General features: G+C 38.7%; 81 protein-coding genes, 5 long non-coding RNA genes and 2 pseudogenes across 115 annotated transcripts; 49 read left to right on the top strand and 39 right to left on the bottom strand.

The window, feature by feature from the left end:
* Positions 1–4,120: 4,120 nt before the first annotated feature.
* Positions 4,121–36,903, bottom strand: LOC133850071 (lachesin). 4 transcript variants are annotated; one of them, XM_062286035.1, is made up of 10 exons: positions 36,674–36,899; positions 27,874–28,406; positions 22,887–22,993; positions 18,078–18,294; positions 15,631–15,789; positions 15,391–15,519; positions 8,592–8,742; positions 8,379–8,521; positions 6,048–6,176; positions 4,121–5,855 (listed from the first exon to the last, which is right to left on the bottom strand). In XM_062286035.1, exons 2-10 carry the CDS (start codon positions 28,148–28,150, stop codon positions 5,629–5,631), a joined length of 1,539 nt encoding a protein of 512 aa, XP_062142019.1. In that variant the 5' UTR covers positions 28,151–28,406; positions 36,674–36,899; the 3' UTR covers positions 4,121–5,628. The 4 variants fall into 4 exon arrangements, with proteins under 4 accessions (XP_062142019.1, XP_062142020.1, XP_062142021.1 ...); XM_062286036.1 differs by having other exon boundaries at positions 36,700–36,899; XM_062286037.1 differs by having other exon boundaries at positions 4,121–5,795; positions 36,674–36,898.
* LOC133845270 (serine protease inhibitor 3/4-like) lies at positions 33,444–34,289 on the top strand. The gene has a single exon (XM_062279680.1). It carries the CDS (start codon positions 33,449–33,451, stop codon positions 34,277–34,279), a length of 831 nt encoding a protein of 276 aa, XP_062135664.1. The 5' UTR covers positions 33,444–33,448; the 3' UTR covers positions 34,280–34,289.
* Positions 34,284–34,819, top strand: LOC133845277 (uncharacterized). The gene is made up of 2 exons (XM_062279692.1): positions 34,284–34,491; positions 34,624–34,819. Exons 1-2 carry the CDS (start codon positions 34,395–34,397, stop codon positions 34,743–34,745), a joined length of 219 nt encoding a protein of 72 aa, XP_062135676.1. The 5' UTR covers positions 34,284–34,394; the 3' UTR covers positions 34,746–34,819.
* An 8,313-nt stretch (positions 36,904–45,216) lies between the features above and the next one.
* On the top strand, positions 45,217–45,849 carry LOC133847632 (uncharacterized). Its single transcript, XM_062282802.1, has one exon. The coding sequence runs from the start codon at positions 45,217–45,219 to the stop codon at positions 45,847–45,849; it is 633 nt and encodes a 210-aa protein (XP_062138786.1).
* Positions 45,850–55,325: 9,476 nt separating this feature from the next.
* LOC133847627 (histone H2A, sperm-like) lies at positions 55,326–55,847 on the top strand. The gene is made up of 2 exons (XM_062282794.1): positions 55,326–55,435; positions 55,486–55,847. Exons 1-2 carry the CDS (start codon positions 55,326–55,328, stop codon positions 55,787–55,789), a joined length of 414 nt encoding a protein of 137 aa, XP_062138778.1. The 3' UTR covers positions 55,790–55,847.
* A 538-nt stretch (positions 55,848–56,385) lies between these two features.
* LOC133845920 (histone H4) lies at positions 56,386–56,816 on the bottom strand. The gene has a single exon (XM_062280620.1). It carries the CDS (start codon positions 56,752–56,754, stop codon positions 56,443–56,445), a length of 312 nt encoding a protein of 103 aa, XP_062136604.1. The 5' UTR covers positions 56,755–56,816; the 3' UTR covers positions 56,386–56,442.
* Positions 56,817–57,034: 218 nt separating this feature from the next.
* Positions 57,035–62,721, top strand: LOC133847619 (uncharacterized). The gene is made up of 5 exons (XM_062282785.1): positions 57,035–57,458; positions 58,686–58,909; positions 59,039–59,252; positions 60,650–60,946; positions 62,214–62,721. Exons 1-5 carry the CDS (start codon positions 57,050–57,052, stop codon positions 62,645–62,647), a joined length of 1,578 nt encoding a protein of 525 aa, XP_062138769.1. The 5' UTR covers positions 57,035–57,049; the 3' UTR covers positions 62,648–62,721.
* On the top strand, positions 58,620–59,527 carry LOC133845606 (histone H1-like; annotated as a pseudogene).
* LOC133845772 (histone H2B) lies at positions 59,947–60,427 on the bottom strand. Its single transcript, XM_062280369.1, has one exon. It carries the CDS (start codon positions 60,366–60,368, stop codon positions 59,997–59,999), a length of 372 nt encoding a protein of 123 aa, XP_062136353.1. The 5' UTR covers positions 60,369–60,427; the 3' UTR covers positions 59,947–59,996.
* Positions 60,574–61,064, top strand: LOC133845679 (histone H2A). Its single transcript, XM_062280256.1, has one exon. The coding sequence runs from the start codon at positions 60,631–60,633 to the stop codon at positions 61,003–61,005; it is 375 nt and encodes a 124-aa protein (XP_062136240.1). The 5' UTR covers positions 60,574–60,630; the 3' UTR covers positions 61,006–61,064.
* On the bottom strand, positions 61,567–62,008 carry LOC133845849 (histone H4). The gene has a single exon (XM_062280494.1). The coding sequence runs from the start codon at positions 61,947–61,949 to the stop codon at positions 61,638–61,640; it is 312 nt and encodes a 103-aa protein (XP_062136478.1). The 5' UTR covers positions 61,950–62,008; the 3' UTR covers positions 61,567–61,637.
* A 1,077-nt stretch (positions 62,722–63,798) lies between the features above and the next one.
* LOC133850767 (histone H1-like) lies at positions 63,799–64,721 on the top strand (annotated as a pseudogene).
* A 408-nt stretch (positions 64,722–65,129) lies between these two features.
* On the bottom strand, positions 65,130–65,608 carry LOC133847612 (histone H2B). The gene has a single exon (XM_062282775.1). The coding sequence runs from the start codon at positions 65,549–65,551 to the stop codon at positions 65,180–65,182; it is 372 nt and encodes a 123-aa protein (XP_062138759.1). The 5' UTR covers positions 65,552–65,608; the 3' UTR covers positions 65,130–65,179.
* Positions 65,609–65,755: 147 nt separating this feature from the next.
* LOC133847604 (histone H2A) lies at positions 65,756–66,246 on the top strand. Its single transcript, XM_062282766.1, has one exon. The coding sequence runs from the start codon at positions 65,814–65,816 to the stop codon at positions 66,186–66,188; it is 375 nt and encodes a 124-aa protein (XP_062138750.1). The 5' UTR covers positions 65,756–65,813; the 3' UTR covers positions 66,189–66,246.
* Positions 66,247–66,752: 506 nt separating this feature from the next.
* LOC133835777 (histone H4) lies at positions 66,753–67,196 on the bottom strand. Its single transcript, XM_062265845.1, has one exon. It carries the CDS (start codon positions 67,133–67,135, stop codon positions 66,824–66,826), a length of 312 nt encoding a protein of 103 aa, XP_062121829.1. The 5' UTR covers positions 67,136–67,196; the 3' UTR covers positions 66,753–66,823.
* Positions 67,197–67,409: 213 nt separating this feature from the next.
* On the top strand, positions 67,410–73,099 carry LOC133837778 (uncharacterized). Its single transcript, XM_062268643.1, has 5 exons — positions 67,410–67,830; positions 69,037–69,320; positions 69,398–69,617; positions 71,016–71,335; positions 72,594–73,099. The coding sequence occupies exons 1-5, from the start codon at positions 67,422–67,424 to the stop codon at positions 73,023–73,025; spliced, it is 1,665 nt and encodes a 554-aa protein (XP_062124627.1). The 5' UTR covers positions 67,410–67,421; the 3' UTR covers positions 73,026–73,099.
* Positions 70,313–70,791, bottom strand: LOC133835761 (histone H2B). Its single transcript, XM_062265821.1, has one exon. The coding sequence runs from the start codon at positions 70,732–70,734 to the stop codon at positions 70,363–70,365; it is 372 nt and encodes a 123-aa protein (XP_062121805.1). The 5' UTR covers positions 70,735–70,791; the 3' UTR covers positions 70,313–70,362.
* On the top strand, positions 70,942–71,432 carry LOC133835754 (histone H2A). Its single transcript, XM_062265810.1, has one exon. It carries the CDS (start codon positions 70,997–70,999, stop codon positions 71,369–71,371), a length of 375 nt encoding a protein of 124 aa, XP_062121794.1. The 5' UTR covers positions 70,942–70,996; the 3' UTR covers positions 71,372–71,432.
* Positions 71,944–72,385, bottom strand: LOC133835769 (histone H4). Its single transcript, XM_062265833.1, has one exon. It carries the CDS (start codon positions 72,324–72,326, stop codon positions 72,015–72,017), a length of 312 nt encoding a protein of 103 aa, XP_062121817.1. The 5' UTR covers positions 72,327–72,385; the 3' UTR covers positions 71,944–72,014.
* A 1,096-nt stretch (positions 73,100–74,195) lies between the features above and the next one.
* Positions 74,196–75,027, top strand: LOC133850576 (histone H1-like). Its single transcript, XM_062286701.1, has one exon. The coding sequence runs from the start codon at positions 74,231–74,233 to the stop codon at positions 75,008–75,010; it is 780 nt and encodes a 259-aa protein (XP_062142685.1). The 5' UTR covers positions 74,196–74,230; the 3' UTR covers positions 75,011–75,027.
* Positions 75,028–75,518: 491 nt separating this feature from the next.
* On the bottom strand, positions 75,519–75,989 carry LOC133850146 (histone H2B). The gene has a single exon (XM_062286141.1). The coding sequence runs from the start codon at positions 75,928–75,930 to the stop codon at positions 75,559–75,561; it is 372 nt and encodes a 123-aa protein (XP_062142125.1). The 5' UTR covers positions 75,931–75,989; the 3' UTR covers positions 75,519–75,558.
* A 143-nt stretch (positions 75,990–76,132) lies between these two features.
* On the top strand, positions 76,133–76,626 carry LOC133850144 (histone H2A). Its single transcript, XM_062286140.1, has one exon. The coding sequence runs from the start codon at positions 76,193–76,195 to the stop codon at positions 76,565–76,567; it is 375 nt and encodes a 124-aa protein (XP_062142124.1). The 5' UTR covers positions 76,133–76,192; the 3' UTR covers positions 76,568–76,626.
* Positions 76,627–77,142: 516 nt separating this feature from the next.
* On the bottom strand, positions 77,143–77,584 carry LOC133835190 (histone H4). Its single transcript, XM_062265102.1, has one exon. The coding sequence runs from the start codon at positions 77,523–77,525 to the stop codon at positions 77,214–77,216; it is 312 nt and encodes a 103-aa protein (XP_062121086.1). The 5' UTR covers positions 77,526–77,584; the 3' UTR covers positions 77,143–77,213.
* A 1,792-nt stretch (positions 77,585–79,376) lies between these two features.
* LOC133835182 (histone H1-like) lies at positions 79,377–80,297 on the top strand. Its single transcript, XM_062265095.1, has one exon. It carries the CDS (start codon positions 79,427–79,429, stop codon positions 80,204–80,206), a length of 780 nt encoding a protein of 259 aa, XP_062121079.1. The 5' UTR covers positions 79,377–79,426; the 3' UTR covers positions 80,207–80,297.
* Positions 80,298–80,706: 409 nt separating this feature from the next.
* LOC133835186 (histone H2B) lies at positions 80,707–81,186 on the bottom strand. Its single transcript, XM_062265099.1, has one exon. The coding sequence runs from the start codon at positions 81,126–81,128 to the stop codon at positions 80,757–80,759; it is 372 nt and encodes a 123-aa protein (XP_062121083.1). The 5' UTR covers positions 81,129–81,186; the 3' UTR covers positions 80,707–80,756.
* Positions 81,187–81,330: 144 nt separating this feature from the next.
* On the top strand, positions 81,331–81,886 carry LOC133835184 (histone H2A). The gene has a single exon (XM_062265097.1). The coding sequence runs from the start codon at positions 81,391–81,393 to the stop codon at positions 81,763–81,765; it is 375 nt and encodes a 124-aa protein (XP_062121081.1). The 5' UTR covers positions 81,331–81,390; the 3' UTR covers positions 81,766–81,886.
* A 436-nt stretch (positions 81,887–82,322) lies between these two features.
* Positions 82,323–82,764, bottom strand: LOC133835189 (histone H4). The gene has a single exon (XM_062265101.1). The coding sequence runs from the start codon at positions 82,703–82,705 to the stop codon at positions 82,394–82,396; it is 312 nt and encodes a 103-aa protein (XP_062121085.1). The 5' UTR covers positions 82,706–82,764; the 3' UTR covers positions 82,323–82,393.
* A 173-nt stretch (positions 82,765–82,937) lies between these two features.
* LOC133835183 (histone H3) lies at positions 82,938–83,460 on the top strand. The gene has a single exon (XM_062265096.1). It carries the CDS (start codon positions 82,994–82,996, stop codon positions 83,402–83,404), a length of 411 nt encoding a protein of 136 aa, XP_062121080.1. The 5' UTR covers positions 82,938–82,993; the 3' UTR covers positions 83,405–83,460.
* Positions 83,461–84,557: 1,097 nt separating this feature from the next.
* LOC133835181 (histone H1-like) lies at positions 84,558–85,470 on the top strand. The gene has a single exon (XM_062265094.1). It carries the CDS (start codon positions 84,608–84,610, stop codon positions 85,385–85,387), a length of 780 nt encoding a protein of 259 aa, XP_062121078.1. The 5' UTR covers positions 84,558–84,607; the 3' UTR covers positions 85,388–85,470.
* Positions 85,471–85,885: 415 nt separating this feature from the next.
* On the bottom strand, positions 85,886–86,322 carry LOC133835187 (histone H2B). Its single transcript, XM_062265100.1, has one exon. The coding sequence runs from the start codon at positions 86,305–86,307 to the stop codon at positions 85,936–85,938; it is 372 nt and encodes a 123-aa protein (XP_062121084.1). The 5' UTR covers positions 86,308–86,322; the 3' UTR covers positions 85,886–85,935.
* A 185-nt stretch (positions 86,323–86,507) lies between these two features.
* LOC133835185 (histone H2A) lies at positions 86,508–86,959 on the top strand. The gene has a single exon (XM_062265098.1). It carries the CDS (start codon positions 86,570–86,572, stop codon positions 86,942–86,944), a length of 375 nt encoding a protein of 124 aa, XP_062121082.1. The 5' UTR covers positions 86,508–86,569; the 3' UTR covers positions 86,945–86,959.
* A 549-nt stretch (positions 86,960–87,508) lies between these two features.
* On the bottom strand, positions 87,509–87,929 carry LOC133835191 (histone H4). Its single transcript, XM_062265103.1, has one exon. It carries the CDS (start codon positions 87,889–87,891, stop codon positions 87,580–87,582), a length of 312 nt encoding a protein of 103 aa, XP_062121087.1. The 5' UTR covers positions 87,892–87,929; the 3' UTR covers positions 87,509–87,579.
* A 33,905-nt stretch (positions 87,930–121,834) lies between these two features.
* Positions 121,835–123,571, top strand: LOC133850369 (uncharacterized). The gene is made up of 2 exons (XM_062286440.1): positions 121,835–123,285; positions 123,354–123,571. Exon 1 carries the CDS (start codon positions 121,917–121,919, stop codon positions 122,592–122,594), a length of 678 nt encoding a protein of 225 aa, XP_062142424.1. The 5' UTR covers positions 121,835–121,916; the 3' UTR covers positions 122,595–123,285; positions 123,354–123,571.
* A 12,217-nt stretch (positions 123,572–135,788) lies between these two features.
* On the top strand, positions 135,789–136,312 carry LOC133844722 (U-actitoxin-Avd3r). Its single transcript, XM_062278846.1, has 2 exons — positions 135,789–135,945; positions 136,012–136,312. Exons 1-2 carry the CDS (start codon positions 135,825–135,827, stop codon positions 136,242–136,244), a joined length of 354 nt encoding a protein of 117 aa, XP_062134830.1. The 5' UTR covers positions 135,789–135,824; the 3' UTR covers positions 136,245–136,312.
* Positions 136,313–160,862: 24,550 nt separating this feature from the next.
* On the top strand, positions 160,863–163,579 carry LOC133850111 (odorant receptor 30a). Its single transcript, XM_062286095.1, has 7 exons — positions 160,863–161,184; positions 161,871–162,009; positions 162,079–162,343; positions 162,418–162,517; positions 162,929–163,030; positions 163,087–163,194; positions 163,273–163,579. The coding sequence occupies exons 1-7, from the start codon at positions 160,873–160,875 to the stop codon at positions 163,372–163,374; spliced, it is 1,128 nt and encodes a 375-aa protein (XP_062142079.1). The 5' UTR covers positions 160,863–160,872; the 3' UTR covers positions 163,375–163,579.
* Positions 163,580–165,038: 1,459 nt separating this feature from the next.
* LOC133835048 (uncharacterized) lies at positions 165,039–165,935 on the bottom strand. Its single transcript, XR_009893506.1, has 2 exons — positions 165,691–165,935; positions 165,039–165,478 (listed from the first exon to the last, which is right to left on the bottom strand). It is a non-coding gene; the product is annotated as an uncharacterized LOC133835048 (long non-coding RNA).
* A 15,716-nt stretch (positions 165,936–181,651) lies between these two features.
* LOC133847753 (hexokinase type 2-like) lies at positions 181,652–183,631 on the top strand. The gene has a single exon (XM_062282997.1). The coding sequence runs from the start codon at positions 181,748–181,750 to the stop codon at positions 183,158–183,160; it is 1,413 nt and encodes a 470-aa protein (XP_062138981.1). The 5' UTR covers positions 181,652–181,747; the 3' UTR covers positions 183,161–183,631.
* Positions 183,164–233,317, top strand: LOC133847428 (uncharacterized). 6 transcript variants are annotated; one of them, XM_062282673.1, is made up of 10 exons: positions 183,164–183,628; positions 184,266–184,866; positions 195,268–195,588; positions 222,458–222,564; positions 224,380–224,476; positions 229,887–230,024; positions 230,075–230,717; positions 230,778–231,443; positions 231,786–231,804; positions 231,953–232,023. In XM_062282673.1, coding segments are annotated over exons 2-10 (2,445 nt in total). In that variant the 5' UTR covers positions 183,164–183,628; positions 184,266–184,413; the 3' UTR covers positions 231,954–232,023. The 6 variants fall into 6 exon arrangements, with proteins under 6 accessions (XP_062138657.1, XP_062138486.1, XP_062138576.1 ...); XM_062282502.1 differs by lacking the exon at positions 231,786–231,804 and having other exon boundaries at positions 231,953–233,317; XM_062282592.1 differs by having other exon boundaries at positions 231,786–233,317.
* On the bottom strand, positions 218,196–219,803 carry LOC133847947 (uncharacterized). Its single transcript, XR_009895202.1, has 3 exons — positions 219,057–219,803; positions 218,908–219,009; positions 218,196–218,836 (listed from the first exon to the last, which is right to left on the bottom strand). It is a non-coding gene; the product is annotated as an uncharacterized LOC133847947 (long non-coding RNA).
* On the top strand, positions 233,183–234,811 carry LOC133847827 (prohibitin 1). Of its 2 annotated transcripts, XM_062283196.1 has the most exons (4): positions 233,183–233,317; positions 233,529–233,963; positions 234,031–234,478; positions 234,545–234,811. In XM_062283196.1, exons 2-3 carry the CDS (start codon positions 233,532–233,534, stop codon positions 234,427–234,429), a joined length of 831 nt encoding a protein of 276 aa, XP_062139180.1. In that variant the 5' UTR covers positions 233,183–233,317; positions 233,529–233,531; the 3' UTR covers positions 234,430–234,478; positions 234,545–234,811. The 2 variants fall into 2 exon arrangements, with proteins under 2 accessions (XP_062139180.1, XP_062139098.1); XM_062283114.1 differs by having other exon boundaries at positions 234,031–234,811.
* A 3,005-nt stretch (positions 234,812–237,816) lies between these two features.
* Positions 237,817–241,364, top strand: LOC133835015 (aromatic-L-amino-acid decarboxylase). Its single transcript, XM_062264859.1, is given in 4 exon segments — positions 237,817–237,834; positions 237,948–238,033; positions 239,842–239,875; positions 239,877–241,364. Coding segments are annotated over 3 exon segments (1,431 nt in total). The 5' UTR covers positions 237,817–237,834; positions 237,948–237,953; the 3' UTR covers positions 241,194–241,364.
* LOC133835022 (protein anon-37Cs) lies at positions 241,295–243,382 on the bottom strand. The gene is made up of 3 exons (XM_062264872.1): positions 243,369–243,382; positions 243,039–243,162; positions 241,295–242,981 (listed from the first exon to the last, which is right to left on the bottom strand). Exon 3 carries the CDS (start codon positions 242,977–242,979, stop codon positions 241,420–241,422), a length of 1,560 nt encoding a protein of 519 aa, XP_062120856.1. The 5' UTR covers positions 242,980–242,981; positions 243,039–243,162; positions 243,369–243,382; the 3' UTR covers positions 241,295–241,419.
* A 762-nt stretch (positions 243,383–244,144) lies between these two features.
* On the bottom strand, positions 244,145–250,514 carry LOC133835013 (3,4-dihydroxyphenylacetaldehyde synthase 2). Of its 2 annotated transcripts, XM_062264856.1 has the most exons (3): positions 250,258–250,514; positions 249,961–250,195; positions 244,145–245,506 (listed from the first exon to the last, which is right to left on the bottom strand). In XM_062264856.1, the coding sequence occupies exons 1-3, from the start codon at positions 250,335–250,337 to the stop codon at positions 244,286–244,288; spliced, it is 1,536 nt and encodes a 511-aa protein (XP_062120840.1). In that variant the 5' UTR covers positions 250,338–250,514; the 3' UTR covers positions 244,145–244,285. The 2 variants fall into 2 exon arrangements, with proteins under 2 accessions (XP_062120840.1, XP_062120839.1); XM_062264855.1 differs by lacking the exons at positions 249,961–250,195; positions 250,258–250,514 and adding an exon at positions 246,056–246,578.
* A 3,804-nt stretch (positions 250,515–254,318) lies between these two features.
* Positions 254,319–288,003, top strand: LOC133835010 (LIM/homeobox protein Lhx3). 3 transcript variants are annotated; one of them, XM_062264851.1, is made up of 7 exons: positions 254,319–255,995; positions 285,301–285,475; positions 285,601–285,803; positions 285,871–286,063; positions 286,126–286,277; positions 286,346–286,540; positions 286,981–288,003. In XM_062264851.1, the coding sequence occupies exons 1-7, from the start codon at positions 255,584–255,586 to the stop codon at positions 287,319–287,321; spliced, it is 1,671 nt and encodes a 556-aa protein (XP_062120835.1). In that variant the 5' UTR covers positions 254,319–255,583; the 3' UTR covers positions 287,322–288,003. The 3 variants fall into 3 exon arrangements, with proteins under 3 accessions (XP_062120835.1, XP_062120836.1, XP_062120837.1); XM_062264852.1 differs by lacking the exon at positions 254,319–255,995 and adding an exon at positions 283,684–283,792; XM_062264853.1 differs by lacking the exon at positions 254,319–255,995 and adding an exon at positions 285,018–285,171.
* LOC133850140 (uncharacterized) lies at positions 258,676–259,660 on the bottom strand. 2 transcript variants are annotated; one of them, XM_062286136.1, is made up of 2 exons: positions 259,502–259,660; positions 258,676–259,442 (listed from the first exon to the last, which is right to left on the bottom strand). In XM_062286136.1, the coding sequence occupies exons 1-2, from the start codon at positions 259,568–259,570 to the stop codon at positions 259,227–259,229; spliced, it is 285 nt and encodes a 94-aa protein (XP_062142120.1). In that variant the 5' UTR covers positions 259,571–259,660; the 3' UTR covers positions 258,676–259,226. The 2 variants fall into 2 exon arrangements, with proteins under 2 accessions (XP_062142120.1, XP_062142121.1); XM_062286137.1 differs by having other exon boundaries at positions 259,498–259,625.
* Positions 288,004–288,693: 690 nt separating the features above from the next.
* Positions 288,694–291,916, top strand: LOC133835027 (protein gurken). The gene is made up of 4 exons (XM_062264875.1): positions 288,694–288,891; positions 289,068–289,442; positions 289,559–290,293; positions 290,358–291,916. Exons 2-4 carry the CDS (start codon positions 289,373–289,375, stop codon positions 290,558–290,560), a joined length of 1,008 nt encoding a protein of 335 aa, XP_062120859.1. The 5' UTR covers positions 288,694–288,891; positions 289,068–289,372; the 3' UTR covers positions 290,561–291,916.
* A 73-nt stretch (positions 291,917–291,989) lies between these two features.
* LOC133835005 (A-kinase anchor protein 200) lies at positions 291,990–308,269 on the bottom strand. Its single transcript, XM_062264839.1, is given in 8 exon segments — positions 291,990–292,172; positions 293,331–294,428; positions 294,720–295,247; positions 295,311–295,475; positions 295,477–295,512; positions 295,514–295,744; positions 295,810–296,051; positions 308,112–308,269. Coding segments are annotated over 7 exon segments (2,328 nt in total). The 5' UTR covers positions 296,002–296,051; positions 308,112–308,269; the 3' UTR covers positions 291,990–292,094.
* A 156-nt stretch (positions 308,270–308,425) lies between these two features.
* Positions 308,426–309,474, top strand: LOC133835037 (uncharacterized). Its single transcript, XM_062264895.1, has one exon. The coding sequence runs from the start codon at positions 308,740–308,742 to the stop codon at positions 309,286–309,288; it is 549 nt and encodes a 182-aa protein (XP_062120879.1). The 5' UTR covers positions 308,426–308,739; the 3' UTR covers positions 309,289–309,474.
* An 81-nt stretch (positions 309,475–309,555) lies between these two features.
* LOC133835016 (uncharacterized) lies at positions 309,556–311,562 on the top strand. Of its 2 annotated transcripts, none has more exons than XM_062264860.1 (2): positions 309,556–309,796; positions 309,884–311,562. In XM_062264860.1, exon 2 carries the CDS (start codon positions 309,893–309,895, stop codon positions 311,375–311,377), a length of 1,485 nt encoding a protein of 494 aa, XP_062120844.1. In that variant the 5' UTR covers positions 309,556–309,796; positions 309,884–309,892; the 3' UTR covers positions 311,378–311,562. The 2 variants fall into 2 exon arrangements, with proteins under 2 accessions (XP_062120844.1, XP_062120845.1); XM_062264861.1 differs by having other exon boundaries at positions 309,556–309,800.
* Positions 311,563–312,950: 1,388 nt separating this feature from the next.
* LOC133835093 (alpha-N-acetylglucosaminidase) lies at positions 312,951–316,037 on the top strand. The gene is made up of 3 exons (XM_062264966.1): positions 312,951–313,095; positions 313,186–313,473; positions 313,530–316,037. Exons 2-3 carry the CDS (start codon positions 313,243–313,245, stop codon positions 315,636–315,638), a joined length of 2,340 nt encoding a protein of 779 aa, XP_062120950.1. The 5' UTR covers positions 312,951–313,095; positions 313,186–313,242; the 3' UTR covers positions 315,639–316,037.
* A 24-nt stretch (positions 316,038–316,061) lies between these two features.
* LOC133835092 (exportin-1) lies at positions 316,062–321,945 on the bottom strand. The gene is made up of 7 exons (XM_062264965.1): positions 321,484–321,945; positions 319,121–320,824; positions 318,671–319,041; positions 318,127–318,606; positions 317,737–318,069; positions 317,294–317,659; positions 316,062–317,206 (listed from the first exon to the last, which is right to left on the bottom strand). The coding sequence occupies exons 2-7, from the start codon at positions 320,607–320,609 to the stop codon at positions 317,057–317,059; spliced, it is 3,189 nt and encodes a 1,062-aa protein (XP_062120949.1). The 5' UTR covers positions 320,610–320,824; positions 321,484–321,945; the 3' UTR covers positions 316,062–317,056.
* Positions 321,946–322,341: 396 nt separating this feature from the next.
* Positions 322,342–324,230, top strand: LOC133835094 (protein fuzzy homolog). The gene is made up of 3 exons (XM_062264967.1): positions 322,342–322,502; positions 322,582–323,669; positions 323,729–324,230. The coding sequence occupies exons 1-3, from the start codon at positions 322,425–322,427 to the stop codon at positions 323,784–323,786; spliced, it is 1,224 nt and encodes a 407-aa protein (XP_062120951.1). The 5' UTR covers positions 322,342–322,424; the 3' UTR covers positions 323,787–324,230.
* A 363-nt stretch (positions 324,231–324,593) lies between these two features.
* On the top strand, positions 324,594–325,792 carry LOC133835095 (retinaldehyde-binding protein 1). Its single transcript, XM_062264968.1, has 4 exons — positions 324,594–324,749; positions 324,813–325,188; positions 325,327–325,501; positions 325,563–325,792. Exons 1-4 carry the CDS (start codon positions 324,671–324,673, stop codon positions 325,743–325,745), a joined length of 813 nt encoding a protein of 270 aa, XP_062120952.1. The 5' UTR covers positions 324,594–324,670; the 3' UTR covers positions 325,746–325,792.
* A 118-nt stretch (positions 325,793–325,910) lies between these two features.
* Positions 325,911–328,883, top strand: LOC133835006 (uncharacterized). Its single transcript, XM_062264840.1, has 5 exons — positions 325,911–326,071; positions 326,125–326,220; positions 326,280–326,524; positions 326,588–326,710; positions 326,768–328,883. The coding sequence occupies exons 1-5, from the start codon at positions 326,057–326,059 to the stop codon at positions 328,407–328,409; spliced, it is 2,121 nt and encodes a 706-aa protein (XP_062120824.1). The 5' UTR covers positions 325,911–326,056; the 3' UTR covers positions 328,410–328,883.
* LOC133835026 (leucine carboxyl methyltransferase 1) lies at positions 328,323–331,422 on the bottom strand. The gene is made up of 4 exons (XM_062264874.1): positions 330,910–331,422; positions 329,508–329,933; positions 329,145–329,449; positions 328,323–329,053 (listed from the first exon to the last, which is right to left on the bottom strand). The coding sequence occupies exons 1-4, from the start codon at positions 331,162–331,164 to the stop codon at positions 329,017–329,019; spliced, it is 1,023 nt and encodes a 340-aa protein (XP_062120858.1). The 5' UTR covers positions 331,165–331,422; the 3' UTR covers positions 328,323–329,016.
* A 1,473-nt stretch (positions 331,423–332,895) lies between these two features.
* LOC133850458 (acetylcholinesterase) lies at positions 332,896–340,110 on the top strand. 2 transcript variants are annotated; one of them, XM_062286566.1, is made up of 8 exons: positions 332,896–333,038; positions 335,661–335,842; positions 335,904–336,036; positions 336,344–336,772; positions 336,829–338,048; positions 338,114–338,425; positions 338,483–339,205; positions 339,268–340,110. In XM_062286566.1, exons 2-7 carry the CDS (start codon positions 335,667–335,669, stop codon positions 339,108–339,110), a joined length of 2,898 nt encoding a protein of 965 aa, XP_062142550.1. In that variant the 5' UTR covers positions 332,896–333,038; positions 335,661–335,666; the 3' UTR covers positions 339,111–339,205; positions 339,268–340,110. The 2 variants fall into 2 exon arrangements, with proteins under 2 accessions (XP_062142550.1, XP_062142555.1); XM_062286571.1 differs by having other exon boundaries at positions 332,900–332,974.
* LOC133850447 (exosome RNA helicase MTR4) lies at positions 340,081–343,463 on the bottom strand. The gene is made up of 2 exons (XM_062286555.1): positions 342,279–343,463; positions 340,081–342,215 (listed from the first exon to the last, which is right to left on the bottom strand). The coding sequence occupies exons 1-2, from the start codon at positions 343,369–343,371 to the stop codon at positions 340,141–340,143; spliced, it is 3,168 nt and encodes a 1,055-aa protein (XP_062142539.1). The 5' UTR covers positions 343,372–343,463; the 3' UTR covers positions 340,081–340,140.
* A 611-nt stretch (positions 343,464–344,074) lies between these two features.
* LOC133846698 (E3 ubiquitin-protein ligase Hakai) lies at positions 344,075–345,868 on the top strand. The gene is made up of 3 exons (XM_062281575.1): positions 344,075–344,575; positions 344,636–345,135; positions 345,201–345,868. The coding sequence occupies exons 1-3, from the start codon at positions 344,188–344,190 to the stop codon at positions 345,705–345,707; spliced, it is 1,395 nt and encodes a 464-aa protein (XP_062137559.1). The 5' UTR covers positions 344,075–344,187; the 3' UTR covers positions 345,708–345,868.
* Positions 345,869–346,023: 155 nt separating this feature from the next.
* On the top strand, positions 346,024–346,997 carry LOC133847072 (phosphomevalonate kinase). Its single transcript, XM_062281878.1, has 2 exons — positions 346,024–346,307; positions 346,373–346,997. Exons 1-2 carry the CDS (start codon positions 346,234–346,236, stop codon positions 346,857–346,859), a joined length of 561 nt encoding a protein of 186 aa, XP_062137862.1. The 5' UTR covers positions 346,024–346,233; the 3' UTR covers positions 346,860–346,997.
* Positions 346,871–348,297, bottom strand: LOC133846851 (uncharacterized). Of its 2 annotated transcripts, none has more exons than XM_062281655.1 (2): positions 348,009–348,297; positions 346,871–347,936 (listed from the first exon to the last, which is right to left on the bottom strand). In XM_062281655.1, exons 1-2 carry the CDS (start codon positions 348,195–348,197, stop codon positions 347,031–347,033), a joined length of 1,095 nt encoding a protein of 364 aa, XP_062137639.1. In that variant the 5' UTR covers positions 348,198–348,297; the 3' UTR covers positions 346,871–347,030. The 2 variants fall into 2 exon arrangements, with proteins under 2 accessions (XP_062137639.1, XP_062137588.1); XM_062281604.1 differs by having other exon boundaries at positions 346,871–347,945; positions 348,009–348,294.
* Positions 348,298–348,626: 329 nt separating this feature from the next.
* Positions 348,627–357,510, top strand: LOC133847005 (protein spitz). The gene is made up of 2 exons (XM_062281752.1): positions 348,627–348,869; positions 355,934–357,510. Exon 2 carries the CDS (start codon positions 356,209–356,211, stop codon positions 357,001–357,003), a length of 795 nt encoding a protein of 264 aa, XP_062137736.1. The 5' UTR covers positions 348,627–348,869; positions 355,934–356,208; the 3' UTR covers positions 357,004–357,510.
* Positions 357,511–359,512: 2,002 nt separating this feature from the next.
* LOC133835030 (transmembrane reductase CYB561D2) lies at positions 359,513–361,245 on the bottom strand. The gene is made up of 3 exons (XM_062264886.1): positions 360,607–361,245; positions 360,351–360,543; positions 359,513–360,289 (listed from the first exon to the last, which is right to left on the bottom strand). Exons 1-3 carry the CDS (start codon positions 360,943–360,945, stop codon positions 359,985–359,987), a joined length of 837 nt encoding a protein of 278 aa, XP_062120870.1. The 5' UTR covers positions 360,946–361,245; the 3' UTR covers positions 359,513–359,984.
* Positions 361,246–361,956: 711 nt separating this feature from the next.
* On the bottom strand, positions 361,957–363,140 carry LOC133850794 (uncharacterized). The gene has a single exon (XM_062286990.1). The coding sequence runs from the start codon at positions 362,740–362,742 to the stop codon at positions 362,074–362,076; it is 669 nt and encodes a 222-aa protein (XP_062142974.1). The 5' UTR covers positions 362,743–363,140; the 3' UTR covers positions 361,957–362,073.
* Positions 363,141–366,238: 3,098 nt separating this feature from the next.
* LOC133834998 (alpha-1-inhibitor 3) lies at positions 366,239–375,759 on the bottom strand. Of its 5 annotated transcripts, none has more exons than XM_062264831.1 (8): positions 375,658–375,759; positions 372,597–372,669; positions 370,290–370,958; positions 369,798–370,224; positions 369,416–369,732; positions 368,778–369,346; positions 366,617–368,724; positions 366,239–366,555 (listed from the first exon to the last, which is right to left on the bottom strand). In XM_062264831.1, the coding sequence occupies exons 2-8, from the start codon at positions 372,620–372,622 to the stop codon at positions 366,316–366,318; spliced, it is 4,356 nt and encodes a 1,451-aa protein (XP_062120815.1). In that variant the 5' UTR covers positions 372,623–372,669; positions 375,658–375,759; the 3' UTR covers positions 366,239–366,315. The 5 variants fall into 5 exon arrangements, with proteins under 5 accessions (XP_062120815.1, XP_062120814.1, XP_062120812.1 ...); XM_062264830.1 differs by lacking the exon at positions 375,658–375,759 and adding an exon at positions 374,637–374,654; XM_062264828.1 differs by lacking the exon at positions 375,658–375,759 and having other exon boundaries at positions 372,597–372,819.
* Positions 375,760–375,991: 232 nt separating this feature from the next.
* LOC133835033 (uncharacterized) lies at positions 375,992–377,070 on the top strand. The gene is made up of 3 exons (XM_062264890.1): positions 375,992–376,293; positions 376,359–376,581; positions 376,652–377,070. The coding sequence occupies exons 1-3, from the start codon at positions 376,015–376,017 to the stop codon at positions 376,948–376,950; spliced, it is 801 nt and encodes a 266-aa protein (XP_062120874.1). The 5' UTR covers positions 375,992–376,014; the 3' UTR covers positions 376,951–377,070.
* On the bottom strand, positions 377,006–380,190 carry LOC133835009 (protein ref(2)P). Its single transcript, XM_062264850.1, has 3 exons — positions 379,769–380,190; positions 377,489–379,090; positions 377,006–377,423 (listed from the first exon to the last, which is right to left on the bottom strand). Exons 1-3 carry the CDS (start codon positions 379,944–379,946, stop codon positions 377,275–377,277), a joined length of 1,929 nt encoding a protein of 642 aa, XP_062120834.1. The 5' UTR covers positions 379,947–380,190; the 3' UTR covers positions 377,006–377,274.
* A 610-nt stretch (positions 380,191–380,800) lies between these two features.
* On the top strand, positions 380,801–381,816 carry LOC133835051 (uncharacterized). Its single transcript, XR_009893509.1, has 2 exons — positions 380,801–380,889; positions 380,942–381,816. It is a non-coding gene; the product is annotated as an uncharacterized LOC133835051 (long non-coding RNA).
* LOC133835036 (uncharacterized) lies at positions 380,868–381,565 on the bottom strand. The gene is made up of 2 exons (XM_062264894.1): positions 381,199–381,565; positions 380,868–381,140 (listed from the first exon to the last, which is right to left on the bottom strand). Exons 1-2 carry the CDS (start codon positions 381,563–381,565, stop codon positions 380,938–380,940), a joined length of 570 nt encoding a protein of 189 aa, XP_062120878.1. The 3' UTR covers positions 380,868–380,937.
* Positions 381,817–383,115: 1,299 nt separating the features above from the next.
* On the bottom strand, positions 383,116–384,642 carry LOC133835021 (uncharacterized). The gene has a single exon (XM_062264871.1). It carries the CDS (start codon positions 384,502–384,504, stop codon positions 383,284–383,286), a length of 1,221 nt encoding a protein of 406 aa, XP_062120855.1. The 5' UTR covers positions 384,505–384,642; the 3' UTR covers positions 383,116–383,283.
* Positions 384,643–386,477: 1,835 nt separating this feature from the next.
* Positions 386,478–391,075, bottom strand: LOC133835020 (ethanolaminephosphotransferase 1). Its single transcript, XM_062264870.1, has 5 exons — positions 390,411–391,075; positions 390,271–390,339; positions 389,577–390,199; positions 389,329–389,509; positions 386,478–387,690 (listed from the first exon to the last, which is right to left on the bottom strand). The coding sequence occupies exons 1-5, from the start codon at positions 390,492–390,494 to the stop codon at positions 387,373–387,375; spliced, it is 1,275 nt and encodes a 424-aa protein (XP_062120854.1). The 5' UTR covers positions 390,495–391,075; the 3' UTR covers positions 386,478–387,372.
* LOC133835038 (uncharacterized) lies at positions 388,087–388,840 on the bottom strand. The gene has a single exon (XM_062264896.1). It carries the CDS (start codon positions 388,713–388,715, stop codon positions 388,263–388,265), a length of 453 nt encoding a protein of 150 aa, XP_062120880.1. The 5' UTR covers positions 388,716–388,840; the 3' UTR covers positions 388,087–388,262.
* A 405-nt stretch (positions 391,076–391,480) lies between the features above and the next one.
* LOC133835003 (centrosomal protein of 104 kDa) lies at positions 391,481–397,133 on the bottom strand. 2 transcript variants are annotated; one of them, XM_062264836.1, is made up of 8 exons: positions 396,920–397,133; positions 394,743–394,910; positions 393,612–394,680; positions 393,185–393,323; positions 392,054–393,057; positions 391,846–391,991; positions 391,684–391,785; positions 391,481–391,623 (listed from the first exon to the last, which is right to left on the bottom strand). In XM_062264836.1, exons 1-8 carry the CDS (start codon positions 396,957–396,959, stop codon positions 391,481–391,483), a joined length of 2,811 nt encoding a protein of 936 aa, XP_062120820.1. In that variant the 5' UTR covers positions 396,960–397,133. The 2 variants fall into 2 exon arrangements, with proteins under 2 accessions (XP_062120820.1, XP_062120821.1); XM_062264837.1 differs by having other exon boundaries at positions 393,185–393,299.
* Positions 391,985–392,201, top strand: LOC133835052 (uncharacterized). Its single transcript, XR_009893510.1, has 2 exons — positions 391,985–392,105; positions 392,171–392,201. It is a non-coding gene; the product is annotated as an uncharacterized LOC133835052 (long non-coding RNA).
* Positions 395,216–396,636, top strand: LOC133835035 (transmembrane reductase CYB561D2). The gene is made up of 3 exons (XM_062264893.1): positions 395,216–395,500; positions 395,680–395,872; positions 395,936–396,636. Exons 1-3 carry the CDS (start codon positions 395,333–395,335, stop codon positions 396,256–396,258), a joined length of 684 nt encoding a protein of 227 aa, XP_062120877.1. The 5' UTR covers positions 395,216–395,332; the 3' UTR covers positions 396,259–396,636.
* A 463-nt stretch (positions 397,134–397,596) lies between the features above and the next one.
* LOC133835001 (beta-alanine-activating enzyme) lies at positions 397,597–403,133 on the top strand. Of its 2 annotated transcripts, XM_062264833.1 has the most exons (6): positions 397,597–398,297; positions 398,355–398,693; positions 399,984–400,265; positions 400,334–400,758; positions 400,819–402,146; positions 402,207–403,133. In XM_062264833.1, exons 1-6 carry the CDS (start codon positions 397,732–397,734, stop codon positions 402,615–402,617), a joined length of 3,351 nt encoding a protein of 1,116 aa, XP_062120817.1. In that variant the 5' UTR covers positions 397,597–397,731; the 3' UTR covers positions 402,618–403,133. The 2 variants fall into 2 exon arrangements, with proteins under 2 accessions (XP_062120817.1, XP_062120818.1); XM_062264834.1 differs by lacking the exon at positions 397,597–398,297 and having other exon boundaries at positions 398,510–398,693; positions 399,968–400,265.
* LOC133834999 (DNA excision repair protein ERCC-5) lies at positions 402,626–409,049 on the bottom strand. Of its 2 annotated transcripts, XR_009893504.1 has the most exons (6): positions 408,870–409,049; positions 408,614–408,789; positions 406,389–408,542; positions 405,891–406,332; positions 404,205–405,834; positions 402,626–404,153 (listed from the first exon to the last, which is right to left on the bottom strand). XR_009893504.1 is itself a non-coding variant. In XM_062264832.1 (5 exons), exons 1-5 carry the CDS (start codon positions 408,955–408,957, stop codon positions 404,963–404,965), a joined length of 3,732 nt encoding a protein of 1,243 aa, XP_062120816.1. In that variant the 5' UTR covers positions 408,958–409,049; the 3' UTR covers positions 402,626–404,962. The 2 variants fall into 2 exon arrangements, 1 of the variants encoding a protein (XP_062120816.1); XM_062264832.1 differs by having other exon boundaries at positions 402,626–405,834.
* Positions 409,050–409,147: 98 nt separating this feature from the next.
* On the bottom strand, positions 409,148–409,706 carry LOC133835045 (DNA polymerase epsilon subunit 3). Its single transcript, XM_062264903.1, has one exon. The coding sequence runs from the start codon at positions 409,615–409,617 to the stop codon at positions 409,222–409,224; it is 396 nt and encodes a 131-aa protein (XP_062120887.1). The 5' UTR covers positions 409,618–409,706; the 3' UTR covers positions 409,148–409,221.
* Positions 409,707–409,925: 219 nt separating this feature from the next.
* LOC133835002 (uncharacterized) lies at positions 409,926–414,336 on the top strand. The gene is made up of 2 exons (XM_062264835.1): positions 409,926–411,189; positions 411,243–414,336. The coding sequence occupies exons 1-2, from the start codon at positions 410,221–410,223 to the stop codon at positions 413,142–413,144; spliced, it is 2,871 nt and encodes a 956-aa protein (XP_062120819.1). The 5' UTR covers positions 409,926–410,220; the 3' UTR covers positions 413,145–414,336.
* LOC133834997 (phospholipid-transporting ATPase VA) lies at positions 413,928–445,222 on the bottom strand. Its single transcript, XM_062264826.1, is given in 17 exon segments — positions 413,928–414,616; positions 414,862–414,947; positions 415,012–415,199; positions 415,262–415,462; positions 415,520–415,705; positions 415,775–416,114; positions 416,173–416,340; positions 416,399–416,771; positions 416,830–417,161; positions 417,233–418,306; positions 419,016–419,140; positions 419,204–419,383; positions 419,525–419,705; positions 433,955–434,979; positions 434,981–435,189; positions 444,257–444,403; positions 445,078–445,222. Coding segments are annotated over 15 exon segments (4,560 nt in total). The 5' UTR covers positions 435,047–435,189; positions 444,257–444,403; positions 445,078–445,222; the 3' UTR covers positions 413,928–414,581.
* On the bottom strand, positions 424,319–504,903 carry LOC133835046 (male-specific sperm protein Mst84Dd). Of its 5 annotated transcripts, none has more exons than XM_062264905.1 (3): positions 504,722–504,903; positions 504,500–504,668; positions 424,319–424,333 (listed from the first exon to the last, which is right to left on the bottom strand). In XM_062264905.1, the coding sequence occupies exon 2, from the start codon at positions 504,663–504,665 to the stop codon at positions 504,525–504,527; it is 141 nt and encodes a 46-aa protein (XP_062120889.1). In that variant the 5' UTR covers positions 504,666–504,668; positions 504,722–504,903; the 3' UTR covers positions 424,319–424,333; positions 504,500–504,524. The 5 variants fall into 5 exon arrangements, with proteins under 5 accessions (XP_062120889.1, XP_062120891.1, XP_062120888.1 ...); XM_062264907.1 differs by lacking the exon at positions 424,319–424,333 and adding an exon at positions 453,709–453,721; XM_062264904.1 differs by lacking the exon at positions 424,319–424,333 and having other exon boundaries at positions 504,379–504,668.
* LOC133837743 (rab GDP dissociation inhibitor alpha) lies at positions 445,679–449,498 on the top strand. Its single transcript, XM_062268606.1, has 3 exons — positions 445,679–446,431; positions 447,521–447,996; positions 448,058–449,498. Exons 1-3 carry the CDS (start codon positions 446,038–446,040, stop codon positions 448,517–448,519), a joined length of 1,332 nt encoding a protein of 443 aa, XP_062124590.1. The 5' UTR covers positions 445,679–446,037; the 3' UTR covers positions 448,520–449,498.
* LOC133837754 (uncharacterized) lies at positions 446,309–446,941 on the bottom strand. Its single transcript, XR_009893861.1, has 2 exons — positions 446,523–446,941; positions 446,309–446,459 (listed from the first exon to the last, which is right to left on the bottom strand). It is a non-coding gene; the product is annotated as an uncharacterized LOC133837754 (long non-coding RNA).
* On the top strand, positions 472,612–474,967 carry LOC133835207 (cytoplasmic dynein 2 light intermediate chain 1). The gene is given in 3 exon segments (XM_062265131.1): positions 472,612–472,943; positions 473,912–474,052; positions 474,054–474,967. Coding segments are annotated over 3 exon segments (1,113 nt in total). The 5' UTR covers positions 472,612–472,739; the 3' UTR covers positions 474,822–474,967.
* On the top strand, positions 475,085–475,642 carry LOC133835217 (small ribosomal subunit protein eS28). Its single transcript, XM_062265143.1, has 2 exons — positions 475,085–475,448; positions 475,515–475,642. Exons 1-2 carry the CDS (start codon positions 475,319–475,321, stop codon positions 475,577–475,579), a joined length of 195 nt encoding a protein of 64 aa, XP_062121127.1. The 5' UTR covers positions 475,085–475,318; the 3' UTR covers positions 475,580–475,642.
* LOC133835188 (protein numb) lies at positions 475,610–503,660 on the top strand. 3 transcript variants are annotated; one of them, XM_062265121.1, is made up of 4 exons: positions 475,610–475,695; positions 485,502–485,529; positions 500,103–500,351; positions 500,421–503,660. In XM_062265121.1, exons 3-4 carry the CDS (start codon positions 500,145–500,147, stop codon positions 501,762–501,764), a joined length of 1,551 nt encoding a protein of 516 aa, XP_062121105.1. In that variant the 5' UTR covers positions 475,610–475,695; positions 485,502–485,529; positions 500,103–500,144; the 3' UTR covers positions 501,765–503,660. The 3 variants fall into 3 exon arrangements, with proteins under 3 accessions (XP_062121105.1, XP_062121097.1, XP_062121088.1); XM_062265113.1 differs by lacking the exon at positions 475,610–475,695 and adding an exon at positions 475,989–476,434; XM_062265104.1 differs by lacking the exons at positions 475,610–475,695; positions 485,502–485,529 and adding exons at positions 488,079–488,551; positions 499,463–499,979.
* An 84-nt stretch (positions 504,904–504,987) lies between the features above and the next one.
* On the bottom strand, positions 504,988–507,099 carry LOC133835018 (tubulin gamma-2 chain). Its single transcript, XM_062264868.1, has 6 exons — positions 506,959–507,099; positions 506,696–506,898; positions 506,037–506,627; positions 505,440–505,974; positions 505,360–505,375; positions 504,988–505,296 (listed from the first exon to the last, which is right to left on the bottom strand). Exons 1-4 carry the CDS (start codon positions 507,005–507,007, stop codon positions 505,453–505,455), a joined length of 1,365 nt encoding a protein of 454 aa, XP_062120852.1. The 5' UTR covers positions 507,008–507,099; the 3' UTR covers positions 504,988–505,296; positions 505,360–505,375; positions 505,440–505,452.
* A 439-nt stretch (positions 507,100–507,538) lies between these two features.
* LOC133835047 (protein pigeon) lies at positions 507,539–511,859 on the top strand. Its single transcript, XM_062264909.1, has 8 exons — positions 507,539–507,693; positions 507,752–508,156; positions 508,212–508,513; positions 508,996–510,174; positions 510,236–510,468; positions 510,528–510,742; positions 510,802–511,026; positions 511,431–511,859. The coding sequence occupies exons 1-8, from the start codon at positions 507,630–507,632 to the stop codon at positions 511,568–511,570; spliced, it is 2,763 nt and encodes a 920-aa protein (XP_062120893.1). The 5' UTR covers positions 507,539–507,629; the 3' UTR covers positions 511,571–511,859.
* Positions 511,860–512,429: 570 nt separating this feature from the next.
* On the top strand, positions 512,430–534,028 carry LOC133845434 (tyrosine-protein kinase Drl). Its single transcript, XM_062279896.1, has 4 exons — positions 512,430–512,982; positions 530,443–531,799; positions 531,911–532,207; positions 532,775–534,028. Exons 1-4 carry the CDS (start codon positions 512,868–512,870, stop codon positions 532,884–532,886), a joined length of 1,881 nt encoding a protein of 626 aa, XP_062135880.1. The 5' UTR covers positions 512,430–512,867; the 3' UTR covers positions 532,887–534,028.
* The last annotated feature ends 29,997 nt before the right edge of the window (positions 534,029–564,025 follow it).

The following is a 564,025-nucleotide window of genomic DNA, read 5'->3' as shown; positions in this document are numbered from 1 at the left end:
AAATGCCATATTTCATTACTATTAAATGAAAACATGCTTAGAGTAATGGAATTCTTGTGAAGGGGAGCAGTAATTGTTTATTTTATTGCTAAAAGTTAAATAACATTTAATTATTCCGAATAGAGTATTAGCTTTTATAAAGTTGGCCCTTAACCAGTTTATTACCCATTCAAAAAACCACTTAAAATACCAGGAATGAAGGGTGTGAACTCATTAGGAGAGTGGCCCTTGGGTATCAAATGGTAATTTGATATTTTATTTACTCTACTTGTACATCAACACGAGGAAGGCATCCAATTGCTTACCTATTAATAGCCGAAACACTTTAAAATTAAATGCAAATTTGCCAAGGAAGCGGCAATAAAATACGGAAAAAGCCATTTATCATTTCAAACCACAGTCGCGACGCTTTTCTGACGCTGGCGTCGGCAGCCTGACAGCTTGAAAAATCCCACCCAGATAATGTCCAGCCAAACACAAGGTGTAGACACAAGTTTAATTTATATTTAAAACGGCAGCCAGAAATTGTTACTGCAACATCAGCTAGTTGCGAAATTAGATCAAAGAAAACGAAAAGATGAAATCTCAACTGATTTTTGTTGAGTTGGAAACGAAACGATGACGGCAAATTGATTGCCGCTGGGAAATCGACGCTTCTTGATTAAAATATGTAAATTTCATTGAAGTGATAAGGATAAGCGTTGTTCAGATAAGGATTCTTTTGCTTCAACAGCAGGTTTAAAATTATGAAAAATCGAAACCGCAACAAAACATGCTCTAAATGGCTCACTTGGTCAACGGTTGAAGTAACTGCCCAATATCATTACGATTACCAATTCCAATTCCAATCCCAGCCCCGAATTCAGTCTTTCGACTATCTTCCTGTTTTTCCTGATTGCCAGTCGCGATTTCCAAAGCAAACTTAGTTCTCCTTCCACGCAGACCTTTAAAGAGCCTAAGACTCGAAGTCGTTGCTAACAAGTCTAAGCTGCTTGCCACGAGGCAACCACAAATAATCTTGAGAGAAACCAGAAGGGGAAGCCGCAATAAAAAGCCAGTTATGGAGATGGGTTAACCAATGGGGAATGAGGATGAGGATGAAGCTCAAGCTGAAAGGGAAAAGAGGAACGATTGCAATTGCGATTGAATTCAAATTCCGATATTGCACTTCAAAGTCGAGTTGAAACCGAGACGAGTGAAAACCTGAAGCTGGCTTGAAGTGAGTTTCTTGTCTTGACTCAATCCCAATTCATCGCCATCCTCATCGTCGAAGTCGAAGACGTCGCCTCTTCAATTCTCATCGGTTTATGCTGTTAAGCTCGTTTGCCACGGCGCCAGTCGAGTGTGTTTCTCCTCCATTCAGCGCCCTCTTCAGTTTGTTTTGCCAACTGAGAGGGCGTGGCAAAGGAAGAGGGGCAGAAGGAAAGACAGACACAGAGAAAGAGATGAGGCATGAAGGACATTCGTGAATGCGAATGTGGCTGCTCCGCTTTGTTGTCGCCTTAAATATTTTATTGATGTCATTTCGACAATGGTCCAATGTTCACTTGGCTGCCCTCCTCTGGCTTGCAGTGCTTCGATGTTGAGTTGAATGTTTTATTGCTGCCTTGTTGATATTTTTATCATTCTTCTCTTCATCCTTATCCTGCTTATGGCTGTTTATAGCGCTTTAAATGTTGTTCTTTGCATCAGACTGCTGTTTTTGTTGTTTTGGTTTAAAAGCTCAAATCAAATCAAATTTGATTCGCCCCATTTGTGGCAATTACTTAGGAAGAAGGAGGAGTATGCATGAATTAGAGACTTGAGACCGGTTATCCAGTTGACCAACATAAATATTTATCTATTCAATTGCATAAAGTTATATAAGTTATTCCATGACCACGTTCCTGACTCTTGGATCGTGTGTTCCTTTGTGTGCCGATAAATTGAACAATTTTCCATTTATGCGAAATGCACTTACAACTTTTTCCTCCTACACACACAGACACACACGCACACTCCTGCACCATAAGTGGAATGCAGGACTTCTTTTGTGCAGGACACTTCATCCTTTTTCACATTCACCCTGTTGTTCGCATCCTTTAATAAACTGCTCGCATAAAGAATTGGGCGCAGATAAAAAGTATGGCAAACATGTTCCGCACGAAACTTTGCCACACATTCCTTTTTCCCTTCACCCACTTAGGAACTGTTGTTAGGCTGCCAAGGCAGGCAAAAAGTATTTTCCTTTGTTGTTGCCTCAAAAAGTATGCAATTCAGGTCATACTTGGGAGAATTTTTCCAATGGTAGTGTGGTAGATTAATAAAGAGGCATCTTTGCACTTTTCTATTTTCAATAGAAATTATTCATTTTTCAGGTGGCCAATAGCGAATGCTGCGCTTGTTTTCTTTGTACATCTCTTTTGGGGGTAATTTGTTTTTCCACTATTTGGCTTCATTTGTATTTATTTGTTGACTTTGTTAACTTGCTTCTCATAAATTTTGCTCGAATTTTATTCTTTTTTCTGCTCTAAGGAAATTGTCGTGAATAGTTCATTTCAGCATATTACGTTTACATTTGACTTATTTTTGTACGTTTTTTTTGTGTATTTTTCATTTTTTTTGTTGTTTGTTGGTTTTGCAAAACTTTGTCCAAGCTGCTGCGATTGCAGTTGCCAGTAAGATGACCTTTTGTTGTTCTTGTTGTTGCTGTTGTCAGTTGGTAGCAAAAAAAAATAATTTCCCCTTTATGCAGATGAGTCTAGTCCACGCTGTCCTTGTCGTTAGTGTTGGTGTTGGTGTTGCCAGTGTCGTCCTTTCACGTAATGAAATTGACATCTTGTGTCGCGATTTCAAGCTGATTTCGCGCTTTTTCCATTTTCTTTATTTCTTCCACCGTGCTTTTGTGGTGCTTGTTTTCCCATCAGCATGAAAAAAAATGCAAACAAGTTAACAGAAAATGCTACCGTTCTTCTGCCTCCTGCATTGCAATTCAATTTCCGCATTTGTTTGGCTTTTTAGTCTGACCTTTTAATAAATGAAAAAGGAATGCTTTAAATGCAGTTTATAAGCTCTATTAATGGCAAATCGAAATAAATTCTTCTCTCTTTTATTGCTATTTTTGCAGTTATTATCAAGCACAAATTCTTCGAAACTCTTATTTAACAGTCAGTTATAAAATACAATTTTTTTTATTATAATTCAAAGTCTATTCTTAAGACTCTTTATAGTTAGTTTTGCTGCAAATTGGTCTGGCATATCATATTTATAAACTGCATTAATTCATAATACCAGACAATAAAAATAGGGTTAGCGACTTTAAGAATTAAATGATTTGCACACCCTTAAATTATTTAATAACAAAAAAGAAGTGAGCAGCGATTCGCATCGATATGTTACTCTTCCCAATCAATTCGGTCAGTTGAGAATCCTTTTCATTGCCATGGCCACTAATAGGACAATGTTTGTTATGTCCTCTTGTCATTTTTGTTGTTGTTGTTGTTGATTTTGTTGTTGTTATTATTATTATTCTCTGGCAGCAGCAAACCCACAATGCGTCATTAACCATGGCAACAAGGCTGCGCTGCGACTGCACTTACATTTTTTTATTAAAAATTAAAGAAGAGTAATGAAATATGAATGTAAGGCTTGTGACACGCCCCTACGCACGTACACGACAATAATTAAATTGAATATGGCAATATTTTATGATTTTTATTATATATTTTATTTGTTGTTGCAATCACTTGAAAAATGTTGCGTGTAATAAAAAATAAATAAATTAAATGGCACAACAAATAAAATGCGGTCGTATTGCCTCAGTCCATGCTGTTGCAGAAGCTACCTCACACTCGCCAGAATAACTAATTGTTTATTAATGTAATGCACTTTTAATACCTTGTAACCAAGGCAGAAAGGGTATGCTTGAGATGGGCATTAAAACGAACCTGTTGAGTTTTGATTGACAATAATGCAACATTAGTTTGCATTGCGATATTTTGAAATTAATTATTTAAATAATATTTTTAAATCTCTGGATATTTAAATAACATAAAATAATGTTTCCAGCTCAAGAAATAAATTGCAAATTGATTTTAAATAATCGTAAATATAAATAATGGATATCCCTAGAACAAAAACTCGATCATATTTATTTTTTTTTGTTTTATTATTGTTTTAATGCATGTTTTTGGTTGTTCGTTGCAGCGTTGTTTAATTTGGTTGCTAATTAAGCATTTAACACATTCACTTGTGTATAATATTTGTTGTCCTCGATTTTTTTCGCTGTTTTTTAATTTGCTCACTTTCGAATTTGGCGTTGGAATATCAATTGATATGCGCCATTTAGTTTTTTTTTCGTTTGCAGTTACAACTCATTTCATATGCTTAAATACATGTTACATAGTTATAGTAGTGTATATATGTAAGTCTGTATATATCTGCATCTATATATATATATTTATATATCGATTTGTATATAGATTTGTGTCGTTAGCTATGCATTTTTACTCGTAAGTCATCAATATAATATAATATATTTAACACGTTTTTCTTCTTTCTGTATTTAAAGCAAAACACAGCTTGATAGCTTAAATGTTTAACATTTCCATTTGTTTTTGTTTTTACATTTAATATTAAGCTTTAGTTACATATGACTTATCTTAAGGCTTAGATATTTGCTTGTGATTCAACAAATCGAATTAAATTAGATGAAAAACTGTAATCTGTTTGGGAATGCACAACTCTTCAAAGAGAGTTTGAAGCGTAATTCTCTTTGGAAGTGATGTGGATTCTGGAAGTCTTAAAGCATATTTTAATATGTATAGCAAAGATTTGTTACGTCCAATTGAAGCCATTCACTTAGCAATCCCTATACATTTCGTTAGCTGTATTAGTCGTAAAGCATTTGACCACAGACAGCTTTTGTCAGCCTAAAATAACAGAGACGTCATCAACCATTAAATTAAAAATCTACGTAAACTGCAAATGCCTTGATATACTTACAACTTTCATTATTTTAATTCGTTTTCTATTCATATTTCTCATACATGCACTATAATTTAAATGATTTTAATTCTCGATATGTGTTTGGTTTTTCTTTTTCTTATATATTTTAGTTCCATTTAACGTTGCATACCTTAAGGCGTAACTAACTGTTTATATATGTGTGTGTGTGTGATGGTTCGAGGGGAAATTGGGTGCACAAAAATGCCTTTAGCGTTAAACGCTCAAATATATCATGGTATAATAATTAAAACATTACTCATCTTTCGATTTATGCGATGTCATTTCAATGTTTCAGCACAGCAATTAAGCAGAATGCAATAATCTTCGAAAGAGATGGTGAATTTTCCTACTCAGGTCTAAGCTAAGTTCATATTGGTTGTGGCTACACATTGGATTTCCATGCAGCAAGCTCTCTTTGGCTTTCTTGCATTTTGTTTCTTCGGGGGCGGATCATAACTAGGGTCTTCATTACTATTGGCTATACGAGTAAGTATCTGCTGTATATGTATAATATTCGTATATGTATTTGTAAGTATTTCATTCTAATTGTATCTGCTAGTTCGTCTCTCCTTAAGCCTTAACGCTAGTGAAGTACATCGTATGTTGTATGGATATGTAGCTATAAGATACATTTCGTTTTGGCTAACATACACTTAAGCTAAGCCTAGACCGCAACGTTATTAACAATGTTGGTAACAATACCAGCCACGCTATGGCCACCGAGCAGTTGGCATCGTCGCTGTCCCCATCACCGTCGAGGGCGGGGCCTGAGGGGCTGCCGTTTCCTGTTGCCGCATTTTGGGTTTTATCTAGGAAGGATTTTTGTTCTGATAAACCGATTTCATTCAAATTCGATTGATAGCGCGTATCTTGGGGTGTTTTATTGATGGAGTCGAGAACGAACATGAGAGGCAAGAGAAAGCGTTAGAGTTGTAGAAATGGGGCAGAGAGAGAGAGAGAGAAAGCGAGAAAGAGAAAGACAAAGGTGTTGAGGTAAAGTGAACAAGGTGCCAGGAAGGTTATGAACAACTGAACAACAGTTTCATTCACATAATACTTACTTTTATCCTGTCCATATATGGAACGCGTCGAATCGGAGTTTCCATAACCGATATTATTAATGCCACCCTCACCCCAATGCGATTCGGTTGTATAAAGTCCCGAAGAGGCTGTGGTTGGTGGATACGAGACTGCAAAGATATATTTAATATATATTAATATTTTAAAGTTTTACTAAGAATTTAAATTTGTTTTCCCCAGATGTGAGTTAAGGGTACAAAAATACAAAGACGTGTTGTTCCTTTTTTTCATTTGTTTTTTCATCGCCGCTTATTGTTTATGATTACTTTACATATTTTTATTTTTGTTCGTCAAATTTATTCCAATACTCAGTTGTTGCTGTTGCTGTTGCTGTTGCTATTCGCTATTTGCCTGCGCAATTTGCATACAAATTTATCAATTTTGACATTTTCAGCACGTTTCATTCTATTTGATTTCATCGTTTTGTGTTTTTTTTTTTTTCATTCATTATTTTATTTATTTAAATTTGGTGCCGTCTGTTGTTTTGGCCTCACTCCGCTCACTATGCGTATTTTATACGCCCGAGTTGATTACGCAAAATGCTAATTATTTGATATTTTCATTATGTGACAACACTCCCACGTTCCGTGTTGTATTTGTCTCCCATCTCCCACACAATCATCAACATGCAATTGCCCATATAATTAAAGCGCACTTCTCTCACAGTTCTCTGGCAACATCATCGATATTTTTCAATTAAAGTATGTTTCAATTATGCTGCCCCCGAAAATTTTCTGCTCGCTTGCCCATATTGCAACTGCGATATTCGCAGCGACTATTTCAAATATGTAAAATCATTTTGATTGTCAAACGCTTTTCAGTCATGATAGTACTTATTATATTAAATGTTCAATTTTCCACCGCAATCTCATTAGAATCTAATTAAAGCTTTGATTTGCATTCCCTTTTAAAATGGTTTCAGTTACCAGAGCACTTTGAATTATTCAAATGTGCATTAAAAATAACAGATTCTCTTCTCAAAACTTAGCATTATTTTATTAAATTGTGTGAAATAAAATTGAGATTCCACACTACCTTATTTCAATTCAATTATTTATAATTACACTCTGAGTTGTATTTAAGTTAATTGCACCATCGACAGGAAGCATTACCTTCAATATTTTGGCAACTTTAAGCTGCCCTCAGCAAATCCATCACGTAATTAAACTAAAAACGTGATATTAACTCTCAACTTGAGCTACAAAATTGAAGCGTTGCAAAAGCAAAAGCAAAAAAGAAACTAAAAACGAGGGAGAATACGTTACATGCTCTCTACGCCATTGAAGGGATAGAAATTTAAGTTTCTGTGAGGTTTGCAGCTCATGTGATTCTTACCCCAGTTCTAGTCTCAGCCGCAGTCGGAGTCTTTTCTCCTCTTCTCCTGCTATTGGGAAAAACTTCTGTCACGACAATCCTAGAGCCAGGACCAGCCCAGCCAATTCCACACCTCAACCAGAGCACGTGACTTGATTTTCAGTGGCTTGATTATGGCTCTGAGCAGCTGCCATAGCACACTTTGTCTGGTTCTCTCTATTTCAGATCGCCAACCCTGAACCAAGTACCCAGTAGGGTATTCAAAGGTGTTAAGAATTCGTCTTAGCACATCTTCATTTCCTTCCTCTCTACTGTTTTTTGCCCGAAATAAAACTGAGCTGTGCTTGGCCGCTGGTCAGCAGCGTGTCAGGCAATTAAGTCAACCCATTTGTGGGCCATTGTGGTTGAGATTTTCTTTGTTCTGGCTTTTTGTGTGTGTTGCCTGGAGTTGCTTTGTTCGCCTCAATGGATAAATGGCTGAAATTTGTCAATTTGTGTTAGGGCCAATGCGGCAGTTTCTCAACTCCCCAACCCAGCCATTGGACATGAATCTCTTAATTAGCCGCATTGGCTTAAAGCCCTAACAAGACTCATTAGAGGTGAACAGTATTTCATGTTAAAATTATTACTTTCATCTGTTTGACTTTGAAGTAGAAATGAACTGAGCATCAGCCTCAATTAAAACATTTTATTATAATTCGCTGTTTTTTTAAGTGAGTAGCAAACTTCTCGCTCTGCAAGTTGCTTGCAAGCAAACATTGCAAAAGATGCTAGCGATGCATTCCAAACCAAAACTACTGCACCATGTGGCGTATGCGCAACATATTTTGCTCAACTGTCTCGTGATGTTTTTGCAACTTTTGTTTGGCAAACAATTAAAAATACATTTGATGGCAACTTTTCAACAAACTGTCTATGTGTGTGTGTGTGTGTATATGTGTGTGCTGAGTGCTTAATGGTGTCGCAGCCAGTGAATTTTTGAGCAGTTATTTACTTACCATACAGTCGTATAATGCCATCAGTTTCGCCTCTGGGATTCTTGGCTACACATTTATAGATGCCATCATCGCCGCTTCCCACATTGATAATTGTGAGTTTCATATGCGTTTTATAAGCAGGCACGCCGACACTTGATTCGACTCTAAAAACATGAGAAAAAAAACCGATATTTTCATTTCAGTACTACTTTCCTACTTTTATCATTCACTCACTTGTATTTGTATGAATCGTGTATGATTGGTCCCTCGCCGCGTGTCCAGTAATTCAGAGAGGTTGGATGCGCCTCCGTAAAACATTCGATGGTGACATTGAAACCTTCGGGCGCACCAACCAATTGATGTGGTATCAGCAGCATGGGTGGAACTGTAAGCGAATGATTATATCGAAATATAATATTGTCCAAATAAAAATAATAACAAGTGAGAAAGTTACAATCGAGTGTGCTCGACTGTACCTATTTAAAAAAAGTAAAACAATATAAAATATACCGCCAAAATCTGGTATGTTGATATAGTACATTCAAAATATATTATAGATTTCAAAATATACCACATTTATGTTAATTATTTCAAGATTTAAAGTTACTCTCCTTATTAAAACTATAGAATATTCTGAATTGTGACTTATGTCGACTTCATTTTCAACTGCTAATTATAGTGGTTTATTTTTTGTTTGCTACAAGTATAAGCTTTGATAATGTAAACTATTGTCACTCATTGGCAGCACTTTAGGGATTTTCAAAGCACTTGTTTACCACGCTGTTAAACACTTCAGCTCAGATAATGACCACTCACCTCACTTAACCCGTTGACAAGTTAATTAAGTTGCGCATTTTGTCATACTTAAGCCGCGTGATACTTAATACACTTTTGATTAAGGTAACTGGGAAAAAAAATGTTCTGCCGTGGAAGCAGAACAAACCCATCAAAAGGCAGCCTTAAGCTCAGGTGCTTGACGATACTTTTCATAAACATAAAAACGACGCTAATTTGTGTCCAAGCTGATTAAAATTTCAATTGGTTGGGGGCAAAGGGAATTATCAGCTTACAGCGTAGAGTGCTTGGCGAAGAGAAGCTGTGAAAAACCCTTCAGGTTTGAGCCGCAGCTTAATTGTCAGCTCGTGGCGGGCATAAATCAACAAAAGGTAAAACAGACAGCGAAATGACAAGCCAAATGAAAGAAGCAAGGCTGAATGGAGGATACATTGTGTGAAGCCCAGGCATTTTTTGTCCTCGTTCTAATGATGATGACAGGCCGAGGCTGAGGCTTAGTTTGAGTCTGAGGCTGACAATAACTATGGAAAATGCACAGAAGAAAAAAGATATTCATTAGTGCTCATTGAGAGAATGTGAAAAAATGGAAAACTGCGACTCGCATTTAATATCTTAATTAAAACTGTGCGCAGTGCTGCACATGAATTGTGGGCAGAACTTGTCACAGATCTCAACGTTCTCTTTTTTTTTTTGTAATTTTGGGAGGACATTGACAAAATATTCTATAGGTGTCTTTTATATAATTACAAGGCGCAAGAACTCAACAGATGTACGCAAATAACAAACAGTCTGAAAGACTGAGGATGAAACTGAAAAACAAGCCAAGCAAAATACTGAATAATGCTATTCATAAGATTTTTCATGAGATGCATTCGCTGAGAGAAAAAATAGTTTTCTGTTTTCTATTTTCTTTTTTTGTTAAGTTTTCTTTTTACCTACTTTCAATGTGTGAGTTGTGTGCGAACTGTAGCGAACTTTCTCATGGGCAAAGAAAAGGCGCAGCCTCCTGACTTGCCGACTTGCCTCTCAATTTAAATGAAAATCAGTTGCATAAAAAATTATACTTAAGATCTGGCCCGACTTGCATTTGCATAAACCAGAGCGCCATAGAGCCAGCACCAGAACCAGAACCAAAACGAGAACACAACCAGAAACCAGAGAAAAACGACAGAACTGTTGGACGAGCCAAACAACTAGTAGAATGTATGCATAAATTGGACTTGAAACTTTGTTTGTCAATATGCAGACAGGAGGGAAAACTTATAAACTTACCAAAATGAATTAAAGAGATTGGCTTGCTTGTGCTTTACTCTGGTCAGAAGAGGTCACCACTTACGACTATGAAAAATGCTCTAATAATATTATTCAGTCTGGGAACCACAACGAGCTGCAAGTTTACCAAAGGTCTTGCATATTATTTCAATCAAGGAGACTGCAATTTACTTTCCGAATGAGATTCTCAAAAGTTCTTTTTGAAAATCAAAATTATTTGACAAATATTTGTAATTGTAATCACAAATAAACATTATTTATTCTAAATAATTAAACATTCTATTTGATAAAAAGGGCTGTAGGTGTTGGGTATTAATTGCTTTGCCAAACAATCTATTATACTCTATAAAATATTCTTAATATATTTATTAAAAATAAAATTATAAAATTAAAAAAAAAAAAAATTTTAATTAAATTAATTATTAAATTAAATTAATTAAAATTATTTATTAAATATATATTTTTAAATATATATTTATAATATATTTTAATATTTTTACTAGATCTGCGAAATATATTATTGTTTCGTCAGTCAACTAATTTAATATATTTTAAAGATAATATAATATAATTTTTGGGTATGAAATATCTCACACTAGATTGTAGCTTTCTTACTTTAATTAATCTGATCATCTAATCAATAGTTTTGTATATCTCTATATGTTATTTAAATTCTCTAATTTCCAGATATTTAACCAAATCAAAATACAATCAACTAAATGCCATCATCATCATCTTGGCCATTTGCTATTACACTAATTCCGCAAACATTGTTCCAACATCCTTTGTTGCAATCAATTCGTCCTCTTTCTACTCTTCCAACAAAGGTATACAGAGTTTAAGTGAGGTCCTCGAGTGCCATGGTCCACAATTTTGCCGCACTCCAAGCTCGTAACGAGGCTTCATTAACTGCTAATTTTCAAGTTGTTTACACTCGGCAATGGCACCTTGCAATTTTCTCTAGAAACTGCCAGACAAAACTGTCACTCAATGTCCAACTGACTACTGAGGTGAAAACAGCAAGCCACTCAGCGACCCCTTCTCCTCACCACTCCATTTACTTCTTCGTGCTGGCCAGCAACTGCCAGGCTAAATTATTGTTGACTCAAGTCCTTTTTTATAGTAGCTAGTAGCTACCTGACTCGCCACTGGCCACTTAGCAGCCTCGCTAGCTGCTGCTGCCCTCGACTTCTTTTCAGCTTTCACAATATTGTCGCCACTCAATTGTAATTTAAATCAGTGCCAAGGAGTGGGCAGGAAATGCTTGTCGTGTTGACTGTCTAAAGTCACTCCCAAAGTCGAGTACTTTTCTGATAGACTTTACTCTTACAACGGGCATAGAAATTTTGTGTCTTGTTTGAAAACATTTTAACTTATTCAGCGTTTTCCAAGTCAAAGAACAACATCTAAAAATGCTGTAGAGTTTTGTTTATATTTTATGGAGTTAATATTAGCTTATTTCTTTTAATCTAAAATTAGTGAATTCAATATATATATATCATAATTAGCATAACAAACGTGAACGTATATAGTTTTAAATATCCTTCACGTTGTTGTATGCTCACTCTTTATCTGTTCATTCGGTGTGGTTAGCGCGTAAGGAAAATATAAGCTAATTCTACATATGTACATATACGTATATTTAAATCAAAGTCAATGTTGTTCTATTTGGAAACGGTTATTGACAATCAAATACTTTTCATCTAAAACTAATACGCAGTTAGTGCGTTAGTTCCAGTTGAGTTTTGATCTCTGTCTGATCTGGTCATTGGCATTTTAAAGCTCTGTTAAGCAGCGACAAATTGTATAAAAAGCACAACGAAATTATATCAATGCTGAAGTATCTGGCTTGCATACCAAATTAGCTGCTTAAGTTGACGATTTGAAAGGCAAACGGAGACTTGCAGAAACTGGGAATCGCTTTTTACAAGTGGCGCCAGGTTAAGGGTCGTTCCCAGCATATGTTGCCCCATACAAGTAGTATGTCCTGCTGCTGCACAAGCCAAACAAATCAGTATGCAGTCAGAAATGTAAGAAACAAACTCGTCTACACACACACTCACACTCAAGCACACACACACACTCGGAACGGAAACAGTAGCTGAATTTGTTGCTTCCTGTTTGTTAAGCAACGCACGCCACAATAAATGTACAAATACTGAGCAAACGAGAAGAGAAAGTGGGGAGTGAAGAAACACGAAGCGAGAGAGGAGGAGCTATATATGTGTCCTGGCTAAAGGACATATGCAAGCTGTCACAGTTGTTTTAACAAATTGTTTGGGGAGGTTCAACACACACTTTTTCTATGAGCAAAAATGAATTGGAAATTTGTTTCTCCTTTTTCAGCTTTTCCTACAAATTGTTGAACAGCAACATTTTTCAAAATCAGCGTACGATTTCATATTTATTTTTTATATTAGAGCAAAAGTCGTTTCCAAGCACTACTTTTCGTAGATTGCTCTGTGAATCATCTATTGGCACATCAAGTCGAAATACTCAAATTGCATTTTGTGGCTTCTCCAACTGCTCGTGCTCTTGTACAAAGTGCATACAAATTGTGGCATTAAAACAGGCACCAGATTATTTCTGTTAATTGTGTGCTCATCTATACAAGAAGATTGCCCCAGTTGCTGTACTTAAAGCAGAGCTCGTGAATTTTTAGATAAAACTCTATCGAATAGATTTAAAGGACTATCTCAGTTAGATATATTAAATAGATTATTTGAATCTTCAATATATCTTGTCTTCTAATACTTAAATGGCTTAGCTGGCATAAAAGTTATAAAAGTTCTGTTAAATCATACATAATTATTTAAAACAAGTAAGAAATCAACAATCCCCAATTTTTCATAAAAGCAAATCAGTGTAAAACGGTATTATCGATAAAACATATTATATCAAATTAATGTACTGACACAACACTAAAATATACCAATAAATATATTTTGCAGATCTAGTATATACCACTACATTCACAATATTCTACAGAGTTCGAAATATACCGGATTATTAGGCAAGCAACAATTGTAACCGATCTTCTCCAAATAGAACTATCGTTTGCATAACGTAAAACTTAAAAATTTTAAATAAAGACTGCAGTTATCATTATTTCATAAAAATAAAAGTATCATTTTAATTTAATTTCTTATTTTACAATAAGTTTATGAATAATATTATGCAAAAAACGAAATATATAATTGAACTAATACCCTAACACTTTTTAAAATATTGTATGATATTTTGTATTGATTACCCATCTCAAGCCAATTACATTTTAAAATGGAATACTTCTGTAAAATAATTTCCACGTTCGATTTCAATGCTTCTACACAACAGAATACAACAAATCTGTGTTAGCTTTTCTTTCTGGCCTTTTTAGAGTAGTGCTTCTCGCCCTTTCTCTCCATCTTCTACGTGTCCCATTTTTTGTGCAGCAATCAGGCATTTGCTGGTGGCTTTTTTATGGCTCAGCTCTGCACACGTGTAATTTGTATTGCGCTTTTTTATTTGCCGAATGGGAAGCTAGTGCATATGCAGTGGTTACTGGACGGGTTGTTGGTCTGCGCTGGTTTGATGGGTATTGGATACTAGCGAGTGGTTACTTGTTACTACATAGTGTTGCCCTTTGGCCTTTGGTTTTGTTTGACTGTCGCTGGTTTGTTTTGTTAGCGACCCAGCGAATGTCGTGCTCAAAACAAAAATAGATTTATGCTTGCGGCATTTTTAAGTGACAGCAAACGAGCAAATTTTGTGTGACGACTGAGCTGCCTGCCTGCCTGCCTACCTTGCCCCTCCACCCTCCATCCTCTACCACACACACTCCCTCAATTGTTGGCCGCCTTTCTGCTGACATGACAGCACACGGACAACATGTGATATGACTGTCGCTTGTAATAAATCTTAAAAAAGAAAACTGCACAGTGATTTCGAGTATGCGCTTTTGCGTACATTTTTTTCTGGGATTTTACAAACTACTGCGGCAGCCACAAGTGGTGCCACAAATTGCAATCAGCTCAGCACAGTGGGCTTTGCATGTTAGCAGTTGAAGTGCATCAATTAAAAATTAAAACATTCTATCTCTGGATAATGGTGAACCGAATTCGATTTGCAAATATAATTGTTAAATTATTAAATATTGTTATCAATAGCACTTGCTAAAAATGCATTTTTTCAAGCTGTTTGAAGTCCAATCGAAAAGATTGTGAAAATATTTCAAAAAATATATTAGTTCATTATAACTAAATTTGCTAAAACATATTATATTTATAATTCATTAAGTATCTTAGTCAAAAGTCATGTTTTTTCTAATAGAAAACTTTTTCAAAGCTAACATTAAAGTTCGACTTAAACATTTTTACGTAATTATTATCACTATTAAAATTGTAAACTGTAAGGTAAACTCATTTATTAAAGTTAAAGTACCAATAACATGATTTCTGTCATCGTTGCAGTCATTTTAACCACTGTCAGATCAACTTTAATCCACATCCGCGAAATGGAAATTTGAGTTGCCCGGACAACGGTACAAATAACACTCGAACGTGAGGACTACATATATTCGTACTATTCCTATGCGAGAGCACTTCTACTTTCTGGTCCACAAAAATCCGAGAGTACAAATTCATAAACGCAGTTTTTGTTGGCCAACAAACGATGTTGGTCAACACACGTAACACGTAACGTAAAATAAATTGAAAATCGTTGTCGAACTGCGGAGACCAATGCATAAACTATAAAACAGTGTTTAGTTTTTCGGTAAATTTTTCAGAAAAATCTCGAGCTGTAACAAAATTGTTAACGCAGCGTGCAGCGAGCTGTGAGTGCTTAGTAAATGTTGCTACAAAAAATATGGTCAGCAACATGCAGAGAGAAAGTGAAAAGAGTCACTTTATCATTTTGCCATGACAAACAGTCATATATAGTACGTGTATTCCCCTCCCTCGATTGTCCCCACGTTTATACTCACAGTCCACGCTGACTTTGATGCGCTTGGAAACCGTGGGTGGAACCCCATTGGATGCAATGCAGAGATAGGCGCCCATGTCCAGGCGAGAGATGCGAGTTATCTCCAGCGTATCACCCTCCCATTCGTTCACTGCAATGCGAGACGGGGGAGACGGGGGGAGGAGGAGAAGTCAGTCAGGAATTGGTGTTAAATGATTGATGCTCAATGGAGCCTGTCCGATGCGCTTGCGTTTGCACTTACCTATGTGATTCTTATTGATGGCTATGCGCGAATTATCATCACGTTTCCATTTGATTATGGGGCGGGGACTACCGCTGGCCCGACATCTCAGCGATATGTTGGCACCCTCGCGAACTATGACATCGCTGGAGCTGAGCGAGTCATCGATATTCGGTGGCACTGTAAATAGTTTTGAATGCGAAAGCCAAATGAATAATGTGCTAACTCTTGGATCAGAATCAAAATTTATTCTAGCTAGCTAAATGGTTGTACCCGTAATCCGCTTAAATACCACCAAAACAAACCACACGCCCTTTGGCATTCAACTGGTCATCATGAAGCCCATTTAAGATTAAAGACCCCGCCAAACCCACGCATACATACATACATACATATATAATAACATAATATCGTAAATATTTGCCACCATTATTCGCTCAACTCTCGCAATGGGCAGACCAACAAAACATAGTACCATAGTAGTAGCATTTTAAGCGGCCAGTTAAAATAGGTGATAAATTGCATTGTTTGTTGGCGTCAATTTGGTTGCAACAGGAAATTGCAATTGCAACTGAAATGTTTTCAATTTCGATTCGCAGCATTCAATATGCATTTCATAATTATTCCTGTAATTGTGCAATTGCTGCACAATATCAATGCAATATTGTTTCCACTCGAATCAAATGGTAAAAGTCACTTTAACATTGCTTAATGTCTGCAAACGATTACGCTTAGCTCCACTCAGGTGAAGTTAGCATATTATTTATTTATTTATATTTATTTTTTGTAGTTAATCTCATTTTATGACTTTAACTCAAAATATCTCACTGTAATTTTTTCTATCTAAAAAATACAGATCAAGTTTCAAAATTGAAACTTTTAGCTCTCTATAATTCTTTTATTTTTCATCTTACGCTTCTAAAAATTATATTTATATATGGGGCGCACGGGACATTCGTACGCGTTCAAAGTTACGCTTAATGTACAGCATTTTAAATTATTATTTATATTTATTTTTGTAGTTAATCTCATTTTATGACTTTGACTCAAAATATCTTAATTTCAATTTTGCTATCTAAAAATACAGATCAAGTTTCAAAATTCAAACTTTCAGCTCTCTACAATTCTTTTATTTTTCATCTTACGCTTATATGAATTATATTTCTCTATATAGTTACGATGCTTAACTATTTTAGTTTAATAAAATGTTAAACCTTATCTTTCTTTCATGGCCAAAAATAATTTAGTTAGGACTTTATTTCTGTAGCAAATATTTGTTAATTATATTTACCATATTCATATCAATCCAAATCGATTTATTTTATTTTATTTAATTCATTTATTTCTATTTGAACGCATAATTAAATACAATTAAATGCAGTTTGAATGCTCAGTTGCGCAGTTATCAGTTTATTAAGAAATCCAGTTTAGGGTGTAAACAAAATTCAATCATATTTAAATTTAAAATTAAAATACTAAAACAAAGTTTAAAATATTAAATGCTTGAATATTAAGCGTCACTGTAGAGAAAACGAAAAGTAAGGACACGAAGTTTTTAAACAGCCTAGCTTTCGTTCATCCTTGTATAATTTAAACAAAGACAATTCATGAAATTATTATAAATTATTATACTATAAAAATAAAAAATTAGTTTGTTTTTTAGTGCTCTTAAATTTATTGCCTTCTTCGCATAGAACTTTTAGTATAACAAGACTCTCGATGTAGCTAAACCATATTTATTTTTGTTTCTATTCCAAAATTTTAAGCTCTCATATATTAAACCAATTTCTGATATTACTGGGTATTTTTAAGTCCACATTTCCGCACTACGAGTGCATGTGTTTTCACAGTTTGATTAGATAACTGTTTGACCATAGTAAATGCAAATATTTAGCAGCGAATAATTTCTTTCACACGTCGCATTTAAATATTATTTTTGGCGTTGGCTATTCTCCTGCTATTGTTATTGTTATTGTTGGGCATGAATACTCGTGTACTAGTGTGAGTATAATTTTTTTTAATTAAAAAATATGCGCTGCCGTTTGGTTGAATATCCCATGAATTTTTAATAATTTGTTTGTTTGCCAGCCAGGAAAATAATTCCGCCTGGGCAAAAGAATCACTGAACTGTGCACTGGACACACGCACACCAAAATTTTGCTTTCGGCTTCTTCGGTTGCCTGCTTTTTGTTTTCTCACTTTCTCTCTCTCTCTCTCTCTCTCGCACACACATTCTTTCTCCCTTTCTCTGGCTCACACAGTGTATGCGATTTTACCACGCTTTAAGGCAAATAAATTATTTTTTAATTCACCGCGTATTTGTTCAGGATTTTCGTGTGGCGCTTGCCTCGATTTCTGTTTCTGTCTACCTTTAGGGCATTCTGATTCTGCAAACGCTGCCTTTCGGTTGCCCAGACGATGATTAGATTTCCCAGCATTTAGTGCTTAATTTCGTCAGCTCAACTCACCTACAACGTTCAGATAGCCGAACTGCGTTTTCGCCGTCACGGTGTTGATCTGACACATGTAGCGTCCTTTATCCTCCTCGTGCACATTGTTGATGTGCAAATACCAAGTGCGATGTCGATCGTGCTTGTCGTGCGTGACACTGATGCGTGGATTGCGCGTGATCACGTGATTGTGGACCGTGAGTATCGCCGATTGCTCAAAGTGCATCCATGCAACCTGGAATATAATATTACATAAATGTAAACTTAATGTTATTAAAGAGTTGCTTTTAATGGTATTTAAATATTGTATAAGTCTATCCGATAGATTTCCAGCATCGTGCTGGGTTTCGATATTCAGTGTATTTCCATACATTATAATTTATTCCGCATTACAAAACTCTAGGAAGTCTGTTAACAGAAATCTGGGACTTTCGACATAGAAATTTCGGACTAAAGATAAGGGGATAGAAAATTTTGTCGGTTTATTCTTTATACCTACAGGGAAAAAAACAACAGACCAGATTATATAGCCGAAATCTAAAAAGCGTAAAGCTACAATCACGATACTTGGTAGCTGCAATCATAACTGCAATCTTTATGATTTGTGATCAGATACAATTTGTAGATGTTATTTAAGAAAAATTGTATAAAGCAAAAAAACGGCTGCCGTTGTCTGATCTTAGTTACTTTGATAATCTCGTGTATTTTGTAATTTATGGTGTATTTTGAATGCAATAGTTTATCGATACACCAAATATAGAATTCGATATATAAATTGGGTTTATTTTAAGAATAATACTGCAATACCACAAACAACTGTAGCTTTCACCCAACAGAAATAATAATTCAATATACGGATGGTAATAAATTATACGCAAACTATAACTGGAATTATTAACACACTTAGTAAAATGAACATTAAAAATAAATGTGTTTAAATGTAGTATTTTAGATAAATAACAATTGAATTACCGTTGAACCCTACTTTGTGTCTGCTAATGATAATTATAAATGAAATTTAGCACACCAAAAGAAAATGTGGATTATCACAGTGCTAAGCACGATTGGCATTTTTTCAACGAAAAAATATAAAGAAGAGAAAGTATGAAATGTTTTATTAATTAAGCATCTGCAAAAAAAATCAGGATGTAATGAGCGATAATGATTTGATTACTTGTCAAAAGAAAGACATCGACTGATGGGATTCAAGCAGGAAAAAACAGAGACGGATAAAGAGCAAAAAGTAAAAGCATGAAAAGAGTTTTGAATAAGGCAAAAGCCATAGGAAGAGTCAACTAATTAGCGGCTGACATTGCGCATACGCCATGTGCTGCTAGTTAAGGATATTTACTTGAAACTGGCCATAACGAGCAGCTTTTTAGTCTCCGTTGCAATTGCGCTTTATCCCGAGAGGGAGAGGGAGAAGAAGATCAAGCACTAGTTGGATTTTCAAATTTAAAGACATCATTACCATGAAAATGGAAAACACGGCTATGAATATCAAAAGCACTTCAATTGATGCAACGATGGGGCAAGCGAACGTCTTAGAGCATCATTACCGAGTACTCGAAATGCTGCTTCAAGTAGCTCAACTAAACTGGCTGCCTGCTGACTGACTAAGCCACTGTGCAAACGAAAGAGAGAGAGAGAGAGAGAGAGCATGTAAAAGAATGCGTCTCTTTCTAACAAGATGGCTGGCGCCACCTGATATCTTGACTGTATTTTGGCTTGGCAGCCAGGAAATAGAATCAAATTGAGGTGTAAATGAGAGCAACAAGAAAACGAGCGACCGATGACGACAAAGCGTCGCACACGTGAAACGTGCATCGCATCCAGTAAATAAAATGCCAGCCAGAAAGAGGCTAGTGGCGAAAAGAGCGAACGCAGAAGAAGGTAGCAAAAAGCGTAGCTCGAGTCGGTTTAGCTGATGGCATGTTTAAGTAGCTCTGTCTGTGTAAGTAAGATTACCCCCGACCTTCTCCTCATCGAATCTCCCCAACAATCTCATTCCCGTTCACCCTCGCATCCTCTCGCATCCTGCATTCCAGGCTGACTGGCAGCTTCGTTACATGTATTGCATGCGTGTAATTCATAGCTATCACCGCACACTTTCACGCCCCGGACATGAAACCCGTTCAGTTTATTTTTATATGCGACACTATGATGCAATTTTCTCGCTTCCGCTTTTTGCCAAACGCTTCTGGGTTTCCCACTACTTTTTTCTCTTCTTTCAACTTTCATTTTTATGTTGTATTTTTTTGCTGTTGATGCTGAGCTGTGAAATTGCAACCGAGTACGTGCGCACATTGATGTCTAACCCGAGTATGTTGCATGCCTTTAGATGTTATTAAACAGGTTTTAAAGGTAACTAGGAAGGTGGTCGGGTCGGGTTAGCACTAAACGCATTTATAACCATTCCTCTAGCATGCTAAATTCACCAAGTTGCTCAATTGACCAGCTACTTAAAACGATATTCAAATATATAAAGTTTTTTGTTCTGACTCGACTGAACGCATAGTCTGAAAAGAAAACGCTTTGAGAATGGCATTTTCAACCAACTCATGCAATTTAAGGAGGGTATTGTTTTGCTTTAAGTAAAGTACGCTTGTTATGTTATGACTATTGATTGCAAATCGATAAAGTTTCGAACTGTATATACTATACTGTAAATAAATTTCTATATATATTCTTAATTTTGCTACTTTTTACACCTATATATTATAGAAAAACTTGTGCTTCCGCATTAAAATATCGATAACAAAATTACTCTTTATACCCGCTACCCATAGGGTAGAAGGGTATTATAACTTTGTGCCGGCAGGAAATGTATGTAACAAGTAGAAGGAGGCATCTCCGACCCTATAAAGTATATATATTCTTGATCAGCGTCAACAGCCGAGACGATATAGCCATGTCCGTCTGTCCGTCTGTCCGTCCGTCCGTCTGTCCGTCTGTCCGTCTGTCCGTCTGTCCGTATGAACACCTAGATCTCAGAGACTATAAGAGATAGAGCTATAATTTTTTTTCGACAGCTTTTGTTATGTTTGCACGCAGATCAAGTTTGTTTCAAATTTTTGCCACGCCCACTTCCGCCCCTGCAAATCAAAAAAATCGAATAACAAGCGTAATTTTAAAGCTAGGGTTACGAATTTTGGTATATACGGTAATAACTATAGTAGTTATGATCCCTAAAAATTTGGTTGCGATCAGAAAAAAATTGTGGAAGTTATTAAAGAAATACTTTTGTATGGGCAAAAACGCCTACTTACTAGGGCTCTTAGTTGCTTTGGCCGACAATCTGGTACATTGTGCCGTCTATGGTATATTTTGAATGATGTGCTGTATCGGTATACCAAACATACCATTTGGTATATTTTTAGTATTTTTTAGTATTTTCGGTATATTTTGAAAATAATACCACAATATTTTGCCCTTATTAAAAATGGGTAGCGGGTATCTCACAGTCGAGCACACTCGACTGTAACTTTCTTACTTGTTTTACTCTCATTTTGATTTATATACATTTTTTTTTTTTTTTAAGTCAACAATAGATAATTAAGAATATAACAGATCATAAAACAATAAATTAAGAATATAAAAGACCATAAATTTAAAAGTTATTAATTAAAATTCAAATTTAAGAATTTAACAATAATTAATTTAACAGTAAAAATAAAACAGTAAACAGACTAAAAGATACCACATACTCGATCACCCCGATAGATAAATCTTAACAATTGAAAAGATGTTACATATAATAGCGTGGCTTATTGGACAACTGCTAGTTTCTGTTAATTTAATATTCATTATACAATTTAACTTACTCATTGTTAAAATAACAGATTGTAAATAAAAGAAGAGCTAAAATTTACGAATTCAGAAATGAAAAAATGTTACGTAACTGAAGATATTTGTATGATTTATTTTATACTCTATATTATATGTATTATATCGTAATTTAACGATATACAAAATATAGCCTTCGGTTTATTTTGGTCCTTTTGCGGTATATTTTCAATTATTGAATTTTAAATTCCTGTTGTATTCGTAAAATATTATGCAAAACACACATTTTTGCTATTTTCGTTAGTGACTTAAATGATTGTTAATTAAAATTTCTTAGATATTACACTAAAAATTAAATTACAACCATGCTTACCTTATATGAGCCAACATTTTGATTTATATTGTTTTGCTTTTAAAGTACGCTTTTTTTTAAGTCAACAATAGATAATTAAGAATATCAAAGACCATAAAAACAATAAATTAAGAATATAAAAGACCATAAATTTGAAAATTATTAATTAAAAGTCCAATTTAAGAATTTAAGAATAATTAATTTAACAGTAAGAAGACTAAAAAGATAAAACATACTCGATCTCCCCGATAGATAAATCTTAACAATTGAAAAGATGTTACATATAATAGCGTGGCTTATTGGACAACTGCTAGTTTCTGTTAATTTAATATTCATTATACAATTTAACTTACTCATTGTTAAAATAACAGATTGTAAATAAAAGAAGAGCTAAAATTTACGAATTCAGAAATGAAAAAATGTTACGTAACTGAAGATATTTGTATGATTTATTTTATACTCTATATTATATGTATTATATCGTAATTTAACGATATACAAAATATAGCCTTCGGTTTATTTTGGTCCTTTTGCGGTATATTTTCAATTATTGAATTTTAAATTCCTGTTGTATTCGTAAAATATTATGCAAAACACACATTTTTGCTATTTTCGTTAGTGACTTAAATGATTGTTAATTAAAATTTCTTAGATATTACACTAAAAAATTAAATTACAATCATGCTTACCTTATATGAGCCAAGATTCTTCACCGAGCAACCCAATTTGACATTACGTCCAGCAGGTACAGTTACATTTTCGATGTATTCAGTAAATTCGGGTTCTTCAACAACAGCTGATAAATAGAAGAAAATGTGGAAATACTATTTAGATATTTTTGTATATTTTGTAACATTATTCTAATTTACACATATTGAGAAATATTAAAATTTCTATTAAGCTAATTAATGAAGTGTATGAAACTGAACATTAAAATTCGAAAGTGCTGCTTACAATCATCAACTAGTACTAATTGGACAGAAACAGAGTGGGACTAATAGAAAACAAGTAAATACGGTTGTATGTATACGAAAATTAATTTAATCATATGTTTGTTAACAATCAACACACACCTTTTTACTGACAGAATGAGTATGGGCCATATTTGCCTTAAATATCAACAAGTTAAACATTTTCACGCATCGTTTTTCCTCTTTTTCATTTCCCTATGTCCAGTGGAAAATTTCCCATTTCATTTGGAGTTTCCGTCGCAGATTTCATTTAATTTTTAATGACCATAAAAATGGTTAAATGCATTAAATTGCTGTGAAAGCCACTGCAAAAATCTTGCCAGAAATCCTTTTCAATTTTGCAGCCATTAAAAGTGGGAAAGAAAACGTTGTCTCTGCCTCACGAAGTATAAATACACTTAAAATATGCTTTCAGCACTTGGCAATGTCCAAGATATGATTTATATTCAATTCCATTAAATTTTTAAGTGAGAAGACTTTGGAATCTTGAAATGCCTTTTTTATAGCCTTGTGCTTGTTAATTAACTTGAACTTGTTTTTATTTTAGGCGTGAATAACTTATTTCATAAAGCCTTGAAATCATAAAGGAAAAGCAAATACTAATCAGACGAACGTTTGCCTAATTGAATTCAATTGCTTTGAGCGAAGCACAAATAAAATAGTATTGCAATTCAATTAACTTGTTAGTTTTGTAATTATTAAATCACGTGGCCGAAATCCAATTAATGTTAGTTAAAGCACGTGAAAATATAATGAGTCGCACACTGCTTGAAAAAGGAGAATTCCCCAAATAATTTGTAAATTTGACTTCTTCACTCGATGTTCAACAAACACTTTTTCGACGAAATCCATATCAACATATTTACACAATTTATTCATTCGGTCTACGCTGCTCGTTAGTGTGAATTTCCCTCAATGGATTGCTCTTACTTAACATGTATCTTATATTCATAGACTCTTTAGGTTTCTGTCATTATTGAATGGAAACTTAATTTTTTTATTTATACGAGTATCAAAATTTCAATTGAAATTCACATAAACTGTATTTGTTTAACTTAATTTTCGATGGTTTGTGACACACGCCCGCAAGCTTGATTCAGTTTGTCGGCCATTGCTCCAGCCTAATTAGATATTTATTATGCCCGGCAGACACGCACACACACACACACACACACACACAAACATTGGCATTTGTATAACATTGCATAGTGCAGAAGGCAGAAGGCTGAAGTCAATAGAATTTGCACTGGCAATGCAACTGCCCCTTGGGTATAAGCACACTCACAAATACACCCACAAACGCACACACACACACTCGCTTGTACACTCATGCATGAGCAGTGGGTAAACATTTAACATATTGCATCGGCCACTCCCACAAACAAGTGTACATATGTAGCCTTCTAATTATCAAGCAGCAGAAGCAGCAGCAAAAGTTGCATAAATTAGCCAGAACTCAAGGCAAATGTAACCATGACATTCACATTCACTTACGCATTCACATTCACATTCGCACACACTCCCTCACATTCACATTCACTTTTTGTGCTCTTGAATTGGAAAACAAGGAAGCGAACGAGCAATAAAAAAAGGAGACTCTGCAATTGCCGCTGCAACTCGAGCGTGCAACCTTTTTGCAGCCGCAGTCGCAGTCGCAGCGGCAGCATCAAATTCTCTGCATAATCATGGGATTCCATCCAGCTGCAATTTTCGCGCCAGAGCGCGTGTTTGCATATAAATGCTGTGAGGCCCACAAAATAACACCCGCAAGGGACGTTTATAGTATAGTATTCTAGAGCAGATCTAGACGACGCATGGATGACCTGCTTCTAGCAAACACGATGATGAAACTATGAATTATTGTTCCAATTATCACAATCTGCATTTAGCTGCAATGTGGGTGTGCTATTAACATTTAATTACGAAATTCTATTCGCTTATTCAAGAATAGTAAATTATGTGTTTAGCCTATGAATCAAATGATAATTAAATAAATAAATACAATTTAAGTGCATATGTGTATATCGTAAATATATTCAAGTTTAAAGTAATTCAAATAAATCTCACATGAAGTCAAGAATTATTGTTTAAACTGCCAACCTAACTAAATATATATTATATATTATAGAAACAACAATACTATATGTTTAAAATTTAACAAATTAACTTACAAGACGACAAGATTAAATAAAATGAACAAAGAAAGAATCTGTGATAATCAAAGATGAAGACGAATGATTTTGTTAAGCTTAGTCGAAAAAAATAATATTTAAATTAGATAATATTTAGAATGTGTATACATTAAATTTATTGAAGCTTAAATTAAATTAAATTAAAAAATGCAAAGGCCATCTGTTTTATATATTCATTAATGTTTCAACTAACAGCTTAAGAAATTATACATTATATTGAAAAAAACATAAAATAACACAGTATACATTAAATTACAAGATAAGAAGATTACATAAATAAGAATAACTTGGATTTTTTTTAATCTAGGAATTCGTTTGCTGTATCTTCCAAAGCTCTTGCAATATATTCTACAATAAATTTTCTATTATTTTATCTCTTTTTACTTAAATGAAGTTGGTTTCTTCATGCCTTATATGTTTTTTTAAAATAGCAGTCTGATATACCCTGTTTTGACAGCTTTATGTTTGACATTGCATAAAAAGTTGGCAATGATATTGGCCAGCAGCAGTTGATGGGCTTGACACAGCGACAGAGACAGTGCGAAAGGCAGATGGAGAAACAGACACCAAGAGAGTGAGAAGGAGATAGAGAGAGAGAGAGAGAGTGAGAGAGAAGAGAGGTTGAATGACGATGCGGTTGATGTTCGCCTGTTGCGACATAAATTGCGTTGCCTGAATAAAATTTTGCGCACAGTTAAGCGACATTTGTGATGGTTTTTGTTGCTCTTCCCTTGCTCTTCGCTCTATAGTGGATCGAGCTGCACCTGAGAACAATGACAGCCGGGCGGGCTGCTGCCAGGGCAGCAATATTCATATGTATCCTATCTATGGGAGCGAAGGGCAGCGGAGGCGGAAGCGAGGGCAAGGTTCTGTTTCTCGCTCGGAGCGCTGTCACCGATTTCATTTTTTCACGCCACAACATACTCTCGTTCTCATATCTGTGCAGCTGCTGGCTTTCAATTTTTGGCATATAGCCGTGTATCACTTATGACCCCCGGCGACATTGTGCCAAACTCCCCCCTCTCTCCTCCTTCCACCACCAACCGCTTCTCCACGTTGCCATTCCCTTTCACATCTCTATCTCTATCTGTATCTCGTATCTACGCTTCTCTGGCTGTGTGTAAATATGATTGCCCGGGGTCAGACGCCTGCGAGACGAGTCTTATTGATGGCATCGGACTTTCGTGCCAGCCTAGGGCAATTGGCATTAAGATAACCAAGATAAGTACGCCAAATTACACAGTGCAGCAAATTACGAAATCACAAGAAATTATGTTTTGCTCCAAAGATGAAATTGAACCATGCATTACCCTGTAAATATGCTCTAAGAACTTTCGAAAGTAGTAAATACCTTAAAACACAATCCTGATTTCTATTTTATGCAAATCGAAAAGCTTGAAAGTGAGTTTATCTTGCTGTTTGTATAGTGTAATTGCCTAAACTTTTCTGATGTTGACTACATAGGAAACAGAAAACAAAATTTAATTTAAATTTAAATAAAATACCAATAAGTCAGGCCGAAATATAATCGTAACTTTATTTAATTTCTTTTTAGCAAATACAATACTAGAGGAAAAATTTAATCATGAATCTGACAAAATATAATTAAATTCATATACCTGAAATTTAAAGATTAATTCCTTTTCCGATCTAGCTTAATATTTTAAATATTTAATAATCATATTACTTTTGTTTTGCGACCCCATACGACTAATCAAAAACTATAGGTAATACTTTACCGATCAATTAAATTTTGTATATTACACCAAATATTATATTTTTATTTTTATTTTTCACAACTATTTCTACGATTTTACGTTATACTTGAGAGCGTTACAGTTCAACTAAGAGAAAGTTATTCAGATAGATAAAACAAGTAAGAAAGCTACAGTCAAGTGTGCTCAACTGTGAGATATCTGCTACCCATTTTGAACAAGAGCAAAATAGTGCGATATTATTATAAAAATATAGCAAATTACTGTACAACAAAAACTGAAATATACCGAAAATTATATTTGATATTTTTATATACAAAAAAACAGAGAACTAAATTTTTTTATCTGATTGCAATCAAATTTCCAGGAATCATAAATACTGTAGGTACTATTGTACTCTTTAAACTCAATAACTAAACTTGTTATTTAATATTATTTGAATTGCCGAAATGGAATGGGCGTGATACAAATTTTAAGATCTGCGTGCAAGCATAAAAAGTGCTATCGATAAAAGGTCATGTCTCTATCTTCTATAGTCTCTAAGATCAAGGTATTCATACGGACGGACGGACAGACGACGGACATGACTACATCGTCTTGGTTATTGACGCTGATCAAGAATATACATACATACATTACATACATACATTACATGCATACAATACATACATAAATTTCCTGAAGGATCAACATTATAATACCCTTCTACTCAATGAATAGCTGGTATAAAAATAAGTGTGTTAAATTCTAGTTTAGTTACTTAGTTATCATAATAGAAAACAAGTCTTGAGTACTTACTATTTAAATTCGATGTTGGCACATTGGGCACGCCACCTGCAACAATTACGCCATTGCTGCCAAGAATTGTGTTGCCATTGGCGGCGATGCCACCGCCAGTTGCTGGTATCGTTGATTTGCCGGGGCCACTTGTGTGCTTGGCATTGTTGCCGGAGGCAGCTCCGCCGTTGACGCTGCCGTTGAGTATCTGCGGCAAGATGATCTTATTGGTGGAGTCCCCCGCTGTTGCCGTGAGCACAAGGAGGGCCCCAATTAAATGCCAAGACGGCAGCAACATCAACTTGCCGTTGCCTTGCCACTTTCCCCAGCCAGGAGCACCAATGATGGCCTCGTGGCCTGGCTAAAGTGCATCTCTCTAGGAGTGCGGCTCCACGTTCTCCTCCCTCGGAATGCCCTCGGCGATTTGAATATTTATACTCTTGTCTTGTTGCGATGCGATGCGTTTCTAACTCGGATTTCTTTTCACAACAACTTCATTTTACGAGCATCAAAATTTTAGAAAAATCATTCGTTAGTCAACCAGATTTGTTTATCTGAAAAGTTATAATTGATTAGTTTTTCATTTTTAGTATTTCAAATGCAATTACTAAACTCCTGATTGCGAAATTCTGCAGCCACTTGTCTCTAATCTACTTATCACTTAAAAACACAGCAAATTTAGTTAAACAATTAAATTTTAATTTGAGTGAACATAAAAATTGTTTGCTAACCAGATTTTTTTTAATTTAATTACAGACACTTTGTTGAACTCATAAAAAAGTGCATAAAATTTGTTCCGCCTTCAGTTTGCTTTTTCTTCGTTCTTTTTTTTTTGGTTTTGGTGTTTTGGTAAATCTGTTTTTGTCTATGCCAAAATGTTATCATGTGAGCGCCAGCTGAAGAAGTATGTGAAGAGAGATTGAGGGTGGTAAATTGCTTAATTTCATAAGCGAGTCATAAGGGAGAAAGTTTTGTGCGTTTTGTGTGTTCCACAAGCTGTGGACCAAAACCCAAAGGCGACACGCTTAAAAGCCATAAAAAAGTATGGATGCGGATGGCACAGACAGAAAGTTTTTCTATTTTTCTTGTCATTTGTTTTTTCTGGTTTTTGCATTTTTGAGAAGATCACCAACAACACGCACAACACATAAAATATTTCATATTTTTGTTAAACGCAGAGAAAGTTGTTTCCAGGCACAAAGTTAACCGGCAATATAAAAAACCCATGAAAACTTAAGATAAACATAAATTACAGCAGCTTCTAAATTAATTGCCTGCTCGACATCAACTTAAATATTTCAATTCACATTTGAGTGAATACACTCAGCACAGTTTAACAATCACTTTTAGCTCAATTTGTGACAACTTTATCTTTTTTAAGGCACATATTTTCTGATATATTAACACAACGAACAGTGTCCAATCAGATTTAGAATATAAAAATATTCCTAACAATTATTCCTAACATTAGTAATTACAGTTATTGACATTGAAAGCTAACATTGTGCCTAGTGAAATATTCAAATTGCAAGTTTGTTGAATCACATTCACTCAATAAATGTAACGGGTAACAAAATATGTGACAGCCATTTAATAATAACATAACAATCCCTGATGAAAGACAAAAATCTGTGGATTTTGTTACATAGAATATTTACAACAATAAGTCTTGCTCAAGCTAAGTTTCACTTCACACTTTCTAAATTGTATTTGACAAAAATCTTCTGGTTGGCTTTTAATATTATCAATCCTCAAAGTAGGAGAAATTATTGTTTCACATCAATTATTATTATTTATTATTATTATTATTTAAGAATATAAATGTTTTATCTATGATGATAGATAGCACAATTCAAAAAAGGAAATCGGATAAAGAACAAATTTTACTATGCACAATAATTAAACTAGTATGATACAGATAAAAGTATGATAAATACTTATTAAGTATACGCAACGTGGTCGAAGGGATTAGACAATTTTACCAGCCTTCAATTTTATATAAGCATATTCACACAGAGAGTTCAATGGATAATAAAACAGAATAAAATGCAACAGACATTAGAATTGAAAAATAATAAGATATGACAACCTAAACAGATTCTAAAATTGGTTGGAAATAATTGCAACAAATCTTGCTCAACCTATGTTTTAAATCAAAGGCAATATTATTTTTTTATGTTTAAAATGAATTCGAATTGGAATTATGCAACAACTTTTTGTCTCTGCCTTTTACTATCGACACCGCATATTAAGTATACGCAAGGTGGTCGAATTGATATGAATATTTCGATTTAATTATTTTGAATCCCATTCAAATAATTCAAAGACGAACAAAATGCAACATATGTACATTAAATTTAAAAAATAATAATTTAAGGCTCCCTTAAGACATCTTAACTTTATTTTATTTGAAATAAAATATTTACAACAATAAAATCCTTGCTCTACCTTCGATAGATAGATACTGATAGATACTGATATCTTTTGTGTTTGAAATGAATTCGAATTGGAATTGGAATTGGAATCGAGCGACATGCAACAACTTTTTGCCGCTGACTTTTAATATTATCTGGAATTGGAGCAGCAACATTTACTCGTGTCGCCTAGAGGCAGAGAAAAGTGTCGTATAGCTTTATGTGTTTAAGCAGATAACCCAGACCATATATCAATTGGTCGCCGGGGGCGCAGCAGACGCTGCTGGAATGCAAACGAAGAGGCAAATCTTTATGACTTTTTGAGTTTTGGTCTGGCCCAAAAGGGTTCCCGCTTCAGTTTTCTTTTTGCACTGGCTAAAACTTTGTGCGGCACGTGCAGTCGGTGACTGTAAAAGGAGGCGTGGCATTCAGTATATGGCGGCTTACTCTGGCATAATATTTTGCCAAACTTTATTGAATTCCCTGGCAAATCAGCGTAGCATCTGTAGCATCTGAGGTAGCCCAGAAAGTGAAAGAGGAACCGAGCCGAAGCCGAAGCCGGAAGGGAGCTGCAAGCAAAAGTTGGGAGACAGCAAACAATCGACACAGAGCTGCAGAGAAGAATGAATGAAGGGATGAAGAGGAAGAGGAGGAGGAAGAGGAACAGTGCATTGAAAGCAAATTTATGGACGCCAAAGTCATATGGAAAAGTCGAGAATTAAGCAATTTCTGCGTTGAGAATTTTTTGTAGGTTGCACTTTCTGCAAGGCAAACAAATGGGAAACTTGTTAGAAGGATGTTGAAAGAAGTCAGCAAAAGCTGCAAAGCCGAGCAGAAAAAATAAATATTTGAACTAAACTCGATGCTGAGACAGACGATAATGAAAGTCGGCTCAAAAACAAATATTGTTAGCATGCTAAAGGTACCAAAAACTGAAAGGGAAACATTTTGAATAAGTATAAAAAAGCAGAGAAAGAAAACCTAAATAAAAATACAACTTAATTATACAACTAATACAGTTTTGTTGCTTCCAGCTCAAAATTTAAAATCTCATTCTCTCTCAGCTCAATACACAAAAGTCGAATGGAAACCAATTAAGTTAATAATTATAATTAGTTGTTTTCATTTGAAGTCAGCGTTTGCGTAATTGAAACTTGTGTGGGTTTTCATTACATCATCTCTCCATCCATCATAAATCCAAAGGACAATTAAATCAATGCAACGTCTGTTGTCCCCCCTCAAAAACTCGAATGGAAATAAAATGAGCTCACGTAATCAAAATTGCACTCGCTCTCCGTCTCCGTCTCGAGCTCGGAATGAGACTCCATCGAGTACTCTACGGGAATCGCCGGACAATGCCAAACATGTGACCAATTAGCGCAAAATGCTAAAAGACAACCATGGGCAGAAGGTAGAAAGCAGAAGGCAGACAGAGGGACGGACGGACAGAAGGGCGGACATGCGGAATGCAAGTCGGCAAGTTGTCACGACACAAAAAGTAGGTCCGCAGTGCAAACAGAAATCGAATGCCGCATTGGCATCCATTAGTTAGTCAGGCCGGGGACATGGTTTAATTTCAGCATTTCGTCTTTTTCAACCATTTCGCATTTCTCTCTCTCTCTCTCTCTCTCTCTCTCTCTCCTTCTCTCTTGTTCTCTGGTCTCTTAGCCTAATTAAAAGGATTCCGCACATGTGTGACGCACATGAGCGAGAGAGATGCCAAAATAGCATTGTGCAAACGGAATGAGAATATTTATAGCATTGAATTGAATTAATTTCGCTTCAGCAGATTGTCATGGTTATGCTCAAGCTACAAACATATTTGCACAGCTTCTCCTCACCCCCAAGTGCAAGAAAATAAAATACAAACAACAACAAATTGCTTAAATTGTAAACAGCAAAAAATAATAATAGGCTGCGACAACTGTGGCAACTGTCGACCCTCTGGGCGTGCCAAATGACCAGGCTAAGTGAGTCCGCCCTGTGGCCTTTTTTTTGTTTTTGTGGCCTAAGCTACGCTAAACGCTGACAGCTTTTGGCTTTCAACACTGTGGCATTAGCTGTGGCTAATGGAATCTGTGGGGCGCTGATAAGTGGAGAGAGAAGAGCCAAGCAAAATGCCACGAACAAGGAAATTACCATTTGTTGAAGTGGGTTCTACTTTAATATGGCTCAAGTTCAGACATTTTATCAGGTGTCTTGTTTCTTATACCCTAACATAGCGAATTCATATTGTTCTCAGCTGTTCTATAAAATATACGAGCATATCTGACTTTTATTGTCCGTGGACATAAATAAGATTTTGTGTGCCAACCATTCTCTTAATCTTAAAGTAATTTCAATCAAACTTAGTAAAAATCAAGCACTAACTGATTAATAATTTAGCTTATTTTATCTGCTTTGAACCGCTTTCCTGTGGTTGTACTAAAACCATCTTAAGTAAAGCAAGAAAATCGTAGAATCGGGAATTGTTTTGTCGGAAATATTGATTCTGGGATAAAACAATATATATAAATCATTTTGGGATCAAATAGAACTAATCAACTTATAACTTATTAACAACTTATTCGTTAATTTTTATTTAGTGGTTTTTACTTCCATTTTCTAATTCATTCATGTTCACAAACTACATTAATAGATCATGTGGGATGTGTTTTTGGCTTTCTTTTACTATTTTCAATCTTCTGATGCAGGAAAATTAGTTTGCAAAACTATAATATTTCTAAACATTACCTTCTACAATAAAAGTGCGTTATTTAAAAATCGTAAAATTGTTTTAAATGGGATAAAAAAGCGAAATTTAAAGGTAAGTAACATTCGACCTCGTAATAATCAAAATCGAACAGTCCAAGACTTTATTTCAATTATCAGAAAACATCGAAAGAATTTATTTAGTGAATGGAAAAGATGTTTACACAACATTTGAATAATATCATTATTAAAATCTTAAGATAAGATTATTATAATAATGAAGGAAATCAGAGAGGAATCACTTTATTCTGAATAGAAAATACTTAATATAATGACTAAAGTTAGAATTGCTGTTCTCCTTATCAAAATGGCATATCAAATCCAGCACAAAATCAAATGAAGCAAAGCAAATTTTCGTAACGAATTGATTATAACTATTTGAACTTTTTTCAACCTAATTTTGAACCCACTTTCAATGCAGTTCACTTGAGATGGCCAAGGTTAGTTATAAGCTTGCAGTAAGTTTGCTTTTGTCGGTTTGTGGAATTCAATCGACGATTGCTGAGAAGCTAACCTCATCGATCGTTGCCACCGTCTTAAGGCAGAGTGATAAAAATGTGATCTTTTCTCCTTGGCTGTTAACGGAATCTTTAATGCACTTGCATTTGGCTGCAGGAGGCAAAAGCGCCCACGAAATCAACAAAGTTTTGCAATTAAATGGCGAATCGAAAAGTGAGATTCTTACGAATTTTTCCAATTACCAAGAAAGTATCAACATATCTGAAAGTCAAACACTTCACATGGCAAATCGATTATTTTTGGCATCGGATATAAACCTATCCTCAGAGTATCTGCAGCATGAAAATGAAATATTTCCCAACTCAAGCCAAAGTGTAGATTTTACAAAGTCCTCAGAGACTATTCGCATAATTAATAACTGGATATCCGAAGAGAGCAATGGAACAATAACAAAATTAGTGGAGCAACTCGATGCTAAGACAAAAGCTTTGTCCCTGAGTGCTATTTACTTTAAGGGATTGTGGAAATACGCATTCAATAGAAATAATACCAAGAAATCTACTTTCTATATACCTCAAAAAACTGGTGAATCGCGTCAAATCAAAGTCGACATGATGTTCCGAAGGGGACTTTGTAGACTAGACATGATTGATAAACTCGATGCCATGTCTTTGGAAATTCCTTACGACAGTTCACAACTTTCAATGGTGATTCTACTGCCCAAAACAGTTAATGGAATCAATAAAATTATTAACAATTTGGATCAAATGGACATTGATGAGATTGTGCCAAAAAACAAATGAAATGTATGTTCAAGTCTATTTGCCGAAATTCCATCTTGATGTTGAACTATCTCTGAATGAGGCATTAAAGAGTTTGGGCGTTGTTGAAATATTCCAGAAAGCCAATTTCTCAGCAATGACCGATTCTAAAGTGGACTTGAAAGTTGACAACATCTTTCAGAAATCTATGATTGAGGTGGATGAAGAAGGATCAGCTGATGTTGCTCCCCAAGGTAGGTTTAGGTTTATTTGTATATAATAGAATTGTTTTGAGTAATTGTCCAACTAATTGACTGTGCAATAATTTTGGGTTCTTCTAAATTTCTCCTCTAATCTTTAATAATCAAATTGTTTATTTATTTCAGATTTGGGATTTTCGTTTTTGAGATTTCCTATTGAGATTGTTATACGAATAGATCATCCGTTTGTGTTTTTAATCAAAGATCGCGATAAGATTTATTTGGCTGGTCGTGTTACTATGGAATAACATAATTTATTTATTTACGTGTTTAATTATTATACAATTTTTATATAATAATATAATAACTAAAAGAAAAGAGTGATAGCTACTAAACTAGCAATGGAATAACAATAATTTAATATAGTTCACAAAAAAATTATAAATTCCTGAAATATCTTCTTCAAACTAGAACTGAAGTTTATGGGTAAATTTTTGATGTTTTTTAAGAATAAAAAATGCTGTTAATAATAAATATTTTCATTTAGAATATAAAGAAAACACACAAAATAATTTCCTTAGTCATATTCTCTTCACTTTTCGAATAAAAGCATTGTTTAGTAATTTGGTACTTTAAAGATGAGAGCTACCTCATAAACAAAGTGGTTCTACCTTAACGAGCGTAAACTATATTTACGCATATTCGATTAATTTAATGCGACTTATATGATGAATTCGATGAATTTCATATGATTTATGCGAAATTTTAAAGCGTACACTAGCTCACACCTTAAGCCGAATCACTGACGAACCATTTGCAATGCGCCAATTGCGAATTGCGGGACACAAACGCAAATGGAGACATTATGCCCCATCGAGTTGCATCAATAACTTTTCTCTAGTGCTCTCCCTCCCCTTTCCCCCACCGCTGTTCTCGCATTCCCCAAAAACAAACTCGCACAATTTGTCGCAATGTTTGTTGTTGGCAGTTCAAAAGGCAATCCCCACCAAAAATTCCAGTCTGCAACAACTGTGCTCCAGTCATCAGCATCATCAGCATCATCATCATCATCATCATCATCATGGTCGTCGATAGGGATTGTGATTGGGAGGTGAATGTGGGACTGGAGGGGATTGGAATTGGGAATGGCATCATATTTTTGCAATTTGTTTGCTTTGCTCTGAACAATTTGTAAATTTGTTACGCCGAAACGATAAACAAAAGAGACAAAAACTAGAGCGCAATACGCAAAAATCCAACACCAAAGAGAAAACAATAAGCTGCAATGACGACGTCGCTGCCTCTGTCTCTGCCTCTGCCACCGTCTCTGCCTCTGACTGGCAAAAAAGTTTTTGCTTTTGCCCAGCCAACTGCCATTGATCTGCATTGATGCCAGCAGGCACACTCTCACACTCACACTCACACGCACCCCGAAAGTGTGTGAGAGAAAGAGAGAGAGACACTCACACGCACTCACACAAATATGCATACAATGACACATACACACACGCATTTCGTATGCAGTTTTCAAGCTGCTTTCCGGGACTTTGGTATATCTATGCCTGTCCCTCTCACTCCCTCTCTCGCTTACTCCTTTTCTTTCTGTGTTTGCACTGGGTTAATGTATTTTTAAGCTAAATTCTTTGTTTATATTTGCTTTGCTGTTGTTGGTCGTGTTGTGCCCGTTGCAGTCGCATCAAGCGCATCTCTGATTCGAGTCTGCAAGCATGTCTCCTCCGCCTTACCCTTCCTCCTAACTCCATCCCGGCTAAGGCCAATTTATCTATGGGTTTTCCTACTGTCATCCAAGTCAAGACCCCATTTAACTTTGGTTTATTCATTTAGTCGCTTATAAGTTTGCCTAAAGTTTTTGGCAACCAGCCTTTGAAGTGTGTTGTCTTTTGGTTTTTCTTCTTCTCCCTCAGTTGTCTGCTCTTCTTGTTTACCTTTATTGCATGAAATGTGCATTAACTGTTAAATGTTTGCACATGTAAAGTGCTTAAGAGTAACATTTCAATTGAAGTCTTACAAAAAACCGAACTTAGATCAGAAATAACAAACAAAAATCTGAAAATTTCTAAAATTTTGAATTTCAAATATTGAATATTTTCTATCTTCATGATTTTACTCATCATTAATATAATCGCTTAGATCGAACTTTAATTTTGTCAATTTTCAAATCTACCTAAGCCATCGTAAAATATCAAATATATTAAAATATATTTCTTCTAAGCACCTTCTCTTAGTGTTGTTGCTTTTCACCTTGTTCTAAAATATTTGTCAACTATTTGACACACTTTCACATCAACACTTTACAGAAAAATCCTTTCGAAAATGCACTCGAAAAAGTCACAGTTAATTTTTAGAATACGACATTTCGATTTGAAGATCTTTCGACCATGCAAAGCAACTCAAACAACTCGACGCGTCCGCTTCGTGCAGAATCCGTAGCGAAACTGATTCGTCGACACATCAGAGCACAACACGGAGCCGGCTGGCAGCAACAATGCCAACAACAACAACAGCAGCAGCAAGCAAACTGCACTTAAAAAAACCGACGAATGAAAAGAAAAAAATAATAACGCAAGACCATGGCAAACGAATGATAACAGGCCAAATGCCGAATGAGAGACACACGAACCCGAAGTTGTGTCGGCTCGAGCCAACCATCGTGTCGGATGCTGTTCGTTGTGGTTGTTGTCTTTGTTGTCGCTCGTGTGCGATTGCCGGCAAGGCTGTCGGATGGTTTGTAGTCTGCGTGCAACCGCAACCGCAACAACAGACCGCAAAACACGCGACAAAAATGTTAACAGAGCTCCAAACCGTAACATTCATCCCACCTCCAACTCCAACTCCACCGTCAACGCTACACTCCATGTTGTTGGCATTTACACAGCACGTAAATGACTTCCGGACTGTTGAGTTTGGTCCTGTAGTCATTGGGTTTGAGTTGCGTTGCGCTTCGTTTCGTTACGTTTCGTTTTGGTTTGTTTCGAACCTTAATCCGAACTCAAACCCGAGTCGACGTCACCGACTTGCAACAAGTTGACAAGCACAGTTCAAAATGCTCTGGCGAGGCTGAGCCGCCATTTCCCATTGCACATTTTCGGTTTAATTGAATAAATTCAAATTAAAACAAAAATCAAAACAAGTTTGTGTGATATTCTGCAACTCTGCATATTGTACTTGTATTTAATTAAGCAAGTTAATTAATTTCATTCATTTGTATGCCATTTCATCTCGTGTTGCGACAAAAAAGTGAAATAATATTTAGCAAACGAAATTCATGTGGAAACGAATTCAAAAAACTTGGCTGGAGTACTTGACAATTTAAATTCAATGGACAATTCAAATACATATTGGTTTTTTATTGTTTTATTTATTAACAATTGTGTTGAGTTCAGTTTTCTTAATTAATTAAATTGTTTACAAATTATGCAGAGAATACGTTTTGTAAAATGTGTATTTTTTATTTTTGTGATAATTCATTTAAGAATTGATAAATTATACTGAATTGAACTGATTAAAAATATATTCTTAAATTTCTCCAATTAATAATGTTGCATATTAGTGAAAATATATTTTGCTTATTAAGAATTCTTTGTCTAAGTTATTGATATTAATATGCTTAAATTCATAATACTTTTTGTTTATTTATTTATACTGTAAACCTATATTAAGTTGCCTTTTTTAATTTAACAAAGTTTTCCATGAAAAAATATGATTATTTTTCAATATTTTCGACAACAACCTAATTAATTCTTGCTCCGAGTTGTTCGTATATCTTTTGACTTTGATTTCACAGACAACAAACAGATGGAGAAAAATAACAGAGGAGCGACTGAGAGAAACAACGACAACAACAACAGAATCATTGGGAATGTTTCCCAGTTGGGCAAACTAACTAACAAGCTTAATGAACTCTTTCAAATCACAGGCATCGCTCAATGCCAACAACATTAAAACTGACAAGGCTAGACGTGGTCCAGGGGGAGTCGGGGGGTGGCAGAGACGGAGAAAGAGAGAGAGGGGATAGCGGGGGACTAACCGACCACGGTTGGACATGCCAACAACAATAACAGTATCAACAACAACAACAAGCTCAGACGCCACATGGCATGTTCATTATGTAAGGCATTTCCCCAGGGGCAGGGGGAGAGATGGAAGGAGGTACTCGAACGTAAGTGGGCGTGGCGCGGTGCCGACTGTTGCGCCTCGGACTTTGTTGTAGACCGCATGTGTGTGCGTGTGCGTGTGTGTGTGTGTGCAGCATGTGGCGCGACGCAGAGGCCACAAAGGTCGTTGCAACACATTTGGAACGCTGTTGTGACGCCAAAAGTCAAGTGTGTGGGCCGAGAGAGGAAGAGAGGGAGAGAGGAGAATGCTGCGGGGCAAGCAAGTCCTTTGCCGGTCATTACAACACTTTGTTGGCTGCTTTGTGAACTTCTTCACCATGGCAAAGTTTCATTCTTTTTTTTTTTGCCGCCTCTTTGTATTTTTCACGCCGTGTCGAAAGTTTTACTTTTTCTTGTTGTTGCTGTTGTTGTTGTTGCTGTTGCCAGCTCGACAATGAAATTTTTGACTGCTGATTGTTTGGCGTTCAATGTTATTCTTCCGCTTGTTGTTATTGTTGTCGATTTTGGCTTTAAGCAGACGGCGCCAAGCAAAAATACTTGAAAAGCAATACAAAAAAAAAGCAAAAAATAGAAGTGAGAAACAGAGATGCCTTTGGTATACTTAGAGGAACTTGCAGCAAATTGAAAATGGAAAGTTTTGTTTTGCAGTTGTGCTTCGACTTTTGCAACTTCATATAACTCAACTGCCCTCTCTCATTCTATTCGTTCTCTCCCTCTCTCTTTCTGTTTCGTATCTTACGCTACCTTTCACTATCTTGTAGCATTCTTAAGTATGCGACGTCGTCTAGTCTGGCACAGCAAATGAGGTAAAATAGTTTGGGGAATCGCATTGTACGAGCTCTGGAAAAGTTTTTCAGCGATATAAAGATTTATGCGGCAGATATTCAAGTTTGCTTTCAAAAAGAAAAATAACACCTCATTCTCAGGTGAATAAGTTGTCTTTAAGTCGTGAGTGGAACATCTTTAATACGTTAAGAATGCACTGAATAAATTCCATTAACTTATTCAAAATATTACAAGAGAGAGAGAGTAAAAGACATTTCACTAAGAGCTACTCGGCTGAAGGCAAATAAATATGCAGCACATTCCACAACGCTGTCAAAAGAAAAACAAACTCACTGCGAATATTTTTCATCTATGCATTGAGTGAAAAAATCAAATTTTCGATGCATTTTCCAGTAATTTTCACACGCAAGCTGCCATGCAATGCAAGTGCTGACTGTCGTCTTAGCCCCCCACTCCTCTTACTCCTCCTCCCATCATCAACACCTCTTTGCTTGCGCATCTTCTGCTGACAGCTGCACTTACGCAATGTTACGCATAAGTGCCTGCCACCCAAAAGTATGCAATGCTTTTTCATCGAGTTTAATAAAATGACAAGCCGAAATTGCCAGCTTTCGCATTCTCACTCTCCCACTCTCCCACTATCCGCACTTCACACTCTCCACTCTTCGCACTCACCAAACACACTTCGCTTGAAGGCAAATCAAGCAAAAAAAACGTTGCATACCATCAGGCGCATTTTATTTCGCACTCGCTTCACGCATGTGGAAAATGGCGCTTTTAAAATTGCAAAATAACGCGTGAATGCGGTGATTAGAATGTGTTTTGTCATCCATGGCAAGAATTTGCCTTGCCATCAACAGTCAATAAGGCCCAAATATAAAAAAAAGTAGGCTTCACTTTATTAGCCAACGTGACGCAGCACTTGACAAAACTTTGCAAATTGAGTCGCGTGGCATCGTGAAAGTATGCAGTCAGCAAGCGATTCTGCTGCTTCTAATAACTCAATAAAGCCAAAGCGTCAAAAGGCAAGCGGCAACACCTCCTCCTTGGCAGCAGAAGCGGAAGCAACGTCAACTCTCCCTTTGCTAAGCCGATTTCCGCTTGTTTGCCACGCAATTACGATTTGTCAGCCGGCTCAGGTTGTCTGCCAACCAACTCCGGCGTATATATCAAACGCCTAATTAGGGATTATGCCGGATAGCACAACACAAAGGAGCTGGTGGCAGCAAGAACAAGAACAAGACCAGAAGGGGCGGGGCGACAGTGTCACGTTGACACTTTGTCTGTCAGGATTTCAGACATCACTTTGCCGTCTGCCAAAGACAGAGTCAAAGGCTATCAACGTTTTTATTGACAACTCATAAATCGCCTCCATCAAATGTGAATATTCAAGTTGACGCGATTTCGTGTGTGAGTTTAATTCCATCGAAATGAGAGATTAGACAATGACTGTGTCAAATAACTTTTAATTATTAATTTCACAAATTCCCAAGTCATCTCTCATCAATAATTTAAAGGCATATTTAACGACCGACCGAGTGAACAAAATTATTTGCTTTTTATTCAATTTTTCTTAGATACAAAGTTTTTATATAAATACAAGTTATTTAAAAAATATAAATAAATTTGATTTATTTATTTTTCTTATATATTTATATTAATTAATAATTTATTCCGAATGCTTTCTAACACAATAATACAATAAACAATGGAAGATTTTGTTTTATTAGATATACTTTTTTATTATTAATTCTAGCTTTATAAAGTTTATACATAATTTGAAATTATTTAAATAATATTACAATATACAATATTACAATATTTTATTTATTTAAATTTTTATATATATTACTCATTTCATAATAAATTCTGCTTGTTTGTTAATACAATATAAAAGAATAAAAAATTTCCATTTTTTTACATATTTTTAGTATTATTAAATCTAGTTTTATAGCAAGAATTATAAGAAGAGCAGGAATTATAAAACATGAATTTATTTATATACATTGTTACATAAACATTCAGTTGACAAAACACCCAACTATGCGTTTCTGGGAACAGCGTGCTAGTAAATTACATTTTAGATTTTGTACTGCGCTTAAAAGTATGCAATAAAACGGCGTTCACAGCAAAGGCGAACGCCTCGAGGCCTAATGACCACACGTAGAACATCTTGTCCTGCGGTCACCATAAATAACGCAAAGCGCATTTGTCATGCGACCCTCAACCTGGCCTAGTTGACTCCAGTTCGGCATCGGCTCGGCATCGCCCTGACTCTCACCTGAGTGGACAGCCAAGGCCAATGAACGAACTGCAGTCGATGGCTTGGCCCCGACGTGTTTTTGGCAGTAAATCAGCTCATTAGTTAAGTTGGCAGCTCAGAGGCTCAAGTCCTGCCCCCGTTTGCCACGTCGGTTGAGTGGCAGCCACGTGCTGCGGCATTTGCTGGGCTGCTGGCTGGCTGGCTGACTGGCTGGCTGCTCGTTAAGCTTCATTTAATCAAAACAAAAAAGTTGGGTGAAAAATAGCCAATAGGCCGGCAATAAGCGCCTCAAAATGCCGCTTTGAATGCTAATAAATCTCATTTGGAGGCTTAAACTTAACCTTTGCCACTGCCGCATATAATTTTAGGCAAAGCCAGGCCAGAAAACTTGTCGACAACTTTCATGTGTGTGTGTGTGTGGAGTAGGGGCGCGTATCAAGGATTTCTTTCTCGTCGGATAGTCGGAGCATAAGCCAAGGATTGTTAAGGGAGTGTGATGCGAATGTATGGGTTAATGAAGCGTTACGCCTGATGCCTGACGCCTGTATGCGATAGATTGACCAGAACGAGCAGTCTATGACCTCTGTTGATTGGCTGCGAAATAAGGAATTTGTTTTGTGCTTTTCTCTCTTTTGACAAATACGGGGAGAGCGAAGGAAGAGAGAGGGAGCCCAAAGGCATTGCATTGCTCTAAAGTTTCAGCGAGTACGTAACGGAAAAACTTCATTCACTGGCAATAATAATTCAGAAAATAGCCAAAGGCCACAACACACACACATACCCGCACACACCCGCACAACAATTTGAACAACAAAACTTAAGTAGCGACCATAACGAGGGGCTAAGTGTATTTTACTTGCAGGTATGCCAGCTATAATGACGTCAAACTTGGCAGGACTTTTCTCATATTGTTGCCGTTACCTTTCGGTCGCTTTTCCTTTTTCCTTGCTCCTTTCACTATGATAATGATAATGATGATAATGGACGAGAAGGACCAGCCACGACCATCGAGAGAGAGGAGCAGAAGAACAGCAGCCTCGCTGATGACTTGCAGCTACTCCAAGCGCGCTAATCTTAATTACTTTTGTTTAATTACTTTGACGTTTCGCCTTCCCTTCTACTGCCAGAAAGTCACGCCCCCTTTTCCGCATTGTTTCAGCACGCCCGTGTGGCGCCTGAAGCCATGCAACGGCTTTTCTTCCTTTAAAATAAATAATGTTTACTTATTATTTTGGAGGGCGCAAAGTTTGCGCAGTTAACAAAAGCTTTGTGTACCTTTTTTTTGCGACTTGTGCGTAAAAACCAAAACCGTTAGACAAATAAAGGCAACATGCTCTTAGGCGCTTCTCCTCCGCCTACCATATACATACATATCTACCTGTATATTTGAATACTTTCTTGAATTTTTTGTAAACTAATTTAGTGATTAAAATCTCTGTGGCAGCTGCCACTGTGCCACCGGGACTCACGTCGCGAACGCCAGAGGGCGCCACCTTGCCGCCATCCAATTAACATAATATGTTTTGTTTATTTTTATTGCTTGCTCAAAAGTTTTGTCATTCACTTGGTCAATGCCAATTTGCCATCTCTTCCTAATTGAGGTCTGACCTATTTGTCCGACAATTTATTATTATTTATAATTCTCTCTCTCTCTCTCTCTGTCCACTTCTTCAGCTTAGTCTCGTACTCGTATTGCCCATAAAATTGTTTGATTGCTCACTAAGATTGCACTTAAATTTTTCCACTTGCACAAATTCTACAAATTATTTATGGAGCCAATGAAAATCTAAAACACAAGCTGCCCACAAAAGCCCCCAGAAACGACCAAACGAGCAACATTAACAACTTGCCAAGAGACTTGACTGAATTCTGAAAATGAAATACTCTGCTTGAAGTGCATTTCCAAATGTGAAGCACTTCATAAAAATGCTCTTGCTTTGCTTTGGTATTTAGTTCAGTGCAGATTATTAAGACTCTCTAATAGATATAATTTTGCTATTGATATAAAATATAATTTTCATCATTTAGATAAAATATAAAATTTGTGAAACATTAATTTGAAATACTTAAGAAAACAATGAAATAATTATTTAAATGAAAAGGTTTTCTTACATATTCAACTTCTTTATAATTTGAAAGAGTCCAATGTGTTTTGGTACTATTAAAAAAACACAAATAAATGTAGAAAAAAAGTAATTTTACTTAATTTTTATTGCGATCTTCCTAAAATTATTTTAAGAGATTTGGACTTAAACTTGTAATTATGTTAATCTAGTTATTCGCTTATTTGTGTACACAATATAGGGTATTATTACTTTGTGCCTGCAGATCATATATAGTATATAACAGGCAGAGGAAATCATTGCCGACCCCTGATCAAGAAGCCGGGACTATATAGCCATGTCCGTCTGTCTGATATAATAAGCTGTAAAAGCTAGAGAAATAATTTTTTGTTTGGTTGCATTTCTTATGCTTGCGAACAGATACATTTTTCCAAATTTTTGTCACGCCTACTTCCGACCCTGCAAATCGAATAAGCTCAAAAATAAAACGTAATTTTAAAGCTAAAGTCGATTTTGGATACATAGAATAATAACCTAATTATTTATAATTCCTTAAATTCCTTAAATATTGCCAACGGGTTTTAACTGCTTTGACTGACAATCTGGTATATTTTGAATGTAGTACAATATCGATGTACCAAATATAGCCTTCGATATATTTTAGTATTTTTGTGGAATAGTCAAGACCACTCGACTATAGCTTTCTTACATGTTATAATTGAAAGTGTATATTCATAAATCATATAGTATTTCATGTGCTGTCTAAAAATGCATATGCTCGAAAAGAAATACAGTGTGTTCAACGCATTTCACCCTCAACTACTCGCATATGCAAGGCCCTCGAAAGTATGCTATAAATGTTAAGGCCACGCAAAGGAAGGCATCGCACGGATCCGGACAAAGACACAGGCTTATGACGTGTTTAAAAGCCAAGTGAGCTTCAAGTTGAGCGCAGTAAAAGTCTAGATGCTAAAAAAAGGTAGCCAAAGGCGGCAGCTGACTGACTGACTGACTGACTGAGTGTGTGTGTGGGTGTGTGTTTTAGGTGTGTTATATTGTTGTTCAAAGTCAGTGGAGCGTTAAACCAAGCCTAAAGTGTGCTACACTTTTGCTTCACTTCCACAGAGACTCAGTCTCCGACTCGGATTGCGACTGTGCACAGGCAGCTTCAAAGGCGTTGAAGCATTGTCTGTGTGTGAGACATGGAAGTGAGGAGGATGGGTCTGTGATGGGTGTCTGTGTCTAACACTTGATTAGATTTGCCACAATGATAACGCACAGCACGAACAAAAGAGGAAAGCGTAGACGAAGCTAATGCGATTTTCGCCACATTTTTGCATTTTGCTCGTATTTATTTCGCATTTAAATGCACAACTCACAACTGAGGCGGCGCTGCGAGGTCTCTCAACACTGTTTGAATTTTGCACTTAGTCTCAGCAGAAATTTCGAAATGAAACTTAACACCTAGCTAAATTCTAAAAAAGCCAAAAATAATAATAACATTCAATTGGACGAATCGTTAACCAGTAAGATGGTCTCCCCGCCCTCGATTGTGGTCGCAACGCTGCTCCAGCTATGCGGTGTCTCAATTTTCATAAGCCAACCGCAGGATCAGTGCTCGCTGGCATCCACAATTCCCAGCTGGCTCTTTGTTCTAGTCCTGCCGCTGTTGCTGTGGAACTGTGAGCTGCTGCCCAAGCGCTACACGAACTCCTTTCCGCGCCTCTGCATCTGCGTGGAGCTGCTGGGCACCATCTTAATCTCGGAGCTGGCAGTGCTCATTGGCTGGCATCGCTACGAGCAACTCGTCCATCAGTTGAGCCAACGCCTCTGTCCCAATTGTCGCTGGTGCGGTCATCTCTCGTTCTGTATGCTCACGCTGCTGCCCTCGTCTCTGCTGGTGGTCACCTTGGCGCCAGCACAATGGCGGGAATTTGTGCTGCAGCTGGTGATGAAACTGCCGCGACCCGAGGCAGACGAGTGCCTGCTGGAGTGCGTCCGAGAGTTGTCCAACTATGTCAAGGGATTGGTCTGTTTTTGTCAGCTAAAGCGCGAGGATCGATTGCGTGCGCTACGCTTATTTCAGTTGCAGGCAGAGCGGAGTCGAAGTCGGAGTCGGAGTCAGAGTCAGAGTCAGCGAGAGGAGTCTCTGGACCAACGATAAGTGGAACTGGAATCGTAAATTGTTTATTATGGACACAAATTTATGCCAACATCTGTTGTTGTTATCCTGGCTCACATTCACATTGTTTGCTTCTTGCTTTTCCGGGGGCTTTTGGGATTCCCTTCGTGTGCGCTTCGTTCGTCCTCAGCATTTTTGTTTCTTTCTCTTCTTTCTCTTCTTTAACAACTTTTCGCTGTTTGTTTTTAATTTTTTGCTCGAGCTGCTACCTATCTTTGCCCTTCTCATCTCTCCATCTCCATCTCCCTTTCCATCTTCATCTCTATTTCCATCTCATCTCTGTCTCGCTCTTCTGTTGGCCATTTTAATTTTCGTTTTCGTTTGCTGTCGTTGCCATGTTCGCCGCAATTGATTTGCCGTAAATTGTATTTTTAATCTGCCGACAGGCGTTCGACATTGTTACGTTTAGTTCTTGTTATTTTAGCTATGGCTCTTGTTTTCAAGTTTCTATTTTGCAATTTTCTCCTTTTTTTTGGTCTATTTTTATTAGTACGTTATTTATTTATTAACGCTTAATGCAAGCTCTGGGTAATTCTTTTCGAAATGTGAATCATATTCACCTCGATTTCGCCAATTAAATTTAAAATTTCACACTTGATATGGCATTCATCAAGTGAAGAGCAACTAAATCATTGCAAAACTCTGTCGATTAAACTTCCTTCATTCTTGATACTAATCTATATGATAATTTTTATGCTCGCAAATGCGAAAAGGCGATTTCGCTTTTCGAAACTTATCACGGTCGGCGAGAACGTAAACATTTCTTCATTTATTTGTAGATTTAAGCGCAATCGATTAAATTGCAAATTGAGCAACAGCAGAGATCAAAAAGCGAGGCAAAAACAATACCGACTCACTTTATATTTTTAGGCGGTTTCCAGCAGCAGAAGCAGCAGCATCAGCAATGGGAAACACACAAATGATTGGCAGTTGAGTAAATCGTATTAATGTCACTCATACGCGCCGTGTGCCAGTTTCGATGTTGCTTTGTCGTGTTGCTTGTGTTGAGTAATTGAATTTGTGTTTGTGTTGATTTGATGTAACCTGCAGAAGTGGGAACAGTACATTTAATATATCAACAGCACAGCACACAACTCGGCACATAAATATTTTCCCCAGACAGTCGACGTCGCTGGCGACGTGTCAAATTCTTCGTCACAAGCAATCCGAGAGGGAAAGCATAAGCGGGAAGCGGGGAGCGGGGCGAGGCGGTTGGTTGGCATTCCATCAGGAAGTGTGTGTTTTTTTGTCTTAAGACATTTATTTTATTGTTTGCCTTTTCTTGGGAATTTGATTAGCTGCGAACTGCATCTCCAGCTCCAAGTCTCTTGTGTGCAACATGGCGTATACTTTATGCAAAATAATATTAGCTTCACGACGAATAAGAATTCTAGTGTATCACACTAGCTTTTATTGTCTTCTTGCTCCAGTCTTGCTTTTGCACTACTGCTTGATGAGAAAAATACAAATACGGAGAAGCAAATATTTGTTATTAAAAGGTTTAATTTAAGAAATGTTACTTTACATAGAGAAAAAGTTTCATTTGTTAATATATATTTATGTATGTTTCTTTCCAGCTTTATTTGTGATGATCATATAACTGCTTCAGCTAGTCAACTGTGAGGCAACTTGAGCTATGCCACTTATGGAATGATTCTATCTCCAGTCCTCAGTCTTCTCAACTCTTCACTGAACTTATCTTCGGTCGCATGAAACACATTTTCCCAGCAACAAAGATCTGTCCACTTGTTTTCCACTTATTTTGCTTATTTTTGTCATTTCTCTACAGTTGCAGCTGTTATTGTTGCTGTGGCCACTTGAGTTGCTTTTATTTTATTGAAGATTTGTATCAAAATGTCAACAGCAACGTATGTCAACAACAAAAATAACAGAAGCGAAGAAGAAGTTGGTCTTTTGATGTGGATTGTGCAGTTGTCTCAAGTTTCCCACTTTTTTCTCCACTTCTCTGTGCTCTTTCATTTCATTCCATTCCTTTCGTTTGGGTTCTCTTTCTTTTTTTTCGTTCTCACATTTTTTTTTTGTTGCTTGCTTCAGAGCAAATAAAATGTTTGCTTAAAAAATTGCAGACATGCATTGCTGCTTGAAAATTTCAAATGTGCATTTCGCTGTGCTCGACTTCTCTCTTGCATTTTGGTGTTTTGTTACCAGGAATTTACTGCAGTCACGACTACGCCCTGACACAAATACATTTAAGAATGTGCCAGCATATGTTTCAAGGGCTCCAGGCTCAACTGCAAAGGGCACCAGAACAGGAGGACGAAGGCGGGAAGAGTACTCGTATATTTTGCGAGTAACTGCGTTGACAGAAGCCTCACACGTTGCCACTTTTACTCAGATCTCGGGTGGCAAATCTGCAGCGATAATCTGTGCTGCAATATATAACTGTAACTGTATATTAAAAGTCATGTGAAGCATACTTATACCCATATTCAAACTACTTTATTTGATTTCGGTATCGAAGTATTTATTAAAAAGGATTTAAAATACAAAAATAATAAAAAATAATACAAAATTAAATTGAATTGGTCTACTAACATACTTTCATACAAATTTACTTTTCATAATTAAAAGGTTTCAAGATAGGAGGATGGATGATTAAACAATATCAATACAAATTATTGTGAAACTTTAAAGTTTACAGAAATATGACTAAATTTCATGTATTAGTTACCGTAAACTGTTATGTTAAGAAGGCTACATTTTAATGTACACGACTAAGAAATACTTTCAATAAAAGCAAATCAAATACAAAATATATCAGATTTTAAACCGTTTTATGCCAAATAAAACTGATTTTTCTGATCGCAACAAAAGGAATCATAACGACATAGGGACAGTGTGTAAAAAGGAAATGGGTGTGGCAAAAATCTAGAGCAAACTTGATCTTATCGTCTTAGCTGTTGGCGCTGATCTAGAATATAACGAATGAATCAAGTAATGTCATTGAAAGCAGTTAAATTAGGAAAATATTGAGAACTTTAAGCAACTGTGAAATAGACTTCGTGGTCAAGGTATATGCAATGACATACAATGCGGAGCAATAAAAGTAAGAATTTGAAAAAAACATACAACAAAATAAATGCAGAAATGTAAATTTGCATGAGGAGAAGTAGTGAAGATAATAACAATATTATTTTCATTCAATTGTTAACTGGAAAACATCAACATCGTTTTCACAAAAGGGACTTTAAGTGTAGTTTAATCCTTTTTCCTTTTGTTTCCGGTTTTTACTTGCGGTCAAGCATCTGCTGCACAATACAACAAAACAAAACACAACACGGCACAACACAACAAAACACAACACGACTCGACAGGCGGTACAACAGGAGACAGAACAAACAACAATAACAACTAGAACATTAGCAACAACAATAACAACTATAACAAGCAACAATCAGCTACTATGATGAAATCAAGCAGAACACAAATGGGATAAACGTTAAATGGCCAGTTAACATCGAATAACTGGACAGTCCGTCACTACACAAACTTGTAGATCAAAAAGTTTACCGAGCTGAGGAATAACTAAATAGGTCTCACATGAATGGCATTGATAGCATTGTCAGGGAGTGGAGTGATGCACTGCGTCTTTAATTTCCATTCTATTCACAGTTTAAGCAATTCCACAACTTGACTTGATGAGAGTTTTTTGTGCTACGATTTTGCCCGTTTTAGCTGCCCATCGCCTGTCACGCTTGCGGGGATTAGCAAAAGGCTCTAGCTCTTTTTCTCTCCGAACTCTCTGTGCTCTGCTACGTGAGTAATTTTTCAAAGCATCCATCCAAACACACACATTCAAAGCAAGCATCGATATAGATGACTGCCAATCGTTATGAAGTTCAAAAAACGAATGAAAAATAAAATGTACACGTTGTTGCGGAGTTAATTCGACAAGTAGATACCCTAGAAATATAGATAAAATATAAAAATAAATAATAATAATAAAATTAATATATAATTTAATGAAAGATAAATAATGTGTAAATAACTCTAATAATGAATTTGAATGAACTTCGCAATTTAAGTATCTTTATTATAATCTAAAAATAGTTAAGTTTACTTATATGTCTGTTTATTTATTACTGATTTATTGCGATCATTATAGACTTTTATGTGTCAGTTAAAAATCAAATCACCTCGAGAGATCACTCAATAATATACCTGATGTAAACTCCTTACATAGGGTAAAAACATCGCTCAACATTTTTGAGTTGAGTAGGAAACACGAAGCAAAAAAAGGGAAGGGGAACCCTAATACAATTTGTAGGCTTCTGTTCATTAGGATTTTTATTTCTTTCTTTTTTGTCGACGATAAAAAAGAATTTATTGCCGCAAGTTCAAACCATTTCGCTGGGTAGCATTCTTCTCTTTTTTTTTTGCTTTGAATTGCCACGCTTGCTGCATTTTCAATTGCATTTAATACACATTTTGGGTTTGAGACATTTTTCCTCACTGTGCGCTTTTCCCAATTTTCGAGAATGTGCACCACAAAAAGGGAAAAAGCATTTAATTTTCTCATGACTTCGTTGAACTTCAACAGCATATTTTAGATTCAGACGACACGGTTGAATTGCCAGTGGGTTGGGAGTAATTAGACCTTGTTACTTAGGTCTAATTAGGGTAGTTCAAAAGGTGAGTTGGAGAACCACATTGATGATGGTTGTAAATCATCTAGAACTGAGCTTCCTAATGGAAGTGTTACAAAACTAATGCAAGCACATTAAATACGAAGGAGCATATACTTTTATTAAATTCTAAAGTGGGACTTTAATCAACACTATTTGTCGAATAGTTTGGAAAAGGGTTTGAATATCATTAACGTTAATATTTAAATACTTAATAACATTGTTATTTTGCTGGTATCTTATTTATATTATTGATAAACTCATTATTGAAAAAAATGAATTATGTAAAAATACATCAGGTCAATATAAATTCAATATTCAAGGTTTCAAACAGTATTTTCAATATTTATTTAAATATATTTGCCATTAATAACATTCTCTGTTTGAGTTACTCAACTAAGAGGCCTAAAAGTTTCTAGTGTGATCTAAAAAATACGCAATAAAACAGGTTTGTAATATTTATTTTATTTCTCTTTTAATTACAATAAATATAATCGACAACATGTTTCAAATCACATTGAAAGCGTGAGTCCCATAAGTACCACAAGAATTTTCCTACGCAATTCGCAGCATATTCCGTCCAAGTCCAGATCCCAACTGAACTTTTATTGGGTGCTGCCGTAACTTTTATAAGCCTTGCATAGCCAATAAGAAAAGCGCGTTAAATTTCTAAATTACACAGGATTGGCGTGGGTGCTATTTGGGGGTTGTTGAGAGCGAAAGCTGGAGGGCTGTAAAAGAAAGCTTAACTGTTGAGCTTGTAAGCTTAACATGAAAAGAGCTTTGCGAAGGGGTGAATTTACCATTATTAGTTAGTTAGTTGGGACATTTTTGATGAAGCTTTAAGGATAACTGTCTGTTAAGTAACATTAAAAGCGGGGTAATCGATTAAGAGCAGCACTTAAAAGAGCGTATGCAGCAAATTAACAGCGCTGTTATTTTTAACAGAACAAACATTTTCAATGTTTGGCCTAACAGTATGCAGGGAAATCGTTAACAGTGCTGTTAAACAATTTCACGTTAAAGGGAAGTAACTTTAACATAACAGCTTAAGAGAGTTTTACAGTGATATGCTCATATATTAACAGCCTGTAAGTTTCAGACGTATTTTATGAATTTCCGCATTTATTAAGCCCAATAGCAAAAATATAATTTATAAATCTAAGTAAACAAGAAGATCGTCAATGATGAAATTATCGTGATGTAAATTTAATGCACTTTGGGAACAACTTGAAGCTTGTTGCTTTAATCGCAAGTAAATTAAGAACATTATCGAACACTTGTCCATTAAACAATTACTCAATATTTACAGCTTTTGGAATCGTTTAATGTGTGCGCGCTCACGAAATGCCATATAAATATCTTTGGCTTGTTGTTGGTTCGCTTGGCTTTTGTGGTTAAAACAAATTAAGTGGAATTAATGCGCCTACCTCTGACTTTTCACCTGTGCAACCGCACAGATATATACATATACGCACACACACAGAGACGTACATATATGTATAGGCACCCATACATGGGCATTTATGATTTTCGAAAGGACCAAAAGGACTGGCAAGCCTTTGTGTAATGCGTTTTTGGTTTTCCTGTTTTTGACATTTGAGTTCTTCTCGTGTGCATTAAATATTCAACACGGACTGTTTGGTGCCAATGAAAAAGGCCGAGGATATTCATTGAATAAACACACGCACACACACTTACTCTCACATCTATTTGTATAGATTTATAGGGGAAATTGCGATCCATTTGACATACGTGTGTGCCAACAGCAGCTCCAAATAATTATTGTAAAATAAAAATGCAACTCTTGCACAAAAAATAAAAGATTGCAGTAAAAATTGGCAGAGATAGATATGAACTCTCATCCAGTGTCTGCTGTCTCCGGCATACCTCAGAATTAAAACCCAGTCCCTGCATTTATAGAGCTACTTGTTATTTGTTGTATATGGCCAAAGAGCACAAATACATGCATATTAAAAATAGAAAAAATAGAAAAAATGGCAAAAAACTTTGTGCCAGACGCTCCACTTGAAGTGCCCGCCTCGGTGTGGCCCTTTGGACCAAGTGGGAAGCGTTCTTTCAAGTGGATTCAGTTGGGGATTCAGCCAGGAGTTCGAGCCACGTGCAAATGCCGCTAGCACAGTTAGAGAAAGCATTTCTTTCACCTTCCTTTGCTTGATTTTCTTTCCCCCGGTTTTTCTCTATTTTTTTTTTGTACTTGGTGTGCCAAACAACCAGGCAAATATTTTTATAATTTCCTTTTTATAGAAATTTGCATTTTGGTGCCTGCCATTTCCGCTTTGCCACTTTACCATTTCCGGTTCTGACGTGCCATAATTGCGTGTCCTTTGCTTGAATTCAATTGTGATCCAGCGTGTGTGTGTGTGTGTGTATGTATGTGTGTGTGTGTGCGGTCTAATACGATTTCGCTTGATTTTCAATTGATGTCAAATTAATTAAACATTTTCAATTTGCTTAATATTCGGTTGAGCAAATCATTTACATCACATTATTTAATTATTTCAATTGGAATTTTTGTAGCTGCTATCGAAATTCACTTATTAAAATTTCAGAATTTACGCATCATAATCGATAGTCAAAGGCTGCCACATTTAATAAAATACATAAAAAATTAAATTCCCTTTTTTTTAACTTGTTGAAAGTGAATACAATTATTTTGAAATAGTTTGAGTTTACAATAAAATTGCTATGATTTAATTAATGGTAATATAAATTAATACTTGTTCAAAAAAATCTCTTTTAAATAAAATTTTCATCTTAATTATGCTCATTAAAATTAACTTTCATCTTTAAGACAAAATAAACAATAATAAAACTGTATTAATTCATAATTAATTCCCACTATAGTTGAGGTTGCGAATTCAATTTGATGCCACACTCAACACACAGACGAGCTTTATTCCATTTATTCGAGTCTTTAATATTTTAATTGGCAACAATAAGTGTAATTAACATTTAAAATTATCAAGGCAACATAAATTGTTTGATATTCATAAATATGAATACCAAAACGAGACATAACGAGTGAGAGAGTGAACGAGAGATAGGAAAAGAAAACGAGCAGCAATGACATTCATAAATTGGAATGAACAATAAGGACAAAGTGCTCATTTCCCAGACTCGTGTCGATTGTAGGATTGTGTGTGGCAGGACAACTGACAATGGCGCGAGAAAAACAAATATATCACACCGAGCAAAAGGCATAAATGTTGTATAATTTAAATAAAATTGCATTAATATGTTCTTGAAAAGGACACAAAGGACATACACACACACACACACACATAACTGCATGCTGCGGCAACAGTCTGGGACCGGGCACAGTTCCAGACTCCGCAGAATGCAAGGACTCCACGCCTGCCTGTGGCCATAACTCTTCTCAGCCGCACAAACATAACCAAACACACACAGACATTTGCACAAACACTCGCTCTGCAAATTCACACCAAAATCAAAAGCAATAATGATGCTCGAAAAGTGAACAAGTAGAGTCTGTGTGTGTGTATGTGTGTGTGTTGCAAGCAACACAGTCAGTGGCAAGCACACGAGGAGCACGAACAATTTTACATGTGTGTCGGTGCCCCATTTTAGTGGGTCGAACAACGCTGACTTCGGCCGCTGCCGTGCACAAGTTTTGTAGTATTTGTCGTTATAAATTTGACATCAATTGGCACAGCATGTGACCAGCAAAGGACCAAGTTGAAGGTGGAAGAGTAACGAGCTCAATTCATATTCATATTCACATTGAGTTGCATCGGATTAATAAGTATAATTGTAGTGTATTTTATACTATTATTAATATTATAATAGTTAATGATGAAATCAAAATACAGCAATAATATAAAGTACTAGGCAAGTTGAAAATAGCGTTTTTTTCTTAAAATCATATTAATTGTTCAATATTCATTTAATTTTTTAACAAATATTTTTATTAACAAAAATACATTCTCAAAATCAATCATTTCTATATGTGACGAAAACTAAAGTCGACTGTGCTTGACAGTGAAATACGCGCTAACCATTTTGAATAAAAGCAAAACAGCGCGGATTTAATCTTAAAATAATATACCGCAAAAATGCTTCTTCCAAAAATATAATATGAGACTACATTCAAAATATACCATAGAGTGCAATATATACCAGATAGTCAGGCAAAGCATCAAATCATCTAAATAGCTCATACAATTTTTTTCGCATCCAAATTGTCAGGTAGTAAAATTGCAAAACTTGATCTGCATGCAAACGTAACAAGTCGAGCACACTCGACTGTAGCTTTCTTACTTATTTTTATCTACAAATGACTACCAACCAAAAAAATACATACAGATGTAGATGCATGGCTGCCACTTTCGGTACAAATGTACCGAAACTGGTAAATTTTTTATGCGTTGGTACATTGGATCAATTTTTTTTATATTAATACATTTTCAATATGCCTGGTCTAGTATATAAAATTTTCATTTTTAAAATGAACTAAGATAGTTTAAAATTTGATTTATTATTGTTTCAGTAAGTAAGTCTTTATGTTTTAATAGTACAAATGATTTAATGAAAGTTATGTTTTTTGTTTTATTTTATATACTATATACTATACAATAATTTGAAGAAAAATGAAATATGAATTAATAAAAGATAATTTAAAAAAGGCTTTTCTTTCTATCAATCGACATTTCTCAGCTAGGCTTAGAACCTCAAAGTGTTCTGTTTACTTCGAATTACGAACATCAGAAGCTTTCTTTTTAACCAATCAGACAAACAGCGAAAAAGTGCTTTCATTATTGACACCTAACCATGACAACAACCGCTGAGCGCCAGGCTAATTTCGAATTTCAAGAATCGGACGCAGCGCGCAGCGGAATTCGCTCGATGAATTCAGTGCAATTGCGAAAAGATGAGCATGGGTGCGATTCATCGCGCTGTGCTTTCGTTTGTATGCATGTGTTTATGTAAGTATTCCCGTTGGCCGTATTCACCGTCTGCTTCGCAAGGGCAACTATGCCGAGCGTGTTGGTGCTGGTGCTCCTGTGTACTTGGCTGCTGTGATGGAGTATTTGGCCGCTGAAGTTTTGGAGTTGGCTGGTAACGCAGCCCGTGACAACAAGAAGACTAGGATTATCCCTCGTCATCTGCAATTGGCCATCCGCAACGATGAGGAGTTGAACAAACTGCTTTCGGGTGTCACCATTGCCCAGGGCGGTGTTTTGCCTAATATTCAGGCTGTTCTCTTGCCCAAGAAGACCGAAAAGAAGGCTTAAATTCAAATTCAAACTCGCATATAACACAAATCAACAAAACCCAAAACGTCCTTTTCAGGACGACCAAAAATTACTAAAGAGAATAATTTTTCTAATATACAAAAATAATTATATTTATATTCATTCATTCAGAAATTAAATATTGAGTACTTCACTTAAGCAAAGTATCTGCATGGCGCACGAGGTACAGTTGCGTCAAAAATGATTTTCAAATTTCGTTCTTTACATGAGCAAAATATCTGCTCTGACGAGGTACAGTTGTGTCAAAAAGTATTTTAATATTTTGATCTTCACATGGAAAAATATCTGCAGTGTACACGAGGTACAGTTGTGTCAAAAGAATTTTAAAATGTACAACACGCTGCATCAGTAAACTATATTCTTATTTCAGCATTTTTTTATTAACATCTCTCAAATGAACAAATTTATTTATTTGTATCTTAGAATTAAATTCTACAGAATAACAGGGGCAATCTGGATGAATTTAAGGGAGTTATTCTCTAATGTTAATCAAAATATAGTTTTTAATTTTTTTATTTTTAACAATAAATACATATTGATTTTCTTCTCTTTTCAGTGAATTTTTGGTGGTCCTGAAAAGGACCGATTGATGTGGGTTTCAAGTTTGTATTTTGTAGTAGATACAAATTTTCTTAGCCGCCGAAACCGTACAGAGTGCGGCCTTGCCTCTTCAGAGCGTACACAACATCCATGGCTGTGACTGTCTTCCTCTTGGCGTGTTCGGTGTATGTGACTGCATCACGAATAACGTTTTCCAAGAAAACCTTCAGCACACCACGAGTTTCCTCATAAATAAGACCAGAGATGCGCTTCACACCGCCACGACGAGCTAGACGACGGATAGCTGGCTTCGTGATACCCTGGATGTTATCACGCAACACTTTGCGATGACGCTTTGCGCCACCTTTTCCCAAGCCCTTGCCACCTTTACCACGACCAGTCATTTTTCACTTTTAATATTTTACTTTACACTCACCGAAGTCAGAAAGATACTGTTGTTCGGTCCGACTCAAACGCCTCTATTTATACTCAAAGATACAAAAACCAGAAAGAGTCAGCAATATGTATCTACGTGCTGCTCGCACGCTGGCACGCTGGCATGGCAACAACCCGATCGCTCGTTCTCGTTCTCGCTCGGCAACCCACCACCAGTTTTACTATAAATACGAGAGCCGAATCGCTTCGTCCGATTATTGTGTTTTAACATTTGCTGTGTGAAGTAAAAATTGTGAAATAAAAATGGCTCGTACTAAGCAGACTGCTCGTAAATCGACCGGAGGCAAGGCGCCTCGTAAGCAGCTGGCAACTAAGGCGGCTCGTAAGAGTGCGCCAGCCACCGGCGGTGTGAAGAAGCCTCATCGTTATCGCCCCGGAACTGTTGCCCTGCGTGAGATCCGTCGTTACCAGAAGAGCACAGAGTTGCTGATCCGCAAGCTGCCTTTCCAGCGCTTGGTGCGTGAAATTGCTCAGGATTTCAAGACCGATCTGCGTTTCCAGAGCTCTGCTGTGATGGCACTGCAGGAAGCTAGTGAAGCCTACTTGGTTGGCCTGTTCGAAGATACTAACTTGTGCGCTATCCATGCCAAGCGTGTCACCATCATGCCGAAAGATATCCAGCTGGCCAGACGTATTCGTGGCGAACGTGCTTAAATTGTGACAACGTTGTGCGTTGTGCTTGACAAGCATCAAATTATCAAACAAATCGGTCCTTTTCAGGACCACAATTTTATTGAAAGAAGATTTACATTTTTCTTTAATTACTTTAGTATTATATTAAAATAATGTACAAATTAAAAATAAAGAAGAGGGCGTGTTTGGTTAATTTCAGATACTATTGTATCTACATTTATATTAAATAAATCTTAGATAATAAAAAAAAGCGCATGTTATGCTGTCAAAGTGTGGTTTTATTTCCCAAGCAATATGCAGTATTGAAAGAAAGATACATTTCAAACCAGAGACAAGATAGAAGAAGAAGATACATTACATTAAATAATTTAATAATTTATTATAGATCAGTGTATATGAATAAAATAATACATTTAAATTAACAATATTAAGATTAATAATACAAGGACGTAAATATTTATTATATTTCTTTTGCATTACACTCTTCATATGTTGAATGTTATGTATCTGTTAGTACTTACTTTGTACTCTCAATTGTAAAGACGGTTTTATACGAATAAAATGCATATTTAAATGATAGATTTTTGTAGATATTATACAAATCGTTAAGAAAATGATATTAAATAAGTAATATATTTAAAAATTCTATTTTTTACATTTATTTCTATTTTTCCATATCAATTTTCAATAGCTTCTAACACTATGAGGTCGCTTGGTTTTCACTGTACATGGTCAAGTTTGAACCAAAATTAAAAATATGTGCAATAAATTATATTTATATTAAATAATACATTTAAAAACATAATTGTTCAAAGAACTTTTTTTCAGACTCAAATATTGTATTTTTATTGTTTTTATATTTATAAATTGAGTTTTTATATGATAATTGTTTTTGTGTAGACACAAAGTTGAATTTAAGTTGAAATTTTAAACACAGTGAGTAATTGTAGATAAATGCAATTAATTTTATATGGTTGGTCGAATATTTAAGCAAATATTTCGATACATCATTATTAAAATATCAAACTATTAACTATAGTAAATATTAAATAAAGAATAGGTTAGTGGCAAACTTGTTTGGCGGAAACGTTCACCGCTGTAAACATTCGCGTTGCGCCTTTCTACTCGATTCTCACAAAATCGGGTGACCAACTAATTTCAACCACCAACTGTAAATTCAGTTAAATTCATTTTAGTGTGAAAGTAAAGCAAAACAAAGTGAAGTGAAACATGTCAGACTCCGCAGTTGCAACATCCGCATCTCCCGTGGCTGCCCCACCAGCTACTCCCGCATCTGAGAAGAAGGTGGCTGCTAAGAAAGCAGCATCTGCATCGAAGGTGAAGAAGCCGGCAGTTCCACCATCACATCCTCCAACTCAGCAAATGGTGGACGCATCAATCCTGAACCTTAAAGGAACGTGGTGGCTCGTCGCTTATGGCAATCAAGAAGTACATCAGTGCCACATACAAGTGCGATGCCCAGAAATTGGCACCATTCATTAAGAAGTACCTGAAGAGCGCTGTTGCCAGTGGAAAACTTATCCAAGCTAAAGGCAAGGGCGCATCTGGTTCGTTCAAATTGTCTGCATCTGCCAAAAGGAGCCGAAGCCAAAAGCCAAGGCTGCCTCAGTGGAGAAGAAACCGAAGAAGGTCGCTGCATCAGCAGCAGCAGCTAAGAAGAAGGCTGCCGGCACCAAGGCCAAGAAAGCAGCAGGGTCCGCTGAGAAGAAACCAAGCAAAGCTGTAGCAACCAAGAAGACCGCTGAGAAGAAGAAGACTGAGAAAGCCAAGGCTAAGGAGGCCAAGAAGAGTGGTACAGTAAAGGCTAAGCCCACAACAGCAAAGGCGGCGCCCAAATCGAGTGCTGCGAAAGCAAAAGCACCAAAGCCCAAGACCGCAACTGCCCAGCCGAAGCCAAAGAAGGCAGCAGCAGCGGCAGCGTCGCCAAAGAAAGCCGCAGTGGCTGCTAAGAAACCCAAGGCAAAACTGCAGCTGCAGCCAAGAAATAAGAAGAGAGCACAAGGACATTGAAGATTGTCGTGCACAAGTTTCAAGACTATGAAATTTGTTATTTAACAAAGCCCTTTTCAGGGCTACAAATCTTATATCAAAAGAGAAATGAGTTTTCACATTATATATGTTACATTACGAGATGACTTTTACGATGATAACAGATACTTTAAAGCGTGAGTCAGGTAGCTAAATAAAAATTCTTTGAACCCAAAAGTAAAATACCCAAAAAGGGTATAGCAACAAAAGTAACCTTTCTATGGCGCGCAATACATTTAAGTGCTTCCACTTTTATGAAGTTCTCTGTTCTCATTAAACTAAAAAGTACAGTCCCATCTCGGTTGAAAATTTATAAATGCTGGTGAAATGCCGTATTTATTTATTAAAAACTAGGCGAACTTCTAGGTATACCGTCATTAAGCACTATTATTACTATTCATATTTATATTATTTACATATATTTGAATTTTAACTCTTTGGATAGGTAATTTGTGGCCCTGAAAAGGGCCTTTTACTTTTTGTATGTAGGTTGTGCAAAGAAATCGAATTACTTCGAGCTCGTGTACTTGGTGACAGCCTTGGTTCCCTCACTGACAGCGTGCTTGGCCAATTCTCCAGGCAGCAAGAGACGGACAGCGGTTTGGATTTCCCGACTGGTGATAGTCGACCGCTTGTTGTAGTGAGCCAAACGGGAGGCCTCGGCAGCAATGCGCTCGAAAATGTCGTTCACAAAGCTGTTCATGATGCTCATTGCCTTCGATGAGATACCGGTGTCAGGATGGACCTGCTTCAGCACTTTGTAGATGTAGATGGCATAGCTTTCCTTCCTCTTGCGCTTCTTCTTCTTGTCGTTCTTGGTGATGTTTTTCTGCGCTTTGCCAGCCTTCTTGGCTGCCTTTCCACTAGTCTTGGGCGGCATGATTCAAATTCAAATTCACTTTCAAAATTCACTTCACAGTTATTTTGCTAGAGATCCGAAACACACCCAATTTATACTTTTATTGTAGCAACGCTTTCCGTTAGACGAGCTCTCAACGCGACCGGTTATCAGCAGCAGCTGTCATCCCTTAACGGAACGAGTAGGTAGCTCGGAAAAGTATAAATAGTTGGCAATGGATTCATGTGGCAACAATATTCGAGTTTTGTGTGTGAAACAGTGAAGTAAGAAATAATAAATAAAAATGTCTGGTCGTGGTAAAGGTGGCAAAGTTAAGGGAAAGGCAAAGTCTCGTTCCAACCGCGCTGGTCTTCAGTTCCCCGTTGGCCGTATTCACCGTCTGCTTCGCAAGGGCAACTATGCCGAGCGTGTTGGTGCTGGTGCTCCTGTGTACCTGGCTGCTGTGATGGAATACTTGGCTGCTGAAGTTTTGGAGTTGGCTGGTAACGCAGCCCGTGACAACAAGAAGACTAGGATTATCCCTCGTCATCTGCAATTGGCCATCCGCAACGATGAGGAGTTGAACAAACTGCTTTCGGGTGTCACCATTGCCCAGGGCGGTGTTTTGCCTAATATTCAGGCTGTTCTCTTGCCCAAGAAGACCGAAAAGAAGGCTTAAATTCAAATTTAAACTCGCATATAACACAAATCAACTAAAACCCAAAACGTCCTTTTCAGGACGACCAAATATTTATTAAAGAGAATCATTTTTTTAATATACTTAAATAATTACATCGATATTCGTTCAGAAATTATGTATTGAGTATCTTTACATGAGCAAAGATTTATCTACACTGCACACGTGGTACAGTTGTGCCAAAAAGTGTCTTAAAATGACGATTTTGACATGGGCACTGTACACGAGGTACAGTTGTGTCGAAAAGTATCGTAAAATGTTTAACACGCTGCACCGGTAAAATAAAATTTGTTTTGGAGGATTTCTTACTAATGAACACAATATAATACATTTTTAGGAAAAAAAGTTAAAAGCCATTAAATTATTTACAAGTCGCCGTGTAAAAAAACTTATTTATTTGTATCGTAGAATTTAACTGGGGCAATCTGGATGAAATTGAGGGAATTATTCTCTCTATCTACAATTTTTAGTGCCGTTTTAGTTTCTTTGTTTACTTTTATTTAATAATTAAAATATATTGATTATCTTCTCTTTTAGTGAATGTTTTGGTGGTCCTGAAAAGGACCGATTGATGTGGGTTTTGAGTTTGTACTTTGTAGTAGATACAAATTTTCTTAGCCGCCGAAACCGTACAGAGTGCGGCCTTGCCTCTTCAGAGCGTACACAACATCCATGGCTGTGACTGTCTTCCTCTTGGCGTGTTCGGTGTATGTGACTGCATCACGGATAACGTTTTCCAAGAAAACCTTCAGCACACCACGAGTTTCCTCATAAATAAGACCAGAGATGCGCTTCACACCGCCACGACGAGCTAGACGACGGATAGCTGGCTTCGTGATACCCTGGATGTTATCACGCAACACTTTGCGATGACGCTTGGCGCCACCTTTTCCCAAGCCCTTGCCACCTTTACCACGACCAGTCATTTTTCACTTTTAATATTTTACTTTACACTCAACGAAGTCAGAAAGATACTGTTGTTCGGTCCGACTCAAACGCCTCTATTTATACTCAAAGATACATAAACCAGAAAGAGTCAGCAATATGTATCTACGTGCTGCTCGCACGCTGGAATGGCAACAACCCGATCGCTCGTTCTCGTTCTCGCTCGGCAACCCACCACCAGTTTTACTATAAATACGAGAGCCGAGTCGCTTCGTCCGATTATTGTGTTTTAACATTTGCTGTGTGAAGTGAAAATTGTGAAATAAAAATGGCTCGTACTAAGCAGACTGCTCGTAAATCGACCGGAGGCAAGGCGCCTCGTAAGCAGCTGGCAACTAAGGCGGCTCGTAAGAGTGCTCCAGCCACCGGCGGTGTGAAGAAGCCTCATCGTTATCGCCCCGGAACTGTTGCCCTGCGTGAGATCCGTCGTTACCAGAAGAGCACAGAGTTGCTGATCCGCAAGCTGCCTTTCCAGCGCTTGGTGCGTGAAATTGCTCAGGATTTCAAGACCGATCTGCGTTTCCAGAGCTCTGCTGTGATGGCACTGCAGGAAGCTAGTGAAGCCTACTTGGTTGGCCTGTTCGAAGATACTAACTTGTGCGCTATCCATGCCAAGCGTGTCACCATCATGCCGAAAGATATCCAGCTGGCCAGACGTATTCGTGGCGAACGTGCTTAAATTGTGACAACGTTGTGCGTTGTGCTTGACAAGCATCAAATTATCAAACAAATCGGTCCTTTTCAGGACCACAATTTTATTGAAAGAAGATTTACATTTTTCTTTAATTACTTTAGTATTATATTAAAATAATGTACAAATTAAAAATAAAGAAGAGGGCGTGTTTGGTTAATTTCAGATACTATTGTATCTACATTTATATTAAATAAATCTTAGATAATGAAAAAAGCGCATGTTATGCTGTCAAAGTGTGGTTTTATTTCCCAAGCAATATGCAGTACAAAGAAAAATACATTTCAAACCAGAGACAAGATAGAAGAAGAAGATACATTACATTAAATAATTTAATCATTTATTATAGATCAGTGTATATGAATAAAACATTTAAATTAACAATATTAAGATTAATAATACAAGGACGTAAATATTTATTATATTTCTTTTGCATTACACTCTTCATATGTTGAATGTTATGTATCTGTTAGTACTTACTTTGTACTCTCAATTGTAAAGACGGTTTTATACGAATAAAATGCATATTTAAATGATAGATTTTTGTAGATATTATACAAATCGATAAGAAAATGATATTAAATAAGTAATATATTTAAAAATTCTATTTTTTACATTTATTTCTATTTTTCCATATCAATTTTCAATAGCTTCTAACACTATGAGGTCGCTTGGTTTTCACTGTACATGGTCAAGTTTGAACCAAAATTAAAAATATGTGCAATAAATTATATTTATATTAAATAATACATTTAAAAACATAATTGTTCAAAGAACTTGTTTTCAGACTCAAATATTGTATTTTTATTGTTTTTATATTTATAAATTGAGTTTTTATATGATAATTGTTTTTGTGTAGACACAAAGTTGAATTTAAGTTGAAATTTTAAACACAGTGAGTAATTGTAGATAAATGCAATTAATTTTATATGGTTGGTCGAATATTTAAGCAAATATTTCGATACATCATTATTAAAATATCAAACTATTAACTATAGTAAATATTAAATAAAGAATAGGTTAGTGGCAAACTTGTTTGGCGGAAACGTTCACTGCTCTAAACATTCGCGTTGCGCCTTTCTACTCGATTCTCACAAAATCGGGTGACCAACTAATTTCAACCACCAACTGTAAATTCAGTTAAATTCATTTTAGTGTGAAAGTAAAGCAAAACAAAGTGAAGTGAAACATGTCAGACTCCGCAGTTGCAACATCCGCATCTCCCGTGGCTGCCCCACCAGCTACTCCCGCATCTGAGAAGAAGGTGGCTGCTAAGAAAGCAGCATCTGCATCGAAGGTGAAGAAGCCGGCAGTTCCACCATCACATCCTCCAACTCAGCAAATGGTGGACGCATCAATCCTGAACCTTAAGGAACGTGGTGGCTCGTCGCTTATGGCAATCAAGAAGTACATCAGTGCCACATACAAGTGCGATGCCCAGAAATTGGCACCATTCATTAAGAAGTACCTGAAGAGCGCTGTTGCCAGTGGAAAACTTATCCAAGCTAAAGGCAAGGGCGCATCTGGTTCGTTCAAATTGTCTGCATCTGCCAAAAGGAGCCGAAGCCAAAAGCCAAGGCTGCCTCAGTGGAGAAGAAACCGAAGAAGGTCGCTGCTGCAGCAGCAGCAGCAGCTAAGAAGAAGGCTGCCGGCACCAAGGCCAAGAAAGCAGCAGGGTCCGCTGAGAAGAAACCAAGCAAAGCTGTAGCAACCAAGAAGACCGCTGAGAAGAAGAAGACTGAGAAAGCCAAGGCTAAGGAGGCCAAGAAGAGTGGTACAGTAAAGGCTAAGCCCACAACAGCAAAGGCGGCGCCCAAATCGAGTGCTGCGAAAGCAAAAGCACCAAAGCCCAAGACCGCAACTGCCAAGCCGAAGCCAAAGAAGGCAGCAGCAGCGGCAGCGTCGCCAAAGAAAGCCGCAGTGGCTGCTAAGAAACCCAAGGCAAAAACTGCAGCTGCAGCCAAGAAATAAGAAGAGAGCACAAGGACATTGAAGATTGTCGTGCACAAGTTTCAAGACTATGAAATTTGTTATTTAACAAAGCCCTTTTCAGGGCTACAAATCTTATATCAAAAGAGAAATGAGTTTTCAAATTATATATGTTACATTACGAGATGACTTTTACGATGATAACAGATACTTTAAAGCGTGAGTCAGGTAGCTAAATAAAAATTCTTTGAACCCAAAAGTAAAATACCCAAAAAGGGTATAGCAACAAAAGTAACCTTTCTATGGCGCGCAATACATTTAACGTGCTTCCACTTTTATGAAGTTCTCTGTTCTCATTAAACTAAAAAGTACAGTCCCATCTCGGTTGAAAATTTATAAATGCTGGTGAAATGCCGTATTTATTTATTAAAAACTAGGCGAACTTCTAGGTATACCGTCATTAAGCACTATTATTACTATTCATATTTATATTATTTACATATATTTGAATTTTAACTCTTTGGATAGGTAATTTGTGGCCCTGAAAAGGGCCTTTTACTTTTTGTATGTAGGTTGTGCAAAGAAATCGAATTACTTCGAGCTCGTGTACTTGGTGACAGCCTTGGTTCCCTCACTGACAGCGTGCTTGGCCAATTCTCCAGGCAGCAAGAGACGGACAGCGGTTTGGATTTCCCGACTGGTGATAGTCGACCGCTTGTTGTAGTGAGCCAAACGGGAGGCCTCGGCAGCAATGCGCTCGAAAATGTCGTTCACAAAGCTGTTCATGATGCTCATTGCCTTCGATGAGATACCGGTGTCAGGATGGACCTGCTTCAGCACTTTGTAGATGTAGATGGCATAGCTTTCCTTCCTCTTGCGCTTCTTCTTCTTGTCGTTCTTGGTGATGTTTTTCTGCGCTTTGCCAGCCTTCTTGGCTGCCTTTCCACTAGTCTTGGGCGGCATGATTCAAATTCAAATTCACTTTCAAAATTCACTTCACAGTTATTTTGCTAGAGATCCGAAACACACCCAATTTATACTTTTATTGTAGCAACGCTTTCCGTTAGACGAGCTCTCATCGAAACCGGTTATCAGCAGCAGCTGTCATCCCTTAACGGAACGAGTAGGTAGCTCGGAAAAGTATAAATAGTTGGCAATGGATTCATGTGGCAACAATATTCGAGTTTTGTGTGTGAAACAGTGAAGTAAGAAATAATAAATAAAAATGTCTGGTCGTGGTAAAGGTGGCAAAGTTAAGGGAAAGGCAAAGTCTCGTTCCAACCGCGCTGGTCTTCAGTTCCCCGTTGGCCGTATTCACCGTCTGCTTCGCAAGGGCAACTATGCCGAGCGTGTTGGTGCTGGTGCTCCTGTGTACCTGGCTGCTGTGATGGAATACTTGGCTGCTGAAGTTTTGGAGTTGGCTGGTAACGCAGCCCGTGACAACAAGAAGACTAGGATTATCCCTCGTCATCTGCAATTGGCCATCCGCAACGATGAGGAGTTGAACAAACTGCTTTCGGGTGTCACCATTGCCCAGGGCGGTGTTTTGCCTAATATTCAAGCTGTTCTCTTGCCCAAGAAGACCGAAAAGAAGGCTTAAATTCAAATTTAAACTCGCATATAACACAAATCAACTAAAACCCAAAACGTCCTTTTCAGGACGACCAAATATTTATTAAAGAGAATCATTTTTTAATATACTTAAATAATTACATTGATATTCGTTTAGAAATTATGTATTGAGTATCTTTACATGAGCAAAGAATCTACACTGCACACGTGGTACAGTTGTGCCAAAATTGTCTTAAAATGGCGATTTTGACATGGGCAAAGTATTTGCACTGTACACGAGGTACAGTTGTGTCGAAAAGTATCGTAAAATGTAAAACACGCTGCACCGGTAAACTATAAAATTTTTTTTGGAGGATTTCATACTAATGAACACAATATAATAAATTTTTAGGAAAAAAAGTTAAAAGCCATTAAATTATTTACAAGTCGGCGTGTTAAAACAATTTATTTGTATCGTAGAATTTAACTGGGGCAATCTGGATGAAATTGAGGAAATTATTCTTTCTATCTACAATTTTTAGTGCCGTTTTAGTCTTTGTTTACTTTTATTTAATAATTAAAATATATTGATTATCTTCTCTTTTAGTGAATGTTTTGGTGGTCCTGAAAAGGACCGATTGATGTGGGTTTTGAGTTTGTACTTTGTAGTAGATACAAATTTTCTTAGCCGCCGAAACCGTACAGAGTGCGGCCTTGCCTCTTCAGAGCGTACACAACATCCATGGCTGTGACTGTCTTCCTCTTGGCGTGTTCGGTGTATGTGACTGCATCACGGATAACGTTTTCCAAGAAAACCTTCAGCACACCACGAGTTTCCTCATAAATAAGACCAGAGATGCGCTTCACGCCGCCACGACGAGCTAGACGACGGATAGCTGGCTTCGTGATACCCTGGATGTTATCACGCAACACTTTGCGATGACGCTTGGCGCCACCTTTTCCCAAGCCCTTGCCACCTTTACCACGACCAGTCATTTTTCACTTTTAATATTTTACTTTACACTCAACGAAGTCAGAAAGATACTGTTGTTCGGTCCGACTCAAACGCCTCTATTTATACTCAAAGATACATAAACCAGAAAGAGTCAGCAATATGTATCTACGTGCTGCTCGCACGCTGGAATGGCAACAACCCGATCGCTCGTTCTCGTTCTCGCTCGGCAACCCACCACCAGTTTTACTATAAATACGAGAGCCGAGTCGCTTCGTCCGATTATTGTGTTTTAACATTTGCTGTGTGAAGTGAAAATTGTGAAATAAAATGGCTCGTACTAAGCAGACTGCTCGTAAATCGACCGGAGGCAAGGCGCCTCGTAAGCAGCTGGCAACTAAGGCGGCTCGTAAGAGTGCTCCAGCCACCGGCGGTGTGAAGAAGCCTCATCGTTATCGCCCCGGAACTGTTGCCCTGCGTGAGATCCGTCGTTACCAGAAGAGCACAGAGTTGCTGATCCGCAAGCTGCCTTTCCAGCGCTTGGTGCGTGAAATTGCTCAGGATTTCAAGACCGATCTGCGTTTCCAGAGCTCTGCTGTGATGGCACTGCAGGAAGCTAGTGAAGCCTACTTGGTTGGCCTGTTCGAAGATACTAACTTGTGCGCTATCCATGCCAAGCGTGTCACCATCATGCCGAAAGATATCCAGCTGGCCAGACGTATTCGTGGCGAACGTGCTTAAATTGTGACAACGTTGTGCGTTGTGCTTGACAAGCATCAAATTATCAAACAAATCGGTCCTTTTCAGGACCACAATTTTATTGAAAGAAGATTTACATTTTTCTTTAATTACTTTAGTATTATATTAAAATAATGTACAAATTAAAAATAAAAAGAGGGCGTGTTTGGTTAATTTCAGATACTATTGTATCTACATTTATATTAAATAAATCTTAGATAATGAAAAAAGCGCATGTTATGCTGTCAAAGTGTGGTTTTATTTCCCAAGCAATATGCAGTACAAAGAAAGATACATTTCAAACCAGAGACAAGATAGAAGAAGATACATTACATTAAATAATTTAATCATTTATTATAGATCAGTGTATATGAATAAAACATTTAAATTAACAATATTAAGATTAATAATACAAGGACGTAAATATTTATTATATTTCTTTTGCATTACACTCTTCATATGTTGAATGTTATGTATCTGTTAGTACTTACTTTGTACTCTCAATTGTAAAGACGGTTTTATACGAATAAAATGCATATTTAAATGATAGATTTTTGTAGATATTATACAAATCGATACGAAAATGATATTAAATAAGTAATATATTTAAAAATTCTATTTTTTACATTTATTTCTATTTTTCCATATCAATTTTCAATAGCTTCTAACACTATGAGGTCGCTTGGTTTTCACTGTACATGGTCAAGTTTGAACCAAAATTAAAAATATGTGCAATAAATTATATTTATATTAAATAATACATTTAAAAACATAATTGTTCAAAGAACTTTTTTTCAGACTCAAATATTGTATTTTTATTGTTTTTATATTTAAAAATTGAGTTTTTATATGATAATTGTTTTTGTGTAGACACAAAGTTGAATTTAAGTTGAAATTTTAAACACAGTGAGTAATTGTAGATAAATGCAATTAATTTTATATGGTTGGTCGAATATTTAAGCAAATATTTCGATACATCATTATTAAAATATCAAACTATTAACTATAGTAAATATTAAATAAAGAATAGGTTAGTGGCAAACTTGTTTGGCGGAAACGTTCACTACTCTAAACATTCGCGTTGCGCCTTTCTACTCGATTCTCACAAAATCGGGTGACCAACTAATTTCAACCACCAACTGTAAATTCAGTTAAATTCATTTTAGTGTGAAAGTAAAGCAAAACAAAGTGAAGTGAAACATGTCAGACTCCGCAGTTGCAACATCCGCATCTCCCGTGGCTGCCCCACCAGCTACTCCCGCATCTGAGAAGAAGGTGGCTGCTAAGAAAGCAGCATCTGCATCGAAGGTGAAGAAGCCGGCAGTTCCACCATCACATCCTCCAACTCAGCAAATGGTGGACGCATCAATCCTGAACCTTAAGGAACGTGGTGGCTCGTCGCTTATGGCAATCAAGAAGTACATCAGTGCCACATACAAGTGCGATGCCCAGAAATTGGCACCATTCATTAAGAAGTACCTGAAGAGCGCTGTTGCCAGTGGAAAACTTATCCAAGCTAAAGGCAAGGGCGCATCTGGTTCGTTCAAATTGTCTGCATCTGCCAAAAGGAGCCGAAGCCAAAAGCCAAGGCTGCCTCAGTGGAGAAGAAACCGAAGAAGGTCGCTGCATCAGCAGCAGCAGCAGCAGCTAAGAAGAAGGCTGCCGGCACCAAGGCCAAGAAAGCAGCAGGGTCCGCTGAGAAGAAACCAAGCAAAGCTGTAGCAACCAAGAAGACCGCTGAGAAGAAGAAGACTGAGAAAGCCAAGGCTAAGGAGGCCAAGAAGAGTGGTACAGTAAAGGCTAAGCCCACAACAGCAAAGGCGGCGCCCAAATCGAGTGCTGCGAAAGCAAAAGCACCAAAGCCCAAGACCGCAACTGCCCAGCCGAAGCCAAAGAAGGCAGCAGCAGCGGCAGCGTCGCCAAAGAAAGCCGCAGTGGCTGCTAAGAAACCCAAGGCAAAACTGCAGCTGCAGCTAAGAAATAAGAAGAGAGCACAAGGACATTGAAGATTGTCGTGCACAAGTTTCAAGACTATGAAATTTGTTATTTAACAAAGCCCTTTTCAGGGCTACAAATCTTATATCAAAAGAGAAATGAGTTTTCAAATTATATATGTTACATTACGAGATGACTTTTACGATGATAACAGATACTTTAAAGCGTGAGTCAGGTAGCTAAATAAAAATTCTTTGAACCCAAAAGTAAAATACCCAAAAGGGTATAGCAACAAAAGTAACCTTTCTATGGCGCGCAATACATTTAACATGCTTCCACTTTTATGAAGTTCTCTGTTCTCATTAAACTAAAAAAGTACAGTCCCATCTCGGTTGAAAATTTATAAATGCTGGTGAAATGCCGTATTTATTTATTAAAAACTAGGCGAACTTCTAGGTATACCGTCATTAAGCACTATTATTACTATTCATATTTATATTATTTACATATATTTGAATTTTAACTCTTTGGATAGGTAATTTGTGGCCCTGAAAAGGGCCTTTTACTTTTTGTATGTAGGTTGTGCAAAGAAATCGAATTACTTCGAGCTCGTGTACTTGGTGACAGCCTTGGTTCCCTCACTGACAGCGTGCTTGGCCAATTCTCCAGGCAGCAAGAGACGGACAGCGGTTTGGATTTCCCGACTGGTGATAGTCGACCGCTTGTTGTAGTGAGCCAAACGGGAGGCCTCGGCAGCAATGCGCTCGAAAATGTCGTTCACAAAGCTGTTCATGATGCTCATTGCCTTCGATGAGATACCGGTGTCAGGATGGACCTGCTTCAGCACTTTGTAGATGTAGATGGCATAGCTTTCCTTCCTCTTGCGCTTCTTCTTCTTGTCGTTCTTGGTGATGTTTTTCTGCGCTTTGCCAGCCTTCTTGGCTGCCTTTCCACTAGTCTTGGGCGGCATGATTCAAATTCAAATTCACTTTCAAAATTCACTTCACAGTTATTTTGCTAGAGATCCGAAACACACCCAATTTATACTTTTATTGTAGCAACGCTTTCCGTTAGACGAGCTCTCATCGAAACCGGTTATCAGCAGCAGCTGTCATCCCTTAACGGAACGAGTAGGTAGCTCGGAAAAGTATAAATAGTTGGCAATGGATTCATGTGGCAACAATATTCGAGTTTTGTGTGTGAAACAGTGAAGTAAGAAATAATAAATAAAAATGTCTGGTCGTGGTAAAGGTGGCAAAGTTAAGGGAAAGGCAAAGTCTCGTTCCAACCGCGCTGGTCTTCAGTTCCCCGTTGGCCGTATTCACCGTCTGCTTCGCAAGGGCAACTATGCCGAGCGTGTTGGTGCTGGTGCTCCTGTGTACCTGGCTGCTGTGATGGAATACTTGGCTGCTGAAGTTTTGGAGTTGGCTGGTAACGCAGCCCGTGACAACAAGAAGACTAGGATTATCCCTCGTCATCTGCAATTGGCCATCCGCAACGATGAGGAGTTGAACAAACTGCTTTCGGGTGTCACCATTGCCCAGGGCGGTGTTTTGCCTAATATTCAGGCTGTTCTCTTGCCCAAGAAGACCGAAAAGAAGGCTTAAATTCAAATTTAAACTCGCATATAACACAAATCAACTAAAACCCAAAACGTCCTTTTCAGGACGACCAAATATTTATTAAAGAGAATCATTTTTTTAATATACTTAAATAATTACATCGATATTCGTTCAGAAATTATGTATTGAGTATCTTTACATGAGCAAAGAATCTACACTGCACACGTGGTACAGTTGTGTTAAAAAGTGTCTTAAAATGACGATTTTCACATGAGCAAAGTATTTGCACTGTACACGAGGTACAGTTGTGTCGAAAAGTATCGTAAAATGTTTAACACGCTGCACCGGTAAACTATAAAATTTTTTTTTGAGGATTTCTTACTAATGAACACAATATAATACATTTTTAGGAAAAAAAGTTAAAAGCCATTAAATTATTTACAAGTCGCCGTGTAAAAACAACTTATTTATTTGTATCGTAGAATTTAACTGGGGTAATCTGGATGAAATTGAGGAAATTATTCTTTCTATCTACAATTTTTAGTGCCGTTTTAGTTTCTTTGTTTACTTTTATTTAATAGTTAAAATATATTGATTATCTTCTCTTTTAGTGAATGTTTTGGTGGTCCTGAAAAGGACCGATTGATGTGGGTTTTGAGTTTGTACTTTGTAGTAGATACAAATTTTCTTAGCCGCCGAAACCGTACAGAGTGCGGCCTTGCCTCTTCAGAGCGTACACAACATCCATGGCTGTGACTGTCTTCCTCTTGGCGTGTTCGGTGTATGTGACTGCATCACGGATAACGTTTTCCAAGAAAACCTTCAGCACACCACGAGTTTCCTCATAAATAAGACCAGAGATGCGCTTCACACCGCCACGACGAGCTAGACGACGGATAGCTGGCTTCGTGATACCCTGGATGTTATCACGCAACACTTTGCGATGACGCTTGGCGCCACCTTTTCCCAAGCCCTTGCCACCTTTACCACGACCAGTCATTTTTCACTTTTAATATTTTACTTTACACTCAACGAAGTCAGAAAGATACTGTTGTTCGGTCCGACTCAAACGCCTCTATTTATACTCAAAGATACATAAACCAGAAAGAGTCAGCAATATGTATCTACGTGCTGCTCGCACGCTGGAATGGCAACAACCCGATCGCTCGTTCTCGTTCTCGCTCGGCAACCCACCACCAGTTTTACTATAAATACGAGAGCCGAGTCGCTTCGTCCGATTATTGTGTTTTTAACATTTGCTGTGTGAAGTGAAAATTGTGAAATAAAAATGGCTCGTACTAAGCAGACTGCTCGTAAATCGACCGGAGGCAAGGCGCCTCGTAAGCAGCTGGCAACTAAGGCGGCTCGTAAGAGTGCTCCAGCCACCGGCGGTGTGAAGAAGCCTCATCGTTATCGCCCCGGAACTGTTGCCCTGCGTGAGATCCGTCGTTACCAGAAGAGCACAGAGTTGCTGATCCGCAAGCTGCCTTTCCAGCGCTTGGTGCGTGAAATTGCTCAGGATTTCAAGACCGATCTGCGTTTCCAGAGCTCTGCTGTGATGGCACTGCAGGAAGCTAGTGAAGCCTACTTGGTTGGCCTGTTCGAAGATACTAACTTGTGCGCTATCCATGCCAAGCGTGTCACCATCATGCCGAAAGATATCCAGCTGGCCAGACGTATTCGTGGCGAACGTGCTTAAATTGTGACAACGTTGTGCGTTGTGCTTGACAAGCATCAAATTATCAAACAAATCGGTCCTTTTCAGGACCACAATTTTATTGAAAGAAGATTTACATTTTTCTTTAATTACTTTAGTATTATATTAAAATAATGTACAAATTAAAAATAAAGAAGGGCGTGTTTGGTTAATTTCAGATACTATTGTATCTACATTTATATTAAATAAATCTTAGATAATGAAAAAAGCGCATGTTATGCTGTCAAAGTGTGGTTTTATTTCCCAAGCAATATGCAGTACAAAGAAAAATACATTTCAATCCAGAGACAAGATAGAAGAAGAAGATACATTACATTAAATAATTTAATCATTTATTATAGATCAGTGTATATGAATAAAATAAAACATTTAAATTAACAATATTAAGATTAATAATACAAGGACGTAAATATTTATTATATTTCTTTTGCATTACACTCTTCATATGTTGAATGTTATGTATCTGTTAGTACTTACTTTGTACTCTCCAATTGTAAAGACGGTTTTATACGAATAAAATGCATATTTAAATGATAGATTTTTGTAGATATTATACAAATCGATAAGAAAATGATATTAAATAAGTAATATATTTAAAAATTCTATTTTTTACATTTATTTCTATTTTTCCATATCAATTTTCAATAGCTTCTAACACTATGAGGTCGCTTGGTTTTCACTGTACATGGTCAAGTTTGAACCAAAATTAAAAATATGTGCAATAAATTATATTTATATTAAATAATACATTTAACAACATAATTGTTCAAAGAACTTGTTTTCAGATTCAAATATTGTATTTTTATTGTTTTTATATTTATAAATTGAGTTTTTAGATGATAATTGTTTTTGTGTAGACACAAAGTTGAATTTAAGGTGAAATTTTAAACACAGTGAGTAATTGTAGATGAATGCAATTAATTTTATATGGTTGGTCGAATATTTAAGCAAATATTTCGATACATCATTATTAAAATATCAAACTATTAACTATAGTAAATATTAAATGAAGAATAGGTTAATGGCAAACTTGTTTGGCGGAAACGTTCACCGCTGTAAACATTCGCGTTGCGCCTTTCTACTCGATTCTCACAAAATCGGGTGACCAACCAAATTCAACCACCAACTGTAAATTCCGTTAAATTCATTTTAGTGTGAAAGTAAAGCAAAACAAAGTGAAGTGAAATATGTCAGACTCCGCAGTTGCAACATCCGCATCTCCTGTGGCTGCCCCGCCAGCGACACCCGCAGCCGAGAAGAAGGTGGCTGCCAAGAAAGCAGCATCTGCATCGAAAGTGAAGAAGCCGGCAGTTCCTCCATCACATCCTCCAACTCAGCAAATGGTGGACGCATCAATCCTGAACCTAAAGGAGCGTGGTGGCTCGTCGCTTATGGCAATCAAGAAGTACATCAGTGCCACATACAAGTGCGACGCCCAGAAATTGGCACCATTCATTAAGAAGTACCTGAAGAGCGCTGTTGCCAGTGGAAAACTTATCCAAGCTAAAGGCAAGGGCGCATCTGGTTCGTTCAAATTGTCTGCATCTGCCAAAAAGGAGCCGAAGCCAAAAGCCAAGGCTGCCTCAGTGGAGAAGAAACCGAAGAAGGTCGCTGCATCAGCAGCAGCAGCTAAGAAGAAGGCTGCCGGCACCAAGGCCAAGAAAGCAGCAGGGTCCGCTGAGAAGAAACCAAGCAAAGCTGTAGCAACCAAGAAGACCGCTGAGAAGAAGAAGACTGAGAAAGCCAAGGCTAAGGAGGCCAAGAAGAGTGGTACAGTAAAGGCTAAGCCCACAACAGCAAAGGCGGCGCCCAAATCGAGTGCTGCGAAGGCAAAAGCACCAAAGCCCAAGACCGCAACTGCCAAGCCGAAGCCAAAGAAGGCAGCAGCAGCGGCAGCGTCGCCAAAGAAAGCCGCAGTGGCTGCTAAGAAACCCAAGGCAAAAACTGCAGCTGCAGCCAAGAAATAAGAGAGCACTAGGACATTGAAGATTGTCGTGCACAAGTTTCAAGACTATGAAATTTGTTATTTAACAAAGCCCTTTTCAGGGCTACTAATCTTATATCAAAAGAGAAATGAGTTTTCAAGTTATATATGTTACATTACGAGATGACTTTTACGATGATAACAGATACTTTAAAGCGTGAGTCAGGTAGCTAAATAAAAAATTCTTTGAACCCAAAAGTAAAATACCCAAAAAGGGTATAGCAACAAAAGTAACCTTTCTATGGCGCGCAATACCTCTGTAGTGCTTCCACATTTATGAAGTTCTCTGTTCGCATTAAACCAAAAAAGTACAGTCCCGTCTCGGTTGAAAATTTATAAATGCTGGTGAAATGCCGTATTTATTTATTAAAAACTAGGCGAACTTCTAGGTATACCGTCATTAAGCACTATTATTACTATTCATATTTATATTATTTACATATATTTGAATTTTAACTCTTTGGATAGGTAATTTGTGGCCCTGAAAAGGGCCTTTTACTTTATGTATGTAGGTTGTGCAAAGAAATCGAATTACTTCGAGCTCGTGTACTTGGTGACAGCCTTGGTTCCCTCACTGACAGCGTGCTTGGCCAATTCTCCGGGCAGCAAGAGACGGACAGCGGTTTGGATTTCCCGACTGGTGATAGTCGACCGCTTGTTGTAGTGAGCCAAACGGGAGGCCTCGGCAGCAATGCGCTCGAAAATGTCGTTCACAAAGCTGTTCATGATGCTCATTGCCTTCGATGAGATACCGGTGTCAGGATGGACCTGCTTCAGCACTTTGTAGATGTAGATGGCATAGCTTTCCTTCCTCTTGCGCTTCTTCTTCTTGTCGTTCTTGGTGATGTTTTTCTGCGCTTTGCCAGCCTTCTTGGCTGCCTTTCCACTAGTCTTGGGCGGCATGATTCAAATTCAAATTCACTTTCAAAATTCACTTCACAGTTATTTTGCTAGAGATCCGAAACACACCCAATTTATACTTTTATTGTAGCAACGCTTTCCGTTAGACGAGCTCTCATCGTAACCGGTTATCAGCAGCAGCTGTCATCCCTTAACGGAACGAGTAGGTAGCTCGGAAAAGTATAAATAGTTGGCAATGGATTCATGTGGCAACAATATTCGAGTTTTGTGTGTGAAACAGTGAAGTAAGAAATAATAAATAAAAATGTCTGGTCGTGGTAAAGGTGGCAAAGTTAAGGGAAAGGCAAAGTCTCGTTCCAACCGCGCTGGTCTTCAGTTCCCCGTTGGCCGTATTCACCGTCTGCTTCGCAAGGGCAACTATGCCGAGCGTGTTGGTGCTGGTGCTCCTGTGTACCTGGCTGCTGTGATGGAATACTTGGCTGCTGAAGTTTTGGAGTTGGCTGGTAACGCAGCCCGTGACAACAAGAAGACTAGGATTATCCCACGTCATCTGCAATTGGCCATCCGCAACGATGAGGAGTTGAACAAACTGCTTTCGGGTGTCACCATTGCCCAGGGCGGTGTTTTGCCTAATATTCAGGCTGTTCTCTTGCCCAAGAAGACCGAAAAGAAGGCTTAAATTCAAATTTAAACTCGCATATAACACAAATCAACTAAAACCCAAAACGTCCTTTTCAGGACGACCAAATATTTATTAAAGAGAATCATTTTTTTAATATACTTAAATAATTACATCGATATTCGTTCAGAAATTATGTATTGAGTATCTTTACATGGGCAAAGATTTTTCTACACTGCACACGTGGTACAGTTGTGCCAAAAAGTGTCTTAAAATGACGATTTTGACATGGGCAATGTATTTGCACTGTACACGAGGTACAGTTGTGTCGAAAAGTATCGTAAAATGTTTAACACGCTGCACCGGTAAACTATAAAATTTTTTTTTGAGGATTTCTTACTAATGAACACAATATAATACATTTTTAGGAAAAAAAGTTAAAAGCCATTAAATTATTTACAAGTCGGCGTGTTAAAACAACTTATTTATTTGTATCGTAGAATTTAACTGGGGCAATCTGGATGAAATTGAGGAAATTATTCTTTCTATCTACAATTTTTAGTGCCGTTTTAGTTTCTTTGTTTACTTTTATTTAATAGTTAAAATATATTGATTATCTTCTCTTTTAGTGAATGTTTTGGTGGTCCTGAAAAGGACCGATTGATGTGGGTTTTGAGTTTGTACTTTGTAGTAGATACAAATTTTCTTAGCCGCCGAAACCGTACAGAGTGCGGCCTTGCCTCTTCAGAGCGTACACAACATCCATGGCTGTGACTGTCTTCCTCTTGGCGTGTTCGGTGTATGTGACTGCATCACGGATAACGTTTTCCAAGAAAACCTTCAGCACACCACGAGTTTCCTCATAAATAAGACCAGAGATGCGCTTCACACCGCCACGACGAGCTAGACGACGGATAGCTGGCTTCGTGATACCCTGGATGTTATCACGCAACACTTTGCGATGACGCTTGGCGCCACCTTTTCCCAAGCCCTTGCCACCTTTACCACGACCAGTCATTTTTCACTTTTAATATTTTACTTTACACTCAACGAAGTCAGAAAGATACTGTTGTTCGGTCCGACTCAAACGCCTCTATTTATACTCAAAGATACATAAACCAGAAAGAGTCAGCAATATGTATCTACGTGCTGCTCGCACGCTGGAATGGCAACAACCCGATCGCTCGTTCTCGTTCTCGCTCGGCAACCCACCACCAGTTTTACTATAAATACGAGAGCCGAGTCGCTTCGTCCGATTATTGTGTTTTTAACATTTGCTGTGTGAAGTGAAAATTGTGAAATAAAAATGGCTCGTACTAAGCAGACTGCTCGTAAATCGACCGGAGGCAAGGCGCCTCGTAAGCAGCTGGCAACTAAGGCGGCTCGTAAGAGTGCTCCAGCCACCGGCGGTGTGAAGAAGCCTCATCGTTATCGCCCCGGAACTGTTGCCCTGCGTGAGATCCGTCGTTACCAGAAGAGCACAGAGTTGCTGATCCGCAAGCTGCCTTTCCAGCGCTTGGTGCGTGAAATTGCTCAGGATTTCAAGACCGATCTGCGTTTCCAGAGCTCTGCTGTGATGGCACTGCAGGAAGCTAGTGAAGCCTACTTGGTTGGCCTGTTCGAAGATACTAACTTGTGCGCTATCCATGCCAAGCGTGTCACCATCATGCCGAAAGATATTCAGCTGGCCAGACGTATTCGTGGCGAACGTGCTTAAATTGTGACAACGTTGTGCGTTGTGCTTGTCAAGCATCAAATTATCAAACAAATCGGTCCTTTTCAGGACCACAATTTTATTGAAAGAAGATTTACATTTTTCTTTAATTAGTTTAGTATTATATTAAAATAATGTACAAATTAAAAATAAATAAGGGCGTGTTTAGTGAATCTCAGATACTATTGTATCTACATTTATATTAAATAAATCTTAGATAATGAAAAAAGCGCATGTTATGCTGTCAAAGTGTGGTTTTATTTCCCAAGCAATATGCAGTACAAAGAAAGATACATTTCAAACCAGAGACAAGATAGAAGAAGATACATTACATTAAATAATTTAATTATTTATTATAGATCAGTGTATATGAATAAAATAATACATTTAAATTAACAATATTAAGATTAATAATACAAGGACGTAAATATTTATTATATTTCTTTTGCATTACACTCTTCATATGTTGAATGTTATGTATCTGTTAGTACTTACTTTGTACTCTCCAATTGTAAAGACGGTTTTATACGAATAAAATGCATATTTAAATGATAGATTTTTGTAGATATTATACAAATCGATAAGAAAATGATATTAAATAAGTAATATATTTAAAAATTCTATTTTTTACATTTATTTCTATTTTTCCATATCAATTTTCAATAGCTTCTAACACTATGAGGTCGCTTGGTTTTCACTGTACATGGTCAAGTTTGAACCAAAATTAAAAATATGTGCAATAAATTATATTTATATTAAATAATACATTTAAAAACATAATTGTTCAAAGAACTTGTTTTCAGACTCAAATATTGTATTTTTATTGTTTTTATATTTATAAATTGAGTTTTTATATGATAATTGTTTTTGTGTAGACACAAAGTTGAATTTAAGTTGAAATTTTAAACACAGTGAGTAATTGTAGATAAATGCAATTAATTTTATATGGTTGGTCGAATATTTAAGCAAATATTTCGATACATCATTATTAAAATATCAAACTATTAACTATAGTAAATATTAAATAAAGAATAGGTTAGTGGCAAACTTGTTTGGCGGAAACGTTCACTGCTCTAAACATTCGCGTTGCGCCTTTCTACTCGATTCTCACAAAATCGGGTGACCAACTAATTTCAACCACCAACTGTAAATTCAGTTAAATTCATTTTAGTGTGAAAGTAAAGCAAAACAAAGTGAAGTGAAACATGTCAGACTCCGCAGTTGCAACATCCGCATCTCCCGTGGCTGCCCCACCAGCTACTCCCGCATCTGAGAAGAAGGTGGCTGCTAAGAAAGCAGCATCTGCATCGAAGGTGAAGAAGCCGGCAGTTCCACCATCACATCCTCCAACTCAGCAAATGGTGGACGCATCAATCCTGAACCTTAAGGAACGTGGTGGCTCGTCGCTTATGGCAATCAAGAAGTACATCAGTGCCACATACAAGTGCGATGCCCAGAAATTGGCACCATTCATTAAGAAGTACCTGAAGAGCGCTGTTGCCAGTGGAAAACTTATCCAAGCTAAAGGCAAGGGCGCATCTGGTTCGTTCAAATTGTCTGCATCTGCCAAAAAGGAGCCGAAGCCAAAAGCCAAGGCTGCCTCAGTGGAGAAGAAACCGAAGAAGGTCGCTGCATCAGCAGCAGCAGCTAAGAAGAAGGCTGCCGGCACCAAGGCCAAGAAAGCAGCAGGGTCCGCTGAGAAGAAACCAAGCAAAGCTGTAGCAACCAAGAAGACCGCTGAGAAGAAGAAGACTGAGAAAGCCAAGGCTAAGGAGGCCAAGAAGAGTGGTACAGTAAAGGCTAAGCCCACAACAGCAAAGGCGGCGCCCAAATCGAGTGCTGCGAAAGCAAAAGCACCAAAGCCCAAGACCGCAACTGCCAAGCCGAAGCCAAAGAAGGCAGCAGCAGCGGCAGCGTCGCCAAAGAAAGCCGCAGTGGCTGCTAAGAAACCCAAGGCAAAAACTGCAGCTGCAGCCAAGAAATAAGAAGAGAGCACAAGGACATTGAAGATTGTCGTGCACAAGTTTCAAGACTATGAAATTTGTTATTTAACAAAGCCCTTTTCAGGGCTACAAATCTTATATCAAAAGAGAAATGAGTTTTCAAATTATATATGTTACATTACGAGATGACTTTTACGATGATAACAGATACTTTAAAGCGTGAGTCAGGTAGCTAAATAAAAAATTCTTTGAACCCAAAAGTAAAATACCCAAAAAGGGTATAGCAACAAAAGTAACCTTTCTATGGCGCGCAATACATTTAACGTGCTTCCACTTTTATGAAGTTCTCTGTTCTCATTAAACTAAAAAGTACAGTCCCATCTCGGTTGAAAATTTATAAATGCTGGTGAAATGCCGTATTTATTTATTAAAAACTAGGCGAACTTCTAGGTATACCGTCATTAAGCACTATTATTACTATTCATATTTATATTATTTACATATATTTGAATTTTAACTCTTTGGATAGGTAATTTGTGGCCCTGAAAAGGGCCTTTTACTTTTTGTATGTAGGTTGTGCAAAGAAATCGAATTACTTCGAGCTCGTGTACTTGGTGACAGCCTTGGTTCCCTCACTGACAGCGTGCTTGGCCAATTCTCCAGGCAGCAAGAGACGGACAGCGGTTTGGATTTCCCGACTGGTGATAGTCGACCGCTTGTTGTAGTGAGCCAAACGGGAGGCCTCGGCAGCAATGCGCTCGAAAATGTCGTTCACAAAGCTGTTCATGATGCTCATTGCCTTCGATGAGATACCGGTGTCAGGATGGACCTGCTTCAGCACTTTGTAGATGTAGATGGCATAGCTTTCCTTCCTCTTGCGCTTCTTCTTCTTGTCGTTCTTGGTGATGTTTTTCTGCGCTTTGCCAGCCTTCTTGGCTGCCTTTCCACTAGTCTTGGGCGGCATGATTCAAATTCAAATTCACTTTCAAAATTCACTTCACAGTTATTTTGCTAGAGATCCGAAACACACCCAATTTATACTTTTATTGTAGCAACGCTTTCCGTTAGACGAGCTCTCATCGTAACCGGTTATCAGCAGCAGCTGTCATCCCTTAACGGAACGAGTAGGTAGCTCGGAAAAGTATAAATAGTTGGCAATGGATTCATGTGGCAACAATATTCGAGTTTTGTGTGTGAAACAGTGAAGTAAGAAATAATAAATAAAAATGTCTGGTCGTGGTAAAGGTGGCAAAGTTAAGGGAAAGGCAAAGTCTCGTTCCAACCGCGCTGGTCTTCAGTTCCCCGTTGGCCGTATTCACCGTCTGCTTCGCAAGGGCAACTATGCCGAGCGTGTTGGTGCTGGTGCTCCTGTGTACCTGGCTGCTGTGATGGAATACTTGGCTGCTGAAGTTTTGGAGTTGGCTGGTAACGCAGCCCGTGACAACAAGAAGACTAGGATTATCCCTCGTCATCTGCAATTGGCCATCCGCAACGATGAGGAGTTGAACAAACTACTTTCGGGTGTCACCATTGCCCAGGGCGGTGTTTTGCCTAATATTCAAGCTGTTCTCTTGCCCAAGAAGACCGAAAAGAAGGCTTAAATTCAAATTTAAACTCGCATATAACACAAATCAACTAAAACCCAAAACGTCCTTTTCAGGACGACCAAATATTTATTAAAGAGAATCATTTTTTTAATATACTTAAATAATTACATCGATATTCGTTCAGAAATTGTGTATTGAGTATCTTTACATGAGCAACGAATCTACACTGCACACGTGGTACAGTTGTGCCAAAAATTGTCTTAAAATGGCGATTTTGACATGGGTAAAGTATTTGCACTGTACACGAGGTACAGTTGTGTCGAAAAGTATCGTAAAATGTTTAACACGCTGCACCGGTAAACTATAAAATTTGTTTTGAGGATTTCTTACTAATGAACACAATATAATACATTTTTAGGAAAAAAAGTTAAAAGCCATTAAATTATTTACAAGTCGCCGTGTAAAAACAATTTATTTGTATCGTAGAATTTAACTGGGGGCAATCTGGATGAAATTGAGGGAATTATTCTCTCTATCCACAATTTTTAGTGCCGTTGTTTACTTTTATTTAATAATTAAAATATATTGATTATCTTCTCTTTTAGTGAATGTTTTGGTGGTCCTGAAAAGGACCGATTGATGTGGGTTTTGAGTTTGTACTTTGTAGTAGATACAAATTTTCTTAGCCGCCGAAACCGTACAGAGTGCGGCCTTGCCTCTTCAGAGCGTACACAACATCCATGGCTGTGACTGTCTTCCTCTTGGCGTGTTCGGTGTATGTGACTGCATCACGGATAACGTTTTCCAAGAAAACCTTCAGCACACCACGAGTTTCCTCATAAATAAGACCAGAGATGCGCTTCACACCGCCACGACGAGCTAGACGACGGATAGCTGGCTTCGTGATACCCTGGATGTTATCACGCAACACTTTGCGATGACGCTTGGCGCCACCTTTTCCCAAGCCCTTGCCACCTTTACCACGACCAGTCATTTTTCACTTTTAATATTTTACTTTACACTCAACGAAGTCAGAAAGATACTGTTGTTCGGTCCGACTCAAACGCCTCTATTTATACTCAAAGATACATAAACCAGAAAGAGTCAGCAATATGTATCTACGTGCTGCTCGCACGCTGGAATGGCAACAACCCGATCGCTCGTTCTCGTTCTCGCTCGGCAACCCACCACCAGTTTTACTATAAATACGAGAGCCGAGTCGCTTCGTCCGATTATTGTGTTTTTAACATTTGCTGTGTGAAGTGAAAATTGTGAAATAAAAATGGCTCGTACTAAGCAGACTGCTCGTAAATCGACCGGAGGCAAGGCGCCTCGTAAGCAGCTGGCAACTAAGGCGGCTCGTAAGAGTGCTCCAGCCACCGGCGGTGTGAAGAAGCCTCATCGTTATCGCCCCGGAACTGTTGCCCTGCGTGAGATCCGTCGTTACCAGAAGAGCACAGAGTTGCTGATCCGCAAGCTGCCTTTCCAGCGCTTGGTGCGTGAAATTGCTCAGGATTTCAAGACCGATCTGCGTTTCCAGAGCTCTGCTGTGATGGCACTGCAGGAAGCTAGTGAAGCCTACTTGGTTGGCCTGTTCGAAGATACTAACTTGTGCGCTATCCATGCCAAGCGTGTCACCATCATGCCGAAAGATATCCAGCTGGCCAGACGTATTCGTGGCGAACGTGCTTAAATTGTGACAACGTTGTGCGTTGTGCTTGACAAGCATCAAATTATCAAACAATCGGTCCTTTTCAGGACCACAATTTTATTGAAAGAAGATTTACATTTTTCTTTAATTACTTTAGTATTATATTAAAATAATGTACAAATTAAAAATAAAGAAGAGGGCGTGTTTGGTTAATTTCAGATACTATTGTATCTACATTTATATTAAATAAATCTTAGATAATGAAAAAAGCGCATGTTATGCTGTCAAAGTGTGGTTTTATTTCCCAAGCAATATGCAGTACAAAGAAAGATACATTTCAAACCAGAGACAAGATAGAAGAAGATACATTACATTAAATAATTTAATCATTTATTATAGATCAGTGTATATGAATAAAATAATACATTTAAATTAACAATATTAAGATTAATAATACAAGGACGTAAATATTTATTATATTTCTTTTGCATTACACTCTTCATATGTTGAATGTTATGTATCTGTTAGTACTTACTTTGTACTCTCCAATTGTAAAGACGGTTTTATACGAATAAAATGCATATTTAAATGATAGATTTTTGTAGATATTATACAAATCGATAAGAAAATGATATTAAATAAGTAATATATTTAAAAATTCTATTTTTTACATTTATTTCTATTTTTCCATATCAATTTTCAATAGCTTCTAACACTATGAGGTCGCTTGGTTTTCACTGTACATGGTCAAGTTTGAACCAAAATTAAAAATATGTGCAATAAATTATATTTATATTAAATAATACATTTAAAAACATAATTGTTCAAAGAACTTGTTTTCAGACTCAAATATTGTATTTTTATTGTTTTTATATTTATAAATTGAGTTTTTATATGATAATTGTTTTTGTGTAGACACAAAGTTGAATTTAAGTTGAAATTTTAAACACAGTGAGTAATTGTAGATAAATGCAATTAATTTTATATGGTTGGTCGAATATTTAAGCAAATATTTCGATACATCATTATTAAAATATCAAACTATTAACTATAGTAAATATTAAATAAAGAATAGGTTAGTGGCAAACTTGTTTGGCGGAAACGTTCACTGCTCTAAACATTCGCGTTGCGCCTTTCTACTCGATTCTCACAAAATCGGGTGACCAACTAATTTCAACCACCAACTGTAAATTCAGTTAAATTCATTTTAGTGTGAAAGTAAAGCAAAACAAAGTGAAGTGAAACATGTCAGACTCCGCAGTTGCAACATCCGCATCTCCCGTGGCTGCCCCACCAGCTACTCCCGCATCTGAGAAGAAGGTGGCTGCTAAGAAAGCAGCATCTGCATCGAAGGTGAAGAAGCCGGCAGTTCCACCATCACATCCTCCAACTCAGCAAATGGTGGACGCATCAATCCTGAACCTTAAAGAACGTGGTGGTTCGTCGCTTATGGCAATCAAGAAGTACATCAGTGCCACATACAAGTGCGATGCCCAGAAATTGGCACCATTCATTAAGAAGTACCTGAAGAGCGCTGTTGCCAGTGGAAAACTTATCCAAGCTAAAGGCAAGGGCGCATCTGGTTCGTTCAAATTGTCTGCATCTGCCAAAAAGGAGCCGAAGCCAAAAGCCAAGGCTGCCTCAGTGGAAAAGAAACCGAAGAAGGTTGCTGCATCAGCAGCAGCAGCTAAGAAGAAGGCTGCCGGCACCAAGGCCAAGAAAGCAGCAGGGTCCGCTGAGAAGAAACCAAGCAAAGCTGTAGCAACCAAGAAGACCGCTGAGAAGAAGAAGACTGAGAAAGCCAAGGCTAAGGAGGCCAAGAAGAGTGGTACAGTAAAGGCTAAGCCCACAACAGCAAAGGCGGCGCCCAAATCGAGTGCTGCGAAGGCAAAAGCACCAAAGCCCAAGACCGCAACTGCCAAGCCGAAGCCAAAGAAGGCAGCAGCAGCGGCAGCGTCGCCAAAGAAAGCCGCAGTGGCTGCTAAGAAACCCAAGGCAAAAACTGCAGCTGCAGCCAAGAAATAAGAAGAGAGCACAAGGACATTGAAGATTGTCGTGCACAAGTTTCAAGACTATGAAATTTGTTATTTAACAAAGCCCTTTTCAGGGCTACAAATCTTATATCAAAAGAGAAATGAGTTTTCAAATTACATATGTTACATTACGAGATGACTTTTACGATGATAACAGATACTTTAAAGCGTGAACAGGTAGCTAAATAAAAAATTCTTCGAACCCAAAAGTAAAATACCCAAAAAGGGTATAGCAACAAAAGTAACCTTTCTATGGCGCGCAATACATTTAAGTGCTTCCACTTTTATGAAGTTCTCTGTTCTCATTAAACTAAAAAGTACAGTCCCATCTCGGTTGAAAATTTATAAATGCTGGTGAAATGCCGTATTTATTTATTAAAAACTAGGCGAACTTCTAGGTATACCGTCATTAAGCACTATTATTACTATTCATATTTATACTATTTACATATATTTGAATTTTAACTCTTTGGATAGGTAATTTGTGGCCCTGAAAAGGGCCTTTTACTTTTTGTATGTAGGTTGTGCAAAGAAATCGAATTACTTCGAGCTCGTGTACTTGGTGACAGCCTTGGTTCCCTCACTGACAGCGTGCTTGGCCAATTCTCCAGGCAGCAAGAGACGGACAGCGGTTTGGATTTCCCGACTGGTGATAGTCGACCGCTTGTTGTAGTGAGCCAAACGGGAGGCCTCGGCAGCAATGCGCTCGAAAATGTCGTTCACAAAGCTGTTCATGATGCTCATTGCCTTCGACGAGATACCGGTGTCAGGATGGACCTGCTTCAGCACTTTGTAGATGTAGATGGCATAGCTTTCCTTCCTCTTGCGCTTCTTCTTCTTGTCGTTCTTGGTGATGTTTTTCTGCGCTTTGCCAGCCTTCTTGGCTGCCTTTCCACTAGTCTTGGGCGGCATGATTAAAATTCAAATTCACTTTCAAAATTCACTTCACAGTTATTTTGCTAGAGATCCGAAACACACCCAATTTATACTTTTATTGTAGCAACGCTTTCCGTTAGACGAGCTCAAATCGTAACCGGTTATCAGCAGCAGCTGTCATCCCTTAACGGAACGAGTAGGTAGCTCGGAAAAGTATAAATAGTTGGCAATGGATTCATGTGGCAACAATATTCGAGTTTTGTGTGTGAAACAGTGAAGTAAGAAATAATAAATAAAAATGTCTGGTCGTGGTAAAGGTGGCAAAGTTAAGGGAAAGGCAAAGTCTCGTTCCAACCGCGCTGGTCTTCAGTTCCCCGTTGGCCGTATTCACCGTCTGCTTCGCAAGGGCAACTATGCCGAGCGTGTTGGTGCTGGTGCTCCTGTGTACCTGGCTGCTGTGATGGAATACTTGGCTGCTGAAGTTTTGGAGTTGGCTGGTAACGCAGCCCGTGACAACAAGAAGACTAGGATTATCCCACGTCATCTGCAATTGGCCATCCGCAACGATGAGGAGTTGAACAAACTACTTTCGGGTGTCACCATTGCCCAGGGCGGTGTTTTGCCTAATATTCAAGCTGTTCTCTTGCCCAAGAAGACCGAAAAGAAGGCTTAAATTAAAATTTAAACTCGCATACACACAAACACAAATCAACTAAAACCCAAAACGTCCTTTTCAGGACGACCAAATATTTATTAAAGAGAATCATTTTTTTAATATACTTAAATAATTACATTGATATTCGTTTAGAAATTGTGTATTGAGTATCTTTACATGAGCAACGAATCTACACTGCACACGTGGTACAGTTGTGCCAAAAATTGTCTTAAAATGGCGATTTTGACATGGGTAAAGTATTTGCACTGTACACGAGGTACAGTTGTGTCGAAAAGTATCGCAAAATGTAAAAACACGCTGCACCGGTAAACTATAAAATTTGTTTTTGGAGGATTTCATACTAATGAACACAATATAATAAATTTTTAGGAAAAAAAGTTAAAAGCCATTAAATTATTTACAAGTCGGCGTGTTAAAACAATTTATTTGTATCGTAGAATTTAACTGGGGCAATCTGGATGAAATTGAGGGAATTATTCTCTCTATCCACAATTTTTAGTGCCGTTGTTTACTTTTATTTAATAATTCAAATATATTGATTATCTTCTCTTTTAGTAAATGTTTTGGTGGTCCTGAAAAGGACCGATTGATGTGGGTTTTGAGTTTGTACTTTGTAGTAGATACAAATTTTCTTAGCCGCCGAAACCGTACAGAGTGCGGCCTTGCCTCTTCAGAGCGTACACAACATCCATGGCTGTGACTGTCTTCCTCTTGGCGTGTTCGGTGTATGTGACTGCATCACGGATAACGTTTTCCAAGAAAACCTTCAGCACACCACGAGTTTCCTCATAAATAAGACCAGAGATGCGCTTCACACCGCCACGACGAGCTAGACGACGGATAGCTGGCTTCGTGATACCCTGGATGTTATCACGCAACACTTTGCGATGACGCTTGGCGCCACCTTTTCCCAAGCCCTTGCCACCTTTACCACGACCAGTCATTTTTCACTTTTAATATTTTACTTTACACTCAACGAAGTCAGAAAGATACTGTTGTTCGGTTCGACTCAAACACCTCTATTTATACTCAAAGATACATAAACCAGAAAGAGTCAGCAATATGTATCTACGTGCTGCTCGCACGCTGGAATGGCAACAACCCGATCGCTTGTATTCGTTCTCGTTCTCGCTCGGCAACCCACCACCAGTTTTACTATAAATACGAGAGCCGAGTCGCTTCGTCCGATTATTGTGTTTTTAACATTTGCTGTGTGAAGTGAAAATTGTGAAATAAAAATGGCTCGTACTAAGCAGACTGCTCGTAAATCGACCGGAGGCAAGGCGCCTCGTAAGCAGCTGGCAACTAAGGCGGCTCGTAAGAGTGCTCCAGCCACCGGCGGTGTGAAGAAGCCTCATCGTTATCGCCCCGGAACTGTTGCCCTGCGTGAGATCCGTCGTTACCAGAAAAGCACAGAGTTGCTGATCCGCAAGCTGCCTTTCCAGCGCTTGGTGCGTGAAATTGCTCAGGATTTCAAGACCGATCTGCGTTTCCAGAGTTCTGCTGTGATGGCACTGCAGGAAGCTAGTGAAGCCTACTTGGTTGGCCTGTTCGAAGATACTAACTTGTGCGCTATCCATGCCAAACGTGTCACCATCATGCCGAAAGATATCCAGCTGGCCAGACGTATTCGTGGCGAACGTGCTTAAATTGTGACAACGTTGTGCGTTGTGCTTGACAAGCATCAAATTATCAAACAAATCGGTCCTTTTCAGGACCACAATTTTATTGAAAGAAGATTTACATTTTTCTTTATAATTACTTAAGTATTACATTAAAATAATGTACAAATTAAAAATAAAGAAGAGGGCGTGTTTGGTTAATTTCAGATACTATTGTATCTACATTTATATTAAATAAATCTTAGATAATGAAAAAAGCGCATGTTATGCTGTCAAAGTGTGGTTTTATTTCCCAATGCGCCAAAGAACATTTTCGGTCAAATCGCGTTACGATAGAGCAAAACCGTATCTAAGTGCGTGAAAACGAATAGTGCATCGACAGAACAAAACAGTTTCTAAGTGCGCAATTCAAGTTATTATCCCAATAGAGGCTCGTGATAATTAATCACTGGGAAATAACAATCAGCCAATCGGACATTAATTTGACGAAGTGCAACTAAGCCAAAAGGACGTTAATTCGACCAAGTGCGACCAAAGCAATTACATTTGCAAAACCTTCTCGACTATTAAATTAGTCCGTTGAAGGAACAGTTCAAGCAATCTCGGCAATTAAGTTAGTTAACACAAACCTGTACCAAGCCATTAAATTAGCTAGTGTAACAGGTGAGATTGTGAGAACTGCATCGGTGGACCACATATTCTGCAAGATCCGTTCTCAGAATACTCTCCAGGAGGTATGGATCACGGAGCCCCAGTAGCAGCTGCAAAAGGAACAACCCCGTCCCATCAGGAAAGGTGGCCACATCATTGCTAATGTAAGTTAGATATAAGAAATTTTACAAAGAAAAGAAAACAAAAACGGAAATAAAAAACATAAAGCAAAGTGTAAAATACACAAGACTCCAAGGAGTCCATATAGAATATAGCAAATCGCAAGCAAATAAATAAAACTAAAAGCGAAAAGCAAAATTTTAAAAAAATATATAAGAAAAGAAACAAATTATTGCAAAGTAAACAAGACTCAAAAGAGTCCATAGTAAAAGAGTAAATAACATAAATAAGCGTAAAGCGATAAATCAAACAAAAAGATCACAACGGTGATATAACTTATTCCAACTTTGCGATTCCCAAGGGACCCTCCAAGGTAGAAGGAAAAAACCATCCACTGGTTATAAACTTTAATATAAAACAAAAAAAAAACAAAAAAATAGCTTTTAAATTTAATCTTATCGCTTATGGCCAATCGTCATAACTTAATTCGACCCCCCATACTAAATCCAGAAGAAATAGAACAAGTGAACGAAGCACAAAGACAACGTTCAATTGAGAGACAAAACAATAGGCATTTAGAACATCAACAAAACAGACCCACCATGAACGAAGATAACAGAGCCGCTCTAACAGCCGCTATAAGCGAAATATTAGCCGAACAATTGCCAATATTAATAAGACAACATACCAATCCTGTAGAAGATTTTCTAAGTCTCCCAGATCATGTTATTGCGCCAGAACATCAAAGAAATTTGACAGATCTTGACAGAGTACCCGACATAGCAAAAGGTTTGCGTGAGTTTAGTGGAAACCCAGAAGAATTTAGCTCATGGAAAAAAGTGTAGAGCGTGTTTTACAAGCATATAACTCATACCAAGGTACGCCCAAATATCATAATATCTTGCACACCATCCGAGACAAGATAACGAAAAGTGCAGACCAAGCTTAACTGGGATGCCATGTGCAGATGTCTTTCACTACATTATGCAGATAAACGAGACATAGCAACCCTAGAATATGAAATGACTACATTAGTTCAAGGTCCGAATCAATCAGTGGAAGATTTCCACAAAGACGTATACAGACACTTGTCTCTAATTTTAAATAAAACGAGTAGCATGGATATTGACAGAAACGGGAAGCAATGTTGACAAAATTATACAGAAACAAAGCGCTAGACACTTTCATTCGAGGGCTACAAGGTGACTTGCCTCGGCTATTAGGCATGAAAGAACCAGCAGACTTACCTACCGCACTACATCTCTGCCTAAAATGGAAAATCAAACCTTTAGGTCGAAACATGCCACTTTTAAAGGACATCCGACACATTTTAGAAACAGTAATGGTAAACCCATACCAGCCCCACGGAATGTCATCTTCTCAAACAGACAACCACCACCAATCCCTTTCAGACAACAACAGCCACGACAATACTTACACTACGGACAACTACCACCAACTCCACTACCAAGACAATATTTCCCAAATTCTGGGTATCAACCAATTGCCAACCCACGGCAATACACTGTTGCCACAACCTCTCAACAGGTTGCACCACCTAAGCCAATGGCCCCGAAACCGCTACCGCGTCCAGAACCAATGGATGTGGATTCCAGCGTTCAAACGAAATTTGTCAACTACATGAACAGACCACGATTCGAAGCTGGGAAAAGACCCCCCGGTCCTATACCAGACGGACAGAAACGACAGAGAAACTTTAACATACAGACAAACAACGACGAAATAACAGAACCTTCGACAGAAACTTACGATACCACAACTAACTATGAACAAGCAGTCGCCGAATACGAGACTCACGCAGACGTAGAACAAACAATAGAAGAATACGTAGAACAAGTAGACCAATATGACAACAACTATGAAGATGACACTTGCGAATTTTATGACTACTTTGCACTAAATTTTTAGAGTAAAGAGTTCCTCTCTCCCATACTTTACTTGTAGATTGAGGAACGGCCAAATAATTAAAATTCTCATTGACACTGGATCCAATAGAAATTACATCAAGCCGAAATTTGTAGAAAACCCCACTCCAAATAAAACCCTTTTCACGCCGTCTCGATAGGAGGTAATACACTGGTAACACACCACAAAAATGCCAACTTGTTCAATATAACAGATGTTGAGGTGAAATTTTTCTTATTAAAAGACCTAGAAACTTTTGATGCTATTTTAGGAAACGACACCTTAAAGGAATTAAGAGCAGAAATAAATCCAAGTAAAACCTAATGGTAATCAGAAACAAGATAAAAATCCCTTTAAAAGAACAAATCTTCGAAGCAGTAAATACAATAGTACCAAGAACAAGCCACCTGTCAGAAACACAGAAAACAAATCTAAACCAACTCTTAAAAAAATTTCCAAACCTCTTCGCCAATCCAAATCAAAAACTGACCTACACAACCAAGGTACAAGCAACAATAAGAACATCAACCGACACCCTGTATATTCCAAGTTCTATCAGTATCCAATGTCACTGAAAGATGAAGTGAATAAACAGATAAAAGAACTTTTAGAAGATGGAATAATTCGACCGTCTCGGTCCCCATACAATTCTCCCGTATGGATCGTACCCAAAAAAGCTGACGCTTCAGGAAAAAGAAATATCGCGTCGTAATAGACTATCGCAAAATAAACAGAGTAACCATTGCAGACAAATACCCTATTCCTGAGATAGGTGAAGTACTTGCACAGCTAGGCAATAATAGAGTATTTTCGGTTTTAGACCTTAAAAGTGGTTTTCATCAAATCCCTTTGAAACCTTCCGATATAGAAAAGACCGCATTCTCCGTCAATAACGGAAAGTATGAGTTTACACGACTCCCATTTGGTCTCAAAAACGCGCCCGCTATATTTCAGCGAGCTTTGGATGACATACTTCATGAACATATCGGTAAGATATGTTTCATTTACATAGACGATATCATCATATTTAGTAAAGATGATGAATCCCATTACAAGAACTTGGAGTTAATTTTTCGAACTTTACAAGATGCCAACATGAAATGTCAGTTAGATAAATGCGAGTTCATGAAGAATAAAGTCGAATTTCTAGGTTTTGTAATTTCCGATAAAGGCATCGAAACAAATCCAAATAAAGTCGCAGCGATAGCCAACTATCCCTGCCCTAAAACACTAAAAGAGCTGAGATCTTTTCTTGGACTCTCCGGCTACTACCGAAGATTCATACAAAGTTATGCTAAGTTAGCAAAACCCCTTACGTCTCTTTTAAGAGGGGAAGATGGACACGTGTCCAAAAACAGGTCATCAAAAAAACCAATTACTCTTGACTCCGAAGCATTGAAGGCTTTTCAAAAACTACGAAGTTCTCTTATTTCAAAGGAAATAATTCTTCGCTATCCAGATTTTACTAAAGAATTTCACTTGACAACGGACGCGTCTAATTACGCAATAGGAGCAGTCCTATCGCAAGACAACCAACCAATTTCATTCCTATCGAGAACACTAGCAAAAGCAGAAGAAAACTATGCAGCTAACGAAAAGAAATGCTGGCCATCATCTGGTCACTTAAAGCTCTCAAAAATTATTTATATGGGAAAGCAAAAGTCAAAATATTCACCGACCATCAACCCCTTACACATTCCTTGAGCAGTTGGAACGGAAATGCTAGAATTAAAAGATGGAAATCCTACCTAGAAGAATATGACTACGAAATATTCTACAAACCAGGAAAGGAGAACGTCGTAGCTGACGCACTCTCGAGAATATCAACTGATCAAATCAATTCCATAGCCTCAACTCAGCATAGTGCAGAAAGCTCAAGTCACGAACTAATACCCAGTATGGAAGTCCCCATTAATGTTTTCAAGAACCAAATATTTCTTAACAAATCAGATAAATCCGACTACATATTCTCTATACCATTCCCCACGTTCCATCGACACGAAATATACAAAAAGGAATTTAACGATAAAGAATTAGTAGAAACTCTTAAAAAATACCTCAACCCTTCGGTTATAAATTGCATCCAAACAACTGAGGATATAATGGGGAAAATACAACTATTATATCCTAAACATTTCAAAAACATCAAAACCCGATTCTCTCAATCTATGACTGTAGACCTCACCAATGAATCTAGACAAGAGGAGGAAATTCTCAAAATACACAATAGAGCACACCGCAGTGCCGAAGAAAATAAAATTCAATTAGCAGAAAAATTCTACTTTCCCAAAATGAAACAAAAAATAAGCAACAGGCAATGCAAAATTTGTAAGGAATCTAAATATGACCGACATCCCCCTAATCCAGAAATAAAAAAAACTCCAATACCAGAATATCCCGGTCACATCATTCACATCGACATTTACTCAACCAAAGGCCATTTAGTTCTTACAGCAATAGATAAATTCTCAAAACTAGCACAGGCACGCATAATCAATTCAAAAGCAATAGAAGACATTCGAACACCACTTAGGGACATTATTTTCTATTATGGAGTTCCTAAGTTCGTTGTAATAGATAATGAGAAATCTCTCAACTCAAGGTCCATAAAATTCATGCTTGAGGATCAGTTAAATATTATAATTTACACTGCGCCACCATATAAGAGTACAGTTAATGGACAAGTAGAAAGGTTCCATTCGACACTTTCCGAAGTAATGAGATGCTTACAGAAAGAAAACCACCATAGAACTTTCGAAGAGCTCCTGGATAGAGCTATATACGAATATAACTATTCTTTCCACTCCACAACCAAAAAGCGACCATTAGAGGTATTCTTTGGAAGGAGAGTCACGACAAACCCAGACCAGTACGAACAGGCCAGACAAGACAATATTGACAAACTTAAGATCGCACAAAATAAAAATTTACAATTCCACAACAAAAGCAGAAACGAAATAATAACTTATGAGCCAGGACAAGAAATATATGTAAAAGTAAACACTCGTTTAGGTTCAAAACTTTCCCCAAGATTTAAGAAAGAATTAGTTAAAGAAGATAAAAATACAAACATTTTAACAGAATCTGGAAGAATCGTACATAAAAGTAACATCAAATCATAATCGCAGGGTATTACTATGGACAATAACGGAAGCTACGATGGACATTACAAACTCCACGAACGCTCAGACAGTGACCATTCATAGGGGACTGGGAAAGTTACAGACATCCTCAACAAAATTAGTACATGTAATAGACCTTAATCAAATCCAGGAAGCACTAGACCTACTTAACAGTCACACTGAAGAGGGCCTAAAGCGTAGTCCGCTATATTCAACAATACATCATGAGTTAATCGCTACCACTAACGCACTCAAAACAATAACAGATTCCCCAAATAAACGAAAATCTAGGTCACTAAATTGGTTAGGTACAGGTTGGAAGTACATAGCAGGCAACCCAGATCATGACGATCTCGTCATGTTAAAGGAAAATATCAATAATCTCATCAGTAATAATAATCAACAGGTTATAGTTAATACACAACTGGAGCAAAGAATTAACAAACTTACGTCCTTATCGAACTCCTAACTAATTCAATACAAAAAAGTAGTTTTCTTAGTAACGAGGTAGCCATTAGCCTTCATAATGAAATCCGATTATTAAAAGATGAAATAGTAAATATCAAGTATGCCACTCAGTGGGCCAAATTAAATATAGCAAATACTCTTTTACTAAATGAAAATGAACTAACGGAAATTGGAGAAATATTTAGAAAAGGCAATATGCCACCATTGTCAATCGAAGAGATAATGGAATTTTACGATATATCAATGCTTCATAATAAAACTACACTTTTGTATATTGTCAAAATTCCTAACCTAGAAGAAATTGAATATCAAAATATTTTATTAAAACCAATAGTAAAAAATAACGCAATTGTACACTTAGAAATAAGTCAACTATTGTATTTTTGTATAATGATATAGTATATGGCATACCAAAAAATTGTAAAACCTACTTAAACATAAAAGTTTGCGACAAAAAGAATGTTATTGATGTAAGCCAAACACATTGTATTCCGAAACTAGTTAAGGGAGAGAGAGCACTGTGCAGTTTCAGCAACGCGGATCACATCCCGGAGATAGAGGAAATCGACAATGGTCTAATTCTCCTCAACAACTTCAACGGCAATTTGGTCTGGAATGGAACCGGAAATCATCTGGAAGGGTCATTTCTAATTCACCTAATCAACGATTCCATGCAACAATATGGAGCCAGTCATTATGCAACCAAAAGTGCCAATCTCACAAATAACAGCCGAAGAAACTGAACGTTTAAGGATTTTATCCCTAGAGGCACTGGAGGCGCTTCATCTCAATAACACCAACAAGCTGCAATACATACAGACGCATTCCATGGTCAACAGCATTACAATGTTAACGCTCTTCGGTGTCATCCTGATAACAGCGTTAGGACTTCACGCTTGCAGTCGGAAGAAGAACACCATTACCCTTCAACTTGGACCAACACCAGCTCCATCAGAAACATTGAAGCCACCACTCCGCAAGCAAGAAGATTTACAGAAAAATCCACTGCCTCAATTCAACAACATCCCATACTTTTGAGAAATAAAAATTGCTTGAGGACAAGCACGAATTAGAGGGGGAAGAGTTAACAGACAAAACATTTCGAAACCCAAACAACAAATCCCACAAGTCCAAAATGCAGACTCAGCGTCTGACCAACTTCCTGCACGCGCCGAGTGCACCTGCAAACATTCCAAGAAGACCCAAGCCAAGTTGCCCAATACATCCGCCACATGCCGGTGCAAGCAATTCCAAGAATAAGAAGCATTGCACCCAATTCACCAACCAAAGCAGCGCTGTCAACGCCGCTGCTGAAACTCGCAGCTTTATATAGGGCTAGCTTTAGAATTAGTCTTTAGTCTCTAATTTGATTTCAATAAAGAACGGTTCCAATCGGAATCTTAATCAAATATATTTTTGTTATTATTTTTAAATAAATAATTAACTTGTACGAGTCACCCAGCTCACATAACAAATCTTATTGGAATTGCAAACACTTCCCATTTCTCACGTCAGCATATTTCCAATTAGTCAAATTCCAATTGAGCAGTCATTTTTTTATGTTAACAATTATGCTTTAGCATAAACACAATTAACGTAAAGCCTAGATCATAATGCGCAAACCCAAATGTAAACTCAACAGCGAATGCTGACATGACAAAAAGCAATTGTAAACACAATTGCATTTCACACTTCGATCTTTGATTTCATCATCCGTTTTGTATAAACATAAAGAAGCTTTGTCCCATCTTAGCTGACTTGCAGCATAAGTCCACTTTTGTACTTTAGTTCTAATTTGATATCCGAATAAAGCGGAAGCTTGCAGCTCCCAGCAAACAAATCTATTTTTTTTTTCTATTCAGTACAACTGAATTGATTAATTTGCGTAGGCAACCTAATTGCCGTCAAAAATTGTTATACAAATGTTAATGCAACCTCTACTCTTTCTTGATGCAATAATACAAAAGCTGGCCGTTAACAATACCATACATAAGTGCGAGTGAGACGACTCCGCCTAGTGAGTGCGAAAGGGTTTAATTGTTCCATTATATTAAAAAGAGTTGAAGTGTTTTTTTTTTAAATTAATTTTTAATAGTTTAGAATTTGACAGTAATCGTTGTTTTTGTTTTTGAATACTTATTTTTTTGTTGAAGTTCTTAATTTTAAAATATATACGAATCATAAAGTACAATATTTTATGTCTATATTAATTTATACATCCCTAGCAGCTAATAATAATTGTTCCTATAAATTTTTTTTTTTGGTATAATGTAGCTTGAAATAATATTGGGAAAAACAATTTTCATCTGTTTGCAATGTGACATTTTTGCTTGGCACAAGGGTTAATATTTAGAGAAAAAATCGTCCGCATAAAACCTTTCCCTTCAAAAAGCTCGAGCGCACTGAATGTTAAAGGACTGAAACCGAACGAAAAGGCACGCGACGAGACTACCTTGTGTTATTGTATCATGTGCAGACCCACGCTGTTGATATCTTCCGAGAGAGAAATAAAAAAAAAAATTCTCTGTTGAGAAACGGGAGTTCGTGGTGAAATGCGACTAGCGCGTTGCTTTCGAACTCTGGGCTTAATACTGAGTGCCGAAACGCGAATGGAGAAAGACGTCTAAGTGCGGTACAAAGACGGTAAAGCAAACTTGTCGCGACAGAAGAGAACAAGAGAAGCCGCGAGCGATCGTCATCGGCTCCGCAGTCCATCCGATCAAAAATTACATCGAGGCATTTGCGCGTTAAAACTTAACTTATGAAATATGAACAAAATTTAATTTAAAAAATAATGTTATTTGTGGCAGCTAGAATGCATAGTATTGTGTTAACAGCCAATTAGTCGACAACAACTTATCCTAGAATACATATTAAATCAAGGTTAGTAATTTTAATTATTAATATTCTTGTAACTTTATTTTTATTTTTTTTGACTCTGGTAACAGCTCTTTGCAATGAGGTTTTTGAAAATGTTGCTAATAATAATAAATTATACTTCTCTTAAAATGATGCCACAACAAACGCAGAATATTTTCTATTGTGGGTTTTCATTTTTAAAAAATATATGTAAACTAATCAATTCAGTTGTATTGATTAGAAAAAAATGTATTTATTTGTTGGGACCTACAAGCTTCGGCTTTATTCGGATATCAAATTAGAACCAAAGTACAAAAGTAGGCTTATGCTGCAAGTCAGCTAAGATGGGACAAAGTTTCTTAATGTTTATACAAAACGAATGATGAAATTAAAGATAGAAGTGTGAAATGCCAATTGCGAAATAAATCAGAGAAATTCGTATTTTTCATTGTTGATGGAAAATGCTGTTTTTTCAGTGTCTTCGTTTTTTATCAGAATTTTCTAAATTCTAATATATTGTTGAAAATAATCGTGCTTTTCCAAGGTTAGATAATATTACTAGATCAGGCATTGGATACCTGTCCGGTGTGGTATTATCGTCCAGTTTTTTGAATCGATTAATAACCGATTTTGTGGAGTACCGTCTTCGTTAAAGCCTTTCTTTCCTACTACCCATACTGGAGAATTGTAGGGACTTTTACTGGGTCTTATTATATTTTCTGCTAACATCCTATTGATTTCCTGATTAACGAAATTATTACCTGAATGCGGATAAGGATATTGCTTTGAGTATATTACATTATCATTGAACGTTTTTATTTCTCCTTTGATATCTGTTCTAAAGGGAAAACACGTTTGAATTTTAGAATGCTTTGTTATTATGTCTTGAGCAACCTATCTAGATTGTCTAACTTTTTCATTTCATTAAATGAATGACTTGATTTGTTTAATGTGTTTGTCTTTTTGAACGTCTGTTCTTTTTGACTTGATTTTTGCGCGTTTTGGTTTGTTTTGATCATCAGCATCACTTGATGACGATGATTCATGATCAGATACTTGAAATAAGGAAAATGTTTTCCTTGTATCATTTTGAACAATGCCAGAGGACTTATCTAAACTTTGCAGATTGCCTAATGTCTCTTGAACATTTGTTTCATAGTTTATTTTTTCGATTTTGTTATTATAATGTAGATTTTCTTTAGAAAGATCTATTATTGCATTGATATTTTTTAACAGTTTATAGCCGACTAGTAAGTCAGCATCCAGATTTTCTATTTCATAAAATCTGTGGCGTTATATTTTATATTTATATTATGGAAAGTGTTGAAGCCATTTAAAGTTTTAATTTTTTTCTTAATTGCTAATTCTTCACCGTTATTATATATACCTTAATTGATATAGTAAGCCGTAGCTCCAGTATCAATTGGTATTTTTAAGTTCTTATTATCTTTCATATCTATTCTGAAGATGAATGGCAGTTGTTTCCCTGTTCTTCAAAAAAATGGTCCTCGTTAATGTTATTGTTGTACAGAAACAGAAGGAGGTTCTCGTTTCATGGGATGGGAATGATTTTGATAAAAAAGTTTGTTTGGAATTTGATTGGATCAATCTATTTCCATCGGTTCTGGTAACTGGTTATTACCTTGTACAAGATTCTGATTTTGGTTATTAACCGCTTGATTAAACCGAAGATTATTATTGTTTTTACGGTTTTGATTATTATACTTTCTGTTGTTTTGATTCGAAGTTTCAGATCTCTTTTCCTGAACCTTTGGATTGGTTTGCACTGTGTTTGCATCATAATTGTAAGCAAAATTTGCTCTTTGGTGGTTTGCCTATATCGCTTGGGCTTTTGCCAAGACATTGGGCAATTTTTCGGGTTTGAGAGAAAACAGTATTTCTCACAAAGACCCGTTTAAGCCAGTAATAAAGATTCGCAAGGCGTTATCTCTATTCTTTTTGTTCATATCTGTTACAACATTGGCATTGTTGCCATATGTCATGATTGTTTTATTTACCTGTAAGGTGAGTTTTTTATTAACCAAATTGTAGTATTCTAACACGGTCATTCTGCTTTGCCTTAGAACACTCAATTCTTGTTCAATTATATAAATTGGACTGTATCATGATTCGTTAATGTGTCGTTCGCTTTCCCGGTCACTTTGTTTCTTAGGATAGTAAGCGCGCCTTCGTATCTTCTACTATTTTCCTTATACATTTTCATGGCACCAGTGGCGGATTCACGCCAACTGACATATTGGTTAAAATTTCCCGAAAAGTCGGGGAGAGATTTGACAACATCGAAGGATTCGATGACTGTGGTTTTATATTCTTCTACTGTATTTGTATTAGATCACAGTTGCAATTTTAACTCCGCAATTTGTTCTTGAGCCGTAGGTTGATTGGCCATTAATTGAGTAACAAGATCTGCTGTCAAATTATTATTTAAAGTCATGTTTCCTTTTTTAAAATCGCTTATTAATTCGTCCAGGGATTTTTATATTTATTTTACTTCTAGACTTATTTAAACAATTAAAAATAACTGAAGCTCATGTGGCTGCTGTCAGGGTTGGACTTCCTTCTTGTTGGTCTTAGTCTTCCCTCTTGATGATTTTGAACCTCCTTCTTTTTGGATGATCGTTGATATAGTTAGGTTTTTTTTTTTTTATTTATTTTCAGTTCAAAAATTGGTTGAAAAACTTTTTTATTTTTGAATTTTTGAAAACTTTTTATTTTGTGTATTTTTTTTAAACACACTGCATTATGTTCACATAACTTTACTTGTTTGAGCTTCAGAATACACGTCATTTCCAATTATAGGAAATTTTTAATGCTCTGCATAATTTGTGTTATTCATCGCTTGTTTGGTTTTTGGAACACACGTTTTTTTTCCGGCTATAGGAAATGTTTTTGATGCTCACGACAGTTTTGAGTTCGAGTATATTATTGGATACTTTTGATACCGACAGAGGATTCCTGTTTCTCGCAATACAAAGGATTTTATTTACGAATCCTTTTTTGTACGTTGTACTGAATAGAACAAAATATATTGTGATCTGGGCTTTAAGTTAATTGTGTTTATGCTAAAACATAATTGTTTACATCAAAAATGACTGCGCAACGGGTAATCGAAAATGTTTATATGTATTTCCAATAAAATTTTTTCTGTGAGCTAGGTGATAACTTGTATATAAAAGTAATAAATTCTTTGTAATCCATTCACATCAAATATGGATTTCTCTTTGACGCTTTTCCAATCTAAGCAATATTCTTGAAGAGAGCTTTTTATTTCAAGCCTGATTAAAGAGTCAGGATGAGTAAACATAGTAAGTGTATTACAAGCTCGTAAGCGATCACGAACGAAGAGAGAGAAATACGAAAGCTCTGTGTTGAAAAACGATAATTTGTGGTGAAATACGGCTAGCACCGCATTACTAGGGGGCGTTGTAGCGCGTTGCTTTGGGCTCGGTACTGAGCTTCGAAACGCGAATGGTGACAGACGTCGTGAGTGCGGTGCAAAGACAATAAAGCAAGGACAATAAAGTCAGAACAGAACAACTGAAAGTTGTGGGCGATCGCCATGGAGGCCTATGCGTTTAGTTAAAAAATAATTATTATTTGTGGCAGTCATAGTGTGTAGTGGGAAATACTATTAGGTGTTAACAGGCCTTTTGTTGACAACAAATCAAGGTTAGTAATTTTAATTACGAAAATTCCTGTAACTTTATTTGCTTATAATAATGAATATATATATGTATATAATGAATATAAATTCGAGAATTTGAAGTTATTAATCAGAAAATTCTTTTAAAATCCTTTATGTTAATGTAATTATGACGAATATGAAAAATATATTTCCATTTGACACTTGAGAAATCTTTGTAGAGAGCTGTTTAGTTCAAGCCCGATTAATGCGTCAATTATATAGTGATAAAAAAAGGTATATAATATTTGTCTTGGCTATTTCTTATCTTAACTTATATAGTGGTTCTCATATTTATGTTTGTTTTTGTGGTTTTTAGTAATTTGTGAATTTATTGTGCTTTACATAGTTTTAAGTCTTTTTTTTGGTTTTAAAATGTTTCATTATTTATTGTAATTTTTTCATTAAACAAGTTTTTAATTTTCTGTTTGCTGCTTTGTTGAATTATAATTAATTTTGTGAAGTAGCTCTGGCATTATACAATTCACAATATTGACGTACTATTCGGTATTTTAAATAATTGACAATTAATCATTTTGTGATTGAAAATGAAAAATAAAATGAAACATCTAATAAACATCTTTATAAATTTGTTTGCATAAAATTTATGAAGCCGGCTTTTGCTTATGAAATATTATCTTGTAAATTTGTTATATCGCCTATATAAATGTGAGATGTTTTACCGTCATATCTTGTAAAATGTTATTCTTTGCTCGTTGAAAGATTCTTGGTGTATTGGTCAATCCAAATGGCAATCGAAGAAATTCGTATTTTCCATTATTGATGGAAAACGCTGTTTTTTCAATATCAATTTACAGTATTGGCTTAAGTGGTTAAATGTTTAAATGTATGTCAATTAGCGGCCTTTGCATATCCGTTATTGACTTTAGATCTGTTTATGTTTATTTCTCTGTTACATTAAAAGATGATTACAAGCCCAGTCCAAGTGACCGCACTGAGTTTGTCTTGTGAGTGGTGGGAAAGCGGAAAGTGCTGACAAATATGTAACTCGCATCTTGCTTGAGTTTACAATCTGTTGTGTTTGAACAAGAAACTTCTTATAACGACTTACAGCTAGCATGTGTGTATGACTCAAAGCGTGTGTTATTGCTTTTTGATGCTGAGTCCTCAAATTGCAATGGAAAGTTTTAAGTGATCTTTGGACTTTATAGAGTAGCGTGAATATCAATGCTATAGGATATTTTTGTTTGTGCTGATTGTCGCCGTCGCGACGATTGTTTCTGTTAGAATATGATCTTTATAAGAAAGTATTTGGAAGTTAGGGGAATAATTACGTGAATGTGTCACATTCGAGTAGTGAGTGCGGTAGTGGATATATCACTTCCCCAACCTATAGAAATTAGCTTGTCTTCAAGCGTTTATTATGGTACATAAGTGGGATTGGATTTTCTGTATTATTGATTTCAGCATTAGCACTTGTATCTCTTTCGGTTTTCTTGTAGATATTTCTGTATGATATTTTTAAGAAGTGTTTTAATTTTCTTACTTGCCAAATTGTATATAACAATAAGAGTTAACATTAATACAATTTTGTTTAATGATTAGTTGTAAATAATATTTTCTTTGATTTAATGTATTTATAAAATCGATGAGGTTGTTTGCTGGAATTGAATTATAAGCGATAATATTAATTACAGTAGGTCGGATATGAGAATCAGTTTTCTGCTCAACCGCAAAACTGTAAACCGGAAGAAGAAAAATCGCAATCGCAAAAAGCGGAAAGTGTGGGCCGCAAGACTGGGTCGCAAGTCTGCGGCGCAAATCTAGGCGGAGGTCGAAGCTTATCTGGAAGTGTAAGCTTAAAGCTTAAAAAATACTAAGATTTTAAAATGTAAAATGCTGTAATACTATAAAATATCTATATATCTATATATATCTATATATATAATTAATTATTCGCGGAATACGAATGGTAAAAAAAAAACAAACGATTTTATTTAATTTACTTGTAGACAAACTTTATTGGGATTTTTAAGTAAGCGGGTTACGCGTCTTATCTGAGAAAAGTGTCTTTAAAAACTTAAAATAAAAAAGTGTCCGAACAAGTAAGAACGGAAATATTTTGTTGCCCATACATTAGTTAATAGGTTTTTTCTATTGCTGAATAATCTAGATTATGTTCATTTAAGTTCCAGCTTGCATAGCAGATTGGTCTATGTTCTTTTGTCAGAGCGGCGCCTATAGTGAAATTGCTAGCATCGGTTGTTAGTGTGAATGGTTTCTCAAAAGTTGGGTAGACTAATATTGGGTCAGATGTAATAAAGATTCAAATGCTGATACATATGTTGGGTTTTTTATGTTTATAGTTGCATTTTGCTTTAATTTGAGCGTCATTGGTTTGGCAATGTCGGCAAAGTTGGCAATGAATTTGCGATATATTCCGCATACATCTAAAAATGATTTAATTTCCTTTATGGTTAGGGAAATTATATGCCCGAGGTATTCAGTTTCCTTTTTAATAAAATCAAGTCAAGTTGTAATTTTAAATTAGCTTCTCGAAGTTTTGAGAATACTTTAGATCAAGACGATATATGTTCCGCCAATGAAGTGGAGTAAATAATGATATCATTCAAATACACAATACAATCTTTGAAGATGAAGTCTTCTAGTAAGTTGTTCATGCAGTGGGATTCTGGTGCAGTTTTTTTGCTCAAGATCATGACTCAGCATTTTGTGGTAAAAAAAAACAGGAAGTAGATAAGCCGCGTTCTGTAACTCCAGGTCATGACTAATCAGTAATAATCAGTTCAAAGGCATCGCAACTCAAGGTCATGACTAATAATTTTAATCAGCTCAAGGCCATGACTAAGAATTAGTTTTGTTCAAGGTCAAAACAAAAAACCGCAAAACCGCGAGTGGGTTGTGTGCAAATCTGCGCTTGCTCCAACTCTGGGCGGAGGCCTGGACGGAGGCCTGGATAGTAGGTCGAAGCTTATCTGTAAGTGTGTAAGCGTGTAACAACTTTGTTATTCTTTTTCCTGACTGCTGTTGATTATTCTTAGCTTATCATAAATTAAACAAAAAATGGAAAAAAAAACTTTAGTTGAAACATACAAATTTGTTTATTTATTTAATCGTATGATATATCAATTATATTCAATTTATAAATCGTAAGACCGTCTTTGGATGCAATAAAATTAAATTTAGCTTCTGATACATCTATTTCAGTACCTAAATAGAAAATTTGAATCGTTTGTTTAGGTGTAAATACATTGCAGGATATTGTGAAAGTTTCAATATTGTATGCCCAATCAATTAGAGTATTATTTAATAGTCAATATATTTTAATCAACATATACTCGACTTCATCGCTGAGTATAAGCTTTAGTGAATTAAGCTTCTCAGGTTGAAACATCCCTTCCCAGCAGAAAACAAAATTTGTTTGGATATTAGGGATTATTCCATTCATACGTTCTATGAACCAAACCAAGGATGTCATCTTTCTAATATTAACGTCCAACTAAGAGTATTTAAATAACATGAAAAATAATGTTTTGTTTGTATGTTATATATGTTGTTTTATTATAGAAAAATACATCAACATTGTTAGTGTTTTTCTGTGTTATTGTTCATTCATTTCACTTAAATTGCCATAATGTTGCATTGTATTTAATGTTTCTCTTATGACACTCTCAATGCGATGACAAATGTTGTGAGGGTTGAATCGATTGTTTTGAATACATTGCTCCAACTTATTCCATTGTTATTGCTGTTGTTGTTAGAGCTATTGAAGCGTGTTTTAACATATATAGTAATTTTAGCGTAGCATTTAAGCTCTTTAAATCCTTTTCAGAAATTACATCCTGAAACTCCTGACAAAATTCATGTATTTGTATAATTAACATGTTTAGCTGATCAGCGGTTGTACATACGTGTTGTCATGTTTGCTTTCAATTTTACTACTGAACTGTATTGCATATATAAATAAACCAAATAAGAAATATAAATGTTTTTTTCATTTTTATTACATATATAGATTATATATAGATTATATACTATTACAGATTTAAATTGAGTTGTGGTATTCTTCCTCTTTTAGCTGTACTCGCGAGGGCTTTGTCCCATAATAAATTTTAAATATATATAGATGTGTGTATTTTTTTTTATAACATTATTTTAAATATATATATATATGTGTGCATAAAACAATTATACAAAGTAGACTCATTGAGAAATGCTTTCGTCAGTGTGATTTCGATTCCAAACACAAGAGCTATATCTAAATATTAATATCTCATGTGTAGTATTACAATATTATATATGTATGTATGTATGTGTATGTGTAGTATAACAATATTTTTTATGTATTTGTGTAGTATGACAATATTATATATGTCTGTATGTGTATGTGTATGTGTGTGTGTGCTACAAGGGACCCCGATGATTTCACAGCTCCGGGAGATCTGGAAGACGCACTAACCAAGAGAAGAAAAAAAAAATTGTTAAGTTTCTTCATATATTTTTTATTTTTTTGGTGTTCCTATTGTTGTTCTTGCATATTTAGGGGAATTATTATCAAAATAGTGTGTATTATAATAGTAATTATTATCATTAAATTTTTCTTTTACAGCTCTCCTCTTTACATTTTTTATTAAGTTTTCATAATCATTTGCACACTCTTTACATACTCGATATATCGACTATCATATTTATCTTCATACATATCCCATGCATACGATGGATAATACATTTTAGTCCTATCTTCAGCTATAGGCAACCCCTTTCATTTAATTCTTTTTTTACAATGATCACAAAAAACATGATAGTAATTATCATTCATTTTATATTTACAATAAGTACAACCACCTATTTTTCTAAGACTTCGGGGATCATTATATACACTACTATCAACACCATCATCATCATCATCATCATCATCATTATCACTGTAAGGAGCATATCTATTTGCTTCTGATATTGCTTCCCATCCATAATATGATACAAAATTCATAAGTCTATCCCTTTCAGCTTTAGAATCAACAAGTTGTTGAAAGTATTTACCATTCTGTTGTTGGTGAGAAGTCAATGAGGTATCCATAGCGCCCTCACTTTGATGTTGCGATGGTGGTGGTGGTGATGATGGTTGTTCGCCCTCACTTTGATGTTGTGATGGATGCCGATGGTTCACAAAATGCCATTAATTGTTTGAACATTAATCGGGTTTTTATAAGTCGGAAAACTGAAAATGTTTTGTTTTATAAGATTTATTGAAGAACCTGTATCAATGATACATTTTAGGTTTACTTCATTCATCTTCATTTTTATGTATGGTGTATTTACTCTGCATTTTGTTCCGAGGCACTTTGATGAAAATTTTCACCTTGTTCCATCTTGAACTGGCCACTTTGGCTTTCCCTTTGTCTTTTCACTGGTGGGTTAGGCCCACGATTTGTTGAGGTGTCCCTCGAATAATTATAAGGGTTTTGGCTTTGAGCTTCTTTTAATTTTTTATTAAACTCTTGGTGTAGGTTTTGAGTATTTTAGTTTGAATTTGAATGGTTGTTTTGTGGTTTAGAATTGGACATACATACCATCTGAATGAAAATTATTTGAATAGTTTGCATAAGATCTGTTTTGATTTCTGCGACTATTATTTTAGCTTTTTAGGGTGATTCTGAATCTCATAAGATTCATAAATCCCTTCTGCCTGAGCAATAGCTTTTAGCTTGCTTATTGTTGTGATATCATGCCTTGCTAAGGTCATGTATATCCTATCAGGTAGTTTCCTAGTTATTACATTTTTGGTAGTTATTTTTAATGCGTTTTTATATATTATTGCAGTACTAGCATAATTATCTAATGGTAACTTATTGCTAATTATGTAAGATTTTCTTTCAAGTTCTTCTACAAACTTACGAAGACTTCCGTTCCAGTTGGTGTTATACAGTCTTCGTAATAGTTCTTCGTAGGATGTCTGCGTTTTGAATTCTTCGATGAGTGATGATCTCAATGATGTCCAATTGTTGGATTGCGTTATTTGGGCTGTTCGCAATGCTTCTCCATCTAATTGTCGTTCGATGGCTCTAAAGATTACGCTACTTTGACGTACATCGTTTGTTGTGTATAAAGATAGAATAAAGTCTATTCTCTTTATGAAGGCTGACAGATTTTCTGCGCCATTGTCGAATGCTGGCACATGTTTAATTTGATTCAAGCACTGGTTTAGGTGTGCTTCTGATAGTTCATTTGCCATTTTTGGTGTTGTTATTAATTCACACACACGTGGTTCGTGGTTATTTGACTTTTATTATAACGGGTTTTTACAATGTTCTTTTGTACTACCGTTTCGATAATGCCACACACACGTAGATGTTTTTTTGCGGATACGTTTTGTATAGTTCACAAATTATGCGCGTTTACCCAGGACAATGTTAGAGTCCGTTTAGCGGTTTACGACTGCTCGTTGATTCAATTACTTTTACGACGTATCCTACCGGCTGCGCCAATTAAATGTTCACGGTTCACGAACAGTAAAAAAATAAAACAACAAGGATTTATTTTTATTTACTTAGTAGACTACTTTATTGTTACTTATAAGCTCACGGGCTACGCGTCTTAGGCGAGGAAAGTGTCTTTAAAACAATATGCTGAGCTTTAACATGAAACTTTTTATATATATTTAAAATATGTAAATATTAATATCTCATGTGTGTAGTATAACAATATTTTATATATTTTTGTGTAGTATTACAATATTATATATTTATGTATATATGTGTATGTGTGTGCTACAAGGGACCCCCGATGATTTCACAGCTCCGGGAGATCTGGAAGACGCACTAACCAAGAGAAGAAATAAAAAAAATTGTTAAGTTTCTTCATATTTTTTTTTGTTGTGACAACCATTTTGTGAACCATCGGCGTTCATCTCCACATCAAAGTGAGGGCGAACAACCATCACCACCACAACAACATATTGCGAATTTTGATAAAAGTAATAATCGTCCATTTTTTTTGTTTGTTCACTGACTGACTGATTGATTGAACTTATTTTTTTTTTTAAATAGTCGACTGATTGACTAAACTTTTCGCACTGACTTCTAAAACTGAATGTGGTGCAGTATTTATAAACTGCAAGCAAGCAGTATTTTGGAGCTTTATCACTCTAACAGAACGCTAACCTCTGTTCGTCGCGTCGTCGTCGTCGTATGCAAAAGTGTGATAACAGCAACCCACGAGAAAAACCGAAATAGATGCACGTTGTTATTGTGAAGTAGATACACCATTCACATCCTCACGTTGTTGTTGTTGTTGTTGTGCGTTGTGTTCATTATTCGCAAGAAGAATTTTCTGAAAGTCATCTACGTTCATTTCACTCATATCCTCAATGCATATCCTCATATCCGCGATGTCATAATAATGATAACAACTACTACTATAATATATACGACAATGATGAAGATTTCTGGAGGTCGACTTCTTCAGCAGAAAGAATGCATGAAAGATCCACCATGAACATCCTCAAGTTGTTGTTGTTGTGAGCTAGATCTACCATTTGCATTCTCAAGTGTTGTTGTGAGTTATACCCACCAGTTGTTGTTGTTGTGACTTATATCCACCATTATCCTTCTCATCATCATCATCATCACCAGCAGCTTGAGGCCATTCCATCTCATCATCATCATCATCAAGAATAATTTGATGCGAATTTTGCAAATAATAATTTATATCCATTTTAGTTGACTGACTGACTGACTGAACTTTTTATGCTGACTTTTAAAACTAAATGTAAAGCAGTAATTATAAATTGCAAGCAGTATTATAGAGCTTTGTTCGCTAACAGAATACTCTGTTCATCGTATACGACTTTTCTTTAACTTCTTACGACATATGCTCTATTTTCAACAACTGATGATTTGGGTCACGTTTCAAATAAATAAATTTAATTTGAAGACATTCGAATTAGTAGTAAGTCAGGTAGAATTCGAAACGCTCATTTATGCTTCGACGATTTGCTAGCCCTAATAGGAATTCATTACAAAGAAGGGGTAAGAAACGGTACTAAACGCTCGTTCACATATTTGTTTCCTTCGGAATAATAGCTGCTCACTTAATGTAATGCTTTTATTGAACATTTTAAATTATTTAAATAACACAAAAATGAAGTAAAGATTTTTGATTGAAACAACAGGTTGAGTGGTAGGATCGCCTTAAATTGGATGACTATAGAAGGCCAGTGTGAAATCAGCCAATCAAAACGCACTTTACGTAGCTACAAACGGTATGAGGACATTTGAGCAACACAGATTGAAGCTGTGTTCAATTGAATTACTAGTACAAATTAAGCGACTCAAAAGATTATATGAGTTAAAAAAGGGCTAAGAGACCGCAGAATATTAATATTAATATGTGCTCGAGAAAAAAAGGTTGGACTATCCAAAAATAAATATGTAAATAAATATGGTGCTCTCATTCAATTAAAAGAAAAAAATTCAGAAAGCAGGGAGGCAGGGTGACAAAGCCCATTATAGGTATGGACGGGTTTTAAGAATGGTAGAGGTAAGGACCAGCACTGGAGTGGTAACGAAAACCACACACAATGCTTGTCCTTTTCCTGCCGGCAATGAAAATATAGTACACCTCCACAAAGAGTTAATAATCCCCTAAGTAAGCCCAATAAAGCAAATACAATTAACGCTATTAAATTATTATAATAAGTAATATTTTGATAAATCCTTTCATAAATACATAATAAGGGAGGAATCTTGTATGAAGTGTAAGGCAAAGCAAGGCAATCTGGAGGGTTACGGATGATGTAACTTCTAGCCAATAAATGTAAAAGGCTTTAGCAGCAAACGCGGCAAAAACAGCAAAACGTAGGCAAGGATGGCGGATCGCACAGCAATGGCTCAACCCGACGCATTTGGAGTAATCTACCATGTTGTGTTGAGGCTAATGAACGTAGACCATAGATGAACCTCTACAAAAGATTCAGCATAGTAGACAACAATGAGGAGTACCAGTCTTCAATCCAGGATGCAACTATAGAAGTCTAGAAAAGTTTGACCAGGTTATATGGATTAACTTTAATTTGATTATCAGAACCACACATTTGACACACTATCATTGGTTTTAAATTCATTTGATCGCTTACAAAGAGACATCTTAACACATAGTCTGGAGCACAAACCACAACTGGATACCTTGTAGTTGGAGACGTTGGCACTTGGGACGGGGTACAAAGCTACGACAAGAACAAGAAGCTCAGCGATCCATTTTGAAATATGTATATGGATTCCACTAATAAACCACAAAAATCTTCGAGCATCTGAAATGAACGAAACCACACTTTGTGTGCAACGATATCCCCTCTTCAGATCGGCGAATAAGTTGAAACGTTAATATTATGCAACCCACGAATGTTTGGTATCACTTCCATAACGTAAACTCATGGTTGTGTTTAATTCCTGCGGAAACACCCGTTGATGATTTCTATGAGAGCAAGCCAAAATCAAACAGTCTGAGTAGGCAAGGAATCCTTCAATTTTAACCAGGAATGTTTATTTGAAAACGTCAAAACAGAGGCCGGCTTTTGGATACCATTATTCCACTCAACACAGCAACTAAAATCGGTGGAACGCTTGGTATCAGCTCCACAAGGCAACTCCTACGGAAAGACCCGTTGAGGTTTTCTAAAATCAATCAGTCTGAGTGAAGAATGAAATCTTCAACTTCAACCAGTATGCAATCTTCATTTGGAAGACGTCAGTCTATTTTATATCAATTTCCACTCAACAAAGCAACGAATATCGGTAGAACGTTTGGTATCATCTCCATAAGGAAAACTCAATTGCCGCGAACTCACCCGCTGATGATGCTTGTGAGAGGAAGCTGAAATCAGTCAGTCTGAGTGAACAACGAAATCTTCAACTTCAACCAGTATGCAATCTTCATTTGGAGGACGTCAGTCTATGGGATACCAATTTCCACTTAACACAGTAACGAATATCGGTAGACCGTTTGGTATCATCTCCACAAGACAACTCCTACGGAAACACCCGTTGAGGTTTTCTAAAATCAATCAGTTTGCGTGAAGAGTGGCCGACTTCCTGATACCAGTACATAATTCAACACATCATCATCAATAGAATGTTTGGTACCACTTCCAAACCGCAAACTCTTGGTTATTTTTAATTCCTATAGAAACACCCGCTGATGTTTTCTATGAGAGCAACCCAAAATCAAGGAATCTTTCCATTTTTAACAGGAATGCTATCTTTTATGGAGGCTGACTTCCAGATGGCACTATTCAACTCAACGCCGCATCTAACACCGGTTGAACGTTTGGTATCATCTCCACAAGGCAACTCCCACGGAAACACCCGTTGATGTTTTCTAAAATCAATCAGTCTGAGTGAACAACGAAATCTTTAACTTCAACCAGTATGCAACCTTCATTTGGAAGACGTCAGTCTATGCGATACCAATTTCCACTCAACACAGCAACTAACATCGGTGGAATATTTGGTATCATCTCCATAAGCAAAACTCAAGCTTCTCTTCGCACGCGCTGAGGGAACCACGAAATCTTCAACTTCAACCAGGATGCTATCTTGACTTGGGTTTTTGGAAACGTCAAAACAGAGGCTTCCCCGCTCATTACACAGTTAGTGCTACATCGTCCAGATCATCGCGAAAGTTGTCATCCTTTTAAAGTGAGTTCTATCGATGCCAGTTCACTTTCTGCCTGCCGCTTTTGCTTTGCCCAGAATTGTTTAGTTACTTAATTAGGTATTCATAAAATAAAGATTAGTAAAATATTTAAAACATACGTACATATATATTAATAATAACTTGTCATAAAAAAATAATAAAAGGGGGCTTACTTGGGAGGGCAAATTGAATACAAAAAACCAATTAAATAAAAATATTATGCTTTAATTAGGTGAAGCCACAAATACATTACACATTAAAATATATTTATTATATATAAATTCAAATTTATAAATTCAAAATTGTAAATGAGAAATATATAAGAATATCTAAATATATTTTTATTTAAAATTGAAAATTAAAACTGGCGTCTGAAGATGCGAAAGTAAAAAAATTAAAAGAATCGAAAAATAAAAATCAAGATGTAAACAAAATGAAATAAAATTATTGTAATCTAGAATAGTATGTGAATCTTTTAAAAAGTTCTATTTGAAAACATATTGAGATTTGAAAATTACTGCTTTTAAGAAGAGAGGATGTTTTGTTTTGCAATATATAATAGAAATTTTCAACTAATAATAAATCCTAAACAACGTGTATTCGTAGAATATCTCTAATTGGCGAATCGTCATAAACTGACATAAGGAGACTTCGTACCATCTGCGTATGGTATTCAAAGAATGACATTGGTCAATATCGTTAGCTTTAGCTTTAAGATATTTTTATTCTTTAATAAACCTGCCGATGCGCTCAGTATTAAATTAACCAAAAAGTCTAGATCATTTCGCCGCTATAAAAACGTTTAGTCCTTAAAGAAAATAATAAAAAAGAGAAGGAATAGTGGAGGTGCTTATGTTGTGATAGTGGTTGCTGCAAGTTCGCAAGCACCTTAAATTCTGAGCCATCTGCGTGGCAAAAATACCATTGGCAACGTAAGTATAGTATAATTAATTAATAATGAAGTGTTTAGGATGTTGAGAGAAACCAGATGCTCCAAGCACATGGAGCGACCTATTAGTTGAGAGCAGCTAATCGGTAGCGTGTAGAATCAAGGAATGCGATTACGGTGATAACGGCAGAGAATATGACAACAATAGCCTCACAGGATCACCATAACATCAGTGCAGTAGTCCAAGGATGATGCCTCAGCATCATTGACAGTGGGAATGGAACCATCTGAATAATATATATAATATTAATATATAATTCGAATCCAAAACAATTCGCAGGTATGTTTTAGCAAACGGCAGTAAGGTAAGGAAAATAAATTTTAAGCAGCATGCATTAATTGGAAACCGTGAACGAAGAAAAAAGGAAAAAATATATTAATATATATATTCTTAGATAAAAATAACTAAATACTAGACAAATATTGTAGTATATTGTAGTAGTTTTAAGTTGACGAATTGATTTACTAGAGCAAATTACGTTATGGAAATTACTATAATTCCCACGCGGAATACTTAAGGGATTATGGCAAGCGCATTAAGTACTTCTCCATGGAATGAAAAGAGGAAGAAAATGCCAAGTGAAAACTAATTTGGCTTAAGAATAATCTTCCGAATAAAAACAACACAACACAACATGGTCATGGACCGTTTACGGTAAATACTCGTAAGATAAGGAAAGTTAAGTAATAAAATTGTTTCTGCATTGATTCAATCCTATCTTGATAGACTCTATTCTGGGGTTTTCAGACAAAAGATCCATACTCAAGTATAAGACGAACCAGTGAGATATACAAAGTTTTCGTGATGTAGGAATCGTTGAATTCTTCGACCAGCGTTTTATGAATCCAAGCGCACCCTCGTCTTTATTTACATCAGATATAATATGTTTATCGAGTTTAGATTTACATCAAGCAGAACACCAAAGTCTGTCACGGTTCTATTCATTCCAGAGATATATCATGTAAAATATAATTATTAACCTGGAGAGAATCTCTAAAACCTTACATTTATTGCAATTCATTATTAGCTGATTTACTATGCATCAAGATTCATGATTCTTAAGGTCACTTTGCAATTGTGAGCCCGCAAGACTATCATTGAATGTCAGGATACATAAGTTCACGTAACAAAAGGAAGATCTTTTATAAACAAAGTGAGCAATAGAGAACCCAAGTGACTAACCCAGGAACGCGGAAAGTAACTTGGTAAGTTTTAAATACAAAGCCATTGTAATAAACATGTTGAATTCTATTCGAAACATATGAGGAGATCCACTAAATTAGGTTATGAGGAAAACCTAAAAGATTAAGTTTATCCAGCGAAAGAGAATGATAAATAACATCAATTTGCTTTTTATTTTCATTGATGTTCGATTGTGGGAACCCGCCACACATTTTGAATGAAATGAAAATAGTGTGGTATTTATTTATTATTTTTAAATATGTAAAATGAATAGACCACAAAAATACTAAAAATATACCATAGGCGATTATAGATATATTAAAACAGTACTACATTTACACTCCTAGTAAGTAGGCGTTTATGCTCATACACTTCGACAACTATCGTAATCAAATTTTCAGTCATCATAAAGAATATACTTATTATTGTATGTTATCTCTGAGATATAGGTGTTCATATGGTTATACGGACATGGTTATATCGTCTCGGGTATATATACTCTATAGAGTCAGAAACTCTTCTTCTGCCTGTTAAATACATTTCATGCCGGCACAAAGTTCTAATACCTATGAGTAGCGGGTATAAGAATTTATGGTTAGTGCACTTTACTAAAAATAACAAATGTAAAACACTTACTTACTTACAAGGTTTCAATGAAACCCATGAACAAAAAAACCAAAACATGAATATAAAAGTGTTTGCTGCAAACCTAAAAATATTTAAAACTCCCAATAATGCAGTTACACAAAAGTACAACAAACTCTAGCAGCCTATACTGATTTATGACCACATCAGTTGACTTACTATCAAATCTAGTTAAATTGAAAGCAAATAAGCGTACTATTTCACCATCATATCTTCAATTCTAAATTTTATAAACTAACAAGAGCCATACGAATAAAATCACTAATGTGTTCGATTACCGACAATTATATGGGTTTAAATAAATATAGCGTTAACTACCTGATCTTAGAGAGTACTTACCTATTCGCGTATACCAATAACGCCTTCTAATAAATGCATATCCATAAACCAATTTACAATAGTAGCTATAATCCACTGATCAATGAAATACTCATTTAATATTACGGTGGAACATACATTTGTTTTTCCTTATATTTCATTTTCATTGAATTATCAAGCATCGTTTGTATTTTTATTATTTTGATGCAAGGGAATGACAAAATTGAATAACGAAACATTCATCGCACTTTAATCGCTATTTTAATTTAAGAAATATATATATTTTTGTTTCAGCAGTCGAGTGCGTTCGACTCTCTACCTATTTTCAATGCAAATCAAATGCCATAGAGTACTAAATAAACCAAATTGTCAACAAATGCAACCTGACTGCAATAGCCATATTTTTTCATGTAAACCTGTGTTATGCTTGTTATGATTTTTTTTGTTGAATTGCGGAGAAGAATTAGGCGTAGCAAAAATCTTAAAAACAAAAACAGATCCAGGTATTTATGCGGACAGACGAACAGACAAACGGACGAACATGGCGATATTGTCTCGGCCGTTAACGCCTTTCGATAACTTTAAAAGGTCAGAGATACCTCCTTTAACATAGCTTCTTACATACATTTTACGTAGTCCCAAATTTATAAAACCCCATGTGTAGCGGGTTTTTTTTGTATTTGTCTGACTGTATTTGATTTGAAGAGCATATGAACATAAATTAACATACATATGTACAAATAAACCTAAAAACCTATTAGTACAAATATGCTGAGGATTCAGATTTCAAACGCAATGTTTATGGGATCTTTCTACATATTTGTTTATAAATTGGCGAGAGTGACGGACGTGACTGCGCAACATGATATTTGTAGGAATGCTTATTAAGCTCAATTGGGAGTTAGAGGAATAATGGAAATGTTTATGTGGAGCTAGTGTTATGAATATAACACTATTTATATTTCTCTTTATATGTATAAATACAGAAAAACAATAATATAATCTTAAATTCGTATTTATTTTGTTCACAGATCGATGCAATAAAAGCACTACAAAATGGTTTCTAATATAATATATGCTAGGTTTTGCTGTAGCTTGATAGCTTATCATCAGTTGTCGTCCCTAGTCAAATTTTATGTAGTTATTTCAACATCAACATTTTTAAACATATTTTATAATAACAAATACAATTTTTATAAAGTTTAGGCCTTTATGAGCATCGTACATAAACTAGTCACTTAGGCCGACAATATTCATGGCCTTCAGATATTGTTATTCAAATTTTAAAGCAACCCCTACTCTTTCTTGAACACGCACACACGGTATAGCAAACGACAGACCCACGGTGTTGATATCTTCCGAGAGAGAAATACGAAATCTCTGTGTTGAAATTCAAGAGATCGAGGTGAAATTGAGAAAAACGGCTAGCGCGTGATTTGGGAACGAAGGGCTCGACACTAAGTGCTGAAACGTGAATGGAGAAGGAAGTCGTAAATGCATAAAGCAACTTTAAAGCAATCACGAGCGAGACCAAGCCAACGAGAGTGCCCAAAAGTGTCGCGACAGAACAGAGCATCGGAAATTTGAGGCTGACCGTCAAGAGCCATCGTCGTCATCGGTTCCTCAGTCGACGACGTCAGAAAGCATGTGCGTTAACGTTTGTGTGTGTGTAACTTATCAAAAACAAAAAAAAATTAATTTAAACAAATTATTTTATTTGTGGGAGCTTTAAATATGCTTTCCAAATAAGAACTATGCTGCAATAAAGCTTATTTCTCAAAACTCAGGGCTTAGGAAGTAAGGAAAAACTAAGGTGTGAAATGCAATTATGATGACATTGCGTTTGATGTTTGCGTTATGTTACCGCAGTTTTGTTTACTTTAGGTGCTGCTTTTATGTTTATGTTAAGAATGGCGCAGAAGAATTTTGACTCTGCGGTCGCACTGCTGTGTACATACATATACATATATTATTAAATTTGACGTTAAAGAAATTAGAAAAGTGTTCACGCCTCCAAAGTGGAAACTGTTTCTTAAAACTTTTATGAATAAGCAGTTTTGGAATAAACCAATGTTTTGTTCTTTTGTTAGTTCTTGACTAGAATTATTTACAAAAATGTGTTTCTTAAATTTATATCTAAGTACAATTTTAGTTATGACCGTGAAATCGCTGACGTCCCGACTGTGATGTGTGGTTGGTATTCGCTGACGAAGAATCTTGTACTAGTCGGTAGATATTACATATTACTGTAAGTAAATCATATACATACATCTATATATAAATATATTATTATTTTGTTTACTTGTACACTAATAAACTGTGTGCATTTCTTAACAATCAGAAATCATATATCTACGGCATCCCCAGATAAATTAACATTTAAAAATATATGTTATGTAAGTATTTGTCAGAAGATTTGTCTATTTTTTGATTTTCCTTAATTCTTTGTATTATTACAATTTTTTCCTTTGACAAAATAAAAGTCCGTATTATTTTTAACTTGTATGACAATATAGTTTCTTGCTACTATATTCAGTAATATTTTTGAATTTAAAATATATTGCGCTTAATCAGATAGTGCACGTCTTACTAACGGGTAGCATTTAATTTGGTTGAAACCGAGTAGGCGTATTATTAGGTTAGCGCCCCCTAATGTTTAATGTTTAATTTGGATGAAACCGAATGGGACAGTTAGCTGTAGAATAGCAGAAGATCTGCAAAGCTGACGGTAGAACAGCGCTTTCCGTTGTCATCAGTAGAATTTCTCTTATGCGCGTTACAGTATTTTAAAGTAAAGTCGATTCAGTTCTAATTAAGGCAAAGTCTCATAGCTGCGCTGCCCAGAGTCGGCAGCAGAGAGACGGCTAAGTATGTACATGTATGTTATGTACATAGTTATGAGCCCGAGGGTATATGCACATATTTATGTTCGGTTGTGAGGTCCGCTCGTGTGACAAAATGCTGAGCGGACTTTCTGCGAGCGGATCAAGGCATACCGATCGGTTCATATTTCGAACACTTGGGTTTATGACCGGGACTTTGACAGTGTGTAGCATTTAAGTACTCTTGGTACAGTAGGTATTCAATATATATATATGCATATTACATCTCCCTCCTTCTGAAAAATAACGAAAGTTATTATATTAGTGTACCTAAAATTATATTTTTCTTTTATATATACATATACATATACATATATGTATATATATATATAATTATGTTTTCGCGTTGCACGAAGGGTAAAAAAATAAAACAAGCGATTTTATTTTCAATTATTTATAGACGAACTTTATTTTTGAGAAAAATGTCTTTATAAAACTAAGTTTACAATACGTTGAGCTTGAGCAAGAAACTTCTTATTGCGAGTTAATAAGATTATAAATGCAATAGGATAGTTTTTGTTTGTGACGATTGGTCGCCGTCGCGACGAGTTAATGTTAGAATATGATCTTTTTGAGAAACTTTTAAGAGTTGGAGATATAATTACAAGAAGTTGTCACGTTCGAGAAATGAGTATGGTAGTCGATATGTCACTCCCCCAATCAATAGAAATTAGCTTGTCCTCAAGTGCTTAATTCTGGGTACATAAGAGGGACTGGATTTTCTGTATTTGCAATGTCAGCATTAGTACTTGTGTCCGTTTCGTTTTTTCTTAGATATTTTTGTATGGTTGTTTTGAAAAGTATTTTGATTTTCTTACTTGCTAAATAGTATATAACAATTAGAATTGAGATTAACTCAATTGTAATTATTGAATATTTGTAAATAATATTTTCCTTATTGTTATAGAAAATTATGTCATTCATGTGTGATATTGGCTCTATTTTTGGTAAAGTTATATTTGGTGAACATAGATGTTGTGAATTGTACATTAGAATTCAAATTAATTAATTCAACTTCACTTGGGACAATTCTACATTAAATATTTTAATTATTTAGTCTTTTTTAATGTATTTTTGGTGCCCATACAATAGCTAATAGTTCTTTTTCTATTGCTAAATAATTTAACTCATGTTCATTTAGGGTCCGGCTTGCATAGCAGATTGGTTTATATTCTTGTGACAACACGGCGCCTATAGCCAAATTGCTAGCATCAGTTGTTAGTTGAAGCGTCTAATTTTTTTTTAACGATCCAGATTGGAGAACAATAGGGGGTGGTTTTAGACTTTGTAATTTTACCCTGGTCTATCATATGTTTGTGGATATTTGTAAGGTCTCTTATAAATTGGATCCTCATGTTTTGTCTGAATGATAGTCGATTTAGGAGTTACTTTCAAATATTCTCGTCCTTATAATAAATCATATTTTTCAGAGAATTTTTGAATACTAGGACCGAACAAAATATTATATATTAGTTCAGTGATACCGTTTATGGTTTGGACTTTAATTGGATGTTTATTAACTTTAAACCCGAAAATATTTTCTTTAATGAGGCTTATAGAAGAGCCTGCATCAATGATACACTTTAAGTTTTCCGAATTCATTGTAATTTTTATTTAATTTTGATTTGAATAATAACTTTGAGGCTTACAATTGGATTGATAATTGGAATGAAAATTGTTGGGTGTATAGTTTGCGTATGATCTGTTATGGTTTCTTCGATTATTATTTTCACTTTTAGAGGTATTTAAAATTTTCATAAGATTCATAAATTCCCTCTTGTTGCGCAATTGCTTTTAGTTATGTCTTGCCTTGCCAGACAATTTTTTCAATATAACATTTTTAATTGTTGTTTTAAAAGCAACTGAATACAATATTGTGTTATTAGGGTCATTTTCTAATGCTAATTTGTTAGTAATAATATAGGACTTGCGTAGATTTCTATTCCAGTTGGTATTATATAATCGTCTCAGCAGTTCTTCATATGCGGTTTGGGTTTTTAATTCCTCAATTAGTGATATTCTTATTGCTAACCAGTTGTTTTATTGTGTAACTTGGGCTGTCCTTAGAACCTCTCCATTAAGCTGTCTCTCAATAGCTCCGAATATTACGCTATTCTGTCCAATGCATCTTGTTGGGTAAAATGATAGAATGAAATGTATCCTTTTGATAAATGCTGATAGGTTCTCAGCTCCTTTATCGATTGCTGACACATGTTTTAGTTGATTCAGGAACTGGCTCAAGAGCACTTCTGAAAGTTAAACAGCAATGATTTATTGTTATTTGTTTATACACGTGGGTTTTAGTACGGGTTTTTGAGGTTTTCTTTCGAATACAAAATGTTCCTATTTTCCGTTTTTTGTTGCACATACGCACGTAGATTTTTTTAGGCGGATATGTATTTTAAAGTCATAACGCTGTACGCATTAATCTTTGGGCAATTTTAGAATCCTTAAACGGTCACGACTGTTTGTTGATTTAGTATTTTTTGAACATTATCCTACCGGCTGCGCCAGTTATGTTTTCGCGTTACACGAAGGGTAAACAAAATAAAACAAGCGATTTTATTTTTAATTACTTTTAGACGAACATTATTTTGTGCTCCAAGAATGCGGGCTACGCGTCTTGAGATAAGTGTTTTTAAAAAACTAAGTTTACAATACGTTGAGCTTGAGCAAAAAACTTCTTATTGCGACTTAAAGCTAACATATGTCTAATGCTTTGTGTAGTATATGTGTCACGTTCGAGAAATGAGTGTGGTAGTGGATATTTCACTACATATATGTATAACATATATATATCATACTTAATAGCAAAAGAAAATGAAATTACAAATAAATATTTGTACCTATGCATGGCTATACTAAATACAATTATGAAATACAAATTTTTAATCTATCCTTATGAACTGGTTGCTTCTTGTTATTATTATCTATTTTTATAATGTTATTTCTTTCTCCTATTTCCGATCCTTTATACATACCAGCATATTTATAATCTAACTAATCACCTACTGATCTATATTACTTACTTTCCGATTATATACTTTTATATTTGTGTTTTCTTCTATCAAATTTCTAGCTCTTTTGTATGCTACCTTTAGTCTATATTTACTTCGCTTAGTACAATCATATATATTTCGTATAGACACTATGTTATCTATCCTATTAAAATATTTTGGTAAATCTCTTGTTTTACCAAATTTTAATCTTTCGGACCACTTGATCTTGCTGGTAGAATTATGGAGCTATTACCAGAATTGTATGTTATTGGAACATAAATTGGGAAATTAATTATCATTTGGTCTTATGATAAGCCAATCTTCATTAGGGTTGAAGTCTAATTGACAATAGAATTTCTTTATGAAATCAATGCCTATTATTCCATAACATATTATTGCAAAATGCAAATCTATAAATGAAAATAGTGTGGAATTATATAATGATTATCAGCCAAATAGTTATTAATTCCATATATTATATATATTTTTTGATTCTGCTTTATTAATAACGTTACCAGTGGAATTCGTTAACTTAACTTCTACTAGACCCATCTTGGATTATAAGAGCTACATATATGTGATTGGCAAATCTTCTGAATATTTACTAATTGAAATATTGTTCATTTATTTCTTTATTTTACAAATTCCTGCCTATCGTTTTTATAGCCATACGGGCTATACTTTTAGTCGAGCAGAAAAGATTCCGCACAACTTTGCAATTTAACTAATGTATTAATTAATTTAATATAATTAATTAATCTGCGTGTCGTCAGCGGTCACACCTCTGAGGTGGTGGGTGTAGGCTTCCTCAGTTGCAACAATACTCCCACATACAACATCTGAGATTCATGCGCGCGGGTACCGATGTCCTTGTTGATTCGGACCAAGAGAGCGTGGCGTCGATTTCATCTGCTGTAGAGGAGCGTCTTCTTCGGAGTCCACAACCTATCGTCAGCACCTCTAAGGTTGCGAAGCGGGGCACGTTGGGCCTAAAGGAAAAAGCCAAATACAAGGCGGCAGTCCGCATTCAGGCGCGGTTCGGCGGCAGAGCAAATCTGTCTGTTCAAGACAAGGAGAAGCTTGCCTGGGCCGACGCTTATTTGCGTGATAATCGCACCAACTTCTTAAAAATCATGCAAGTGCAGAGCGGTTTCACCGTGCCTGCCAATCCAAAGGTGGAGTCCATGACAAGCAAGCGTCAGCGGTCTGCTGAGGGTCCCAAACAAGGGGCTCCAGTAAGAAAAAAGCAGCGAACGCCTGGGCCACCCAAGCCAGAAGAAAATACGTACAATACTCCGAGACAAAACCTGAGAGCAACAGTTTCAGAAACTGCCAGGCGGCATCTGGAGGTTGCTCTCATCGACAGAGGAAACTCTAACGGAAAAATGTCCTCAGATCGGTGGCAGTTGACCCATGCCAAGCTGGTCGACGCACTTTTCGTCAGGATGGAGAACGCCCCAGACAGCCCAACAGCCCAATGCCGACATTCAAAGGCGCGGGTTGGCTCAACGGTGTCAAAATCCTAACATGCCAGGATGTCCCAACGTTGCTCTGGCTTAAGAAAACCGTCCCCAAACTGGACGGCTTATGGGAAGGAGCTAACCTGGACGTTGTAGATAGGAATAGCATTCCATCCATGCCGAAAGCTAAAGTCCTCTTTCCTGTCGTAGTTCAAGGAGAGCGAGCACTTCAGTTGCTTAAGAAGCAGAACCCGGCCATTCCGACGACTGATTGGTCCGTGCTGAAGATCGATGAACCTTTACCAAATAATGGCGGACAGCACATGATCCTTCAGATCAACAAGGAGGCCGATGACATTCTTTATAAACGCAACGGAAAAATGGCGTGGGGCGTAGGGAGCGTGTACCTACGTCTCAAAAAACGTCATCCTACTGACAAGGACACACACACGTTGAGGTCAGGGGAAGTTGAGGCAGATCTCGGTATAGAGAGCATGACCGACGCCACACTGCATCTCAACTTAACTGACAAGTTGGTGGAGGAGAGGGAGGACCTGTTTGTGCAGACGGACCACACTGCGAGTGTGCAAACCTCTAATGAGTGTGCTGCAACTCAACCACTACAAGTCTGAAACGGCTTTGGCGGAGTACTTCCTCGCCCTTGAGCCGCTTACGCAGCTTTGATCCAGGAACCGTAAATTGCGTCGGATTACTAGGTTCCCAGCCTAGAATCGCCTAACTCTTCATCCCGACAACGGTAAGTATAACGAGAACTGCCATACTTATAAGAAATGAGTTACAAGCTCATCTACTATCTAATTTTAGCACTGACGATTTAACTGTTGTTTCCTGGAGAGCTGAGAGGGATGTATTCCGCTAAGATTCTTTTACAACAAACCTGGTCCTTCGGTATTAATGGGAGAGGTCTGATTCTCCAAGAAACAGCTGGTCATCGGCCTGGACGACCCCGCCCACTATATCGTTGTGGGTAGGCCAGACATCAATAAAAGGGGTCTCCGTAATTGATTGTATCCTAGACAATAAGTTAAGTTCCACTTACATTGGAATGTGTAAGATTTAAAGATTACAAATGAAGGTTCTTATGATGAAGATGTCTTGTGTCCCTTATCTCTGAAGGAAATATTATTATTATGACATATGAAACCCTCAGCACGTGGGTCGCTTCGCAAGTTGCTCGCCTGAGCGTGCGAGGGCAATTCGACAAATGACTGGGAGTGACGGCTTTAAACTATTTCCCTCTTAAGATCGTGGCCGGCCCCGGTGACGTCAAGTTGGGTGATGGCTAGTTTTATGATGCATGGCGATTGTTCCGAAAAAACAATCACCTATCATCCTAAATTGACTTCTACTGTTAGTTGATGGATAAAATTTATGTTTTGCTGAATCATCCGATGCATTGAGGAAAGGCACAGAATCTGGTCATGTTCAGTGATGTTAAGGAGAGGCGAAGCAGTGATGACTGAATTTCGTTTTATGAATTCTTTTTTGCAACATTTGGACATATTCGACCAGAAAATATTACATCTGGTTTATATAGAACTTTTTAATTTTATATTAGATGCTATTAAAAATAAACGTAAACTAATGTTAAACATTTTTCATATACCCTTACCTACTTAAAAGTTTACTTTTATATAAACATACTATTTTAATGGATTCCACAACAGTAAATGATATTGTTAGAAAAATCGACAATAAAAAATAAGTGCAACCATTTTTAAGACAATTTGGCATCCCTTTTAAATTTAGTTTTATAACATTTATAATACGTATATTTGTAATATATTTGTAAATGGTTTTATTCTTTTAATCGTAAGCATAATCAAGATTTTGCCTTCTCGGGTCAATTTTAAGATTTTTCCATTCCATTTATTTTTTTCATTGGAGTCATAATAAATCCTTTGTAAAGTATATCCAATCTACACTTATTATTTTGATTTAAGATTTCATTCAATTTTAAGATCTTTTCATTATTGAAACAATATTATAATATTAAATATTAAGATTGAGCAATCTAGAATTTTTGTACAATTATGATATTAGTTAATGAATAAGTTTTTAGCACTGACGATCTAACTTTAGTAGTGATGGAGAGTTGCTAGCATCCTTTCAGTAGAAATGTTGCAATCCAGCAAATATGCAATAACACCATGACTCTCAGAGATATATTCAGCGTGTCTCGCTTAGTGCTATATTCCTAATCTCTGAAATACCTCCTAGACCATTTTCCTGCCGAATATGTAGCACTAGAATTAACAAATAAATATAGACCTAACTTGTAAATAAAGTCTTAGCACTGTCTTTTCTTTGTCATTAGCAAGTAAGTAAGAATTTATTTTATTTATTTGTATCTTAGAATTAAACAGAGAAACTGGCATCTTAATAGACTTATTTTATATTGTTTATTAAAATAAGATATAATGATAATGATGAGTAGGCACTACTTTTGTTTTACATTTTTATTTGCAATGAAAAAATATTGATTTTCTTCATTGTAAGTGAATTTTTCGGTGCTACTGAAAAGGACAGATTGACTAATACCTACATCAGCTCGGATTTTGTACAAGATACAAATTTTCTTAGTCACCGAAACCAGACAGTTTACGACGTTGCCTATACATCAGGACATAGATAACACCAGAGATACGCTTCACACTTCCACGACGAGCTAAACTACCACGATGCTCTCTACGAGTCAGCAATATGTGTCTACGTTCTAATATTTCAATGAACTAACAACCACTCGATTGCTCGCTCTCGAACTAGCCCGGCAAGCCACCACCATATACAGTGGGGTTCGAAATTCGAAATTAGTCTAAAGCTCGAGGGTTCGAAGCTCTAATATTTTTCGTCGATTAACGCAGCTTTTACAGCAAGCAGGTTGTGTGAACTGTGTATGCTGCTAGGAAGCAGTGCAAAGCGATTGTGTCAATAAGTGCCGAAAAAATAATATTTTTAAATGGTATTGGAATATTGTTGTCATTGCTAAAATCTTGAACGTTTAATTTTAAACCTTTGTAATTCAAAAACTTTTGTTTCCTTTGTTACTGATGAATTGGTCTTAACGTTGCATTTATTTATATTTATGTACATATACATAGGTATCTGGTGAGTTGTTTTCTAACTTATTTCCAGATTAAGGTCTGTTCAACTTTCAGATTGCTTTGAACATGTAGCCATCAAGTTTTCAAATAGTTAATGACGTGTGAAATGCATTTTGTAAGCTGATGCTAATGTTGTCTATGGCAACAGGCAGAAGGCAACGAATACCGATTCCAAGTACAGAACAGTCTTAGCCACTTAACGCGTGGCTGCCACACAAACATTCTCGCTGTCCGCATCCTTTTCGTGGCCCAAGCAGTTTTTCAATTTCACGCGACCCGCCGGAGGACATAAAGAAAAGTGCAAGCGTTTCATGTCGGCGCGTTGGCAAACGACTCCTCGAGTGGTCCAGTGGGAGCTCAGGTGCACGCTGGCGACAGGGACTGATCACTGAGGGGGTTCAGCTTCCAAATAGACATGGGAACGTCAGCAACAACGACGTTGACGTCGACGACGATAGCGGCGGCGTCAACCCCAATTTGCAATGCGCGTCACGTTTTTAGCTACTTTTGGGGCGACAGGCGGCAGATGATGGTGAGAATCGCGTGCAGACAAAACCCCTAAAACGGGGCACGTGTGTGCATGTGCATGCCGCACCACCGTCAACCCCTAGCAGTCCCACCCCTGGACGAAAGTCGACATTTTCAAGTGCATTTTTAAATTGCGAATAATTTTTTGTAATATTATGCGCCATTTATAGCCGTTATACCCGCTTGATAGGTTATTATTCAATCAGCCAATTTTATGTGCCTAGACTACAGTGAACTATTGCTAACAGCAACTCAAAGAGAAAGGGAAGGATGCTCTTACCTTTTAGGCAAATTGAAATCATTTTTTGGCTCTTGTAATTAAATGAGCAACTAATTGTCTTGGCAAAAGCCTCACATAATTCGTACGTTTTTATTGGTACCAGAGGCATGTTCTTTCAATGCAGGCAGAACTGTAGCTAATTACGTTTATTGTACTGACACATAATTACAATTGGCGCATTTTATTGTTTACTTTATTTCGAAAGTTCTTTCCCTATATCGCCCCTTTGTAGAAGTCTTTTATTTTTCCAGGGTTCCTTTTTATTTGGCACAACACTGGGGAAAACTTTTTGCATTTGTCTGGCAGTTTCATGTGGAGTTTATTTTTTTTGTTCTACAAATTTATGCTGACAGCTGTAAAAATTATGCAAATTTTGTTTGCCTTCAAAATTAGTGCAGACTTTAAGGCGTTTTATGGCCTGAAAACTGGGTCCCTCATTTTGTCATAATACATAAATAAGATTTCATAAAATCAAATGATAAATGGGGATTACTAAAATATTAAATGTTGTGTTAGGGAAGCAAATTTGGATACCAAATCTAGTACTTGCGATAAATTAAATATTTATATTTTGTATGAGAATTTTGGAGGTAAAGTAAAGTATATTAAACGTATTTATATTATATTTGTGAGGAGAGAAATTATTTTAATTGTAGATTATTGAAAGTATTTAAAAATAGTTATAGAGAAAATTAGAAAATGTCCGCTATAAAAAGGAAAACAATAAATAGTAAGCCGGCTAAAGTATTTAACATTTTAAAGTTTTTTATTATTTAAATCAAAAATTAAGATAAATTAAAACATTTTGAAAAGAACCTTCATCGATGGAACTTTTTTCTAATTTGAGATAACACTATTTGTTTAAAAGTATTATGTATTCCTAAGCTATTCCCCGTATTGTGCGCGTAGCTTCTATCTGTGAGTGTAATACACTTTATTTAAACAAGTCCATTACATTACATTGCATACTCATGCCCGAACTCCTGCTCAGCCATCCCCCTGGGTGCGACTGGAACAATACATCATCATTTACGAAGCTTATAAATTTTATAGGGATGTCGAAACCGCTACGTATAACGGAAGTCTTCGAAAACGAAAAAAACTGCAAATACTTTAAAATAGAGAAGCAAAACGAAAGAAATGTAAAGAAAGGATGAAGAGAGGAAAAAGAACAGGCTCGATTGAAATATAAAAACCACAAAACAGGCAAAGGCAACAAGGCAGACAAAAATGAGACTCTGAGAGAGATAGCGAGTGAGAGATGGAGTGGTGTGTGGTGGATGAGAGGTCCTGGGTCATAGGACAACACTAAAAACAGGCAAATTTTATTTGCATGCGGCTTTTCAATTCGTCTAAGAACATAAAACGAGCCAAAGGACTGTTGAGGAATGTTGGGGGAACCCTTTCGATGAAGCAAAATAAAGTAAAGCTGTAAAAAAACGATGGCAAGAAATAGAACATGTGGAACAAAGCAGAAGAACGAGAAAGAGACTGAGAGATGGGAGGGAGGAGTGGAGGGAGAAATTCGTAGAATGAACGGAGGCGCGGCGTCTTAACAATTTCCTGCCAACTTCTGCTTCATTGCATATTTCCGTTTCCGACCGTGTTTGTCTGTCTGTCTAGCAGTCTGCGCGTCCGTCCCTCGTCTCTCCGGTTGTCCGTTCGTCCTTCTGCCTGAATATCGTCTGGCGGGGCACACATGAGCGCTGAGCATTGAGAACTGTGAACTGAGAGCTGCGAGCTGCGAACTACGAGTATGCATGTAGAGAGTTGTGTGACGACAGCCTCAAATTTTTTTTCTTTTACGATTTGCAATTATTTTTGCTCATTTCAGCAGAAGCAAACATGCCCGCAATTCCTTGAGGACAACTAAAGGACCAGGCGCTCTTCCCCCAATGTAGTGGCAACAGTGCAGTCAACAACAAAATCAGAAAGGGGAGAGAGTGAGAACTAACAAGACCTCCCAGCTGTCCTTCACATTACAATTTACATAAGTTGATACCCGGCAGTTGATATTTTTCGACTTGTTTTCTCTCTCTCTCTCTCTTACTCATTTGTTAGCCTCTTCCTTGCACGCTCTGTGCGTATTTTCAGTTATTTGTCCGCTTGAGCAAAGTTCTTGAGCAGTTTACATGAAAAGCATTTTAACTGCAACGAAGCGAGCGACATAAATCGGCATTGGCAACATTCTCGCTCTCATTCTCCTCGATAAGCCCAGTCCACACCTACTCCGGATGAGGTTGTGGTAGGGAAATCATTGCTCTAAGGACTGGCTGCCAATTGTCTTTGCACAGCATGCTCGTACACAAGAAGTTCAATTCGAGTTGCAATTGCAGATGTTTCTCTTCAGTCTGAGCAGCTGTTATTTTGTCGAAAGAAATATCTCTGAGTTTATTTGTATAGATGGAGCATTGAAAGTTGTTGTATGTCGACTGGTTTGGGTTAGAATTTTTTTTGTTGATATTTATTACTCAAGACGTTTTCTCTGAGAGAATCTCTGTCAAATAGCAGCGGAATGAAACCAGCTTCTTAGGAATTATATTGTTGCACAACCATTACCATTACTATTTCAGATTTCTTTGATAATTTAACTTACTGTATTGACATTCAATTGTTTCTTATATAATCTTGATTTCTTTAATAATTTTTTAATTAAAATTTTCAAATTAAATCATTTTCGGCAAGTGGTAAGCTTCAACTCTTTTAATTAAATTTTAAAGCTTATCGGATTGAATTGAATATATCCACCATTTCGACAATTGTTTCTCTCATTTTATTTTGTTTCTTCTTTTTTGCATAATGACAAGAGCTTGCCATGTGGCTGGCCTTCAGGCTGTCAACATGTGACGCCCCCAGCTCCTCCTTCATTCGTGTATGTCTCTTTCAACCTTCTATCTCTCTTCCTCTCTTTTATTTTTCTCTGGTTTGTCGCGTTTCGGCTGAGTTCTCCGCAAATTGGCCACGTAAAAAAGAAAACAACAAAATCCCTTTTTGCATTGCCAAATGAAAAAATACGAAGTGAAAGTAATAATTTAAATAAAAAAATTACCAACTCTGAGTTACCATGTAATTTTTATTTTATGTTTAAATTATATACTTATTGTCATATTTAAACTAATCTTAAATAACAATAAAAAAATAGTAATGTGCAATACATAAGTTTAGTTATTTTGTCTGTCATAATAGAGATAGGAAGAAGTAAATATGTAAATATTTTCTGGGAATTTTATTATTTTTAAATGTAATTCATTAACTATTACTTAAATTGAAAAACATTTCAAAATCATTTCAGCCCAACAGTTGCCCCATTTTGACGTATATATTTGCGCATGGTATACCCCATTGCTTAAAGTACGGGGTATACACCGAAAAGTGGCAAAACATTTGCCTTTGAAGTGCCTTCCCTTCTCGTCGAAATGTACCGAAAGCGTGCAGAAAATCAAAATAAAACGTTTTTCGTTTCATTTGCAATGAAATTCGCAAGTGCTGCCTTTGTTTTGTTTTGCTAGTATTTCTATATCTCTGTCTCAATGTCTGTTGTTTGTCCTTTGTCTATTTGTTTGTTTGCAGCTCAGACTCAAATCGTTTTCCAATACAGAGGAGGGATGACGCCTCTCTTCATGGCTATTTTCTATGCACACGGCATGTGGGCAATCGGCAATCGGCAATCAGCGGCCCGCTTCCGTGTCCGGGTGTCATTTCCATGTGTTCTCTCTTTCGCTGTATGCGTGTGCGTATGTGAATATGTGTTGGGTTTCCGTTTTCAGTTTTATTTCTCGCCCTGAAAATGGCCCTGAATATTTAACTAGCTACAATTTACTATGATTGTTATGTTTGTTGCCTAGTTGCCTCGACAGCTTCGAATCCACATTTTACAATTAGACTGAGAGGGTGCAGGGTATGAAAGGCGAAGGAGGTGCACGGGGCTATTGAGGGAACGAGGTGATTACATGGGTTTTGCTTGCTTTTTCATTTATCAATTTGCTTAACATTTTCCTCCTCTCGAAGGCATCTCACAGCATTTGCTTTGAGCTTCGGCAGAGCAAAAAGAAAAAATTGCAATTTTAACGCATGACGGCGCATTTTCAATACACTCCTGCTCCTGAGGCAAAATTGTGCTTGAGATTTCAACTTCTACTTAGACATCGTCGCGTAATCGAATATAAATTGAATTTTTTACAACAAATGGATTTTACCAAAGGTTTTTTCTACCATCTTCCAACGTTCTTTTCTAGTATTCTTCTGCTGCTGTTGGGCTGCCTCTTAACTTCATTCAAACGAAATAAGCATCAGGATTAATATATGGATTAAAAAATATAAGCAAAACTGAGGCAAACAAAGCACTTTCCTTCTTTCATATTCTTACAGCCAAAGGCCAATGCAGTCCTCGCACTATTGATGGAGCTGCCAACAGTTTGGATAGAATATGTTTTGGCAACGTCAACAATCAACCCACTCAAAGGGAAAAACAATTCAGAGCTTACATGATTAGTGCAGCTACGCCCTTTTATTTATACTGTGTTCGCTGCAGAGGATTTGGCATAATTAAATTCTTTTGGCTCAGTTACATTTGCGTGACTGTCATTGTCTGTTTGCAGCTCCGAATGTGATAATTTATGTGCTATATCTACTTGGCGAGGAATTTATTGAGACCGGTCAGGCACACATTAATCAGCCTCGATATTGTTGTCTTCACTAAAAGCTATTTTGCCACTTAACCAAATTTCTTGAAATTTATATTTTCTATTGCCTTTATTTGCGTGATCGCTTAATGTGTATATGTATTCTACAAGTCTAACGATTTTTTAATTATTTAAATTATTTTTTGAAGTATTTAATATGGAAACCAGTTTTTGAATGCGTCTTGCATCTGCGATTCTCTTCTACATCTGAAACAAAATGCTTTTCAAGTTTTGTTCGACACATTTTCACATTTTTTGCACGCATGTTTCTCATTGCCCTCCGCCTTGACGTGGTACCCTTGAGTTTCCTTCTCACGTTGTCTGACTGTCTGATTGAATATTTTTTCGTTTTCATTTTTGGCGTTTTTGCTGGCGTTCGCACTTTTCCCAACCGACACTTGAACGCCTTTTTCTATGGCATGTTTTGCACTTTATGCATATTTTTTGCATTTATTGTGGCCAAACATATAGACGAGCCTGGTTTTCCCCAGCTAGTGTTGGGTCTATCCTGGCTAATGTTTGCTCGTCACGTTTAGCCACTTGAGTCCTGCAGGCCCCCTCTTACTCTTGTCTTCGTGCTGTTGCTATTGCTCCGTGTCTTCACATTCACTTAGTGCAAGTCTTGACTAAACCTTTTTTGCATATTGATACGGTTACATGTGAAATCCACTTGGCACCCTCTCTCTCTCTACGCATCGCCTCCTTCTGGCTTTCTAATGGAAATTAACAGCAGTTTATGTCGGCCATTGCAAGCACTTCAATTTTCCAGACCAGTAATGAGAAAAGAGCCAATAAAGCAGACAACCATGAATTTAAGAAAGGTTGAGGTTGAAAAAATGTAGACATACAGAAAGGCCAAAGTTTTGTTTAACAATTAAATTCAATTTGAAAGTCAAACATAAATTGCACTTTGGCTCACTTCTCCTCGAGCACTTGGTTTAATTGCGTGCATTTGGCATTGCATACTTTTGGGCGCCGCTTCAAATGAACTCGACGCGTGCTCAAGTGCATTTTGTCTGCTTGCTACGAAACTAAACAAATTAAAACGCAGCGCTCGAAAGTAGGCAACAAAAAAGTAATTGTAGCTGAGCTTGCCTTCACGTTCAATGCTCCGTCCACTGAACTGACCAACCCTAACAATAGGCGACAGCCAAACATTTTTTATTGAAATTTGTTGCAAATTGTTTGCCCATGGGCCATAAAAATGCACATTAAACTAGAGTAGAACTGCCAAAAACGACCAGCCCTCACTAGGGCTTTGCATACAGCACGCAAAGCAATTAAAGCAACGAGCCCGCGCTGCATGTGGAAAAGTTTTGGCGCCCAAATGGCGCACGAAGGCGCCTCAATGTCAGCTCATTAAAGTTTAGTGGGCGGTTTTTGCATAGTACTTGGAGAGTGACGCCAAAACACGCAAGAGAACTGCAGCCACGAACAGAATAGAATGGAATAGCAGAGGAAAATGGAGAAACTAGAATAAGGCAACTGACAGACGTTTTGTCGCTGCCACGCCCACGTACACAGAGAAAACTTTCGCAAGCTCATCAAGTGGAGGCGAGAGACGCAAACTTTTTCTGCCTATAAATCAAATTTTAGCTTGTTAACTCGCTCGTTTAAATTAAGTTGAACATTAGCCCAGACCAAAGGCGAAACCTAGAAAAGTCCTTCCACCAATTCGGGCTACAATTTTATGTAATTTAAAGAATTTCCCGGTAATTGGTGAGGAAAAAACACCAAGGAAAAACTCATAAGAAATGCCCAAATACGACCAGCCCTGGCGTAGCTGACAGCTAATAAAAATATTTGGCAACTTGGCTTGGCTTGAGGTCCTTGGGGTAGAACGAGGTGGGTGGGTAATTAGCGTAGTGCATATTTAAGGGGCTTAGTTGTCGACAAAGAATGTGGCAAAAATGGGATAAGAGCCGGAAAGAAACTTGAAATGAGTTAGCAGAATGTTTGCCAAGCAAAATGCATAAAAACTTAAGGAAATGCGATTAGTTTCGTTTGCATTGGGAGTGAAGGGAAGTACAATAAAGTTATTAAGTTTATGAAAGGAATGGTTACACGTAGAATCTAAATACACAGATACCTCGCTTAACTGCCTTTCCATTACCCAAAGAATTGACCATTAAGTGAAATGATGATAACAAAGATAACAAAAAAAATAAAATTCATTGGTTCCTGTGTTGTTGTTGTTTTAGTTTTTTATTGTGTCACCTTTAATACGATACTGGATTTTCTTTGAATACGAAAATACGATCTGAAAACATTAGGATGCACTCACCATTATTATATATAGAATGTTTTTGTCTGATACCGCTTAAAATACTGCAGTTATATCACGAAACTATTATGCAGCACGAAAGGCGTCATACATGGTGATGTTATCTAGCGCTCTGACATCCATCAAAAAGTGTTTGCCCCATGCGACCAGTCGCAGGTCAACAGCTCGTTTGATGTGATTACCGACAGCACGCTACTCCGAGGGGGCGGTGGGTGATAGGCGAAGAGGGGTTTCTAATCACAACACACAACGCCCATGACTAAGGTCCCCAATCAGCTTGCCCAGGCCGCTTGTTATTGTCATTGTTATCAACAATGTCACTGCAAACAGAAACAAATTTTGTTCAACAGCAACTACAACAGAAAGTTGAGCTTGGAGGTCGGACTGTTAGAAGGCTGATGGGCGAAGGAATCAGCAGACTGGCTGGGTTTGGTTTTGGGTTTGGGGTATGTCTCATGTGGGCATATGTTAAACATTTTGACACTTTTGCGCACGGTTGAGCCGCCGACGCCTGTGTTGAACTCTGACAATCTAATGGAACTTGATGAGGGTTCACTTCCGCCTATGCACAACTTCAACAGAAACAACTAAAACAGCTTTAGCAAGAGCCATATCCTTTTGCTGGCGATTGCGAATTTATTTAAATTTAAAAATGCCAACTGCCCAAATTTGTAACAATTTGCAGTTGTTGTTGTTAGCGGACATGTGCAGGTGCAATGGTTAGCGATAATCAGCGAACTAAAATCAGCGACTGTCGGAATTTCGTTACATTTTGTTGGCCAAAGCGGGGGAGAACAGGATGAGGAGGGTCGAGGGCACATAAACCAAACCACATTAGCGGTCGCCACTGAGCTTTGCTGTGGCCTCGCGCACAGTTAGCGGCAGATTGCAGCTGGGATCTGTGCGAACTGTTCTAACTGGTCTCTAACTGGACAACTGAAACTTAATTAAGTGTTGGTTGAGGTCCTTTGGGCCGCTGTTGCGACGGCCATCGAATGCGAGCACTTTACCAAAATGTTGTTCAGTGGCCGCCGATAAATGTTAACAGTTTTGGTTTTTGCGGATTTGCAGTTGATTTCAATGGAATGGAACGTTGAAAATGAATGTGTGCTACTCAATCTAGCCTGATTGCATAGTTTGCTTTTCGAGTGAGCAACTCTTTTCACACTTCAAATTCAAATCGAGCTTCGTGCATTTCCGAAAAATAGGCGCTCAGCATTAATGCTTTGGCCATGATAGATATACATTAAAAATAAGGCGATTGATCAAAATGTGAATTTTAAATATATAATTTTTATTTTAAGAGAAAAATCTAAGTTTTCTGTTAATTAAAAAATGTTTAATAGTAATTTTAATCTCCTTAACTTATATGTGAATTTAACATACAATTTTTAACTTAAAATAACTACATTTATGATTTATTTTATGTTAATATAATTATATTATTTAAAGAAACATTTGTTAATGCACATAGTATTTTAAGAAAAATTTGAATTTTTTATCTAAAATGTTTCATTCATTGTCGTCCTTCACTTCTATAATTTTGAATCCTCACCTCTTAAAAATTGTTTTCTTTAAAAAGTTCATAAATCATCACGCTCTTTCTTCACATGTAAAACACCATGATTACTTACACATACTTTCATGTTCTCCGGGTATAATTATGCATGTAAGGGCATAGCTTCCGTATGCCCGCGGGACAAAGTGACGTCTTATCGCATGAAGTAGAACAATTGTGAATGGATTCCTTGGGGACTACGCATGCTATTCGCAGGCTTAGCGCGGGGTCTTTCCCAGTTCGCTGTGCTGCCAATTTTCGTTATCGTTTTCAAATTGAAAATTTGCGTAATCACATTTTAAGTGAAAATCGCTTTACAAATGAAATTAAATCGATTTTTCAGCCAGACACTTAAAGCGACAGCGCGATAGGAATCGTTGGCAAAAGTTACGCATACGCCGCGTTTGGCGTTTACATTATGGCTTTTCATATCCGTTTCCGTTTGTGTTTCCGTTTTAGAAACTTTAAGTCCACTGCACTTTTGTTTGAAATATGCGGCGTCTTTTCCCCAATTTCTTTTTCTCTGTTCGTCTTTTTGTCGACTCGATGCATTTCAAAGCCCCATCAACGTCATCAAATCGTTAGTCAAATACGCAAAAAAGAACTTTTGCCGTCTTCCTTCTCATGGCAATAAAAATGATGAAGTGCTTCGCAAGTTCTCTAAAGTGCATTCATTTCACATACACAAGTATAGAGAGAGAAGGTCTCTCACTGACGTAGATTTTTCTCGAGCTTGTCTTTGGGCACTAACTGAGAGGGCATATTTGATATTCAACTCAATTTGTCTCTCGCACGTTTACCTAGTAGCCTTAGACGTGCTACTCAAATGTGATACTCAAATGTGCTTTTATGAATTCCATTTCAATTGGAAATATCTTGCCATGAAACTATTTCTGTATATTTGCTGTCTGGTTTTTGTTTTTAGAGCTGTTAGCTCATACAACAAAGTCATACGACAACGTGAGTATTCTTAGGCCATTAAAACTGTGATCGGCTTAATAATATTTCTACTTTTTTATGTCCTAGCCAAGTGCTTGTATATGGCCGATGTGGGACCTTGTGAGGATAGCATTAAAGTCTATGGCTATGACTATACAACCAATCGATGTGTACATTTCTTTTATGGCGGCTGCGGTGGCAATCCAAATCGATTTGCCACAAAGGAGGAATGCATGCAAGAGTGCCATGTGGAGTCTGAAGAAAGCGCAGAGGACGAGGAATATATTCTAGACGATATACACATGAGAAGCGATTTATAATTATGAAAAGCAGATATTGCCAAAGATGTGTATTTTAAAATCCAAATGAAGGGCATTACAATTTCGTATTTATTTTCCTTAACAGCGCATTCTCGCAGTTGGAACTTCTTTTCCTCTCGAGCTTGAAGTAATGCATTTCCTTTTGACGCTAACTGTCTACAGTTCAGTCTGCCACCATTGGCTCCCATCTCCGTATATCTCTGTAGATGTCTGTTTGCTGCCAATCTGTGCGGCCATTAAGACGAAACATCTGAAGTTATTTAACAGCTGAGCTTTGACTGCGCTCAGTTTGTCAGTTATGTTGCTTCGGCCAAGACTCTTGGCACTCTCTATATTTTTGACATGCAATTTGTGCTGCAGGCTGTAAATAAGTTTGCTCCCAGCTCCGTTTATATGATACTTTCCACTCATCTTTCTGCTGCACAGAATTTGCATGTAATCCCAGTCCGTCTGACTTCTGGCTGTATAAATATCTCTGCGTGCATATCTTGCAAATGGACGTTGCGCTTTGTTCAGTTTATGGGCGATGCGACAGTTGCTAAACTTTACTGCTAATTACAATCAATTTTTGCAAATGCGGCAATCAACTTTATTAAAGCTGAGCCGCGTTTAGTGCGCACAAAAAGTGTTGCTTACTTTTGTGTGCCTTTTCAGAGTGTTCGCTCATTAACCGCTCAAAGACATTTTGCGGCTTAATTAGCGACATAAAAGCATCTCACACCCAACGAACAAGAAGAGACCTAGTTAACTAAGCAACATTTCCCCACCAACAGATGGTCATGTGACACTTCTGGCCAATGCCAAGCTATTTAACGTGCTGCTCACGTTGCTGTGCCGGGACGGAGAACAGAGGACAGTGGATGGGGGACGAGGTTGTGGTTGTGGGTGACTTTTATGACTGATTATGTTGTTTTTCGGCGTTTAATTGCCACTTGGCCTGTGTCTATGTGTGGATGTGACTATTTTTATGGCTAATGAGCAACTTGAGGTAACCTCCTGGTCTATTTCTGCTGGCATCAGGTGTATTTATGTTGACTGCTCGCTGGTTATTATTATTGGAGTGGGTAAACGGCAGAAGGAGGAATGCCTGCCCATGACCAATAATATGCATGAAATTATGTGAGGGTTGCCAAAATTGAGTTAAATTAAAATGAATGGATCGTTGAAGCAGACTGGAAAGGAGTGAGAAAGGGTAGGAAAAGTTAACGGGGCTTAGATGGGCCAAACCTCGAAAGCTTAAAGAGCGTCTAAGTAACCCAAAAGGGAACTCGTATATAAATTTAAAAAGTCCCTAACTATAGACTCTTAATATAATTCATAAAAACTTATATTTGAGACATATAAATGTTATGGAAATATACATTTAAATATAATTCATTAGAATTTCAAATTATTATTATTAATATTCGTTATACAAGTTATATTAATTCGTAAGTACTTGCAAACTATCTTTAACAGAAATTTTGTATCTTACTTTTTTTGTTCAATAGTACTGCTTAGTATTTTGTTGATTTTTGTGTTTAAAAATTAGGATAATTGTTTGCTATTGTCTACAAAAAACATTGTATACTGAAAACAAGTAAGTGAGATATCCGTTATCCCTTTTTAATAATAGCAAGACATATTATTTATAAAATATATCAAATTAATATACCGAAAAGGTCTATAGTCTCCGAAATCTAGGTGTTAATACAGACAGACAGACAAACAGAAAGAAGGACAGACTGACAGACGCACAGAGTTATATTATCAAGTATAGTTACATTCATTATAGGGTCGGATAAGCCTCTTTCTGTGTGTTACATAAATTTCCTGTAGGCACAAATTAAACCTAAGAGTAGCGGGTATAAACATTGAACGAATACATCGAAGATTTGGCTGGATAAGTTACATTTTAAGCTTCCGCAAGTAGAAACTATTGACATTATAAACTCCGCATCAACTACATTTAAATGTCAATCCTCTTATTGCTGTTCCACCTCCAAGCACTCACTCGCCTACAGTCCATTAATTTTCGGCACAAATTGATGTCTCAATTTAAAGTGCAATCAAACGTCTGACGCCATCGCACATCGCACTTCGCACAACGAATATCGCACCACACCACCACAGTCTGACACCCAGAAAAGCAACAGCTTGAATCATTGAAATGTATTTCACAATAAATTAAATTTCATACACTCTTGAGTCGACGCTCAAAATTTAAATAGGTCAAACATGCATTTAATTTCCGCACGAATGAAATGAATTTGTCTGCTCTCAACTCTGAGCTCTCAGCCTACAGCTCAGAACTGTCTGTCAGATACACAAAGCACACGAAGTGAGGCAAACGGAAACAGCCGCTCGACAGTCACCTCCTGGCACGCCTACGCAAATAGCAGCCCCAGAAAGGACACGTGAGGCTGAGACTGAATTATTCTCGAGTTGTGTTTCACTTTCTGTTCGCCTTGGTCGGCAGCTGCACACTTAACTTATTTGGCTCCATTAAAATCTTGCTAAATAAATATTTAATGCGTGAACAACTGGGAAATTGAACTGGGAGGATGTTAGATGGGAGCAAGGAGCGTGTGGAATTGTAGGAGGTCGGAGGTTGCACGTTGAATACGGCGGAGCAACAGCCTGCCAGATGATTTATGGGCTTCACTTGTGCTGGCAACCCGCATGCCACTTGCCACAGCCACAGTCACAGCCACAGCCACATCCACAGCGACTGTGCCACAGTTTGGACTGCCTTTTGTGCTGGCTAATGGCTCATAATTGATTTTTATGCCTATTGTTGCTCTGGCCCTTTAAATGGCGCGTTGTTAATGCGACGCACTGCAGCAGTCTCTATGCTCTCCTCGTTCATTCCTCCTCGCTTCTGATCATAAAAGCCAAACGAGAACGAGTACGGGGTATATTAAAATCTTATAATTTCAGCCACATTTGAAGTGTGCATAAATTAGTTTTAATGCCGCAAAACTTGCGTTTAATGATGCAGCTGCTGAATGGTCATTTGTGTGACTCCGTTGCTCCTTTTGGTCACTGTATAACAATTGACCGTACAATTTAATTTTTTTTTTTTTTTTTTGAGGACTTTGCTTTTATTTATTGAATCTTCTCTAGATTTTGAGACTAACAATAAGTTTACGAATCTTAACATTAAAATTTAGCTAACAGTGTGTTAAAACTGCATTCTGGTTGCGCGTCCCTCAGGTCGGTCGCTGGGTAGGTAAGTCATTACGACGAAGACGTGATTGGTTGCTCAACCTTGTTAGACCTCTCGCCAGGTGGTTAGGGTGCAACAGTAGCTTGGTAAAGTACTTTTCCTTCTGTTCTGCGATCACTTCTTTGACTGGTAGGATGTTTAAGTCGCGTTGTATGTTTTCGTTGCGAACGTACCACGGTGCCCCGGTGATGGTTCTCAAGATCTTCGACTGAGCTCGCTGGACTATGTCAATATTACTATTGCTGGCACTCCCCCATAATTGGGAGCCGTACATCCATATAGGTTTTAGTACCGAGTTATACAGCAGGACTTTATATTCAAGGCTAAGGGGAGACCGTGCGTTGATAAGCCAATGAAGGCTGCTGGCTTTTAGCTTTAGGTGTGTTCTTTTGGCTTCAATGTGCCGGCGCCATGTGAGTCTTCTGTCGAGGTGTACTCCTAGATATGTCACTTCGTTTGCTTGCGGGAGTAGAGTGTTGTTTAACGTTAGCGGCGGGCAGTTTTGTCTGTTCAGGGTGAATGTAACGTGCTTGCATTTTTGTTCGTTCACTCTAATTCGCCAATCTGATAGCCATTTTTCAACATCGACCATATGAAGAGCTAGCTGCGCAGTTGCTTGCCTCAGGCATTTTGAGCGGCTAAGAATAGCTGTATCATCAGCAAACGTAGATGTTGTTATTCGTGTGCTTGTCGGGATGTCTGCTGTGTAGAGGACGTATAGTGTTGGCCCTAGCACACTACCTTGAGGAACTCCAGCTCCAACAGTGAAAACATCAGATATAGCAGAGTTGCATCTCACAACAAATTTTCTGTCGTAAAGGTAAGACTCTAAAAGCTTATGGGTGTTGCTGGGGAGCATTGTCTTGATCTTGTACATTAGACCTTCTAGCCAGACTCTGTCAAATGCTTGAGAGACATCTAGAAATATGGCAGTACAGTACTCTCGTTTTTCGAACGCGTTCCGAATTTCTGATGTTATCCGGTTGACCTGCTCAATTGTTCCGTGCTTTTCACGAAACCCAAATTGATGTGACAGGATTCCTTCCTGGAGTCTTAGGTACGTGTTTATCCGAATCAAAACGCATTTTTCAAAGAGTTTAGATAAGCATGAAAGTAGGCTTATAGGTCTATACGACGTGGGGACTGTGTGGTCTTTTCCCGGCTTTGCTATCATTATTATAATTGACTTCTTCCATCTCACTGGATAGTAGCCAAGTTTTGCGATGGTGTTGAAAAGCTGGGTGATAGTGCAAACGGCGCAATATGGGAGCTCGATGATCATTTTGGGAGTTATGAGGTCGCATCCGGGGATTTTTCGGATTCAGTTGATTTTTCATGATGCTAACGATTTCATTTGGGCGAAATTCGATTGGCTCACGTTGAAGCTGAGGCTCATTTGATAAAGTCGGCAGAGTAAACGCACTCGTGGCAGGATTTGGTTGGAATACATTTTTAAGGTGGTTGGCAAACGTGCTGGCTCTGTCTGCATCGCTACGCGCCCAGCCTCCTGTGGGATTTCTTATAGGCATCACGGCTTCTTTCGGTGAGCTCAGAGTAGGGTGAGCTCTCCATAGTGAGTTTTTCGTACTAGAAGTACACAATTGCTCTATGTAGTGGCGTTGGACGTATGCTTCTTCTTGCTGTAGAGCTTTAGTAAGTTCACGTGAGGCATGTCTTAAACGTTGCTTAGAAGATGGCGATCTGTGGAATTGCCACTCTCGACGTAAGCGTCGCTTTTCGAGGACGAGCTGCTCGATTTGTAGATTTGTCTTCTTTCGATTGCTTTGTGTATTTATGGTTTGAGGTGTTGAAGCTTGGGCTGCAGAGACAAGTACAGACTCCAGTGAATTAACAAAGCTGTCTACGTCGGCTTCATTATTGAGATGGGGACTTAGCTCAATGTGTGAGCTTATATACTTTCTGTACTTAATCAATTAGTTTTCTGTGAGGTCAATTTTAGTGATTGTTCCAATGTTCCTGGATGCCGGAGTAGAATAAACAGTATAGGCGAGTGGTCAGATGAAAGATCCGAAAGGCATTCGGCGCTTATCAGATTTTTGGAATGTTTTTGGTAATCGCAAAGTCTATTAAATCGGGCAGTTTCTTTGGGTCTGCCGGCCAGTATGTTGGTGTGCCAGGAGAAACATAGTCGAGCTTGTTCTTGGCGTTGATAATGGCATTGTAGAGCTGCTTTCCTTTTGGAGTCACGAGACGAGATCCCCAGTGTGTGTGCTTGGCATTGTAGTCTCCTGCTGCTATGAAGTGGTCTCCTAGTGAGTTGAAAAACTGCATAAACTCATCTTCAGCTATAGTGAAGCGAGGGGGCAGTATACGGCGGCTAGTGTAAGTTCGTTGCCGGTATTTAGTTTTATATTTATAGATGTGGCCTGTAGGTAGTTTTTAGCAAATTTGTTATGATAGTAGTGCTTAATACGGCTTCTGATTAGAATTCCAGTCCCACCATGTGCTTTACCGTCTGGATGATTTGTTCCGTAGAAAGTATATCCTCGAAGATGAAAATTGTATTTGTTTGTAAGGTGTGTTTCTGAAAGCAGCATTACGTCGATTTGATTGTCGAGTAGGAATTGAGCTAACTCAAGTTTATGCTGTGAAACGCCGTTAGCGTTCCACGTAGAGATCCGTAGGGGAGTCATTATTTGGATTGTTGTGAAACCAGCATTTCAATCAATAGATTTTGGTTTCGCATTAAATCTTGCATAGTTGTGCGCATAAATGACATAAATTCTGTAAGGCTTTGTTGTAAGCTGCATATCATAGCTTCGAAGTTGCTTTTGACTGCTCCGGCGATTGATGTTGCTGAGCCATGTTCGGTTCTTGGTATGCTGATTGCAGAAATGAACTTTTGAGGCAGGGATAGCCGGTCCTGATTTTAAAGCGCTTGCGTATGTCACACTTTTCTCAGAGTTAATAGGTCCTAGTGAGGATCTGGCTGCAGTCGAGAAGAAGACTTCAGGGTTTGATCTGGAGACTTTCAACGTTTTATTTTGGGTGCGGGCGGTAATTCCTTTTTGATGAATGCGGCTTTTCAGATCCTTATAAACTGGGCAACCTCTATAGTTAGCAGTGTGATTGCCACCGCAGTTGCCGCACTTTTCGAGTTGCAGTCATCTTTGCTCGCTGGGCAGTGTGCGGAGTCATGAAGCTCTCCACAAACTACACACACCGGGCGCAGTTTACAGTATGACCTTGTATGACCATATTCTTGGCAGTTCGCACATTGTACCGGACCATTGCGTTTGTGCGGTTCCTCAACTGTAATTCGGCGATGCAGCAGGAACTGAAGATTGTATATAGGGTGCACTTCGTATTTCTTCAGGGGCTTATTGTCTGGCTCGAGCTCAACCTTAAAGAGTGGCTGCGGCTTTCTATCTCTGTTAAGGATATTGAAGACTGTCTTTGCGCTAAATCCCTTCTCTTGTAGTGCCTTTGTTATCTCTGCAGGCGTTACTTCAGATTCTATACCCTTGAGTACGACTTGCAAACCCTTGCTGCTTTTAAGCTGATACGTGTAAAAGTTCTTTTTATTATCGGTAAGATATTTCGATAATACTCTGTAATTATCTTCAGACTTCATTTGAACTTTTGTTTCGTGAATGTTGCCCTTTACAAGGGGTATTATGTGAAAGTTATCCTTGCCAATAAGCTCAATAATTTTGTTGACGAGAACATTGGAACTTTTTTCTCGTATATAAATAGGCGGAGGCTTTGGCTTCCTTTTCTCGACTTCAGTAGATTCGGCCGCCTCAACCTCATAGGCGTCTGCCAAGATTTTGAATCGGTTCGAGTTCATGTCCGTTTCTATTGCAGCTAGGCTAGCATTGCCACGGGTTATTTTGCGTTGAGAATTTAGAGGGCTCATCTTTCTTCTTTTAATTTGAATGTAGCGATCCATACCAGTCTGCACAGCCGGCTTAATAGGTTCATTGTTTTGTTCTTTTTTCGGGCAGCGCAGCGACAGACGTAGTAATGTTTGCGCCGCTAGCTGATGATGTCGTTAAACGCGCTGTCGATACAGTTGCGGTTGTTGTTGTTGTTACGGTTGACGTTGTCAGCGAAATTGCGGTGCTGGTTACTGCGCTCTTAGGCTGCAGAGACATCGATGGTAGCGAGGGAGAGCATGAGCGCGCTCTATTACTCTCTACGTTTAAGAATTCGGTCGAGTTGGGGTAATTGACCGCACTTGATCAGAGCTTGCATTATATTCGGTCGCTTTAAAAGAGAAGTACGCGTTGTTTCGTTGTTGTGAGAGCCGTCTCTCGTCTTGCTCACGGTGACGTTGTGCACGAATGTCGTTTTGACTCATTGTAATCGAGATTGATTAATTAGAGTTTTAATTGTTATGATTTATATTAATTAATTAATCAATCAATATAAACATTAGCGATTTCATCGCAAAGAGCGTCTTTTCGCGATATTGTAGATTTTTTAAACCAGTCACTGCACTTATGTGATCTTATTGAATATTTTTTCCCGGAGCACAATAAATACACGTCTGCATGCGACGACGGTTACGATATTCGTACAATTTAATGAAGAGAAAAATATTGAGAATTGCAACCGACATTGTATTTCGAGTAATTTTAATATGTTCATAAGACCTACATAAATATAATATACGTATACATACATATCAATATGCAATGTTGGTTATATGCATATATTACTTTTGATATTTTAATATGTTGGACGTTTGATATGTATTTGATTAATCTTAAATAATACTGCTTCCTACTGACGACTGACTTCGCTATACCCACAGGGTCTATTGACTAGCTTCCACCACTGCACTATGAAAAATTTGACCAGTTTCTTTAGGATTTAAACGTTTCTTTTATGCACATGTGTATCATATGTTATATATATTATTATAAATTGCTTGAATAATTTTTCCCATCCTATTCATTTTTATATTTATATGTTTCATATTAAAATAAATACATTAATATATGTGGTAAAGAAAGCTAATCTAAATTTGAATAAAAATATCAGCATATTTGCACTTTGTAGACTTGTTCACTTAGACTTACATATGTTATATATGTAGGTAGATGGATAAGGTTTTTCGTGAGTTTTTCTCAAGGTACAAAAGAATAAGGATTGCAATAATGAGTCAATCATCACGTTTTTGGAGAGGATTCTACTCCAGTGTCAATTTCAGGGACTTTCTTGGTTGGAGCCGGGATTCTTTTAACCCATTCTTGAAGAGTTATATGTAATTAGAACTAATTGTATTCATTTTGCAAATTGCCTTTAATTTTTATCAGCGGACTATTTAATATTTAATATTAGGAATTAGTTTGATTAACCACATTTTGAATCAAAGTTGTGCTATATGTATTAAATAATTTACTTATTTTTTCAAATAACAGTAAAAAAGGTCTTTGGCAGTCAATACTTTATTATGGTTATTCGAAATAGATTTCTTTCTCTATACTCTGTTAACTTGCTATATAACCGAAATTATCCCTGCTTATTCTGTCTGCAATGGAACGCAAGCAACTTGATTTAATAATTCTAATAAGAAACAAACCAAGGACATCGCCCACCGCCCATCGCCTCCGCCTAACAAGAAGATGTTGCCTTCAACAAAAATCTAAATAAATAAATGTCCGTCTACGACACCTACATACGTACGTACGTGGCCATCACATGCCAAGTCGTGGCTAGACTGAAGCGATGGCAGTGTCAACCCTCTCCCTGTGCAGACTTGGCAGGCTCTTGTCTATCCGGCCAAAGCGTGGCACCTTTGGCATGCCAGGCATTTCATGCGTTCGCTTTAATAATGCGCATAAATTGGTAGCCTCGTTGGACCTTTTGACTGCTTCATTCCCTTGCTCTTGACTCTTATATCTGGACCTGGCCCTTCAATGGAGGGCTACTCCTCTAGCCAGAGACGCGTGCGTTCATTTCATTTAGCTTTTGTTTGACTTGGCCCCGTCCACATACATCTCTGGCTTGAGCTCCAACTCCAATTCGAACTCCACCTCCAACTTGTACTCTCCTTCGTGCTTCAAGTTTTTTCTTCATCCGTCTGTCTGTCTAGCAAAGCATTGTTTTTGGATCGTTGCTTCCCTCTCTTGCTTGTCTGACCCCTAGCATATTTTTGCAAGCGTTTAATCTTTAATTTGCCACTACTGTGTGGGCTAGCCACAGTGCTTCCTCCCCATTGTTTCTGCCTGCTCAGTGTCTGCCTGTCTATCCAACTGTCGACTGGCAGTTTCTCCCCCTTCCCTGGCTGGTGTTCGCCTTTTGCCCTCGGCTCAATTTATTTGTTTTGAGCTTAGCTTTTTGGGGGCTGCATTAAATTAAATACTTAGCCGCTGGAATAGTAAAAATTATGCCAGCATTTAAGTGTTTAATATCCGCCAGAGACAAGCGCTCAGAGCTTCCCTATTTTGGGGCACAACGACTTGGATATTTATTAGTCGACTTTAATGGAAAAATGGCGGACTGTGCTGGCAAAACAAAATTGTTTTCGGTTGCTGAGTTATGAGGAACCATAAAGTGCTTTGGGTTATCCTTTTCGCAGATGTCACCAAGAGGCAGAAACATTTCCGAATTCATGGTAAATTGACTACAAGATCTAATTAGAAATAATATATTAAAGTTAAGCAATTTAAACAGTTGGTTAAGTAAGATTACTTTGAGACCAGTGTTCGATAATATAATTATTTAGCTCTATCACATAACCAATAATATTAAAAGTGTACAAGCAACAGTTTTACATCTCTCCGTCTGAAAGTCTATTTAATTTAAAAGCTACTTCAACTAGTGTGTGGTCTGCACAAATACTTGAATCTTTTGTACACCTTAAGCGAATGGAATAGCTAACCAGCCAAGGAGTCCAACTGTATTCAGACTACGTTGAATGGTGCTTTAGTTGTGCAACTGAATGGCTGGGAATAGTTGTGTTGTAGCACGAAGCAAACCACAGACAGAACCCAGAGGGCTTCCATCGACACTCAGCAGAGAGAAGAGAACTGCACTCGACCTCTGGATGGCTGCTGTTGGCAGCAATTGTTAATAAGATTTGCACATCATTTCACGTGTCTCGGCCAAATGTCTATCTATGTATTGTATACTATATTTGCATGCAAAAAAGCCACAACTGGAGCCAGTGCAGCAGGCAGCAGGCTCTTGGACATGGAAATGAACCAGCTTCCCACTGACAATTTGCATTGTCTGGTGCCATTTTATGGCACGACGCATTTGGTGCTACATTTGTGGATAGTTGCTGGCAAAATGGTTCGTTTGTTCATGCTTCTTAGCCAGAGAATACAAAGGGGAATACTTTCTGGAAAGAACGATTCCCCCTCGCACGGTGCAAACTGCAGTTCGTGTCTAAACCAAGACGATTTCCTGTCTATTATTGCATATTTGAGGGCAGTTTTTGACACAAATTAAATGAGATTTGTTAGATACGAATTCACACAAACCTTCTGAAAGTGGTTTAAAAATTGAAATTCGCCGGGGTGAAATGAAAAGTATACAAAGTAATCGGGCAATTTGTTATAAATAATTGATGCAAACCTCAGTTGATTTACTTTTTTGCTCGGCAATATTTATTGCATAATTTATTGGGTGTCTTAACCCGACACAAATGAATTCACAGACTGTGACTAACGAAAAGATATCCTCTACTTGCACAACTTAAATTCTCTTATCAAGCATTATTTTTGCCTACTCTACTTACAGATTTTTACTGCGTTGGGTTATACCTTTTATGGTCATTTTATGCGAGCAGGGTATCGAGAAAGGGCAAATTAAATTGCCATAAAGGAATGATTTGCTTATTTTTATTCTGTTTTCTTGCGAGCACGAATGGGAGATAATAAAAACCAAAACAGTGGCCAGAAATGAAAAAAGGTCTCACAGATAAAATGCGACAAATTAATTGAAATTTATTGCGCAGAGGCGTGTACATCTAAAATGCGGAATGGGCAGCATTCGAGGGGGGTAGTTAGATGAGTTTTTGGCTGGAATTAAGGAACAATTAGAGTGGATTACTGAGTTGACACATGTTGAATTGGATCTTGAAGCAGTCCTATCAATTTATTCTTAAATCTTATTTTTATTCTGTAAACATTTACTTCGCATTTTAAGCTGATCTCCTCAGGCAGTTTGTGTCTAGGAATTCTGTTTAATGTCCTCTCTTTTCACATGCAGATATTCAGATATTCACAGAGGATTACGTCGCCACAAAGCCAACTTTTGTGAACCTCACCTGCGGTAGGCATTAACGAGCTTCGGCAAGAGTTTTTGCAACTCAGTTTTCAACTCATTCAGAAAGGCAAATTCAATGTGACAACAGACTGGCGCCTAAAGGAATTCTCGAGCTAAAAGCCAGACCCAAAAATTGACTCAATACAAAATCCATTAAAATATCAACAAAACTCAACGATGGCGCCGAAGACGACATCAAAATGTAATTTTCAGCCGGCGCACAGCTTACGCATAATAATGAGATGAGGTTGAAGTTGTGGATATGGATGCGGATAAGGATGTGAATGAGGATGTCAACCAATAGAAGGTGCAGCATGTGTGTGTTGAGGTCTTCCTAACACCTAAGCCTTTTTTCCATGGCACGAAAAGAGGGGATAAAACATACAAGTATGTGGGTAACTCCATAACAATTATCCATGCATCAAAATAAGCTGACGAATTATGCCGGGACTGAAGTGGGCTGAGGCATGTTAATGATTATATTAATATACTCACATTCTCGAATGATTTATGAGATTAAAGCTGCCTGAAATATTATTTTATACACATTTCGAATCTTTCTCTAATCCAATAATTCTTTAAACATTTTTCTTTCGAGGCACGTTTCCCATATATTTGATGACTCAATTCCAAGCCAGACACATTTCTTATATGCGTGTACACAATTTCATTGATTTTCATTACCCCAAAAGCAATCGGTTTCTGTTGCCAACCGACAATTGAGCAACATTTCCGTTTCCTTTTTCCTTTTTCCTGAATTTCTTCTTGCTCTTCCTGGTGCACATTTGACAATGTCAGGGCCACCAAAAAGGTTCTAAAATTGAAGTTCAAGTGCAACAAACTCCTGTCGCACGTACTCGCTTCTAAGGTTATTTATATTTATAAGTTTCTATAGTAATTTTTGCGCTTGTGTTTGCTTTAAATTTAAGCAAATTATTTTTGCAATCTGGCACACGGCAACTGACAGCAACTAATTGCAAGTTATTCTCGCAACCCAGGAGATCCTATGCACTTGCCGTTCTTAGTTTTCTCTTGTCTAGCTTGCGGCTTGCCCTTTGGTTTTTCACTTTTCTGCTTGTGTGCTAAATTTTACATTATTCCTTGACATGTTCGCGCTGCTCCTTTCCGTTGTGAAGAGCCTTTTACCTGCCCTCCATCCTTCTGCTCGCTTGCATGTAGTGCGAATAATTTGCTGTCATCGCCATTGTCGACGCTGGCTGGCAAGGCACGGAAATTAAAAATCGGTCGAGTGTTATTTATAATTTGTTGACTGCAACTGCAGCCACATCTACAACTACAGCTACAGCTGGTAAGTGAGGCACTTAAAGCTATACACTGGATGGCAGTCGGTGTCTGCCTGATAAATGTATCTGTCGCCAGGCCAGACAAGGAACCAAAGATTGCTTTTTAAATAATAAATTAGCCAAAAGAGCTTTCTGCATGCAATTGTGGGATAAATGTCAAGTCAGAAAATCGAATTGTAATTTCAGTTTTCCATTTTCATTCTCTCAATAGACTTTCAACTCTACAGTGGCACTTTAAACACAAGCTTAACAGATTGCGTATACGCAGAGTGTTGCGGGATTGAACAGTACGTGTTGCTTCATCCTCCGTCGTTCGACTCGTTAGGAGAAGAACATCCCCACAATGTGTTTGCCTCGATGCCTGTCATTATTAATGCGTGTAATTAGCGCACTTTATAAAGATTGATTGGTGAGGCTTTGTTGCCGCAAAGCCAAAAGGCATCTTCAGACGTGGCACTCACGAACACATAGAAACCACAGGGTAAGCAAATACACACTCCCACTCACACATTGACAGCTCGAGCTGAGCACGCACAAACACAAACACAAACACATACACACTCACTCACACATGGCGTAGGACGCACTTGTTTATGTTCTACACGCATGACTTGAGCGTAATTTCTTTCCATCTTCCCTACACTCAAACATCAAATGGGGTATGATGAGTGGGCTACTTTATTCAATGATTGTTTCATTATTTATCAATCGAATCTTTTCATTTCTCGATTGTATTTGGACTTTTATTTTAAATTTATATTACTAAACTATTTATTAGATTAATTTTATAATAGGCAAAACTAAAGATTAATTTTATATTTCTATTCTTTTTCATTTCGTTTCTCTTTATAGGATATCTTAAGTCCATAGCATTGAGCAATAATCTTTTGCAGTTTTGCTCGCTTTAATATAAACAACGCGACTTGTTTCCATCTCCTTCCGCTTCTGCCAGCTGCTGTATAGGAAGTGGGATTTATTGTTTTATTAGAAATGCAGGAAGTTCTCCGAGTCTGAAACAACTTCAGAGCGAGTAGTGTTGCTAGACATTCTATGGTGTTGGATTAAAGAGTTTTTCTTCAGGTTTTTTTTTGGGAAGTGCATAAATTTATTGTGATAAAAATATCATTTGAGTCGCTCTTTTTGTGTTTTTATTTAACATTCTTCTGATAATAACTTTGATCTGTCAGAGACAACAACTTTTTGCGAGTATTTCAAATACGTATAAGTATTTTTATTCCTAGCAAGTTCATTCTTTTGCTACAGATTTGTGGGTAAGCATATTTAAATGTGCTACACTAGAATTTATGGGGCATATTAGCCTCAGCAATTGCGTTGTAATCGTTAGATTGCCACAATATATTTTTAATTGCAACTTAGTAATTTGGTATTATTCAATATATAACTTAATGGGATTTTTATTTACTAAGCCACTTTAAGTGTAGCTCATCGCTTGTTCGTTGTAGCGGATTTGCCTGCTAGTTTATTGTGTATTTGTGCTGTCTTAAGCGATTTTTTGTATTTTTGTTCAGCCAGCTTATTAGAGGCTTTCGGAATGGCGTAGCCAGGCAGCTGTAAGTATTTAGTTGGCATTCGATTCAAGAGCAAACGCTTTTGTCTGGCCTCGCTTATCTTACAACTAAGCTTGGCCAGGCCATAACTAAAGCACACTTCAACACACACACACACACGCATATATATGTACTTGTGTGCGCCATTCTATTGCTTAGTTTATGTGCTTGGCATTACACTAATCATGCAATTTTTGTTAGATTTTATTGGCCCCGAAACTCGGCCATTAGCACGTTGAGTGCATGGCTAATGAGAACAGCTGGCTGAAATGTGTTGTTGCTGCCGTTTATTGGGACCGCGCTGTTAGTTAACATTGGGGGCCAACTGTACTCCGCATTCGTACTTAACTCATCAAACAATTTTGGCATTTGCATTAAATTTGCATTCCAAGGCGAGATGCAGACACAACCAAATTACAACAACGCCAACGACAACATCAGTGACAACAAAAGCTGACAACGACAATTGCGACAACAAGAAATTGAGACAATTGGAGAAATAACTGTCTTCCAGTCCGTCCTTCGTCTTTTGTCTGACAATTGTCTTTGCCTTGGGGCCTTGTAATTTGAAGCTCTTGTCAACAAAATAGACGACAACAAAAGTTTTCAGGAAGCGAAAAGTTGTTGGCAAAATGTTTCAAGGATTTTTAAGCTTTTGTGCGAATGCAGTGAATACTTTTCGAGAAGTTGGGGTAATGATTAGCACTCGACTTTGTGAATAGAGTTGGCGATAAAATTATGAAGGCTTTAAGATTATTTAGCGGAAGTAATTTGCCTTTTTATATTTTAATATAAATTCAAAATTGTTGTATATATTTCCAATTGATCGCTATCGCTTGCTAGCTAGACGAATTCGAGTGGCTTCATTAGCCTATGCAAATTATTTAGGATTTTTGCTTAGACCATCAAATCAAACAAACGCTACGGCCCAGCCATTCACAATTGAGTATCCCTCGTCTTGATCCCAGACATGCCATATAAATTAAATCACGGTAAATAAAAGCAACCGCCAACACGGCCTCACATTCAGATGCTAAACCAGTGAGGCGGCTATCCAGCTATCCAGCTTTTCCCTTCCTGCTTGCCCCTTTGCCTTAGTCCCACAAACTTTCTATGGCATTTCATCTAAATGTTAATAAGTCTCCCAGTCGCTTGCCTTCCAATTCTATGTCGCTCTCTTTTTCTATCCTTACTCATTTTCCCCCATCTCATGGCTTTGCTTTAACAAGGTGTCAGACGCTACGCGGAGGCATTTTCCACTTGGTCGCGCTGATTGAGCGACTCTGGCTACATCCTTGGGCAGAGTTGAAAGCTGGGAGCTGGGGTGCAAATCCCGTCAGCTGGCGGCATATCCTTGAAGCATACATCCTGTTTATTCGACTGGCTTATTGATGAGACACATCTTGGTCTGCCTTCCTCTTTGTTTGTTTGTTTTTTCGCATTTTGTGGGTGTTTGTGTGGATTTGCAGCCTAAATAGTTGCATCACAAAACTGGGCCAGAAGTTACAGGGAAGATTCAAGCTCTTGACTTTTAGCCTTAAGTATATATTGTTGCTGCTTCTATTGATTGATTGACTTCTTTAGACTTCTAAGGTTTGTTTAGGATGCTCTCTTCGGTTACTAGAAAATGTGACTTAATCCACAAATCAAACTCAAAAGTTTAGAAACCTGCAAAGCAGTTGAAATGATTTACTTCAAACGATTAGCCCATATTACTGTATTTCGTATACAGTTGTATTTCGCATTGAATTTTTAAGAGCGATTAAGAAACTCTATTAATATTAATGGTTACAATAGAAATAAAATTATTATTATTATGCGTTACAATGCGGTTCCGGGCTGGGAAATCCGCCCTATAGAAATAAAATTATTATATTATTATTATTATTATGGGGAGTATATTATTATTAGCGGGTATATTATATATGTATATAGCCATAGTATTATTATTATTATATTATTATTATTATCGTATATTATTATTCCCTATTATTATTATTATTATTATATTATTATTATTATTATTATTATTATTATTATTATTATTATTATTATTATTATTATTATTATTATTATTATTATTATTATTATTATTATTATTATTATTATTATTATTATTATTATTATTATTATTATTATTATTATTATTATTATTATTATTAATCATAATTATTACTATCATTATCATTATTCATTATCATTCATTAAACAATAACAAACATGCTCACATCCTTATGAACATTAATAACTTTGAGTAAAATAGGTTAAAAATACTTTACTGAGTAACTGTAGTTCCCTCCATTAATTCAACGTGTTTGTTTATACATTAAATTGTTCTGACGCATGCTAATAAAAAATTCATGTGACTAATTTAAATGCATGAGAATTCTCTCCCACACTCTGGCTGACATGTGGATGCATATTGAATAGCAGTGCAATTTATATTTCACTTATGTTTTTAATTAAATTATGTACATAAAATATTCAACATGAACGCATTTTGCATAAAATTTCCAATAGTTGATATTAAATAATGTTGCAGCCAAACAATTAACGATATTTTCATAATACAAAGGAAGCAATTACAATGCGTTTAGCAGCAAACATCTATTCAATCATAATAATAATTTCCACTTTAAAATTCGATAAGCAAACTTGTTAAATTTATGACAACTACCAAAAACTAAAGTTTACTTCCCAACATGCTAATCGCAGGACCTTAAATTTCACGCCTCGTACAACTTAACGCACCTTTCCTTGCCTTCTGAAAAGGGGCGGGAATGGAAACCCATCAATCTCCGACCTTTTTGACGCGAAACTTGGCGCATTCAGAAAGTTTTGCCTTTTGGGCATTTTCCCTTAGCAGAAAAGTGTGTCAAGGCAAAGTCGAGAACTGTGCTTAAAATAAACATGATTTAAGCCTACTCTCTTAGAAAGCTAAAAACCAAAGTATCGATTGGCTTTCATGAATGTGAGATAGTATACAGTCACGAGGGCAATCTTAACCCAGTTTGTCTTGGACTTGTGATAAAAATAGCGCGAAACTTTCATTAGTTAAATCATTTAGAAGTTTGTGAATTTAAACATGTTTTTTGTTGGCAATTATTCAATGTTATCTAATAATATTGGATTATCGATCACATGTGATGGATTTTAATAGGTCAATTAAAAAGAACCCATCCTATCATAGTAAAAGACATTTCTTCTTTTTAGCAAAACTCATTTTCTTTATTCAACATTATTGTCTGATTCAATGATTATAGCGACCCTAAAAACGGTTTGATACCATTTTTGCAGTACGATTTTCCCTTTTCTTCGAAATACGCTTCAGTTTAGGAAATCACTTCTTCATTTGACGAAAACTTGCGAGTTTTCATTTGAAATCTGAGAACAAGAAATAATCGCGGTAAAATCGGCTGGATGCGAAAGCAATTCGAAGCAATATTTTTGGATTTTTGCCATTGTTTTCACCGGTTTGTGACATTGTGCATTGTCTTAACTCAGTTTGTTTTTCACTTAAGATAAAAATAGCGACAAACTTTCTTTAGTTAAAACATTTAGCACTTTGTGCATTTAAGCATATGTTTAAGATACAACTTTTTTTTGACAATTATTCATTGTTATCGTTTTCAATGTTAATATTAAATTATCGTTCAAATATGATGGCTTTTTAATCACTCGTTGACAACACTCTTTTTGCTGAGTATATATTATATTATGAATAATATCAATTATGAAAAATTTGAATATTTTTAAATAATTTGCCAGTGCACTTTAGATAGCCGCACTTTTAGTTAAATAAAAATGAACCTCTAATAGCATCATACGGTTTGATATTCATATTAAATAAAACTTAAATTTGTATTTGGCTCTTGAAGGCTCACGTTTATTCGTAGAGCTTGCCAACTGTCAGATAAAAAATCTTAATCGCCTACAATTTGTCAGACAGGCCGCATAGAAGGACCCTGAGAAGCAAATCAAAGCCAAACAAAGACATTATGAAGCAACCTTTTTCATTAATACCAACACACAACGGCCACAATGCCACGAACAACACACACACACACGTTGTGTGTCCATGTTGTGTGCCAATTACAGCTGCTAGACCCTTCAAGGCTTTGAACTTTGAACCCAGGGACCGGCCTTTGTTATTGCCACAAATATTTATGGGCTGAAATGGAGAAAAAGAAACTATGTACAATATGAACTCTCACACTTACTTCGAGATGCCCAAGTGGTTGCCGCATTGAAGATATTTCTTTTATTGCGAGATTGCCATCTTAATTGAGTTGCAATTGGAAATGTGCGAGCTTCTAATGAAAATGTTTGGCAGGGCAGCATCATCAATCACACAATTAAATTGTGGTAGGAGGACATCTATTTTATTAAAAGAAAGTTGAGCTTAATTAGAACAGGAGTAAACACATTGCGTATACGCCAAGTTGTTCCACAACTCCTCAGCTAGCTGTCAGCTAATCTTGGTGCCAAAGGTGATAGCCACACCTGCATTTCATTCGCCTCATCTGGCTTATGTTGCCTGTGACTGCTGGAATATGAAACTTTGTTGTTGCTGTCAGTTGCAGTCTGCACTTTTTTCAAGAGTTGCAGAGGTTACGCCAGTTGAGCTTTAAGTCTGTATTATTTGGCGGTTGTTTTTAATGCTGGGTAATTATAGTTTTAATTGGTGGAACGTGGCCATTAAAAGGGCTCTTGAAAAAGGCATAAAGACAATTGCTATTTCTGCGATCTTAATATTCCCACTATGATTTCGAGTAGCATCGATGTGCAGCTTTAAGGCTTGGTTGGTGCAGGAAATTGCCAACTAAAAAGCAAAGCGTTGCCTGTAAACTTGTATCTTATATCTGCGCATTATGGTGCAAGGTGGCAGGCAAATGCAAGAAACTTGCAACTTCTTGCTCGGCGTTAAGTAGGAAAATTGCTTCGAGACACGACAGCGGCAGCGGCAGCCAGACAACCGCAAGATCGAGTGAGACAGATACAAATGTAAACTGGGTGTGGTAGATGGGAAAGGTAAAGGGAAAGGGTAAGAAGTGTAAGAAGTGGAAAGTGCAAAGTAAGTACGTGTCATATGACAAGTGAAATGTGCGCAAAATTACTTGTTTAGCTGTGGCTAAGACGCCTGTCGTTTTCTTATGTCTTATACCTTCGTACTATGTAAGTATTTCCTCCTTTCCTTACTCGTGGTTACTTTGCTCGCTTGAGGTTTGCTTTATGAATTGCATTGGGAGTCGTGAGAGGCAAGTGCAGTGCTTAGCTGTAATTTTCATGATAAACATTTCACAACTTGTGGCATTCTGACAAATAAGCAAAATTGTTGTGCATCTCCTGGCCAAATATTTGTCAGTTTGTAAAAGCATGTCGTATACTTAATATTGGGTTGAGAATTCAAATGCGTGTGTGCTGGATGTTTTCTAGAGTTTGTTACCGGAATTTTCATTTTGTTATATTCACTAAGCTTAATATTATTTTAATAATTTTAAATCTTATCTGTGCATTATAACATTTATGTTTATTATTCTTATTATTATTATATGTAAATTAGAATACGTAATAAGAAAAATTTGAACAATAAATTTTAAAAACACAACAAGAAAAACAGTGCAAGTCATTTTAACATTTTCTCCTGAGACAGTTAAAGTTAATGGTAAAATAATATAAGAAACATAACACTACAAAATCTTATTACCAAGGTTTATTATTTAATGAACTGACTATAAATTTACAGTAGTATTACTCAGACATTGTTTTATGATAAAGAGAAGTAAGTAAAATGCAATTTTAAAACAACTTTCAACAAAATATATTCTTTTATACTAACAACAATTTAATAAAACTAAACTTAACTCAGAATTTTAAATTTTATATTTACTAAATCAGATTTTATTTTTGTAAATTCAGTAATTAATGGAGGAATTTGGCTGACACAAGTTGGAAGCTTGCACTGTGTTTTTTTCGACAAAGCGAGCAACTTTTTGTTTTACTTACTTTCTCAGACTCCCGCAGGCAAATTATTTACTAAAGCAGCACAAAACAGAAACAGCAACAGCACCAGCTAAAGCAGGAGGAAAAGAGAGCGAGAACAACAACAATGTGGAAAGCGGAAAACTTTGTGCCCGTTGCCTTTGTGTTGCATACCTCAAGGGATGTCGTTTAGAAGGCGACGAGCGTGCGTCAAGTATAAAAATTAAGCAGCTGTGAGCTGAGCGGGGCAATAAGTGAGATAAAATTAGATGCCAAAGGGACAGGGCTGGCAGAAAGTAATTGTAAAGTACGCGATTGGGCGTGGCTCAACAGCCAGCCAGCCGCCTACTGAGACTTGAGGACGTAACAAAAGGCGAGCAAAGATGTCTCAGCTTGGCACCGCTTCCAAAAAGAAAATCTGGTACAAGGTCGCTGCTCAATTCTGTGTCAGTTTGCTATTGAGGGCTATAAATGAAACTTGTGTCTTCAAACATAAAAAAAGAAAGAAGATGTAGAATTTGAGCTTAAAGAGTGTAGCACTAAGGAACCGAGATGGCTTCGTTCCGCACTTTCTTCAAGTATAATTTCACTTTTCATCAAATCTGCGACGTGACCCAATGCTTGCAACGAAAACTTTTTCAATCTAAAATTATCAAAGTAAACATCAAAGTTAGCTCCCTCACAAATGAGAGAAAAGAAGTAGAAACCAGCAAATTAGCTAAACAGGAAAAAACATTGAAACATACAGAGAGACATGAAGTGGCCCAGACTGAGAGAAAGAGATGAAATATCTACCATGTAGGTGAAAGAGTGACAAAAGTTTGCCAAGCAAATCACCAAAAATGTTCACACCTCACATGTGTGGAATTTAAATTGTATACTCCCACACACACACATACTTATACACATTTACGGCGTAAACTTTCGAGTCTATGTATGCAGGTACATTGCTCATTCGCCCTGTGTTCTCTGTGCTCGCTGCTGAAAGATGAAAACAGTCAGTGTAAAATTTCATATCAATTTCATTGGGATTAAGTTATATTTTAGTGCTTTACCAAGGTGTTTATATGTTGTTGTTCTCCACAACCACAGTGTGAATGTGTGTTCTTATGTGAAGTGCAGAGTAGAGTGTGTGGCTGAGATTTCGAGCACGTGCAGCTCCTTAGATTTTATGCGTTGCGTTGTATGCCGTAAGGGGATTTGCACAGGGCCAAAATATTGATACAACCTGAAAGTTTGTCATTGAAGTTTGTCGTAGACACACACACAAACTGTGGCAGGTTGTTCAGCAAATTAAAATGAGCGAGACAAAGGTGTCGAGGACCAGAAATCTGTATACAAATATTTATGCGAACATAATTTGTAACTATATATGTATAAATAAAATGTATTTAAATTATTCAAACGAAATGTAAATATCTCAAATTTAAACTGTACTTAACAATTAAATATCAAATTTAAATATTCTTATTAATAAAATAAATAAGATATATTTTTATATCACTTTTATTGAGTATAAATTTATTGATAATGTTAACATGTGCTTTGAATTTACTGTATGCTAACATTTCCAATATGAAAATTCATGATGCGTATTTCAATACGTTTTTATTGTCCAATAATCCATCCAGAATGTCATTTATAGAGCACAGACACAACTAAATATAGTACTTGAAGGTATACTTTCAGCAATCGTACATGGAATTTACTTATTCATTCCCTTTGCCTACGCCTTCCCGTTGGCGCATTGCCTGACCATTTGCTTAATTCAATGACTTCTGTGACTCGAAACTACACACTTGTGAGTTGGCTGGTACTTGGCATACACACGGACTCGCACTCGCACTCACACACTCACAACTCAATGGCACTACAATTTCCTGTAGCAAGCCCAAAAATACAAATCATAAAAGTCATGGCCCGACAGTTCATAAAAAATGCGGCCCAGCGCAGCGATTGCCATACAAACAGGCGCATTACATGGGTAAAAATCTCCCATCTCAACTGCCATGGCATGACCGGCATATAATTCAAACACGTCCCAATACCATGAGAGAGCATTTGAGAACGACAGAGAGAGAGAGAGACTGAGAGAGGGAGACTGAGGTCGCGACGGGTGGGCGGTAATCAGGCAATTTCATATGAATAAGTTAGCAGGCAATGCCGCCTGAGTGTATGCAATAAATTTCGTTTGTATTACGATTGCGACGCTGCTTATGAAAATTTTAAAAGCGCCAAACTATGTGCGCCGACTGAGATTGTTCAACCCCCTCCTCCACTTACCAGGTGAGGCTCTCTGCCTGTCTCCCTAACAAAAAACAACAATAACAGCAGCAGCATGTAAATTTATTACGCCGAAAGGTGCGCAGACCACGTCCCAGATCCAGAAAAGGTGTTTATTACTTATTTAAAGCGGCGCACGCCAAGTTGGCAGATAAGAAATCGGAGAAGATATCTGCGGCATGTCGAGTGCCAGATACCACTTAGTAAACGATTTAGTGTCAACTTTTTGTACCCGCTACCCATAGGATAAATGGGTATTTTAACCTTGTGCCTGCCTGAAATGTATGTAACAGGCAAAAGGTGTTATCTCCGTCCCCATAAAGTATATATATTCCTGATCAGCATTAAGAAGCAAGACGATACACCACGTCCCATGTCTGTCCGTCTGATTAAGATTAAATTTGTTTAAAATTTTTGCCTCTCTAACTTCCGTCTTCTTAGTTGCTTTGGCTGACAACCAGGAATATTTTGCACTGTATGGTAACCAATATATTCCTTGGTATATTTTTAGTATTTGTTGTGGTATGTTAATTTAGGATATTTTAAAACTAATATCGCGCACATTTTTTTTTTTAATTGGAAGCAGGTATCTCACAGTCGAGCAGGCACGACTGTAGCTTTCTAGCTTCTGCTTTTAATAAAGATCTCTGACATTGGGAAAATACATTTTGCTGCTTGTCGATTAACTTTAGTTCGACTTTAATAATCCCGATCGCAGGCAACTGCAGTGCTGCGACTTCGAGGGTATCAGAACAATATGGGAGACTATTCCTTCACTCGACACGGCGCTCAGCGGGTGGCAGACACTTGATGGCAGCCACTTGGCAGCCACCGTGGAGAGTACGTGCCTGAGGCTTAGCGCCATCAAGTGGCAATTGGGGAGTGGCGCTTTAGGTCTCGCCAGCCACTAAACATTTTAATTAGAAAATTTTGCACACCCAGTTGAGCCGACCACAAATCCAATTATCAAGTAATTATGCATTTAATTTGACGCAGGACGCAAGGGCTCCACACTATAGAGCTCCTCGTGTGTATTATCGACAAACGGAGAGCAGTCATTAATTCGACTGGCTGCAACAATAACAGCAACACCAACAACAAAAACATCGTCAACAAATCAACGTCTCGCATATGCAAAAACATAACTTTTTGTGGCAAGGCTGGGAAATTTCAATTTGTAGTTGTTGTCTGGCTGGCCAAAAAGTGTTGGCAAAGCAAACAGGAAGACAAACTGAACCCTGTCTGATACCAGGATACCAGGATGCAACATCCAGCCTCCACGCCCACTTTAGTTTATGTTGTGCCAGACCCTGTGTGCAATTAAAAGTTTTTCGTCTGCCTTTCAACGCTTATTACAAATGTCGAGACCGCAATCAGTATCAAAGAGGTCAAGTGCGGAGTCCGCAGACAATTTGGATCGCATATTCGTGTGTTGCAAAAAAGCACTATGTTGCATACATGCAATTTACGACTACACCCGGTAATTGGCCTAGGTCGTGTATTCGAACACTTTAAAGATCTTTCAAGTGCTTTTCCTTTTTTGAACACCAACTGGCTCACCGGCCATAAAACTGTCAACACGCCGGATACTGTTGACACCAGGCAAATATTTACCACTCGACTGCCAAGCCAGGTCATTGAGTTCGCTTTTCTTTTTGCTGCAAACATTGAAATACATTGCCAAAAAACGCGCTAAAATTTATGTGGTGACCTGGTTTATTTGCAACGACAAAGGTTGACATGAAAAAACTTTAAACCGAATTGAAATTAAATAAAACTGAAGCCAGGAATTCTCACAACGCCCACAAAGCAGTATAATAGCCAGCACTGTAATTTCAACGTGATACACCTTTAATTAGGCAATAACACGGTAATTAACACCCGCCCAGGAGCAATCAATAACCCTTTATCGAAAGCCGTTAATTATATAGGGGTAATAACACCTTAAACACCACTTGAGCCACTGCGAAGTCTATAAATGTAATTCGAGTGCCATTCGCGCAGTTCAAACTTCCTGCGACAATAGACTCTGCCTCATCATGGAGCTGCAAGCGATGGCCACAACAGAGATGCCGATCTTTGGTAACACTCTGAAACTGATGAAGTTCTGGTCGTATCTGTACGTTCACAATTGGCGACGTTATGTGGCAATGACGCCCTATGTGCTCACCAATGTAACTCAATACTTTGACATCTACTTGAGCACCGAGCCCCTGGACTTCATTATACGCAATGTCTACCTAGCGGTGCTTTTTACCAACACTATTGTCCGCGGTGTATTGCTGATTCTGCATCGTAAGCAATACGAGGGATTTCTGGAACTGTTAAAGAGCTACTATCTTCAGCTTCTGGTGAGTAGGCGAAACAATTCGTTTTTTAATATATAAGTTATTTTTCTGATTGCATAAATTATCACAAAGTGTTGAAAAATTACTTATTATAAAATGGTAAAACAAAAATTAAAAAAAAAAATAAGTACACGTTTATTTGTATATAATATATTATATATAACAACAGAAATATAAACATATTTCTATTGAATAATTTGAATTTTAAACTCTGACATTAATACTTACTTTTCTAAATTGAAAATTTGTCTGTTATTATTTTTTAATAATAATTCTACTGAGGCCCATATAAATTTGTTATTATGCTAAAAGTAAAATAGTAGTATTTTTCTGTTTTTATTTATTATGTAATTAGATTTTATAGTTTATATTGTCGTCTTTTCCTTAAGAAGTAAAATCTATTTCAATATCTGTACACATACATACATATATCGATGTCTTCAAACAAAATTTTATTTTCACAACATTGACTGTGTTTTTTCTACTAGATACATTCTTAAAACTTCCAACCTTCACACTTTTTAAATATTTTACACTTGTGTCTTACAACAGTAATCGACAAAGATGTTCTTAAGCTGAAACTTCATTTCTTTAGCAACAATATTGTATTCTGCTTTCTTTTTATATTTGTGTACGTAATATAATGTGTTTTAGTTTATTTTAATCGAATTTGTGTTTCTTACTTGTAGAAGTCCACGGACAAACACATTGCCCAACTGGTGTTGGAAACCACACGACTTTCCAACTCGATTGGACGCATTAATTTGCTAATGGGCACTTGCAGCTGCATTGGCTTTGTGACCTATCCCATTTTCGGCACGGAACGTGGTAAGCAAACCTTGGGCTCTTGTTGTTTATTTTACTGGCAATTTGTGGGCTTGCTTTTGCTATTTGCAGTATTGCCCTATGGTATGTATGTGCCAGGTATTGATAAATACGCCAGTCCCTACTACGAGTTCTTCTTTGTGGTGCAGGCCATAATGGCGCCTATGGGCTGTTGCATGTACATTCCGTATACCAATTTGGTGGTTACCTTCACATTGTTTGCCATCCTCATGTGTCGCGTATTGCAACACAAGCTACGCAGCTTGCAACGTCTGCCGGTGTCGCGGGTGCGTCAAGAAATTATATGGTGCATACAATATCAGGTCAAGCTGGAAGGGTAAGCGCAGCACAGCATATTTGCCTTTCATTTTCCACCTGCAAACAACTCAAAGCGAAAAGTCCTTTTCATAGGTTTGTGAATGCAATGAATCAATTGAATACCAATCTGCATTTGGTCGAGTTCTTGTGCTTTGGAGCGATGCTGTGTGTTCTGCTTTTTTCTATGATTATCGTAAGTCCAAAATGAAATCATTTATTTAGATGCCTAAGGTACTAATTGCAACTATGATGTTAATACCCGCTACCCGTAGGTTAGAGGGGTATTATAGCTTTGTAAAGCAAGTGTATGTATGTAACATTGTATACCAATATACCAAAAATGGTCTTCGGTTTATATAATTATTTTATCGGTACATTAATTTTTTTTATTAAAAATGGGTAGCGGGTATCTCACTTCTTACTTGTGCTATTTGGTTACCGATTCATTTTTAATAATGAACAGACAATATGACGATCAAAAAAATTAAAAACTCAGCCAAAAAGTGTAGTTACACTTTTTAATTAATTTCTTTAAGAATTAATCATTTTTTTATATATTGAATTAATAAATTGTCTATTTACTTATTCATTTTGCTTCCCCAAGGCCCAAACAATCGCCCAGACTGTAATTGTTATTGCCTATATGATCATGATATTTGCCAACAGTTCTGTTCTCTATTATGTGGCCAATGAGCTCTACTTTCAGGTATCTAAATGACTAATTTAATTGAAGAATATCATTCACATTTTGCTGAATTACAGAGCTTCTATGTAAGCATTGCCGCCTACGAAAGCAACTGGATGGACTTCGATGTGGAAACACAAAAGACGTTAAAGTTTCTCATAATGCGCTCACAAAAACCGCTGGCGGTAAATGCAATATTTCTCATATACGATTAAATATTAACGATATGTCTGATGGATACTTATTTGCACTTATTTCCTTAGATACTTGTGGGTGGCGTTTATCCGATGAATTTGAAGATGCTGCAGTCCCTGCTGAACGTCATCTACTCCTTCTTCACTCTGCTGCGACGAGTCTACGGCTGAGTTAGAGTGCTTATCTATTCTAAGGATTCTATGATGTTATCCTTTTGTTGGTCTTTTTGAAGGGGGCTGCATCTGTAAAATTGATTGCATTTAGCTTTTGGCCAATAAACGTTTAAAACGTTCTCCGCAATTCGATTGGCCAATGCATTCCGAATTGCATTTTCACGTTCAAAGACAAGAAATAAAGTATAATAAAAATGCGTCTGGGGGTTTATTGTTGGCTCTCAGTCTCTGTTTCTTTTACTGGCTGCGTCTCTATCTCTCTGTGGACCTCGTCTCTGAAAAAAACGACAGCTGACCAACGTTTGTGGCTGTCTTTTGTTGGCTTGGACTTCGACCATTGCGTATGCCCGGCACGTGCCACTTAGATAACTTCTATTTAAGCAAATATAAATCTAAAGTGTGTTAAATTAGATTAAAATGTTCTCGTAAAGTAAATGTTGCCCGCAGGCAGGTGGAGTGAGCAAAGAGTCCACTCGAATGTTGTTTTCTGGATTGCTTACAAGCTTCGCACATTGAAATTGTCTGAGAGCATTTGGCTAAGTAAATTGTTTGGTTTTCATTTCAGTTAATTAATGCAGAAATTGGAAACTGAGTTGTCTATATACGAGCACGAGTTTACAAGTATTTAAAATAAGAACGAATAAAATGACTGAGCATCCTTAGGATAAGACCACAGCATATGAGTATTCTCTAAAGTTGTTCTTTTCATGGCAACCGAAAAGCCACAAGTTATTAATTCATCACTTTATTTAGATGGGTAAGTAAATCTTATGTGGTTCATTGAACAAACATTCTTTCTTGGGGTTAATTAAATTATGCAAAGTTTAAGGACAAAGGTCTGTTTACTTATAAATTTTAATAGTTTATTTATGTAGATACGAAGTTTGATTCTTGATATATTTAGTATTTTCTTTAATACTTCAAATATTACATTTATTTGCCTGCACATTCAACTTAAACTGCGCAATACAATTTTGATGTAGTATAGATATATATTTAGTTACTTAGACGGATTATCTATCATCTCAGCTATTAACGCTGATCAAGAATATATGTATATTATGCCTCCTTCTGCATGTCACATACATTTTCTGCCGGCACATATATACATACATATAATACTCTTTTACTCCAAGAATAGCGAGTATAAAAATGGGTAGAACACTAATATGAAGCTTTCTTTCTTTCTGTATTCGATTGTTGGTGAAGGGCACAGCTTCGATTTAACCTCTATAAAATATCGTGTAACTGTATAAATACACAGAAAAACTTTTAATTGATCTACGATTTAAATTTTTGCCACCCCCAAGTGAGCACAAAATACAATCCAATTCCGTGAACAAATTTATTTTGATACAAATTACATTAAATTTTGACGACTTCATAAAAAAAAATTATTAACGTCACTCTTCGATTTCGATACTGCATGGATTGCTTTTTACTTTGCAAGCCTTGGGGGAAAAGTGATTATTTATTATTATTATTAATATATTGAATTTTAATTTACTTGGCGGCGATAACGATCCTTTTTAACCTCTGGGAGTCTGACCCAAGCTCTAGCTCCTTTTCTTACCAAATCATTTGGACTCAGATCGCAGTGCTTGCGTTTAAAGGAACGAAGAAAATTTAGATAGCCGTTGTTGGTAACAGGACCTGGTCTAGAGCATTTTGGAGCGCATCGTGGCTTTGGAGCGCATCTCGGCTTTGGAGCGCATCTCGGCTTTGGAGCGCATCGTGGCTTTGGAGAGCATCTCGGTTTTGGAGCACATCTCCGTTTTGGAGCACATCTCCGTTTTGGAGCACATCTCCGTTTTGGAGCGCATCTCCGTTTTGGAGCGCATCTCGGTTTTGGAGCGCATCTCGGTTTTCGTCTACGCTTTTGAGGGCAGCACATACCGTCGCCCCCTTCCCTGTCAACAAGTTGCATCCTGCTCATACGTCGATATCTGTTTTTTTGCGCTTCGGACATTCGATTCCACAATTTTCCACCTTGAATCAGAGAAAGCGTATCGTTTCCATATTGTGATGAATATGCGTTAATAAAAGTTTCGAAGGCTTTGTTTGTGCTGGGTGAAACATTTTGCTGATCAGCCATTGTTTTCTGAGGGAAGAGAAGTGTGGATAGAGGATATATTCATGTAGTACAAGAACTCAGTCGTGGAATCAGCGCGCGCTGTTAATAAAATAAGTAATAAAGTATTGAATTTTTTTAAGAAAAATATAAAAGCTTAGAATTAATTTGATCCTAACTCTATCAAAAGAGATAAACAAAAAATAAAATTGGTTACCAGCAACCAACTGGTTTTTACTTACAGTTTTATCTTCTCGTCGTATAAAAATATTTTACAAGTAAAATTTTTCTAAAAATGTTGTGATTAAGGTAAAAAAAAAGTTGTAAAATTAGCTACTTTCAGCACAAATTTCAATTTACTATGTCTAGATGTTACCCAAAACATTAACAATACTCGCCTGCTTGATAACTTGAATCGAAAATAATGGATTCACTGACGAAAAACTAAGTATTAAAGAAAATCATAAGTAGTGAGAGCTAAGATGATGACGCAATAAACTAAAATATGCAATAATATTGCAAACTCAAACCGTCTTAAATCTTAAAGGCAGAAGGAGGCATCTCCGACCCTATAAAGTATATATATTCTTGATCAGCAGTCAAGACGAGACGATATAGCCGTCCGTCTGTATGTTCGCGAAGATAAAAGATAGAGCTATAACTTTTTTGGACAGCACTTATTTTGATTGCATGCAAATCAAGTTTATTTCAAATGTTAGATACGAATTTATTCCACCGCAAATCAAAATAAGTAAAACAAGTTAGAAAGCTACAGTCGAGCGTGCTCGACTGTGAGATACCCGCTACCCATTTCGAATAAAAGCAAAATATAGCGGTATTATTATAAAAATATACCGAAAATACTACTAAATAATAAAATATACCAAATGTATTTTTAAAAAATAGACGGCACAATATACCAGATTGTCAGCCAAAGCAACTAAGACCCCTAGTAAGTAGGCGTAATTTTCAATACAAAAGTTTTTCTACTTGTGTTTTATTTAAATAATCTTTAACTGTTGCCTGCAATGCAATATTTCGCTCCAAATACGATCGGTGTCTTTTAATTTTAATTGCAATAGGTGAAACACAAATAATCTATTTTTAAATATAGCTGTCTAAATGCTGTTTTGCTATTCACTTAATTTTTTCCCATTTTTGAATAAAAAGAATCCTTAATGGTTTTCGACAATGCGATTGTCCTTCCAATATTTTGCAATTGTTTATCGCAGCTTCAACTCCACACATTATCACTTCAATTTTTTTAATCAGCATTAAGTTTCACTTCAGCTTAAGCCCATTCCACTCGCATTCTCAGACATTTCTCCCGCAACCAACGAGTCGTCAAATTGACTTTAATTTAAGAATTTTTTATGCGCCCTACACAGAAAGGCAGACAGACACACACACACACACACACACACACACACACACACACACACACACACACACACACACACACACACACACACACACACACACACACACACACACACACACACACACACACACACACACACACACACACACACACACACACACACACACACACACACACACACACACACACACACACACACACACACACAAAGGAACTGCTGCCTATGCGTGGCACTCGCTGCTCCACTCGGCATTTCCCTGTCTGTTGCTTAATGGCATTCCACTGTCCTCCTCCCCTACTCGCTCTTCCTCTGCTAGCAACCAGCAGTGACTTGCCGTTTACTGCATACTTTTTGGAGTCAGGCAAGAGCAAAAACGCTGATGCGACAATTATAGTTATTGTCTGCCTAACCGAGCGGGGGAATCTCCGACTCCTTCTTCCCAAGCTCTGCCAGTGACTGGTTTCGCGTACGTGAGACAGCGAAACACCTCATAGCTAGCTGCTAGACGGGCGGACGGAGTGGGAGGAGTGGGATTGAGGGCGTGGCAGCAGCTGCTTTTGCTGATGTTATTGCAGCCAGCTTCCATTTTAGACGCTGCCTGTTTTATTGCTAATGTAAACATGTGTTGTTGTTGTCTTGTAGCCGCTATTCCCGTTGTTGTTATTGTACCCTGTTCATAAACAGAAACAAAGGGTTTACACTTGTTAATCAGATGAACATCACTTTAAAAGTATTCTACCTCATAAATTTTTTGCATTTGAAATTACCAATTAGAAAATATTCATTTTTTATTTTGATTGTTAAAAATTTATTATCGCAATAGTATTACAAATTTCAGATAAAATTAATTCAGATAAAATTTACATGTTTAGTCATTCAACAGCATAACAAATTTAAAATTTGTTAACTTAAATATTACATTTCTAAAAATTATCTTTACAAAACAATTAAAATGCTAAAACGTTCTCTCAATCCCTATAGGGTATATCTATAGTCTAGCTTATGTTGCAGTACATTGTATCTTCTTGCTGCCCATCAATGTGTTTGACGCCAAATTGACACATTTTGCAGTCACTGCGTGGATCTGCGCAACACTGGTTAAATAGTGTGCTAAAATGTTGTACGTGCGCCTTGGGCGAATGGGATCAAATGGGGTGCGGGGGAGCGAAGGGATGCTATCGAGTGGCAGGCAATCTTTAATTTCAATGGCAATGCCAGGTGGCAGATGAATGAAACGAGCAGAACCTTCAAAGCAGACAGAAGTTACAACGAAGTAGAAATTTATCAGAGCACAAATCAATTTTCAACACCTTGCCTGAGGCAAGTTGGAAGCGTGTGAGAAGCTTCTCCAAGTAGCTGGCGAAAATCAGGGCCAAGTTCGATGCTGCGCCCTAAGGCGATTGCCTAATGAGGTGGATTCTTCGCCTGCCTGAAGGGCATTAACTGATAACCCTTGCTGCAGTTGAAGCTGTGCTCGATAGTTGTGCGACCACGCCCCGCATTTTATGCCTATTTTATGCGCATCAGCCTGAAATTGCGTACGTGTTGTAATTTTTAAAAAATTTTTCTTGTACTACTTCTCTTTCCCACTACCTCGCTCAGTTTCACTCTGTTGACATTTTATGTCCACGTTCCTTAATCCGGCGCCAACAAAAAAAATAAACCGAAAAACTTGTCAAATTTAGGTCAAGCGGTCAAGTGTTTTATGTTGTTGTTGTTGTTGCCATCGCTGCTGTTGCTGCTGCGAGGGTTATTTCAAGGGTTTTATACTGTTTGCCTGCAGTGGCCCGCAGTTTTGTTTTATGACTTCAACTGAGATGGAATTGGGGGGATTTACTATTTGTAGTTCGTGCCGAGGGTAGAAGAGCAGCTGTATTTGTTTAAAGGCTAAAGGATTTGTCTGTCAATATTTAAAACTTTTGGTCAAGACAAACTACAAATTTAGCAAACTTTAAAGCAAAAAGGAAAAAATATCAGATATAAGTCGAATAATTACACTTGCTATTCATAGAACACTTATCTTTCACTTTGGTTTAGTATTTATAGTTTAAGGTAGAGATTCATTGATGTTCAGCCTCTGAACGCTTTTTGTGTGGTCCGAAACTCAATGACAATTACAGCTATTTGAGTAAAAAATGCCCAAAACTGGAAAAGCAAAGTTCAAAAAAGCACATCCCCATGAAAAATGGGATCACGACGAAAAAAGAATGAGGATTTGCGGCAGCCCCAAACATAAATTATTTTCACGCCATCGGACGACATTGACCCAATGAAGAATTTTCTCTTTATCCTCCCTGTTTCGACTAGAAAAAATCGTTTGTGTTGGCCAAAGACATTTTGAAGAGGAAATGTGAAAAATAACTTATATATGTAGCTGAAGGATTTGCACGTCAATTTCGACTTTGGCAAATGAAATTTGTGCCATGGTCAGAGCAAAAGTCCATTAGAGAGCCATACATAATTAAAGTCATTGCGAATGCAAATGCAATCGAAACTAAAACTAAAAGCAAAAGCAAAAGCAATAACCAAGCGATTGAGGGCCAAGATTTAATTAACTGGCAAAACATGGCGTATGCGTAATGTGTTTGCTAAACTGAAAAGGCGGGCAAATTAAATTAGTCAGCCTTTAGCAGGGACTGTTACCCAAGTAGAGAATCGATACATCTTCTACCTAATTGCCAATGCCAATCAAAGTTGTCGCAAATTTTACGATAAAATGCACTTAATTTGCAAAATGCCAAAAGCCTGGCACCAAAGTGCAAAATAAGGGAGGACAAGAGGAAGGGAGAGAGAGAGAGAGTGGAGCCACGTTGCACTTTTGAGTTTCTGCTCTGCTGGCAAATTGCTATTTATGCTGTTGCCAGGATGCCCTGAATGCCAGCCAGACAACGAACGGCACCGAAATTGTTGCACAAATCTGATTAAGGTTGCAGGTTTGGCAAGCGATTTATGAATGCCAATGGCTGCAGTCCGACGTCAGGATGCCAGGATACCCACATACCAATGCTACTAGAACTGCATGTGGGCGTCCGTCGTCCTTGCGACGATTGTGTCATAATAGCCGCAGGCGAGAACTGCACTCCCAAAATGCGGGTAAATGCCAGAGATACAATTGCAGCGAGGACAATGCAGGATGCGAGAGAGCAACTTGAATCTGCTGTCTCGTGTGGCAAACTTTATGCAGCTTTGTATCCGATTTACACATTGTACAATCACAATTGCTGTCGCTTGACAACAGTTAATGATACTTAGTAACGTAAGACAGCAGATTAAGGAAGATGCGAGGGTGCTTAATATTTAAGATGTTTAGTTTAAAGCGCTTTCTCCAGCACAATTCAAGCACATCTCAATCAACATGGCACTGAATATCCTTGTAGCTACTTGCCGTTATATTCGAATTTGATTATCGCGAGTTTGTCTTTGTTCTTTCGCTATTTATTATGCATTTCTTTGCTTCAGCTGCCTGACCAAATGTTTCCTTGTTGTCTATTGCCAGTCTGGCGACTTTGACACTTTTTCCAAGATATTTGTATCGAGACTGTCGCTTTGCATTGGCTTGTAAAAATGGCGAAATGTCCGCTGACTGAGTGTTGTCCTGTTGTTCCTTGGCTGTTCACTGTGTTTAGTCTCTGGGGTAGATTATCACCGTTAAGGATGCCAAACAGCCGCTGTCAGTCTCTCTGACATTTCACTGTTTCAATTCTAATTTAAATTTTATATTGTTTGCGGCTGGCAAGGGCTTTTCGCTTCTCAAATTCTTGAAAGTATTTTCAGTTGAAGCCATGACACAACTTTAACGAGTCGAGTCTTTGTTTCCATAAAAAACATCATAACTTTTTTGCGGAACTTTTGCGTGTTGGTATTTTTAACCTGCTCTATTGTCACGCCATATTCCACACGCATGCAATTAACTAATGTTTCCTAACCTTGAATTTTAGTATGCAGAAAGTTTAGCAAATAAGAAAAATTTACCGTAACTTTAAATATAACTAATTTCGATTTATAAGCCAATTAATTGCTATACTTTTCTGTTATAATTTATGAAACGGATTGTGTTAATCACATTTAAGCATAATATAATATTGTATATTGGTAATATATAAAATATTGTATATGCATGCGACGCTTTTTAAAGTAAAAATATTGAAAACCAAAAATTTGAATAAAGATCAATGCTCATGACAATTTGTTTTAAAATAAAATTATGAAATGTGAACAAAGTTATAATTCTTATTCCATTTCTGGCTGCAATTATATATTTTTAATTATGAAAGTTACTACGTTAAGCCCAACGATAAAAACACGCATTAACGTGAAATAATTTATTACATTAAAATTAACACTAATGTATTTCTTGAAAACTGGCTGCAAAGGCCTTCGTCGAGTTTAAAATATAATTGTAAGGCTATAGTTTTTTTTAACGTTAATTAAGCAACTTATCATCTTAGCCTTCATTAAGTTATATTTACAGAAAAATAAGCTAATATAAATTGTATCTGTAATATTGTAAAATCAATCAAACTGCCAAATTGTCTCTTAATTTCAAACTGATTATGTTAGTCGAATGTTAAGAAATAATAATATTAAGTTTTCACAAGAAAAAGTTAGACGAACTATGAGGAATAATATTGTAAAAAACAGCATACGTATAATAACATAGTTTAATAATCAAGTTTTCAGTTTGTAATAAATGTTATGTTAATTAACAGTTGTCTGTTTGTGACGCTGTCAACTTGCTTGGCTTTGTTTTGCTCTGCGCTTCTCGACTTGTGCATAAACTTCTCAGATTAAGTGTTGGTAACTGGTGGTAGACGTCAATGATTTTGTGGCTGTATTTTGTTGTTGTCTTAGCTTTAGTTATTATTATTGTCTGGCTGCCACTGTCACATGTCAAGTGTCAGTTCAGTTTTTCGGGGGTCTTTCAGGTTCGAGCCACAGCTGCGCGAAACTATTTTGCATTATTTGCATTTACGCTGCAGCCAAAAAGCAAAGAACAGCCCTTCACCACTGACTGCTGACGACCCTTAAGGACTTTGCTTATGATAATTTCGTGTATATACATTTACGTCTATATTTACTGGTATATACTTGAACTTAAATACAGCATGATTTGCATGGCAAAGATGAAAAGTGTGGAGATCCGCGTTATGAACTTTTGGCAGCTGGCAAAAGATTGAAAAGTTTTCCCCGTCAGCGAATAATGCATAGACAATAGACTGTAATGGGTTAAGCACAGTGCACAATGCACAGCGACGATAGAGAGATAAGTGAAATAGAAGGACAACTGTTAAATATTCAGTAGATATTAATGCGAAGGGAGTTTGTCTTCCATAAATGTATATGGACAACAAATTATATGAAATACTTTAAGCATTTCCAGACACGCTTCTACTTATAGTGTTTTCCCACCATTGTTTCAGCAGATTAATAATTAAGCTTGACTATTCCTTGTAACAACGTTACTAAGTGAGTAAAAAGTATTACTGGTATAACTCAGTCGATCACACTCAACTTTCTTACATGTTTCTAGTCAGTTTGTCATCAATTAAGTGCATATTTGATAGAAGAACTATATTTATCCCAAGCTTACATTGCTTATGTACGACGATGTCACATTAAAGGCATCCCTCGCTTCACAGGGGACAGGAATAGAATTTCAATTTATGTTGCCAACTTTCTAATAAGCAAGTAAAACATTATCCTACACTTTGCTCTAAATTCAATAAGTGCAAACTTTTTGCTTGTTCTCCTTTTGTGAGGCAACAAAGCCGCTGATTAGCCAAGTGGCTGTCCGGGACTCTCTCTGTCTCTTGGCTTCTGTTCAAGCTGTCGAGGCGTGTCGAGGCAAGTGACATGAATAATTCCCAACTGAAAGCAGAGTGTATTTGTGTTTGTATCGTACTTTTAGCCCTATTGTAATCACATTTGGCCAAATGGCAGCTCAATAAACGCCAACAAAGGCGCAAGTTTTAAATTCAATTTGATTTAATTTTCCCCAAGCAACTTCCGGTGTTGAAACTTCTTCATTGGTTAGTTCGAGCTGCCAGAGGTTACATAATTAACTGAGCTGCTCTCTTGCTTAAAGTTTTCTTCGAGCTCAACTTTCTTAAAGTTCTCGTGCTCCAAACTCAGTCAAATGTCAAGTGAGCTCCCTGACATTAAATGTGCAAAAATTGCAAAACTTTTCTCATATAAAACGCATATTAAATCATTTTTATGGCAGCCATCGCCCAAGTCCAACGTCAAACGCAAATTTGCCGCTTCGTTTTTTATTTTTTTCTTTTTAGTTTCTTGCGGCAAGCATAAAAAAATATGATTCCACCTGTTTACATTCATTTTGTTATTCTCTTTTCATATTTTTCATTATTACACGACTTGTTTTATGCGCCATTCGGGGTAAACTCCAGTTAGTGGGCACGCCTAGGCGTTAAAGAAGTTTATTGCACTGCTGCACGCTGCGTATGAGTGATATTTTACAACTCGCAACGTTGTCACTTTTATAGTTAATAGTGAGCACTTAGAACAATTTTCAGTGCTTCACAATGTTTATGTGCACTTCTCGCCTACATTTACACTCAAATCATTTTTAGGCTACAAAAAAGCTGGCATCCTCCCATATTTCGCTATGAATATGAAACGACTTGTTTGTTTCTTTCGTTAAATTTTGTACATAAATATACATGAGTTGTTTAATATATGTGTATGATATTCTGTGCAAGTGTATATTTCAGAGCTTTAAAGTAATCAATTATTCAGTGTTGCCTTAAACAAATTAAGTATTTTGAAACAGTAAACAAAAATAAATATTAAACTTATACACCGAACCTACGAAATTTTGAAATGTACTTAATTTCATATTATATATATCGGAAAATTAGAAAACAAATATATATAAGACGTTTTGTTTGAATTATTAATGTATTTCATGTATTTAAGAACTGTGCTAAAAACAAACAAAAATATTTATTAAAAATAGAGTCTTCAAGTTATGTCATAATAGAATATTTCAGATCGAGCAGCACTAATTTTAACAGTTACATCATTATGTTGTAGGATTTCTTAGTGACATTAAGTTGAAGTCTTCAACATAAACATCTCGACGTTGAATGAGAACCTTATCTATCCAAAGGGCAGAAGATATAACAAGGGCAGTTGCAACAGATGTATACAATTTTAAACTTTTTTATACCCGCTACCCATAGTAGTAGAAGAGTATTATAACTTTGTCTCCGACCCCATAAACTATATATATTCTAGATGAGCGCCAACAACCGAGATGATATACCCATTTTCAAGCTAGAGACAATTTTGGAACAGACAATAGTGACTGTAGTATTTATAATTAATTAGAATCGGATAATAATTGTAAAAGTTAATAAAGAAATATCGAAATTTACGCCTACTACGGCTACGGGTTTTCTTTTCTGACAATCTGGTATATTTTTCTGACACCTCTATGGTATATTTCCAATGTACTACTTCATCGGTATACCTAATAACGCATTCGGTATATTTTAGTTTATTCGCGGTATATTGTTTGATACATTTTAAAACTAATACCGCACTGTTTTGCTTTTACTCAAAATGGTTAGCGGGTATCTTACAGTCGAGGACACTCAGCAGTAGCTTTCTTACTTGTTTGCATTCAAGCTCTTCTTCTCCAGTGTATTAAGTAGTCGCATATACCCTCTACATTACAAGTCGCTCCTCATTACCACTCTCTACCGCTCTTGCCTTATAGTTATTGCACACGACTTTGGTTAATTTAACAGTATTTCTTTCGCGTCTAGTCATTTATGCAATTCATTTCCCAAATGTCTTCAATACCCAACGCAACTACTCCAGTTCTCTGTAGCTCCCCTCACTGCCCCAATTCCCAATTTAATGCTCATTAAATGCGTCTTTGAAGCGATGTCGACGGCAACAACACGAGAAACTCATCAAATAAATCAAATTTTGCTTGTTAACCCCTTCATTGAGATTCTTTTCATTTTTTCGCCTCTTCTGGGTTGGTCCAAAAGTTTTTCTGGTCTGGCCTAAAGGGTTTTCCGACAGCAATACAGCAGCATAGCAAACACAGCAACTCGGCAAAAGTTGCGCCAAAAATGGCGTTAAAACGTGTAATCAGAGAAACGACAAGAAACGTTGGAGGAGCTCAAAATGTGCGGAAGGAGAGCTGTGGGACTTGAACTTGTCAGCGTCTGCCGTCGGACTGTTAATAAAAGTTGTTTTTGGCCTCTGCAAAAAATATGCAGGCAACGTTGAATATTTCTTTTCTCCGCTAGCAGTAAATGGGCTAAACTTGGCAGCTGGAGGGAGGAAGTTGATGGTCTGTTGTAAATGATTGGTGAAAGTCACACGCCCGCAGCGTTGCCAAACTAATTAACGCCAAATGCGACGTTGCCCCCTTGAATCATGCTTCATGGGGCACCGCGCGACTCTACGATTCTGTAAGGATTTCTCAAGTTTCCACCGAAGCTGATTTTTCCTTTATGTGCCGGGTGAAGAGGGTCGCTTTGAATGCCATTGCACATAAGAAATGAGACTGGCAGCAGTCTTAAGACTTTTGAGGCGTTTTGTTTAAATATGCATCTAGGCGGTCTAAAAGATCTATGAGTATTCTGTGAAGGAATACACTATATAACAATTTTAGTTAAGGTTAGAGTTAAAGTTGAGGGTGAAAAAGTTAGCACTGTTTTTTTCTCAGTGCAGAAGTACAAATTTTATAATATTTACGATACAAATTTCATAATTTGCAATAGTAAAGCTTGGAGGTACACCAAACATTTTTGACTTAAATTTTAAGTCAAAATGTTTCGCGGTTGTCTTTTTAAAGCTATTCACCGCATTCGAGTTATGAATAACACATCAAACAATGGAAATAAATTTCAACTTTCAAAGAATACTTTTAAGTGCACATAAATATTATAGAACTGGTTTTCTTTGCGCTCTTTTAGGCGCACATTGAACTGCAATGAACACCATTAGAGTACTGTGGCATCCAAGAAGAGGCGTGGCCGGATGGCGTGTGCCTAAGTGCCGTGTGTCTAGACGCTAAAAACTCATAAAACGTCAAGTCGAATAAATTTCAATTCGTTTTGGCTAAACGTCCAAAACAAGATGAGTAATTGAAGTGTCTCAGTGTCTGCATAAGTGACAGCAGATATCATGCTTGAGATGCTCAAAGGTGCCCAAAGACACTAGCAAGTATTCTACATTAAATTTTCGGACTTCGGCTTATGTAAGATACTTATGTACAATTTCGGCATTTCTCTTAAGTTAGTATAAACCTATGTTTATCATATTTAAAACCTTTAATAAGAATTCTTGTATTACATATGTTACATATGTTATTGAAATAAATTCACAAACAAACTTTAAAATTAAATTTTAGTCGAACGAAATCTTTAATTTCATTATTACCGCAGTTTAATATATTACCTGGTGCAACATTGGGCTACTTACTTTTGTCTCGAGCTAAGTAAAAGTAGCGTCATCGAAATCGACGCACTTTGAAAATTAATGAACGGATTATGTTAAAACTTTTTCAATAAATATTAAAAAAATTTAGATTTAACAATAGAAAGTGAATCAAGCCATAAACTTTTCAGACGAGATGTTAGGATTCCCAACTTATTCTTTACCTCACATTACGCTTATTGTATTAAGCACAATATTAAACTTTTGTCTTCTGTCTTTTGATGTATTGCATATTTTTGTACATTTTCATAATCAGTCCTGACAAGAGTTTAATATAAAGACATTATTCATTCAGCCGATTCCCTATGTTAAGCTTCTCTGTCTCTTTCTTTAGTCTTCGTTTCCTTTTCCTTTTCTCTTTCTTTTTTCTTTTATATAATGCTCAATCTTTTTTGACATTCGTGCTGTGGTTTTACTATATGCCAATCTTTGTTCCAAGAAGTTTCATGAGTCAGCCTCACTGGGGCATTTGGCATTTCGATTGAATAAACAAGATAGAAATTCCAATTCTTCTGGGGATATTCTCAAGTAGACGATAGCATTAAACGCATATAGACAGTTGGGCGTCAATTTGATGAACCAGACAAGACAAGAGAACAAGAGAATGGCAACAAACAATATCAGATTGGTTTTAATGAAGTGAGACGAAGGAGAATCCAAAAGAGATAAGCAAAAACCCCTTTTTAAATTCAAATGTAGTTGCTCCGACTGCTAACGAATTCTAATAAGATTATCGTTCGCGCTACCTGTGTGTGATGTCAATCGAAGCAGGTACCAGGTGAAAGCTAAAGGCGGCCAGAATCGCTGAATGGGCCAGAAAGGAGACGAATCAAGGTTAGCCCTTGAGGCAATGGAATGCGGTTTATCTTGCCGGTTCAGCGATGTATGATAAAAAGACGAAGAATATTGCTTTTGACACAATATGATATAATATTGTGCGTCTTTATATATGTATGATACTTTGCGTGATCAATGCCAGAAAACGAACAAAGCCTTTAATTAAAGGAAATGCAATGAATGTGCCCTTAGTCGGTTTCCCTTCATGTTGATTTTCCTACAAAGTGCGTGACGTATGCAATCAAAGTCCCTCAACATTATGTTGTCAAAGTTAATAATGTTATTAACACCATTTAATGAATTAATTTAATTTCTTTACATGGCTACTTAAAATGTTTGCTTCTCTTAGGAAAAACCAACCAAATAGACGGCCTCTTTCAAGTCATTTGGGAATTATTCTTGATATTCTTCTTGGAATTCTCTGAGCTGCAACTGTGAAAGTGTGTCGCTTAGGTTTGTATACACGACTTGCGAGGGGGCTGTCATTAGTTTCTATTAGAGTTGTCGCGGGTTGTTGTTGACTAATTGCAAGTGACCAGTCCCTGACCATCCACAAGCCACGGAAGTTGACGAGCGTCGTATAAACGCCATAGAAATGATTATAAATTGCGAATTTATGAAAAATATTTCATGACGACGACTTTTTATCAATGATTTATGATGGCAGCTCAAAACAAAAGCATTCTGTGCGCGACTAAGGCGCAAGTGAAATGCAATTAATAATAAAAATAAATAAGTTGGGCTTCAGTCTAGTGCTGGCTACAAGAGACCTGTTTGCAATTGACTTAAGGTTACAATTATTATTATTTTTACATGTGCTGTCTATTAATTTTAGGGAAAATTAATTAATGATAAATCAAAATCACAAATAAATGCACATTATTAAAATGTTATTATTATTACATGTGATGTCTCTCAGACTGTTCATCATAAGAAATAAAATGAGGTATAAAAAGAAAAGCATTGCAATAATATTCAATCAGATGTCTAGGTAACTTCAGCTCAATATTTCTGCCTCAATATTTCTGCCAAACAATTTTAATAAATCGTAAAGAATCAATTTATAATGATGCATTATAAACATCTATTAATATATATTTCACTAACTTTGAGTTAGTATTGAAGTAAAATATAAATCTTGACTCGACCTTTGCTGATGCTGATTATTGCAATAACCCGCTCCTTGCAAATGCACACTTCAGTTTTGATAAATCTAGTAGACTCTTTTATCTCATTTTATTTAGAGTGAACAGATCTAAACACTTTGCAAAACTCTCGTGATGTCCACATTCTCTTCCTTTCATAGATCGACATTATTATTTAAAAAAGTTCAATTATTAAATGAAATGTATCACTAATTTTAATAATCATATAGAAGCACATCTGACTGCTCTCTGTTGTCCTAGGTCGGAGTAACAGAACTCAGCATGGGGTAAACAACAATTGTGAATTGCGAATTGAGGATAGTAAGCCTTTGAAGCAGCATCAGCTGTCTGTGATTTACTATCGTCAATCGGCAATCAGAGCGCAATTTGCTCTTTGGCTTCTGCATTATGACAGCTTTATCAGGAGGCTATAGAAGAGGCTTATCTGCAGCTGAGTGAGACTGAAGAAAAAGACAGCCTGGCAACCAGCAACGTCTCGCGGTGCTGATAACAGAACCCGCCGCCCCTTTGAGGAAGTGTCATTCTGTGCATTCTTTGATGGAATATGCATACAAAACAGCCGAGAATTTCCAACAACACATTTACACAAATTGTACATGGATTTTAAATCATACATATAGTAGGTATATATGAGTACATAATTAAGAGAAAAACCACTACGCAAAGTCCAAGCAAAACGCGCCTCTTCCTGCCTTGCCAAAGTTTGCGATAAAAAAAGTATAAAAGAACTTCTCGAATGCGCTGAGTGCATACAAAAGATACGACAAGACATACACATGCGATACGCACTCAAAGACCAGACAAAAAATGGGCAAGAATGAGAAAGAGAGAGAGAGAGAGAGAGAGAGAAAAAGAGAGATGGATTGAGATGGAAAACAATGGGAAACGCTGTAGAAACTTTTATTTCAAATGGCGACCAGACGACTTGGCGACTGCGCGACTCGACGACTTTGATAAAACGTTTGAATAAAAAGCATTCAAAGACTTTCCAATACGGGAACGGAAATGCGACACAGACCCAGAAATGGGTCTCATAGAACGTTGCATGTGCTTCCCCCCGCACACTTGTACTAAACATATAAGGCAAGCCATGGGAATGGATGTGGCACAGACAAAAACACATCAATACAATGCAACAGGCATGCTTAATGGTATTTAATAAAAGATATCCCATAAGTGATCATAGAAATAATATATGAAAACTTCTTTATATCGAATGCTTGATTACTATCGATATGACAGTAATGTTGTTGTCAACACAGTCAGTTGAAGAATTTAACATCATTAAGATATTTAATTTGATATTCATATGGATTTCATCACTATATTCCACTCAAGTGTATAGTTTTTGGCACTTTTTAATTCCAATTGAAATGCCAATATAGGAAATATTTAAATATTTAAACTTGCTTTAGTCGGCAATCTGGTATATTTTCAATGTGTGGTATATCTTAATTGTGAAGGTATATTCCCATATCAAATACAGTTTTAAGTACATTTTAATATTTATCGGTTTATTAATTAGGTTCATTTTCAAGATAATACCGTTTTTGTATTACTTTGTTTGTATTGATAATTGTTAGCGCATATCTAACAGTCGATCACACTCGACTGCAGCTTTCTGAGTTGCAAACCATTAGTTGATAAGATGTATTTCTTATCAATTTTCGAATGATAATATTATTCAGATAAATCGTAAAATTTTTCAATAGTGTATGTAATTTCCAAAAATTACTTATCGGAAATAATTATATAATTATAAATTAAATGAAGTTATTTTATATGTTTAGAGAAGATTTATATTAACATTATAATATGGTAATCCATAACGAAAACTCACTTTTCTAAATTCACTTTTCTTAAATTTCATGTTGGAACTATTTATTGATTAGTCGCAACTCACCTCCAAAAAAGTAATAAATAACTCAACGATTATCTCACTTTTGCCGCATAACAAAGCCTTCAACTGAATCTGATATGGCTATTTACTCACTGTAAAAGGCTTAGCATTGTGTGTGCCATAGTTTCCAAAAAATATCTTTGTTAAAACTGTAACCTATCATATTTCTATACCAACAACAACGACAACTGTGAGATTTTATTCAATCAAGCTCCGATAATCACAACAAATTACACAGACAAACATTGGGGTAAAACACGCAGCTAATAAAGTTATCAAACCACTTGAAATTTACCAAAAAAAAAAAGATACAAAAATATTTTAAATGCTTTCAAACAACCCATAAAATTCGGAGAAAAGAACAAGGCACACAAAGTCGTCAAACCGCCAAGAGACGAGAGACGCGACAGATTTTCAATAGGTTATATGAATGTATCTGAAATTAAAAAAAAAAAAACTGAAGAAAAAATGATGTTGGCGCCAGCCGGGGAAGCCATGAATGACAACAAATTCATACTCACGCTCGCACTCATACTCAAACTCATTCTCGCATTCGTAATTGGAAACTAAAACTGAACAGTTGTCGTCAGTTGTGGTCTTTCTTTTTGTATATACATATAAATATTTCTTGCTTTTTGGAGGGCGTCCAAACATACTTAAATGTTTTAATAAAATTAGGTGGCATGTGCCATGTCTAAAATTGGCACGTCCCAAATGAAAAGTTAAAGCTGAAGCTAAAGCTAAAGATACAGATAAAGATAAAGATGAGCCAATGATTTGCATAATTGCGTGATTCGCATAGCGACAAATGCGTGAATCATTTGAATATATTGAATAAAAATATACATTTCGTATGTAGTCATATAGTTATACATATGTGTGTGTAAGTAATTAGGAGTCCGTAGATGAGTCAAATGATTGCCAAGTGCTTTTGATTAGCTCATCGTAGAATGGTTCCAATGACTCCCAAACTGTAGGCCATTGAACTGCAGCAGCGACTGCAACCAAAATGCAACAATTGTTGTTGCTATCACGCGACATAAATCACCTGAAACTCTGCTGCTTGCTGCCGCTGCCGCTGCCGCTGCCTCTGCCTCTGCCGCCGCTTCTGAGCCATATCAAAGAGGAAGCAGATTTACTATACCATGAGTGCATACACTCTTAAGACGCTATAGCTTAGCTTGCCTGCCTTTACCTGTTTCTGTTTCCCTTCTTCAGAGTTTCTGCTTCTGAGTAGCGCAATCGAGAAACCCAACCAAATACCGGCAAACCTCAATCGAACGCAACGTGTTCGATGGTGTTGTTTGTTCGCTTGTGTGACGGAATTTAGTTGAATTAAGTTCGAGTTGCATTTGGTTGTCTTGTTTTGGGAAATCAAATTACCCAAATAGGGAAATATTCAATTTGAGAATATTTGATTGATTCTTTTATCTTTATTTTAATTTTGCTTATATACAAACAGACATATTTAAATTTTTGTATTAGTTTTTATATAAAATATATCTTACTGGTAATAACTGTCATGTGAACAAAAATGATTCGAAAATCAACTCGCATGTTGCGCAGCTATTTTCATCTCTTCTTTGGTCCAGCATTTCGACTGACAAGTAGATTTCCCGAAGCCTTTGAAATATGCAAAGAATTCAGGATAGGCAGAGAAAAAATGCTGCAAATTGCGAATGCCCTCACCAAGGAGATACAACTCGGCCTGGCCAGGGAAACTCACCCACAGGCCATAGTGAAATGCTTCCTCACCTACATTCAGGATCTGCCCACGGGCAAAGAACGTGGCAAGTTTATGGCCCTGGATTTGGGTGGCACTAACTTTCGATGTTTGCTCGTCAATCTCGCAGATGGCGCAGTGATGCAGACCACGCTCAAATCGTTTGCCATTTCCGAGGAACTGATGCAGGGTCCTGGAACGGATCTGTTTGACTTTATAGCTGAGTGCCTGGCGGGATTTTGCAAGGAGCAGAACATTGGTAACGATCGCATTCCATTGGGCTTCACTTTCTCGTTTCCACTGCAGCAGATTGGTATCAACAAGGGCATTTTGCGGCGCTGGACTAAGGGATTCAGATGCGAAGGAGTCGAGGGCAAGGATGTCGTGGAGTTGCTGCAAAGTGCCATCGATCGCCGTGGTGATGCAAATGTCAAAATCGTGGCCATTTTGAATGATTCCACCAGTACACTTGTCTCCTGTGCTTATTCCCATCCCGACTGTCGCATTGGCCTTATTGTGGGCACCGGCGTCAATGCTTGCTACGTGGAGCAAACATCCAAGGCGGAGATGCTCGACGGTTATGAAAGCAGCCAGAAGCCCATCATGATCATCAACACGGAACTGGGAGCATTTGGAGACAATGGATCATTGGACTCGGTACGCACTGTTTATGACAAGACCCTCGACATAGAGTCAGTGAATCCAGGCAGTCAGACCTTAGAGAAGTGCGTCTCCGGCATGTATCTGGGCGAGGTGGTGCGTCACATTCTGCTCGATCTTATGCGCATGGGAGTGCTGTTCCGTGGCATGAGACCGGATGAAATGCAAACCAAATGGATATTTCGAACTCGCTTTATATCGGAAATCGAGTCCGATCCGCCTGAGGTGTTTCACAATGCCCGAGTGGTGTTGTATCATCTGGGCATCAAAACGGACGACCTTAATGATATGGCTTGTCTGCGCTATATCTGTGATTCGATATCGCTTCGATCTGCGCAACTCACCTCATGTGCCATTGTTGCCATGATCAATCAGATGAATGTCGAGTCGTGTACTGTGGCCATAGATGGGGGACTGTGTCGCTATCACCCGCATTATCGAAATTTGATCGAGCAGCAGCTGTCGATACTCTTGAAGAATGCTTCTGCATACAAGATTGTGCTGTCCGAGGATGGTTCTGGTCTTGGAGCAGCTCTCGTCGCCGCAGCCTTCGCCAATAAATAAAGTCGAATGGCGATGCCATCGTTTCCCCGTATTGTCTGCACATGTTTGAGCAAACCTGCAGCGAATACTGGGAATTGGACGCAACCTCAAACATGTTCGATGACAGCCGCATGCCGATGCATGGCGGAGGGAACGTCGCACACGCGACGCCAAACCAGTTTTCTGGCTCACAGTCAACGACGGGCAACTGGCGTGAACGGTTCGCAGTTCGCAGTTTGCAGCTTATTCGAAAATCGGTTATCGGCTCGTCGATGGTCGCTCGTTTGCTTTGGCGTGCCATGCATTGAATTTGAATTGAAAATAAAATTTTGCCAAAAATTCAAAATTTGTTTTTTCAAGCCAACAAAAAAGAACGCGAAGAAATGCGACGCGACACGCGGCAAAAACTAACAGTCGAATCAATTTTAAAATAAACAACCACAAACCATAACAACAACAGCAACAACAACAAGAGCAAGAAAATAAAAAGTATGTGCAGAGCGTTTAATACAGAGAGAGAATTAAATGGTCAGCGGAAATATCAAAACAAACGTGTTTGGCATGCAATATGCAAAAGCAACGCGCCAACTAAATAAATAATAAGCAAAAAGACGTCAGCAAACAATAAAAGTACAAAATAGCCCCAGAATTGGCCCAAACGTACTTCAAGATACATTTGTATCTTGCGCTTGCATTTGTGCAGTTCCCAGTTCCCAGTTCCCAGTTGCCAGAGTCGTCAATGGGGTCTTATTTTGTTCAGTTTTCTTGTTTTGTGCGAAAGTAAAAACTACCTGCAACACTTGCCAGAGAGAGAGAGAGAAAAAGAGAAACCAGTTTTGTGAAAATCATTGGCCATTTGCTTTTATTTTTGTTTTTATTTGTATTTTGATTTCAAACTGTATTGTATTTATTTTGCTTTTGCTTTTGCTTGCCTTTCGCCATCTCTTTGGCTTGGTGCTTCGATGGGCAAATAATAATAATAATCATAACCAGAAATTGGGCACTCGATTGGCAGTTGCAAGTGTTGCACGTTGCACTTCGGACTTTAATCAGATAATAAGGAAAAAATTACGCAATAAATAACTAAACTAAATAATTGTTTCACACATGTATTTCTAACCCACAGTTGAATAATAACAACAAATCACAAAAAGTGCTCAAAAAACATATTTTACGATCCGCAAAGTGAAGAGAGAACTCGACTCTCGACTCAAATCTCGGCTCGCAACACGCCCCCAAAACACAAACACAACACACACACTCATACAGATATTATGCTGATGCACACCACATCGACAACATCGACCGCCACGATGACCAACTCATCCTCATCGGCCACGCCCACACCGGGCTCAACATCATCGAACAACAGCGCCACACTTGAGACGCTGCAGCAGCAGCAGCAACAACAGCAACAGCAGCTGCAACAACAACTCCAGCAACTGCAGACAACAACATCAGCAACAACCGCAAATAACTCACGTCCACCTTCGCGAGCTCCCTCCATCCTGGACAGTCCGACGCTGGCGCGCGTGGAACGCGCTCGTCTTCGTCTCGAGCAGCAGGAACGGGAGCGGGAACGCAGCAGCCAACGCTGCAGCCAAATAGGCGGAGGCAGCGTCGGAGGCGGTGGCTGTGGCGGTGGTGGCAGCAGCAGCGGCACGGGCAGCACTGCAACAACCATGAATCGCGAGGATAGCCTAGAGCGGAGCATATTGGATCCCAAGGTGAGTCCAGTCGATCTATAAATTGCAATTAAGTGAACGCTTCTCGGGATGCGGGCTTCTAAATTGCGATGTGAAAATGAGAAGATTACGAAGTCAATGAAGGAGCAACTGCAGAGTTGTGGGATATTCATTAAATCAAAAGAAAAAGATTCAATGAGTCACTTCTATTCAATCAGCCGCAATTGCAATAAACATTTGCTCGATTAATCGAATATAATTATCAATATATCACTCCAAATAATAGTTCTTATATTGATTGATTTCATTCGTAATAAATATTCTTCCTCTTTGGGGGCAATCAAAATGTGGTGTTTATAAAATTGATAAAAGTTGAATTTGCATTCTTAATTGACTTATTGTGACTAATATGTTAACACAATAATCCATAAATCGATTCTATTCAATAAAAAAGTATGCCATAAATATTCGCAATGCTCGAATAATCGAGTGAAGCGTCTATAATTGGCAATAAATTTTATACTCTTCGTAAAACTTCTTCTTTAAATGAGACAGTTTAAATGGGTTATATGCTGATTATGGAATGGACAATAATGTTTATAGAAAATACTTGAAATTTCAATTCTTAATGAACTTTGTTGTGTTCAATATATAATTATTCTATAAATCGAAAGTGAATAATTCAAATTATAAAGCAAAGACACTAAATATTCCTTGATTTTTGCAATATTAAATAAATAGAGTTAAGTATCTATAATGATGAATGAATCATGAACAATACTTACTCTATATAACGCAATATTATCTAAAATAAAATAGATATGTACTCTTGCTCTTTCAAGAGAAAAAAGTAAGTCATTGCAAATCTTCCTCTAAAAATCTTTAATGGGACTTTGTTTTAATCATTTCAAGAAGCTTTTTGCTTGTCTCTCACTCTTCTCTTGACTGATTCTCACAGTCAAAACTTTCATTTTCACGATGATCTCTGGCTGGCTATCGAAACTCATCTGTCAGCTCTAAGCCCCATTCTTGACTCATTTTTGGCTATTTGGCCATAAATGTCTTTCGGGCTACGCCAAATTGGTTGTGGACTGAGCCAAAACGAAACGAAACAAAACGAAACGAAGCGAAATGTGGCAACAGAACAGAGCAGAGCAGCAAAGAGCATTTGCACTCATTGTTATTCAGCTAAACCGAATAAGCCATATTCACATTTGCTGTTTGCTGGCCTGCTGGCCACTCGCTCTTGACAGCATTTCACTAATGGCTGGTCCCTGGTCCACTCCCCGGGCTATTTGGGCCATGTATTCGTATATTCGTATTCGTATTCGTACTCGCATATTCATACACGTACTCGAGGGCTGCACTCACTCACTCACACTTGGCCTTCTGGCCGTGTATGTAAATGCTTTTTATTTTGTTATTATTTTGTTAACACTGTTATCTCTCGGGTTTTATCTGAATACTGCGACACTGAGTTGTTGTCATTGCGGACTCATTCTCATCATCTGCAGAGCATAAGCTCTTTAGGCTCTGCTCGTTTTTAAAGCTTAGACTGTGAGACTATGAGACTAAGCAAAAAGTTCTCTTTATTTTTTTGGTTAGAGTCTCTCACAATCTTTGCATATATTTTCTACCTATTTTTTTAAGGTAGCTTAAAACTTAAGCAGGTAGCGAGGAATTTGTTATTTTTTGTTTATTTGTCTTTCGGGCAACCGAGATAATGAATTGCAAAAGACAGTCCAGACTTAAGATAGCCGCAATCACATTGAACATATCGCATTTCAGTTTACAAGTCTTCATATCTAACTCAGTCGGACACTGTGTATAGTTGCTTTGCTAACACATTACATGATCGATGGCCTTTGTTTCGAATTAAGACACAGCGTGAGTTGTGCATTACAGAAGATACATACACATCAAAAATATTTAACTTAGATCAAAGATTATCACAGCCTTTATTTATTTACAATCTTGTTGTATTAAATATATTTTGTTGATGAATTTAAGAATAGACTTTCCTTGACTAATATCATTATTGATTTTCAAATAAAAATAACATTAATTATTATCTCAGATGACTCCAAGACTTTCTTAACATATTTGAATTTCAATCTTATTCCGCAATTTCGCAAAGTTGCAATCAAAATTTTAAGCTCGGAACTACTAAAACGAATTTTATGATATGAAAATAAATCCATTTACTACAGATTTCAAACTGCTTTGTAAGAGTCAAAGTATGTCTCTTTCGCATCTTCATAGACAAAGTTGTTACCTAACTCGCACTCATTTCACACTTAATTTTGATCCTGCTGCATCTGTCAATACGATTTGCTTTTCAATTCGCTTTGGCTGCTTGCCAGGTTTTCAACTTTGCAGTTTGTCTAACTGATTACCTGAAAAGTCACACATGTATCTCTTTAGTAACGCTGCAGATTGCTTCTCTGCCTCGTCCTCTCAACTCTAAACTCTGTCCTTTTGACCTTAGCAAATTGTATATGTTTGTCTGGCAGCAAATTGCCTGCATAATTTGCACAGCTTCCTCAACATCAACGTCTACGTCTACGTCGACTTCGACGTTGTCGTCCTGAAACAAAATGCTGCCAAAATATTTGCGCAGTTGTTATGCAGTTTGTTTGGGCTGATTTTGCTTTGCAGCTGTCAATAGATTGCAAACTGGCAAACTAGAACTAAAAGTAGAAGAAAGAGAACGAGAGAAGCAAAAGGCGTTGTCGATAAATTTTCGGCGACTTTTTGCGAATTTTTTTTGACTCGTAACGGTGCTTTAAGCCAAGTTTTTTTTTTATTTTTGGGAGTCAGACACAAAATCGATTGCAGATTTTTTTGCTGCTTTTGGGGTCACTGCGAAGACATTTGTGTATGTTGGGTTCGGTGCATTGAACCCCAATGAAAAAGCCAAACAAACCAACGGCCTAACGCTTCAAGTGCTTAAGACATTAAGACGAGTTCATAATTAGTCACACTTAAAAAGCCATTGGCCCTCGAGTTGTGCCCCGTTAGTGGCCAGGCGAAATATGAGGAGAGCCAAAGCAGAGTGGTAACTGGAGAACGAAACAGAGATAGAGGCAGAGACAAAGACAGCGAAAGAGACAGGGCCAAAGTTATGAGTAGGAAGCGCCAGGGCAATTGTACTCGTAGATGGGCCAAACGAAGGCAACTCAGTCAAGCAGCGCGCAAATGGAAAGCAAACAGCAGAAATCACGGCTAAAAAGAAAGAAGCAAAAAACATGGAACGTGCCCAGCGACCATATGGCCGGACTTGGCCAACAATACATATCAGAGTAGTGTAGTTGGGTGCTCGGCATTCGGTACTGAGGTAGGCTAAAACACAACAAACGCAAACGCAGTGTCTTCTGGCCAAGTCTCCACTATGGCTATGGCCAAGCTTCGCTGCACTCGAGTGCAGTTGCCAAAGGGCCGACAGTCCTAAAGTCCCAAACTCGCAACTCGCAACTCGCGTATCTGGAGCAGAAAACCTGCAACGGAATGTGGGAGAGATGTCTCCGTAAATGTGTGCGTTTCTCTGTGTATGTTGGGTGAAATGTAGCTAAAAGAAATGAAATCTATTCGATTGCTTGTAAAATATTTTCAAAACGACCCTCGGTAAAAACATCAGCAAGAACAACAACAACTACGACAACAAAACAATTGCAGCCCCCACGTAAACAATTTCAATAAATTTTACGTTCAATGTCAATTTATTTTGTGCTGTTGGCGCGCGTTTCAATTTGACGGCAGAGCGAGAGCCAAAACAACAAGAGAACAGCAAAACAAATATGTATTTCGCATGTTACATTTTTAGTGTTTTTGCAACAAATTAAAAAAATGAAAAATGTTTTTCCACTTGACTGCCTGAGCACTGAGCACCAACGAGGAGGCCTTAGAAGTGGTCAGTCCCCAGTCAGGTAGGGATCGAGGGAGCTCAGAAATGAAACTGGGTGACGAATGCTCATCATCGAGAACTGCAGAGTACCCAAGAGAGAGAGAGAGAGAGACAGCCGAGCAAACAGTACTAGATAATGAGAGTTACAAACACAAGCGAACGATAAGCAAATAATAATAAAATAGGAAATACATAAAGTTATAAATATACTAATTACTCAACAAATATAATAAAGCAATCGAGGAAGTATTTGAAAAATAAATATACCAAAATAAAAACCAGATAAGCATTGCAAAACCTAGAGTAATTCATCTTGCATTGTGAAATTTTTAAAAATACATTTTAATGTAGTCATTATTAACAAGTTGGGTATTTAATAATTAATTATTAATATTACATTATGAAATCCAAATTATGTAAAAATATATTTAAATGCATAAGAATTCTAATCTTGTATTCCTCGATAGTAAATATTATTAGCGCATAGAATATTGAGAAGCGTGTGTAACGAAAACATGTCACATAGTTTTATCACTTGCGGCTAAAGAAAACTATTCACGTTAAAGTTGAATCCCATAATACATACTAGCTTAATCGATTAACAATAAAAAATTAGTTCAATCATTTAAGTTGTACAAGAAAAACTATGCCAAAAACGCACAATCAAAGAATGCTCGTTTCTTCGAAAGGGCCAATTAGAAGGTCATAAATTAGCTCGTAAATAGCAACACCAAAAATAGCCGAAACAGCCGAAAGTACGTCAAGGTAAATAAATAGAATAGAAGGAAATAAATTTCGAAGGGTTAAGGTAAAACTGCAAGCGGGTAATTTGAGTCGAGTTTCATTGTCGACAAGCACGCATCGAGAATCGTTGAATAAACACGGGGCTAGTGGCAAGTGGCAAGTGGCAAACTCGCTCGCTCTGCTTATCGGCAAAGTCAAAAAATAGACCCAGTTTCCCATTAGCCTCACTAAAAGTAAACTAAACTGGCAAACAAACAAATGCACAGACAGCAAGGCGAACGACGACGACACGCAAGAAATGCGTAAAAATAAAAACAAGTAAGAAAGTTACAGTCGAGTGTGCTCGACTGTGAGATACCCGCTACCCATTTTTAATAAAGGCAAAATATTGCGGTATCATTTTCAAAATATACCGAAAATACTAAAAATATACTAAAAATATACCAAATGGTATGTTTGGTATATCGATACAGCACACCATTCAAAATATACCATAGACGACACAATGTACCAGATTGTCACCCAAAGCAACTCAGACCCCTAGTAAGTAGGCGTTTTTGCCCATACAAAAGTATTTCTTTAATAACTTCCACAATTTTTATCTGATCGCAACCAAATTTTCAGGAATCATAACTACTACAGTAATTATTGTATATACCAAAATTCGTAGCTCTAGCTTTAAAATTACACTTGTTATTCGATTTTTTTGATTTGCGGGGGCGGAAGTGGGCGTGGCTAAAATTTGAAACAAACTTGATCTGCGTGCAAACATAACAAATGCTGTCGAAAAAAAAAATTATAGCTCTATCTCTTATAGTCTCTGAGATCTAGGTGTTCATACGGACGGACGGACAGACACACAGACACACAGACACACAGACACACAGACGGACAGACGGACAGACGGACATGGCTATATCGTCTCGGCTGTTGACGCTGATCAAGAATATATATACTTTATAGGGTCGGAGATGCCTCCTTCTACCTGTTACATACATTTCCTGCCGGCACAAAGTTATAATACCCTTCTACCCTATGGGTAGCGGGTATAATGAGCCAACACAGATACTACAAAGGGAAAGCATAGAACCCCCTTGTTACAAAGACAACAACATCTCCCGGCCTAGCACAAAAATGTTTTCATTCATAAAGCGAGAGCGGAAAAGCAGGGAAAAACTTTAGCGGAAAATATGCGCCACAATAAAATATACAAATAAATGGCCGGGCTTAATGCAAATAACGGGGAACGGGGAGCGGGGTGTAGGCTCACCACACGACGAGTGAAAGACTCAGTTCCAAGGACCAAGGACCCAATCCCATACTCATGTCCATGCCCATTTCCCATTCGCTTTCCCATTCCCATTCCCATTCCTTGCCTTATTCCCATTCATAGTCTTTCGCTCAGGTCCAAGCAGCGACACAAGGGAATTTCCAGTCGGCACACCAAATGGCACACAGTAGTGCAATATTTGGCAATGTTTGCGAGCCAAAAATGCGGAGGGAGACGGCAACCAGTATCCAGCAACCAGATGGCTTTTTGCCTAACCAAATCAAAAGCAAAACCAAATGAAAATGTGGCCAAATTGGATGCCACCAAAAATGTTAAAGTGCAAAATGCCAAAGAGCTGTCTTAAAGCTGTCTGTTGAAAGGGCTAAACACGAGTTGGAATTACGATAAAATAACAGTTCTTCTGTAAAAAAAAGTATTATATAGAAAAAAAACTGTTAAAATACGAAAAACAAATAAATTAATCTCGAAAAATGCTACACAAATATGCAAATTGTCAGATTTACTTTTTAGTAGATTTGTTATTTTATCCCCTTTTACTTTTATTTTTCACTTTTTACTTTTCATCCTTAAATGACTTAAATTTTTAGTTTCACTTTATATATATGGTAATTCTTTCTCTCTCTATCTCTCTAATTGGCTTTGCTTTTGAAATTGCTGTTGCTTTTCTTTATATCTTAATGCGACTGCTCCCAGTGTAAAGTGATATATCACAATTAAGCGGTCGGCCCACTTTGACCCATAAAAACAAAACCGAAACGCATGAAACGTGCACTCAGCACAGCAGAGGGGCAAATTTTTATTTTAATGCACTTTGATAGATTGCATTTGCTGGACGGAAAGAGAAAAAGAGAGACGGAGAGATGGCGTAAGAGGTGCAGTGGGTGGAAGAAGAAGGGGGACCCTTAAGTAGAGCAGTGTGTTAATTTTTATATGGCAACATGTAAATTGGGTAAAATTGATAAAGAGTGGGATGCAAAAGCACCGCAAAGGGGCAAGTGGCAAGTGGCAAGTTTATACAGAGAAGTGTGAAAGGGCTGACCTCAAAAAATATCATAAAAAACTTAAATGTCAATAATAATCGTACTTTTGTAAGTTTTAATAATTTGTAAGTTACAAGAACTTAAGTTACTATTAAATATGCATTTAAAACAGTAGTAAACATTTATTTTAAAACTACTTTCAATTTCACAGATTTAGGTTCAAAAGTTAACAAGCTTATCAATGAAGTTCTCGAAATAAAATCTTCTTCTGAAGATTTCAGACTTGAGAATACAATTTATTAAATTTGCTTCTGTATAACTTGCTAGGAAATAGTTTAGTTACTGTCACTAGTTGAGCTTTATTTCCATGACAACAACTAAGATTTCGCTTCATTCTACAAGATGTGCAATTGCCAACAAGTAAATACACAATAGAGAGTTTGCACTTCTCTTCCACATCTCTACCCATGATTCTTTCCCTCTCTTTCTTAATCTTACTAACGGCTTAAGGCAGCTTCCTCTTTCTTTGCTGGTCTTCGACATTAGCAAATTTCTGCGGAAAAAAAGAGCTGAAAACAATGGCAAAGCATAAAATTTACATATTACATCAACATGTTGCATGTCAGCTGATGTTGCTGCTGCTGCTGATGTTGTTGTGGTTGCTTGTATGTAGTTTGTTGCATATATGCAATTGAGTTAAGCGCCCTTGCCTCTCGCCCCTTTCGAGAAACGCCTCCCTTGAGTTCTCTCCCTTGGTGACTTCAAGCTAAACGAGGCATTGCAAAGCAAAAACAGAAGTTAAACCAAGGCAACTGAAGCAGAAGCAGAAGCTGCAGATAAAGATGAAGATGAGGAGACTGCAATCGCATTGCAATCAGCATTTATTGTGTGAATCGTAGTCACAGTCTATGAGCGAGTGAATGAGCTGGTGAGTGCGTGTCTGAATGCGTGAGTAACTCGGCGAGCAACCTGCAATTGCATTATGGGGGGAAGCGGGTGACTTGTTTAATAAATAAATATTAAACAACGACAACGAAAATCTTTAATATGCGAACTGGGAGTTGACCTCCTTCAAAGCAAAGCGAACCGAAGCGATTGCATGGCAACTTCCCTTTTTCACATGTCGACCATGCCCTTTATTAGTGCAGACGTACAAGTGTGTGTATTCATTCAGATGTTCGTACATATGCATATAATTTTATGATGCATACTTTAATTGCCATTTCCCGTTTTAATGAATTGTTTATGAAATAAAAAAAAACATTGCTTGCATACAGTGCAAGGGAGCGTGGGTCATGGCAACAGCAACAGCAACAGCAGCAGTAGCACCAACAACAACAACAACAACACCAAACAACACACATACACAATGACACACGTGAACTAAAGCTAGGCAATTGTTGTGCCCATTTTCATTGCTTCCGTTGCTGTTGCTGTTGCCGCTGCTTTTGTTGTTGCTTCTGCTGCTGTTGCACTTGCCAAATGGCAGCGTGTTGCCGCCTTTTCTGTATTTCTGTACTTTGGGGAAGGGGAGGGAAGGGAGCTCAACTGTTTGCATGACTAACGGAAATCGTTTTCATTTGTTTAGCGCTTTACATTGAAGGTGCACCCTCTACTTCCCCCTTGTGCCCCTCCATTACCTTCTCACTCTTTCACTCTCGAGTTAGCGCCAGGCGGTTGCAGACCCCACAAAGTCAAGCTATAGACGTATTTAGCGACAAGGGCATGACTTTTGAATGCATTTGCTGACCGCATTGGGTTTCGGGGTTTACTCTTTTCAATGAATATGAACTATGAATATTTCGGCGGAGCAAACGAAGAGAAGGAACGGCTTTTGTGCGGCATTTGTTTAGGCTTACCCTTGGTCGATTTGTCGATTTGTGTGCGCAACATATACAAAAATATACCATACATAGTAAATGTGTACATTTAAGTAGCATGATCATGCAACTGACTTTCGACAAGGGGACAAAAACAATAAATTCAAGTTAGTTATAATTAGAAAGAAAATAAAAAATAGAATTCACATTAATAAACGGCAGAAAAACAAAAAAAAATAAAATTTTTTTTTAATTCTCGGAGTAGAATACAATAACAACCTGTGAAATAAAACTAAAAAAAAACAGTATGAAAGCTACAGTCGAGTGTGCTCGACTGTGATATACCTGCTACCCACTTTAAATTCGAAAAAACAGAGCAATTTGTAAAATACACCAAATTAATATATTACACAAATACTGAAATATAACGAAGGCTATATTTGGTATATTTATCTAGTACTACATTTAAAGTATACCATATATACCAATGTACTAAACACACCAATAGGCGTTTTCTGCATTGCGAAGTCCTTCAGCCATATATTACCTACAGGCAACAAATTATAATACTCTTCTTACTTATGCGTATCGGATATACTATTAATCTTTTCAAATAGCACAAAAGACTTTCCAGAAATTGAAAAGCATTAAATTCCGTAAAATGATATATTATTTAAGATTAGTCTACATTCGCCGAGGCCTAAGCCATATAAATAATTACTTCCGTTTATGTAGACTCCTCATACTACAATATCAAAGAAAGCACATGGACAGCTCTTTCCTTATGACTCACGACTTTGACAGATTTGATAGACATTGCAAAATAAGTTGACTACCTCAACAAATTGTCGCAAATATTCCAGCAAATCAACTTAGTCAGCGCCACATCAAGCGAATTGTTCTAACAATCTAGCAATTATAAAAATGTTCTTATCAAATATCTGAGCGCAGCGGCGTGTCGTTAAACCGTTATCTCAACACACATGCTATAAGGTTGACATCATACTAGTCATATAAGTACATACATAGTACTAACTAAAAAAAGACCGAAGAGGAAGAAGCAGAAATGAAGTAAGCTAAAAAAAAAAATTTAAATTGTTAGCAGGGCGTTGAAATTGTCGATGTCGTTGTTGTTGTTGTTGCTGGCGTTCTTGGTTGGGTGGCTTGTGGTCGGGTATGACATCATATGAGAAACCATTTATGGGGGGAGTGCGTGTGTGTGAGGGGTACGTGTGTGGCATTGTGGCTTGTGCGAGGGTGTTAAGTGTATACTGTATGTGTGCCATGTGCTAAGTGCATGTGTACAATATATTATATAGTCTTTGTGGCTGCCCAGCTGGACTGGACAATGTGTCGATATCATAAAAATAAATTTGTGTAAACAAAAAACAAATGAAACTATATTCTCCACTATTATTCTTATATTGATTTAGTTACAACGAGAAAATTTAAAAATTACATTTTAGTTTGCTCAATTGAAAAACCGACAAATTGGCAAATTTCGATTAAAACAAATTTTGTATTTATTTCTATTTTTTCGTACACCCCCCAAAAACAACAAACGAAACAATGCAATACAACAATCCGTTAACACTTTTACACTCTCTTACACAATATACAAAACCAAAAAACAACTCGATGCCTCTGTCCTGCGTCTGTCTCCTCCTCCACTCCTGAAAAACGAAATGAAAAACGAATATATAGAAAGACTCGGCGCCGTGGCATCAAATGTGGACGCATATGAAACGCCTCTCGCACGCCTCAAAAGTCAACTCGACGACCAGTCTGACAGCCCAGAAAACAGACGTGGGCGTTGGCCATCATCACCTGACAGCAGGCACAACAACAACAACACCAACACCAACAGCAACACAAACAGCTACACCAACAGCAGCGACAGCGACAACTATTAATGGTGGAACACCGAGAGGAACAATGCCAGGCAAATGCATATTATTTCCGGATAAGACGTCCTCCCTCAAAAGTTCCATGTACACGCAACAGGTCTACTTCAGGCCCGATATGGTAGGCTATACACATATGCAAAAGATCTGCATTACTATCTAGATGCATAGTTTTCTTTCGCATGGTTATGGCATTACTTACAAATATACACGATGGATCCACACAATGGTTTTGGTTCTCTACTTTCTACATAAATACATATGTATAAGCTCGTCTAGTCGATTAGTTGTAGTGTCTTGTTGATAAAAATTGAAAATTATTAGCACTATTGAGTACAGAATGATTTTGTTTATAATTCGTAGTTTATTTGTTTATTCTTTGGCATCAACTGAACATTTAATGAATTTTTAGCGAAAATCTAAATATGTTTTCGGTATTTTGGTTAATGGTTCTTGGCTTTGGTTTCCACAATTTTATTATTTCCATTCAGCATACACTTTCTGCCTGGCTTTATTAAAATGCATAAGTATCTTTGCCCTAGCCTTACTTTAAGCAATACCCTTCAACCCATCCACATCCATCCCCCCCCACAGCACATTCAAACTCCCCATTACCCAACTTTATTTATATTACAAATATTTCCATAGCAACTTTGAGCACAAGCTCTTCAAAGCTCAACGTTGCATTAAATGCAATGCATATAAAAGAAAAATGTTATAATCATAATCATAATAATAATAATAGTAATAGTCATAAACCTCCATCCAACAAAATGCCAGCAATTGACTTTGCCAAGGCAAGCCAGGCGTTTGCGTTCAAAAGTGCACCACTAAACCACCGCGCATAACTTTTCTGAGCATGCAGAGTTGAGTTTTATGATTTCCAATGCATATACACTCGAATGTATGTACATATATATAAGCAATTTAAATTGCGGATTTTAGCTTGAACAGTACAGTGATAACTAGCTTTAACAGCACATTAAATATTAAAAGTTAATAGTTAAAATGCATACAACATTAAAAGTAAAAGTCAAATTGTGTGTGTTAATTTTACTCATATAGCGGCATATAGTAAGAATGAACTAAAAATATTATTCAGACTTAGTACTTTATTCAGATGTTAGTTAACACTCAGTCAGTTTAAATTAAAATGTTGAATTGTAAATGTAACAAAATGTATGTTAAGCTTTATTTTATAAGATACAAGCTTAAAAAGTAATTTCTTTTCAACTTCTGAATTAAGTTTTTCAAGGTCAATAACACTCATATCTGTTAGTTAACAGTGATGCTATTTGTTAACATTCAACTGTTAACCGCAGAACTTTGTATGCTTTTAGATAGTCATAGACTACGTAACTTATTCTGTCAGATATTTTAAATGCTTTAAATTCTGAATATTAAATATGTTATATGCAAGTTAATTAGTTAATATAAGTAAAGGAGAATATTTATTAAAATGCATCATAATAAAGTAATTCTTATTTAAGCTGTGCATTCAGTTTCCGCAAGGCCAATAACATTACATAGCTGTTAGTTAACAGAGCTGTTATTTAAGCACACTCCAATGTTAACCGCAGAATTGTTTAAGATTTTAATAGATTACGTGACTCACTCTTGCAGGTATTTAAGATGCTGAATATCAAATATATAGTATTAATTCCAGTCACTGTCACAAATAATTCCCCTCTAATAGTAATGCCAACTGATTCAATGAACTAAGCTGCGACATTTGGCGCATTGGCATTGAGATAGCTTGTTTCACTGCAGCAATTTGATTAGGGATAAATCTTTGCAAAGCTGCTTGCACTTGCTCGCATTTACAACAAAAACTTCAAATGCCAGAATGAAAAATGGCAAAACATGGATTACCAGTCTATAGTAAAGTATAGTAAGTATGTCGGTTACGTGTCAGCCATAAACTATGGACAAATCAGCTCAGGGTCACAGATTGCCGTCCCGTTCCGTTCCGTTCCGTCCGATGTCGTTGCCCATTGCCATCGCAGTTTGCTGGCAAGCGTGAAATATAAACAAAAGCTCGTTAGCCAAGAAAAACAGAATGTGTAATGGCTGTGAAAATGACACAGCGTGAAGGTGTGGGCCCAGTTTGTAAGTTCGCAGCCAGATCGATGATTTTTCAGTGTGTGCCAAAGGTCGCCACATGCAAATTGCTCTTTACAGCTTTTGATATTTTGTGGTAAATTGTACCGATGTACTTAAGCGGCAGTTAAGCTGACATTTTGTCGCAGAGCCCGTCATAAACAATACGAGAGTAAGAAAAACCGGCTAAGCTCCAAGTTGCTAAGCTGCAGGCTGCCGGCCGCCTTTTTCTTTTGCCTCTCCTATTCAGTATACTGTTTTTCTTTAGCTTCAAGAGCCGTACAAGTTTTTCAATATCAAGACACATTTAAAGCTTCATTAACATAATTGATGCGCCATTGAGGCTGTTGTGCCGATGATGCGGCTCTCTGTCTCCATCTCCATCTGCGACTCCCAAGCCATTATATTGTCTTTGGGAGCAGAGCAAATCGTTGGACAGGTTTTCCGGTGCATGCGCAGCGTTCGGTTCGTGTGAACCGGTTTACAGAGTTGTAAACTACGTGTATGAGCAGCTCTCTGAATGCCGCTTCACTGCCTACCTGTCTGTTATTCAGTCAGTCCAATTGCCTGACTACCCTGCCACATAATGAGCTGTATCTGTATCTGTATTTGTATCTGTAGCCGAAGCCATGTGCGACTCCGATTCAGTATTTTATGTATTTTTCGGCTCAGAAATGCCATCTTGTCATACTCCATAATTTTCAATTTCATTTTGCATTGTTGGCGGTTTGTCTGCCACAAGTGAAGCCAGTCTCTAGTCCCCACTCTCAGGCTATGTCAATGCGAAGTAGAACATGAACAGATTGACTTTCCAGACGTAATGGGCAATCAAAAACTAAAAAAGAGCAAATAGATTCGGAGCGTGCTTAGCAATGCCAAATTGAGGAAATTGTTATAAAGCGGTTAGAGAGTTGTTTGTGCACTCAGCTTCTGTATTTCAGCAAATTGTCAACCATTCAAATCTTGATGAATTTACAAATAGGTTGCACTCCGCGACTTTAAGGTGTGAACTGTGTTTATTATATCAGATCCTAAACTGGTTCTTTCATTGATATTCAAGCACTCAGGGAAATACTGGTATTCTAAAAAAAAGCACAAAAAATCAACTCTAATACAAATAATTCCCAAATCATTTTACGGGTTGTGACTCATACAGTTTTTATTTGATTCCCTAATATAACGGATATTTAAAAACAAATCATTGAGCTTTTATTTGTACAATCCCATTCATTAGTTCAGATGTGACACAAAAAGAAAAGTAGGCCTATGGAATTCTTAGCTATTTTCAAATTCAAGAGTTAAGCTGTTCTTAAATGATTAATATTATCCATAGAAATGAAAAACGAATTGATTCTCTAAAAAAAAAAGAATTTTAATGAAGGCACATCAAAAGAATATATAATTAAATGCTAAGAGCCAAAGCTAAGAGAGTTATAATTAAAAGCTAGAATCTAGACACGCAAAGAATCGCTCAGATCCGTAGATAAGCATCGAAAAGTCTGCAGAAAAAGTGGAAAAAACGTGCAAGAAAAAAGATTAGATAATTTTAAAATGCTCCGATATAAGCTTCTGTGATGGCACGGAACCTGCTAGCTCGATTTTAATGACCATCAATAATGGAGATGTCAATCGTCGGATTTCCAAAACAGACGCAACTCTGACCACATAATCGAAATCAAAGAAATATTCAAAATATTTTGGGCATATTTTAATAAAAGATCTGAAGTTTAATAAAAGATCTGAAGTAAGTGCTTCTTAAGTTGAAATAAAAGGAACAGCATACACAAATCGACTTAAAGAAGATTCTTCCCACTTTGAAATCTACAAAGATCTCTTCGGACGATTCTTCGCATGTGCTGTAAAATATTCGCTTGTAATTATATGGCCCCAGGCGCGAGTTCTATGTGTACGAGTGTAAAAGCTTCTCCACATGGCCATTAATTATGGCGGCTGTGAAATATGTAGCCAACTTGGCCAAAACAAAAAAAAACTAATGAAATTTGCGGCGCACGCGTTTCACTTACATCAAATTCCTAAGCGATATCAATCAACAATATTTTTTTCCCTATAAAATTCGATTTTCAAGCGAATAAAAAATATGATATTTGATGAGCCGAAGATGTAATACCCTAACAGAGAGTTGTGAAGAAAAGATTTAGAAAAAGGCGATGATTTAAAAAGAATCACAATAATCAATATATGTGTATTTCTATTGATTTTGCTTGCTATTGAAAAAACGAACGAATCAGTGTGATTGTGATTCAAGTTTCTTATGTCACACTTTTCGCTGCAACACAATAGTGCCGCACTCCCTTTGAAAGTGTATTGAAAATAGGCATCCGAAGCCTCCTGGGCAAACAGGTTCCATGGGCAGCAGACAAAAGCAGCCGCAAGGCATGCGCCGCATTAATAACATAAATGGCAAAGCCACAAAGTGAATATATATAAGAATTTATATAAATATATCTTTATATATACATCATGGTAGTCATACATTATGCAGCCGCATCAGCGTCTGATTCTATGTGTATATAAAAGGCAATTTATTGTTTCGCCCAAGCAAAGTGCAGTAAAAAAGTGAAAAAAAGGAAAACGAACCCAAGAGGCAGACTCGAGTTGGTAAAGAGAAGGAGCTGAGGCGAAGTCAGAGTCGCATCCTAAGCTGCTGCGACATAAAATTCAATTGAATGTCATTTTTCTTTTTTCGCTCCTTTTTGCACTTTTGCGTTTTGCTTCAGCAATGTCTTAAAATCATATTTGATATTCAATATATGCCTCGAGGCCGAGTTACTATGCAATATAAATCAGCACTAAAATCAAGTCAGGCTAAAGCGGAAGTTAAATTTAAAGAGCACACAATGTTATTTAGGAACAATGGAGACGAGGCAGACTCTTTGACGAGAGGGATTCAGTTCTAAGCCAGCTGTTTTTCCTAGCCGAACAATGGGCTGGGCATTTCCACTTGTTTTGCTTTCATTGCCATGTGCAATTGTCCCTTGGAAAAATGTCAACCCAGCAGTAGTTTTTATTTTGGCATTTACCACGGTTCGTTAGGGTTTCAGTCGTTCCCCTCGCTCTCTTCCTCTTCCTCTCCCTATCTCCCTGTCGATCTCTCTTGCTGGGAGTTCGATTGTACCCGCTCGTATTATAACTTTGTGCCGGCAGGAAATGTATGTAACAGGTAGAAGGAGGCATTCGTATATATATTCTTGATCAGCGTCAACAGCCGAGACGATATAGCCATGTCCGTCTGTCCGTCTGTCCGTCTGTGTGTCTGTGTGTCTGTGTGTCTGTGTGTCTGTCCGTCCGTCCGTATGAACACCTAGATCTCAGAGACTATAAGAGATAGAGCTATAATTTTTTTTCGACAGCATTTGTTATGTTTGCACGCAGATCAAGTTTGTTTCAAATTTTAGCCACGCCCGATCAAAAAATCGAATAACAAGTGTAATTTTAAAGCTAGAGCTACGAATTTTGGTATATACAATAATTACTTGGTTATATATTTTTTGTATTTTTTCGATTTTGCTTTGGGTGACAATCTGGTACATTGTGTCGTCTATGGAAACTTTGATGGCTGTCAATACTCGTTAGGTAAACTTGCATTGAAATGCGGCTGGCCACATGTTGCAATGTTGTCAGTATTTAATTTTTCGATTTTAAATCTTTGATGCTGTCAATACTCGTTAGGTAAACTTGCATTGAAATGCGGCTGGCCACATGTTGCAATGTTGTCAGTATTTAATTAAATCGTGAAAAAACTGTATGCCATGCCTTTTGGAGGATGCAGGTGCCAGCCGGTAAAACACAGAGAGAGAAAGAGGGAGAGGGAGAGAGAGAACAGAATTACAATTTGCAAATATTGAAGGATTAGTTGTCTTTTGAATCTAGATAAAATGTTTGTTTATGTATGCATTGAATCATGATATATGATATGAATATTCAGTGTCCAATCAACGGATTTATGGCATGATCCATTTCATTTTGCTCATCCAAACTAATTCTATAGTGATGATTTTGCAATCAAGTCCATCTTTTGCTTCTTTAGCTGTTATTTGCATATCTTATTTTGTGTATATTTCCTCTAAGTAAAACTCCCTCTTCCTCTCTGTCTCTTTATCTTCTACTCTGTATGCTTCGCTATGGCTTCCCGCCCCAGAAATAACACCCCCAAGAGCTGTCTCTGAATGCACTTCAAAGCTGCCGCTGGCTATATCACACCTCAGACCCGTTCCCGAAGCTCACCCACTTTCGTTTATTGGTCTTCTAATTAGAGGCCTGACCTTAATCACTTAAGAGTTTACATAACATGCCCATCCCCCTCCACTCTCTGCTCTAACTCCCACACACACGCTGCGAACGCTAATTGTTTGCCTGTTGACCCATCCGCCTGGCTTAACCCGGCTTGAGACGCCAAATGAAAACTGTTTGCAGTGACGTAATTGACAGCAACAGTTGTAGCCGAAATTTGTGTTGCAGCCACATCGAACGAGATAAGATAAGACAGCTCGGCTGATAAGATCTTTGGCAGGTTGCGTAGTCTCTAAATTGAATTTCAAAGTCAACAAGTGGACTTACAAGTGACTCGACAACATCGAGTCCAAAACTTTAAGCAAATTTCGTAGATCTCAACATTTTGGGCCACGCGCTGCGCCACTAAAAATATTTAACCATATTTGGACAGTCAAAACCATATTGGCCAAGGCACACGAAATGGATTTGAAAAGAATTCAAGTTTCTTGATTTGATTTTTGGCTGAGGTGACAATCGAAATGTTTTGCTGTCAATCGATATTACTTGTGTGTTTTATGGCTTGTTTTCGAATTGGAAGCGTGGGTTGCAACAAATGCTTCGCATAGAATCGATGAGTTTTTGAGAATTGATTGTTGCCTATAGATCGTAGATCGTTGCAGCTTCCGCCTCTCGAAAATCAGACAGCGCATCAATAATGCCTCTAAGGCGGCACCATCGCCCAATTAGCTGACAAATTACAGATGCTTGCAGACGAACAATGCCGCATCTTTGTGCTCGCATCAATCCCACAGCAGCCCAAAGAAGAAATGACCCAAGCCGAGGCGTCTCGTCAGGGTCAATGTGTTGCATGTTATTTACACCATGCAACATCCGACTGACAACTCTGCAAATGATGAGAGTCGCCTGGGATAAACAACAAAAACAACAATCAACAATCAACAAAATGCCACTCTTTGCCTGTGTTTTCTATACTCGTATAATCAAACAAATAATTTTTATGATAATACTAATAACAGCATGCCCAGATCTGAAGAGTACGAAAGGGAAGCAAGAGTGAGCCCCCGCATAACGGAAATGCTGGGGGATAATTAAGGTCTTGCAGCCTTCACAGTTCGCCGGCCTCTTCTTGAAATATATATACCACATATATATTGTACAATCCGCTTTGTTCGCACTCAATTAAATGTCCAACTGCATACTCGTATATGTATCTCACTCTTTAGCTATATCTCTGTATGACGTGGGTTACGCTTGGTGTTGGAATTGGCAATAAATTCCCAAAAGATCTAGTTATATTTTGTATATGCACTCAACTTGACTCAACTCTATAATTAATTATGTTCTCATTTTTTTCTTTACTCTCTTTCTAGGTAAGTTCAGCGCTGAGTACCACTCTCTATCTGACGTCAGTGAGTTTAGCACTGCATTCTTAAGTATTTTGACTGGTAATTAGTTTACTTTTAGATTTCCGTATAAATACAAATTCATACTTCTTATCGACATTAAGTATCGCCGTGAGTAATCTGTTGTGAGGAAATATTTCGAGTTGCTACTTACTTATCAATGAGCTCACATGTGAGTCTCTGGCGTCTGGCTACTACGATATCGCGAGAATACTTTTTACCGGTATGATTTTTGATTAATTAGGGTGGGGCGTCTTAAGTATGCAGGAAGTCATTTACAGTCACGAGAAGGAGAGGAGAGGAATATGCAATGCACTGCCAGAATGAGGAAGGCAAAGAGTTGGCAATGTTTAGAGTGTGGGAGATAATCAATTAAGCAGCATGGTGCACAAAAGAGAAAAGGAAAGAAACGCTGAGAAAAAGGTAATATAGGAAATGGGAGCGGGAGCAAGAGAAGACAAACCAAAGCTTCAAGGGTCTAAAGAGGTTATTGAGCTACATAATCAAGAGTAAAATTGATTTAAATATGGGAATCTAAAGTTCACCTTATGTAACTCAGTTGTCATAGAATCAATATTCAAATTGAATATTTCTAGAGAAATTAAAAATTTGTATCTCTAAATTATGTATCAAAATATTTCTTTAGACGATTGTATCCAGTTTATTATGATATATAATTGAAATGAATTATGTCATTACACTCATTGATTCCTGGGTACTTAAAGAACAACATTAAACTTAGTTTGTCAAAAGGTAATGCAGTCAATTAACTGACTTTACGGCGTAATCGCACTTTAGTTATTTCTATTTTTACGTTTAGAGCTCATAAACTATTTGAGTCGTAACTAAGTTACATTCATTAGACAACTCCACACTTTCGTTTGCCCCCATCGACTTTGACTCGGTTGGAGCATCAACTTTCACATGTTTCTCACTGTTTGTTTGTGTCTCTCTCTCTCTCTCTCTCTCTTTATTTCTGGCCAGGCTTGCATTCAGTTTTGTTTGGTTTATTGCCTCACGATCTGTGTGTTTTGGCCAGAGAAGACATTGGCTGGCTGCGTGGCTGTTGCAAATTACTTTCATTTTCAGCGTAAGCGATGAGTTTCTGTTTTTGTGGTTTTTAGAAATTGACAGTGAAAATTGCATTAACGAGTCGTTGACAAAACTGCCAGCTACCCAACTAGCCAACTGTCAAATGTCTCTCGGACTTGGAGTGGAGTCGAGAGAGAGTGGAGAGGGTGCTCTTAAAATGTAAGTCCAACTTGTGGACAGCTGAGGATTTCGGTCGAAGTGCCAAGCCACTCCCCACAAGACACAACTGTCACAACTGTTTTGGCCCGGCTAAGTGTGTCATGCAAATTGTCGTGCTCATTGTCAGTCTCGGTCCCTCCGACAAAATGCCTGCCTGCCTGCCTGTTCTCTCTTACAGTCTGTAATTTGATATTGTCATTAGGTTCGTGTGCGCACTCGACTGTGGCCCAAGAGCTCTCGGACAAGGAAGTATTTTTGTATCTTTTCCACATGCGACGACGTCGACGATGACGATGACGACGCGCTGCACTTGACAGACACTATTATGTTACTGTTGCTTTTGCTGTTGCTGTTCGAGTGGGTGGTGCTGGTGTTGCCTCCCATGCATTATGCATGCCACGACGCTCATTAGTGCGGCTTGTTCCACAGACTGGGGGCTGCTTTTAATGGGCCAAAAGAACAATAGACTTGCAATTGGCCTGTGGCACATTCAGTCATTGACGCTTTTCGCTCTGTTCGCACTGCGTAGCCAATGCCAAGCTTGATGTGTTTTTTTTTTTTTTGTTGCTCTAACTTTCCATTGCCACGCACAGCTGCTAAATTAGCTGGAAAATCTCAAAGTCTTCGCTTTTATAATTTCATCAAATTCACGCTGTTCTCTTCTGTGTTTGTTCATCTTTTTTGTTCGTTCCTCTCAATGACAAAACTTTTAAATGGTTTTCGCCTTTGAGCGATTGCAACCAAAGCACTTAACTTAAATGTCAAATGTCACATTTTAGTCTCGTTTCGTTTCTTTTTCAACATATTTTTTTGGAACTCTTCCTCCCCAAAGAAAATGTGTTACTCAATGATTTCGCAAAGCGTCAGAAATGCCTTCAAAAAGTGCTTTTGCAGCCAGCATAGAAATCTCTTTAAATGAAGAATGACATCTTTAGTGGCCCATTGAAATGGCAATTGAGTTGGGGCGACGAACAAGAAAACGAAGACGCAGACGAAGCAAAGAAGATGGGGGGAAAAGTGTTGACAGTTTGCTGTAAACTGCTGAAATGTGAAAGCAACTAATTGGATAGAGTACTTGCTTGGACTTTTGGAAGCAACCCAAATCCAAAAACGACAAACGATGAGACAGCCAACGACGATACACTTTTCGCCCGAATATTGTGTGGAACTAGTTTGCTCACTAGTAACCAGTTCCATGAGTGAGCATTTTAGCAATTGCAGACAGTTCGTTAAGATAAAAGCAATTTGCGTGACTAGTTCCGCTTTAGCAAACTGGTTCACAGTCAACGAGCGGCTTCCGTTTTGACAAACTCTCAATAATAGTTGGTTAGAATGGGAGACGTACCTTAAAAAATATATACGAGTTCCGATTACTCAACTCACTGAAACCCGTTCACTTTCATATTTGAATTCCAAATTAACTGACAGCTCATGTGAACTAGTTCAACAGTCACACAATGTTGTCAATGAAATTCATTTAAAATATCTTGAATATGCTAATTTGAATGAACCAGCTCTGCAAGGCAATTCAAACAGAGAACTTAACTCATAAACGGAAACAGTATAGTAAAATTGTTAAAAAACAGAATGATTTCATAATTGCGTGAGCAAACACGTCTTGCAGTCAAAACATTTTGCATAGCTTCAAATTTAATCTAATCTTGCAGCTTGAACATTAATCAAAATTAATGTTAATAAAACGCTGTCATAAACATTGCATAATGCGATGGCTCGATTGTTGTTGTGGTCGGCAGGTGTCAGACAACCGTTAAAAAACGCTCAAACAATGGCAACTGATTCAACCAAAAGGCATAAATATGCGTTATACATACATATATGTATGTGTATTTTGTTCGATTCCCCCTCGATCTGCTCTGTCTACTTATCAACTTTACGATTGGCCATATTAACAAAAATTTATACACTCGTCTGCGAAGCGAGACCACAATCGGGAAAGATGAGCAACAAACCGCAGGCATTTTAATTTTTCATGTTTAAACGCAAAACATATAAAAAAAAAATGTATAAAAAAACGAAGCAGTCTGCATGTTATGTTGCCAATGTCATGACAGCACCATTTGCATCTATCAGATACACTTTTCGCGCTTATTTTAATTGTAGAAAATTTGCATGCAAATCACGTACATTCCGCCACCACGTGTGGTATTTATAAATGCAATCATTTGCCAAAAAAATGAAATACTCAAAAAACAAAATTGAATAAATGTTTTGTTAATAACAAAACGATTTTGCTGAATGAATTTGAATTTGCGTCATTGGCGCTTCGGGGCGTTGCCATTACAGTGCACATCTCATTCGCCCAGATGGATGATTCACTTGACACTCGATCTCCAGCAGCAGCAGCAGCAGCAGCAAAACCCCAGCGAATGAGTAATCAACACATTTGAGTTGAGAGCGCGTTATGGAAATTTATGGCAAATAAAATACTTTCGCTTAAGTGAGCAACGCTTTCAGCTCTCTTGCATCTAATTCTGATTCTGCTTCTCTGCATCTGAACACCATCAATTAGTCATAATCAGTCGTAGGCGTTTGTCTAGTATGTCTGGTATTTCATCTCATGAATTCCCTGACTACTTGTTTAATGTTCTTAAGTGATTCGTTTAGCAGTTGAATTTGCGTTGAACAATACTAAATAACCACAGCCATACGTAGAAAATAAATGATTAACTTTAAATGGAAAGAAATAAGGCATAATATTAGACAAACTCTCGATATTTCTAATGATGATAACCCTAAATGAAAACTAAATTGTTGAAATTGTAAATCAAATATTTATGAAGCTCATATTTTATATCTTTCTTTCAACAAAGTAAAGTTTGTTCATCTTTGACATTGCAAAAACCAAGCATTCGCAAGCACACACAAAAAGTTGAACAACTCTATCTTTTAATTAACATTTTTAACAACAACAACTTAATTGCAACTGTGAAATGGTTTAAAATATAACTCAAGCTGCCATACAAACTTAGCCTTCAAATGTGGCCAAGTTGAAGTTTTTCTTTGGCATTTCTTTTTTGCTCAACAATTAAATTAATTAAGTTTACGCTTTTGGCACATTTAATTAGACGAAAACTAAAAAAAAGCAAATAAATAAACACAGCACTGACACAACTTCATTTCATGGGAAGCAGTGAAATTGTTGTTGCATCAGCAACAAACCGACAAACACTTGACTTGAAAAAGTATCTCAAAGATACGCGCTGCTTGCGCATTCAATGGACGCCAACAACAACAACAACAACAACGCAAAAGTTTAATATTCATAAAGCAACAAAAACAATGACAGACAATAATGACAATTGCATAAGACCAAAACTCAAACTCACAGATGAGCAGAGAAACCGAAAAGAGGGGGGGAAAAAGAGAGAGAGAGCCAGCTCACCCTTTTTAGCCATCTTGAGCAATCGCTTCGAGTACTCGTAGTTGCAGATACAAAAAGTGTGATATTATTACAACAACTTTGGCTGCTTCTGCTTCGTTATGATTGTGCTGATAATTACTACTATTATTATTATTATTATTTGGTTCATTATTTGTATTGTTGACACTCTGACATATTTCCAGATAGCCAGCCAGCCAACTTTCCCAAGTATTTGTTTTTGTTTCATGCATATTTCTTGCCATCATTTGGCAACACATTTAAGTCATTTGAAACGTGTTAATGTGCCTCTGAGCTTCTAAGTTTTTCAGCCATTACGACATGGCTCTGCCCCACGAGACCCCAGAAAACAAAACAACTTGGCCTGGTCTCTGCTCTTAACTCACTTTAATTGTGTCCATCAACTTTCGCGAGTGAAATTTTGTTGGCAACTGGAAAACTTTTTTTGTGGCTTTAATTGAGAGTTGAGCTCAAGTTACGCTTGGACTCGACGGCAAGGTTTTCTGTGTTAATTAAACTATAAAGTTCTGCTGAAAAATGGTTAAAAAACTAACACAGAATTATAATTAAGATGAAGTAACGTGAATTTAGTAAGAAACGATTTTAGAGAACTTGTCGCAAAAGTTCAAGATGCGTTTTCGCTTCAACAATTAAGAAGTACTACAGAAAAATAAAAATAGAAAACATTTCGCAATTGAATTCTTTTGAACTCGAATGACAAATTGCCAGCGTGTCAAGCATTTCACGATTTGCTACGTCACTCAAAATGTTCATATGAAAATTGTAGAAAATTTTCCGCTTCTTCGGCTTTGGTTTTTCACAAGTGACAACTCAAATCCATAGTCCAATTTTTTGTTGTTCCTCACCCCGGCTTTGACATTGACACAACAACTTTTACCAACCTCAATTACAATCAATCACATATGTTGTATTTGGGTGTTATTGTTGTTCTTGTTGTTGTTTGTTTGTGGCCAAGCATTTTGGCTCTGCGCCAAATGTCCCCAGTCAGCAGTCAGCGAGAAGGGAGAGAGAAGAGAGGAGGAAAGATTCGTGCGTGCGACGTTGGAGCCAAATGCCTATGGCTAGAAATTACAATAATGATAAACGCCACACACTCACGGGCAGACAACAAAAGTTTGGCCTTAAGTAAAAGCAGCGCTTAGTGCGAAATTTCATTTATCATGAAGCAGAAGCTACAACACGATGCCCACAAGTTCCATCCACCTCCTCCATTCACCTCTTCGTTCTCCTTGTGGCCTTCTGCTGCGAATGACAAAAGACTGCCGAAGCTATTGTTAATCATGATGATGATCAAGATAATGACTGTGATGTTGATGTGCTGTTGATGCTGCTCGAAGATGCTGATGCTGCCTTGATAAATCTTTCGACACAAGTTGCAGCACATGTTTTGAGCACTTTTCCAATTCCAGATTTCACTCTCGTGGCGCGTTGTCCAGTAAAGTGGTTAAACCCAACTTGTTTTCTCGCCACCATTACAAATGTCACTTTTTCTAGCCATCGAACTTGACCAGTTTTTCATTTTCATTTTGCGGAAAAGTGTCGACTAAGAAAAAATATATACTCGCATATGAGTATATAGAAAAATGTTAATTATTAATTTGTTTTGCCTTTAAAAAGACAATTCACTTCAATTAAGTATGAGTTTGCAGCGCAAATTGATAGCTGTGTTTATGGAGCAGGAAGTTAAGGAAATAATATTTTATGTGAAAGTTGAATTCAATATTTTCTTATGATGTTATAGGATAGATATCATCGCAAACTTGTTGCAGCTTTACGCATTGCATTGCGTTCAAGTTGCAGCCATGAAAATATAATATGTGATTATAGAAACGATTAAAAACTCAATAAGGAGACAACAATTGTTAAGTAGTAGATAAACAAGTGCTAATAAATTACCATAACACTTAAACACATGTATTACAAACATTACACGAGATGATCACAGAGCTATTCCCTGGAACTCTCAAGTGCCCCACTTGAAATGTGCCGCCCCTAAACAATGCATCAAAATCAATGAAGCTTACGAAATGTTTACCGCCCATTAGCACATCATCAAAGAGCATAGAGCGAGGGAAAAAAGATGACAGTCTCATGCACTTTTCTCACGGGCACCTCAAGTATCTCAACCTTGGACTGCGCCCCGCACTTCTCTCTCGATTACAGTAGCCACACACACACTAACACAGAGAGACAGCGGGTCCTTGTACACATGCTAATCAGCTGCGGAAATATGAGACGTTTATGCAGTGTGTTTGTGTTTATGACATATGTGTGACAGCAAGTAGAAATATGTACTCGAACAACACACACCTCTAAGACTTCAGTGCTGGCTTGGGGGAGACTCAGAGTAGGCGCTACAATGTCATCATTTCAGTTAGTTGGCGGCTAGTTATATGGCTTACAAACTGAGCAAAGACACCCAGCCAGCTTGTCACTGGGTCAGTACAATGACCTCGCATTCCAGAGGAGTTTCCCAGTTGCCACTCGAGGGAGAAGTGCTTTGAAAATCAATAAAGTGCAGCTAAGACAGGTCCGGCAATTTAATTATTTATAAACATTTAGCATTGCTCGAAGGAGTGCAGGACATGTACTGAAGAAAAAGTACTAAAATGTTATTGTGCTTGGCGTTCAACAAATGGAAGCACATTTCTGAGGAAAGCAGCAGCAGGTGCCCCGAGAACTGAGACGCCGTTTTGTCATTAAGGCGCCGTCTCCCTAAGAATTGATGTGTGTGTATGTGTGTGTGTTTGCAGTGTGCACAGAATGTTGGCAGACAGTTTGTCTTTCTTTCAATCTTTTTTGGCATGCATTACCCTTAATGAACTGCGCTCAGGTCCGACAAACTGCAACTACGCTACCTGCATAATTCCGCGCCTCATCTCCTTCTCTGTCTCTGTCACTGTCTCATTTATTCTCCATGGCATTAAAGCAGAAACCGGGTGCTATTATAAATAATTGCACAAGAAAATAGGTAAAAGAGGCGAAAAGTTTCATACAATGTCGCTGAACAAGAGAGCCCAGAACAATAGAGAGCCATTCACCTGGCACAGTTCTCACGCAGCGAACACAACTCTTCTCTCTCGTCTCTCTCACTCTGTGGGCAGGCAAAAAGTGAGCAGACCTACGCTTGGGTTGTGCCATACACATATAGCTGAGACCCTCGAGGAAGTGGGCGGCGTATAAAGAAAGATACCGAAGAGTGATAAATGAAGGAAAACGAGGTGTAAATACTCGAACTACTTTTATCAGATCTTGGCACAGATTGCAAGGGTTGCGCTTAAGATAGCGATAAGAACTGTTAACAGTTGTCAAATAAAGTTTATACATCTTAGAGAACTCAGCTGAAAATGGAAAGTGATGATTAAGAAAACTCTTAACTCAAGGTGATTTTAGAAGGGAATAGAATAATCTATTTGAAATACTTAATGTGATTAAATTGAAAGAGAAAGTAAAAATGTGGACTAGACTGAAATCTTTTAATGAGGGAATGTGAAATACACAGTTAAGCATAGTCATACTAACTTTAATCGGCGTTTAAACACCTGCCCAAAATTAGACGCCACCTCCTAAAGTTTTGTTTCGTCACGAGTGAAGTAGAATGGGAAAACGTAAAACGAAAAAGAGCGAAATAAAGTATGAAGAATAATATCATAAAGAGCAATGCACAAAATGTGATATTTTGAACTCTGTTTACATCTCCCAGTAACGGTAAAAGAGCACACACATTTCAATTATAACTAGGCTGCAATATTTTTGTGCTCAGTCAATATTTTACTTTATTTATGGTTAATTAAAAGAGATTAATAGTCGGAGTAGGAATATTGCGAATTAAATTCTTGTGTTACAATTGAAGATTCCTGGCACTTACTGTTTGAACAGTATAAGAATGGGAACAAAGAACTGCAGATTATGAAATTGGTTTAATTACATTGTCTAACCTTAAGCTTAGAAAACGGTAAATTAGAATGCCATACTAAATAAATTTGCAAGCATGTATAATTAAAATATTGTGAACTATGTTTTCTAGAACAAATGTAATAAAATATGCGTCGTAGATAAAAATACAACATAGGGAATTGCAGCCCACTAAGTAAACAATTTCTGTGAACTCTTACAACTGCCAGCCACGTCTATGAACTTCAATGCAAATCAGTCAAAGTCAAAATCCAAAGCCTAAGTCAAAAAACCCATTTGGTGGCCGACACCTGGTAAGCACATCGCAACCAGCTATGAAATTTTCATTTTGAATGAAATGAAAGAAGGAAAACAAAAACAACGAACAGCGTAGCTAAAAATGATTGACAGTGAATTTAATTGAAGCATTGAACCTGGACAAACGCTCTTGACTGCCAAATGTCGATTGTCGACTGTTGACTGCTCGCAGCAGGGTAAAGGCCAAAGGATTTACCTTTTGGCAAGAAGTCATCTATGGATTTGGCATCTTTTGTCAACGCTGCGTTCAATCAAATGGTCTAGACACACATGATGCGCTGATGACAAAAGAGCTGGTTAACTGACGTTTACACTACCTGCCAGCCAAGCTAATTTGCTCCTTTATCCCCACAAAGTGGGTGGGGGAGCAGGTGGTGCACACATCAAGATGAATGACACGAGCGCTGACCACACACATGTCGAGAGAGCTGCACAAATTTTGACCGAACAATGATGATGCATGAGAAGATGTGGGATTGACGGACAAGTTACTCCACTACAGACAACACTTGGTAAACTTCAGACTGAACCAATTACCACGAGAAGTGTCAATTTGTTGACTGGCTATCCTCTTATAGTTGCTCGTGGAAATTGTGGTTGCCATTTGTGGCGCAGTTCGGCACGTTTAACTGTTTAACATTTACTCGCAAAATGCGCTCACACACCTTTATTTGCAGGCGGTGATGGCTAAAAGTAGATGCTTGAGAGCAGATGCAGATACATGCTTTCGTTAAATCTTCTGCTGCGCCATTCGCCATACGCCATTCGCCATACGCCATTCGTATTACACTTCCTCAAAGCACAAAAGTGCTGAATGTGTATTTAAATTGCTCATCAAAAGTATTTAAATTGCTCATCAAAAGTGCGAGTTAATTCTAATTTACATAAACAATTAAACGCAGGCAGCCAGGCAAAAATTCAACAAAAAAGCGAAATACGAAATGTACAATAAAGTCTAAATGAACCGCAAGTGAAAAGCTGAAAGTGCTGAGGCAGCAATCGTGACGCCCGTTAACTGCTTAATGCGACAATTAAAAAAATTATTGCTCATACGCACTGGTGAACGCCTGACCTTAACGCCGCCGTCGCCGCTGCCTCTTGAGCTGACTGACAGTCGTTCAACTTGACGCCCACACGCTGCCACACAATCAATACAGTGAACTGCCCATAAAAGCAACAATAACAAGCAGCTAGCTAGTGACAAATATGTAAGTCGCACTCGACTGGCTTTTGTTGTCGCTGTTGTCGTTGTTCTCGTTCCACTTGATTTGTTTATAGAACTCGTTTTCTGCTCATAAATATATTTTTAGTGTCATTTCGGAATTTTTTCGCTCATTGCAAAAATTTGAAAAGGTTACTCGTATTCTCAGCATAATTGAGCTGTGAATAAGTCGAACTTGTCTGACAGACTTTCAAATGTTATTAGACAGTTATTTTTAGATTTAAGATACTTTTGGTACTTTAATTAATTCACAACTTGTTCTTTTCTCTTTGCAGGTGAGTGGCAAGCAACATTTTCCATTACAATGCGCTGACTCTCGGTGCCAATAGGCCGTCAGTTCTTATCAAGATAAATTTGAACAAGCCAATTTAGCCCTAGACAGCCAGACACCAATCCGATCTCCCTGGCCACATTGCTGGCTTACAATTTGTGTTTGTGTGCAGTATATTTTTTTATTCTGTGCATTTTGGGCGCTTCAAATGGTTGCCAATTTCGTTTTGGGGTTTGCGATAAGACCGCAAAATATGACAGGCAACAGCACGAAATGAATGAATGAATTCGCAATGAAGCACAGCGCAGAGCTAAAAAAGGGAACTGGTCGCAAAGTCCCGCCTCTTTTCCTCTCGCTCACTTTAGACTGCCATGCGTTCGTGTCTCGTAGAAATACCAAAAGGAAAAAAGAAGAAAAATTAAAAGAAAAGACAGGAAAAACAGAAGAGGAAAAAGAAATACCAATGCTGTCGCTCGCATGTGTTGCGCTCGCTACGTGTTCATGTTAAATGTCATAATCAGACGCAGTCCGAAACACATACTCGTACAAGTCGTACACGAAGTACACAACCAAAAGTATCTAGATACAAAGTTGCCACTCGACATGTTGCATAAATGTAAACAGCATGCGAAATAGCTTCGCCTTCGCCTTTACACAAGGGGGGCGTGACCTCAGCTTAGCTATGTTTGAAACACACAAACTAAGCGATATGTTGATGTTGTTGTTGTTGTTTTAGTTAATAGATTCACAGATACTTAGCGAGCGAGCTTAGAGATATGTATGTGCGACTGCTAGCTGTTCTTCTTGGCCTGTCATCAAATGCAGCTAAAGCAAAATATGTATATAGAGATTCATATCAAGCCATAATTTCTGCAGATTTATGCAGCGGTTCTCACAACACATCCCCAAAAAAGGCAAACAGCAAAGTACGAGTATCTCATCAGTTTTATCGAGCCCGTATGACGCCATCGCAACTGAGTTGAGTGCTTGCACAAATATGCAAGGTATTTTACTTTTTCAGAAATAAAAACTGACTTCTGTAATGCGAAGTTTTGTTGCACTACGAAAAGGAAGAAAGACATTTTTATATCGTGAATTGAATCTTCATTATTTTTTTTTTGAAATAAGTGTAGAGAAAAGCGCAACACGTATTTTATTTGAATTGCACATTACAAATAAATGCATTATTGTACATTAATAATGGATCTCTTCCCACGTTTTACATAATTTCTGTGGAAGTCAAAGGAAACTTAATTCAGCCCAAGCTATATTTTGAACATATTTATTTTCGAGAATTAACAATAATTCATCAAATTCAAAATTTGCATTAATTCCACGGAATAAAAGCCTTTAGATGATATCATTCTCAAGATTTATTTGGCACACACAGAAAGGGTATTTGCAATATCTTGTTGTCGACACTCAAAGAGGATGGTGAGAATGCCGCACAGTTTTTTTCTTTTTTTGGGCCTGCCAATCGTCCGACACTTCCTGGCGCAAGTTCAAGGGCTTCGCATCTCCTACTCAGAGTTTCGCTTGCTCGCTTCTCTACTCATCTGCCACAGATGGTGGCACATGCATATATTCTTGGCACTTTTTTGGCAGACCTGGCGACGCCTGTCCCAGGGCCATAGAAGACAAGAAGCAGCCAAGACGATGTATTTTTTCTGTTTCTGTTTTCCTCTCATTTCTGACAAGCCTCGAGAACAGCAAAAAAAACAAAATTTGTTGTACCTCTTTTCGTTTATGCGAAATGTATTTTTCTTCATCTGCTTATTTTTTTTGCTCTCGTGTACTCTTTGAACGCGGCAGGATCTATTGAGGCCTCTCTGTAGATGGTTTTTGGTTGGTTGGTTGGGCCGCCCCACTGTGAAACTGAATTTCTGTGACGGGCACTATTCTATTGCATTTTAAATGACTTTTCAATGTTCTTATGTGCAAGTGAATGTGTGTGTGTGTGTAACAGTGTGTGCACTTATGAGCTGCATGTGGCATGTGGCAGCAACATTTCAACGTTATTCTTTTTGCACTCTCGACATGCCCAAATTCATGTGTGCTTGATAACGGTTTTTGAGCAAGTTGAGTGGTTTGATGCATTGCGAGTGGTTCTCGAGCGTCGTGTGAAGGTCAATGGGGTGCTTCATTGCAGGCCATTGAATTATGGCTCAATAGAACGGCAGGAAATACCAGAAGAGCTCTTCCAACGAATGCAAACGGATGAAAATAGGGCAGCCTTCGGAAGAGCTGCTTTTAAGAGGTTGCTTTTTCAAAATTTCATCTTTTTAGTATGATCTTTGTTAGTTCTAATAGAACAAGTCTTCATTCCCTAAAACTATCAAGCATAACTAGTTAAAAATCTGACTTTAGCTTAAGTGTTTGGCTTGCGTATGAAAAGATTCAGTTAAGTGCGATTAATAAGAATCATATTCAGCAAAAGCCTGACAGACATCACGTCTGTCGACTGCCACGCCCACTGTTGAGAGTGTTACGAAACAATACATAACATTAGCAACAGCTTAAACATATAGTCAAAGTCTGTGTAAAACAACTAAAGTTTTAGGTTTTTAGGTTTCTCTTTTCGTTGTTGTGCTGCTTGCCAAAAAAAGCTAAGAAAAATCTCAGAGCGCTTTGAAGGTCGCCTTATTAACACATAAACCATAAAAGCCAGTCGACAAAAAAAACAAAAAAACAAAAAAAATATAAATAAAAACCGTAGGCACATGTTTGGCTAAACACAGTAAAAACAAGAACAACAAGAGAAGTAACAGCAACAGCAACAAGAGCATTAAGAGGAATAACAACAACTGGCATTGCCTGCATAGAATTGCCCACATGTGTGTCACGTCACGGCAGACGACAACGGCAACAGCTACACTGTACAGCAACAGCAACAGCTCTGGCTACAGATACATATACAGACACAGATACAGATACAGATACTTTGCCGCGCAGATACTTTGCGTGCTCTTGTGTAGAACGATACACAATGGACTGGGCTTGTTTTTGCCATATGTGAAAAATGTTTAGGCGGTCTGCCACTGCCACCGACATCAGCAACAGCAACAACATCAGCAACGGCAGCAGCAGCATGAAAAATATATTTTTCGCTCAGAATTTTTGAATAGTCGTCAATGGAAGTTGCTCGTTGTCGGTGCTAAACTTCATCGCTGTCGCCGTCGTCGTTGTTGTCGTTGTTGTCTCTCGTCGCGTAAAGCACGTATCTTTTTTTTTGCCTTTTGGTTTCTTCGTATAGCTAAATGTTTGTTTAGCAGCGCAAAAGAATCGTTAGTGATGTGTGTGTGCTAAGAAATTTCTAAAAAACAAAGAACGAACAAAAGAAAAGCCCTGAGATTGTTGCCAGCAAGACGAACGCATTTAATGCCTATATGCATCGCCTATAAATCGGTATTTATAGCATAGTAAACAGACCATCTTTTATAGGCGGGCGTGTCATGATCTTATCAACGGACTTTTACTGGGTGAGTTTACCATACGTGTATCTTCAATCAGGCAGTAAGTCAGTCAGTCATTCAGTCATTCATTTTAGTTGATTTTCAATTACCGTTGAGCAAATATTGAACAATTTGTCATCAGTTTGCCAACTTCACACATTGTTTCAACATTGGCTTTGTTGGGAAATTCAATTTCATTCCAACAGATTTTACTTGTGACTTGACTTTTCCATAGCGAAATCATAAAATGTTTTTTAATTTTTATTTATACTATACACACGAGTACTTGCCGTTGTGTTTGCCTTTTGATGTCGACAACTACCACGACAACCCATCCAGTCAGTCAGTCAGCCAGTCAGTCAGTCAGTCTCTCCACCATCCAACGATTCAACCATCCAGCCATCCGACGATTTAAACACCCAACCAGGCAGTCAGCCATCCAACAAGCAGTCATAAATACTTTGTGTGCTTTCAAGTGGCAACATGAAAAAAAAAGTAGAGAAAAACAACATAAGAAAATATAATAAAAAATTATAAAATGCGACTCCTACACTACCTTTGAGTTTGCCATTTCCCCCACTTTGTTGGCCTCCCTCGGTGGTCGCGCAATTTTCACACAGCTCAGTTGATTTCTCCCCTTTCGCTGTGTTCTTTTCGCTGATTTCCAACATTTGCCAAAGTAGTTTGTGTGTGTAGATGTGTGACTAATTAAATTGTAAAATTAAAAGTTTTTTAATCGTTTGATATTCTGCAAAAGTCATTGACTTTAAGGTCTTTAGAGAAATTGTAACTGCTGCTCAAATGCAGCAAAAGAGTTGTCAACTTTTTACCTGTTAATGAAAATAAAAGATTTGCGGTGCTAGTAAATGCTGAAAGTTCTGTGCAAAACTTTCGCCATAACTTCAAAGGAAGCTTCGTAAAAAATAACTCACTTATTATACGCAAATTGATGGTAGATTAACCTTGTGCATTAACTCTTTATAAGTCGACCAACTCATATCTGAAATTGTAAATTTTCTTATCTTCTTGCACAACACAAGGCAGATAACAAAGATAACTTTAAGTGAATATTATCATTTAGCTACTATTTAACTGCTATTTAAAAATACATTGCTCTTATCATATCAGCATGAGCAAAGAACATTTAAATGAGTTTATTTTTAATTAACAGCGGGGCGTGTCATAGACAAACATGTATGTTAGATACATAATTGTTATTTTATTAAAGAGCAAATAATGCGCCACGATAAGCTGATAAGCAAATGTCTTGCCTGAAACTTTTAGTACGATGTTGTTCACAGTTTTTAGCCCGATTCACAATTCACAGAGTAGCTTATTATATTCCCGCGCCTAAAAAAAGAGTTGAATTCAAAATTATATAACTTCTGCAGTGGCTCAATGCCCCCATTTTCAGTGCATTTGATGTCAGTTTCCTTACTGTTGGGAAACCCCAACGAGTGCAGGAAGCTCAAGCTCTTCGTTTGCAGTACAGACAAGTTGATGTTTTACGAGCGCGCTTTTTGCTCAATGATGAATTCAAGATGTCGCCAAAACTGGCACGTAAATATGTCTGGCATTTTTTTGCTGGTATTATTTTTTGTTTTTATCATTATTATTGCATTCGCAGTCTGCGCTGCTTACATAATTACCGGGTCTGGTCTGACCAGGCCGGCCTCTGCCTTTTATGGCGCATTTTTAGTGGTTTTTAATTGGATTGGCATAAAAAAAAACTGACTGCGTGCTGAATGAGACTCGAATTGGCAATGGAAGCTGGTAGTTGAAGCTGCAAAAAGGTTTAAGCTCTTGACTAAAGTCGTGATTTCAATATCTAACATCTGGTTCTAAGCTACCCACAGGCAAAATGTAAACTCAAGAGAGTAGTTTCTTTTCAAGAGAAGCGATACACAGGGAGACCATATTTTTAAGAGGGTATATTCGGTTAACGAATTGAATTGCCTTAATATGTGCAAGTAATTTTATCAAGTAAAAGCTTTCTTACTCACCTTTATAACATAAACCAATTAATAGCCAAGGTTGATTATTTTGCGTTCGACCCTCGCATTTCATCTTCAGTCACTTTCAAACACAAATTCACTCGCACACCTACAGCAATCAGACGCCAACACAGAACGATGCCAGATGCTGACGCTCCTCTTTTTCTCGGACCCCATAAATTGTGAATGTTATGTTGGTTTTGATTTTCCAGTCGCAGATCCAACGAGTATTATTGAGCAATTGTGTCATCATCGGTGATTATCTTCAATCGGTTAAGCTTTCGATTTACATTCAGCGGACTGAGAGTTGACTGTGCAGCTTGATTGATTCATGACATTATCGTATTAGATATCTAAAGACAAGAGTTTGCAGTTTATCGACTACAGCTTTATTTTGGCACACTTCTGGCTATAAAAATAACTCAAAGCAAAGTCATGAAAACAAAGTTCGTGGAAGGTTTCCAATGTTTGTAGGCCCACAGATGCGTGTTGAACAATTATACGCTTTATTTCCGTTCCCAGTCGCTCCACATGGGGCACAAAAACAACCAAAATAACAGACTACAACAACAAGCAGAACAGCAACAACATTTGATATGTTTTGGCTTTAGCTTGGCCATAATTTACATGCGCAGAACGTGACGAAAATTTAATTTGTTTTCTTTTTTTTTAATTTATTTTTTCACATTTTTTTAAAGAAAATTTATTTGTATGAGGCGTTTTTTTTTGTGCTTGTCGTATTAGTAAATGTTGTCATAATTTTGTTAGGATTTTTCTATTATTGTTTTGGTATTTAGCTGATGAAGGTGATAATGAGAGGAAAGAGGTCAATCCTAAAGAATTTACGAATAAAATACACTGAGAAAAAAATATATCAAAAAAGTTTACTTGCCTAAAGAGTTGTTTTAAAATAGATTTTTATTATTTCCAAAATTAATCATTTTGCAGAACATCAATTGAAAACAAGCAAGAAAGCTACAGTCGAGTGTGCTCGACTGTGAGATACCCGCTACATATGTATGTATTTTAAATGAAATCAAAACAGTGCGGTATTATTTGTAAAATAAATAAATAAAAAAATAGTGAGGAAATACTAAACTATTGCAACAGCTATATTTGGTATATTGATAAAGTACAATATTTAATACCAAATAGTGCAAAATATACCAGATTTTCAGCCAAAGCAACTAAGACCCGTAGTAAGATGGCGTTTTTTCTATACAAAAGTAAATAAATATCTTTTGTTATCTACTAGTATAGACTCTGAGATCTAAGTATTAATACGGACGGACAGACAGACGGACATGTCTATATCGCTGAGATTTCCTGCGGGCACATAGTTCTAATACGCTTATACCCTATGAACAGCAGGAATAAATATTGAATTACCCGTTTCATTATTGAAATGTTTTCTAATAATATCGATAATATTAATCATTAAACAAAATAATCATTCCCATGCAAAACAGATTGGCGATTAAATTAACTTCAGTAAGCTTGTATACGAGCGTCTATAAACTGACATACATTTTAATCAAGTTAAGAACTTAATATTCCGCCCACAAAACGGTTCCAATTTAAGGAACCCGGCAGAAAGTCATTTGCTCATTAAATTCAATGGGTGCTGCACGTTCCTAGCCCAAAAGCAAAGTCCACTCATCCTCAGTCTCAGTCAGCTCGTAACTGAACAATAGTTTTTAATGTGCTAAATTAAGTTTGGACTTGTCCCTCTCTATCTCCTCTCTTCGAAGCAAAATTACCCGCACAATTTCGTACGCTATTTCCCCCCTTTAGTTGCCATATTGAATTTGAAGTTATCCAAGGCATACCTTTTGTTCTTCTTCTTATTCTTCTTCCTCATTCTGTTCTGCTTCTCCTTCTTCTTCATTGTGTTGTTATTGTTGTTGTTGTCTGTGTCTGGGCTCTTAAACGTGACTACCGTTAATTTGGCCAGAACCTTATTTAATACTCTGGCCAAAAGCAAACTGGCAAGAACTTCTACTTAGATTGTGTGGCTGCGATAAAGGCCAAAGACGTAAGAAGACGAAGCTCGAGCAAAAAAAGTATCTTCATTTTCGTTTGGTCAAAATATAATACAACGCGTCAAAGATTTATCGCTTGAAAAAGTATTTCGAATTAAGCAAACGCTTTACTTTCCTGCTGATGATATCATTTCTTAGATTTGCGATTTTAGATTCCACACAGATGCAATAGCCAAAAATGTATCTAGTATCTAGTAAAAATCAAAACGGATTGATGCAAAGTCTGTAATGTGCCAACGTGGACATTTAGAACCCAGTGGATACTGCTCCAACAATAATTCATTATTATGGTATTCCCATTCACGCTTTTGTCAAGTCGAAAGGCCCGTTAGCGCCCCGCATTGCCGCATTGCCGTATTGCCAGCTTTGATTGATTTGGTTAGTTTGCTTTAGCCATAAGCATATCATTAAGTCTGTCCGCTTCGGGCCATAGAGGTAGCCGCCAGAGAGCTATTTTTATAGCTTTATAATGAACTGCCTAATGTTCGACATTTGTTTTGCTACGAGACACAAAGCTGGTGATTTGTTTGCCGTGGTCTCTTCCCATTTTCGAGAACCCAAACCATTTGCACTAAAGTTGGGTTTGTTTCAAATGTTGATAACAGCAGGTAGCTAAGATTGGGAAACTTCATTTTTACTAATGAATATGGAAGAAAGGTCAAAACTATGAATTAAACCTTAAATTTCGCAGTCAGCTAATAATTATTTAAAACAAGTTCATTGGATTTGTATAAATCATTAAAACTGTTTTTATTGTTAAATCAAGCGTAAGCCGCAAAAGATTAACCAGTTGTAATTGCACAGTTATATCAAGTATACGCCCTCGTAAGTATTATTTAACTCGCTGCCAAGCATTTGTTAATATAAATTATTATACACAACCCTGTTGGTAATAAATATGCCAGCCAACAACGAAACCGCACAAAAAACATACCAAACATACCAAAAATGGAATTTATGTTGCAGCAGGCGGAACTTAAATGGGGTTGGAGGATGAACGATGGGGATGCCTGCAGATGGGGTTGAGTGTGAGTGTGGTGCGTGTGACCAAGGGGAAAGGAAGGGGGAAAAGCGGCGCAAGTGGTGGCTTGTTAAGGCAACATTAATCATAGCTCATGGGAGCCAGACACTGGAACTGTTGTTGGTTAAATTATTTAAAGTACCATAAAGTGCAAAAGGCACAAGAGTTATGACAGCCACTGTGAGTGGCGGCCAAAAACAGCTGAGACATCGCAAAGCAATTTTTAGCACACTTTGTAATTTACTCTCCAAATGTGCAAATTCAGCTAAAAAATAAAAACTCACACTCCGGTGTAACTTACACGGATTCTAATCACCTTTTATGCACTCTGCTCTTATCATTCACAGCAATCTCTGCTGGCGGGTCGCATTCCTGTGGCCTCCATGACGGGTCCCATTAAGCGTGGACTTCTCTGGCAGCAGCGGGATCGTCTCTTCTCACGTTGGAAGGAGAGGTAAGCACACAAGCAATTATTCATTTACAATCTTAAGAATGATTCACAAGAATGAAGTAGGGAAATTTCCAAATTAACAATGCTTCCAAAATTTTAAAAATTTCCCATTTATGTTTTACATTTTATCGTTGCATCATTTCTTTCAGTGTATGCGTGCATAAAATTGATTCAATTTTGAGTAAACTTCACCTGGCGAAAACCTGTGAAATGTAACAACCCTCTTTCAAGTTGACCGGCAAATTTATGCAAATTTATTTACCGAGAGGGGTTGTTAATTGCAAAAAAGCGCATAATTGACAGTGGCTGACGTTCGTACTCGAACTGCAGATAATGCACAATGTGAATACGAAATGTGAATGCTTTTTGCCAGCACTGTAAATGAGTGGGTGGGTGATTGGCTTGCTGGCTGGTTGGCTGTCTTGCTGGGTGGCTGAGACTAAAGTCCGTTGATTGCACAGATGGCTGTGCTTTTGTTATTGTTTTTGTTTTCTGTACATTTAATTGAAATTTAATTACGCTGCAACAGAGCGTCCCACTCTCATTTCTCTATCCATCGCCGAGCTGGTAATTACGTTTATCGGCACATTTTTAATTGACAGTTAATGGCCACTAAGCGCAGCTATCAATTGGGAATATTTGATTGTTCGATTGGATAAAATGTGCATTTAACTGAGTGACTAAAATATGTTTGGGCAAATATTTATAAAAGTAATAGAACAAATTAGCTTAAAGCAAATTTATATGTTTAAAAAAGTGATACATATTTTTTTGGAAATTTAATTTCTGTTTGTAAATAATTTTATAATTATTTGCGCTACACTCAGCCACAATAACTAGCTGCCTTTCTATTTGCATTTCCTTGGTAGTATTTTCATTCTCAGGTTCTTCTACCCCATGAGATCCAGTCATTAATTTCTTGCGATCGCAGTTCTTGCTTTACCCTCCGGAGAGAATGCTCAACATGCTTAGCGGGCTTAACTAATCACAGTAACACTATTATTAGCCATGGTCCAGGCAATGGTTAAGCAATTACCCAAACTCAGCTTTAAACATTTGCCAGTTTGCTTAACAGCCAACAAAAAATATACGTTTTTCATCTCTCCTTTTGGCCACGTTAATAGGCAGCTGTGAGCCAAGAACCTAAGCTCAGCCAACTGTTGGATTAGGAAGTGAGCAATTTGGGCCTTCTTTGTTACCTAAGCGAAACAGGCTTATTTCAAAGATTTGTAAATTGTTTGAAAAGTGGGAAAACATTTCTAAGTGCTTTCGCCTTCAACTTTTGCCCATAACATAAATAAATCGATGGATAAAGTTTTCGTTAGGCAAAACTCAAATATCTTGCGCCATGCATTATTAAGTTTCGGCAAAACAAAATTTATGTTTTATTCACAAATCAAAGGCGAATTTCGCATATTAATAAAATGCTTTTCATTGCTGCAACCGAGTCGAGCCGATAAAATATTATTATCATCGCCTTTTGAAAGCCATAAAATGTAAAGCAGCTTTGAGTCCAAGTTTGAAGTATCTCAAGTGCTTGGTATTGACTTTTTTCATTTTGCCGCATGATTTATTATTTATTAATAATATTTTCAAATGCTGCGGGTGGTCTATTGTGTTGTGGCGTGTATTTTGGCCGATTGTTGCAGCGCATTTTCAAGTTTCTTTTTTTTTTTGGCTTCAAATAATAATTGTATAATAATAATCATGAGTGAATCTCTGGCCAATTGACCTTTAAACCGCTGGCTTGGCCTTAACGCATTGCCAATTATTTTCGTATTTTAATATTGGCATTTTCATGCTACTCTTTCATTGCAGATACTTTGTGCTCACCCGCGACTACTTGCATTGCTTTAAACGTGCCTCGGGATCCGCCAATGAACGTGCCTCGGATATGGGTCAATTCATATTTAAGGTAAGTTGAGGAGTGCCAAGTTAACAGCAAAATAAGATGAAATCGCTGATTGTCTCGATTCAGAAAATGAAAAATTAGTAACTAATACAAAAGAAGAATTTATGCCTAAATTTTAGATTTTTATTGAAATGAGTTTAAATATATGCCTAAATTTTTTTCCGTTCGCATTAGTTTCGTTTAACACGAGAATGCTTCTAATATTTGCTCGCGTCGCAGTTGGAGCTCGTATTTCTTCTTCGCGATCGATATTCGTGCCTTCTTTAATCGATCAGGAGCCGTGTTCTGTAATCGATAGGACGTTATTCGCTCGGCGTTGCCAGACCCGTTCCAAAATTGATTTTCTAAATACTATGTCTCAATAAAGAGCAAAAGAAAATGTCTAAAACAAAACATAAGTATTAAGAGATATTTCAATCCCATATTTAAATATGTCATCACTTTTATCTGCATCTGTGAATCAACAGCACGTCTCCCAATTACCTAGAGTTGTCTCAACAGTCAAGCCAAACAAATTGACCAGGTTTAAACCTCGCCCAACACACCACAGATACAAATTGAGATACAGACACACATCTCACGCTTATTTACTACACATTGTAAAATTCTATTACCAGAACGAGATTTATGCCAAGTATTATGACAACTACGGGTATGACTTTGTCATACTCATGAGCATTATGACTGCATCGTAAAGGGGAAGTGCAGGGGCGGGGCGTTTTTATGAGATAGCCGTAGGACACACCTTGAAAACGCTTATAAATTGAGTCCCCACAGTGTCGAACACATAAAGTCGCGTTTTGCGGTGTTGAGGTCTCCTGATAGCGATCGTTTTATTATAGGGGATAAACAAAAAGCAGAAAAATACTTATTGATGCGATTACAAAGTGCGCGATACATATCGAGAAATTTAAGCATTAGTTTGTGGCAAATTTCCTAGACACTCTGTTACACTTGTTGGGCATAAAATCTCTCATTAAAATTCCCCGACTTCCTGCTAGCTTTGTGGCAAACTTCATTACCACGCCACGCCAACTTTTTGGGGGTAAACTCAACTAATTGGCCAAAACTTGCAGCTACTGCATGTTAATTTGCCTAACTATCGGTTCGTCCCATATGAGCCTGGCCCACTAGCTCATCAGCCACTTCCCCCATTTCTTTCGTTCTCCGCAATGTCGCACAACTTTGCCATTAAAACAAAGTAAATACGAGGCTAAAAGGCAACAGAGGAAAAAAAGCACTCGCAAAACAGGAAAGCAACAATAGCAAAAAAAAAGTACGATTGCAATGAAATTGTTCGTTTGTTGCCATTGCTGATGTCGTTGCTGTTGCTATTGCTTTTGTTGTTTAAACAAATAAGGAAAATACACATAAAACTGCAACAACATCACAAATGCCACTTAACATGCACACAGCTAAAGCAACAACAAAAACATCCTCAGTAAAGAGATCATGGGAAAATTGCTTTTATTTTAGTTACTTATACAAAGCGTTTAATTTTCATTTAATTTTCTTTCTCGCCTTTTTTCACATTTTTTTCAAAATACAAAAAAAAGTAAGCTCAATAAATAGTCAGCAATCTTCGTTGTTTACAGTTCAATTTAAAATTTAAATAAATTTTAAGAGCAGCAGCGAGCATTTGGTTTATTCCGGAAATTTTCCAACATAAACACCTCATAAAGTGATACCCAAAAATACCAATACTAAATGGAAACTTTAATTGTATGCGCAATTAAATAACTTTTCTTAATGTGCAATCACCTGAAGCGTCATGCTGAGCACATATATTATATAATTTATATAATCTATAGTGGTATAATACAAATCAATTTTCATTGCCTTGCATTGATTTTATTAATGTATCTGTTTGACAAAGCTCATTAATTAAATGTTTGCTTAAACTCTAAATGTGTAGCTTTGTCTGTTATACCGCAAAGACCTTCAAAAGTTGTCCAAAAAGACATCGAAAAATGTTCCCATAAATGGACATCATCTGAGCTTAGACACCTACACTTATTAGCGGAGACATGAACCAGCCAAATGAGCCATGACCAGCGTCGAGTCATTGAGCCTCATTAGAGGCCTCTGTGTGGCTGTGAAGCTACTTAGATGCAGATACATATTCAATACTCTTGCTTTGATTCTGTAATGAGATTTAAGAAGCATGAGAAGCCATTAGAAGGTTTTTTGTTTTATTTACACAATCATATGTTTCTTTTATTACAAGAGTTCTAATAATAAACATCGAATTGTGAGAAATTGTGTTAACCTACTACTTAAAGCAGGCTAATTTCAAGTCTATAGTATGTAGGTTCGCATAGTATATTGTTTAATTGACAGTCAACGATACTAGAACGAATCAATATCACCTAGTCAATGTAATCAAGTTAATCAATTAGGTATGCCATGGAGAGGCAGCTTCATTTACAGTCTAATTATTTAATTTGATTTTTGCATAAATTTCAAAGTGATCGAAATTTCAATTTTGTGTGTCTACCTTTTGCCAAATGATTCCGACTCGATTCAACGCGATGAAACATTTTTTTTGCCACTGTCTGCACTTGAATCCACGAGGGAAATCAATCGCGCGTGAAACGTAGCGATGCTTAATAATTACAGGTGATGTGACAGCAATAATGATGAGGGAAGTTAAACATGAGGGGGGAGAGGGGATAGCCATAGAGTGGAGCAATCGACAGCCTGCGGGGCGCAAAAGTTGCCTCAAAGTTGCAGTTTTTGCACTTTGACAGTGATTGAATCCAATATTGATTTTTTATCCGAGACATTTGCCTATGGCCCGGAGAGACATAAAGTTGCAATTTCAGTTTATCTCCATAATGAGAGGACATTAATTGAGCTGCAGGCATTAATTGTATTAAAAATGCATTTGCATAATTAAAAGATGACAAAATGCGCGGTCCAATGTAATAATAATAATAATAATGAGGCAACTGGAACAGCCTTACAAATCAATCAAAAGGTGTCAGAAATCAATGTATCGCTATGATAAAGTCACAATCACTTGGGCTTTATACCATATCATAGAGCAAAGCCCACATATGAAATGTATAGATACATTCATATGTACAACATGGGCCAAAACAAATCAACAAATGAATTGCTCGCTTACTGGGCTAGTTTTGACGGGCAATGCTATTAAATATGACAAAATATGAGACTACAACAATATAAACAATACCAATCACTGCTAATCAATGCCAGCCTTGAAATTCATATTTTTGAAAGCTTTCGGGTTAGGCTAAATTATAAAGTTCGAAGGCGGAAATTGGGAAAATGTATTAGCCATTATTTGGATTACGAGTTATTTGTGACTTTCATGAGGTCAGCAGAGCGGGCTTGGCATACATTGTAATCCCATTTATCCCATTGATTTTATAATCACAATTAGATAGTTTTTCCGATAAATGTAGATAGAAAACATGATGTGATGTGATCTTAAAGAATATATAAAAGAAGAATATCGAAATATATAATAAAAACTAATTCTTCTGATGAATTCAGCTATAAAAACATCTTGGGCTGATCCTACAAAATATTTCTATATATAAAAGTGGAATATTAGTTTACAATACTTTTATATAAAGACTGACGCCACAAATTACCAAATGATGCTTCTGCGTGTTCTTTAGCCCACACATTCCAGCCAATATTATAGTGCCTTAGATCATTTTATGGAGGTCCATTCGAATGCCTTTACGACAGGGTCTTTCGGGTCTTGATGATGAGCAATCACATGTCCAATGATTCTCAGATCTCTTGCTAATGCCTTTTGCTTTTTGTAAACATAAATCGCGCAATTTATCATAAAAACGATCTATGTGTGCCATGCCACCCACTTCTCCTCCCCTCTCGGCGCTTAAAACAACTTAATTATGGTGGGCCATAAAAATAGAAGCAGTGGAGAGACAGCCAGTCAGATAGAGAGAGAGAGAGAGAGAGAGAGAATTCTTGAGCAAAACTCGAGCGGTGGCCAGCGTTTTATATCGCATAACTTGGCTAATTGCCACACGCTGCTGACATATTTGCCTAATGGCCTCGTATAGTTTTTAGTTGGAGCGCAGAATCTGTATCAACTTTAAGTTCAAGTCATAAAGTAGCCAGAGAACAAGCAAACAGAGCCCATAAACTTGCCAACAACAACAACAACGACAAGAGTATACCAGAGAAATGAGTTCAATAAAAGTTCTACATGGTAAAAAGTTTCGCACTTGGCCAAGGGAAAAACTATCAGCCTGGCCTAATGACTTTTAACCGAGTTGGAAAATGCAGCAAGAAAACGAAAAGAGAGAAGCAAAAATAAATAGTAGTTAAAGGTAACTTGTAAGACAGAGCAGACGAGGCTTAATTGTTGTATTGTTGGCCAAAAGTTTAGCATAAAGACGTGCTAAAAATAATTGAGTAGCAATTTATTTTATGCCCTCCGCTATTAAAATTAAGTGCAATAGTTTTGGTTACGGCGAATGCGATGCAATCTTAATGGAACAACTAATAGTATTCTCCAGTAGCAAATTGATGTCATTCGCCATTCTATTTTTAGCGAATATTTAAATCGAAACCATTTTTGTAAAGTATTTTTTAAATCAATGAAAAGTTTTTAACTTCACTAGTTCGATATAGAGAAAAAGATAATTATTTATTATTAGTTAAGTTTATTTTGCAATTTTCACTTTCATTATTGTGTTCTGCATTTGGATTTTGATCAGTACCATACATTTAGTTTATGCCAATAAAAATAGCATTGTTGATGAATTTAATATTACATGTAACACAAGTTACATACATATGAACATATATCTTATTTTATTTGTTTAAAATTTCGATAAAAGTGGATACCTTTATGGAAGGTTGTTTAATAATCAATATATTCGAAAGTTGATATATCATTGACAATATATATTGCATTTATTAAAAGAATTTAATTAGGAACAAACAATTTAAATTTATTGCATTCTTTTAAAGTATAAATTTTTGGAAATCAATGCATTGCGATGTCAAAATCTGCAGAGAATCTTAGACTTTCGACCAGATTCTTATACTATATATTTATCTACCATACATAATAAATACCATATAGACTATACACATAGATTCTATAGTAACGTCTCTATACATAAAATGTAAGCAGTTTCAAGGAACTTGTAAATTCAAACCAAAACTTTAGCCCATCTCAAGTTCAGAGTAAACTTTGTTTGCTGAATAAAGATTAAGATGAACTGCAATCGATGTCAGTTCCCAGACCCCTGCTGACTGACCCAGAGTGTGAGAGTGAGAGACAGAGAGAGAGCGAGAGACCAGCGATCATTGCCTAACCTTTGACTTGTATTGTTCGCAACAATGCTGTTGGACAATGTTGCAGACTGTTGGCTCATTGTGTTTTGTTCACCCATTTCAGGTCAAACTGGTGGACGTGGAGAAGGTGGAATGGCTTAATCGACGCTCGTACAGCGCCATTGGGCTGCTGCTGGGACGCGAGGGTCGAGTGCTCTTGCGCTGTGACGATGGCCTCGAGGATTGGTTCGAGTTGCTGGAGGCAAGTATTCGAACTCTTAATATCAAACAATATCTAATGTTTATTAACAGGAATGCGCGCTGACCTCCAAGGAGCGACGACGCGCTCTGAAGATTGCTCAGGGTCCCAGATCCAGGGCTTCTCTTGCGGCGCCCGTTTCGCATGCTTCGCTACAGTTCCAACACTTTGGTCTAGGCAGCACCTACTCCAGCGCCCTCGATGATTGGCTGATGACGAGTGGAGCCGGCGGTGGCGGTGGCTTAGCTCGTCACAAAATTGGAGCTGGCAGCTTGAATGGTTATGCGGGTGCCAATCCATTCCTGTTCAGCGATTCGGTGCCCGATTTGAGTGCACTGAATAATGAGAATCACAATCATCATCTAAGCGGCATCTCAACGAATCACTCGACACCGCAAAAGATACCGCACCACAGCAATGCGAATCTCAGCCGCTATTCGAATGGTTATGCCTCCGCCCAGAATAGTTTCACCCAGGCTGGCGGCGGTCTCTACGGCTCCCCTCGTCGTATCTTCATCAACAGCAGCTTTGGCTCGAATCAGGTGGTGGATGAGGAGACTGCCGAAGAGGCAGAGGTTCAACTACGCAGGCCACGACTCTTCCGTGGCATCAGTGCCACGCCAGACAATGGCAACGAGCTAGACAGAGATTGGCTGTATCGCAAACCGCGTGCGCCAACCGATATGCGCCATTCAGGTGAGTGCCTCATACTATTTTCCAACATTCGAGATACTTAACTTCGTGATCTACTTGCAGTGCAACCCATGCTGCCCACTCACAACTCGAACGGTGGCAGCAACGCTGGCCTGGCCAACAAAACGGAGTTGGACTGCTCGGCCCACGACAGCGGACTAGACACGCCCCCTTCAACACACCGCCCATCGAGCTATCGTGAGGCCGCCAGCAGGGATAGCACCGAGACCAATGGCAGCTCATCGCGTGGCACGTTGCTGAACAACTCACCAGGCGGCAGCTTCCGTGCCAAGAAGCTGAGCCCTCAGGTGACCAATTTGAATCAGTTGAACTCATTGCACGGATCACGCTACTCTGTGCAGGATCAGCGCATACTAAAGATGCGCAACAACGAGGAGGATCGTTGTACCTCCATCAAGCTGGCCAATCGCCTCAATCACAACAACGAGCAGCAGCAGCAGCCACAGCCACAGCAACAACAGAACTCCTCCGTCTATGATCCCAACCAGAATCGCTACTATAAGAATGGCAATGGCTCGTCGCCAATTTCACTGACACCACAGCATACGCCACAGCATAAAATGATGCATCTCGGCAATGGCAATGGCAACGGCACTTTAAATGGTAACGGTGGATCCGCCATGAATGGATCGGCCATATTCCGAGAGCGTTATCAGCATCCAGCATTGGCGGCCATTATCAACGAGGCACAGGGATTGAAGTTTCGAGGTAATAAAAGGTTTTCTAATACGCATGATAGAATCATTTAAATAAATTTCAATTGGTTTTGGATTTGTTATTATTACGATCAACATATTTATTTATTTTGAAAAAACGTCATTGCATACAAACATAAAATTAGAAATCTATTCTACCCACTTCAAAAACAAACCACATTAAAGATATTTTTGTATGTCATTATAATAAATTGATTACAATTTAAACAATCATCTAAATTACTTTGCACGTTTTACCTAACTTTCATAATAGTAATAATAATAGTAATTTTGTATGTATATAATTTTAAACGATTACTTTTTATTATTTCAATTGCATGTGTACAATTTGAAGAAGAAACGGAGAATATGTGGTAAATGAAATAAATCAAATATTGCATGCAGCATTCCTCCAAAACTTACCCAAGATACCAAGATCAAACACACTCCGAGCATGGCAAATCAGTAGTACCAATGATATATGTATACACATATCTGATAGATATGAATTCCTCCTTATAGAACGTGCCTATTCGGATAGCCAGCAACGTCGGCTGAACAACAACAACAACGGGCCAACTCCGGTGCCCGCCTCACCCTTGGCCCAAAGACGCAACAATGTCCCCATTTTTGGAACGCCAACGCGCGTATAGCGTTTAAAAGTCTAAGCAAATGATATGTGAGGTCATAGAACACTTAAATATGCATTACCATTAGCAAATAAGTAGCTAAATGTTTAAGTGAAATCATTAAAATAGTCAACGGATAATACTTGAATAAAGAACAGAACATAAGGGTATCATATTTAGAAATTATTAGATCATTAATTAATGCAGCGACTTTATTAAGCTTGGTTTCATCACAAGATGCCAGCTAAATATTATAATAAATTTACATATATGTATTTAGACTAAATATGTAGCGTTAATGTAAAACCAATTCTCAAGTAGTTTTAGTGTGCTACTATGTCCAGCTTTATGTAAAAGGTTAAAATAAAATATACAACGACCTCGTTCCGCAAAATCGATTGTAAATCAATTACAAAGATTTTATTAAGCTTCGTAATATGGTGATGTTGATTTATAATGGAATTGAGAACGAGGATGTATTCAAAAGTCAAATTTTGTTTTCATAATATACACATATGTATTTATTTCATCAATAAATGCGATAAGAAAATGGCATCAACGTTGTTTCAAATTTCTCAAGTAGCGCGCAATGAATAGTTACTCTTCTTCTTCGATGTTGTTCATTCACTGGTGCCATGAACATTGTGGTAGTTCATTTTAATTATCGAAGAAGTTCGATATTTCAGAGCGCCATGGTCATGCTATCGATATTTTCCAGTTAAGCGATATTGAATTTCATTTTTGAAATCTATTATTTTGAATATTCCAAATAAAAATACGAAGTTAAATTTATGGAGTTTGTGTCCAGTGGTACTAATGATTTTATAACATAATTAAATTTGGTACTATTCGCGGCTGTTTGAAAAATTCGAATATACCATATAAAGTGTAACCAGACGTCAATTAACGGCTTTTCTGTGATTTGGTATATCTTCTCAGCGTTGAAACCCATATATCACAAGATTTTTCATGGAGTAACAGTCTGACGCATATTTTGAATAAAAATGGTCAGAACTCGTATCACAAGTGGAATTCACCGGATAATAATTAATTAATAATAAATTTTTAATTGACCACTATATAAACAAAGATTGCTATAAAAAATCGATTGCAAAAACTTCGGTGTATCGATAGTGCCACCACTAAAAAACGAGGAATATCAGCTGGCGATATATTGCGTGCGGTTTTCTAAAACGAACAATAATTAAGTAACTTTAACGAAGTAATAATTTTAAAATAGTCTTGAAGTACAAATAAAGTTAGTAAAAAATGGTTAAATAAATTATCTTCCTAATCTTACACGTAGTTTATTCCGAAACCATTCAGACTTTGTCCCCACAAGTTAGCATGACGTTCTAACCTATAAATCTGGCGAAATACAAAACACAGTCGGCTTATTGTTCATTTGAAAAAATACGCAAACAGTTGAGAAACAACATTAAGACTAAATACTTTTCTCGTTTCAATAGAAAATGGCTGCTCAGTTTTTCAATCGTATTGGCCAAATGGGTCTCGGCGTTGCCCTGCTGGGCGGTGTTGTCAACTCCGCATTATATAATGTTGATGGTGGCCACCGGGCGGTAATTTTCGATCGATTCACTGGCATCAAGGAGAACGTGGTCGGCGAGGGAACACATTTCTTCATTCCCTGGGTGCAACGGCCCATCATCTTCGACATTCGCTCGCAGCCCCGCAATGTGCCTGTGATAACCGGCAGCAAGGATTTGCAGAACGTGAACATCACGCTGCGTATCTTGTATCGCCCGATTCCCGATGAGCTGCCCAAGATTTACACCATTCTGGGTCAGGATTATGATGAGCGTGTGCTCCCCTCCATTGCCCCTGAGGTGCTCAAAGCTGTCGTCGCTCAGTTCGATGCCGGCGAGCTGATTACTCAACGTGAGGTGAGCATAAAATTAATATGTTTATATTAACAAAATCTTTAAATACATGCATGTATATCTCGTGCAGATGGTCTCGCAACGTGTATCTCAGGAACTGACTGTGCGTGCCAAGCAGTTCGGCTTCATTTTGGACGACATTTCTCTGACGCACTTGACCTTTGGCCGCGAATTCACACAGGCTGTTGAAATGAAACAGGTTGCACAGCAGGAGGCCGAAAAGGCTCGTTTCGTGGTCGAAAAGGCTGAGCAACAGAAATTGGCTTCCATTATTTCCGCTGAGGGTGATGCCGCTGCTGCCGATTTGCTGGCTAAATCTTTCGGAGAGGCCGGCGATGGTTTGGTTGAACTGCGTCGTATCGAGGCTGCCGAGGATATCGCTTACCAGCTATCCAGGTCACGTGGTGTTGCCTACTTGCCCAGTGGACAAAGCACGCTGCTCAATCTGCCCTCCACTCTGGCGCAGTAACGTGTGTGCTTTAGTCGAATAAGTTGTAACTACCTGTAGCATTTATTAAGTACTTTCGATTTTGTTTTATAATATCCATGCAACATGCAATTTGTAACTCGTTTGCCTTCTGCAGCAGCATTGGTCCAATATTTGCATCCCTTTTTGGCCTGATTCTGATTCTGTGCGCATTCGCTGTTCGACTTTTTTGTTCGTCGACTGGACTGCTAATCGCGTATCTGAAATCAATCGTATAAATTCCCTACTGAATCCAGACAGAAGAAGACCGCTAAGTGTTACATCTTGCAAGACTTATGAAAAATTTGTTATGTGAACAAACTGATCCCACACAATAAATACATATTAAATATAAAATTGTGGAAAACCAACCTAACTACCAAAATCTTTACGAGTGTTTTACTGAATAGCTAAATGTGAATTACAATTTTCATATTTTTACTATTAACATACAGAGAAGCTTTAATGGTATTTAAGTCAATGAGCTAAGAAATCGACATACATAAAGTAGCAGGCACATGAGGATACATGTTTGTGCCTTCTGAAAAATTTATAAAAATGTGTCAATCGCCTTAATTTTAACATTATTTACCAATAATCATAATTTTCTACTCGATATAAAAGGAACAAATATTCGAATAGCTAGTTGCGTATATTTTTAACTTTCACTTTCGTAAATTTGTCATCAATTCAAAGTATATTTTATTTTACTATGTATTTTAACATTTTTTTTAATAAAATGAAAGTCAGTTTACTTAGCTTTGAAAAGTTTTAATATTCATAGTATTATTAACAAATAGAATAAATAGTTCTAAAACTAGAATAAAAGAGTTTCAAATCCTATGCCATCATTCCTAGTATCAGTATCTCACAACTTTTATTTTATCTACTCTCGATAGATTATGCAATCCTCCACTTCAAGACGCCAAAAGACGAGCAAAAGCATGTGAAGCCGCCATGAAAGTCCAAGCTATTCAACTCAAGTCAGCCATAAATCAAATTGAAGCACTTCCAACATTAAGCAGAAGCAATCCAAGAGGAATGAGAATAAATACGACCTTTTCACTTTCCCCACTTCCTCATTATACAGCAGTAGAAGTAGAGAACTCAGATACACAGGAGTTGCTTGGGGTTGGCTGGAGTTGAACCTTTTTGTTTTTGGGGGGATGCTGCGGGTGTGGCAAACACAATGAGAGCGACATTGCCGTAAGCACGGCAAAAATCTGTTGATTCAGTCAAGTGATTTGCCAAAGTGGCTTCGTTTCAAATGCCAGACGCAGACGTTGGCATGGCACGCATTCGCTTTCAGCAACAGTTGGGTGACTTACCCCATTCCCATTACAATCTCCCTTTAAGCATAATCGAGAGCAGAGCTTTTGACGTCATCGACCATTGATGAGAGTCTCGTGCTTTGGGCTTCGGCCCGTGCAACTACTAGATACATGTCGCACCACAGTTTGAGATACATTAGCGCACACTTCTCCAGGTCCCCATTCAACTTGCTCAGAAAACCAGTTGCAAAAATGCCTTCACGTCAGAAATGTAAATTGAAATGTTGTTTTTATTTTGAATTTTGTTTCGCACATTTCTTGTTGCTGTTCTTCTGGTTAGTTTTTGGGAAAGTCCCACGCAACATCAGCAACAACAACAACAGGTGACTCACGTATTAATCTGAGGGGATTCTCCTCTTTGAATGATCATTTAACACCAACTAACTCATTTACATGCAGCTCCACAATCTTACATTAAAACAATTTAATGTTATGTTTGTTAGCAGAAATTTCAATAATAATTATTCATTCACTCGAATATGTATGTATATGTATTTATCCATAACAAATTCATTGGCACAGAATGAAGCCGAGTCGTATATCTGTGGCGTTTTGAACCGGTCCTGTGGCCGCTCTCGGAACTCGGAGCTCGATGCTCGGAGTTGCGTCGAAGCGATGCTTTATAAGCCCTGACCGCACACTGAACAGCACTCAGTTGGCCAACGATAGCCAGAGCGGGAACAGCTATTGTGCATTACATTTATTATTTAAAAGACAATACAAAACTAACCACAGCTCTAGTAGTGCAATCGCGACTCGGAACGGAACGGAAAAACAGTGCAAATAATTAAAGGCAAGTCAACTTAAGTGCACAAAACGGTGAGTGTGCTGTGCTGTGCTGTTTGGATCTGTGTGTGTGTGTGTGTGTGTGTGATGTGCGTGTGCCTCTTAGGCATATTTAAACAATTAATGTGCTTAAAAAAACATTTAACACACAACACAGCTAACATACTGGGCGTATACGTAATGTTAAAGAATGACCTTTAAAGCTCTGCTTTAAATACATTTTCAGCCTTGCTTAACTAACTAACTTTTTTTCTGTGCTTTAACACTCCTCTAATCTTATCAACTTGCCGATTTATTTTTTTTGGTTTGTTCTCGTTTCTTTTTGTATTTCTGTTATTTTTCTGTCAATGTCAAACAACTTTTGTCGACTGGTTTGGCATCGTGTAGGGTTTTAAACTTATTTAAAACACGATTAATTAATGCACAAAAAGTAACTGCATGCGAAGCAAATTTACAACAACTGCTTGTAGCTGTAAGCAAAGTCAACAAACTCATAGCAACAAGTTTGGTCAATTCGCCAAACGAGTATTTTAACAAATACATCAACAAATGTGCTAAAAATGTTTTTAACGAAACAAAATAATTGCATGCTAAATTTGGCAAAAATCCAATTCTAAATTAAATGCTTTCAGAAATTACACTCTATATTTGAAAGCAAATTTTTCTCAAAGTAAATATAAATCAAGTGCCTTTAAAACTTTAAAAGTTTAGAAAGTATAACTTTATAATAATATATGTATTTATCATTTAAATTCACCAAGTTCATTTTATGCAATACTGGTTGCCAAATAGAAAACTAAAATTAATTTACAAAATACAATAATGAGAATTTTTCAAAGCTTAATTGAATAATCACACAAGTTTATACAAAAAGATTGTTTATTTTTATTCTAAAAGAAGCATTTAAACTAAGAATAATACAAATGCTAGCTAATTTGTTAATTTCTGTTTACTAATTTTACAACACTAATATTATTAACGAGGTGAAGCTATTAAATTCTTGCCTCCTAAGGTAGAGAATTTATGACTTGCACATGTTTAAAAAAATAACTGAGTGGCAACAAGTTTACAAATTTGCAAATAACATGCCTTATCTATTGAATGTAATCTCTAATACACACACAATATCATTTTTATACTCTCTGCATATTTACCTCGCTCACTAATTCAGCACAACTAATAATAATCATATTCATTGAACAAGACCAAAGCATCCACTAATCCAACCATGCCCTTGCCAAGTAAGGGTAATAATACTGTGGTGACAGATAAACTGGATCCCAAGGTTTCGGTGAGTGGCTGTCTCCTCTCAATACATTTTAGAATAATGTGTAAATTAAATTAAAAACAAACAGTTTATAGCCCCTAATTTATTGTTGAACACACCGCCTTTTACATTCACAGATCGACATGGAGGCGCCCGAATTTAGAGATTTTGCCAAATCGATGGTCGATTATATAGCCGATTACCTGGAAAATATACGCGACAGGTAAGAACGTGTGGCACGACACAACACAGCACGTTAATTGAATTCAATTTACGACCTATACTCAGATATGGGTATCAATAACACTTGATTTAACCTTATCAAATAGTATTTGAAAGTTCGTTCTGATTGACCCACAGTTTTTACACATTCCGTCTTTCCGCATCGAAAGGAATGACTGATTTTCTATTATATATTATATATATTAACTAGCACAATGCACGCTTCACAACACAATACGTTTTTGAGATCAACGCGTGCTGAGTCATGGGAAAAGTCTATAGAGTAATATTGTATGATTGAGGTATTGCCCGATTCGGCCTTCTATGTTATTTGCCCAACTGAGCTTTCACAAAAATTTTGCCATTCTGCTTTGAACTTTTGCAGCTTATTAATCACTTACAACAATTACAAATTATAAGGTTTTTAATAACGTTTTTCTGGCATTTCAAGGTCTTCATTATTATGTAGTATCTTTTAGTTGTGCATTGTTCTTGAACCTTTTTTTTCGTTTTAATGTTTTAGCCTTGGGTTTATCAAAACGCTCGACTCGTAAAAAAAAGCATTTATTCATTTGTTTATTTCGTCACGTTGTTAATTTAGCTGTTTATCTGGCTTCCAAATAATGAAAGTATTTTTACTGCAATAGTGACCAACTTAATGATTAGAAAAATAATCTACTTAAGATGTATTTATGCTCAGCAATAGTTTCAACAATTAAGGTAGTATTTCTGAAAATGAGAGTGATAAGACTTGTTTGTTTTCTATGTACTTTTTCATGGTTTGCTGTTGTTAATCGCAATTCCATTAGCTGCTGATATGTAAAGAGATTGAGGTACTACACATCTCTATTTCTTTACATATCAGCAGCTAATTGAATTGCGATTGTCAACAGCAAAGGCTCGACTTCGAGATATCAGTCCTTTTCTACACATTCTACACATTTTAATAAAAAATACATATTTTAAATACACAATCAATTAGCGATTATATGGCCCTATTCAAATTAATTGCATAAATTTACCACGTAAAAGGTTCTAAATTTCGTGTTCTTAATAATTCACTACTTTGGAACCAGTGACAAATTAAGTGGGTACAGCACATTCACTTAAGAGATTGTAATTATACTAAATTTATCAGAAGAAGAGTTTGTGGATATATGTATGTATATTAATATCAGATAAAATGAGATGAGTATTAAAGACAGAACAATATCTTTAGTAGACTACCGAAATTGATACAATATTTTATCTATTATTCTTGCAATCAATAAGTGTTAAAATTTAAATTTCCTCTATGCCCATAGACACTTATTAAAAATGTATTTTCTTTTTAAAGAATATTTGTTAATAAATTAAATTATTACAATTAAAAGTTGAGCTGGAGTAAATTTAAATTTTCACAGTTATTGATTGCAAGAATGATAGATAAATAATTGTTCAAATTTCGATAGTCTACTAAAGATATTGTTTTGTCTTTAATACTCATATAATTTTATCTCATATTAATATACATATATCCACAAACTCTTCTTCCCATAAATTTAGTATAATTACAATCTCTTAAGTGAAAGTGCTGTACCCACTTTTTCATATATATATACATATGTGTTTAGTGTTCTCCTGGCAATATACATATATTGATTTTGAAGTGACTAGCAACAAGTTGCAACTGTGAGGAAACGTTGATAGCTACATTGTTCATGCTGAGTTGGGGGCGGAATTCAATTTGCCGAGAGCTTTGTGCAGCTTTTTCAATGCTTGCTAATGAGATTATAAATGTGATTATTGTCTTTCTTGTGTCCCTTTCAGACGCGTGCTGCCCGAGGTGAAGCCCGGCTACTTGGCCCCCCTTGATACCCGAAGCTGCCCCAGAAAAGCCCGAGGATTGGCAGGATGTGATGAAGGACATTGAGCGCGTTATCATGCCTGGCGTGACACACTGGCACAGTCCCAAGTTCCATGCCTACTTCCCCACGGCCAACTCCTATCCAGCCATTGTGGCTGACATGCTGAGTGGAGCGATTGCCTGCATTGGATTCACCTGGATCGCCAGTCCGGCCTGCACTGAACTGGAGGTCGTCATGCTGGACTGGTTGGGCAAGATGCTGGAACTGCCCGCCGAGTTCCTGGCCTGCTCCGGCGGCAAGGGTGGTGGCGTCATCCAAGGCACAGCCAGTGAGTCCACTTTGGTGGCTCTACTTGGTGCCAAGGCGAAGAAGCTGAAGGAGGTAAAGGAGGAGCACCCAGAATGGGATGACCACACCATCCTTGGCAAGTTGGTCGGTTATGCCTCCGCCCAGGCACATTCCTCGGTGGAACGCGCCGGTTTGCTGGGCGGTGTCAAGCTGCGCTCTGTGCCTGCTGATGAGCACAATCGCCTGCGTGGCGATGCTCTCGACCAGGCCATTAAACAGGACTTGGCCGATGGCTTGATACCCTTCTATGCGGTGGTCACGCTGGGCACAACCAACTCGTGTGCATTCGATCGCCTAGACGAGTGTGGCCCCGTGGCCAACAAGCTCAATGTCTGGGTGCATGTGGATGCTGCTTACGCTGGCTCCGCTTTCATCTGCCCGGAGTATCGTCATCACATGAAGGGCATCGAGACAGCCGACTCGTTCAACTTCAACCCACACAAGTGGATGCTGGTCAACTTTGACTGCTCGGCCATGTGGCTGAAGGATCCCAGTTGGGTGGTCAACGCCTTCAATGTGGATCCCCTGTATCTGAAGCACGACATGCAGGGCTCCGCGCCCGATTATCGTCACTGGCAGATTCCGCTGGGTCGACGTTTCCGTGCCCTCAAGCTCTGGTTTGTTCTGCGTTTGTATGGCGTCGAGAATCTGCAGGCGCACATCCGTCGCCACTGTGGCTTTGCCAAGCAGTTTGCTGATCTCTGTGTGGCGGACAAACGTTTCGAGCTGGCCGCTGAGGTGAACATGGGACTCGTCTGTTTCCGGCTGAAGGGCAGCAATGAGCGCAACGAGGCGCTGCTCAAGCGCATCAACGGTCGTGGCAAGATTCACATGGTGCCGGCCAAGATACGAGATGTCTACTTCTTGCGCATGGCCGTCTGCTCGCGCTTCACACAGCCCGAGGACATGGAATACTCGTGGAAGGAGGTTGCTGCCGCTGCCGACGAAATGGAGGCCGCCGAATAGACGACTCGAAGGTGTGGCTCCTCTCAAGGATGCCGAAGATTTAAAGCTGACATGCTTAGGGAATTTCATACTCCATACTCCATAATAGGACCAACTATTCGTTATTGTTGTTACACGCTAATCGTATATATTGTATTTAATCGTATTAAATGTGCTTAATTACTATTTAAACTGATAATTTTGAACTATATTCGTTTTTTGGGACTAGTTAACAGCGTGCTAAAACTTAAACGCTAAGCTTTTTGTTGTAGTAATCAATAATGCGCTGTGCCTCGCGTATACCGCTAGACCTAGCGCCATCAATGGTGCCAAAGCCCTGCAACGCGGTGGCATCGCCAGCAAACAGCAGCGTGGGCGCCACATGACCCAGTGGTGCCGCCAACTTGTGCACATCCCGCGCACTGCTGTGCACTGAGAAGTAGGGACGACCGCCGAGATAGCAGGCCGAGCTGTTCCAGGTAGAGCGCAGCATAGCCTGGGGATAGGGCACACGGGGATTGGCAAGACACTGTCGCAGCAGCGAAGTGATTTGCTCGAGCAACTTGACATCCGGCAGCTTCTCAATTTCATCGTAGTAGCCTCCACCCACGCGTATCTCTAGCACGTGCTGGCTGCTAGGCAACTGCGACACCTCGACAACCTGTTGCGTCCAACTGCGGATGACATTTTGATTACCATTGGGATTGATAGTGAGATCTTTGGTAAGGGGCCGCAGATTGGATTTGAGCCATCGGCTGATGGGACGCTTGTAGGACAGATAGATCTTGACGGGATTGCCAAAGCCCAGATTCTGTATGGCCTGCAGCTTGTCCAGCGGTAGTGTGGGCTTAAACAACACGGGCGCAAAAGTCTTGAGCACGCCCAGAGGCAGCGTGCAAATGATGTGATCCGCCTGATAGAGACTGCCATCCATGCAGCCCACACTCTGTGGTTCCGACATGGTGCGCCATTGTATCTGGCCAACTGGTTTGCCCATCTGCAGCTGACCCACATCCAGATCGTTAGTCAGTTGCTCCACGATGTTGTCCAATCCACTAGGCACATAGATCGGATGCGATTCCTGCTGCAGCGGACACGTGGTGACATGCTGAATGTTTACATACTCTAGGCAACAGCCCAGTATGCTACTAAAGTCCTTGAACAGCGACTGAAAGATGTCACGAGCCATCAACTGCTCGCTGGGCTCCTTAAACATTGTGCCAATCAACCGCTCGCTCTCCGACTGAAAGTAGCTCATCACATTGTCTAGCGACTGTAGATCTCCGCCAGTCTTGACCCGATCGCGCACCTTCAGACCACGGCACAGTTCCCGAAAGAGCATATCGATCAGCTCCACCATCCTTGGCGGCACCTTAAGCTGCTCGCCACTAACCTGGCTTTCGGCAAGCACATAGCGAGCATGTGTTGGTGGCTTCAGTTTCTTTGTCAAACCTTCGGCATTACGTAACAGCTCGTACATGGAGTCGTGAGAGCCATCGATGTTTACCCACTTAGCGCCCAGTTCACAGAACGTGTCGCCAAATCGCTGCGAATTGACACGCCCTCCATAACGTTCCGTCGCCTCCAGCACTAGCGTCCTATTGAAGCCATGTTGCAGTAGATGTTGTGCTGCTGAGAGACCCGCCAGTCCAGCGCCTATGACCACAATCTTGGCATTCTGCTTCACAGTCTCGAGATTGTGGTTGTAGTCATGGTGCCTGCCGCCGCCATGATTCTGCAGCCCGCTGAGCTCAGCCTTGAGTGCTGTTGCATAGTATAAGCTACGCCTATTGGCTAGTTTATACATAACTAAGGACGAGTGGGTGAAAGTTAGGGGCTTGATTAAAGAGGAATTTATTCACTTACCATGGCATTTCAAATTCTTTACAGGTTTTTGATTACTTATTGTTGTTTGCTTTGAGAGAGAACTGTGAATTTTACTTTTTCCTGTCGCAGTTGTGTGTTTAACAGATGACAATAAAAGCGTCACCTTCAAATGAAACGCTTTGTTTTAAAAATATACATTTTGCTAATACTCTTACAATGGCTTTATATATATTCAAATTTGGTTACAACGAACCCAACTGCAATCGCACACACAACCGGTAATTACAATATTTGCATTTATACTTAATAACAGCAAAATTAGTTCTTATAATATATATAAATATATGGTCATTTTCAATCTGGCATTACATTACGTTCGTATGTTAAAAAATTACAAATAAAAAACAAAATTACTATGGGCTAAAAATTATGTTGTTTTTCTTTATTAATTAATTTAACTCAATATCCATATCTGCCCTATGTCAGCGTATTGTTATTTCGACTTGCAAAAATTTCACGTAAACAATAACCAGCTGATAGATGTTAACAGCCCACTTTGAGCATAACATTTTTGCAATACTCCTAACAGATGAGTTTGAGATGCCCACACCTTTGTAACGGCTGTTGCATTCGTTATTGCATATATTTTTAGCACAAATTAAAAACGAATGACTATACTCATGGCTTTTTTGTAGAAATTTTATCTACATTTGCCTTCTGAATTACAAAATAATTATTACAAATTTAATAATTTTGAATAAAAGTCAGATACTTCCAGATTCTATATAACAAAATACAGATAAATACTGTTTAACATATTGGTATATTTCCAAATTCGTTTAAATCGTTTATTATTTCCTTATTTTTCTAAAAATGTAGATGCCATCTAAAACATTCAATTGGCAATATAAAAGATTTGATCTCTTTAAAATTTTTCGAAATAAAATTTGTTTTTACATCGCTTTTGTTGCTCGCTCAGTAGTGCTGTAATACGATTCAACATTAACAGCACACTGTTAACATAGTTTCAATTTCCCAGATCTGGCAACACTTGTGGTCCACTTAAATATCGATAACAACAACCACTGTTTGAGTTGAATTTGAATTGATTAATGGAAAATAGGATATGTAAAAATAATCGCGAATTTGTACTCAAGTATGAGAGTGTTCATTTATTAAACCTTAATTAACTGCAAGTGTGTCAACAGTTGAAAGAAAATTAAATATAAATATCTATATAAGCATATGTAAAATGTAATTGTAATTAAATTGCAGATTCCGCGTAGTTAGCGCTGCAACGTCTCATCCATCTGTAGCTGTAACCCTGTCAAGTGTTGCGTCAATTCGGCAATTTCACCGGCCTTCCGATTCTCCAACGGCTGTTGGTCTGTCTCCAAATTCAGCTTCGTCAACTGTGTCTCAATCTCTGTCCAGGCGAATTCAATGTCCGCCGGCTTGGGATCCATGCCACAGACGGCAAAGCGAAGAAATTGGCGCCCACCATGCTCTGCCTTGACCATGTAGATTTTCTTGCGCTCCATCAGACGATGCAGCAGCTGTGACGTAATTTCATTGTCACCCTTGGCCCTGAAGCACACCAATCCCAAAGCACGCGGAGCCACCAACTCGAAGCGAGAATCCGCCTTCACAAGATTCTCGAACTGTGCCGCCAAGTCGATGTGCTTGCGCACATGGGCACGTAATCCCTCAGCGCCCAGGGTGCGGAATGTGATCCACACCTTGAGGGCACGGAAGCGACGTCCCAAAGGGATTTGCCAGTGACGAAAGTCCGGAATCTGTGTGCATCCCTCGTACTTGTGCTTCAAATAGATGCGATCCACATTGAAACTGTCTACCACTTTGTTGGCATCTCGCAGCCACATAGCCGCACAGTCAAAATTCACCAGCATAAACTTGTGCAGATTGAAGTTCAATGAATCCACGCGATCCAAACCACGTCGCAAATCAGCACACTCATCCAAAGCAAAGGCGCCGCCGGCATAAGCTGCATCTACGTGCAGCCACACATTATGTTCCTCGCAAACGCTCGCCAGAGACTCGATGTCATCGTAGGCACACGTGCCTGTTGTGCCCAGAGTGGCGACGCATATCACTGGTATCAATCCAGCGGCTACATCTCGTTCAATGGCTGCTTTGAGAGCCGCACCACGCAGCACCAGATCCTCGCTGGCAGGCAGCAGTTTAATGGGCATGGCAGCCAGCACGCCTGCCTTCTCAATGCAACTGTTGCTCTGGTCGGAGGAGTAGGCAATCAATTTGCCACGTATATCGCTTTCGCTGAGTTCTGGCTGCCTCTCGCGCTCCCTGCGCACCGCCTGCTCTCGGGCAGCCAAGACAGCAACGAGAACCGCCTCACTGGCGGATCCCTGAATAACGCCACCTCCTGGACCCTCGGTTTCATGCAGAAAGTGCGCGGGCAGCTTCAGGAACTTAGCCAGCCAATCCATGACGACTACTTCCAGCTCAGTACAAGCTGGACTGCAAATCTGTAGAGATCAGATAAATCGTTGTTTAATGTTGATGAATAGTATGTGGATTTATGTTAATCAAGATATCCCGAATATAGTATAACAACGTTAATCTGTATCTTTATCATATTTGGGGTATTCTTAACATAAAGTTAATACTTAGAAATTCCTAGTAAATCAGTTACTAGTGCAGCATTTTTTCTATTTTCAATAAAATAACTTTTCAAATCCCTTATGAAAATGCACAGTAACATGTTACTGCAATACATTTGTAAACCAAAAATTTTAAATTTCCGTGTAAAAATTAAAATTATTGGGATTCACAAGAACTTCTTGGATTCAAACAAGACAAACTCTTGAGCTGAACTTGACCCCCTTCCGATTGTGTATGCAATCAGTGTGAATTGTTCTTCTTAGCTTGTTGACAACCTGTTTGGCGAGCTCTCGATTTATCATAGCTTTCACTTGTTTCGTCTCGTCTCGGAGAGCGGAACAAAGGGCTCCCATTTAGCTTGATTAAACAATCGACCCTCTCGCTGAGATTTCACCTGCAGCTGTTGCACGTACCCAACTAAAACCGATGACGCTGAATCCGCTGGCCAGCATTTCTCCGACAATCGATGGATAGGAGACACTGGTGGGATAATAGGCATGCATATTCGGCGACTGCCAATGCGTGATGCCCGGCTTGATCACACGATCAATATCGGAAAGTATATGCTTCCAATCCTCTGGTGATTCAGGCATCTGTTTGGGCATCTGCTGGAGCATGTAGCCCGGTTCCACGGAGGGCAGCACATCATGATCGCGTATGTTCTCCAAATAGTCGGCGACAAAGTCAACGGCCGCTTTGCCGAACTCACGAAACATTTTGGCATCCATTTTAGAATTAGTTTCACGTTTTGGTTGTCAATCTCCAGTGGTCTCTATTGTTGTTTAGCGCTTTTCTATTTGCACTTTTCGCGATTTGTTTGCTCTTTTGTTTTGTTTACAATATTCGAAACACCTGTCCAACAGTCCACCTGGCCCACTTAATAGTCGCTCCTCTTTCTGTGCTGCCACTGCAAAGTTAACGCTCACTCTGTGGCCGCAGCCCGTGAGTACACCGGCTTTTATACCCCAGACCCAGGCCCAAAACCGAAGCCGGAGAAAGAGCCAGTCTGAGAATCAGAGCCAGAGTTGTTGGGTATAGCGTCTCTCTGGCGACACACAGTGATTGCCACGACTGGATGATAAGTTTGTTAGGGCCCCTAATTGCTATAAACTAAACCAACTAGACAACAATGGAAATCATTGTCTCCTTTCTAATTTAATTGCCGCAGAAAGTGCAAGGAATCCATAGTACAAGTAGTTCCATAATGGTCAACACACATAATGTTAATAAAGTATCTTTGTGAAATACAGACATCATAAATACGTATTATCCATTGGAGCGGAACATTTTCATTAAATGTGTTTAAAGCGACGTTATTTAAATCATTTTTATTAACGCATCAAAATGTGCACATTCATTGCTGTTTGTATGAGCGCTGTTAACAACAACTGTTCCCAGTTGCTCAAAAACTGTACGCAGCTGCTCTCGAACCAACAGGTTTTGCATTCACTTCTTCAGAGTTTGCTTTGTTCAGAAATTTACCTTTATAGTGGAATGATACATTCAATTTCATTACGAAAATTCAACATAAATGGAAAGTATAAGATTAATTTTTTCTTTTCTCAGAAACTATTCTCAATTATTTCAAAAGATTTTGTTGCGTAAATAAGTAAGTGGAACAACACATCTATTAATGAGAGTCTTGTGCAAATTCATAATCATTAAATATATTCTTTACTCGCTTCAACAATTATTAGACAGATGATAATTAATATTAGTCCAGTAATAAGATGATATTTATTTTGTAGTAATTTAATTAATTGTGCGATTTTAAAGAAATGACAGAAGTACAATCGAGTCTGCTCATTTACAACTATTGATTTCGGAATTCAAAATAGAACGCCAAAATTAATTCAATAAATTGCAATATCCTATTATAATGCAAATCTTATGTGTCGATATTCTTATTGTTATTATTATAAAAAAAAGTATTGTATGGTAAAATATGAAATTATAAAATTTGTAGCCAATATCCCAATTTACTATGAAAATAAGAATAATAATAGTTGAATTTAATGATCAATTTGGCGAATATGTCGATGTTGACTAATAAAATGAATATACCCCTGCAATGAGAAAACTATCTGATTTGGTGTATTTCATATACATTCATATACATATACAATTGTTCCTACGAATATAAATATTTATAATCAATTGATTATCTATTCAATTCTAACGTGATTGCAGTGGTTGCCTAAATTGGTTATTGTAGCCTTAATCTGTTATTGTATTAATCTGTATTATTATTCTTTCTTTTAGAATGGAATTAAAGTGAATCGGTATAACACCTGATTAGAAATCTCCAAAATTCTTTGTGCAATAACTTTGAAATTAACAATTGTATATGTAATATAAATTACTGTATATTATTATCAGATGCATATTATTATACAAAAATCGAATGAAGAATAAATGAAGCATTTTAGAATATTACTTTTACTTATTGTAACCGATAATTACTTGGTATAAAAAATAAGAGAGCAGATATGTTAAAAAAAATATAGCTACATTTTGTTAATTGGTATCCAATATAGCCTTCATCTGCTATATTTTCATGATACTTTTTCTTTTTCGCAATTAAAAAGCATTATAAATATTACGATAAAAGATTTTACCGTGCTTCAGCCACAATAAAATTATGCGCACTCTTTAAGTACAACACTAATTTCATTGTTGTCAGCATTTTCATTGTTGTCAGCAAAAATGTCTATATAAGTTCATTGAAAGGTAATCTTAAAGTGGTTTTATTATTCACTACTACGACATGCGAAAAAAAAAAGAAAACTACCAGCAAAATCAGATATATATGTATGTATGTACATATATGGTACTTTAAACTACTCTGTTTTTTTTTGCATAATAATAAACATATTGTTAAAGTATCATCATAATAGAGATCGTCGTTAAACTGAATAAATTTTGAACTTTGGCAAGATTTTTGCAATGAGCAAGTAAAAACAATTAAGCCAAGAGTGATCGACAATAAAAAACATATGCCTAACACGATTTCACACAAGCATTAAAGTAAATACATGAACAATAATACATACGAACAAATTGCGATGACAAAATATACAACAAACATATTCCACATTGCTTTTCATACTACACAAACATATAGATTATCACAAGAAATGTAGAATCTAAGACTGAAACTAATCTGTGCATATATTGTATATCTTCTGCTACTCCTTAGAGTTTAGCGAGATATAGAGTACATGATATATTATATAAATTAAACAATATATATTTTAGTTTGAAATGTAATCTTTTTCTCTTTTTTTACCCTGTGCACACAAACAATAGACTACAAGGGGTATAACAGTATTGTGTAAAGGTTTTAATATGAAGTATCTACATTAGTAGATACAAAGAAGTTGTAAGTGCGTGGATATCAGTGAATATAGGATCACACAAATTTTGAAATAAAGGTATCTTATTTTTAATACCTCCATCGTCATTTTGTATATGTACACATATGGTTAGAGTCAGCGTTCTACTGTAATGAATGCCAACTTAATATGTTTACAAACTATGTAAAAGACCTTTTATATTTATATAGTATTTAATTTTAATAGGTTCTGGCAAGCATAGAGGATTTGGCGTTTTCGAGCTGAAGCACAATGCATCGTAAAAGAGAAAACGGAAACGTATCATATGTGATTGCATCGTGAATAATGTATCTATAAGTCAACAAAATGTTGCCAGTAATTTGTGAGACAATTCATTAAATAATATTAAAATAATGTAATTTTTTATTGGTATGCATTCCTATTATAAAGTATTGTTATTATTTTATTTATTTCACAATTATTTATTAATATTTGTAACTTGAGATTGCAATCATGAGAAAACTTCCGCTAAGTTTGCGACAAAATTTTGTGTTTAGTTGTTGTTGGTGCAAAAATCTTGAAAGAAGCTTTCAAAGATATTGTTGAAGATTATGAATAATATCATTATTATATTATTCAGCATAATATTCATTAAATTCCAATATTTGTTTAGAAAAACAACAGACTAATAATAATACTTTCTTCATTGTCTAGGAATATCAATGTATGGCTTTAATATTAGTTATGTTATTGTCATCGATATAAAATCAGTTTGTTTTTTATTTAATACTCGTTCGAGTAACTGAAGTAAATGTGCAAGATTGGGGATGAAAAAGGCACAAAAATTGCTAAGAAATCTATTGGTCTGCGTTTCATTCTTTGGTTACATTTCATATACATGTTTCTACGCTGCTTTAGCTTATCTTAGTATCTCTCCTTTTTTGTTACACTAAACACGAACAAGCGATAATTAATGGACTTACCCAACTAAAACCCAAAACTCCGATTCCGGCAATGAGCAGCTCTCCGATGATGGAGCCAGCTGATGTCGATGACGGAAAGAAGGCGTTGAAGTAGGGCGACTGCCAATGTGTCAATCCTGGCAGGATAATGTGCTCCAAGTCGTTCAATATATGCCGCCAGTGCTCGGGTTGCTCGGGTATCTGTCTCGGCAGTTGGTTGATGACCTCGTGGGGCACCACGCTTGGCAGAACATCTCTGTGGGAGTAGCGAACAGCTTAAAAGGATAAAGAACACTTTTCAAATGCACACACACACACCTGTCACGTATGTTGCTAAGATAATTGATAATAAACTCAATTGAAGCATGGCCAAACTCGCGAAATTCATCAAAGTCCATTGTGATTGAGCAGCGAGAGACAGAACAAGTAAGTAAGATAGTATCCTTTTGTTTTAGGGATCCGCTCGATTCACTTATTAGTTAGTTAGTTAGTTTGTAGCTCCGCTGTCAGACTTTTGCACTTGCTCACCGTTGACATTCGGATACACAAATGAACTCGCTGCGACATGTCAAAGCCTCGATAAGCGTTAAGCTTAAGCTCGAGCTCTAGCCGCTAAGCGTTAAGCGATGAGCGCGCTAAGACCAAATGCTTCGACGTAGGCCGTTGAGCCAGTAGACAGACGAAACTTTCAACAATACTTGACAGAGACATGTGTAAAAATGTGCACAGCCAGCAAGTTTTTGATACCATTGGCGAGATTTATGTAACTCTGACGATGTTCCGAAAACGGCATTAAGATAGTTCACGAGCAGCGCAAAGCACACACACAATATAATAACAATAATAATAAAGAAACTACAAACAAAAAATCATAAACAAACGTGAAAATCGTCCAAGAAATTTTAATGAAATGCGTTTAATTGTCTAATATAACGACTACACTGGGAAAAACAGGCCAGGCCAATTAGTAAACAATTCAAAATAAATGTTTTTGGATGTTAAACAGATCAGTGTAGCCATTAAATTTAAAAGAATATAAATTTTGAATAAATATTATGTTATTGATGTTTAGCATATACATAAGAAAAAAATTATAAGCTTCCACAGCTAGAAGGTCACAATTGTAATTTGGATTTATTTATTTTTATTGTAACATTAAAATCTGAGAGAATAAATAATAAAATAAACATAATTAATTCCAATAAAACATCATCTAATCTTAATTTATCTGATCTTATTCTTTTGATAAATAATAGTAAATGTAAACTTTAGAATATTTCATTTTAAATTTCCATTGCATTTCCTAAACCCGTTAATCCGTTAATCTGTTCGCATTTCTCTCTCTGCACCTAATGGATGATCCGTTGTTGTCACAATCCGGTTTATAATAACTATTACTATTATAGCATTGTCTTGTCTGTTGTCACTTGGCAAAAATTGTATCTAAATGACTGAAATGCATAACATTTCCCAGTCTTTACCCATTTCGCCCTGTCATGTGACCGTGCACAAAATTTTGAAAGTCACAGTCACCGTGCTCTATCGAATAGATAGTTAGGTAGACTCATCTGGTATTTTGTAAGCGCAGCTCAATGGATGGGAATGGGAATGCATCCGGTCAGGGGGCCGGGCCAATGCAGTCTGCATTTCACAAGTTTGTTTTGTAAAAAATTTCAGGGTCATGCTTTAAATTTGATGTCGCTGTTAGTCAAGTTATCCAAGTTTTTATATGTAGAAAGCTTATTATTATAACGTCACAACGTTGAAAGTTCAATGCAAAAAAGTGAATTAAATTCCGCTTTTAGCGATCTAATTCATCACCATATGCGAGTAGAGTTTTAAGAGTACTTGGAGAAAATGGTTGGACCCCAAACAAAATCAATAAAAATCGATAATGTTTAAATGATTCCGTTTTCTGTATATTCTATGTGGTATTTTCTTAAAAAAGATCTATCTTGTGGAAACGTATTCGCTTGCTGCGATACTCGGTCAAGGTATGACCACCAGCTGTTGTTCTTCACTAATGTACATCATTGTGGTTGGGGTGGTGTCAGCCTGTGGGGTTCAAAGTGTTTGGCGCGCTTTAAGCGGTTCATAAATAAATGCGAAAACAGAAATGCCATGCTGGCGGTTTGGGCGTACTTGTATCCACCAGGACGCAGCAGTAACAGTTTTCCAGACAGATAGACAGACGAATATGTTCTCTCTGTGAATGATCAATCTGCAGATACCCTGCATACTATGAATATATACAAGTGTGCAGGCTCTTTTGTAATATTTTTGTTTGCAATTATTATTTTATTTTATTTGTGTTATTCAGTTTGATAAAGACAATAACAATTTTGCAATTGCAAAATGTTAATTTGCACGTTAATAGCTCTTAAAGCATACAGATACATATATTTAATAAAGTATTAAGTAATTTGTTAGCTGTTTTATTTATCATATTTGATATTATTTTTCAGTTATTCTATCTTATTTTACTTTACTCATCAGCATAGTTTTCGCATATTAATGAAAAATTAAGCATTCTGCATTATTTGTTATGCCGCCTTATGCTCGGTAACTACAGGGTATTTCTACTAGCGGTGCACAGGGTGACTCAAGATGATTGACTGTTTCGCCCCGCTGCAGTCCAAAGCACTGCGCAGTCGCTGGAATGCCTTTAACCCTTGGACAATCCACCCCAGCCACCCACCAAAGCAATTTCCAGTTTAATGGCGTCGACAGCGATAAGATAACGACGAATTCTCGCGCATGACCAAAATGCTAACAGCGGCGGGGCATTCGTTGTTAGCTACTCCCGATATGAGGTTGTTGTTGTTGTTGTTGTTGTTGTTGTTGCTGTTGCTTTTGCTATTATCAACGATTTCCAATGTTTTCAATATAAAGGGGCGGCGCTTGCCTTTGGGCCTGGAAGGGAAGACTAGCAAAAGTTTTGTCGAAGTTATTGTTGTTGTTGTTGCTGCTGCTGTTGCTTTTCTGTTGACCGAGCGTATTGACTTGGACTTTTGAGTTAAGTTTCTCATATTTGTGCTATGCCACTACCGTCGCTGACTTTTAAGTGCTGTTGACTGTTGTTTTGGGGCCACGTCGAAGGTGTCGCCAGGCGTTGCTTCATTTTTGCTTTTGTTGTTCTTGTTGTTCTTGCTGCCGACGTCGTCGTCACCGTCACCGTCACCGTCGCCGTCGCTCTCGCCGCCGTTACAGTTGTTGCCACCATCTTTGCAATACATTTTTGCAGTTATAACTCGAAATTCTCGAGAGCAAAACTTTTGCTAAACTTTTAGCTTTGGCAAAATATTGTAATGCTGCCCGCATAGCGAATAAGAACGAGAATAAGAACGGATACGGAAACGGGAAAAGGTATGGGGTTACGAATGAGAGTGGCAAGGAGCGATGGGGCAAGGGCTGGGGGCGCCATAGTTGAGCATAACACTGCGCATACTAAAAACAGCATAAAAATGTCGACGACGTCGTCGCTGTCGTTGTTCGTTGCTATTTGTTGTTTTTGTTGCTGCCGTCGCCTCCTCAATTGTTGTGTTTGCTTGCTATCCAGGCTGCCTGGATTTTACCATATCATTTGTGTCACATTAAGATCAATTGGTAAACACACTAACAAACACACACACACACATGCACACGCACAGACAAAAAGGCAAACGACATAAAAAGTATCGTAAAAGTCAAATAAAAAAAGCTCACACAGGCAACAGCAACAGCAACAATAGTAACGACAGCGAAAACAACTGCAACAATAACAGGAGTCGAGTCACAGTTGCAGGAACAGCAGCAGCAGCAGCAGCAGCAGCGGCAGTGGCAGCAGCAGCGACAACGCCAACAAAAGCGTCAAAAAGAGCGCAAAAAAATGCAGCGCGAGTGCCACAAATAGCAGGCAACAAAAAAAGCCTCACAAACAAGCCAACAGACGGCCGTCAGCTTTTGCCAGCGTTGCCTTGCCATGCCCCGTCATACACTTGTACCATGCCATGCCTTCTTGCCACGTTGTGCCGTTACCGTGCTGTGCTGTGCTGTGCTGTTGACGTGCAGTGCCGTGTCTACTACTAACGAGCATTCGTCGTTTAGCCGCCGCCATTTTGTCGCAACTTTCTTTTGCCGTCGCGTTTCCAATTGCCGTCGCAAAATGGCGAATCAGTGAATGTTGAAACGTTTAAGTAACAGCAATTTAACTGAAACACATCAAATAAATAAATAAAAAGAATTTATAAATTTGTAGTAAATTAACAAAATCAATTGTGAGTTGTGCGAATTAAAATAAAGTTTATTCAAAGATTCCCCCGACTTTAACAACTTTGTATAGTGCATTGGCAGAGAAAACAACGATTTGATACTAGTTCAATTTAATTTAAATATAATAAATAAATTAAGGAAGTGCAATTTAATGAGCTTACAAAATGGCCAACACATTTTGTGAATGTTGCAAAACAATTAATTTTTAATTGAAGAACTGTCAGTGCGAGAAATGAATTCCCCAAACACAAACAAACAGCCTGTCATTTCTTTACATCATTTGCGAGTAATTTGTTTTTCTTGTTCCAGTTCTAGGAGTCATAATGTACTTGAGAGTGTAACATTTCGGTAGCTAGATATGCAGCTCGTCAATTGACGCACACTGCACTACATAACAGTACACTACACTTCACTAAATATTGATGCTTGTCTTAGAATCATTGCTGTTTAGTGCGAAGCAGATACTTGAAGTTAAAACTATTACTTAAGAGACTCGATTGGATATGGAAGGGCAGCGAGTAAATGCAAGTCAAGCACATTACTGTTAAGAACACACTTACACACATAAGCACACACACATACTCTTACCCACACTCGCGTAGTCGCACAATCGAACCGAAGTGAACGAAACCAAAGAAACCGCCGCGCGTTTCGCTCGTCTGATAAGAAAAAATCGACGCGTCGGGAAACGAGACGAGCGACGGCAGCGGCCACAGTGCCGCAGTTCCAGTCCCATTGCCAGTGCCAGTGCCAGAGTCAGCAGTGCCCGTGTGTGCAAGTGGCAGTTCTTAAACAGTCAACAACTAACCAACAGACCAGGCAACCAGCCAAACAGTCGACCAACCAAACAACCGTACGATCCAATCTAGCGCTATCTGTAGACAGTGCCGCCTGCATCAAACGTTGTGAATAGAATATAAACTAAAAACAGAACTCGTGCCTCGTGATTAAACATTTCCGCCTCTTTGCCGCGGCAGGCCGTAGAAGGTTGGATCATTCGGTGAGCGGTATTCGTACTCGTTACTCGCGACTCGTTACTCGCGTTACTCGTTATCCTCGCGAGTGTAAATCTTGTGCTAATAATATTTATATTATTATTATATAGTTGAAAATTTAATGTAATTTATTACTAAATGCAGGCACATTAATGCAACTAGTTAATATTTAACCACGGTAAAGTGCCTGAAACCCCCTCCAACAAAAAAGCGCATACGACACGTGTGACAATCCGCCCGCCCTCTTCCCTTTCGACAAAGAGAGAGATAGAGTAAAAACCAAAAAGGGAAAATTGAAAAATCAGAAATTACGGCAATCATCTGTGCTGAGCTTGCTGCTTTTGTTGTTGCGGTTGCTGTAGTTGTTGTGGTTGCTGGAGTTGAGAGCGTAAGCGTGCATGCAACTGGCTTTAGAGATGATGCAAACCCTGAAACCGCCACCGCCGCTGCATCAACATCAACATCATCACCAGCATCAGCATCAGCACCAGCTCCAACACCAGCCGCAGCCACAGCCGCAGCAACAGCATCTGTCAGTCATGGATAATCACCAGCATCAGCATCCACATCCACATCCGCATCAGCAGCATATTCATCAACAGCAGCAGCAGCAGCAACAACAATTGCCGCCCACGCCGCAGGCATCGCACCTGCTTGCCGGACAGCACAATCATCAACAGCATGCTGGAGTCGGCGTCGGTGTTGGAGTCGGCGTCGGTGTCGGAGTTGGCGGTGTGGTGCCTGTCGACCAGGATGACCCAAATCCAGAGTTGGTGCTCGCTTTGATTTCAAGGAATCGAGCGCTTGAGGGTGAGTACAAAGATCTTAGCCAGGTGCCAAGACGAGGCCAACTCGTCATCACAATTGCCTTTTGGCCATTCCCTCGGTCTGTCTGTCTGTCCGTCTGTCTCTTCGAATGGATTTCACTTCCATTCGCTGCTTGTCCATTTTATTTCCTCTCTCTCGTCTAGCTGACAGTTGTTTATTTATGCCTTTAATTATGCAAACTTTTTCGCTGTTCTTTTCTGATTTAACTATGTAAGCATGTGTGTGTGTGTGCGTTCATAGGTGTACATGTGGGTGTAGTTGGGTGTGGCTCAGCTTGTTTTTGAAAGTGTTGAAAAGAGATCATTTGTGTGGCGTGCGTTGCATTTGTGGGGCCGGGGGGGGGCAGAAAAATGCGGTTGTGAGGACTTAGAGCTAAAGCTTTTTCTGCTTAGAGCTTAAGTGTTTTTCAATTAAGGACACTAAAACTTCGCGTAGTACTGAGTGCATTATCTCATTCATTTGGTTTTGCTCATTTTCTATGCTCTTTTTGGATCCTAAGACCAAAACACACAAATATGCTGTAAATAATTAAAATATTTACTTGCAGCTTATTACAGTTACTTTATTTTTATACTCAAAAGTGAATATAATTTATTTTAAACACACACGATCCTAAGTAATTTAGTTCTTTGTTCGATGTGACAGCTTTTTTTATGCTCTCTTTTTCAGTCATCCACTAAATTTCCCTTAGATAATCAACATTCGAAATAATAAATGGAGTTAATTTTCTTTTATACTAAATTTTTTTTTAATTTTCGTTTTTGCTAGTTTATTTGCAATATTTTTATTAATTTCTATATACATTTTCATATGTTCTACTATATAATTTATTTTATAATAAAAAAGTTTATTTCGATCAAATTATATAAAAGACCAAGTTCTTATTTGTATTTGAATACAAGCAGCAAGTTAATTAAAATGAGACATATACTACTGAATTACCGCTAAAGGACCAAATGATTTACTTCACAGTTCGCATCGTGGAGGATAATATATTTCTAAAATCATTTGATGTCAACTAAATTTAACTTATTTTTTCTATCACATCTTCTTAAGCTTTGCCTTAACTTATCCGCGAAATCCTCTTCCCTAGCTCAAATCCAAGTGGTGGGCAAAGGCTGTCACAATTATGAGTTCGATTCATGTTTCACATGTTTTTCGATCCCACACAGACATCAATTGACAAGCTAAGGCCGCAGCTAAAAGCCAGCCCAAAAATTGTTGACAACTGGCACAATGGAGACACACACTCACGCACTGGGGACACATTGAGACAGGACACGCGTCATCCTTGCGCAGTCAAGTCGGAGACAAAGCCCAAAGTACATAGTATCCCAAAATTGTTGACAATGTCCAAATGGCTTAGGCGATGGCTCTACAGCTATTGTCGCTAATGCGCAGGGAATAGCCGAAAGCCGAGAGCGGAGAGCCAAAAGCCAGAGTCAGAGCCATAGTCAGAGCCACACCCAATCCTATACAATCCCAACCTGACTCGCTGGCACGACAAGCACGTGGCCCAGCATTGAAAAGAGCATGCCGTGCTCTGGTGAATGGGAAGGAAATTGAAATGGAATGAAAATGCGAAGTGGGGGACGCGTTACATTTTCAAGTGCGCCGGGATTTTATTTAGAACACACGTAATTACAAACAAATAAATAACGGGGCAAGGACTAAAACCGCATATGCCCAGGCTGAAAGGAGAGCGAAAGAGAGACGCAGAGAGAGGCCACGTGTCGCTAATATGCACACAACGGGAGGAAAAACTTCCTGACAGCGCAGATCAGACCCAATCCCGCGTTGCATACAACGCATGGACACATCCCAGCGGAATTGAGCGACGTTCATTGAGCGCCGTGCAAAACGAGCAGAAAAATTGAATTATGCGCTTGCGGTGCTTCCCCCCTACCCTGAACTCCCCGAAGCGACCTTCCCCTACCCCTGTTGCCTGAGCACACAGTTGAAGAACCGGCAATCGACAAATATTTTGTTATTTGCACATAAACATATTTATCGAGTTTTGGGTGCGTGCCTTTGCTGTTGCTGCTGCTGCTGCGTGAGAGCGTAGCAAGGGGAGTGAGGAACGTTCGCTGCACCCACGGGTGTTCGGTTTCACCCGTTCGCAGCTCCTTCGGCGCGAACTTGAGTTCCAGCTCGGTATCGCATTTGTTTTTTCGGGCCTGTCAAAAATTGTGTAAATATGCTTGTCATTTCCACTTGCCTATGGTCTTTGGTCGTGCACTTAGCACTGGACAAACAGCAACCCCTGCTCCCGTCCCATCCCGTCCCTTCCCTGGCCCGCTCCTACTCGGTACAACCACAGTCAACCCTCGACCAAAGCGCTCGCGCACTTGTCGCTCGACCGGGCGACCGCCCGCTTGCCGCGTGCCGTTCGTTAGCCGTTCCTTGTGTGGCTTTCCTATTAACGTAGATGGAACACCCCGTCTCTACCCTTCTCTGCCAGCCTGCTGGGTTATGACGGCCCTTAAGCGTATCACTTTGCCTTGTTGTTTCCTTCCGACATCCTTCCTGAATGGGAAAGGAACCCACGGCTTTTGTTGCCTTTTGCGCACGCAATTTGTCATAATGTCAACAAGCGAATGATGCCTCCCATTCGTCCAGAAAGACGTACAAAGACAGTATCATTAGTTAGTATAGCAAGTGGTTAAAGCGAGACTAGAAATTTGGAGCATGTATTTATCTACATAAAGCTATACGCAATTAAATAGATGGCGTGTTGTCTACCTCCCGATGCCTCATTGATAAGTGCAACCTCATTGCAAAGCAGACTCCTCAGATCGCTGCGAATCTCCTGGATCTGACGACCCGTCGCACTGCGCTCCACGCCCACATGAATCTCACGCAGATAATTGCTGGATCGTCGAGGATTAGCGTAGCTGCCGATGTCCGCTGTTGCCGTCTGGTAGCTGCTCTCGGTAGTATATCCTGATGTTTGAGACTCTGTGAGTCGAGCACTGCCAATGGTGCTGATGCTGCTGCACCCACTAATGGAGGATTCACTAGCACATCCCAGACCAGAGGTGGATGGTTGTTCGCAGTTTGTGGGTTTCAAATAGGATTCGCAGCTGCTTTCAGAGTTGGTTTTGTGCGGCAAGTCGCGTTTCTCTCTTGCCTCCAGCAGAGTTTTGAGCGGCTTCTCGCCGCCATTTGAGACGCTGCTTTGTGGTGTTTGCTTCTCAGCTTCGCCTGGCAGTTTCATTGATTCCATATTGCTTCCCTGCATTTTGGAGGTAAGCTTTTGCTTCTCCATCGTGCCGCCGGCTGACCTACGTACTTCCAACCCTGCGAGGGGTCTGTCAACGTGCCGACTTCCTCGGTAAAGTCCGTTTGGGTGCAGCAGCAGAAGGTCTTGTGCACTTTGGCCAGATCACAGCGAAACGCGTTGTAGGCTGCCCAATTGACATCGGTCATCTAGTGATTGGTAGTAATATAGTTTAATGTCATTGGATCTAACAATATTATTTACAGACATCATGGCATGCGTTTCCTTTAAGTTGCGTCTGACTTTTTTCCAAATTCATCTGCGGTTCCGAATTCATAACTTAACATTTATTTTAATCTTATACAATTTGGACCTTAAAATGTGTTACTTAAATAAAACCAAAGATAACTGGGTTTTTTTTATTTGTCACCGGATAGCAAAAATTATTTTATCCTCAGACAGCTAATCCGAAGTATTTAACAAAAAATTAATTTATCAGATAGCTGTTATTTCAGACTTTAAATTTATTTGGAAATTCATTTATTTTTAGGTTTAAAAATTTGTAACCAACAAAATTAAGGTGTTATATATGAAGAATATTACTGAATCCACTACCCGTTGCACTGGTTACAAATAAACCTGTATGAATGCTAAAGTCGACTAACATTCTACAATCGGTTTCAAAGTCAAGATAATTTTAGGAACACGTGAATATGGTTGGCTATCCACAATGTAATCCATTTTTAACTAAAGTAGATTATTTCTTCTTTTAGTTATAATCTTAAGTAAATCAAAAAATTATCTTATATTTCTTTAAATCTTAGAAAGAAACTGACTTAGATCCTTAGTTTTCAGACGGCAACATTTGGATTCTCACATTTTTCATAGCCATGAAAAAGACAAAAACAAAAGAAACTGTGATGGCAAATGGACGATGGTAGGCAGGTCAAGAGAAACGGGGAGACGGGAGAGACAGAACTCTGCAGCGAGTGGGCTCAGAGCCAAGTTGAGAAATCAGTTGATTTTGTTTTTGTTACAAATATTTTTGTTGCTTTTGGGCATTCGTTATTTGTTGTTGTTGTTTTTTTCTGTTGTTGTTCATCGTTCATCGCTCGTTGTTCGTTGTTCGTTGTTTTCCATGGCATCCACATAAATCATTTTTTGTGCGCCTTCCCGGAAAGCCTGCTGCATATTTCATGGCGGTTTGTTTACGCCACTCACAAACCCGGACGTCCAAAAAGATAGAGAGAGAGAGACTGAGTGAGTGGGAGAGTGAGAAGAGAGGTTTGGAGACGGCACACAGCAGGGACGTAGACGGAACTTGCGCTTAGCATCGACGACAGCTCTTTGACTAGGCAGCCTTTGCTGGCAGGTAAGCCAAGTGGGCTTCCATTACCCCAGCCCCCACTCCCCACACAGCTACTGCCACTCCTGTCCTCTCCAACCTCTCACGTTCCACTTTACGAGAATTTCTGTTTGTTTCTTTTTTGGTTTTGCAACGAAAACCCCAAGCAACCCCAACCCACAAACACATCTACACCCCAGCCCCGATGCCCCAAAAGAAGCAATTCCGGCAATACTGGGAGGGGGCAGCAAGTGGTGGAGGAGAAGAGGGTAGAGCGGCAGGAGATGGAGGTGAATGTTTAACTTACGTTAAGTAAATAATGGGGCGTTCATATGACATTGCGATGAGGAGAGTGGAGGGGGCGTGTTCTCCTAGTCTGGGGTAGCTCACACACATTGCAAAACAAGTAGGTGGGAGTGAGTGTGTGTGTGCGAGCGTGTTTGCAGTCACTGTTTACTTGTACATTTACTTTTTGCTTAATAAAATAAAATATGAAAGCGGCTTGCTAAAAAATCACACACACACACCCTGAGAGATAGACTGGGGAACTGAGAAGCGGAGAGGTACAAGGGGCTTCTCTATTTATTGGTAGAAGTGCTGCTTTAACTATCTTTGCACGAGTTTAAAATCTAAAAATAAATGCGAACACTTAAGTACTTCCTCAGGCAACAATATTCATAGCAACATATCAAAAAAGATCTTCCATTGAAGACTTCGATTTGACTTTGGATTCTACTCATCACACTATGAATAATATCTATTCATATGAGCACTATAGCTAATCTTAAGTACAATGTGACTCAGTATCGGATGCCATCGTAGACTTTGAAGCGAATCGAACGACTGCTCAAATTGTATTTCGAGTCATCATGTTACCCAATGGCTATGTGATGGCTTCTGAAGAGTATTTCCACCACAGTGTCCATTGCTGACGCATTCGTTCAATCCAATGGAATTTGGAGTCATGCCATGTCACGAGTCAGCGAGAATACTTAGATAAACATGTCACCTAAGGGCCATGACATGACTTTAAGTGACTTTTTCCGCCAATACCGAAACTCAATCTTTATATTCCCTAACGTTCATATCTCTCAATTAAAACTGCCCATTTATTGTCCCGTGGTATTTTCCTGGTAAAGTTCAGTTCTGGTCTTGACCTTAAATTCCATTATCTGCTACCGCAAGCAAAATCGATGTTCGTCAACCATTTTTTTAACTATAACTCTTTTTCTTAAATATGCATTTTAAGTTATTAGCTGTCTAAGTGCTATACGATATGATTGTTTTTCCTTTTTTACGTGCCGTAGAATATCATTATATTTTTGCCAATTAGATTATACCATTATACAATTTATATAAATACATATGTATACTAAAATGGAAAATGTAGCAGTTTACTGTCGGGTTAAATGTGTGGATGGACCTAAAACAGAGAATATATGTATAACCTGAAGCTTGAATAAAGCTTAAATATCTGATAAATATAGCCTGATGTATTAGAGAGAAAACGAAGGGAAGATCTCATGAGAATTCTGTACATGACCGACCAAATACAATTGGGATTTTATAGCATTAGTATTCGATAATAGCAAAGATTACAAAGCTTTTTTTCAAAATAAATATTATGACTATTTATAATTTTATAAATGGACGCCTGTGCCTTTTGAATGAATTCGTGGAGTATATTCTATCTAATGTTTTGGATATTTAGTGGTGATAATGCTCTTGTTTCTTATTCAAATATCTAAAATTTGAAGTCCATAAGATTAGTATATCTTAACAATTTTTAAATTTGTGGAAATTTCAGTATGTCATTATTATGATCTTTTTGCAAATTGAGTATGATTCTTTTTTCATTGACTTACTTTATTTAACATGATTTTAAGTGTATATAAATTACAAGGTTTCTTTAATTTTTTAAATTCTTTATTTTCAAATTGGGGTATTTAATGTCTTCAATCTGCTCTCGATCATTTTTCATTACCTAGATTCCAAACCGCTTTCTAAGTAGTTGAACACATTTTAAGCTGATTTGCAGCCACTGTGCCGTTAAGAATGTAGAAACGCATAAAAAAATGCAAAATGTGAAATGCAAAATACAAAATATAAATAAAAATAAAAAGTACTATGATGTTGGTTGGCAAGCAGTTGGCTGCAGCATTCTTTGAGGCTCCCGCTTCGAAGGAAGATGGACAGGGGAGGACATAGCAGCTGCCAAAGTTGCGCTGTAAAATGGGCAAAGCCAGCAAGAAGAGAGGGGAAAAGTGGATACGTCGAGCATGCGGTACTTAGATGCTGCTATACAAACAATATCCCGCAGCGAACTTTATTAAATTACATAATTTTGACAGTTAAGCAGCGGGTATGGCATCCCCTCAGCATCCCCTCGACATCCCCTCAGCATCCCCTCGACATCCTTGCTGCTTCTACTCTCGTTGCCAAGCTCATCGTTGTCGTTGTTGCTGTTGTTTCGATGTTGTTTCGTTTTTTTCGCGCAAGTGGAAATCATAATTTTTTCTTATATTTTATGTAATACTCTTGAAGCTGCCAACACAGCAACCCCCCTCAGGTTGCCCCCTCCAAACCTACACCATACCACAAAGCGAACACCCTTAAGCAACATTTATGTTGTCTGGCAACGCTACGAGTATTTTTTGAGTATTCCTTGGGGGCCGGTTTAGGCAAATAGAAACGATTCGTTCGTTTGTTCCTCGGTTCCGTCCTGACTGCTTGGCGTAACAAAATTGAGTTTTATTTATTTTATTTGTATTTCATTTTTCTTTTTGAATATGCTAAAGTCGAAATCTTGGCACAATTACGTGTTTTCAGTTGCGACCGACAGCGGTTACCATCTTTTATCATTCCGCAATTAGTGTGGCCATGTCTGGAGTTCGCTTATCGCCACTTTGTTCTGTTCTCTACTCTGTTGTTGGTAGTTGGTAGTCGGGTTGCGGGTCAAAAACTTGCAAGATACTCCTCTAACAAGCCGCTGTCGCTGTTTTTGTTGCTGTTGCTGCCGATGTCGCTGCCAACAGCAAATATTTGTCCACCGTTTCACTCGATACCTTGAAAAACAGCACAACAACAACAACAACAGGTCACGATAAGGTAGACATAATGTGGCATATAAGAAAAGTACGTTGTAGCTTCTTGTACCAGTCTTGTATCTATAAATACGCAACGTGTGCATTCTTTTCTATTTCTATATCATAGAAAACTGTCAAGAAAACCTCCAGTTTCGTAGTAACCAGTGCCAAGTCTTGGCTCGGGGGTCTTGAAGTCGTGTTCGACGCTTATCTATGGGGGAATGATACTTTAACGGGGCTGGGTACAAGATTCGCCCATTGAGACGAGACATACGCGTTTATGTTTACATTTTCACCGGCTACATGGCCCCGTACATAAATGTCTCGATAAGAAAACATATCAAGCTGCACTCCGAAATGCTGAACATCGATGTCTGCTTCTCCAAAAAAGTTTCTTTCCTAGAATATATTGAAAAACGATGTATATCGGAAAATAGTATTTTAACTCAAAACCACAATTGTCTGCAAGAGAAACCTACGATGAGTTTCAGGTAATGACTATAGCGAGTATATATTAAGCGGATATAATTGATATACTTCGACTCCTTCATACTATGTATGTAAATATATTATACTTGAAATATTGAGCCTATTGTACCTGCCCACATATCACACAATGCACTTCCAGTTGAAGAAATAGTTAATCTTGTATAATACCAAATAGACCTTCTCTGCAGACACAAAGCTCTTACCCATCTACCATGCATAACAGACCAGTCGGCATTAAATGAGGCCTATTAACGTGCCTGTTGTCGCTGGGAAGTACAAAGTCTTTTCATCTGCAACCCTCTGGCTACTACTGACTCTGACTTTGACTCTCTTTCCACCGGTGTCCTGTTGTTCCAAGCATCAACATCACTTGGCAAGCCAACCCTTTGCGAGAGCAAGAAAGACAGAACGAGCGTGGAAGTGAGAGGGCAAGCAGGAGACAGAGGGAATGCGCCTTTTATTCTTTTATGTTATCTGTGATTATTTTCCACATCGCTATGCCCATTGTATGTCAACGGGCTTTTGTCTAAGCGTATCTAAACAGGTGGTCCCAGCATGTGGCCAAGCTACTGAATTTGCAGCAGTTCCACCTTTTTTTTTTAGACTTCACTTTTGGGCTTTGAATTTATTTGTGTTGTGTCCGCACCCTCAATACTCTCACCCTCAAGCAACGTCATTTGTAGTGTTTACCTTTCAATCAACAATGATATTATATTTAAATAAATATGCGCATGCATAAAAGAGACCGGACATCAGACCTGAATGAGTTTTGATTTCTGGGCGTTAAGTCAACCGCAAATTATGCTTGATCGAATTGAATGGAGACGAGAATCGAGAGTCGAGACTCAAGACAGGCAATATTATTTTAACAGGTGCACTAATTATGTTAGCTGAGGCAATTTTGATGTTAATGTTGGTTGTGCGTTTAAATTTAGAGCTGTGTCATTATAAAACAATCGAATTTTCGTTATGTCAATAGTCAACAATAATCGTCGTGATTACTTAACTTATCTTACACCCGAAGGTACACTAGTACACCTACAATACGTATGTATGTGTATATACAAATATATACTATGTATGGCTACGAGTACTCGTAGAGTACTTGGGATTTGCACCACACGCTTTTGAGAGGCCCATGAAGTGGTCTTTCAAGCAGCAAAATACTCACTAGAGCTAGAGATAGCTCGAGTACCCCCAAGAATAAATTGTATAGGTTACTGAAATTAGAGAATTTACAGCGATCGCAGCCTTAACTTGCTGCTCTATATATGAACAAGTATACATATTTAATCGATATTAATATTGTATTAAAATTGTTATTAATCGTATAAAATTCAATACTTTATACATATTGTATAGTTATCTTTTAATTTCCTAGCCTCAATTAAATTATACGCTGATCAATAATAATTAAAGAATCGTTTAAACATTCTCTTTTTAGAAATAATGCTTTAATTGTGGACTCACTATCGATAACAATCATAAACAATTTGTAATCTGATTTATTCAACATCGATATACCGAAAATAAACAAAAATGAAGTAGCTATCATAGAAATGCGATCGATACATGCAATCGATTGCTCACATCTCTAACATGCACTTAACAAAAAAGAATGGATCACCATTCATAACTAGAGTTGGCTCGCATTTGGTTTTCCAGAAAACTTGCTCATGACGCGGCCAGAGCGCAGAGTGCTCTTTCAGATCGACCCATTGTAGTGTATCGATTGGCCACTCGGGTCGGCTTATCAGCTTATGGGCGATAAGTTAAGGTTTATGTCTCCCCGCTTAACGTCTCCAATGCGACAACCTTAGGCAAATAGATAAGTGTCACTCTTGCCACTCTTGACGAAATCAAAAACAACTCCCCTACGCACAGCTACACACGCACACACACACACACACACACACACACACACACACACACACACACACACACACACACGGACACACACACCTCGAAGCAGTCAGGGAGAGATTCTTAACTCTATCGAGTAGACAGTTTCGATTGTTGTGCAAAGAGCGCGTCTAACATCTAAGAGATCCCGACAGTTATGTTTGCCAGTTGGTTTATGCTTTGGTTTCGTTTATGTGTTGTATTCCTAGCGTTATTTACACATTATATTGAACTACTTTCCAACTATCAACCCCACTTGAAGATGTCAAACAAGAGTTGTATAACTGGTAGCCATAACCCTCCTAATGCCAGCTACTCCAGCTGAGTTGAGCCTACTGAAGTGCCATAAATGTGGCTGTGATTGCGCCTAGAGTATCTGAGATTATGGGGGCTGTTGTAAGGCCTCCTACTTGCTACTTGGATTTTAGTCAAATAGTCTAATCGTTTATTAAATCTAAAGTAACGCTATTTGTGCTGCTTTGAAGTCGCCGACGGCGGCAGCGAGAAACCCTCTTCTGATAGCGCAATCTCTTTCACGGTTAACAAAAGTTCACCTAGTAAGGAATGTAGGAGAAGGGAATGACTAGATAACAGCCAACTGCCCGATAAAGCATAGATAGCAATTCGGAGATCACAAAGATTATGCAAACTGATATTAGTTTGTGAACAGCTTTGAAATACTTATAGAGTGCAAAATTGTATTTAAATTATTTGAATTATTGGAAAGAATAATACTGTCAATGCAATAACTTGACTACTTTTTCTCACACAAGTTCACCGCTCTTTAAACATTATACCACAAATACTTTTCTTACAAACCCTACAACAATTTTACTAACAGTCTTGTGCAATCTTTTTAAGTAAGATAAATCAACTATTTTCTAACACTTAAAATAAACGCAACATTTACTAAAAAAATGTTTAAATATTAAAATATATAACTGAACCAAAAACAAAAAATAAGAATTGTACGAATTGAATCCTGTAAATGTATTATAAATAGTTAATTTAATCTGGACTAAACCTTGGTTTGTATGCAAACATTTGAACTTACAATCCATTATAATACTCAAACTGACCAGAGACCATTTTAGTTAACTTTACTTCACTTTATGAGCATATAAAAAAATAAGTAAAATAATATAATGCACAACAATCAATCAGCTGTCTGCACTTATTTAAAAATTAAAGTGATTTAATTCTAAAATTGACTTTGGCCTTAAAGAATACGTATAAAATTCGCGAATTACTTTGGAACTGAAGTTTCTCAAGCTCGTAACAAAAAGTTATTTCTAAAAAATATTTTAAATAAGTAAAGCTGTAGGTGCATCTGCAGACTATCAAAATAGAATAGAGTCAATAGAACATAAATTTAAATGCACAGTGGACTGCAAAATAACAAAGCTTGTAAGTAGCTTAAGTATTTAATTTATTGAGCCACTTTAAAATTTTACCGATAGCTAATAGAATCTCTCAGTTAATTTGATGTTAATCGAATGTTCATGAATACTAAAATGTTCTACTGAAAATAATACACAGGGGAATTTTAATATTCTAGCCAAAATCAAGAGCTGTGAAACAGATAAATGGTTTTATTTACAAAATGCATGACACAACAACAGGAACTTGGGTTTGAAGTAGTCAGTAGACGCATTGACGATGTCAGAGTCGATATCAGAAGCCGAATCAGAATCCCACTCGGAGTCCAGTCTGTTGACCTGGCCATTGACTTGAACGTATGTCGCAAATTATGGGATACTCTCGCAACTCGCTGAAAGCGTTCAGTGAACAAAATGATTTTATTGCTATGCCTGCTAAACCCGAAAAGCACTTCAACCATTTGGCCATATGTTGCCATTTGTGACAAAACTGCACCGAGCACGCAACACGCCGGATGAACAGGTCCTGGCAGGGTGGACACTCAGAGTGAGAGAGAAAGCGTAGCGAAAGAGAGAACGAGCGAACGAGCGAACGAGAGAGCGAGCATAGAGATAGAAAGATGCTGTTGTCGTTTGTTGTCGTTAATGCCCAATGGGTGGCAAATTGTTTTTTATTATCGGTCGGGCAGAAACACAGCCATCAGCAGGGGGACAAAGGAGTAAGGAGTAAGCACACACAACCCTCGGGCAATTGTCGATTGTGTGAATAAAACTTTAATGGAACGACACAAATGCCTTCAACGTCTCCAAATCTAACTAATTGAGTGCGAAAATGCCGTCAGATTCGCTTCCGTTTCCTCCTCAACTTCTTTACCACATTGAACTCTGCTTTTGAGTTGTGACAATAAATTTACTAGTGACCATATTTCAAATTGTAGACAAATGCGCAAAAATTGACACACAAAGTGCACTTGAAGTGCAGTCCAGAGGGAGGAGACTTCACATTGGGGAATAGCGCCTAAAAAATGCCAGCAAATGCCTTTTGACAGAACGTGCATAACAAGCACATACAAAAGTACTATAAATATATATGTATGTATGTATTGTGTATGTATGTATTTGTGCATGTGGTATATGTGGAGAGAGACATCAGTAAATATGGTCACGTTTGGTGGCAGTCTCCACTCCATTGGCGCCTGTCATGTGGCACTCACGTAAATAGTTGATGGCGACCATTGCACGTCGAGAGAATTTCAGCTCGGAATCTCGACTGCAAACTTGCAGCTAAGTAAAATTTATAGCCTGCTTCAAGGCGCCTTGCACGTGACCATGCAGTTGTGATGATTGCGGACCCGGATTGAATGGCATGCCACTGAGATTGAGGAGAAGCTGAGGGAATGTGTTGCAAGATTCATAGATGGAATATTATTATTATCGATCGATGGGGGTGACAGAGAGAATGAGACCTATAGTCCCATAAAATACTTCTTATATTTGGGATAAACTGAAAAGTGGACTTACAATCAATAGAATATAAATCTGAAATCAATAAAGCTGTGATTAAGAGGACTTATTGTATGTTGTTGGTATGTTGTAGATAATATATTCTTTTCTAGCTGCATGATAAAGTAGAATAATAGTAACAATCAAAATATGGAAGATGTGATAAAAGTATTTTTGAGAGAACTTCCCCAAGAACCTTAAGAATTTATGCTTAAGATCACGCCTTATATCAATTTACCTCTTTTAGGATTTCTTACTATATTGTAATCGACTCCATATTTGTATTAGTTTTTATTTATGACAACTTTTAGTCCTGGAATGAATTGAAAATCTATTCCAAACACCATTATAATTTCGTTTCTGAACGAAGCATATGTTACTGAAATCTAGTTTATAAAGGTTTTCTTTAAAATCTCTTGCCGAATTGAAAACCTATTTTAATCACCATTATAATCCATGGCTTTCGTTTTAGAATATGTTACTGAAACCTAGTTTATAAAGGTTTTCTTTAAAATCTCTGTTGTTGTCTTGCCCATTAATACAAAGAGAACCCCCAAATGTAGAGACCCTTTCAACTTTAAAGTATCTTCTAAGTTAAATACTTGACAAGCATCAACTATTCGCTTCAATTTGGGTTGAGTCGATGCTTTCTTTCTGTCCGTTTGCTCGCTTTCTGCACTTCTACTTACAATGTTGCTGTATTTCCTTCACAAAACTTTCATTACAACCGAAATTCAGTATCATAATTTACTGGTATAATTGTGCAGGGTTTTGGTTGACAAAACGCATAAAGTATTTGCGTAAATGCGATGCTGCCAAATTGCCAACAAGGAGCAGTCCTCTATCGTTTCCCCAACCTTCTCCGTACCGCAATCGAAGTCAACGGCAACTCCAAAGGCAAAGCCAAAGCCAAATGCAACCCTTAGGCAAATCTCTTCTGTCCCTTTCGTGCTCACACTGCGAATCTCTTTCTCCCTCTCTATAAATATGGCGACGTCCATTTTTGTGGCTGATATTCTAGCAACGACAACGGCAACAACAAACAAGGGTCTGGGCTCCCCATTTACCTCACCATTTGGGCGCCATCTTGGCTTCATCAAACGCACACAAAAGCCCATAAGGGCAAAGCCAAGATAATGGCAGCCTGGCAGCCATGAGCTGAGCAGCAGCTCAGCTTAGTTCAGTGCATCAGGAAAGCAGGCAGTCAGGCAAGCAGGCAGGCAGGCAAATAAAATGGGCACGAAACGAAGTCGTTAGAGAACACAACCGCCCTCATCCTTGCCCCATCTCCCTGCCCCATCCGCCTACTACAGCTAGGAGGTTTTTTGTGCTAGCTTCAAAAGGAAATCACCCCAAGTGTGTATTTTTATAGAGACCGCAATAAACCTTTTTCTTTTCTGCGTCATTCCCGCGTCGTGAAGCGCTTCGATGAATGTGAAATGGTTGCCTCTGAATCCGTACTCAGTATTCCGTATTCCGTCTCCCGTATTCCGTATTTCGTATTCGGTATCTGGGCTTCGGCTTGTGCTCTGCCTATTTGATGAAGTTGCAGCTCAGACACAATACACTCGGCAAAAAGAAGAGAAAAGAATGGGAAAAAGAAAAACTTACCGCAGCCATTTGGCCATTTCTCTTGGCCAGGCATAACCATAAAGGCGGCTCAACGAAGTGGGCCGATTGATGGCCACAGCACTCAAAATTGAAAACAAGTATACGACTATGTAACCATGTGGGAGGCAGGACTTGGTCCTTTTCCATGTCATCAACGTCGTCGTCGTCGTCTTTGACTTTCCCATTTTCCCTGGCTCTTATAGTTGTTGTTGCTGCTATTGTCGCTGTGTGTTTTATAGCCCGGTCAAGGGTGCTTGCTGGTCAGCTCGCCAGTTCGCGCTGCTTGTCGGCTTGACGCTTGAATGGCTGCCAACGAGGAGAACGCGCCTTTTGTTTGCCCAGCAAAACGAAGAAAAAAAAACAACAAAAACTAAACAAAACAAATGCAGAGCCAAATACAAAAAAGGCGAACAAAATGCTTTTTTGCAAAGTAACCAAAAGCGAGCGTAAAAATAGAAAATTGCAAATAGAGAAGAGAATATATGTGGCGGTTCCCATTGTTTAATGGACGTCAGCTGGAATGTGCGCCAGAAATTGAAAAGTTATTGTGCTGCATATCCACTTGCCACTCGTTTCGTTGTGGCAGCCACAGCGGCAGCCACAGCTACTGCCACAGCCTCAGGGCAGAGGAGAAAGCAAAATGGGGGCATGGCAAAATAGACGGACGGACAGCCGTTGTATTGTCATGACAAGCTGCTACTTATGCACCAGCAGCAGCAGCAGCAGCAGCAGCTACTCGTTGCTTTTTGTGCCACTGCGCAAATTGTTCAACTAAAATATTTGACAGTTCATTTTTGGTTTGGCCGCGGCCTTTTTATGCACTTGCTGGGCCAACAACTTTTGCACAATGCCTAAGCAAATTTTTGCATTTTCTATGGCACGAACTGCTGGCATGAGAAGTGACGTAGCATTCAGCTTATGTGCGAGCACACTCCCACAAACAAAAGGCAACGAAGTCAAGGCAAATACCTATACACTTATAGTATGTATTATGCATAGCTATGTGGGCAAAACTATTCAAATGTATATTTTAGATAATTTTTGACGTATTTAATTGATGTGTTATATACATACAATTAATATGTATTTTCATACCTGCACTTGTTATGTTTGCAGACAGATCAAGTTTGTTTCAAATTTTGCCACGCCCACTGCCATACCTTCAAATCGAGAAATATTGAATATCAAACTTAATTTTAGTACAGATATTAACAACTATAGTTTTTATGATTCCAGAAAATTTAGTAGCAATCGGATAAAAATTTAAAAGTTATATAAGAAAAACGTTTGTATGGGCAAAAACGCCAGCTTAGTAAGGATCTTAGTTGTTTTGGTTGACAATGTGGTACATTTTGTACTCCCTATGGCATATTTTAAATGTAGTACTATATTTAGTACCCATTTGTATGCTTTAGTATTTTTGTGGTATATTTATTTGATGTATTTGATTTATATATTTGATAAATATCAAGTAATTCCATTTGACAGCTAGTATTATGCGTTTATCTGAAAGTTTTCATTCGAAATAAAAATCTATTGGCTCAGAAATTGTGCAATTATCCAAAATGTACATGTGATGCATTTAATTTAAAGATTTAGAACAAATAAACTATATACATATTTATATACAATTTTGTTAAATTATATGATGTAATTTCTGACAATTATTAAGTGTACAGTATATTGTCGATGAATATTTACAGTGAAATACCGATTTAACAGATATACAATTTTTGATTTAAGTAGTCTTCAACACATTTTCGTGCGCCTAAATTCTAGATATTTATAAAAACAAAAAAAACGAATGCAAAAAGAATGCTGCAATAATTACAAATCTGTAATTGTGTTGAAAGCATTTATTTTCAAAGAAATCTATTAAGCACACTTTATTTTACGATTAACATGAAATTTTACGCAATTTCCTTGTGAGTACTGTAATTGTATGAAATTGATAATTGCCAATCGATTCTCAACGCACAAAGATTAAATTATCTGCCATGTGCTATTAAACTAAAAATAAAATCTATTTTGTTTTTCTTTTTTAATTTAGGCAGTAATCTTATTACGTGCATATAAATCTAAATCTGCAATTATCGGCATTAAACTGTAGCAAATAACCAATTGAGTCAGAAGCTTTAAATAATGCGCAAAATAAAAGTCAACGGAGAGCTCAAAGAGCGCTTTCAAAAGCTGATCGCTCTCTTTTTTAGTTCGCTTGCTCGCACTCCGTCCCTCGCTTTCTCTCGCTCTTTCGCTTTATTCCTGTGCATACGAAATTTCTTTGCACCTCGTTCGACCGCAAGCAATTAACATATTGCTGCAATGGCCTAAGAAAAGCTTAGCAAAGCATCCGCAAAAGCTCAACCAGACAAAAAGCGCAAGAGGCAGAGACACATGCATAAAGTAAATTATAATAGGCATAATAAAAACGAGCCAAAGACCAAGCGGCAAACGGCAAGTCACGGCATTTGCTTTTCTCTTCTTTTTTTATATTTCTTGTTGTTGTTTTTTTCTGTTTTGTGCCATTTACTTAGTCAGCCTCTGTGTGGTTGTTGTTGTTGTTGTTGCTGTTGTGACTGCTGTGGTAAGGCCTTAAGTGCTTCGTGCGGAATTAAAAGCAAACGCATTAGAAGGTGCCCAAAAAGAAATTCACCTTGGCAAAGGTAAAGGTAGAAACAGCAACAACAGCAACAACAACAACAAAATGGCGCAGCTGCAGATGGCGACAGATTCTCTTTGGCTAAATATTACATGAGAAGGCGGGCGACACAAACACTCACACACACACACACATACAAGGACACAGACACCCGCACACCGGCACGTATACGTAACGAGCAACGTTTTTAATTATGAAACACTAAAAGTGGCAAAGCTAAAGTGCAACGAGGAGAACGACAAGAATGGGGCCATCGTTGGGGTCGCTTCAGCCATGCTATTAACTTAAACGCCTTTTGCCGGTTAATGGAAATGAACCTCGTCGTGGCAATGGGCAGTTATCTGGTTAAGACAACGATGGTTGTTCCTCTTGTGGGGCAGACGACACGCGCAGGTATTTAGGCCCGACCCTCTTAGCCGTTAACGGTTAACGGTTATGAGCAGCAGCAACAGCAAAAGCGTCAGCAATGTTACAGAGTTCGTGTTAACACGGCCTAATTGTGGCATGACAGAGACCACTTGCTACTCACTCCACTTGACTCGACTCGACAAAAGGCTGTAGAATGGGGCACTTCGGGTGCGTCCGCCTTTTGCATATTGAGTTACTGTTGCAAGTTTGCTTTAATTGCAGGCACGTGCACGTACTGATCGCTTTCACTTGCCAAGTCAAGTGCGATGCTCACACGCCTTTTGTAGGGCCTCCTCCTGTAGGGCTCACTCACCTTGCCAATTGCACGGAAACTTAAGATGCGACTAATCGGATAGTCAGCTGACGGGTGACTTTGCTGCCTGCTGCTTTTTACCACTGCCATTTCCATTTCCATTTGCAGGCAGCAGGCAACAATTTTCCACGCAGCTACAATTTCGCTGCGTGCAAAGAGAACCAATAATTGATATCCATCATTGCGTGCATGCGTCCAGTCGCGTGCTGGGATGTTGAGGACCACTCAACAGTCGGACATACAGATACAGATACAGATACAGACACAAGCGGACATTCAGACAGACAGAGAATTATACTTAGGAAATGCTGGCGGTTGGCCCAACCCAAGTGCTTTGGCTCGTCTCTAGTTTCATTGGGGGTTGGATGAGCGACGCAGGCGAGTTAGTTTTTATTGCAGCGTTTACTTTACTTGTAGCCATAAGCCGCAGCAACAATTTCACTACCAATCCACAATCCACGTCTATCGATATCCATATCCAAACACCCGACTCCGTCCCGTTCCCGTTCCCGTTTTCGTCCACGCACCCGTCTGTTCTATCAATATAAACAAAGTTAAGTGCTGTCCATGAACTGTGCAACAGTTTGGCCAGGCTCTAAGGCAGCGTCGGACAGACTATTTTCAAAGTCGCGCAGTAGTTTTCTCATTTTCGCCAGAGGGTTGCTTTGCTGCTTCAAATTGATTAAGGTCATTATGCAGCCGGGTTGCGTCAAGCTGCGAACTACCAGGCTAGAGAGCTGGCGAACTGAGCAACCGAGCACCGAGACTCACTGACACTTAATCCCAGCGGCATAATCAGCAACATATTGTAGCAAAACTTCTTCACACTGCCATAAAAAAGTAGCAGTTTTGTATTTTACGAAATTTTACACCCCGTCGTAATGGTCGGGGTTAGGGGTAAGTGTAGAGAGTAGAGAGCTAGGGGGCAGAGGTTAAATGCCATGGCTCGACTTCCATACATGGCGAGGCCTTAGCCTCGAGTTCCAAGTGCCGAGTTTTATGGCTTACCCATTTTTGTTTAACAATAAACTTGCCTGGCTGTCTGCACTCGTATCCCCTTATATCCTCGTATCCTTGTTGAGGAGTGCCATCTCCTCCTATATGGCTTGGCTTCGGTTGGCTTTTTGGGTGCGGCTAACATTATTCATGAGCAGCTTGTTGGAAACCCCTTCATGGAGTGGGTTGGAAATATGCACAGCTGCTGCTGTCGGCATTGGCACCGCCAGGCAATCAACGCTGTCTTCTTGGGCTAAGACCTGACTTCAAAGGCAGCCACAGCTCCAAGTGACATAAACGACCACAGGCCAGAACCAGAGTACTCAGCAACAAGTGAGAGCCCAGCCCACATTTCCTCTTTGAGTTGTTATGATGAAGGTGTCCCCGGTTCAATAAACGCCCCTAAACGTTCCAAATGTTTTTATTACATTAAAAGCATTAACGCTCAACATTAACAATGGTATGTAGAGCAAAGTACCAGGCATTCAACCTTAACTGAATTGCTTCCTTCCCCTTGCTCTTGCTCTCTTGCTCTCTTGCTGAAGGGATGCAGCAACATGGCCACAGAACAGAACACACCAATATGTCATCAATGCCAGCAAAGCCAATGCGACAGCTACCCCGACCCATCTGACTCGGGGGTTGTCCTCAAAAGATCCCTCGATACAAACGAGGGGATTTCATCATAACTGTTACACTGCCCACTGTCGATATTAACAGCCCACAACTGGTTGCATTTCGACAGACAGACAGAGCAGGCATACCATATATGGTTAATAGAGCGACTCTTTTCGCCTGAAGAGTGCAGGGACTTCAAAACTATACCACTAAAGTGAAATTCTTATATAAGTGGAAAATTCTGAATTTCTGCTTATAGGATTGTAAATTAAATCGGAACGTTAACTAATTTGTAGTTGATTCCACATAACGGAATGACTAATGATATATTGCTCTCTAAGGTTAATCAAATAGGGAACTTAAATCAATCTTCCGTTTCAGCTTGAACATTTTTTTATAGGAATTTTTTTGTGGAATTAACATTATTTGCTCAAAGTTATTAATTTAATTTATTTGTTCAAAGTTATTAATTTTTTCTAAATGAAAATCTGTTTAAATCATTTTCATGTTTTTCGTGTTTTTTAATTGCAAATTTAAAAAAAAAAACATTTTATTTTCAAGCGAAATAGATTTATTTGTTCAAAGTTATTAATTTGATTTTAAATTTTTTTCTAAATGAAAATGTGTTGAAATCGTTTTAATGTTTCTTAATTGCAAATTTAAAGAAGCATTTTAATTAAAAACAATTTATTTCTCTGAAATATGTGTTTGTTGCCCACTGTACTATAGATTCCAGACTAGCATTTGACTTTATCAGAACACAGGATAATATCATGTGTGTTTTTTTTTTTCTAAGTAAATGTGTGTGTGTGTGTGTATGTGTGAGACAGTACGTCACCCCTCAGCGCCTTTTGTTTGACTTTGTTGAATTGATTTCGTTAGGGAAATAACAACAAAACAGCGGCAAGATATCACTCAGCACTCAGAGAACCCCTTGAACACGCCACGCACACTGAGAGTCGCCTTTATACAATTCGCTCTGCTTGTCGCCGTCGTCCTTTAGTCCTTGCAGCGTTTGGCAGTCGTGGCTTTCTTTGCTTCTTTCTGGCATTTGGTGAGGTTATCGCTGTGATGTTTCCATTTGTACAAAATAGAGCACTTAACGGGAAAACTGCAAACAAATTATTGCACTTGCTGTCACCAGAACGAGACTCTCGTTGTGTCCCGCCTTCCCCTGCCTGCCTGCCGCAGGCTAAAGGGGGGAGGAATGGAAAGGATAAGAGACGAGAGGAGAGGAGAGGAGAGGACCATTCCCAATGCCACTGCCACTGCATACACTTAAAGGATTACAAGCGGATCTGTCGCTTGTTTGCCGCTAAATGGACGCATTTACTCGCCGAACTCACACAGAAAGAGAAAGCTGGAGGAGAGAGACAGAGACAGAGAGAGAGGTAGAATGAAAGGAAGAGGGAATGGTTGAGCTCGGTTCACAATGAACGAAGCGGGCGGTTGCCTTGCGCGCTTTTTATGGCCAATGAATAGATGAATGAACGCATGACAAACTGAAAAGCTGACTGAATGACTGACTGACTGAATAACTCCCTCACTTACTGACTGACTGACTGACTGACTGACTGAGTGGGCGGTCGGGCAACCAGCGAGTTGGTTGCTTGTTCCGTTGGCTGGTTGGTTCGTTGGTTGGTTGGTTGGGTGCGAGTGCCCATGGAGTTACTTAATGGATTTGGTTAAGTGCTGCATTGACATTTTGATAAATGCTTTGGAACAGATGCGTTGCCTGGGCGCTGCGTTAAATGGGCGTTACCAACCCGCCCCCCTGCCACTCCCTCTCTGCTTCCGTTTCCCTCATCCACACATTCTGCGGCTCGCACTTTTATGATAAATAGTTTATACTATGCGCGCTATCAAGAGCCCAAAAAGCGCTTCAAGCATTTGTCACAATTCGCGAAAGTGTTCTCAATTTGATTACCCAAATCCAAAACAGGGACTTTGGTCAAGGGTCGTCAAACAGGCAGCATGACAGCATTAGCAAATTCCATAAATCGTTTCCCTTTAAATGACAAATTTATATAAAAGTAACAAAAAATAACATTGAATACCCTGATGTATGCAACAAATGTTTAACAAGATAAATAACTTTAATTACTTCAGATTATTATAGCTGTCATTAAAGATTTTGGTTTTTTTTTACTTACTTATTTAAAAGTGAATAAACCAATTTGAATCTGACAAATGACTATTTTAGTTTTTGATTCAATTTTAATGATATATTTTATCACAAGCCAAATGGCAAATAAATCATAAATCAGTTGCAACACCTTCCTTCAGATATTTAAAGAACCACGATTTTTTCGAAATGTTTTACTGTTACTGGTATTAAGTCGGACATTCTAAAATAGTAACCATGAAACAAATAATAATAATAATATATAATATATATTATAAATATTTTCACTGTCTCTTGCAATAGTTATACATATTGAATGTTCTGTCGTTCTGTTCCAGTTACCTCGATTCAAATATTTGAGAAATGTTTATTCCCTTCTCTTAATGTAATCAACATTTTAAATTCCTGCTTATTTTCTCTTTAAAATAGTTAAGATAATTTAAGAATAATAATCGATACAAAAAGATTGTAATACAATATGAAGAAAAAAATCAAATCATTTGAATAGAATTGATAAGCATCGTATTATTGCAATAAAGATTGTGTTTAACCTTTAACCTTAACAAGTAAGAAAGCCGAGTGTGCTCGACTGTGTGATACCCGCTATCCATTATGAATAAAAGAAAAACAGTGCGGTATTCATATTAAAAAACACCAAATTAATATACCGCAAAATGTTATAAAAGATACACCACAGGCTATATTTGGTATATTTAAACTACTATAATTAAAATAGACCATAGAGTGCAAAATATACCAGAAAGCAACTAAGACCCGCAGTATTTCTTTAAAATCTTTTCAAATTTTTTTTTAATCTTAACTAAATTTTCAGAAATTACCACAAATAGACTCTAGCTGCAATATTATGCTTGTGCTTTGAGTTATCGATTTGTACTTGATCTGGGTGCAAACATAACAAGTGCTGTCTAAAAAAAAATTATAATTTCTTATTGCCTCTGAGAATTAGGTCTTCATACAGACGTCTCGGCTGTTGACGCTGATCAAGAATATATATTCTGTATAGGGTCTGAGATGCCTCCTTCTGTCTGTTACATACATTTCCTGGAGGCACAAAGTTGTTATACCCTTCTACCCTATGAGTAGAGGGAATAACAATATAATTATTTGATTAGCCTAATTATTGCAATAAAGTTTGTGTTGAACCTTAAAACTTGTAAATAACTTTTCTTATACAAATTAGGCGTATACTTATTAAATACAAGATGAACTTGAATTCCAGTTAAAATACTATCCAACAGCAATTAGAACACATTTTGGAAAACTTTTCGGTGTAAGCTTTTTAGCGCAACCGCTGAATAGCCAAAACAAAACAAAACAGATTCAAGCCAAATAGTCCTGACCATTGCCAAGTGTCAATGGTTTGTTGTTATGGTTGTTGCTTTTTTTGTAGCTGTTTGTTTTTTATTGGAGTACAAGTCACTTATTTCGCTGCCCTCAAATGGCAAAAGTTTTTGTAATGTTTTGAAGTGCCTCTAATTAGATAATATGCGGACGGGGTCACGATTGCCGTCCGTAGTCCTCGCTTAGTTAGTCGAGGCGTGCAGATGACGCCGCCGTTTTTCTTATGCAAAGTGGCAACGCGTGCAATGGTTGCCCTCCTGCTTCGTGCCTCATGCCTCATGCCGCATGCCCCCCTGCCGCCACCCCGCGGCAGGCTGAAGGCCAGAAATAAAAACTGAAAGGCAAAAAGCCAAAAGCGCATAAAAACGCGGCCGATGCCACCGCGTGCGCAATTTGAATCCTAATGGATGCGTGTGGCATGTGGCGCAGCAAACGCAAACGACTGGCGGACACGCGATGAGGCAACAACCAGCCATCATTCTACAAAGGAGTGCGCGTCCACGCTGCCAGACGAAGGTGTAAAGTTCACGTGTGTCCATTTACCATCCCCCTGCCCAACCACACACACACACACACACACACCCACGTAAAGTGTCTGCCCCTATTCATCCCCCCCCCGCCATTCTCCACCCGCCACCCGCAACAAACGACCCAACCTGGTGTCGTATTATTAATGCCTTTGGAGTGCTTTCAATGTTTTATCGGGCATTTTGCTCTATGCCTGCCTCGAACCCCGGAACGATGTCTATCGGCTTGGGGTCGACATCGGGGTCGGAGCTTACCCCTTTTTCTATTTCTGTTTTTGTTTTTTTCTTCTTCTTTTTTTGAGTGCATCGGTCATTGCGTAATAACTTTTCGCTGGACATCCTGGACACACTTATGTACGACTCGATAAATATATATATATATATATATAGAGTATATGGGAGACTCTATAAATATCCTCCACTTCTATTATGATTATGAATTTGAGCTGCGACCGACAAAGCGACAGACTGACTGTTATCTAAATGGGTCTTTTGTTTGCTTTACGACTAATGGAATAGGCGGAGTTACATATCCCAGTCCCCACTATACTAGTATAGTATACCATTTAATATCTATCCTCTCTTGATTACAAACATTTCTACTATTCGTATGTGAGTATGTGTGTGTGTGTATGTGTGTGTGTGAGCACTTCTAAATAGCAACTTGTCAAGGACTCGAAAGGGTTGCCCACGGATAATTAACCTGTCAGCTTAATAACTAAATATAATGCCCGACTAATAACAGATACTAACTGCATTACGATAGTTACTCCAAAAAAGTTGTTTCTAAAATATAATCTACTTGCATGGAATAATCGATTGATACTTCTTTATTGAGATGTATAGAAACATGTTTCTTATTATTATCGCAGAATTCAAACATCAATTACAGATGAACACAAATGGTATTAATTTTTAGCATAATTGCAGATATTCCGCAAAGACTTGAATTTTTCTATAACTTCTTCTATCTTAGACACTAAAACACTTCAAGTGCAAGTTCACAAATTTATTTCTTAACCATGATTACGAATTCAACCGCATTTAAATTATAAATAGAGCTTAAAAGCTTTGAATAAAACTGTTTGTAAATGCTTTAATTTGTGCTGCTCTCTAATATTAAAAAAGATGTGCTTAGCAGCATTAACTAAGATTGTCAAATATTAAAATTAGTTAAGAATTGTAAAGATCATGAATATTAAAATTCATGCAGATAAATGAATGAATTTATGATTATGGCGAGTGTTCAAAATATTTTCGACCGCACTGTCGATATGCAGACAGGCTGCACATAAATAGAAGTTTTGTTAATTGCATAAGCTAACAACTGCTGTGATTTGCATGTCTTAAGAGTGTGTGTCTGTGCTTATGCTCAATTACTTATACACATGCACGCATTGTAGACACACACACACACACACATATGTACGTGCGACTTACTTTTAAGTGTGGCGAAAGACGCAAAGTCCAGCAAAATAAGCGAAAGCTTCCAAGTCGCTTTCAAGTTTGAACGTTAGCAACAAGACAGAGTAAAGCGCAAGTAACTTTGGCGATGACCAGCCATTTTGATGGGCGTTACTCGCTCCGCCCCGTCGCCCGCCACACATTGCCGCCCTGTCTGTTTTTCGACTGCGCAACGCCTAGATCCTGTAATATCATTGTTGTTGCTGTTGTTTGCTCTTCTTGCTGTTCTTGCTGTCCTTGCTAGTGTTGTACAACGCATGTGGGTGTTTCTCTCAACCCAATAATACGAACGTTTTGCTAGCTGCGACTCTGTGTGCATTTTGTCTTTTGGCATGTTGTGATTATGCAACAAGCTGGCAGCGTGTCCACTACCAAATGCCATTTTTGGGCCATATGAATGTTTGATACGCTGCATCCTCAGCAACTCCTCTTCTGTTATGCATAAACAAAGCAGTGAGAAAGAGAGTTGGGGAAAGCGAAAGAGCAGCTGAAAAAGCTGCTAAGCCACGCATACATACATACATACATCTGTACATGCAAACATGCATTTTTACATGTGTATATCTTTTCCTATGTTTGTATGTAAACACATAAAGCAAAAGACGTAGATGTTTAGCCAGCTTTTGGTGCACATTTCACGGCTGCCTTTGAGGCTTCTGGCATATTTAAACCTCATTCAACAGCTCGACTCAAACCAACATCTGCGTGGCCCTGAACCTAAGCTTACACCTATATATATACACACACACACATATACCGCATACCACACGTACTCAGCAAGTGTTGCTGTTTATGTTTGTGTGAGCTTTTGCCTCCTCTGTTCACGCATTTCACACAATTACAACATCAATTCAGACGCCTTCGATTGCGACCGCATTCACCAACCATCTCTAGCTACAAATATACATATGTACATATGTATATGTATATATCAGATTACCATATAATGTTATTTATTTTTATAAAATGAAGCATCTTCTACCTATTTGACAACTTATCCATTTATTTCTTTTATCGGAATAGTTACCTGAAAGTATACCATAATTTCTACACAGCAAAAATGGCAACTGCATTACGTGCCCATAATTTATTGATCGTTTATTATTTGTGTTTATACATAATTACGTATATTACTTTAAAGCCCCAAAAGCGAGTCAAAAAGCTCAACCTGCAAAGTGAGGTTAGGTCACACACATACAGATTTTCGGCATTTCCTCTCATTGCATTGCAAAAGTGCCATCAAAACTCAAAAATGTCAATCAACGTCGACTGCAAGCGAATGAAGCGAGAAACAGTTGAAATAAATTTGTGTGTGTTTTTGCCGTAGACCAGTCGATAGACCGATAGACGACTGGACTGACTGCACAGACACCAGAAGACCAGACAAAAATTTAACAAATTTAAGGTCATTTTTACTGCTAAACAATGTCACAACAACAGCACATATCCTAACAACAATAAAGCAATGGCAGCCACATCTAGTTCTCTCTCGCTCTTCTGTTCGCTCTCTTGCTCACTCTTTGGCCAAACATGTTTATGTATATTTTTAGTACACGACGTACAAGTTCGCAAGACAGAGACAGCGAGATAAGATAGCAAAGCGAGTGAGCGAAAAATGCTGAAAAAGCTTTGAGACCACTCCCCGAAAAGTTCAGGCGACGGCGCAACGTCGACGCACACAAAACAACCAATCCCAGGCACAAATACAAAAAGCAAATACACACATACACATACGCGCAGATAAAATGAAAAACTGAAACGCACACACATACACAGCGAGAGATAAAAGCAAAAGCAAATGTGTTACAATGCAATTTCCCCGCCAAATGGCTGGTGATATTGTTTTTGTTGTTGTTGAGAGACCAACCCAAACTCAATTGTTCGGGGCCAAAAGACAAAAAGGGAAGCTTGGAAAACTGGCAAAGCCAAAATATGAGCAGCAACAAAAGCAACAGCAACAACAACAGCAATAACAACAAAAGCAAAAACAAAAACAGAAACAGAAACGACAAAAAATAGCACAGGGTGCAGCAGCAGTTTCCAATTGGAAGTGCAGTCTGATTTTCTAAGGGTTGGGCTGTTGGCGTGATTATGTCAGACGCTCTATATGTGCGTGTATGGGTGCCACCTTCACCCACCAAACCATCAACCCACCACCACCACACAAGCATAGCCAACAACAACATATGACTGCAAAGCAAAGCTGAGCAGCGGTTCGTCAGTTGCTTTCCAAGCGCCGACGCCGCCGCACTTGCTCCACGAGCGCTCGGTCGTCATTCGTACAACGCATTGCAAAGTGCAAACTTTGGTAACGGTAAAACGCTTGTCGTTACCTCGCGCTGCGTCGCCCCCGCTACCATCGTCGCCGTCGTTTCCTTTGTCGTTGTCGCCCCGTCGGCCAATGGCCATGCGCCAGCCTAGCACGAAAAGTGTGAAAAAGCCAAAAACCCAAAACCCAAAAATGTGACCATCGAATATTTTAAATATTAAATGTTGAATGTGAATGTGAATGTGAATGTGTGTGAAAAATCCTTAAGAAAACCAGCGTCAAATACAATAATTGTCTATGTAGAGAAAATAAGCGCTATTTCATCAGCCTCCAACCTCAACCTCAGTCTTACACTCAGCCAGCATCTTAGCCAAGCACCTAGAATCATTCAGGCATGGAACTTTTGAAGCTAATGATGTTCAAAAGTGACTTTCTGTCCAATGGCAAATGTGACGATCGCGTACCGCCCATTAACCTCAGTCAATTGCCAGAGTTTCTCTTGTGTAAGTTCCGGAAGTTACTTTACCCACTATTAATATACAAAATTCGAAGATGGATAAAATCTATAGAAATTAAATCAATATTATTAAACAAAATTCTAAAATGAATTGAAAATGTATAATATCTATAGAAATCGAATCAATATTATTATACAATATTCTAAAATGAATTAAAAATTGATAAAGTCTATAGAAATTAAATCAATATTATTAAACAAAATTCTAAAATGAATTGAAAATTTATAATATCTATAGAAATCGAATCAATATTATTATACAATATTCTAAAATGAATTAAAAATTGATAAAATCTATCGAAATCGAGTCAATATTATAAAATGAATTAAAAAGGGATCAAGTCTATAGAAATCAAATCAATATTTTTATACAATATTCTAAAATGAATAAAAATTGATAAAGTCTATAGAAATCAAATCAATATTATTATACAAAACTCTAAAATGGATTAAAAACTACAGAAATCAAAAGTTAAGATGCACAGGGCGTCAGTTGGGAAGAGTAAATCCAAAAAATATGCAGAAATAAAGAATAATTGAATAAGTTTCAGAAGTTCACAATACACAATAATAATTCTTATTTAACACTTAAATCTTCTTAAGCAGATAGGTGAATGTATAGAAAGGGGAAAAGTATACGCATATAGAGCAAATAATATAAATAATTATGCTTAATGAAAGCGATAACAATTATGTTATTTGTAAAAACTAAACAAATTGCAACTAAGCAAAAATTCTTGACTATTTTTGATAAATTTGCCAACAACAGAAAATCAGTCAACTCACATTTTTTATTTCGATTTTAAATTTATTATTAAAGATTAAAGACTTTACACAATTGAATACGAATAATAATTTCAAGCCGTTATTTACTTAATATCCAAATGTAAATAGAAGAATCAACCTATATAAGAATCAACATATATAATAATAATAATAAGCTGCATCTATGCAGATATTTAAAGATGTTTTTTTGTCAATTTTCGTTTTTATATACATTTGTATATATTTCAGTTAAAACTCGTCCAGATGGTGTAAAATAAGTAAATGTATCAGAGTAATTTTATAACTTACATTAAGGTTAACTTATATGGGTCTTAACAAATTGCAGGATTACAAAATTTGAAATGTTGAGTAAAACACTCAACAACAAAATGAATTTGTTGCTTCATCGAATATGAAATACAAACGAAATCGATTTTAGACCTGAACAAAGCAATTTTATAATTTTCGAGGTGACAGTTTTAAAGTAGACGACTAAACAGCTTCAAATTACAAACAAATTGCTCAATTAAAATTCATTTTGAATTGAATTACGAATGAGAAAATATTAAAATATTGAAAATCAGAAAACAATGCAAATCGGTAAACAGCAAACAAACCAATATAGTTACAATTGGAATAGCACATATAGTGACTAATGATTAATCTAAATCATAACAAGCAATTAATATTAATGAAAGCAATTTGGTATTTTTGCAATTGTCTTTACAGCAACGATACCAAAGTGTGGCGGATGCCACGAACTGATCCTCGATCGCTTCATACTCAAGGTGCTGGAGAGGACATGGCACGCCAAGTGCCTGCAATGCAGCGAGTGCCACGCCCAGTTGAACGACAAGTGTTTCGCTCGGAACGGGCAGCTGTTCTGCAAGGAGGACTTTTTCAAGTAAGTAAATTTCTCGAACGGATCCTGCGATGTGTGTGCGACTGTGTGCGGGTGTGTGTTGATTTGTTGCCCCGATTTTAATGAAAATCTCCCGTTGCGCCGTTGCCAATGTTCGGGTCGAACAGACGTTATGGTACGAAGTGTTCCGCTTGTGATATGGGAATACCGCCAACGCAGGTGGTGCGTCGTGCCCAGGACAATGTCTATCATCTGCAGTGCTTCCTCTGCGCCATGTGCTCGCGCACCCTCAACACCGGCGATGAGTTCTATCTGATGGAGGATCGCAAGCTCATCTGCAAGCGTGACTACGAGGAGGCTAAGGCGAAGGGTATGTACATCAAACCCTTGAGCAATTAGGGTTAGACAAACATCATATGTGAATCTCGCATTTCTAGGTCTCTATTTGGACGGCTCGCTGGACGGTGATCAGCCGAATAAAAGGCCGCGGACCACAATCACCGCTAAGCAGCTGGAGACTCTGAAGACCGCGTACAACAATAGCCCGAAACCCGCCCGACATGTACGTGAACAACTGTCCCAGGACACGGGTCTCGATATGCGTGTGGTGCAAGTCTGGTTTCAGAACAGGTTGGTTACAAATTCTCTCTTGTTTTGTCTTGAATTCTCTTGACAATCCGTTCTTGTTGCAGGCGCGCCAAGGAGAAGCGCCTGAAAAAGGATGCAGGACGCACTCGATGGAGCCAATACTTCCGCTCAATGAAGGGCAACTGCTCGCCCCGCACTGACAAATTCCTCGACAAGGATGACCTGAAAGTGGATTACGACAGCTTCAGTCATCATGGTAAGCCCTTGCTTGGTTCACATAAAGAAACATTTTTACTTACGATTACTTTCCCTGGCTTAAATTAGATCTTAGCAACGATAGCTACAGCACCGTCAATTTGGGCCTGGACGAAGGCGCCTCGCCGCACAGCATACGCGGTTCCTACTTGCATGGCAGCTCGAGTCCATCGCAGTATCCTCCGAGCAGTCGCTCCCCGCCAGCGGTGGGCCAAAGCCACACGTTCGGCTCATATCCCGACAATATTGTATACACTAATATTGGTAAGCAAACCTGTCGTATACTTGATGTTTTTATACAACAATAACTGCAGTTGGCTCGAAGTGCAGTATTACTTAGTATCATCAGAAAGTATGTGTATGGGGTGAAAGCTTTTTCGACGCCAAAATACCCATATGTGTCTATGTCTTCTTCTATGATTAAATATATATTTGTTGACTACACTTATCTATAGAATTTTTTGTTGGAATTTAGCCATCAAATAACAAGTATGGTTTTAATTATGAATTAAATAATTAGTCAATATTTGGGTACATTTATATAACTTCATATATTTGGTTTTTATTTAGTAATTGTTCAAGCCGCTTTCACAAATTTATTCACATAAAGTTTTTCTCCTTAGTCAAAATGTATCGAAGACCAATGTTTGGATTGACTTACTTTGTTGTGTATTTTAATTGATATTCTTTCCGTTTTCTTACAGATCACGCTGTGGGTGCTGGAATGCATCCCAACAAATCACATCATCGCCTGCACAGTAGCAACAATGTTTCAGATTTAAGCAACGATTCTAGTCCCGATCAGGGCTATCCTGACTTTCCTCCCAGTCCCGACTCCTGGCTCGGCGATTCGGGGAGCACCAACAACACCAGCATCAACAACAACAACAACAATGCAAGCAGTAATAATAACAATAGCAACAATAATAATAACAGCAGTGGCACAAACACGGGATCCTCCGGAAACGGAAGTGGGCCAACATCCAATTCAAATGCAACCGCAGCCGCAACTCCCAATCCTGCAACTCCCGGCGTTCATTACTGATACTCAAAATTACTTTTGCGTTATTTTGAAATGCAATCACGCAATTTTCTGCAGCTCGCAGCTGCCCAACAGCAGCAGCAACAACAAAAGCATACATCGCAGCAGCCTCAATAGCAGCAGCAGCAGCAGCGGCAGCAGCAACAACATAACAGTCGGTTACGACGCCATTTTAAAAGCTTTTGTGCACTTAACAGCGCTGGACGAGAGCAAAAGCTTTACACTTAACAGCGCTGGCATTTGGCAAGCAAGCTTTTACATTTACATTTTTTGTTTTTGTTTGTGACTGCATTAAATCAAGCATTATTATGCACTCATTTTTCTTACTTTTACTAATTAATGTAACACAATTTGCTCAAGAATTCTATTTAGTTAAAACTTAAAAAAATTGATAAACCTTAAAACCAAGCAAAACAAAACAAAACCAAATACTTAATGACGATATGAATAGTTTTGAGTACAAGCATTGTACTTAGAAGTACATAGTACATACCTAGATGATGATTGCGATGGTGGTAATTATGTATCCCAGGTCTAAATGTTATACCGATTATTACCCGCTTTTGTTTATATAATTTTTAAGTTTGATTATTTAATGTATGTAAATATTGTATATTTGTGTATAGTGAAAAAAAAAACAATGGAGAACTACATTTTAAATAACACTAAGTCTGTATAGTGGGGAATGCGGGGTCATAGTGCACAATATTTATTAGGCCGATGAACCCCAGTTAAAAAAAAAAAAAAACAAAATCAGAAACCAAAAAAGGAAAAACCAGTTATTTATTGCTTTATATAGGAATACAAGAATTGCATAGGAGAAATATCAATTACGAAAAAGTGATGTCGTATATACATACATATAATATATCTAATGTAATACCAAAACCAAAAAAAACAAAAATACATTGATTTCAAGCAAATAGAAACTTCAGTAAAAAATGCAAACTACGTAAAACAAATAACGAATTTTTAAATTTATTGTGTATTACAATAAGTTTAATTATTTCAAATAAATGCGATAAAAAATAAATTACTATTTGACATGTAAGAATAAAAATGATACAACAAATTGTTAAAAAAAAAAAAACGCAACTTATTTTTTATTTTATGCATCATCTTATCAGATCATCCGATGTGTATATCTGCAGATAGTTTGTGTGAGTAATTAAGTGAAATCTACATTCTCTTCATTCTATCATACCGTTGCAATTGATCTCTTTATGCTGCTCTATCGCACACTTCTACTATTTCATTCATACTGAGCGCACAAGTGATACAGCTTTCTCTCTCTCTCTCTCTCTCTGTCCCTGTCTGTCCGCCGACTCTGATCTGTCTGCTGGTTCTGTCGTTGTCTGTTTTTCTCATTCAGTCTCTTATCCTACGTTCGCGCAACAACGTCTAATTAGCAGCCACCCGCAGCAACAGCGAGGAAGCTTTTTGCGCCTAGCGCCTTAACTTAATTGATTACAAAATTGCATACATATAAATGTATAGACAACAAAATAATGACTAAATAATGTCGTGTCATTTGAATTTTGCAGTTATTAAAAGTCCCCATAATAATTCTACGGTGCGTTTTTCCATATTCCAACCAATAATTAATCTATAAAAAGCGCCTAAGCAGAGCGTATTGTTTTTGTTGTGTGCGTGTGTGCGACAAAAGCAAAGCAAGCAAGCAACAAGCAGAAAATGTGCTGCCAAAATCGAAAAACAAATGTCGTAAAATGTTCTATTTTTATTTTGCAGTAAACTACAACAAAACGCAGCAGCAGCCACAGCAAAGCCCTTGTTGTAGTTGTTGGGCGTGAGGATGCAAATGTGTAATATGTTTTTGTTTTTGTTGCGACGTCAAATTGCATTTGCGGCCGATACGCCGCTCGATCCTTAAGATTCTCCCAAATCAAAACATCGAATACAAACACGGTCAAGAAGTAGAAAAAAGAACGTTTGTTTTCTCACCGTTTATATCGTTTTTTAAGTCATAACAAGCACAAATCGATCAAATATTTGTTGTTTCAAAGCGCATTGCGTTCCGTGCGTTTTTTCTAATAATGCAAATTCAATGTATGCCAATCATATTGAAAGTAATTTTCGTGCTGTCAACAATTGTCGCAGTCACAGGTAAAACAAAAACACGGCCCCAGCGTTGCCATATATCTGCAGTTTCAGCTGTTTACTGACGACTCTCTCTTCATGCTCTTTCTTTGGCTTCTGCTTCGCCATTCTTTCTCCTGCAGATTGTTGTTCGAGCCGAATTTTACTATTGCGCCAGCACACGCTTGAGATTGAAGAGCATGTGGTCCAGCTGGTGAATCAAATGGAACTACAGCAGCAACAACAACAACAACAACAACAGCAGACCGATGGACTACTCAGCGAGCCACAACGGGACCTGCTGCTGTTTACCAACTCTAGACAAATCATCCAAATGCCAACGGATCTTCATCACTTGGAGGGCGAATTGGCATCAATTGTGACAACGGAGCGCGAAAGCGCCACTGAGATTTGGTCAACAGACACTGATGAGGAATCAACGCCGACGACGAGCATGAGCTCAACCACAACAACATCCACATCGACATCAACATCAACATCAACATTAAAAACTACAGCAACAACAGAACTGACATCATTGTCAAAAAACACAATGGCAACGGGGGAACCACCGCCTGATGTCAACAGTACGCCTCTATTGGCCAGCGAAGCCGCCATTGTCAAGCTCATTAATGCTGTGCCAACAATGACAACGACGACAACAAAAACAACAACAATGATGAGCAGCACAAATAGAGGAAGCAAACCAAACAACTCGGAGGACATCAGCTTCAAGTTTCCGTGCAAGGATAATTATGCAACCGATTTCTGCCTCAACGGTGGCAATTGCTATCGCTGGGCGAATTCCGATAGCTTCAATTATTGCGTCTGCGCCGATGGCTTCGTCGGCGAACGCTGCGATTCAAAGACTGAGGATGGTGAGTAACCCAACAACCCAACACATGGTGACTTTATTTAATACTCCCCACTCCTTCAATGCAGGTGTTTATGTACCTTTGCAGCCCAGCATGATGGAGCCACAGCTAAAAACGGCGCACGTTGTTTTCTCGTTCCCCATGCTCATTCTGCTATCCACCATCTACGTTGTGTTTGGCGCCGTGTTCATGTTCCGCAACGTTTTGGCTCAGCGACGTAAGCAACAGCAACTACATTTGCACAAGCAGCGTTTTTTTGTGAGCTGTTGAGCATCCAGAGAGAGCTGCAACTCTTTTTTTTTTGCAGCTCATGCAGTCAATCACTTTATTGGTTATAGAGAGAACCAATTTAACTAAAAGCGCGTTTTGTTTTTTGAAACGATTATTTTTGTTTCACTCATTTTGTTTACAAATGCTGAAAGAATGCATTTCTCTTGTTTTTTCTTTTCTAAGATTGTTACTTCCTCCTTAGTATTTTTTTCATTTACTTTTCTTCACGTTGCGCAACGCTTTAATTTATTTAATTAATTATAATTTCTGTAAATTCTTTGTATTTAGTTGCAAAATAAGAGCGCTCTTTGCTTTAGAAGCTTCGATTTAAGCTTAGTAGATTTGTTTTTGTAGTAACATTTTGTTACGCTATTTAGTGTGTATTTAATAATTAAACTTAGCGTTTATCTCTGTTATTATTAATATTTTTTGTAACACTTTGTTACGCAAGAAATCGAACAAAGGATGTAAAATTAATTAATTCTTGTATTTATAAACAAATTTCACTTTGTAATGCATTAAAAAAATCGGGACTCGAAAGTTTGTAAAACTTGAAAATTACTTGTGTGCGTTTCATTTTCTTTCTTTTAGTTGACATTCTATTTTGCTTTTTTTTTTTTATTTGTTTTATTGTAGGACAGTTTTGTGAACTTCCCATTGTTTGTGTATCAAACCATTGATTATTATTCTCATTCATTCCACTATATCGAAGCTCAAGTTCAGTTCAGTCGAGCGATGGCTGGGTTTTATATTTTATAATATATATTTATCCAATATTTCGTCAAAAAATTCTTTACAAATTTCTTAGAACTTACAGTTAAATGTATAGTAGAAATTATTCAAAAAATTCTTTCATCATTGTTTTGATGAATTCTTTCTTTCGTTTATCATGATCATCAATATGACAATGGTATGTATGCGTGAGTGTGTGTTCGTGTGTGTGTATGTGTAGTTGTGTGGTGTATATCGAATGTAGTGTAATGTATATAAATGCGTGTTGATGGATTATACGAGTATACATATGTATGTGTATGTGTGTGTGTGTGTAAATGGAAATGATCTCTTTGCAAATGTCAAGATTGAAAAATTGCGCCATCATCAAATTGGGTTGGACCATCATCAGCATCACATGCGGGGAAAATCGATTTCCTCGATTTTCGGTAGGTGATCGAGGTGGTTATAGTGTGTGTGGTGTTCGTTGGTGGTGGTGGTGGTGGTGAGACGACGTTGTTGTTGTTGTTGTTAATCAATGTGTGTGTGTGTGATTTGTATATTCTGTCATTTTCTTCTTCTTGAATATTTGCTCATGTAATCTTGGATTAGGGATATGAAATTCGTACAAAAATGATTAAAATATGTAAATGTTAAAAATGTATTTTGCTTTTTTTTGCTCTCGTGTTTATCTTTTAATTGTTGGTTTTACGTTGCGTTTTCTTATTTGTTTTTGTATTTTTTTCTGATTTTTGTATTTTTTTTTTTTTGTTTTGTTTCTTTTGTTTTTAATAATATGTAATATATATAATAATTATTAGTATTATTCGCATGTCACGGGCAGGTCCTGTGTTGAAACATCTGCCGCGGCGTTCTTCTCCTTGATGTCCTTGGCAGTTTCCTAAAACAAAAAATATATGAGCGTTCATTAGTTCAATAATATACAATGCTAAAAAAATGTCACAAATAATGTCGATTTGGTGGGAGCATGAACACATAGCGAAAAACGGATAAGCAACTTAAAGCACAACAACAACAATAAAAGATTTAAAAAAAATTGGGGGAAAAAGATTCGTTACAGGTAACAACAAAAATATATCAAAAATTAATAAATGATACAAAAAAAAACTAGGAATGGAAATTTTTTATGTAGTATCTTCAATGACTTGAACTACATTTTCTTTTCATTATTAATAAATAGGGTACAGTTGTATAGTCTGAGTTTAAATGCGTTTACTGCGGCCAAACAGAGTTGTTAGATCGGGTAGCTGGAGTGTACATTAGGTTGCTGGTGCTTTTGTTTGTGTTGTAAGTGTGCGTGTTGTGTTGTGTGATGTGTTTGTTTGTGTACTTGTAAGTGTGTGTATGTGTTGAGTGTAGTGATGCAGTATTAGAATGGATGAAGGAAGGATGGATGGAGGAGATAGTTAGAAAGTTAGGCGCCAGCCTGCGATTTGTTAATACAAAGTGCAATTATGAATGACAGACGAACACACAAAAACAATTCAATACGACTTTACAGTCTAGCACCTAGTGTTTTTTTTTTTTTGTTTAGTAAAATTCAAAGTTTAGATTTATATAATTCATTCCATTTACAATGTAATAGATCATGCAGAAGTTGTAACATCAAATGCAAGCAATACAGAACCTAATCATTAGAATACTATTAATGTTAACATTAACATAAACTGCAACTGTAACAGAATACTGGACAGACTACTGCTTGTTTGGACTGCTTGGCGCACTGCCTTGTTAAGAAGCAGTTACAAATGCATTTTTAGGAAAGCAAAGAGAGCAAAATACAGCAATGATACGGAAAAACAATGATGAGAGAATGAGTGACAGTCAAAGAGAGAGGGGGGAGAGCGAGAGAGAGCCCAAATGCAGGAGATAGTTAGAATTATTGTGGCACACAAACTGATTTGTTGAGCAGAGCGAACGAGCGAGACGAGTGTTAAGATTCGTTACGAGTTGAGTTACGAATGTATCTATATTATGGAGTAGTGGTAAGTGTGGCGTGGTGAAGTCAAATTCAACCGAGTTCGGAGTTGTTATTCACCTCGTAATGAGCAGCAGCTTCAATCAACAGCTTTGGACTCTGAATCTCTTTTGTTAAGCTGGTTATGTCTGTATCGGATTCGGAATTGATATCGGTTTCATTCGCAATCTTATTATCGCTATCTGTTTTCTTTTCCTCATTCTGCGCCGGCGTCTCATCTAGGGCTTTCTCTTCAACGTTATCCTGCAAACAGAGCTCATCGACGGCAGCAGTCAGACTCTGGATGATCACATCTGGCTGTGAAGCAATTTCTTCGACAGGGGGCTCAACAACGTCTTCTACCGTCTTGTTAGTATCAGCATCTTTTTCGTTCGTATCATCATCTTCATCAACATCGGTGACAATTCTTGCAACAGGAACAGGACTGGTTCTTTGCTCTTCGCTCACTTTCTCAATGGGTTCGACTTCGCCTTCAATCAAGGGAGGCACATCTTGTTTCACTTGCTCTGTGACAAAATCTGCTGCCTGCTCTGTGATTTTCTCGACAATCACCTGAGCTTGTTGTTCAATCTCGCTAAGCAGCGATGCATCCTGCTCTACTACTTCTTCTGTTGTTGCTGGTGGTGGTGGTGTTGATGGAGCTATTATTTCCTGCTCGTGATCTTGTTTTTGTTCCTGCTCCTGCTCCTGCTCCACTGGCTGATCCTTCTCCTCGACCAACTTGTCGTTCGTATCTTGCGCTGCTGGTGCAGCTGCTGCTGCAACTTCGTCGTCGTTGTCATCGTCGTCAGTGGTCAAGGCAAACGCCGATACACGTGAGGGCGGTGGGGACTTGGGCAATGGTGGCGGAAGACTCGACTCGACTACAACTTGAGCTGGCTCTGCAGCAGCAGCAACAGCTTCACTTTCATCATCAGCTGTCTCATCGACAGAAACTACAGCACCTTCAAGCTTGGGCTCGGGGACAAGTTCTAGCTGATCAACAGGGGTAACTGAAGCCCAAACCGTTTCTTGAGATGGCTCAGCTAACGCGGTTTCTGTTTGAGGTGCAACAAGAACAAAACCTTCAGAATCGGGATCGGAGGTTTCACTAACTGCCTCTATGATTGCTGCAACCACTTTTTCTTCCTCGGTGCCTTCGGCTTGCACATCTTCATCCTGCAGTTGGGAAGTGGGTAGAGAAGCGGAATTGTCGGAGACAGTGTTGATAGTGTCGTTGGTGGTGGTTGTTGTTGTGATGTTGGGTAGTGTATTATTTTGGGTCTGAACTAACTCTGCGCCTGCAACGGTCTCGGTCTTGGTAGTTGTCTCAATTTCAGTGATTTCTACTGTTGTTGTTGTTTGTTTGTTTGTGGTGTTGTTGTTCTCTGTAGCTGTGCTAGTTGTTGTTGTTGTTGTTGTGGTGGTACTCGTATTTACAGTGTTGTTTTCTGTATCTATTTGTTTTACCTCGATTTGCGACTTGATCTTAATTTGCTCGGCCTCGGACTCGGCAACGGGTGTTGGAGGTGGCGTGGCAGTCTCGTCGGTCTTCTCTCCAACTCCATTAGTGCCATTCTGATGTGGCTGCTCCTCCTCCACGTTGTTGGTGGGGGATGCTTCCGGCTCGGTTGGTGATTCGGCCAAACCATTTTTGTCGCCATTGGTCAACACAACATCGACCGCAGCTGCATGGCCATTGGTAACAACTTCGGTGGCTTCATTGTTACTAACGGGCTCCGGGACAACGCTTGGCTCCACTGCAGCAGGTTCCACTTTTGTGGCCTCAACGACTGGCTCGGCCTTGACCGTCTCCTCACTTACTGCTGTTGCTGCTGCTGCTGCGTCTGCGGCTGGTGTTGCTGCTGGGGCAGAAGATGTCTTGTCGTCACCGTTTAGCTGTTGCTCCTGCTTCTCTTGTTCGCTGGCTGCTCCATTCTCAGTGGGTTGCGCTGCTGCCTTGGATGTCGCATCTGCAGTTGCTGCATCCGCGCTTTGCTGTAGATTAATTAAACACAATTAGTTCAACTTTCATAGCTGCAGTTGCATTTGTGGGTTTACCTCTGGGGCTGCTACGGATGCCGTTGCTCCCTCTGCTTCTGCTGGCCGCTCTGCCTCGCCATTTGTTGCAGCTGCTTCAGGAGTGGTTGGAGTTGCCGCTGCTGCAGCTGCTTCTGTTGGCGAAGCTGGATCCTCGGCCTTGGCTGGCTTCTGTTTATCCTTTTTTGCCAAACGAGATGCTACGGAATGACCATTTCTTTTTTCACTTTATCCTTCTTCGACTTGGACTTGATGCTCTCATCAGCCAGCGGGGAAATTTCCTCAGCTCCGCTGCCCTCCTTGGGCGAGCCAGTTGCTGCTGCTGTCTCATCCTTGGCGGCTTCGCCAGCTGCATCGCCAGCAGCGCCATCCGCTGCTTTGGGTGCCGCATCTGCGGCGTTCTTTTCGGTTGTCAAGTCTTTGTCATTTTCCGAATTCTCCTCAGTTTCCTTTTTCTATAATTGAATGGAATTGAATTAATGTTTCTCCAAGATTGCGGACATAACTCTTGTGTACTTACCTCGCTTGTGGCAGCCGCATCGTCGCTGTCGGCATTCTTTTCCTTGGGCGACGCTGCGTCGCCGTTTAATGCGGGCGCCGTTTGATCGACATCTTCAATTTTCTCGAGTTTCCCAGCAACTTCGTTGCCCTCGCCAACCTTCTTCGGATCGGTGGTGATATCAATTGAACGTTTGCTTTGAGCTTTACCCATTTTTGCTGGTCCTTTTTTGTTAATGAATTACTAATTGGTTCTATGTGTATCTGTGTTGTCGTAAAAATAAATGCGGGTTGCAACAAGAATTTTGATATAATTAGAAAATTGAATTGTGTTTGTCATATACTATATCTACGGACAATATGCATTTGTATCGAATGCATATATGGGTTGTATGTATGCATATATTGTTTTTTAATTAGTTGTTCAACAATGTATCAAGTATCGCCCAAATGACAAGGCACACTTTTAAAAAAGAACATGCAATTTATTTATACATCTGACATTTCAATGAACGCCAACTTTTCTAGCCACTGTCCGCTGTCCGCTATCCGCTGCGGCAACGTCTAGACGTCAGAAAACTTTGCGTTACTTTAATGCGACTGCGGTTGCTCCGTTGGCTGTGATAAGGTGCATGCCCAAGGCACAGCTGCAACAGAGGCAACAAAACCGAACCCACTTAAGATAAGCACAAAAAACGAATCACGCTGAACAACTGCACTTATTTCACTCTCTACCCATAAGCCAATGGATTTATAGTTGGCTATTAAAGTAACCATATTGAATTACTAAAGAAATTGCTGATTAATCAACAAAGAATTTTAATTCCTTTTATTTCGCATTTTTCGACCCTGTCTGCGATAAGAAGAAAAGCACAGTTACTATCATTGTTATTCAGTCACTATCACATTCCCAGTCACTGTCACAGTGAAAGTCACAGCGTGGAATTTGGCTCATCTCTGCTCACCCGGGCAAGTGTTCGTCGACGTCGGAGGTCGACGCGCTTATCACTTTTGCTATAGCTGACTGAAAAATTGGCACAACAAATTTAAACAAATGAATAACGCTAGCAAGCAAGCTAGCTAGCTAAGTAGACGGCAGCAAATCATGGAAACAACAGAATCGAATGGCGCATGAATCATCTCTTATATCCAGGAAATTTTAATGAAACATCACAGAGATACACACACACACAAACATACACACGCATTTGCACGCGCACTCACACTGTTAAAGAGCGTAAGTACGCGAGAGCGAGATGGCTAGATATTCTGTTCCATTCTTGTTGCTGTTGCTTTTGCTGTTGGCGTGCTATGCGTCACTTTGAAAATCGAATTACTCGACTTGGTAAATGAAACAGAAACCGTAGCAAAGAATTTTAATGAAGTGAGAGGAATAAGAGAAGAGATGGGGGAAATGGGCGCAAAAAATTAAAAGCGAAGTTTCGTCATGTTTAGGGGTTGAACAACAAAATAAAGCATGCATAAAAGTTCCAGAGGCGCGGCAACAAAATGTCCACCTTTAGTTGCCGCCAGAAAGGCACCATTTTTTTTATTGCATACACGCAAAAACAAACATGCACACATGTACTGTAAGTATAAATGTGAGTGCGTAATCTGAACATTATTCATGCTTTGACTCTTCAGCTGCAGCACCAACAGCTGTTTTAATGCTGGTACATCAAATAAATAGAAAATAACTCATCAAAGGATATTAACACACATTCTTCAGCTTAGCCTTGTATACCATAAAAAGTCACGCGGCAATTTAAATATAATATTTTAATAAGTTGGCTCAGCAAAACATAATAATGTGAAATTGGCTATTTTATTTATAGCAAAGACAAACCAAATAACTTTGGCCACTTTCTACAAATTGTTTTGCATTTCATAATTACTCTTGTGTTTGCTTTGTAGCCGAAGTTTACTGTATGTAAAATGGCGCCATTAAATAACAACGAAGAGAAAACAACGGAGAACAAGAAGGTCTCGAGTCTTGAGTTTTGAGCGAACATCAAGCAAGACATCAAGTTTCATCAGTTTCGTTCAATGAACCAAAAAAAAACACTCGAAAAAGTTGAAACCCAACTGACTGTCTGTCTGACTGACAGACGGCGTTAGCTTGGATGTCTGCTTGTTGCCAACGCAAAAACAAGCAAGCGAGAAACCAAACCAGCCATGTACTTTACAATGTTTCAATCCCACAAGAACAGGAATAAATCTAAAGCATATTTAACGACCATGGGCATAAAAAACTAGAACAAATGTTTATCTTTTGCTATGCCGAAGACTTACTGCTCTTGAAGCTGAACTCAGTCTATGAAGCTAATCAAATTCATCATTCTGTCAATCATTCTATTATATTTTATAAAAAATATTTAACATTAGCTTTATGTTTCACAACATAGTGAATTCAATACAAAAAATTATAAAAGCAAAAAAGAGAAAAAAGAGACAGCAATTAATTTGATCGTATAATTTCAAATTAGATTTCCAAAATATAAGACAGCACTGTATGCAATAATGTTGATGAGTAATCGCCAGAATATGCCAACACACACATGAACACTCACTCATACAAGCTAACACAGGTGTAGAGCCGTAACTCAACCCTTGCCAAATAGACAGCAGAAAAACCAACTGTGTGCATACCATGCAAAAATAGCAACAACAACGTGAATATATAAAAGCGCAAGTAAATTTGCGGTATGACGCATCGGCAAGGCAAAAGGAAGAAGGACAAGAGAACAAGGACGACAATAAGAGGGTTGCCGGCCAGCAATTTACTACTACGATTTTACTACTGCTGCTACTGCAATACACCCACACACTACCAAATAATACTACTACACTACACACACAGCGCGCAACAACAACAGCAACGACGACGACGGTCATTGCCCGAAGTTGCCATGCCAACGAAGCAGCGACGCCAACGCTGACATTGACGTCGGCGTCAACGACACTACGTCACATCCGAACACCCGAGCCGGGAGGGATGGGGGCGTGTGAAAATACTTGAGCGCCGACGCGGCCCACATAAGACAACAGAAGCGAACCGAAAATATGATGGCGTTGCCAGACTGCACACTGACTGCAATTGAGAGATGACATGCACAAAATGCAAATCTAATCGAACATAGCACGCGCTCAACTTTGCACTCACATTCAATTGAGAGCGAGAGTTGAGTTAGAGTTGAAGTTAATGAGAGCTGTCTGAAAGTGACGAACAAAAATGTGTCGCTCCATTAAATGTACTCAAAAGAGCTTTGAGTGCTGCTGTGTCGGCATTTGTTAAAAGCAATGAATTTCTCTTTTCTTTTTTTTTGACTTTTATTAGTTAAATTCAATTTAAACTTGACCTTTGATGTGATGCACATGAACACACACATGCAAGCGCACAGAATTCAGAGTACAATAGAAAAGCCACTGGACTCTCACGGTTCTTTCTTTTCTTGCTGTTGCCTTTTAAGCCGCGCCTTTCAGTGAAAGAAAATTTATAAATTGAAGGGACAAAGGAAAACGCAAAGAGCAGCAACACAAACACATACACATACACATACAAACACAGCCACCGAAGCAGAGTGGTGTCGTCTATAAATAAAAGCGCATTTATCAACAACGAAGCGTGTTCGAAATGCAACAACAGCCACACAAAGGAGCTGAACTCACACACACACACATGAATGTATGTGTATCTGTGAATATGTGCGTTGAATTGTCTGCTCTCTATCAATTTTGACACTTTAAGCTGCGCTGCGGCTGCGCTTTCAATTTGACGCCGGCTACTACTTTAACTCCCCTTCCCCCCACACAATTCTTTTCCCCCTCCTCCACACCACTGGAAGATCGTTGTAGCCATCCCGGACAAGATACGTAAATTAAATTGATTGTGCAGGAATGCGTACAACACTCAGTCGCTCTCGCTCGTCGTCGGGGCTAGCCAACTGGACAAACATTAATTTCATGTCATACCACACACACATATGGACGATACGAATGTTTGTGAGTACATTCCAGTTGGTTGCATTGTTGTACACAATTGAATAGGGCATTTATAGCACTGAAAACAACATGATAAGTGCGCGCGCACTTAAAGCAAGCAGACGTAATTGAACTTTTATAAACTAATCAAACAAACGCCCACAGTCACAGCATCCCCCCTCTGATTGCCCTTCCACTGACACTTTGCACGCACTTAACAGCTGACAAACACGCACTAACACAAATACACGCACTCATAGACATTGCAAATGCACTCAGTTCAATCTCACACACATTCCTTCCAATTTCTTCAGGCATCGCTGACTGAGTGTGAATATGTATATGAGCGAATAGACCGAAGGGCACTAGAGTAGACACAACAATACACTCACACCTTACACACTCACATGCGCATGGTATATGTTTTGTCATACAAGTGCAAGCATTGCACATTTGTCATATTATTTGCCATTTGATACGCCTGCGTCTGTTTGTGTTGCTTGTGCTGATAAGCCACGCCTAAGCAAAACACAAAACCAATCTGCAATCACAAATCAAGTAATTTAAACACAACATACATATGCATAGGTACGTTTACACCAACAACAACTACAACTGACCTACGCAGCCAAAAAGAGAAGGAAGCTAAAAATAAGAGAAATGTGTGCGAAAGACACAAAGAAAACAAGACGAAAAAGAAACAGAACAAAAAGCAATACAGTAGCGTCTCAGAAATTGTCTCAAGTAACCGGATATAATTGGTTGCCGCTGTTTTTTTATTGCTGCTGTTGGAAAGGATATGTACATAAAACGAGTGCATTCCATAATTAGTAACAAGTACATTACATGCAACAAACGTACGTTGTTCGAAGAAAAAGTCACAGTATTAAAAATTAAGAAAATATTTTTTTTCAATTATCATTTCCTGTTGGTCAGTTGTTTTGTGGCATGTTATCCATCCGTCCGTCCGTCAAGAGTCTTTGAATGCTTCAGAATTCATCATTGAATGTGTATGTACATAGCAATACTCCCAAATATAAATACACGCACACAAAGCTCACATTGCTATAACGGTAGTGTAGTCAATAGTCGCTTTACTATTCGAGCCCCCTACAAACACCCCACCCATATGATAAAAAGAATAAAAAAAAAATGAATGAAAAGAAAATACAGTAATAGAGAGGAAGTGTCTGTAGAAGGCAACCAGCACTCGATTGATAAACGAATGAAGCACAAAGAAAACAAAACTCCCTATCAATTGCATTGGACTCGGAACCTCATCGTATATGATTCAGAGTTTTATTCTTAACAATAGGATGACAATTTAATATTCTTGATTTTTGTTGCTTCACATCATATCAAAGTGTGGGAGCTACGTGACTCGCTTATACATTAAGATATTAATACACATATATTTAAACAAATGTGTGTTGGAAGTTTTTCGCATTATCTGCTCCATCTGTGTGTGTGATCTTGACAAACATAATACATAACTCTGGGCATGTGTCAAGAAATTAAAAGACAGCAGCCAAGTAGTCAGCAAAAAGTAGATAAGCAAGCAATCTTTTTATTTCTCTTTAATACCGAACCATTTTTTGTACTGCAGATTTAAATTGCCAAGCGATCATATTACAAAACACGTTTAATCAGAGCGGGGGGAGCCAACAACAGTTATCTTTTTTGGCGTTTTCTTTTTAGACATCAGCCCAATAAAAAGTTGAATTAACACTGTTTATCTCTCATCGGCGAGCAAAATTTAATTTTAAAAAGTTGAAAAGTTTTTTTCAGAGAACAAAAGCAATACCTTTTATTCAACAAAAACAACACCTACTTAAAAGACTTATAGCCCAAATAATGCATTATGAATAAATTGTCTATAATTTCAATGATTCTTCTACAACACATGAGAAATCAATGCGACGTATTTAATACAACTTATAATAATTACGGTCAACTGCTGGACACACTTTTTTTAATTAACGGATTGATAAAAATTAATTGATAGCAGCTCTTTTAAAGAGCTATCAAAAATTCAAATGTTCCATTCCACTTTGCAACATTCTTGCAACTGACCAGATCAGAGCCCACTCGCTGAAGCACAGCAAAGTTTCGAGGAGAGTCGGCAAGTGTAGCAGCAATAAACTTGAATATACAAGCAAACACACACAATGTTAAAGGATGCGGATGCAAGTAGAAAGCATACAAGGTAAAAAGTGGGCTGCGTCTGCTTTTGCAGCTGAACCGGTTCGACTATTTTTGTTCTTTCTCTACCCTCTCTTTGGCTTTTTTAGTCTTTCGATTTTGCGGTTTACTAAAACACAAGAGCGAGCGTGCAGAAAGTCTTACGGCAATTGCTCTAATCGCGAACTAGCTATTTTGTATACAGCTGTGGATTATGGCCGTTAGCAGTTCAAGTTTTCTATAAGTCAGAAGGTGACAAACTGTCTTCAGCTGCTGTAATTGTACAATGTTCAAATGCATCAGTGATTTCGCTAGTTGCGCACTAGTTCGTAGTACTGCTGGGGAGTTGGCAGTTGAGACAAAGGCGAGTGCCAATTAGTCACCAAAGATGGATTGCTTGGGGGTTTGCTGCGTTTGGTTTCACTTAGAATTGAGTTGTTGCCACAGGTGGCGCGCGGTCGGTCGCTTCTCATCAATTTTTTCTGATTAGGAATTCAAAGCGTTGCACAAAGTCTTCACTCAGTACGAAGTCGGTAATCTGCGGACTACTTTGGTATTGTAAACGGCATTTTAATACAGCCATAAATAATTCATAAGACGACAAAGCGACAAATGGCAACAAATCGACGCCTGCTGCTTCTGCTTACATATTTCCGGTACTTACTCTTTTATCTCTTTCTCTCTCTGTTGTTTTAGTTGTCAGCTGCACGGGTGGTCACGAAAATATCTAACCGAGGATAATAAAAAGCTTTCCGTTAATCTCTCAGGTTATTGGTGGAATTAAAAGGCAAGTTTCCAATTGAACGGTATAATTATTGTGCAAAGCACTTTCTGCTTTCATCAACAAGTTGTTAACCACGCACTAAACTTTAACTTCAGTTCAGCAGCACACAAAATTAAGAATTACTCGATTCGTTAGGCAGCGAAAAAAGCCGACGCACAACAACACAACGTGAACGAAAAACACACAACAAAATCAAACCGTTCAAGTCAAACAACAAACGACGACTGTTGCCGTTGGGCGACTCATGATCAGCGACGACGATGAGAAGCAGCAACAGCAGCAGAAGCCGAAGCAGAAGCAGCAAAAAGCAACAACGACGACGAAAAAGAAACTTCTACTTCATACGCTTACCCGGAGTGCAAGCAGCAAACCAGCAGCACCAAAAGCAGCGGCAGAACAACGCATCAACAACAAGAACAGCAGAGGCAGAAAGACAGACAAAGAGAGAAAGGCCGGAAGCGTCAGCAGCGCGGCGTCAACAGCTGAAATGCGGGCTTCAGAAACAACAGCAGCAGCAGCAACAATATTGCATTGAGTGACCATCATCATCAGCAGTTATCGATAAAAGCGATAGTGATATTGCTGTTGTTCTTTCTTACTAGTGTTGTTGTTGCTTCTGTTGCTGGTGTAAGGAGTCAATAACAAAACTAATGAGCCTTGGCGTCGGCATCGATACGCACATTGTGCTTGCATATAAATGCATGTGTTTAGCTGTGTGAGTGTGCACATGAACACTTTATTGCTTTATTTTGCCATTCATGCTACACACAATGACCCCACATGGCAACCAGCGGACGCTGTACCAACTTTAAATAAACAATGACATTACAATGGAAATATAAGCAAGAGAGAGATAGCAATAAATGTTTTCTTTTGACTTTGCGCACTACTCAGCGAAAATCCAGGGTTTACTTTATGAATAGTTTGTGTTAATTGTTTAAATTTAGCTTGATTATCGAATCGCTTATCAATTTAATTGGAAAAGAATTCATGCGTTCGCCTGTTATCGAAATACGCTGCAATACTGCACACACAATAAAGACGAAGCAGCACTCGAATTTAGCTTGCGAATGCCAAAGTGTTGACAAGAGTTGTCAGTGCTTCACACCCACTCCCCACCCCCCACACTTCGGTCTACAATGGCCACATGTGTGTAAAAGATGTGTCTTGGAGCTACGCTCCATCACTCCATCATCTCCTGAAGCGACGCCATCGCTGATTTGCCGTTGTGTGTGCGTATGAGCATGTGCATGAGTGCGTAGTATTTTTGCGGTTTGCTATGAATATGTACATATGTATGTACATATATTTTCATCAAGGCAGCACATTTTTACCACTTGATTTTCCCAATCCTCACTACATAACGAACAAAAAAAAAAAGCAATCCTAACCACTTGAAATACTAACACACATATACATATATTCACTTATGTTTATCCACAGATGAAGGTATGTTTGCAATTATTTGTTTATTTATAGTTGTCGGTCGTGCAATTTAAATTGTTATTAATGCTAATTCAACAAAAAGAGCCAGTAGTGGCAGCATCGGCAAATCACAAGCCTCTTCTTTTATATGTATAAATAACAAATAAATATGCCACAATCAAAAAATATTCGTAGTCCAAGCAAAAATCAATCCACAAGAATAACAAATAAAGCCAAATGCCACAGTGCACGACAAGAAATGAGAGACGGCAAAAACAACTCAACAACACAGGTCGGGATGAAGAAGAGGCAAACAACAGCCAGCCGGCCGGCTGGCTGCACATTTCGGGTCCACTTCGGTTCGCTTCGTTTCGTTGCGATAAGCCATGCGATGCTGATCGCCACAAATTGCGTTGTTTGAGAAAAGCAGGCACTTTGTTATTGTTGTTGTAATATAGTGAGAATAGAGTACAGTGGGCCCATCGACAAGAAGATTTACAATTGCTAGTCTGCCACCTATTCATCATCAAGTTTACATTCATATATTTTCACCAAATATAAAATACATGAATACACTATTTACATTTATACATATACTGACGGCTAGAACTTTTCCTTAAATTACTCATTATCAGTCTAGTAGAAATATGCATATTTTGTAATATTGAAGTTAAAAAATTAACACAATTAATTATACCCGCTACCCATAGGGTAGAAGGGTATTATAACTTTGTGCCGGCAGGAAATGTATGTAACAGGTAGAAGGAGGCATCTCCGACCCTATAAAGTATATATATTCTTGATCAGCGTCAACAGCCGAGACGATATAGCCATGTCCGTCTGTCCGTCTGTCTGTCTGTCCGTATGAACACCTAGATCTCAGAGACTATAAGAGATAGAGCTATAATTTTTTCGACAGCATTTGTTATGTTTGCACGCAGATCAAGTTTGTTTCAAATTTTTGCCACGCCCACTTCCGCCCCGGAAAACAAAAAATCGAATAACAAGCGTAAATTTAAAGCTAGAGTTGCGAATTTTGGTATATACTATAATTATTGTAGTACTTATGATTCCTGAAAATTTGGTTGCGATCAGATAAAAATTGTGGAAGTTGTTAAAGAAATACTTTTGTATGGGCAAAAACGCCTACTTACTAGGGGTCTGAGTTGATTTGGCCGACAATCTGGTACATTGCGCCGTGTATGGTATATTTTGAATGGTGTGATGTATCGATATACCAAACATACTATTTGGTATATTTTTAGTATTTTTAGTATTTTCGGTATATTTTGAAAATAATTCCGCAATATTTTGCCCTTATTAAAATGGGTAGCGGGTATCTCACAGTCGAGCACTCTCGACTGTAACTTTCTTACTTGTTTCAGTTTAATTTTTTGACACAACTTCAAAAGTTTGCCTAGCGAAGCGTTTGTTTATGCTATAACAATTAATCGTTGTAAGGTCAAAGACTTATCAATAGCTTACAATTGGTTTTTCCAATTTTAGCTTTAAAATTGATTTTCCAAATTCAATCTAATCGATTAAGTTACATCTATTAGACAGCTTGAATTCAACTTACTGTAGTTATACAAGGGTATCACGGAAACTTCAAGTGATTTCTAGTGTAATGATGTAAGACCTAATCCAATACAAAATTAAAGATTTACATTTTAATTTAAATTTCATTATAAAATTTAAGGCAAAAATCCAAGATGATTATACAACTCTAGGCATTCGTGAGTTGCAATAAAGGTAATAAAATTTAAAAAGAATCCACAAATTTTGATTAATTTCCAAATTTCAATAACATTTTTTAAAATGTTCGCTTTAAAAAAATGATTTTTCTTTTCCTTTACTTGTTTTTTACTGTCACTTTCACTTTTTGTTCTGCCACAATATCTAAATACGATATACTGAATTATATTAACACAGTTCTTTAAGCTATAACTGTATTTGATTTCTTCTCTTCTAACCTTTTTTAAAAGTCGATAACAAAAATTAATAATAAATCTGGTTTCAAGATTTGTTAACAAATGCAACTAAGCTACGTTTAGTTCAACCACAAATTGCACTTGGCGGGCAGTACGAAAAGGTATATCGAGTATTACCTCAAATGTGATTTGCGTTTATGGCAACCGCAGTCGGCAACAGAACGAACCCAATTCCCCCCGTCGTAGTCCCTTCTTCACCCGCAAGCAAAACCCTGTTTAGCCTCTCTGACAAATTGTGAAATTTGAAACGACTTCAATACAGCCCCGAGCCGAATGCTATATAATGCAATTCAACTCAGATTCAAAATAACAATAACAAACCCAATCGCAATCTCAATAAAAATCCAAATTGGTTTGTGCAGTAGCAGAAAAAACGACAGTGAAACTCTTATTACAGGACTAGCGCCAACAAAAAGAAATGGAAATAAGTAAAAATACATACTATATTAACTAATAGATAATAATTAATAGTACTCATAATTGATTTACAAATTTATGGGATAATAAATTGGGGCTGAGTCAGTGAATTTACACTGCACAAACACACACATACACAAAAGCCCACAGACAGCCATGTACATGTGCAGCGACGCCAGTTAGGGCGGTGGCTGCCTCTGCCTCTGCTCGCCTCTTAGCCTCATACATACATAGTTGTAGTTATTATAAGCTACGACTGGACTGACTGCAAAGCTACGACGCAATATGTATTTATGCAAGGAAAGCAACAAGAGTATACAGCAAACGATCCTCAGTGATGGAAAAGAAATCTGTAGAGATAATCAAGTAGCGGGCGAAAGTAAGTCACATTTTGATTGACCATTTGCACTATCCAAGGATTTTTTTTAGCAATCAAGTTCCATGTGCGTGTTGGCAAGTGTAATCATCATACGAGACAAGGCGAGACAGCTCAAACAAAGAATAAACCCAAGACAAGACAACGACTGCGACAGCGACAACGACAATGAAAAATAAGTCAAGTCAGGCATCTTGAACTAGGCAGACAGGCACACACACGCATACACAGGCGGACAGCCAGTTTCAACCACAGACAACGCACATGAACATACACGTGCACATGTATTCGTGAACGTGTACGTACATACACACATATGCACATACACACGAACGTAAGAAGCGGTAAGGCAAGGAGCAAGCGAACGAACGAGTGACAGCACAAAGCGTAAAAAGGATAAATGAAGCACGCAAGGGAAGAATGTGAAAAAGCAGCGTAGAATGCGAAACAGGCAACAGAGAGCAAGCGAGCGAGATAGGATAGAGCGAGATACGAGAGAAAGAGAGCGAAACGGATACAAAGCCACCGGCAGCGACGCCGACCGAGGCGACATAGTGGCAACGCCGACGCATTTGCAGGCGGCACACCCAAAATTGAGAAGAAAAAAACAGCAATAACACCTCAAAAAACTAACTAGCCGGCAAGATGGAAGAGATATTACATCTCAAACAAAGAGACTACTGCGAATAGAAATACTACATCAATACGTAATAAAAGAATTTAGAAATGATATTGTACAGATTTTTCTTTTATCGCGCCCAGCCCAAAATCAGACACATACATAACACACACTAACAACAGAATGGCGTCCTTTTTGAATTCCGCTTGTTTGAATTGTCTGCGACACTTGCATCTGTAAGACTGTGTATTTTCAAACGGTACAGTTTTAATTTAGCACACTTTATACTAAAGAAACATGTTAATGCTTATTTGAGTATACATTTTCAAGTTATAATTCACAAAACCTCGTCCTACACTCGCATTCACACACACACTCACACATACTTATTTGTATAAAGCGTTATACAGAATTTCAACAGCAGCACTTCCACACACACATAAGCACTCAGACAGCTTGGCTTGGTTTTCAAATTTCGTATTTGCCATATTTTTTCTTTCCTTTTTTCAAACTTGTTATGAATGAAATGAAAATTGTTAATTGCATTTACCTGGCTCACAACTTGTATTATGTACACGCGCTTTATTCTTATAAACTGAGTATCGATATAATAACCGCTGTTCGTCTTTCTTTTTAACTACTTTCTGTGTCTTGTAGAGCTGTTAAACAAACCGAATGCGGTGGAAAGTAGCGTGACCGCAAAAGGAATTTTAAAATATACCATTTGGCGTAAAAAATATGCCAAAATTCAGACATGGTCACATTTCATTTAGTAAAAACAGTATATCACAAAGTATTTTAAAGTGTAGCAGTGTGTGTCATTGTTTTACTGAACAAAAACATTCTATTAAATGTAGTATAGAAAAATTTCAAAAACTGAAATATTTATTTTGGAAACACTTGCATTCTTGCATACATAAGTGAAACGAGATTGAAGAGTGATTGCAATTTGCATTTTAGTAGCGTATATGCAATTGTTTTTATTTTAATTTTTGTTTAAAATTGCCATTATTCACATCAACACAAATATTGTCTGTAAATGAATTCGTTAAATTTGAAATTTGGATTCAGCTAAATTGTGTTTATGGTAGTTGGTCACATTAAAAAGTGTTTGCGTTACGGCGGGAAAATATAGAAGCAGGAGCGCCTATGAAGTAATTTTACAGTTTGTATGAATAATGCAGCCATCAGATGTAGTGACCACAATCGTAAGGCACTATTGTGCCCTGGGTGAGCATCGTCTACGTGCGCCACACAAGACTATTAGTGATCAAAAGTTGCTTCGCTTCGCCAAGTATCTGAATGCAGACATACGGAGTACTTCTCTGCTGTGTGAAATTTGCTATGACACGCTGCGGAATGTCTACACAAAGAAGTTGCAGCAAGCAAAACAACTTCGACGGGATAGAAGACGCATTGAAATGCAAACCAACTCCATTTCGGACGCGAGCTCTAGTCAGCATCAATCACATAGTTCGGCAGTTTCGGCACCGTCGACAACCTCAAAGTCAAGTCGAGAGCAACAAATTTCCGAAACATCGGCGGCCAAGCGAAGACGCGAGGAAGTGCAAGCGCCATCACCTTGGGATGACGACTCAATGTTAAGTCTGAATGCAGTAAATGGGACGCGATTGCCTCATATCCAACCAATCCCCAAACGTCGCCAAATTGACCATTTGGACAAAAATTCCATGGATATTTATCTGGCTGGCATTACTGGTGGGTGACTGCTACTAGTCGATCACGTCTCTCAAGGACACTTCATTTAATTTTGAATTTCAATTAGCATAATTATGTTTATTTTAATTTTAAACTGATAGCTTTAAGAGTAATGATAATGCTATTGATTGTCTTTACTGTAACGTGTGCTAGAAACAAATAAAGCGACAGTTTGAAAACTTTGTTAATTATAATATTGCCATTAGATTTTGGCAAATTTCGGTCTAGGCTATCGCTTGCAGTGTTTATATCGATATATCGATAATGTGCCATCGATTGTTTTCCAGCTCTAACCGCAGCATATTAACAAAAACAACACATATTTTGCATGTGATGGTTAAAACTCGGCATTAATATAATAGTTAAGTGCAATGGAGTCAATGACAGCGTATAACAAACACTCGCCCAATTGAGGCGTCATCTTACTATTATTATCAACGACGTGCCACTTCCATACCCAATTTACCGTTTCCATGCTAGAGATAAAAACTGTTGTGTCTTCGTCTTCAGCCATAGGCAGGTATCTAAGTGCGAGTGCAAGCGAGACAGCGGCACCAAATGAAGATAGTCTAAATGTTTTTCTTGTTTTTAAATATTGCGTAGAGTGTCGTCATGGGCTGCATAACGAGCACCAATAAACTGCATGAACTTCGCCAGGAAAATGTGTTTCGAGTGCGTGTCGCCCATCTGCAGCCCAGCGGACCAGAGGCACCAATTATACGCAGCGGTTACTTGGAATTGACCCCGCGTGAATTGATCTTCTTGACACCCGGCTACGATCCAATTGTCTGGGCGCTGCAGCATCTGCGACGTTATGGACTGAATGGCGATCTCTTCTCGTTTGAAGCAGGGCGTCGTTGCATGTCGGGGCCAGGCATCTATACTTTTCGCATCCACAATGCGGAGCAATTATATCCGATGTTTCAACGCTACATCAATGCTGTCAACACAGATGCCTTTGCCCAGGTGGAACGCGAGCGGGAACGCGTCAATTCTACCCACTCGGTATCCGTGCTCATGGGTCGCAGTGATGTGCAGCCGCACAGCAATAATTACTTGGAACCGGCTCCGATGATGGCGCGTGCAGCGCTTCAAGTGCAGCAGTCTGCAAATGAGTTGAGTGCAAGCGCCACCAACGACTCACCCGAGCAGCTCCCCAATCTACAGTTAAATATGGGCGAGATGAGTGCGACAACGGCGACTGGTAATCTGCAGTCGCCCATCACACCAGGCGCCTACATAAATACGAACACGAATGTCTACTTCGATCAGCCACTGCAGCGGTTGCTACAGGAGCAGAACAGTCGCAGCTCGCCATCCGAAGCCACGCCCACCTCCTCAAACAGCGGATTTAGCACGATGCGGCGACAGCAGCCAATATCAGCGGACTTGCCACCGCAGGAGTCGGCACCAGCACTGAACGAAACGCTGCGTCTGTATGCGAATGTGGAGACGCCACGCGAGCGGCAGCTATTCGAGACACCGCTGGGCTCGGCGGGTTGCAATGAACGTTGTTATGAGAACATAAATCGGTTGGATTTGCCACTGTTGCCGCGTGATTGCTCTCAACAGTCGGTAGCATCCATCACGCAGGTGCAGCAGCAACAACAGCAGCAGCAGCAGCCGCCACAGCCAGTTACACCCACCAGCTTGCCGGGAGTGAACTATATAGTGCTGGACTTGGATCAGCCACGCAGTCCAGCGCAGAGTTCCCCCAAAACTGTGACCAATGGCTTTGGCAGCGGCCTCTCGCTGACAGCGGCAGCAACAGCGCCCGTTACGCCCGAAGGACAAATTACAACGGATCCCACGCAATCTGCACAGAATCGCACATCGAATGCTGTAGCAACTGCACAGCCAGCAACAGCGACAACGACAGCGGCCGAAACTGTGGCTACACAAGGCTACTCGACGATCGACTTTATACGCACCTATGCGCTGAACAAATCCTCGACGGCGCCCACGAATCACGACGGTGAGGTGGCTACAATCTGTCAACCACAGCAGCAGCATCAGGACCATACGCATGAAGACTGTGAGCTGCGCATCACAAGGCATAGCAAATGTGTTCGGAAAGCCTACTCGATAAGTGAATAACAGGAAGAGGACGAGTGCAGAGTGACGAGTAATAATTAACTTGTGGTAAATGACGAGTAATAAGTAACTGGAGCCGGGTGAGGAATAACAACCAAAGAGTCATTTGTCGAGAGTGAAGAGCGAAAAGTCACTTGTGACGTATGAAGAGTAACTAGTACAACTGAACCATAGTATGAAGACTGTAAAATGCGTTCTGAAAGCTTACTCGATCTACGAGTAATAAGAAAGCTACTAGTAGCTAGTGACTAGCAAGAAGCACCGAGTAATAAGTAACAATTTACTAATGACTAGTAACTTGTAACGAGTGACGAGTAGTGAAAGCCAGCACAACGAATTTACCTAATAGAAAACACGGGTTCCATCTGCGGCTCGTTCTATATTCTAATATAAAAATGCCAAAAATATACGTTGGATGAGTGTTGACGGTAATTATTTGTCTAGAGAGTGAAATCACACACACACACACACACAACGCAACAAAAACAAACACATAAATTGTAACCAGGTTGTTTCATCGTATGTACTTATTGTTCATTGTGCACATACTTATATGTATAAGTTTTTTACATACACAAGGGGCTGTTTAGTGCTAGTCGTTTTGAAAATTTGTTCAAATTAATTATTATTAAGTGAATGCAAGATGAAAAGCTTTTAAAATGTATGTAACATATATATACACACTTACTATATACATATAGCTTAGATATACTCGTTAACTTTTAAGGCCGCACAGATGAAAGCTTATTATGTATAATGAGCATAGTTCTCTTGTTGTTTCTTTTTAATTTTTTTTTTAATTCTAATGTTCAAGGCTTTGGCATTTGAATTTGTTAGCAGCTTTAAACTTAGATTTGATACGTATTTGCTTTATTGTTATCAAAATTGTTAGGAATTCAAAACATTTTACATTAGTATGTTACAAATTGTGCTAGAGTCATTGGAATATGCAGCAGCAGTCAGCATATGTAATTGCTTCTATCTATGGATTACCAATTTGAAGAATATTTGTATTATTATTGTTAGTGTCTAAGACAAACATGTGCAATAAAACTTAACAGAAACATTAAGCAAACTTTATTTACATTTTTTCCTATAAATAGTATAATTAATGGCTAAAGACGATTAGAGCTTCCTCAGTGTAAAAATTCTTTAGACGCTCTTTCGCTGTTTGGAAGTCAAATTCGAAATTCATGGGAGATTGAAGCCATCTTATATACATTGTGCACTTAAGTCCGTTTTGGTGTAACAGTTTCTGAAATAGCAAGCAGTGCTGTCAATTAATCGATTAATGGTTATCTAATGTGAACAGATTTGTAATGTGTATTCACTATTCGTAACTTAAAAACAAATGAACTAGCCACAAAAATATACATTAAATTTAGTTTAAATATTTTAATTAATACGTTCGATTCTCAGACTTAAATGTAGTTTAGCAGCAATGTGACGTATAACCGTTTTCTAATTTTAAAATAATCAGCGATTTCTAATAAAGTTAATCGATTAAGTAATCGATTAGAGCATTGTCCAGTGTGTACACACCTAAGGTGTGTAGTTACCGTTTGAAACTTAAAACAATTGCGATGTTCACAATAAATAAGCAAGTGAAATAAGCTGTACACAACTATTAATTTTTAATTAACTTCTATTTTTTCAACTAACATATTGCAATCAGGAAACTAACGTGAGACTGAAGTGCAGCATCGTCACTGCAACAAAACGTAATTAGAGAGAGATTTCATCTCTCATGTTCCACTTCTTATCGCGCGCTTTGCACTGTATTTTACCTCCCATTTCTACATTTCTATTAGTTGTCTTATTATTACGACGGTCAGTGGCATTTGTGCTTTACGCAGCGACGGAGTGTCATGGTCGGATGTGTGAATAAATTATTGCTGATCTTAGCCTTGCTCCATCAATTGCGCGACGGCCATTGTCAGCAATTTGGCGCTGAGCTATTGAGACGTATTACGCCCGCAACATCGCCTGATGTTCAGGAGGAAGCTGTGCGTCAGCTTATAAGGCGTGTGGTGGGCAACACAGCCGGCAATTGGTTTGATGTAGAGGTCAATAAGTTGCTCGATTCCCGCAGCTATCAAGTAAGTTAATAATAACAACAATTACTTTTATTTATGTTTGTATGCTTCAATTACAGATTAGTCTGCAGCAAAGTGGCAAAGTGTTAATAGTGGGATCCGATGGTGTCTCAATTTGCAAGGGCTTCCATCACTATTTGAAGCAGGTGCTGCACAAAGACTTGGAATGGTTCAAGACGAGCATCGAGCTGCCCGACAATCTTCAGCTGCCCAATGTGACGTTGCGTTCCGCATCCGCGAGTCCCATTATCTATTATCAGAATGTTTGCACTTGGAGCTATAGTTTTGTGTGGTGGAATCTGGAGCAGTGGCGTCGTCACATCGATTGGATGGCACTGATGGGTATCAATCTATCGCTGGCTCCCAACCAGGAGGCCATCTGGCAGGATGTCTACACGGAATTGGGATTAAGCCAAACAGAAATTGATGCACACTTTGCGGGCCCCGCTTTTCAGACCTGGCAGCGTATGGGAAACATACGAGGCTGGGCGGGTCCATTGCCGCCGGCTCACAGACGTCTCCAGCAGCGACTACAGCAGCACATTTTGCAGGCACAGCGTGAGCTGGGAATGAGCGTGGCACTGCCAGCATTTGCGGGACATGTGCCGCAGCCATTGCAACGCGTCTTTCCGAATGCCAGCTACTCGCTGGCCCAACGCTGGAATAACTTTCCCGATCCCTATTGCTGTAATCTCTTCGTGGAGCCCAATGATGCACTTTTCCAGCAGCTGGCCACCATGTTTCTGCGTCGCGTGGTGCAAACCTATGGTTCAAATCACATTTACTTCTGCGATCCCTTTAACGAAATGCAGCCACGTCTCGCTGAACCGGATTACATACGTGCCACGTCGCAGGCGATCTACAACTCTATGCGCACCGTGGATGGCGAGGCTGTGTGGTTGCTGCAGGGCTGGATGTTTTTGGAGGTCGACTATTGGCGCGATAACTTGATTGAGGCCTTTCTCACGGCTGTGCCACGTGGTCGCATTCTTGTGCTGGATCTGCAAAGCGAACAGTTCCCACAGTACCAGCGCACCTATTCCTACTATGGACAACCATTTGTGTGGTGCATGCTTAACAATTTCGGAGGCACGCTGGGCATGTTTGGCTCGGCACGGTTGATCAACAGTGGCATTGGAGCCGCTCGTACGATGCCCAACAGCAGTATGGTGGGCGTGGGCATTACGCCTGAGGGCATCAATCAGAACTACGTCATATTTTCGCTAACACTCGATCGAGGCTGGAGTAAAGATGAACTGCAGCTGAGCGACTGGTTCGATCACTTTGCGCTGACGCGTTACGGTGTGAGTGACAGTCGTTTGACGCAGTATTGGCAGATGTTGCGTGGAAGTGTCTACGATTTCCAAGGACTGCAGCGCATGCGGGGCAAGTATGTGATGAATCGGCGACCTGGACTCAACCTTAAGCCGTGGATATGGTACAATGCATCGATTATTAACGAGGCCTGGCAACTGCTACTTGCAGCCAAGGAAATTGTTCCGCTGGAGGACGACAGATATGCAATATATGAGCACGATCTGGTGGACATAACACGACAGTTTCTGCAGGTCAGCATTGATCGGATCTACGTCAATCTACGATCAGCATACCGCAAGACGCAAAGCGATCGCTTTCAGTATTTGGCTGGCAAAATGCTGCAAATGATGGACGACATGGAGCGCATCTTGGCAAGTGGAGCTCACTTTCTGCTGGGCACCTGGCTTGAGGATGCCAAGCAGCTGGCGCCCAGTGCGGATCAACGAATTGTGTATGAGTTCAATGCTCGTAATCAGCTGACAATCTGGGGTCCTAATGGCCAGATTCTTGACTATGCCACTAAACAATGGTCTGGCCTGGTGCGTGATTATTATCAACCACGATGGTCCATGTTCCTGGACGCCGCCACCTTGGCCCTCGAATCCAATGTGCCCTTTAATGCCACCAACTTTAAGCTGCGCGTTGCCAATGAGATCGAACTGCCGTTCAGCAATCTTACCAAATTGTATCCAACAAAACCCGTGGGCAACACTTGGCATATATCGCAACAGATCTATATAAAGTGGAATGCATTTGCCAAGGATTCGCAATTCCTGCACAATAATCGACTTGAGCTTGGCGTCAGGGAGGGAAAAACATGGCATAGAAAACGGCAAACAAAGCAACATTAAGTTAAACTTTTTAGAGTATAATAAAGGCTAAAACTATTACCACATTAGCAGAGACCATAATGTTTAATGGGAGAGAAAGAAGTTGAAAAGTACTTTGGCAAAATCAAATTGTATCATCAGTTTTGTGTTTTATTTATAAAAATAAAAAGAAATATAATTTTTTGGTTTTAATATAAATATAAAAAATATCCATTACTTTTTAAATAAAATAAAAAACATTTGTATGCATAAAATAGTTACTTTGAGTTCATTATACTGTTCAAAATTGGGGCTCGGGGGAAAAACTTGCGAATCAAATAAAGTTGGCCATTTCAAATGATGTTGTTCTAGTTGTAGATATAATTTGCCTCATTAATCATGTTTCGGTCCCTGCTAAACACACGCGTCTAATACAACATACCTACATACATATATAGGAATATATAACTTGTTGTGTTTTAATTGATTTTTATTTAAATTAATGTACAAACTAATTTAAATGTAAAAATTTAAACATCTGCATCAATCAATCATACGCATACGAATTTCTATTGTTGTTGCTCAATTGCATATGTGAGAATGTGTGTGTTGTTATGTGTGTGCTGTGTTTATTGTGGTACAGTTCATTACAATGCACATTACATGCTTGTAGTACATACAAATGTTTTTTTTATTTATATTTTGTTTTTGGTTTTTTGCGGTATTGAGTTTTATGCAAGTTTCTACATATAATTACTCAATAAATTTCTTGATGTATGTGGCTTGTGTTGTGTGGGGGGGCAAACTACAATTTAGTTTTCGTGAATGTGTTTTAATTTATTATTCTCTTGTGTGTAAAGTCGTATGTGAAGGTCAGGGAAGGGAGGGGAGTTGTGTTCGCTTGATTTTCCATTCATACACGATATTTCTACAGTTATGTTCAATCAGCTTAAAATTTCAAACAAACATTATTATAAGTTTTTAGTGTTTATGTTGTATGTATAAAGTTTTTGCATCGATCGTTATTTTGCTTATCTAGAACGCCGATACTTTACAGCTAAGTAAGGAGGAGGATGTGGAGGGGGTGCGTGGTTTGGTTGCTTGTTTGGTGGTGGTGACGGCAAGTACGCAAAAATATGTTAATCATATTAAGGTATGCAATTGCGCACCTTAACCGCAACATTTCTCTTATCATCGCATCATCGTACTTAATTCAACATATACGCAAACTGTCAGCAGTATGCGGATGTTTGTGTTGTTTTGTGTGTGTGTGTGTATTTAGGTGTGTGTGTGTGTATATATATATATAACGTTTATACTCATATGCATTCAATCAAACAAACATTTATACTTTTTCTCCAAATGAGAAAACACTCATACATCATATTATCATCAATCATCTCAGCATTCTCTTAAGCTTCAACTAATATGCAATCGCAATCAGATGTTGCGGGCATATTTTATTCATCCTGCATGTCCTCTGGCAATTCATGCGGATTCAACATGCCCGGAATATTACGTTGCATTTGACGTTTATTGGATTGCTCCTCGGCTAATGCCGCTTCACGCTCCTCCAGATATAGATCCGAATCATCCTCTCCGGTGGCCTCCTGTAACCAAAAGTAAGTAAATCGATTACCAATTTGAAATCGTGATTATCGAGTCGAAAACTCGTAAGTTCAGGACATTTTACTCACGCGTATCTGTATGAGAAAATCTCTCAAATGCTCCTTAAATGCTTGCACATTCTCATCTAAATTGAAAAGGCCTGTGACAAAGACTTTGATCTGATTATCTGATAAATGATTAAATGCCGACTTTAGCAATGAGGCCACATATTCTTGTATGAATATCATATTGTCCGGTATGGGCCCCAGATCGACAGTTATCTTTCGATTCTCCACCAGCGAGAACATGTAGGCCAATATAATGGCATGATTTGGTAAACCTGCCGTATGCGAAGTGTCAGTTACCACTGAGAAGATTTGCATAAGTATATCGGTGAAATAGGTCTGATAGAAACTCTGCGCCGCATTCGGATGTTGTTCAAGATTTTGCAGCATCTGTAATTATAATCAATTATTATAACATTCATCCAAAATCATGTAAACGGAGAGATCTAAATAGAATTATCACTTACCTTAAATAAGATATTCAAACCCATGTCAGCAACATTGCGCATCGTGTGCTTAAATGCCCACACAACAGAGTCGAAGACCAGCTTAAATTGTGCTGGAGGTATGTTGAGGAACGCCTTGAAGCAATGCGCATTGACAGCCTGCAGCAACTCATAGAAACTGAAACGATGCTGTGGAAAATCTTCGAAATTCTTATTGATCATATCCAGCGTGCATTCAAATACAGCATCAAAGATTTTTGGTACTTCATTCGTGATATGCTGACGCAGTTTGTGCACAATCGTTGCCATCGCACTTAGTACTTTGGGTTCACGCGCCGACGGAACCTTACACCGCTACAGAAAGGATCTACATTAGAATTGGCAGGGGGAGTAAGAGTTAAGTGAACGCACCTGATAATCCATTAAAATGGCATCCAACAAGGGCGGTATAAAGTTATCCATAACTAATTGATTGTCATTGGAGCGGGATACCCATTCGGCTATCAAATTGAGCGTCTCCTTCTTCACAACGTGCATTGATTTAATTAGAGGCTGATTGTTCACATTGACGCCATTCACTTCAATCGCCTGTATGATGTTCTCCGACGTGATCTTATACACATTCAGCATATCTAAATATATGCGACCCAATTGAATTACATAAGCATGGCCTAATGCCTTGCAGGCGGCCACGTTTGTCTTCAGTATGCTGCCGAGCTGTTTCACCGCTGTCATGTTCTTCAGAAAGTCCACATTTTTCGATGCCCGCGATATAATGTCGTCCCACACTTGATTAGGCAGCAGCATATAACGTTCAATAAGTGCATCCTGCTGCACCTGATCGACCTGTGCCGAAATCATATACCCAACAGCCTCGTAGAACGTATGCACCTAAAAAAAAAGTTTCAAGTTACCAAATTATGTATTACTTAACAATTTTATTTGTTTCACTTACCTGTTGGGGCTGAAGATCACAAATTATGCTGCTCATTGTGCTAAGGATCTCGTCAATAAAGGTGCATGCCTCGTTGGGCTGTATTGTGACAAAATAACGACGGCATTTGATGGCGATTTTGATGAACGTATCACAAGCCATGTCCTGCACACCATCGTGCGTTTCGTGCATAAATTCAAACAGCTTGTTGACAACCGTCTTTAGGAATTTCCAATGAGCACGCAGAAAACGCGGATACTGCCCAACAACATACATAATATTGGATGCAATGATAGCCTTATTGTCCTTTCCTTTCTTTTGCTCACACAGGCCAAGCAGGTCTTTGATGACAGTGACCAGAAATCGTTTCTCGTCCTCTTCGCAGAAGGCACCTAAAAAAAGGACAAAAATCAAAACATTGTAAGTACTTAATAAATATTCTAATAATAAGCTAAATCTTTGATAACTCACCCGATATGGAGCCAATGGCCCAGCATAGAGTGTTGAGATTTTTCCAGGAGAATTCAGTGCCATTCACCTGATTCAGTAGTTTAAGGGTCATGATGCGATCAGTGTCCATGCAATCCAAGTGAGTGAGGAAAACCAAAGTCTCTCGCATATTTTTGTACAAATTGATCGAATTCGTATCTTTCATAAACTCACGAACCACTTCACCATTCTCATTCTCAACGACCAAGACTTCCTCGGGTTTGGCCATTCGTGATATCATTATGAAGCGCACCTTGGACAGGATGGGTGCATAGAAACGGCGTCGTGGATACACTTGTTGTCGCTTTGATGACTCAAGTGTGGGATGAAAGAATTCGGTATTGTACAGATTCTCCACCAAGCTATTCCAGTATTCTAAACAGATCTTAAAGACCTCAACATCCTCGACTTCACTGATCATGACCAGATACATGAGCGCCTGATTCAGATAGTCCACATACTTGGCATCCTCGACTAGTTTGCCATGTTCTTTCAGAAACGTGCAGAGGAACATTGCCAGATTGAGCACCAGTTCTTGTTCCGTATCGTTGCCGCCCTGAAAGACGCTATTCATGTTCATGTTCTGGCCAATAATTTGATCCAGTTGCACCATCGTATCCTTGAAGAGCGTCGCAAAGTTCTCGTTGTAATTGGCTGCCGTTAAACCGGCAATTTCGGACAGGCACTTTAGGGTTACATTGCGAAACATCGGTACGCTGAGAAACTTAAAGATCAGTGTCTCAATCAGTGACGTCTCAAATATGTATCCCAATGGTATCCAATTGAGAAAGCGTAGCAGCGTCTCCAGTGTCACCTGTATAAGAGCCGCATTCATTGAATTCTCCAGCACAAACTGACAAAGCGTAAAGATTTGCGAAAATTCCGAGCACATCGTATCCTTAAGATGCTTGGACTTCGTTTGCGTTATCTGCCCCAGCGAAAAGTCGAATACCTCCTCACTGAGATTCTTCAGTATGACCATGTTGTTCATGCACAAACTCTCGTTCGTCTTTGATGCGCCAACAATATCGCTGATGAATGTCTCCCAGTTGCGCGGCCACTCTCGCTTCAATATCTGCACCAGTATCATATTCAGTTTATTTAAATAAACTTTGTTCTGCTCCATGATGGCCGGATCCGAGGATGTTTTAATGATCAGGCTGACCACATACTTTTTGATGCCCTCACACTGATTGCGCGGCAGGACCTTCCAGCGAGTCTTGATCACCTCCTCGAGAATTTGAAGCGCATAGAACTTGGTTTGCTGATTCTGTGAATATTCGAGTATGCTGTCGACACGTGTCCATGCCTCTGGATGCTCCTTCAGTGTGGTAAGTATGTCCTGCGCCAAACGCAATTGCTCACCTTGCGATGAGTAGAGTGCCTCAACGATCTTGTCGAGCAGATTGATGTCTAACTTTTGATTGAAATCGAGCAATTTGCTCGCCTCATCGGAGCTCAACATCGCCATCGCTTTGTAGTAAAAGCAGCGTTCACGTCTGCGTCGCTCAGCAGCAGCAGCACCAGTCGTAGTAGCTGTGTCCGCGTTAATTTTGATTGATTTTAGCTGCTCCTCCGGCTAAATCGACGACGACGACGTTACTCGTTGCTGGTTGGCAGGAGAGGGCGGGGAAAAAGCGTGTCCAGGAATTGTTTGGTGACTGGCAGCTGTTTCGGATTGGGACCCTACAGAGAAGAATCGAAAATATCGAAAATATATTTATCGGCATTAAAGGCAACCATATTTCTTTTATACACATAGCTATGTATGCATGTATTTGTTCGTATGTTTTCTTATTTTCTACACACAAATACAAACGCATGCCTGCTTGTAGCGCGCGCTTACACTTTTTTTTTGCAAATACGCTGCTGCTGCTGCTCACACAGACGCACTAGAGATGAACGATATATTCATACCTGTTACTCATCCCAAGCATTTCATATTGACGAATCATACGCATTTGTTTTGATTTTGCGGCAAAACAGAAAAGTAAACGCCATTAAAGACAAAATGGTGTTTGCCATAGTTTACATTTGATTGTGTCGCAACCACAAACTGGGTTAGACCCATACCGCGATCTACTGCTGCTTTATTGCCGCTATTCACTCATTCAAAAATCGCTCATCTCTAAAACACACACACGCGCGAGCACACACACTTACACACATGCCGCTTACATGCATAATACAATCAAAGCAGCGCAACGCATCTCGGATGAGACTGCGAAGGCATTTCACAAGCTCATAATGTGCTCCCGATTTTGGGTTGTTGAACAACATAATTTTTGTTTATTGTAATTGACTTTAATGCATATTTACATGTTTTACGTCTTTCACACACTTACCAAGTTTTTATGAGAAAAGCGTTGCAACCAACCTACGATTCCAAAAGAAGCAGCGTGCAAAACGAAGAGCGCAAAACGAGTGAAAAAGACTACGTTATTGTCCAGACAGGAAAAAAAATTTTATTTCAATTCGCGTGGCACACAAGTATTGCCTATGTATATCAGATGTACTTAAGCACATGTACTCTGAGAACTTATTTGCAATTTGGCTAACAACGGTTGACGTTGTGACCAATTTGTGTGTTTTAAACAAACTTTTTCGCAGTACTTTTCTTCTCCTTCTGTGGTGAAAACCAGGGATGGATCACGAGCGTCATGCGCGGTGCCGGAATCGAGCAAAATTTATATAAATTATATTAGTCTACAACTGGTCGCAACAAAATTACTCAGATCTCTTTGAGAGGCGATTGGGGTTTTATTTTCAGCAAAACAAAATTTATGATCTGTAACAAACATCTACCGGCACAATTTATAAAATAGTGTACCCATATCTTCAGAAAATTCAACCCTGCGCCAAATAAGGGTTGCATTTAGGGTTATCGATTTTTGCGCAGATGTCAGTTTTTTTTTTCTTATCGAGTTTAGATATTGGCGCCACATGCTTTCGTCCTATATTTACACATATTGAATATAATAGTTTGGTAAAATATAGACTGATTGACAATGTTCAGTAAATATGCAGAGAAAATTGCGGTCGAGCTATTCAATAAGCAAAAAAATCAAATAACAATAAAACTTAAGTTCATATTAATCTACAAAACAAAACTAAATTTAAAAAATGGCGCTAGCGTGCATTTTTAAAGTATGGCCCAATCAATGAAAAAGAGTGGCCAGAATTGATGAACTAGTACTTTTAGTATATTTTGAATTTCAACTTACGGTCACGTTGAGAGACTAAATTTTGTTTTCGTAAACAATTTGTTTTTGTTTTTTACTACCTTATGTCAATTTATTTACATTGCTTGACTACAAATGGCGGCTTACCCATATTTACGCGAAAGAAAGGAGAGTGCGATAATGTAAGTTTGTTTTACATTAATTCTCCCATTCACACACCTTGTAAGCTGTACTACTTTCTGACACTTGTTGCTCTTTCAGTTGCCGTTCTCAACTGTGGCCTCTTTAAATGGATTTCATATGTTTTTTAAATCACTTGGTATACAATTGCAAACCACGCACACAGAAGAATGGACATACATTTGGCGTGACTTTCACAATGTAATCACTTTTATTGTGTGCGGTCGTGGCATGGGGGAATATCAGCTTCAAACTCTTGCCGAACTTGCTTTTGGAGCAATAGCACTTTTCATCAGTCGTGATGAACTGGTTCACCCGGCACTCCTGGAACGCCTGAAAAAAGATGCCAAAAAGTATGTACCCATCGTAGACGCTGCCCTCGAAGCATCGAGCGCGGGAACAACACTTTTGGGGTATACCGATTGCCTGCTGGCCATGGAAAACGTGAATCTCTTACAGCGATTGAATGAGTTCAGTGTCAGCTGTGGCTCATTATTCTGTTGCCTGGTTGTTGGCCAACGGATCGCGGTTGCCACCGAAGGTTGGTGGGATCTGGACACGTTGGATCGAGAGCTCCTTCTGTTTCTTCTGAATTCATCTAGCTTGCTACAACTCGATATTCCCGTTTATTTACCCGGCAAGAGTCCAAATATTGCATTTCGATTTGTCACTATTCCTGTGTCGGCCAACAGTGCATTGTGCGTCCTTTGTGGAGCCGAACCTGCCTTTCGAGAGCTACATCTCAATGCTATGAATGCTTATCGCAACGATGGGAACCTTTTGGCTAACGTAGAGCGATGTGTTCCACGCAGCCTGCCCGAGCAACTGGACATTGATGCCCATGTATTGGCTATTATTCTAATCAATACGGAGACTCGCAAGAGCATTTTTACTCGCAATCTGCATCAATCGTCAAATGCCAAGCGCATTGTAGTGGGTGACTTGCAACGCTTGGACATGCTTAAGAAATTCTTTGATCACACTTTAGAAACTATGCACGAGTTGAGGACTTCAAAAGGCATAACCAACGATTTGGATTCCTCAAATGCAACCTCCATGGTCGATCAATACAGTTGCTCGGATTATCACAAATGCTATGCGCATGCAGACGAACAAAGAAATATAATTTTTTTGTTGTTTGTGGCTGCCGTGCCGACACATTCTATGAGGTAAGTTATTGGAATTAAAACAAAACACAGGTTTAATTCATGATTATTGCACCTGATAGATTTCTTGCTAAACAAGTGCATGCTAGTTTGCTGCAGGAGAAAGCTGTCTGCTGGTAACCCAGATGCAGTATTCTACTTTCAACTTAATAAGACTGAAATCAGCGATGGAAACGACATTGGTCTGATGTCATATAAGTCTTCCTTTTGAGAGCACTCGACGTCTCTCATGCTCTTGTCTTAATTTTTTTTTATATTTCATTATATTGGGAAATAGGATATAAGTAAATATTTAATATTTTAAAACCCGTATTAATATAATATAAGACAGTTTGTAAGTATTTTATGGTGCTGGAGCCTGCTTAGCAATATTTATGTATGTTCATCTTATGTATATCCTTAAGAACTTACTTACATATATCTCGAATATCGATATTCATATTTCCGCATGGAATTTCTACTGACGCTTACATAATTCATTTTTGTAAACAAATTGTATGTAGCTATTTATAGCCTTCAAATATTACAATGACAATAACAATAAATATTAATTATATATTCAAATGGCAATGTTAATTTGAACATTTCCAACAAAGTCACGCATCTGGGCAATGCTCTTCGTCTATCCGAAAACGCGTAGTATGCTTCGTGCTTACAAATAGGGCAATGCATCGAGTATTGATAATTGAATTTAGTTTGTTTTGGTAATCTAGCTAATAGGTTCGCAAGAATACACGATAAGATTTTAACCTAAAGAACCAGAATCATTTTGTATTTTAAATAAATAAATTTGTGTTTTTGACATAGCACGTGCCACATTAATTGAACCAATGCAGATATAATCATGATAAATGCGTCATTTAAATTATCAGCACGTTTGGGTTATAGAGGCAACAATTAATAACGCCAAATTAAATGTCAATCTCGTTTATGACAGTCAGTGCGCATTCAGCGCGCTTTGAGTGCAGATCGTTTTCGGATATTTTCAATTTTCAAAAATAAAAATGCTGTTCCTGTGTACTCGAGAAAATTATACAGCTGAAGAGCTGTTTAAAATAAAACAATTACGCCAAATAGTGGAGAGTAAGAGTCGGCCGAGTTCTATTACGATAATGAAAAAATAATATTCTCAATTTCTATTTATAGAGTCCGAGGAGTTGCAGATAGGCACGGATGAAACCTTTCTGACGAAATTTCTATATTATACGCACTGGGATACATTCAAGGCATATCAAGCGATACACGCTTATTATGACTTTAAGCTCAAACATCCAACTTGGATGGCTCATCATCCGATACAGTATTATTCCAAAGTTTTTAATGCTACACAGTGTCGCTTTATAATGCCTCAGACGGATAAAAATGGACGTGTATTGGTAATTTTTAAGACCGTGGATGCATTTCAACAATTTCCTGACTATCTACAGCATTTGATTGAAATGGATGATCTCATATTTGAGTCACTTTTAATGTTGCCGCGTGTGCAACAAAATGGCATAACGGTAATTTGCGATCTGCAGGGGTACGTACCATTTCCAGGAATACCTATAGTGTTCTTTGAATTTCTTATATTCAACTTTTATCTTTTTATTACTATAAGAGATGTTATATATATTTCGCTTGACCTTTACAAAATGAATCAATTCTTTGTTTTTGACAGCACAACACGTAACTTTCTGCGCCAGTTTTCTCCCAGTTTCATGAAAATTGTCAACGAGAAAAATGGTATTTTACCGTTTAGCCAAAGGATTGTGCACATTATTCAGCGTGGCTTTCTAATGCATGTGACTTCTTCATTATTTCTTCCTTTCATGAATAAAGAATTCAAGGAGCGCGTAAGCTAAAATTACCTCGCTAATTACAAATACATATAATCGAATACGCTTTTTGGAATAGATTTTCACACACGATGGTCGGCACTTGAACAAATTACGCGACATGGTTGGCTTTGATAGTTTACCTGCGGAATATGGAGGCCCAGCCACCAATGTGCTGGATACGAGTCTAATGCTTAATCATTTGAACCAAAATGCGGATTACCTAGAGAAAATTCAAAGTTATAAAAAGCGTATATTATAGTCTCAATTACTTAATGGATTAAAAAATACAATTTGATTTTAAATAAATGTTATTAAGATACGTTTTAAAAGAATTTAATATTATTTGAAGCAGTTTAAACTTTAGAGTCTACAGTTTAGACTCACATATTTTAAAAGCATTAAATTTTTTCCAATATATCGATATCGTGATTATCATGTCACGATAGTCGTCGATAAGTCCTCGCAAATTCAATGCGATTAACAGCAATCGGCATCGTCTTCGATAATTTCGTTTGTTGTGAAATTGCGCCGCCCTGCTGTTGGTTTGTTTATTATCAATAATTTAATGAAATGGCTTCAAATAAGGTAAAAAAGAAAAATATTAAGTGTTTAAAGCTTATAACATTTATTGTTTACAGGAGTCCCTGATTATTGTGTTAGACGTACGTAGCTGCGCTTCCGAAGATTTCAAGTTAAAAGCCGTCAAGTGTGTTGCTGAAATTCTTAAAGACAAGGTAATATTTGAATAGAAATTTGTTTATTACAATAACTACATTTAGAGAATTCATTGCAGATTGTAGGGGATAAGAAAGACTACATTTCATTTGTACTAGTTGGCACTGAAAAAAGCTACAATGATTTGTACGAAGAAGGAGAAAAGTATTGCCAAAATGTGGTGCAGTATAATAATGCGCCACAGCTTTGCACTTGGCAATTGTTGCTTAGTTTTTTTGAGTTTGTCAACGAGACGTCGTCACCCTTGGGTCAGTGGTTAGATGGACTTGCAGTAGCTTTGTCCCTACAGAATCAAGCTAGCATGTAAGTCGGGACATCTTACGATTTACCTATATTTACACATACTTAATCACACTTCAAATGCAGTTTGAAAGTGCAAAGACAGCGAGTCTTACTTTTGTTCGACTTCAATGACATGGGGCAAAATTACGATGACTACAAACTTATCACCAACAACTTCGTTGCAGCAGACGTTGAACTTATAGTTGGGTAAATCTCTCATCATCAATATGTTTTCCTTAACTTATTTATCTTTCAAATCTGCAGTACACATAACATTGCCTACATAGACAATGCCGAGTCCAATTTGGCTCAAGCCATTTTCCAACATTCACGAAAGGCTAACAGTGTTGAGCTGGAGAACCAGAAACACGCATTGCAATTGGTCAGCAACTGCAATGCGACGCTGTGCAACTTTAGAGAGACATTGGGCAACATCTTCAAGGTATCGAACAGACGACCATGGACATGGAATGCCAAGTTGCACATTGGCACTGAAATTACGATCAGTCTGCAAGGCATCATAGCCATGAAGAACGAAGCACACATCAAACTGAAGAAAGTTTGGGGTGACTCTGAGGAAAAAGTCGAGCGCGAAGAACGTTTCTTTGTGAAGGGCACAGAGATAACGCCGTTGCCAGAAGATCTCATTGATGGCTACATGTTGGGTGGCACTGCAGTGCCTTATGATGAAACGCTCGTTGAGTTGCCTCCGCCTCATCCACCAGGACTTCATTTTCTGGGCTTCGTGAAACGCGATAAAATTCCTGATGCTTACTTTTGCGGCGACTCGCTGTATATGTTAGTTCATCAAAAACATAACACTGTCTCGGCCAAGAAGTTAGATGCATTGGTGCGGGCTTTGGACCTACAACAAAGCGTTATACTTTGCTGGAAGATATTTAGTACAAAGTTTAACACACCACGCATTGTGGTTTTATTACCGCAAAAATCTACGGACAATCGACCAGCAATTTTATATATGCAGGAAATGTCGTATCATGCTCAGCATCAGTTCTGGGATTTCCCTACGTTGCATACGGCCAAAACTGAATGTGGTTCGGACCAGATCCAGGCCGTGGATAAGTTAATTGACAGCATGGACCTCGAGTGTTCGTTGAAAGATACGCAGCAACCAAGACAGCAGAGGTCAAACGATCTGCTGCCGTTTGATGCCTTTCCCAGCATCTATGAGCAAAATGTGATGGATGTCTTAGAGCGGAAAGTTATCTGCAAGGCGGCCACGGACATAGAACTTCACGATACGTTCAAGGACAAGAAATTTGTGGAACACTTTTGGCGCGTCCCTGAACCGCTTGAGGAAAAGTCAAAACAGGCAGCGGCAACGCTTAAAAAACTATTTCCTCTTACTTACAGCCAAGCCTGGCTTGACAAACTTAAGGCAAAGGAACTTGAAGAGAACACTCCGCAGCCTATCAAGCAGGAGCAAGATGATCGTGAGGAACCGATTGACAACGTTGAGAGTGTTGGCTTAATAACACCTGTCCAAGACTACAACAAAATGCTGAACCAAGTGCGCTCAATAGCAAATACCACTCAACGTGATACAGAATTCCAATCGCTTGCTGCTAAAATGCGTGTGGTTATTATTACCCTAATGGAGCGCAATAAATTGAATTTGGAACAGCTTGTGGAAGTGTTGACAGTTTATCGCAACAGCTGCCTGGAATTCAACAGTTTTGCCGAATTCAATCAGTTTTCTGCACAGATAAAGAAGAAGGCGTTGGAGAGAAAACAAGCAGAATTTTGGACAACTGTGATGGTAGAGAGACAACTCGGACCGCTGGTTTTGGGCGAGCTAACTCTTGAGGATGAATTGCGACTTAAAGCATTTTATACTATTGATTTCGAAGAAAATGATGGTGAAATGGAGCAAGATAAATTATAATGCATTTTGTTTATACGTTTAACTTATTGTTTTATACATTTCAATTATAGTATGTGCCGAGTTTATTTGAAGGTGAGCAAATCTAGAATGTAATAATAAAAGCCTATGGATTTACACATTATAGTTTATATTTCAATAAATGTTTCAATGGATTTTAAAATACATTTACAACGCACGATGTACATATGTGAAATGGACAAAGGAATAAACAATTAAATTATTTCTTTTGATGCAAAGTTCTTCGTTGATACATTGCAAATTATGAATGAAAAAAAAATTAGCTTAGAAAGAAAGACTTAAGGAACAATCTAATTAGGTTATATTAATTAAAATACACTTGAGAATTTATGAAAAGGTGCGTTAAATAAGCAAGGTTAATAAAGCACATACCGAGTGCCTTTCGTAAGTTTCGTGTTGTGTTTTAATGACAAACATTAAATACGTTATAATTGTTGTAACACATTCCGCGTAACGTCTGAAGCAAAAATTTGGCATGCCCCTGCACCTGATTGCGGATTGCAAGGGGGCAGGAAGTACATGCAATAAATAAACTTTCAAATTGTCTTGCATCGCAGCCAAGAACGTTTTGTCGCAGTTCTTCCTTCCACTAATCAATATTTAGCGAGGACATCAGCTCTTCCACACTAAAACGAATAGATAGTAATGGGGATTAGATGTATATCAATAAAATAAAGAACTTTCAAGCCTTAGTCCGTATTTTACTCTGTAACGCACGTAATATCTAGATCCTGAAATGCAACTCCCAGCCAGGCAACAACGAGACAATAATGCTGGAATAGCTGAAGCAGTAGTTCTCCTTCGTCCAACATTTCCAAACGCTCAATACGTTGTCGTTCCGATGTGGAAATGCTATCGTACACCTGCACCATGTCCCAAGCGCGTGCCCCACTCCAACCACAGTCCTTGAAGCGATTGGTTTGAGTCTCCAATGACAAACAGGACTCTACGCCAGCCAAACTGCAGCCACGACTGCGTAGATTATTGAGCATTACATCGCCAAAACGATCATTCATGTTGACCTGAAAGACAATAAATGATGTCATTTGCTAAGAGATAACAATTATATTTGCGTCAAACCTGTTCGTAGTTGACGAATACTGCGGCTTGAAACTTCTGTGCAATCCACTTTAAGAGATTTCTGCAGTTTTGTGCCTCAATATAAACTAATACGCATTCCGCTAGAAAGATAGTAGGCAGCGTGTAATCAACCTCGGCTTGCTGTAGCTTATTGTCTACTTCATCCAAATTGCGCAGGTCGACGCCCATCAGATGATAGTTGGGTCCGTGCAAATCTGTCGGACTAAGACGCACTTCGCCATCCTCATCATGTATTTTGGCCAACAGTGCCTTGTTTCGCTTGATCGTATAACACTTGCGAGCTGTTACGGTCGGGAAGTCCAGTTCAATGAAGTTCTTCACCTGGTGCGCGGTGTCGCGCAGTCGAAAGTAAAGCGTATCGAAGCCACAGCCCAAGTTGATAATCTGACAGTTGCCAGCGGTTTTCTGCAATAGTTGTTATCATGGTCAAAGGGTTATTGAAGTGAAGTGCAAGGCCAATAATGGCGTATGACGCACACACAAGTGGCACATGCGCAGCTGCGCTCGTTTGCAATTTGTCCAATGCAACAGGATTCTGATTTCAAATTCAATGTCAAAGTTCGGATAGCACTTGACCTTAATTTGCAACACTGCCAGACATTTGACTGGCGACAGACATGTGGCTTTGCGCTTTCTACACACATAGATAACTAGAGATGCTGAACTTTGTAATTGAGAAGTCACGATAATTGAATGCAAGACGTTACAAATTTTAACCAAGTAAAAATCTATAATTCTCTTTAAGTGTAATTCAACTATAGACTCTAAAAACAACTAATAACTATCTTGACTTTAAAATTGATGATTTTCGAAAAAAAATAATTAATATAAGAAAGTTAATTATGTAAAATAAATAAAGGAATAAAATTAATAATAATATTATTATCTTATATATCACTAACAAATAGAAATTTCAAAAATAAATGACAAAGGTATGAAAGATTATGATCACTCTAGAAATTTCTTTAAATATATTTAATTGATATATTTATCCGGTTAAATAGTTAATTAATTAATTAATTCTATCTAGATGTAATATAGTAATATGTTCTATATTGTCTGAATTATTAAAAGACAATTTTTGAAAATAACTGGTATAGAATTTAAACTTCAGGAAACTTACTTAATCTTCAAATATACAAATTAAATAAATTGTCTAGAAACTAGGCATTATTCATTATATAAGTATTATCGAATAATTGCATTAGCTTCAAAAATATTTAACTATTCTTTTATTAGTTATACGTCACGTGCCTATCTCTGATTTGCAAGATGCAGAGATTTGACCAATGACGCGCATGTCCCGATATGAGTAGTAGTTTGCTGTTTACTACAACAACCTTGAAATGCAGATGCAGTCATAGCTGTAACTGTAACTAACCTTCAGAAACTTCTCCACGCACATCTCAACGCCCTTGACTCGTGCAAAGTAACCACGATTTATCTCCGGCGCCTTTCTCTCTTGGTTCCGCACAAAATACCCAATATAATCGTCCTTCCAGTAGCCAAGGCGCACAGCACCTCGCTTGCAATCACTAGCATCATCATTTGTCGCTATGACCGCCTCATCGCATGGATGAAATTTATGTGTGGTGTTATTGTGAGCAATGCCTCCACCCGCCGATGGAGGCTCCATGACGGCTGCTTTGCTGCTCCTGTTTCCTGCAACCTCTTGTTGCTTCGCTTCCTACAACTCCAACGATTAAGATGCACCACGCTCGATGCTGCACGCACTATTTAGAACAATTCCAAAACACCTATGATTATTATTTTTCTGAGGTAATTATGCCTTTTCGTACGTTCTTGGTTTTTTCGACCAACTGCGAGTCGCGAATAACTTTTTTTTTAATAAAAACAGTCTGTAAACAGCTGAATTTAGTATGCCCAGCGTGACCACAAGTTGAATATAAAAATGTTCAATTTTACGTCGATACAATACCGAAGTTTGCCACTTTCTCAATTACCAACTGGTTACACAGCAAAACGCATATCGGTACTTAAAATAAAGTATGTAAAACGCAACAATTTTTTAAAATTAATTATTATGTTAATTTAATTTTTTAAAAAGAGACTGTCCATAACTTTTTATTATGTTATCATCTTGGTATTTTTAGAATATTTTGCCACCTGAAAGTATGCTACATAAATGCGTTCTGTTGGCATGTATCGATAATATGTAACGGTGTTGGAAAATCATGAAAATATGCCATGGTATTTGAATTTAAAATTTCCGCCATTTGAAATTCGAATTCTCAAAGCCAGCCCAAATAAATCTTCATACGCATTTTACTTTACTCAGCTACCTTAAATGTTTATACCTTCAACTATAAACAGAATTGCATTGGTTAACAAAGTTATAACTGCGTTAGCCACATTAGTTAACAATTACCAGACTGCAACACACACATGCACAAATGCATATGTATAATTGGACATATACATATGTATGTATTTATTATTAAATGCAAACAACGCGTGCCACAATGTTAACTCTATCGTCCAATTATTTCCCGCTTCTTTGACATCGGAAGTGCCGACGGCTGTTATAATTAAAATTATCAGCTACGCCCAAGCCATTGCGAGTAAGTCTTCAGCTCAATAAGACGGGGTCAAAAAGTGAACTGACTTTAATTGTTTCTCTGTTTTGCATTTACTACGACGCTGGTCAGTGAATCACAGTCCATTACTGGAACAAATTAGTTTCTTTTGAAATAGTACAATAAGAAATTATGTAAAATGAGTTTATTGTTATGCAAAAAATATATGTATTATATTTTGCATCTAATGTTTACAATTTCGCTCATATAAACAATTTATAAACGCTTTGCTTCGTCTACCGCTTCAATCTTCTGATGGCTTAACTTAAAAATGTATTCCCTTAATTAGGTTAATGATTGAAGACCCTTTAAACTTTTTCACCCAGAAATCAAGGGCATGAACTGTAGCTTGCGTTTAATTCCAATAAATACGAAGTTATTTAGAGCTACTAAATTATTTATGTTTATTGGGATGGGTACATAAAGTTATAGAGCTACTAGTTTTTTTTATTTTTATAAGGATAGGTACATAACGTTAATTTGAGTAGGCGTTCTGCAAAGTTTTGTAATAATTGTAATTACAAATTCGATTTAAATTTATATTTAGTCGACAATTTGAAATTCAAAGAAATAAACCAGTTATATTAATTAACAAACCATTAATGAATAAATAATAATACATAACACAATTAGAGTTCCTTCGATTTCGCCCTTACATCGAGACGAATTCTAGCACTCTCTCAATATCACTCTCCATCTCTCTCATGCTCTGCACCCACACTCGCTCTCTTGCTCGGACAGTGGCAGGTTCGTTTTGGGGCCGCCTCAGTTTCAGTTTGGTTGTAACGTTCGTGAGCGTCGGTTGTGCGAGCGGAAAGCTGCGCGCGCCACATATAAAAGTTCGCTCAGGTGTGTGACTCAAAGCGACCGTTGTTGGTAACAAGAGCGTAGTTACTCACATAAGCCAGTACAGGTATTGGACGTGTATTTGTGTGTGTGTGAGTGAGTGTGTTAACAAAACCAAAACTAACCTTCAAAAGTATGAGTATTAATGCATGTGCGTGCATTTGCATTGGTATAGAATGTGTGTTTGTGTTTTTTGTGTATTAGTGTACCATAGGTGGTGTTGAGCTGCTTGTGGTTTGACGTTTTTTCACGACGCTGGCTCTCTACCTGGCTCAGAAACTCAAAAACGGTCATTTCGTTACGTTTACGTTTTTCTCGGTTATTCGGTACAAGTTTTTGAGTGTAACTTTGCTTATTTTTCGGGGCGTTGGCGCGTACTTAAAGAAAGTCTATATTATTATTAAAGGAATGAAATACGCACGAATAAAATACATATAAGTGATATACCGAAAAAGCACGTAGATTAGATAGTGCAAAAAGGTCAATTCAGAAAGAATTAAATATAAAAAACAAACAAAAAATGAGAAAAACGCAACAAGTTGTAGTATATGCTTTTGGCGTCGGCGCAAGCAGCGACGTCATCAATTGGAGCATAACTGTAAAACAAGTGAGATTAAAGAAGCAGCAGTAACAACGCGATTGTCGCGCAATGGGCCAATAATTAAACTCGCACTAGCACACCTACATACATACATATTTATACAGTACATGCACGTAGTAGCAATACTAAGACATGTACACCTGCGAGCGCTTCACTTTCAGCGTTATCGTTGCGTTTTACTGTTTGCTTTGCGATTGCGAAAATAAAACCTAACCGAGTGCCTCAGCAATCATGATTGTGAATCACCAGGAACAACAACAACAAGAGTAGCCCATTCAACAACGAAAAGTGTAATACGATATGAAAATTCCCGCAAGTTACCGTTGCCAAACATTCTGCGCAAGAGGGTGACAACACTTCTCATTTTGTGCAGGCGTTTGCATTTCCAACCTTTTTTAACCCAAGAATATAAGCAAAAGTAGCTAAAAGTGGGAATGAAGTACGAAAAGAAGTAGGAAGAGCAGCAAACACAATGAGTGAGGGTAACGCTATAGCAGTAACCTGAGGCGGGCTGCGTTGGTGGCAGTTGCAGGTTAATGCACTTTATTTGCATTCAACAACAACACCAATTCAGCAAAAACAACTCGTATGTCTGAGTGAGTCCTTGTGCCAGTTAAAATGACGTTGACGTCGCCACTTGCTGCAATTCCCATCCAAGCAGCCAGCGAGCCGCCTTGTAATTGAATGCCAATAGTTCAGCTCCAGTTTGTTGTTTGGGAAATTTCACGTGGGTAATTTTTATTACATTGAGGGCATTTCATTTATGTTATTTTATGGCAGTTCAATTTGGGGAGGAAATTAATTTGTACGATGAAAACCCTTGGTTACCCTGGTAACCGGGATATTTATTTCTCCACACTTGTGGGCAAAAGTATTCCTCCCAGAAGGAAATTACTGTAATACGCTACTTTGTTGTATTTTCATTTTATTTTATTTTAAATTTCTGCCCCAAAACGAAAATACAATTCTGTGTTTGCATTAGTTTTCTTTCTTTTTTTTATTTTCTGCAACTCTTATCCTTACACTCTGAGGCTTAACACCAGCACAATCTATCAAAAGTGGTTAATTATTTATCGTGCCCTTTTCTTTTTGCACTTTGCAACCAATTAAGCAATTAGCTGCGTCGCCACCGCCTTTGCAGACATTGAATGTAGGGAAATCAGTCAATGGCTGCAGCCGTAGTGGAGTAACATCCATCAGTTGTACCATGCATTTGACTGCGATCTGAAATTGCTCGCAAAGACGCATTTGATGCTGTAACTTATTTTTAGCGCATTTTGTTACGTTGTTGTGTTGTGTTGAAAACGGGTTTGTCGGTCTCTCGGTCTCTGACTTTTATCGCGTTTTAACCTAAACAACAATATACATACAAACATATGTATGTATGTTCTTACTACGTAGCTAAGTCAACATAATATGGAAAACCAGTTTGGTCACTCTTACTCACCGTCCACATTTGTTGTTATTAATGCTAATGTCCAAGTATAAACAAAACTTTAAATAACTTAGTTGCTAACAGTGGAGTACAATTTCTCACAGAAGAATGTGTACAAATTATAATAAAATCTCATTAGATAGTTCAATTTTGATCCAAACAAAATTGAAATTCTAAGCAACTTATAAGCTGTGGCTTTATTCAATGAACTTGGTTTTTGAAATTTATACTACAACTAGCTAGTCTTAGCTTTACTGCAGCTTCGCGCACTTTGTTTTTAAAATAATATTAAACTATTGTTGAAGCAATTGGCTCGTGCTTTCGATAAGAACTGTGTTATTGGATCACATAATTCTTAGGGATAATAAATCTATTACTAATGCTAACGATTCACATTAATAGAATCGCTATCATATAAGGTTTTTGTAATGTTTAAAAGTTGTAACATGAAAACTTTTTATTCGCTCGATAATCTTGAAAACGACTGAAATTTTCGATTCTAAAAGTTCAGTTAAGGTTTGAAGCATGTGAACAAATATATAAAGGAATTTTTAACCTTGTGATCTGATGCATCTTAACATTTCTATATTAATAATACAAATTTTGATAAAATAGTTTAAAAATAATAATGGGATTTTGAATATAATTTCCAGTTTAAAATGACACAAAAAGTCAAATATCGCGATAAATTAAAATGTCTTTGTGGCATTCTGATGGTATTAGCGGTGCTCCACACACTGCCCATAGAGATTGAAGCACAAACTCGAGATCCTCGTTTCTATTCGCGCGTGGGTGTCGATTACCAATGGCCGAATCCTGGCGATCCCGATTACAGGTGAGTCCAGATGGTTTCTATGTATTAGCTAAAAAAATTTAAAATGTGTTTTTTTTTACAGAACTTACACTTTCAATGATCGTCGATATGGGCATTATCAACCGAACGGTTATGGCGCAAATTTTCCTGGCAGAAATCCACCAGGACAATATCCACAAGGCATGCCCAATGAGGATCGGTTTCGTTTTGATCCGGTGAGACATTATCAAATTTCAAGCACCTATTAATCAATTGACACACAAGTTGACCTCAAACCCAGCCAGAGACAAATGAACATATAAGTCCGTAAAGTTGACTGTAAATGAACAATGAGAGATCATTGAGAACTGCGAACCGTTTTGATCTCTTGAATGATTCACACATAACTCAGTAATATCAAAGCAATAATCTTAATTAAGTTTTCATGCGTTCGTAATCAATTACACATGCTGCTCATCTATCCGCCTACATCAATGACAATAACAATTATGTTCTCTATGATCTCCGAAACTCAATTCACAGAATGATCCAAATGCACGCACCCAGTTTCCGGGCGTATTAGCTGGCTGGCGTGAGGATTTGCAGGGCAAACAACGTCGAGATTCGCTGACACTCGAGCGTGATGTATTTGTGACCACCAACTATGGCCAGGTGCAGGGCTTCAAGGTGTATATGTACGATAATCCCGATCCGAAATCCTTCTATCGACCCTATCACTCCACGGTGGATCGTGTGATGGGTGAGTGCTCTGTTTTTCTGGGAATTCCATTTGCCCTGCCGCCCACCTTTGAGGGTCGCTTTAAACCGCCTCGCCTGCATCGTGGCTGGCAGCTGCTCCAGGCCGTGGACTTTGGTCCAGCTTGTCCACAGCCCGTGCGTTACACGGGTGCTACCAAAGGCATTATGGACATGGACGAGGATTGCCTTTACCTTAATGTGTATTCACCCAAGGTCAGTGACAATAACTTTTCAAATACTGCGGAGTTACTAACCTAATCTTGTTGCAGACTGGTGCTGGAGTTGCACAGAAATATCCGGTTATGGTTTACATCCATGGCGGTGAGTTTGTGCGTGGTGCTTCCAATCTGTTCCAAGGACATGTACTAGCCTCCTTCTATGATGTGGTTGTGGTCACTCTCAACTATCGTCTGGGTGCCTTGGGTTTTCTTTCTACGGCTGACGAGAACTCACCCGGCAACTATGGCATCCTGGATCAGGCAATGGCTCTCAAATGGGTTCACGACAATATTGAGTTTTTCAATGGCGATCGCGATTCCATTACGCTTTTTGGCCCTGGAGCTGGAGGCGCCTCAGCAGGACTTTTGATGGTAGCGCCACAGACGCGAAACATTGTGAAGCGTGTCATTGCACAGTCCGGATCAGCGTTGGCTGATTGGGCTCTCATCCAGGACAAGTACCGAGCGCAGAATACAAGCCGAGTGCTCGGTCAATTGCTGGGCTGCTCCATTGATTCATCGTGGAAGCTAGTCAATTGCCTGCGCACTGGACGCAGCTTTTACGAGTTGGGCAATGCGGAGTTCTCGCCCCAAGTGGGCAGCTTCGCATGGGGACCGGTGCTAGATCATAATTTCACGCTTCCCGGCGATGATTGGTATGAGGGTTGGCGGGAGAAGGACTGGCGCTTCCTCACCCAAACACCCGCGACTCTGATACGCGCAGGAAGATTTAATCGCAACATACAGTATATGACAGGTGTAACTACTCAAGAGGCAGCCTTTTTTGTGGCACAAAATGAATCGCTGGCACCGTATTACGAGCTAAATGGACAATTCTTCGACCAGAAGGTGAGGGAGCATGTCTTCCGCTACAACTACACGCTAAATCCGAATGGCGTTTATGAGGCAATCAAGTATATGTACACCTATTGGCCGGATCCTAATAACAACACCATTATACGGGATCAATACATCAATATGCTGAGTGATCTCTACTATCGGGCACCTGTGGATCAGATGGTCAAGTTGCTCCTGGAACAGAAGATTCCCGTCTATATGTATGTGCTGAATACCACCGTGGAGGCGCTTAATCTGCCCCAATGGCGCAAGTATCCCCACGATACGGAGCATTACTTTTTGACCGGTGCACCATTCTTGGACACCGAATTCTTCCCCAAAAAGGAGCATCTGCAGCGCAATATGTGGACCGATAATGATCGCAACATGAGCCACTTTTTCATGCAGACCTATTCGAACTTTGCGAGATTTGGGTAAGTGAATGAATACTTTGCAAGTCAAATCAATAAAGTCATATCTCCTCCCTTTTTTGTCACAGCAATCCCACCCCACAGCAGGTTCTGGGTATGCACTTTCAACGCGCATATCAGGGCGAGATACGATACCTCAACATCAACACCACCTTCAACTCGTCGATCTTGCTCAACTATCGCCAGACAGAGTGCGCCTTCTGGACACAATATTTGCCCACAGTCATTGGCGTCCTAGTGCCCACATATCCGCCCACTACAGAATACTGGTGGGAGCCCAAAGAACCGCTGCAAATTGCCTTCTGGAGCATGTCGGTGGCCTGCTTCTTCCTCATTGTGCTCGTTGTTATCTGCTGCATTATGTGGCGCAACGCCAAGCGGTAAGTGAACGTAGTAACAACTAGAAATTGAGGTCTAAACTTCAATGCAATTCGCAGTCAATCGGATCGATTCTACGACGAGGATGTCTTCATTAATGGCGAGGGTCTAGAAACTGAGCCTGATCCACGAGGCGTTGATAATGCGCACATGGTGACCAATCATCATGCGCTGCGGTCGCGAGACAACATTTACGAGTATCGCGACTCGCCATCAACCAAAACGCTGGCCAGCAAAGCGCACACGGATACCACATCTCTACGTTCGCCGAGCTCGCTAGCCATGACCCAAAAGTCGGGCAGTCAAGCTTCGCTTAAGTCAGGCATTTCGCTGAAGGAGACTAATGGCAACTTGGTGAAGTCAGAGCGTGCGACAACACCACGTTCCCAGACGAATGGTACAACAGCCAAGTCGCCGCACGTCGAGGAGAAGAGACTGCTTCAACCTATCTCAAGCACGCCAATGCCACAGCTGCAGTCAGAACCAACGAATCGATCGTTGGCCACATCCAAAGCTGCCAGCATCGCCAGCAGCAGCAGCCGTAGCACCACGCCGGTGCCCTCAGCGCGCACAACGACGACGACAGCGACGTTGAGCTCACAGCCCGCTGTGCATCCGGTTGTGCAGCCGGCAGCGCAACCACGTCGTACGCAGCTGGTGGAGGGAGTGCCCCAAACATCTGTCTAAGTAACCGCTCTCTAAGCGCGCGATGTGCTTAGAGAGTGTACCGCAAGAGCCTTTGAATGAACAACAGTACCACATTGCAACTCTATTCTAATGGAGTAAGTCTGGCTTGAGTTTGAAAATTCTTCGTTGTCTTAAGTCCCGTCTTCTTATTCAACAGATCCCTAGCTGATTTCCGCACAAACAGTTGACATTTCAATACCGGCAACACAATAGTTTTTAAATTTATTTTATTCTTAGTTTTACATTATTTATAATTTATCAATTTATATCGATCTGTAAGATCACTTTACCCCTAATTGTAGCCAGCTTAATTTGTATCCTGTATTTTATTTTCTTTAAATATTTTTTTCTATATTATTTATTAAGTTCGACAACCCAACGAATACGAATCCATATCAATGACATTCCAGAGAATTGCTGAACCCTTGAATCGAGGAGTCGCATTTCAATGTACATAAATCTACAATAAGCTATAATTGTAATGCTGTAGACATAAGAAAATCCAAAAAGCAGTTAAGCAAACATTCTTTTGAATAAATCAAAGCAACCCAATCTGCGCAGCTATAGAAATTCTCATCAAACTGAGAGATAAGTGCCTTTTGTGGATCTACCCTAGCATTAAGTGAGGTTACTCATATGACTATATATTTATATATGTTTTATGTGTCGCATATATAGAACCAATGACCATACAAATCAGTGTGAACCGTCCAATAATTTCTTATGTTTTCATGTGAAGTGTGTTTATGTTTATGTATATATCATATATATAGATTCTACGATCTATTTTATACATGTTTATGAAAACATAGAAAATACACTTACATTAACATTATCATAAGTTCATTTAGTTATATAATTAATTCAAAAACACACGTATTCGTAATGCAATGTCTATGAATTCATTTGTAAAATGTCCTTTAATGCTAATGCTTCGCGTGTTTTATGTCCCTCGTTCTCATCACATCAATTAGTTAATAAAGTTCTTCTTTATTCTTAACAATATAAACAAATTATATTAGCGCACAACTTATAGATAGAGTGAGGCGGCAAACACAATGTCACGCTTTAACAGGCGAATGCCCTCGGAGAATTTGTTCTCCAAATCTGTATTGCCAATAGTCTTTGAGGCCTGACACAGTTGACGCAGCAGCTCCTCCAGGCGTCTCATACACCTAATAATCGAGCCCTCAAATATATCAGTCATCTTGCAGACGCTGAGGAAAGTGGATCCCTTGCACCAGGCAAGCACAACGTCCATGAGGAAGGGCTTGAACTTATCAACATAGTTGTCCTCATCCAGTTGCAGCTTACACTCAGAGGACACCTTGGCAATACGCCTCGCCAGATTCTGCAGTGCCCTCAATGGGCCAGACAATTCGGTAGCACTCTTTGGTGACTCCGACGACTTCTCGTCGCATACGAAGCACGAGAGTAGTGCAACTGCCTGTGGCGCTGAAAGCTCATTGAATACACCATTGAAGATCATCTCAGTGATGAGTAGCTCGTCGGCGGAGCTCAGCTCACAGGCGACGCGACCCTTGAACTCAATTACATCTCCAGGCTTGCAGTAGCCCATGCGTCGTAGCACACGCTTACGATATTTGAGCTCGTCCATTTGCAGCAGGCTACGTGCTGCCTTTAATTCCTGCTTAAGATGGCTCAGTTCTGTCTGCAATGTCAATTTATTCATATACCGCTTGTGAAGACGCTCCAGTTCAGGGGATTTGTGTAACGGATGCTCTTCGAGTAGCTTCTCAAACTGCGCAATGGTGTCAACAATTTTACGGAACTCTGGATCCTTGATATGCATATCGTTAATGGGATTGAGCACGGGCGGGCCCAGCGGAAAACGTTTCTTGGCCTCCTGAATGGTCTTTTGCACCGCACGTCGATTATCGGCAGTTCGCAGATCATTGGGAAAGTAGACGCGAATGGAACTGATTTGTGTGATAAGCGTGTTGGCAACTGGCACAATCTCCATGCTTCCGCGCTCGTTAGGCGGACAGGGCTCGGTATCGCCAGTTTTAGCCGATGCATCGCTCACATGAAGCAGAACATCGAGAACCAGACCCGGATCATTTTTGACGGGGTTGCGACGATTTGGCTCCTCCTTCTTCTTGTAATTCAATACAATGCCCCAGTCGTACTCTTGTTTGCTCGCCGAGACCTTTACTAAGCGACCCGGTTGTAGAAAGGGTGCTATATACTGCGGCTTTGTAAGCCACTCGCGGAATTTCTTGCCGTTTATATCGAGCTGATCTCGTATGTGATGATACGATGCAATGTTGTGCTCATCCTTGATGTTTAGCTTATTAAGTTCCTTCGTTTTTTCCTGCACTCTGTCGTGGAGACCTGGCAGTGCAGCCTGATTCTGGAACTGATAAAAACTTCGCTCAAGCATGTACTCGGGATTGATTTCCTCAACACGCAGAAGATTCAACACCATGTTATAGGTCAAATGGAACGCCGAATTCAAGGTGTCCGCCTTGCCTTGCACTATTTCTCGACCGACAACGGGCGAAACCTTTTCGTCGATCATCAGTATAACGATACCCTTGTCATCAAGGCCACGACGACCAGCTCGTCCAGCCATTTGAATGTATTCGCCCGAGCTGATCCACCGAAAGTCTTTGCCATCAAATTTGCGCGGCGCTGTGAACAAAACTGTACGAGCCGGCATGTTCAACCCCATTGCAAAAGTTTCGGTGGCGAAGAGAGCCTTGATTAGGCCTTCTCCGAACAGAATCTCAATAGTTTCCTTCAGAATGGGCAGCAATCCACCATGATGGATGCCAATGCCGCGTCGCAGCAATGGCAGCACATTCTCCACCTGCGGCAGGCGACGATCCTCTTCGGTGAGCACATCCATGGCATTGTTGAACACCTCATCCACTAGTTTCTTTTCATCAAGTGTGTTGAAATCGAGTTTAGCCATTTGCATAGCATAAATCTCGCAATCCTTCTTGCTAAACGAAAAGATAATGACGGGGGCGAAGTTGCGTTCCATGATCATTTTGACAATTTTGAATATATTCGTTTGACCGGAATTATGGCCCTTGATGCCACCTTTGCGTCCTTTCTGATCACCCTTGGCCGCTTCGCCTACAACAAGAATACCGTTGAGCTATCAACTAATAACAAAATAATTAATCATGTAGTGCTCACCTGCATTGGCCAACACAGCCATGGCTGTGGTGAAATTATCCTCCTTGAACTGGCCCTTCTCGTCAACAATCAAATGGATGCCATCACCGCCAGCTGGAAATATATAATGCTGCAACGGGGTCGGTCGATAGTCCGTGTAGACAACGTGACACGGCTGCTTATGCAAATGGCAAACCCATTCGGCGAATTGTCGGGCATTCGGAATGGTGGCAGAGAGGAAGACGTAACGCACATTGTCGGGCAGTAATATGAGCGTCTCCTCCCAGACAACGCCACGCTCCTTGTCGCGCATATAATGAATCTCATCGAAGATTACCCAACCTACTTCACGCATAACTTCGCTACCGCGATACAGCATATTACGTAAAATCTCTGTTGTCATGATCAGGCAGGAGGCCGATGGGTTGATAGTCACATCGCCAGTGACGAGACCAACATCTTGAAACTCGTCGGTGAATTCACGAAACTTTTGATTAGACAGCGCCTTTATGGGCGTCGTGTAGATGACGCGCTGCTTGGCTGCCAGGGATTTGGCAATTGCATATTCCGCCACCACTGTTTTGCCTGCAGATGTATGCGCCGACACGAGCACGCTCTGGGAATTGTCAATGCAGAGAATGGCCTGTTTCTGGAACGGATCCAAAACAAAGGGATATTGCTTGGCGGGCACCCCGGTGAATGGTTGAAGTGGAATATACTCGTGATCGGGATGGGCAGCCACCTCATGTGTACACGACTCGGGCGATACGAGTTGATGGGTCGTAATGCGCACCCGGAGTGCATCAATAGCGTTATCATCCATCTCCTCCACTTTCTCATCCTTCTCATCTGAGCTATTCCCCTCACCCTCCTTTGTGTCATCGGATCGTGTGCGTTTCGTTGATATTTCCTCCTCTTCTTCATCATCTGCCTGCTTGTCTGAGACTGCATCTGAAGTCGCTTCACGTTTTATGCCTTTACTAGTGCTTGGTTTTTTGTCGCCGGCTTCTTCATCGTTTTCTGTGGTCGATATTGCACCGGCAAAGGGTAGTGGCGCCAGCTTACTCTCTGGTGGTACCTCGTCGAAACAGTCGAATAGCTCATCTATGTCCATGGCGTCTTATTATAAAAACGAAAAAACAGTTCTTGAACTCGCTCGCCTCGTTGAAAACATGTGAAATGCCACATTAGAGATGAGGAATCATCAATGCAATCGATGTTTTGAAAATATCGATCATTGTTGTGCCACAGTAAAATTTGAGCAGATATTGTGGTTTAAATGCTTTGATTCTTCATTAATTATAATTAAATTTTAAAATAAATGTTAAGTGCACTATTTTATATTTTTAAATAATTTTTTTGACCTCCATGACCCAAACTGCCAACTTTAATTTCGCGGCTTAATATTAAGAAGTGGGAACAGTTAAGTATCGTTTATAACCAAAACTGAACACAACAGCGGCTTACAACGTCTGCATCTCAAAAATTGGATTACCTGTACAAAATAATAAGTAATTTAAGACATTCGTCTTTATTACAAATTTAAGATTTTTCTATTAGGTATCTAGCATTGGGAACAGTTACTATAACAAAACAATTCTTTTATACATGTTATCGATATTCAACTTTCAATAAATAATTATCGATTATAGGGGACTTCAATTTATGGCTTTAGCTATAAATACTTATTGTTTTAATTACAATCTAGATATCATATTAAAAACAATTATAAATAAAAATAAAAACAGTGTCCGGAGTGGCTAGAAGTTTTTTTAATTAAAATTGTATCATACCATATGAGTGGTATATTTCGGTATATTTCCCGACTTAAAATAGTACATTTTGAAAATCAACCTGCAGTCACGCTGAGATCAACAGCGGACGCAGAAAAAATAACAAAGGTGCAGGAAATTGAATTTACAATCGTTAAATGGACACCGACGAAGTAAAACGCGGTCGTGGACGTGGTCGTGGCTCAAGGGCACGCGGACGAGGTCGCGGTCGTGGTCGTGGACGCGGAAAAAAAAGTGATGACACCAGCAATACAATTGAAACATACGAAAGCGGTGGCGTTGGCGGTGTTAATGTCGCTCTCGCCGTGGCAAACAGCAATGGAGCAGCCATGGAGGACAGTCCTAGCAGCTTGGAGCGTGTTGATGATGTGGTGATGCAAGATATTGACAAGGAGAACGAAGTGGAGATGCCAGCAGTTGAGCAAGAGCAAGCGACGCCCATTGACAATATGACGCCACCACTGACGCTGCCACCGCCACAGCAGGTAGCACCACTTCCGCCGCCGCCTGTTTTGACCCAAACAAGTAAGTAGACATTATGATGGTGATGTTACTGCGGAAAATGCTAACTATGTTTGGTTGCAGTTGATATGGAAGCAGACATTTCGCAACTGGAAGCTCCAACCTTCACCACATTGTCGCGCGGGCCGCCCGAACCAATGCTGCGTCTTAAGTGGAACCACAAAGTCAGCCTGATCGGTGAAAAGGTGCTCAATCCGATGATTCACTGCTGCGATCAGTGTGATAAACCCATACTTGTCTATGGTCGCATGATACCCTGCAAGCATGTCTTCTGCCTCAAATGCGCTCGCGTTGAGCCCATCAAGAGCTGCCCGCGATGTAACGACAAGGTTTTGCGCGTGGAACAGTCAGGTCTGGGCACAGTGTTCATGTGCACACATGGAGGCAGTCGTTATGGCAGCACTGGGTGTCGTCGCACCTATTTATCACAGCGAGATTTGCAGGCGCACATTAATCACAGGCATGTGGCACAGCCGCCATTAACACCTGCTGGGGGCGCTATCTCGGGCGTTGAGTCTAAGCTAACGGAAATGAGCGGCCTGGAGTTGCTAAAGCAACGCAAGGCGAGTAATTGCTATGGCACATAACACAAGCACCCTCCTGTTTAATGCTTGCCTTGCCCTTGCAGCTCTCTGAGTCCTCAGCCGCCGCCTCGTCCGTCGCTGCCGTACTCATGCAGCAGCAACGCTCAACGGCTCGCGGATCGTTAGCTAATAGTATTGGCTCTATACCACCTCCAGGTTCTTCAGATCGCAGCACCTCTCACACGCACTCGTCTCTGACCCAGGCGAATCTAGCACGCATCAATAATGCCAATGCCCAGGACTGTCATCAAGGCAAGGCTTCTCTGCATCAGAGCCTGAAGAAGGCAAACCATAAATCGGAGTCTGTGGCAGATGCTTCTTATTACAGCAGTGTTCTGGCTTCGTTTGGTGGTAATTCAACAGGTACTGCAGGTACAGCAGGACCAACGACAGGATCAAGTGGTACAGTTGGCGGTGGTGTTAACGTAGTCGGATCTGGAGCCGCAGGTAGCAATTCCGCGAATATGGGAAATCCTTCACAGATGCCTGGCGGCTATGAGCCAGGCAGTTCGGCAAGCAGTAACTGGCAGCAATCGCAATATTATAGATAAAAATACAGATACACATAATGGTCAACGTCTACACTAATGACTTTTGTACAAATAAAAAGTTGTATAGAAAAAGTAATTTTTGTGTATATAAAATGGATCATTCAAATGCCCGCGGTACTGTCGTTATCGATGATATCGATAACATTCAGTAATCATGGTAACCCTAGATATACACATTTTCAATAAATATTATGGAGTCCAATAAAGTAAATTTAAATAATAACTTTGTTATATAATATAATTTTCTTCAATTTTATTGAGTGTCAGGATGAAAGTGATAAGTGCATTCAAACTAGCCGTTATCGATAACTGATGTCGAAACGATAATTCATGCAGTGACCAACCAACAGCAATTTGTAAACAATTATTCTAAGAAACAATCAACAATTGTCTGCTAAATTAACATAACTACAATGAGCTAATGACTTTAACCCAGACTGAACTGTGAATATAAGCAGCAAACATCATTGAGCCGGACGTTCTCAAGTTGTGAACTTTCAAAGACAAAAGTGAAAGTTTTGAAAATATGCGCAAGATTTTGTTAATAAGTGGCAAACGAAAATGTGGCAAAGATTTCATATCCGAAAGACTACTTAATAGGCAAGCTATGTGGATTGATAGATCTTGACTCCATAGTGTAAACTCTTTATATACGTTGTCAACAGGTTGGCGAATCGGGCGATAATTGTGCGCATTTCAGAACCCATTAAAAGGGAATGGGCAGAAAAACTAGAACTGGATATCGATGCTATGCTCAGCGATGGACCATATAAGGAACAGTATAGAAGAGATATGATTCTATGGAGCGATGAGGTCCGAAGCAAGGATTACGGCTTCTTTTGCCGCGCAGCAATGAAGAAAGCACCACTGGAGTCGATTGACTATGTGATTGTCAGCGATATACGGCGTAAAAATGACATTCGCTGGTTTTACGAGACCTACGGCCATCAAATGATTCACACAATCCGATTAACCTCACAGGTGGCCACACGCGAAGCACGGGGCTGGCAATTTACAGCTGGTGTCGACGATGTGCCTTCCGAGTGTGATTTAGACGACAGCAGCTTCGATCTGGAACTGGAGAACGATTCGGAGGACAAAAGCGGAGAGAAACTTATTGAGCGACTGCTGACAAGCTTGAAGCTTAACTGAAACTACTAGAATCTTGAACCAATTAGCAAATATATTTTTGGAGCAATAAATTTATGTAAAATGTACTTAATTAAAATAAAATATAAAAATGGTTGGTGGTGGCTGTGCTTAAAAGTTAAGGCAAAAAATCCTACTAAACGCTTTTAGTATACAATCTTCTATATTTCCAGTCTAGCCCTCCATGTTGAGTATGCGCAAGACACGCTCGCTGGGATTGAGCTGATCGTCGTAGCACTGCAATGGCAGTTGCGTCTTGATGCGCGTATCCTTATCCACAGAGCGGGAGCGCAAGTGGACTCGATTTTTGTTGATGCAGCATAGTGGTGTACGTTGTGTCCCATTCGGAGTGCCCTTCGAAGTGCTTTTCGGGGTGCTCTTTGGAGTGCTGCTGCTGGAATCGACATAGATCTGCGATTTACTGGCACGTGCCGGTTTGCGTGGTGCCACACGACGTTTGTTACCTAGACGCACACGCTCCAAGTGTTTATTTGCTGGCTTTTCTGTTTGTTGTTGTGGTTCATCTAGAGCTATTTCAGCCGCACTCACAAACGAAGCCATGCTGCTCTCGTTGCTAAGATTGAGAGTCAGCGTTTCGAGAATTTCCTCCAACATCTGTGTTTCGCGTTCCTCGGATTCCTCATCATCGCAAAATATGATGGGAGTACGCTCCACGCCGACGCTAGGCGAGCGAGGATCAAAGCCCAGTTGTGGTGGCGTGTGTTGCAACACAATGTCACAAGGCATGGTGTCCTCCTCATCATAGGGCAGTGACACAATCTCCAGCGAGCTGTTGTTATGCACAGAAGGTCCCTCACTAACCTTAGCATGTTGCTGCTCAACTGTTTCCACTTCAATTGTCGTTGTTGGCACACGCGTCTCTACAAACAGATCAGAAAATGTATCATCCATGTTCAGTGTGCGATCAATAGCCTCATCGAGGATCAGAGGGGTGCGATTCAGCTGCGGCGAACGTGGATCGTTGAGGGCAAAGCCTTTAAGCAAACGCTTGCGTAGCTGCGCAAAAGCATTTTCATTTACAACTGGTAAATTCTCTACGTGTTTTATCTGGGGTTCAGTCTGCAAAAACTATGAAGTAAAGCAGGTATATACATATAAGTCCCAATCTGAGTATTTCTTTAGCATACTTACATTCAAGGGGGTGCGACAGCCATTGGGAGAGCGTGGATCAAGCAACTCTTTATTTTCTCCCCGGCCAGGGGTTGTGTTTAACATCTCAATCTCTTGATTTGGGGCAGAAGTATTTGCAATGCGCAATTTGTTTAAAGTTGGTGTATCTGGTAAGTAGCTGCCATCCATTTTTGTAACTTTAGTGCCCATTTTAACGCTCCTATTTCGACACAACACTTGGAAAAATTTACAATAAATGCGCTAGTTTGAAATGAAAAATGCGGGAGTCGTTTCTAGCGTCGATATATTTATCGATTTCAAAAATAAAATTTTTATTTGCTGCAGGCAACTCTGTTTTTACAATATTTAAAAAAGATCGATATATTAATTTTTGATACGCGAACAACAACAAAACTTGCGAGTTTATTTAATTTCCAAATGCAAACTCTTTTAGTAGGTTTTTAGGTTCTCAAATTTAAAAAAAAATCACAATTTAAAAATACTACAAAATGCAGTGCGACCTTAGACCGAAAAGTAGTAGCACTTGCAATACGACTTACAATAAATGGTTTTTAGACTTTTCCTAATATATCATCGGTGTTTATATGTGTATTTTTGATATTTCGTTTATGGTCACACTCCGACACAGTAGTTGTTTAATAGAACAGCTTTAAGAAAGCTCCTCTTGTTTTTAAGAAAAAAAAAGTCTGACCGATGGATAAAATATTACAAATAGCGAAATAGTGTGCCTTTCAATTGTTTCTTAAATCAACGAAAAGTTAGAATACTGAACAGTATTAATGAAAAGAAATGTGCGCGTGTGTCTAAAGTATGTAAAAACGTAATATTAAAGCGGCGGAAGGTTGCTGGCAAAAACCGAATGTAAGTTTATTGGAATTGTTACCTCCGCTAAATCAACAAAAATATAAAAATAAATGGGAATGCCTAGTATTCGTCAATAAACCGTCAAGGAAAATTATTTCGGCCATTTTTGCGCAGTAGGCAAACAACGCTTGTGTATCATTTGTGTATGTGTGTGTGCATTTGTGTGTGGCCCCTGCAAAAGGCGCACCGCAAACGGCAGTAAATTTGTGTTCGTATGTATTTGTCGGTTTTTTTTTTCTCAATTGCCATCTCCTTTACACACACACCCCTCTATTTACCATGTGTCGCTCAATGCGGAGAGTTTGAGGCTGCGTGTAAAATAAACTAGTTTCCAGTGTTGCCAACTACTTTGGATATACAGAAACATTTTGTTTAACATTAATGTAGGTTAGTGCTCAGCCATCGAGTGATATTTTTATTGTACAAATTTTATTTTTTGTATGTTCATTTTTGTATTTATTATTTTAGCATATTATGTGTTTAAGCCGGCAAGCGAAAAAAGTAAACAATTTGTTCATGCAGTTGGCAACGCGTGTCGTCCCGCGACAAATTGTAGACTTTCTCTCTTGCTCCAAATATATACCTTTGTATGTATACGAACTGTATAAATAAATGTGTGCGTGAGTGAGAATGCATGTGTGTGAGACTGTATTAGCTGAAAACAACGAAATTTCATTCATTGCGCATTTGCGAGTAAAAACTACACACTACACTGTCGCCATCTGCAATTACGATGCAAGTTGCACATACACAATGAAGACTACTTGTATGCATGTATACGGATGTATGTATTTTGTATGCATTTGAGTAAACAGACGCGTGATCTAATTGAGCAACATTTTTTAATTTCATAGATTGTATGTGTGCATATTCATACCAAATATGTGTTTGTATGTATGCATACATATATGTATACGAGTACATTTATGTATGGATGTAGTTGGGGTCAAACGACAGCGGAAATAGTCGACTCAGTATCAAGACACCACTGTCATCGTAGTTTGGCTGCAGGGTGTGCCTCTGTCTCTGCGTGCGTCTACCGCCTGCGCGTGTCAGGTGCAAAGACGACGACAATGCGAGACGGCAAACGAAACGTAAAAGTCTCCACGCGACGAGAAGATACTTGGACATTCCAGAATTCCACATAGCGAGCTTTGTTTGATTGCCGTTGCCGTCATTGGCCGCGTTTTTTACACATTCCATTCGCTGGCACACACACATAAAAACATACACACATACATGTAAAAACACTTGTACGGCGACTGGCGACTATTGATTTCAATCAACTTTGTCTGATCTCTCTCCACGGCTAAGCCACTCTCTCTCTCTCTCTCGTGTGCCCATTAGTCAATTAAGCAGCACGTCCGCTTGCCGTTTCATCAACAATTTGCTGTAGTGTATATACTATACATACATAAGTAAAAAATGTGTGTATGTATGACCGTATATGTGTTTGTAAATTCAATTTCCTGTTTATAGTAGGTATGCTGCACACACCCGTTCTCTTTCCCCACTGCTAATTCAGCTTTAGCCCCATGCGCTGCCTCAGGTCTTTTTCTTGGCTTGCCACCACCGCAGCGTCGTTTTTTTCTCACTCCCTAACTTTGATCCCTCATCGGTAGCAGTAGCGACCGGAGCAGCAGCAAGCAGCGGCGGTGTGCTGTGTACAGTACGTGCCACTTCCTTTACATTCAGAAAAATAAAATCGTTTACACACACACACACTACACGCGCGCGTAAAGAGAGCAAGATATATGTAGAGAGAGGCGGTTGGTCCAAAACAACGACAAACAGACACGGACACTTTGACAGACAACAAGCGGGGAGCGTTCATTTGGCGTCTGCGCCGTGTTGGTTTTTTTTTTTGTATTCCGCTGTAGTTTTTCGTGTTCTTGTACAGTTGCAAGATACAAACGCACACACTTATGCATGTGTGCACGTCATGTGTGTGTGTGTGTAGAAGCGACGAGCAGACAAAAACGAGTTTTCTGCTTCGACCGATGTGGCAACGCTACTATCCTCTCTGGGGCTCCCCTTGCTATGGCTTATTAGAAAGAAGAAAAATGCCGCTGCGCGTCATGTTGTTGTTGCTGTCTTTACGTAAGAAGGCCGTCGAACTCTACACCGCGAGAGAGAGAGCGGCATGCAAATACTGCAAGAGAGAGAGAGAGAGAGCAAGACGTAAATGTGAGTTTAGTGTCTACAATTTGCATGGGATGTGTTGTCTAGTCGGCGGACAACGCCGTCGTCGTCGTCATCGTCTCGCGACCCAGACTAGACGACCCAGCCCCAATCTCAAATTGGCAACATTTCTTTTTTCTTTCGCATGACCTTTTATCGTCATCGACGTCGGCAAACGGGCAATTGTGTGAGTGTTTGAGGCGCTTTGCAAGCTCAGAGCATTATTTATTGATTTTTTGTAGTTGGTGTAAATTGCTGTCATTGAGTTCGAGTTAATGTTGCGTGCATTCTCTTGTCTCTCTTCAGTGGTTCAATGTCCTATGCACACAACAAGTGCAACAACGACAATTGAAACTAATAAAAAGAAATAAAAAGAGTGGAATGCAGTTAAGTATATATATACATATGTACGTATGCATATAATTAAATGTCAAATCCTTGCTCCATGCCTTAAGTGTTTTTTTTTTTTAGTTTAGATTCGTAGATAACCTAGATTAGAGTACATCTGAATTGTCTCGTGACGTTAGGTTATATTTGTTGCTTTTTTGGAATGTTGTCGTCGGCCCACTTGAAGCCGCATTCCTAACTTGTTTTAGGAAAACGTTTTCTGTGTTACCGGAAACTTTAAGTAGCGTAATTTTAAATATACAAATGAATATATGTTTAATGAAATTGTTGATTACCAAAATGTTAACGTATTTTGCAAAATTGCTCGGCGCGCGATTTATTTTTGGCGCGCACACAACATAAAGTAATGTGAAGGAGATAAAAGAGACTGTGACTGAGGAACCGACTACCCATTGCAATGCCCCGAGGAATGTTGTTTACGTGCGCGCCTGCGCATCGAACAGATTTCCACGAATTCACCAAAAACAAAAAGCTTCAGCTCAGCATCAGCAATAACAACAACGGCGACGGTAGAAGTTGTCGTTGTCCAAGTCTGGGTCTCATCCTGTTCGTCCCGTTTTGCCTACCTGCTTCAATTTAATGTCAAACTGCCGCTGCTCTGCGTCGCTTCTTGTTTGTGTGCTTTTTGCTCCTCCAAACTAAACTGGTCGTCCACGATGGCGGTGGCGGTGTCAACATGTTGATCCTACTATGTATAGCGTGCGAAACCTTCTGGCAACACTGAAATACACAACAACAACATACCCCAAGCCGTGCGCGAGTGTTGTTGTTATTTATGTTATTTTGCAGCCTTTTTGCGTAGATGTGCGCTGCCAACACGAATACACAAACATACAACACATAGATAGATGCTAAGAGCAGCAAGCAGCAGTAAACAGCGGCGTTGGCGTCTGATTTCGTTGGTCTCTTATTTAAGCAGTCTGGCCACGCTCTGCTCTCATGCTCTTTGCTTTCGTGCGGTTTGGTACGGTTTCGTGCCGTCCTCAGTTGTCTTTTACAGTGTTTGCGATGCGGTCGTGTTTTCAGAGCTGCTGCTTCTCTGCTTGCACTCTAATTTATGGTTGCGCAGTGTCGGCGTCATGCTAGTGATTTTGTTATTTCTAATAGTATCATAATTTGTTGGTAATCAATGACAGTTTAAATATTTGTAAAAAAAAAAAAAAAAAGTACTCTTGCAAAATAGTGTAAAATAGTGTGATAAAATTATATTATTTGATGTGGGTTTATAAAAAAGAAAGAAAAAGATGCCTGCAGGCGTGTCTCTCATACAACGCATACATACGCAAAAGTTGAGAAATTGTAATTTTTGGGACAGCAGCAGTACCCATCACAATTGGATAACACTACGAATTTAAAAAAAAAACATTATAAAAAAGTGTGACCATATTTATTCGTCATAATCTTTATATTCTTTTTGCTTTTTGCCCGCGCCCCATTATTCGCTTTGGCAAAATTCTTAGAATTCTTGACAACATTCCCGCGCGCACACACGCACGGAGCACACACACAGCCATAACGAGCAGCTAAAATGAGAAGAAAAAAATTATGTACTCTCCCTGCGCGGCGACGTCGGAGTGTAGATATAAACACATACAAGCGCATGCACTTGAACTCTCACGCACGCACACCGATGCTCACACACATTTATGCACACTATCCAACACACCTCGAAAATTGGTTGTTGTCGCCACTAAGTGTCTACGCTTGCTGTCTCTTTTGCTCTGTAGACCCGACAACAGAAACTAGTAGGACTTGTTTTTTGCGCTTTGTTTTTACGCAAAAAAACCGGTAAAATTTTTTGAAACGGCAACAACAAATGCCGATTGTGATTGTGTGCATGTGTGCTTGGATATGTCTGTGTGTTGTCTGTCTGGTGATGCTACGTTATGTGGTAGAGTTCAGCTTCAACCACGGTTTTCACAAACTGTGCTTTTCTTACAGTTTTCTAAACACACACACAATCCCATGCACTCGCACACACACATATGTATATGTATATATAGACTAGCATACAACGAGCAACGAACTCGTACAGCGACGCCCAAGAAAGAAAGAGCACAAGGCAACATGAAAATTACAACAACATAAAAACAGAGAGAGCGAAAGAGAAAGCGAAAAAGAGCGAGAGCGTGAGAGTAAGCGGTGCAGTAGCTGTTAAACGGCAACGACCCGAGTAGAAGTCTGCTGAAGCACAGTATTATTAGCGCGTGTTGTTGCTGTTGCTTGTTGTGCGGTGCCATGTATGTATGTATGTATAAACATATTTGTTGTTGTTTGCTATGCCGCATTTTCGTTTTTGTTTTCCATTTGAACGTAGCAGCAGCGTATTTCTTGTATTTGCTATTTCTTTCATTTGACCAAGAATTATTAGCTTTCGCAAGCGTTGCCACCTGACGGAAAACTACAACGGCGATCATCGACGTTGTTTTTGCTTACTGGGTTCCTATTTGTCGGCATTTCGCATTAATGGTGGCCAGCCGAAGAAGCGCAAACGCAATAAAGTGGTGCTGCTGATCTTGACCTACGCGTCTTTGCAAGTTCAATCTCAATTCATATGGTTATTCAACTTTTACTTTATGCGGCTTCCTGCCTTCTGCCAATATAGGGATTTAATTTCTGATGATGCGCGGATCAAAGTACGTACAAGAAGACCAGAGGGATTGTCAATGAAATCAAATGCAATGACAATTGGTTGTTTTCTTTTTTTTTTTATTACATTTTGTTGCCTCTACTGCGGTTGTTTATGGGACACACGTATTACTTCTATTTCATCGTTATCACAAAATTGGCGACAAATTGACGGCGCTTTGGTGTCAGCGTCGTTTTTATACTTCTCATGATCATGAGTGCAATGAGCGCGCCAAGAGTAACGTTGTTTGTGTATTGATTGTTTATTGTTGTTTTTATGTGTATGTTGATGTCGGTGTCAGTGTACTGTGATCACTATTATCATATTTATTATTTCCTCTTAATGTTGTTGATGTTATTGTGGTCAATTGTATTATCATCATCATATAGCGTACGCCAAAATTGCTTTTTATTCATTTTGCATTTTGCACGAATTTGAAGGCTTTCATCCATTCAGATTTGTGTGTTATCAGCAGAAACAGTTGTCATTATCATCGCCACCATCATCTTCGCCATTGCTAACGCCATTAGCATAATTAACATCAACATGTCGTCGCTCTTGCTGTTTTTGTTTTCTTTATTTTTTTTTTTATTATTTATTTGTTATACGCCGACAAGAGGGAAAGACAAGAACAAGAACCGGCGTGACACGTTCACTGATCGTGAGAATTAAAATATAACAACAAGAAGTAAGAGAAGCATCTCATCAAGGGAGAGAGGAGAAAGAGAATTCGCCTCGTGTGCATTGAACGAACAACAATAGGTAGGGCAATAACGGATGAGAGAGAGAGAGAGAATTGTGTCATTCTTCAAAGTGGTTGTGAAATGTTTGCCTTTTTATGCCTATTCATATCACAGCCAGCTTTGAGGAGCGACACGAAGCTCACAACAATGAAAAGCTCCCAATGAAAAAAATTGCTGTACATCCAAATGTAACTTAAACTAGATGCATGTGTTATTGTTGTAATCAAAATGTTTCATTCCATTTATCATTCAGGAAAATTAATTCATGTGTGTCACGCCCCGCCAACTCCGGTTCCGACTGAAGATCCCCTGTCAATGTGCAACCTGCAATCTTCTGCCACACACACAGACAAATACACACACACACACGCGCCACTTGTATCTATCACTCTCCTCCTGCATAAGATTATTGGCACATTCATGCTGCGCTCACAAAGTGGTTGTGAAATGAATTTCAAAAACTTTGCACGCATATCACAGCCAGCTTTGATGAGCTTAGCGTAATGTAACGTACATCAATCAAATCCGTTAATCAATTAATCAGCTATCGAATCAAACAAACATGTTCTGCATTCTACACTCTATCAAGAATATCACTTCTTTCTCTGTACCTCTCTCCCCCTCTTTCGGTTTTTAATAGAAAGAATCAATTTTATTATTCAGGAGGACTATTTGAGGTAGAGATATTCTCTATTTAGCATATAAGTTATACAACACGAATAACATAATTGCCATCAAATATAATTTGATGTTGCTTATCTAAGCCTCATCAAGTGGTTGTGATATGGATACCCGACGCATATCACAGCCAGCTTTGATGAGCTAGGATAATCAACGGAAAACAACATAAAAAAAAAACAATACTGCTGTGAATTGGTGCCAAAAAATGTGAATTGAATTGTACCATGAATAATGAAAATCATTTAAGCTGAAATTCGAAATTATTTCATATCATTTAAAAACCGCTATCTTTAGCATCGCGAATACCATTAGTTATTATTGATTATGTCTTATTAACAATTTGGTTTTTGAGTAAAAATCTTATTTTCAAAATATTTTTATATTTAAATATTTCTAATGCGCTGATGTCTTTTTCACAGATACGCCGTGAATCAAATCAACTTTACGTTCCAGACACTCACACAGATAAAAATACAAATACACTGATAGAAATTCCGAAATACAAGTTGTTATATTATCAATTGACACAATTCCAAAGATCCTTGACGACGCCTCGCTTATTGTGCTGAACGATTTCGATTAAGCTTTGTGATAGTTTTATTTTATTTGTTTATGTACAATATATTAATAGTATTTTAAGAGAAACCAAACCAACTTGTAAACCAAATAGAAAGTGAAGCTATACAAACTGCAAATGCATTCCACAAGAACATCGACAACAACAGCAGCTACTTCTACATCAACGACAGCTTCTACGGTGATGACACCAAGAATGTTTGATAAGTACAGAATGGGAGTTATGCTGCTATTATTGCTGATAAGCTTTCTGGGCTGTCCAGCAATTATTGAGGCCTGCTCCAGTCGCACGGTGCCCAAGCCGCGTCCATCGATCTCATCATCCATGTCTGGCACGGCGTTGCCACCCACACAGGCTTCGCCCACAATGGTCTCCACACCTAGAACAACCACAACGACAACAACAACAACTCCCAGACCAAACATCACATTCTCTACATACAAGTGCCCAGATAACTTTGATGCCTGGTACTGTCTGAACGATGCTCACTGCTTTGCTGTCAAGATTGCCGAGCAACCCGTCTACAGCTGTGAGTGCGCCATTGGTTTCATGGGTCAACGATGCGAATACAAGGAAATTGATGGATCCTATTTGCCGGAGCGGCCGCGTCCTATGCTCGAAAAGGCCAGCATTGCCAGTGGTGCAATGTGCGCACTCGTTTTTATGCTCTTCGTGTGCCTTGCTTTCTATTTGCGCTTCGAGCAACGTGCTGCGAAGAAGGCATATGAATTGGAGCGCGAGCTTCAGCAGGACGATGATGGAAGCAGTGATCACGAAATGTGTGCTTGCTGCCGTGATCACTGCTGTGGTGAAGGTGATGAGCCTCTTGTTACCAAGCGCCAGCTCCCTTATCACTTGCGGCTGGAGCATGCCCTGATGTCTTTTGCCATTAGGCGTAGCCAGAAGCTTTAAATTCCAATATGTGTTTGTATAGACTTCGAGATCGACGAATGCAATTTGTATAGAATTGAATGATTCACCTTGCCTATTATGTGTGAAAGTCTAAAAAGCGTTTTACGAATTTCTATGTGCTTTAGTCGTAGGTTAATAGTACTACACCATTTAACTCTTACGTCTCATAAGTTTAATCTTCTCGGATTCCAATGCATCCGGTATTATTGCCTTGTTCGCAGCCTGAACCCATATAAGCTCGATACATATTTAACTCCAAACTCAAATATCTAAAATGATTGAGTGCTCTCTGTTATGGATCGAATACGTATTGTTTACCTTATGCTATAGCTATATTTATTTTACTCTTAACTGATATACGTACCCAAATCGAAACACATCCACAACGAACAAACATAAAAAAACACGCCAAGTATTATTTATCGCACTAGATATGTACGAAATGTATTGAATTTTTTTAAATATACTGCACTTGCAAACTATTTATGTAAAAGAAAGCATATCTTATATTTAAATCTTTTATTTGGTAAATAAAATGGAAACCGTTGGGAAATGGGGAAGCTTCAAAGTGCTGCAGAATTTGATAGGCACGTTAACGATTAGAAGCAGGGTAAGATTGCCTCGTAGAAATGATATTAGTATCAAAACCTCAAAAAATTTGGAAAAATAAATTTTTTTTAAATATGTACTTGTTTACCAAGGAAATTAAACTGATCAGAAATAATAACCTTGTGCTCAACTAGTATTTACGTTAATATTAATGGCATGGCATGGAACTTCCTAAATTATGAAGTGGAGTGCAAGTGCTTTATTGATACAATTGATTGATCTTACAAAAGCAGAAGAATACAGAATCGTTTTGTTATATACTAAAACAATACATCGGTTTTAAAGAAAACTGCCAGAAGGTCTATTTGGTATAACTATAAACCACTAAACACGAAATATACCAGATAGTCATCTAACTAAACAGCAGAAGGTGTTGCCACAAAAAATTATATTTTTAATAACTTCCTAAGTAACATCCTTTTTTTATGAAGATTTATCAATAATAAATTTAGGTGTTTATATGGAAAAGCATATTTGCCTTATGGGCAGCGTCAAAGAGTTTACAAATTTCTCCTACCTCTATAAATATAGGCACGTTTTCGAAAAATCACTCATTTTTGTAGGACCAAAATTTATTTGAATTATTTTAATTTTTGCAAATGATTTATAGTATTGGCAAAACTAGTACTTTTGGTGGGAACGCCCTTGAGCGTGGAATTTATTAGAATTAAATCGTACAATGATTAAAACGTTTTATTTTTAGTATAACTGTATGAACTATCTTATAAACGAATTTAACTATCTTTATTAACCAATTTAATATTTCTTTTTTAATTTTCCTGAAGTCACAGCCTTTTAGTAGCCGTAAAAAGATTTATAATCGACGCACATGTTCAAATCCTGCCTACCCGTTTTGTCCTGTTACAGAGGCTGGGTTAATCCCATCACAAACAATCTGTGATTTACCAAAAAAATTATTTTTGCCTACAATGAGCTGATCAAAATCAATTTAATTTGAAAACTTACATTCCGTGTCATTTGAAACTCATATCGACCAATCATTTAGGAAATATGGTAGATATGGCTAAAAATATTTCTTTTGGGCTACTAACATCGGAAGTGCTTAAGATAAAAATCTTTTGAGGCGATATACTACTCTCTCAAAACCCTCTTGCACAAAGCATTAATTTGACTCATCTGCGTCGTGAAAATCGTTCCATTAGCTTTTATTCGTCAGCATAGGCATACGACATAACAACCGGAATCCATTTGGCCGACGTTTTCTTGTACGCGACGTGTTTGAAAATTGACCAAATGTGAAGTATACTTTTAGGCTGCAATTAAAAGTCTTGCAAAAAGCGAAAACGAAAAATAGAAAATATATTTCCCTTGCGATTAATTCACTTGAACTAAAGAAGAACGTTTTTATAAAAATTACAGCAATGTTGTTGGGAATTAGCAATGTTATTATTACACTAAATTAGTTAATGATTTTTTTTTGTAGAATTGTTTGGAAATTGTCAAAAGATATTGTGTAAATAAGTAAATTGCTTACGTTTTTTCCAAGCGAAAGGTTCGATATAAGAACAAATGGAATACACTTTGCTACACTGACCCATCTGATACTACTGTCCGATTCTTGTCTTACCAATTCGGTTTTAACTGTTATTATTTAGAAGTAGCTTGCGTGCGCCTAGTATAAATCATTAGACTTGATTGGGATTGTATTAATAGTCTCCAGATAACCATATTTTGTGAAAATCATGCACGACGTAACTATACTTTTTTTTAGCCCATGTTGATAATTCAATCGAAAAATTGGGAAAAAGAAATTTACTGGAACTTTTTATCACATGCCTATCAATTAAAAGTAGTTAGTCATCACATAATAAATATGTGGTTATAGAGGTGAATAACAATCATCAATTGGACACAACAAAAAAATAAAACGGATTTTGAATAATCATATTTAAAATTAGGTCTCTTTATTAAGTACAAAATACAATTCGAAGCCTAAAACATTATACTCATAGAGATAGCCGCTCCTCTGGGTTTTGAAATGTGTGATTGTGGAACATTGTGTGTGACAGTGACACTTTAATCTTTGACATGAAAGTTTGTTGTCAAATTGGATTCACATATGAGGAGTACGTGTTTCAGACAATGTTCCGGCGATTCTTATCTATAGCTCAGTTGTCAATATACAAAATAATTGTGTATGTAAAAAGTTTTAGTTGACTGTAAAATGCATTTTTAGAGCGGGGAATTCCAGATGCTTGACTAATTAGTGGGCCGCACTGGGGATTTTTCCATTGTATGATCGCTTTTGTTGTTATGTAAACAAAGCTTAACGGAAATGTGAGGGAGCGTTGAGAGAATCTCATTGCACAGCGACCGGTATTCATATTTATAAATTTTGCGAGATTTTGGCACTATCTCGAAAGAGCTTTTACTTTATGAAAGAATGCCTTGAGAGGACCAATGCTGGACAGGACTAGTGATAAGAGTGTTACAACTTTCATCAATATCCGTAGATCCCACTCAGAGCGACTCTTAAAGTAGCCGGTCTCATATCCATAGTACTGTGTAACCAGGGCAATCACAAAGCACGCGAATCCCAAGAAATTGTGTAATGCTTTGTTCAAGAGAGGCGTAAGCACTCTCTTAACACGTTGCGAGCAAAGAGCTGCCAATCCCGAGCTCATTGACAACAAACAGAGTATAAACGCAGTGATACCTACAGGGTAAAACCGGATTATTGCCAGGTGCGCTTGCCAGAGTGAATTCTGATTACTCACCCAGTCTGCCATGAGTAGACTGCAGCAAAAATCCCTTCTGTATCATTTTAATGAGCGCTCCAGCAGCACCGCAGGTTCCACCCAGTGTTAGAACTATCCAGTGAATGGTGGTCTTGGTGTTGCGCTTGTAACTATTGGTTAACACATTGTTGCCATAGTGGACCATTACGCCTTCCGCCATTAGGAAGGAGAACTGCAACAAAGAGAGAAGTGATCTTAGCATATTCCATATTCAGGACAAAACTACAGTACTCACCCCAATGGTGACCAGCCAGGCATGGAGCGAAGTGCCGGCCAGACCGGTCCGCAGCGTAATGTACGAGATGTAAATGGTTATAAATCCAATGCACATCTGATTGAGAACATTTAGGAAGTATTCCAAACGTTCCCCAGTCCTTTGGGTCTCACCGTGTAACGTATTGTGTGACATTCTTGTGTATCGTTGGGGAGTTGGAGATTCGTTGATAAGGACAAAGGATGGCAATCGTTGTGTGCGTGCGGATCTCTGAGTTGGACTCAATATCGGCGTGGTCGTCGTGCTTCCGTAATCGACGACAGTCTGATTGTTAGTGACCGGCAGGTGATGCTCAGTCATTGTAGCAACGCTACAATTTACCAGCTCAGTATTTTTAATTTGAGCAGAGCTCTTATCTCAATGTGAAGCAATAATGTTATTTCTGTGTTAAATGTATTATGTACAACAAACACCTTCTATGAATTCTGGCGACTGATAATTGCGACTATTAGCTATCAATATGAAATACAAATTGGCGCTAGCTTTTTTCGTTTATATTGCAGGCATATCTTAAAAGTCAATGCCGAACGACACGAGTTCTGTTTATATTTTTATTGTTTAAGCGCGACCGAAAATTCCCATTGACTAGCTTGACTGCCGTAAATTATTCAACTAATCAAGTACTTTTGCCAGTTATAAGGGCAATATACATACATATGTATTTCTGTATATTTATTTAGGTGTGTAAGTGTTCGTCCACAAACCACAAATAAGAACATTAGTTCAGCTTTTGTTTTTATGGCATTCCATATCAATTTCCTCTGGGGAAGCTGTTCAAATTCGCACCAACCGCGATTAAACTACATACATACATACAAATATACATATGCGAATGCGCATGCAAATATGAGGATCTATAAGTGCAGAGACATACTAACATTTGATTAGAAAACCGCAAGCTATTTGTTGACTCTCAGCAGCGTGACCAAGTCGAATTTTTATAAAAGTTTTTTCTTTAAAAAAATATACTATTTGTTTAAAATTTTGAATTATTTTTTAATTTAATTATATTGTTTAAAAACATACATATAGTAAGGCAAATCTTTAGTGTATTGATTTAGGATGGGAAAACTTTTCAACCAGCTAGCTTCCTCTTCTTAAATAAATTACTTTACTGTAGAAACAAAAAAGGATATGTCTTCAAATATAAAAAAAATCTGTTTTTTTTTTAAATTTGCTAATGAAACATAAATTCTGCAAATTTGGCGCCTAGTATTAAAAAAATCGATTAATAACATCGATTTACGCATTCTTAATCGATGAGCAGCTTAAGTTAACCAACACTGAATAACGAACGTAAATTTAAAGAGGTATTTGAATTAAATTCTTCGCATTTTATTAACTTAGCTTATAATAATAAGTGAGTTCTAAACATAAATTGTTAAGTTACTAATAGGAACTAAAATCTCAGGCTTCTATGCAATGTGCTTAGCTTGTGAAGCTAACATATTTGTGATACAGCGACTTGAACGCTGCAATACAAGTTAGGACCATAGCGATCATCGTCACAACTTGCATAAGAATAACAAAGTCTTGTCCTTGTCCCTTAAATATACCTGTCTGTGTGTAACCGTAGAACTGGGCAAGCATTGCAGTCACAAATGTGCCCAGGCTCAGAACTACATGAAACGTTTTGTTGGCCAACGGCGACACAAGCTTGGACATGCTGCGCGCCAGAACAGCGGTTATTCCACTTAAGAGGGCGATTAGACACAGAATAAACGCTGCGAACCCCAATCTCGCATGGATGGTCACTGAAATGGACCAGTCATCACGTATCAGCTGGACGAGGCAACCAGCTACGCCCATGCCGCCACCAAGAATCTGGAGCACTACATGAATGGCGGTTTTGCGCTTGCGAGTGTATCGTAGTGTCAGCCAGTTGCCATTGTAGAAGCACATCATGGCCTCGGCCATCAGAAACACAAATCCGAAGGTTACCAGCCAGACGTGAAGGCGAATGCCCGTCAAGCCAACACGTAGACAGTTCCATGATATCCAAAATGTAATAAAGCCGATGCACAGTTGATTGAGGACATTTAGACCTGCCTCGATGTGTTGCAGGATACTGGTTGAGTTGGATTTTTCTGTTACCATAGTGTATGGCTGTTGGACTCTTCACTGTACTGTCTTAATAAGTTTTAAATCAAAAATAAAAATCCTTTTCAGGCACTAAACTTTCACTATCCGAATGTCAACTTCTCCCACGCATGAGGGACAGACAACTAATTTGAAGAAACCTTTTCTATTGACCGTAATTAACAATGTACAATGTACATATTATATATGCGCACACATACAAGGTTGCATGTGTAGTAAGTGTAGGGTTCTGCTATCAGTATCAGTCGCACTACTTACCATTATAATGCATACAACCTAAAGGATTAATATGTATAATTGAGTACTGGCACGTTCACATTCGATACTGTCCAATCAGTTATCGCAAACGTTTGGCAACGTTTACCAATTCGATTTGAAGTAATCAAGCATCACAGTCACTAACGACTGCGACTGCATCACAACTTGGGTTGCAACACTTAAGATAATGTTAATGTACATTCGAAATTCGAATATACTCGTAGTATTCATCCGTACCTCCATTCATACATATAGATCGGGTATGGAGTGTGTGCTCAGGCGCACGTTAGCCATTGTGGATCATATGCATATTTTGAAGTATGTCCATACAATATTTAAATGTATTTATGTGAGTAAATATTTTTGCAAATTAGCCATGTCATCGACATTAATTAGCCACTTATACGTGTAGCACTTATTTGTTTGAATTAAGCCTTATCACATTGCAAAATCGCACGTACTATGATAATTTATAGACTCGCCTACGCAAAGACAAGCATGAGAATGCTTTACTATACTTAGATATGAGTGTACGTACTTGTACGAATTGAACAAGTGTTCTATATTATAGCAACAAGTAGACTGGTTAGACTGTATTTACTACTTGCCACTTCAGAAATGCTATTCCGATCAATGGAATCTGTTCTTTTTGCGATATGAGTTTACAGTTTTCGGAAACACAAATCGTCAAATTCACAAGCTAATAATAAACTACAATGTATATGATTTTCACCAAAAATAGTGCAAAATCATTTTCTGTCTCGATTCAACAAGCATTCTCTATTGCTAGTATTATGCAATGCAGATACTTTAGAACCCGTTCAGGAATATAATTCAAAATTAATTCTTATCGGTAGATATAGAGTAATTTGCTTGAGTGGTTTTCGAGTATCAGTTCAGTGATTTATTTTAATTTAATAAATAAATTATATTTTTTTTTAATATGAGAAATAAAGGATTAATAAAATTGGAATTGGTCTAACCTGTTCACTGTCATTATCAGGATGTAGCCCGAGACTTTTTATCTTCTTAGCAGGGTCTATGTCTAGAGCAGGCTCTGAACATAGCATTTAAGTCGATGAAACTTAATGAAAAATCTTAAGACTGGTTGCAGCAGTGCTCAAGCTAATGTTTTGGAAGGGATTACCCCTGGATACGAGCATGTGAGACAACATACACAACGACAATCTTCTGCCCAAGAGCTGTTTATGTAATTTTTAGTTTATTAAGGAATCCGAAAAACATCGAGACTGAGCAATGAAGGGATAGACGAAAAGGCGAAGAGCTTCCCACGCAATATCGAAGGATCTAACTGAGGACGAGAACTTCACAGAGCTGACGCTGTAAATTATAAAGCTAATAATATAGTGTGATGACGCATGTCATTATTGTAAAAGGACGAAATAAACAAGATGGTGGTTAGCTTTTTATACCCTCTACCCATAGGGTAGAAGGGTATTATAACTTTGTGCCGGCAGGAAATGTATGTAACAGGTAGAAGGAGGCATCTCCGACTCTATAAAGTATATATATTATTGATCAGCGTCAACAGCCGAGACGATCTAGCCATGTCCGTCTGTCCGTATAAACACTTAGATCTCGGAAATTATAGGAGATAGAGCTCTACATTTTTTTCGACATCACAAATTGAGAAAACCTGAATAACAAAGTGAGTCGCGAATTTTGCTATATATGTACAATAATAATATTTTGATTCCTTAAATTTTTTTTGCCATCAGATAAAAACTGTCGAAGTTATTAAAGAATTACCTTTTTATGGAAAAATAATACCGCAATATTTTGCTTTTATTCAAAATGTGTAGCGAGTATTTTAAAGTCGCGCACACCCGACTGTAGTTTTCTTACTTGTTTTTAACTTAATTTTTCCAATTTCAAAAAAAAATATCCTCCATCATTAAATAATACGAGTATTATATAAATGAATTGCAGTATGTTTTCGAATTCTGTACTTTAAAAGTAATTAATATATTTTACTAAACACATCGATCCAATAAAAGCCTATTCAAATAAAAGTGACCCTTCTTTATTTGTCTTTTAGAGACATTTGTAGTTCGAAATGGCTTAAACTGTCTTTTTAACATTTTGTTTTGTTTGTTTTTGAAAAGGTTAACCTATTATTTAATTATACTAAGTAACTTTTTAGTATTCGTGTAATTTTTAACAGACCAAATTTGAACAATAACAAAATTGTTTATTGCCAATTTTTGAATTTCAGAACCAAACGTCTTTTTTGTAGTGAATCCATGTTTCGCTTTACACGATTTCACTTAGCGTGAGGCTTTCTAGGGGGGAGGGGCCGAAGAGTTGATTATATTTGAATATCTTGGACAATAATTACATTGCAAGTATTAATTTCAAGATTTTGCACCGAACTGATTTAAATAAAAGCAAGTGCATTTACATATTGAAGATGAGCTTTGCGTGTGGAAAATTGAGCTTGCTTAAGTGTTAATTATATCTATTGGATTAGATTTCAGCTCCGTTCAGATAATCCATAGAATAAAACAAGAAAAAGGTATCTACATATCTGGTTTTGTTTTTTGTTTTGGTATGATTACTTAATTCATGGGGAGGAGTTACTTGAATAATTACTTTTGATTTCATGAGAGGGATTGAGTCAAAATCACGAAAAATCTGACTACGTAAGTTATGGACTATCCTTAAGTATACTTTAAAATAGAATATACTATTAAAACATTTGATAATCAACTTTCAAATATTACAATGTCGTCATCCTCACTCTTACCATTTGGGGTTTGCATTAAATGATTAGTCGTGATCAGTCATATGTAATGTGATAATAACGCTGTTGGCAAATTTAATTTCTATGTATGTTTTGATTAATGAGCATAAGGTTTAGGAAGATTAATTTTTGTTACTAATTGTGTAAAACTTACAATCTCCCAGTTCTTAATATTCTTTGTGAGTCATTTACTCAAAGATATATAAAATTCTTCTTTTATTCTTATTTAATACAAATATTTTTAGTATTAAATCCTAAAGAAAAAAGTCAAAGGTTTTTGTAAATATAATAACAAAATGAATGACATTATACTTTAATATTCATTTAAAGAAAATCTTGAAAATACTGAGAAATAATTATATTACATTTACAAAAATATCGAGCTTTTTAATTAGTTTTTAATAGTTTTCGAATCAACCGACTAGGAAAAATAGTTTTATCCGCAGTTTTATAAGAGAAACAATTTAGAAGTACATTATGATCACAACAGTTTATTTAATTTATCAGAATTGAATTTATTCCTATTCGCAAATAGGAAAAAATCTCGTCTAACACTTGGCGGTACAATCGTCGCCTTCACAGATATCGCAAAGTTTCGATTCCACCTGATAGTAATCAGTGGCTTTCTTGTTGTTATCGTAGTAGTCATAGAGAACGACTGGAGAGGGCTTCTGATTGGCTACTGCGTGGGTCTTGAACGCTTCGATGGGCACGCACTTGAGCTCACCCTTAGGCAGGCTCTCAAAATAGATGACCACCACAGAGTCGTCATTCTTGGTTTCAACCAGCTGGAAAAAGCAAGATATAAATATTAGTAAATTAATTATAGTCTACTTAATTAAAACTCACCCTGACGCGCTCAATCTCCTGGATCTCCTTAAAGCTGTCCTCTTCGACAGTGTAGCCGGAGGGCAGTGATACTTCCAATATGGCCATATTGGAAGCCTTCGCTTTGCCCTCTTCTACGTACTCCACGCACACGCTCAACTCCAGCTTTGACTTGGTGGTCTCTGGCTTAATGATCGTTTGAATCTTGAAACTCGGCTTTGGATCCTTTTCGACGATATTATACTGATAGCTGATTTGAACCAAGGCTGCACCCGTGCCCTTGGCCTCATAAGTCAATGACTTGGTGCCCTGGGGAAACTCTACGGTTTGGAGCAACAAATCATTCTCCTCGTTGACAGTAAGCTTCTCGGTCTTTTCGCGCTGGCCTTGATTGGAAACGCTCAGATCCCACTTGGCTGCCTCATAACCAGACTTCTTGGCGAACTGAATCAGAGCCTGCAGACCGGTCACTGTATCCTGAGTGGAGGCAAAACCACCGTAGCTATTACGCTGAGCCACCAGCCAACGGATCGAATCGAGTACCGACTCGGGAGACTCCTCTTCGAGCAATGTGAGCAGTGCGTATGAGGTGATTTCGATGTCGTGACTCCAGATCCAGCACCACCAGCGACCACATCTACCGGGCCTCAGCTTCTCCACATCGTCGGACCACCAAGTACGATCATCTTCAGTCTTGGCTAGGGCCTTAATCGCCGCCACATGCTTGGCAGCATCCGGGGCCTTGGCCTTCTGCAGAGCATAGGTGGCAATGGCTCGAGGCAAAAGCTCTACCGATTCTTTTTCATTAGTATTGGCGCTCAAATAGGCAACAGCCTTGTCAATAGCCTCTTGGTTGGGCTTCTCCTGTTCCAACAAGGCGAGCAGTGCGTTGGCCGTGAGCGTAAGTCCTGAACGGGTTGAGCCATAGAAGTATTCGCCTGTCTCAGTAAAGCTGCCGTTCTCGGCCTGGCGAGTGAGTAGGAACTCAAAGCCTTGTTCCAGTTGTTTCTCGTCCACCTTAATGATGTCCTTGATCTGGCTAAACGAACGTAACACATAGGCAGTCAGCCAGGTGGATCCATTGCGATCTGGATCCTCCTCGCGCCACTTGCCGGGACCAAACGAGCTATAGCTGCCATCGTCGTGACGATAATGGAACATGTGTTGATAGCCCTGCTCCAAGTTACGCTTAATGCGAGCGTCCAGCTCGGGTGTCAGCTTCTTAATGCTCTTCAGGTAGTCATGCACCAGATAGTTGGGTACCAACTTGGACATTGTCTGCTCACCACAGCCGCTGGGCAAATGCAGCAGACGCTCTAGATTCTTAATCACGGGACCAAGCAGATCGCCGACTAAGCCAAATTCCACATGCTGTGAGTCCGGTACAATATCTTCTGGCAATTCCAGTTCAAAGCTATCTTTGTGCTCACCAGCATCCTTCAGATTGACGAAGAAAGCGCGGTTTCTGTACTCTGTAACACCTTCAGGCACCACCTTCAGAGTCTTGTGCACAGCATCGCCTGCCACAGGGGAAATGGCCGTAAACTTGAGCAGTATGTTGCCAATGATCTTGGGACGCACCAGGAAGGAAACACCAGCTGCAGCGTTGGCACCCACTCGTACTGTCTGCGAACGCTTCTGTTCGTCAATAACTTCGTTGGAGACATCCACAAACTCGTATTCATTGTCCTCGTTGTTGAGTACAACCTCCACGTCCAGCTGCTTGGGTAGGTAGTTGAAGACCAGGGCGGGCACACTGATGACTTCGCCACGCTTCACGGAGTAGGGCAAGCGAATGGATACAAAGAATGGCTGGAATGTCTTAATGTTCAGTTGATCATTGGTTACGGCCAGTCCCTTCTCGGGATGCACAGCAAAAGCGGTGAGCACCCAGCTTGTAATGGTATCGGGAATCTTCCTGACCCACTTGAAAATCTCGGATTTGGTCTCCTCAATGTCTTCAAACAGCCACGTTTCCACAAAGTTCCTGCGGACCACAGGCGCCGCAGGTGCAGCTGCTGCAGTTTCAGCAAAACCGCCAACTGCGTCGGCCACGGGAGCAGCTGCACCGAAGGCGGCACTGGTGGTTTGGACACTATGTAAGACACCTGTCTTGCGCATGACACCACCTGAAAAGGCCTCTGCAATTTATGGAAGTCAGAATAATGTTTGGATTGCTTACGTAATTTCGTCTTACGTGGGTAATAAACGGGCGCCGTACGATTGTAAAAGAAATTAGCGTTCGTCATTGTGACAACTCCGCTGCGTTCACCAGGATAATAGGAGTAACCACCTTGCCAAGGAGTGCTTGTGTCGTAGCGACTTAGACGCCAGTTGAACGTATCATGTCTCAGATCATTGTTGTTGCCCAATAGCAAGACGCTCTTATCCACAGCCAATAGACCAACAAACGACTGAGGAGCCGTCTTGATCTCCAACTCAACTTCTGCGCCTGGTTTCACCTCCTCCGGAGCAGTAACATTGATCTGGTTCTGGAGTTCCACCTCGACGTGGAAACTCTCCTCAGCGTAACGGAATTCACCAGTGTCATCCACATAGTAAACATAAATGCGACCATTGGGTGATGTGATAAATGATGGCGTCAGAGTGATATTGTAAACCTTCTGGGGTTCACTGAGCTCCACACGTTCCGTGTGTAGCACATTGCCACGTCCAATAATATTGTACACAAAGTAGTTGAGGGGTCTGCTCGAATTCAGAGTAACCTGATACTCCTGCCCAATCTTAAGACTACACTCGAGTGAAAGAGAATGTAAATAGGTTAGAATTGGATTAATATGGTTAATTATTTATTCAAACCTCCAGGTGTCCTTGGGTCTCTGCACATCAACCTTGAACCATTCCTTCTCCTTTTCCTCTTCAGGGTTTTCAATTTTTTTGGGCTCCCTGTAGGGATAGGTGGTGTAAAGTTCACGATCTTCGCCGCCATAATTCAGCTCGATCTTGTAGTAACGTGTGAAATTCTCCATGTCTGGTAGATCAGGTAAGACGACCTTGAAAACAGCCAAACTTGATTCGTTGAGGTGAGTCTCAAAGAACAAGGGTTCCTTCTCGATCTTAGGCAATTCCGACTCATCCCCATATATTCTATGACGTATACCCTCGGTGAATTTGACCTTAATGGGGAATATCAATTTAATTTATTGGTTTGAAATGCGCTTAATCACTACCGAATGCCTACCTTTACCACACCTTTAGTGTCCTGCAGAAGAGTACCATCTACGAGTGTGATCTTGAAAATAATTTCATGCTCCTTGTCGGGAACAAATGAGTAGCAGCTACTGTAATCCGTGCACGTCATCTCGTAGCGGTAGGGATAGATCAAAGTACCACCAGTTTCATTGAGCTTCACACCGGTAAAGTCCTCCTCAACAGTAGCCAAAATCTGAGCATACGTCGCCGAGGTCTTGTAGGGCAAATGATTTTCGAATTCTTTCACATTTATATCAAACTTTGCCTTGCCGTTGACCATATCTGCAGTCCTGATGATGGCATAACCGGGAGTATCTGTGCGCACTGTCTTTCCATCCACATTGCTCCATGTGCTCGACTCATCCGTATGCAAATTAAGTAGAACTTTTCCGTTCACCGGCTTGCCGTAGGTGTAACTTATTAAAAATAATTGGTTCGATTGGTGGTTAGGAATATATGTATCTATCTTTTAACTACTCACTTGGCTCGGACCACGACCTGCATGTCACCATCCTTGACCGACACTGACTGCGTGGCGTCCATACTAATCGAGTACTTCGGCAGAACATACTTCTCCACATCAAAGTAAACGCGCTCATCTGAATAGTAGGATCCTCCATTCTGAGCAATAAGTGACCAGCTGCCCAATGTGGCAAATTCAGAGAGTACAAATTTGCCTGTATAGACACCACTTCGCGTCTTGATGTGTTTTTCCTCCTTAATACGATTACGCTTTGAGTCCTCGAACCACACGACCACATTATCATCGGCCTTATCTGGCTTCAAGTTCTCATCTAAGAAGAGCACACGATAGTTGATAGTATCGCCTGGCTTATACTTTCCCTTGTCGGTTTGTATCTTTACATAGGCCTTGAACTCAGCCCACTCCAGCTTTGTAGTATTTTTGAACTCCAATCCCGACACACCCTCCGCTGTAAGATTATAGTCACCAGACTTCAGCGGGGGCAAACTGAAGGTAATCTGCTTGAACTCATCGGGCTTGGCGAGCTCCACTGTTTGTGTCTCATTGTGCGAAGGTCCTGTAATGCCAACTTTCAGTGTGACTGGCTCCTTAGTATTGTGAACGGCAACAGCCACATTGTAATCACGATGCGAGTGTATAGTTCCAGGTCCAACGATAGTGTATTGACTGCGGGGACAAAACAATTAAATTAATATTTAATACTTAATTATAATCAACAAAATTTCAAGTTGAATTAATAATCTCCAAACATAAAAACATTCATTAGCTTTTAAATTTGATTTCTATGGGGGTTTTTTTTTTTGTTTTGTTTTTATATTTTTTTGTGAACATGAACATTCAATGCCACGCTTGAAGTTTCTCAATATCAGCTCGACACAGATGCGTACAGTTCAATATATAATATGTATGAACTAAATTCTGTCGCTTCAGTACGTTTTGATTTCAAATTGTGTTGTTGAAATTATTTGATTATGTTCCTATTTGTCGTATTCCACCATTCAAACAAAATATAAAAAGACCCCTGCAACCTTTCAGAAGCTTGTCTTGAAACTTTGATAACGAATTAATTGTTAAAAATACAAAATTATTCAAGTTTATCATGTGATTGGGACTGTTTCAAACATTTCGACATTTGCATACATCAGTTAACTGTATTCTAAATTTAGAAATTCAGAATTCAAGTTATCCTAATCTGTCTTAATTGAATTATTATATATGTAGAGGCCACTTATCACACTTTCTTCAGATATCTTTATAAACTATGATTATCAAAAGTTTTTTATTAAATTGACTTCACTTTGCAAGAGTATTTTATATTCGACATTTTGCAAATAAAATTTCTCTGCTTTGAGTCATTTATAAAATTTATTTAATTTGCACACATTTAACGGTACATACTTTTAGAACCTGATCTGTGGAAACCGGCTTCTGTGCCATGCTATGTAAGTTGAATTAAAAATGAGCCGTGAATGTTTTGGACTTTCTTAAAATGAAAGCTCTTACCGTGACATAAAATCAGATTTCCGACTATGAGCCGTCCTAATTAATAAAATTTCAATTTTTTCTGCTTGTTTAATTTGGTAATAATTTAACAACTTACTACCAAACATATATTTGACATTAATTAATTGACAATCTTATATTTTCTTTTCGATCTTTATGAGCTGATAGTGGGTAAGTGCTACAAATTATATATCCATCTGATATTGAAATAAATATTGAAATTTGTTTCGGGTTAGATGCATAAGATGGAATGTAACTTTTAATACAACAAAACTACGTTTTGTTTAACTCTGGGAAGATTCATTAGTATGTCTAGCTAATATATTTGTATTTCCAGTAATCTTCTCAGAAAAACAACTGCTAATGGGCAGAACAAATTTATATATTACTTATAAGGTGTTAAGCGATGAGCAAACTATATGTACGTAGATTTATAGGTAGGCTAAAACCTGAATGAGGGACCCGTTTTTATCTAAAGTAAGGTCGTCGTTACGCTATCAATAAACAGCAAAATAATAAACTAAATCGGGTCTCGCTTAAGTCATCTAGGTATAAGATGTCATTTATCTGTGACAAAATTTGAGCCACTCCACAACAAAAAAAAATTAAATAATGGCGGTGTTTTTCTATAGCAATATACATATTTGGCACAATGAACTTTACCCTAGATGATACTATTTATTCATTAAAAAAAAAAAATTAAAGGAAAAATCAATGAAATCCACATTTAAAATAGTATTTGTATACACAGAAATTTGTAAATCATAATACTATACATACATAGGTTGGATTTTTACTTACCCCTCACACTTGACTAGTTCCGCCATTTGTAGGATACCACCGATAGCCACGAAAGTGATGACAGCAAAAGCGTCTACTCGACGCATTTTGAATTATTGTTTTGTGTTATTGGAAGAAAACGATAATAATAACTAATAAATAGTCTGGTTAAAGTTAAGAGAAGATTTACAATAGGCTGCGATAACACAACCGACCGGGCTCAGAGCTGAGCTTCGACTGGTTGAGCTGCTCACATGCGGGATTTGTTATATGTATGTAGTACGTTTTATACCCGCTACCCGTGAGGTAGAAGAGTATTATAACTTTGTGTGAGCAGGTAATCTATGTAAAAGGCAGAATGGGTCACCTCCGACCTCATAAAATATATATTCTTGATCAACGGCAACAGCAGAGATGATACAGCTATGTCCGTCTGCCTGTCTGTCCGTCCGTTCGTATGCACACCCAGATCTCAGAGAATATTAGAGATAAAGTATAATTTTCTTCGACAGCACTTGTTAGTTTTTTTTTTTTAAAGAACAAGGAACAAGTTCGCTTTAGATTGATGCACCCCCAGTTCCGCCACCGCAAAGTTAAAAAATGTATTAGCAAGTATAGTTTTAATTCATGATAATTTTGGTGCGATCCTAAAAAAATTTTAAAAATCATTTAAGAAATAATTTTGTGTAGAAAAAAACGGCTACTGTAGTCGGTTTTAGATGCTTTGGCGGACAACCTGGTATATTTTGTACATTATGGAATATTTTAAAATAGTATATTGGTATACCAAAAATTGTCTCCAATTTTTTTTTTTAATATATTGTCGTAAATTTAATTTGGTATATATTTTCGAGTATGATTATATTGAAAATGGGGAGGCGGGTATCTAACAGCCGAGCACACTCGACTAAAACTTTCTTACTTGTTATTTTCAGGTTTTTTCAATAAAAATCTGAACTGAGTCGAGCAGCGCATCGACGCTAACTTTAGCCACACAACAACAACAGAAAAAGGCCAATCAAAAAATAAAAAAAACCAAAACAAATAAAATAGACACTGATAATTATAAACGAGTACGTGTATGTCTGCTATGAATAATGACCGAGAATCAATTAAAGAAATTTAAAGTCAAATTAAGTAATGAAACAAAACGAATAACTTGCCGGTAAGTCGTAAGAAGAAGATCAAGAGAGGCTACATTTGAAAACAAGTTTTCTTCAAAAGAACCTCCCTACTCTATCTATACGACATTTAATTCTTAATTAATTTCTACTTGGGAATTTGAAAATAATTTTTAAAAATTCCAAGTATTTTATTATCGTTTGTGAAATATAACCCTATGTCACTGGCCCTGAACTTTTAATGTGTTTGCGATTTCATTGGTAGAATGTATCGGAAATAAGGCATATACAACATCCATATTACAAATTACGTACTAATATAAATCATATATTTTTTTTTTATATAAATATCACATATTTTATGTATATACACTAGATAAAAATAGAATTTATCGAGACAACTTTTTCTTGACATTTGAAAGCATAGCAATCGCAATTGTGGGGCAAGACGAAGAATATTGCTTGCAGGTACTGTAAATATGATATCATACAGTATGAAGTATTTCACTAGTATACGGACAACAAAAAAACCTGAAAAACGTTTTAACTGTGACACAAATCAACTCATACATTTATAGTACATATACATACATACATATCTGATTTTTATTTGTTTTTAAAGGGCGTTCAGATCTTGATAAGCACAATAATAGTGGATGCACTATTATATGAGTTATAAGTAATAATAGCCATTTCGTGCATTGAAATAATATAGATTTCATTTCTCACTTGTGTGCTTAATTAAATGAATCTTAAATTCGATGTGAAATTTTGTTTATATTTTATTTCATATTCTGGTTAGTTATTAGCACTTTAATTGTCATATGTTTAGCGTATATTTAAGAGTTTAGGTTAATTTATTTGCTTCGTGTCGCACCCAATGACGTCACGATTGTCACGTATAGATGTGGTTATTAATTTTAATTGACTATTGCCGTACTTTTTTGGGATTGGGAAAAACCTTTACCAGCGTTCCAGTAATGTTAAAATATCGTATTTTTTTTGTTAAATTAGTTTTCACTATGATGATCTAAATTTTGGGATTTTAAACAATTTCTGGTTGATATTTTCCACTAGCCAAAGTGATAAACAATTTATTGAGAAATCAACAACACAACTGAAAACAAACCGGCAGACGACGTGAAAGGCAACTGCTTACTAACTTTTTCTCTCTGTGTCTCTCTGTTTATTGCCGCTCTGTGGCAAACAAATGCACATACATACATTTGTATGCGTGAGCTGTTTTTAGATGTATTTGTTGTGCTTAGCTATTTTATCTTAAATGACGTCATCATTTGGTGTGTTTTATTTTCACATTGTCATGAAACGAAGATTGCAGTGAATGTGAGTCCCCTTTTAATGGTACTCAATTATCATCAATCGTCCGGAGTTCACAAAAGACTGATATGACTTTCAAACTTTGCATTCATAACAGCTCCTAAAGAGTTTCTGTATTAGAAGTTATTCTATAAAACTTTATTTCCATCATTTAATATCTCCTTATTTTTTTATTACGTCACGAACTGTGTAATGTAAGCACACGTCACGCACTAGAAAATATCTCTACCAATATTAAAAAATATTTTATCATTTTGTATACTAATTAAATTGTTGCAGAGTACTAATTTAATGTGCCTTCCGTGTGTATGCTGACAACTTCCTAATTTTTTAGGTCTGTCGTTGTTGAAGACAGCTGAATTCAAAGTAGCGCATTTGATAGTCGATGGTACCGTATTTTTCGTTTTTGCTTGTACTTGTGCTCGCTCTTTTAACAGCCACTTTGCTTTCAGCTAGAATTTCATAACATTCGAATGAAATGATTCACGGCAGCGATTTTAGGGTGAACCGAAATAATTGTGCGCAGTCGGCCGTCAACTGTGAAAAAGTACCGCGATCAATTTGGCAAACCGGTTTCGTATTTGCCGAAAATAACATGATAATGATTAAAAATCTGAGTATACCTTCATGAACATATAGATGTGTATATCCGCAAATCTGAGCAATGCCAAGCGACGGCACCTGTGGCTGGTAGAGTGGTTGCTTTTTGCTGTTCGCTGCCCCTGCTGCCGCCTTTTACCCACCAAGGTGAAGCTGAAGCACGTGAAAGATCGCTGAGTCACGCTCCAATTGATTTGAAAGTTCTCGGAGAGATCCAGCTGAGCTCAGCTGTTTGCTGGCAGCGCCATGAGTTTCAAACGCTGCCAGACTGTTGTAGCGCGCGGTTCTCGCGAAACTTTACAGCGCAATCGAAAACTTATCTGCCCAACGTGCGTGTCTCACGTAGTAGATAAAAAGCTTAACAAATAAATAGCATTAAAATGGCAAGCAACGTTTTACAAGGCTGCAGCTCCTCGGGATCTCTTGATGTTTGCGAAACTGAAGATCTACTGGAATATTCCGGATTACAACTCGAAGACAATGGCAGCCTTAACAACACCACTGCAGGCATAGATATCGCCTCAGCGGGATTTTATTTTGGTTTCTGTACCTTCGTTTCGCACGTCCTCCTCGCAGGTATCACGGCGTTCGTGGTGCACAAATGTGTGTCCTTGAAGATGGTCCACACTGCGGGACATGCCTTTTACTGCACCGTAGCTGTAAGTATCCTCACTCTCGTCCTTGAACTCAAAATACATTTAGACGTTTTTTCTATCATTGACAGTTTGTATTTTGTTTAGGGGAAGCGCTGCTGGTGCGGCACAGCAGGGTCCTCGAATCTTACCTGGGTATCTTCAACTTAGATCTGTTGCACGGCGCCTTGGGTCTGCTCGCCTTTGTAGTCGGCGTCGGTGGTGTTGGCATCAAAACATGGCAGAAACTTGAACGCAAACGCGAGGATCCAAATGCCAACGTCAAGCACTTCCGTAGCAATCACGGTTTCTCAGGTAAGTGCATGTGAATTCACTTCAAGCTATCCGATGGCATATTTCCTAACTGTATCTCTGCTTCCTTTAGGTATCATTGGATGCGCTCTGCTGCTGTGCACTGTTCTGAGTGGCTTGCCACTTTATTTCATCACAAGCAAAGCGCTTCAGCTGGTCCATCGCTTTTGTGCTCTCAGCAGTTTCCTGTCTTTGATGATCTCCCAAATGTACAGCTACAACACGGGTTTTGCCCGACGTCAATGGAAAGCCCACCACGTGCGGTTATTCAAGTTGTTTACGTTTATTGCCACTGTCACCACTGTGAACTACGAGCTGAGACGATTTTCTCGCGAAATTGTAACGCTATTGTGGAGGCAGATAAGCGAGTAAACAAAATTGACTCTCGTTCCCGAACCTCATTCCACACTATGATATATTCAAACTGTTTTACATTCATATTTATGCTTTTATTTGTTGATTAATAACGATACATTGATATAGTATATATAATATATTGTATATAGTTTTGATTATTTGCGACTGCATCTGGATACAATTAGAAATATATATAGCTTATAGTTCCATGTTACTAGCGATGGATATAGCAAACAATCACCACAAATAAAACCGATCCGACGCTTACGGTTTTCTACAAACTAACATAATATTTTAGATATTGAAGTGGATTAAGTGATAGATGCGTGAGAGAAAGCATCAGTTGCGTCCGCTTTGCGATGTGTGCATTATGTCCAGAGCAGCGGGAATGTTGCCCTCAACCGATTCCAATAACTGGGTGAGCCAGGCACCTTCGTTGCTAAAGCCCATAGCCATCATAGCGTGCACTGCAGCATTAATACGTTCATCTGTGATGACAAGAAACAAATAAATTAACAAGTTACGCATATTTCATATCTAAACGTGAAATTACCAGTGTGATAGATGGGCACGGTGCGCTTCTGTTCTGGTGCCAGAGGACGAGGAGCATTTGTTGTCGATGTCGAGATGCTGTTAGTGGCTACCGAATTGGTCGACGTCGAGGTGCTCACTGTATCCACTTGTGAAGTTTGGGTATGTGCCGTTGTCTGTTCACGTTGCTGCTCCTCGTTAATATGCTGACGCAGCATTTCACCAAGCTGCACATAGTCGCGCGAGGGCGACACCGAAGCATCCGTAGTGGTAGCGGAATTGGTGCTAGTTGAGTTCAAGTTGATCAATGCATCGGTACTGGACACATTTGCAATGGGAGCAGTACTATTATCAATCATCTGCCAGTCCTGATCCAAACTATCTGACCTGCGGCGTTCTTCTTTTTCTTCGTTTGCGATTGGAACAGAAATAGACTGTGCGACTGGGGAAATAGGAGCAGTAACCGTAGATGCAACAGATGTGATAGAAGCTGCTGGCATTGATTGCTCTTCTGATGATGCTTGTGTATCAATAGACTTGGCCGAAGATGTTGATGTAGTAGACTCTGCAGTTTCGGCAGGATTCTTTGGTGTCTCAGAGACAGTTTCAGATTTCTTTGAAACAGAGGAAGCACTAGAAGCCATTGAAGTATCCGCACACCCAAAGGCAGCTGCCTCATTAGGATCTATCATTTTAGCAAACATTTCGCTAAAGTTGTTCAAGATTTCAATGCCAGCTCGCATATACTCGGGATTCACCATCTGTGCCAAGTTTTCCAGGTTGATGACTGGAGTTGTCGGGGTGCTGTTGGTAGTGGAAGCAGCTGCCTCAGGTTTTGGTTGCTCCTTGGTGCGTGGAGCAGCTACTGGCTCCTCTACATTGGCTGTGACAGCGGGCTCCACAACAGGTTTCGATTCAGTTGAAATATTTTCAGAGCTTGTGGTAGCTGCTGCAGTCGGTTCTTCAGTCTTGCACTGAGTTTCCTTGGAGTCTGGATCAGCCGAAGGAGCAGCGGCTGCTGAAGTGGCTGTTGCCGCTGCGGCCTCTGGTAAGTTCTTCATCATCTCAACAAACTGAGACATTAAGCCACCGTGACGACGAGTAGAACGTCGATCGCGACGGCTCTCCTTGTGCGAATCTGTGGCTGTTCCAGCTGTTGGCTGAGATGAAGCAGTTGCCGTGGCAGCAGCAGCAGCTTCTCCGAATGGACATTGAGCACGGAAGCGACGGCCCGAACGACGATGGTGGTGCGTACCAGCCTCTGGACCACTTAGCCAAGCATCGATGATGCTTGGTCCGTTGTTGGTTGGCATGCGCACCATCAAGTGATCAGAATGCTTGTGCGCAGACTCACAGCGCTGGCAAAGATCAAAATTGGGACACTGCACGCATTTGTAGCGAAAACCAATCATTGGCAACGTTCCACAGGCATCGCATTGAACATTATCATGAATGACGAAATTGCTCATATCGTCGACTGGTGGAGCAGCAGTTTCATCGTGTTTGGGTTCCACCTTTTCTTCACCGGCACCTGAGATTTGCATATGCATGTTCTTCTCACATTGGCTCAAGAAAATGTCATAGTCATTTTGATTGACAATCTCAATTTCATCAGAATCAGCATCTAAAAAAAAAAGTATGTATATATTAGTAATAGTGAAACGCAATTTTCTGATGTTTTTGTGGCAAACTTGTGAAATTGATATATGTATGTATATACACATGCATGGTCTGATTTGCAAACATACAAAAGAATACTATTATTAAATTAAGCAAAATCGTCGACTACTCTTTGTCTATCGATTTGGACCTGTTGAGCAACTCCAACTTTTGTTTTGGTTTTGAAGCAATATGGGAAATGGATGCGTTAGAGTGGGACAACTACACAGTAAAATGCAGTATATGTATGTAGATTTCTGCGGTGTACTTCGTTTCTTGTTTAAACATTCATTAGTCTAAAACTTAATTCATGTACTATGTCATGTACTTACGATGTATTTACTTCATTAGATATGTATATAAATTGGTACATACATACGTGCGCAAATGAATCATTGTGTAGTTTTTTGTGGTCGATTTTTCGACATTTTCGCTATCAAATCTATTACTGATACTGATACGCATTATTGTGAATCACACTGGACATAGAAGTAACAACGCAGTATATTTGTATATACATATGTACTAACGTACATTTACAAAATAAACGCAATTTGTAATATTCTTGCTGTTCTCTGCACCCGCACCCATTTGGTTGCACTGCCATTTATTTCACAATTATATCATCAATTCAATATCTTACCTATCCAATATGTCCTGATCTCGGTTTTGGGCAGCTGACGCTCCTGGAACAGATACATCTCAATTTCCCGGTGCAATATATTCAATGAAGCGGACGGCATTTTTAGATATGCATTTATTTTCTTCGTTACACCAGCTGATGCACCATGGTAGGTTATTTTTAATAGTCGTTCAGCCATTTTAAAAACTTTTTATTTTCAGTTTATTATTAAAATATACGTTGCGTAAACTGCTTTTCAAAACTACTGTTTATTTGTAATTTTATTTCGTTACACCAATTCTCTGTTGTTATTTGTGTGATGGAATTAATTGCGTCGCACTTCGTTCTTCGTTTTGTATTGACGAACCGCAGTTGGTGCAGCGTCGGCTTTTATACCTGCAGCTGCTCGTCGATAAATGATGGACACGAAGGTTCTTGAATATTCTCTTCGTCCGAAAATACTGCAAATCATTCTCTGAAATAGCTCTATTTGTACTCTAGTAGCACGCACACATACATTTTTGTTAAAAAATGAAAAGTAATGCTTAAAGCTGGCTCAATTAAAGTGAAGAAGCATTGCTGGTGTTATCGATACATCGATATACTTTTAATACATCGATTTTTAATATAAGAAACTTGTGTGCTGTTATTTTGATCATATAAAATAATACTAACTAATTATTTAATAAGTGATTCATTTAAGTGCATAGATGTAGTCCGAAAACATCGGTGTATCTGTAAATATTATCAGTAATATAAAAAACAATTCTTTTTAATTTAAAAATAATGCTACGGCAGTTTTAGAAATTTTATGCCATTAAAAAGTCGTGAATGATTTAATCATTGTTTGTAATCTTAGATTTGCAAAATTGTTAGGGTTGTTGTTGTTATTTTAAAAAGTATGAATTTGATATCTGATATTCCATACCAGTACAAGTATTTTATGTGTGCGTGAATCTATCGTGACAACGTGATGCGTATTGATAATATTTCACATTTATCGTTACTATCTATCGCGCACAGTGTTAACAAAATATAAAATATTATTGCAGGTTGTGGGCCAGCCCTTGAAAGCGCCAAATTTAAATTTGAAACTAATTGAAGTCCTGTATGTGATTGGTTCGATAAAATTTGTATATATTGTAAATGTTGTGTATGCTTAATAATTGAAATTATAATAATAATTTATTTTAGGGCTGTGTGCGTCGCAACATTTGCAGTAGTTGAAGCATATGAGTCTTCGTTCGCGGTGGATTTGCGGTTTCATCATTAGCGTGTTGTCGGCTTTCGATGTCCTTTTTTGGAGCGGGTATATTTACTACTTGTGCTGTCATTGTGTCCGCTACAGAATTCTCGCCGTCTGCTGCAGCTGTTTTTTTCGAGAATGGATTAGCTAAGAGGAGCGATATGTTACATTATGTAAATTAAGTTTTCGAAACCATTCAACTTACTTAGATATTCATCGGCAAGTATGTCCAGCCAGGAGGAATCATCTTGCGATGGCATTCCAATTACGAAACCATCTAAACGTAATTTCAGATTTTCTTCGCCCTTCTGACGTTGATCATAATGGATCTCCTCTTGCTGATAGCCATAGTCCCCATAATCGTTGTACAAAAGCTCCAGCAAATCGCTGGCAGAGCTACGCATTTTTGATGGCTTTGCCATGGCCAAGCCAATAAATTGCAGAAAGAACAAGACAAACAGACGATTGGTGAATTTGCACATCTTTTTGGATGCTTCTCTTTTATAGCGTAGACAGGACCGCCGTCGTCTGAAAGCGGACAACGAATGAGCCACAGTTCTGGGCATGAGCATAAGATGAGCCTTTGCCAGAAGTTTGATCGTTAAAAAAGAAAAAAAAAAACTCGATTCTGTGAATAGGCAACCGATTCCAGTTCAATGGCCCAAAGACTTCCGCATTGTGATGAGAATGTGAGAACCTTCACTGCAGATGCAGTTGCATTTGCCACTGACCGCAGCTTGCCACTCAATTATGCGCAGTTCTAATGCTTCCTTGACAAACATGTAAATTACATCAAATACATATGTATTTCTATTTGAATTAATTCCCTGCACTTGAGCATGCAATTAGTCGCCACAAAGTGCTTAATTATTTGCGCAAACGAACATAACCTAATAACCCAAATTCAGTTAAGTGCGAGAAAAAACGTAAGTCATTCATTCGGTGAAACGTTCTAATTGCTAGCTTGTAATACTTTGTTTATTCTAAACGTTAGATAGTTTTTGTTGTACGACTGTATGTGTGCTCAGCTGTGTACTTACATAGTTGATGGTCAGGTTCAATGACCAACGTCAGAGATCACTTTAGAATGCGCCTATTACTTACACTCTAGCCAATTCCAATCTCCACAGGAAGATTGCAAACTAGAAACTGCATGTTAGATGCTTTTTCGTCTTAGTTGTTGTTGCTAGTTTTGTTTTTTTTTTATTATTATTATTTTGTGTGCAATGGAAACTGGTTTGCAATTGAAAACACAGCCGAGTGTCGACTGCCGAGTGCCGAGAACTTGTAGGAAATTATGGCGCTGGCCTCAGCCTCAGTTTTCAGCCTGAGCAATTGCCGCTTTTATTATCGCTGCTGGCCCCTTGATGTCAGTTAGTTAGTTGGCATTAGAGTTAGACGCTGACTTCGCTTATCCTTCAGTGCATCATTACCGTTACTTTTAATTTATACCCGGCACCAATGAGCTTCATGAGGGGTATCCCAACTAATGTTTCAACTGTTAGGGACTGTAAGAGCAGATCATTTCAAGAGAATTTTTTCTTCTAAATTTCTGCAAAGTATACATTCTATAACCGATGCCTATTAAACATTTTTCGAAAGTTTTTAAGGCTACATATTGGATAATAGAACATACAGCACTTTTTCGAAGATTTAAATATAATGTGTATGAAAAATATTTAGTAGACTTAAATATTATTATAATTTAATATCATATTAGTCGTCAAAATTAACAATTTCCTTCAACAGCCATACCCCAAGCATCCCAAAAAATGTTGGAAGCACAATACTGCACAATTACTGTTATCGTCTAACACAATTATGCTATCTATCTAAAAAAAAGCCTAACATTATAAGTATTCCCAAGGTGCTTGCTACCATCACTTAAAACACTATTATTAGAAAGTTACCTCTTTCTAAATAGATAAAATAAATCATTTTAATTGTATCCATAATCATAGCTAACAAGTAACAAGTATCCCAGAGTCGAACACGGTCGGTTGTAGTTTTTGAATTTGTTTTCATTTCGTTGTCATAACTGCAACTTCCGCCACTTTGCCCCATTAATAACATGGTCGCTTGGCGCTTAATTACAAATTTGAAATTGAATTCGAGATTGAAATTGAAGTTCAAGAGTTTTATTGATTGTGTTTGTTTAGCATGTGCCTAAGTAGCTTAAGTCTAATACTTTCGCAAAACTGTTTGCATTTATCATTTAAATGGTAATACATAGATAACTTAAGTATACGCTTTCGTTTAGCAGTCTCAATAGGTGACTCAGGTCTTAGTCTCAGTAGCCTTCGACCTGGCGACACGCGCCATAACTGTCCCGACGCTGGCCTGGTGCACAGCGAGCCAAGCCATCGCGCAACAGAGTCTTCGAATCGGCGAGAGCATCAGAGCCGAGACCGAGCAGCTCAAAACTCAGCACGTCGGCATCGACCAAGTGCTTGGGTTGAATGGGCGTCGGTTCATCGTCCAGCTGCCAGAGGCGCGGCTGAGCTTCGTTTATTATGTACGCGGGCACATCGATGGGCGGATATAGGGCGTTGCCACTGCCCGACTTGGCGTGCTGTTGCACCTGGCTTTGGGCGATGTCCGAGCGATAAATTGGCACGCTGATGGCGCGTCCATTGGAACTGGAGCCAGTGTCAGTGGCCGACAAGCGATTGGTGTCCAGGAAACTGTCACCGCCCAGCGAGCGTGAATTACGATAATAATGCGATCCCATCTGGTTGTAACCTTCCAACAGATTGTTGCCTCCCGAGCTGCTGCTGCTGGCAGTGACAACCGGTGGCAAGGCCTGTATAAGCTCTGGCTCCGCCTCCAGATGATATGGCTTGATCAACTGCGGCATGGGCAACAGCTGGGGCGGCAGCACGTCCACTTGTTGGCGGTGCAGTCGCGGCTGTTGCTGCTCCTCGCTGACAGCCGAGATGTCTACATGGTAGGGAGTGCGACCCTCAATGAAATCGGAGATGGGCCCTTGCGGCAACTGGAGTTGCTGCTGTGGCTGATGCTGTTGACGTTGGTAGAAGGATTTGAGGGCTGCAGCATGAGCATGCTTCCGCTTGTTGCTGCTGCCACCTTTTGAGGCGCCACGCAACGAGGATTTGGTCAGCAGATCCAAGAGGCTGAGACCCTCCTGTGGCCCTGGCGGTATCAGCACAATCATAAAGTTTTCGAGATCTGCTCGTATATTGTATTGTCCTTCCTGGCGCTGATCATAGGTGATTAGGCGACGACGACCTGTGTCCTCAGCATCCAACGAAGGCGACACGGGCAGCGGTGGTTGCAGCAAGCCGGGCTGTGCCTCAATTAAGGCGGCCTCCGCTGCATCTGCTGGCGCTACTGCTGGGAAATGCTCCTCCTTGATGGGAACAGGAGATTGATTTTGACTCTGACCACCAGACGAAGTCGAAGACGGAGCAAGCGCCTCGGTCGTAGCGTCAGGCAGCGACGCTAGCGCTGATGTGCCAAGCAACAGCAGCGTGAAAGTCTGCAAAAGCATCTTGGACGCAATGTAAATGTTTTCAAGCTTTGACAATGTTCTCTTGATTCAACAACAGCCGCTCTTTATGTTCTTCGTTCTTAACACTCGCGCTTCTGCCTCGCAACTGACTTCAAGTCAGCGACAACAGCTTTAACGTCGACGTTGGCGCATGCGCAACTTTCATATTCTGCAGCAGACTCCAGTGTTGCCAGAATCTCTGTAGCTAAAATTGCTGGATTTCAGAAAAAAAATTGCTAAAAATTGCTAAAATTATACAAAAAATAGCCAACAAAATTGCTAAATATTTTAAATAACATTATTCATCAAGTTTGTACATTTTTAATTCATTTAAGAATAAAATCTTGAAATTAAAAATAAAAAAAACAGGATTTCGTATTTTTATGATTTTGTTAACACTTAGGGGGCAAATATTACTCTTTAAATGCAGTTAACTTTTCAAGTCAGTGAACTCAAGTAGCTCATATAATCGAACCACTTGGTTAAATATCGTACAAGCCCCGATTTTATTGCAAACTATTAATCGCAAAATTTGCAGTGAATGACAAAAGGAATATATAATAAAAAGGACTTAAGTAAAATACCTAAAATTGCCAAAAGAGAAATAAAAAGTTGCTAAATTTGTAGCTAAAGCATTTTTTAAAAAAAGTTGCAAATTAACTAAAGCAACTAAATTGCTAAACTGGCAGCACTGCTTCACAGTTTCACAATTTCACATTTGTATTTAGCTAATGAGTCAACGAACTAAGTTCGCACATGAACTATAAAAAGAATCGAACTATAATGCAAATTTTATGAGTAAGCCTCAAAATACATCCTATCGGTAAAAGAGCTATCGGAACTTTTTTAAAAGTGCCAAAAGTAGCCGAAGCATTAAAAAAAATTGCTAGATTTCTAGCTAATAGCATTTCAAAAAATCTTCTAGCTTTTGCAGTTTCAAAATAGCTAGATCTAGCAATAAATTAGCTAAAATGGCAACACTGGCAGACTCAGTAGCTTATTTTGCCGTTGCTTAGCCTCTGTCGTCGCGACGTCGCGTCGCTGCTTGAGTTGCTTTCTTCTGCATCCCGAACATGATTCCGATTCTGGTTTCTTGCCGCTGTTGCTGTTGTTCTTTTTGTAGGTGTTCTTGTTCTTGGTTTTGCTTTTATTTATTCATTTTTCGTTTTCTTTATTTATTTTGTTTTTTGTTGTCGTATTTTCGTCGTGCCCATTTCGTTGCGTGACTTGCGTACACTGCCGACCTCCCTGTCGTCTGTCACCCCCGCAGTTTCGTTGTTGTTGTCGCTTCTTTGTTATTATTATTTGTGGGCCCGTTAGGCGCATGGATTGTGAGGGGGCATAGTGCGAGTTCTCACAGGCGACCGCACAGTGGGACGTGAATTAGATTTTCACACCAATTAGGCAATGAGGAAGCGTTTTGATGTCCAGCTAATCGGTCGAGCACGTACGCAGATTGATCGCCGGACAGTTGACGGCTGAGCAAACCCAGTATCATCATCAGTCGTGGGGACTTGATTAGGCGCTGCCCAGCTACTATATGTAGTCTGGTCTGTCTATCTGTCCGTCTGTCAGCTTATTAATAATAAATGGAAACGTCGAATGCCGTAACAAATCGATTAGAAGGTGATTCGGAATACTTGAAATCTCAAAATGATTTGATAGAATAAATGATAATCAATCGTAATCATTTGGGAAAGTGCTTGAAATCATTTCGCTAACAATTGTAGGGTATATTACAGCTGATCATCTGTTGCGAAGTCTTGTGTGATTTGCTTACCAACCATTTAGATCTAAATGATTCTCTCACATGACCGCTTTTAAAATTCATTAAAATCGTTTGCTAAACGCTCTACTGTCCGATCTGTAATCGAGATAAAGAACAACGCATCGGATCATCATCTGGGGTTTGGCAACACATTCGAAACACTTAGCTCCCTCCAATTGTAAATTAATAATTGCTCATTGCAAGATTGTGTTCTCTAAAATATAATTTATTCCTTTAAAGTGGCTGTCTTGTCGTGGTTTTGTCTTTTACACAGTTTTACAAGGATGGGGAAGCGATATTTACATTTACAGTTCAGTATATAATTAAAATCGTGCCCCATTTTATTCACACTAATTTATAGATATTAGACGTATAAAGTATGCGACGTAATTAAATAATAATAACATAGTTTGCATTTAAAAAAAATAAGAGGTCATGTCGGTTTTCTTCAGTTTCAATGCATAAACTAGAGCACATTATGAATAATACAAAATAAATTAAGCACATTTAAGAGTATGCTATTATGTCTAGATAATTGAGAGCTAAACAGCAAATTGAATAAATACATAAAACACTAACATTTAAATACACTTATAGATACAATTAGAATGATTACAGGGTACAGGAAGCAAGCGTTGTCTTGGAACAGAGTCCAAGTCTTTCTTAATAAAAAATATAGTGGATCTGTGTGAAAAATGTAGTTTTGACAATTGTTTTGCGTTCTGGATATTCAATGGGATAATAGTAATGTTTGTAGTTATTTCATCATCATTGATGCAAATAGATTCGACAAATTTCAGTTGAATACTACAATGGTCGAAGCGAGTTTTTCATTGCTAAAAGGAATAGAACCGTATGAAGCATAGCCTTTTGGAAAGTGTGTATTATAATGTCGTTTTTTTTTGTTCTTTATAACTCGAGAATATTTGTCCTTGCCACCTGAGCATCTTGTTCAAAAAGGCGCTAATTAGAACAAAATATATGCATACTCGAATGTAAATACATAATCTCACATCCACTTAAGATGAATAAGACTTGCCGCAGAGAGCTCAAATGAGAAAAACAAATAGTAAACTGCACATCAATGCACTGTGCACTGTCTAATCCTTTTTGAGTGATGTCTTTAACTCATCCGGATGCTCCTGCAGTTTCGCTAGCGGTTTGCTCTCCACTTCTTTGTCCGGCACTCTTTTGTGCACCGTAAAGCAAATACGATTAAAGTGCTCGCACATCTGATCGACCACACTGGCTCCATAGTGCCAATGTGTTAAGGTAGTCACTATGAGCAGCATGTAAAGTAGCGGCCGCTCCAATACCGGAAGCCACAACCCCAGCACTATGGACACCACATACATGGGCGTCTGCCAGTGCCAGGCTTCGCAGCGGGTGACGGACATTTGGGAGACGATCAATCGGCACTGCAATATATATAGAACAAATAATTTAATAGTGTATTTATCGTTTGAAGATTATGTTTAACTCTATCCTCCAAATTCAAATTCAAATACAACGTTGATATTGTAATGAGATCTCAAATTGATTTGAATACTATATATATTTTTAGATAATAAGCTTACAATGTATATACTAAATCGAATTCCATGGATCGAAGTAAAATAGCTGTTCCCAAACTATACTAAAATAATTGCTATCAAATAGATTAATGATTGATACACCAAAATCAAATAAAAGGAAACATTAATTAACAATCTTATCTTTAAGTACTCTCACTACTTAATATCGATTGATTGATCAAGCAATTCACAGATAACAATAATTATGTATTTGATCAAGCAATCCACAGATAACAATAATTATATATTTCTTTTTTCTTTAAATATCATATTTATTTCCTTTCCTAAAATTCCAGTTTCAATACTGCAATTATAAGTTCATAGGATTAATGCGGACCAAAATAAAAATAATGAGAGCTCAGTGCCCAAATTGATTTGCACTAAAATATTTGATCCGAAAAAGAGCAATTATTGCTTTAACTGTTCATCCAATTCGAAGCCTGAATTAACTTGATCAATGGATCTCCCTCACGTGGGAAAACGAAAATGCCGCGATCCTTTTTTAAATAGCGATATGCACGATGCTGATACCAGCCATAAATCTGATTCTCAGTCATCGGCTGGGCAGTGGCATGCTTTGGTTCATATTTCGCCACTTTCTCTCCAGTTGTCAGACTAACATTGACCGATTCTGAAGAGTCTTGCACATCCTTTTCAAACTTATTTCGCATACGCTTTATCTCCTCGTTGGTGCAGTTAAAATACGGCCAATCATGGCGTGCATAAAACTTCAATGTTAACGGAGACTCTGCTTCGGTGACAGTAATTGGACTGAGTTGAAGTGCAGCGTCGTCCTCCTCCCCGTTTCCCTCCATACGACGCTTTATATCTGCTGCACTGCGGCGACCACCGCAGCAGAAAGGTGGCATTTTAAAGGATTTTACTGTATTCTGAACTTATTAAAATTAAAATAAATTGAATGATTATAGCTACAAAAGAAAGCCTAGAGTTCGGAAGTTTAAATTTATGAGAACCTAGTCGAGAAATTTAATCACAAATATAGAATCCCTGACGACTCAGTTGAGTATAACAAAAGAGTATTCAATAGTTAATGTCACTAATTTATGTTTACATATGCATTATTCATCGTTTTCTCAAGGCTTATCAGCTTTTCTCGTGAATACTAACTACTTTATAGTGTTAGCTATCGAAACTTTATATGAGCAACAAAAACGAAACCACGCTACCCCCATATCATAGAATGAGTCAATGCACCGATAAGATATCAATGGGGACTTAAAAGCAAGTGTCACCGGGGGCGGGACAGGAGAAGATTGCCAGGTGTTTGTAGTAGACAATACAATGTTTGTATGTCTGTGTGTGTGTGTATGTGTGGGACGATCATTAATGACAAACAATTGCGCATCGCGTGATATCAAGTTTCTACTAAAATAAACCCCGAAAAGTATTCAATCAAAATCAAGCTTAAATTATATGCCATATTTAGACATGGGTATAGTTGTATTCTCTAAAGATACTTACGCTGACATTCGAGAAGATTGTGCCGCTCAACATGAACATGGCACGGGGATCCGTTTCCATAATGTCGTTCGGCGATACAAAGGGCCAGACAAACAAGAGCACAAAATATGTAACAAAAGGCCATAAGGGTCGCAGAGCCTCCGCTAGCGATAACAATCGTCCCGTGCGATTCTTATATGAGCTGTAATCAGAGTGTTATTATCAGAAATAGTCGCGACAGATTGTTGATATGTATTGAGAGCACTCACTTGTAAACGTTGATAAACACTAAAGGTAGATTTGCCATGGCGCTAATATGGAGCACTGCTTCCATCACATTGCCCAACGGCAAAGTGCCGAGGGAGCCCAATGGCAATTCGAACTTCCAGCCCTCGAAGCCCATCCACCAGGTGACCAGGTACATAGCTGTGCTGCCCCACATGCTGAGATCATAGCCCCACGGCAAGTACAATATGCCCGTATTGTACTTCTCCCAATGCGATATGAAGAAGTTGAAGTAGACCGTTAGGCAGACATAGTACATGCGCATGGGACGCACTGAGTAGACCCGGCTGCGTCCAAAGATGCTATACAGACATGTTGGTATCAGCATAGCTGTGTACGAGTCCAAACCATGATCGAACAGCTCGCCCAGCGGTCCAGACAATCCGATGCGCCGCGCTTGCTTGCCATCAATGCCGTCCAGCGTGTAGGCAACGAATATGTTGATTGCGGTGCAAAGCCATACCCAACTGGGAATGGGTGTGGTATGTTCCTCGCCGGAGCTGGCTTCGAAGTTCCAGTCGTAGTAGGAGAGCAACACCAGGTTCATCACACTGAACAGGAAGCCCAGGAATGTCATCAGATTGGGTGCAAACCAACGGGGGAAGAACTGTGAGTGCAAAATGCATTATAATAATTATTGATTTTTTTGCTATTATGATGATGATGTCGTTTGCTAACCTTGACAAGCCAGTCCCAGAATGGGTGCATTACATATTGACTTAGAGGTGAGGTGTCTATGGCGCTGTACTGTGTTCATAAGTAAAATGATTGGCATTATTAAACAATACGATATACAAGTAAAGAGCCAAAGCATTTACCTTGTAATTGTCAAAGCCATTTATTTGCGCCCTCGTCATATATTTGTAATTGAGCAGTCGCCTTATGAGCTGCATCTTCCTCATTCTCTCTTTCCTCTCCTAGACGTTGGCAAAGCGTAGCGTGGCGTGATGATGACTGCAGTGGAGTGGTATGGGTACTGCACGTGCTCCGTTATTGTTCTACGTACAGCCTCTTATTATATTATAGTATATACAAATACATTTGTAGACGGTAATCTCAACAAGGGAAAAATACACGACGATGCCACTATCGAAGGCAGCTTTTACTTTAATTACCAATTTTCAACACATTACGGACTGAATTTAGTTATGGAAAAGCCAACTATTGCATACAGCCGCACACTCCAGCTGAATTGATTAGCAATTTTAAAAGAGCGCACAGCTCGCGTCTATTTTTAATGTTGAATTTCTTTGCCGGCTGTTTTTTTCATGCCTCTGACACACACACAAACTCACACCCGTACAGTCACACGTACACTGGTTCACCCTTAAGCACTGACGCACACTTATGCAAAGGTACCCTCAGCTGGCCGGGGGTTGTTTTGCACCACACGTTGACGTGCTGCCCTATTTAAAAATGTTTTCTATATTAATTAATTCTTATACTCTAATTAATTTCACATGAAGAACTCCTAACTAAAAATTCTTGTGTTTAAAACCTAATTAATGTTGTGATATAGCGTTGCCACCTCGTGCAATATAGTTGCCAACTCGACTAATTTGGATGAGTGCGGCAGTGTTGTATAACACAGATTAATTATTGGCGGACATTTCGAATTAAATATTAAACATATTTTGGATGGGCTTTATTATTGTAGGACGTTTCGAAATTTGTGTCATGTATAGTTAACAAATCACATTGCGTACAAAACATATATACTAGTATAAAATGTAACAAAATGTAATTCATAAATAATGCCGTTAATTAAATCGCGTAACAAAATGGTTCTAAGAAGAATACGTAACAAAAATTGATTTAATCTACGCTACAGATAGCCTCAAGATTATAATGAGGTTGTAGACGTTGTTATCTATCTTCAGAAATATATTCAGTTTGATTTTTTTAAATTTCGTTTGCGAATATTGCCTGGACAACCACCGGCACTCAAGAGGTGTAATTTCCATCCCCCATCTAAAGGCAAATTTACATCATCGTGGCACAGAGGACAACGAGCGGCTCCTGTTTTCAGTTCTAATGAAATGGACAATTTATGAGCATTAAATTAAAGACTAGTAGCAATTTGTTTAATACCACGACAAAAGTCCTCCATTTGATGCAGCTCATAGAGCTGTTTATGGACTGATTCTGTGCATCGTGTACAGACCACATAATTATCCTTCGCATCACACTCCACTAAAAAAACAAGAAAGTTGTCCGTTATTTTTATATCTCTTTCCAAATAAGGAAACTCACTAGTTAAGTGATAGTTAAGCGCAGCAACCTCCAGCACTTGACTGCATTGTGGGCACTTAGTGAGAAAAGGACAAGTCTTCCAGTAATGACGATCCAATTGACTAGTGTCGCTGCCAAGGCAGCACCAACCACAGAATGGACAACTTCTAAAATAAGTTAAATAATGTCTCAAAAATACAACTCTAATATATGTATGTATATAACGCACATTTTAGGGGTTGTGTCGTCGGTGGATTCTGAGTTCGAAACGGACCCCTTGCGTGAGTTTGAGGCTGACAGCATTGAGCGCTTCAGTTGCTCATTGTACTGTTGTTTGCCATTGCAGGAAACATATCCATTGTCGGTTCCTATGCCCGTGGACCCTCCAAAAACCTGACCACTTTTACTCTTCAGCAAACGCGAAGCATCTGCGCTGGTTGTCGGTTGCAGGGAATCGGCTTCATTGCCGGAACTGTATTTATTGGCCTCCAGCAGCTCTTGTTTGCGTTCCAGATCCAGCTTGTCGAATTCCGTAAAGAGTTGGCGGTACAACAGATTGCGACGTGTGATGTCATCATCAGGTGGCAGTTGCTTGCGCACCAACCGTGGATTAACCTTGTAGACAAGTAGCAGAATGCGTTCAGCTACCTTACGCACTGGTTCTGCGGGATGATGAATGCCGGAGCAGCCGCAATCGGAGAGAGCGCGACACGTTAATCCGCTATGTTTATCAGTGCTAATGCCTTGTGTGTGCACCAACTGCTCCAGCATCTGCAGTCGGCTCATGGCCAAGCGCTGATGCGTCCCTGATCCTACACTGCGTGAGAGTGCTGGGGCCACAAGATGTTGCTCGGCCACTTGCGGGCAGGCGGCTATGCTTAGTATTGTGTGCTGGGCCAGCGTATGCAGACGCGCCGAGGGATCGCCTGATTTGGCAAGTAGTTCTGGCAATAGACGATCCACGCAACGTGCCACCTCATTGGGAGAAACACGGCCGGGCACATATTCAAGGAACAGTACTCGAACTGTTTCGGTGGCCTGATTAAACACGGAGTACACTGCGTCACGAACAGCTCGATGCAGCAGCAATGCTGCGCTGCGTGCCACCTTGTTGGGACTTGCGGCATGCTCATTGCTGTCTTCACTGGGGACTTCCTGCTCCTTGAGAAAGTTGCGCAGTCGCATGAGACCGTCTTCTCGGTCCTGAAATTGACGGGAATAGAACTGTTCCACCTGCAGAGAAAATAATTATTGAAACTGATGAAATAATAATGCTAAACCTCGCTTAACGACCACACCAAATTCGAGGCAACGAGAGGCCGTTAAGCAAAGCATGGTTGAAAGTAATTGATAAACTCACCAATTCACTGCCAAAGACGAGTATCGGCAACGCTGCCTGACGACGCTCACGATCATTGAGCCGTGAACGACTTCGATTTGGGTCTGCTTCGAGCAGCGCATTGCCCTGGCATTCCCTTAAAAATTCATTAGTATTTGAGCTAAACAGTCAGTATTTGCAACGGAACGACAACGTTTACGGGAATAGAGAAAGTAAACAAATAACAGAAGAAAAACAAAACAAAATCATAAAAAAAACATCGACAACGGTTACAATTAGTGTTTTGGTTTCTTAAAATGGCGACTCTAAGGCTATCGATTATGTTGTTATTGTGTGCGCTGTATGACTTCCATGCCGGATCATGCAAAATTTCGATATCACTACAACAACATCGATAAGCAGCGCAGCTGTATTTGCACTTGCACTTATTATCGAATTCGCAACTTACTGTCTCAACGTAGGAATAGCGCGTTCCTCATAATCCTCATAGGAATTGCGTGGCGCGCTCTTGTTGCGCCGTCGCAGCGATCCCTGTCTGCTTGACATGGGCGAGCTGTGACGCGATGCCATTGGCAGACGTGGCGATTGTGGCAGCTCATCGTGCGACTTGGCATGCAGATGCAGTGCAGCAGCCGAGGCGACTAGTGCTCCAACGCATTCTGCATTGCTGCTACTACCGCTGACCTCGTTTACTGGTTTCTCATCCTGACTGACGCCGATGCTACTGCTTAGCTTTGTGCCAGGATTAAGGTGTGCGTCGGAGAGGGCTTGCGCCACATCCTGTAGACTTGGAGCTGGAGGTAGATTCGGTTTGCCAGCCGCGTAAGTCTCACAACTCTGATCGTTTTGGCTGAGCATGCCATCGCTCTCGAGCAGCTGCTGAACATTCAATTGCTTCAGCACACATGCTCGATACATCTCGATCTGCTCCTTGCGCAGCTTGGCTGCACTGAAGTCCTCCTGCTGCACCGCCTGTCGCTTGGCCAGTGCATAGCGTCCAAGGCGTTCACCTGCTGTGCGCAGCGCTGTCATGCACAACTTTAGCTTGCGCGCATATTCGAAGCGCTCCGAGCTGACCGCCTGCAGCTTACGCTGCTCCAGCTCACGAATGTGCTGGACAATTGACTCCTCCACATACATAGAGAAGAGAAGATCATCACAGAGTGAGGCCAGCGCCAGCTCTCCGGTGGCCGTGTCCACGGGCGGTGATTCGCTAGGTAGCTGTTCTTCGCCCATACTAATGGCAATTGCATCCAAATCCTCTCCCAGCACATTGACTGCCATCAATGCAATCTGTCCGCTCTTGCTATACTCATTACAATGGGCACCCGACAGTCGCAATTTCAAGTGGGTACCACGTCTGGGCGTAACAGTGACGCTCTGCAATTCGCGGGATTTGTAATTGGTGTTTGCATTATCGGCGAGGGCAACAAAGCCGAGGAAATCAAAGTACTGTGATGAGGGTGTGCTGGGCAGCGACTTGGGCGAGTAGTGCAGCCAAAGCTCAACTTTTTCCGCTATAAGAGATAATTAACAATAGATAATTTAGCTATTCATGGAATACCACTCGAATACTCACGTATCAAATACTGGTGGGCTAAAAGTTGTATGCGATAGATTTTGGCAGGTTGCTGGAAACGCAAGATGATGTCGTGGGTGCTTAGTGCACTGTCCACGGCACTGCGCCAGCCGTGCACAGTGGGTCCATGATTATTTAACTCGCTGGCCGGAAAAGCGGCATCTTCATCTGCAAAGGCAAAGTCAATAAAGCAACAAGTTACTAATATGAGTAGTGTTGGTAAACAGCAAAACAAAGAGAGAACAGTGTTTACTAAATGAAGCAGAAAAACAAAGTAAAGTAAAATCAAAATAAACAGAGAGCCTCGTTTTTAGTTTAACTTTGTACGCACCCACTCACAACTACAAATGGCATTTACGAGTGCGTATGGGAATGTGTGTGTGTGTGTGTATCGATTACGTGGCTGTGTTGCTCTTGTTCTTACCGGCGCTCTTATCATCTAATTCTCTTCATACTTATTAAGCGCTGTCATTACAGTTTCAAGTTTAGTCTTTCATTTAACCTGTCGCATAGCACAACACATCGCTTGCTCTTTGATCCAACAGTTATTGTTGTATACTTAGAACTAATTTGTTAATCATTACATTACAATGCCACAAGCGCAAAATTCCTCAGCCTCCTCCTGGCTGCAAATACAAAGTATCTTGAACAGTGTGAATCATATTCTCATCTTTCTGGTGGCCGCATTCTTCTTTGTGCTGGCCAAAAGTTTGGACTTCAAGGACACTGCTATGCACATGTTTATGACAGGCATTGGCGTAAGCATTATTTAATTTATGTTGTAAAAATGTCAAATTATTAAGCTTGTAAATCAGCATAGTCATGTCTTATCTTATCACAACACTACTCCAGTTGTCACCTTGTTATGTATGAATATTGATAAACATGAACTTATAGTCTTCACCTTTAAACCCTATCCACTTTGTCGTTTTTGCAGTTTCATGTACTTATGGCCCAGGCGCTGATGTCACACTACAAAGTTAACCCGATAACCCGCTGGATTTCGCATAAAAACAAATCCCGTTACCATGGCCTGCTGCAGCTTGTAGGTGGTGTCATGGTTCTGCTGGGCGGCTTGGGCAAGTTTTCTCAGAAAGATGTTCACTTCAATACCTGGCATGGCAGATTTGGTTCGCATAAAAATTTAACACATGAATGAACATTTTTATACTAATGCTATTTGACTTCGGTAGGTGTGGCGGCTACCTTTGGATGTGCGGCGAGTATCGTGGGTGGATTGGTTAACTTCTATCAGCCCAAGATTGTGTTGAAGAAACTGCCACCCTCTGAACTACGATTCCGTCACAATCTATTTGGATTGCTCACGTTTACGCTGGGCATGGCTGCCATATACCTTGGTTACTATTCGAAGTTCTTTACTCGCCATGTGGACAATGAGTTCATCCCAGCCTTAATGCTCACCACTACCTTGGTATATTTCCTGACTATTATTGGACCTACTGGATCCCTGCTGACCAAACTTAAGTACCGAAGACAAAAGCAACAGCAGCAGTAGTGGAAAAAAGGTTTGTCATGTAAACTTTTTTCAATGTTGGATGATTGAGGCTACTATGTACAATGGGGCTTTTGTATACGAGTATTGTACATATAGAAAGTCAAGTCAACTTTTGAATTCGCTTGGCTGCTTGCCAAAAAAAATATTTGGCTGCATTGTTAATTGGAAATGCGATTCAGAATGCAGACATCAGACATATTATGGCACTGCTATATTATAATGATATATGTTGACAATGTCGCAATCGTAAAAGGTGAAAAGGATTTGGGTTTGGGTTCAACTTACAATGATGTTTATATGTAATGTATATAAAATTACTTATGATGAAACTGTAAGGTATTATTAACATGTGCTAATATATGTATATTTAAATAAAAATTGTTTGTTTTGATTGTACATTTGAAATTGTGATAGAGATACTTATGAACGTGCTTTCAAAATACGCCGTCTCACTAGGCGTATGCGTATTTTATCGATTTCTCAAGTGCAACCAAAGCACGAGATGTTCAACATTAATTCGCTTTGCAAGTGGCAACGGTAACTAAAACAAAAAAATAAATATTGTAATCAAACGAAATGCAACAAAAAAATGCTTTGTACTAAGTAATATATTTTAAAGGCAAGACAATCTACATTAGCTTGGCGTTTTTAAGCTGTTTACCTGTGGCAAAGACCACATTGAATGGAATTTTCTTGGCCATTGTAATCACAATCAACTACACGAGTTACGCGCGCTCACATTTATTGCAATAAAACAACTCAATGGTTATAACACGTTACCGTTGGCAACGTCAAATTCTTAATACGAAAATTAAATTTAGTTCAAAGGACTCCATGCAGTCTGTTTGGTTGAATGCCTCTGCTCAACTAACAGTGGGACCGGCAGCTGGTTTATAGGAAACGGGGATGAGAAATGGAGCGAGAGAGATGAAGAAATATCGATGGAAGCTATCGATGTAAGTACTAATTTATGGCAGCTATCGACGAATTTAAAATCCATAATTATAAAGTACTGTATATTTTATTGCTAACGTTTTCTTTTCTAAATATATTATTTAACCCTTGTGGTGTGAGTACCAAGGTGCCACCGCAAGCAACATTTTTGAATATACGTTATTGTCAGTTACAATTTTGATATATTTTCAAAGTTTAACCAACTGTCGTCTATAACATTTTTTTTTATAAAAGTTATTACATTCACCATATTCTCTAGAGTCATTAAGACAACCCTATCTTAATAGTACAATTTGAAATAAATTTTCCGTTTGAATATGATATTTTGAATAATATCGATATACAGTAACTGTAACGATAGCTTTCACAGCAACAAAGCAGATACATCGAAGAAGAAGACCAAAACAAAAACAATAATTGCAGTGTGGTTGAACGGGAATTAAAATGCGGAGAGACTGCTAACAGTGAAATTTAAATAAATATATAAAAAGTACATGTTAATGCTTGTAATTAGAAAATATGGCAAATGTGGAAATAAAAACAGAAATTATCGAAGAGGAACAACCACTTCTTGATGATAAGACTGAACCCGAAACTAATGTACATTCTGTTGAAATAAAAACTGAGCCAGATGATGATGTGATACAGGTGGTTGTAGCGACAAGAGACGAAGCAGATAAGAAAAATAAACAGTGTTCCAGCTCAGAAGCTATAGTGGATTCTGTGTTAAAGTCAGAAATAGACATAGAGCCGACACAACTGGAGGAGCCATGTGAAAAATATGAACAGAGTTGCAGCTCAGATAAGACTTTAAAAATCGTACACATCTCGAGGGAGGATATTGAGCCTACGATTGTTGGCGAGCCTACAAAATTATACGACATTCAGAGACTGCGAAATTTCGGTAATGTTCCCTTCGTCATTAAGCGAATGGAGCCACAGGATTTCTCAATTACCTATACAAAGGCGGTGAGCAGCGTTGAAACCATATTGGAACAGCTCCGACGCAACCAAGTGCCAAATGGCATCGGCATTGCATTGCGCATTGCTAATCATACGCCATCGTCATGCCTTCTGATTCTATCGTGAGTAGTATAGTAAAGCGACTGACAGCATTATAATTAATTCTAATTACATTTCAGCATACTTAATCACAAATGCCATTTCTACAGCAACGACAAACTGATCTTGTCCAAGGCCTTGCATTGGCAAATGTGTTGTGCTGGCATCGACTACCTCATTGTTAATGGTTACATGCCAGTGGGTGCTGTGTACTTTGAGTATCTCGACAGTTTTCTCGTTTTTAATGAGGAGTACAAGCTCTTCAAACTAAAGCACACGAGCAAGGATCCTCCAATTGAGGCTAAGGCTCCTTTGCCCGCCAACATGTGCTACACGATTACCACAACGGGTACTACGGGAACACCCAAATTGATACATGTTCCTTATGAATGCATTGCACCCAATATTGTGGCACTTAGGTGAGCCAACACACTTTCACTATTTACTCGAAAACATATTATATTTAGATGCCTTATCTTAGTCCAAACTGTGATTATGTCTGTTTGTAGAGCAATATTAGTTTTTATTAGAGGCAAATTTATAGATTCTACAAAAAAGTTGTATAAAAAACAAGTAAGAAAGCTACAGTCGAGTGTACTCGACTGTGAGATACCCGCTACCCATTTTGAATAAAAGCAATATATTTTGCGGTATTATTCTCAAAATATACCAAATATACTGCAAAAATACTAAAAATATACCAAATGGTATATGTGGTATATCGATATAGTGCCGCATTCAAAATATACCATAGACGGCACAATATACCAGATTGTCAGCCAAAGCAACTCAGACCCCTAGTAAGTAGGCGGTTTTGCCCATACAAAAGTATTTCTTTAATAACTTCCACAATTTTTTTCTGATCGCAACCAAATTTTCAGAGATCATAACTACTATAGTTATTACCGTATATACCAAAAATCGTAACCCTAGCTTTAAAATTACGCTTGTTATTCGATTTTTTTTGATTTGCAGGGGCGGAAGTGGGCGTGGCAAAAATTTGAAACAAACTTGATCTGATAGCTCTATCTCTTATAGTCTCTGAGATCCAGGTGTTCATACGGACAGACGGACAGACGGACAGACGGACAGACGGACGGACGGACAGACGGACAGACGGACATGGCTATATCGTCTCGGCTGTTGGCGCTGATCAAGAATATATATACTTTATAGGGTCGGAGATGCCTCCTTCTACCTGTTACATACATTTCCTGCCGGCACAAAGTTATAATACCCTTCTACCCTATGGGTAGCGGGTATAAAAAGCCTAATGTGAAACATACTAAGAATACAGTATACAGATGCATGTATGTGTCTTTTCATGCAAATCATAACAACTATAATTCAGCTCAATTTACTCTCTCTTATAATATGTATGTAAATTTTATTAACAGATCCATCATCCATTATATGAGCATAGTTCAAATAGCTACATACAACAATGGCTTTAATATAGTTAGATGAATAGGGGACTTATAAGACATATTTATATTATATACATAAAGTTTTCCGATGCAACATTTGTATTGTCAATTTATTGAAATAGCATTTTAATGAGTATGCAATTTTCTATGTGCAAGATGGTTTTTTTGTTCATATTAGATTGACACATTAAATCTTTATGAAGAGTAATTAAACAAACCTGCTAATTTAATTTAAGTGCCAACTAACTTTTTTAGATAAAATCCAGTTTTCTCTATTGCCAGTCAAAAATTGAATATATCTATGGCTGATGTTATTTATCTGGGCACTCCTTGCACCTTTGACCCATCCATTGTGGAGCTGTTTCTGGCGCTGCAGAATGGTTCCGCTGTACTCATCAGCCACTACACGATGCGCGAATCACCGAAGCGCGTCCTAAGTGCCTTGTTCCCCACGAGCATTACGACTCCCGGAATCACTGTCTTGCAAATGACACCATCGCTGTTTCGACAATTTGGAGCAAGCGCCATTAGGGAACGGATATTAAGTAGCTCAAGTTCCTTACGGTAATCGCCACATACATATAACAACTATGTCGTATTCAATGACTTACTGAAGTGGTATTTGTTTTTAGAGTATTACTCTTGGGCGGCGAACCATTTCCGTCTAACGTAGAACTTGCCACATGGATGGAACCGCAGATCTTGCTTCAAAAGCATATATGTAACGTATACGGCATCACAGAGATTTCATGTTGGAGCATGATGCATGTCCTGAAGTCGCTGCATTCGCGTGTACCTCTGGGAACGCCCATTGATGATCAGACTGTGCTTGCCGTCCACTACGAAAATAAGCAGAAGGAGGGATGTGGGGAGCTTTATCTGGGAAGTGTAACGCGACGCTGCTATATACCCCAAGTCGATGATATGGATAAGAAAAATGCTTCCATTTGCTATCGTGCCACAGGCGATCTGGTGCGACGTTTTGATGATGGCTCTATTTTTTATGAGGAGCGAGCCAACGATGTGGTAAAGCGAGCAGGAACTCGCATTAGCTTAGGTATTTGTTTGAGTCTTTAGTTGTACGCCTAATACTCATTTGTATCCTTCAAATTCTTAGGACTCATAACACGCAAGATTGAGAAATGCTTACACAGCAGCGAATTAGCCGCCTGTTTGTGGCAAGAGGAGTTGCAGAAGCTCATCTGCTGTATACGATGTTTTGAACCAAAGACCAAGGTGCAACAAAGGGCGCAGACCTTTGACATACTGTCCAAGTTGGCCTGCGCTGAGCAACCCGACAGATTCGTGTACCTACAGCATTTTCCATGCGATGCACATGGAAAGCTGGATAAGAAACTGCTACTCAAGGAATGCACACTTCTGGCTCAACCCGCTCAAGACATACTCAAAAGTTTTCTACATGATCGGCTCGAGTGCGTGGATACGCTGAATGAGAGATTTGCAAAGAAGCAACGCTTAGATATTAATGCGACTAATAATCCCAGTGGTTATGATCTGAGCTTTCGCCAAGCTGGCGGCACATCTTTTCATGCCATCACCCTGTGTCGCGAAATTGGTCTGCAGATGTGCATTGACGATGAGCAACGACATTTGTTCGAGTTGCTGCTCGACGAAAACGTGCCGTTGCGTGTTGTGCTGAGCTTCTTGGATACGGCCAAGCTTGTTACTCACAATACCAAACTGAAGCCTGTCGAGCCGCCTTTAGACGCAATACCTGCGGCAACACCCAGCTGCAGTCGGGCTTGTGGCCTGGTCATCACACGCGTCGAACAACCGGCAATTCACTTTCAGTACCATTGGAAGGTTAATTTTAGCAAATGCGTTGATTCACCTGTGGCACAATACGAGGGCCGATATGTGGCTGTGGGTGCCCATTCAAAGATACTGCGCACACTTGACGCACTGACGGGGCAGGAGCAGAGTACTTTAAGGCTACCGGATCGCATCGAGTGTAAAGTTACATTCCTGAGTGAACAGCTGGCCATGGTGGGCTGCTATGATGGGTGCCTCTATGGTTTCAACCCGCTGACCGGTGAAATGGTTTGGAATATAGATATTGGTGGAATGATTAAAGCTCAACCGTTTCTATCGGAGGACGGAGCACGTATTGTGATCTGCAGTTATGCCGAGGACTACAATGTCATGTGTCTATCGACGGAGCGACAGCAGGTGCTGTGGTGCATGCGTATTGGCGAGAAGGCCATCTTCGCCAGTCCCTTGGAGCTGCCCAGGCAGCAGGCAATCATTATTTGTACCTTGGATGGTGGCTATACGCGCGTCTCTCTACTGGATGGTTCTGTTCAATGGGCCAAAAAATGTAAGCAACCCATGTTTGCGTCCCCGGTTCTGCTCGATCCCAATACATTCGCTTGTGCCGAGGTGAATGGCCAGGTGCATGCTTGCAATGTGAACAGCGGCAAGATTGTGAGTATAATAATTTTGAAGTGTATAACAAACCTTTACTCATGCTAAAACCACTTCCAGTTGGACTCCTATGCGGCAGAGGGCAACATATTCTCTGCGCTCGTTGTCAGATCGCCGCCAACGCATATGGGACATACTTTTGTGCTTTTTGGCTGCATTGATCACCACGTCTACTGTCTGCGATGCAAAACAACTGCTGGGAAGAGTGCCTCCTTTGAGCTTCACTGGAAGGTTGATGTAGGAGCTTCAGTCTATGCTACGCCCACTATACTGAAAATAGAGCCTAATGGCTTTTTGGTATTTTGCTGCGCCACGGACGGACGTGTAGTGCTGGCCAATCTGAGCAATGGCCAGATACAGTGGTCCGACAAGCTTCCCGGAGAACTGTTTTCTACACCATGTTACATTGAAAGCCTAAGGCGTATTTATCTGGGATGCCGTGATAACTATTTGTATTGCTTAGGCATCTAAAATAAACATTCGCATTGATCAAGCAATGATTAGTTAAGCCAATCATCCACCACTTCTTTATTTGGAAACGGAAATTTAACTTGGATAATAATCACAATAATTAGCTGTTGCTTTGATCTCTTCATGTGTACGATGGAATCGGTCTAGAGCAGTTTCATGTGATGTTTCATTCATTCGTCTGCACTCGCTGCAACAGGATGTCCACGACACTGATTCCATTAAACCATCTACCAACGGATGCTCTTCGTTTTTGTCTGTCTTCATTTCAATGAGCTCACATGCCTGCGATGAAGCACTCAAATCGTTTAATTTATTCGCGGCCATTTGATCCATTGCTCGACGCAAACGATTGGTAAGCCGGGGGGCCTTATATAGTGCAATAATTGCTTTCATACTACGTGTTTTCTTTCGTTTCTGCAATATTTTCTGTCTGCGCTCAGCCTTTTGTTTTCCGGCAAGACTTTGCAATTTTTCTACTCGAATTTGCGCCAATTTACGCTCCGTTGCTGTCAGTTTCCGGTTTGCAAAATACTTGACCCACTTTGCTCTTTCCATTTTAAGGAACTCCTCGTCAATGGTAGTTCGTTCGAGAACTTTGACAGGAATTGAGTCTCTTTTTAAATTTATATAACTTTGTTGTTGTTTATCATTGATTAACCTTTGAAATATGTTGCGAAAACGTTTCTTTCGATCTATAAGCTTCGAAATCTCTTCAAAGTTTTGCTCAAGAACTTCCAATAGAACCTCCCCCTGACTTTCATTGTTTTGCATCATCAATAGAATGTTATAATGCTCTCGATCGCTTACATATTTATTGAATAAATCATGATCGGATTGGCTCCGTGGAAGTTCCTGGTTCATAATCATTTTGTACAGTTGGGGTGCATTAAACAATTTTTTTGCTGACTTAAGTTTAGTTAACTGTAAGCGATATAAATTTAAGTGCATTAAATAAGCCTTAGGTGCAGGCGTAGTTGGTCGTGATAAGGTTCCGACTGATTCATACGTCCTTTTTATGCTGTTTCTACTTCGAGATTTTAATTTCTCAAATTCTTTTTGAAGGGCTAATTGGAGACTTGTTATGTAAAATTTTGTGAGGATTTCCCTTACAACTTCTAACCGATACTTTTTTGGTTCAAGTAAAATTTGGTTATGCAGTTCGCATAAACTGATCCAAACATCGTTTACTCCATCCTCATTTATTTTGTTGCCATTCAGATAAGCCTCATTTCTAATATTTGAGTTTGGAGCAATTTTCTGTGCAATAAAAGCATCAATAATGTAAGTAGCTGCAACTTTTAATAAGAACGTTTGACCCTTTGAACCTTTAGAAGATACCCGTGAAGGGTTAAAAGAAGTCAACTTTTCCTTGTTGCCTATACTTAAATCACTGCTAATCCTTTTATCATGTTTGTTGGATTCCATCTCCTTAATTACTTTTCTGGATATTGTAGATCGTATTCTCCCTCCAGTCTCCCTGGTAGTGTGACTGTTCTCACTTCTTCCAGTGTTTATATTGCATTCCTCAGTTTTATGCTGTAAAGATTCACAAATATTATTTTCCATGTCTTGCATATGGTCACTTACTTTGTCAATTAAATGATATTTCGGTTGCCTATAGACTTTAGAAGACTTTTTGAGATTCTTTAATTGACTATAACAGTTTTTGCACTTTTCCGTAATAAGTTTTAACATACGAATGGCAAGATGGATTAACTCAATATTTTGATTAAAGAATTCATTCAGTATTTCCTTAGCTGCATTAATGTGTTCTATGTCTTGAAAAGCTTTTTGATTCTCAATAAAGTCGAGAAGACATGCCTCAAGTTTATCCAGATACTTTTCAAGAGTCGGTTCTCCAATTTCACACATTGATCTGCTTGTAACGTACGTTCCATATACAATAGATAAATCATATTTTGAGTATTGCAATGAGTTCTTGCAATCGCTTATTAAATCTTCACAAATGCAAAGGCATTTAATCATCTGATCACTATATGCGCTTGATACCTCCGACTTGATCTGAGCACTCAGTATAAGTTCCCTTATTGTATCCAATAAAATACTGCGCATATTACGAAGCTGCTGCAGACGCGCTGTCTGCTCTCTCCCAACTTGATGGCTTAGTTTGTTTTTGTTTAACATTGTGTTGAATAAATGTTTTTGAAATTTAAATTCTCAACAATAAATTTGGTATACATATGTATGACTTATAATCTGAATCAACTCAGATTAAAAAGAATTCTTATTGAGATCAAGATCACATTAGTATGTTTAACAATGTATCTCATTTGATTTATTAATTGTGGATGCATATTTACAAAAACGAAAATGATATAAAATATTTATATTTTTTTAGAAGCAGCTTTCGCGCTTGCTTTCAGAACCTCTGCTGCCTTGACTTTGTTCTGACGCATTTGTTCCATATCTCGCTCCCTTTGAGGTATGACTTCCCGGGTACTGGGAATGCGAGCACACTTAGCGGGCTTCGAGGTTTCGTTGGATGTGGAGGGATTCTCAGGAGATGCTGTATTTGTTGTTTCAACGGACTTCCGTTTACCGCGCTTCGGACGAGCAGAATTACGCTGACATTCCGCTGACTCTTCCGTCGCGGAAGCTTCTTGGACTTCTGTTGCTTTCTTGCGCCCTCGACGTGGTGCCCGTTTTGGTTTCTCTGGGGTGTCGTTGTCAATCTTACCAGACATCTTGTCAATGGCAATCTGCACTCGTTTACTAACAAGCGGTGGTTGTTGGACTCGAAGTGCGCTCTTTGCCGTAAAATAATTTCGAATGGAGCCTTGAATCTTCTTCTCGTTGATTTTTTTCATGACCGGCATAAGAATATCGTCTGTTTTCGATGTAGTCCAACCAAAAGACTTTCGCGCAAATTCACGTATAGATTCCACATCGGGAGAGCCCCAACTGAAAGCATCGCGATTATCATCTATTGTGGGTGATAAATAGGCTTCCACTACTGACGAACTAGGAAATCCCTCGTGCAGTTCAATGTTTTTGAGTTTCTTTCGCAGAGAAAGTCGCGCTGAACTGCCTATTGGCAAGTTAGAGTTTTTATGTGCCTGCCACCAGTCTCTAAACTTTACCAACGTCGATAGTACAGACGACTGCAAGCTCACAGAGGGGGTCGTTTCCATATGGGTTGTGCTTGAAAACGAAGCCAATATCTCTAGAGCAGTAACTGCACCGATGCCGTGAATACCTGAATAGTCAGAACACATTTGTTTAAAAGGTTTATGTAGGAAATATCAAACTTACCTGTGGTGTAGTCACTGCCAACAAGACAAGCCAGCTGAATAAGTTTGCCTCTATTGCAATTGAATGTTTGTTCTATTTGCTCGGCTCGGAACTCCAGCACATGCTTGTTTTGGGCAAAGAAATTCTTATAAACAGTTCGACCACCAAATAGCCAAATATCGCTATCATCGGTTATGGTGCCATTGGTGAGTTCGACGGCATTAAGGAAGGCGCATTGAGCTTCCGCCTCCATAGGTGCCACAATGTATGGTATGCCAAAGAGACGCAACAGTTCCTGGCAATCGTTGCTCATGCGTTGGCTAATCGACATGCCCATGCGATCCTGTCGATTACGTTCGACTTCCAAATCTCGCCGCTCTTGCGCCAAGTTCGAGGCCATTGCCTGGAGTTCCTCATTTGTTTTTTGTGATTTCAAAGCATCTGCTGCATCATTTATAAGGTCCTGAAAACACATATTTATAATATCAAAACATATTTCTGACTATAGATATTATTCACCTGTGTATTAACTGGTTCAACCTTCTCTGGTTCCTTCGTAGGAAAAAGAGACTTTGCTGCCTTGCTTGACTTTTTGTTGGGCGAAATTCCTTCGTCGCTGAGTACGTTACCATCACGTTTTCTACTTGATTTTGGAGTACGCTTTATGTAAAATGGCTTAGGGGTTGAGGGCGGTGTGACGTCCGCTTCTATTGGTTTGCCTGGTGTCCGTTTTATTTTATAGCTGGTCTCAAAATAATCTGTTATTGCTTTGCTTTTACTCGGTGTTTTATTTGGTGATGAACGTTTCTTTTCAGTCTCGTTTTCACTGTCGCAAAGTTCAATAACATCCTTGGATATGGAAGGAATAATTGCCTTAGATGCTTCATCATCAGAAGACAACTCAATAACCGCACTGTTGCCTAGTTTAATTGATTCCAATTTGATGTTTTTAACGTCTGCAGTTTGTCTTTTAAGATCGTCAAGTAGGGAATCGAGTGCAGCAGCGGGCTTTATAGTCCCTGATGGTCTCTCTTTTTCTTCAGCCACTGCAACTGTGGTTTTTAAATCTGACTCGGATGTCTTATCGACGTCACACAATTCGTCTTCAGACTCGACTTGTTTCTCGCTATCTGTTAAAACAATTTCTTCTATTTTCTTGCTTGCTATTATTTTTTTACTCATGGCATCTTTTGACAAAGTCTCTTCAAATTCCTTATCAGCAATTTTAGATTTCTGCAACTCTGAGTCTTTACTACATTCTTTGTTTTGTTTAGTGTCGATATCAAAAATATCTGCAAAAAGATCATCATCCTTATTTAATGCATCCTTAATATCGACGCAAATTTCTAAATTCTGTTTGCTAGACATGACCGATGTATCAACAACCTCCTCCAAGTCAGAATCTGTATCGCTGTCGATTGTTTGAATCTGTTCCGACTTGACAAGATCTTCGGCATGGGTTCTTTTACTTTCTTCAATTGCTAAAGACAATAATTTAGCTTCCTCAATTGAATTATCTGCTTCATCGCCAGCTGTCTCTGTATTAACATTCGTGTTGTGCAAAAAAGCCTCAAGACTCTGTGTATCATTTAATTGCGTCGCCTCCATTATATTGCCCACCTCTTCTTCATTCATGCCCCCATATTCAATCATGTATGCACGCGCTGGTCCTTTGGCAGCATGACGCAATTGCTTGCTTTGTTCTCGATTTAGACGCAGATCTTGATCCGAATCATAATCGTAATCTTTTTCATCATAGACTTTGCCTGATTCTTCCAATGATAATGCTAGCGCCATAGCCAAATCAGTATCATATTCAGATCCCAACTCTTTCTTTACCACATCATCGCCTTCAATGCTTCTTTTTACTGCCATGGCTGAAGTACTTGGTTTCTCATCGGCTGCTTCTTCGCTATCAAGTTCTTTAATGGGTTCGCACTTGATCTTCATTGCCTTCTGGCTGTCTTCGAGTGCTTTTTTTTTGAGATCGCGCACCAACAAGAAACGAGTGTGCTCATCAGAGCTTATTTGACGGGTGCTTTCCTCAATGGCCGTAGGGGTAACAATGCCCTCCTCACTGAAAAACTCAGAGAGCTCTGAATAGGTGAGTGTACGACCGCCCATTTCTTGTTCAGCCTGCTCGAGGCTCTCCTGAACGGCGCGACGTTTGAGCAATCGCTTCATTTGAAACAAACAAAAGTCGTCGCTGCGTGCAGGCAGTTCATGAAGGCGGCCCCAGGAGGACTGCTTGCGTGTCTCCTTGATATCAGTAAGGATTTCATGTCGCACGTCTGCCGGTAAATTCTTAAAGTGCTGGCTACGCACATCGATAGCCTGTAAGCTGGAATTATATGTATGTCGCGCTGTGGTCTCATCAAAAGAGCTGTCTGATGTGGCGCTGGTACTCCCATACTCCTGATCTTCGAGTTCGCTGTCCGCTTCATTGAATTGCGCCGCGGATGCTGGCAATTCTGGTAGTTTAAAAATATCGTCTTCGTCCGTCTTACCCGACTTTGCAGCTGCTGGACGCTTTGTAGGTGATTTTAGCAAAAGTTCTGCATTTGTGCCCAGTGCTTGTTGCACCACCTTCTCCTTAGCCAGCGATTGCAGTAAAAGAGCCTGAATGCGATCCGCCTCATTGCTCAGCTTGCTGCGCTGTTGCTGACGCCGTGCCTGTGCAGCGAAATCAAAAAGAGAATATGCTATTTAAAAACTAGTTTAAGCAACAAGTAAAAAAAACTGACAATTGTATCCCTCTTTAATTGGGGCACGCAGCCATCGAAAATGAAAACGGGACGCACTCGATAGTAGAGTAATTTGCATAGACGATGAAAGAGGCCAAGGAGATGAGCATTGTTTAGTGCGGAACCTTTATTGTCCTGAAAGCCCTTAACCACCTGATGTAACCATATGGATATATCTATAATTGTATATATTAATAACTTGGTTTATAAGCATTTCACAATGTGAGGCAACTAATGAAATGAATGGAAGACTTACCAACGGCCAACACCTTGCCTTCCAGGGTCTCCACGGGCACGGGTTTCCCACAAGGTTCAATGAGCTTCCAAAGGCCAGTTACACCCATTTAACTTAAATTATAATTACTTTTCTTACCATGCAAAATCAGAGTGTTTGAACATTGTTTTTCTCAGCTGCTTCAAATGCCGGTGCAGTGTTAAGAAAGTCAAAAAAATTTGCCTAGTGTTGTTAAAGCTTCAATTATGCTAGACGCAATTTTGTTGATTGCAGAAAATTGTTTACAAAACAAATATGCGTAATTTTCTTAAGTTTTTATTTATTAAAAACAGTACTAAATTTTAATACACAAGATGACAAAACTGATTATTTATCATTCAGCGTCTCCGTTTTCCGTTGCAGCTGCCGCTGAACTGCTACTTGCTGCCGCATCTCCAGTGCTATTGTCCTTTTTGTTGGCCTTGCTTTCTTTTTTGTCCTTCACCATTTTTCGGTACACCTCTAGGTCTTGGGTAAGGGATGGCACAAAGCTTTCAAAATCGAGTTCATTCAGCGTTTGTAGTATGTCCTTCGCAGTAATCGTCCTGTGGTTTTGTTTATGCGCCAAAGCCGTGGACGACGAAGTCACAAATATTGCAAAGACGGAAGCTGCTTTGGCGATTGCCGCACGAGCTTCTTTGCTTACGTTGGAACCATCTGGTATGGCTTCTTTAATTAGTCGCGCAATCACAGCGTTGGGTAAATTTAAATCTTCAATGCGCTCAACCATATCGTAGTTTTATTATTTTGATTTATAGAAACAGTCTACGGTGCAATTGCGTTCTGCGCTTTCTTTCCCGCGCTAATATACAGATGATAGCACCCAGTGTTGAGCAATTCAAGGTGCGTCGTCTTAGAGATGAACAACATCCCAATGCGTTGCACGATATATATCGGTTAGTAGTTGTAAAAATAATAATAATATAACGTTGTATAAATTAATGTAAAACATATCATCTCCACTTTAGTTTTGCATAAATTGGATGTTTCTTCCTAACGGTCATTTATTTTTGATTTTCATTACAAAAAAATTAATGATTACATGATAAGGAATGTTCTTGCTCAATCGATGGTTGAATACTAGTATATTTTTGTTAAGTCGCTTGGTATATTTCGATATCACAAGTGCGGTCACGCTGCGCAGCATAAACAATGTTTATTAAACATTTTCCGCGTTTATTTATCAACTAACTATCTAGCTCTCGAGCTTGGTAATTTGCCTCCAAAAGCGGCATAAATGAGCAAAATACAGCGCATAAGTGTTTTTCAGAAGGTTTATTTTGTAATTAGGTGATAAGACACCCGCGGTTAGTTGTGCCACCTCACAACGCACATGGAGAATTCTACGGCGTCGCCGTCGAAGACAACGACAACGCCAAAGAAACGTAAGCATAGCGAATACCATGATCCGGATTATGGTTTTGGCTACCCTAGCCAAAGTGTCGATACCTCAAAGGAGAAACGCGTAAAGCTAGAGCAAATCTACAACTCGGATGACGAATGTTGTGATCAGCAGCAGGATGTAGCAATCGATAACTCACCGCGGAGAAAAGAGAATGCGGCACAACTGAAACGTATTGAGGATATTGTGCGAGCTGAATTCCAGAAGGAGTTGAACCTCAAGGAACAGCAGTTGAGCGAGATTGACAGTCGATTGCTGCAGGCGCGGCAGCTACTGGACAAGTTACGCTACCATGTGGTCAGCGAGTACTATAAGAAGCAGCAGGTGTCGCTGTCAGCAGCCGATGTCGCTAGAATACGCTCGAGTGACACATTGTTCGGCGATGGTGCCGAACACAATGGTGCGCAACTAGCATTGCATCCGGCCATCAAGAAGATTGTGGGCAAACGTCCTGCTCCCATTCAATTGCATCTGCCAGAGCGAACAGCCGCCACTTTGGCCAAACAGACAATTCGGCTAAGAAATCCAGCGCATCGACGAGCAGAACGTCGGCGGCAGATGAAAATACGAGAAAAAGGTATTGTCACGGACCATTCACAGGATAAGGTGAAGAAGACGAATGAAGTTAGCTGTGATGAGCAACCTTGCACCAGCAAGCAAGCATACAAGCGTGAACAGGAGCAACTACTGGGAAGAGGACTTGACTCCAGCTCTGTGCCGGCCCTGAATACCTCACGCTTAAATAACAAGAATAAATTCCACTTTGTGATAGGCAATACCTCGAAGTACATCGGTGGTTCAGACTATGAACCGCAAGGCAGTCAGGGATTGGCGTACAAGTGGCTGGTCTATGTCCAGGCCAAGAATTTGCCTCATCCAATGGAGACGTATCTTAAAAAAGTAAGTTAAAGACGTCACAATTGTGTTTGTATTAATTATGTTGTTGCTTTTAGGTACGCTTTCAACTGCATCATTCGTATCGACCCAACGATATTGTGGACGTGCACTCTCCGCCCTTTCAGCTTTCACGTCGGGGCTGGGGAGAGTTTCCCATGCGCATTCAGCTCTACTTCCAGGAACATTTGCAACAAAAGCCCGTTCAACTAATGCATACTATTGTACTGGACAAAACAATGTGTGGATTGCACACAATGGGCGGGGAGACCATAGTTGAGGTTTGGCTTCGTGCCGATGCGATTGCTCCACCTGAAACATCTACGACAACTGCACCCGTAGCAATCAAGCGAGAGCCACTTATAGCGCCATCTACGTCTGCTTCTGCTCCTGCTTTGCATTTGATGGCGGATAGCTCGAAGCCGCGAACGATATCAATAACTCAAAATAAGGAGGAACTCGATGATAATTTATTTGCTTGCATCAATAAGATCGAATTAAGCGACGACATTGAGCAAATTGAACCTACTGTTCTTGTATCGGAGCCATTGAAGCTTAGCAGCCCTAAAAAAGCACAACCCACACCCGTTACGCCCATCAAAATGCATACCCGCCTCAATTCCATGGATACAACCTTCAATATGCGTTCGCCAGCAGCCAGTCTGAATGCTCACATGTCCGTTAACGCAAATACTTATAGAAATCCGCATGAGCTGCATAATGGACACAATAAGGGCCAAGTTAAGAACGTAGTGTTCCAGAAGGCTGGCAAACTCTACATCATTGATCCCCTGCAGTCAAAACTAAAGCAAGCAGCCAAACAGCAATCGCTGCTGAAGCCACAGCTTAGCTTGCTTAAGCAGCCACAGCCAGCGCAGCAGTTGTCGAAGCGGTGGCACATTCTACAGTGTATTCAACATGATCACGGCTATGCCAACATGAGTAGTGACGAGGCACTGTCAATGCCAGTTGTGCCACAAAGCCAACGCCTACGCTTGGAGCAGGTGTTTAATGGCATTCAATTCCAGAGTATGCGCACTGCCGTTGAATTTCTGCTACGTCGATTGCCATTGACTGGTCTCTCAAGTAGCGAATATGTATTTGGCACTCAGACAATGTCAGCGTTTTTGGTTCAACCTGCGTTGCGTCAACGTTTCTACGAGATTATGCGCGGTCGCCTTTTGTCTCGTTGCATGCGTCATCACCAGCGCTTGCAGCATCTGCATTCGACAGGCAAGGAATACTTTTGGAGCGTACGTGAGATTGTCGCCTTTGCGCGTCTCCATGGCTACACGCCGCCCCTGAAAATGCTTTGTGTTACCCGGGATAAAACAACATCTGCGCTAACTCCTTTATCAGAGCGGGTCCAGCAGCAACTGAAGGAGGAGCCGCATCAACAGTTTCAAACATTTTGCACTCTTAGCACAAGAACCCGCCTAGACAATTGGCTAACTGGAAACGCAAAACGCTTGCAATGCCGTGTTGAACAAGTGGAGGAAATGCAATTAGTCGATGTGCTTGGATTGGATGCATCTACATCGCGAATTCCCAGACCACCAAGCATTCCTCATAATAATCCTAATAACCATCAGACGCTATATTTACCGCCACCGTCGAAACTTGAAGCTGCAACACAGCTTGTGCGCGACATGTGTAAAGATGTTGGCATTGTCCTCGATACGGAGCAGTGTGTACCGGGAGTTTCGCAGTCGTTAGCTCTCACATTGCTAGCCCATGTGTTACAAATGTTTATCGAAAAACTAGTACGCCGTGCAGCGAGTAATAAGCTGCAGTTGCAGCAGCAGCAGTCACATGCAATAGAGACGCTGCCTCCCGCCGCATCCAACGTGGAGTTAGCCTTATCGCCCTATGATATAGGGCGAGTCATCGCGAAAAGTGATGAGCTCGACTTTCTTGGTAATTGTAATCTTGGTGTGGCCAGCAGGGATAATCAGTCCTAGTCATCGCGATAGATGCCATGTGTTTTGTTGTTACTCTTTTACCTATCGTGTAGTTTCAAATTCTCGGGGATATTATAGTTGTTGATTTATAAGCTATTACTAGTTACAATAAGAATGTATTGAGTACATATTTAATTCAAGATTTAAATTATATTTTTTACGTCACACTTTCAATAAAATATATTTATATAAAAAAAGAAAAACTCGAATTTTTTTGATTGATAGTCAAAATGATCGGAGTATGTTACTAAATGGTTGGAATTCTTTCCGAATGTTATAGAAATAGAACAAGACATTTGTTTTTTTTAAGTAAATATACATTTATTTCATTAAATGATTTTTTTGCTTTTCAACAATGTAAATATTCAGCTAATTTTGTTTGTTTGTTGTTTTTTTATTTGTTGTAACGTACCCTAAGTTATTGCATTTATGTTTTATGTAATTGTTGTTATATTGTTCTCCGTTGAAACGATCTACATACAATCAATTAAGGTAAATAGTTTAGTATAATTAATGGATACAGATGTCATACATATGTATGTATGTATGCATAGATGTCATTGGATAAAATTAAAAAAGTAGAAAATTCAATTTGTTATGACAGCAAACCAAAGAGAAGGATGTGTGTTTGAGTTATAATACTTGAATTTATGAACCTAAAGTATATTTGTATTTCGCTTATACATAGTTATATTTCTCATGAGTGTAGAATCACAGCCTTTTCACGAACACTGAACGTTCAAGTTCTGTTCGGTTTGAATTGTCCAGTATTTAAAGATATCGTTTTTATTTATATTTTTTTGTTTTGTGTTTTTTTATGATATTCGCATACATCATTCATATATTTTGTACGCAATCTTAGTGTTTTAAATTTTGTAATGTTTTTATCAGTTTGTTTTGTTTAATAATAATTGCGTCGCAAGTGCTTTGATTACTCTAATTGATTAGGTGGCTGGCGCTTCATATAATATAGGTAGGCAAATACGTACACACATAGACAGATATACATAATTGTTACTTATGTACAAATAAATATTCATAAATTATGTTAAATATATTATACATTTCTAAACATATATAATTGTTGTAATTACTTCTCATTGATGCGTTTTAATATTAAGGCAAAGATTGTAACTAAATGTGTTAATAATAATCATTGTATGTTTCTAACAAATATCATTACAAGGAATAATCAATCTAAATTTCTACTAAGTATTTCTATGCTTTCAGAATTGAATTTCAGAAACTAGAGAGTTGCAGTTGGTTAACTAAATTAAATTAAACTAAAGTAAATATTAATCGGTGTCGAAAGGCCACATTTTTAAACTGAAAGCACATGTGTATTAAGTATAGGGTTGTGATTTTTCAAGTTCTTCGTGAGTGTCGTTTGTTGCGGTCGCGAATGTTGCAACTTGGCGGTGGATCAGGTTATCGTTGTTATAATCTGATTCTTAGACCCATAATCGGCGATTCTGTAAGAAATTTACAATTAAAAACGATCTAGGCTGGGAGCAAATATAACAATGTATAAATAAAAGGACACAAAATCATAACAAAAATCATAAAATCTTCATGCAATGCTAAGTAAATAATTCATAGTGATAAGATCGTGCAAAAGCTACTACGAGATTGAACTTTTTCTATATATTTTGTGCCTTTTACCTATAGATTGATGAGGCTGACGTCGAGCGCGACCATGTAACTAACAAACCCTCACCTCTGCTGCGCTCACGTTTGCTCTGTAGAATGACTTTGGTGCTGTCGTCGGGACAGAAGGTGGTGCGTAGTGTTGTCAGGAGCAGTCTATAAGGCAGAGTCGAACGATTAGAGTGTCTCTAATGTAAATACATAAATAAGAATTACTTACCGAGGAAGCACAGCAACCACAGTGGAAAGTAGGATGACCAGCCAATGAACTGAAGAAGCAAAGCACTTAAAGATGACCCAGTAGGTGGAGGGCAGTCCAAAGCATTTGACACACATCGAATTGTACACGACAGAGAAGATATAGAAAGAGCCTAGACTGACCACTATCGAAATGACATGTAGCACCGTCTGAAACGCCACAAAATATTTCTAGAGTGTGATTGAGGTTGTACAATTTATGTTAAACTTACCCATGAACGGATCTCAATGCCGCAGTGTACTAAATTGACAAATAGACAACTTGCCGTGATTGTGGTACCGAATTCCCAGATTCCCACATCACTTTCCGCATAGGCACATAGAGCCACAAAGAATATGACAAGGGATTGATAGAGGGCATCCAGTAATATCACCCAAAAGTCATGTGGCCTGTAGACAAGGCCCACCCGACCCTACAAAATTAATGTTCATTATTTTTCACATTTGACAAATGATGATTTGCGATTTACATTTTTATAAAGATATGGATTCTTTAACAACAAGTCTTCTGGTACTCGATTATCGTAAACACCAATCGCCAGGGGCGGCAGTGAAGTGAAGAGTAAGTTATAGAGCATTAGGTACATTTGATCCATCATCACAGCTCCCGAGAAGCCGCAGTACAATTGATACCAGAATATTAGAAAAACGAATGTCTGAAAAGCAAGAGTCAGTTAATTGATAAGAATACGAATTAGTCACAGTATATCAAATGTGCTGCTTACCGCATTCTTGTAAAAAAAGTAGAGTATCATGCGGGCAAGGCGATCATAGCACCAGTATCCATGCGAGAGCAGAAGGCGTTCCAGATAACGGAAGCGTGAAAGTGTAAAATCGGCGGCCATTACAGCTTGCATTCCCTCCTGGCCAGAGATGCCCACACCCACATCGGCCATCTGTATCATGGAGACATCGTTGGCACCATCACCAATGGCAAGTGTACGTAGATTGAGCTCCTCCTTCACCACCTTGACTAGATACGCCTTTTGCAGTGGCGTCGATCGACAGCAGAGCACCGAAGCGCATCCTTTGGCAAGCTTAAGGAAGGGCAAAATAAGCTTCGACCTACAAGACAAAAACGTTTAATTGAAGCCGTTGATCGGGTTTGAAAAGTATTACATACTTGGAATCTAGAATAAAGGTAAGCGTCTTGCCGTCTACAACCAAAGCTCGTGGTTTGCTGCGAGGTGCTAAGCTATAACTTGTCGAATTTGTCGCTTTTGCATTCCTCAAATCCGTCAGATAGAAATTAATTGCCGTCTCAGCAGCATCACGGGAACGAGCAGTCAATCTAAGAGTGTAAATTAAAATGAAATCCATTGTGTCAAGCTTCGTAAGTTTGCACTCACTTGATCAGCTCCATTTGCTGGGTGAAGAGCTTTGCCGAGTAAGCAATATTTATGGCTGTCTCCGGTTTGTCACCAGTTAGTACCCACACGGAAATGCCCGCCGAAAGCAGGGCAGCTATCGTCTCGGGCACACCATCCTGCAAGCGATCCTCAATGCCAGTTGCGCCAAGCAGCGTCAGATTGCTCTCTAGCTTGGCGAATGAATCGCGCAGTCGTCGCTCACGATTCTCCAAAGACATTTCAATTTCCTGGTGGCGTGCCCACCAATCCGTATAATCGGATGCATTTAGGGTACGCTTCGCCATCACCAAGATTCGTAGACCCTCCCTCGCATAGCGATCTAGTTGCTGTTGCGTCTGCTCACGCAGAATACCTTAAAGAGCACAAATTTAGCAAATGTTGACAATCATTCCATTATTGTTGCCACATACCTTCGGGACTGTTCTGAGCACAGGGCGCCAGGATAGGCATAATGGTGCTATCGGCACCCTTAGTGTAGAGCACTATCTCTTGGGTGCCTGTTTGACGGACCACAATGGACATGCACTTCCGGCTGGAGTCGAAGGGCAGTATCTTGAGTATTTCATACTCAACTGTGGCTCCTGCCGATGGCATGCTCACCAAGATGTGGTTGGGACTACGATTTAGCAGACAGCAGTCGTAGCTATAAGCAGCATTGACCAGCGCTAGTTCATCGGGACTCTCGGCCTCATACAGAGGACGTCCATCGGCGGTTCTATAAAAAGTTTGCGTCTTCGTTTGGCTGTAACAAGAAATGGAAGAGGTTTCATTTGGTAAAATGGTAAAATGTAAGCTAGTCGGTTAAAAACTCACTTGATCTTGAGACGCTTGCCTTGTGTCTTGGCATTCAGAAATGTAGCGAGGCTAGTGATCTTGGAATTGATCACAGCCTTGGCTCGGCCCGTCGGTGAAATGCTGTTCGAGATCGCCTTGTTCTTCATCGGCGGCGAAGGCGATTCCGAATTGGGCGTGGACTCTGGCGAGCTGCTGATCGGCGACAGAGTTGGCTGATGGCTCTGTGCGGGCATGGCGAAGAGCAGATTGGGCGGCGGTGATGGTGTCACAGATCGCGACTCGGCCAGCCGTGTATATCGATCCGCTGGCATAACCATTGCTGCCGGCTGTGGTCCACCATTTATTATGGTTGTGGTCGTCGTCGTCGTTGTGGTGGTCAGCAGTTTGCTCCGTGACCGCACATGCTTCAGAGGAGTTGTCGTGGTATTGACGACTGCCGGTGTGCTGCCACTCTGGTTGAGCTCAATAAAGCCGCTGGCATTCATGAGGTCACGATGCGGCCCAGCACTCACAATCACCGTGTTGCAAATGGCCATCACGACCATGAACTCCTGAATCCGCTGCGCGTTTGTTGTCAGATATGTGCCGCCGCCCAATTGCGTCATGTCATCGACCAGCGTCTCGTTGGGTATCAGCGGAGGAGCCGGCGCTCCCGGCTTCGCGTACAATTTCTCCAGCTCAGAGGGCGGATGATTGTAATCGGCACCGTTGACCACGCAGCGTCGAAATATCATTTTGTTCTCGGTGAGTGTACCCGTCTTATCCGAGAAGATATGTTGTATCTGGCCGAGTTCCTCGGTGATGTTCATGGCACGGCACTCCGTCTGTTTGTTGGTGTCCGCGTCATACAGATCGATGTTGTTGTGTATGTGAAACACCTGCAGTATCTTGCATAGCTCAATGGTCACGTACAGCGAAAGCGGTATCATCACCTGCAGAATGATGATGTACGTCCAAAAGGTAAGCATGCCCTCATAGGGAGGGTTCACCGTGAACGGCAGATAGGGCACGGGAAAGTTAACAAAGGAGCGCAGCCACATGGTGCAGCCGATGGCGCCAACAACGCAAAGGATCAACAATATTATCACACACCTGTGACGAGAATAAATAAATAAATTATGTTACTACATTAATTAAGTAATTGCATTGATGAACAGACTGGCAATAATAACTCTACTATATATCTGTTTATCTAAACTGATAAAAGTTAGAAATGAATATAATAATCAACTTGAAATTAGAAAATTATTAATTATTATTATTATTATTATTATTATTATTATTATTATTATTATTATTATTATTATTATTATTATTATTATTATTATTATTATTATTATTATTATTATTATTATTATTATTATTATTATTATTATTATTATTATTATTATTATTATTATTATTATTATTATTATTATTATTATTATTATTATTAATTATTATTAATTATTAATTTATAATTATTACTTATTATTAAGTTACTTTTTCCATTCCCTTTATAATCAAACTGAACGTTAAAATAAGAATTAGTATAAAAAAGTGTAAAAAATTTGTATGTAAGAAATGTTTCAGAAAAGTTACGTGCTCGAAGTTTCTTTTTAAGATTATGTTTTTCCCCTCTTTTTAATATGCTTTTGGAATATCATCACTATATCTTATATGTACTAGATTAATCTAAAATTTAAGTTTATCGTCTCATTTTTTGGGCATACCAAAGCGTATGCATTGGTTTTGATTTGTGTGTTTCTTTGCGGTATTTGTGGTATTTTGTTATATGTATGTATTTGTATATTGTACATACCATATCACATCAATATTCATTTGCTGTTCCACCTGGGAGCGCTTGTACCTTGGACCACTGTTATTCAGCATGGACTTTGTTTCATGCCCGGCATAGACAACAATGCCTTCGACATAGTCCGTATTCTAAAATACCAAAACATATTTAATTTATAAACAAAGCCGATGCACGCAGTATTTGGAATTTACCTTCAGTCTGCTTTCTCTTAACAAAAGGCACTCGGTCGATATGGGTACACGCTCTCCAGTTGGATGTATTAAGGCCCCATGGAATCTATACAGCTTTGTTGTTGGAGCATCCGCCTCCACGCAGCTCATAAACTTGCTGGGCACAAATATATTCTGCATTTCCGTAAAGCCACGTACTACCTGCCAATTATATAAAATGCCATTAAGAAATGAATTTCATATCTCTCACGTAGACGTAGATGAATGTTGAAGAGTCAGCAGCAATAGGTAGAGATAACCTAATGCCTTCTCCTTCTCCACTGTCACCAGCAATTCACATACCTCACGGCGTTTCAGATTTGTTTCGCCATCCAAGTCGCATGTGTCAATATAGCAGACCCCCTTGGGGTCACTCGTGCGCAGCAGCAGAATGTCGGCGGGCACCGTCTCGTTGTTCGACAGATGGACTATATCGCCGACACGCAAATCTTGCCATTTGATTCGTTTATAGTGCTCCGTTTCTCTGAAGAGATCAAAGATTAACGATCATTAGTTTGCGTAATGTGATCATAAATACCATACTTAAGGTATCTCTAATTGTTTTCAAGTGCAAGAAGAATCGTTGATATAAGCAAGTAGGTTGAATCATGGAAAATAAAATAATTCATTGGAATTACTCATTGAAATCAAGTAATTGCTCTTTTATGTTTCGTAGTTTTTAATTGTTATTTACTTAATCACCTGGTTTAACTATCTGAAAAAGTGAGTGAAGCATTAAAGAACATTTCCTATATGACTACATATAGCTGATGATGTTCATTTAATTATTCTCTTAATTTTAAAGAAGCATACTTATATCACTTAACTATATCGTATAAACCAAACGATGTTATATAATCTGATTAAAATTTGTGTGCATCGCTAGCATATAATATTTTAAATTGATATCTATAAATATTCTTTAAATCTCTGAACTAAATTTCATTCGTGTTTCGTTATATTGAATTCGAATTAAATCTGCGAAGCCATTCCAATCACTTTAATAATAAAAATTAATCTAATCATATAAGAATACATTTTTTCAGCTTAATCATTTTTATAGTCATTCTTGAAATATCGCTGCGTTTCTATAAGTGAGTCGCATCAGAGAGGGAAATGACGTGCTTGTCGAGAGCTTAGTTTATTCGAATTAGTCAGCAAAGTATTATGCGAAACGCAGTATTAGAGATACTTAGATGTTATATAGCCTGTCATGCACAACATTAATGATTGTCCAATTCAACTGTCAATTATTCATATTGTCGTATGAGGCCACGCAAGATAATTTGCATGCGAGTAGAAGTGAACGGAAATGGGATTCGATGGGACGGGAACGGAAGGGGAATAGGATACAGTCCACAATATTGATAGACAGCTGGGTAAATAGAGTCAAGGCCAACCCCATTAGAGATAGCGAAGTGAACGAAGTGCTTGGTAAAGTAACAAGAAAATTGCAGAATATAGTAATAGTTTGGGCAAGGCTAACGTGCCTCCCCTTTCCCTTTTCCCCATTTCCCTTTCCCATTACCCAAGCCAAGGCAAGCCAGGTCAGCGGATCGGCTCCTGCTACCGTGGCGACCTTGAATCATGCTGAAAGCTTACAAAATGGCCGACCCTGCCTAGCCAGGATTCCGACTCGTAATGAAATGATGGCGTCATGCGGTTGTCATGCAGCTACTTAGATATTTATGAAAGAAACGTCACAGGGCCAGGTCGGATTCGCTTTAGCTGAAGTTCACTTTGCAAATTGTTATGGCTAAGCAGGGAAGCTCGGCTGCCAGATACCCCACAGCATAATGAAAATGTTTTTTATAACTCTCGAATTCTTTTAATTACTCGACATTCAGTTAACAACAAGAATTATTTTTGGTAAGCTTTTAGAATATTAAAATTAAATATTGATTTGGATTTTTGATTTTTTGGTTCGTCTACATTACCAAAGGTTCTATAGACATTTTGATGTTTACGGGATATACAAATGTAATTTACGACATGCTTCGCGTGTCAGGGGTAAACCGATCCGATCCTGACCCGACGTCCTGCTGCCTGTCAGTACTGACTGCCTAGCTGCCTGGCATTCGTGTTCGCCATGTCCTTGCCTTGCTTGAATTTCAGATTGCTGTTATAAAATGACAGCTCCCCCACATGACCCTAAAGCCTGCTCCCAATCCCGCGCATTCAATAAATGTCGGCGAAGTGGGAGAATGACAATGCGGATATGCGTGGACTTCCATTGTCGGCCGGTGAAAGTCTTTGCCATCATTTTAATTGGGTCATTAGCGAGATTGCATATTCTAACACAATTTACCGACCACTCCGACACACTAACACACACACACACACATGCATTGTGTCTTTGTATTGTAATTATAAAAGTATAGTTCTGTTTATTGCTATTGTTGATTTGGTTCTTTCATTTAACAGTAATTTTGTAATTGCATTACACGAGAATCATGCACAAAGTTGTGTCTTGCTTTGTTTACCCGTTTTCATTTTAATAATAAGCATTATTTTTTAGTTTCATGAATTATTTTCAATTAACTGAGTTCAAGACATTATCTGGTCTGCGTTCAACCTGCCCGATAAGATATCACATTGCGGCCGTCTTTCTCAAGAAGTGTATTCCTGTTTATGTCGACACCTTCGCATCATAAAATTAATCATATTTATTATTATTTTTACTTTTTACGGCACGTCAATCAATTGCTGATATAAGGAATGCAGTTTACAGCATAATGAATGAATGATGCAATTCCCATTTACAACATAGTGAAATATAAATGCGAGCAAATGTGATTCAACTATGTAATATTGAGAGTCGAAAGTTTGATAGTCATCGACAGTCTTCAAGAATATCGTAGACTTTTATTCTGATATCGTTTCATGTGTTTTCTTTACATTTAACAATACAACTACCTTTGAATTGATACTTTTAGGCTACTTGAAAAATTGTTGATCATGTTTAATCTTTGCCAATGAACCTATCCTTTCTGTTAGTGTTTGTTTCGCTTTCATTTCATTTCATATCAGATTCTTTGGCACTGACTCAAGCTGAAACTCGGACTAAAATTAACACACCTCTCGCATGAGTGTTTCACTTTCACTCGGGATGTGGGTCAAGCTCTCGTCGCGTCGTGTCGCTAGTCCACAGCAGATACAGTACATATGTAAATATCGATGCATAAACCTTGAGATCGAGGGGATGCGGGACTACTGTAATCAAGGTGACAACTGGGGCGGGCGCGTGACAAGCCATTTGTAAGTGTCAAGTCGATTAACAAGGCTGTCCGCCGATTCACCTACCAGACACAACGAACTTTGCTTTAAGGCAGTTACGAAGAGACACGACTTGTGCCAAGACTAAATGGAAGGAAATAAGTTTAGTAAAGTTCTAGGTTTCTTGCATGTCATCTAATTGGCCCAAAAGGCGACATCTATTTACCAACATCGAAGGCAGCGCCAAAGTTGCTGAATGTTGAATCTTTGATGAGTTGCCTCAATTTATGGGGCGTTTGAGTGAAATGCAAAATTAATGCGACTTTAACTCGATGATAATGGTCCCGTTGATTGCTAAATTATTTGCAAAACAAACGCGACGCAAACCGAAAGCGAAACTCACGCAAATCCGCATTTTCGTACTTGATTTTTTCATCGTCCCCCGCATTCCTTCAACAACCAAGTTACATTATGGATGAGGTCCTAACTGCCTGTGGGCTATCTCGGGACTACGCAGTTCTTTTATTATTCATCACCTGCAGATGATGCCGTCTACGTTTAAGTCTACGGTCTGACCCTTTCATAAGCTAGGCACCCAAAAACAAAAAGGTTTTACCCAAATGAAAATTCCCTTCATTAAACGTGCTAACTGCATCAATCACTTCTGTTAACACTGATCCGCCCCGTGTCGACGGATTGCCAAGGTTTTTATTCAAATTAAATAAATAATTGCAGGGATTTTCTTGCGATTTTTATTCATTTCAGAAGAGTGAAATAAATTTGGAGTGAGGGAATCTTAAAGGATACAAAGTAACTTGGTGTTTGAATTTGTTACTTTTGCTCATTGTAAGTCCGATTACGTGCTAAAGTTTTGAATATATTCCCACAATACATTTCTTTGGATATCCCCAAGTTAGTGTTTCTCAACATCTACGATATTACTTTAAGGCACGCAGCTGCGTTGTACTCTTCATACTGGCCTTTCCCCATCTTGGATGTGGACATGCACCACATACACACTTAGAAATTTATGTTAGTTAAAGTGGGTCATGTGGGCTGGATACTGTTATTGTTATTACTATGCGTTCTAAGAACGTCAGGACGAACGTTTACTTAAGGTTCATTTAACGCAGCCAGAAGTAAGCACATGCGCATGGCTATGGTTCAGGTTCAGAGCACGAGTCAATAAAATAGCCATAGCTAAGGTAAGTAAAGACCATAAACGCAGTTTCGGCTGAAATCCCCAGAGGGCTAAGTAAACATTAGCCCTATATTGACCAGGCGATACTTATGTTATGGACATTGGTTGTAGGCCGAAACTCCCTCAGGCTAGACAGTAGACAGTATTGAACACCTTCTAGCGCTGAACCTTGACTTTGGGCAACCGGGGACCATATCGACCCAACGCCAACGCCAACACGTATGATAGATGTAATGAGCTGATAGCGAGGGTAAACCCGAAAGCAGCCGAGATGGCTGATTGTTGGGAAAGCCAGAGCACAGCAGGAGGGACTTTATTCGGTTTATAGTAAATTAGCACATATTTAATGGGTATGCGCAGTCAGCAGAGCATTAATTGGGCTGATCCATTCCATTCCCATTTACATACACACACTATAAACATATCATATTTGCCTGGGCAATTAGGGCAATGTCAACTGGTGCAAAATAATTATGCCGTGTCATGTCTAAGTTCAGAGTCGAGAGATGATGAATATTAGGAAATTACGGAGTGAAAGCAATAAAGCCAGTTAAATGCGTAGTAAGAGTTGCTTTGTTAGAATATTAACTAAGAAATGTACAATTTATATTTTAAAGTGTAATACGACGGATAAACAAAAACATAATCACACTCTCTCAGTTATGCTCAATACTGTACAATACTCTCTTGATATTCTGTACTTTATAATTCCTTTCTTAAAATGCATCAATCTGCAATCATTCATGAACGAAAACATCAATAAATATGATGCTCGTAAATTGTTAACACTCATAAAAGTTAGAGCCACAAATTCAAAATAATATGTTTAACATGTTTAACATATTGAGTAATAATATTATTATTACATATGAGTAATGAAAACGGAATGCAACGAAATGCTTCCTGGTAGAACAATTAAATGTGTTACAATAAATAATCGCGCAGTAAGATTTTGTAATACATTTTCTAAAGTTTGCCCACCTGCAGTTCGCTTTTCTGCCTCCCTCAAATCCAAACAATTCGCAAAGCACTGCAAAATGAATTCGATTGCGGCGCTTCATTAACTTGGCCAAAAGCCGCCGCGCATGAATCAATCATGTAAACGCTATTCGGGCACTTGCCCATTTCCCCCAAAAAGATGGGGGCGGTGGGCGTTACGGTTTTGCTTTACTGAAGCCGTTAGACCTATTTCAGCCCCTCCCACTTGCCCACCCTCCGCTTGCTACGATCAACGATTCCTGCAATTCAAACGCGTTCGAAATGAAAAGACAATTTTGCCATATAATTAGCTTGTTGCACGCAATGTTGGGGCAACACTGACAATAGACAGACTAACGGTCGCGACGGTGGCAAAAGGGGAAGGAGGAGGGGTAGAGGGGTGGAGTAGGAAGAGACCAAGCCAGACAAGCATACACATATGGAGACAATTATCGTTGGACCTTCCCCAGTTCGATTGAGCGCCCAAATTAATAATTAATAACGCAGTCTCTCAGTGGTCAGTGCTTGATTTGTTGTTGTTGTTTTGTTGTTGCTGTTGTCGATGGCAATGTTTGGTGGAATGTTGGCGCAACCCATGCGCAATTACCACAACACCAATAACAATAACAACAAAGTAAGAAAGGTCAATTATTGGGAAAGGCCAACTTTTGCTTGCCAGTAATGAGTGAATGCCCATTGACAGACTTCTGATTATGGGTCTCTAGAGCAATTCGCTGTTGTCGGGAGAGCGAGAAAGAAAGAAAGAGAGAGAGAGGGAGACCTTTTCGTGTCCATTTGACTTTTCGGTGGCACCTGGAAGTTGTGAGTTGAATGCCTGTGGAAATTCCCCTATCTTCTATGTGGAGCGTATATCTGAGTATCTGTATCTAATAAACTTGACATCAGTTTGCACTTTTCAAAATTACAAATAGTAGTACAAAAATTACACCTTATGAAGATGCAAATTCCCTATACACAAAGTTGTAGTTTCATTGAAGTAAACTAATGGTAATCGTATTTATGTTACTACAGTTCAATTGATATACCTCAGAGGTCAAATAAGAAATTTAATTGTTTGCATTGCTCTCGATTATATATCTACATACACGTACATAATCAACATATGTATGCACCACTTTGGGAGCCTCTAATGGAAATAGAAATAGTCCAACTCTGTATATGGACTGTCTGTATAGAAAACTTACAAATGGGGGCCTTTGTTCAAGCAAGTTCAATCACGGGTTGAAACTAACAATTAGTGTCATTCAGACACTGAACAACATGCGTTATTCTCTGAATAAGTATTGAGAAAGGAAGGGAGGGTCTTTAAAAAAGATTAGGAAATAATCAGTTGAGACCGAGTTGAGCACAATTATAACGAATATGTAAAATGCAGACATTACGATGATTATTAAATGGTAAAACTGAGATTGCAAGCTGAAATGCAGCAAGTTTTTGTCAAGTAGATTTATAGATTAAAATACAATCAATCTACGGAAGTAGTCTTCTATCTTTTAAAAGTATTTCGCAATAAATATTACAAGTATTTTTGGAATGTGAGAAGCGAAGACCTCAACACGATATTGAGTGAATGAAGCAAGTGATATAATATTTGATCGTTTTGAAATCTTGAAAGTATGCCACTCAGCTACAGTTGTAGCTATTATATCTAGATATACTATATGAATGACTTTGATCTGATGACAACATGGGTGTTGTGTTAATATTATAACAGGTGCAAACTCGAGACGATAAACCACTCGAGTTACGAGACCGAGATGGCATAGCTTGACTGACATTTGTCGGCTACTTGTCAATAATCCACGTAGTCGATGTAAGTTCTAAATGATCACGAATGTAAGTACTTAATAGAATGTGAATCTTGGAAGAACCATATACATAAATGTACGTATGTATATATGCTTCTTCTCATCGACTGTTGCACGTCAAAAGACAAACACAAAAGTCGGCTAAGAGAGATAATGGTCGCGGGTTTGTTAACACAGCCATTAGACAGCCGGACTTGAACTCGTTGTCTCTGTACTCGTAAATGAAACTTTAAAAGCCGCCGACTGAGTTCTGACCAGATAGCTGCAGATAGCCCAAGAACATCAACTCCAGCTGACAGCACAGCGCCAAGTTTTCAAACGTCAGCTAAAGCTGAACTGAACTGAGGCTGCCTCTGGCGATTCTTACTAGACAACATCTGGGGGCAGAAGCCAGTAATGTTGATTGCCAACCGGTTTGCTTAACAGCAGCAGCAGCTCAGGCCTCAATTAGCGAAGGCTGACCGGCAGATACCCTCATTTAGAGCGCAAGTCTGATAGGAATAGTTTCATACGTGATGAATTTCAAATGTATCCAGTAGTTTTACAAAGCTACAGAGTGTGATTTCATAGTCATCAAAGATTAAAATTTGGTTCTACCCGCTGCTCGTTTAAAGGGTATTGAAAACTCGTTTCACTATTGCCATATTGCTGTATTGAAGCATTTTCAATGTCATGTGGTTGCTGGCGTGGTCCAAGTTAGAGCAGACAGGCCTTTCGTCACCCAGCAGCAGCAGCAGCAGCAGCATCGACGACAGCTTCGTCTAGTTATTAACCCAAATTCGGAGATCAAAGTTTGATGAAATTAACGCACATACAGTTGGGGGTAGAAGTTCTCCCAGGTGGAGCTTTACTATCAGCGAGTTTAACTAAATTGTCATGCTTATGCGACGATGATGACTATGACTATCGTCAGCATAAACATTGTGTTATTTTCAACAAAGGCCACGACTAATAGCCAGTTTTATGGCTGTATCGCATGCTTTTCAAGGTTAGTATTTTGGAGGCTTTGATGGAGTTCAGTCTTTATTGTTTTTGGTTAGGTTTGTTTTTCTTCTTTTGTGGTTCTTGATGTTTGGTTTCTCACACTGCGTGTTGTTAGACAAATTCTTCCCACAACCTTGGCTACGTTTCGTATTCTTTGCGATTTGAGTGCTCAGAAGTAGCTGTGAATTAAAACGCCCTGGTCTAGAGCCACAATGCCCCAGTGCGACAGCTGTACTGCCCAAGTTTAGAATATTAATGGGACTTTGGTGAAAGTGCACACTTGGCAGCGACACTTTCTGGGACAGGCGACAGCTGTCAGTGGCGCAAACATTGCATTGTCACTTGAACAAGCCATCTATAATGCATATAAACTTCGATATCTGAAACTTTAGGGAAAAAGTTGTGACGCTTGATTTAAGCATTCACTCAAATGGCGCAAGTTTTTCTTATGTGAACTTGGCAAGTGTTTCAAGACCCTTGGGTAAGCAAACCAAACCCAAAATCAAAATCAAATCGATTCAATACTGTATTTTTTGTTTAGATAAGCTATACAATAATTTGGATTTTTCAATTCATGCGCACTATTTCCGCTTACTGAGAACATCTTTAATTTTATCGGCTTACTTAATTGCATTCATTTCGCGCAAAATCTGCAATAAAACAAATAAATTCTTCAATATTTTCTGCTATCAATGAAATGAAACGGGATTTCTGCCCATGTGTCAGCATTCTCGATGGGTGCGCAAATTTAAATTGAACTGTTACGAGGCGAATGTTTATTATTTACTGCAAGTTCCACTGCTCGCAACGCAACAACAACGCAGCGAGTCATGCACTGTTGGCATATCGACAATCAGCTGCAGAACAGAACAGAATTCCATGTCATGACAATGCCAACAACTACGGTTGAACTCAACTCGTGGCGAATGTATTATCAATACCGGAGAGAACTATAATAAGGGCATTGAGTTATTCGCATTTCGAAATCACTTATGAATATTTATACTTGGCAATGTTCAATTAAGTATGTAGGTGCTGATTTAGAAATAATTTAAACTGGTTGCGAAATGTGGGCAATATTCGTTACTTTGTTCTAAGTATAGACTAAAGTGGCAGCACACGATTTTTTTGATTTGATAGCAGCATGTGGAAGTAAACAAATAAATCAAAACTGATTTTAAATTTATTTAGAAAAACGTCTGATTCAATTACTGCATTTTTTATGTTCACCAACTGCTCTATAGAAAAAACAAGTAAGAAAGCTACACTCGAGAATGTTCGACTGTAAGATAACCACTTTCCATTGTGAATAAAAGCAAATTAATATACCGCTAAAATACTAAGGATATACCATATTGCTATAGATTTTGCATTTTATGAAAATGTATAAAATGCAGACTTAAAATTATAATACCCTTCTACCATATTCTCTGTATCTCCGACTAAAACTGGTCAGTTGTAGAACCACTTCAAGTTCTAATCGTCTCTCTTTGTTATTGCTTAGGTTCAATGTGCTTTGGAAATACTCTAAAGAATTGTCGCGATATTCTTTGGCTTTGTCTAGACTCTAGAGTGAATTTTGCAATATTTGAGTTCATTGTTGAATCTCGCTTACTCATTAAGCACACACTTGTCACTGTTGTGATTCAATAGATACAATTTGAAAGTAAAACAGACTTCCAGACACTTCACATTAATTTACAAATCCTAAATATTCAATTAGCGTATTTTATTTAATTTGGTTTAAATATATCGTCTGTCATCAATTAGCAGCACTTATTGCTTTCGGAGGTGTGTTTTGCCAGATTATATATTATGGATATGTCTAAATATATACATATGTATGTTTGCTTCCGATTGGCTGATATTATAATTTTTGTCACGTAATATAGAACGAACGGTTCAAACGCTTTTGAAATTAATTATATGTAAATATTCTGATTTAAAGTATAAGAGAAACTCTTAATTTTTGGCCCCATAATCATTTTGAAATTTGCATGAAATAATATTGCAATTATAAAGTTAATAACCTCCTGCTGTTGCCTAAGATGAGATTAAATAATCGTGCATGTTCTGGGCACAATGTCATTGGGATCAATTAAAGCTGCCAAAGCTGTGTCAACACAGTAGGAGCAGCAACAACAACCGCAGCAGCAGAGTGCAAATAAACTCACAGACACATGCACAAACACTCACACGCACACACACTCACACTCAAACAGGCGCCTGGTACCAGCAAGCAATTTGAGCGATTTCTGACAGTTTTCTGATAGTTTTTATGAGCATTTTACATCATAAAGTGCCCAAAAAGAGTCCGAAAGAGCGTTTTTTCCGTGAAAACGGTCGCACTTTAAGAGGGCAATTTCTGAGTCTAATATGACTCTTTTTGACACAGAAATAAGTGCTTTCACCCTCCTAATCAAGCATTGAAAACGCTCGAAAATACTCATAATAGTATAATTTTAGGCACTTAAATCGCACCGAAAAAATTCTTATCGGACTCGTTTTGGTTTATACAATCGTGTGGATAAATTGATCTTTATATAATTTTTATTTAATTCAACAAATTACAATATTAGAAAAATATAAAGAATTTGAAGAAAAATTTAAAAATAATTGAAATATTATAAAGTTAGGATTTCAAATTCACAGTTTTATTATTAACTTAACGTATATTTTATATTTTAATTGTCCACTAATCACGACCGACTTGCAAGGCACGTAATGCAGAAACTAAATAAATGTTTTGTGATCTCGATTATCGCAAATCTGCATTCCGTTATCTTAAGCGCTGTTTTAACTCAGTTCTTACTTAACTTAACTCCGAATATGCTCAGACAATAGACCATTTTATGAGTCGATGTTTAGAATGCACTGATTGCGCTCCGAAAACGATCTTATTTATGTGCCTACTCAGAAAACACTCTTTAAATCGGCTCTTTTGGACACATAATTTAGAGCCCTCTTAACTTTGCTTGCTGGGTGATTCATACTCGTGCACACTCGTATTTAAAGCATTGCACATGGTCTTGAATTCAAACTGAAATTTGTAAGAGCGTGAGATGGTCAGGGCCGATGTTGGACGTTGGCTGAACAGCCCTCAGTTGGGTATGGGTGTGGGTGTATATATGTTTGTGTGTATGTGCGATGGTATTTGTTTTAATGGGCCTGTTGCTTTGCTGCCGGCTCTTGAGAGCCAGTCAGGGCCCATTTCACCAGGTAGACTCTTATGAATCTCATTTGCATTCAACTGTGGAACTCGTGGCTGGCGTATTGCAGCAACAGCAACAGCTACAGCAAAAGCAACAGTCGAGTCACGGAAACACAATGGAGAACAACGGTACCAATACCGGTGGGCGGATTGGCACAGTGCAATGATACGTATTTATTTTTAAATGATATACAATTTCACTTAATATCAGACAACTGCATAAGTAGATTGTAACATATTGCACAAAGAAGCTTAACAAAGTCGAACGAAAAATACCTCCTTATATAGTAAAATTAGCAAAAATTATAAATTTGTCACAAATATAATAGCTTGTGGTTCTGTGGTAAATTTAAATTTGTATTTATGATATACATTTTTCTCTACAAAATATTATATTATATTATGGTCCTTCAATTTTTTTAATAAATTTAAGTAGAAAAAGCCAAATTAGCGTATACACTTCTATTTGAAATTTTAAAAACGTTTACTTGAAAATTTTCATTTTCTATTGTTCCATTAAAATGATCTTATTAATATTACTATTATTAATGCATGCTCTTCCCAAATGTATTTTGTTTTGTCTGCGAGTCAACAAGCCCGTGCTTGGTATCGCTGGGCCACTTGATGGTACTGCCATTAGTACGCCAACGCACTATAGGAAAAAAGTCAATATTTTTGGCATAAAATCAAATTATTTTACAAATTATTTTTAAAAATAAAATATATTTTTTGAATTTACATACCCTAATTAGCCAAGAACCGTTATCTAAGATTTTTTACTAACAACACCATAGTGTTGATAAACGAACAAAGTCAGCTGTTCGATTGACTTTGTAGTGTGCTTAAATTAGTGAAAAATCTTTGCAAACTTTCACTGTTTATTTTGTGGTGCAACAAATTGATTTATTATTTCTGATTATGGCAAATCGTAGCAAAGGTATTTATAAATGTATCTTAGATTACATGTTTTGATTATTATGACTTGTTGTCCAACTGTGAAGTGTTTTATATGTATATCTTTTTAGCTTAAAACTAACAAGTTTGTTTGTGTTCCGTGGTGTATAACTTATAAATGGCACAACGTTGCAAAAAGGTAAAAACGCAAAGTTATTACCAAATGTATCCTTAATATCATAAAACTAATCATTTTTGCAACTTTTTGCACGTTTCTTCAAAAAAATGACTTATGTCCAGCAAATGATGAGCTCCCACACGCTGCACTTCTCGAAGTTTGGGAGAAAAACAGGCGCTCGGAAGATGCTCTAAGAAGCTACATACAAATACAACTTTACGGCGAGCAATTTGATGAAATTTTAAATCAGCAAATATCAACCAATATTAAATGTTTCATTGGTTATATTAAAAAACATTTATTGGTGGGGGGTGGGGGTTATGAAGGCAATGGTCCGATTCAAAAAGCAACAAAATCCGAATATACACATTAATCTTAATAGTATATATAACAAATTTCAAGTTTTTATCTTTAAAACTAGAGTTTATGCCAAAAAAATCGACTTTTTTCCCATAGTGCAACGTCCAAATAAATAAATATATTTAGTGTGCAATTCCAATAACATGCCACCAAATTAAATTGACATTTCACGTTGCACATTTTCATAGCGTGTCGTCCCACTGTGCATGACGCGCTTGCAACGACAAAAATCACCGTGGCTTATGACAATTTGTGCAAAGAGCATGAGCATAAAAACAAAATGGCAAATGCAAATAAAATTGGCAACGACAATAGCCTAAGTTCATTGGTCAACAAACTAGACACAACAAGCAGGAACAACAGTTGGATGGTTGCCTGCAAACACACACAAATGGAAGCCAACGCTGGTACAAATCAATGCTGATGAATAAGAGAGGGAGAAGGGAAACGCAAATACAAAGAACGAAGGTGGGGGAGGGGGGCATTAAGAGCTACGCGTGCAATGCAACTAAGTAAATTGGCTGGAAAGTTAACGCGTGCAGGCAAATAAATAAACGCAACTCTTGAGGCGGGCAATAACACAAAAACCACAAAACTGTCGACTACCGACTACCGTCTACCGACCAACAACAACCGCCGACGACGCTCAAATGTGGGACACTCAGCCCGCAGACAAGGTGAGAAGCAGGAGGGGGAAAGAAGGAACGAAACAAGAGACAGTCGAATTGACTGCGAGGGGAAAGTTTAGCAAGTTTGTTTGTTTGCTATACCCTGTAGCCATAAAAACGACGCGTTAAAAGTAGACTTGATGGTCGGATTATAAAAAGTTAGAGACAACACGATTATCACGCATATACTTATACTTTCCAAATCTATATATTTCTAGTGTACCCAATGAATTCATGTTTATGGATGCAATATTTTTTTATAATGATAAACACTTCAACTAGTATCTAAAGCTAGGGTATCAGCTTGTCGCGTTGTCTGTCGTCTGTTTAACTACTTGGTGTTTGCTCTTGCTGTTGTTTTGTTTGCTTTTTTCGGCTGTTTATCGATTTCTAGATCGCGCTTTAAAATAATCTGTGCGAACAAATCGCGGACAAAGAATTTGCATGAACAATCCAAACCTCACCAAACAACGAAAACATTTACCGGGGGACTTGACCAACAACTATCCCCTAGTTGTCTGCTTCTGGAAGCTGGTAACGTTTTTCTATTTTCTACAACTAATTTTGTACGCGTCTGATGAATAGCTTTGTTTTAGATTTGGCAAGGGAAAGTTGCAGTCGCAAACTTAAAAAAAGAAAGAAAAACTAGCACAAAGTAGAAGAGATCTTCCACACAACAAATCAAATGTGTGAGTATCTTATTAGTACTTGCAAGTATAAAGGCTAAGTGAGGTCAAGAAGACGCGTTTAGTTACGAAATGGAATTGCTGTGTGCTAATTTTTTTAATGGGATTGCCATGTGACACTTTTGAGACTTTAGTGTTTAACCCAACTAATTAACTGACTTGTTTAAATGAAAATTAAAGTTAATAGCTCAACATGTGCTACTTCACATTTGTTGGTCTTATGTGAACTAGTAAATCAATCTGTTCTGAAAAGCGTTGAACGCATCCGTAACAAAATTAAAGTGTTCTATGCAATAGAAATAAATTATATTAAGAATTGTCTTAATATGTTTGCTCTTTATCTGAAACTAAATTTCTTAAACTAAGGAATAACTAAATACTTAACTATAACTAAATAAATGTGTAGTCCAAACGGTAGTAAAATAAACTCGTTACCATTTGTTTTTTGTTTTTCATGATTATATTAGTTATACATTTTAGTAATGAGTGTAGAATAATGTAGAACAGTAATTGGAAACTTAAACTCACCCATCATAGACTCTGCAGGTTGTGTTGTTAATGCGCTTATCAGACGCTCGGCGACGTCGGTCCTCGAACAAATCCTTGACCGCCGTCACGCCCAGCACAAAGAGCACTGGAATCATGGCCACCTCCTTGCCGAAGGCATTGATGGCAGGCAGCCAGTTAAGCAGAACGATGAAAATGAAGTACAAATTGGCCACGCGATGGAACTGTTCCAGCAGATTCTTCGGTATGAACGAGAGCAGCGTGTACTTTGTTGTGCGTATCTTGTTGCCCACAAACTGGCCATTGGGATGCTCTCGCTTGGGAGTCTTTGGCGGCACCGTGTGATTGGGCACCACCATGCGATAGCTTCGCTCCTCGAACTTGTCGTTGTTGTTGAAGTTGCACAGTGTGAATCGTTTCCACCAGGGCGGCACCTCGGTGCGCCGTAAGGTGTAGATGGATTCGGAGCGGGATGCTTGACGGGAATGACCACGTCCGCCGGTGGCTGAGCTTGGCGCCGAGGGCCCAAATTCCCGCTCTCTCACGGGCTCGTCCTTGTGTCCCGGCGGCAGAATGAAATCTGTTTTGGAGCCCACGCGACTGTGGCCGCGACCCGCGGGAGCAGCGCTGCCCGGCGGCGAGTCCGTAATCTGTCCCTGCGAGAAGGCACGTTGGTGGCCCTTCATCGCCGACTTAATCGGCCGACCGCCGGCGCCGACAGCGACAATAGCACCACCGCCATGGCTGACTGATCGCGCATGGCCGCCACGGCTATGGCCAGCGGGGTTGAGGGTGGTGGTGTTGCCATGGCTGGATATGATTGCCACGCCCGGTATGCCAGGGCCACTGGGCATGCTACCTGCGGCCGCGGTGCCCACCTGATGGGTGCCCGGAAAGACGTAGGTGCGCTCGGGTTCGCCGCCACCCCCGCCGAGTGGTGTAGGAGCCCCTGTCGTTGGCATTGTGCTGTGGCTGTGCTGAGGCTGATGCTGTGACTGTGCTTGGGCCTGTGACTGGGCGAGATTGTCGCCGGCCAGGTTGGGGGGGTGCAGAGCGCTGTTGTTGCACAATTAGAAACTTTCGCCGCAAGTCTTCGGAGTTCGCTGAAGGCATCTTCGCGGGCCAACACCATGAGGTTACGTTTGCTTAATGTGTCCGTTCAATTGAAGTTCTTGCTTTCTCACCAATTAGCACCTTTGGACAGTGCCGTTGCCCGTTGCCCACATTGATCCATCAGTTACGACAGCCATGACCATCTGCAAAAGACGAGACGAGAAACAGGGAAAGACAGTTAGTTTGTGGTAAGTAGCAATGAAAGGTTTGTCGAACCCAAAAAACCAAGAAACAAAGCAACCAAGAAACCAAGAAACCCTACCCACAACACTAGCCCAGGGCTAATCTTTAGCTGATGTCGTGCCACAGACGCGTGCTTCAAACTGCGCCCTTGATTTCAAGCTTCCGATAAGCTAAAAGCTGCCACAAAGCGTAAAATATCACGAAAATGACAACAATAACAATAACAATAACGAAAATAACACAAACAATCAACTGAACGGCCCGGCAAGCTCAAAGAGTACCGCGAGGTCACGTCGAGCTGGGGACAAACGAGTGGAGATTGGGAGACTGCACAGTGTCCACAACTTAACCGAGTTTGTGTGGGGTTTAAAACCCAAAAGTGATCGATGGACTGCGTCAAAGTTCACGGTCTGTCAAGCAATTGAAACTGAGCACTATTCTTGAGGTGTTTTATAGTTAATCGCCAACTAATTGAAGATATGCGAAGTTAGTTTATACGATCATCGAATGAATATTTATCTTGCAAGCTTGAGTTCTAAATAAATTCCCGAAATAAATCTACGCGAATAGTTTACAATAAACTACGCATTGATCGATATAAATTTGTTTGAATTTATTGTATTACATTAATTTAAATCGGGGCGGATGCCAAACATTTCGATATTCCCCAGAGATCTCCAGAGTTCAACAGTCCCCAACGACCCTGGAGAATTATTTGAATGGGTCGGCGTTCATATCATAAATCAAATGAACTGTGCAGGCCATGAAACTGATGATCACATTTGGTTTCGCTTTTAAATTACTATCGAGCTTGACTAAATCAAAAATGAGTTTGGACTAGCAACAATATATTTAAAAATATTATGAAATATCTGAACCTAATTTTTTTTTTTAATTAATTTGTTTTTAAAAAATGTATTTCGACAATTGAAAGGCACAACTGTGCGCTACAATAATCAATTGGGAATGTTAAGAATGTATTCAAACATTAACTGAAATAAAAGCACGCGCATATATAATTCTAGCTTCAATATAATTCGCAATATGAAATATTTTGCATATCGAATAGAGAACATTGTATACAATGTTAACTCAAAACGAACGCAAAGACTCGCCAATTTTGTAGATTGGGGTTGATTTTCGGCAGTTTTGTGAAAATTGTTCGATTTATGTGCATTTCAATTTGCAATAAGGAAAAAAATAAATGTTGCCTCCAATAAACATTAATAAATTGGCGCGTTTGGCAATTTTCTTTTAATTTCATTAAGTGACGGACTAAATTCGGTAGTAAATGGCTGCACACAATATACATACATACATATCTGTGTATATGCGGTCGAAGAAACATCTGTAGACGTATTTGGCACAGTAACAACAACAATAAACCGCATGTCGACACACAAATCTAAATTTGAATTTAGCACACGCCTGTTGTTCTTGGCTTCTGATGTGTTTCATATACTCTTCTATTGGGCATTATAGCTATTTGATCAAATTATGATACACTAAGAAATCAATTATGGAACTCTTCATTTCTATTAGGCATAAAGAAATACATTTCCTTTCACATAATACATTTATGAATTCGGTGAAGTTAAATTTCCTAGAGAAATACTATATATATATTCCTTAAATTCTCTAGACAAAATCTCCCGCATTGATCTATTAATACTAGCTGAAGTTACGAGCTGATGTGATTGCAAATCGGTTCATCTGTATTATTGCTACAGCAAGTTGTCCTCACTCTATATAAATTTCCGAAGTATAATTTACACAAACAAAAATTGCAAGCAAATACATAACAAAACATGATCAATTTCAGAGATATATTTTACAAAACTTTACCGAAAAACGTTTGTTACAAAAAAATTAGAGGTCATATGAAATGTGAATGACACGGCACAACTGTAAACTGAACTTAAAACTTATTCTTTGCTTTGTAGTCGTGCCAAAAAAGTCATAAAACAAAACCAACCAAAAGCAACACAATATTCGACGAGACAAGCCTTAAAAAAATGTTGAGCAACGGACAAAAAAGTGAACACACAATAGAGCGGCGACTATTTTGAAAATTAAAGAAAAGAAAATACAAAAGTTCATTCACAGATCAATACTGTATAGTTAAAGGACAGGGATAACTAACTTGGCAGACGAAATTTGTAAAAGAAATTAAACTCATTTGAATAAATAGGTATTTCCTCAAATATATGTATGTTCATTAAATGTCTAGTGTGCACAACTGTAAAATACCCGCAATTTAACAAATATACTGAAAATATACCAGCAAAATATTAAATACACCGAATTCTATATTTGGTATATCAATAATGCACTACATTCAAAATATATCATGGAGTACAAAATATACTAGATTGTCAGGCAAAACTAAGACCTTTTTACTGTAGGTATTTTTTGCAATACAATAGTAATTTCTTGAATAACTTCTACAATTTTTATCTAATCGCAACCAAATTTTCAAATTTTATCATAAAGTATTATTCTATGTAGCTACTCTAGCTCTATCCTTCGTAGACTGTGAAATCGAGTCTTTCATACGAACAGGCGGACATTGCTATATCGTCTCGGCTATATATATATATAATTTATGGGGTCGGATATGACTCCCTCAGCCTGTTACATACATTTCCTACAAGCACAAAGTTAAAATACCCGTCTACCCTTTGAGTAACGGGTATAATCAACTGTTACCAAGCACATTACAAAATGATAAAGCAACTTCAAAATGGGTATAGTACATTATCTTGGTTTCTCTTTCAGTTGACAGCTATAGCTGCACTCCAATTTTGAACAAACTTTTAACGACTTAAAAGCTGGCTGATAAGTTCTTCATGGTTCACCACACGCATTCGCACACTAACTAATTAGTGCAAACCACTTAAATCAGTTCAATTCGGTTTGTGTGTGGTTTGACTTCAAAGTGCTTGCTTTGCTTTTGCTTTGCTCTTGGTGGGTGGATGGTTTGGTTGGTTTGCCCACCACAAAATGGATTTATTTTTAGCTGCTGAAACGAAGCTGGCAGAGTAAGAGCATAAAACGCACATGCGAAATAAACTTAAAAGATAAACAATGCCAAGCCACAGGAAAATACAAAATTGGTTATCAATAGGCCACAGCGGGACCCAGGAGAGAGGGAAGAGGAAGGGGGCACACCGCAGGTCAGGAGAGGGAAATGGAGGCTGGGCGGAAGGGCAAAAATAAATATGCGCCGTTGTAAAGTTCATTGTATTTTCAATAAAACAAATATTGTGGCCTGTGCGCCGCATGTATCTGAGAGATACATACGAACAACTAGATACATTTATAGTGGCAATCGACATCTGGCAAATAAGTGCGGCGTTTATAACATTTTTCAGCATTTTGTGTGGGGAAACAGGTGAAAATTGCGCGGTTTTGTTTTCAATAAGTATTCAGACTATTGTATTGTTTTTTTTTTTTTAATCTTGCGCATTATACGTGAACGTACACACACATTATTTATTTTCGTTGAAAAGTGTAATTTGCTATACGCTTCAGTTCAATCATCGATTAACCTTGCATTGAAAACACATTTATGGGCAAAGTAATTATAAAATAATTTATAAGCTATAGAGTAAAAATTACTAACGCAAAACTAAAACATATACGTACAAATGACTGCTGGACTAGAAGATACCTATTGCATATACTATATATAGTATGTATATGTTTTGTATAGACTTTATTTTGGAGAATATAATACCACGTATATTATAATATCAATGAATTTTATTCGAATTAAAATTATGTGAAATATACAAAATAAGAAAGAGACACTTTTTATGTAATACACACGAAAAAAATGCGGGATTATGTTTTATATTATAAAGAAAGATAAACTAAAGCAATGTGTCTTCCTCATTATATTTGAATTGTTTATACAGAAATTACAAATAATTGCATTTAGTCAGTTAAAGCCCAGATCGATATCTTCGTATGTTGACGTTTTCGCAAATGTCGCAATTAAAATGAATAATTTGATGTGCCCTGGAGAGTCAAATCAATATATTTGTCGGTTTTCCAATTTACAACTGAAAAGATACAAGTTCATATATGCATCTGATTAGATGTTTTCATATTTTATATAATTACTTTTCATCTTAATATTTGTTGAGTATAACGTTGAAGGGATTTATCACATTACTGCCTAATTATATCTAAAATACACACTCTTAAAGCGTGATACAAATATACATATAGTTTTTCAGTGGAATATTTATTCAACGATTCTTTGAACACAGAAAATTGCTGTTGTTTCAGCTGCCTTATGACGTAGGATTAGATTGGCACAAAAATTTTTAAAATTTGCAAATAATAATCATTTTTTGAATTCCATTTGAGCATGTTTATGAGTTATTTAAAAAAGAATTTAATCTTTTCCTTTGGCAATTTAACAGAGTTATCTATTGAATAGCCTAAATAACTGAACGAATAATTTGGAATACGGAAAACAAAATTATATTTTTATTCAAAATATTTTGCTGAATACAGAAAGTGAATTTTACTCGATAAGCTTTATTCTTCTTTTTTTTTTTTTGTTTATCAGGTATATATATATTTATTTGAACATATATGTTTGTATGTAAAACTTGAATCACTTAAGCCCTGCCAGCTGTTGCCATTTAACGGTCAAGAGATTAATTTCTCACATCGACAATTTGTTGTTGTTCTTTTTGGCATTGACGACAATTGTTAATGACTCCGATAAGAATACTTAAGTATATGTGATTGTATTTGTACAGTTCAATTTACACTTAAGCCTTCCTTAAATATATTACTCATACAGCTTCGAAAGAGTTGCTTTTCAAATTGAGAAATTGCTAAAGAATAATTTCGCTGATAAGATTAGCAGTAATTTAAGAGAATTAAGTCAACATTGATAGTTTGAACTTAAAAAACTATATGTGCACCTAGAGCACCTATTCATTTCCGAAACGTATTCAAACAATGGCATCAAACATCGAGGTGTTGCATGTGACACCACATGGGAAATATTCCATGGGCGCGTGAGAATCGCCGATGAGACAAACTGCGAAATCGAAATATGAGAAAACAACAGAGACAACAACAAAACATTGCACGACTAATTAGTAGCTGTTGACAGGGGGTGGGTTGAACGGGACGGGACGGGGCGTGGTCGGAGCAGAGGCGCTATTCATTCAATTTGGTTTGTGGAGAAGTTTATTGGACTGTCTAACTGACTGACAGCTACTTGTGGGGGCGCTGTGGCTGGGGGACACCTGGTCCAGATGAGTCTGAATACCCAAGAGCAATATGACACAACAAATTAACATATAAATTAATTCAATTAGTCTCATTTCTCTTTTTTTCTCTCTCACTCTCTCGCTCCAATTCAGTCTGAGGCGATTAATCATATTTATTCAAATTTATGTAAGAACAAAGTTATTTATATAAGATGCAAATTTGTTCTTTGGCGTAGACATGAATAGATTAGAGACGAGGATCGATCTGCCAAACACAGAAGCAAGATGAGTACACATATTTATATAAATCACATAATCAATATACAAGATGAGAAGAATATCTTGATTTATATTTAAGATGGATATTAAGTATGATAACAAACGCAATAACAATATTTTTGTCATACGAATCTCAACATTTTTCTACTGCAAATGTTAAACGATGAAATACATTTGTCTTTCTTTGTTTAGAACCAATGTGCAATTCGTGTAAGGAAAGGGCGAGACAGACATAAAGCATCGCCCATTCTTTCACTTTTACTGCCAATAGAAAATTATATTAGACGTTGAAGTCATTAAAGTTGATGGCAAAACATAGATAGCTGCAAGATGTGGCAAGAAGTGACAGTCCAGAAAACTGCAAAAACTGCTAAAGCAAAACATAAAAAAATAAGAAATGAGCAACTGTTGCTGATGAAGTACAATCACAAGCATAAGAAATAAGAAATAAGAAACGAGTAATCTGTGGCAATTAATCATGTTGGACAAAAACACAACCGGATAACGAAACGAAATGAAATAATGCAAATTGCCAAAAGCGGATGTGCAAATTTTGTAAAAGATATTCAAGTTTTTCAATTTTTGACATTGCCAATTAAAGAACAAAAAGTGGGCGAGGCCGGAACGTGGATTTCAAAATAAAAAAGAAAAACTACAATTCATGGCGATAACTCATTTTAACTTTTGTGTTGGACAAAAGTAAAGAGAGTACCATAAATAGATAAATTTGTAAATGTGACCTGAAAAAGTGGATTAAATGTGGGTAGAATGATGAGTTGATAGAACTGTTTTGTATGCAAATCTTGATACACTTTTATATCCTATACTGAATAGAAATTGCGAATTTAATCGTCAAATAAATGAACTATTATTCATGATATCAGAAATTGGAGCAATTTCCGATAATAGTTTTTATTGCTTTTTTTAAACGAAATAAACTTAGAAAATTTGCATTATCAGCATGAAAACCATCAAATGATCTATAAATGCGTTCTTATCTTATTTAGTCAAGCTAAACCGACGGAGCTGTACTAAAATATAGCTGCTATAAAAACAACCCCAAAGACAATCTAATCAATGAAAAGAATTTAAAAAAGTCGTCTCACATTGCCAATCTTTTCCAGTCAAGTAAACATTTGTGGTGTAACTGACAACACAATTATAAATATTATATATATTATAAAGCACTCAAATTATTTCAATTTCTCAACAAAGTAGATTTTTATTCACTTTAACGATACCTTTAAGTTTGATTAAAAGAGTTAATTATACCAACATTTGGCTTAATCAATTCATTGAGCATTGAGCATTTCATTGTCGTCTTATCGCGATGCTAGTTGATAAGGGCCTTCATTAACTTAGGGCAGGTCTAACAGGAGACAAGCTTGCTGCTATAAACATACAATATAATACGTACAGATATATGTATATATATATATATAACACGTCAATCGATTCACTGGGCGTCAAAATGAATAAAAGTGCAAACGCACTTCACACTATGCTGTCATAGAATACTCTCAGATAGAACGGAACTAGATATTGATAAGAAAATTCGCTGGAAATGCCAGCCACGTATACGTATTTACCCCACTACGATTGGGCTTATCGCGAGAGAGAGAGAAAGAGAGAGAGAGGGACCAATACACGCATACTATGCAATACTATAAAAATACAAACAAAAAAAAAGTAAAGCGAATACGACGTTATTCGGTAGTTCGTAATGGGATAAGGTGATAAGACCCGCTCGTAAATCGCGTCAAAATGTACACAATAAGTATGCAGCGAGTATATAGACTGCCATTGTAGTATATTGTATTTGATGATGGTACGCAAATGCGGTCATTAAAATAGACAAATACTGAAAATAATTACAGCAGTAAAACCAAACCAACTAAACGGAATGGAACGGCATGGAATGGGATGTCTGGCTGTCTCAGTCTCAGAGTTCCATATATATCTTAGGTAGACAAGCCAAAGAGGCTAACGCTTCCGTTTGCTTTGCTGCTGCTGCAGCGGCAGCAATTGGAATTGGAGTCAATTGCCTGCGCCACGTTAACGGTTACTGCGGCCACACGAACAACAAAGCAAAGCAAGATTGTGGGGCTGTGACTGAACTGGAAGTGAACACATCCCCTGGGTCTGGGACTGAGACTTGTCTTGTTACTACTGCTGAGATCGTCTAATAGATTGCATAGGCAAACAGAAAAAAACGACAACGACAAGCGCGAAAACGGTTAACAGTCAGTCACTCAATGCACAGATGTTCACTCAAAGAAAAATTGTTCAAGAACGAAGAACTTGAAGCGAACCTACGCGAGATTAAGATTAAAGATATGTTGGTCAGCTGGGAACTAGGTGTATTATTTTTTATTAATCTTGACACGGAATGGGTAAGGCACTGATTAAGATGTTTTCAAGTTATTTATTTTTGAAAGAATAAAAACATAAATTCAACTTAATAAAATAAGATTGTGTTATCACAAATAACTAAGAAATTGTATTAATTCATAATGCTATTAGATTATCGGCAATCTATTATTATTTCCACAAAGTCTTCTCAAATAACTTTTGAGTTTTTCTCTGAGTGCTGCCACGGATGCAATTAACAGAATAACGTCCGTCAACCGACGTTGAACTAAATTGAGAAGAGCATGAAAGATGCAGCAGCATGTTGCAATACCGGCTCACAAACACACACAAAGATCGAGCTAGAAGACGCCGCACATTGAGCTAGTCGGTAAAATCTGTAAAAAAAAAAAAGAAATATACGCAAAATGCGGTTTGCCCAGGTAGATTTCATACCAAAGAGTCATACTGACATAAACTTTTGGTTTACGATAGAGATACTGGGAATCGAATCGTACGTCGTCATTTACTATGGTTTGACTGATTTTGCCGATTGGGTATGCCCCAGAAATGCCAGTAAATATACTATCAGAATTGCATCAGCTGTTGTTTATTTACATATTACATAGTCGCTACATTTTTTGCCCACTGTTTGATTTGGCAACGTCAGAAACCACCAACCAATAAAACCAGAGATACCCTGTAGAAGAACGCAACACTTTAGATGGTAACTAATATCGATAATTAAATGGGTGTAACTCGTTTCTATCGATAAACTAAGTGAAGACCATAGAACTAAACGCTATTTTCTGTGTGTTTGTTTATCGAATGCCGGTACAAGAAAAGGGAAAGAGGCAATGCTGCAAACTCAATACACACACTTAGACGGACATGCATATGTATGGATGTGTAATTGTGTTTCTCCGAGTGAGCGAGAGAAGCTGCGGCGCGAGTCAGGTAAAGAAAGACTCGCTCGTTAGAGGGAGTGGGAGAGGAGGAGGCTGCTTGGAGTAACTGAGTAACTGGTTCTTAGCAACTAACTCGTTTTTTTTGTTGTTGCTCTACTGTCTGATTCTGAGTTTGTTCAGCTTAAGCTTACATAGAGTGCAAATCAAATGGAAGAGTCAATTTAGCACGAAAACTTGTTTTTAAAACTTACCCAAAATTAAACACAACAAAATACAGCAACAATGTTCTTTATGCGGTTTTTGTCTAAAAATGTTGATATGGTAATTCTCTTTAGCACTTTTTTCTCTGTGAGTTAATTTTCTTAATTTCTGCTCACATACATCACATTAATATATTGCTATTTTTATTGAAAAAGAGATCAGATTTTTGAGCATAGCAACAAAAATTTATAACCGACGAGGTCAGCATAACAACAACAACAACAGGAGCAAAAAGCAACAAAACAAGAGAATTGATTAAAATTGCAGTTCGGGTGACGGTGACGTAGACTGCGGTAGTAATTCCTTGCAATTGGCGTTCAATTTCATTTCAAATAATTTTCAATTAATAAATTTAATTATGGTTTGCCTTCCTAATACACTTTCGCACCACACAACACAAATAACACGCAACAAAACACAACACAACAACACTGTGAACGAGAGAACGAACCGCTCACTTTTCGCTCCGTCCCGTTCCCGCTTTCGTCTCGCCCAGACCACTCATACACACTTATTTATATATGTATATATATATTATATGTATGTTTGATTGTATATATGTGTGTATTTCTTGTAGTGGCTTGGAACTCTTTAAATTTGCCACGAATTTGCTGTTGCTGCTGTTTCTGTTGTTGTCGTTAAGAATTTCAATACAATTTTGGCCTAAATTGCATTTTCACTTTTTCACATACACCAAAAACACTCAACACACACTGTTCACTGGTGTGTTTTGTTAGCATTAAATGCTAACGCTGTTTTATTATTTATCAATTTTCTTGTAATTATGAATTAAAAGAATAAAAGCATTTACATTGCAACTTGTAAATTTAGTTGAAGAGCAGCTAAAACAACTTATTATGTATTTCTTCCGCAACACAAGGAAACAACAAACGACGACACAAAAGTAAAAACCAAAATAATAACAACAATCGCGTCCGACTCGTTCAATGTTTTATTTTGACTGACCAACAACGTGATAGCAAATGAAGTTTTCAAAAATACCAAAAATATAGATTCCGTAGGAGTTTGGTATTATATTTCTAAATGTATTTTATGCACAATTTGTGGTCACATTATAAAACAGTTTTGTAAACCATCGACAATGCGCAAAATTTAAAAAATAAATGAATATTGGTATTCATTCAATTCATAATAATTCCAAGTTCTTATTTCAATTACAATTTTGTGTATATCCTGGAAGTCTTGATTAGGGTGGTACTATGTGCAATGATCGATATAAAACTGTCATAAATACATTAAATGATAAATAATTTAATACTTAATTTAAGCTGATTAATGTTTGCTCATTGTATTTTGGTAACAATGTAGCTCATGATTTATTTGAAATTTTGTTTTTAGAAACATCTAGTATTACATTAGTTTTATATCAACTATAGTTCAAATTCTATGTTCAATGTCGTTTGTTTTTTATAATTAATTGCTTTTGGTTTTAAATGTTCGTCCCGCCCGACAATTTAAATTAAGCGCCGAATAAGTATGAGCTCTCAAACTGTGTAATTGCGGTTGGCAGCACGCAACAAAATCAGCGAGTGCACATTCTGTTATGCTAACATCTGTTATGTTCAGTATGGCCAGACGGCAAAAATAACACAAAACCGTAGACAGAACATAAGACGTTGGGCATTTTCGAGCGAGTAGAGAAAATTGTATTGAGCGAAAATTGTAAAAACGTCGGCAACGTCGCTAAGTGAAAATCTCTTTTGATTTATAAAGTAGCTGGTTCATTGTAATAAAAAAAAAAAAAGCTAACATGAATGAGGAATACGACGCGATAGTTCTGGGCACCGGCCTCAAGGAGTGCATATTGAGCGGCATGCTCTCCGTGTCGGGCAAGAAAGTCCTGCATATTGATCGCAACAAATACTATGGCGGCGAATCAGCCTCAATTACGCCGCTGGAGGAGCTCTTTCAACGCTATGGTCTGGAGGCGCCTGGTGAGAAATTCGGGCGTGGTCGCGACTGGAACGTGGACTTGATTCCCAAGTTTCTGATGGCCAATGGACAATTGGTGAAACTTCTGATACACACGGGCGTTACCCGTTATCTGGAGTTCAAGTCAATTGAGGGCAGTTACGTTTACAAGGGTGGAAAAATCTCCAAAGTGCCAGTGGATCAAAAGGAGGCACTGGCATCTGATCTCATGGGTAAGTTAAGTTAACTGCGAATTATGTACTACAATGTAAATATATGTAGTTTTCCACGAACTGCGAAAATTCGATGTAGATGAGTACATACATAATTCGCTCTTATCGGCGCTCCCCCCTTTTTGCGTTTTCTCCATATTTCTTTGTCTCGGCTTACATTCGGCGAATGGCACTCGCTGGTGTTGTTTTTGGTTTGCGACTGTGACACGTATTTGTAGTTGCCCTGCTGTGTGCGCTATGTATGTTTGCATGCATGTGTGTGCGAGTCTCTCTCTTTTTGTGTGTGTGTGTGTGTGTGTGCCTGTAGTGTTTAAAGCCGCCTTATTTCCTGCTGCCCCTCTTTTTTTGCAAGAACTACGTATTTCGTCTATGCTTTTTGATGCTGTACTCTTCATATCGTCATCATAAATTGCGAATAAACGTGTACAGCTTAATAGAAAGATTAATAAACACATTATTTTTGTTACTCTGCGCACACACACTCACACGAGCATGCTGCTGAGTGCTTATGTATTTAATTCCAATTAGAATCCGAGTGTTGCCAGCTGTTTGAAGCGATGGCCCATATGGCAACCCTGCTCTCACGTTTTAAGTAATTAACCGTTGCGCTGATTCATTTTTCAACACCTGTGTAATGTGGTTGTTGTTATTATTGTTGCTGTCGCTATTGCGATTAAGTTGCTTGTTTTGTCTGAAATTGTTTAAACAATTGGGGACTATTACAAAAGGCAATTGGCCAATCACGCTGCATTTTTAATTGTTTATTTGTTTTTTTGTTGCTACTTGCTGCAAATTTCTTCTCCATGTGGCTGTTGCCAATTTTGTGAGTTGGCCATAAAATGTAGGCACGCAAGGCGCATTGAACCCTTTCACAATGAACCGTTATTATAGTAACTACTTATGTCTGTGTATGTGCTGCACATATGACTGCATGACGTCATTTAGCTGGTCTGGTGGTTGTTTTGGCCGTGAATTAGAGGTTTGTCAAATTCTCGCTGGGGTAAAAAACGGCACGTCCTGTTGAGCAGTATATATTACATACCCCACTCACGCAACTGTTTTATTTTTTGTGCTCCCCCCCCTCCCCAGGTATGTTTGAGAAGCGGCGCTTCCGCAATTTCTTGATCTACGTGCAGGACTTTAGAGAGGATGACCCAAAGACCTGGAAGGACTTTGATCCCACCAAAGCCAACATGCAGGGACTGTACGACAAGTTCGGCCTGGACAAGAATACCCAGGACTTCACTGGCCATGCGCTGGCGCTGTTCCGTGATGACGAGTACCTTAACGAGCCGGCTGTCAACACCATTCGTCGCATTAAATTGTACTCGGACTCGTTAGCGAGATATGGCAAATCGCCATATCTGTATCCCATGTACGGTCTCGGCGAGCTGCCACAGGGCTTTGCCCGTCTGTCGGCCATCTATGGTGGCACCTACATGTTGGACAAGCCAATTGACGAGATTGTTTTGGGCGAAGGCGGCAAAGTGGTTGGTGTGCGCTCTGGCGATGAGATCGCCAAGTGCAAGCAGGTTTACTGCGATCCCAGCTATGTGCCCGACAAGGTTAGTCTAAAATCAATAGTTAAACATTACTCTTTTCTAACTTTATTTCTCCATTACACAGGTGCGCAAGCGTGGCAAGGTGATTCGCTGCATTTGCATCTTGGATCATCCGGTGGCCAGCACCAAGGATGGTCTCTCCACTCAAATCATCATTCCACAGAAGCAAGTCGGTCGCAAATCGGACATTTATGTCTCACTGGTCAGCTCAACCCATCAGGTGGCCGCCAAGGGTTGGTTTGTGGGCATGGTCTCGACCACAGTTGAAACCGAGAACCCAGAAGCTGAGATCAAGCCCGGTCTCGATTTGCTGGAGCCGATCGCACAAAAGTTTGTCACTATTTCGGATTATTTGGAGCCCATTGACGATGGTCTCGAGTCTCAAATATTCATCTCGGAATCTTATGACGCGACCACGCACTTTGAGACCACTTGCCTCGATGTTTTGAACATCTTCAAGCGCGGTACCGGCGAGACGTTCGATTTCTCCAAGATTAAGCATGAGCTCGGCGATGAGGATCAGTAAATGGATTAGGAAATGAAGGATTCGATTTCATACTTTGGTGGATGGGTGCGCGCTTGCGGCATTTGGCATGGGTCAGGACGATACGGCGATTTCCAGCTCAAGAACAACAACTGAAACAACATCAACAACAACATCAATTATAAACAATATATTTTCAACATCGTTGTGCGGCCGTTGCCAAAAAAGAGAAATAAGAAACAAAAATGAAATAAAAACCAAAAGCGATTTAAATATCCAATTAAATAAAATGAAAATGCAAATGTATTACGACATTAAAACATGCTTTTCCATCTAGCCAAAACAAAAGGCTCATCTTTTATGTGGAATACAATTTTAGACATGTATCAAAACAAACGAAATACAAAGAAACATTGCTTGCTTTTCGCAATATTGGGATACGCCTAGAAGATTAATATATACATAACACACACATACGAGTATTCAAAATAATTAAAACATAACAAAAAACATACGGCAGTAAAGTACATAACGAAAGAAAACACATTGCAGATTCAGTTCAGATCAGATCACCATTGTATTAGCCAAATTTGATTGTTGTGAACACAAATATAAAGAAATGCAAACGAAAATTAAATGTATAATCACCCTCCACTATGAAGCAACACAACTCCCCACTCACTTCTCACTTTACCAAATCCCAAAATAAATTGAGTTGCCAAACTCGATTCCTGCTTCGTACACAAGTTTATGTACTATAAAAAGAAAAAAAAAGGAAATGCTCCCCATAATTTACTACGCTCGATGTGCTTGCAATTCAGTTGTACACCATAAATATGTATAACACCATATACTATATATTATATATGTATTCTATATGTATATGTATGTGTATATTGCTATCAATAGTTGCTTGGTTCTGTTTTGTGATCGACAAAAACTTGTGCATGCGAAATCACAAAGACACATATATTTAAAAATAAACAAAAAATCACAAAAAAATAAATAAATAAAAGCAAAATCCATGATATGTACACGCATAATGCAGATAATATTTTGTAATTCAAAATTAAGCTGAAAGAATCGAAAATGAAATCAAACTAAATCAGCGGAAAATATAAACATGTGAAAAATGAAATGAACAACAACAACCACAACCATTATTTGTGCATCCATATATATAAATACGATATGCGAACAGATCAACAAAAACTATGGTATTCCGCATTTTCAGAATTTACATTTTTAATAAAAATTTAAAAACCAAAAAATTAAAATAAAAAAATGTATACTGGAACAACGAAGGGAATTCACTCAAGGCGGGAGAAGAGTCAATGAAATGAGGTTTAGAGAAGAAGTGAAAGAAAGTTTCTTCCCAGGTAGCAATACAAAATTTAAAGAAAGTTTCTTGGGACAGTTTAAACCTCTTGTCTATCTGCTTTCTCTTCAACAACTTGAATCAGAAATCAGTGTCGTGGTTGGTTTGTTACTCGTAATTCTAGGAAAATCTGCGACACAATTACGAATTCCACATCAAGTGCTTGGCAGGCATTTGAAGGCGTATAGAGAAGGGAAATGGGGGAAAATATAATATGTTATAATAAAATGCATGTGAACGACACGACATACATACATATATACGAACCCCGCATCAGCTGGGATTAAGGGAGGAGCGGAGGGAGCTGCATCTATAGAATGTGTGTATGTGAAGCGAGCTTTGCTTGTGGGATTTGTGTTTTAGTGCTGTCGTTGACAGTTTTTCTCGGAACTGTCCAACAAAATGCCGACTGCATTTTTTCAATTTCCGTCCAAGTGGGAGGAGGAAGCTGATAGAGGTGGAAGCTAACGTTTAGCCTACACTCAATCTTGGTGGCTATTGAAAAATAAAGAACGTCAGCAGCAAACTTTAATACAATTTGTAAATTGTGCAGAATTTTCAGATCCGTCGGTTCTTAAGAAATATACTCGTATATATTCTGATTTAGCATGCACTTATCCGTCTTCAATCAAACTAACGTCTAATCGACTCACAATATCCTTACGTTTCTTTTTAATAATAATTTGAATTGAATAAACAGATATAATAGATATATGGTAAATTACACCCATTTCTTAACATACACTTTCTCTTCATTATGGAAATTAAAGTCATTTAACATATTCATGTACGAAAATTAATTTCGTCACCTGACACAAAGAAATTACTATAAAATAAGTAAGAAAGCTACAGCCGAGTCTAAAAGCAAAACAGTGCGGTATTATTTTTAAAACATACCAAATTAAAATACTGCAAAAAATTTAAAAAACATACCGAAGCCCATATTTGGTATATCGATGTAGTACTACATAAAATAATACCAGATTGTCAACCAAAGCAGATAGGACCCGATTGCAGCAGACGTAATTTGCCATACAGAACTTTTACTCACTTTTAAAATTTGTATCACATTGATCGATCCCAAATTATAGCTCTATCCCTGGTTCTCTCTGAGATATAGGTATTCATGTATATTCTGTTCAAAAATATAAGCTCCTATTAATATAGCTAGGGTGGTAAAAGAATGGATTAAGGCTCAAAATGTGGACTTGCTCGAATGGCCCCCATATTCACCTGACCTTAATATAATGGAAAAGGTATGGGGGTTGCTATAGTGTAAGGTATATGAAGGAGGCAGGCAATTTGATAGCAAAACAACTTTAGTTGCGGCAATTAAATATGCAAAATTTGTATAGCTCGCTTCCCGATCGTTTATATGAAGTTATTTCGAAAACAGCGGATTCACTCATTATTAAACTTATTAAAAATTACATTAGAAATGTACTTAAGTATAAGCCAAGTGCCAAAAATATGAAAATGTCTTAAGTTACTTATATAATTTGCTTTTTTTTAGGTTGAACCTATTCAGATGAACAAAAAAAATCATTGATTTGTTAAGCTTTTAAGAAAAAATAATGAAGGAATAAATAATATGTTTTTGAAATAATATTCTTCAGATTTTAATTTTAATATGATTTAAGAATTACAAATTATGTAAATCGGAAAACTGGTTTAGGAATTATATATAAATTTCTACCACTGAGATCATGTACCTATTCAGTTGAGCGGCAGTGTATATATTTTTTAATCGTGTTGTCCTGTAACACACATTTCTTGCAAGCACAAAGTTATTCTCTCTCTACTCTATAGGTAGCGGCTATAAATTATAACTTATAATGAAGGGATTCCTTCTTACTTGAGTATAAGAACTATACTTGTTATTTTAAATGTTGTCGCTAGTAAAGTAATATTTTTATGAAAATCCAAAGAAATTTCGAATTTATCAAATAGTCGAATGTCTCGATTCAAGACATTTTTTTTTTTGCAATCCATGGTCTAATGATGCTGCACTGGATGATTGCAGACTGAGCACAGGACACGTCCCACCAAATAGCCAAGCAAGTCTTTCGCCACTCTCCGTTTTGGTCATTTTTTTTGTTGGTGCTGTGTGCTCTGTGTTTTGTGTTGGTAAATTTTGTAACTGGGCAAATTGAAGTCAAAAGTTTGGCGCCCATTGCAGCGCATGCAAGTCACATACAGCAGCAGCAGGAGGAGTGGTTAGGGGGAGGGGGGAGACTTGCTGCTGGGCATGACTAAGCTGCTTGTGAGGACAGACATGTTGCTGCTTGTCGATGGTGGATGGTGAATAGTGGATAGTGGACGGTCAGCTAATGCTAACGAGCGTGCAACCGAGTGACGTGTGGCGCATTGGGCTGGTAATAACAGAAGCCGCAACCGCAGCTGCAACCGCAACCGCAAAAATAGAAAGCAAAGGCGCCTTTGGGGTCAGTTGATGGTGACAATGAAGCCGATGTGGATTAGCACACGAATCACAAGTCGTGTCTGCTTTCGAGTCGTGTCGCATCGCGTTGTGTCGTGTCGATTCGGCATTTGGCTTATGGGGCGTATGAGCAATGTGACATATGCTAACAAATTGAATATGTTAGCCAGGCATTCTTAAGGCGTAATGCCATTAATTATATGTAATTATACAAGGCATAACGCATACGACACGTTGCCACACTTTCCATCCACAACACAACCAGCGAAATCCCTTTATAGTACTTTGTGCACTGTGCGGCACTTGAAGCTGTTGCAGCTGCAACTAACGTCAACTACTCGAGTATGTTGCTGCTGCTTTTGTTGCAGTTGTTGCTGCTGTTGCTGCTGCTGCAGCTGTTGCTTTTTGCTGCTTTTCAATTACTTGCACTTCTGCGTCGACGTCCTTGTTGCAGCCAAACTCTGCTCTGCTCCTCTTTCGCCCTCGTCCTCATCGTCGTTCTCGTCTTTGTCTTGTTGTTATTTTGTTGTTGTTTACATTTTCTTTTAGCCAAGAGCTTGTCAACAACTTCATTATCGCATGCGGCACTGTGCAACATCATCAAGCATCAGCCTCCCCTCCCCTCCCCACCCCTCCCATCACCACCTCCACGCCCCTGGCACGCCTCTTTTAGCCCACTACACAAGCAAATTTAAATCAATTAAGTAATCTTATTGCCGTTTCTGCTGCTGCTTTTGCTCCTTTTGCCGTTTGCCGTTGTCTGCTTTTAGGCGCCTACAAACACACTCACACACACACACACACTCAAACTCTATCTTACACTTTTTGTGTCAAGCATTATAACTGTGGCAATGTGTGTGTGTGTGTGGCTGGAGGCGTGTCTGTGTTGCGGCGCCTGGGAAAACTTTTGCAACGTTGCATATTTTGTGCAGATTAATTAAATTGGTGGCATGCAGCTGTCTTGCAACTTGTGACGTAGCCCACGTTGAGGCGACTCGTTAAGTATTTTCGGCTATAAAGTGCATTATTAAATATGGATTTTCTTTTCTTTCCATATTTTATGAATAAACTACCATCGCTTTGTCAACTACATAAATGCACACAAACGAAGCTGCTTTAATTATTTATATTACATCAAAAGGGCAATTACTTGACAGTTTTCTTTAGAGTGCTGAAACAATTATTTCTGATTTAAGTTTTATAACGTCGAACTTAATAATGTGATATTACATAAATATAAATGTATTATATATACATATATATGTACAGACTTATTTTTAATACTTGTTCCGGGTTTGTCACTTACACTTTTTATACTTATTCATTTTTTAAAAGACCTCTTAACCATCATTATTCTGTTAACTGTTATTTTGTTAACTGATTAACGTAAATTGGTATTTACAATTTGTATAAATCTCTTGAGTAGCTCGCTGGTGGTCAATTAAATTGATGTATAAATATAATTTTTATTTGGTCTTTATTTATTATAAGCTCATATTTATGTAAATTCGAATTTGCTTTATAAATGTCAATAATAGTAATTAATATTAAAAACAATGGTCACAAAGACTTATTATAAACTTTTTTAAATTCACATTACACAATTTAAAATTAACATTGGGCTTACAAGTGATTAAAAATGAATAAATAAATGCTTATAAAAACAAATAAAATAAATTATTATTTTTAAAACTTAAAAAATTAAAAAAAAATTAAATGAATAGATTCAATCTACAAATTGCTTATACATATGTATATTTTAAATAGTTTTATATATCGTCCGACGACTTTACATAACATTGACATGCTGTAAATTAGCGGAACAGCTTTAACAGCAAAAGAGAAACATTCGTAACACTTGGCTTCCCCCTTAATTGCTAACAGTTCTCTTAGCAGTTCCTTGATACCATTTAACAGCGGACTGCTCTGCACTGTTAACTGAAACCACGGGGCACTTAACAGACACCCCTGATGTTACTGAGTAAGGATAGCAGAGTTTTCTCTCTTTGACTGTTAAAAACTGTTAAGAAAGCTTAGGACAGGACTTAGGTCGGCAATGCACAATCTAGATGATGAAAATGGGCACTTACTTAAGCATATTTGTTTGGTAAACAACATCATCTGCTTATTACAAGTTTTTAGCTGAAAAACTCAGTTTATCTAGATTTTCAAATGAAATAGAAGTGAAATAAGGACTGTAAGCATTCTAATAAAAGATCAATCGAATTGTCAGCTTATCTACTTTATTTAAGCAGTTCTAAGAATAAAGTATTTATTTTCATGCACTTCATACAAATTGCAGGGTCTTTTAATTACTGGCCAGGGTCGTCGTCACCAGCACAATAATGACCCACAAAATCCTTTCAGCCCTGGAGGCTCCCAAATGCAATTATTTTGATGTGAAATGCAATGCACACAGGCGCCAATTGTCTCGCCTTTGGCGTTTGTTAGCAATTAAATATTTGCACTTCACGACACATTTTACACCATTCAAGTGCCAGCTAAACGCTTTGCTTTTGCCCACATTAAAAACAACATAAGCAACTTTAAGGGCCAAGCACATACAAAAGATCTGTACGGCATCTTTAAGTTTTGGCACATTTACGTTAAATCATAGAAGAGCTGCAACTAGATTGAGATTATTTAAGGTGCAACCAGAGATAAGTTATTAGCCGTATTTTAGTTTGTTGTCCTCAAATTTGGCACGCTGACTTGCATTTTGAGTTTTAGCACCCAATAAATTTAACCTCGTTCGCCTCGTTTTGACTAGACAACCATTCTCTCACTTCCGCTGTCGTTGCATTTATATGTCAGCCAATAAGTATGCTATAATTTCTTTTGGTCACTGTCCTGCAAAGCAAAGCAACAGTTGCTTGCCAGACTCTCTCTTTCTCTATATCCCGCTCTCTCTCTGAATTATTGCCCACAGACTCTGCGACACTCTGTAAATTACCAGAATGCTGATGATGCTTGGGCGCAGCTTAATTGCTGTTGCTGCTAGTCCAGCCGATGCCGTTGGCCTGATAATACCTGCAAGAAAAATGGCTAAGAGACGCCGTTGGTTATGGTCTTAAAGTCAGCAGTGTAAATTTGTCACTGAAGCTTGAAATATTGGCTACGAAAATCGCATCACTTGGCAGTGCAGACAAACATAAAGGAAGGGATATCAGCTCCCAGCTTGCAACCTTCATCTCTTCTTCTCTCTCTCTCGCTCTCTCTTCTTAGCTCAATTCACAGCTTGCAGCTGTGTTTACCTTGAAATTTTGGTTTTCAATAATATTTGTCTTTGATTTTGTTTGTGTGCGCTGCTTGTCTACATGTCTTTTGCAAAAATATCAAATGCATAATTCTGGTTACACACACATACACATGCAAAGCTCTGTCGTACGACCCTTTGCCTCCTTTTTACCCACAGCCATCTGAAGCAAAAGATGGCTGAAGTTGAACGGCGTTACCGTTGCGTTATCTCTGCCACGACAGCCATATTTACCTGCCAGCCAAAAAATACTTATGCTCTCTTATGTGCTAAACTTGCACGATAGCTACTTGAGTTGCAGCGTAAAAATTTCTGCATTTTTCTATTCTTTCATTCATTCTTCTGCTGGCTGCATTCATGTGCAGGCAGGCGTGAAAAATGTATACAATTGTAGCAGCAGAAGCACAATTTTAAGCGAGCTACAAACAAGTCAAACGAAGCCAAGAAATTCAAATTAAACCTCGCTTTAACAGTTTAATTTGCTGTTAATTGAAATGCTGAAAGACCGTTTTCTAAAAATACTGTCAAGAAAAAATACAGCTTAGCATCATATTCGATTCGAAATACTGTCGATAGTTTATCGCAGCTGCACAATGTGAAATATCGATAAATTTATGTGTGATCGACAAATCAGAACTGCAGAACTTATGATATCCATTAAATTAGTTGTTGTATTCATTAATCTGTAAGCCAAATTTTATATTGCAATATTTAGCTGCAATTAGTGTCTATAAATTTGTTGCCTGTCTTGTTGTCAGCGTCCATTAGCTCTGCTTGGTTTAAGCCTCTCTGCCAAATGCCACATTAGCCACCAGCGCGATTCACAGTTTTTGTTCTTATGTGACTCTGTGTGTGTGTGTGTGTAAGTGTGAGCTGCGTATGTATGTTGCCGCTATTTTTATACGATTTGCTATTTTTTCCGGATTTTTGTTTGCCATTGTTACTCTTCGTCTGAGGCATTTCTCAACCCACTCACATTGTAACTCATTCTACAGCCCTTTACCTTTTTTTTCTGCTCGCAGCTTGCGCATAAAACTGACGCCAAATTTCTTTGGCGTCAACCAATGCACAGCACACAAGCACACAAGCACAGGACCAAACTCACACATACTTTTGCGAGTTGACTCCCACACAGAACTATCCTCGCTCTTGCTGCCGTTGTTGTTATTGTTGCTGTCATGTCTGTGACTTTTTTCACAGTTCGATTTTTCGTTTTATTTCATGTGCAAAAAATATCAAAAAATAATAAATGCGTTCCTATCGTTGTGTGTGCGGCTGAGTGTGTGTGTGTGTGTGTAGTTGTGTTTGTGCAGCTTGTCAGTTTCGCATAGAAAACTGCCCCGCCCACACCTGAGTTGAGGAGTTGCATGCAAGCAAAGTTTTGCCTTCGTGCATATTGGTAATTTATTAGCATAAAATTCCAGCAGCGCGTAAATAATGCACACAAATTTGTTGCTTTCCTTTGATAATACATATCTATGAAAATACAATATCTGTATCTGGCCGAAGCTGCAACTGTTACACTTACAGTGTATCCGCGAACTTTGGCCACAATATTTTTTTTTTATTAGTGCCACGCTCTTTGGCACCTCAGCAGCATAAAATTCATTTCCGTTACGTTTGAACGTCGCTCAAGTGTCAGAGAACATGGCAAGCGTTTTCTTTATTTTTTTCTCTGCACGTCGCCACAACGACTCGACATTCCCTATACGCTCTCTATTTCTGCACCCACAACCCGATCCCTTTGCCCATCGATAAAAGGCAACCACGGACTTTATGCTCACCATGTCCCCCAGTGCAAGCTCAATATTTCCGTTAAATGGGCGACATGTTGTTCGTCCGACGATTTCCTTCTCCACATTCGCATCGGACACATAACGAGGCGCCGCACCATCGAATGACGCCTGGCAACTCTGGCAACTCTGGCAACAGCAACAGCAACACTTTGTAAGCTGCAGACTTACTGGTGGCTTAATGTTGACAGTGGTCTACATCGCTCTAAATGCTCCTAATGAGTCAAGTTCATGTTAGGATGATTCACTTTGAAGGTCGAACATGGTTGCGACACGTTCTGATTTTCTGTGATTCCACCTGACTTCCGTTGTGATTATCATTTCAAAAATTTGCGACATCATTAAAAAATCAACTATAATTTTCATTTATTTGAATTTATTGCATTTATATCAATCCAATATCCAATTAAGAATGCTCTGCAATTTTCCGTTCTTAAGATTAATGATTTTATTCAGTGCTAAACGAATTCAAAGTAAACACTTGGAAGGGTCGATGGAGAATCACGATGTTCGTTGACTACGAGTGTGATGTCCTTTTTGCATGCCTTGCATGGCGAAAGGGACAACCCAATAAAATTATGTATGCAAAGATAAGCGATTAGTGAATGTGTTGCCAACTTATTAACCTGAGGCGTTGCTGTATTTTCATAATGGAAAATAAATCAATGTGAAACTTAGAAGGGAATTATAATAAAAACAAATAACAGGTAGGTGACTAAAATGACAATCAGAGAAGCCTTTAATTAATACTTAAGAACTGTAATAATATTGTAATATACGAATTATATTTCAAATTTAACTTTTATTCATTAATTAAAGCATCCAAGCAAGCATATGTTAAGAACCTTAAGAACACAACTATGAATTAGTTACAATTTTAATCACATTTTAATAAGTTTGCACACTACACTGAGAAAATTGATGTATACTCATAGCTCAATAAATACTTTGAGCTCAAAATACTAAATCATTAATAATAAACTTGTTTCAGTATTGTTTTAAGAATTTAGTAGGTTTGAAATCGTCTGAATCTTAAATTTTGCTACAAAATATATTACTGATGCATTACGAAATCAGATCAAAATATTCGTTCTTAATTATACATGCTACCCAAGGGTAAAAGGGTCTTATGACTTTGTGACTGCAGAACATGTATATACATATGTAACAGGCATCTCCTATATATATTCTTGATCAGCGTCAACACCCGAGACGATCTTTCCGTCTGTCCGTCCGTATGAAACACTGGATCTAATTGGTTTGGCTGACAATCAGCTATATTTTAAAATCTATGGTATATTTTGAATATGGTACTACATAAATGTACCAAGTATGTCCTGCGGTATATTTTAGTATTGTGATATATTAATTCGGTATATTTTAAGAATACTACTGCTTATTCAAAATGGGTAGCGGGTATCTCACAGTCAAGCACACTCCACTGTAGCTTTCTTACTTGTTTTATAGCAATTTCATTGTATCAGCTGAAGAGATTAATTTTCGTACATGAATATGTTAAATGACTTTCATTTGCATAATGCAGAGAAAGTGTGTGTTAAGCTAATGAAATGGTTGTAATTGGTTGAATATCTATTAGGAAATATGAAAAAGCAAAAAGCAAAAGCATTTCATTCATTTTCCCAAGCTGAAAACAATCAGCAATTGTTCAAGGAACTGACTTGGTGAAGAGCCAAAAGTGGCAAGACAATGTCAATTATATGCAAACATATAGACATCCATAAAGATAAGTATGATAAAGGCAGTGGCCCGAAAATCAGTTGAGTATTTTTGTAATCGGACAAATGAGTGATAGTCAAGAAGAAGAATGGAAGGAGTGTGAAAAAGAAAGGGAAAGGCAAATGGAAAGAGAAGCGATGGCGAGAGCGCGGCCTCGATTCACAGGAATTAAGCTAACAGACGTGTCTATCTATGTACATACTATACATACATACATATAGATAGATTGGAGTAGGTATGTTTGTGTGGTTAGCGATGACTGTGACTAGGCCTATAAATAATTAGCCAGTTGGTGGCACACTCGACACAGCCCATTTGCATGCACTAAAAAGCAGAGCACACACAAAAAGCATTGCCTACTTAATGGCGCTCGAAGCGGCATGGCGTTAAATGCTTGCCACAGCGAGGCAGTAGGCAGGAGGATGTAGAATTGGAATTGGAAATGCGAGAGGGAGGGAGGGGGAAGGGGAAAGAGCGAGTTGCAATTGAAATTGTTTTAATTGAAATGGAAAACGCGTAAATTTAAGTGCTTTGTGTGTGTGCGTGCGTATGCGTATGTGTGTGTTTGTCTGTTTTTCTATTTGCATTCAATTTCACTCTGCAACAAAACCCAAATTGCAATGGACACTAAAACGGGGCAGCAACAGCGACTGCGAGGAGAGGGAGAGGGAGAGAGGGCACACAACGAGCAAAGTGTTTATTAACTTTGGCTGTTTGATCCACTTTGCATGCCAGGTCCTTGCTATTGTTGTTCCCTTGTCTGTTCAAGGATGTTTGCCAGCTGCCATGTGGCAGCAACAGCAATAGCAACAGCATCAGCAGCAACAGCAGTGGCATAAAAAGAGCTGCAGTAAATGAATGCATGAGCCAACAGACAGACAGGCAGAGAGGCAAAAGCAGAGTAAGAGAGTGAGAGAGAGAGAGTGAGACAACGAGGCAACAGTGAACGGATAATTCAAATGTAATTTACAAAAGGGCTCGTTTGATTTGTTACTTGTGCTGTGCTCTGTGAAGCTGCCTCCCATGCCACACTGGGGTGGCCTGTAAATTAGTTGCCACTGAGCAGCTCTGCAACTGTGGCAAGTGAAAAAGTGGAAAAGTGAAAAAGTCCGGCAGTCAAAAGCGTAAAAGCCAAAACACAACCCAAATGCAGGCAAAAACAATATTAGCAACTAAGCAACAACTAGAAGATGGGAATGAATCCTTCTGAATCGTTGCTGTTATTTCTATTTAATTATCAACTAATTAGATGCAGACAGCGACGCAAGCTCGAATCAGCTAATTAAGCGCATAAATTATAATAATTTTATGGGCTCAGCCCATTGACCTTAACTTGCACTGAAAATATGCCCGAGCACTAAGCCTTTTTGTTCCAGCGACACGTTCAACAAATTAATTTAATTAATGGCATTTGTTTTGTTGTTTGTTGCACGCAATCAAACTGGAATCAAAGATAACTCCCAGACACACACACACACACACACGCATACACATTCACATGCGAATCCCCAATTGTGGATAAACCAACAGCAATTTTGCAAAGTTGATATCACAAGTTTCTGATTCTTAGTTAATTCGAATCAAATGAGTAAATTCGCAAATGCTGCGAGTAGCTGAGTTATTCGTTTCGTTTCGATTTCATCCTAAACGAATGCAAGGCATATTTTCAATGAGAAAATGAAATCACGAACAATTTGGTTTTGCATTTTCATCGCTGACTTTTTATACCCGCTACCCATAGGGTAGAAGGGTATTATAACTTTGTGCCGGCAGGAAATGTATGTAACAGGTAGAAGGAGGCATCTCCGACCCTATAAAGTATATATATTCTTGATCAGCGTCAACAGCCGAGACGATATAGCCATGACCGTCTGTCCGTCTGTGTGTCTGTCCGTCTGTCCGTATAAACACCTAGATCTCAGAGACTATAAGAGATAGAGCTATAATTTTTTTGTTGTGTTTGCACGCAGATCAAGTTTGTTTCAAATTTTTGCCACGCCCACTTCCGCCCCCGCAAATCAAAAAAATCGAATAACAAGCGTAAAATTAAAGCTAGAGCTTCGAATTTTGGTATATACTATAATTACTAGTATATACTATAATTATTAGTAGTTATGATTCCTGAAAATTTGGTTGCGATCATATAAAATTTGTGGAAGTTATTAAAGAAATATTTTTTTTATGGGCAAAAACGCCTACTTACTAGGGCTCTTAGTTGCTTTGGCCGACAATCTGGTACATTGTGCTGTCTATGATATATTTTGAATGGTGTGCTGTATCGATATACCAAACATACCATTTGGTATATTTGTAGTATTTTTAGTATTTTCGGTATATTTTGAAAATAATACCGCAATATTTTGCCCTTATTAAAAATGGGTAGCGGGTATCTCACAGTCGAGCACACTCGACTGTAACTTTCTTACTTGTTTATAATGAATTTTCTTTTAAGTAAAATCTCTCATTGTTTTGCGAAAATACTTTACCTAATAAATGTATAACTTCTTTATGATTTGTTGTATGTTCTTAATTGTGATGCATTCAAGTGAAGTTTAATTTAATGTTTCTATGTAGAAAAAAATCAAGAAAATAGAAAAGCTACAGATGAGTATATCCGCTACCCATTTTGAATAACAGCAAAATAGTGCGGTACTATTATTAAAATATACCAAATTCATATACCGAAAAAGTGCTTAAATATACAAAAATTTATATTTGGTATGTTGATATGGTACTAAATACAAAATAACCCATAGAGTTCAAAATTTTCCAGATTGTCAGCCAAAGCATACTTTACTTAATAAAAGAGTAACTTTTTTTTAAGTTAAGTTGTCTGCTTTTAGCTATGAACTGTTTGCAGTTAAAGTCCAAAGAAATAACTTTATCATTTGATGTCTTTAAGCAAAATTTAATTTAATTTTTCTACGTAGTACTCAATGAAAAATGCCGAATAATAATCTGTTTGCAAGCAATGAACAATTTGTTAACTTGAATCCTTTAAAGAGTTAAGCGAATGCCGAACAATGAGCAAAACTACCTTTTTGTCTATTAGCAGTTAAATTGATGTTTAGGAGCATTTCAATAAATTATTTATTTATTTAAGCTCTCAAAGTAATGCAAGAATGTATCATGCGGCGAAATTGAAACCGAGACGCGTGAAAGAGAAAAAAGGTGGTGGAGAGTAGAAGAGTCGTCCTCGGCAAATGAGGGCGTGCTCACAAATGAGACAACACCTGTCCACATGAAACATGAAGGTAACAAGCATTATAGCAGACTACCGCGGCCACGACCACGAGAAAAGCAAGGCAAGGCGAGGCAAGGACTCGAGGCAGAAGCAGAAGGAGAAGCAGACAAGAAGAAGGATTGAGCAAGGGGTTGCAGTTGGCAAGCTCAAGTGGCGGATGCTTGGCAAGAAGTTTGGCTTACATTGGCGTGCCGTCTGACTGACTGAATGACTGACTGACTGACTTACCGAGTGACTGACATTTGAATTACGAGAAGCTTGTAAGTCGAAGAAGTGGCAGCAGGTTGAAGCAATAGAAGAGACGGAGAGAGAGAGAGAGACGACGAGGAAGAAAGAAGAGAGAGAGAGAGTGGTGGTAACTCTCAACACAAACTCAACAAAATGACACGACTTGACTTGGCTGCCAAGCGTGAACGCATACAAGTTGGAGTTGGTCGAGTCGCAACTTGGCCAAGAAAAACTAAAAAAAAGAAAATAAAAATGATCAGTTGAAGGGAAAAGCGAAGAGGAGCGGGATTAAATATAGTTGAAGTTCTTCTTCTTCTGCTTTTGCTAGTAGTTTTGCCTATTTACTTGGCCGAAACTAAGTGAAGCAAGTCGGAACTTTGAACGCAGCCTCCAATCAAATTGCTGCAAACAAGGCATAATTTATGTGGCACATTGAAGCGCCCCAAAAGGACGCTTTAAGCTGCAACAGATTGAATTGAGAATCAAAAGACCATGGCGTCCACTCCAACATAGAACGCAAAAAAAACCAAACCAAAGCCGAGCAGAGCACACATAAAAACAATGCATCAACCATTTCAGGGACTCCTCAACTTGCCCGACAACTTGGCGACATGCCGTACTCCGAAAGAGAAGAGTGAGAATGGAAGCTGGGGACTCGCTTTTGCCAGCATGACTGGTAATTGCAGATTTATGACCCGAAACATGTGGACAACTTTAGTCCACAATCAAAAAAAAAAAAAACAAAAAGAACAACGGAATCCTCGCACAAAAGGGGCAAAAACAAACCGAATTTGACTATTTTTTGCTGTAGTGCTTGCGAAAGTTTTTGGCGGGAACATTTTTGAGCGTTTCTGCATAATAAATTTTGAAAAGTGGATTAAAATGGCACACAAATATTTCAATTCTTCTGGCTGTTATTTTCTCAAACACACCCAGTGAGTGAGTGAGAGAGAGAGAGAGAGAGAGAGAGAGAGAGAGAGAGAGAGAGAGAGAGGGCGAGTGACATTCAGACAAACATAGCGACACTTTTGCTTTTTGGCCGTGAGAGAATACAATTTTTATAACATATTTTTAGGCGTGCTGCAGCCAACGGAATGTGGCCGAATATGCAAAAGAATGGCAAATACGACTAAAAGCGAAATATGTGCACAACAAACGTGGCCTTTAGACCGATTCTCATCTCCCAATCCCTGTCCCCTCCTTCCCTTCTCTTCTGTGTTTTCCCGTTGGCGAATCTGCTCTGATTTCGATGCTTTTTTAACTGTCTAACATTTTGACATTTGTCGCTGTCAGACATAACAATCGAAAAATTGTAAAAATGGTAATAACAACACACGCTCACACACATGTGTATACATCACTGTATGTGTGTGTGTGTGTGCGCATACAAATGACAAATAAAATTAGACCCAAATTGCCATTGAAGGCTGCCTTGCAAATTGTGATAAATTCACATGAATCGACTAACAAGCCAAGCTAAATTAATAGCTTCCTCTTCCTCCTAAATACATATGTTTATTAAAAATATATGTTTTTGTTTGCACAAAAGTTATGCAATTTATCAATTTTATTTTTTTGAAACATGACAAATCGATTATCAGTCAAATACTTAAATTTGATTGATGTTATTTCAAATTTTGAATGACACAATGACTCAAAGTTTAACTAAATTTTTGCACAAAATGTTCACAAATTGTACAACTTAAAAAATATATGTAATTGAATCTACTTATTGCTACCCATAATATATTATAACTCTATCAGGTAGAAAACTCCGACCCAAAGTTTATAGCATCAATAGCCAAGACGATCTAGCAATGTCCGTCTGTCCGTCTGTGTGTCTGTCCGTCTGTCCGTCTATATATCTAATATAAGAGATTTAATTCGACAGCACAAATATTGAAAGTTGCCACGCCCACTTCCGCCCGCACAAATTCTAATAACAAGCGTAACTTTAGAGCTAGATCTTGGTGTGTACCATAATATTTATAGTAATTGTGATGAAAATTTATGTGTATTTACTAATGACCGACAATCTGGTAATTATGCAGTCTATGGTATATTTTAAATTTTCATAACAAAAAAAGCATTTTAGTAGGTAATATTTTGCTTTTATTCAAAAGGAGTAATACAGTTCTATTTTTTTTAATAAATCAATTTGATAATTAGAAATATAAAGTGACTACGAGATAACTAAACTTTATAAAACAACCCATTCTATTTCAAATATACAATAATAGTTATAACAATTGCACTTAGGATAGAGGAGTTTTATGATGAAGAAATTTATGTAATATGCAGAAAGTTTCTTGATCAACAATCTGTCTGTCTGTCCGTCTAGATTTTAGAAACTATAAGCTAACAAAGCTACAGCTTTGGATCCAGTTTATTTAAGATTAATAGGGAGATGCTTCCTTTGAAAGTTGAAAGAAAAGTGTTAGGTGTGTAATTTTAAATATAGTCTTAACGATTTCTGCGTTTTTTTTTTTGGTGTGATCGGTTAAAAAACTTAAAAGTAATTTAAAAAACAGTTGCTTTCATGGTGTCTAGTATATTTTTAACTGTATGGTATATTTTAAGTGTAATGATATCTCGTTATATATATTTAATGGTCTATATTTCTGTATTCATTCCATTATTTTGTTGTTCTCAAAAATTGGTAGTGTGTATCTTACCGTCAAGTATACTCGACTGTAGCTTTCTCACTAGTTTTACTTTGAAGCCAGTCATTTGAATGCAGTTACTTCTAGACTCGGAGTATTCTAGTACATTTTCAGCATAACTTGTGTGCTGAATTTAATTATCCACTTTCTAACGTAAAAACGTAACCATATCCATTTGTTAGAGGGCGAGCTTAGTTTTATTTATTTCTGCCTTCATTATCTTTTTTAGAAATGCTGCAACAATTAATCATAATTGGATTGTAGATTATTTTTTCGCCCGACTGTAGTTGTCTAGTTGTCGTTAAGTGAAGAATGGTTCTGAATAAATAAATAATACTACTACTATATATAAGTCCTGCAATATCCTTATTTTGATAGCCAGTAACTCATTGCTGACCCAACGAAGCTCGGCTGAGCTCTATGCGAAACTGTCTGCAGTTTGCAAAAGGCTTATGAATTTGTAGGCCCCTTAATGCCAACTAGAAGCTTTTGTGCTTATAAATTTTATGAGGTGCACAGTAGAACAGAGCAGAGTAGAGTGAAGGTGGGAAGAAGGAGAAGGAGAGGTGGAGGGGTCATTGGGGTCATATGACTGCAAGGGTCATGAAATGGTGGCTAAGTGAAGCTCAAACGGGTTGAACTGCAATTGCAAATGCAATTACGTGCCGTCCAGTTACCAGGTTGCATTACGGCCAACAACATGTTGATCGTGCTGCATCCCTCTCCTGCCGGTACGTGTGGCATAAATTCAGCTGGAACGTTGCACGTTTGCTGAATGCGTAGCAGCGGTCGCATTGTTTTTTATCTATGACTCCGCCGGGCATGCTGCAGAGTAAGCGGTGCAAAGTTTTTAATTAAGAATTGCAGCTGAAGGCAGCGTTAATAACTTTTGGCCCTCTGGCAATTGGCAGCGGTGTAGCTGAGGCTGATGCTGAGGCGCAACAAATTCGATCTATTCATGTTGCAAAGACAAACACCAGGAATGCAAATACAAATCAAAATCAATCTGCATGTTCGAAAAGGACCGAAAAAAAAATATATGCACATAACTTGTCCTTGCCTCCGTTTTGGGGACAAACTGTTCTTGTCGTTTGCCTTGGCCGGCTAAAAAAAAGTTTGTGCAGTGCCAAATCCCTTGCAACTTGTATACCCAGTGTCTGAAGGAGTCGCTTAAAAGTGGGGCATGATGTGTGTCCAATTCAAATGGATATCAATACAAAGATTTGATTTCAACTAGCAATCTGGTATATTTTACACTAAATAGTGTATTTTTAATGTAGTACTACATCAATATTCCAAATATACCCTTTGGTATATTTTTAATATTTTTGTATATTTAAAAAAGAGGAGAATAATGTGTTTTAAATTGATATAGATATCACTACACATAAATTCAATTTCAACTATTAATCAGCTATTAATTTTGCATAAATAGATGTAGTACTATAATTATATACCAAATATGGACTTTTGAATATTTTTAGTATTTTTGGAATATAAGTTCGGTATATTTAAAAAAAGTGATGAATAATGTGTTTCCTATTCAAAAAGATATTAATATACAACGATTCGATTTCAATTGACAATCTGTACATTTTGCGCTCAAAGGTCGATTTTTAATGCAGTGCGACATACAAATTTTTTATATTTTAAACAAGAGGAGAATAATGTGTTTCAAATTCATACACAAAGTTTCAAAGAAAGTCAAAGCTTTGTCTCATCAATTTATTTTTGTGTATATTATTAAATCGAATACAGGGTATTCACAGTTGAGCACGCCCGAAACTCAGTTGCTTTTTGCTGGCTGCCTGCAACCGAAGGGAAATTGAAAAACTAATTTTCGACAACAAAATCAAAGAAGGCGCTGCTCAAAAAATGGTTTGCATAAAATTTCCATAATACAATTTCGATAATTTTGCAAGTCACAAACAAAAAAAAATAAAGAAGCAGGCAAAAACTGCGATACAGAAAGTGCAGTTTCGTCGTGCAGCTGACACAGAAAACTTGCCGTATAAATCCAGTCGGAGCGTTTGTCTCCTTCTCTCCGACTATCACTCTATCTGTCTCTGTCTCTGTTTCCCATCTCTGTGTCTATCTCTGTCTGTGTCCTAGCCCCATGACGGCCCATCAGATTCGGTTAACGTACACTCGACGACAAGTTGACACTTTCTTAGCAGCAGCATCACACAGAACAACGTGTCTCTGTGTGGTTCCAAACCGTGCAAACGAGCGTAGCTGACTGTAAGCTACCCTGTAGTCAAGGAATGTTATCCTAAGTGTTGCCGATGAAATAAATACAATTTTGTTTCGATTGTCATCAATTTTATCAACACTTTTTGAAGACACATCTTCTTGGTCACTCGAGTTGAGAATTGAGCTACCCATTTCATAGGCCCTTCAGCTTGTTGCCAGAATTCGGTTGAACGAGGTTGGCATTTATGTCAGGACTCGCGACACGGCTGAAGTCATCAATCATTCGATAGTATTTTATGCGCAATGCCTCGGACGTGTCAAGTTCGTTGTGTTGCGTGGCATTTCGGAGATGTTGCATGCCCCAAGGTCGGCATCAGTTCAATGTTATTACCAATTAAGTGCAGATTAATGCACTGATTGATGACACGACACACAAAGGAAATGTTTCTTATAGAGATGGAGAATTCACTATTGAAAGCAATAAGTTTACTGAAAAACTTTCATCTATAATGCAGGCATCTTTATTAAGCTTCAGGCCTCCGCCTCGCTTGTCAATCACAAGTATTACGATGCAGAAAGAGAGAGCATGAAAGAGACGGAGGGAAAAAATTCCAAGATCAACAATGGCCTCGAGTGTTTATCCAAGAAATGGGAACTGCAACCACAGACGACAAACTTTAACTTATCCATGCACGTTCAGATTGCACTGTCAGCAATTTTTGCTTTTCCTTAAACTTTTTCCACATGCCAACTTTGCACTGCGCTTTGTTTTCCCTACCCAACAACAAATGACAAATGATGTCAGTGTTGGGGTTTGACACCAGAATACTATACTTTTATAAATATATAGATCTCTTTTCACACATATGTTCATATATAATAAGCTCGGAGGATATGTTTAAAGTTTCATTGATTATCCATAATTGAAAGGCGTTAAGCAATTGACAAAAGTCAAAATTCACATAATTAATCCGACTAACTTATCAGCAATGCAATTCAAATTGATTTGTTTTCCATTGCAATTTGATTAATGCTGCATTGTTGTGTTAACAATTTGATAAGTTGATTATTTTGCTGGAGACTAATTAAATGGAAATCCCATTGCTCTAGAGACATCTTCATTTGCACAGAGTTGAAAATTAGTTACTAACTTTCGAGTCAAAGATACATGTTAATCTTTAATTTGCAGCAGCTGAGACTTATCAAAGGAATATCCTTTGTGCTAAGCCCAATGCCAAATTACATTCAGCAGCAAATCGAGTCTGACTTGACGAAGCATGTTTAATGCAATTTCCTCTGAAACATCTAACAATTTGTTCACAGTTATAAGTATATGTGATTGCTTTTGTTTATTCATAGTAATTTGTTTGAATTTTGCACAATTTGAATACACTTCACAAATAGCCAAGCTACTTATAATTAAATTAATTTAACACTCGATTATCTTTTAATTGACAATCACAAATATCCAGCAAATACAATCGATTAATTTTAAATTTTATATATCGTTTTATACCCACTACTCATAGGGTAGAAGGGTATTATAAGGTCGCATTCCGACCCCGTAAAATATATAGATATATTCTTAATTAGCGTCCGTCTGTCTGAAAGTTGACTATCCGTTTATCCGTCTGTCTGTCTGTCTGTCCATATGAGCAGCTAGATCTCGGAAACTATAATTATCGCAAATCAAATAAAATTGAATAACAAGAGTAATTCTAAAGCTAGGTCTTTGATACATAACATACTATAATAATTACAGTATTTATGATTCCTAAAAATTTTCTTGAAAACAGAAATAAAGTGTAAAAATTATTAAAGAAATACTTTTGTACGGCAAAAAACGCTTAGTTTCTTTGGCTTACAATTTGGTATATTTTGTACTCGATGGTATATTTTAAGTGTAGTCCCTATATAAATAATATAAATAATATATATATATATATATATATATATATATATATATATATATATATATATATATATTAAGTTTATTTGAGTATTATTGTGGAATATTTATTTGATATATGTATTTTAAATTAATACCAAACTGTTTGCTTTTACTCAAAATGGGTAGCTGGTATCTCACTGTCGATCACACTCGACTGTAGCATTCTTACTTGTTAGAATTCAAATTAAAGTCAAATTTATTAAACTCGCAAACAAAAGTATTTCATTGAATGAACAATTCTTGTCCTTAAATGAACAAAGCTATTCTTAAAGCTTTATCCTTGAATAAGTACATCAAGAGACGTTGTCGATTATCCTCAGCACAAAGTGCTCTGAAATTGAATTCGCTATGAAGCTCAAGTCAACTATAGTTGAGTTATCATAGAAATGAGTTATTTGTTGTACAGATTATCATAAATAAAAGCGAGCTTTCAAAGGTCAGTGAAACGAAGATTGAAGCCATAAAATACAACTGAAATAAAATGTTATGCTAAGAAAAATTTTAGTACATACTTTAATATACATATATATGTTAAATATGTTCGTTTTAGCAAAATTCTGTGATTTCAATAACTTGTTTACTAGTGAACAATTATTTATTTTAATAAAATTGGCCGTAACTGAAGTTCTAGTCGATTAGGATTATTTACAAATAGTTTTACTAATTTATGAATAATAATAATATGTCAGTCATAAGTTCCAGTTTTTCATTTAATTCAAATATAATATTTTATCGACTTTTTATAGTTAACATAAAGTCGTTTGTTTTCCATGGAAAGTAACTGTACTCATATAAATATTATATATGAGACTCCCAAAATGCACTAACAATAAATTAGGGTATCAATAATGCATGAACAGTTTAAAATTACACTTTTGTAAATAAAACTGTTACACAGAAAGGAAAAAATTTAGATTAGAAAGTGGATAGCAAATCTTGAAAATCTTTTCAAATAAAATCTTCTAATCAAGATTTCTTTGTTGAAAAAATCTAAAAACAAGGTTTTTTTTTTTAAATTTGAGTTTTGTCCTTCTGAAACTTAGAATGAAAATCTGAACTTTTGCAATTTATGATTTAGTTGCTCTTAAGTTCTGGGTTAAATAAATTCATAATTATAATTAATATTGAAACAAAAAAAAACATATTTAACATATATAACATATATATAACATAAATGTTACAACTGTTATAAATAAAAAGTGTGTGTATAAACGCGACTAAATATAAACAACAACACAAAGCTCACCTTTTTTATACTCGTATTAAATTTTACATCGTTTAGCCTTGATTTAATATTTGTTTTTGTCTTGTTTCAATTTTGATATTTTTCCATTCTTTGAATATGAATAAATTTTGAATTACAATTTTGACTAAAGATTTTATTCTTGATCTTTTGTCTGCGTACAAATTTGATATAAAATCTCTTATTTTCTTAATGATTAACTTTTGTTGTAGCACTCAATTGTGCTTTCAATATTTTTGATTTGAATTTTTATCTTGGATAGCTCATTCAATATTATTCTAACCTTAATTCGGTATGCTATACAAATAATCTATTTTAACATATATCAATACTACCGAATTCGTGGTATTCACTCTGCTGGTTGAATATCTGTCATAGTAAGAGAAGTAAAAAAAAAAAAAGAGCATGAAACTTACTTCGATCAGATGGCGGGCATAAAACGCAGACGGAGCAGGAGGAGAAGCATGTTTTGGCCTTAAGGAGTCAAAGAGGTCCGCCAAAAAGGACAGCAGCCACGAATTTCATTATCAAGCAAGGCCCTAGGCTGTTGTAATAGAGCGCACACCTTAAAGTTTGAGTTCTATGGCGGAGCTGGCTAATGAGTCTGCTGGTAAAGCAAAAAGACAGAGAAGGGGAGAGAGAAGGGGAGAGTGCGGCGGTTGTCGCTCTGATGGCCACATCGAAATGTCAATTGGCGCATGCCTTTTGGCCAAGTAATTATGTTTGATGACTTGGTGGTCGCTCAGCTGGTCTGCAGTAAAAGCGAATAAGCCAGAAGGACAATTGCAGATATAGAGGATGGCGTAAAAGGAGACGCAACTCAGACGATGTAATCCAGATAAAATGTGGTTAAATCGTCAGATGAGACAGTTGATGGATGAAGTGCACTACAAATAGATGAATGAATAGTGAAACAGTGAAACCTATATTAAATACAGCTAAATGAAACGGTGACAGAAAATCAATTTTATTATTATTTATTATTGCACATTCATTCTTCTTTTGAAGTAAAAAATCGTTTGTACTGCTTGCCAATGCAAATTCTAAACGTCAAAAGCGCCATCTATGATAAAGTAGCAGAAGGAAACGAGTCAGCCGTTTGTCATGCGATGTTCTCTCTTTTATAGCAATGTGTCGTCCATAAAAATTTAAGCAAGCAGTATACAGCAGTTCAAATATTCGACGTTTTTCATGTGTTGTTGATTTAGTTGCTGCGCCAAATATGGCATGCGATTTCGAAATGTTATGCTATGCGATGTTTATGAAAATATAGCAATTGGTCGAACATCACACTGAACTTGGTAGAATCTATGAAATGGTGGTAATGAACTATAAGCAGTTCAAACCGCAAGCAGTGAACTTGGATTCAATTCAATATTAAATTCATTAACCTAAAAATGCAGAATTTATGATTTGATATAAAATGGCCGCATGTAGTTACAGATTCTATCTAAAAAGTAAAATGAAAAGTGTGGCACTCTTGTTGGTTTTGGCATTATTTTACATCTGCCACGATTATGATTATTGAAAATATTTGGTGCACCATTGCATATTTCTCCGACACTGGCATTTGCAGAGGATAATCAATTTTAAGGTCTACCCGTCAATGCGTTAGTTTCCTATAGGAAGGTTATACTGAAAGTTTCTTGTGTCTGTAGAAATGTGCCAAAGATCAAGTTTAACTTAATATACACACCAAAGGTTCAAATGATTATACTATTTTTTTTTTGGAGTTTCTGCATCAGAGTGTAGAATTCGAGTGCTACAATATAAATAAAGTTAAAGGAAATCCAATGAAAGAAATATCAAGATTGATAATAGAATAACAGAACACCAATTACAAAATCTTTGGAAAAAAGATAATATAGAAAAAAAACATTAGAAAAATTGATGTAATTGATGTAATTTTCACGTTTTTTAATCAATTTTAAGGTCAGCAACAACTTTTAAAAACAACTTTTAATGAGAATAATTTTATAGAATAACAATAAATTTATTTTAAATTAAAAATTTTAACGTAATTCGTATCGAAGAGCGATCAAAACATTTTTGGCGCTGCCAGACAGTTCAAAGTTTCGCGTTGCCAGGGAAACTTTGGCGAGGCAAACAAATTGTTTTTTTCCATGTTGAAATGTCATGCGTTTGCCGCAGTTTTTATACAATTGGCAAAAGAAACTGCACAAAATGTTTGAGAAAAGCAGCGAAAACAGTTTAACATCCTCGGGCAGCATTCAGGAAATTGCGGGACGTCTGGCGGAGGAGCAGCAGCGTCTGCGTCAATTGGAGGCCACCAGCTCCCCCAAAGAGCGCACTTTGTTCGTGCTGGGCAGCAAGTGTGTGGTAAGTTGTTGTTGTTGGCTCTCAGCTCGTAAAAAACAATGCGAATGAAAATCAGAATTAGATTGAACAAAATCCGATTCTCATAAATGACGCATTAGAATCGGATTTTGTTCAATCTAATTCTGAAAGTGTTTATATATTACTTGGTACTTGGTCATATAACTATACATTTATACATATATATTACACTTGGCCATCGTTTAGCACGGACTCTTTTAGCACAAACTCGGTCTTACACGGTTACAAATTTGCTCCCATCCCCCTATTAACACGCTAAAAACCTTACACGATTTTTTGGTAAGGAACCTCCAAACGAGGAAACATGTTAAAACAAACTGTCTTATATTATGAATGCCACCAAATGCATTTCAAATTTAATATGAATAGAAACATGATCTTCTTACTTTTTAACATTTTTAAGTTTCTATAAAGTTTAACCTGTTAATTAATTATATGAAGAAACTTTTTTAATTTAATACCAACTTTTAATTTTGAGAATATGAATGTTATGCATTTATTAAAGGCATATGCATAATAACTTTTGGTTAATTTTGAACAAATGTATGAAACTTTAGTAAAAAACAGACCAAATTTAAACAAAAACAATTTTTTTTTGCTTCCAATTTTGAATTTTGCGAACGTAACCCCTTATTTTGTACTGAATCCACGTTTCGCTTAACACGGGCCAAGTGTATATATGTATTATATTTCACTGGTTCGTCCTATACTTGAGAATGTCTGGTGCTTACAGTAGTAGACTTATAAAGTTTAAATCAGAGTACCTTATATTTTAGTCACTGACCGTAGAACTGGGCAGGACATGCATGATGAGGAAATCGATTCTTTGAATATCTTAAGTCATATATGACTATTCCGATTACTTTCAAAATAAAGTTAAATTGCAATTCCTTCTCAATTTTAACTCGATTATTAAACGAATGCTACCTATTTCTATCCCCTATGCTCAGGGCAAGACGATGGCCATCAACAAGTTCTTTGACCGAGACGAACAAACAATGCGTCCCACATTGGCGTTGGAGTACAGTTATGGACGCCGCATCGGCAGCGGTAGATCGGCTCAGGTGCTGAACGTATGGGAGCTGGGATCCCCTGGACAATGCAGAGCAGTTGCTTGAGGTGCCGATGCGAACACATGGACTGCAGCAACTTTCCGCCTTCATCATGGTGGACTTGTCGCAGCCCCAACGCGTGTGGACGGATCTGGAATGCGCCTATCGCGGATTGCGAGACACGGCGCAACGCATGATGCAGTCAGCGACCCCGGAACAGCGCGAATATCTGGAACGTCGTGCCTTGGAACGGATGAAACACGTCAAACAGGATGTGAGCACTCTGGAACTACTGCCGTTTCCACTGGTGATTGTGGGTGGCAAGTACGACATCTTTATGGACTTTGAGCCAGCACTGAAGAAGCACATATGTCGTTGTCTGCGCTCCATGGCGCATCTGGTGGGCGGAGCTGTATTATTTTACTCGCATAAGCTACCCAAGCTGGCCAAGGTGCTAAGAGATACCATCAGCCATCTGGGCTTCGGCAGTCCAACGAACCCTTTTCGAGCCCATATCACCGACTACAACGAGGCGTTGTCCATCTGGTTTGGCACAGACAGCTGGTCACAGATTGGCATTGGCGAGTCCAGTTTGCTGAGTGTGGAACGCATTGGGGCAACATTGAGTGTGGAAGTGCCGCAGCTACAGCTGGAGAAGCAGAAACAGCAATTGCCTCAGAATCCGGCCAAGGATGTGGGCTTCAGTGAGTCCCTTATTGATGAGATGCGCGCACAGAAGGATGACGAGCTGGCCGGGATTATGCGTGATGTCTTGCTGCGGGGTAAATTCGAAACTGTGCAGGGATAAAACTTTGACAACTTATACGAAAGATAGTATTATAATTTACCTTTGAAAAAGAACAAATTTTAAACTTAAGTCAGCGCACAATATAAAGAACTAGTCATTTGGTTTTGCAATCTATTTGCAAAACTCCTGGAATAAAAGATGAGTGAAATATTCAGAATATAGTACTAGTAGTATTTGTTTACTTCTAAATTTGAAGAAAACTGGAAAGAGTTTAAAAGTACATGAATCAAAGCAGAAAGTAAGAAAATAGTTGATTTAAATATTGTGAAATGTTTACAAAATAGATTCGAAACTGTGCAGGGAATTATTTATTTATTACTTAAATGAAGTAAACATAAAAATAAGTCACAGCCCGAAATAAATAATATTTGTTTGGGGAATAAATTCAAAATTTATTAAGTAAATATTTCCAAAAACAAAGTAAACTTTAATGAATGTTAGTCAGATCTGAAAATAAATAAAGAAATATTCATTCGGATTTGTGAAATATTGTGAAAATGGATCCTCCTTCAGTACCGGCTCGAGTTGTTAAAGTTTTGGGTAAAATCGGCGCACGCGGAATTCTCACCGAGGTTCGCTTGGAGTTGCTCAAGTTTCCACGCACGCAAATTTTACGTGCTGTCAAGGGTTGGTTTATATAAAAATCCAAAAATTCTAATTTCATTCGATTTACAATATAAATGCTTGTCAAAGGTCCAGTACGTTTGGGTGATATTATCAGAATTACCGATGGAGCAGAGAATGTTTGGCGTCGTTAATATTTAAATTCAAAAATCATATATTTGGCACGTGTTGACAAAATTCAAATGCATTAATAAATTGGCGCTTGCTGTTTTGTGAGATTGGCAATCTCGCGAAGTTCAAATTTATATAGGTAAGTGGCATTCACAGTATAAAGCATTTTACCGTTACACACGCACAGATAGTAATGAAGAAGAGCTGCTACTGGGTAAAGCTTTCTGAAGCAGCGCTCAGCTGAGCGCGCGTTTGTTGCTCTCTGCTTGCCGTAAAGCACAGCAAAGCCAGCAAAAGACGTTGGCGTCGTCGTCGTCGTTTCATTTCGGCTTCGGTTTTTAGCTCTGTTTGCTGTTGCTCCGTTCAGTTGTTGGTGCGCGCTCGCGTATCGCAGTTGTTGCCGTTGTCGTTTGGCGACCGACGTCGATTTTGTGTGTGTGTGTATGTTTTCCCGTGCTGCTTGTGGTGCTGTGTTTAGTGTACATTTTGGCAATAAAACTCCGCCAAAGTAATATTTAAACAACAATTTATTTATTTTAATGAGCGGCAAGGCAACCGCTAAACGCAATTAATAAAACGGCTGCTTTCTCATCGTGTGTGTTGCCTACTTCTTTTTTGCACTCAACTTCGTTTCGGCTCGTGAAGTTTTTCGTTTGGCGTTGTGTAATCGCCCCAAGTGAATTGAAGTTGGAGTTGTTGCTACATCTGTGTATTTGCACACACGCACACTTGCAACAATCACTAAAATTTATTTAAAGCTTTTATTTTTTGAGTCAGAACTTCAACTCCAAAATTTGTTAAAACAAAAACAAAATCTACAAGGAGTGAAGTCAAGCTTAAAAGCAGCCGCAAACAAGCTAAAAACCTAGCCAAAACAGGTGAGTTGTCGCTCAGGCCGCTAATTATTTTTAGTCATACATTCACTTACATATATATGTTATGTATGGTATGTGTGTAGGGTTCACACGCAAAACGCTCTGCTCCAATTTGGTCTGCTCCCCTTTCTGACACATTTTGGTAGCTCACGACAACAGCAACAATGGGGCAGCCAAAAAACGCCGTAATATTGATTTTTATTTGCAGCGAGCTGCGTTGGCGCTCTTATTTGTGCTGATTTCGTATGAATATGTATGTATATCTATGGATATGTATGTATGCATCTGCATGTTTCATCAACGACGACAACAACAAAAACTAGAACTTCAATGTTACTCCCGTTCTTTTGCTTGCCTTACCTTTTGACAGGCGTTTTTCTGCATTTGCTTTCTGTCACATTGCCAAGGCAACGGCCCCACAAAGTGTGTATGTGTATGTGCGCTCTTGTATGTGTGTACCATATGGTCGAGATTGTCGCTCGTTTACTTTGTCGTTTGCATCCCCTGCATATTCGCTGCGTTTCGCTGGGATTTCCTTGTTGTTGTTGCTGACCTTCGACACTCTGTCTATGCTTGGGGATATTATAATAACTCGCAGAGTTAATGTTGAGTATATTTGGTTTTGTCGATACATATTTAAATTATATAGATATTATCGTGCATATTGAAATAATATAGATATTATCGTATTTTCATTGAGAGCTGATTTTAAAGTAGTGCTTTTTGTTAATTAAATATATAAAAGTTTAACTAAATCCTGCCAGACATATTTATAATGATATAATCCTTATGTATTTGTAATTAAAATATGAATTTCATTTATTCCTAATTATATTATTATTTATTAAAAATGCTTCTGAGCTATAATTTTTTTAGAATTTTTTTTTTTAGATTTAAACAGACTAGATTATGTGCTGTCATTTTTTTTAAGAATGTTATTAAACTATGATGTTTCTGGGGTGTGAAGTATTGTTTTGTTTTAGATTTCAGATTGAGAAATTTTCCAGATGTTGTGATTCTTTCTATTTGCAATGTGTGCTAAACTAATTGTAACAAAATAAAATAGGATATTATATGTTGTATTATTTGCCGGTAATAGGTAATATCGATATCAGCTGCCTATTGCACGATACGGAATTTGCGGTTGCTAACGCAATGCTCTGATTACATGAGTAAGGAATTAAACAACTTGACAGTTGTTGTTTATTGGGTCTTAAAACCTGCTCAAATACAATGACCTTAGTGTCGATAAATGATAAATAATGCATGGATATCGATTTGCACACACATGTTAATTTGACGTATCGACAATAAATTGTATATGTATGTATATTTCCAAAACAAAAAAAAAAGCAATGAAAAATCTGCTAATTAATGCGCTTGAAAACTTAAGAGCAATTAATGAAATGACAGATAGAGATCGTTGCTGAATTTGGTTCATGCTAAAGCCGTATAGCCCAATTAAGCTGAAAACGTTCATTTCATAAATTGAGGAGACACTTGAACAAATCAAAATGAAACAACGAAAGAATTTCTTCACGGAAAATTAAATTCTTGCAGAAGACAACGTAAAAATGATTAATCGAGCGGTTTGACCAAGCATCATCTATATATCAACACAATTGTTCTACATTATTTGTACTCTTCACTGAAGTTACCATCTTCCAACAGTTTCAAGGCAAGTGCTACATTCTGTCTTCAACTACTTTATAGATAGTGAAAAGAGGGGATTGGGGTCGTAGTCAGGGGCTGTCGGTCTGTCTGTCTGGTTGGGTGGCTCGGCTCTGGGATCAGCTTAAACGTTTTGCATGCCAACTACAATAAATTAAATGTCAAATAGAATTAAAAAATTGCAAATTGTTGCGGGCGTCTGTAGCTGTGACTAATTATGAGATTGAGAGGGTGGGCGTGTTTTGTGTATGGCATCATCTGTAGGGTGGATAAAGTGTCGACCCAACGATTTGCATGGAAGTTGCATAGAAAAAGTAACCATATTTCCCTATTGTTTTTATATTCTTTTTCTTTATAACTTTGTACCGGCAGGAAATGTATGTAACAGGTAAAAAGAGGCGTCTCCGACCCTATAAAGTATATATATTCTTGATCAGCATCAATAGCCGAGACGATCTAACCATGTCCGTCTGTCCGTATGAACACCTTGAACTCAGAGACTATAAGAGATAGAGATTTAATTTTTTTTCGACAGCATTTGCTTGCACGCATATCAATTTTGTTTCAAATTTTGCCACGCCCACTTCCGGCCCCGCAAATCAAAAAATTGAATAACTAGCGTAATTTTAAAGCTAGAGCTGCGAATTTTGGTGTACACAATAATAACTATAGTATTTATGATTCCTGAAAATTTTATTTATTTATTGCGATCAGATAAAAATTGTGGAAGTTATTAAAGAAATACTGTTGTATGGGCAGAAACGCCTACTTACTAGGGGTCTTAGTTTTTTGGCCGACAATCTCGTATATTGTGCCGTCTATGGTATATTTTGAGTGTACTATATCGATATAACAAATATACCGTTTGGTATACCGTTTGGTATATTTGTAATATTTTTGTAGTATTTTCGGTATATTTTGAACATAATACCGAAATATTTTGCTTTTATTCGAAATGGGTACCGGGTATCTCACATTCAAGCACACTCCACTGTAGCTTTCTTACTTGTTTTTAATATTTTATGTGTTACCAGCGACAAATGAATCAAATTGGCTTCGCCAATGCCATTTATAACTATTTCCCGGCAAAAGTCAAATGTTTCGATAACACATAAGCTCATAATAATCTATGTGGTGTATTGAAAGGCTCAAGCACTTTGTAGGTTCTTTGATTTCTTATCAAAAATACATAAATCATATTCTGGTTCCAAGCTTTTACTCAAATAAGAAGTCAATGTAAACTCTACTTATTATGCGAACTTTTTTTTGTCTTCCTGTATATTGAAAGCCTATTGAAAGAATCCTAAATTCCATATTTCCCATATCCATTTGTAAACGCATAGTTACATTCTCCAATCGTACCCACGGCCAAGATAAATAGTCGACCCCAGAAGCCTGTTTTACTTAGCAGTGGTTACAACATGATAGCAAAGTTAACGTTGTTAGTTAGTTGTCTTAATTAGGTGCACTTCAAGCATGACCAAATTAACCCCGGCTATTGCTTTCTACCTTTGGGCTGATATTGCACTAAAAATCACAGTCCACCGATGCTAGTCCAGTCTTTTTTTCCCGCAGTCGAGTAGCACGTTGAACTTCTAGTAAGTAAAAAGGCGGCTCGGTTCGGACGTTCACTGAAGCATCAAACGACGACAGAAGTGACTTCGTTGACTTAAAGTTGTATTGCATTCTGGGCCTTTGCATTGCGTGTGTATATCTTTGAGATACATTCACTTACTGCCGCTGTGCTCTATGGTCATAAATGAGCAGCCAAGCACGACAGTACTAACAACGACGGCATCCGCAAACCTCCCTTCCTCGGTTCGTTCTGAGCACTCCCAGATCCCCACACACACACACACACACACACACACAGAGATATGTCGAATATCGTGGGGATTCTGTCGATGCGGATGCGGCGTTGACACGCTTAAAGTGTGCATAACTTTTATTGGCGCATGAAGAGTTACCTTTAATTTGACTGTACTCGTTCATTGGGGTGCTGCATGCCCGATCATTAGCAATTAACAGTGGTAATTATATTTGCCAGTCAATTGCATTATGTCTGAGCGAATGGCAAAGATGCCGCTGAAGGCGTGTCGGTGCTTTTATAGCTGAGATGCTTGAATGGTATGTTGAGCTTGTTGTGGTAATTATATTAGATTTATCCTAATTCAGTTTATAAATAAAAGAGCACTGTTGTAGCTGATTATATTCTTCTTAATTCTTAAGAGAGTGATCTAAAACATTATATACTACTTCAAACAAGTATTACATTGTAAATTGAGTTATATTCTTACTAGAAACTAATTTAATATTTTATTTTTTACTTTATTTGGAATCCACATTTTGACCCATATTTGAGTGCGTTTAAGCTCTTCCTAAATAACTGACCTTTCGCTGTTGAAATTGGTTTAGTTAGGCACAAGACTTTTTGTTTCTTTATCTACCAGAGCAGTGCTTGAAACATTTCTCATATATATATTAAGCACTGTCCGGAGTTGTTATCATTTGCGACCGAAATCCGAATGCAGCGAAGCGTAAAGGTGACGAACATTTCAATGGGACTTTGGCAGAGAACTGTCAGTTCGGTCAATAGGCTTAGTTCAAATGGCAGTTTGTTAACTTTTGCCACAGCTGAGAACCTGAATGCGCTTAGCTTTGAATCGATTTGCTTATCAGGCTTTCAACCCCCCGCAAATCTGGCAGTTATTGCGGTTTTCGACGGAACACGGTGAGAGTTATTTGGTGGTTGCTGGTGTTTTTTGCTGTTTACGTTATGGACAATTAATATGTTAGTTAGCGACCTGGTTGAATCGATGGGGTGGCACAGCGGTTTGCTCGATCTATCCACAAACTTTCGACACGTACTTTCAATGGGAACCAGTCTAACTCACAATTAGGAAACTGCAATGAGAACTTGGGAACTGTCACAAGCAGACGCGACGACGCGTTAGATTGTCTCATTTGTGTAGCTCGACTCGTGCCCGCCACGTTTTTGCATGATTTAAGTCTCCGGCGTGAGCCAACCCCCCGCCCTGTGGCGGGTTCTAACAACCCCAAGACTTGGACAATAACTGCAGAGTAAAGTTGAAGTTGGCGTGTGGCGCATTATCCTTAAACGTCGCTGTGGCAGACGCTTCTCTTTATGTCCGCGGTACAAGTGTAACTGCTAAGAGCAGCTTTTACAGTTCTTGGCTAGGCCGCAAGGAGCTGAAAAAGGAAAAGGACTGAGGGGGGCTGAGGCATTGGCACGTGTGACCAGCGATGTTTCCCGTGGGAATTGCTAAGATTTCATAACGTGGGCGTGCGAAAATGTATTTCACTGGGAAAACATTGTTGCTAGGGGTTGTCGATGTATCGCACAAGTTATGCAATGTCATTTAAAGTAAATTCCTTTTCTTTGGAATGGTTAATAACTTGTAAGCATTTAATTGGGGAATTGTAAGCGCTGCCTTATTTGATCTTAAGATGAATTTAACATGAAGCGATTTATGCGAAAACTTTACTGTCAGTTCAATTATTGACCTAAATTGCCAGTTCAATCAACGGCTTTTCGTTCAGCGTTTTTCCTTTGCCATTTATCAATTTTATGAACGGAAATAAATATGAAAGCTTGCATAACCACACACCACACACCAGCACACCAACACACACGCATATTGCCAGACACACACGCACACACTTCGGGCCAATAAAAATATCAACTTTTAGCAAGAAATTCAATGGACATCCGGCTGTTATTATTATTGTAGTTTCAAGGTGTGTAGAAGAAGCACCTCAAGTGCGATTGAAAATCAACAGCAACAACAGCTATGTGTTCTATGCGTTGGCTAAGGAAATAACTTTTGCTTGAAGCAGCAGCAGACGAAGGTCGAATGAGCGACCAAGTTGGCTTATTGGCTCGAAGAAGCAAACTTCAGAATTTCAGTTAGAAGCCAGCCTGAAGCTGCAACACTGTAGAATAGTGGGTGCTTTGGTTGGGCCAACAAGTTTCGGCACTTTTATGGCCATCATTAATCTGGTGGCATAAACACCAAACACCAAACAGCGAATACCTAAAAAAAGTGGAGCCAATCAATGTGGCCACACCTTGAGGCTTGGTTTGTGGCGCCTCCAGCTTATTGATTAACGTGGGTTTCCCAACCGTTATTGCAAGTGGGATCCATGTATCCATGTGTGTGTGTGTGTGTGTGTATCTGTCTCGCTTGCAAATAAACAGCAATGGCAAAGTGGGAATTTATCGTATAGTGGGATTCGGATTCGCATGCAAGCAGAACAAGTGATAAGCTAATTAACTTTATAAACAATTAAATTAAATGGCATTAATGCAAGAAGCATCGTGGAAAAGCGCAGTAAAAGCGCGGAAAAGGTTCTTGATTAAAAAACTAATTACAAAATTGATTAAAAACTGATGTCGAGCACAGTTAAGTGTAAATAATTGAAATATAATTAAGTTGATGGAATGCGATTAAAATGCTTTTACCCGAATAAGTGAGCAAGGAATCTTTACCTTAAGGTCAATATTCCCTTTTTGGTATAAATACATACTATACACTATACATATATCCCCTTTTGGTATAAATACATACTATATACTATATATAAGTATAGTAGTAAGTATTTTAAATTTGCTTAAACAAATCGAAAATATAACAAACGCTTCTTGAATACAGTCTTAAATGTTAAGTAATGCGCTGCTTCTGAGAAGATCAACTGCTACTTGTGCCACATCTCCATGCAGCAGACACACTTTGTGGCGCGTGGTTTGCGCCTCTCGTAAAGAACTTGGAGAGACGCACGCAGATGTTGTGCAGAGCATTTGACATTTGCCTGGCACATTTATTGCTCACCAGTTGGGGGAATTGGCGAACGAAAGAGTAAAAGAATTGCATTAATGCAATTTTAGCATCAACCCACACACAACACAACCGAGTTGGGGCACGTTCCATTTCAGTACTCTGGAGGTGGGCGACAGCATCATTTCCAATTGCCAGCACATGACTTCGCATCCACAATCAAGCTACAGCCAAGTGGTCGAGAGGCCTCCACAGCAGCCCACAGCAGCTGCGACGAACAACAGATCCACTCTGAGTACAATCTGCTGCCAGGCAATTCAGTTGGATGCTTAGGTAAAAGGGCATGCAGGGGGGAGGTGGAAGGTGGACGGCGTCGCAAACTAAGTTGAAGTTGACGATGAAGAAATTCAGTAAAATGAAATTGCATTTACGCATTTTACACGCTGTTGTCGACACAGACAAATTTGTGTTGTGACAGTAAATTGCGTTCTTAAATGTTGATAACATCGATAATGGAGAGTCCAGAGAATATTATGGAATAAAAGCATTTTCTTATAGCGATTGTAAACCTATATTAAACCCATTGTATTTATCTTAAAAATCAGAAAATAGCTTATTTTTAGCTAGAGTGTTCTGCTTGTTCTCGTATATTATATGTAATTCACATTTATTTTCATTTTTTGTTTTTTTTATTGAAATAATTCATATTTGATACCATATACTGCAATACTACAAATTAATTATGTAAGTTAGTAAAAATAAATTGGTTAATCACAGAATGTTCTCTTCTCTTTCAAGTCCTTAACTCAATTGGACCATTTTGATGCAGCCTAAAAGTATGCTTCAAAACTTTGCTGTGTTGTGAAACATTCTTTAAGAAAAGAATATCAAAAGATTCCTAGAGAATGTGTTTTGGTTAACAATGATTATAAAATTTTCACAAGTAATTAAATATTTTTATGGAAACTTTTTTAAAAAATGCAAGCTCTTGTTAAACCAAAATTGTGCCTTTCTTTTTTCCCACAAGTCTTGGGTTTGGTGAAAGTTCTCTTACTTTTTCAATGCTTTCTTGTTTAAATTGATGTAAAATCAAAAGATAATTACTATTCAAGCAATTTTCGCTAATGATAATTCGAATTTCAAAGGCCGTGGGTTATTTCACCGATTGTTTTGAATATTTACTGCATCATTAGATGAAAATTAAATGTTTTCAAAGTATTCTTCACTTCATTTTCATTCCATTCAAGTTGAAGGTTTGTCATCTATGTTAGTCTTGATGTAGTTAATCCCTTATTCCGGATTAGAAAACAATTAAATCGTAACGCCTGTTCGTTCACACGCCCCTTGTCGCACTCCTTCCATTAAATATCAGATAATGCCGGTCACCACTATGAAAGTATTCATTAGTTATTATTCTTTTTTTAGAGCAATCTTTCTATTAATGCCTTTGAGCTGTGCTAAATGGTTTTTAATTGCATATGCGTCGGGCGCAGACACTTGAAATTTTCACTCGCCCAGAAAGTTTTTTATTTGCTTGCAAATACGATGTTGCTGTTGAAGGGCGGATTACTGCAACCCTTAGCTAATTGAATCTATGGGTAATGGGTGTGAAATGTGAACTAGTTGCAGTTGCCTATTTGAGTAACCCCTATAAAAAAAACGATAGCTCTGCGAGGGGAAGAAATTGGCAAAAAACAATATTTTGCAGTTGAGCTATTTTAAATTCGTGTGAATTACTATTTTTAACGTATTAAAGATATTTTGTACAAATGACCTTAGTAAATACTTGAGAATGTGAGGAAGATCTTTGACCCTCACCTGTTTCCCCGAAATACGAACTTTGTGTGAAAACTTGAAAGAGCGAAACCAGTTTGAATTATAAGGAAACTACCATTCGCCATGGTTTAATCTTATAATAATCTTGTCTATAAGGCAATCCATAAGTACAATATGTGGCATAAAACCTGTTGCACACAAAATCTCCAAAATGAATTTGAAAATGGTTTAATAGACTAATTGTCTTGTTGGGCATAGAAATTTATTGCTTGAACATCCATTGGCAAAGTTTGTTGAACCCCATTGAAAAGCCAAGCTTAAACTAGACAAATGAAAGCTTTTGGTTAACGAGTCACATGGCTCAAAAGCCACTCAAGCTTTGTGGCCAACCCGCTCACACACACACACACACACACACACACCCAAGCACAGATTGCCGGCGTCTCAAGAACCACTCAAGCCGTCCGCCCATATGCCCCATAAGGCACATGAGCCAGCAACCAGCCAGCCAGCTGCATGCCTCACTCGTCTCGTAAATCTTAGAACATACTTTGGACTTGCAGCAAACAAATAATTGTGAACACGAGACCTACGATGCGACATGACCCTAATGACTGTGAGAACTTTTTGTTATTTGCTGTTGTAATTGCCGCGCTTTTAGCCCGTCGCTAATGTCGCTGACATTGCCGATAGCGTTCTCTTAAGTTATGGTTAAGAGCACTTGCTACTTGGCTTGGCATTGCCAGCTCGAATTGTAAACATTTTGAATTCTTTAACTGACTTTTAAGCAGCTGATCTAAAACGGAATTTCTATTCTCTCTTTTCAGAACACAACGATCAAGTTTGAAATTTAAGGTAAGTTTATGTTTGATACAACTTTAAATCCCCTTTTTTCAATTCCCTTAAAACGAGAAACAAGTGCTTGGTTAAACAAAAAAATATATAATATAACAGACTTGCTGCAACGCTGTTTCACGATGACAAATGGAAATATATTTATATACTTTAATGACTTTTCAGATTTGAAAAAAAGTGACTGGGTACTGGAATTTCTTGAGTTCTGCAAGCAGCAAAATGATCGAGCCTACATACAAAATGTATTATTCAATAACTAGATAAGACTGCTAATTGCGTTTATACCACGATGACTCAGTGCTAAAGCTATAATGGTTTTAATATTGTTTGGTTTGTTTCATCTGATGGCGCGTTTTGATTGAATTTCTGATTAGTTCAACATGTGGCTTTTGTCTGGCCGTCGACATTGATTTCTCAGCTTGTGGCCCCATTGCAAATCCCCTCAAATCCCCAATCTACAAAGCACGACTTTGTGGCACTGTCAGAGAGGCGCTTATCTATTGTCTATCCGTTGGCATTTCTCTATAAATGTGGGAGGGGATATGGATATGGAATTGCTTTGCTTCTCGGGAGGAGGTCACACAATTCCAATACTCATTTGTCTGTGCATGTGGCTGTGGCTGTGAGTGGAGACTGGTATCTAAACGACTGTGCACAGCAATGCAATTGTATGTTAGTTTGCTTTAGCACGTTGGATTCTCACTCTTTTTACTGGTTCAGCTCTTTGGCTTTTACGCAAATTGCAAACGTTGAAATTAACTTGGCTGTGGCATTCGCCTAACGGTTTTGCTGATAATTATAGAAGACAACAAACCTTCTGGACTGTAGGTGGGTGCGTCTTCTGTTTTCTATTTCTGTTTCTGTTTCTGTCTGTTTGGCGAGCAAAGAGGAAGAAAGCGGGCTTGTCTTAAGTATTCTTGGTATTCAAGTTTTATTGCTTTTGGCTTCTCTAATCGTCAACCGATGCTCTGGTTAGTTTTAACGATTTCGTCCAATCTTTTTGCTTACCTGCGTTTCTACCTGGTCTATCTCTGTAGATACGACAGTACACACCAACATTGTATCTGCGACTTTGTATATCTTTGCTGCATTGCAATTTTTCGCACGTTCCAATGCTAAGAGCATAGAGAATCGCTCTCTCTCTCTTTCAGCTGGCTTCGGCCTTTCCAGCGCAGTTTTATCTAAGTATCTCTTTTTCCGCTCTTTCATTCTCTTTCGATGTTCGCAAGCAACGACCTTGTCTTATTGTTTTGTTGGAATCGATCAATCGATCATTTCACATTATTGTCACGAAATTTGGGTTGGGTAACTGAACAATTTGAATCGATATGTTCCTTTGTTGATTAGGAAATTCATTTAATCAGTTTCTAGTTGCTGACATTGCATTGTATAACCATTTTGATTAACTACGATCACAAGCAATCAAAGGTATTGGCGTTAAATTACTCTCTTGATTACTCTCTTGAGTGTCCGCACTTCTCTTGGGCCAACAATCACTTCCAGTCTGCGTCACAAGCGTAGACCCAGACCTATGACTGTATTTGTACAGACATACATACATATTTATGTATGTAAAACTGGCAGCTGCAGAACCAACAACTGGTTTTAAATACCCTACATTCATTACGAGAAGGTATATAGGTAACAATCATGGAAATGTTTTGTTATTAAAGTTTGCGTTGGACATGAAGGGAATGTCTTTATTGAACTCCTATATATGAAGGGGAATTTTGAGTATCGATAAAGTTAAATTTAGTTTTTTTATAAGCGATAAAGCGATTTAAATTTTTAATATGTACTTAGCAATGTTTTTAATTTAAGTTGTACTCAATTATTTACTTATGAATAACATCATTAACCACTTATTGACCATCATTGAAATCTAAGTATTATTATTATGTTATTTATATTTCGCTTAATTTTCAAACCACATAGCCACAGCACCTGCGACTTTGCTGTAGGATTAAAACAGAAAGTTATTAATAATAGACAAAGGACATATATTGGTTGAATTATTTATGGTTTAAATAATTTTTTTTTAATTTAGTGGGTTTACTTGAGATATTTTCTACTTTCGATAATAGATCATTGATCGCCAGCAGCGTATCTGTGCTGTTTACCTGGCCGATAATGGTTGGCTGTCAACTCTGAACACAACAAAATCTACAAGCTGCACAAAACGCGTCGCAATTTTATCGGTGTCGCCGTTGTCTCTGCCATTGGCACTGGCAGCGGCAGCGGCAGAGTCAGCGGCTCTCCTGCTCGAGGTAACTGCTGTTGTTTGTTGGTAGTAAATAATACAATGGGCACAATGAGTAAAGCCACGCACACAGGCGCAGCAAGAGCGTAACTTACTCGCATGCACACCACACAGCTGCAGATAGTGTCGCTCAACAGCTGTCAACGGCAGTTCGCTCTCTTACAATATGGCTCTTACGTTCTCCGCTCTCAGTCTATGCGCTCTTTCGTCGTGCTCTCGGTGGTTGAGTTTTGGAAACGGTCGACTCGGCGCCCAGTACAGTAGAGCAATTTGAGCCGTCGATTCGAACAAACCTCTCCGGATAACGCGTTGCCCCGCTGGCCGTCAGCTTGGAAGTTAGTCAGTGCGTCAGTTTGTCAGTCTGCATGTAGTGTTCTCGTCCGTCCCAATGTGCGCGTAACGTTCTTTGCAACCAACTCAGGGGGGTTACCAGGCTGATCGGCTATATGCTGTTTCTCAGGTTGGCCAAATTCGCGACGCCTTTTTCGTCAATAGTTTTCGGTGCCGTGGAATTTGTCAAGTGCTTAATATGATAATTATAAGAAATTGTATATAATAAAAGTATATATGATAAACGTTAACACATATCTGTCTAAGTTATATAAGGCCTGCAACCAGTTTAACAGCCAATTCCAAATCAAAAAAAGGAAAAAAATTGTTGGAGAGTGCCAAAGTTATAAACACAAAAGTTGATTTTTCGCTGGATTAACTGCAAGTGGGATCACACCTAAAATACACATGCCAATATACGATATTTAAACGGTATGTCTTACCTCAAAATGTCATCAGATAAAACAACAAAAAAGTCACAGCAATAACAACGGCAACAACACCTTCAATAATTCAGTTACATTCTATTCGATGACACGAAAGCTTGAGTCTCCATTGGATTGAGTCTCCTCCGTTCAAAGCGAAAACGAGTTTTCGTATGGCATCCAAAAACAATATATAAATAATATACACATACAATTTGCATACAATTCTTGGATTCTTGATTCGCGTTGTTGCCGTTGGAGTACAGGTTTTGAGACCGTATACAACAAGTCTTAATTCCTGTATTTGTTGCACACGAATTTTGTTGTTTGCATGGTGTGAATGTTATTAACTTCAAGCAGAGTTTCGACGTTTCTGATATGCAAAAAAGTATTTATTTTCCACATGCGGGTACCTCGAATGTCTGAGATTTACCCAAATCTTAGAACTCTCGTATAACGAACAGGAAGCAAAGCAAAAGAAAGGTAGATAAGCACACGAGTTCATTATTAACTTACTGCCAACATAGACATGGCTTCAGTGTTTTTCTTGTTTGTTTCAATACAGCTGACAGCTGTCTAGACTGTTTAAATATATTACTATTCCTGACATGGTTTAGTTTTAAAAAGGCATAGAACCTTAAGCAGACCAATTGATAGTATCGATTAAAGTAAGAACATTCCATTTCTCTTTTTGAGTACTCATTTGAGCTAAAACTTTTAATTAACAAACCCAATTTGGTGTACTTGAGATGAGCAATTATCGCGGTCAAAAAACAACTTGTGCAATTAGCGGATAGGTAACACTTATATATTCGAATAGGTATATAATATATCTATTTATCTCACGTAGTATTTTACTGATGATTCATTGAAAATTGGATATGACTAAAACCTGACTTTGATTTTGAATGTGCTTCACGTTGAAAAAGTAAACAAAACAATCGATGTTATTCATCCGATAGTGTACACTGTCTAGTCTGGTATACCCAGACTTCGGTGTAACTTTAATGAGTATAGACCGATTCAGCTGCTTTTATTTAATTTATGCTCTTGAACCAAATAATTTCATGCGCTGCATAAATTACACAGAAAGTTTCTGAGCGAATGCAAAACTTTTGTGTGAACATTTCATTTGAGCTCTGTGCAAATGACTAATGTAAAGTAGTAGTAGCTGTCTATGAAAAGGAAATAATAGTAAACTAATTAAGTGAAAGCAAATGGCAGATAAATTGGAGAGAAAATATGAGTCAAGGGAGTTTTCTTAACAATTCGTGTTCTCATTCCCTCAATTTGAGGTTGCAACTATTATTGTATATTCAAATTTGCATACAAGAGAGTCTAGTTGAGGTAGATTATATGAGATTCAAAATGAATAAGTTGAAGTGCTTTCAGGCAGTTTGCTTCTTTTTTTAACCACTGCAAACCCTTTAAAAAGTCAGCTTGTTAGCTGCCAAGAGGTAGAGCATAAATCTCAGCAGGTTACATGCTCAAACTCCACGAAGTTGCAGCTGGGGAATGTGGCACCAACAGCCTCCCAAATGAAAAATACATGAGAAAGAAAAAGACTTGCCACCAGAATTCCAAGCCAAGAAAAGCAAGCAACAAAACTGGTAACAAGCCACGGCAAAAAGTAAGAACAAAATGTTGAAACGACAGCACAAACTGTTTGGGGCTAGTGTTGTCGGTGTTGATGGTGGAAACCAGTTTTCAGTTTTTGTTAGCCACTTTTCTCACTTGCCTTTCGATTATGCCAAACTGCATTCTTGAAGTCGCGTCTCGGTTTTGAGCTCCAGGAGCTCCATTCGACTTCACAAGCTTCAACTACGACTTCGTCTTCGACTTCGACTTGAGCTTCAGCTGCCTGCTGGCTTTCGCTGCACAAGTTCAACAAACATCAGCGCGACTTGGACTTGGACTTGGCAGGGTAAATGACTAAGTTGTTGTTGTTCGTTGGCGTTGCAAGCATACATAAAACTTTAATTTCATGGAATTTCCTTTCTATTTTTATGCAGTTGATTAGCGAGCCGCAGCAGTTGATGACGACGAACACGATGATGATGATGATGATGACGATGATGACGGGGAGCTGGCCAAGAACGAGTCTTGTTCGGCTGGGCCTCTTCTTCGTCATCGTCTTTGCTATCGTCATTGTCATCGTCTGGTCTGTGCAGGTCTGGTCTTGTCCATGTTGTAACTTCTTGTCTTTATTATGCTGCAAACTTGATCTGAGAGCAACTTGTGACATGTTATCTGATGCAGTTATGAGTCTTAAGTCGTTTATAGCTTTGTAGCTGCCTAAACATTACATAAAGAATGATAAAAGAGTATCTTGCAGTCTGTTAGGTGTTCTGGTGTCTCTTTGGTGCATTGGCCAACTCATTAACTTGGCCTGACTTTATCATCGTTTAGTTCTCTTGTTCTTATTGCATCGTCTAGGCAGGAAATTAAACTTGTCTAATTGTGTATGTAAGCGTTTAGTCATTAAGTTAATTCCTTAATGTTGCTGTGATTACTAAGCGCAATTTAATCGAGTTTTTTATATGCCTTGATACATTCCAATTGCATTTTTATAGTGCGTCGACCTGGAAAGTGTGTTTACAAATTTGGGAGTATGAATTTAATATATAGGGTATTAAATTTAGTCACGCTTCCATTTACGAATTTTGTTATTTATTCTGATCTTATTTGAAGTCAACTTATAAAATATTCCCTTAAATGAATTCATATTCACTTTGAACAAGTTCTGCGCAAATCGCTCGAATTGCTCGAATTGCACAAGCTCAAATTCCACTTCTGTCGATGTTGTCCTTGAATTTGGCTGCGGTAATGTAACTGTATAGCTAAAGCCCATAGCTCGAGGGTTGCAAATGCGCGTTAAATGTCAAAGGCAAAAGTTTCCTTACTCGCAAAGTTACACCATCAAATACGACTTCATTCAAATTGAATTGTTATTTGATAGCTTAATTTTTTTAAAGTTCTTACATAACTTACCACAAATTTAAGTTCTTAGTAAGTTTCTCTTACTTTTCTGTAATAATATTGAATTGAAATTTCATCTGTATACTTCAGACCATTGAATTAATTATTGATTCCTCATTCATTGATAGCTAATATTTTTTGCCAGTTTCCATATTGAGTTTAGATTATTCAAGTTGCAACAAACCAAACTTGACATTTATTTCAATATTTCTGCATTTGTTTGGTTCATTCTGGGATCTTTGGATGGCAACAGAGAGATCTGTTCAAATCATATCAAATTTCATTTGATTGTTCCAATTTAATGCCATTGATTGATGAGATTAATTGCTGGATGACTTGATGAATATTGCAATTAATCAAAAAAAGAAAGAGGGGAAAGTGTATCACACCTGTCGCCAGTTCAATTGTAAACTTTTGTTTGTTGTTTTTTCCGCATACACCCCATTGAGGGGCTTCTTTCCGTAAATAGTTTTCGGTTTTGTTTACAAGCCGCGCCGTTTTATCGATCGGTTTGTTTCTTCCGTAGTCTCCAGCCCCAGTCCCAGTTCAAGTCGCAGCCCCTGTTTCGCCCCAGCATGGCAACTAAGTTGTTTGGCAAATTTGTGTGTCGTCGTCGTAGCCAGGCTAAGTGGCCTTAGACTACAAGTGGTAGTAACAGCTGTTGGCTGTTGGGGAGTAGCTGAATTCTTTTGTTTGCCCCGCATAAACAAATTGTTAGCGCGCCTAAAAGCGAGCATCGCCATCGAATTGCGAGCTGCAAAACTTTTGTCACACTCTCGCGCACAATCAAATTGATTTGGACCTAAAAGCCACCCCGCCGTACATCAACCGCCCCCTCGCCACCCTCATGATTAACAGTGACAATCAGAGCAGAGAATGGAGCACCTAAAATGTTAGTAGAAATTGTCAAGCTTCGTTGGCCAAGAGAATCGCATTCCCGGAAAGAGTATCTGCTGAAAGTATTCCAATGATATGCTACTCTTTGTTTAACATTGTCAACCGTAGATCTTTTGGGAGCTTGTGAGTGCTTTATATAAACGAATTTATTTGCGAATGTCTTATCAGAATGAGGAAGAACAATATTTAAAAGTTAAGAATTTCTGTTTGATATTCCAGATAAAGATAAAGTCGCTTTTTACTGGCGACAACTCTGTTTGTCTATGTCAGCGCAAAATATTTATATGTGTTCTCATACGTAATATGTGGATTACTCTGGTTACATTTATCGCACTTTTGTCGTAGTTCTTGAAATCTGACAAGCTCAGCGAAAGGGAGAACTAAAAATAATATTTAGATTTTGGACTACATGGCAATGCTGATACGAACTTAACTTGCGTAATAGTGAATGTAACTTTTCTGAAAAATATATTTCTATTACTGAACTTCGCATACATGTGAGTAATATTATTATTCAATCTGCTACTTTTATTTTTCGCTTTGTTATGGAAAGCGGAGATAAAAGTAAAATATACAAATATGAAATGGTAATTTGCGCATTTTTAAACGTTTAGAGAAAGTTATGTCAAGATTATATAGTCTTTTTAAGACTTTTGCATAATCAGCACTCCTTACATAGGTATTTTGCGTTTTTGCATTTCGACTTTCCAAATTCTTTTGCATATGATTGCTTATCGATTCCGGGGAATTCTCCAAGAACGTGTAGTATATGGTTAATATTTACATACACTCTATTCAATCGTAATTCTGCCTGCAACCTGTCGAGTTTGGTTGCCCTTATCGCATATGAATTATGAATTTCTAGGTAGATTCGAGTGGTTGACTGATTTGACGGTTTGCATCTATAATTTCTTGTCTGGAATAAATTATGATGATGTGCTCAGTGTTGGAAACAGGTTGCAAACTGGGAGTGTGAGTGAGTGTCCGCTGAGTCATAATAACATTTGCGTTAGGAATGCAAAGCACAGGTACTCAACGCTACATCGGAGCTAATGCGACAAGCTGGCTTAACAACTTTAATTCGAGTTTAGCAAAAACCAGAACAAAACAGATGCAGATACAGATACAGATACATACAGATAAAGATACGGATACAGATACAAATACAAATGCAGATGCAGTAGCAGCAGCTGCAGATCCTTTTCGAAGTGAGGACTTCTGCTTGTCTACCTGCAGACGTGCCAAAGGCAAATCAAATGACTCACAAGGGCCCACAGAAAACATGTGGCTGGTGCTTGATTCCAAGTGGAACCTCAGTCTCGTACCACGTGCAGCAAACATATGTCAGCAGCGTTATTATCGGAGCGTGCCTCAGGATCCAGCCTCAGAGCAGTGGCAGATGCCACCAATTCTAAATGGCCGCCGAATGTTTCGTTTCTTTTGTTTTCTTATACCCTGTGCGGCAGATATGAAAAACAATGGGTATGCTGTGTTGAAATATCTTACATAAATGTGTGTCAATACGTAATAAAGTCGAAGAAAGTATTCGCAGCATAGAGAATACTTTGATTTCACTATATAAAAACAATACTTTATTCAAATGCAGTATACTAACCTCGGTTGTCTTGCAGTCGAGTATGCTCAACTGGATCAATTCTCGATTTTCCTCTGTGTGCATGCAGAATATGTTGTATATGTACTTAAGAAATTGCCCAAGAGTGTGCTTATATGGGTATACGAGTATCTTATATGGCCTTTTGTGTTTTTTCGTCGTCTTCTTTAACTTCCGTTTGCTTTTCTGAACTGCTCTCAAGTGTTTCGTGTTTCGTTTTTGAGGTTTCCTTTGGATACTTCGTTAAAGGATATGGGAAAGGCAACCAAATATCTGTGAACAGAATTCAAATTATTTCAAATTTCAAATAAACTAATCAATGCATATTGGAAACAACAAGCAAAAGAATGTAATGAGGATATTGGAGATAATATTGTAAAAAATTATAACCAACTGAAAATCTTCAATGAAGTGAGAGAAGATTTTAAAGTTTTAAAGTGAAGCTTAAGAATTCGCATAGCACGGTCTTGACATCTTTTGTTTTATTATAAATTCGCATGGGAAATAAGAATCATCGACAGCTGCTGATGGTCATCTCTTTGCATGCAATCGAAAGAAGCGGAGAATTAATTTTCTCACAGCTCTCAGTTCGTGTCCTCATTGCTGCAATGCTACAGTTCCATCCAGGTAAACTCCATGCTGGCCATATCAACGCCCAATTGACAGCTAATAATTACGCACTTCAATAGCAGAGAATGCTGCAATGCAATTCTGCCCCTTCCTCTGCTACCCCTAGACTGCAATGGGTGCATAGGAATGCCAACCCTCTGCCCCCCTACCCAGTATTCGCTTCCCCTACCCTTGGCCAAAATTTCTTCAATAGTTAAGGGTGCTTTTCTGGGCCCGCGTGTGAATTTTTATCTATGCTTGTGACTCCTCTCGAATCTCTCAACCTTGGCTAGGTGATGCGAATCCCACGGAGTTGAGGAATTTGCGAATATTGTGATTGTCTCTAAAGTATTTGGGAATCTACCCTTGCTCAGTTCTTGAGATGAAGACATTTTCGAGAGAATGAACCAAAATTATTCGCATGCTGTGAACAGATCTTTGTGAAGTTTACTTGAATTCTTGAAATTAATTCTGTATCGAAATTTAAGAAAAAGAAATTTTAAGTTCATTGAATTGCTTAAATCTTAAATTCTTTCATACATTAGGTATATTATGTTCAACACAAAGAACGGAGTGAACTTTGGTAGCAGCCTCTTTCCTTTTGCCTTGGACATCTTGCCAAATGGCTTCAGTTTTTTCTGTTGACCTTTTCCTTTATGGAGCTTGTAAACTAATTGAGGCCATTATTTCTGGGGGCACACACACTTAATTACATAGCTAAACATCCGCTAAGTTGTCGCTATACTCGTATGCAGTATGCTATATTAAACATACATGCAGCATTTATTTGATATTCATTTTTTATGAAAATTCCCACGACCACCGACACACTGAGCGATAAAAAATTATAAATTCCTTCGCTGTGACTACGACGAAGCAGCAACCCTCCTTCCGATCGTCTGCCTCATCCAAAAGGACGACGAGGATGTGGTGGTTGATAGGCTTCAAACCGCATACCCCTCCTCAGGCGTCAGACAAAGCGCAGGGCGGCATAATTATAATTGCATATTAAGTACTACGTCGAAGAGCCGACATACACACACGAGAATGAGAATGAGAATGAGCATAAAAAGGAAAAGAGAACGGAAAAAAGGAAGCCATAAAATGTGTATCCTTTTTACTAAACCTTGGACAGCTCAACAAAGCGTGTGAACTCGTCGAATGCAGCCAGAAATGCATCCACTGTGACATTTCTTCGACTTGGGTCTAAGATAAAATGGATTTGTGTAGATAAGGATTCAGATTCAAAGATTTCTCTATATATTCACGAACTAACATAACATCCCAAGCAAAACAAAGCTTAAATTAATCCCACATGCACAATATAGTCTCTTTTCTATAAAGCATCTGTTTGGTTTTAACCAGCTGGGAATATCTACTCATTTTCTGGTCAACCAACCTCATCAGCGATGAGCGTCATCATTCTGATTACAGCTGGACAGACGCAGATCTGGTCAGTAGTCAATTGTGTGGGGCCTGGGCCGATGAGCGGGTCAAAAATGTGCAACAAGTGTCGTTGGCCTTTTGGGGCATCACATTAATTACACTCTCCATCAGTAGGCAGCTTGTGGGTGCCAGTTATGTAATAACAAAAATGAGTGCTCCAATATCAGATAAGCTCTACAATAGTTGCTCGAACAATACGAAATCTTTCTCAATTATTTGGCATATTTGCAGAACATAATTAACAAGTAAATTAGTAATATTATATGCTAAATGAAGTAGGATTCCATTGACACATAGTAATATACTGTACTAGCTTCAAGTTTGGTGTCAATGACTGGACTTCGACGAACTCATGTTAGGGTCAATTGTTTAATGCTGTCTGCCATTTTCTGACACGCTAATTTACAATTGTTAATTATTTCATTATGTCATAGATTGTCAAGTGTTATAGATCAGTACCACATGATTTTTCTAAAAGTAGAATGTATCTGTTTCGTCTGTGATGTAATGAATTTATTACCAGAATGTCTAGTCAAGACTAACAAGGGTTATATCAATATATTAACTCTGCAATCCATTCGATATTTCAATAGTATTTCCACACTTCATGGCCTCATTGATTTGCCTGTGACTGATTTGATTGATTGCATTTGATTTGATTTGATTTCCCCAATAGCCCGTTCCGTCCTGCATTGTTTGCATATGGTATATCAGGAAATGAACGTACTGTATGCGACTGATGGGGTTCAGATTAATTAACGAATCGGGTAAATATAAAGAAATTACGAGTTTACGAATTGATTAAGTCAACATGGGCTTTATCAACGTCCGCTGTCGCTCTATCTACAATACAATATTTAGTATACTATGTACATATTTGTACATAAATATCCATGTGTGGTGCCCAGTTGTAGCTGTATCCGTATCCGTATCTGTATCTAAGACTGTGAGCGTGCAACTCGGGTACACTATCCGATTCGTATTTTGATTTTTCTCTTGGTCGAATGGAACCTGTTTCGTGTTTGGCTTATTGGTTGAATGAACCCTTCCGGTACGCTTTACCCGGCTCTGCTATGCTTTGGGCCCAATTGTTGTCACTCATGATATCATATTTACTTTTAATGCGTGACTTAATAGGCATTTTCTCAATTTCAAAAAACGTGCAACGGGTTTGTGCTCTCGATCAATGAATCATGCGAGATAAATGCGATTTTTTGGGATTTTCCCATTTTACAGTTGAACTCAAACTTGTCTCGAAGACTTGTCCAAATAGTGTTGTTTTTGGAACCCATGGAGTGTTTTGGGATGTTATTTTTTCTGGAAGTTACAGTTCCAGCTAAAGCTGTGATCGTGATCGTGGCAATGATTTATTACATGCTGAGATCATGGCTCAGTTCAAGTGTCCATTGATAAGCAACAAGTTCTTTTAAAAGTTAGATTTTTATCTCACACGAAAAGAGAAATACATTGTGTATGACCCACATTTGCAGGAGAGGAGAAAAGTCACTCTGTGGACCCACAAAATTGTGATTAGCCAACTGACCCTTTGCGACACGCCTTGCCTCCAAAAAAAAGAGTAACAAAGTTCTCTCAAACCAAAAATGAAAATGCAGTCAAACAGCATCAGCGGAGAACGGAGAACGGAATCAAGAGGCATTGGCCCACTCAGGCCAGCTAATCGCGTGTAGAAACCAAATTGTCGAATGCCCTTGTAGAAGCGACAAACGCCAACGCTAAAGCCACCTCGGAATGGCCAGCAGCAGTAAATAAAGGTTGAAAACCTGTTTTGTAATATTTACAGTTATGTGGTTGCAAGCACCAAATCCAAGAAGAAAGCGGCTTAAGCATTCTGGCCAGCTTAAAACTGCAACCGCATTCGTCAGATACTTTTTACTCTCTCACTTTATGTTTTGTTGATGGCGTTGAACTCAGATTCAGTGCGCTCAAAACTCAAAACTCAAAAGCAACAAAATAGACAAATACATATGGTAGATTGCGGTGTCTGGTATACGTGCTCAGGCTAAACAAACTCGGTTTAAATAGCCAACAGCCTGTTGGCCGGGTCAATTAACGGCCCTGAGCTAATGGGCGTTGCTACGTCAGAGCTTTGGTGAAACGTGTAAAACTGCAGTGTAAACTGGGTGTTTTCGTGGAATTGAACCACCACCATCACAACCACAAATCAGGCATTGCACCACTCTGCAGTGGTGGGAGCAAACACTTTGGGCGATAATAAATGTATGTCCGATAAGACGTATCTACTGTGTATTAAAGTTGTTTATGAATGCGATTGTAAAAGTTTGTAAATGAATGCAGATTTCCTACTGTGAAAAAGTTTTAGGGTTTTTATTTATGCAATTATTGGTCTTAAAGAAGTAATTTTAGTATTTACTTTAAATAGAAATATGTAAGTGTCCATCTCAAGATAAATAGATCATTATTGTAACAATTTGCGAACTTTTATTCCGAGTTACTTTCTGATTGTGTAGGTATGCTTTGATTCTTAAGATTGGTTCTTGTTGTTCAAGTATACACCTTGGATCGTTTACTTTTTAAATCGGTTGTCGCAGCTCAACTGCAACTCTGTAAAAATGAGATCAAAGGAGGCGCTTCATTTACCCAGACGGATTGTTGCTCTTACTAACTTGGGTTCGAATGAGGGTGCGTTTGAGAGTGTACTTGTATTGTAGTCACTTATAAATTAAAGCACACACAGCACAGAACATATAGCCGCAGTCGTGGGTAAAGTTTACCGCAATATGAGGCATGTGATAAAGTCACAAAAACGTCAGCGCATGTCGCCGCAGCGCAAAGAAAACAAAAGCCCCACAAAGTATAAATAAACAAAAAATGAGAAAAACCTAAGGCAGGAGAAATAAATAAATTAAAAGTACGAAACAAAATATAAAAAAAATTATACTATATATATATAATTAAATGTGTGTAAACAATTACGTGAGACAGGCGACCGCACACTACGATAAGCTAATTATGAGAATATTCCTTAGTCGATGATTGTAAGTACTCGAAGGTAGTTAGGTTTCTTAGCCCACAGTAGCGCTAAAGATTTGTCTAGTTAGGTTGCCTATCGGAATACTAAAGAGATATCTTCAGCAATTATGGATTGATTTCGATAGAGAATTTGGGTTAGGCTAAAGTGTTAGTGTGTGGGGGGCGTAACTTCACGATAAGAAGCCTAGTCGCTGAGCTGACTCATTCGAATGGTAATCAATGAGTGTGTTTTTTGAGTAGAGTGTAAGTGTGTGAACGAGTGCGTGTTGCATATCAGAAACGTCAAACGGTTGCCCGATTGTTATTAGATAACACACCGAAGCAGCCCCCACAACCAGCTAACCGTCCTCACTCGCTTTGCAGATCGCATGTGGAGACAGGCAACGACTACGACATCCACATCAATAGCAGCAGAAGCAGCAGCAAGTCATCAATTAATTTAATCAAAAACCATAACTCAAATTCAATGAACAAATCAATTTGCGCGCGCTCAACAAGCCAATAAATCGATCAATAAAATAAAATATCATAAAGACTACGATACAATACAATAAAATAACAGCAACTATCATCAGAAGTAATAATAGTTGCAAGGAAGATCAAGAGCAAACTGCAAGCAGTTGGTCAGCACTCTGAACATCTGGCAACGCAAGGAATAGAAACTGTCAGTTGTTGCAACATCTGGCAACGCTCTGCTGTTCAATTTTAAACTGTAACGGTTATTGGCCGCGTTTTACTCACGCCAGGGCCAAACCGGATAGAACGACAGAGCGAGTGAAAGAGCGTACAGACCACAGCCATGGGAAATTCATCGTCACACACGCACGAACCACTGGAGCGCGGCTTCACACGCGGAAAATTCGGCGATGTTAAGAATGGGGTAGGTTTTCGAACGAGGGTTGATCGCCAAGCCGCCGAGCACTTGTTTCTCTTTCCTTCTACTGACCTCCTTTGTTCAGTCCTTGCCAACAATGTAATTAACATAATCGTTTACCACCCACAGAAATCGGCATCGTTTCGGTTTAGCAAAAAGTCACCCAAGAAAATGGATCGCCTGCGACGCTCGTTTCGGGACTCGTTTCGTCGCCGAAAGGATCGTGTGCCAGAGTCCTCGAAGCCCCATCAATGGCAGGCCGATGAGGAAGCAGTGCGTTCGGCAACCTGCTCCTTCTCGGTCAAGTATCTGGGTTGCGTTGAGGTCTTTGAATCGCGCGGCATGCAGGTCTGTGAGGAGGCCCTTAAAGTGCTGAGGGTAAGGACATGCTCATAGCTCATTTCTTAACGCTTGGCTCTCTAATCCGCTTTCGCTTTCTTTCTCCAGCAATCCCGTCGTCGTCCGGTGCGAGGTTTGCTTCATGTCAGCGGTGATGGACTGCGCGTTGTCGACGATGAGACAAAGGGCCTCATCGTGGACCAGACCATCGAGAAGGTGAGCTTCTGTGCGCCCGACCGCAATCACGAGCGTGGCTTCAGCTACATTTGTCGCGATGGCACCACGCGCCGTTGGATGTGTCACGGCTTCCTTGCCTGCAAGGACTCCGGCGAAAGGTTGTCACATGCCGTGGGATGTGCATTTGCGGTTTGTCTGGAGCGCAAGCAACGTCGCGACAAGGAATGCGGCGTCACAATGACCTTTGACACAAAGAACTCGACCTTTACGCGCACCGGTTCGTTCCGGCAGCAGTCGCTCACCGAGCGATTGGCCATTGCCACCGTGGGCAGCAATGAGCGTTGCGTCGATGGTCCAGCATTGAGCGGCGGTCCGCCTGCTGCCACTGTGAAGCCGTTCAATCCGTTTGCTATCGAGAGGCCACATGCTACGCCCAATATGCTGGAGCGCCAGAGCTCCTTCCGACTGAGCACGATTGGCAGTCAGTCACCGTTCAAGCGGCAGATGTCGCTGCGCGTCAACGATCTTCCGTCCAATGCGGATAGGCAGAAGGCCTTTCTGGCCGCTGCTGCCGGCAATCCGAATGCACACTCTCTGCACACTCCGCTGCGCAGCGTCTCGCCCATTGCCGAGGTGTCTCCCGCCAAGTCGGGTGATGCGGCTGCCATTATGGCTGCCGACACAGTTAGTCAGTTGTGCCAGGAGCTCAGCCAGGGTCTCTCACTGCTCACTCAGACCGACACACTGCTGGCCGGCGATGATCTGAACTTCAACAACAACCGCAGCATCAACCAGAACATCATTGCCGCCGAGAAGCAGCAGCAGGTGGCCGCAATCTCGTTCAACAACAGTGCCAGTGGCAGTGGCAGCGGAAGTGGCACGCCCACCGCTCAGGTGACGCCTCGTGTCACCAGCATGCCGCCCGTACAATCGCCTACACGCTCCGAATCGGGTGTGGTCGAGTCCTCCGAGCTGCCCAATGCCGAACAGTGGTTGGGCCAGGTGGTGCGCAGCACCTCACCCGCTGTCGCACCCAAGAGGCCCAGTTATCTGGGCAATATGGGACGTGCCCAGACGATGGCAGCGAGCGCCACAGCTGCTGGAACTGGCGATCCCGATCCTTTCGATGCCGAGTGGGCGGCCAATGTAGCGGCTGCTAAGAAGATGTCACCCGATCTACCCGGAATTGGAACCGGCAACAGTAACAGGCACAGCACGAATCCGTTTATCTCACCGCCCAAGGCGCCAGCGCAAACATTCCAGGTGCAGCTGTAGGCTAACCCAATGTTTAGCTGGGCGCCGGGCTGTGGGATCGAGGGACTGTGGGATGGGGGGCAGGGAAAGGGCGGTCCAAAGTGTGGTTCACTTGAAAAACGTAACTTAGAATAATGGGGCGGCCAAGGCAGAGATGGATAGTTAGATTAAAGATACCTACATAAATATATATATTTACATACTATATATACAGAATGATTCCGGATACTTAACGCAAACATAAAGTGTTGAATTATATATACATACGAACATGCATAGATAAATATATACATATACATATGTGAAACGATAATGCATTAACAAGAAACAAGTTAACTAAGCAAACATACACAGCCACTCACTCACACAGGCGCACGCATTAATATAGGACTTGCACTGCTTGCACACACGTACTGAATGTATCAACTGCTTGCCAATTGCCACAAGCAGCACCCCAAATTTTGACCAAGCTACCGAGTTACCCGCCAGACCACCTTTAGCAACACAGATTACTTACTACTACAACAACGAGTGCACTTCTACGTTACAGTATCTAATAATAATAAGTATGCACATGCCTATCCTATGATTTCGGACTATTTAGATACTATGTACATAACTTAGATGACTACCAGATATTTGAATGCAGACTTCCACAACTTGTTGATCAATCCCAAGCTAAATTCTTATTCACACTACTAGTATATGTTGATGATATGTGTACTACCCAACTTATCATACGCGAGTAGACGCACTTGATGTCTATGACCAATGTTTTCTGGGTCATTTTTTATTTACGTATATCAATTTTATTAATTTAATTTTAAATTTGTACAAAATGTATTATACTTAAATTATAATAATAATTTAACGAAAATAAACTTCAAGTTAATTCAAAACACATTTCTATTAAATACTAAATAAATCAATGCAAATTTACATAATTCACATATATATACTAAATATATATTTATATAAATAAATAATATATTTTAAATGCATTCTATTTTCTTATATGTTTTGTTAATATTTTTTACAGAAACAGTTATGTTGTTGTTTATTTTTAACAATGAATGATTAAGTTCATAGACGTCTAAAACAAAATTTTAGTTTAAACTGGGTTTGAGCTGCCATAGTTTCGAAATAATGTATGTAAGCGACATTCTAGATAGCATTATTAAAATAATACCTTAAGATACATCATGAAATTCTACATAATCAGAGTTCATATCTTCAAATTGGCACTAGTAGACTACCATTAAACACTCAAATACGTTTGCCCTACTATTTTTTAAATTCTTCCAAAAATTAAAAATTTGATTGGGCTAACTGACTGACCATTAAAATGTGCAAATTAAATAAACCCGAAAAATCTTAGAAAATTTAAAGATCTACATAAATACATTTGGAAATAGTTTATTTTGGAGCTTAATTTAAAAATAGATAAAATGCGGGGAATACCTAGCTGGTATTCTCATAAAATATCCCAAACTTGGTACCTTACAATTAGCGGATTTTAAAGTTATACGAGTATTTAACATAGTGCACATTTTTCAGAGCTAATCAATTTTCACTGAAATTTTAACCGTTTTTTTTTTTGGATATGTTCTTATTCCTATTTTGCTTTTCAAACTGGCTATATTTGATCATTTGTCTTTTTATACACTGGACTTTTCTAACTATGTATTTACATGAGCACTTTTTAAAAATATACTTATATATATATATTACGATGAAAAATCAAATTTGCTAAGAGCCGCAGCATTTTTGCGATGGTACTCGAAATATCCATATATAACGATATAAAAAGTTACAAAAATATTTACATTGGAATGGAAACTTGCATTCTAAATGCAACACACGTTATAAATAAATTTAAAATGTTATTTTCCAAAAAATAAACAAAGGAAATGAAATCATATAGAAAATACGCATATCGTTTCGTTTGACGTTTAGTAAAAATTTAAATAGTGGATCAAATTATTGCATATATGTATGTATGTACATTCATTACAAATATGATGAAATTGCTAAGTCGAATACTATTGTGGAAGGTTATGAAAAAATATTTGTGAAATATGTAGCATTAATTTGAGCGTTAAATAAATTATATTGAGCAAAAATATAAACCAACTACTAAAGTTAATCAATAGTAATTAAAGCGAATCACATCTCCATACATTTGTAGATTAATATTTAATTTAAAGAACCTTATAATTTGAATTATAAATCATATTTTAGTTATGATTTATGTGAGTGTTGTAATGGATCGGCCAATTATAATGATAGGACGCAATGTACGCCATGGAATAACCACGAAATAACTTACGGATCACTTCACTTTTATTAGATTGCCTTTGAGTTCACATCTTCTGCTAAATAAATCGATTATTTTTGAGTGATATGTAAAAATGTTTTTCACCCACTACAATATCAACCTTTTTAATTGTCTGTCAATTAAATTTAATTTTAAATTGTTTACAAAAGCCATTAATTCTTAATTGCATTGACTTTCTATTCTCGATATTATTATTAATGTATTTGTTAAAAACAAGTGTGTGTGGATATATTCATATACTTTTTATTCTACTTATTGTGTCAAATGCCTAAATTAAAAAATCGCATCAGATATCAGATCAAAACAAAAATAGAAGGAACACTGATATGGTTGTTTTTTTTTTTTGGTTTTACATTATTATTTTGTTATCGTTAAGTTATTAAAATACTCATTTCTCCTCATTGAAAATTTTTTTGACGAATTATCAATGATATTCTTTTCTCTCAACACCCACAGCAATAAGAGCATTGCAAATAAGCAGGTGTACACGGTGAAAAACACATTTCAACACAGCACGGCTTGCAATAAGGTCCGCCACAAGGAGGTCCACAGGATGGGCAACAACCAGCAGGTCCGCAACACATATTCTTGAAAAATTTCGACTTAGGAAAGAATGATCAAAAAGCGGTAATCGACTTACGTTGGTTTAAGTAATAAAAAATTGATACAATTTGCTTTCTTCAGTTTAAATACCTAATTCGACGAAAAAAGCGCCAAATCCAAAAATTCGAAATGATACAATTTGAAAAAAGAAAACAAAATAATAATGTAAACTTTTTGAACACTGTGTGAACTACACAAATTTAAGGCCTGGAATGAATTTACGGATATGATAAAGAACTGAGGTTCGCGAAAAATGTTTTCAAAGCCTACTTAAATGTAATCAGTTAGGAAAATTAATATTACTTTTATTTTAATAATTTATTTATTTTCATTTATTGTTGCTAACCAGTAGATATGCATTTTATCTTTAACTTTAAAGTTCTTTTTTGTTGTACATGGGAATGTTTTTAGTGTTTTCATTTTATCGCCAAATTTATTGGCCGCATTTTAAAAACATGTTTATATTTGCAATGGCTTCAAGCCGATTTCAATATTAGATTTGCACGCCAAGTAAAAATCCATAAATCTCGATGGTTCGACGGACTCCACAATAGAGATAACGCTTTACGAAAGTTGTGAATCCCTTGAGGGACATTTTGAATGGCAGTAGGCCTAAAGTGCGATGAGAAATGCCATTAAGGATGATTCCATATTCATAGGAGTGTAAAAACTTACCAAGATCCGAAATGTGTGCACATACAGCTAAAAGTTAAAAATAATTGGAAGGCTACTAATTTATAAAGAAGCAGGCACAGCCTACTAGAATTTTTATGGCTTCGCACCGTTGGCAACGGGACTCCAGTTTCTGTAGTCCATTTTGGTAGCAGCCACGTATTCCTGTATTAGGCTGTCAACAGTATCGCGGGCCAAATCCAGTTCGTTTAGATCATCCTGGAAGATGGCCTCTCGCCTGAATTGTTCAAGAAATGCATTGCGCTTTCTCAGCTTGTCGTACTGGAGAAGAGCACGATTGAAGAGAGCACTGATGCCCGTGTTATTAGCCATCATCAGACCAGACACTTTGTGCGCCGACTGCACATAGGGTGAACTTCTTGACAATGCCACCTGGATGCTAGCCGGAGCCCAGGGAATAAACTGTGCCAGCTTTCGCTCCCTAATGCGTTGCAGTGACTTGTGCACTTGGGTGGGATCCACCTCGCCCTGTATTATGTTAAGAATGGAGATGTAGCAGTGACTCTTGTCGGCTGTGGAAGACACCATCATGTTCTTTGGCTGCAGCAGGCGACGCATAACGTCCAGAACTGTTGTCTTGCGCACATTTGTTTTTGTCTAGATTTAAATTGAAAAGCAATAAGCCTAGCATTGAATTTTCTCGGCGTCTTGAAACTCACCTCGTGATCAGTGATTAATGGGGTGTAGCCTGTCATCAGAAAGTGTAGTTGTGGAGTGGGAATCAAAGGTGCCGTCAGTCCAATAAGATTGTTATTCATATACGAAGGATAACGTAAGGTGCTGGTGCTCACACTCATGATCGTGGACACCAGATTGTTGATCTGTGTGAATGTGGGAGTTTGTATGTGAAGCCGCTCGGTGGCAATCCGATTCAAAGCTGTGTTGTCCAACACAACAACACTGTCGGCGCACTTGGTGAGCCGCTTTAGCGTCAGTATCGAGTTATAGGGCTGCACAACAACGTCGCTGATCTCATCCTGATTGGGAAACACGCTATACGTTTGTATCAGCTTCTTGGGAAAGCGATCTGACAATCTTTCCAGCAGATACGATCCCATGCCTGAGCCAGTGCCTCCCGCTATGGAATGACAAAGCACAAAGCCTTCCAGAGAGTCACTGCCATCGGCCTCGCGATCCAAAATATCAAAGACTTCCTCTTGGACCTTTTCGCCTTGGCTAAACCCAGATGCCCAGTTGTTGCCAGCGCCGCCGCCATGCTTCGACAAATAAACATTCTCCGGATTGTAGAGCTGCATTCGAAAATTAATCTCTGCATTTTTATAGTCGATGTATGGATGTGGGTATCGATTAAGCTTACCTTGGCATAGGGTGAGCTCATAATGTTGTGAATGACGCGAGGCTCCAAATCAATTAGAACAGCACGTGGTATATAATGATTGTCGTCTGCCTGATAGAAAAAAATATCCTTGTGATCGTGGCCATCGGCAGCAAAGTCCTCGAGAACGCCTTCGGGGGAAATGCCATGTTCTAGGCAAAGGCGCTTCCAAAACTCGAAGCCAACTGCATGGATTGTTGGATAACTTGTTGTCATTAGCTTAAAATGTAAAATGTATTGCTTACTCTGGTTGCCGCATTGGCCTAATTGCAATGTAATTATTTCACTTGGCATGTTCTTTTCACTTTATTATTTACAGTTTTATGGTCTTTTAAGAACTTTAACGGTGCTTTTATCATGTGTTAGCGGTATCGATAACTTCGATTGGGGACACATCGTCAGTTGATGTGGTATATTGGTATATTTTGAATGGCGCATAAAAAGGCGGCTTATTTCAAGCACCTACCGATGTATCTATGAATTGTAAAAATTCCAGATGCTATCCAAATTTTTTCTTTATATTGGAGTGCTCTTGTACCAGAATTCTGTCTATAACCGAAATTCTATTGTCGTACAAATTTAGTTAGGACGAAGGTTGATAGGTAAATACTTTATCGTTAAACGTTAAACCTATGGCGGTTAATGTAAAAAAAGACCGGTTGAGTAAAGCTATCGATACCTGCATCTGGCGCCCTCTATCGCCATAAAAGATAACCACAATTGAAATTATATCGATAAGTGCCTGCAAATTAGTACGATAATTTATATCGATAGCTTGGGACATGTCGGTATTTTTAACAGCTGTTAGTCGCGTTGCCAATGTGATTGTGATATTTATTGATTTATCGAACGCTGTGTTGCACTTGCGATGCAGCAACGGTAGGATTGTTTTTAAATTGTTTAAATTAAACTTAACATGCTGCGCCAGGAGAACTTGGCTGCTAACTTCTGCGGTCTACTCGCCGCCCACGGCTTCAAGGGCAAGTACTTCAGGTCTAGAGAGAGAACTAAAATAAACTTGAAGTTTGTGTTGTGCAGAAAAGGCCAACGAATGGCGTATTTTAGGCCAGGAGCAGGATGGTTCGTTGCTGACTTCGTGGATATTCGAATTCCTGGATGAACCCGACAAGCGAGAAACCTGCATAGGTCACTTTCACGCTACGAAGAAGCAACTGCGCGTGCTAAGAACGCTGCCAGGTTGCGTGGAAATAATCCAGGCGAGCATTAACAGCAGCATCACTTTGTTGTCGTTTGTGGTCAAGTCATCGTCGCAACTTTATGAGGCCTTCGTTGTGGAGGTGCGTAGCAGTGAGGGCGGCACGCCAATACCTCTAAGTGCGGAGCCATCGTCACGACAAATCATGACACAGTTTCTGTGGCGTGTGGAGAGTGCAACACGCACGTGTTGGCAGGACAAGCTGCTAGTGCTCACCCACGAGGACTGTAGGTATTCTAGAAAAACTCTTCCGAATCTGACTAACAATGTACTGCATTGCAGCCATCAAACAGTACAGCTGCACAGTCAAGCAGAGCTCAACAACTACACAAACGGGCAGTGTCGAAGGCAGCGCCTGGCACTTGGATACCAGTATCCTGACGCATGAAACGCTGGCTAAGAACTTCAGCTGGGCCCAATGGGATGCTGAGTGTCAGGCATTGTACTACATACACCTGAAGCCCAAGGCGGTCAGCCTGAGCTTGCTAGACGAGCGGGAGCAGAGTGGCGAGCAGGCGGCTCCTGCTTTAAGTCCAACACTATCTGCATTCCAATTCAACGAGAAGCAGCCAACGGAAACAGTGGTTAGTATCGATGGGGAGGCGTAAATCTCTTTGGACGTTTTATAAGAATTATACATTCTCTTTAGCCATTTATCATAAATTAATCGTTGCATATGCTGATGATGTTCATAAAGCATTTGGTTTTCTTCTCGACCCAGATTTATTTATTTATACCTCCAAATTTGATATCTGAACTACATCTAGCTCTCAATGATAAGTCCTTGCTTCAAATCTTTCATGTTTTTAATTATGCATTTTGTACAATTCAGATTAAGATAATGTTGCACCGAGTTAGAGAATCGTCTGAAACAGACCCAGGATTTATAATTTTATGCTCAGTCAGAGACTAATGAAAAGAGAAGAAAAAAGCCATTAGGAATATTAAAATGTATCAAAATACTTCCTTTTAGAGTTAAAAATATCTTCCACATTCATTTTAATTGTAATGAATTGTTTGCATTGACTAATTGTAATTAGTAAGTATTTGTTTTTTTTTCTCGCAGCTCAACATTCCACTTAACCTGCCTAAGCTGCCCACCAGAGACAGCGAGGAGGCGCCACGCTACGACGATGATGCTGTGCCATTGCGAGTCCATGACAGTTCGCTGAATCTGATCATTCTGGCCGATAGCTCAGGCATGTTCTTTGTGTGCCATTATTACCTTTATCAGCCACAGCAAATGCAGGAGTCCTCGAAGCAGCAGGACGTACACTTCGCCTACTCGGTGTCGCTGCTGCATCACGGCTGCGTGGTGCACTGCGTCATGCCGGGCGTGCCCTGGCAAAAGGCGCGTTTGTTGCGTCCCACTTTTGCAATGCAGGGTGCCCATCATCTACTGGTTTCGTCGGCATTCTTTGTGCATCTACTAGATGTGGGTTTGCAGCACGAACCGTGCTGCCACATTGTGTGCCCGTCAGTCAATACGCGCAGTCCCGACGTCACTCACCTGGTGCCGTTGCGTAAGTGGGGAGCTTTGGCTTACGACGCTGCCACCTTGGATCTGGTGTCGCTCAATGTGCCGAGGGCGCATCTCATAGATACGTTTCGCAATGACAACTCGCTGGACAATCGTATCAGCATTATACACTACTTTCTGATACACTCCACAGACATGGATGTGCTGGCCGAGCTGCTTAGCAGTATTCTGGAGCGACCTCTTTCGCTGGACACGGTGGCGTTGCTCAAGGAGGCGCTCATTGCCGGCAGCTATGCGGCCGCAGTGCGTGGTTTGCCCGAGGAGGCAAAGCCACTGTTGCGCCTGTTGCCGCTGACCACCGCTGTTGCTACACGACCCATTCAGGCACGTGTGGCAGATATCAACGTAGGACTGTCGCATGAGGCGCTGCACAACACGAGCATGATGCTGTTGTCACCACAGCAGCGACTGTCGCCATATCGCACCGACATTTGGACTCGGCTGTGGGAGCTACTGAATGAATCCGCTAAACAGGAGCAGCCGCGTTTCACCGCCGAGCAGGTGACAGAGAAACTTATCTTCAGTCTGGCCTGTTATCAGCCAGAGGCGCTGTCACCTTGCACCACGCCCATGACACCGGATACGGGCAGTGGCGGATTTGGGGACTACAGCAGCGGGAGCGCCTTTCCCTTTAGCAACGAGGTGCTGCCCTTCATTGAGCAGGAGGGCTGCACGGCCAGCAAGCAGGAACACGTCATCTCTGTGGTGGGTAAACTAATTCTCATTCATGTCTTTTGTGATTATCCATTTTCCCTTTCGTTTGCAGTATTTGCGCGAGTTGAGCGTGCATCTAGTTAAGCACTCGTCGAAGCCGCACTCGGGCTTCCGTTGGCTTAAGGAAACATTCTTTGAGCGCTCACAGGCTCCAGCTCATGTACATGCAGTTGCCTCACAGTTTGTCTCTGCTCAGTTGGAATTGTCACGTGCCCTTTGCTCTCTTGTCTGTCGCGCCGCAGGCTTGGATGCACGACTTGAGACACTGCGAGGTTTTCAGTTGATGTAAGCTTAAGCTTTACCTTTTCGCTATTAATGTTTACTAATCGCTGTTGAATATGTAGTGATCAGATGTCAGCCAATCAGCAGCACTCGCTCTTTCTCATACTGGAACGCTATTGCTTGGCGGTGGAAACAATTGCTTTTCCGCTGCCTGAAGGCTTCTCCTCGTTCTTCACATATTTGGGCTATCGCGCTTTGGATTACGACATGTTTCTGCAGTACGTGGAGAACCATGTCTTTGAGCTGCAAGTGGATGTTATGAAGAGCATTGTCTATGGTTTGTTGGCGACTGCAATTCTTAGAATGTACAATCTTGTTAATCCTTATGGTTTGCAGATATTGAGGATTCGCCGCTGGGCACTGAACGTAAATTATCATTGCTTTCGGCGCTGCCCAAGCAACGGGCACAACGCTTGCTGAAGTGTTGGCAACATCCGGATAGTTTAATGATTCGAGGACGAGAGCACGCCGCGAATATATTGTCGGGTCAACACCAGGAACAGCCACAACGTCGAGGCTCCGGTAGCGTGTCACAGCAGTCACGTATGCACACTAGAAGCGGTAAGCTATAAGCGTCAGGGATTGCTACACTTCATTTTCATTTCATTTGATTTCATTTCACCATTATTTTCATCATCCGATGGACGCATCAAATTAGCACTGAGAAAACCCACAATGGTCGTTTGTCATTCGTTGCTTTTGGTTTTTCTGCTTATTATTTTAACCACAGCCGTTTTAAGCATCTTACGCGTTGTTTGTGTGCAGCGATCTGCCTCATGGCGATCGTGATTCTGCTATCTTGTGATCCTGTGGTCTACTTCGACCAATCTTATGGTTGGTAAGCAGTTTTTCTGTGTGTCTGTTCGTCACTTGTGGTTGTTTCTGATCTCATCTTTGTTTGAAATATCATATAAATTTCTTTTTTATTTTTTTTACTCATATTTTGATGGTTTTTCTTTTTATAGATCTCACTGCGGAAACTTTGTCGCCGTTGAACTCATTCCTTGATCTGCTAACAGCCAAAGCAAGTCTAAATGAATTGGACTACAATTTGTTAATTGAAACGACGCTGAGTTCCATGGAGCTGCTTAAAGTCAGCGAGTAGTGTAGCTATTAAAATCCTTAAACCCATTTCCTATTGTCAACGGAGAGTATATTAACTGTATTATTTATATTTATGTATGTTTATGTGTCAAATGTCAACAAATGGTCTATAAAGCTAAGAGTCTAATGCAATGGAGTACTATTAAGCCAATCATTGTGATTGTCATATTGTCTCAGTTTAAAGACTATTCACATCTTGCTTGTGTATATAATTTATTTCAACTCTATGTCTAAATTAAGTGCAGCTATTTATATTGCAGTTTCCGTAGAAAATAAACGATGATGCCAAAAAAAAATTTAATGTATTTTTATTTAATTTACGTTGAAGCCAAATTTACATTATTACAAATTTCTACTCTCGGTCGATCCCTTTGATGTGGATCTTATTGTCAAGTTACCCCTTAGCATTTCCCCACAATTTGTTTATATGGTAAACTGTTCTACTGAAATAACAGTTCCAGCGCTTTGCGACAGATGGCGTAATAACTTACAGACAAGCATAAATTTAACATTAACAGAAGTTTGGCTTGGGTTTTTTTATTTATTACAAATTATATTAACTAGAAAAAAGTAAAAAAAAAATATAATATTTTTTTTTTTTCATACCAGTATCTTAAATATTTTAATTAACAGAATTAATAAAAATATTAAATAATTACAGGAGTGTAACAGTCGCTCAACAGCTCTGTAACAGACTGTACAAAACATTTAAAAGCAGCTGTAAAATCAGGTAACAACAGCAACAGCTTGCGTGGATGGTATGTAATGTTAGCATTAACATAACAGAATATGCGTTTAGCAGAGGGCTGTTGAAATGTATCTGATAGATACTTTAGCATTAGCATTGTTTTGTTTATCCAGTTGACAGTTTGTGGAAAATCGTCACGGTGCGCGCATCAACGAAAATTCGTTGCGGAAAAATCCAAACAAAAAGCCCAACGGGAAAAATTTGTCTTGGTGCTGGGTGCTCGGTGCTTGATGCTTGGGCTCTTTAAACTGAGCTATAGATTTATACGAAGTGCAGCGTAACGAAATAAGTCCAATTGGAATATGCGCGTCTGAGTCTTCCGAGGCAAAGTGCCAAATGCACTGTGAAATAATTGCACGCAAAATGCGCGCCATTTGATTAAATTTTCAAATTGCCATCTACTCTTTCAAGTGAATCAGTTGCGAGTGCCAAACAAAAAATAGAGAGAGAAAAAAGTATTTGAGTTAAACAAATAGAAGAACAATTAACAAAGCAAATATTAATTATTTAAACAGTAAATAAAACCAGTGATACATACCGAGTTGTGACAATGGAGAAAAACTTTAGAGGCATCTTTACAATCGGATTATTTCTGGCGCTCCTCAGCAGCGGACAGACACATTTGAATATATTTCTGAATTTGCACGAGGTGCTGAGGCTAATCGGTGAGTGTTTTGCTTCCCTTACGAGTGCGATTACGAGTACGAGTCCAAAACATACACAAACATGTACCCCTAATGGCTGTATAAATTATTTGAATAATGAATCAATATCAATTAGTTGCCATCATTAGGCTGGTTTTTCGTTTCGAGTGAGATTAAAATTAAACGAAATTTGATTTGAATTTGAAACTCGTTGTTTTTTTTTTTCTTCTGTTTGGTGATGACAGTTTAAAGAGCTACGAGTTGAATGGAGTACAGAAACTTTAAGCTCAGCTTGAGAATGATTAATTATATGTAATTTATTTACAAATTGTTACTTAATAACTCATAGTGTGATTATCCTGATTGAAGCGATTTCTTATTCAAGAGTAAAGGTAATTTCGATGAGCATAGGTCACTGTCGATAAAATATTCTTTGCGATTTGATGCGATTTGATACGATTTGATGCTTTCAACTGCGTTTACTTTGATTAATGTAAATAGATAATACTCTAAATAATAATTACCATAGGAGAGTATTTACCTTATATTCTGCTAATTACAACTATAAATATACTCATGTTATTTATTTGCTGCATAGTTAGGACATATTTATATAAGCCAGCATTTATTTTGGCCTTGCAGACTTAAAACATTTAAAGATTTAACGAATGGAAATAATTTTTCAAAAGTTAGTTAATTTTTTTTTAATTAGTATTAGCTGAATTTCAAATCCCTTTGCTACAAGTCTTTGTTGATGCGCATTTTAAGATTTTTTGATAGGCAAGTGTTTATTAAGTTTACTCTATTTTCAACTGCTTAATTTGTATAGCAAGGAACACGTTGAAGATTATAAATGAACTTACAAAAAAATATATATTTTATTATTACCACTTTTTCAATTATTTTTTCTGAAACAATATTAATGGTTTATTTATGTTATATTTTTAATATCGTGCTATCATTATTTTTATTTTACCACCATGCCGATTATAGTTAAAAGTTGAAAGGCTCGAATTAAACATGCCTGTTGGCTTTTTAAAATTGGTTTCATTGAGTTAAAAATAAATGTTTCCAATTATCTGTGCAGTTAGCTTTAATTTAATTTGCGCAACATTTATCTAATTCACAATATTTTTTTTCCCATTTTATCTTTACGATTTATTACATTATTTTAAAAAAATGTGTTGGTATATTTTTCATTTTAAGTTAGATTAAATTTTCACTTTATTTATAAATAAATCAACAAGCATATATTATTAGTTTTACGATGCTATTTATCTGCCCCAAAAGCGAACTCAGTTATGGCGTACACACTACATTTAAAGCTTGTCCCCAAACCATAAAAACCAAAGTGTTTTACGAGGTGCTGCCAAAAAAGTATTAAATAAACCCTTTGCTGTTTGTTGACTGGTCTGGCAGTGGGTGAGGGATGGGGTGGGGGTGGAGAGGGGGGCACGTATATAAAAAATAAATCTATGTCGAATATCATAAAACACATGCAAAGTGCTTGCCACTGTTTCGTTGCAGCGTTGAAGTGTGTGCCCCAGTGCTCTTCTATGTTCTGTTCTGTTCTGTTCTGAACGTGGCAAACAGATACGGAAAAATTATCAGAAATTATGTTGTAAAATTTACAACTCTCAACGACAGTGAAGTTGGGTTGGCGTGTGCGGCATGGTGTGGCATGGTGTGGCGTGGCGACACGGCGGTGCAATGTGGCGGTTGCCTGTGCAAACAGGCCAAGTGATTGATGGGCAAAGGGAGCAGAGAGTAGAGAGTAGAGAGTAGAGAGCAGTTGGGGAGGGCTTCAAATCGCGTCACTTGTGAATAACTAAGTCAATATTTGGACGAGTTCGACTGCTAATCAGGCGCTTATCTGGCAGCTATCGACGCAGTACTCGTCGTAATTCATGTTTATGTTTTTCCTAGTGTTGTTCTGGTGTTGTCTATGGCACCTCGTCGGCTTATCGGAGCGCCGGACAATCAATCAGCCGAGTGTGTGTGTGGCAGGAGTTGACTCGCTTCTGTTCTGTTCTGTTCTGCTCTGCTTGGCTCGAGGCAGCCAATTGAGGCTGTTGAAGCTGCCACAACATACAGGGTGATCCATCACTGGCCTATGGAAATTTATTAGTTGTGTCAGCCGCGTGTCAAACAATATCAAAGTTAAAGCCATTAATCGATTCGGTCTTTGTGCCGTTCCATTGTGGTCTTCCTCCACCAATTTGCGCAGCAATTGCAACTTGCCCCACTGCAATGATGAGTGTGTGTGTGAGGGCGGACAGCGGGGAGCGGGGATCGAGAAGCGAGGGAGGGTTTCCCCCTCTCCAATTATCCAGCGCTGACAGCAGGTTGCATGCCTGACCTACTTTCAGCTACCTTTTCGGGCACCTCTCGCTCTCTCCCTCCCGCCCCCAGTGCCATCAGTCTGTAGTAGGTGTCATTTTTTAGCGGTTTGTTCAAAAGGTTGACTCCAACCTCTCTCTCTCTCGGTGTGTTTGTATGAGTGTATATTTGACCTGTCTTTGTGTGCATGCGTGTACATCAATTAAATTGTCAGACCACAGGAAAAAAAAAAGCGAGAGACTACATTGCTGCAGCTCTGGCATTTGCCGCTCGTTAGGTTACTCTACTGGAAAGCACTGTTGGATGGGGCTGGCGTTAAGCAACAAGAGCAACAGCAACAGCAGCAGTGGCAGACTGCATATCCAGCTGTGAAGTGGGCCAGAGGACGCTCCAAATTGCAGCACTGGCCAAAAGATTGCATACATATAGTATAAAGCATGTCAGGGACTGGCGCAGCTCGTTAGCAGATAGCCAAGTGAGTGATACATAGGAATCGTTAATGGGTTTCCAGTAAAATGAGGTACCGCCAAGTAGAGCATGAACCAGTCCCAAAAGATCTACAATTTTGTTTAGTTTTTTTTTATTTTTTGTGGTACTAAGCGCTAAAAGGTTTTGTGTAGCCATTAATAAATACAAAAGGTACCAAATTATATTATATTGTAAAAGAAAAGAAAAGTGAAAAACTAAGACTGCAAATAGCTGCGACAAAATTGCATCACTGCAAATACAGATTGGCAATGCAATTTATAGTTAGGTGGAAAGGCTAGGAGTGTTAAAAATATAGAGCAGAAAGTTCGTAATCCAAAAATGGTAGCAATAATGAAATAAAGATTTGGTAGGAGTTGAAGAATTTATTCGAAATTATTATATATTTAAAATTAAATAAGATTGACAGGTGGTAAATATATAATTTAAGAGTATATTTTATATGATAGATGGAAATACTGGCAGTACTCGACATGTGTATAAAATAGATTTTCATTATCATTATGCAGCTGTAAACTTTGCATTAACAGTGCGACAGACACAAAACAACATAATATTCCTTTCTGTTAGTTGATCGCTTACACATTGTTTTTGTAGAATGGAACATATGGATAAGAAACAAGCAAAAATCCCGATAGATTTGCTCTGTTTGCTGTTGTTTTCATATTTTTGCACACGTGGACAAAGCTGCACACTGAAATAGCAGTTGTTGAAAATTATTGTAATTTTGTCATTTTGAAAAAAAAAATGAGTTTAAGTTCATTATAGTAAGTTACACGACAATACACTATAACTATTGTAGGTATAGCTGACAAACCAATATCTTGACATCTGCCTGTTTGAGTAGCAGATGATAAATGTTGTAGATTAAGTAGTTTGACAACTCTTAGTACACACCTCGCTATGGGTCACTTAATATCCAGTCAGAGTGCTGACTCCTGCTGATTACGCTGATGCCTGAGCACATTCGATATGCCAATACTGTCAACTCACGCTCGATGTGTATCAACTAACGGTAATCTTAACCCATCTCAACCCCATTTCGAATGGGGGAGGAGGAGGAGGAGAAGGAGGAGAAGGAGGAGGAGGAGGAAAGCAACAGCACATTTGAGCGATTGACATTTTCAAATAGGCTGCAGGCAAAAGGGCATCTTTCGAGAGACTGCGAAAGATTCGCGAAATGTTGCCAACTCACGTTTGGCTAATAAAACGGCAACATTTGGCTAAAAATACACGCAGCAGCAACAACGGAAGAGTAGATATTCTGCCAAGTAATGTGAACTCAATTAGTGAAATGCGACAACAACAACAACAACAATGAAACAACAATAATCATAATAATAATAGAAAATCCTTTTAAGTCCAATTGCAAGCAAAATCTCTGCGAGAAAATGCGCAATGTGCGTGCCGAATTTTTGGTTCATACGCCATTGCCACACGGAATAATTAATAAATTGCAGGAGCGAAAAGGGGAACAAAGAGGGGGAGAGAAATCTGCAGAATTGCAGTCGAAATCGTAGGCATTAAGAGGCGCCGTGTGGCATGCTAAAGCGCAACGCGTGCTGTGCTGTTGCCAAGTTGTTGTCGGGTTGACAACATTATAAACAACTGCATGCAGCATGCAGCGTGTTGTTGCCATGTCTAGCTGCCACACTGCGCTTCGGATTGGCATTGGGATTGGGCTTGAGTTAGCAATTGAGTTTGTTGTATGTGTGTTGAGTTTCAGTTTGGGTTTGGGGCACTGTGCGTAATTGGCAAATGAATGAGAGACGACGACGACGACGACGACGATGGCGATGACATAGACATAGACATAGACACAACGAGTTGACGATGACGTGGCAGAAGAGTAGTCGAAAGGCAACATGCTGAATGTAGCATGCAGTATGCGGCATGAAGCGAAATCTCAGTTGCATTTCAATGCGCTTAATTACGAGGGTGGTTCGACGGGGTTGACTGAATGGCAGCCTGCAGCTTGGCACTTGGCAGCTCTTCTCTCTCTCTCTCTCTCTGTGCCCCGAGTAGAACTGAATGTATGTAGCTGCCACTTGCCGTGCCACTTGCTACTTGCCACTTGCCACTTATCCCTGGCTGACGACACACGTGTCAACGTCAGCATTGCTTGCAACATTCACTGAGAAAAAAAAAGCCACCTACTCCCCCCTCTCCCACCCTCTGATTACACGCTGCTGCAGCTGTTTTGCAAGTCATTGGCCCTTCATTGCATAAACAGTTTACACTTGAGCAAACGGTCATGGATTGACAGCCACGCCCACCTATTGCCTTACCACGTCCGCCTCCCATGCTCATATCTGCATGCATCAGTGACAACAATTGACGCCCACTTGCGCTTAATTAAATCACTAAATGCTTTGCGGATGTTGTTCTTGTCGCCTTTGTTGCGAGTTGCAACAAATAACAACACGGTTGCATAAACAAAAAGAGTTGATAATAACCGTAATTGTGCTTAGATCACATTGTTTATCTGGCAGTTAAAGCGAAAGTTTAATTATGCAATATTTATTGAACTAAATTATCTAAATCAGATTTGGGACACGCTCTAAATACAATTAGAGAAAGTATTTACTAATTCGCTATAGAAAATGTAGATAAAAAGTCGGATTATTAACAGAGTTAAAAAACAATGTTTAAAATAATTTCCACAAAGCTGCTTATAAATTTACTAAATTCCAATTGATTTGATACAATATTAGAATATTTGAAAAATGTTGATTTGCAAATTAAACTAATTAAATTGTATTGTATTTTGGTCATTTATTTTATTGAATATTATGTTTCTTAAGAATTTTACTGCATTTGATTTATGAATTTTGCCTTCTTGGAATGATATGAATTAAAAAGTGCAGTCTTTAAATTCCAACATATGTTTATATCGAGAATTTAATACATACTCGTAAAAAGTATGTGTAGAGAAATAGAAGCCAATTCATATTTACTCACTTCCTCAGCAATTTATGCACATTCAAAACATACTTCACATGCCCAAACGGCAATGAATGAATGAATGGGTTTCAGCACGCATTCACACACACACATACACACACACACACACATATATATTCAGGAGTCCACTCACCACTGTGTTGTGGTCGTATGCAGATACTGACCCCGCGGCCAAAGAACTTACACAAGTAAGTAGTTGCCAGTTGCATGCCACCCCCCAAGAGGCAACTGCTCTCATATCTCAAGTGGCAATCTCCAGACCTAGAGACTCGTTATCAAATGAATTTAATCAGTTTCAATTGTTTATGCTTCAGTTTTGGTAGACTGAGGAGGGGCACGTCTTTTGGGATGATTGGTGGCTCCTAGACACGAAACAGGCGGAAGCCAGGCGAAAAGTGGTAGAAAGTGGGTGGAGTCAACCTCTTTCTCAATTGACTTGTTGTGCAATGTGCTTTTTATGGAATTAATTTCAGCATTAGTGAAATAATTAAAGCGCTTTCAGATCGCTCACCTACTTGAAAATGATGTGGCAACTGGCAATCGACTTGAGAGTTGAGAGTCGAGAGATAAATGGCCACACAACTGTCCAGCATAAAATCGCATAAATTTATGAGGGAAAAGCGAATATAATCAGCTTCCATTGCTGCCTAATCCTGCGACTTTGCCCCCGACGAGTCAGAGTCGAAGTCGTAGTCACAGTCGCGATAGCAGCAGGAAAAGCATTAGGAGCAGGAGCTGGAGCAGAAGTGGAAAATGGAAATGCTTCAATTATGTTAATGCCGCATGGCAGAGAGAATGCCGCCGCCTCGGCTGCCACAGAAATAATAAAGTACATGATATTTGCATTAGAAATGGCGCTTAGAACAATATCCGCATTAAGGGATATACTCGCTTATTCAAGGATATTTGAGGATGTTCGCCATTTAGCGTAATTAACTTGTGCTTAGCTGGCGCAAAAACGCTTCCCACAATGTTGAGTGATTAGCCGGGGCAGAGGGTAGATGCTACATGGCAAACAAGGATAGAAAGGGAGGGGGAATGTGGCAATTGCAAGCTGCAACTGAGGCTTAGCTGCAACAAAACTTCTAAATAAACAAAGCAACTGACGCGTGCTGCCCGTGCACAAAGCACTGAGAACAGAGAACGGAGAACAGAGAACAGAGAACCGACTGCTGCGTACTGAGAACAGAGCTCAGCAATTGTATCTTGTGGATACATTTGTCGCCTCCCTCGCCCTCTCATCAACGAAGTCGTAGCAAAGTGAGAAAAGTCGCACACAGCTATGACAAACGCTGCCAGGCAGCAGGGTAGCTACCTTTACGGCTAAACAACAACAATGACAGCAACAACGACAACAATGACAACAACAACAACAACGCTACTTAATGGACCAGAAATGCGCTGTGCAAACACAGTCCCATTCCCATTCCCATTCTCTGTCCCTGTCTCCAGTGCCCGCTTCTGCCTGCCTGTCTGTCCTGTCTCTCTATCTCTTTCTCTTTCTCTCTATCCTGCCCAGTCGGCCTGCCTTGCTGCTGGTACGGTTCCTGCCCCACACGCTACCGCTCCTTGTGGCTCGTCCTGCTGCGTATGCAAACAAACGTTGCCCGGAAGCGAAATGCGAAGCGACAGCCAGCACACGAGTCCTGCCGCCAGCACTTGAGCACGCCGCACCGCAACAGCAGCAGCAGCAGCAACAGCAGCAGCAATTGCACCCCAGCCCAACTCCCCTTCCCAGTGCTTCCCTTGCTGCCACCACCAGGTTGTTGAGGGCTTCATTTGATATGCCCTGCAGAGAGGGTGGTCGGGGCTGTTCAGACCCTTGAGCTACACTGCGTCTGCCGGCGATTTCGATGATTCCGATGCCGGCTCATATATATTTTTCCGTTGAGTATTTTTATTGCTGCGCGAATTCCAAGCGGGTGTCTGGCCTCCTCTTCCTTCCTACTTCCCCTTCTCCCGCTCTATGACTCTTAATGAGCCCGTAAATTATTTTTTTGTTATTTTGTATTTAATTTTTTCATTGCTGTTTGTTCGACTTCTCTCCACGCTCAATACACACACACAAAAAAGAGAAAAAGAAAAGAACCCAAAGCCTAAAAAACCGAAGCGTGCGTGGCGACCATTTGATTCCGAATTGATTGTGGGAATTGAATAATATTTTTTTGTGAAGAGTTCACAGTTTTGAAGGGGTTGCTGCATCCCATCGTATAGCAACTGAGGATGAATCTCAAGTAAAAGAACGAAAATAAACGAAAGTTCACTAATCTGATGGAAGCTTAAATGGAATATAGAAGACCATTAAAGTTCGGTAAGAAAAGATAGCAAGGCTCAAAAAAGTATAAATAATATTATCAGTTTTCGATAATAACAATGTTATTTGCAATTAATACTCTGAAAACTTTGAATTATCGTTTAGAGTTCTAACATATTATCTTTAACATGATTGCTTTAAGAGCACAGTGCCCTACTTCTGCAGTAATCTCGACGCTCTTTTTGTGGGCCATTTGAAACTTGAAATTTATGTAGAATGTTAATTACTTTCCGCACAATTATGAGGCACTTACACAAACAGCCAAAAGTTGAAAACTCAGCCAAAGAAATTGCTGCGCCACATCCACACATAATGTCTACTTATATGTTATGTTACAAATGCAACTTATTGGAAATTTTCACACGCCCGCAGCGCAGCTCCAGTTTTCTCTCTCTGTCTGATGTTCAACCCTGTTGCAGCTTCCCACGCAGCCAAAATGTTTTCCGAGTGGGGGGAGACAGGCTGGGGGCACACGTTCAAGGCTGATAAAATATCTTGTAATTAAAATGTGCAGCACTTAAATGTGTTTCAATGTTCCCCAAACGCATTTCATGCCACGCTACGCAACGCCCTGAGTTATGATGAGGCGCTACAGCAGGGGGCAGGGCGAAGGGGAAGGCAGCTCATTGCCATTTGCTAATTTCCAATTTGAAATTTCCAATTGACAACTTGACCCACATTTATCTTAGTCTTAGATAAGAACCAACTGCTTCCAGACAGTCCAATTATGCGCTAATCAAAATATCAAATGGAAATCAATCTGCGAGTTAAGCCCAAAGCTCCAGCCAACGACAAAGACAAAAGCGGTTCCCATCGGGCAAAGCGCTGACACAAGATTGCGGTGTGTTTATGTGTGTTAGTGTGTGTGTGTGTGTGCAGCTTGCCACATAATTTATGCCTTCAATCAAACCAAATCGCTGCCTGCCTGACTGACTGACTGACTGACGACAGCGGCGACTTAACAGAGCGGCGAACAAGTAAATGAGAGCGGAGGAGAGGAGTAGCCTAGGGGGCAGAAGAGGGTCTAGGGGCCGCTCTGTCTGCAGTAATTTCGCTGTCACGCGTGATAAAACGCGCACATGGCACGTGAAGAAGGAGGCGGACGGATTGGACTCGCTGATGATGGAGGGGGCTGGCGGAGTTGATGGCGTATTATGTGGCAACAAGTAATGGCAGCGAGACGAGCAAGAGAGAGAGAGAGAGAGATGCGATCCTGATTACACAGCGGCTTATTTTAGCTTTAATTATGCATCTATCTGTCCAACCAGGGGGCATTATAATGCTGTGTCTAAATATAACAGAAAGCTACACAAATATATCCTCTATAGATTTTGAATAATATTGTTTATTTTCATCCGATCTGATTACGTATTCATATGCTTTTTTCAGGAGTTATTAATTGCTGTTTTCTAAAACATATTCACATCAATTTGATTCGCTTTGCACCCCAAGTGAAAACGTTGTCTGCTTTCAGCTGAATTCGTTACGCGGCGAATGCGATTCGTTCTGCGTGCTTTGGCCAATGAGTGCACACTCGAAACTCAAACTCAAACTCGCAACTCAAACTCGACACTCAACACTCGACACTCATTTGCCGCCGTGCATTAGTCGCGGCTATTATTGTGTCTGCCCGCTCATCATTATTATCAATTCTCATCTTTTGTGAGTCTGTTGTGTTCGCCACCGAACAACGAATTATGGTGTGAGTGTTTGTTGAATGTATTCATATATTTCTCTATTTGGACAGCCTAATGGCGTTGAGTGGTTCTTTGCGTTGGGCATGAGAATATTAGCAACATTATCATTAACATATTTAACATAAATGCAGTCGGCTATTTACAAAGAGCATAAAATAATCAAAGCAAATGCAGACAACTAAATGCCAAAGTACATAATTCATTTGTGCTCCGAGTATAATCAGAATAACACACCTCTGATGTGACCAAACTTAAAGAGTAACTTATTAAGTCCCCACCAACAGGAAACTAATAGGAAACTTCATCAATACTCCTTTGGTCGGTGAGCAGTCGCATAATTAGCTCAGCGATAAGCTGTTAATTATGCCTAGATCTTAACAGTTCCGCCTCTGTCAATTACCCACACCAAACACCAAGTGCGACACATGTCGAGCTGTGAAACCCCAAAATGTGACCCGACTTGTGACTATGTGTGTGGTCGGTGCTCTTAAAAAAGTTTTTGCATCGTCACGTTTACAAGATGATAAACCCTTAACTACTTTTCAACGCAAACACCCGAAAAACAAGACCCAAATACATATACATAAATATTGTTTTTTTGGCTTTTTTCTTTGACCCAAAAGCAAAAAAACAAAAACGCAGCCATAAACAAAGCCAAAAACTTTTCAACAAACAGAAGCAGAACGTGGGGGAGGCGACGAACTGAAGTTCGAGTTGAAGGAGATGCGTCCACTTCAGTAGCACCGCCTACATGCCACACACACATACATACACATCCATATACTCGCCATGCTAATCTTTCTTCCACGCCGCGCTGTCGAGACCTGAAGCAGAGCCTTTGGGATGGAAACTGAGACTGGGTAATGGGTGATATGTAGTCGGTACTCTCAGTTCTCAGTTCTCAGTTCTCAGCTCACAGCTCACAGCTCTCTGTTCTTCATTCTCAGCTCGCAGTTCGCAGTTCTCTGGCAGCCCAGCAGCTGGCCAAAAAGTCAATACGAGGCGGCTGCTCACTCGGTCAGAGTCATAAATTACGCCATCCCGGGGGTGCTATTGAAAAGTATGTGTATGTGTGCCTGTGTGTGCGTACGTATGCGTGTGTGTGTGCCTTTGTTTGTTTGTATTGGACAGTGGCCCCGAGGTGTTGGGCCTCCCTCCTTTGTGCTGCCCCCGGCCTTGTGTCGCTTACAGTCGTCAGAACGTTGTTTGGCCATGTCAAAAGTGGTTCATAAATTTCACCTCTCGAGCCCAAAAAGTTCGGCACAGGAAGTTGCTGTTTACTTAAGCACACACACACATACTGGCACACACGCAGGCACACAGAGTTGCCGCAGAATGTCTTTTTGCGGCACACAGTGTATGTTGCATGAACTAATCCCAGAGGCCACCCAACGTGTCTTTTGTGGCAGAGACGCATGCAAATCAAACCACATGCCGCATGCCGCATGCCGCACATTACAAGCTGACCCAAACAGCCAAAACCTCAACAAAACTCAACTAACTGGGCCACCTGCCAACTTGCCAGTTGCTCCACCAACTTGCCACCTGCAACTGCTGCAGGCCGGACGGCCGGTCGCCCACGCTTTATGGCTATCCATAAATTTTATGGCAGCGCCTAGACACACCGCCTTCTTAGCCCTCTGTCCCGTCGAACCATCGCTCAACGTAGTCTTGAATTGCATCCAGACATTGGTGATAAAAATTTCATTAGATCACGCAAAAGCGTTGCCACAAAATTGAAAGAAAACTTTACATGGCTGGCAAATTAATGAGCCAGCTTCGACTTTGTGGCTTCAATCACGGCCAGGCTCCCACTCGACTCTGATGGATGTGTTCTGCGGTGGCTTCCATTTGCTCCCAGCGGTCTTAGCTGGTGTTAGCTATGAGTATCTGTCTGATGTCTCACGCAACGTGGCACATGGCCCAGGGTTAATAATCACATTAACTTTTCCAGATAATCACATTAAATTTCTCACTGCCTTAGCTTTCAGTCATGAGCACCCTATAGGCATTGAGAGGAAGAGTCGTCGACATCCTGGAAAACAACAGGTGCAATGATATGGATACATTTTCTAGTTTATATTTGAGTTGAAGTGAGAGGCAAATGTATTTGATATTCTAGTATTTGAATTTGTATTATTGAATACATAGATTTTAATGGAGGAATCCTTCACTTTCAGTAAAAGGTGCTTAGTAGTCTTTTTAGAATTTTATAGATACATTTTATATTTTATAGCTTATATTATAAATCCTATTTCCATTCAAGGGTATTCACTTGTTAATCATTCTCAGCTGGTTTACTTTGTATATTGCCTTGATTTTTATGAGTCAATAGTTTGCACTTCTTGCGCGTGTGTGAGCCTCAATGATTAAAGGTTGTGCTTTGGGCTTGGCCGAGCTTAATCAAACCCCTATTAGGGAGTAGGGGTATAAATGTAGTCGATGCCGATGAAAGGCACTTTAAGGAATCGAGAAAATTAATTACATATTTATCGTGCTGCTTGAGTGCCTTGACCTAAATGGGTCTAACAGTGCGCTAATTAGCAATGGCATGAAGGGCGCTTCCAGGAATCCGTTGTCCTAACCACACCCCTTTAGGTTGAGGGGGAGGAAGGGGAGGGAGTTCGCTTGTATTTACATTTTAAATTGAAAACGCAACTGCAACTCGTTCATGGCAACATGGCCATAAACGTAATGCGTTTTTTTATGGTTTGTCATAGAAATCTACAAGATCATAATTTATGCAGCACCCGCCGTGCCCCTCCTTCTTCTCCGTACCTTGGGCACCGCCTCCATGAACTTGAATTTATGGCCAGACTATGCGGAGCAACAGCATCATCATCATCATCATCATCATCATCATCGATGGAGTTGAAGCCGCCACACGGTGTTGAGGTGATAATATAAAAGAAAATACATAAACTGCAAGACGGCCAAAAGGGTTTGGGCATGGAGGGAGCAACGGCAGGGAATCTGAGAGACGCTGGCTGATTGCGTCTGGCCTGCGGGCAAAAAACGTCAGCAGAGTGGTCCACGCCAGAGTCTGCAGAAAGAGAGAGAGAGACAGAGAGCCAGGCAAATAAATTGCAGCTGCTCGGGCTGGGGCGATGAAATACAAATAGAAATACTTGGCAGCTACCGTTGGCGTTGCACGCTGTACGCTGCACGTTCTACGTTGTACGTTGCACGTTGGCTGGCGAAATGAAGTTGCCAGAACTGCCAGAGAGCATCGTGCACTTCACATGTCCTTTAGCTTGTTTGTCTTTCACTCTGACGCTCCACGCCGCAGCGCAGTGAAGTTGTTTGGCCAGACAAGTCGAGTCGAGACGAGTCGAGACGCAACGCAACACAACTCAACGCATCATGGAGCAAACGTCTTGCCACAGACCGAGTCTTACCCGAGTCGAGCAAACGAGCTAGCGAATCATGACCATTTGGGCATAAAAATTACCTTGCCTCTTCTTCACTTTGTTGACCTTCTATGGCCTGGCTGACTCTCTGGTTCTCTGGCTGTCTGCTGGCTTCGTTGTCTGCCTCGCCTGTGGATCTTTTGCCACATGCGCTTTAATCAGTTGCAAGCGCAACATTCCATCATGATTCTGCTGGCTCTTGACTTTGCAAGTTTGCAGGCGGAGTCTGAGTGCCGAACAAATTGAATCCGCTTGAGTTATGATGCTGCCTTTGCTAAAGACATTAACTCGTCACCACTCCCATCTCTTTTCTCCATCGAATCCAAGTCAAATTTGCAGCACATAAAAATGTTTTTGGGGCCACACAATGAAGAGTAATGGGGACAATTTGATAGTCAAAGGCACCAACCCTTTCCCGACAATCATACGCAGAGTCAACCACTGGCTGACTCCCCAACTTCTCCCAGAAAAAGGGCCACAATTCTAGCCCAACATGAGCATCAGCAGCAGAGCTCACCAATGTCATCATCAGCCGCGAGCAGAGACACATTGCGCCCTCTACAAAAACTCGTGCATACATTGATAACAATATTAGACTAGTAGTAGAAACATACCCGATAATTGAGAGTTCTCGACGAGTAGATATGCTGTAGTTCAAAAACTGTTTAGTTGACTTTGCAGTTTTTGTTCTCTTAATGACTAGATGGTTCTATTTATGATCTCAGAATATTCAAGGAAGTAAGAAAGTTTCCAAATATTTAAGGAAATGTTGACAATTTTTAAAATCAATTTATTAAAGGGTACTTCGAGGTCTATCGTCTGCCTTTCAACCCGATTCAGACTCAAAGTTGCGGATGCTGATGCTGACGCTGACGCTAACGCTGACTCTGAGTGTGGCCTAGTGTTCCGTCTGCGTTTAATGCACAACATATTCATGTGTCAAAAGACAATTTCGGATTTATGGCCTGCGAAATCCCCAGGCTGGCGTCCGGCAATAGCAACGCCAACGACCGACGACAAAAGTGACGCAATGTGGGCGGGCTAACGGCGATGCGTTGCATTGGGGCAGGGCAGAGAGGGGGATACAAAGGGAGGGGAAGGGTGAAGGAAAAAAAATATGTTAAGAAAGCATAAAATGATATCCACTAGCCATGAGGCGAGACATACATTCAAATCTCGCTCAGCTTTTTGGTTTGCATAAATTAGGGTTGTGGCAGGGCTTTGTGGACGAGGACGGGGAGGAAAACGAGGGTAGAGGGTTCCTCGCAGACGAGGAATACATGGGTCTGGCGTATTTGGGGCGCAAAAATTGCCATTTTTTCGTTTATTTCTTTTTCTTTTCTATGTTTTTTTCTTTTGGCAAGTTTTGGTTTATGCGTCTGCTCTGGTATTTTAGGGTTGTAATTGAAATTAAATAGATGTCGTGCCATGAATTCAAATCGCTTTGCCTGCCTTGCCTTCATCTTTGGGAATTTGTCGCATCGGAATGGCAAATGGGACTTAAAGAGTTAAAGAAGCAATAAAAAAACATATATGCGAATATTTATAGAAACAAAACTTTTGAGGGCACCATAAATCTATGAATAGAAAAAAACCAAAGCTCGAATATGAAAAGCAACAATTTCTGCAACCACCTAGATAACGCTGATAAATTAATTTCAATCTGCTTAAGAAAAGAAACCTGTTAACTCGGTTATTTATTTATCAGACTTCAACTCGGAGTAGCTTATTGCTCATAAACTACGATTATATTCAAACATAATCTAAACTATACACAGCACATTGATTCAAGAAAATATGGTAAGCTTTTCTTAGCAATTTTTAAGCAATAGACACAAAGCAGCTTTCGCTCTTCGCAGCATCTCTGCTTATTACGTCCTTAATATTTTACTTTATCAGCTTGTTGCCACTCGCCTAACTGCTGCTTTTATCGCTTTAGCTAGATTCCTTTTTCCTTCATTTCCCCAATTTTTTTTGCGCATTTTCCACGTTGCTTTTTATGCGCTGATGCCGCCTGCTGAGCTTTAAGAATATTTTCACAGCTTCCTTTACATCTTGAAAGAACTTTTACTTTTCTTTTTTTGGCGCTCACAATTTATGTCACTGGCACTTGAAGAAGTCGAAGAAGCTCAGGCGACAGCGGAAGGTGTCTGCCGGTTGTCGGTCCTCGGTCCTCGGTTCTCGGCTGTCGCCTGTTCTGGTTAATGAAAATCGATTTTTCTCAAAGGTTTGTCAGGTGACAGACAAAGGTAGTCAAGGGGAAGGACAAAGTACTCGTGGAGTAGGGCAGCTTCTTCGTTTGTAGAGCAATCAGTTCTAATTAGCGAAAGGCTCAGTTGGGCAGTGGAGGTTAGGTTGGGGGCAGTTTGGAATTGGGGTGCGCTGAATAAATTGCTATTATTTGTCTATAATTGACGTGGCATGGGGCTTGGCCAAACTTCTGATGTCTGCGGAATTTTAATTGCGAATGTTTAACGCGCGGCAAATAGGCCAACTTGCAACTGTGAGACTGGTAACTCGCAACTGGTATTTGGAAACTTGCAACTTGACTTGTCTGGCATTTAGGCGATCAACTTGTTCATCCATTTTTTATTTCTTTCTTGATTTAATGAGCTGCTTTTCGAGCTCACATGTCTGGGGCCCATTAACCCTTTTAGAGTTATCGCAAGCTCTGTATCTACCTCAGTTCATTATGCGACAGTATTCATATCTGCAGAATGTCGTATGCATTTCCATTTCCCTCTCTCCCTCCTCTTGCCTTCTCTCACACTCTTCATCCACATCCTGCTCCACCAGCAGCCGCTTTCACTAATTACATTTTCAAAGTGCAAACGAAGCGTGCGAGAACGTACAAGGGAAGGGTAGGGAAGAGGAAGGGGGGCAAACTAGAAGGTAGCTATTGCTCTGGGTTCTCAGTGGGCTCGCTCCACTAATTAGTACAATATGTATATATTATATGGCATATGTGCGAGTGTGTGTGCCGCACTGCAATAAGTGGCATAAATTAAAATAAAAATGTACAAGTATAAAATGTAACTGCGACGTCGACTGCGATAAAAATCTAAAATAAACAGCGCGCGTTGAGGCCGACAGTTGAGGCATGCAACATATGCGTGTGTGTGTGTGTGTGTGTGTGTGCTACTCTTGTATATGAAGCAACAACAGCAACAGCACAACATCAACATTAATTAAGCATAAACATTTAACCTGCCCCCGAGGCACGCCTCCACGCATTACACTCTTGCAACCTTCAAGCATCGCGTGGCAAGTAAAAAGGGTCCGCTTTCAGTATTTTCCACTGCCAAGGCATATAATAATTTGATTGATTTATTGTGGCTGTGCCACAAACTGCACCGCCAAGTGCAATCGTAACAGGTAACAAATAGACAAAGCGCCAGCTGTAGCCTCAATTTCCCCTCGCTTACCTTGAGCGGCTAATTTAATTAAAAAAGGCGACGGGAGAGCAAGCATTGACTGTTTACAAGCATACTGTCATAATTGTCAGATCTGATAAATAGATAAACAGGTGCACTTGGGAACAAAGGAAGGAGACAACAAGAATGTTAGAATTGAATTAAAGGTCTCTTGCAATAGTGATACACATTAAAATAAAAGTCCCAGTAGTCTAAGCTGCATAATTTATTTCAAAATACTCTCATAGCTACAGCTGTTGCAGATTGTTCACATAACTTGCTATTGCTAGTGCCTGGCGTATACTTAACATAACTTGAAATATATCAAATGTCGCTTAAGAGAAAGTAAGCTTTCGATTATGTAACCAACTCTTTAAGTGCTCAGTTGTGGTTTCAACTTGAGCTTGAGGTCGAGATGGGGAAACGGCGCGTGTTTCTCAGCAAAGTTATTTGTCGCATTTGATTGATTTTCGGGGAATGCAATAAGAAATTGTCTGACATTAGAAGCTGTTTTTGGGGGTTCAGCTATTTAACTCCTTCAATATGTCAAGAAAAGTGTCTAAGTGGACAGATAAAACGAGTGAAAGAAAGAGAGAGAGAGAGAGAGAGCACATCGAATGCTCGAAGAAAATCAATTTGACAAAGTAAAGAAAACTGTTATCCCTGTTGATTGATTATGCAGCCGTGTCGAGTGACTGGCCAAAAGTTTTCCCGTTTTCGATTGGGTCACCAAACGTATCATTAATTTCCCGTCCATCGAAGCTGCGGGATTCCAGCAGCTGGAGGGATACTCAGCAGACATTTCGAACATGCATCTAAAATGTTTTTTCCCTTCTTTTCTCTCTTTCTTGTTTCAGGCGTCTCCGCGGAGCTTTACTATGTGCGAGAGGGAGCCATCAATGATTACGCCTTGAATTTTGCGGTCCCGGTGCCGGCGAACATCAGCGATGTAACATTTACCTGGCAGTCGCTGGTGGACCATCCTCTGCCGTACAGCATCAATGTGGCAACCTCGGATGTGGGCGTACTGCCACGCCCCATGCTAAATATCTCGCGCATCGGTGATGTGCCCATGGAACCGCAGACGTGGGGCATCAGCCTCAAGTGCTCGGGCACCCGGGCCGCCGAAGTGACAGTGACCATTAGCGTGGAAGTTATCCTGGATAGGGCGACACACAACAACACCAATCTCATCTTTAAGCGCAAAAAAATCTGCCTGAAGGACGAGCCGAACGATGCACGCGAGGAGTACGACGATGAGGAGCCACTGCACACAGATCTGGGCGGGCACGAGGACATTCACTACACGGAACACAACGAGGATACGGCGGAGCATGTCATTTCCGACGGACGTCTGCCATCGAATACGAATGCGGAGCATGGCAAGGCTACCGAGAGACATCGCGTTGTGGTCACGGAATCGACGGCTACAGTGGGTCGAGGCGGCGCTGCTGGTGGATCGAACAATGAATACGATCCCCTGCTGCGAGAAACTCTTGTGCCACCCACGAGTGGACTGATTACCCTGATTGTGGGCGGTATTCTGGCTTTGGTGTTGGTGTCTACGCTCATTCTGATTGCCTACTGTGCCAAGGGACCCTCGAAGCGTCATCCCTCGAACGGTGTCCACCTGATAAAGACCTCCAGCTTCCAGCGACTGCCAACGATTTCGTCTACCGCACACAATTCGATCTATGTCTGCCCCTCGACCATCACACCCACATATGCGACACTGACGCGGCCCTTTCGCGAATATGAGCATGAGCCTGAGGAGTTCAACCGCCGTCTCCAGGAGCTGACAGTCCAAAAGTGCCGTGTGCGCCTCTCCTGTCTCGTGCAGGAGGGCAACTTTGGGCGCATCTATCGCGGCACATATAACGATTGTCAGGAGGTACTGGTCAAGACTGTGGCACAGCATGCAAGCCAGCTTCAAGTAAATCTCCTGCTCCAAGAATCGATGATGCTATACGAGGCTACTCATCCCAATGTCATGGCTGTACTGGGCATCTCCATTGAAGACTTTGCCACTCCATTTGTTTTATATGCCGCCACAGGAAGTGTGCGCAATCTGAAGACCTTTCTGCAGGATCCCTCATATGCTAGAAGTGTGACTACTATTCAGACCGTTCTCATGGCTTCCCAGCTGGCCATGGCCATGGAGCATTTGCACAATCATGGCGTAATTCACAAGGATATTGCGGCCAGGAACTGTGTGTAAGTTGAACTTCTCTTTTTGTATAACTTTTGTCTCGCCCTTGAAATTATAAGTTTCAGTTCTGTAATTTATTCGTCACTTGCCTCTCCTTGCTCTATCTCTTTTTACAGTATTGATGATCAATTGCGCGTGAAACTGACGGACAGCGCCCTCAGTCGCGATCTCTTCTCTGGTGACTACAATTGCCTGGGCGATGGCGAGTACCGCCCCATCAAGTGGTTGTCCCTCGAGGCCTTGCAAAAGTCCCACTACAACGAGGGCAGCGATGTTTGGTCCTTTGGTGTGCTCATGTGGGAGATGTGCACGTTGGGCAAGCTGCCTTATGCTGAGATCGATCCCTATGAAATGGAGCACTATCTGAAGGATGGCTACAGACTGGCTCAGCCCTTCAACTGTCCCGACGAACTGTAAGTAGTAAATGTTTCAATAATTGATTAGCTCACTAATAGACTAACTGTTTGAGTGAACGTTTTTTTGACCGATTGGCTGACTAATTAAGTGATTGATTGATTAACTGACTGTCTGATAGATTAACTCATTGATTGATGTACTGACTGATCGACTGACTGCTTGGTTGACTTAATGACTGTGTGATTGATTGAGTGACTGATTGACTGACTAATTGATTGATGATGATGATAGACTGAATGATAGACTGACTGATTGACTGATTGATTGACTGACTGATTGACTGACTGATTGATTGACTGATTGATGACTGGTTGACTGACTGATTGACTGACTGATTGACTGACTGATTGACTGACTGATTGACTGACTGATTGACTGACTGATTGACTGACTGATTGACTGACTGATTGACTGATTGACTGACTGATTGACTGACTGATTGACTGTCTGATTGACTGACTGATTGACTGACTGATGGACAGATTAGCAACTTGACCTCTAAATGTTTTGTCTTCAACGGTAACTGATTGGATATCCGCATTTCGTTTTGCTCTATCTTGCAGATTCACAATTATGGCCTATTGCTGGGCTTCTATGCCAGCTGAGCGACCCTCGTTTAGTCAGCTGCAGATTTGCCTATCGGAGTTCCACACACAGATCACCAGATATGTTTAACCTGCGGTAATGAAACACACCAAGACCTGTAAATACAACAAGAGACGACGTCGCAAGATTTCCCAGCAAACGATTACGCCGATGACGATGTCGATGTCAATGTCGGCAACTCTGTTTCCAAAGACATATTTAAATTATACCGCCTAGTCGGGCGATTATGTGGGTCGTCATGGTTCGAATGCATCCGACACAGCCCACAATAAATAGTTACTTACTTCTGTATTTATAATGTGGCTACTCGATAGGAGACTACTTTTAATATACTCGTATGTAAAAGTCAGTCGATCTCGATTGCCGCCCTCTATATAATTAGCAATTAGGTATACATAGGATAGTGCGTTCGTTCAAAGCAACATAAGGACGAGAGACGATGAAATAAACAAATGTGACATTTCAATGCAAGCAAATTAGTAGTTAAACTTAAAAGAACCCACACTTAAATGTTAAAAGACACACGAGCAAAGGCGAATCCAGTTAAGCAAAGATACAGATATATAAATACAGATAAAGATACAGCCAGATATAGATACGAATACAGCTACAGATACGGATACGAATACGAATACGAATACGATTGAGATACAGTTAGACAACACCTTAGGCTAGGCATTTGTCGTAGTTTGAAAACATCGGTTACACATTCGTCATAGTCTATGGAACTGCATATTATAATATCGAATATATCGAATATATATAGTATTTATCTATGTAAATGTATTTATATGTGTATGTATTTGTCTAAGAGAGCGTAGTAATAGCAAACTCGAATCTATTTAATTAATGTTTAGTGACTTCGTGTCGAAATCCAAACGGTGCACTCCCAAACTTTATCACCCACCCAGCCAAAGGATAAGGAGAATGGAGGAGAAGAAGGAGGAAGAAATGGGTGCTGAAATCGTATTCGCAGTATTTTGTGTTATTCGGATTCAACCGACTCGAAAAAGTTTTTGTAATATACTTAAGCATTTCGTATTAGTTCTAAGTTTCTTTTATGATTTTCACAATGATTTTAAGTTTGAAGCGAAAAACAACAACCACACAACAAAAATGCAAAACAAACAAAAAAGAATAAAATATAAAGAGAAAACGATTTCAATAAACGTCCGTGCATAACATTCAAAAACCAAACAAATGCATTTCTGAATAGCTGTTGAATGACGCAAATGGTCGGGAGTGGTTGGGAATGGAAATGGGAAGAAAAGGGAAGTGGGCAGGGAGGTAAGTGAAACATTCTTATGTGAGCATATCGCTAGCAACTGAGCCGGCCACGCCCATCACTTACCCTAAAACAACTTGCACTAAGAGCAATGTGTTGTTTGGGTTTTCACTACGGTTAGGTCGACACTCCTCACGGTCTCAAGCCGAGCTGCTGCTAGGGGTTGTGGTCGGGATGCCTTGGCAGGGGGTTGGGGTTAACCATCTGCAACCCACACTTACACTCACACACTCACGGCACTCACTCTCACATAGCCACGAGCCAATCTCTTTGGCAGGCCAAGCGTGCTGGCAACACAAAAGGCATGTAATGCCAACTGCCTATTTGAGGAGCAAACTGCACGAAGAAGAGGCGACCCATCCACCTGCTCCATCCACGCCCCCCTGTCCATCCCACACCTGTACGTGGAGAGCCTGTCGAGCGCGTCGAGCTTATGAGGTCGCCTCAGTACCATCGCATGCTCTTTGAGGGCTGAGCTGACACTACTTAGTTTTTGGCACGTCATGGCTAGGCACGATGTTGCGTTTGCTATTATTGCTGTTGTTGTTGTTGCTGTCGCCGGTGTCCCTTTTTAATATGCCTGTCACAGCATCAGCATCAGCATGAACGTCAGCATCAGACCAGAGACTAGTTTCGTGTTCATCTTCTTTTTGGCACCCTGTAAACAAGCAATTAATTATAAAGGGTATATCGTAACAGTCAACATATAGTTTTCATGGCAGTATCAAATCGTAAACCAATCGCAAAAATTCAATGTTAGCATCGAATGATTTAAAATGAAATTTTATATTTATGAATTTAAATTCATATTTCTGACAAATATTTTGTATTGTATCTTATATATTCATATTTTAAATCGTTTTTATTTTAAACAAATAATATTTCTAATAATTTTCCAAATGCATACAGGGTATGTTCAGAGTGTGTACACCTAATGGTAGCGATGTCTTAATGTGTTTATACCCGCTACCCATAGGGTAGAAGGGTATTATAACTTTGGAAATGTATGTAACAGGTAGAAGGAGGCATCTCCGACCCTATAAAGTATATATATTCTTGATCAGCGTCAACAGCCGAGACGATATAGCCATGTCCGTCTGTCCGTCTGTCCGTCTGTGTGTCTGTGTGTCTGTCCGTCTGTCCGTGTGAACACCTAGATCTCAGAGACTATAAGAGATAGAGCTATAATTTTTTTTCGACAGCATTTGTTATGTTTGCACGCAGATCAAGTTTGTTTCAAATTTTTGCCACGCCCACTTCCGCCCCAAATCAAAAAATCGAATAACAAGCGTAATTTTGAAGCTAGAGTTGTGAATTTTGGTATATACTATAATTACTATAGTAGTTATGATCCCCGAAAATTTGGATGCGATCAGATAAAAATTGTGGATGTTATTAAAGAAATACTTTTGTATGGGCAAAAACGCCTACTTACTAGGGGTCTGAGTTGCTTCGGCTGACAATCTGGTACATTGTGCCGTCTATGGTATATTTTGAATGGTGTGCTGTATCGATATACCAAACATACAATTTGGTATATTTTTAGTATTTTTTTTAGTATTTTCGGTATATTTTGAAAATAATACCGCAATATTTTGCCCTTAAAAATGGGTGTATCTCACAGTCGAGCACACTCGACTGTAACTCTACTTGTTTTTGGCTTGCTCGCAGCGTCTTTAAAAAACGTTCAAAGAGCGCAGCTCATGTGGCACGTGCCACAACTGAAATGCGTAGCATTTAACTAAAGCCACTGTCCAAATCGAAAGTTAATGCGAAAAGCAGTTGCGTTGTACATAACTGAAAATTTAATGCGACAAGTTTATCAAGAAATGGGAGACGGAAATCAAGTTGATTTAGTTCAATTTGGTGTAGGAAATATAATAAAGATGTGTGCAGTGATTGTCAGCGTCTGTTTAAAATGAAGAATATATGGTTTAGTCTAGTAATAGAGAACTAACATAGTAGAGGTTGATTTTAAATTCTTTTCTGTGGAAAAGTAAAGTCGTCACAGCTGTATCAAAGGGCCAATCAATTGGTTGCTCTATTGACTGAGTTCACTTTCGAATTGGACTTTCGAGGGCCTCGGCCATAAGTCAATTGAAAAGCCGAAAGACAAACTTGGAACAGTTTCGTTTCAATCAAATTAAAGCGATCCAGTAAATTGACAAAAGATATTAAGTTATTAAAAACAACGCGAGTCGAAAGGGAATTTTTTTTTGCGTGGCAGTTAAATGGGAGGAGAATATTGCCATAAAAGTCAAAACAGGAAAATGTGCGGGGAACGGGACGAAACTCATTGAAACTTGAGCTCCATATTCCACACACACACATACATACACAAGCACACACAAAGGGAAAGAGAGAGCGAATGGAAAAAAGTGGAAAATTGAAAAACAAAAGGCAACTGGGCAACTTTGTTGTTGGTCAACACTCTAAGCCAAAAATCAACAAATATAAAAAATTGCCGAGCACGTGAGGCAGCATTTCAATTTTTCAGTAGCTATGTTTGCGCGCAAAAACTTTGACATCCCCCCCCCTTGGTAACCCACCGCCAAACCACGCCTCCGCACAGTGCAACAACAAGAAGTCGAACAACAACAAACAAAATGACGACAGGTAGTCGTCAGTCTGGAGTTTTGGAACTCCCCACGGAGCCATTGCCAGCCCTGCGGCTATGCCAGGTGATGTTTGAACTTTCGACGGATGAGCCCGACCACTGTTGGGTAGGGTATTGGCTGTGGCCATAGGGTTTGGTTCGGTTATAGGCATGGGCATGGGCACGGACATGGACATAAACATGGGCATGGGTATTGGGCATCAACTTTTTCCAAAGTGGGTCGCCATGGCCTCAAAATTGATTACTTTGCGCGACGCAGTTTTCAGATTTTTCGAGCGCATTTTTTTTTGTTGTCGTTTAGTGTGCGGAGTTTTGGTTGGCATTTTCAAGCTGTTGATTATAGCCAGAAGGCATTAGCTGCAAAATAAATGTTTACCTTTGAAATTATTAAGTCAAGTTTTCAGATATTGCTGTGGTTCGCTTAACTGGCATACTCTTTCGCTTTCAGTTTGGTTTTTGGTTTTCGGTTCTCGTTTCCCGGTTCTCTGCTATGATTGCTCTAAATTGCAGAAAAGTTTTAATGCTTTTCTGATTGCAAAACTAATTAAAAAGTTGATGAAACTCATTTGGTATTGCTTTAAAGATTTAATTCCACCCCCCAAAAAAAACCGTTTGTCAAAAGGTTTTGACTGGTCCCAAGGGGTTGTCAAGGTGCAGTTTTGAGTTTGAGTTCGAATGCGAGTTTGAGCTCGAGTTCCATCGACTATTGCTAATCACATTTTGCTATTGGCAACTTTTCAAACTGCGTTCCGCTTTAAGAATGCACATAATCAATGTCGAAGTATTTGACTTGAGTCTACTTATCCGATTCTCTTAAGGCATTCGCCTTGAAACTTTACTTGCCATCTCTCTCTCTCTCTCTTTTACTCTCACTCGTTCTCTTTTGCCACCCGCTGAGAAATGCCAAATGCAAAAATTGTTTTTCAATTTCTTTTCTATTTTTCAATACACAAGGCGAAACAGCAGCAGCTCCAGCAGCAACATTAGCATACAACTTTTCTTATTATTTTTTATGTGAAAAATTTCGGGAAAAGAAAAGAAGCGAGCCAAGGGTTGAAGGCGAGTGGGCGTGGTCGGTGGTCGGGTGGAAGGCAACAAACTGCAAAGCTAAGGAAGCGGAAACGGAAAGCATACAACGCAGACAAACGCCAACAAATTCGATGGCTAAGAGAAATCGCCGAACAGTCATTGCTTGGAAAATACCCTGTAATCTAGGAAATGCCTAAAAGAGCATGTTGTACTAGCAGATTTTCAATTATTAATGCGTATTACAAAACTCATTATTATTTAACATATTAAATTAATTGTTGAATATTAAAGATCGACAGTTTCATAGTTAAATAATTAACTTATCAGAGTTTTGAGGTATCTTTAGGTCGTGCAGACTCGACTCCTTCTAGTTATCTGAAACGGAACTGTCGATGAGCCAAGCACTTGCAATTCGCAGTTCAAGACGTAGTCGGAATGGGAATAGAAGACGTATACCCGGTCCTTCTCATCCTTATTCGTCCTTTCTCAAATCGCACTCCAGACAAAAGTGAAAACAGTCGCGTCGCGGCAAAATACATAATAATGACATGGAAGGAAATCATTTTCATTTGCAAGCCATCGCTTCATTGCTCCCACAATGCCTCCTCTTATCCCGCTCTCCTGGCTTCTTACCCCTCCTTACCTACATTGAAAGCGACCTCAGCTTCTGCTTCAGCTTCAGCCTCATCATTGGCTGTCGGTTAAAGTTAGCTGCAACTCCGTGGCGGGTGCTTCATTTGTCGCAAAGTTTTATTGAATTACTCGGGCGTGCCTCGGATCTGCCGTGAGTAGCGTTTGATGTGACGCATAGACAGTTAGTCATGTCACGGAGAGGGTGCTGCGCGGGTTCAGAGGGGAGAGAGGAAGGATGTGCTCGTTGCCGATAATGGCAGCTTGGCTTGCCTCTTGATTATCACGCCTCTGAAAATTCATTAAAACTTTTTCGCTTCTCTTTTTTTTGGCCTTTTTTTTTTTTTGGCACTGTCAATCGATTTTGAGGACTCGTGTTTTGTAGCTAGAATGTGGCACTGTGGAACTGTGGCACCTGCAACCATTTTTCATTTGCCACACAGCCGTTGCCATTGCTGTTGCCGTTTACCGTTTACCGTTTTGTCGTGTTGTCGTTTTGCGCCTTTTACTCGCCTTTGACTTTCTGCCAGCTGTCATTATTCATCCAAAATGTTTGTCGCTTAGCTAGTCCAGCGAGTTGGCAGCCCCACCAAAACTTTCCAAATTTCCCACATATGTCGCCAACTGTGGACAGTGGACTCAGTGGATCGGACTGGACTGGACTCGACCATGCCCCCCAAGTGTGATTAATTGTTGCAAGTTCTGTTGCCAAGGCTAACCAAGTTGCATGAGGCAGTCCTCAAGGGGGAAACGTTTTCGCTGGTTTTGTGTTCCATCTGAATTATAGGCTGTTGACACAAAACTCCGATGCAGTGCAGCTCGTGAGCTTCTAAAGCAGTTCATGCGATAGACTGCAGCATTCTGGATTTTTTTAATTACAGGAAAACTGTGAATCAGAATGTGCAAATTTGAAGCGAAATTAATCAGTTTCAAAGGTGCTTGTAAACTCTGATGGTAGAAAACTCGCTTCTAAATTGATTTTTGGAATAAGTTTAAGCAATTTTCATATGTATCTCTGCACCGTTTATGCTTGAAAAACACCTCGATTTGCCTCATCAATTTGTCGAATAAGCAACTTAATCATTCACCATTATCAATGGCTCGACTGTTGGCCATAGACCTACACTAAAGGCCTCTTTATTCTCTTCTCAGAGCAACAGCAGCTACGTTGCCAAGGCTTTGACGGTATAAAAATTATGCAGACTGGCAAGGGGGCGGCCCATTGAAGCGACAAATGTGGCCATGCCACTTGCTGCCAAAATCAGCACACACATATACACACATACACATAGGCGTGTGTATGGGTATGTGCATGGTTGTTGACTTGGCTTTGCGCCGGCTTCGACTGCAGTTGCACAATTTGTCGGCTTTCATTTTTGGTTATCCGCTTGCTGTTGCCGTATCGCCAAGCTGCCACATTGCCGTATTGCCACTTGCCACTTGCTTTTATGCAACAAATCATTGGCATAATTTAAAGCTTTTCTCGTTGCGCTCCGCTCACTGCTCACTGTTCAACGTTCAATGTTCACTGCTCAATGTTCAGCACTCAGTTCTTAGAGCACTCTTTGCCTTTGCCGTTCCACGTTGTCTCTTGCATTATTTTTGCTGCTGCAAATGCCGGGCGGTGGCAATGTGGGGTTAAGTGTGCACAGCATGCCACACTACTAGACTGCAGACAGACGGACAGACTGCCAGACAAAGCCAGCCACACATAGTATGGCAAGATGGCATTCAGCTCGTCTGGCAGCTCGACTATCTGCTCTCTATGTATGATTATTGAATGTGGTCGAAGATTAATGATGCATCTGCCTGTATCTGCCTGCGTCTCCATCTGGTTCCAGTTGTGCCACATGCCACATGCCACTTGCCAACTACCAGTTACCAGTTGCCATTTGCCATTTCCTAATATTGCATGCCCACCTCCAAATGGTAATCCTTAGCCACTTGCTGCTCAGCCTTGCTCTCTGCTCATTTTCCTGTGGGGCTTTTCAAGATGCTAACCTAAAGCTGATTACCTCACTAACATAGCTCGGTTCACTAACATTTTAAAGTCGTTCCGCTCAGCTTTCAGGTTGGCAACAAAGTCAGCAAGGAATTTGATTAAAGTGCATTATGATTATAGCAAAACTATTTACGCAAGTTACTCAAGCTTGTGGGTTATTGATGGCTTTCATAATCTTTATAATTCTTCTTCTATTGTGGGGAAGAGACTTAATGAAAATAAAAAATAATAATATGAACACCTAGATCTCAGAGACTATAAGAGATTGAGCCATATATTTGTATTTATTTTTTTTTAAATAAGCTATTTTTAGTACAGCAAATACATAATAATATAATATGTAATTATAATTAATACAAATTTGGTTTCGATCCGATAAAACTTTTCTAAAATATTTAAGAAATACCCTTCTATAGTAAATATCTCACACTGCAATCAGCTTTTAGGTGCTTTGGCTGACAATATTGTATATTTTGAATGTACAATATCGAAATACCAAATGTAGCCTTTGGTATATTTGAGAATTTTTCTGCATTTTTTTAGATGTTTTTTTTATTGAAAATTTATAGCTGGTATGTCATAATCGAGCACACTCGACTGTTGCTTTCCTACTCATTTTTGCAGTAAAATGATTTAATCAGAGTTGGAATTAAAGTGAGCTATTTATAGCAATAAATAATAATAATAATGCTAATTGTGGAAATATAATGGTAAGTAATATTTAAAACTTAAATAGCCATTAGCAACGATAAAATTTCGTGCAAAAAATTGTATATTAAATATTTAATTAAATTAATAATAGCTTATGCATATATAGAAACGATATGCTGAGTTTTATTGTTTTAATAAGTTGCTCTCCATTTAAAGGACGCAACACATTCAACTACATAGTTTATTATTTTGGCACATCCTCGGGGACGAAAATACAACGAGTGCCAAAACAAAAAGTACCATTGGTCCAAGGGCAACAATAATAAGCGCAACAGTCGCATATGAATTCTTATAATAACAATAATAATATTAGCACTCGTGCAGTGTGCAATTTAATTAAAATTTGGCCAAGACCAGTGGAGGAGCCTACGTGAGTGCCCAGAGGAGTCCACTCGTCTTACCTGGGCTTTGTCGTCGAGTCGAGTCGAGTGGAGTCGAGTTCTTTCTCTCCTCTACTTTGCTAGTGACATATGCGACGCATAAATTAAACACTCCATTCGAGCGAGTCGAGTCGAGTTGAGTCGCGTCCACATGTTCTCACGTCCTTTTATATTCACGTACTCAGGCTCAACGTCAGGTGCCTGGGGCTGAGTTTTCGCCATAAACGTTAAACATGTAGGCAAAATGCTCATTAGTTTTTCCGCAACGGTGGTCGACACCAGCTTCTGGCGCTATATTATTTATATACCCTGCAACTATAAAACGTTGAAGAGACTAAAGAGGCATTGCCACAAGTAGATATTAAATAGGTTTAAAATATTTCTTTGCAGAAAATTTAGAAGCTTGTCTAAAATGTTACATTTAAATATTTATATTTGTTCAATAAATAAATAACTATATTTTGCTATTTAAGAAGACAACTTAGGGTATCTTCAAGTCCATTACTCACATGATATGAAGTCATATTGAGTTTATATTGATTTTAATTCATTTTTCTTTTGCAGCTCGACCTGCTCCCCAACTGTGCTCACATTACTCATGTTCCCTCTCTTTTGGATTTGCATATGCGTTCTGTTTAATCATTCGTAGCATTGGGACTACAGAACTGTTTCGCGTTGTCTCCATTTTCAAAAGGTGTTATTCAACCATTTCCCTCGCACTCCACGTCTTCTACACGTTTTCTCCAGACCTTCTGTGTCTAGTCAGTCCAAGTGGCCATAAAGTTGGAATTCTCTGGGTGCTTATTGAAAAAATATTTGTTGAGGCTTCTCTGAACTGCGACAACTGGGTTTTGATTGCACCCGATATAAATAGGGGTCATAGGGGTCCGGGGGGAAATGATGATAAAATTGAAGCTTCCATTGGCGAAGTCATGCACGGAGTGCAGATTGCTTTAGCTTTGGCTTTGGGTTGGCTTTTTGTGTGCTAGTTCTATGGCCTCATGCATTCGACTCATTGCTCATTGGACTGTGGTCCTTCTTGGTCCTTGGATCTACAAGCTCGAAGCTCAGAGCTAGGAGCTAGGAGCATGGCATGGCAGAAGTTTATCAATAAAATGCTGTGGCATACAAAAGTACACGAGTTATTTCTTTTGCATGAATGCTTTGAGGCCAGGCAGCAGGATGTGCTTGACTTATAACCACGAAAACTTTTTGCGCCATATTGTGAAGCAATATTTATGTGCTTCGATTCGGTTCAAAGCGACATTTGTCTGAGATAAAAGTAGGGTTTAAAGATACGAAAAATAAATCAACTATATTTATTCTATGTGTGCATGTGTGTGGCAGAAAACTAGTTCAAGTAATAAATCACACTCAATTATGGAAACTATCGATAGCTCAACTCAGCTGTCAGCGAACATTGAAATACATGAAATGGAAATTCAATCCTCTTTCCCTACGAGTACAACCAGTATCGAATGAGGCTCCTGCCGGAAAACGACACTCGAAAACCGTTGTAGCTTTACTTGAACTGCAAAGAGACGAGAAAAAGATCCATTGTCAGACAATGTCTGGTAACGAGATGATCTTGTAGGTGTGTTGCAGCCATTGATAACTCAATTAACAACTTACTTCCACGAAATTATTATAGATTATTTTGCGCTCGAACGGACCGTATCTTGAATCTGGTACGAGTATCTTGTATCTTGTATCTTGTAGCTGAACAAGCGACACTGCATTGAAGAATTACTCATGCTCGAATTTCAGACAGCGTGTAATTCAAAACCCTTCGACACAAAGAATTAACTGCAGTCTGTGGCTGGCTGGCTGTGTGAACAATTGATTGGAAAAAAGGATTCGGTTCGGGTTGTTTATGCGACGCATCGTTTCAATTGAGTTTTAAATGAATTCCCATTGAAGCGTTAATCCATTTATAAGCAAACCATATGAGCCCCGAAGGGTCACAAAACGCTTGCACGCACGTCTAATCCGATTTAGGGGCCAATACTCGAGCCTCTAGCCTCGAACCTCCCATTCCAATAACTGAAGCCAATTGCTTGTGTCGCCTCAATATTTAGTGACAATGACCCAGTTATGCTTCTGCTCCACGACCTCCTCTTTTTTTTGTTAGCTTTGCTTGTGGAGCTGAGCCAAATTGTGCATAAATTAAAAATAAAATGTTTCATAATCTAAACTATAAGCCCATAAAACGGGTGACCAACCACCTTTTCACTCGCTTTCATCCTTCGTCCTTCCGCTGTCGTGTATGTTTTCTCAAAGGCAAAATTGATGACAATGCGGCTTGTCAACGCCTCGTCGGTTTCACTGGTAGCTACTGCTTTTGCTCCTGCTGTTCCTTGTGCTACTTTTGCTCCTGCTGTTGGCGGGCTTCCTGCAACAAAAGATAAAAATTTCATTAAAGCCATTATAACGGCCTTCGTAGATGCGCAAAATAACAAAAAAAACAGACAAGCTGGGCTGATGACACGCGCTTTCCTGTTCGAACTCTTATTCATACCTAAGCCTGCGTCCCCTAAAGAATACGTTGGTAATATTCGCCTATTGAAGGCGGGACTTTCCACCTTCTTCTTCTAGCGCAAATTATATCATCGATATGCAAATAGAATTAATAGATTACTTCAGGCCATTGCGAATGTGTTTAAACTTTAAAATCGTGCTGCAGTCTGTCTGTCTTAAGACCTGAAGTTTTCTTGGTATCTTAATGTAATTTTGAACAGTTCTTCATATGTAACATACAAATGTGCTGCACATTTAAGTTTTAACTGGAATACCTTCTATCATATGCCATTTATTAACTCTTTGACCAATCTATAGCCAGAAATGTTTTCTAATCAGTAAGAAAATATAATAACAGTTGCGAAATTAAAAAACATTAAATATTGTTTTCTTTTTTGTGAATCATATAACTTTTTTTTATATAATATAACTATATACATATCTTTTTAGTTATCCATTATTTGGAACAATACCAATCCCAACCAATTCTTAGTAAAATTTCTTTAGGTGATTAATTTACAAGTGCTACTTATAATTTCACAGTTGTATATTTCTCAATATATAGAATTGCATTTATTTTGTAGTTCACCTATCTTGCTTAAGTTCTTAATTTATTTATTTATTACAAAGCTAAATTGAAACCCCTTCAATTCAATCAAACTATTGAGTAATTTGTGACTACAGATGCTGCAAGTAATCAACAGTCATTTGATGCCTGCGATTCGATATTCGTTTGATAATTTTTTTCGGGGCGCTTGTATCGCGATTAGAAATTGGGATAAACTTTACTAAATGTAGCGCAGCAACAATCTGATATTTACCGCACATGCCCAATACGAGGACAATACGTGTTCTGCACACGTATACAATATCTTTTGCTGAGCTCAAATTACACACACACACACACATATACGTTGTCACACAGATACTCGCACACATATGTATACATAGACGTCTAAGCAAATATTCGCGCTGTGTAAATATCCTGTGGCAGCGCCTGTCCTTGTCCCGTGTCCCTGTTCCTAGTCCTGCTTCTGCTGCTGCTGCTGCTTCTGGTCTCGCCTGTCGTGGTCTCGCTTCCATTTTGCATTTTACAGTTTCTGCTCCCCCCCGTTCCCCTGCTGAGGCCCCTCTCTCATTCCATACACAAATACGGGCGCTCTTTAGGCTTTTGTGTGCCACGCGAGCTCAGCTCAGTGTCGTGCTGTTTTGTTGTTGTGCCATCCGAGTATGTGTGTGTGTGTGTGAGTGTGTGTGTGTGATAACAACCCAAGGATTATTTCGCATTACTTTATTTTCACAAGCGCTTGCAAGTTTGCGGTACTTTAGCCCAGCCTCGCCCATTGGCTCGGCCCCCTTTGTCGGTGTCGGGCAAGGCCCGCTTATAATTTACACGCTGATTGCGCGTTGGGATTATATATAATTTCTTTTCGGTTTTTTTCCTTTTCCCATTCAACCATACAACCATACAATCATCCGTCCCCCATCCCCCAGGCTTGCCATCAACACCCTATGCCCAGGTACCTTCTATTTATGCGGCTTTATCTGATTTTTGTAACTCTCTCGCTCGTTCTTTTTTGTCGACTCCTGCTTTTTGCCATCTTCTCTCTTTTTTGTGGCAGCACGTTTTTATGAGCTTATGAAATTAATTGTATATAAATGTGTATGTGTGTGTGTGTGTCCTTAGATGTGATGGATATGGCGCATTTGATTATGTTTTGGGCTAAATAATGAAATTATCTGGTAATAAAGCGTAATAGATTCATGGCAGTTGCAATTCTTTCGGTATTAACGTGATTTTTGGCTTCCCTCGCAAAATTGATGGATGAGGCAATAAGAGGATTAGGGCGTGGTCGCTGACTTAACTGTAAAACAGATGAGATACATTTCACCTAACGAAGTAACCACATTAGACTTTCCAACATTGCATCCCCCTTCCCTGACCGTGGACCACCATTGTCGCTTAAGTGGCCACGTTGGGTAACCATCCGAGTACACAAGCTCAACCATTGACAAATATTGGAAAAAGTGTCCAATGTTTTCGTCTGTCATTTTCTGAAACTCATTGTGCAGTGTAATTAACGAGCGGCGGGCGAATGAAAGTGGTAGGAAGAGGATGAGGATGAGGGAGAGGGAGAAACAAACGCGACATAAGCAACTGAAACATAATACAAATAATTAAAAATAGCCAAACGAGACAATGTCAGCGAGAGGAGGAACACAAAGGTCTGGCCGGCTGGCAAAAACAATTGTGTCAATAGTTCACCCGCATATCGAGTTGAGTTTGTGTTTTGGGCCAGGAGATAAACACTGCAGATAATGGAGATGGTGAAGGAGACGGGGAAATGTAGAAGGAGGAACAGCTGCTGGCGACTGTCAATGAGTGGAAGACTCAAAACTAATGCGGAGAATCATCCAACAGGCAGTTGATCTATGCGACACACACTTGAGACTTGAGCCAAACATAAACAAAAGCACATTCGACGGAGGCGGAGGCGGGGAAGGGGAAGCTATTGTAAGGCGACACCTACTGGCATCATTTGTTTACACAATATTGGATATTGGATAGGTTCGAGCCAAAGGAAATGGGCATTAGCATGAAATTTGTAAGGCACAACACGCACTCAAGAGCACAGAAATCCAAAAAAAACAAATAAAGAAAAAGGAACAAGGAATGCAAGGCAATGAAGAAAAAGGATCAGCCCAGGAAAATTTATGCAGGCGACAAATTCAAAACATATGTCCTGTGTGCGAGCATGAGGGATGGGTTAGAGGGGCAGGGGATGCGAGTACGTGGAACCAATCAATTGTTTATTTATTGTCTGTTACTTGTTTGCTTTTCTTTTCTTTAGCATTTCTTTTGTCTGACTAACAGACTTGGGCTTGGTGTCATCTCCCACTGTGCGAGCAGAGACCACACAAATCTAACCCAGTCACAGTTTGCCAGTCGACCAGTCACTGTTACTGCCTTAGTCACGGTTTAGTGAAGTTGTTGTTGCAACCAACAAAACCGGACAAAGGCGAAAAAGGTATCGAGCTCGGTAAAAGACAGGTGCCAAAAGGTAGACCCAGAACCAGATTACGGCGAAAGGTTCAATGGCAACAACTTCATTTCGAGATTGTCTCATTTTACGCGTATTATCCATGCTCATTATCTGGTCATTCCCTCTGGCTGACTGGTCAACGGATGCGCATTGTTTCCCAATTATGGCATCAGTTACCATTGTCCGAGGCTGGTGATTAGTATTGCCAATCTCCCAATCTTCCAATCTGCCAATTTTTGTTCACTAAAACCACACGCAGAGAAATCTGTTGGACGCACCAACTACAATGGGTAATGTGAGTTATTCCCTGCGCTTTTGCGATGAAAAACAATATACGAATTAAGGTCTATTGTTTGCAATTCTCTCTTCCATCGAAATGATTCACAAAGGGAAAGAGTACACTTTACTTGCAGTTCTTTTATTTTAGGATATTGTTGAAAATAATTCACGTTTAACACGTTTTGAATTGAGAACCATTTGTTCATTATTTTTAGAGTGTCTGACTGATCAACTGATTGACTGACTGAACATGCGCTTCAATAGAAGACGGTATCGTCTCTACAACAAATAGTTATATTCAAAATGGTGCAATTAATTATGAATTCTTTCAACATCTGAAATTCTTTATTATTAAAATTGCAATTTTAAATTATTGGAGAAAATAATGTCTAGTGTTTTTTTGTAAGGGGTAGTATAGTTCTATTGCAATACCTTATCGTTTAGGCGAAGACAGTAGAATTAAATAAAATAAAAGGCAAACAAAAAATAAATTGTATCTTGGCAAATATATAATATATATTTGTTTATCTTCACATTCATACTGCGACATATGTAAATGTTATGTTATTTTTATTTATTTTGCGCGGGTATCATGCTGTCGATCACACTTAAATGTGTATTTTTACCTGCTACCCATAGGGTAGAAGGGTATTATACTATAACTTTATGCCGCCAGGAAATGTATGTAATAGCCAGGTATATCCGACCACATTAAGTATATACATATATTCTGGATCAGCGTCAACAGTTGAGACGATCTAGCCATGTCCGTCCGTAGATCTCAGAGATTATAGGAGATAGAGATTTAATTGTTTTCGATAGCACTTATTATATAATATTTGCACGCAAATTGATAAAACTCGTAAATTTAAAGCAAGAGTCGAATTTTTGCATATACAATAATAACTATAGTTTTTGTGATTCCTGAAAATTTGGTTGCAATCAGATAAAAATTGTCTAAGTTATTAAAGAAATATAATACTTTTGTATCGTCAGGAACCGCCCACTTACTAGAGGTCTTATATGCTTTGGCTGACAATCTGGTATATTTTGCCTTATATAGTATATTTTGAACGTAATGCTATATTAATATACCAAAATACTAGTTTTTTGTTTTTATAGTGTATTATTCTGGTATATTTTAAGAATAATGCTGTGCTATTGTGCTTTTATTCAAGATGGGTATCTCACAGCGAGTACACTCGACTGTAGCTTCATTATTTGTTTGCTTTCGTTTCAACAAAACGATTATATAAAAACTTTGATATAGAAATAATTTTTGCATGGCGCGAAATATATGGCTTCAATAATATTTAATTTGTGGTGAGCTATTCTTCGTTATTTATATTGAGGTTTTTGGTGAATACTTTCCGCTGGCAGTGCTAAGGGGTTGGTGAAGATGGTATTGCTAAAAGGCAACAATAATGTCTCACTGCATATTTGATAGATAAATCATTTCAAGCTATTCGTCCACACAGAAACCCCAGCCAAAACATATTATTGCATTGCGCACACAGAGTATTGTGGGAACTCCTGTGGTCGTGTCTTGTCCAACTTAAGCCCAGGCTCAAAAGCGCCAGGATCAAGTAAAGCACATGCCACAGAGACAGAGACAGGGACGGAGACAAGGACACGCGTGTGCTCAATGCCAAGTCGCATAAAGCAATATAATCTCTCATTACAACTACAACAAAAGCGGAGCTGCCCTCAGGCATATGTTGTTGCCCCAACCCAACTATTCGCCTCACTCTCCCTCTCTCGCTCTGTGTCTTCATCGTTGCTGCTGCTGCTTCTGCTGGCGTCACGAATTTATAGCCCCTGCAGTGCGAGCGTCGAGTGTCGAGCATTGAGGCGAATGCAACAAGCACAAAAATTTATAACTGAGCCATAATGAACTCATATTTTATAACGTTTATTAACCCATTGATAACCGGCCAAGTGCTTAACGGCAGCTGAATTTATGCGTCTGGCATCGCTCGTCTTAGGCAACGGAGGGGGTTGAAGAAGTAGTTGTGCTGTATAGTGCCGCAGTTTCCAGTTGTCAGTTGCCAGTTGCCACATCTGAGTCTGCAACTGCTGCTGATGCTGCTTCTGCGTCTGGCGGGTTATCGGAATATCCTAAACGGCCGCCACAGCAAATGCTTTGTGACAAATAAATGTCATATTAATGTCAGAGTCCCACAAGTAAAATTGATTCCCTCACTCTCCCACTCTCTCTCTCTTTCTCCCACTCTCTCGCTTAGTGGCCACCCTGAATTCAAATCTGTGGCTGCTCAACTTCGCTCACACTCGAATCCTCCTGCTGTCCCCTTTTCTCCTCTTGCTCCTCCTTCTCCTCAACAGTTGCTGCTTGTGGGATTGGATTTTCAAGTGTTTCTCTGGTTTCGCCTTTGCCTCCGATTCCACTTCCACCGTCATCTCCTTTAGTTTCATGCATGTTCCATTCGGCTTTGCGCTTTATTTGGAATGGCTGCGATAAGCCTGCGTTATGAGAACTGTTCTTGGCCATATGACCAGACACTCCACCAAAATATCCAAAACAAATTGCGAGGTGGAATGGTTATACTCAAACTGGGATAATAGAGCTTGGCATAATTGAGCGGAACTAATCGCAGGTCCTTGCGGTAATTCGCAGCACATTTCGATTGTTCGTATGAAGTTTTCTTCATTTTTGATATTCTATGGCAATAAAGATTTGAATTTAGATAGTGCGTTGTTGAATATTAAGGAAAGTATACCTTAATAAAGGCGGTTCTTTTAAAAAACGATAAATTTAACAAAGCTTTTACTTACATATTTGGAAGTATTTGAAGTCCCGAAATGAAAATTAAATGTTTAGTAGTTTTCAATGCTTAAAGTTAGCAAACCATTCACAAACTCAAAATATTCAGTTGTTTACATTTTTTATTAGATTTAAAATTCATATCGATATTTGCTTTATTCTTTTCGATAATACATATATTTAATATATTTGAATTATATTTTCATTTTATTTCTTCCCGGTATTTCGATTTTCGCTTCGCAAATTGTTCTTTATGTGTATAATGTATGCGAATCAAAAAATATGTGCAAGTTAAGCGGATTAAAAACTATTTTAACCCTTAAAATAAAATGGATAAAATATATTGTATCCATTAGCTTAATAAATTTTTATTTTTAATTAACAATTTATTTAATTAAACATGCTTACTTTTGAGCCAAATTCGCATTTCAATCGAAATCTGTTTATCTCAGCTTTGTCTACAAATGATTAATGATACATTTACCGAGATATGTTTGATTTGTATATAAATCGAGATTGGATCAACTGTTCTGTGTACTCTCCAAACTTAGTCTGTCTGCCCCAGCAGCAGCCTCCCATGTGACTCGAAAGGGTTCTACCCTTTTGCTACCCTGTTTCTGTATTTGCTTCGCTCGCCCACAGCTTGCTTGCCACTTCACACTTCACACTTGGCATTGGCAACGCATTTGCTTGTGAGCATTTCGAGTTTCGCATTTAACACATCCCGTTGTCCTGCCCTCGAGGCAGTCATCGCTTTTTGCCAGACTTTGCCTTTGCCAGACCATGTTAGCCGCTTCCGGTTCTGGCTCTAACTACTCTCACTGTAACTCTTTCTGTTTCTGTGACTGTTACTGTTAGTGCTATTGGCTTTGCTGCCGGTGCTCGTTGTGTGTGTTTGTTTGCATTTGTCGCCTTTGCCACGCACTGCCCACTTTTTTCCTCTTTCCACTACATAGTTCGCAGAGAGTTTTCCACAGTTTTTCGTCTACGTTTTCCCTGTTGTCGAGTTGCCCTTTTGCTGCCCTCGCATCCCATTCTCTCCCACCCCATCAACTAAATATTCCCTTCTGATCCTTCTGCAATCAAGCGTTACTGTTGTTTGCTTTTCGGAACTCTGGTCCATTAAGTGACGTCGCTGCAGCAGCAGCGTCAACAGCAGCAGCGTCAACAGCAGCAGCGTTGGCGTCAACCGCCAGCGGGTCAAATGCCGCTGGTGACTTTTCGCACTCGATGCGAAGCGGCAGAGCAGAGGGAACGAAGCGTTGCGACGGTCACGTGTCATGAGCCGCACCGTAATTGTATCTATGAGATACAATTACAATTTTTCAATATTTTTGCACAGCAGGCGACGGCGGAGCAGCCTCGAATCCTGGCATTGTGGCAGCCTTGGCCGGGATGAATTTGGCCGCATCGAGCTAGCAACGTTTTTCGTGGGCGTTATTATTCATTTATAGTGACACTTTATTGCAGCGCAGCGCAACGCAACGCAACGCAGCGCAGCCGCCACCGGCGCCGGCTGCAGGACACGCTCGAATGTAATTGCGCACTTGCGGCGTCTTGGATATGCGATGAGACTGAAGTAGTTGGGGGGCAGCGTGGCAGACGGGCAGAATATGTTGCATCATCGCTCGTCGGTCCGTGTGGCCTTAATGTCCTAGCACAGTTGCCAGTTGCCGCGTCGCCTGCTTAATGTTGCGTTGCGCCTTGCACGTCCTTCGGAGTCCTTTTTGGTTTAATTTAGTGCGCACACACAGTTGTGCTTTGTACTCGCACTCGCACTCGCTGGCATTATCATAATTTTTCAATTTATTAACAAAGTCAAAACAGTTTAGTTCCTTTTTACCCGCCCGTAAACATCATTTATTATCTAGCTAAGGAGCTCTTCTTTATACCGATGTCCTGCGGTGTCTTGGCATAAAATGCGCGTTTAAATGCCTTTAATTGTCTCTTATTTATGCTTCCGCTCAACTTCAACTTTTGTGCTCAAGTGTTCAATTGTTTTTTGATACGATAATAGATCGTGAAATTGGAATTAGAATTAGAATTGGAATTTCTAGGCTGGGAAACTAACCCTCCCCCATTTACTGTCTTTTTTATGTCTTGGTATTAATATTATTTTGTTCTTTGTGAATAGTTTTTGAATTGAATTCCCAGGCGAACCCACAAGTCAAATGCTGATTAAGACAAATTTGAGTACTTGCCCCCGAACTGACCAAATTATTCATTTCCTTGAACGACTCGTGACTCTTGTGGCATTTTAAAGAAACTGATTATATTTAACTATGTCGCGTTGACTTCGAGAGTCTCTTCAGACAATTGCAGTTGTTGTATTTAATTGATTCGAGAGCAGTCTTCAATTTAATTGACCCAAAAATTGTGCAAGATTGAAATTAAAGACGCTAACACGACTAGAGATTCTGCTCAAGGTTCCCACTTAAGAGCTCTTCCACAAAAAATATAACAACAACTTTCAACACTTGAGCTATATGCGCAAAGTTCTTGAGGCTTGCGTCTTGAGCTCAGGCAAAACTCGAAAACTCAAAAACCAAAATCCAATTTGCAACTTTTTCGAGTACACACACGCAAAAATCTACCCTTCTACCCTTCTTCCCTCCTCTCTTTCTCTTCTTACCAGATGCAAATAGAGTTCCAGTTGAGCTCCCAGTCTACGGAATAGTTCAGGGCCCCAGCGACGTTGACAATCACGCACGATTTCAGGTAAATCTAATTTAAATACGACTACACATCGGCTGGAACTGTGACTACGAGTGGGACTGAGACTGGGACTAGGTCTGGAGGTAGTCGGGCAACCTTTGATGGCTCCTGGTTGGAGCTAAGACCCACTGTGCCATACCAACTGCCAGTTACTTTAGTTAGTTAACTGTTTATGAACCATACCCCTGGCCAGCGGGTATGGAGAGGAGGAGGAGGCGTGGCTGGGCACTTTACACTTTTGTGCACCAGCTCTTCTAAAGTAATTAAGTGTTTTTCCACATGATGGCTTCATAGACGCCATCGAGCGACGGAGCAAAGGCGGCACCAGCAGCACACGAGCAGCACAACAGGACGAACAGGAGGGGGGGCCGGAACAGGAGTAGTTGGAGAAGGCGTCAGCAGTTTGGAGTTGGGTCAGAGGCGATGGTGTTTGTTGCCAGGCAGTCAGTCAGCCAGCTCGTGTTTCTGCATACTCTTATAATTGGTTTAAAAAACGTGAAGGAAACGTGAAGGCAAAGTGTTTGGTGGGTCGTCGGGGGGCTGCTTTGATAGTTTCAGATAGTTTTTTCCGGTCGTCAAGTGGCTGACAGAGCAGGTGGAGATGGAGGGAGGGAATCGAGAGCCACTCTCTCGAGCTGCTTACACTTTTAATACACTTTCTATACGAAACAAGTGCAAAACAACAAAATCATTAATAAAGTATTAAGGTATTTCTTGCGAGTGTTTCTCTTCTGCCAATCGAGCAGCAGAAGGACTGATGGATGAGGAGATGAAGAGATGAGGAGGAGACACTGACGAGGAGTCAGCGGCTTCGGCAACTTTGACAGACAATGAAACTTGATCTAGGCAAAGCCACAAAGTCGTTGCATAGCTGGAATTATGCTTAAACTGCTTAAGCAAATGGGATAAAGAGCTTAAAGAGCTGTTTGAACAAAATAATTACTGTAATCAAAATAACAAAATTTAACAAGATAATCGAATACAACATGCTGAACATTAAATTCCTCTAAGAATGAACATTTTATAAAATTTGTTTATCCGCTATTCATAGGAAGACAATATACCTACGTACATATATAGATAAATATAGATATAGATATTGATAGATATTGCCAACACTATATTATACTAATCTAAACTTAAAAAATTATAATTTAATGAATTTTATAGCAAAAATATTGAATTGTGGGGATGCACTATAGTAGATATGTATGTATATACAATACAAATCAAGAAATGCATATTTGCAAGTATGTGGCAAGAAACGAAAGATGTTGTTCGAGCCGCGTTTCGAGTAAAACCCGTTTAAAGTTTTCTGTTTGTTCAAATAATTAAATATTATACAAAATTCCTACAATTTGTGTGACAATTAACATGAACTAATTTCAAGTTTTTTAAATATCTTGAAATCCAAATTAAAACGGTTAATGTATTTGTTGTAAAGCAACTCACAGTAAAGATTATATTCGACTTTATATCTTGTGTAATATATTGCAACGCAACCAGGAAACGCTTTGCAATATGAAAAACTTCAGAATAAGCCTCAATAAATTCCATTCTTTTTCTTAGAGAAGATCGATTTGAGTTGGGTTTTGCATTTGACATTTGTATTTTTCACGGAACTCACAGACTTGTTTATGTCAGGCATTATCACTTTTCAACATTAATAGATCCAAATGCATATTTTACGAATACGAATACGAATAGTAAGCACAACGAATACGAATGCGAATGGAGTTGAAGTTGTAATTTTCGAGTCGGAGTCGGAATCAGAGATGGAGCTGGAGCTGGAGAGCTGACTTGCATTGCTTTCGCCATACAAAATACATTTGTAATCAGGTCCAATTAATCTCATGCATGAAACGTACTCCTCGAGTCCATCGAGTGTCTCTGATCTCTGGCTATGCTCTTGTTGTTGCTGCTGCTGCTGTTAAAAATAATTTCTGTTGACACAAAGATTGAATGCCTCGGGCTGAGTGCGGGGTCTGAAGATCTGCGATCTGGTCGTGTGCATAATTTATGCCTTCGATCACATGAAGACATGAAAAATGTCGCCACAAGACGCCTCAGCGATGATGACGACTAGGCGACTAAGTGCGACCGTTGGATCGCTGGATCGTTGGATTCGTTGGCTTCGATGGATTCGTATGGCCATAGTTGAGCAGTCTTGCCAAATGTGGCAAGACCGGTGGAGGCATTGCGGAGGAGGATGAGGAGGAGATGTAAGAGGGGTCGGAATCGAGCATAAATTAAGTTGACAAGAGCCTCTCGCTCACTTTGATTCTCTTCCCACTCTTTCTCTCGCTCATACTCTGTTGGAGAACGTTGCTGTTGCTGTTGCAACGCCCCAAAGCAAACGAGCTACAAAGAGTCGCAGCACCAAGCCAACGTCACTTTAATGTGTGGACATAATTTTCCTGTCGCATTCAATTCATGGCGACCCAAACTGAACCGAATGGAACCCAAGGCAACCCGACGACCCAACTGAGTCTAAAAACAACAAACATAAAAACACTTGCACGTGGATTGCATCACTGATGATGGCGATGCCCTGTTCCAGTCTCCTGCCTTCTGCCCCATGCCCCATGCCCGATGCTACATGCAATTGTCCCAACTGCTGCCACTTCTGCTGATGCCTCCTCGTCATCTGAGAGAGTGTCGTGGCAGTTGCATTTGTTATTGTGATGACGCTGATGTTGCTGATAATGACTATGGCAATGTGCACACGTTATATGCACATTTGTGAGTACTTATATGGCATACGGGTATTCGAATTCGTATTCGTATTCGTATCTGTATCTGTACTCGTATTTGTATGGGCATGTGTATTGCAATGGCTATTCATATGGGTTCTCCTGCGAGTACTTGATTTGGATTCGATTCAATTCAATTGCAACGCAATTGGGTATTCAGTTATCTCAGCTAGGGTCCTATTACCACATATTATTATGGTGCGTTGACACAATCCCATCTCTGATTTATAGAATCAATTTTGCAGCACAGTTGATGCACAGTTGTTGTTTGAACATATGCTGTATATGTAGGAGCATTTTCAACAAATACTAGGAAAGGATTTCGAGCTCTGACATTTAACATAATAAAGACTTTCTTTGTTTGAGAGAAGCTTTCATTTTAAAGAGCTGAATTTTTACATAAATATGTTATACAAAAAATAGTATTTAGGGATTGATTGAAAATCGTAATGTTCTGTATTGATAGTGATTTAATTTTGTGAAAAGATTATATAATTTTCATTTATTCGAGTGTTGAGCTGTCAAAATTATTGATAAATACATTTCAAATATCTAACAAGTATTTCAAGAACAGAATTTCTAGTCACCTCTAAATTTTAGCGAATATTTATACCCGCTACCTAGACGATTTTTGGTACGTATAAAAATAACTACAGTATTTATATTTCCTAAAAATTTGGTTGCGATCAGTTAAAAGTTATGGAAGTCATTAAAGAAATACTATTGACAAACCTAATGTTGTTGTTTTAGCTGACAATCTGGTATACTTTGTACTAGATGGTATATTTTGAATGTAGTGCTATATTAATTACCAAATATAGCATTCATTATATATGAGTATTCTTTGGGTATAGAAAATGAGAATATATTACATTTATTCAAAATGAGTAGAGGGTATCTCACTCAACATTTTTTTATTTGGCTTAAATTGATATACAAGAATGAGAAGATATGTAGAAACTTTAAGATGCAGGCGAAAGTATTCCGCAAATAGTATTCACTAGTGTAACAACATCCACAAAAGCAATCGATCAGACAGTTAGTTCTATTTTTACATACTCGTCGTCGCATTGACTCTAATGAGGTAGTTGCTCGATTTCAATGTAATAAATTCACGCTGAACATTCTTAGCTCTGCACGTGATTTTTGCGTCATTTGAATGAAGCTTCAGTTTGACATGGCGCACCTATACCACAACTTGCAACTTCCTGTGCTGCTCCCTTCCCTCCCTTCTCGTTTCTCCATTCTGTTTCTCTCTTTCATTCTGTTCTCATCTATTTTTGATTCTTTAAGCTCGCTTTGTTCTCGTCGTGCTTAAAAGGTTAGTTAATGAAGTCATTTTGTAGTTGCTGCTTCCGTTTAATTGTGGGTCGTCTTTCTTTCAACCCCTGTCCCTCTCTTTGTCCACCTGCCACCCGTTGCTTTCCCGTTCGCGTTCACGTTCGCGTTCACGTTCGCGTTCCCGTTGCCACTCCCACTCCCACTCTGCCTGTAATGGCAACCCACACTGCATGTCAATTGCTGATGAGCTTTTAATAATGTTTTCGCTTTGCCATCGTAATTCTTCTTGCCGCCACTTGCCGCATAATTCGATTATGGCGCGGCGACTTTCAAGTGAGGCGACGCGTCGCGACATCGCAATGTTTTGCGAGCCGGAGGAACTGCCTCCAGTGGCAGCGGCGGCAACATCCATGAAGCGGCGCTGGGTTGCAATTTAATTAAGTGAAGTGCAAGTTGACAACGCCAAACTAAAGAAGAGGAGAGGAGGCAACGAATCAGTGGCAAGTAGCAGGAGGATGAGTTCGAGTTGTTGTTGCAGTTGCAAAAAAGCCGCCGTCGACAACGATCAGCCGCGATTATCGGCAGTGGTTGTTGCGACTCGTTGTTTGCACCCACGCTGCGAATGGAACGGCAACGACGACAACGACAACGGCGACGCCTCCGCCTTTGATTCTGCCACGTGCGGCATTTGCGTTTGAAGCACAAACTCAGATCGAGTTAAGGGGCAAGAGAGAGAGAGTAGCTGAAGCAGCAACAGCAGCAGCAGGTTGCCGCCGATTTGCCAGACACGCCCACATAATTATCGCTATCGATGCGAGTTGCACGCGCTACACGCGCTGCTGATGCCGCCAACTGTGGCTGTTGCCTTTGCCGCCTTTTTGACATTCTCATCCTTGCGGGAAATCCGTTTGGTTGTTTATGTCTCCTTTGACTCCATCCCCACGTTCCCAATCCACCAAAGTGTTGCAGCTGCGGCTTTTTGCATGCCACAAATGCCTTGGGCACATCGACACCCCGTCGGCTATCGATGAAATCGACGCAAACACTTTAAATTCAACTCGTACTAGGATTATTGCTGCTGCACGTTTGCAGCAAATGTTGCACTAGCTGTCGTTTTATTTAATTGCAATTTTAGTTTGCCGCCTGCACTATTTGATTATCTGCAGCATGCAGCATGTAGCATGCATCAGACAGCAAACTCCTCCTTGTGTGCCAAGGTTCCCCTTAATGGACTTGTTATGTTTCACTTAAACGAATCCAACTCAATTATGTACATTGTAAATTTACAAGCTTACATCAAAGTTTTGTTTAATTGTGATTAAAACTATGCAATCAAGGAAGCCCAAGACCCTCATCTCCATCTCCATCCTTCATATGCTCGTGCTTCACTCACTTAACTGCACTGCAAGGCAACCTTCGAGAACAATAAAGTAATTTGCTTAGCGAGCATTATCCTTACGAAGAGTTTCTTCTCTACATCAAAAGTAGAGATGAGTACGAGACTTCAGCTTTTTTTTTGTTTGATTGCTTTCAACTTGATTCCTTTCCACTTATGTGACTTATTACTCCGAATTAAAGAGTCTAAGCGGCACATTATCTATGAGTCAAAAAGTCAATGAAATTTATATATAAGTATCACTATCAACTTTAAAAAAGTAAAAATTAGATGAACTTTAAAAATGTTTGATAAAAGAACCCAAATGTATCTCAGGAACTTGACTTTTATTATATATTAATATACTCAAATAAGATTGTTATATTATAATATGTTCAACTAAAGAATGAGTTTTATACCTACAAATTTTGTTCAAAATATATCTGTTTTTCGCTGAGTGTAGAGGAAAATGCTTTGCGCTTTTCATTTGGGTCGAATTAGTCGCTTGCTTTGTGTTGACAGATTTTATCGGTTGGATTTTGCTTGGCTTTCTCTCTCACACTCTATCATTATCGATGTCTCCCCCTCTCCGGCAGTTGGTCTCTTCACTTGAAATCCTAAATCAATTGAGAGCTGTGAGCTGAGAGTGGTGGAGGAGGAGGAGGAGCGGAAAGGAGAGAGGGGGCCCCTATTGCAGTCGTCCTTTTGCCGCCACTTTGCATTCTCGATAGGGCGGTTGGCCTATTGACATTCCCATTGCGATTTGCGATTTGCGATTTGTTTTCAACTCACTTGACAGGTAATGGCGAACCACGCTCTCCCATCCTCACTCTTATTCGCTTCACAGACAATGGCGCTTTGTCCTGCTGCCGCTTTTGCTTTTGCTTTGGCTGTTGCTCTTGCTGCTGTGGCGAGTGGCGAGTGGCAACCCCTTCACCGCTCCTCCTTGACGGCTGCGTTCATTGTCACCATGCGGCGGCCGTGACAAATTGCTTTAACATTGATTTAAAGACAAAAACGGCAAAGAGAGGCCAACATTTCACACAACTGCCACGAAACGTCACTCAGACGACGCCCTAATCCCAATTCCGTTGTACCGCTCACAGCACTCACATAGCCAGTCCATCAGACCATCATCGTCAGCCGAGGCAGCAGACAGGAGGAAGGGGAACCCCCCCGCGGCGGAGGCGCTGCTCAATCGATTTGCCTGGATGAAGACGACCTTGTTGCTGTCGGCTGAATAAATTGAATGCGTTTTAAATTTTTAATAAAGCCAAAGCAAAAAAGAAAACAATAAACAGCTAAAGGGAGCGACTATCAAACACCAATTAGAGTGATTTAATCCGTAATGTTTTCATAAAAATAAACCAATGCACATATTCATGAATATTTACAATTTTCTTTTTTATTAATATATGCTTATGAATATATTATAATCGTAATACTTAGCAATTCATATTCATAAATTTTATAAATGAACTACTTTTTTTTAGTTTGTGATATTCACAATTCATGCATTGGTTTTATTATTGTTTATTTAAATAGGATTTATTCCAATTTTTGTTGGCATACCCTCTTCCTACAACTCTATGCTTACAGGGTATACACAAAAAATGGTATATTAAATCCAAAAACCGAACAAATGCAAAAGCATCGAATTACGAATTTTAACCGCACGTCGAGACGGCAATGGCGATGGCGACTCGACGACGCTGCCCATTATCCTTGATTTATGTGTATCCTGCTGATGCGTTTGCTCCTGCTGCTGTTCCTGCTGGTGCCGCTTCATCCGCTCTCCTGTGCGTCGTCCTGTGCTCGATGTTCTCGCCGGGCTTTGCCATAAACAATTACAGGCAGCCAGGCAGCTGCGGCTTTTTCGCATGTCCTGCCAAAGTCAATGTTGGTCCTGCTGATGCTCTGCCATTCTCCCCCTTGCACCCCCCTCACTCCAACTCTCACTCTCATCCTCCCTCTCTTTCTCTCTCACTCATCACGTGGCTTTTGCATTTTAAAAGCAATTAGCAGCGCATTTTTTGGCTACGATGTTTTTGCTTTTCTTTCTTCATCTTTTTTTTTCTTTATTTTCCATTTTCAACGCTGGCGATTTTCAATAATAAAAGAAAGCAAAAGTTGTTTTTGCTGTCCGTTTTCGGCCTGTTTGTCGTTGTCGTGTGTATTGGTGTGTGTATGTGTTTGGGCAAAAAATGTGCTGCCAAAGCTAACAACAAAATGGCGCGGTCACGTGACGAACAACATGCCCCCGACCTCTTGACCAGCATTCTTCCTCTCTTTCTCCCTCTCCCACTGCCTTTTCCGTTCTATCCACGCTCTGCCTACTTCATTTGCGCTTTTGCTGCTGCTTCTGCTGCTGTTGTTCTTTTAGTTGTTGCTGGTGTCCCAGGCGAGGCACATCAAATAATATACAAAAAGCCCCATACACATTCCCCATTGTCGTTCATCGCATCTCGTTTGTTATAAGTTATGAGCAACAAAATACAAACGAGCGCAAAAAGCGGACAGAGATGCTGCTAGAGCAGTGAGAGAGCGAGAGAGGGAGACAACAATAGAGATAAATGTATATGTTATGTACTCGGATACAGAGAGATGAACTGGTGCGTTATTTACATGTCAATGCATTTTGTTTCATGATTAGTTTTGCAAGCTTTTGTCTCAATTAGTTACAGCAATTTAATTACAACGGCTTTGAGTTGTAGTCTGTCAAAAGCTGTCAGCTACAGAACTGCCACGGAGCACTGAGCGTGGCCATTTAGCAAAAGCTACAGAAAAAGAATGAAAACGAAAAAGAGCGTAGAAATAATTGACTCTTGTGGCCTTCGATTGTTGTTATAAAAAGAATTCTGTGCATTCAATTTGATTTTAAATTTATTGTGAAATAGTTATTAAATAGGGATTCAGCTGTTTGGTGCGAAACTCAAATGAAATACAACTGTTAAACTTTCTCCTTGACTCTGCAAGTGTGGCAACAACAAACAGACAATTTTCTGTTATAGTTGAGTCGAGAAACAGGTGCCAGCATTGCTGACCACAGCACAACGGGCAGGTTGCAAGTCTGCTGCCCACACACAGACTCATTCGCATGTAGGAGGCACATCCTTCATGCTGTGGCAAGCAACGTAGCGTCAATCAAATGATTGATCACATGAATGCACAAAAACTGCCGCTGCCTCCCTCGCAGTTGACGCTGTGAGATTGACTATGAGGAGACAGGAGGTAGAAGAGAGTAGGGGGAGCTCAATTTTAATCTACCAAACTCGCATTAATAAAACAAAAACCAGAAAACAGTCAATGAGAAAGAGAGAAGTTGTCGGGGAAATCAGTCAATTAGCAGTCATTTCGATATGGCCATTGGCCACCACAATGACTTCACTTTTGGAGGCAGACTCTGCGATAAGACAAACAAAATTTATGCTAGAAATATTTTGTAAATAGATAATAAATTATGGGACAGAAGGCGATGTGGAGCAAGTCAATTTCGGACTGCCATCAATCAAGTTGCAACTATCTGAGTCAAATGTAAATGTAAATGTAAATAGTTCGTTCGTTCCTTGCGGAACATCAATTATGCGCCTGTCTTAATATTTATGAAAATTGATTTCGACGTCTATCCCAAGACACTGAAATGTCAATGTCAATTAGAAGCAGTTACGATTGCCCACCAACTCAAATTGGACTGATGGATTAAGTGCCAGCACAAGCTGGGAATCCGATCTGTGCCAGGGAATCTTTCTTCGGGGAAAAACCCCTATGACGAACCTCTCTGCTATCTGCGCTCTGATTATGCCTAATGCCAGGAAATCTCATTTGGTTCAACAATTCAACCACAAAGGGCAGCTGTAAATAATTTGGCGTGGAAATCTCTTTAATTGATTTTTAAGCGTTCCATAATATGCAGTTGTAGCTGTCGAGTTCTCGAGTTGTCCCTCATTATGTGGCACAAAGGAAAAGGTGTCAAAAGCCGAATGGGAAATGGGAAATGTGAATTGTGAAATGGAAAATGGAAAATGCAACTGTGCACCGAAAATGAAATTCAAACAAGCCGCACAAACTGACACAGATTCTTTTATTTCTTTTTAATCCGCGTCGTGTTGAAAGGTGCAAAAATTCAAGCACAATAGGTAAGCCGAATGCTGAAGGGAGAGAAAATTCAATCAATGCGACAGCTTAGAAATGCGTTTGTCATAATTTCAACGAATATGATTGCAAAATATTTCTCATTTCTCAATTTTATGGTTCTGCTCGCTGTGTATTCCATTCTTCAATGCTCGGAGTTCCTCGCTGGAAATGAAATGAAATGAATTTTCAAGATGCGATTTACTGTGGCATTGCATTCAACCAATAGCCAAAGGCGTGAGCAAGATGGAAGCCAAGAAAATGAGCTACAGAGGAAATGAGAGAGAAAGAGAGACAGAGAGAGAGACAGAGAAAGAGAAAGAGGGGGAAACAAGACGTTACTACCATGTTGACAGCAGCTCAATGTTGGTCCCGTTGGCCAGTGTTATTGACATACATTTGATGTGTTGAGCACAGTGTGCATTGTCTGGCAATGAAGTGCGACGTCTCAGCAGCTCATCGAAGGCTTAGAAACTGATGTCTCGAGTCGTTCGCTGAATGTGACAGCCTCACATCCCATTCAAGAGGATTACCATCAACCCATCAACATCAGCATCATCATCGATAGCTTCAGCTATTTTTTTCTATGTGTTTTTTCAGCTTTAGACCTGAAGTACGTGAAAGTGTCGCAAGTCTTTTTACTCTATGGAGAGTGAGAGAGAATGGGAGAAAGTGTTAATCAATTTCATTGAGCACAGAGATGTACTAATTTAACTAAAATCAAATTACAATAAGAACTGAATTGAACTGTCGAATGATTTTTCGACTTGAAAGTTAGCTGGGAAGTTTATCGAAAAGAGAATTTAACTATGTAATTGATTTAGCCAGAATACCTCCACTCAAAAGCAAAAACTTGGAGAAAAGTTCGTTGGTAACTTATTGTCAGACATTGTCAGACTCTACTGTAACTCAGAGACGTGACGAGACATCGCTGTGAAAATACTTATAGATCATTGATTCTTGATAATAAAACTATCAGCATTGACTTCAGACTTCTGCAACACACCGCAAAGCGAAGAGCATGGCAATGTGTAAGGGGATGGGAAAGGGAAGGGAAATGTCGGCAAAGAAAGCGAATAAAAAACAATAAAAACTCAATAAAAGCAAACGCTTATGGCTTTTAAACGCTGCAAGGACGATGAGGTTGACGGGAATGACACGCCGACAAAGTGCTGAGGCCCTACCCAGGAGGAGGACCGAGTCTAAGACTAGCACAACCATCAGCATCAGCATCAGGAGCAACAGCAGCAGTAGCAGGGCGAAGGACACATCCAGGACGAACCTAGACGTAGCTGGCAAAATGACAATAGATTTGATTTTTCAAGGCAGGAAACGGAATGGGATTGAAAATGGGAATGGGAATGTGAATGGAAAGGGAAGCAGAGGGAATGGGAATGGGATTGGCAGGCAGCAAAGGCCAAGACACAAAAGCAAACAATAAAAAAAATATATAAAAATAAAAGTAAAGAAAAGAAAAAGAAATAGAAATAGAAACGCAAGAGAAATATAACAAAAATTGAAGAAGCCAGGCAGCAAATAGTTGAACAGACAAAAGGAACGACCATTGAAAGGAGAGGGGAATAAAGAAGAGAGCAGAGGGGGCAGTCACAATAAGCGCACATTTAAAAGTGTCAAATATCCTTTTTATGCGCTTTGGCCCCCGACCAACAAACACTT

Source organism: Drosophila sulfurigaster, chromosome 2L (genome assembly GCF_023558435.1).
Source record: "Drosophila sulfurigaster albostrigata strain 15112-1811.04 chromosome 2L, ASM2355843v2, whole genome shotgun sequence".
Taxonomy (NCBI): Eukaryota; Metazoa; Arthropoda; class Insecta; order Diptera; family Drosophilidae; genus Drosophila; species Drosophila sulfurigaster.
The sequence above is the reverse complement of the archived record's forward strand: the minus strand, read 5'-3'. Positions and strand labels throughout refer to the sequence as shown.

Coding starts and splice junctions, on each gene's coding strand:
- LOC133850071 (XM_062286035.1), bottom strand. CDS start 28,150: ATGTTGCTGCCGTCTTGGCATTTAATTGGGGCCCTCCTTGTGCTCACG. Junction 15,790..18,077: donor CGGCTATCTGAACGTTGTAG/GTGAGTTGAGCT, acceptor AACTATTTACAG/TGCCACCGAATATCGATGAC. Junction 6,177..8,378: donor TGGCATTATACGACTGTATG/GTAAGTAAATAA, acceptor ATATCTTTGCAG/TCTCGTATCCACCAACCACA.
- LOC133845270 (XM_062279680.1), top strand. CDS start 33,449: ATGGCCAAGGTTAGTTATAAGCTTGCAGTAAGTTTGCTTTTGTCGGTT.
- LOC133845277 (XM_062279692.1), top strand. CDS start 34,395: ATGACCGATTCTAAAGTGGACTTGAAAGTTGACAACATCTTTCAGAAA. Junction 34,492..34,623: donor AGCTGATGTTGCTCCCCAAG/GTAGGTTTAGGT, acceptor TATTTATTTCAG/ATTTGGGATTTTCGTTTTTG.
- LOC133847632 (XM_062282802.1), top strand. CDS start 45,217: ATGGTCTCCCCGCCCTCGATTGTGGTCGCAACGCTGCTCCAGCTATGC.
- LOC133847627 (XM_062282794.1), top strand. CDS start 55,326: ATGACAACAACCGCTGAGCGCCAGGCTAATTTCGAATTTCAAGAATCG. Junction 55,436..55,485: donor TTGCGAAAAGATGAGCATGG/GTGCGATTCATC, acceptor TGTTTATGTAAG/TATTCCCGTTGGCCGTATTC.
- LOC133845920 (XM_062280620.1), bottom strand. CDS start 56,754: ATGACTGGTCGTGGTAAAGGTGGCAAGGGCTTGGGAAAAGGTGGCGCA.
- LOC133847619 (XM_062282785.1), top strand. CDS start 57,050: ATGGCTCGTACTAAGCAGACTGCTCGTAAATCGACCGGAGGCAAGGCG. Junction 57,459..58,685: donor TATTCGTGGCGAACGTGCTT/AAATTGTGACAA, acceptor CAGACTCCGCAG/TTGCAACATCCGCATCTCCC. Junction 58,910..59,038: donor TACATCAGTGCCACATACAA/GTGCGATGCCCA, acceptor ATCTGCCAAAAG/GAGCCGAAGCCAAAAGCCAA.
- LOC133845772 (XM_062280369.1), bottom strand. CDS start 60,368: ATGCCGCCCAAGACTAGTGGAAAGGCAGCCAAGAAGGCTGGCAAAGCG.
- LOC133845679 (XM_062280256.1), top strand. CDS start 60,631: ATGTCTGGTCGTGGTAAAGGTGGCAAAGTTAAGGGAAAGGCAAAGTCT.
- LOC133845849 (XM_062280494.1), bottom strand. CDS start 61,949: ATGACTGGTCGTGGTAAAGGTGGCAAGGGCTTGGGAAAAGGTGGCGCC.
- LOC133847612 (XM_062282775.1), bottom strand. CDS start 65,551: ATGCCGCCCAAGACTAGTGGAAAGGCAGCCAAGAAGGCTGGCAAAGCG.
- LOC133847604 (XM_062282766.1), top strand. CDS start 65,814: ATGTCTGGTCGTGGTAAAGGTGGCAAAGTTAAGGGAAAGGCAAAGTCT.
- LOC133835777 (XM_062265845.1), bottom strand. CDS start 67,135: ATGACTGGTCGTGGTAAAGGTGGCAAGGGCTTGGGAAAAGGTGGCGCC.
- LOC133837778 (XM_062268643.1), top strand. CDS start 67,422: ATGGCTCGTACTAAGCAGACTGCTCGTAAATCGACCGGAGGCAAGGCG. Junction 69,321..69,397: donor AGAAGTACCTGAAGAGCGCT/GTTGCCAGTGGA, acceptor ATCTGCCAAAAG/GAGCCGAAGCCAAAAGCCAA. Junction 69,618..71,015: donor TAAGGAGGCCAAGAAGAGTG/GTACAGTAAAGG, acceptor GTCGTGGTAAAG/GTGGCAAAGTTAAGGGAAAG.
- LOC133835761 (XM_062265821.1), bottom strand. CDS start 70,734: ATGCCGCCCAAGACTAGTGGAAAGGCAGCCAAGAAGGCTGGCAAAGCG.
- LOC133835754 (XM_062265810.1), top strand. CDS start 70,997: ATGTCTGGTCGTGGTAAAGGTGGCAAAGTTAAGGGAAAGGCAAAGTCT.
- LOC133835769 (XM_062265833.1), bottom strand. CDS start 72,326: ATGACTGGTCGTGGTAAAGGTGGCAAGGGCTTGGGAAAAGGTGGCGCC.
- LOC133850576 (XM_062286701.1), top strand. CDS start 74,231: ATGTCAGACTCCGCAGTTGCAACATCCGCATCTCCTGTGGCTGCCCCG.
- LOC133850146 (XM_062286141.1), bottom strand. CDS start 75,930: ATGCCGCCCAAGACTAGTGGAAAGGCAGCCAAGAAGGCTGGCAAAGCG.
- LOC133850144 (XM_062286140.1), top strand. CDS start 76,193: ATGTCTGGTCGTGGTAAAGGTGGCAAAGTTAAGGGAAAGGCAAAGTCT.
- LOC133835190 (XM_062265102.1), bottom strand. CDS start 77,525: ATGACTGGTCGTGGTAAAGGTGGCAAGGGCTTGGGAAAAGGTGGCGCC.
- LOC133835182 (XM_062265095.1), top strand. CDS start 79,427: ATGTCAGACTCCGCAGTTGCAACATCCGCATCTCCCGTGGCTGCCCCA.
- LOC133835186 (XM_062265099.1), bottom strand. CDS start 81,128: ATGCCGCCCAAGACTAGTGGAAAGGCAGCCAAGAAGGCTGGCAAAGCG.
- LOC133835184 (XM_062265097.1), top strand. CDS start 81,391: ATGTCTGGTCGTGGTAAAGGTGGCAAAGTTAAGGGAAAGGCAAAGTCT.
- LOC133835189 (XM_062265101.1), bottom strand. CDS start 82,705: ATGACTGGTCGTGGTAAAGGTGGCAAGGGCTTGGGAAAAGGTGGCGCC.
- LOC133835183 (XM_062265096.1), top strand. CDS start 82,994: ATGGCTCGTACTAAGCAGACTGCTCGTAAATCGACCGGAGGCAAGGCG.
- LOC133835181 (XM_062265094.1), top strand. CDS start 84,608: ATGTCAGACTCCGCAGTTGCAACATCCGCATCTCCCGTGGCTGCCCCA.
- LOC133835187 (XM_062265100.1), bottom strand. CDS start 86,307: ATGCCGCCCAAGACTAGTGGAAAGGCAGCCAAGAAGGCTGGCAAAGCG.
- LOC133835185 (XM_062265098.1), top strand. CDS start 86,570: ATGTCTGGTCGTGGTAAAGGTGGCAAAGTTAAGGGAAAGGCAAAGTCT.
- LOC133835191 (XM_062265103.1), bottom strand. CDS start 87,891: ATGACTGGTCGTGGTAAAGGTGGCAAGGGCTTGGGAAAAGGTGGCGCC.
- LOC133850369 (XM_062286440.1), top strand. CDS start 121,917: ATGCGCGCGGGTACCGATGTCCTTGTTGATTCGGACCAAGAGAGCGTG.
- LOC133844722 (XM_062278846.1), top strand. CDS start 135,825: ATGTGCTTTTATGAATTCCATTTCAATTGGAAATATCTTGCCATGAAA. Junction 135,946..136,011: donor CAACAAAGTCATACGACAAC/GTGAGTATTCTT, acceptor TTTATGTCCTAG/CCAAGTGCTTGTATATGGCC.
- LOC133850111 (XM_062286095.1), top strand. CDS start 160,873: ATGGAGCTGCAAGCGATGGCCACAACAGAGATGCCGATCTTTGGTAAC. Junction 162,010..162,078: donor CATTTTCGGCACGGAACGTG/GTAAGCAAACCT, acceptor TGCTATTTGCAG/TATTGCCCTATGGTATGTAT. Junction 162,344..162,417: donor TATCAGGTCAAGCTGGAAGG/GTAAGCGCAGCA, acceptor TCCTTTTCATAG/GTTTGTGAATGCAATGAATC.
- LOC133847753 (XM_062282997.1), top strand. CDS start 181,748: ATGATTCGAAAATCAACTCGCATGTTGCGCAGCTATTTTCATCTCTTC.
- LOC133847428 (XM_062282502.1), top strand. CDS start 184,414: ATGCTGATGCACACCACATCGACAACATCGACCGCCACGATGACCAAC. Junction 222,565..224,379: donor TTCTCACGTTGGAAGGAGAG/GTAAGCACACAA, acceptor CTTTCATTGCAG/ATACTTTGTGCTCACCCGCG. Junction 224,477..229,886: donor TGGGTCAATTCATATTTAAG/GTAAGTTGAGGA, acceptor CACCCATTTCAG/GTCAAACTGGTGGACGTGGA.
- LOC133847827 (XM_062283196.1), top strand. CDS start 233,532: ATGGCTGCTCAGTTTTTCAATCGTATTGGCCAAATGGGTCTCGGCGTT. Junction 233,964..234,030: donor AGCTGATTACTCAACGTGAG/GTGAGCATAAAA, acceptor TATCTCGTGCAG/ATGGTCTCGCAACGTGTATC.
- LOC133835022 (XM_062264872.1), bottom strand. CDS start 242,979: ATGTATAAACTAGCCAATAGGCGTAGCTTATACTATGCAACAGCACTC.
- LOC133835013 (XM_062264856.1), bottom strand. CDS start 250,337: ATGGACTTTGATGAATTTCGCGAGTTTGGCCATGCTTCAATTGAGTTT. Junction 250,196..250,257: donor CTTAGCAACATACGTGACAG/GTGTGTGTGTGT, acceptor CTACTCCCACAG/AGATGTTCTGCCAAGCGTGG. Junction 245,507..249,960: donor GAGTTTTGGGTTTTAGTTGG/GTAAGTCCATTA, acceptor TGATCTCTACAG/ATTTGCAGTCCAGCTTGTAC.
- LOC133835010 (XM_062264851.1), top strand. CDS start 255,584: ATGCAACTGGCTTTAGAGATGATGCAAACCCTGAAACCGCCACCGCCG. Junction 285,476..285,600: donor TGCAAGGAGGACTTTTTCAA/GTAAGTAAATTT, acceptor CGGGTCGAACAG/ACGTTATGGTACGAAGTGTT. Junction 285,804..285,870: donor CGAGGAGGCTAAGGCGAAGG/GTATGTACATCA, acceptor TCGCATTTCTAG/GTCTCTATTTGGACGGCTCG.
- LOC133850140 (XM_062286136.1), bottom strand. CDS start 259,570: ATGAATTCGGAACCGCAGATGAATTTGGAAAAAAGTCAGACGCAACTT. Junction 259,443..259,501: donor AAGGAAACGCATGCCATGAT/GTCTGTAAATAA, acceptor ACCAATCACTAG/ATGACCGATGTCAATTGGGC.
- LOC133835027 (XM_062264875.1), top strand. CDS start 289,373: ATGCAAATTCAATGTATGCCAATCATATTGAAAGTAATTTTCGTGCTG. Junction 289,443..289,558: donor AACAATTGTCGCAGTCACAG/GTAAAACAAAAA, acceptor TTTCTCCTGCAG/ATTGTTGTTCGAGCCGAATT. Junction 290,294..290,357: donor CGATTCAAAGACTGAGGATG/GTGAGTAACCCA, acceptor CCTTCAATGCAG/GTGTTTATGTACCTTTGCAG.
- LOC133835037 (XM_062264895.1), top strand. CDS start 308,740: ATGCAGCCATCAGATGTAGTGACCACAATCGTAAGGCACTATTGTGCC.
- LOC133835016 (XM_062264860.1), top strand. CDS start 309,893: ATGGGCTGCATAACGAGCACCAATAAACTGCATGAACTTCGCCAGGAA.
- LOC133835093 (XM_062264966.1), top strand. CDS start 313,243: ATGGTCGGATGTGTGAATAAATTATTGCTGATCTTAGCCTTGCTCCAT. Junction 313,474..313,529: donor TCGATTCCCGCAGCTATCAA/GTAAGTTAATAA, acceptor CTTCAATTACAG/ATTAGTCTGCAGCAAAGTGG.
- LOC133835092 (XM_062264965.1), bottom strand. CDS start 320,609: ATGGCGATGTTGAGCTCCGATGAGGCGAGCAAATTGCTCGATTTCAAT. Junction 319,042..319,120: donor GGCCATTGGCTCCATATCGG/GTGAGTTATCAA, acceptor TCCTTTTTTTAG/GTGCCTTCTGCGAAGAGGAC. Junction 318,607..318,670: donor GTGATCTTCAGCCCCAACAG/GTAAGTGAAACA, acceptor CTTTTTTTTTAG/GTGCATACGTTCTACGAGGC.
- LOC133835094 (XM_062264967.1), top strand. CDS start 322,425: ATGTCAATTTATTTACATTGCTTGACTACAAATGGCGGCTTACCCATA. Junction 322,503..322,581: donor AGAAAGGAGAGTGCGATAAT/GTAAGTTTGTTT, acceptor TTGCTCTTTCAG/TTGCCGTTCTCAACTGTGGC. Junction 323,670..323,728: donor GTGCCGACACATTCTATGAG/GTAAGTTATTGG, acceptor TGCACCTGATAG/ATTTCTTGCTAAACAAGTGC.
- LOC133835095 (XM_062264968.1), top strand. CDS start 324,671: ATGCTGTTCCTGTGTACTCGAGAAAATTATACAGCTGAAGAGCTGTTT. Junction 325,189..325,326: donor GTAATTTGCGATCTGCAGGG/GTACGTACCATT, acceptor TGTTTTTGACAG/CACAACACGTAACTTTCTGC. Junction 325,502..325,562: donor ATAAAGAATTCAAGGAGCGC/GTAAGCTAAAAT, acceptor TTTTTGGAATAG/ATTTTCACACACGATGGTCG.
- LOC133835006 (XM_062264840.1), top strand. Junction 326,221..326,279: donor CTGAAATTCTTAAAGACAAG/GTAATATTTGAA, acceptor AATTCATTGCAG/ATTGTAGGGGATAAGAAAGA. Junction 326,525..326,587: donor CTACAGAATCAAGCTAGCAT/GTAAGTCGGGAC, acceptor CTTCAAATGCAG/TTTGAAAGTGCAAAGACAGC.
- LOC133835026 (XM_062264874.1), bottom strand. CDS start 331,164: ATGGAGCCTCCATCGGCGGGTGGAGGCATTGCTCACAATAACACCACA. Junction 329,934..330,909: donor GCGTGGAGAAGTTTCTGAAG/GTTAGTTACAGT, acceptor CAACTATTGCAG/AAAACCGCTGGCAACTGTCA. Junction 329,054..329,144: donor TTTCAGGATCTAGATATTAC/GTGCGTTACAGA, acceptor TATTCGTTTTAG/TGTGGAAGAGCTGATGTCCT.
- LOC133850458 (XM_062286566.1), top strand. CDS start 335,667: ATGACACAAAAAGTCAAATATCGCGATAAATTAAAATGTCTTTGTGGC. Junction 335,843..335,903: donor CCTGGCGATCCCGATTACAG/GTGAGTCCAGAT, acceptor TTTTTTTTACAG/AACTTACACTTTCAATGATC. Junction 338,426..338,482: donor ATGTGGCGCAACGCCAAGCG/GTAAGTGAACGT, acceptor TGCAATTCGCAG/TCAATCGGATCGATTCTACG.
- LOC133850447 (XM_062286555.1), bottom strand. CDS start 343,371: ATGGACATAGATGAGCTATTCGACTGTTTCGACGAGGTACCACCAGAG. Junction 342,216..342,278: donor GGCTGTGTTGGCCAATGCAG/GTGAGCACTACA, acceptor TTCTTGTTGTAG/GCGAAGCGGCCAAGGGTGAT.
- LOC133846698 (XM_062281575.1), top strand. CDS start 344,188: ATGGACACCGACGAAGTAAAACGCGGTCGTGGACGTGGTCGTGGCTCA. Junction 344,576..344,635: donor GCCTGTTTTGACCCAAACAA/GTAAGTAGACAT, acceptor GTTTGGTTGCAG/TTGATATGGAAGCAGACATT. Junction 345,136..345,200: donor AGTTGCTAAAGCAACGCAAG/GCGAGTAATTGC, acceptor TTGCCCTTGCAG/CTCTCTGAGTCCTCAGCCGC.
- LOC133847072 (XM_062281878.1), top strand. CDS start 346,234: ATGCGCAAGATTTTGTTAATAAGTGGCAAACGAAAATGTGGCAAAGAT. Junction 346,308..346,372: donor TCCGAAAGACTACTTAATAG/GCAAGCTATGTG, acceptor CGTTGTCAACAG/GTTGGCGAATCGGGCGATAA.
- LOC133846851 (XM_062281604.1), bottom strand. CDS start 348,197: ATGGGCACTAAAGTTACAAAAATGGATGGCAGCTACTTACCAGATACA. Junction 347,946..348,008: donor GCTGTCGCACCCCCTTGAAT/GTAAGTATGCTA, acceptor TTTACTTCATAG/TTTTTGCAGACTGAACCCCA.
- LOC133847005 (XM_062281752.1), top strand. CDS start 356,209: ATGCATTCCACAAGAACATCGACAACAACAGCAGCTACTTCTACATCA.
- LOC133835030 (XM_062264886.1), bottom strand. CDS start 360,945: ATGACTGAGCATCACCTGCCGGTCACTAACAATCAGACTGTCGTCGAT. Junction 360,544..360,606: donor CCTGGCTGGTCACCATTGGG/GTGAGTACTGTA, acceptor TCTTTGTTGCAG/TTCTCCTTCCTAATGGCGGA. Junction 360,290..360,350: donor GTCTACTCATGGCAGACTGG/GTGAGTAATCAG, acceptor TTTACCCTGTAG/GTATCACTGCGTTTATACTC.
- LOC133850794 (XM_062286990.1), bottom strand. CDS start 362,742: ATGGTAACAGAAAAATCCAACTCAACCAGTATCCTGCAACACATCGAG.
- LOC133834998 (XM_062264828.1), bottom strand. CDS start 372,682: ATGCGTCGAGTAGACGCTTTTGCTGTCATCACTTTCGTGGCTATCGGT. Junction 369,347..369,415: donor AGACCCAAGGACACCTGGAG/GTTTGAATAAAT, acceptor ACTCGAGTGTAG/TCTTAAGATTGGGCAGGAGT. Junction 368,725..368,777: donor CCCACGTAAGACGAAATTAC/GTAAGCAATCCA, acceptor AGGCCTTTTCAG/GTGGTGTCATGCGCAAGACA.
- LOC133835033 (XM_062264890.1), top strand. CDS start 376,015: ATGGCAAGCAACGTTTTACAAGGCTGCAGCTCCTCGGGATCTCTTGAT. Junction 376,294..376,358: donor CCTTTTACTGCACCGTAGCT/GTAAGTATCCTC, acceptor TATCATTGACAG/TTTGTATTTTGTTTAGGGGA. Junction 376,582..376,651: donor TAGCAATCACGGTTTCTCAG/GTAAGTGCATGT, acceptor TGCTTCCTTTAG/GTATCATTGGATGCGCTCTG.
- LOC133835009 (XM_062264850.1), bottom strand. CDS start 379,946: ATGGCTGAACGACTATTAAAAATAACCTACCATGGTGCATCAGCTGGT. Junction 379,091..379,768: donor GATCAGGACATATTGGATAG/GTAAGATATTGA, acceptor TTTTTTTTTTAG/ATGCTGATTCTGATGAAATT. Junction 377,424..377,488: donor CGTGCCCATCTATCACACTG/GTAATTTCACGT, acceptor TTGTCATCACAG/ATGAACGTATTAATGCTGCA.
- LOC133835036 (XM_062264894.1), bottom strand. CDS start 381,565: ATGCTCATGCCCAGAACTGTGGCTCATTCGTTGTCCGCTTTCAGACGA. Junction 381,141..381,198: donor ACTTGCCGATGAATATCTAA/GTAAGTTGAATG, acceptor CGCTCCTCTTAG/CTAATCCATTCTCGAAAAAA.
- LOC133835021 (XM_062264871.1), bottom strand. CDS start 384,504: ATGCTTTTGCAGACTTTCACGCTGCTGTTGCTTGGCACATCAGCGCTA.
- LOC133835038 (XM_062264896.1), bottom strand. CDS start 388,715: ATGCCACCTTTCTGCTGCGGTGGTCGCCGCAGTGCAGCAGATATAAAG.
- LOC133835020 (XM_062264870.1), bottom strand. CDS start 390,494: ATGAGGAAGATGCAGCTCATAAGGCGACTGCTCAATTACAAATATATG. Junction 390,200..390,270: donor TCTGGGACTGGCTTGTCAAG/GTTAGCAAACGA, acceptor TTGCACTCACAG/TTCTTCCCCCGTTGGTTTGC. Junction 387,691..389,328: donor CAATCTTCTCGAATGTCAGC/GTAAGTATCTTT, acceptor TATATATTGCAG/TGCCGATTGATCGTCTCCCA.
- LOC133835035 (XM_062264893.1), top strand. CDS start 395,333: ATGCCACAAGCGCAAAATTCCTCAGCCTCCTCCTGGCTGCAAATACAA. Junction 395,501..395,679: donor TGTTTATGACAGGCATTGGC/GTAAGCATTATT, acceptor TCGTTTTTGCAG/TTTCATGTACTTATGGCCCA. Junction 395,873..395,935: donor TACCTGGCATGGCAGATTTG/GTTCGCATAAAA, acceptor TGACTTCGGTAG/GTGTGGCGGCTACCTTTGGA.
- LOC133835003 (XM_062264836.1), bottom strand. CDS start 396,959: ATGGCCAAGAAAATTCCATTCAATGTGGTCTTTGCCACAG. Junction 394,911..396,919: donor CAATGTGGTCTTTGCCACAG/GTAAACAGCTTA, acceptor TTGCCTTTGCAG/ATGAAGATGCCGCTTTTCCG. Junction 391,624..391,683: donor AATGGAGGACTTTTGTCGTG/GTATTAAACAAA, acceptor CCATTTCATTAG/AACTGAAAACAGGAGCCGCT.
- LOC133835001 (XM_062264833.1), top strand. CDS start 397,732: ATGGCAAATGTGGAAATAAAAACAGAAATTATCGAAGAGGAACAACCA. Junction 400,759..400,818: donor AGGAACTCGCATTAGCTTAG/GTATTTGTTTGA, acceptor TCAAATTCTTAG/GACTCATAACACGCAAGATT. Junction 402,147..402,206: donor ATGTGAACAGCGGCAAGATT/GTGAGTATAATA, acceptor AACCACTTCCAG/TTGGACTCCTATGCGGCAGA.
- LOC133834999 (XM_062264832.1), bottom strand. CDS start 408,957: ATGGGTGTAACTGGCCTTTGGAAGCTCATTGAACCTTGTGGGAAACCC. Junction 406,333..406,388: donor TTGAACCAGTTAATACACAG/GTGAATAATATC, acceptor ATGTGTTTTCAG/GACCTTATAAATGATGCAGC. Junction 405,835..405,890: donor TGGCAGTGACTACACCACAG/GTAAGTTTGATA, acceptor CTGACTATTCAG/GTATTCACGGCATCGGTGCA.
- LOC133835045 (XM_062264903.1), bottom strand. CDS start 409,617: ATGGTTGAGCGCATTGAAGATTTAAATTTACCCAACGCTGTGATTGCG.
- LOC133835002 (XM_062264835.1), top strand. CDS start 410,221: ATGGAGAATTCTACGGCGTCGCCGTCGAAGACAACGACAACGCCAAAG. Junction 411,190..411,242: donor TGGAGACGTATCTTAAAAAA/GTAAGTTAAAGA, acceptor TGTTGCTTTTAG/GTACGCTTTCAACTGCATCA.
- LOC133837743 (XM_062268606.1), top strand. CDS start 446,038: ATGAATGAGGAATACGACGCGATAGTTCTGGGCACCGGCCTCAAGGAG. Junction 446,432..447,520: donor ACTGGCATCTGATCTCATGG/GTAAGTTAAGTT, acceptor CCCCCTCCCCAG/GTATGTTTGAGAAGCGGCGC. Junction 447,997..448,057: donor CCAGCTATGTGCCCGACAAG/GTTAGTCTAAAA, acceptor TCCATTACACAG/GTGCGCAAGCGTGGCAAGGT.
- LOC133835217 (XM_062265143.1), top strand. CDS start 475,319: ATGGATCCTCCTTCAGTACCGGCTCGAGTTGTTAAAGTTTTGGGTAAA. Junction 475,449..475,514: donor AATTTTACGTGCTGTCAAGG/GTTGGTTTATAT, acceptor TGCTTGTCAAAG/GTCCAGTACGTTTGGGTGAT.
- LOC133835188 (XM_062265104.1), top strand. CDS start 499,899: ATGGGAAATTCATCGTCACACACGCACGAACCACTGGAGCGCGGCTTC. Junction 499,980..500,102: donor TCGGCGATGTTAAGAATGGG/GTAGGTTTTCGA, acceptor TACCACCCACAG/AAATCGGCATCGTTTCGGTT. Junction 500,352..500,420: donor AGGCCCTTAAAGTGCTGAGG/GTAAGGACATGC, acceptor TTCTTTCTCCAG/CAATCCCGTCGTCGTCCGGT.
- LOC133835046 (XM_062264905.1), bottom strand. CDS start 504,665: ATGTGTTGCGGACCTGCTGGTTGTTGCCCATCCTGTGGACCTCCTTGT.
- LOC133835018 (XM_062264868.1), bottom strand. CDS start 507,007: ATGCCAAGTGAAATAATTACATTGCAATTAGGCCAATGCGGCAACCAG. Junction 506,628..506,695: donor TGAGCTCACCCTATGCCAAG/GTAAGCTTAATC, acceptor TTTCGAATGCAG/CTCTACAATCCGGAGAATGT. Junction 505,975..506,036: donor CATTAATCACTGATCACGAG/GTGAGTTTCAAG, acceptor ATTTAAATCTAG/ACAAAAACAAATGTGCGCAA.
- LOC133835047 (XM_062264909.1), top strand. CDS start 507,630: ATGCTGCGCCAGGAGAACTTGGCTGCTAACTTCTGCGGTCTACTCGCC. Junction 507,694..507,751: donor CGCCGCCCACGGCTTCAAGG/GCAAGTACTTCA, acceptor TGTGTTGTGCAG/AAAAGGCCAACGAATGGCGT. Junction 508,157..508,211: donor AGTGCTCACCCACGAGGACT/GTAGGTATTCTA, acceptor ACTGCATTGCAG/CCATCAAACAGTACAGCTGC.
- LOC133845434 (XM_062279896.1), top strand. CDS start 512,868: ATGGAGAAAAACTTTAGAGGCATCTTTACAATCGGATTATTTCTGGCG. Junction 531,800..531,910: donor ATTGCGGCCAGGAACTGTGT/GTAAGTTGAACT, acceptor CTCTTTTTACAG/TATTGATGATCAATTGCGCG. Junction 532,208..532,774: donor TTCAACTGTCCCGACGAACT/GTAAGTAGTAAA, acceptor TCTATCTTGCAG/ATTCACAATTATGGCCTATT.